At 41.3% G+C, this 485,000-nt stretch overlaps 4 protein-coding genes and 1 long non-coding RNA gene across 8 annotated transcripts in view; 1 reads left to right on the top strand and 4 right to left on the bottom strand.

Annotated features, from left to right (window-relative positions):
* The window catches only part of ex (FERM domain containing expanded), a 282,704-nt gene extending 219,097 nt beyond the window's left edge, over window positions 1-63,607 (bottom strand). For all 3 annotated transcript variants that reach the window (XM_053782871.2, XM_070089395.1, XM_070089396.1), the window contains exon 1: window positions 63,240-63,607. The gene's annotated coding sequence lies outside the window, so the exon portion shown is untranslated. The remainder of the gene's footprint in view (window positions 1-63,239) is intronic.
* Window positions 63,608-96,695: 33,088 nt separating this feature from the next.
* Window positions 96,696-111,541, top strand: LOC128693157 (uncharacterized). Its single transcript, XM_053782629.2, has 5 exons — window positions 96,696-96,849; window positions 98,136-98,797; window positions 101,386-101,506; window positions 110,048-110,160; window positions 110,806-111,541. Exons 1-5 carry the CDS (start codon window positions 96,771-96,773, stop codon window positions 111,106-111,108), a joined length of 1,278 nt encoding a protein of 425 aa, XP_053638604.2. The 5' UTR covers window positions 96,696-96,770; the 3' UTR covers window positions 111,109-111,541.
* A 22,832-nt stretch (window positions 111,542-134,373) lies between these two features.
* On the bottom strand, window positions 134,374-150,661 carry LOC128693279 (zinc finger protein 568). Of its 2 annotated transcripts, none has more exons than XM_053782863.2 (2): window positions 150,561-150,661; window positions 134,374-143,254 (listed from the first exon to the last, which is right to left on the bottom strand). In XM_053782863.2, the coding sequence occupies exon 2, from the start codon at window positions 142,621-142,623 to the stop codon at window positions 141,397-141,399; it is 1,227 nt and encodes a 408-aa protein (XP_053638838.1). In that variant the 5' UTR covers window positions 142,624-143,254; window positions 150,561-150,661; the 3' UTR covers window positions 134,374-141,396. The 2 variants fall into 2 exon arrangements, with proteins under 2 accessions (XP_053638838.1, XP_053638839.1); XM_053782864.2 differs by lacking the exon at window positions 150,561-150,661 and adding an exon at window positions 150,039-150,351.
* A 39,837-nt stretch (window positions 150,662-190,498) lies between these two features.
* LOC128693156 (extracellular matrix organizing protein FRAS1-like) lies at window positions 190,499-443,175 on the bottom strand. The gene is made up of 46 exons (XM_070089393.1): window positions 442,783-443,175; window positions 379,370-379,401; window positions 349,346-349,537; window positions 347,568-347,727; window positions 342,468-342,685; window positions 342,183-342,342; window positions 338,957-339,063; window positions 338,356-338,475; window positions 337,752-338,104; window positions 336,970-337,179; window positions 336,457-336,608; window positions 336,100-336,286; window positions 335,723-335,835; window positions 323,224-323,370; window positions 320,335-320,490; window positions 319,040-319,287; window positions 315,893-316,214; window positions 309,784-309,954; window positions 308,453-309,421; window positions 301,908-302,010; window positions 299,974-300,190; window positions 298,737-298,989; window positions 295,638-295,762; window positions 279,186-279,333; window positions 276,323-276,529; window positions 270,955-271,241; window positions 270,136-270,337; window positions 267,475-267,662; window positions 263,129-263,282; window positions 262,804-262,958; window positions 262,290-262,594; window positions 261,927-262,167; window positions 261,646-261,809; window positions 255,727-255,964; window positions 255,174-255,419; window positions 248,360-248,507; window positions 243,987-245,781; window positions 234,010-234,901; window positions 233,643-233,765; window positions 223,351-223,539; window positions 220,270-220,467; window positions 218,449-218,721; window positions 206,460-206,593; window positions 202,324-202,426; window positions 198,356-198,532; window positions 190,499-192,446 (listed from the first exon to the last, which is right to left on the bottom strand). Exons 1-46 carry the CDS (start codon window positions 442,865-442,867, stop codon window positions 191,814-191,816), a joined length of 12,000 nt encoding a protein of 3,999 aa, XP_069945494.1. The 5' UTR covers window positions 442,868-443,175; the 3' UTR covers window positions 190,499-191,813.
* Window positions 443,176-444,877: 1,702 nt separating this feature from the next.
* On the bottom strand, window positions 444,878-448,311 carry LOC128693275 (uncharacterized). The gene is made up of 2 exons (XR_008407697.1): window positions 448,205-448,311; window positions 444,878-445,423 (listed from the first exon to the last, which is right to left on the bottom strand). It is a non-coding gene; the product is annotated as an uncharacterized lncRNA (long non-coding RNA).
* Between the last annotated feature and the right edge of the window lie 36,689 nt (window positions 448,312-485,000).

Here is a 485,000-nt window from a genome sequence, read left to right as displayed (position 1 = left end):
CGAAGGTGTAGGGAGGCAAAAGCTAAGTGCATTAGAGAATGGAAGAGGTACAGAAGGCAAAGGACCCAGGAAAATAAGGAGATCAGTCGAAGAGCCAGAAACGAGTATGCACAGATAAGGAGGGAGGCCCAGCGACAGTATGAAAACGACATAGCATCGAAAGTTAAGTCTGACCCGAAACTGCTGTATAGCCACATTAGGAGAAAGACAACAGTCAAAGACCGGGTGATCAGGCTAAGGAAAGAAGGTGGGGAACTCACAAGAAACGATCAAGAGGTATGCGAGGAGCTCAACAAGGGATTTAAGGAAGTATTCACAGTGGAGACAGGAAGGACTCTGGGAAGACAGGACAGAGGGGAACACCAACAGGGAATGCACCAACAAGTGCTGAATGACATACACACAACTGAGGAGGAGGTGAAGAAGCTAAGTGACCTTGATACCTCAAAGGCAATGGGACCGGACATCTCCCCGTGGGCCCTTAGACAGGGAGCAGAAATGATGTGTGTCCCATTAACCACAATCTTTAACACATCCCCTGAAACTGGGCAACTACCTGAGGTATGGAAGACGGCAAATGTAGTTCCCATTTTTAAAAAAGGAGACAGAAATGAGGTGCTAAACTACAGACCAGTGTCACTGACGTGTATAGAATGCAAAATCATGGAGAAGATTATCAGGAGGAGAGTGGTGGAGCACCTGGAACGAAACAAAAGTATAAACGACAACCAGCACAGTTTCATGGAAGGCAAATCCTGTGTCACAAACCTTCTGGAGTTTTATGATCAAGTAACAGAAGTAAGAGACGAGAGAGAGGGGTGGGTTGATTGCATCTTCTTGGACTGCAAGAAGGCCATCGACACAGTTCCTCACAAGAGATTAGTGCAGAAACTAGAGGATCAGGCGCATATAACGGGAAAGGCACTTCAGTGGATCAGAGAATACCTGACAGGGAGGCAACGAATCATGGTACGTGATGAGGTATCACAGTGGGCACCTGTGACGAGCGGGGTCCCACAGGGGTCGGTCCTAGGACCAGTGCTATTTTTGGTATATATGAATGACATGATGGAAGGGATAGACTCAGCGGTGTCCCTGTTTGCAGATGATGTGAAATTAATAAGGAGAATTAAATCAGATGAGGATCAGGCAGGCCTTCAAAGAGACCTGGACAGGCTGAACACGTGGTCCAGCAATTGGCTTCTCGAATTCAACCCTGCCAAATGCAAAGTCATGAAGATCGGAGAAGGGCAAAGAAGACCGCAAACAGAATAGAGGCTAGGTGGCCAACGACTGCAAACCTCGCTCAAGGAGAAAGATCTTGGCGTGAGTATAACACCGAGCACGTCTCCGGAAGCACACATCAACCAGATAACTGCTGCAGCATGTGGGCGCCTGGCAAACCTGAGATTAGCATTCCGATACTTAAGTAAGGAATCTTTCAAGACACAGTACACCGTGTACGTCAGGCCCATACTGGAGTATGCAGCACCAGTTTGGAACCCGCACCGGGTCAAGTACGTTAAGAAATTAGAAAAAATGCAAAGGTTTGCGACAAGGTTAGTTCCAGAGCTAAGAGAAATGTCCTACGAAGAAAGGTTAAGGGAAATCTGCCTGACGACACTGGAGGACAAGAGGGATAGGGAAGACATAACAAAATACTGCGTGGAATAGACAAGGTGGACAGAAACAAAATGACTCAGACAAAATGACTCAGATGAGTCACAGGGATGTTAGGAAGCATTTCTTCAGTCATAGAGCGGTCAGGAAGTGGAACAGTCTGGCGAGCGATGTAGTGGAGGCAGGAACCATACATAGCTTTAAGACGAGGTATGATAAAGCTCATGGAGCAGAGAGAGGACCTAGTAGCGTTCAGTGAAGAGGCTGGGCCAGGAGCTGAGTCTCGACCCCTGCAACTACAATTAGGTGAGTACACACACACAAATACACACACACACACACACACGCACACACGCACACACACACACACACACGCACACACGCACACACACACACACACATATACAACAGGCCTAGTGTCTAATCGACATGTGCCTAGGACAAAATGGTAACTAACACACACACAGGAAGTGGAATAGTCTGGCAAGTGACGTAGTGGAGGCAGGAACCACACATAGTTTTAAGACGAGGTATGATAAAGCTTGTGGAGCAGGGAGAGGACCCAGTAGCGATCAGTGAAGAGGCAAGGCCAGGAGCTATGAATCGACCCCTGTAGCCACAAACAGGTGAGTACACAAAACACACACACACACACACAAAGATGCAAGGAGGCAAAAACCAAGTGTGCTAGGGAATGGAAGAAATATAGAAGGCAAAGGACCCAGGAGAATAAGGAGAGCAGTCGTAGAGCCAGAAACGAATATGCACAGATAAGAAGGGAGGCCCAACGTCAATATGAAAACGACATAGCAGCAAAACCCAAATCTGACCCGAAGCTGTTATACAGCCACATCAGGAAGAAAACAACCGTCAAAGACCAGGTAATCAGGTTAAGGAAGGAAGGAGGAGAGACAACAAGAAATGACAGTGAAGTATGTGAGGAACTCAACAAGAGATTCAAAGAAGTGTTCACAGAGGAGACAGAAGGGGCTCCAGAAAGACGGAGAGGTGGGGTACACCACCATGTGCTGGACACAGTACACACAACCGAGGAAGAAGTGAAGAGGCTTCTGAGTGAGCTAGATACCTCAAAGGCAATGGGGCCAGATAACATCTCTCCATGGGTCCTGAGAGAGGGAGCAGAGGCACTATGTGTACCCCTAACAACAATATTCAATACATCTATCGAAACAGGGAGATTGCCTGAGGCATGGAAGACAGCAAATGTAGTCCCAATCTTTAAAAAAGGAGACAGACATGAAGCACTAAACTACAGACCAGTGTCACTGACATGTATAGCATGCAAAATCATGGAAAAGATTGTCAGGAGAAGAATGGTGGAACATCTAGAAAGGAATGATCTCATAACCAGCAGACAACATGGTTTCAGAGAAGGGAAATCCTGTGTCACAAACCTACTGGAGTTCTATGACATGGTGACAGCAGTAAGAGAAGAGAGAGAGGGGTGGGTGGATTGCATTTTCTTAGACTGCAAGAAGGCGTTTGACACAGTACCACACAAGAGATTAGTGCAAAAACTGGAGGACCAAGCAGGAATAACAGGGAAGGCACTGCAATGGATCAGGGAATACTTGTCAGGAAGACAGCAGCGAGTAATGGTACGAGGCGAGGTGTCAGAGTGGGCACCTGTGACCAGTGGGGTCCCACAGGGGTCAGTCCTAGGACCAGTGCTGTTTCTGGTATTTGTGAACGACATGACGGAAGGAATAAACTCCGAGGTGTCACTGTTTGCAGATGACGTGAAGTTGATGAGAAGAGTTCATTCGATCGAAGACCAGGCAGAAATACAAAGGGATCTGGACAGGCTGCAGACCTGGTCCAGCAACTGGCTCCTGGAGTTCAATCCCACCAAGTGCAAAGTCATGAGGATTGGGGAAGGGCAAAGAAGACCGCAGATGGAGTACAGTCTAGGGGGTCAGAGACTACAAACATCACTCAAGGAAAAAGATCTTGGGGTGAGTATAACACCAGGCACATCTCCTGAAGCGCACATCAACCAAATAACTGCTGCAGCATATGGGCGCCTGGCAAACCTCAGAACAGCATTCCGACATCTTAATAAGGAATCGTTCAGGACCCTATACACCGTGTACGTTAGGCCCATATTGGAGTATGCGGCACCAGTTTGGAACCCACACCTAGCCAAGCATGTAAAAAAACTAGAGAAAGTGCAAAGGTTTGCAACAAGACTAGTCCCAGAGCTAAGAGGTATGTCCTATGAGGAGAGGTTAAGGGAAATCAACCTGACGACACTGGAGGACAGGAGAGATAGGGGGGACATGATAACGACTTACAAAATACTGAGAGGAATTGACAAGGTGGATAAAGACAGGATGTTCCAGAGACTGGACACAGTAACAAGGGGACACAGTTGGAAGTTGAAGACACAGATGAATCAAAGGGATGTTAGGAAGTATTTCTTCAGCCACAGAGTAGTCAGGAAGTGGAATATTTTGGGAAGCGATGTAGTGGAGTCAGGATCCATACATAGCTTTAAGCAGAGGTACGATAAAGCTCATGGTTCAGGGAGAGTGACCTAGTAGCGACCAGTGAAGAGGCGGGGCCAGGAGCTTGGACTCGACCCCTGCAACCTCAACTAGGTGAGTACAACTAGGTGAGTACACACACACACACACACACACAAAATGGCAAGTTGAAAGGCAGGGCTAGAAGCTAAGGCTAGATCTCTTCAACCACATGTAAAGACATATAAACGAGTATACACACACGCACACACAATATCTATGGAAGGAGAAAATCTTATAAAAACAGTTAAGTAAAATCTTTGGAGCAACTATTGCTGTAAAAATGTCCCCTGAAGCATACACCTAACAATGACATCAATGACTTACAGGAACCTACAAAAAATACTTGTTCAAAACGTTCTTTACCTAATATATACGACCCGTTCTTGAGTATGTAGCACTGGTGTGGAGCCCTCACCCTCACTTAGTGGAACTTCGAGGAGCACGGAGTGCATGGAGATTAGCGCCTGAGTTGAGAGGAATGACTGATGAGAAAGAATGTGAACTAGGCCTCATGTCAGTGGAGGAGTGAAGATCAAGAGAGGATATGATTACTATATACAAAATACTGCAGCGCACAGACATGGTAGACAAATATCATGCTCTTTATCAGAGATGCACAAGAACAAGGTGATATAGTTGAAAATTACACGGCAAATGAGTCGGTGACATCACGAAACATTTCTTCAGCATAAGTTAGGTAAAGAAGTGGAATAAGTTTAACAATGAAACAGTAGAAGTGAACACCACACAGGAGTTCAAAAAATAATAGATATGAAGGACTATTTCACATCAGTCGATTGAAATTTAAGAGACAGAGCCAAGTGCTAAAGTATACCCCCTATACTCCCAAGAAACTAAAACTGGCAATTCCTCAGTTCCTCGCAGCACTCCCTGACTTGTTAGGTAAGACACATATGCAACAGTTAGACAACTTTATTCCGAAACGTTTCGCCTACACAGTAGGCTTCTTCAGTCGAATACAGAAAGTAGGCAGGAACAGTAGAGATGTGAAGACAATGACATTTTGATGTTCATCTTGTCAGACACTGCAACACGTGGCATCTTGGTACAGAAAACACCTTGGACAAGCTTTTCAAGTGAGAAGTGTTGGATCTGAGAGGGACATGACCTCTCAATGGCCTCTCACTACTACTACTACTACTACTACTACTACTACTACTACTACCCTGCACCTCTCCTTCCGACAGTATTTAAGTCTCCGCACTGTCGCTTGATCTTCAGATAGTTCCTGACTATGGAACTGAACTTCTCCAGGCCGAGGGACTGACAACCTCAAATTCTACGACTTTAAGGGTGATGGACTGATTACATTGTCTTCACATCTCTACTGTTCCTGCCTACTTTCTGTATTCGACTGAAGAAGCCTACTGTGTAGGCGAAACGTTTCGGAATAAAGTTGTCTAACTGTTGCATGTGTCTTACCTAACAACCTGTCGGTATTGTATACCATTTTGATGTTCACTCCCTGACTTCCACCCTACCTCCCCCCCCCCCTTCACAAGAAGCATAACATAAGAAACAGCTCTTCTCCCCCTTCCACAACATCCACACAACTCGTAATGTCTACCCATCACTCCCCACCCCCTCAACGCATTCTACCCAACTAACATAACCCCTACCACAAGCATCCGATCACTAGAAACACTATAGCCCTACACACAAACCACCGCGGAACTGCACCCTATCTCTACCTATTATCCAAACTCCTACTCCCTACCATCCTACATCAACAGGAGCCCCCTTTCCCTGAATACCTTCCAGAACAATAACCACAACCCCTTCCCCAAACACCCATACCCAAACTCCAACTACTAGCACTGAATCTCAACTAGCACGCAGGAACTCTTCACATCCCACAATTGAAGATGCCTCATTTGTTCTCTCAAAACACCTCAAGATGAACATAGAGAAGGAAAGATCAAACTATGGTGCACAAATACAGATAAAATATCAAACAAAAGTGGTTAATTAAAAGAACTAATAGCAGATATGTCAGTAAAACATATTATCCATCTTGCACATGAAAATAACAGGAACAATATTTCCAGCAGGGTAACAAATAACATGGTAGACACGAGCAAACAGACGAGATGGAGGAGTGGCACTGTTGGTCAAGAATATGCGGAGCGTCGAGCTGAGAACACAACTGCAAGAATAGCAACTACATACCGGGTACAATCACAACTACAGGACCCAAGGTAGTAGTAGCAGAATTTCACACACACACACACACACACACACACACACCATAAAACAGTAGGAAACCAAGACAGGAGAATAAAGATCACAACAGACATGATAAACACTATTAAGGAAGTAGCTAGGAGAGTTGGCAGAGCCAAGGTGAAACTATTTATTATGGGAGAATTTAACCACAAGGAAATAGACTGGAGAGAACTGGAATATGCATGGAGGACACAACATCTGGAAGGCTAAACTGATGAGGATGGTGATGGAGAGCTTCCTGTGCCAGCATGTCAAGGACGCGACGAAAGAGAGAGAAGACGAACCAACAAGACTAGACCTGGCTTTTAAGCAAATCATACACAGAGAAAATAGAGTACGGGGAGTCTCTGGCTGCCAGCAACCACCCAATTTTGATCTTTGACTACCTGGTAGAAGTGAATCCGGAAAGTACAGGAGGCGGGGAAACACTTAAACCAAACAGCAAAAAGAGAAAACTACAGAAAGGTGACAACTTTCCTGAACACAGGACAGTGGGAGAGGAAAATAGAAAAAATAATGAGTTGATATCTTTGGAATCAAGAATAAAACCAGACAGACGAAGAGACAGGGAAAGACCAATATAGACTGGACAATATCCACACAACATAGGAAGAAGAAACGTGAAAAAATGGACGTATCAAAACAATGGGACCTGGCAATATATCACCATGTGTTTTGAAAGAAGGAGAAAAAGCACTAAGTGAACCACTAGTAAAAATCTACAAGTCACTGGAAATGCAGCAACTGCCAAAACATTTGAAAACAGTTATTGTAATCCCAGTATTTAAGCGAAGGGGCAGACAGGCAGCTCTATACTGCAGGCACCCCTCAAGGAAGGTTCCTTGATGTTGGTGAGGGGCTCTTGATTCAGGGAATTGGATCTGTGCTCCAGTTCCCCGAATTAAGCCTGAATGCCTTCCACATCCCCCCCCAGGCGCTGTATAATCCTCCGGGTTTAGCGCTTCCCCCTTGATTATAATAATAATAATATACTGCAGGCATATATTCTTGACACGTTTATGTAAACTAATGGAGAAGATAATCCGAAGGAGAATGGAAGAGCATCTAGAGAACAGAGTATCCATACGAAAATAACCCTCTTCCTTCCCCCGCCCCCTCTCGTATGTATTCTGGCCCCCTTCTCCTCTTGCTTCTCCGTGTGACTTGTTAATTTTCTTAAGTGCGGGTTATTTATGTACTGTTCCATGCATGGTATCGTAATTTTTTATTCTTTAACAGAGGATCCTTAAACGACAACCAGCACTGGTTTAAAGAAGGAAACTCTTGAAAGTTCTAATTGATTTCTAAGAGAGAGAGTATCAGAGATAAACGGATGGTAGAATTTAAGGTAGACAAGTTCCACATAAATGATATGAAAAATCGGTAACGTTGGTTGGTTAATGGGGTTTAAAGCCTATCGATTACACGAAAATCATTAAGACTGCACGATAACCTTTTCAAGAGAAGAATACTTAAATCACACAAAAAAATAGAGATTAAAAGAAACTCGGCATATACACACTGAGAGAAATACACCCTTCAGTACGATGGCCAAGTTTACACGGCTGATCCTTAAATATTTGAAAGCCTCAGGAAGGAGAGGAATCCAGGAGTAATTATATTAGTATTATAATAATAATTATATTGTATTATATTAAAATATAGTATACTATATTAATTATATAGTATAAATTATATATTAATAACATTATCAGTTATCACTGGCATACGGCTGAAGGAGTGGGTGTAACTGTGGGGAGAGGAAGAAAGGTTGGAAGGTAGAAGTGAAGGAGGGGTACAGACTGAGGGAAGGGGGATATGGGAAGAGTGGGGAGGGAAATGATAAAAGAGGGGGTGTAGACTGTAGGGAGTGGGGGTAAGACGCAATGAAGGAAGGGGTGTAGACTGTTGGAAGGGGATAAGGGAGAGTGGGGGGATGGGTTGGGAGTGGTGAAGAAGTTGGGGATATTTACAATGTTGGATGGTGGTATGCGAGTCTATCCTAGTGAAGATGGCTGTGAGGTAGTGGTAGTGGTGACTGTGGTACCTGTGGCACTGACGGTGGTGTGATGGTGTTGGTAGTCAGGTGAAGGTAGCTGTGGCAGTGTGATGATGTTAGTAGTGATTCGGTGGTAGTTGTGCGGTAGTGATGTAATGGTGGTGGTAGTAGTAGTGAGGTTGTGGTAATGTCGCAATGATGGTGGTACAGTTGTTGTGGGGGGTGGCAGGATGCAAAGGTAGAAAAAGGAAATCCACAAACAACTCACCGGACACAAACCTAGCAGGTTATGCAGAGTTTTGTGGTGAAGAACTAGATACAAACCTAGCAGAATATTGAGTTTAGTGGTGGAGACCTAGACAAACCTAGCAGCATATAGAGTTTAGTGGTGGAGCGGACACAAAACTAACAGGTTATACAGTTTAGCGGTGGAGAACTGGAAACAGGCCTAGCAGCTTATGGAGTTTGTGGTGGTGAACTAGCCACAAACCTAGCAGCTTATGGAGTTTGTGGTGGTGAACTAGCTACAAACCTAGCAGCTTATGGAGTTTGTGGTTGTGAACTAGCCACAAACCTAGCAGCTTATGGAGTTTGTGGTGGTGAACTAGCAACAAACCTAGCAGCTTATGGAGTTTGTGGTGGTGAACTAGCCACAAACCTAGCAGCTTATGGAGTTTGTGGTGGTGAACTAGCCACAAACCTAGCAGCTTATGGAGTTTGTGGTGGTGAACTAGCCACAAACCTAGCAGCTTATGGAGTTTGTGGTGGTGAACTAGCCACAAACCTAGCAGCTTATGGAGTTTGTGGTGGTGAACTAGCTACAAACCTAGCAGCTTATGGAGTTTGTGGTGGTGAACTAGCCACAAACCTAGCAGCTTATGGAGTTTGTGGTGGTGAAGTAGCCATAAACCTAGCAGCTTATGGAGTTTGTGGTGGTGAACTAGCTACAAACCTAGCAGCTTATGGAGTTTGTGGTGAACTAGCTACAAACCTAGCAGCTTACGGAGTTTGTGGTGGTGAACTAGCTACAAACCTAGCAGCTTATGGAGTTTGTGGTGGTGAACTAGCTACAAACCTAGCAGCTTATGGAGTTTGTGGTGGTGAACTAGCCACAAACCTAGCAGCTTATGGAGTTTGTGGTGGTGAACTAGCCACAAACCTAGCAGCTTATGGAGTTTGTGGTGAATTAGCCACAAACCTAGCAGCTTATGGAGTTTGTGGTGGTGAACTAGCCACAAACCTAGCAGCTTATGGAGTTTGTGGTGGTAAACTAGCCACAAACCTAGAAGCTTATGGAGTTTGTGGTGGTGAACTAGCCACAAACCTAGCAGCTTATGGAGTTTGTGGTGGTGAACTAGCCACAAACCTAGCAGCTTATGGAGTTTGTGGTGGTGAACTAGCCACAAACCTAGCAGCTTATGGAGTTTGTGGTGGTGAACTAGCCACAAACCTAGCAGCTTATGGAGTTTGTGGTGGTGAACTAGCTACAAACCTAGCAGCTTATGGAGTTTGTGGTGGTGAACTAGCCACAAACCTAGCAGCTTATGGAGTTTGTGGTGGTGAACTAGCCACAAACCTAGCAGCTTATGGAGTTTGTGGTGGTGAACTAGCCACAAACCTAGCAGCTTATGGAGTTTGTGGTGGTGAACTAGCCACAAACCTAGCAGCTTATGGAGTTTGTAGTGGTGAACTAGCTACAAACCTAGCAGCTTATGGAGTTTGTGGTGGTGAACTAGCCACAAACCTAGCAGCTTATGGAGTTTGTGGTGGTGAATTAGCCACAAACCTAGCAGCTTATGGAGTTTGTGGTGGTGAACTAGCCACAAACCTAGCAGCTTATGGAGTTTGTGGTGCTGAACTAGCTACAAACCTAGCAGCTTATGGAGTTTGTGGTGGTGAACTAGCTACAAACCTAGCAGCTTATGGAGTTTGTGGTGGTGAACTAGCCACAAACCTAGCAGCTTATGGAGTTTGTGGTGGTGAACTAGCCACAAACCTAGCAGCTTATGGAGTTTGTAGTGGTGAACTAGCTACAAACCTAGCAGCTTATGGAGTTTGTGGTGGTGAACTAGCCACAAACCTAGCAGCTTATGGAGTTTGTGGTGGTGAACTAGCCACAAACCTAGCAGCTTATGGAGTTTGTGGTGGTGAACTAGCCACAAACCTAGCAGCTTATGGAGTTTGTGGTGGTGAACTAGCCACAAACCTAGCAGCTTATGGAGTTTGTGGTGGTGAACTAGCCACAAACCTAGCAGCTTATGGAGTTTGTGGTGGTGAACTAGCTACAAACCTAGCAGCTTATGGAGTTTGTGGTGGTGAACTAGCTACAAACCTAGCAGCTTATGGAGTTTGTGGTGGTGAACTAGCCACAAACCTAGCAGCTTATGGAGTTTGTGGTGGTGAACTAGCCACAAACCTAGCAGCTTATGGAGTTTGTGGTGAATTAGCCACAAACCTAGCAGCTTATGGAGTTTGTGGTGGTGAACTAGCCACAAACCTAGCAGCTTATGGAGTTTGTGGTGGTGAACTAGCCACAAACCTAGCAGCTTATGGAGTTTGTCGTGGTGAACTAGCTACAAACCTAGCAGCTTATGGAGTTTGTGGTGGTGAAATAGCCACAAATCTAGCAGCTTATGGAGTTTGTGGTGGTGAACTAGCCATAAACCTAGCAGCTTATGGAGTTTGTGGTGGTGAACTAGCTACAAACCTAGCAGCTTATAGAGTTTGTGGTGGTGAACTAGCCACAAACCTAGCAGCTTATGGAGTTTGTGGTGGTGAACTAGCCACAAACCTAGCAGCTTATGGAGTTTGTGGTGGTGAACTAGCCACAAACCTAGCACCTTATGGAGTTTGTGGTGGTGAACTAGCCACAAACCTAGCAGCTTATGGAGTTTGTGGTGGTGAACTAGCCACAAACCTAGCAGCTTATGGAGTTTGTAGTGGTGAACTAGCTACAAACCTAGCAGCTTATGGAGTTTGTGGTGGTGAACTAGCCACAAACCTAGCAGCTTATGGAGTTTGTGGTGAACTAGCCACAAACCTAGCAGCTTATGGAGTTTGTGGTGGTGAACTAGCCACAAACCTAGCAGCTTATGGAGTTTGTGGTGGTGAACTAGCTACAAACCTAGCAGCTTATGGAGTTTGTGGTGGTGAACTAGCCACAAACCTAGCAGCTTATGGAGTTTGTGGTGGTGAACTAGCCATAAACCTAGCAGCTTATGGAGTTTGTGGTGGTGAACTAGCTACAAACCTAGCAGCTTATGGAGTTTGTGGTGAACTAGCTACAAACCTAGCAGCTTATGGAGTTTGTGGTGGTGAACTAGCTACAAACCTAGCAGCTTATGGAGTTTGTGGTGGTGAACTAGCTACAAACCTAGCAGCTTATGGAGTTTGTGGTGGTGAACTAGCCACAAACCTAGCAGCTTATGGAGTTTGTGGTGGTGAACTAGCCACAAACCTAGCAGCTTATGGAGTTTGTGGTGAATTAGCCACAAACCTAGCAGCTTATGGAGTTTGTGGTGGTGAACTAGCCACAAACCTAGCAGCTTATGGAGTTTGTGGTGGTGAACTAGCCACAAACCTAGCAGCTTATGGAGTTTGTGGTGGTAAACTAGCCACAAACCTAGCAGCTTATGGAGTTTGTGGTGGTAAACTAGCCACAAACCTAGCAGCTTATGGAGTTTGTGGTGGTGAACTAGCCACAAACCTAGCAGCTTATGGAGTTTGTGGTGGTGAACTAGCCACAAACCTAGCAGCTTATGGAGTTTGTGGTGGTGAACTAGCCACAAACCTAGCAGCTTATGGAGTTTGTGGTGGTGAACTAGCTACAAACCTAGCAGCTTATGGAGTTTGTGGTGGTGAACTAGCCACAAACCTAGCAGCTTATGGAGTTTGTGGTGGTGAACTAGCCACAAACCTAGCAGCTTATGGAGTTTGTGGTGGTGAACTAGCCACAAACCTAGCAGCTTATGGAGTTTGTGGTGGTGAACTAGCCACAAACCTAGCAGCTTATGGAGTTTGTAGTGGTGAACTAGCTACAAACCTAGCAGCTTATGGAGTTTGTGGTGGTGAACTAGCCACAAACCTAGCAGCTTATGGAGTTTGTGGTGGTGAACTAGCCACAAACCTAGCAGCTTATGGAGTTTGTGGTGGTGAACTAGCCACAAACCTAGCAGCTTATGGAGTTTGTGGTGGTGAACTAGCTACAAACCTAGCAGCTTATGGAGTTTGTGGTGGTGAACTAGCTACAAACCTAGCAGCTTATGGAGTTTGTGGTGGTGAACTAGCCACAAACCTAGCAGCTTAAGGAGTTTGTGGTGGTGAACTAGCCACAAACCTAGCAGCTTATGGAGTTTGTAGTGGTGAACTAGCTACAAACCTAGCAGCTTATGGAGTTTGTGGTGGTGAACTAGCCACAAACCTAGCAGCTTATGGAGTTTGTGGTGGTGAACTAGCCACAAACCTAGCAGCTTATGGAGTTTGTGGTGGTGAACTAGCCACAAACCTAGCAGCTTATGGAGTTTGTAGTGGTGAACTAGCTACAAACCTAGCAGCTTATGGAGTTTGTGGTGGTGAACTAGCTACAAACCTAGCAGCTTATGGAGTTTGAGGTGGTGAACTAGCCACAAACCTAGCAGCTTATGGAGTTTGTGGTGGTGAACTAGCCACAAACCTAGCAGCTTATGGAGTTTGTGGTGAATTAGCCACAAACCTAGCAGCTTATGGAGTTTGTGGTGGTGAACTAGCCACAAACCTAGCAGCTTATGGAGTTTGTGGTGGTGAACTAGCCACAAACCTAGCAGCTTATGGAGTTTGTGGTGGTAAACTAGCCACAAACCTAGCAGCTTATGGAGTTTGTGGTGGTGAACTAGCCACAAACCTAGCAGCTTATGGAGTTTGTGGTGGTGAACTAGCCACAAACCTAGCAGCTTATGGAGTTTGTGGTGGTGAACTAGCTACAAACCTAGCAGCTTATGGAGTTTGTGGTGGTGAACTAGCCACAAACCTAGCAGCTTATGGAGTTTGTGGTGGTGAACTAGCCACAAACCTAGCAGCTTATGGAGTTTGTGGTGGTGAACTAGCCACAAACCTAGCAGCTTATGGAGTTTTTGGTGGTGAACTAGCTACAAACCTAGCAGCTTATGGAGTTTGTGGTGGTGAACTAGCCACAAACCTAGCAGCTTATGGAGTTTGTGGTGGTGAACTAGCCACAAACCTAGCAGCTTATGGAGTTTGTGGTGGTGAACTAGCCACAAACCTAGCAGCTTATGGAGTTTGTGGTGGTGAACTAGCCACAAACCTAGCAGCTTATGGAGTTTGTAGTGGTGAACTAGCTACAAACCTAGCAGCTTATGGAGTTTGTGGTGGTGAACTAGCCACAAACCTAGCAGCTTATGGAGTTTGTGGTGGTGAACTAGCCACAAACCTAGCAGCTTATGGAGCTTGTGGTGGTGAACTAGCCACAAACCTAGCAGCTTATGGAGTTTGTGGTGGTGAACTAGCTACAAACCTAGCAGCTTATGGAGTTTGTGGTGGTGAACTAGCTACAAACCTAGCAGCTTATGGAGTTTGTGGTGGTGAACTAGCCACAAACCTAGCAGCTTATGGAGTTTGTGGTGGTGAACTAGCCACAAACCTAGCAGCTTATGGAGTTTGTAGTGGTGAACTAGCTACAAACCTAGCAGCTTATGGAGTTTGTGGTGGTGAACTAGCCACAAACCTAGCAGCTTATGGAGTTTGTGGTGGTGAACTAGCCACAAACCTAGCAGCTTATGGAGTTTGTGGTAGTGAACTAGCCACAAACCTAGCAGCTTATGGAGTTTGTGGTGGTGAACTAGCTACAAACCTAGCAGCTTATGGAGTTTGTGGTGGTGAACTAGCTACAAACCTAGCAGCTTATGGAGTTTGTGGTGGTGAACTAGCCACAAACCTAGCAGCTTATGGAGTTTGTGGTGGTGAACTAGCCACAAACCTAGCAGCTTATGGAGTTTGTGGTGGTGAACTAGCCACAAACCTAGCAGCTTATGGAGTTTGTGGTGGTGAACTAGCTACAAACCTAGCAGCTTATGGAGTTTGTGGTGGTGAACTAGCTACAAACCTAGCAGCTTATGGAGTTTGTGGTGGTGAACTAGCTACAAACCTAGCAGCTTATGGAGTTTGTGGTGGTGAACTAGCCACAAACCTAGCAGCTTATGGAGTTTGTGGTGGTGAACTAGCCACAAACCTAGCAGCTTATGGAGTTTGTGGTGGTGAACTAGCTACAAACCTAGCAGCTTATGGAGTTTGTGGTGGTGAACTAGCCACAAACCTAGCAGCTTATGGAGTTTGTGGTGGTGAACTAGCCACAAACCTAGCAGCTTATGGAGAGCTTCATTAATAGAAGTATGTTGTGTCACTGGACTAAAATGTCCGCTGAGTTTAATAAAACATTAAAATACTGGTATATTTAAAATATATTTATATTTTTTTTCTCAATCAAGATTGTAATATCCTTTTAATACTTATACTGTCACCTCATAATTTTTGAACTACAAGATTGAATGAATTCAGTTCTTCTACAAGGGGTTTAACTTTGAATTCTTCCTCAATCTTAAAGAGTTCGAATAAGTAAAACTTGTTATTTTGGCTTAAATAACGCACTTCTTGCCGAATAGGACAAGCGAAAGTTTGTGTATGCAATAATTTCGCAAAAATCATTCTGAATCTAACGAAAAAACATATTTCATTGTGTTAGTCTATAATTAAATTATTGTAAACTTATATAAAATATATTTAGTGGTATTAGGCTAAATTAAACTGCGCTTGTTATAATAAGGTTAGGTAAGTTTCCTAAAGTTCTTTCGGTACAAAATCATTAATTTTTATATTAACATAAATGAAAAAAAAATATATATTTAACTGTATAAGAGAAAATTTTAGAAAGGGCCTAATTTTAAGTGAGTTCTTGCTAAATGACCAGTTTTACTTATTCGGCACAACATATATATATATATATATATATATATATATATATATATATATATATATATATATATATATATATATATATATATATATATACTGCAATACGTACACTTTCTGGGCTACAGGTATACGAGTATTTTTACGACTCTGAATTTAAAGACTAAGATCTGATATTCTACCTCAGGATGCAGCCCACAACAGGCAGTAAACACCCAGGTACAGTACCTATTTACTGCCAAAGATCATAGCCAACAACTGTAAGGGAAGTTTCTACTACGCCTCTGCTCACCTAACACTGAATGTGGATAATTTGGTTGCGAGCCGAAAGCGCTACTACTCGGCTATGAGTCACCTTAGGTACCACCGTTACTTTAGTCACTTTCTTGACTCACTTTCACTACCTCCAAGTTCTTCATACGTTACCTTGTCTTCTAATTTCCGTTTCCGATATTAATTACTTCTAGATAAAGAAATTTATTAGATGTTTAATTATCCTCATTGTTATCTAAGGAGACTCTCAATCTTTGAGTTACAATTTGTGGTGTAATTTTCTTAACTAAGTTTAGTCAGCGGTGAATTTTGATATGGTAGAGCACTGGCCATTATGGATGTGATCAATGTATACTGCGAGTAGAACCGGTCCGCAGACGGACCCTTGTGGCACGCCACTTGTTACGTCTGCCTGCGTGATGCACTTCCGTTCGGGACTTCTACCTCTAGTTTACCTCCACTTACCTGTGCCTACATGCTAATGAAGGGCTCTTCATCCAAAGAATTAAAACCACCTTGAAGAACAAAAAGGCACAATACTGTGACTGGAACAATACACATATAACCCGCACATATGAGAGAGAACCTTATGATGACGTTTCGGTCCGACATGAACCATTGACAAGTCAGTGTGATTTGTAAATGGTCCAAGACGGACCGAAACGTCGTCATAAGCGTCTCTCTCTCTCTCAGTGCGGGTTATTTGTTTAATGAAAAGCACCTTCCCTCTACATCAAACACATGTATGATCCCTACGGGTTTATAACTTACGTACGACTTGACAAATAACCTACACTTAGATAAAATAGACGTTTCAGTGGGACATGGACCATAATCAAACTGATTGATAATGGTCTGGGACGGACCGAAACGTCGCCAGTTTACCTGCGATTTTGGCTTAAATAGCAACCGCTCTTCTTGTGTTCTTTACCATATCAGGGATGACATGATAAAGACGTACAAAATACTGAGAGGATTGACAGGGTGAACAGGGATAAAATGTTTCTTAACTGGGAAATAGAAACAAGATGATACAACTCTAAGGCTGATGTATTTCTTCAGCCTTAGAGTTGTCAGGACGTGGAACAATCTGGAAAGCGAAGTGGTAGAGGCGGGATCCATACATAGTTTAAAGAAGAGGTACGACAAGGGTCTTGAAGTCGGGAGTGTGACCCTGGTAGCAACCACCGAAGAGGCGGGGCCAGGAGCTATGAATCGACTCCTGCAACCACATATAGGTGAGTACACACACACGCGCGCACACACCTTTGACTCGACCCCTGCAACCACAATTAGATGAGTACACACACACACACACACACACACACACACACACACACACACACACACACACACACACACACACACACACACTACACACACACACACACACACACACACACACACACACACACACACACACACACACACACACACACACACACACACAATTTTTAAGAAAGGTGACAGAAACGAGACATTAAACTGCAGACCTGTGTCACTGACGTGTATAGTATGTAAAGTCATGGAAATAATCATCAGGAAAGAGTGGTAGAGCACCTAGAAAGACACAAGCTTATAAATGACAACCAGCACAGTTTCAGGGAAGGAAAATCCTAATGTCACAAACCTAATGAAATTTTATGACAAGGTAACAGAAGACACGAAAAAGAAAGGGGTGAATCGACTGCATTTTCTTAGACTGCAAGAAGGCCTTCGACACAGTTCCTCACAAGAGGTTAATTCGAAAGCTAGAGGATCAGGCACGCATAACAGGAAAGGCACTGCAATGGATCAAAGAATATCTGACAGGGAGGCAACAAAGAGTCATGGTACGTGACGAGGTGTCAGAGTAGGCAACTGTGACGAGCGGGGTTCCACAGGGGTCAGTCCTAGGACCAGTACAGTTTTTGGTATGTGAATGTCAGAACACTCAGATGTGTCCCTGTTTGAAGATGAAGAGAATTAAATCGGTCGAGGATCAGGCAGGACTACAAAGAGACCTGGACAGGCTACAAGCTGGGTCCAGCAACTGGCTCCTTGAATTTAACCCCGCCAAATGCAAAGTCATGAAGATCGGGAAAAGGATCTTGGGGTGAATATAATACCGAGTACATCTGAGGCGCACATCAATCAGATAACTGTTGCAGCATACAGGCGTCTAGCAAACCTAAGAATAGAGTTCCGATACCCCAATAAGGAATCGTTCAAGACTCTGTCCACCATATACATCAGACTCATATTGGAGTATGCAGCACCAGTTTGGAATCCACACCTGGTCAAGCACGTCAAGAAATTAGAGAAGATTAATCCCAGAGCTAAGGGGACTGTCCAACGAAGAAAGGTTAAGGGAAATCGGCCTGACGACACTGGAAGACAGGAGGGTCAGGGGAGACTTGATAACGACATATAAAATACTGCGAGGAATTGACAAGGTGGACCAAGACAAGATGCTCCAGAGACGGGATACAGAAACAAGGGGTCACAACTGGAAGATGAAGACTCAGATGAGTCACAGGGATGTTAGGAAGCATTTCTTCAGTCATAGAGTTGTCAAGAAGTGAAATAGCCTAGGAAGTGGCGTAGTGGAGGCAGGATTCATACATAGTTTTAATTCGAGGTTTGATAAAGCTCATGGAGTATGGAGAGGGAGGACCTAGTAGCAATCAGTGACGAGGCGGGGCCAGGAGCTATGACTCGACCCCTGCAACCAAAAATAGATGAGTACACCACACACAGAGTGGGCGCCTGTGACGAGCGGGGTTCTAGAGGGGTCAGTCCTAGGACCGGTGCTGTTTCTGGTATTTGCGAACATGACGGAAGGAATAGACTCAGAAGTGCCCCTGTTTGCAGATGATGTGAAGTTGATGAGAAGAATTCAGTCGGACGAGGACTAGGCAGAACTACAAAGGGATCTGGACAGGCTGCAGGCCTGGTTCAGCAACTGGCTCCTGAAATTCAACCCCACCAAGTGCAGTCATGAAGATTGGGGAAGGGCAAAGAAGACCGCAGACGGAGTACAGTCTAGATGGCCAGAGACTACAAACCTCACTCAAGGAAAAGGATCTTGGGGTGAGTATAACACCGGACACATCTCATGAGGCGCACATCAATCAAATAACTGCTGCAGCATACGGGCGCCTAGCAAACCTAAGAACAGCATTCCAACATATCAATAAGGAATCGCTTAGGACCCTGTACACCGTGTACGTTAGGCCTATATTTAAATATGCTGCACCAGTTTGGAACTTACACCTAGCCAAGCACGTACGGAAATCAGAGAAAGTGCAAAGGTTTGCAACAAAACAAGTCCCGGAGCTAAGCCGCATGTCCTACGAGGAGAGATTAAGGGAGATCAACCTGACGACACTGGAGGACAGGAGAGATAGGGGGGATATGATAACGACATATAAAATACTGAGAGGAATCGACAGGATGGACAGATACAGGATGTTCCAAAGATGGGACACAGGAACAACGGGTCAAAGTTGGAAGCTGAAGACTCAGATGAATCACAGGGATGTTAGGAAACATTTCTTCAGTCACAGAGTTGTCAGGAAGTGGAATAGTCTGGGAAGTGATGTAGTGGAGGTAGGGTCCATACATAGCTTTAAGAAGAGGTATGATGAAGCTCATGGAGTAGGAAGTGACCTAGTAGCGACCAGCGAAAAGGCGGGGCCAGGAGCTGTGACTCGACCCTGCAAAAACTAGGTGAGTACACCCCTTTACTGCCACAGTCGATTTAATCTCCAGGAATATAAACAAAGACTTACCAATAATTCACAGTACACATCCAGCACATTTACCAGAAAGTCACACAGATGCATGGTACACCTAGCAGGTACAGCAATATCACACAGGTATATGGTGGCAGATACAACAATGTCACACAGGTGTACGGTACACTTGGCAGGTACAACAATGTCACACAGGTGTATGGTACACTTGGAAGGTACAACATCACACAAGTGTATAATACAGTTGACATGCAATATCACACAGGTATATGGTACACTTGGCAGGTACATCACACAAGTGTATAATACAGTTGGCAGATGCAATATCACACAGGTGTATGGTACCTGGTAGATACATTATACAGGTGTATGGTACAATATCACACGGGTGTACGGTACACTTAGCAGGTATAACAATTTCACACAGGTATATAGTACACCTAGCAGGTACCACAATGTCTCACAGGTATATGGTACACTTCGCAGGTACAACAATGTCCTGGAGTTTACCTGGAGAGAGTTTCGGGGGTCAATGCCCCCGCGGCCCGGTCTGTGACCAGGCCTCCTGGTGGATCAGCGCCTGATCAACCAGGCTGTTGCTGCTGGCTGCACGCAAACCAACGTACGAGCCACAGCCCGGCTGATCAGGAACTGACTTTAGGTGCTTGTCCAGTGCCAGCTTGAAGACTGCCAGGTATATGATATACCTAGCAGGTACGACAATGTCACACCAGGTGAATGGTACACCTAGCAGGTGTAGTAAATAATCAACACGATTACATAACTGAAACACGCCTGTAACAGGTTTCTATGGTTCTAACCCTCGCAGCCCAGTCTGAAGCCAGGTTTCCGGTTCTTAGGCCAGGTTTTCGGCGTGAAGCTAAGCCTCCCGGCCTGAAGCCACACTGCATTATTCCCACTCATGCACTAGTCAGTCTTATTCTTAAAGCTATCTAAAAGCTTTGTGCTAGTTACACTACTTGACAGTTCCACTCATCTACAACACTTGACTGACTTACACTGCTTGACAGTTCCACTTATCTACAACACTGGACTGACTTACACTACTTGACAGTTAGTTCCACTCATCTACAACAGTGGACTGAATTACACTATTTGACAGTTCCACTCATTTACAACACTGGAATGACTTTCACTACTTGACAATTCCACTCATCTACAATACTGGACTTAATCAATTCCTGTCCTAGACTTTACTGCAGTGTCTTTTTCACTACTGCTGAAGCGGTGAATGCCAGTACTAGTGGCGCCATATACACCTTCCGCCACGACATAAACACAAACCTTGCAAAGACAAACAAAAACAAACCTCATATATGTATGCAGAGAGGATAAATTTAGTAAAATAAATAAATAGTGGCTCAAGTACTCATGACGTCACAGTTTACCTGACAACACAATCACAGGTCATGTGATACAAACGAGCAACTTGCAACGGTAAAAGGACACTTGTGTACAGTTCAGAACATTTATTAAAAAAAACGTTTCGCCATGAGTGGCTCTATCAGTCCTAGGACTAATACAGCCACTCACGGCGAAACGTTTCCTTTAATAAATATTCTGAAGTGTACACAAGTGTCCTTTTCCACTGTTTGTTGGTATCACCAGACCATTTACAACATTAGAACACTAAGGTGTATCTCACACTTGAGTGACAGCAGTTGCTACAACACTACATGAGTCACCAATCCGCTCTCACCTCAAGTGTCGTCTTCTTTACTATCCTGGACATAAACGCCTAGATAATAATGCATGACAGTCCTTAATCTAAGTAGATGTAGACAGCTCTTCTCAGTAGGTAACCTCGATGTGAACTTCCTAGTCCTCTACTAACTGACTTTCTCATGTACTTCTGTACAAGGTAAACAACCATAAAAGGTAATTCATCTCAAGGATCGATTCATCATGGCTGACTCTGGCACGCTGCAAAATTCAATACCCGAGAGATGTTTATTTAAGAGGCACGTAAGTACCCATGTCTTCTAATAACATGTTCATTTTTCCACTATAATCAACCTTGTCTAAAATTACTATCGCATTTGCTTTGTATATTTCGTAAGGTGAAGTCTAGGATCTTTCCTTAATTCATGGTATAACTTGAATCTTTGATAACAATTGTGTTGCAGAGGTCTTAGCAAAGCTCAAACCTCTGCAACACACTTGTCCTCAAAGATCTGTTAAGTTATACCACGAATTAAGGAAAAATCCTAGACTTTACCTTACGAAATATACAAAGCAAAAGCGATAGTAATTTTAGACAAGGTTGATTATAGTGGAAAAATGAACATGTTATTAGAAGACGAGGGAACTTACGTGCCCCTTAAGGAAGGCGCCTTGATGCGGGTGAAGTGTGTATGTACCCTCCAGATAGATGGGTGGTCATGATGCTGTTGAATTGCTGTTCATCTAGAGTTACCCCTCTCACCTTCGGATCAAACCTGATTCCTCTTCATTCCCCAGGCACTGTATGATCCCAACGGGTTTGGCGGTGTGCCTGTGAGGCCCGCTCTGGACCAGGCTTTTCCGTTGATTTCCTGATCAACCAGGCTGTTGCTGTCGGCGGCCCGCTGGCCCATATAGGCATCAGCCTAGATTATCTGGTACTTCGCAGAGGTAGTTATCCAGTTTTCTCTTGAAAAGTTCTACACTCTCTCCACTGCTAGTGGCAGGCTCAGTATTCCTGTACCACGGATATTAATACAGTTTTCTTGTGTCCAAGGTGCCCCTCATTTTCACCGGGATTTTATTTTACGCTTCCTCCCATATCTCTGGTTTAAGTACGTAGTTATGGTAGCGTGTAGGTTTAGGACCACGCCGTCACGTATCTCCCATCACGTCGTATGTTTCTCTCGTCCTCTCCAAAGAGTAAATACATATTCTATAACGTAATAAGGACCAGAAATCTAGATTACAAACATTATTTTTTTTTTTATTATCACACTGGCCGATTCCCACCAAGGCAGGGTGGCCCGAAAAAGAAAAACTTTCACCATCATTCACTCCATCACTGTCTTGCCAGAAGGGTGCTTTACACTACAGTTTTTAAACTGCAACATTAACACCCCTCCTTCAGAGTGCAGGCACTGTACTTCCCATCTCCAGGACTCAAGTCCGGCCTGCCGGTTTCCCTGAACCCCTTCATAAATGATACTTTGCTCACACTCCAACAGCACGTCAAGTATTAAAAACCATTTGTCTCCATTCACTCCTATCAAACACGCTCACGCATGCCTGCTGGAAGTCCAAGCCCCTCGCACACAAAACCTCCTTTACCCCCTCCCTCCAACCCTTCCTAGGCCGACCCCTACCCCGCCTTCCTTCCACTACAGACTGATACACTCTTGAAGTCATTCTGTTTCGCTCCATTCTCTCTACATGTCCGAACCACCTCAACAACCCTTCCTCAGCCCTCTGGACAACAGTTTTGGTAATCCCGCACCTCCTCCTAACTTCCAAACTACGAATTCTCTGCATTATATTCACACCACACATTGCCCTCAGACATGACATCTCCACTGCCTCCAGCCTTCTCCTCGCTGCAACATTCATCACCCACGCTTCACACCCATATAAGAGTGTTGGTAAAACTATACTCTCATACATTCCCCTCTTTGCCTCCAAGGACAAAGTTCTTTGTCTCCACAGACTCCTAAGTGCACCACTCACTCTTTTTCCCTCATCAATTCTATGATTCACCTCATCTTTCATCGACCCATCCGCTGACACGTCCACTCCCAAATATCTGAATACGTTCACCTCCTCCATACTCTCTCCCTCCAATCTGATATTCAATCTTTCATCACCTAATCTTTTTGTTATCCTCATAACCTTACTCTTTCCTGTATTCACCTTTAATTTTCTTCTTTTGCACACCCTACCAAATTCATCCACCAATCTCTGCAACTTCTCTTCAGAATCTCCCAAGAGCACAGTGTCATCAGCAAAGAGCAGCTGTGACAACTCCCACTTTGTGTGTGATTCTTTATCTTTTAACTCCACGCCTCTTGCCAAGACCCTCGCATTTACTTCTCTTACAACCCCATCTATAAATATATTAAACAACCACGGTGACATCACACATCCTTGTCTAAGGCCTACTTTTACTGGGAAAAAATTTCCCTCTTTCCTACATACTCTAACTTGAGCCTCACTATCCTCGTAAAAACTCTTCACTGCTTTCAGTAACCTACCTCCTACACCATACACTTGCAACATCTGCCACATTGCCCCCCTATCCACCCTGTCATACGCCTTTTCCAAATCCATAAATGCCACAAAGACCTCTTTAGCCTTATCTCAATACTGTTCACTTATATGTTTCACTGTAAACACCTGGTCCACACACCCCCTACCTTTCCTAAAGCCTCCTTGTTCATCTGCTATCCTATTCTCCGTCTTACTCTTAATTCTTTCAATTATAACTCTACCAGGTACACTCAACAGACTTATCCCCCTATAATTTTTGCACTCTCTTTTATCCCCTTTGCCTTTATACAAAGGAACTATGCATGCTCTCTGCCAATCCCTAGGTACCTTACCCTCTTCCATACATTTATTAAATAATTGCACCAACCACTCCAAAACTATATCCCCACCTGCTTTTAACATTTCTATCTTTATCCCATCAATCCCGGCTGCCTTACCCCCTTTCATTTTACCTACTGCCTCACGAACTTCCCCCACACTCACAACTGGCTCTTCCTCACTCCTACAAGATGTTATTCCTCCTTGCCCTATACACGAAATCACAGCTTCCCTATCTTCATCAACATTTAACAATTCCTCAAAATATTCCCTCCATCTTCCCAATACCTCTAACTCTCCATTTAATAACTCTCCTCTCCTATTTTTAACTGACAAATCCATTTGTTCTCTAGGCTTTCTTAACTTGTTAATCTCACTCCAAAACTTTTTCTTATTTTCAACAAAATTTGTTGATAACATCTCACCCACTCTCTCATTTGCTCTCTTTTTACATTGCTTCACCACTCTCTTAACTTCTCCCTTTTTCTCCATATACTCTTCCCTCCTTGCATCACTTCTACTTTGTAAAAACTTCTCATATGCTAACTTTTTCTCCCTTACTACTCTCTTTACATCATTCCACCAATCGCTCCTCTTCCCTCCTGCACCCACTTTCCTGTAACCACAAACTTCTGCTGAACACTCTAACACTACATTTTTAAACCTACCCCATACCTCTTCGACCCCATTGCCTATGCTCTCATTAGCCCATCTATCCTCCAATAGCTGTTTATATCTTACCCTAACTGCCTCCTCTTTTAGTTTATAAACCTTCACCTCTCTCTTCCCTGATGCTTCTATTCTCCTTGTATCCCATCTACCTTTTACTCTCAGTGTAGCTACAACTAGAAAGTGATCTGATATATCTGTGGCCCCTCTATAAACATGTACATCCTGAAGTCTACTCAACAGTCTTTTATCTACCAATACATAATCCAACAAACTACTGTCATTTCGCCCTACATCATATCGTGTATACTTATTTATCCTCTTTTTCTTAAAATATGTATTACCTATAACTAAACCCCTTTCTATACAAAGTTCAATCAAAGGGCTCCCATTATCATTTACACCTGGCACCCCAAACTTACCTACCACACCCTCTCTAAAAGTTTCTCCTACTTTAGCATTCAAGTCCCCTACCACAATTACTCTCTCACTTGGTTCAAAGGCTCCTATACATTCACTTAACATCTCCCAAAATCTCTCTCTCTCCTCTGCATTCCTCTCTTCTCCAGGTGCATACACGCTTATTATGACCCACTTCTCGCATCCAACCTTTACTTTAATCCACATAATTCTTGAATTTACACATTCATATTCTCTTTTCTCCTTCCATAGCTGATCATTTAACATTACTGCTACCCCTTCCTTTGCTCTAACTCTCTCAGATACTCCAGATTTAATCCCATTTATTTCCCCCCACTGAAACTCTCCTACCCCCTTCAGCTTTGTTTCGCTTAGGGCCAGGACATCCAACTTCTTTTCATTCATAACATCAGCAATCATCTGTTTCTTGTCATCCGCACTACATCCACGCACATTTAAGCAACCCAGTTTTATAAAGTTTTTCTTCTTCTCTTTTTTAGTAATTGTATACAGGAGAAGGGGTTACTAGCCCATTGCTCCCGGCATTTTAGTCGCCTCATACGACACGCATGGCTTACGGAGGAAAGATTCTTTTCCACTTCCCCATGGACAATAGAAGAAATAAAAAAGAACAAGAGCTATTTAGAAAAAAGAGAAAAACCTAGATGTATGTATATATATATATATGCATGTGCGTGTCTGTGAAGTGTGACCAAAGTGTAAGTAGGAGTAGCAAGATATCCCTGTTATCTTAGCGTGTTTATGAGACAGAAAAAGAAACCAGCAATCCTACCATCATGCAAAACAGTTACAGGTTTTTGTTTCACAGTCATCTGGAAGGACGGTAGTACTTCCCTGGGTGGTTGCTGTCTACCAACCTACTACCTATTACAAACATGACGTTTATAAAAGTTACCATATGGCGAAATTTCGTAGATATAATTGCTATTTTATTGTAAGACGGGCAGCCATCAGTACTCTCACTCTGTGATGGTGCCGTAAGTCCTGGTGTTAGCAGTACGAGCCCTGGCGACAGTGATATGAACCCTAGTCATGGTGACATTTCAACCCTAGTGATTACCTGGAGGTTATTCCGGGGATCAACGCCCCCGCGGCCCGGTCCATGACCAGGCCTCCCGATGGATCAGGGCCTGATCAACTAGGCTGTTACTGCTGGCCGCACGCAGTCCAACGTACGAGCCACAACCCGGCTGGTCCGGCACTGACTTTAGGTATCTGTCCAGCTCTCTCTTGAAGGCAGCCAGGGGTTTATTGGCAATTCCCCTAATGCTTGATGGGAGGCTGTTGAACAGTCTTGGGCCCCGAACACTTACGGTGTTTTCCCTTAGTGTACCAATGGCGCCCCTACTTTTTATTGGGGGCATTTTGCATCGCCTGCCCAGTCTTTTACTTTCGTAAGGAGTGATTTCTGTGTGCAGATTTGGGACCATTCCTTCCAAGATTTTCCAAGTGTAGATTATGATATATCTCTCCCTCCTGCGTTCCAACGAGTACAAGTCAAGTGCTTCCAAGCGTTCCCAGTAGTTAAGGTGCTTGACAGAACTTATACGTGCAGTAAAGGATCTCTGTACACTCTCTAGATCTGCGATTTCACCTGCTTTGAATGGAGATGTTAATGTACAGCAGTATTCCAGCCTAGAGAGAACAAGTGATTTGAAAAGGATCATCATGGGCTTGGCATCTCTCGTTTTGAAAGTTCTCATTATCCATCCTATCATTTTCTTTGCACGTGCGACCGTGGCAATGTTGTGATCCTTGAAAGTGAGATCCTCAGACATTACTACTCCCAGGTCCCTTACATTATTTTTTCGCTCTATTGTATGGCCGGAGTCAGTAGTATACTCTGTTCTAGTTATTATCTCCTCCAGTTTTCCATAACGGAGTAGTTGGAATTTGTCCTCATTGAACATCATATTGTTTACCGTTGCCCACTGGAAAACTTTGTTTATATCTTCTTGGAGGTTAACCGCGTCCTCAGCAGATGACAGCCTCATGCAGATCCTAGTATCATCCGCAAAGGATGATACGGTGCTGTGGTGTATATCTCTGTTTATGTCTGATATGAGGATAAGGAATAAGATGGGGGCGAGTACTGTGCCTTGTGGAACAGAGCTCTTCACTATGGCAGCCTCCGATTTAACTCTGTTGACCACTACTCTTTGTGTTCGATTTGTTAGGAAGTTGAAGATCCATCTCCCCACTTTCCCAGTTATTCCTTTAGCACGTATTTTATGGGCTATTACGCCATGATGGCATTTGTCAAATGCTTTTGCAAAGTCTGTGTATATTACATCTGCATTCTGATTTTCTTCCAGTGCATCCAAGGCCATGTCATAGTGATCCAGTAGTTGTGAGAGGCAGGAGCGACCTGCCCTGAACCCATGTTGCCCTGGATTGTGCAGATTTTGGGAATCCAGGTGATTTGCAATCCTGCTTCTTAGCACTCTTTCAAAGATTTTTATGATGTGGGACGTCAGAGCTATTGGTCTACAGTTCTTAGCTAATGCTTTGCTGCCACCTTTATGGAGTGGGGCTATATCCGTTGTTTTAAGTGACTGTGGAATTTCACTCATGTCCAAGCTCCTCCTCCATAGTGTACTTAGGGCACACGAGAGGGGTTTCTTGCAGTTCTTAATGAAAACAGAGTTCCACGAGTCTGGGCCCGGGGCTGAGTGCATAGGCATGTTGTCAATGGCTTTTTCGAAATCTATCGGAGTTAGGATAATGTCGGAAATCTGGCATACATTTATGGAGCTTTGAGGCTCATTCATGAAGAAGTCATTTGGGTCGTCGATCCTCAGACCGATTAGTGGTTCACTAAACACAGAGTCGTACTGGGATTTCAATATTTCACTCATTTCCTTGTTGTCATCTGTGTAAGTCCCATCCTGTCTGAGTAAGGGCCCGATACTAGATATGGTATTTGCCTTGTTTTTGGCATATGAAAAGAAATATTTTGAATTTCTTTCAATTTCACTAATAGCTTTAAGCTCCTCCTGCCTCTCCTGGTTCCTGTAAGAGTCATTTAGCTTAAGTTCGATAGTTTCCACTTCCCTCGTCAGCGCCTCCTTTCGTGTATCAGATATTCTAGCACTCCTGAGGAGCTCAGTGACTCTTCGTCGTCTTCTGTAGAGGGAGCGTCTTTTTCTCTCCAGTTTACTCCTGCTCTTCTTCTTTCTTAGGGGAATATGCCTAGAACATGCTTCGGCTACCAGGAAGTTGATCCTTTCAAGGAACTGGTTTGGATCCATGTCATTTAAGACATCTTCCCAACATGTTTCGTTTAGGACATGGTTTACCTGGTCCCAGTTGATGTTCTTGTTGTTGAAGTATTTTGTGAAGACACCTTCACAGGTACATGCATTCTGCTGATCAGGACCCCTATGCATGTACGTCTGGACTTCGATTAGATTGTGATCGGAATTAGTTGTTTTTGATATTCTTATGTCTCTTATCAGGTCCTCATTATTTGTGAAGATAAGGTCAAGTGTGTTTTCTAGTCTTGTTGGCTCCACTATCTGCTGGCTTAAGGTGTGTTTTTCGCAGAGACTTAGTAGCTCATGTGTGTGTGACCTTTCATCTGCGCTACCTCCGGGGATTGTTTCAGCTATAACATTATTTGCTACATTCTTCCATTTTGTATGCCTTAGGTTGAAATCACCAAGCAGTAAGATGTTTGGGGATGGAGCTGGAAGGTTTTCCAAACAGTAATCAATTTTCAGTAGCTGTTCCTTGAACTGTTGTGAGGTTGCATCTGGTGGCTTGTATACAACCACAATGACTAGGTTTTGGTTCTCGATCTTTATTGATAGAACTTCAACTACCTCATTTGTGGTGTTCAGCAACTCCGTGCAGATAAGGGACTCTTTGACATACAGGCCAACCCCTCCCCCTTGTTGCCTGTTTCTTCTGTCGCATCTAAAAAGGTTGTAACCACTTATCCATATTTCACTGTCAAAGTGATCTTTTGTGTGAGTCTCTGTGAAGGCTGCAAACATTGCATTAGACTCCTCTAGAAGTCCACTGATAAAAGGTATTTTGTTGTTGGTGGATGGCTTAAGGCCCTGTATATTAGCAAATATGAACGAGGTTGTATTCTGTGTTTGTTGGGGGGATTTTGTTACTGGCATCAGTAGTTGTAATTCTGGAGGGCCATGGGTGGCCACTGGCTGCGCCTCCAGTCCAACAAGGCTCCAAGGTGGTGGACTATTTTTGTTATTTCCTTCCATTTTCTTTTCTCGTTTCCTGCCACTAAAAAATCACCTGGAGTTGGGTTGTCGTAGCTACTATTGTTTGTCTTGTGGGGTCTGTGCCTCCTGGTCCCTTTTAGATGGTATGCAGGGCACTCGATGTTGTAACACTGCTTCTGGAGGACCGAGGAGTGGCACATTTTTGGGTGAAAGAAAGTACAGGAAGAAGAACGACACACTCCTTTAGACAGGAGGTCGCTACATTTTTTGGGATGGTCAAAATTGCATGTCCCATTTTTTCCCCTGTTATTCCATGCTTACAGATGCCCCAAGCATAATATTTGCACATTTTAACTCTAGTGATGGTGATATTAGCTCTAGTGATAATGATAAGCCCTAGTGATGGTGATATTAACCCTAGTGATAATGATGAGTCCTAGTGATGGTGATATTAACCCTAGTGATGGTGATATTAACCCTAGTGATGGTGGTATGAGCCCTAGTGATGGTGTTATGAACACTAGTAATGATGATGAGTATTAGTAATGGCTTTAAGAACAATAGTGGTGGTATAAGCAGTAGTGGTCGTGGTATGAGAAACAATGATGGTGATATAACACCAGTGATAGTGGTATAAGCACCAGTGATGGTATAACCACCAGCGATAGTGGTATGAACACCAGTGATAGTGGTATGAGCACCAGTGATGGTGGTATGAGCACCAGTAATGGTGGTATGAGCACCAGTGATGGTGGTATGAACACCAGTGATGGTGATATGAGAACCAGTGATGGTAAGAATGGTGAGTGTGAGGGAGGGAGGGAGGTGAAAGGGATAGTGAGACAAGGAGATGGAGGGAGAAGGTGAAGAGAGATAATGAGAGGATGGGGTGAGGGGTAGGGGGGATGGCTAAGGGGAGAGGGGAAGGGGGGAGGGTAGCAGGCACAAGCAGGGCAGTCAACACCCGTGTTTGGCAGACTGTGGAATGTTGCCTGGTCACTTGCTCGTCTCTTACCCCCTTCCTCCTCTCCCTTCTCCCTCCTCTCGTCCCCTCCTTCCCCCTTCCTCTCCCCCCTCCTCCCCACTCGCACCCTTTACATGTCTCCCTTACCTCTTCCCTTCACGCTAACTACCCTCCCTCAACCCTACCCTCCTTCACCTCTTCCCTCCCTCACCGTACTCCTTGCCCTCACCCCATCTCCCCTCAACCACCCTTAAAATCCCCCACTCAACCTCCAATCAGGTTCCCCACTCATTCAGTCACCACCAGTCACTCAGTCACCCAGACAATGTCAGTCACCAGTCAGTTACCCAGTCAGTCATCAGTCAGTGAATCCTCCAGACACTATAAGTCACTATTAGTCAGACATTGATGACAAACTGCCAGTACAGTAGTCAAGAAACAGGTGTTGAGGCTTGCTAGTAAGGTAGTCAATAAACAGATGTTGAAGCTCGCCAGTTAGGTGGGATAAGATATAAGATTTTGTTTATTATTAACCCGGAGGGTTAGCCATCCAGCGTAATCCACGAGTGCGTTATCGGAGTCTTATTTCCACTGTGGTCCTTTAAATTAATCTTCTCTCCCAGGATGCGACCCACAGCAGTTGACCAACACGCAGGTACCTGATAAATTAGACACATGTGCAACTCTTGGGTATCTTTATTGAGGAAACGTTTCGCCACACAGTGGCTTCATCAGTCCATACAGGTTGAGGGACTGATTACCTCATTCTCCTCCTGTTCTTCAAGATTCTCCTCTGTATGGACTGATGAAGCCACTGTGTGGCGAAAAGTTTCCTCAATAAAGATACCCAAGAGTTGCACATGTCTAATGTATCAACATGTCGGTTCTATGCACCATTCATCTACAATCCTGTCAGACACTGCAACTTCTTGGGATCTTAATACTTGGGAATTCTTCACTTGCCTAACCTTTGGGCCCGGCCTACTTCCACATTGAACAAATGTGACACCACCTACGACTGCTGCACCTCTCCTGCCTACGGTTTATAAGCTCCTTCTCCACACTTATGCCGTATTCTATTCAAGAATGATAGACTGACCCCATCGGCTCAAGGTTGAGGGACTGATTACCTTATTCTCCTCCTGTTCTTCAAGATTCTCCTCTGTATGGACTGATGGAAGCCACTGTGTGGCGAAACGTTTCCTCAATAAAGATACCCAAGAGTTGCACATGTGTCTAATTTATCAATATGTCGGTTCTCTGAACCATTCATCTACATGCAGGTACTTATTTAGTGTCAGGTGAACAGGAGCGTCAGGTGTAAGGAAAAATGCGAAACGTTTCACCCGTGCAGGAGACTGGTCCCAGGTCAGTCAGTGTGTGACCCGAGGACGCTACCAACCGAACCTCGAGCACCTAAGAAACATCAAGGAAAATTTAATTCTTGACACCAGTGACTGCAGAACCTAACGTAAAGTACAAGTTTAGTCTCACCTGAAGTATGAAGGAGAATGAAGCTTATGACGACGTTTCGGTTCGACTTCGACCGAAGTCGGACCGAAACGTCGTCATAAGCTTCATTCTCTTTTGTGCGGGTTATTTATGTATTGTTCTGCTCACGTACTGTACAGTCATAATTTTCTTTTACACACACACACATGCATATATATATATATATATATATATATATATATATATATATATATATATATATATATATATATATATATATATATATATATATATATATATATATATGCATAACAACCACTGTGAAAAAATAGTGAACTTGCAAGGGCTTTCGTGATTTCTCATATTATCAAGGAACTACATCTGAGAGAAGCTGGTTGGTGTCACCACGCTACCTTACTTTGAGAAGTCTTTCTCTCATTTCTCCTGTTGCCACTCTTGAAACAGTGTATAGCTCCTGATGACGCACGGAGATGTGTGAAAGTCCTGGAGCTAAAGATTTCTATCCCCCAAGGTTTGTCCTGCATTAAGAACCCTGTCTGCGATTCAGGTCCCGCTAACCGGTTTCCCCTGAATCCCTTCATAAATGTTACCTTGCTCACATTCCAAAAACATGTCAAGTCGTCAAAATCAATTGTCTCCACTCACTCATATCTATTAGGCTTGTTTTATGTCCAAGCTCCTCGCTTACAAAACCTTCGCCCCCTCCCTCCAACCTTTCCTATGACGACCCCTACCTCTCCTTTTGCCCAACAAGCAGAGTGAAAATTTGTTCAAGCCACAACTCTGCTAAAATGAATTTGAACATAAGGAAAAAAATTATTTAGTAATATTTAATAAATCTAAACCGATCCATGATATATTTAGTAGAATTTGGCTAAAAAAAAGATAATTTAGGTTAGATTAGGTGATGTTTCTAAGTTACGTTTGGTCAAAAAAATCAATGTCGCTCAAAAAAAAGTCTTATCAATCTGTAAAAATATTTTGTGGAAAAGTACAATGTTTAAGGGAATTCTGCCTCGGCTTATTAGGCACGATATATATATATATATATATATATATATATATATATATATATATATATATATATATATATATATATATATATATATATATATATACACACACACACACACACACACCCACTTCCCAGCAAACCGCCCCGATGGGATCACCATCTACCCTTGGAGGAATGGTAAGCTCTTAGCATGGAACTATACCTGTGTGTCCACACTGGCTGACACCTATATCCATCACAGTGTCGGGTGACAGGGAGGAGCTGCTGACCACAGGGAGGAGTACAAGATCGGCAAGTACAGGGACATAAGTCAACAGTATCAATTTGTCCTAGTGAGATCAGAGACCCTAGGATCATGGATCTGGGTTCCAGACTCATCGACACCACCAGGAACCCAAGAGCAGCCACTTTCATGTTCCAGCGCTTGAGCGTGGCCATCCAGAGGGGAAATGCATGCTGCATACTGGGCTCGTGTCCAACTTCGGAAGAGCTGGAGGAGATTCATAACCTTTGATATATTGTGTTTTCTATCAATGTATTCTGTCTATTAATAAAGTTAGCATATAGCATAAAAATATGGGGGGTTGGTAGAAGAAAATGTTCAAACAGTTCCGGGGAGATCCTTGAGTTTTCCCTGAGGTACGTTTATTGTCTTCTCTGAGGATGAGGGTCCCCAGTAAAGTTCTAGAGGTGGTACCTCCTCATACATTATATATATATATATATATATATATATATATATATATATATATATATATATATATATATATATATATATATATATATATATATATATATATATATTTACTTAATTTGGAGGCGAACATTTTCATTAGAAAATCGTATACACGACTCTGCTATTGGTACACTTCACCTTGATATGCGTACACGACCTTGGTAATGGTATACATGTCCATGCCACTGATACATATCTGGATAATGATAATGACACACAACCTTGATAATGGTACACGTGATTTTGATTTGGTGCACATGTTCTTGATGTTTCTATATATGACCTTGACATTAGTACACATTACCTTACTATTGATGCACATAAGTTGTAAACTGGTGCATATGAACTTTGATATATATTGGTACATCTGACTGAAATTAGTGCACTGAGGAGGTAGATTATGGTAATGAATATGATATTGTGTATATGGACTTCAGTAAGGTTTTTGATAGAGTGCCACATCGGAGGGTATTGAGGATAATTAAGGCTCACGGAATAGAAGATTTTTTTTTTTTTTGGTAGAGGCGTGGTTGACAGATAGGCAGCAGAGTTTGCATCAATGGGAAGAAATCAGAGTGGAGGTGCGTCACGAGTGGTGTTCCACAGGGGTCAGTGTTGGGCCCTTTGTTGTTCACAATTTATATAAATGACATTGAAGGGAATAAATAGCGACATAAGCAAGTTTGCTGATGACACCAAAACAGGTCGCTTAATTCATTCAAATGAGGACATTAGAGCACTCCAAGATGATTTGAATAGATTGATGCAGCGATCGGAGAAATGGCAGATGCAGTTTAAAATACACAAGAAAATAACCATGCCACATATAAACTAAATAATGTAGATCTTAATATTACTGATTGCGAAAAGGATTTGGGAGTTCTGGTTAGCAGTAATCTAAATCCAAGACAACAGTGCATAAGTGTTTGCAATAAAGTGAACAGAATCCTTGGCTTTGTATCAAGGAGCATAAATAATAGAAGTCCTCAGGTTGTTCAACTCTATATATCTTTGGAAATAAATGGTATAAAATACCGACACAATGGAAATATAAACACATATGCAGTATAATGTGATCCTTTATTGACTACGTTTCGCCCACACAGTGGGCTTTTTCAAGTCACAAACAGATCTACCTGGGGTGGAAGGGACGCGAGTATTTATAGTCAGGTTCAGAATGCTGAGGTCAGGTGGAGAATGCTGCATCTGATGATGTACCGAGTGGGGTTATAGATTCTAAAATCTTGGGTAGCTTGGAAAGGAGATTGGATAAGTTTGTGAGCAGACCTTCTACAGTGTTCTTCCATTCCGTTCCAGCCAGCGATTTCATCGACCTTGTTGAACTATGTGTTGGCTTTACGTGTTTCTCTTTCAGCAGACTTTTGGACTACCCATGGGTTCGCCACTCAGTGCGGTCCTGGCGAACCTATACATGGAACATCTAGAAGCCGAACGTTTCTCCACCATTATTCCTTCGTCTGTCACCTGGCTCCGTTATGTTGACGACATTCTTCTCATAACTCCTAAACGCTTCAACGTTCAAGCTCTCCAAGACAAGCTCAACCAGGTCGAACCTTCAATCCAGTTCACACTTGAAGAAGAAGTCGACAACACTCTTCCTTTCCTTGATGTTCTGCTCTGCAAAGCTGACCACGAACTTCGTTTTAAAGTCTATCGAAAACCCACCAACCAAAACGATCTTCCCCACTTCTACTCTCACCACGACACCAAAACTAAACGTGGTGTAATTATAGGCTTCTTCCTGCGTGCACTCAGAATCTGCAGCAATGAGTTTCTTGAAGAAGAATGTACGATAATTGAACAAGTATTTTCTAAACTCCACTATCCTTGTCACTTCATCAGAGACTGCAGACGACGGGCATTAAACATCTTCAACACACCCAGAGAAGACACTGCCGAGAAGAGATACATAGTCCTCCCCACCAACTCCATTGCCAAACACGTTTCCAACATCTTTTCCAATACCTCATTCCACGTATCTACCTCCACAACCACGACCATCAAGGACAAGCTTCCACCCTCTGCAGGGGTATACATAATCCCTTGTAATGACTGCAACAAATTATACGTGGGCGAAACATCAAGGGACCTCCAAACACGTATTTCAGAACACCAGTACGCAAGCAGGTCTGACGACACAAGGAATGCCTGTGTACAACACCGTAATTCACACAACCACTTGATAAACTACAGAAACTCGAGACTTATCGCCACAGAAGACAACACTCAGTACCGAAGAATCCTGGAATCATCACTTATTTCTATATCCGACAACTTCAACCAGAATAGTGGCTTCTATAACATAGCTGAACCACTTGCCAAGAAACTTCTTCATCGCTATCCCACATAAGAACACAGGAATGGAAGAACACTGTAGAAGGTCTGCTCACAAATCTCCTTTCCAAGCTACCCAAGATTTTAGACTCTATAATCCCACTCGGTACATCATCAGATGCAGCATTCTCCACCTGACCTCAGCATTCTGAACCTGACTATAAATACTCGCGTCCCTTCCACCCCAGGTAGATCTGTTTGTGACTTGAAAAAGCCCACTGTGTGGGCGAAACGTAGTCAATAAAGGATCACATTATACTGCATATGTGTTTATATTTCTACATATCTTTAGTTAGGCCTCACTTAGATTATGCTGCACAGTTCTGGTCACCGTATTACAGAATGGATATGAATGCACTGTAGCACGTACAAAGGAGGATGACAAAGTTGATCCCTGGTATCATAAATCTTCCCTATGAGGATAGACTGAGGGCACTGAATCTGCACTCTCTAGAAAGGTGTAGAATCAGGGGTGATATGATTGAGGTGTATAAATGGAAAACATGAATAAATAGAATATAAATAGCGTGCTAATTTTTTATCACGCCAAGACAGGACTCGCAGCAGTGGTTTAAAGTTGGAAAAATTCAGATTCAGGAAGGATATAGGAAAGCACTGGTTTGGTAATAAGAGTTGTGGATGAGTGGAACAAACTCCCGAGTACCGTAATAAAAGCCGAGACGTTGTGTAGTTTTAAAAATAGGTTAGATAAATACATGAGTGAGTGTGGGTGGGTGTGAGTTGGACCTGACTAGCCTGTCCTAATAGGTCTGATGCCGTGCCCCTTCCATAAGTAGATGTGATCTAACCTGACTAGGTGGGTCATTGGTTTAAGTCGGGAGGTGACTTGGACCTGCCTCGCATTGGCCAGTAAGCCTGTTGCAGTGTTCCTTCTTTCTTATGTTATGACCTTGATATTGGTGCACATAAAGTTGATAGTGGTGCACCTGACCTTGACGTCAAGGTCATGGTCTTGATACTGGTGCACATAACTTCCGTAATGGTACACATTATCTTATCTTGATACTGGTGCAGATGACCTTGATATTTGGGCAACATGACATTGACCAACATATTTTGGTTCACATGACCTTGATATTGATGCATAACCTTCATATCAGTACATATGACCTTAATGAGGTTTTACATGACCTAGACATCGATGCATAACCATAGTGGTGCAACTGATATAATCCATGGCGCACATGGGTAACATAAATAGAGAACAGTCATCAGTCATCAATCCTGAAACGTGAAAAGCAATGAGAACAGGAGAGGGGGATAAAAAGACCAGTCACGGAGAAATGCCTGGAAGAAGTAATGCTTCAGACAAGTTACCTGTAGGTTACATGTGGTCGCTTCCGGGAGTCTCTGCTCCCGTGGCCCGATCCTAGACCAGGCCTCCTGTCTGCTCGTGATAAAAACATAAGAAAAAAGGAACACTGCAGCAGGCCTACTGGCCCATGGGAGGCAGATCCAATTTTCCTACCGGCTTAAGCCAACGCAATAACTTAGTCAGATCAGGTCACATTCATTTAATGAAGGAGCACGGCATCTGACCTAGTAGCACAAACTAGTCATGTCCAACTCACACCCACCCAAACCCACTCATGTATTTATCTAACCTATTTTTAAAACTACACAACGTCTTAGTTTCTATGATGGTACTCGGGAGTTTGTTCCACTCATCCGCAACTCTATTACCAAACCAGTGCTTTCCTATATCCTTCCTGAATCTGAATTTTTCCAACTTAAAACCAATGCTGTGAATCCTGTCTTGGCTAGATAAAAAATTAGAACGCTATTTACATCTCCTTTATTTATTCCTGTTTTGCATTTATACACCTCAATCATATCACATATAATTCTAAGCCTTTCTAGAGAGTGCAGATTCAGGGTTCTCAGTCTCTCCTCATAGAGAAGATTTCTGATACATGGGATCAACTTTATCATCCTCCTTTGTACGTGTTCCACGGCATTTATATGCATTCTGTAATACGGTGACTAGAACTGTGCAGCATAATCTAAATGAGGCCTAACCAAAGATATACAGAGCTGAGGATATATAGAGTTGATCGATAAGGCTGTTGGTGCTAGCAGCAAGCAGTCGAAAATAGGCACGAGATCCAGGTTGATCAGAAACAAACTTGAGGAACTTATCAAGTTCTCTCTTGAAGACAGCAAAGGGTCTGTATATAGAGGAGGGTGCTGAGTCTTGGGTACTCCAAACTAAACATCACACTAAACCTATCAATAAAGTGCACATCAACTGTACAACTTCAAAGGCATAAGAAAATATAGTTAACCAAACCAGTGTTTTAGAACATTTACAAATAAATATTTAGAATATTATAAACAGTTTAGGTTAGGCCTATCCTTCAGTATTCATCACCAGCACGAGCCTAGCTCGCAGTTCTCAGTTTGTCTCTATCCACTCTTTCAATCCCCTGAGTATTTTGAATGTCATGATAATATCCACCATGAGTTCCTCTCTTGTAGTGATGTTAGGCTGACTTCCTTAAGTCTTTCTTTGTAGTCTATTTAGCACCTGATAAGACCAAAACGAATTGGCTGGAATTACTACAAGGGGATACTTGATGAACTAAAAATACTATCGTAGTTGAAAAGAGGACCATGGGACACATGATCATGACATAAAATATTCAAAGGATTTGAGAGAGTGGCTCAGGGCAGACTGACTGAGATGACCGAGGAGGGAGCCAGGGGTCATAGATGGCAGCTAGAGGTAGATAAGCTACAGGGACGTTAGGAATTACTTTTTCAGTGTGAGGATGACGAGTGTAACTAGACGAAATGTAGGCAGGTGTGGAAGAGCAGGTGTGGAGGGGCAGGTGTGGGCCAAGATACAGAAGCACTGAGGCAGTCGGCCAAAAGGTACACTACCAAGGGTTCCTGCCCACCCGTTCCAACAGATGCCCTCACCCGTCCTACACACACACACACACACATACACACACACACACACACACACACACACACACACACACACACACACACACACACACACACACACACCTGCACACCCACTACGCTGAGAAATGCTGACACAGAAAGTAATAGGGGCTGCATAACGGGTAAAAATAGAGGCTGTGGCATGCATACAAAACATTACATGAAGGTGAACATCTGAGTACAAAGGTGTAGGTAGCGACAGCCATGACTGCCAGGAGTAGGCAGCGAGAGTCACTTCTGCTAGGAGTAGGAAAGGAGAGCCACCTTTGCTAGGATTATGCAGCGTGAGCCACCTCTGCTAGGAGTAGGAAGGGAGAGCCACCTTTGCTAGGAGTAGGAAGCGAGAGCCATGTCTGCTAGGAGCAGGAAGGGAGAGCCACCTATGCTAGGAGTAGGCAGCGAGAGCCACCTCTGCTAGGAATTGGAAGCGAGAGCCACGTCTGCTAAGAGTAGGCAGCGAGAGCCACGTCTGCTAGGAGTAGGAAGCGAGAGCCACGTTTGCTAGTACGAAGCGAGAGCTACGTCTGCTAGAAGTAGGAAGCGAGAGCCACCTCTACTAAGAATAGGAAGCGAGAGCCACCTCTGCTAGGAGTAGGAAGCGAGAGCCACCTCTGCTAAGAGTAGGAAGCGAGAGCCACCTCTGCTAGGAGTAGGAAGCGAGAGCCACCTCTGCTAGAAGTAGGAAGCGAGAGCCACCTCTGCTAGGAGTAGGAAGCGAGAGCCACTTCTGCTAGGAGTAGGAAGCGAAAGCCACCTCTGCTAGGAGTAGGAAGCGAGAGCCACCTCTGCTAGAAGTAGGAAGCGAGAACCACCTCTGCTAGGAGTAGGAAGCGAGAGCCACCTCTGCTAGGAGTAGGAAGCGAGAGCCACCTCTGCTAGGAGTAGGAAGCGAGAGCCACCTCTGCTAGGAGTAGGAAGCGAGAGCCACCTCTGCTAGGAGTAGGAAGCGAGAGCCACCTCTGCTAGGAGTAGGAAGCGAGAGCCACCTCTGCTAGGAGTAGGAAGCGAGAGCCACGTCTGCTAGGAGTAGGAAGCGAGAGCCATCTCTGATAGGAGTAGGAAGCGAGAGCCACCTCTGCTAGGAGTAGGAAGTGAAAGCCACATCTGCTAGGAGTAGGAAGCGAGGGCCACCTCTGCTAGGAGTAGGAAGCGAGAGCCACCTCTGCTAGGAGTAGGAAGTGAAAGCCACATCTGCTAAGAGTAGGGAGCGAGAGCCACGTCTGCTAGGAGCAGGAAGCGAGAGCCACGTCTGCTAAGAGTAGGAAGCGAGAGCCACGTCTGCTAGGAGCAGGAAGCGAGAGCCACTTCCGCTAGGAGTAGGAAGAGAGAGCCACTTCCGCTAGGAGTAGGAAGCGAGAGCCACTTCCGCTAGGAGTAGGAAGCGAGAGCCACCTCTGCTAGGAGTAGGAAGTGAAAGCCACATCTGCTAAGAGTAGGAAGCGAGAGCCACGTCTGCTAGGAGCAGGAAGCGAGAGCCACGTCTGCTAAGAGTAGGAAGCGAGAGCCACCTCTGATAGGGGTAGGAAGCGAGAGCCACGTCTGCCAAGAGTAGGAAGCGAGAGCCACCTCTGCGAGGAGTAGGAAGCGAGAGCCACTTCCGCTAGGAGTAGGAAGCGAGAGCCACTTCCGCTAGGAGTAGGAAGCGAGAGCCACCTCTGCTAGGAGCAGGAAACGAGAGCCACATCTGCTAAGAGTAGGCAGCGAGAGCCACGTCTGCTGGGAGTAGGAAGCGAGAGCCACCTCTGCTAGGAGTAGGAAGTGAAAGCCACATCTGCTAAGAGTAGGAAGCGAGAGCCACGTCTGCTAGGAGCAGGAAGCGAGAGCCACGTCTGCTAAGAGTAGGAAGCGAGAGCCACCTCTGATAGGGGTAGGAAGCGAGAGCCACGTCTGCCAAGAGTAGGAAGCGAGAGCCACCTCTGCGAGGAGTAGGAAGCGAGAGCCACTTCCGCTAGGAGTAGGAAGCAAGAGCCACGTCTGCTAAGAGTAGGAAGCGAGAGCCACCTCTGATAGGAGTAGGAAGCGAGAGCCACTTCCGCTAGGAGTAGGAAGAGAGAGCCACTTCCGCTAGGAGTAGGAAGCGAGAGCCACTTCCGCTAGGAGTAGGAAGCGAGAGCCACCTCTGCTAGGAGTAGGAATCGAGAGCCACCTCTGCTAGGAGTAGGAAGTGAAAGCCACATCTGCTAAGAGTAGGAAGCGAGAGCCACGTCTGCTAGGAGCAGGAAGCGAGAGCCACGTCTGCTAAGAGTAGGAAGCGAGAGCCACCTTTGATAGGGGTAGGAAGCGAGAGCCACGTCTGCCAAGAGTAGGAAGCGAGAGCCACCTCTGCGAGGAGTAGGAAGCGAGAGCCACTTCCGCTAGGAGTAGGAAGCGAGAGCCACATCTGCTAAGAGTAGGCAGCGAGAGCCACGTCTGCTGGGAGTAGGAAGCGAGAACCACCTCTGCTAGGAGTAGGAAGCGAGAGCCACCTCTGCTAAGAGTAGGAAGCGAGAGATACCTCTGTTAGAAGTAGGCAGCGAGAGCCACGTCTGCTAGTAATAGGCAGCAAGAGCCACATCTGCTAGGAGTAGGCAGCGCAAGCCACCTCTGCTAGGAGGAGTAGGCAGCGCGAGCCACCTCTGCTAGGAGACCTTCAGGAGGGAGGAGGGTACAGGCGCACACCCCAGACGTTCCTCCAGTCTCTGGAATTTACCTCACGGGGAAACTTCGCTTGCCTCTCCCTATTCTCTTGTATAGGGAAGATTCAGTCTCTTACCTCCTCAGTTGCACAACACTACCTTCCCCCAAGTTGCACAACCCCACTCCACTGACAATCACAACAATTCCTTACCACTTTAAATAAACCTATTAAACATAAATAATATATGTAGATTAAGAATTTTTAAAAATTTTGTCATCACGACCATAGGTCAAAAGTCTGGAGTAGAAAGATAAAAGGTAAGTGCATAGTGAATAACAGTAGGAGTGTCTCACAAGACGGTAGTATATAGTGAATGATAAAAGGATTGTCTCACAAATTGGTAGTGCAAAGCGAATGATAGTAGGGCTGTCTCACAAGATGGTAGTATATAGTGAATGATGGTAGGGCTGTCTCACAAGATGGTAGTATATAGTGAATGATAGTAGGGCTGTGTAGGGCTGCTGGCGATTAGCAGACGAAGGATGAAGGCCGCACAAGGGAACGCTATGGGGCACAGCGGTAAAGTTCACACGGTGAACACTGCCAGTAAAGTTCAGATGTGGCAGCGAAAATCTACCTGGAGGGCATTCCGGGGAACAACTCCCCCGCGGCGGGGTCCATGACCAGGCCTCCTGATGGATCAGGGCCTGATCAGCCAGGCTGTTACTGCTGACCACACGTAATCCAACGTACGAACCACAGCCCAGCTGATCTGGCACTGACGTTAGGTATCTGTCCAGCTCCCTCTTGAGGACAACCAGGGGTCTATTGGTAATTCCCCTTATGGTTGGTGGGAGGCTATTGAACACTCTTGGGCCCCGGACACTTATTGTGTTTTCTCTTATGTATCAGTAGCACTTTACTATTCCCTGGGGGTATGCTACATCGCCTGCCAAGTCTTTTGCTTTCGTAGGTAGTGATTTCTGTGTGCAGGTTAGGAACCAGTCCCTCCAGAATCTTCCAGGTGTAGATTATGATATATATCTCTCGCCTGCGCTCCAGGGAGTACAAGTCAAGTGCTTCCAGGCGTTCCCAGTAGCTAAGGTGTTTGATGGAACTTATACGTGCAGTAAACGTTCTCTAAACATTCTCTAGATCTGCAATTTCACCTGCCTTGAATGGGGATGTTAATGAACAGCAGTATTCTAGCCTAGAGAGAACAAGTGATTTAAAAAGGATCATCACTGGCTTGGCATCTCTTGTCTTGAATGTTCTCATTATCCGTCCTATCAGTTTCCTCGCATATGTGATAGTGGCATTGTTGTGGTCCTTGAAAGCGAGATCTTCGGACATTACCACTCCCGGGTCCTTCACATTGCTTTTCCGCTCAACTGTGCGAATTGAGTTTGTAGTATACTCAGTCCTAGCTATTATTTCCTCCAGTTTTCCATAACGTAGTAGTTGGAATTTGTCTTCATTGAACATCATATTGTTCTCCGTTGCCCATTGGAAAACTTGGTTTATATCCTCTTGGAGATTTGCCGTGTCCTCAATGGATGACACTCATGCAGATCCTAGTATCGTCTGCAAAGGATGATACGGTGCTAGGGTTTACATCTCTGTCTACGTCTGATATGAGAATGAGGAACAGGATAGGGGTGAATACTGTGCCTTGTGGAACAGAGCTCTTCACTATGGCAGCTTCCGATTTAACTCTTTACCACTACTCTTTGTATTCTATTGGTTAGAAAGTTGAAGATCCATCTGCCTACGTTCCCAGTTATCCCTTTAGCATTGCAAAATATGTGTATACTGCATCTGCAGTCTGTTTTCCAGTGCATCTAAGACCATATCATAGTGGTCCAGTAGTTGCAAGAGGCAGTAGCGACCTGCTCTGAAACCATGTTGCCTTGGATTGTGCAATTTTTGGGAGTCCAAGTGGTTTGCAATCCTGCTTCTTATAACTCTTTCAAAGATTTTTATGAAATGGGACGTTAAGCTATTGGTCTATAGTTCTTAGCTATTGCTTTGCTACCACCTTAATGGAGTGGGGCTATATCCGTTGTTTTCAGTGACTGAGGAATCTCACCTGCGTCTATGCTCCTTCTTCATATCATACTTAGTGTAGGAAGGTGTAGGAAGCCTCAGAGCCACGGTAGCGCTCACATCAACAACACACCTCGTCCAGTCTCCCTGCCCTGCTACCCTGGTCATCACAACTTTCCGCCAACCACTAAGAAGAATTAACCCGGAGGGTTAGTACATAAGCAATGGAGTTGTAGATGAGCGGAATAAATTTCCAGGTAGCGTCACTGAGGCGAGAACTTTGGGTAGCTTTAAATATAGGTTGAATTAGTTGAGGTTAGGTGTAAACTGCCTGGCATGGGCCAACAGACTTACCAGGTTGTTCCTTCCTTCTTATGCCCTGTATGTTAGTAACTCAGGAAAACTCAAGAAAACATGACTCAAGAAAGACAAACAGTTCGTTCTATTTCCATTAAAGCCTACTGATCCTCTTCCCCAGGATATGATCCACAAATCAGATGAAACCCAGATACTTAGTTGCTGCTATATCAACTGAGGCAGCAGGTTTAAGGAAACATGTTCAACGTTTGTATTCGTCCCAGTTTCAAACCCGAGTCCTACAAGTGTGAGCCGAAGGCGCTATCACTTCAGCCACTAGCCAACTACCATGATGCTTTCAAGGGAGCGGAGACAAGAAAGAAGCCATTTCACAGCTCACCCAGCAACACGTGCAGTGCACACTCAAGCAGTTAGGAATAGTAGTATTATAGTAGGACCTGTGTTCCTGGTCCTGAGCAATCAGGCCACATTTCAAGCAGTAGAGGCACGGAGTAATACCGGAATGGAAGTTAGTTTAACATCTTTATTAAGCACCCCATACTCATCCTGTGGGCCGTATTCAAAATACCGCGGAGGAACATAATGGGTCCAGGGTCTGGGCCGCAAAGTTTTGACAGTTAAACTAATTACCGTGGCAATGAAATATCTACATGTTTATATCTTGTTACAATTTTAATAAGTTATTTATGCAGACATGAATTAAGTCACAAAAATATTGCAGTGTAGCTAACCTAAAAGGTGAGTAAGGTATACTCGAATTCAAGCAATTCTAAGTCGTCAATGCGTTATTTACAATAGGAAAAGTCATGGTATTTTTCCAGAATGGCTGATAACATACCACTGTGGATTCTCACAAATGTTCAAGAAATATCAACGTATTTTATGCACAGGAATGTAAGTCTGCGGGATTTACACACACACCCTCATCCTCTCGCAGTAACCTATCTTGATTTACAATTTTAATTTTCTTATGAGCGGTAATTTCTTAACATTTCCCGTTACTCCATAAATACTATGGTCTTTATTTTAAATAAGATTAAGCAAGGTTAGGTTACAGAACCCTATAATAACGTATATCTAGCCACAAATAAACAAACAAAAAACTGGCGCGACACACCTGGCAGCATCGCGTTGGTCGAGCATAACGAGGAAATGTTCAAATCTGTGATAGCATCACTCACTGGTGATTAAGACATATTTTATATCATTTTCAACAGCATCACTCGTGGTGCAAGAATGTGTTGAAGGTTCCTCCCCCTATACACAGCTGATTATACAGTGATGAAGAGGGATGACATGGGAACACGGAGGCACAGCTGCAACTTAAAGACGTTTGTAACTATGCCAAAGGAATCAGGAAATATTCATTAAGCCTCAAGGTGGTCAGGAAGTAGAATACTCTGGATGAAGAGGTAGTGCAGGCACAATCCATACACACTTAAGAATTGGCATAATAGGGACCGTGCAACTTATCTTCTAGTTAAACCGTTTAATTTCCTATGAATTTCATTTAGATGATTTTTGCTCAGGATATCCGGAGGTGCACATCAACAGACTTACGTCGGCAGTGAACGCAAGCCAAGCAAACCTTAGAACGGCACTCAAGTAAATTAAATCATTATTTATGAATCTATATACAATATGTCTTTCTGAACTATTGATGAGTATGCAGCACCTGTCTGGAGCCCATACCTGATCAAGCATACAGCTAAAGAAACCAGAGAAATTCCAGATTTGCTATACGGATGGTCCTGGATCTAACAGGGCTGACCTACGAAGAGTGGCTAAAAGAACAGAATATGACGATTTTAGAGCAAAGGCAAGAGGGAAAACATGATAACGTATATATAACATACTCAAAGGACTTTATAAAGCACAAAGGGAAACACTAGAAGCCGAGGAACGGAAACAAGGGGAGCGTATATATGAAAGCTTGAGTAGTAAATGAGGAAATATTTCGTTTGCCTTGGGGAAGTCAGGAAATGGAATTACCTAGACGACATAATTGATCTGTAGTTGATCTGAGGTCAACACCCCCGCAGCCCGGTCCTAGATCGGTCCACCTGATTGCTATACTGATCAATCAGGTTACTGGTGCTAGCTGGTACCACAGCTCAGCTAATTTGGTATTACTGCATTAATAATTCCCATTATGTATAAAGGGAGGTTGTTGAAAAGTTTTGGCCCTTTTACATTTATCGAGTTATCTCTTATAACCTCTGCTATTCAATGGGGGTATTTTATATCGTTTTCCGTGATTTTTGCTCTTTTAGGGAGTAATTTCGGTGTACAGACTTGGAGCCAATTACTCAAGTATTTTCCAGGTGTAAATAATGATAAATCTTTCTCCCCTACATTCCAGGATGTGTAGTTCAAGGGAACTTCAAGTGTTTCCAATAATTTAGGTCCTTGACTGTATTTACACAGCAGTGAGGGCTCTCTCCATATTCTCCGGATCTGCAATTACGCCTGCCTCATAAGGGATTACTGGTGTGTTACAATATCCCAGTTTAGAAAGTGCAAGTGACTTAACAAACATTATACACAATTTTAAGGATAGGTACGATAAGACTCACGAGGCAGAAAATGATGAAACAGATAGTACGCAGTAAGAGGCAGGGCCAGGAACTGATAATCAAACCCCGGAATCTCAAGTTGTGCAACTACGTGAATACAACGGTGTGAGTACAACATGGTGAGTACACGCACACACCGACCAGTGAAGAGGCGAGGCCAGGAGTTATGACTCGACCCTTACAACCACAAATAGGTGAGTATGCACACACACACACACACACACACACACACACACACACACACACACACACACACACACACACACACACACACACACACACACACACACACACGTGAAGCAGTATCGTTAATTAGTGATCCCAGGATTTAGCGTTCTAGTGGCTGTCCTAAGATATTAGTGGTCATCGTACGTGATTGAATCAGTGAACATACCTACAAGAGTGTAACAGTTTTCTAGTGTGAATAATGTAATAAGATCAATAATTTTACAATTTAAATTTGAATACGGGTGCTTTACCTGGAAGGTGTGTGAGAGAGAGGGCAGCAAGCAGCTGGTCAGGCTGCTGGCACCAGTGCTGACACAAATAATAAAAAAGCATATTTAATGGGTCAAGGTTGTGACCTTAATTAAAAAAATAAATGCAAATATCTGGTCGGTAATGGCAACAGTGCAGTGATAAGGTCACAAATGAGTAATAAAGTAAATAATGAATGAAAAAAAATTTAGTCAAAATTCCCAGCAGTTGGTGTTGTGACTACAGTTAATATCAAGTTATGACTCTGATCATATTACTAAAGAAAAAAAGAGTGAATAACACGTTATTAAAAAAAAAAACTTGAATGCATGATAAAAGCTACGGAGGGAGTTACAAACTGACGGAGTTCATAGAAGACACCACCAGGAGGAGCCTCCAGTGCTGAGCAATCACTTGCCTATGTGTGGGAGCAATTTTGGTTGGTGTCTTAAGTCACACAGTCTCACGCCCTGCTGGCTGTATGCTATAGGATCACTCTCTCCCTAACTTTTAGTGCCAGGAGACAGATAAGGGTAGCCCTGACAATATTTAGTAAGTTATTTAAAAATCCTCAGAAGAGTTGTTTAGCCTAGCGACTCCCCCCCCCCCCCCCCGTTCTTAAAAGGTACATTACTAGGGGTTCCTGCCGAACCGTTCCAACAGATGCCCTCACCCGCCCTACACACAGACACACACACATCTATATGTATATATATATATGTATATATATATATATATATATATATATATATATATATATATATATATATATATATATATATATATATATATATATATATATATTTTTTTTTTTTTTTTTTTTTTTTTTTTTTTTTTTTTTTTTTTTTTTTCAACAAGTCGGCCGTCTCCCACAGAGGCAGGGTGACCCAAAAAAGAAAGAAAATCCCCAAAAAGAAAATACTTTCATCATCATTCAACACTTTCACCACACTCACACATTATCACTGTTTTTGCAGAGGTGCTCAGAATACAACAGTCTAGAAGCATACACATATAAAGATACACAACATATCCCTCCAAACTGCCAATATCCCAAAACCCTCCTTTAAAGTGCAGGCATTGTACTTCCCATTTCCAGGACTCAAGTCCGACTATATGAAAATAACCGGTTTCCCTGAATCCCTTCATTAAATATTACCCTGCTCACACTCCAACAGATCGTCAGGTCCCAAGTACCATTCGTCTCCATTCACTCCTATCTAACACGCTCACGCACGCTTGCTGGAAGTCCAAGCCCCTCGCCCACAAAACCTCCTTTACCCCCTATATATATATATATATATATATATATATATATATATATATATATATATATATATATATATATATATATATATATATATATATATATATATATATGCAAACACACATACACATACACACAATGTGTACACATACTCAGACAAAACTAACCTCACCTAACACATTAGTACATAAACCCACACATACACACAATTTTACACAAAGCTGAAGGATCTAGAGTAACCTAATAGGATAAAAAAAAAGAGATCTAAAAGGGAGGACGTGAAGGCAAGGAAACCGAGGATGACTGGTCTGAAAAGGAATGGGTAGAAAGGCTCAAGAACAAAATGAATAAAGAATGGGAAAAAAAAGTTAAATGAGCTTTGCAATAACATGTTAGAGAAGCTATCTGCAGAGAGCAAGAAGTGGGAATCATGAGTTGTAGCTGCTGAGGCAAACATACAAAGACAAGGAAGAAATGGATGTGCTGAAGCAGGATTTAATGAGGTCTGAAAGGAGTAAAGTGACTAAATGGGAACATCAGCAGGCAGTGATGGGATTGAAGGAGGGGATGGAGCTAAGTAGTCCCTTGCAGAAGTAATATCAATATGGCCATCAGGGTGTCCAGGAGATGGTAAGGGAAACAACAAAGGAGATGCTTAATTAAATCAGATCCAGAGATGTGGAGGGAAAAGAAAGGGGAAGAAGAGAGGGAGAGGTCAATAATTATTCATGAGCATCAGGAGGCTGAAGGGACGACCTATGATGAAAGAAAGCACTGGGAGGAAAAAAGAGATTAAGAGCATCACTGCAATAACAGGAGAGAAGGACATGTCTCAGGTAGAAAATTTTCACAGACTTGGGGGGTATTCGAGGAATAAAAAACCTACCAATCAAATTGACATTCAAGACAGAAGTGGTACAAACAGGATACTACAACAGAAGCCACTGTTAAAGGACTCTCAAGGATATCAACACGTGTACCTCAATCGAGACAGAACACAAAAAGAAAGGGAACAACTGAGAGTGAGAGTAAGACGAAACCAGCATAAGAGAGACAGGACAGGCAGTGACAGACATGAAAGCTTAGCCTCCGGGAACATTAAACACAAATGATTATAGAAACCCCTCAAACCCTGTCACCCCATATCAACCAAACACAATAACCAGAAACAAACCACACTTCATAGCCCCCACTCCTCCAAGCACTAATTTCACAATCACAGCAGCGTCCCATAATATTCCGCCCTGCCTCCTACACCCTCAGCTTGCACCATCCTCTTCCACCTCCCAAAATACAGTACTGGAAAGGAAGCTGAAGGTATGATACACCAATGCAGATGGAATAACAAATAAGAGTGAACGAATCATTGATGCATCCCCTGACATCATAGCAATAACAGACAAAACTTACAGGGATGATAATAGATGCAATCTTTCCAACTGGATATCAGATCCTGAGGAAAGACAGAGAGAATAGAGGAGGGGGAGGAGTGGCACTGCTCATCAAAAGCCAGTGGGGTTTTGAGGAAATGGGAGGAATGGACAGAAGGAAAACAGACGACTTCATTGTAGGAACACTTTAGAGTGAGGGTCCAGAGGTGATGATAGCAGTGATGCATAACCCACCACTAAACAGCAGGAAGCCAAGACAAGAGTATGATGAGTGTAACAGAGCAATGGTGGATACACTACCTGAAGTGGCCAGGAGGGCTCATATGGGTAGGACAAAATTACTCATAATGGGGGATTTCAATCATAAAGAGATTGACCGGGAAAACCTAGAGCCACATGGGGGACCAGAAACGTGGAGGGCGCAGATGTTGGAGACAGTATTGGAGAACTTCGTGCACCAACATATTAGGGATACAACCAGAGAGAGAGAGAGAGAGAGGATGTTGCAGCAAGGATGGATCTCATATTCACCTTGAATAATTCAGACATAGGGGATATCACACACGAAAAACCCCTTGGTGTTAGTGATCACGATGTCCTGAGTTTTGAGTACCTTGTAGAGTTAATAGTGGAGAATGCAGTAACACGAAAAGGACGAGAGAAGCCAAACTTCAAGAATGGGGACTACATAGGCATGAGGAGATTCCTGCATGAAGGGCAGTGGGAAAGAGAACTAGAGGAAAAGATAGTAAATGAAATGATGGAACTCGTAACCACTAAGTGCAGGAAGGCAGAGGATAAGTTCATACCAAAGGGTAACAGAAAAATGGTAAGACCAGAGTGAGCCCTTGGTTCAACTGGAGATCTACAGCGGCCAAAGCCAAGTGTCTTACAGCATGGAAAAGTATAGAAGGCAAAGAACTGAAGAAAACAAGGAGTTGAGCAGAAGAACCAGCCACGAATATGCAGGGATAAGAAGAGAGGCCAAGAGGCAATACGAGAACGACATAGCATCAAAAGCCAAATCTGAACCAAAGTTGTTATACAGTCACATTAGGAGAAAAACAACAGTCAAGGACCAGGTAATCAGGCTAAGGAAAGGAGGGGAGCTCACAAAGAGTGACCAGGAAGTATGTGATAAACTTAACACAAGATTTAAAAAATTATTCATTATAGAGACAGAAATACTTCCAGCAAACCAAGGAGGAAGGGTGCACCAGCAGGTGCTGGACACATTGCACATAACCAAGGAGGTAAATAAATGCTAGGTGAACCAGATACCTCAAAAGGGGTTGGCCCAGATAACATATCTCTATGGATCCTGAGAGAAGCAGAGGAACTATGTGTGCCGCTAGCAGCAATCTTCAATAAATCTATCGAAACTGGGCAATTACCTGAGGCGTGGAAGACAGCAAATGTAGTTCCAATTTTTAAGAAAGGAGACAGACAGGCAGCATTAAACTACAGACCAGTATCACTGACTTGTATAGTATGTAAAGTCATGGAACAGATGATCAGAAGAGTGGTGGAGCACATTGAAAGGACTGGGCTCATACATGACAGTCAGCACAGCTTCAGAGATGGGAGATACTGTGTCACAAATCTACTTAAGTTCTACGATAAGGTAACAGAAGTAAGACAGGAGAGAGAGAGGGATGGGTAGATTGCATCTTTTTGGACTGGAAGAATGCTTTTGACACAATACCACACAAGAGACTAGTACAAAAATTAGAGAAGCAGGCAGGAATAGAAGGGAAAGTACTGCAATGGATCAGGGAATACCTGACAGGAAGGAAACAACGAGTGTTGGTACGTGATGAAGTGTCAGAGTGGGCGCATGTGTCGTCTGGGGTTCCACAAGGGTCAGTCCTAGGTCTGGTGCTGTTTCTTGTATACGTGAATGCTGTTTCTTGTATATGTGAATGACATGATGGAAGGAATAACTTCTGAAGTGTCGCTGTTCGCTGATGATATGAAACTCATGAGGAGAATACAAGCGGGCGAGGATCAGCTAAGATTACAAGGGGGTCTGGACAGACTACAAGTCTGGTCCGATAAATGGCTCCTGGAGTTTAAACCCCAGTAAGTGCAAAGTCGTTAAGACTGGGGAAGGACAAAAAAGACCGCAGACGGAGTACAGATTACGGGATCAAAGGCTGCAAACATCACTTAAAGAAAAGGATCTTAGGGTAAGCACTGCAACTAACATGCCCCCTGAGACACACATCAATCAAATAACTGCTGCAGCATATGGACGCTTGGCAAACATGAGTAAGGAATCATTCACGACATTGTATACCGCGTACGTCAGGCCATACTGGAGTATGCAGCACCAGTATGGAACCCACACGTAATCAAACACATCAAGAAATTGGAGAAAGTGCAAAAGTTTTCAACAAGATTAGTCCCGGAACTGAAGGGTATGTCTTACGAGGAGAGATTAAGGGAACTCAACCTGATGACACTAGAGGATAGGAGGAAATGATAACAACGTAAAAAGTACTGATAGGAATTGACAAGGTGGACAGGGCTCGAATGTTTCAGAGATAGGATACAGGAACAAGGGGTCACAACTGGAAGTTGAAAACTCAGATGAGTCATGGGGATGTTAGAAAGTATTTCTTTAGCCTTAGAGTTGTCAGGAAGTGGAATAATTTGGAGAATGAAGTAGCGGAGGCAAATTCCATACATTGCTTTAAGAATAGGTATAACAAAACTCATGGAGCAGGGAGAGAGTTACTTAGTATCGACCAATGAAGAGGCAGTGCCAGGAGCTATGAATCGACCCCTGCACCCACATATAGGTGAGTACACATCCACACGCACACACATAACCACGTGAGTAAAATCAAGTACGTGTAATCATGTGAAACGCTGGAGGCTGGATCGTCCTTCCAGGGCTTGACCCTCTGACCTTCCAGATGGGTGACGGGTGTCACCACCCACGCAGCGGGCTTTATCAATTCGCAAATAAATCTGTCTGCGAATTGATAAAGCGCACTGCGTGAGTGAAGCGTTGTCGATAGAGGATCGCTTTATACTGCATTAATGTCTCTTGTTTTCCAACGTGTTATTTTGTACCACTTCACTTATACCACCTCAACTGAAGTCGTAATAAATGACTGTCGATGAATAAACAGAAAAGTGGACGGGAGGCTCGAACCGTCGTCCCGAGAATAACAGAGCCAGTGCTTTACCGAAAGCTACCGGACTTTTAATAGGAAAGTTTCACAGAAGGCACTGCTGTGTCCTGTCTGTCAGTGGCTACCGAAATTTTCCTATTAGAAGGTCGGTAGCTCAGCGGTAAAGCGCTGGACCTGTTAATTTCGGGACACGGTTCAAACCTTCCGTCCACCATTGTTTATTCATATATGTATGTATGTGTAATATATATATATATATATATATATATATATATATATATATATATATATATATATATATATATATATATATATATATATAACATTGTGACTAGCCAAGGACTCGAACCCATGTCATTCTGGCCCGCCTCATGGTGAGCGAAAATCACATGACGCTCTAACCAACACGACCACCAAATCCTACAAGAATCAAGCACCCAGCAGAGCTAAGTACGTGATTCCAGGACATACGACGGTGTGGGTGCCTCTGAGCTAACTTCATTCTACTCCCCGCTTGGTGTACTAGCCTCCACAAGCAGTATATACATTACTGTAACCACGAACGAATGGTATTTAATCAATAACAACACTCGAGTCTTTGGCTAGTGGCAGTGTTGTTATTGATTAAATATCACTCGTTCGAGGTTACAATATATATATATATATATATATATATATATATATATATATATATATATATATATATATATATATATATATATATATATATATATATATATGTCGTGCCGAATATGTAAAACTGGTCAATTAGCAAGAACTCATTTAAAATTAAGTCCTTTCTAAAATTTTCTCTTATACGTTTAAAGCTATATTTTTTCATTAATGTTGATGTAAAAATTTATAATTTTGCACCAAAAGGAATTTAGAAAACTTACCTAACCTTATTATAACAAGCGCAATTTATTTTAGCCTAACCCAACTAAATATATTTTAGATTTGTTTACAGTAATTTAATACTAAACAAACACAGTGAAATATACTTTTTTCGTTAGGTTCAGAATGATTTTGGCGAAATCATTGCATACACAAATTTTCACTTGTCCTATATGGCAAGATGAGCGTTGCTATTTAAGCCAAGATCGCAAGTTTTGCCTATTCGGCACGACATATATATATATATATATATATATATATATATATATATATATATATATATATATATATATATATATATATATATATATATATATATATATATATAGTGTACAGAAAGGTCGTTAGCTATTTTGAAAGGAGAGGTCATTAGTTAGGAAGAAACGAGAAGTCGTTAGTTAAGAGAAAAGGAGAGGTCGTTATTTAGGAGGAAAGAAGAGGGCGTTAGTTAGAAGAGGTCGTTAGTTAGGAGGAAAGGAAAAGTCGTTAGTGAAGGAAAGAATGTAGTGGGATGGGTAAGGACGAATGGCAAAAGTAAGAATGTGTACACCTCTTCAGGTTCTAGACTCGTCTTAATTACCAGTAACTTGACTCGTCCTTGAATTGAGTACTGTTCTTACATCTCACACGCCAGAAGCTTCCGTGTTGGTTCTTGTTTAGAGTACTGTTCTTACATCTCACACGCTAGAAGCTTCCGTGTTGGTTCTTGTCTAGAGTACTTACATCTCACACGCCAGAAGCTTCCGTGTTGGTTCTTGTCTAGAGTACCGTTCTTACATCTCACACACCAGAAGCTTCCGTGTTGGTTCATGTCTAGAGTACTGTTTTTGCATCTCACACGCCAAAAGCTTCCGTGTTGGTCCTTGTCAAGAGTGCTTATCTCATGTCCGTGGATGCCCATCTTTTAAAGCAATTACTAATGCAATTCAGAGGAATGTCTCTGGTCTCATCAGTGTACTTGACGTCATATCTAATTTCGACTCCATCGTTTCGCTGCAAAGGTTGTCTCGTCTCGTCTCTTCTCTCTCTATCTCCTACCTTTTCTTCCTTAGACATCGCTTTCTCAGGAACAACAGGGTATTAAATACCTCTTCAACAGTCATGTAATATTAGTATCACAATCTCTCTTCAAGGATGTTGTTGCTACTGCTAAACTCAAACTAGAATGCTATGTTGCCTTAATATGCATTCCACGGTTGCTCTGAGAAACACTACCACTTTGTCTCTTTAGACAACTAGGAGTAACAGTTGCTCAAAAGGCTGTGACCAGTTATATTATGCACAATCGAAGATAATCCTCGATTTTCTCACTACTATCTAGGTTATTATATAGTAAAACATTTGTCTTTGTTATGATCTATTATATAAAAAACAAAGTTATGCTAATAAAGAAATAGTATTGTTAAGACATTTCGAACGCACGGTAATACTCTAGACAAGACTGAACCCCCAAAATACTAGGCACAACTGGCAGAAATTAACAGAATCTTAATCAGGTTGAACAGCTCGGCTTCCACCACCAGGGTACACACTCGTCCAGGCTTCAGCACCGCCCCTAGTCCACATCTTCCACTTCTCAAGGACCCCCTGTTTCACTTCCTTCGCCACTCAATCTCACACTTCCTCCTCCTGTCTTTATGAAACCTTTCACCTACGCGTGTAGCTATGGTTAGTATGTTCCAACTTCAATCAGCCTATCGGATACCCAGGTCATACTAAGCCAACCTCACTCACACTCGGTCTAGACTAACACAGTATATCCATTAGCGTCAAGATCTACTGAGTAAACAGCTGCTTTCTTATCATGCTTTCCCAAATATAATATAACACTACCTTAACTATTTCTATACAAGTAGTGATAGCCACACTGTAATTAGTCCTCAGCAAAAAGCCTCGATGTAGACTGTAAGGACAATTGCCTCTTCCAAGTACTCTTGGAGATTATTATTATTAAATTTATGGGCTAAACCAATAGGGGTTATACAGCGCCAAAGCAATGAGAGGTAATAGGGTTTGATCTAAGAGAATGGAATGTAGTTCCAACTCCTTGATAACAACAGCTATTCACTATCATCTACGCACTGCCCTCCTTTAAGAGTACTCCCAGAGAGAGAGAGCGAGAGCAAGCGAGAGAGAGAGAGAGAGAGAGAGAGAGAGAGAGAGAGAGAGAGAGAGAGAGAGAGAGAGAGAGAGAGAGAGAGAGAGAGATAATGTGTCCAGAGTGATGTTCACTGTGAGAGCTGGAACCAAGAGGGAAGCTTGGTGACCAGACCTCACCAAGGTCACCCCACTTGTACCTTGATTTTACACTTGTATATTGATCCAGTATTTACATGGGTAACACCTCACACTCCAGTATTTACAAGGGCAACACATCACACTCCAGTGTGTACAAGGACAACACCTAACCCTAGAGTATTTACATGTGCAACACATCACTGTCCAGTATGTACAAAAGCAACACCTTACACTCCAGTATGTACAAGGGTAACACCTCACACTCCAGTTTGTACAAGGGCAACACCTAACCCTTCAGTATTTACAAGGGCAACACCTCACACTCCAGGATGTACAAGGGCAACACCTAACCCTTCAGTATTTACAAGGGCAACACCTCACACTCCAGTACGTACAAGGGCAACACCTAACCCTTCAGTATTTACATGGGCAACACCTCACACTCCAGGATGTACAAGGGCAACACCTAACCCTTCAGTATTTATAAGGGCAACACCTCACACTCCAGGATGTACAAGGGCAACACCTAACCCTTCAGTATTTACATGGGCAACACATCACACTCCAGTACGTACAAGGGCAAAACCTAACCCTTCAGTATTTACATAAGTACCACCTCACACTCCAGTATTTTCATGAGTAATACCTCAAACTCCAGTATATTCATGGATATTACCTCACACTCCAGTATTTTCATGGATATTACTTCACACTCCAGTATTTACATGAGTAACACTTCACACTCCAATATTTACATGGGTAACGCCTCACACTCCAGTATTTAAATGGGCAACACCTCACACTCCAGTAATTACATATATAACACCTCACACTCCAGTATTTACATGGATAACGCCTCACACTCCAGTATTTAAATGGGTAACACCTCGCACTCTCGTTATTTACGTGGGAAACTTAACATCCGGTATTTACATGGGTAGCACCTCACACCCCAGTATTTACATGAACAACACCTAACACTCTCGGTATTTACCTGGCTAACACCTCACACTCCAGTATTTACATGGGTAGCGCCTGTCGTTTAACGGGACCCACAGCCTCAAAGAGAAGAGAAGAGACTGCTGAAAGTCTTACAAATTTTCCTACAAAGTACATGAACACTTAGTCCTTATCACACAGATTATATGTCATTCAATGTTTTAGTAAGTTAAGTAAATTTACCATCTTTAAGGTACTTTTCTTGAGAACGGAAACTTTTGGAACTTTTGTATAAAAAGTGATACTAACGGTTCAATGCTGTATACTAGGCGAATTTTTATGTTTCTTGATGATTTTATTGGACAGAAGAGCTGAAAGGGACATGATAATGACACACAATTTTAAGAGGAACTGATAAGGCAGAGAACGATACACCAACTGAATTAAGAGGACCAGTGGCAAGATGAAGCAGATGAAAACTGGAGACAAAAGTGTTATCATGATGTGAGAGATTCAAATTCATTGCAGTTTCAAGGGTATGCATAAAAAAAAAAGGTCCAAGATTCCGGACACCAGTAATACCGGGGTAAAGAGGTAAGACCAAATACCAATGTATGATGCAAGGGATTTATCAGCCTGGGTAGATACACGTGCAGTCGTATACAGTAAGTCGTCTGCCAGCTATCATGCCACATACACAGATATAGTCGCACACAAGCTGTCTGCCATTCTTGCACAATTCAGACCGTGGAGGCCAGCTACTGGTCAGGTACCACTCTACAGAAAAAAAAATAAAAATTAACGCAGTGTGAAAAGTGGCAGCGAGGTGAAGACCATAGCATTATAAAAAGCTTATAGGTCGAGATGCTTGTCAGTGGTTTTTGAATGACCCACACCAGTATAGTGCCTCATTATAATAATAATAATAATAATAATAATAAGAAGAAGAAGAAGAAGAAGAAGAAGATAAAGAAGACGAAGAAGAAATCCTTGTATGTCGTAAAGATAATAATCATTAAAAGTAAGGTGCGTGTGGAACACTTGCGACTTCGGCTTTAACTACGGTTATGGTGTTGTAAGCTAGGATAACACTATTCCAAATATGTTGCAAATGTTAGAATTGCAAAAATGATGTACTGGGCTTATATAAGATCGTTGGTAGATTACCATGCACCAGGTTTAGTCCTGCGACAAAGTAGAACCATTGAAAGTCTCGAAAAAAAATGAAGCCCTGAGAATTATTCTGGGCTGTCCTATTCCCCTCAAGGAAGGTTCCTTGATGTTGGTGAGGGGCTCTTGATTTAGGGAATTGGATCTGTGCTCCAGTTCCCCGAATTAAGCATCCCCCCCCCCAGGCGCTGTATAATCCTCCGGGTTTAGCGCTTCCCCCTTGATTATAATAATAATAATGGGCTGTCCTATTACTACCAAAATGATAAATATTAGGAAAGAATTAGGTACATCTAATGTTACTGTTAGAATACGTGAAATCAATGTCATGATAGTAGTGTAGCTGCTGACCGGTGATCAAAACAATGTTGTTTCTAAAGAATTAGTAGAATATATAATTCATGGGACAAGTGAATTAAGATGGATTCAAAATACAGTCACACATACACAAAAATGTTTGAAGTACATGAACTGTATTAGGTTAGGAAGCAACAGAATTTCCCACCACCCTGGAAGACAATAGCTTTTGCTATCACTATACCCACCTATAGTCCCAAGAAACTAATGTACAATTCTCAACTTTGATTACTTTCTAGAATCAGTGCTCTGGAACACATACAGGACCTTAGCTCAAAGAATACTATCACACAGACTACGCTGATGGCCCCCCTTACCCTGACAGTGGGAGGGTGGGAAGCACTGTTATTGTAAACCAGACAAATGGCACTATAATATAGAGGTATATTAGAATTAATAACTGGGTTTACACCTTAAAAATTTAGTTGTTTGCCATACTCAATATTACGATCGCACACAATATAATTGTAACTGACTCTTTTTTCTCCCTACTTTCTCTAAATAGCCTGAGACTTGAATGTAGCATGCTTGTGAGTGAAGTCAGGCATATATATATATATATATATATATATATATATATATATATATATATATATATATATATATATATATATATATATATATATATATATATATATATATTGTAACCATGAACGAATGGTATTTAATCAATAAAAATACTGCGACTAGCCGGGGATTCGAACCCATGTCGTTTTGGCCCGCCTCATGGTGAGCGAAAATCACATGATGCTCTAACCCACTGGACACTCAATCCTGCACCCAACAGAGCTTGGTGTTTTACCGTGATCCTCGGCTAGTCGCAGTGTTGATATATATATATATATATATATATATATATATATATATATATATATATATATATATATATATATATATATATATATATATATTGTAGGTAGTAGGTTGGTAAACAGCAACCGCCCAGGGAGGTACTACCGTCCTGCCAAGTGAGTGTAAAATGGAAACCTGTAATTGTTTTACATGATGGTAGGATTGCTGGTGTCCTTTTGTCTGTCTCATAAACATGCAAGATTTCAGGTACGTCTTGCTACTTCTACTTACACTTAGGTCACACTACACATACATGTACAAGCATATATATACATATCCCTCTGGGTTTTCTTCTATTTTCTTACTAGTTCTTGTTCTTGTTTATTTCCTCTTACCTCCATGGGGAAGTGGAACAGAATTCTTCCTCCGTAAGCCATACGTGTTGTAAGAGGCAACTAAAATGCCAGGAGCAAGGGGCTAATAACCCCTTCTCCTGTATATATTACTAAATGTAAAAGGAGAAACTTTCGTTTTTCCTTTTGGGCCACCCCGTCTCGGTGGGATACGGCCGGTGTGTTGAAAGAAAGAAGATATATATATATATATATATATATATATATATATATATATATATATATATATATATATATATATATATATATATTCCTTGCTGTACTGTGTACAATAACTATATGAAGTAATTGTAAAATACAAGATGATTAATATTCCTTCCTAGCGATGTAACAATACTCATGGGGTCTGACAAAGACCCATTGTGACCTCTGCAATCCTAGTTTTCTTTTTTTGCGCTACCGCTCACAGGATGAGAATGGAGGTGTACAATAAACTAGCCGCTCAGGCAGCACTACTGCTGTTTGTTTCTTGGTTGACACTCATTATGTGCCTGAACCACGGGAGTATTTCGCCGGTACTCTGAGGGATAAGTGCAATCGTGAGCCCTGTAGAGCTACCGGAGAGTCAAAGTTGAATCTCCCCCGCCAGTTCAATACACACTATGAAAATTGTCGGAAGTGCAGCTTATTTCCACTGGGAATGGTTCAGGTACTCTGAGAACTCACAGCATCATGGACTTTAGCAATGCATCATTGTCATTTAGTATTGTCGAAGAAGACATTCTTCATGTTAGTAACCCAGGAAAAACCCAAGATAACCAACAATTTGGCTTATTTCCGTTGGGTCCTTCGGTCCCTCCACCTCTGACCTACAATAGCCGACAAACATCCAAGCATTTGTTTACTGTTAGGTGGACAGGGGTAGCTAGTGTAAGGAAATTTGCTCATACGTCTCATGTCCGAAAATTGATCCATAATCTTCTCAGTTGTGAGTCTAGAACTCTTAAACAAAATCACATGAAGTGATCTTTAAAATTTTAATCGGTGAACAGGTAAGCCAGAGGAAGGCCTCTGTCATATGACCAAAAGCTCCAGTTAGCGGGTTATCATATGACTAAGACCTGTGTCAGAAAACACGCATTGATGAAAATAATACCTCCACCACCTAGCGCTCTACCAGTGAGCTCTTTTCAACGCTGAGACACCTCTTGACAATCAGGTTACCGGATATAGGAGTAAGCATTAGTGAGGATATAGAAGGTATTGTTTAACATAGCTGACGTCAACTGTGTTTCCCATCCTCCTCAAGTAATGGAGTTCTTTCCTGGAAACTCTTGGAGAGCGATATGCTTAAGCTTAAGGGAAGCACTGACTAGAGAAGTGTCCGCAAGGTCAACGGCTTGTACACCAGACAAAAAGACTATCCTGGTCAACACTAGGCCACTGTACGAAGTCCTTTCCCATATGTTTCCAAAGCTTCCTGTTCTGAACCTTCCCTCCTGACATGATGGCCCGTATGCCCTGGTGTATCTACTCGAACATTATGTCTCCCTCCCACTTTCCTTTTAGCATAGATGAATGAATTAAGAAGACAAATTTGTGAAAAGCATTCATGATTGATAATTCACAGATAAAACTGCATCTATCGACAGCAAAGCTTTAACAGTAAATAAAATATGCATACAAACTGTAGCTGTGGTACCAGTGGTGGCACGCCCCCACACAGACTGAGACCTACGATGAAGGTCCCAATCTCAAAACTACAAGATCCCGAAGTCATCATACGTACTTATATAATCACTATTGTCCCTTTCTCGTGCTCTTCGTCCCCTCTCTCTCCCTTTGGACAAGTTTTCTACAGGAAATGCCGGAGCAGCTAGGTTATGGCTATACAGTCAGCAACCGTCTGATTGATCAGGCGGGCTGCATGGAAGCATGAAGACCGGTCTGCGAGAGTATGTCACAGGTACAATATATGTTTAGAAGGGCATCAACTCTTAAAACAACACGAATACCAAATAATTCAAATCCCTATATAAGCTGCACTGTAATATATTTGTGACTGAATTCATGTCTGCAAAATAACTCATTACGATTATAATCAGGTATAAATATGTAAACAGTTCTTTATCACAGTAACTTGCCTAGCTATCAAAACTTTGGGGCCTTTTCCTTGCACCCATTGCCTGTCCATGTATTCTTTTGATTGCCGTCCACCGAATGGGGATAAGGTGCACAATAAAGATCTTATACTAAATACACAACAGAAACACACAACACATATACACAGCAGACACACACCACACAAACACAGCAAAAACAAACGCCACAGAACACAACAAACACACAACAGAGGCACGAAACAAAAATAAAAAGCGAACAGCACACAACCCAAACAAACAAAACACAACAGACGCATAAGACAACACAGACACGCAACACCACATACAAAACATAATACACAACACAAATAACACACAATAATACATACAGAACGCAATATAGACAATCACCACAACAGAAACAATACAAACCACATAATACAAGCAGGAAACACAAAACAAATATACAGGACAACAGAAACAATCACACACAGAAAAGACAAACACAACACAGATAAATAACACAACAGGCATAAACGCAACACACAAAACAATACAGCATGTACAAACACAACATAAACTGACACAATAAAACAGACACAAACACAGCAAAAACAACACAAACAAAAAGCAAAAGCAACACAAACGCAACCCAAGTGAACCCAACACAAACAAAACACGACACAAACAACATAACATTAAAATCCTATTACAAAAAACACAAGACAGCTACACAAGACAGCTACACAGAACACAACACATGACACATAATACAGACACCTAATACAACACACCAGTCACTATAACAGGCACACAACACAAACAGAGCAACAAAGATAGATAAAAACAATCCGTAACACATTAGGCATCACAGTCAACGCAGTATAACCACGTAACATCTCACGTAATTCAGAAACAAATCAAACCTGTTCACACACTTAGTATTATGCTCAAGACACCAATAATATCCTTACACACACACACACACACACACACACACACACACACACACACACACACAAATCACATACACAAATCACACACACACAAATCACATACACACAAATCACATACACACAAATCACATACACACAAATCACATACACACACAAATCACATACACACACAAATCACATACACACACATCACACATACACAAAAAGCACACACACATATTTTGAGAATACACACACACACACACACACACACACACACACACACACACACACAGTCTATATGAGATGTCAGGAAGTATTCAATCTCAATGTGGTCGGTAAGTGGAACGGTCTCGACGAAGTAATAAGGCAGGCTCCATACATTGTTTTAAGAGCAGGTACGATAGGGCCCACGAGCTAAAAGGGAGTGAATCTGAAGAGTGGGAAGTTAAGCAGGGCCAGGATCTAAGAATCAACCTTAGCAGCCACAAATGGGTGAGTACAAAACAGTCAGGTGTATATTGACAATAACCTTTAAGAGAGGATAACTAACGCACACTTAGTGCCACAGCAATAGCAACATAGTCAAATAGGGCTCTGGAATTTATATTTTCCTCGAATGTTTCCCTTATATCAGTAACAATGAGGAATGGGAATGAGGAATTTACTATTAACCATGAAAGAGATATATTAGATATATGTAAACCTTGAGAACTGATAAGCAATAGCACAGGAATATTGATAAACACTCGAGTGAAAAATAAGCAGGAAAACTAGTCAACCGTCAACCCTGCCACTTGTCACGTGGTCTGCCTGACATGCCGGGTTTGATATGTCTCCCACACTCACAAATTTCACTAATTACAAATTCTACTCACCTTTTCACCATTCCTGATTGGGTGTGCTAACAAGCCTCACCCTAATCCAGCACTAACCATCTCCAATCATAGTGTATCCAGTCAATATTTCCTTAATTTCCAACAATTTTTCCACTGAGATAGGATCACTTCCGAGGGGTGTATACCACCAAAACAGTAGATATATTTTTGGACTTATTTACACATTATATTACTAATGCACACTTGTTATCACATTGAACAGCCTCTAAACAGCGATACACTATGCAGAATTTAAAGGTCCATCAACCCAGAGCGCGAGAATTGAGCGGAGCGCAGGACGGAGTTGCGGGTAGTGTGGGGCATCACTGGAGCCGCGTCGCACACCCTCCCACCACCACTCATCCAGACAAACTAAATCTTCACTACCTTCAAGTCCAACCAGGGGCGAGTGGAGCGAGTCGAGAGTACACTCAGTTGCCATACACTTCCAGCAGATGGTCATCATTTTGCTCGTTTTCACACTATCTACTACTCGTTATGAGGTAATTGCTAACATACACATACTACAAACCCCTATCATGAAACCGAGACCAAACATTAATCATTCAGTTGCGTCATAGAGGAGATAAATGCCAAAATCAACACGCATGCATAAAACCTTTATATCTCGCAATGTAAACATAAAATAAAAGAGAGAATGACCAAAAACACTTTTACGAATCCCCCAAGCATAGAAATACACACCGAAGCAACAAACACAAGCAGAGAACATTAATTACGGCATAATCGTCCAAGTCTTAAGGTCAGAATTCCATAGGTGGCAACCGGTTCGCACCTGGCATCTCTGGAAGTTGCTGGGAGGGGGAGGGAGCCAGGGCAGCATCCCCCTCCCTCCCCTCGTATGGAATGTGGCTCCCTCCCGGCTACCCGTGGCCTTCTTATTCCATTCCGGTCTCTCTCTCTCTCTTTCTCTCCCCATTTCCCTCTCTCTCTCTAAGATTTTCCTTTCCCCCCGATTTTTTTTTTATATTTCTACCTCACGTTTCTGTATTTTTCTTTAAATTCCTTTTATTAAAACCTTTTCTCCTCACATATTAAATAATATTTTATATTATGTTTTCCTTTCAGCATTCTTTCTCTCCTCTCCCGTATGCCAATAATTGTTTCCACAGTATTAAAGACTTTTTCAAGATGCCTTTCCAACAGCTTCGACTTTTTCCAAGGTTAGTGCTGGCAAACTCATCATATGAAAGGGATCATAAAAATGTGCATTTTATTTAAAATGAAGCAACAGTAATTTTGGGTAGAGGGTGACGTTTTGAGAACCAGAATTTATAGGTGCAACCCGTTTGCTAGTATTAAAGATTTATCGGCTACACGTGTATGTGTGCGTGTACTCACCTATATGTGGTTGCAGGGGTCGAATCACAGGTCCTGGCCTCCACTTTTCGCTGATCGCTAAGTCCACTCTCTCTCCCGGCTCCAAGAACCTTATTGTGTCTCTTCTTAAAGCTATGTATGGATTCTGCTTCTACTGCTTCACTCTCCAGATTGTTCTACTTCATGATAACTCTAAGGCTGAAGAAATACTTCCTAACATCCCTAGGACCCATCTGAGCTTTCAATTTCCAGTTGTGTCCCTTTGTTCCAGCGTCCCATCTCTGAAACACGCTGTCGCTGTTCACCTTGTCAATTCCGCTCAGTATTTTATACGTCGTTATGAAGCCCCTATCCCCCAGTATCATCAGGCTGAGTACCCTTAAACCTCTCTTGTTGCAAATTTTGGCCTTTCTCTAATTTCTTGAGTATGTGAGTGTATGAGTTTGAATGTGTGTGTGTATTATACATACATACATATATATATATATATATATATATATATATATATATATATATATATATATATATATATATATATATATATATATATATATATAGAGATATATATAGATAGATATATAGATATATATATATATATATATAGATATATATATAGATATATATATAGATATATATATATATATATACATATATATATACATATATATATACATATATATATATATATATATATATATATATATATATATATATATATATATATATAAATAAACATATACCACACCGATATATGTACCTTACTTGTATATACCAGAATACGTACCTCTCGATGGATACATCCTGTATAATGATATAAAAGCAGAACATGCTTCAGATTAAGTTGCTTTATATGGTCCTCTTCCTTGTCCAGAAGTTGGATATAGACAGAGTGCAGGCCATCCAAGAGAGTGGTGCATACTCAAGGTGCAAGATCATTCGCTCTTTGTAAAAAAAAAGATTTGCAGTCTGTATTGTTAATCAAGTATGACATGCGCCTTTAACACTGTGCAGTCTAATTACAAGAGCCAGTACGTGGGTGTGAAGGGTGTATAGAGCAAGAGATGTTTATCTCTAAGGGGATGTCACAGAGTTTACTTTAATACCTGTTTAGGGGATTAAAGTATCCCTGACTGGTGGTGTATGTGATACATGCAGCCTCGTGTAGTCGATAGCTTAAACAAAAATAAAGCACTACCAAGAGCACGGTTTTTCATATGATTATTATTATTATTATTATATTCACGGGGAAGCGCTAAACTCATAGAAGTCTGTATATACAGCATCTGGGGGATGGGAGGTACAGACTCCCCAAATGTTGGGCCACTGCCAAATTGCAAAGAAATTTCTAGTACCATAGGATGAAGAGTAAGAAAACCCCAATTCCTCTTACTGTTTCATGTTTCTCTGTGTTTTGATTACCAATTTCAGGCGGCTGGGCACATAATAAAAAAAATATTTAAAATAAGTCAAGTATATTTTTTGAATCCAGATCATTTTTTTTATCTCGTTTGTCAAGCGTAGCATTGATGATGTGTTTGAGGAGTGGAGAATTTCTTTTATTTCATTCCAACAATTTTCGATGGCATTCAGGACAGGGTTGCTCCCTGGACACTAGATAACACTGATATTGCTCTCTTACAACCATTTCTTGACCAGTTTTGACATGTGGCACGGGACACTATTTTGGATAAAGTGTATGGTGTCATGAATTTTGTGGAATGTGAGGAAATGTTCCTGACGAACTTCTAGTGTATGTACAGTAAATACACCTCAAATATTGGTGCATGCGACCCCACCTCATTGGCGGAGTCTATAATCAAGTTCAATCCCCCTCCCCTAGATTTTTGAGAATATATTTTAAGTGTCCTCCCCTCTCAATCGCCTTTTCCCAAGATAATCTACTTCATTAGCTAACTCTTGTGGGTCGCATCCAAGGGAATAATGTTAGAAAACCCCAGTCCTACCGGAATATCTTATCCTGTGTACGAAAACAGTTTAGTTTACACAACAAATGAATATTTTCTGCTGGAAATATTCAATTGTTGCGTAATTTTTTTGGATCCGTATACCTAATGATGTTAATTAAAAAAAAAAAACACAGAACACCAAATCTCTTCCATTCATCCTCACGCCCATCCTAGAAATGGCTTCATCATGTCCAGTGGCAACCACCATCTGTTTTCTCGGCAGCAAATGTCACCGAACGGGTCACTGAGTGGTTAGACTAGGGTTAGATGATGCACTTCAGGTGACTTCCCTGACAAATAGCTAAAAACAATAAAGACTGTCACCTGTCATCGCTAGCCCTAGGCAAGTATGATTGAATGTTGGTGAATGGTAAACCTCAATGGAAAGAACATCTCTTTTACGGATAAGAATTTGGAGTCATAGGTATCGTATTCATAGGTAAGATTTAGCCCACTGATGTCAACATCCCGTATCCATGATTCATAGATTTTTTCCGTGGTAGGCTGCCGACGACTGAATATCTATCAGATGTGCCTTGAGAGTGTTGAGTAATCACAAAAGAGGTGTCCGTTCAAAGGACAAGTAGCAGTGAATTGACGACAGCACGCACGCACGCACGCACGCACGCACGCACACTCACTCACGCACGCACGCACGCACGCACGCACGCACACACAAAATCATGGAGAAGCTTATCAGAAGAGTGGTGGAACACCTAGAAAGGAATGATCTCATCAACAGCAGCCAACATGGTTTCAGGGACGGGAAATCCTGTGTCACAAACCTACTGGAGTTCTATGACATGGTGACAGCAGTAAGACAAGAGAGAGAGGGGTGGGTGGATTGCATATTCTTGGACTGCAAGAAGGCGTTTGACACAGTTCCAAACAAGAGATTGGTGCAAAAACTGGAGGACCAAGCAGGGATAACAGGGAAGGCACTACAATGGATCAGGGAATACTTGTCAAGACGACAGCAGCGAGTCATGGTACGTGACGAGGTGTCAGAGTGGGCACCTGTGACCAGCGGGGTCCCACAGGGGTCAGTCCTAGGACCAGTGCTGTTTCTGGTATTTGTGAACGACATGACGGAAGGAATAGACTCTGAGGTGTCCCTGTTTGCAGATGACGTGAAGCTGATGAGAAGAATTCACTCGATCGAAGACCAGGCAGAACTACAAAGGGATCTGGACAGGCTGCAGATCTGGTCCGGCAATTGGCTCCTGGAGTTCAATCCCACCAAGTGCAAAGTCATGAAGATTGGGGAAGGGCAAAGAAGACCGCAGACGGAGTACAGTCTAGGGGGCCAGACTACAAACCTCACTCAAGGAAAAAGATCTTGGGGTGACTATAACACCAGGCACATCTCCTGAAGCGCACATCAACCAAATAACTGCTGCAGCATATGGGCGCCTAGCAAACCTCAGAACAGCATTCCGACATCTTAATAAGGAATCGTTCAGGACCCTGTACACCGTGTACGTTAGGCCCATATTGGAGTATGCGGCACCAGTTTGGAACCCACACCTAGCCAAGCACGTAAAGAAACTAGAGAAAGTGCAAAGGTTTGCAACAAGACTAGTCCCAGAGCTAAGAGGTATGTCCTACGAGGAGAGGTTAAGGGAAATCAACCTGACGACACTGGAGGACAGGAGAGATAGGGGGGCATGATAACGACATACAAAATACTGAGAGGAATTGACAAGGTGGACAAAGACAGGATGTTCCAGAGATTAGACACAATAACAAGGGGACACAGTTGGAAGTTGAAGACACAGATGAATCACAGGGATGTTAGGAAGTATTTCTTCAGCCACAGAGTAGTCAGTAAGTGGAATAGTTTGGGAAGCGATGTAGTGGAGGCAGGATCCATACATAGCTTTAAGCAGAGGTATGATAAAGCTCACGGTTCAGGGAGAGTGACCTAGTAGCGATCAGTGAAGAGGCGGGGCCAGGAGCTCGGACTTGACCCCTGCAACCTCAACTAGGTGAGTACACACACACACACACACACACTAGCAATCAGTGAAGAGGCGGGGCCAGGAGCTATGACTTGACCCCTGAAACCACAACCAGGTGAGTACAAATAAGTGAGTACGCACACACACGTCAGGAAATTAGAAAAAGTGCAAAGGTTTGCAACGAGACTAGTCCCGGAGCTAAGGGGCATGTCCTACGAGGAGAGGTTAAGGGAAATTGACCTTACGGCACTAGAGGACAGGGGGACATGATAACATAAAATACTGAGAGGAATTGACAAGGTGGACAGAGATAAGATGTTCCAGAGATGGGTCACAGCAACAAGGGGTCACAATTGGAAGTTGAAGACTCAGATGAAAGTGAGGTGGTGGAGGTAGGATCTATACATAGCTTTAAGAAGAGGTATGATAAAGCTCATGGAGCAGGGAGTGACCTAATAGCGACCAGTGATGAGTCGGGGCCAGGAGCTATGAATCGACCCCTTCAACCACAATTAGGTGAGTACACACACACGGTTATGAAAACGGGAAAGAGCAAGAAGACCGGAAACTAAATATAGACTCGGGAGGGGAAGCAAGTAAAAACTTCCATCAAGAAAAGACCTAGGAATGAACCTAGTGCCGAGTATATTGCCATAGGCACACAACCGAATATTCTCAGTAGTGAACGCTCGTTTGGCAAATCTAAGAGTAGCTTAGGTTAGGTTGTCCTCTATCCATAAAAAAAATAACCAATTTTAACATACCAAAAGGGAAATAAATGAAATATCAAGATAATGACGATAAAAAGGTCTGCGGGGAAAAGAAAATGGGACATCGACACCATGCCTAACCCTTCTAGGGCAGGGTAGGTGCCTGAGCCCGAGCTTACAGCTCACAAGACTGTCATTCTCATTAGCCCCCTTGTGGCGGGGATGGCAGACCAGAGAGGCCTCGTTTGTGGCTAGGCCTGGGGACAGTTGGTCCCAAAGATGAGGAGGTACTTGTGCCTCCTCCCATGGGAGACTTAGGTCTCAGACACTCCCTAAAGAGGGAGCCAAGGCCGGGCCACCACTTGGAAAAGGCCCGGGCCGGGAGAATACCGGCTAATCTTTAATAATAATAATAATAAGAAGAAGAAAATGGGAACTTACCAAATGAGATTTTCACTTTTTAAGGCACCTTCATAGTTACTCATACGACTCTGCAATCCTAAATGAATTATGTCAGGTCTATCCTGGAGTATGCAGCACCAACACGGAACTCTCAATTGATAAACTATATTAAGAAATTGGTAAAAGTGGTATCCAACGAGACTGGTCCAAGAGCTAAGGACAATGAGCTATGATAGGTTAAAGAAATTGAATCTGATAACATTAGATAGAAAATCCAGGGAAGGCATGATTACGGTATACAAAATACTCAGTGGTCTTGACAGGGTGGAGAGAGATAAACTGTTCAAGAGAAACAAGAGGAAATGGGGTTCCCATTAATGAGCGCCTGAAAGAGAGAAGACAATGACGTACAGGAGTAAGTAATATTACTGCAAAAGTAATATTACTGAAGTGTCATATTGTTCGAGGGTAGAGTAACAACTGGGGTTTCCCAATGATTAGTACTGTGGCCACTATTCCCGATAAACTCAACCATAATGAACTGAGAAAAAAAATCGAATCCTACGTATATTTTCTTTGAAGATAAGGTTAATATTTTAACAAGAATAAAAATGGGAAAGGGTAGACTATTTCCAGGGACATTTAGATAAGTTTAAGTACAAACAGGAGATAAACTACGAATATCGACGAAAGTTGTCGGTAGATAACATCCTAAGAAGTATATCGCCAGAGGAACACATTAACAGTATAAATTCAGCCTTCTATGCGAGTCTAGCCAATCACAGCCTAGCTTATAATATTATTATAATCATGGGGCAGTGTTACACCCTTAGGGTCATACGGCGCCTGGGGAATGAATGTCAATGAAGTTTGATCCAAAGAAGAAGGTAGCTCAAATTCCTTTGATAAATCTTGAAAGGACAGTACAGGAACATTGATAAAGAATTCTTCAAGACGCTACATTACGTTCATCTTGCAATAAACATCACCGTCATAGATCACCTCAACAGACACGTTCACTCTCCTGGAAAGGTACAGGTGTCTGCAACAAGAATAGCCCCAGAGCCTGGGGATGTGGGCTATGAGAGTCGAAAGGAACTGAATCAGACAACCCTGGAAGTGTCTGACTAGGGAGGAGATATGATTACGATATACAAAATACTAATAAAAAATATTGATCGATTTAGAGAAGGGGAGGGGAGAAATATGAAGGAAGGAAAAATGGAAGCATCAGCAGTGCAAAACTATACGAGATACAGGCTGCTCTCGACTTGAATATACACCATTCTTTTGGGTGGTCTACTCCCTATCTGTGCCTTCTGGACAAGGTACAAGGCCACTCATCCCTCGCTTCGATCCAATACTGTAGGACCTGCATTTTAATTAAGTCTTCAACACCGCAAAAATGATGATGCCTTTACTGTTTCGTACAAGGCAAATATTTCCTAAGGCCCGCAACCGTGAGTATAGGAGTATGCCTGGGTGTTCTGGGGGGTCAACACCCCCACGGCCCAATCTATGACTAGGCCTCGCGGTGGATCAGGGCCTGATCAACCAGACTGTTACTGCCGGCCGCACGCACACGGACGTACGAACCATAGCCCGGCTGGTCAGGTGCTGACTTTAGGTGCCTGACCAGCTCTTGAAGACAGCTAGGTGTCTATCGGTAACCCTCCCACCCCCTTACGTATGCTGGGAGGCAGCTGAAATCTTGGGCCCCTGAATCTTACTGTGTTCTTTTAGTGTATTCATGGCACCCCTGCTTTTCATTGCGGATTTGTTGCACTACCTGCCGGGTCTTCTGCTTTTGTATGTCAAGGGACTTGAACCGTTTCCAGTAACTGAGATGCTTTATTGTACTTATACGTACAGTGAAAGTTCTCTTGTGTATTCTCCAGATCTGCAATTTCTTTTGCTTTGAAAGGGGCCGTTAGTGTTCAGCAGTAGACCAGCATTTAGAGCATTCAGGAACAGGAAATCAAATTAACTGACCAAACGAAAACTCTCTCTCTAAAATGAATCTAACATCAACTTATATGTTGCTTAATAGTAAATACATATAGTGTGCAGCTACACATTCACTCTTTAAATAACGACAACGCCAGGGTCAGGCTTTGCAGTTAGTTTATGTCGGATAACAGTTCTACGTTAGCGAAATACTTGCAGGAATTCTGCCTTATTCCACTAGAAGCCATAAATGCGAAATGAGAAATCAGAGACAGATGCAGAGTGGAAATCATCCAAAGATAATAACAAATAATATATTAAAGGAAATTATAATACTTTGCCAGAATAAAAGATACAACCTCGTTACTACGATTTTCTGTCTCCCACTTCCCCACAATATACAAAAAAATCTTCAAATTTGTAAATACAGTAACAATTTCACCGTCTGACAATCATTTAGAGTCTAGATGATTGTCTAGATTCTAGACGATGGAAAAATGAAGTCACATTATAGAAAAACATACAAGAATAAAAAGGAAAAAATTCTTGCTCAAACGCATAGGAACAATTATGTGCCGCAGTACGAAAGAATGGCATCTAGTTCACACATTCCTGTCGAGTTATCGCTTATTTATCTTTTCTTATCTATTATATCTCCAGCCTAATATGAAGTGAGGTGGATTAAGTGCATTGTAGCCTCGTCTACACTATTCAAAATTTAATATGAAAGAATAAGTAATATATATATATATATATATATATATATATATATATATATATATATATATATATATATATATATATATATATAAATATATATATATATATATATATCTATATATATATATATATATATATATATATATATATATATAAATATATATATATATATCTATATCTATATATATATATATATGTGTATATATATATATAATGTATATATATATGTATATATATATATATATATATATATATATATATCTATATATATATATATATATATATATATATATATATATAAATATATAATATACACACACACATATATATATATATATATATATATATATATATATATATATATATATATATATATATATGTCATGCCGAATAGGCAGAACTTGCGATCTTGGCTTACATAGCAACGCTCATTTTGCCATATAGGACAAGTGAAAATTTGTGTATGCAATAATTTCGCCAAAATCATTCTTAACCTAACGAAAAAAAATACATTTCACTGTGTTTGTTTAGTATTAAATTATTGTAAACAGATCTAAAATATATTTAGTTGGGTTAGGCTAAATTAAATTCCTCTTGTTATAATAAGGTTAGGTAAGTTTTCTAAGATTCTTTTAGTGCAAAATTATAAATTTTTACATTAACATTAATGAAAAAATATATCTTTAAACGTACAAGAGAAAATTTTATATAGGACTTAATTTTAAACGAGATCTTGCTAATTGACCAGTTTTACATATTCGGCACGACATATATATATATATATATATATATATATATATATATATATATATATATATATATATATATATATATATATATATATATATATATATATATATATATATATATATATATATATATATATATATATATATATATATATATATATATATATATATATATATATATATATATATATATATATATATATATATATAAGAAAGATTAATATATGAAACAAAATTTTTGTGTTGCCTTTGTGAAGGTACCAGAACCATCTGCATTTTGGCGCCTAAAGTCGTGGGTGCTGCCGCTGTTTAATGTAAAAATTAATGATTTTGTACCAAAAGAACCTTAGAAAATTTACCTAGCCTTATTATAACAAACGCAATTTAACTTAGCCTAATCCAACGAAATATATTTTATATAAGTTTATAACAATTTAATATTAAACAAACACAATGAAATATATTTTTTCCCTTGGGTTCAGAATGATTTTTGCGAAATTATTGCATACACAATTTTTCGCTTGCCCTATTCGGCAAGAATTGCGTTACTATTTAATGACTAGTCATTCATCAGCTTCCTTACTCTGCTGCTAAACTCAACTGACAATATTTTTATAAGTAATAATTTAGTTATTGCACAATGTTATAATTATAGCCCCAATACAGGTTTATACACACACGGTGCATATTTCCATGTATATACCCTGAATTTACTGTAATCCCTATTTTAAGCCTTGAAATATCCCTGATTGGTGGTATACAAGTGACATGAATGACCCTCGCGGAGTCAGTAGGCTTTAAAGTTAGTAAACCAACCGACCCAGTATTCATATACAATCATGAAATGTGACTGACGATCAATACCACGCTTAGATGTGTCAAGGGAGAACGTGCACTGTAATTTTTTACAGCTTTGTGTATTCCTCTTATTAATTATATTTATGGGAAAGTGCTAAAACCATAGATGTCAAAGGGTCTAGGAAATGGGAGACAAAGAGGTTCAATCCAAAGAAAGTGAGGATAGGTCTTCAATTCCTTGTATCGTGAGCCCTTCACCAGCTACAAAGGTTACGATCACACAAGGAATCATTCAGATTTATTTTGAACAGACTCAAAATAGGCTATGACTATGTTTTTAGATACCAAAACGTATAAATTTAACTTACAGTGAAGATTTCAGTTTACAACTGGAAGCACATCATGACTGGCTTCAAATTTTCAAAGCCGATGTCACGGTGGTGCTATAACTAGGGAAAAGGATCATGAAACTATTGCATCATACAGCGCCTGGGATGTGGCAAGCAGATATGATCTGAGGAAGAGGAGGGCAGCTCCAATTCCTTGCATCATTAAAATAACAATGTTACTTACGAAGATGAGCCCAGGATGGTAACGTAAGTATCGTCTTTCGTTGACATTAATGATAAGTTATGTCGGTTTTTGTTGGTTTGAGTACAAATAAAGTCTTCGAAAAAAAAATAAAACATACTGACTTAAAATGATAGTTTTTTTCCTAGGCTTAAACCTCAACAAGTCTGCTTAGCCTATGCAATACCGTGAACGACATAATATCTGCGTAAAAAGAGGAAATTTGTGTTACTTACCTTACCGAGGTAAGCAGCCATCACTCAGAAGTGTAATATAAAAACACATTTATTGCCTCCATCATCTGCTGCTGATGATCGCTGCCCGAAATCTATCTACCATGCGGAGAAATAAAATGTTGTTTCCAGGGTGAGATGCCGACACAGTAGAGGAAGCGTGGCAGTCTGGGCAGAAAGACACTACACAAGATAAGTCACCACGTACCTGCTGCCATAGCGTCATCACAACACTGACATCCAGGGCGGGTCAGGGCTTTTTTTCACCAATATGACGATAAATCCTCCCAGTAATATAAAAAAACTGGGCGGAACAAGCTCCAACATTAGATATCACATGAGTATAACAGTAGAAGCAGACGAAGATGAGAGGTGCTGCCAGTTTTCCAGGTGAAGACGGGAAGCGGCGGCACCCACGACTTTAGGCGCCAAAATGCAGATGGTTCTGTTACCTTCACAAAGACAACACAAAAATTTTGTTTTATGTATTAATCTTTCTTTTTCATCTTATTATTATTATTATGATTATTTTTATTATTAGTTATGATTTATTATTATTATTATTATTATTATTATTATTATTATTATTATTATTATTATTATTATTATTGTTGTTGTTGTTATTATTATTGTTGTTTTATTTTTATTGTTTTATTATTCCCACCAAGGCAGAGTGACCTGAAAAAGAACCTTCATCATCATTCACTCCATCACTGTCTTGCCACAGGGATGCTCTACACTACAGTTTATAAAACTGCAACATTAACACCCCTCTTTCAGAGTGTAGACACTGGACTTCCCATCTCCAGGACTCAAATCCGGCCTGCCGGTTTCCCTGAATCCCTTCATAAATGTTACATTGCTCACACTCCAACAGCACGTAAAGTATTAAAAAACATTTATCTCCATTCACTCCTACCAAATGCGCTCATGCACGTTTGCTGGAAGTCCAAGCCCCTCGCACACAAAACCTCCTTTACCCCCTCCCTCCAACCCTTCCTAGGCCGACCCCTACCCCACCTTCCCTCCACTACAGATTTATACACTCTCAAAGTCATTCTGTTTTGCTACATTCTCTCTACATGTCCGAACCACCTCAACAACCCTTCCTCAGCCCTCTGGACAACAGTTTTGGTAATCCCACACCTTCTCCTAATTTCCGAACTACAAATTCTCTGCATTATATTCACACCACACATTGCCCTCAGACACGACATCTCCACTGTCTCCAGCCTTCTCCTCGTTGCAACATTCATCACCCATGCTTCACACCCATACAAGAGTGTTGGTGCAACAATACTCTCATACATTCCCCTTTTTGCTTCCACGGACAAAGTTCTTTGTCTCCACAGACTCTTAAGTGCACCACTCACCCTTTTCCTCATCATCAATTGTGATTCACCTCATCCTTCATAGACCCATCTGCTGACACTTCCACTCCTAAATATCTGAATGCATTCACCTCCTCCATACTCTCTCCCTCCAATCTGATATCCAGTCTTTCGTCACCTAATCTTTTTGTTATCCTCATAACCTGACTCTTTCTATATTCACTTTTAATTTTCTTCTTTTACATACCCTACCAAATTTATCCACCAACCTCTGCAACTTCTCTTCAGAATCTCCCAAAAGCACAGTATCATCAGCAAAGAGCAACTGTGACAACTCCCACTTTGTGTTTGATTCTTTATCTTTTAACTCCACGCCTCTTGCCAAGACCCTAGCATTCACTTCTCTTACAACCCCATCTATAAATATATTGAACAACCACGGTGACATCACACATCCTTGTCTAAAGCCTACTTTTACTGGGAAATAATCTCCCTCTCTCCTACATACTCTAACCTGAGCCTCACTATCCTCGTAAAAACTCTTCACTACTTTCAGTAACCTACATCCTATACCATACACCTGCAACATCTGCCACATTACCCCTCTATCCACACTGTCATACGCCTTTTCTAAATCCATAAATGCCACAAAAACCTCTTTACTCTTATCTAAATACTGTTCACCTATATGTTTCACTGTAAACACTTGGTCTACACACCCCCTACCTTTCCTAACGCCTCCTTGTTCATCTGCTATCCTACTCTCTGTCTTACTCTTTATTATTTTATTAATAGCTCTACCATATACTTTACCAGGTATACTTAACAGACTTATTCCCTTATAATTTTTGCACTCTCTTTTATACCCTTTGCCTTTATACAAAGGAACTATGCATGCTCTCTGCCAATCCCTAGGTACCTTACCTTCTTCCATACATTTATTAAATAATAGCACCAACCACTCCAAAACTATATCCCCTCCTGCTTTTGACATTTCTATCTTTATCCCATCAATCCCAGCTACTTTACCCCCTTTCATTCTACCCACTGCCTCACGAACTTCCCCCACACTCACAACTGGCTCTTCCTCACTCCTACAAGATGTTATTCTTCCTTGCTCTATACACGAAATCACAGCTTCCCTATCTTCACCAACATTTAACAATTCCTCAAAATATTCCCTCCATCTTCCCGATACCTCTAATTCTTCATTTAATAACTCGCCTCTCCTATTTTCACTGTCAAATCCATTTGTTCCCTAGCCTTCCTCAACTTATTAATCTCACTCTAAAACTTTTTCATATTTTCAAAAAGTTTGTTGATAACATCCCACCCACTCTCATTTGCTCTCTTTTTACATTGCCTCACCACTCTCTCTCCATATACTCTTCCCCTTGTATCACTTCTACTTTGTAAAAACCTCTCCATATGCTAACTTTTTCTCCCTTACTACTCTCTTTACATTATCATTCTACCAATCGCTCTTCTTCCCTCCCGCACCCACTTTCCTGTAAACACAAACTTCTGCTGAACACACTAACACTACATTCTTAAACCTACCCCATACATCTTCGACCCTATTGCCTATACTCTCACTAGCCCATCTATCCTCCAATAGTTGTTTATATCTTACCCTAACTGCCTCCTCTTTTAGTTATACACCTTTACCTCTCTCTTACTTGCTGTTTCTATTTTTCCCTGTATCCCATCTATCTTTTACTCTCACTGTAGCTACAACTAGAAAGTGATCTGATATATCTGTGGCCCCTCTATAAGCATGTACATCCCGAAGTCTACTCAACAGTCTTTTATCTACCAATACGTAGTCCAACAAACTACTGTCATTATGCCCTATATCATATCTTGTATACTTATTTATCCCCTTTTTCTTAAAATGCGTATTACTTATAACTAAACCAAGTTCAATCAAAGGGCTCCCATTATCATTTACACCTGGCACCCCAAACGTACCTACCTGGAGTACCTGGAGTTTAACTTGAGAGAGTTCCGGGGGTCAACGTCCCCGCGGCCCGGTCTATGACCAGGCCTCCTGGTGGATCAGAGCCTGATCAACCAGGCTTTTACTGCTGGCTGCACGCAAACCAACGTACGAGCCACAGCCCGGCTGATCAGGAGCCGACTTTAGGTGCTTGTCCAGTGCCAGCTTGAAGACTGCCAAGGGTCTGTTGGTAATTCCCCTTATGTATGCTGGCAGGCAGTTGAACAGTCTCGGGCCCCTGACACTTATTGTATGGTCTCTTAACGTGCTAGTAACACCCCTGCTTTTCATTGGGGGGATGTTGCATCGTTTGCCAAGTCTTATGCTTTCGTAGTGAGTGATTTTCGTGTGCAAGTTCGGTAATAGTCCCTCTAGGATTTTCCAGGTGTATATAATCATGTATCTCTCCCGCCTGCGTTCCAGGGAATACAGGTTCAGGAACCTCAAGCGCTCCCAGTAATTGAGGTGTTTTATCTCCGTTATGCGCGCCGTGAAGGTTCTCTGTACATTTTCTAGGTCAGCAATTTCACCTGCCTTGAAATGTGCTGTTAGTGTGCAGCAATATTCTAGCCTAGATAGAACAAGTGACCTGAAGAGTGTCATCATGGGCTTGGCATCCCTCGTTTTGAAGGTTCTCATGATCCATCCTGTCATTTTTCTAGCAGATGCGATTCATACAATGTTATGGTCCTTGAAGGTGAGATCCTCCGACATGATCACTCCCAGGTCTTTGACGTTGGTGTTTCGCTCTATTTTGTGGCCAGAATTTGTTTTGTACTCTGATGAAGATTTAATTTCCTCGTGTTTACCATATCTGAGTAATTGAAATTTCTCATCGTTGAACTTCATGTTGTTTTCTGCAGCCCACTGAAAGATTTGGTTGATGTCCGCCTGGAGCCTTGCAGTGTCTGCAATGGAAGACACTGTCACGCAGATTCGGGTGTCATCTGCAAAGGAAGACACGGTGCTGTGGCTGACATCCTTGTCTATGTCAGATATGAGGATGAGGAACAAGATGTGAGCGAGTACTGTGCCTTGTGGAACAGAGCTTTTCACCGTGGCTGCCTCAGACTTTACTCTGTTGACTACTACTCTCTGTGTTCTGTTAGTGAGGAAATTATAGATCCATCGACCGACTTTTCCTGTTATTCCTTTAGCACGCATTTTGTGTGCTATTACGCCATGGTCACACTTGTCGAAGGCTTTTGCAAAGTCTGTATATATTACATCTGCATTCTTTTTGTCTTCTAGTGCATCTAGGACCTTGTCGTAGTGATCCAATAGTTGAGACAGACAGGAGCGACCTGTTCTAAATCCATGTTGCCCTGGGTTGTGTAACTGATGGGTTTCTAGATGGGTGGTTATCTTGCTTCTTAGGACCCTTTCAAAGACTTTTATGATATGGGATGTTAGTGCTATCGGTCTATAGTTCTTTGCTGTTGCTTTACTGCCCCCTTTGTGGAGTGGGGCTATGTCTGTTGTTTTTAGTAAATGTGGGACGACCCCCGTGTCCATGCTCCCTCTCCATAGGATGGTAAAGGCTCGTGATAGGGGCTTCTTGCAGTTCTTGATGAACACGGAGTTCCATGAGTCTGGCCCTGGAGCAGAGTGCATGGGCATGTCATTTGTCGCCTGTTCGAAGTCATTTGGCGTCAGGATAACATCAGATAGACTTGTGTTAACCAAGTTCTGTGGCTCTCTCATAAAAAATTCATTTTGATCTTCGACTCTCAGTCTGGTTAGTGGCTTGCTAAAAATTGAGTCATATTGGGACTTGAGTAGCTCACTCATTTCCTTGCTGTCATCTGTGTAGGACCCATCTTGTTTAAGTAAGGGCCCAATACTGGACGTTGTTCTCGACTTTGATTTGGCATAGGAGAAGAAATACTTTGGGTTTCTTTCGATTTCATTTATGGCTTTTAGTTCTTCCCGCGATTCCTGACTCCTATAAGATTCCTTTAGCTTAAGTTCGATTTTTGCTATTTCTCTGACCAGTGTCTCCCTACGCATTTCAGATAGATTGACCTCTTTTAGCCGCTCTGTTATTCTTTTCCGTCTCCTGTAAAGGGAGCGCCTGTCTCTTTCTATTTTACATCAACTCCTCCTTTTTCTTAGAGGAATAAGTCTTGTGCATACATCGAGTGTCACCAAGTTAATCTGTTCTAGGCATAAGCTGGGGTCTGTGTTGCTTAGTATATCTTCCCAGCTTATATCGGTTAGGACTTGGTTTACTTGGTCCCACTTTATGTTTTTGTTATTGAAGTTGAATTTGGTGAATGCTCCCTCGTGACTAATCTCATTTTGTCGGTCTGGGGCTCCGCGCATACATGTCTGAACCTCAATCATGTTGTGATCTGAGTATATTGTTTTTGATATGGTGACATTTCTTATCAGATCATCATTGTTAGTGAAGATGAGGTCTAGTGTATTCTCCATTCTAGTAGGCTCTATTATTTGCTGGTTTAAATTGAATTTTGTGCAGAGATTTAAAAGCTCGTGTGAGTGTGAGTTTTCATCAGAGCTGCCTCCTGGTGTTATTACTGCAACAATATTATTTGCTATATTCCTCCATTTTAGGTGCCTTAAGTTGAAATCCCCCAGGAGCAAGATGTTGGGTGCAGGAGCTGGAAGATTGTCCAGACAGTGGTCAATTTTTAACAGCTGTTCCTGGAATTGCTGGGATGTTGCATCCGGAGGCTTGTAGACTACCACAATGACTAGGTTTTGGTTCTCGATCTTTACTGCTAAAACTTCCACTACATCATTTGAGGCATTAAGCAGTTCTGTGCAAACAAGTGACTCTGCAATGTACAGGCCAACCCCCCCCCCCTTTTGCCTGTTCACTCTGTCACATCTGTATAGGTTGTAACCTGGGATCCATATTTCGTTGTCCAAGTGATCCTTTATGTGGGTCTCAGTGAAAGCCACGAACATTGCCTTTGCCTCTGCAAGCAGTCCACGGATGAAAGGTATTTTGTTGTTTGTTGCTGGCTTTAGACCCTGTATATTTGCAAAGAAGAATGTCATCGGACTGGTGGCATTGTTGATACTGGGGGGGGGGGATTTTTTTTCCGGCATTAGTATCTGTATCTGTTGGTTTGGAGTGGAGGCCATCGACTGTGGTTCCACTCCAGGAATGACTGGATTTGGTGTACAGTTTCTGCCATTTCCTGCCAGTTTTTTTTCCTTCCTGGCACTAAAAAAACCTCTTCCTCTTGAGTGGCTGTGGCTACCCAGGTTTTCCCATGGCCTGGATGTTTTGTATCTTTTTGTCCCCTTTAGATGGTGTGCCTGGCAATTTAAGTTATAGCACAGTCTTTCCTGTACTGAAGAGGTACACATTTCAGGGTGAAAAAACTTACAGGAAGGGAGTTTGCATTTTCCTGTTATCATATGGGCACGGCATTTTCTAGGGTGGTCATAGTTGCACGTCCCATCTGTTTTTCCAGATTTCCCATGTCTGCAGATACCAAGTGCATAGTATGTGCACAGGCTTGGTTTCCGTTTGCCTTGGGTTTCTGTGACTGTATTCCCTGTTGGTGCATGTTTACCTGTCTTACTTCTATCCTCCGTAGCACCAACAATGGAGCTCCCACCAGTTGTTTTTGGTAATATATCCTCACTATTGCTAGTGGAGTCCTCTTGTTTGCTATTTCCTGTTGAATTTCTAGTTTGCAATATTGGTTTTATCTTATCTCTGACTACACTTGTTTCCCCACTACGGCTCCTGTCCCCTATGAGGTCATTTATATGCATTCCATCCTGCCTATAATTCCCGATTACCTGGACAAAATCTCCAGCTTCACCATTACTGTCTCCCAGGACAGCACCTCCAGCTTCACCATTACTGTCTCCCAGGACAGCACCTCCAGCTTCACCATTACTGTCTTCCAGGACAGCATCTCCAGCTTCACCATTACTGTCTCCCAGAACAGCACTATCAGCCCCACATTTACTGACTACCAGGACATCACCTCCAGCCTTACAGTTTCTGACTCAAGAAATCGTAATGACACGATTGCAAACAAACCATACCCCCGGCAGGGATTGAACCCGCGGTCATAGAGTCTCAAAACTCCAGCCCGTCGCGTTAGCCACTAGACCAGCTAGCCACAATAAGATTCATCCAACTAGGTATATTTCTACACCATAGGAAGGTTAGCACAGGCACCTCTGTGACCACAAATGCAAGTTTTTACAGACGAATCTCCAGCTAGCGTGACCGTGACGAACTCTAGCTGAAGTCCCTTCACTGCCGTCAACATGACTCAAGAAATCGTAATGACACGATTTCAAACAAACCATACCCCCGGCCGGGATTGAACCCGCGGTCATAGTCTCAAAAATATACCTAGTTGGATGAATCTTATTGTGGCTAGCTGGTCTAGTGGCTAACGCAACGGGCTGGAGTTTTGAGACTCTATGACCGCGGGTTCAATCCCGGCCGGGGGTATGGTTTGTTTGCAATCGTGTCATTACGATTTCTTGAGTCATGTTGACGGCAGTGAAGGGACTTGAGCTAGAGTTTGTCACGGCCACGCTAGCTGGAGATTCGTCTGTAAAAACTTGCATTTGTGGTCACAGAGGTGCCTGTGCTAACCTTCCTATGGTGTAGAAATATACCTAGTTGGGTGAATCTTATTGTGGCTAGCTGGTCTAGTGGCTAACGCGACGGGCTGGAGTTTTGAGACTCTATGACCGCGGGTTCAATCCCGGCCGGGGGTATGGTTTGGTTTACAGTTTCTGACTACATGGCCAGTATCAAGGGCAGTACCAGTCAGCCCAGACTTTTTATGTTCCCATCTGTTGTAGAAAGCTTCCAGGTTGTCAATGAAAGCAGCTTTGATGTTATCCTCTTTTAATACCCTTGTGATTTTAGTCCACAGATTTATCTCCTTTGGGCATACCCAAAAACACTTCCCTGTTTTAATACTGCTTGTAGCTAGTTCTTGGATATCTGCACAAGGGGCGTGACACCAATTTCCACAAAAATGACAATTTATCCATGTGGAAGCCCGTTTGTTTGATTTATTGCAGACTACACACAGCTTCATAATGAATTGAATGGTTGATTTACTGTAATTCTACTAGCAACCTCTTGAATACTCTATTAATAACCTCCTTAAATAAAGCTCTAGCTATCTGTATTTCTATTTCTAACTGTACTTGTATATCAGGACAGCTTACTGGAGTACGCTCCTGGAGTTTACCTGTTTTATATTTATTGTTTGTGTTTATAAGGGCGCCTACAACCCCATCCGTTTACAGTCTGCTTTATTGTCCAACGAATCTGTTTGAAACCGGTCAAGGGTTCAGACCAGTCGAGAGTTCGGTCCAGTCGAGGGTTCGGAGCCAGTCTGATCTGATCAGTGGGTCACTTATTTAAAGCATGCTGGTCGGTGATTTGGGCTAACACATGAAGGATCTACTGGAAATTATCTACCCGAGTAATATGTGATTTGATTGATACAAAAGTATAACTTGCGTGTTGAAGAACCGGTGACTGCTGGCAACTCCTATAGTGACGAACGGTCGAGCCTCAACCCTTGTTTATCAATCGCTGTATCTAGCTTTTCTAGTTTTTCTTTTTGGCCCCCACCACAATAAATGCTATATTATCACTATAGTTGACTGGTGGAAATTTTGGAGAAAGGACGCTTTTTCTGTAGTAATAATTGCTTACCACACCCTCTCTAAATGTTTCTACTACTTTAGCATTTAGATCCCCTACCACAATACTCTCTCACTTGGTTCAAAGGTTCCTATACATTCCTGGAGTTTACCTGGAGAGAGTTCCGGGGGTCAACGCCCCCGCGGCCCGGTCTGTGACCAGGCCTCCTGGTGGATCAGAGCCTGATCAACCAGGCTGTTGCTGCTGGCTGCACGCAAACCAACGTACGAGCCACAGCCCGGCTGATCCGGAACTGACTTTAGGTGCTTGTCCAGTGCCAGCTTGAAGACTGCCAGGGGTCTGTTGGTAATCCCCCTTATGTGTGCTGGGAGGCAGTTGAACAGTCTCGGGCCCCTGACACTTATTGTATGGTCTCTTAACGTGCTAGTGACACCCCTGCTTTTCATTGGGGGGATGGTGCATCGTCTGCCAAGTCTTTTGCTTTCGTAGTGAGTGATTTTCGTGTGCAAGTTCGGTACTAGTCCCTCTAGGATTTTCCAGGTGTATATAATCATGTATCTCTCCCTCCTGCGTTCCAGGGAATACAGGTTTAGGAACCTCAAGCGCTCCCAATAATTGAGGTGTTTTATCTCCGTTATGCGCGCCGTGAAAGTTCTCTGTACATTTTCTAGGTCGGCAATTTCACCTGCCTTGAAAGGTGCTGTTAGTGTGCAGCAATATTCCAGCCTAGATAGAATAAGTGACCTGAAGAGTGTCATCATGGGCTTGGCCTCCCTAGTTTTGAAGGTTCTCATTATCCATCCTGTCATTTTTCTAGCAGATGCGATTGATACAATGTTATGGTCCTTGAAGGTGAGATCCTCCGACATGATCACTCCCAGGTCTTTGACGTTGGTGTTTCGCTCTATTTTGTGGCCAGAATTTGTTTTGTACTCTGATGAAGATTTAATTTCCTCATGTTTACCATATCTGAGTAATTGAAATTTCTCATCGTTGAACTTCATATTGTTTTCTGCAGCCCACTGAAAGATTTGGTTGATGTTCGCTTAACATCTCCCAAAATCTCTCTCTCTCCTCTACACTCCTCTCTTCTCCAGGTGCATACATGCTTATTATGACCCACTTTTCACATCCGACCCTTATTTTAATCCACATAATCCTTGAATTTACACATTTATATTCCCTCTTCTCCTTCCATAAATGGTCTTCAACATTATTGCTACCCCTTCCTTAGCTCTAACTCTCTCAGCTACTCCTGACTTTATCCCATTTATTTCTCCCCACTGAAACTCACCTACCCCCTTCAGCTTTGTTTCGCTTAGGGCCAGGACATCCAACTTCTTTTCATTCATAACATCAGCAATCATCTCTTTCTTATCATCCGCACTATATCCACGCACATTCAAGCATCCCAGTTTTATAAAGTTTTTCTTTTGATTTTTAGTAAATGTGTACAGGAGAAGGGATTACTAGCCCATTGCTCTCGGCATTTTAGTCGCCTCATACGACACGCATGGGTTACAGAGGAAAGATTCTTTTCCACTTCCCCATGGACAATAGAGAGAGAGAAAAAAACAAGAACAAGAGCTATTAAGAAAAAGAAGAAAAACCTTAGATGTGTGTATGTATATATAAATATGCATGTGCTTGCCTGTGTAGTGTGACCTAAGTGTAAGTAGAAGTAGTAAGATATACCTATTATCCAGCGTGTTTGTGAGACAGAAAAGAGACACCAGCAATCCTACCATCATGTAAAACAGTTACAGGTTTCTGTTTCACAGTCACCTGGAAGGATGGTAGTACCTCCCTGGGTGGTTGCTGTCTACCTACCTACTTACCTATTATTATTATTATTATTATTATTATTATTATTATTATTATTATTATTATTATTATTATTATTATTATTATTATTATTATTATTATTATTATTATTGTTGTTGTTGTTGTTGTTGTTGTTGTTGTTGTTGTTAATATCACAGTATATTAAATTTCAACAGTGAAGCTTCATTCCTTTTACATATTTAACATATTTTGTTGAAGACGGGTGGAATTATAATTTTTAAATAAGACATTATTAAGTTGTATAAATAGTTTGCACAGGATATATACAACAGATTGCTTTACTTCCAAGTTCCTACTCACTACTAGGTGAACAGGGTAGAGCAGCTCCAGATCTTTCTAGAATTAGAACACTGAAGTGTATCACTGAACATGCGGCTCACAAGATCTACCGCAAGGCCTGGTCACAGACTGGGCCGCGGGGGCGTTGACCCCCGAAATCCTCTCCATGTGTACAAGGGACTGGGTCTGCAACCGCTGCATCATTCCACTTCTTCACTGTCTTCACTCTAAAAGTCTCCATTCTACAACTCTTCTGCTAAATCTCTGGTCCACTTTCTGGTCCTGACTTATTTCCATTAGTGGTCTCCTCCCACATGTGATTACATTTACAATTGCTGCATCGCTTTGCCTCTTCCACTGGATCAACTGTGCGAGGTTCCTACTCTTATGTCTTTTATTCAGGATACCAGGTGTTACACATGCGTCTTATTCATCATAAAATAGGTGCTTGTCACTATAACGCTTATGGCAAAAATTTTGTTTGAGGAACATAATACAAAATTATCAGGAGTTACCAGACCTCATATGACAAATATTTAAGTTTCCCTAAATATAAATTTTCGTTTTCTGTGTTGAAATTATTTAAGAGAATGAATATTATGGGTAAACGATGGGAAAATTTCACATATATATTTTTTTTATGGTAAACAAAACTACAACGAGGTCATTACTGCAGTCATATCATCACACCATAGTATTCCTACGCCAAAAGTCAGTATGTAAATGGTCAGTTCACCAGAAGCCAACCCACCAGAGGTCAATACACCAGAGGTCAGTACACAAGGGATCAGCATCAGAGGCTTGTGCACTAAAGATCAGATGGAAACGTTATTTCTATAAAGATTAGTAAGTTTTTGTTTAGGTAATACGAAAAATATTTTTACATAGATTTTGAGAGCACACAGGTATGACGAGCTCACGTAAATAAATATAACGAGATTATTTGGTGAACTGAAAGCGGGGTGTGAATTATAAACGTCTTCGGGGGCTTCTTTGTTTATTGAAAAGTCGTGGTGGGTACACAGGCTTGTGTGTTGTGCCCATGGCCCGGGCAGGGCCATCCCACGAGAGGAGAGAGCTACTAGGCCTTCTGTCTTGCTGCCAGGCCGCTGAGAGAGTGTGTGTGGGCCCAGCTTCCCACAGACCTGGAGCAGGCCCAGAGGGCAGCACCTTAGTGTTGCGAAATATGAACTAAGCTGGCAGACAGCATAGGCTGTCTGTGCAGACAGTACAGGCTGTCTACATAAAGTAAATTATGCAGATTCAAGCTAGTGTAACCTAATGGCAAATATGTTGTGACTCACTTCTATTGGGGCTCTTGTGCCGGTCAACACATATATCAGTGCCAGAGGTCGGCACTGGAGGTCAGTACAGGAGAGGTTGGCACCGGTGATCAGTACACGAGAGGTCGGTACCAAAGATCAGAACGCCAGACGTCAGTATACTAGAGGTGGGTGATACGTTGGTACACCAGTGGTCAGTACATCAAAGGTAAGTACATCAGAGGTAAGTACAACAGAGGTCAGAACACCAAAGGTTAGTACACCATAGGTCAGTACACTATAGATCTGTACAATAGAAGTCATACACTAAAGATCGGGACACCATAAAGTGGGACCAAGTAAACCAAGTCCTAACCGATATAAGCTGGGAAGATATACTAAGCAACACAGACCCCAACTTATGCCTAGAACAGATTAACTTGGTGGCACTCGATGTATGCACAAGGCTTATTCCTCTAAGAAAAAGGAGGAGTAGATGTAAAATAGAAAGAGACAGGCGCTCCCTTTACAGGCGACGGAAAAGAATAACAGAGCGGCTAAAAGAGGTCAATATATCTGAAATGCGTAGGGAGACACTGGTCAGAGAAATAGCAAGCATCGAACTAAAGGAATCTTATAGGAGTCAGGAATCGCGGGAAGAACTAAAAGCCATAAATGAAATCGAAAGAAACCCAAAGTATTTCTTCTCCTATGCCAAATCAAAGTCGAGAACAACGTCCAGTATTGGGCCCCTACTTAAACAAGATGGGTCCTACACAGATGACAGCAAGGAAATGAGTGAGCTACTCAAGTCTCAATATGACTCAGTTTCTAACAAGCCGCTAACCAGACTGAGAGTCGAAGATCAAAATTATTTTTTTATGAGAGATTCACAGAATTTAGTTAACACAAGCCTATCCGATGTTATCCTGACGCCAAATGACTTCGAACATGCGATAAATGACATGCCCATGCACTCTGCTCCAGGGCCAGACTCATGGAACTCCGTGTTCATCAAAAACTGCAAGAAGCCCCTATCACGAGCCTTTACCATCCTATGGAGAGGGAGCATAGACACGGGGGTCGTCCCACAGTTACTAAAAACAACAGACATAGCCCCACTCCACAAAGGGGGCAGTAAAGCAACAGCAAAGAACTACAGACCGATAGCACTAACATCCCATATCATAAAAGTCTTTGAAAGGGTCCTAAGAAGCAAGATCACCACCCATCTAGAAACCCATCAGTTACACAACCCAGGGCAACATGGATTTATAACAGGTCGCTCCTGTCTGTCTCAACTATTGGATCACTACGACAAGGTCCTACATGCACTAGAAGACAAAAAGAATGCAGATGTAATATATACAGACTTTGCAAAAGCCTTTGACAAGTGTGACCATGGCGTAATAGCACACAAAATGCGTGCTAAAGGAATAACAGGAAAAGTCGGTCGATGGATCTATAATTTCCTCACTAACAGAACACAGAGAGTAGTAGTCAACAGAGTAAAGTCCGAGGCAGCTACGGTGAAAAGCTCTGTTCCACAAGGCACAGTACTCGCTCCCATCTTGTTCCTCATCCTCATATCTGACATAGACAAGGATGACATCAACCGAATCTTTCAGTGGGATGCAGAAAACAACATGAAGTTCAACGATGAGAAATTTCAATTACTCAGATATGGTAAACACGAGGAAATTAAATCTTCATCAGAGTACAAAACAAATTCTGGCCACAAAATAGAGCGAAACACCAACGTCAAAGACCTGGGAGTGATCATGTCGGAGGATCTCACCTTCAAGGACCATAACATTGTATGAATCGCATCTGCTAGAAAAATGACAGGATGGATAATGAGAACCTTCAAAACTAGGGAGGCCAAGCCCATGATGACACTCTTCAGGTCACTAGGTCACTTGTTCTATCTAGGCTGGGATATTGCTGCACACTAACAGCACCTTTCAAGGCAGGTGAAATTGCTGACCTAGAAAATGTACAGAGAACCTTCACGGCGCGCATAACGGAGATAAAGCACCTCAATTACTGGGAGCACTTGAGGTTCCTAAACCTGTATTCCCTGGAACGCAGGCGGGAGAGATACATGATTATATACACCTGGAAAATCCTAGAGGGACTAGTACCGAACTTGCACAAGAAAATCACTCACTACGAAAGCAAAAGACTTGGCAGACGATGCAACATCCCCCCAATGAAAAGCAGGGGTGTCACTAGCACGTTAAGAGACCATACAATAAGTGTCAGGAGCCCGAGACTGTTCAACTGCCTCCCAGCATACATAAGGGGAATTACCAACAGACCCCTGGCAGTCTTCAAGCTGGCACTGGACAAGCACCTAAAGTCGGTTCCTGACCAGCCGGGCTGTGGCTCGTACGTTGGTTTGCGTGCAGCCAGCAGTAACAGCCTGGTTGATCAGGCTCTGATCCACCAGGAGGCCTGGTCATAGACCGGGCCGCGGGGGCGTTGACCCCCGGAACTCTCTCCAGGTAAACTCCAGGTAAACACCAAAGGTCGGTGCACCAGAGGTCAGGGGCCATACACTAGTGGTCAGCACACTTGAGGTCAGTACACCAGAGGTCAGTACACCAGAGGTCAGTACACCAGAGGTCAGTACACCAGAAGTCAGTACACCAGAAGTCAGTACACTAGAGGTCAGTACACCAGAGGTCAGTACACTAGAGGTCAATACACCAGAGGTCAGAGGCTGTACACTAGTGGTCAGTACACTAGAAGTCGTTAGGTAAGACACATATGCAACAGTTAGGTATGATTAGACACATGTGCAACTCTTGGGTATCTTTATTGAGGAAACGTTTCGCCACACAGTGGCGAAACGTTTCCTCAATAAAGATACCCAAGAGTTGCACATGTGTCTAATTTATCAACATGTCGGTTCTCTGAACCATTCATCTACAAACAGTTAGGTATCTTTATTATGAAACGTTTCGCCTACACAGTAGGCTTCTTCAGTCGAGTACAGAAAAGTTGATAGAAGCAGAAGATACTTGAAGACGATGTAATCAGTCCATCACCCTTAAAGTTTTGAGGTGGTCAGTCCCTCAGTCTGGAGAAGAGCATTGTTCCATAGTATGAAACAATATGGAGATGAAGTGACAGGATGGAGCCTTATATATTGCCAAGAGGTGAGACGTAGGTCACTAGAAGAGGTAAGAACTCAGATGTTGAGAGGTCAGGTCCCTCTCAAATCCAGCCGCTCTCACTAGTGGAAGTTGTCGAAGTTGATTGCAGGTCTGTACCAAGATACCCTTGTGTTGCAGTGTCTGACAGATTGAACATTAAAATGGTATAAAATACCGACAGGTTGTTAGGTAAGACACATATGCAACAGTTAGGTATCTTTATTATGAAACGTTTCGCCTACACAGTAGGCTTCTTCAGTCGAGTACAGAAAAGTTGATAGAAGCAGAAGATACTTGAAGACGATGTAATCAGTCCATCACCCTTAAAGTTTTGAGGTGGTCAGTCCCTCAGTCTGGTATTTTATACCATTTTAATGTTCAATCTGTCAGACACTGCAACACAAGGGTAACTTGGTACAGACCTGCAATCAACTTCGACAACTTCCACTAGTGAGAGCGGCTGGATTTGAGAGGGACCTGACCTCTCAACATCTGAGTTCTTACCTCTTCTAGTGACCTACGTCTCACCTCTTGGCAATATATAAGGCTCCATCCTGTCACTTCATCTCCATATTGTTTCATACTATGGAACAATGCTCTTCTCCAGACTGAGGGACTGACCACCTCAAAACTTTAAGGGTGATGGACTGATTACATCGTCTTCAAGTATCTTCTGCTTCTATCAACTTTTCTGTACTCGACTGAAGAAGCCTACTGTGTAGGCGAAACGTTTCATAATAAAGATACCTAACTGTTGCATATGTGTCTTACCTAACAACCTGTCGGTATTTTATACCATTTTAATGTTCACACTAGAAGTCAGTACACTAGAGGTCAGTACACCAGAGGTCAGAGGCTGTACACTAGTGGTCAGTTCACCAGAGGTCAGTACACCAAAGGTCAGTACACCAGAAGTCAGTACACTAGAAACGGTTTCGTTGGACAATAAAGCAGACTGTAAACGGATGGGGTTGTAGGCGCCCTTATAAACACAAACATTAAATATAAATCAGGAATGTGCACGGTAAGCTGTCCAATATACAAAAACAGTTAGAAACAGAAATACAAATAGCTAGAGCTTCATTTAACGAGGTTATTAATAGAATATTCAAGAGGTTGCTAGTAGAATTGCAGTAAATCAACCATTCAAATCATTATGAAGCTGTGTGTAGTCTGTGGTCAGTCAAACAAACGGGCTTCCACATGGGTAAATTGTCATTTTTGTGGAAATTGGTGTCACGCCCCTTGTGCAGATATCCAAGAACTAGCTACAAGCAGTGTTAAAACAGGGAAGTGTTTTTGGGTATGCCCAAATGAGATAAATCTGTGGACTAAAATCACAAGGGTATTAAAAGAGGACAACATCAAAGCTGCTTTCATAGAAAACCTGGAAGCTTTCTACAACAGATGGGAACATAAAAAGTCTGGGCTGAATGGTACTGCCCTTGATACTGGCCATGTAGTCAGAAACTGTAAGGCTGGAGGTGATGTCCTGGTAGTCAGTAAATGTGGGGCTGATAGTGCTGTCCTGGGAGACAGTAATGGTGAAGCTGGAGGTGCTGTCCTGGGAGACAGTAATGGTGAAGCTGGAGGTGCTGTCCTGGGAGACAGTAATGGTGAAGCTGGAGATGCTGTCCTGGGAGACAGTAATGGTGAAGCTGGAGATTTTGTCCAGGTAGTCGGGAATTATACGCAGGAAGGAATACATATAAATTACCTCATAGGGGACAGGAGCCATAGTAGGGAAACAAGTGTAATCAAAGATAAGATAAAACCAATATTGCAAACTAGAAATACCGCAGGAAATAGCAAACAAGAGGACTCCACTAGCAATAGTGAGGATATATTACCAAAAACAACTGGTGGGAGCTCCATTGTTGGTGCTAGGGAGGATAGAAGTAAGACAGGGAAACATGCACCAACAGGGAATACAGTCACAGAAATCCAAGGCAAACGGAAACCAAGCCTGTGCACATACTATGCACTTGATATCTGCTGGCATGGGAAATCTGGAAAAACAGATGGGACGTGCAACTATGACCACCCTAGAAAATGCCATGCCCATATGACAACAGGAAAATTCAAACTCCCTTCCTGTAAGCTTTTTCACCCTGAACTGTGTACCTCTTCAGTACAGGAAAGACTGTGCTATAACTTAAATTGCCAGGCATACCATCTAAAGGGGACAAAAAGATACAAAACATCCAGGCCATGGGAAAACCTGGGTAGCCACAGCCACTCAAGAGGGAGAGGTTTTTTAGTGCCAGAAAGGACAAAAAACTGGCAGGAAATGGCAGAAATCGTACACCAAATCCAGTCATTCCTGGAGTGGAACCACAGTCGATGGCCTCCACTCCAAACCAACAGATACAGATACTAATGCCGGAAAAAAAATCCCCCCCCCCAGTACCAACAATATCACCATCCGATAACATTCTTCTTTGCAAATATACAGGGTCTAAAGCCAGCAACAAACAACAAAATACCTTTCATCCGTGGACTGCTTGCAGAGGCAAAGGCAATATTCGCGGCTTTCACTGAGACCCACATAAAGGATCACTTGGACAACGAAATATGGATCCCAGGTTACAACCTATACAGATGTGACAGAGTGAACAGGCAAAAGGGGGGGGGGTTGGCCTGTACATTGCAGAGTCACTTGTTTGCACAGAACTGCTTAATGCCTCAAATGATGTAGTGGAAGTTTTAGCAGTAAAGGTCGAGAACCAAAACCTAGTCATTGTGGTAGTCTACAAGCCTCCGGATGCAACATCCCAGCAATTCCAGGAACAGCTGTTAAAAATTGACCACTGTCTGGAAAATCTTCCAGCTCCTGCACCCAACATCTTGCTCCTGGGAGATTTCAACTTAAGGCACCTAAAATGGAGGAATATAGCAAATAATATTGTTGCAGTAATAACACCAGGAGGCAGCTCTGATGAAAACTCACACTCACACGAGCTTTTAAATCTCTGCACAAAATTCAATTTAAACCAGAAAATAATAGAGCCTACTAGACTGGAGAATACACTAGACCTCATCTTCACTAACAATGATGATCTGATAAGAAATGTCACCATATCAAAAACAATATACTCAGATCCCAACATAATTGAGGTTCAGACATGTATGCTTGGAGCCCCAGACCGACATAATGAGACTAGTCACGAGGGAGCATTCACCAAATTCAACTTCAATAACAAAAACATAAAGTGGAACCAAGTAAACCAAGTCCTAACCGATATAAGCTGGGAAGATATACTAAGCAACACAGACCCCAACTTATGCCTAGAACAGATTAACTTGGTGGCACTCGATGTATGCACAAGACTTATTCCTCTAAGAAAAAGGAGGAGTTGATGTAAAATAGAAAGAGACAGGCGCTCCCTTTACAGGAGACGGAAAAGAATAACAGAGCGGCTAAAAGAGGTCAATCTATCTGAAATGCGTAGGGAGACACTGGTCAGAGATATAGCAAGCATCGAACTTAAGCTAAAAGAATCCTTTAGGAGTCAGGAATCGCGGGAAGAACTAAAAGCCATAAATGAAATCGAAAGAAACCCAAAGTATTTCTTCTCCTATGCCAAATCAAAATCGAGAACAACGTCCAGTATTGGGCCCCTACTTAAACAAGATGGGTCCTACACAGATGACAGCAAGGAAATGAGTGAGCTACTCAAGTCCCAATATGACTCAGTTTTTAGCAAGCCGCTAACCAGACTGAGAGTCGAAGATCAAAATTAATTTTTTATGAGAGAGCCACAAAATTTGATTAACACAAGCCTATCCAATGTTATCCTGACGCCAAATGACTTCGAACAGGCGATAAATAACATGCCCATGCACTCTGCCCCAGGGCCAGACTCATGGAACTCTGTGTTCATCAAGAACTGCAAGAAGCCCCTATCACGAGCCTTTTCCATCCTATGGAGAGGGAGCATGGACACGGGGGTCGTCCCACAGTTACTAAAAACAACAGACATAGCCCCACTCCACAAAGGGGGCAGTAAAGCAACAGCAAAGAACTACAGACCAATAGCACTAACATCCCATATCATAAAAATCTTTGAAAGGGTCCTAAGAAGCAAGATCACCACCCATCTAGAAACCCATCAGTTACACAACCCAGGGCAACATGGGTTTAGAACAGGTCGCTCCTGTCTGTCTGAACTATTGGATCACTACGACAAGGTCCTAAATGCACTAGAAGACAAAAAGAATGCAGATGTAATATATACAGACTTTGCAAAAGCCTTCGATAAGTGTGACCATGGCGTAACAGCGCACAAAATGCGTGCTAAAGGAATAACAGGAAAAGTCGGTCGATGGATCTATAATTTCCTCACTAACAGAATACAGAGAGTAGTCGTCAACAGAGTAAAGTCCGAGGCAGCTACGGTGAAAAGCTCTGTTCCACAAGGCACAGTACTCGCTCCCATCTTGTTCCTCATCCTCATATCCGACATAGACAAGGATGTCAGCCACAGCACCGTGTCTTCCTTTGCAGATGACACCCGAATCTGCATGACAGTGTCTTCCATTGCAGACACTGCAAGGCTCCAGGCGGACATCAACCAAATCTTTCAGTGGGCTGCAGAAAACAATATGAAGTTCAACGATGAGAAATTTCAATTACTCAGATATGGTAAACATGAGGAAATTAAATCTTCATCAGAGTACAAAACAAATTCTGGCCACAAAATAGAGCGAAACACCAACGTCAAAGACCTGGGAGTGATTATGTCGGAGGATCTCACCTTCAAGGACCATAACATTGTATCAATCGCATCTGCTAGAAAAATGACAGGATGGATAATGAGAACCTTCAAAACTAGGGAGGCCAAGCCCATGATGACACTCTTCAGGTCACTTGTTCTATCTAGGCTGGAATATTGCTGCACACTAACAGCACCTTTCAAGGCAGGTGAAATTGCCGACTTAGAAAATGTACAGAGAACCTTCACGGCGCGCATAACGGAGATAAAACACCTCAATTACTGGGAGCGCTTGAGGTTCCTAAACCTGTATTCCCTGGAACGCAGGAGGGAGAGATACATGATTATATACACCTGGAAAATCCTAGAGGGACTAGTACCGAACTTGCACACGAAAATCACTCACTACGAAAGCAAAAGACTTGGCAGACGATGCACCATCCCCCCAATGAAAAGCAGGGGTGTCACTAGCACGTTAAGAGACCATACAATAAGTGTCAGGGGCCCGAGACTGTTCAACTGCCTCCCAGCACACATAAGGGGGATTACCAACAGACCCCTGGCAGTCTTCAAGCTGGCACTGGACAAGCACCTAAAGTCAGTTCCTGATCAGCCGGGCTGTGGCTCGTACGTTGGTTTGCGTGCAGCCAGCAGCAACAGCCTGGTTGATCAGGCTCTGATCCACCAGGAGGCCTGGTCACAGACCGGGCCGCGGGGGCGTTGACCCCCGGAACTCTCTCCAGGTAACTCCAGGTAAACACCAAAGGTCGATATTCCAGAAGGCAGTATACCAGAGGTCAGTACACCAAAGATCGGTACACCAGAGGTCAGTAGATAAAAAAAAAATCCTGATTTTTAACCCGGAGGGTTAGCTACCCAGGATAACCCAAAAAAGACAGTTCGTCATCCAGGACTGTCTGCCTTATTACCATTGTGGTCCACCAGTATTGTTCCACCAGGATGCGACCCACACCAGCCGACTAAGGGAGGACATGATAAACGACATATAAAATACTGAGAGGAATCGGCAAGGTGGGCAGAGACAGGATGTTACGGAGATGGGATACAGCAACAAGGGGTTACAGTTGGAAGTTAAAGACTCAGATGAATCAAAAGGATGTTAGGAAGTACTTCTTCAGTCATAGAGTTGTCAGGAAGTGGAATAGTCTGGAAAGTGATGTAGTAGAGGCAGGATCCATACATAGCTTTAAGAAGAGGTATGATAAACCTCATGGAGCAGGGGGAGTGACCTAGTAGCGGCCAGCAAAAAGGCGGGGTCAGGAGCTATGAATCGACCCCTGCAACCACAATTAGGTGAGTACTCAGGTACCTACTTACCGCTTAGTGAACAGAGACAACGGGTGTAAGGAAACATGCCCAACGTTTCCACTCAAGCCGGGGATTGAACCACGGAGACTGTGTGCTGCCAACCAAGCCACGGGACACCTGTACATCAAAGTCAATACACAGCTATCAAAACTTTGGGGTCCAGTCCCTGGACCAATTATGTACCTCTGTAATCTTTTGACTACCGCCCACAGGATGGGTATGGGGTGCATAATAAACATATTAAACTAACGAGAAAATCTAGATTATTTTTTTTTATTTTCAGAATTAAAAAATATTACGAAGTTGGTTGTAACTTGGAATTGCTATTATATTTAAGAAAGTTTGTAGAAGCATGTATGATATTCAGCCAGAACAGAGATCAGTGGGTGCGAGCAACAGTGCCTGCAAACCAGATCTAATCTTGAGTTTCCCGGATGAGCTTCAAATAGCATTCGGAATTTCAGAGATTAGAAGTATTTCTTCCTGTTTCTGTTTGTGATAACAGAGGAGCATCGTGGCAGACAGCCAGGAAGGTGCTAGGTGACGTAGGTTCTTTTCAACATACACAGAGAAGCCCAGGATGGCGACCAGGTGCTCGAGGATTCTTCTTTCGTTTCTCACCTCAGTGTGTCTAGTGGCAGCATTCGAGATACAAGAAGGTAAAACATAATATACGTAATCTTCCATAAACGTTATAACTTCGCCTTATTTTGTAATATTATATAAGTCTGTACAGTGCAAATTAATACATGACAAGGAAAGGGTAAGCAGCCATATTCTTTGCAAACAACTTATACAAGTCACACTTACAAATTGGCTGAATCAGCTGTTTGCTGAAGGGGATCGAGAGTAACATCCCAGCCACTTTCACACTTACACAGTGTTTAAGACATTACTACATTTTAATTTTTTTTTTACCTAATACTCGATTTCCCACTGAAGTAGGGCAACTCAGAGAAAGAAAAACATTTACCATGACTCATTCAATACCTGTGTGGACTAAAGTGCAAGGACATTACAGTTCAAATGACTCTTCGACCCAGAACATCTCCACTTATTCTTCAGAGTGCGGGCACTGCAGTTACTACCTACAGAACTCCTTGAATTCCTTCATAGATATTACCTTGCTCAAACTCCTACAGCCCGTCAAATCCCAAAAACTACTTGCCTATCACTTAGATTTAACACACTCACACATATTTGCTGAATATACTCAAACTCCTACCGCATAAAACACCCTTCACACCTTCCTCCCATCCCTTTATCCGACGTTCCCTGCAACTTCCATCTACCGCATATTTATAAATTTTTTTGTCAACCTATTTTGCTCTATCATTTCTAAGATAAGAGATAAGATTTCGTTCGGATTTTTAACCCCGGAGGGTTAGCCACCCAGGATAACCCAAGAAAGTCAGTGCGTCATCGAGGACTGTCTAACTTATTTCCATTGGGGTCCTTAATCTTGTCCCCCAGGATGCGACCCACACCAGTCGACTAACACCCAGGTACCTATTTGCTGCTAGGTGAACAGGACAATAGGTGTAAGGAAACGTGTCGGAATTTCCACCCGCCGGGAATCGAACCCGGGCCCTCCGTGTGTGAAGCGGGAGCTTTAGCCACCAGACCACCGGGCCACACCAATTTCAACAACCTGTCCTCCTCCTTTCTAAATTATATCTTTCGATCAGGCCTCAATAACTGAGGGTTTGTACTTCAAATGAGCAAGTAATTGCATATTCTTGTTAATGTTATTCCAAAGAATGGCTTCTTTTTTTTTTACCTTTTTAATCTTTTAAAAATAAGCCATTCTTTGGAAGCCATTCCAAAAGAATGGCTTTTTTTTTTTTTACCTTTTTAACCTCTTCATTTTGTTTATAATATTTAACAATTTTAACCACTGTTCTCTCGAGAGTTATTTACTCATAAGCAGTGTTGTGTTCTGCAGACTGTCTGGTGCGAAATACAATAGAGGTGACACAGATAATATTCGACACACTGGAGTTCTTGAGCCTGGCTCGTCCAGAAGAACATAGCTTGACAGCAACCATCTTCTGTGAAGATATAAGCCAATTTGACTACCTCAACGTAACCTCCAGCAGTGTGTCACTGCGTAGACTACCGCATGATGAGAACCTCAACTCACCTACGTATTCTACCCCTAACACAATCATCGGTTGGACCAGGTTCCGTTTAGGATTTATGAACAACCTCTCTCTATATGACAGCAACAATGTGAGCTGGTTACCGGGCCCCACGCCTCTAGACTGTATCATATCAAAATTAAAAATCCAGAATGGTAACTTCACCCGACAGTGTGCATCCAATACTCCAGCTTGGCTAATGAACGGCAGTCAAGCTGTTGATGTTCTCGTGGACGCTGACATAGTTTCTCTGACTTCAGGTGCAAAGGAGAAGCGTATAGACTTGACTTTGTTTTCCACGAAGAAGTACAAGCCATTCTTCAACGTGTGTGGGGTAGAGTTCCAGCTGGGAGTGCGTGAGGGGTCGCTGGTGATGGTGTCCGGGCTCACGGCTGACCCACTACCACCTGGTCACCACCGTCTTGCACTCATCTTTCTCTCCCTCGACCAGCAGACAACGTTCAAGGTAAGCACATCCTTCAAGGATGACACACCTTGAAGTTGATCAGAGGAGTTACCCTTTCCTTCCTCGGATCAAATTGATTATTACATTTAAGTGAGGAGTAAGTGGCGACGCCAAAGGGAACATGGCAAGGGGAGCTGAAGCTCCTCAAAAATTCCACCAGCTCGACAAATAATAATAATAATAATAATAATAATAATAATAATAATAATAATAATAATAATAATAATAATAATAATAATAATAATAATGCTTCAAGACAAGTGCCCTTGCCCCACCTTCGAACCAGGCTGCCACCCCTAAGTCCCTCCAATATACAACTTTGGAGTCACCCCTGTGGGGAGCGCTAAACCCGTAGGAGTCATACAGCGCCTGAGGAAAGAAGGAGGCAATTAGGTGTGATCCGAAGGGAATTGTGCCTCATATTCCCTGGATGAAGTGCCCTTCGGCAGCACCAAGGCACTCTTGAAGGAAGTAAGGGATCATATTTGTGCAAAGAACGAACAAAACAATTATTGTTGCAGACAGGGAGGTTGTTGACTGCTGTAGAGAGGGAGGTTGTTGACTGCTGTAGAGAGGGAGGTTGTTGACTGCTGTAGAGAGGGAGGTTGTTGACTGCTGTAGAGAGGGAGGTTGTTGACTGCTGTAGAGAGGGAGGTTGTTGACTGCTGTAGAGAGGGAGGTTGTTGACTGCTGTAGAGAGGGAGGTTGTTGACTGCTGTAGAGAGGGGGGGTTGTTGACTGCTGTAGAGAGGGAGGTTGTTGACTGCTGTAGAGAGGGGGGGGTTGTTGACTGCTGCAGAGAGGGAGGTTGTTGACTGCTGCAGAGAGGGAGGTTGTTGACTGCTGTAGAGAGGGAGGTTGTTGACTGCTGTAGAGAGGGAGGTTGTTGACTGCTGTAGAGAGGGAGGTTGTTGACTGCTGTAGAGAGGGAGGTTGTTGACTGCTGTAGAGAGGGAGGTTGTTGACTGCTGTAGAGAGGGAGGTTGTTGACTGCTGTAGAGAGGGAGGTTGTTGACTGCTGTAGAGAGGGAGGTTGTTGACTGCTGTAGAGAGGGAGGTTGTTGACTGCTGTAGAGAGGGGGGGTTGTTGACTGCTGTAGAGAGGGAGGTTGTTGACTGCTGTAGAGAGGGGGGGTTGTTGACTGCTGCAGAGAGGGAGGTTGTTGACTGCTGCAGAGAGGGAGGTTGTTGACTGCTGTAGAGAGGGAGGTTGTTGACTGCTGTAGAGAGGGAGGTTGTTGGCTGCTGCAGAGAGGGAGGTTGTTGACTGCTGCAGAGAGGGAGGTTGTTGACTGCTGCAGAGAGGGAGGTTGTTGACTGCTGTAGAGAGGGAGGTTGTTGACTGCTGTAGAGAGGGAGGTTGTTGACTGCTGTAGAGAGGGAGGTTGTTGACTGCTGTAGAGAGGGAGGTTGTTGACTGCTGTAGAGAGGGAGATTGTTGGCTGCTGTAGAGAGGGAGGTTGTTGACTGCTGCAGAGAGGGAGGTTGTTGACTGCTGTAGAGAGGGAGGTTGTTGACTGCTGTAGAGAGGGAGGTCGTTGGCTGCTGTAGAGAGGGAGGTTGTTGACTGCTGTAGAGAGGGAGGTTGTTGGCTGCTGTAGAGAGGGAGGTTGTTGACTGCTGTAGAGAGGGAGGTTGTTGACTGTTGTAGAGAGGGAGTTTGTTGGCTGCTGCAGAGAGGGGGGGTTGTTGACTGCTGCAGAGAGGGAGGTTGTTGACTGCTGTAGAGAGGGAGGTTGTTGACTGCTGTAGAGAGGGAGGTTGTTGACTGCTGCAGAGAGGGAGGTTGTTGACTGCTGTAGAGAGGGAGGTTGTTGACTGCTGTAGAGAGGGAGGTTGTTGGCTGCTGTAGAGAGGGAGGTTGTTGACTGCTGTAGAGAGGGAGGTTGTTGGCTGCTGTAGAGAGGGAGGTTGTTGACTGCTGCAGAGAGGGAGGTTGTTGACTGCTGTAGAGAGGGAGGTTGTTGACTGCTGTAGAGAGGGAGGTTGTTGACTGCTGTAGAGAGGGAGGTTGTTGACTGCTGTAGAGAGGGAGTTTGTTGGCTGCTGCAGAGAGGGGGGGTTGTTGACTGCTGCAGAGAGGGAGGTTGTTGACTGCTGCAGAGAGGGAGGTTGTTGACTGCTGTAGAGAGGGAGGTTGTTGGCTGCTGTAGAGAGGGAGTTTGTTGGCTGCTGCAGAGAGGGGGGGTTGTTGACTGCTGCAGAGAGGGAGGTTGTTGACTGCTGTAGAGAGGGAGGTTGTTGACTGCTGTAGAGAGGGAGGTTGTTGGCTGCTGTAGAGAGGGAGTTTGTTGGCTGCTGCAGAGAGGGGGGGTTGTTGACTGCTGCAGAGAGGGAGGTTGTTGACTGCTGCAGAGAGGAGGGGTTGTTGATTGTGCTGCAGTGGTATTATTGTGTAACAGAGGAATATTGGTAGTTGTGCTGTAGAGGAATATTGCATTTTAGAGAGGGATATTGGTGATTGATGTGCACAGAGGGGATATTGACGACTGTTACAGATAAATATTGGCGAGCGATGCAGAGAGGGATATTGGTGACTACTGCAGAGGGATACCAGAGTTGCAGTGAGACTGTTGTTGGTGTTGCAGATCGAGAGTGAAGGGGAGCAGCTGTTGGAGACTAAGCTGGCCTCTTACCCCAGCAAAGTGAGGATATGGGGGCGAAAGAATGACATCTTCCTGCTGGTGCAACACCTTCACACCATCCCAGGCAAGTATATCTAGAAATTGTGGAATTTTCTTTTAATCCGGGTGAAACACTTGTGTCCCTGAAGGGATCACATTGCGCCTGAGGGAATGGGAAGCAGTCAGGTTCGATCCGAGATTAGATTAGATTTTGCCACCGAAGTGGCTAGTTTATTGTGCACCCCATATCCATCCTGTGGACGGTAGCGCGAGAGCATATGGATACACAAAAGGCCTAGGAACTAGGCCCCAAAGGGTTAACAGGAATACATATGGATTTATATCTACATATCTATAGTTCACTTATCTGTTACAAGCATATTTAGGAAATTTGCTTAGTATATCTGGTATCTTATTTTCATTAATAAGATATCTTGACATGTCACATAGGTTATTATACTGTCTGTCTCTGTATTCTTCAATAAGTGGACAATTAAGCACATAGTGTTCAAGAGAGTAGAGGAGGACAGATGTAATTCTTTATATCAAGAGCCCCTCACCTGCATCAAGGACCTTCCTCCGAGGGATCAGATGTGTAGTTAACATGATGTGCATTAGGTTCTCGTACATCAGTACACTAACGACTCCTTTCAAGGCATGCGAAAATTGCAGACCTGGAGAATATACAGAAAAATTTCATTACACATATACGTACAATAAAGCACCTCAGTTACTAGGAACGGTTGAAGTCCCTTATCCTGTACTTCTTGGAATGCAGGCGAGAAAGATACATCATAATATACACTTGGAGAATCTAGAGGGACTAGTCCCAAATCTACATACGGAAATCGCTCCCTACGAAAGCAAAAGACTCGGCAAGCAGTTCAACATCCCCCCAGTGAAGAGTAGGGGCGCCTTGAGTACGCTAAGAAACAACACAGGTGTCAGGGGCCCAAGATTGCTTAACTGCTTCCCAGCATACATAGGGGGGATTACCAATACACCCCTGGCAGTCTTCAAGAAGGAGCTGGACAGGCAACTAAAGTCTGCACCTGACCGCCGGGTTGTGGCTCACAAGTCGGTTTGTGTGCGGCCAGCAGTAACAGCAAATAATCACAAACCAAGCGATACAGGATGCAAAACAACCAGGATGCAAAACTTTCATTTAGGCTACTATTACAATGTGTCAGTATTCGTGGGATTTTTCTTTTCATATAATATTCTGGCTATGGGTACTGTTATGCCTGTGAGCATTTCCTGTTCCCTTCGCTTTTTCTCTCTCCCTCCCTCACTCCAGTGAATACATCCTCTAGGATTGTGTTGGCTCGGACATCCTCCTTTTTTCTGTAACTTTGCAAGCTTCTGATGATTTGTTGATTGCAACAAGTAAGGCCTAGAGCTATCATTCTACTCACCCCGTGGTTGTTTTGCATATGGCTCACCATGAGGCGGGCCAAAACAACACGGGTTCGAATCCTCGGCTAGTCGCAGTGTTGTTATTCTTAAATACCACTCGTTCGTGGTTACAATACTATATATATATATATATATATATATATATATATATATATATATATATATATATATATATATATATATATATATATATATATATATATATATATATATATATATATATATATATATATATATATCATAGAAATCCAGTTTTCTCTTATTGTTTCTTAAAAAAAATGAACATCAGATAAACTATGTTACTCTTCAACATATGTGACTGCTGCACAAGTGAATTTGTATTGCGAAGAGCTGAGCCCATAGGGGTCATGCAGCGCCTGGAGAATAAGAGTAAGATTTGAGCCGAGTAAGAGGATGGTAATTCGAGTTCCTATGAACAAGAACTCTTCACTAGCATTCAGGTCCCTTCCCTTGAAGGTAAGTGAGATTGTAACAATTACCAGAAATGTTCGTACGAACATTTACCACTTTGACTTTTTTGGTAATTTACATTATATATGATAATTGTACTTACCTTCGTCAAGAGTAAACTGGTGAGATGGTCAAGAGCTGGTTTTTTTTTTTTTTTTTTTTTTTACACAGGGTTTGACAAGGTTAGGTTAAGGATCCCTAGCTTTATTGACAAGCTATTTACAGGTTAAGGATTCCTAACTTTATTGGCAAGCTAAGAGCTGTTACCTACATCAGCTCATTTGAAACTTTTATATAGTCAAGAGTTGTATTCATACAATCATACATTAGCTTTTACATGAACAAAAGCTGTGTTCAACCAGTCAGATGCCAGCCTCTCTGACAAAATTATGGTCGATCATAATAAGGATTGTGACAAAAAATAATGACCATGCAAACTAGATCGGCAAAGTTTTGTTTTAGTTACTTGAAATTAAATCATATGGAGGGCAGTGTGACTATCGTAATCAGCGGACGAAGGATCGAGCCTACACCACTCGTTCCATTGAATTTCTCACGCGGGTTTGGAGCTTCACGTGAAGGTTTATGTATAATATCTACGTATACAATAAACACATACACCTTAAAAATGACGATTAGAAGTGAGGGAAGGAATACATGATGGTCAGAGAATACTGGACATGGTCATCCATAGGTGGGTAAGACATGGTCAGAGAATACTAGACATGGTCATCCATAGGTGGGTAAGAAATGGTCAGAGAATACTAGACATGGTCATCCATAGGTGGGTAAGAAATGGTCAGAGAATACTAGACATGGTCATCCATAGGTGGGTAAGACATGGTCAGAGAATACTGGACATGGTCATCCATAGGTGGGTAAGAAATGGTCAGAGAATACTAGACATGGTCATCCATAGGTGGGTAAGAAATGGTCAGAGAATACTAGACATGGTCATCCATAGGTGGGTAAGACATGGTCAGAGAATACTGGACATGGTCATCCATAGGTGGGTAAGACATGGTCAGAGAATACTGGACATGGTCATCCATAGGTGGGTAAGACATGGTCAGAGAATACTGGACATGGTCATCCATAGGTGGGTAAGACATGGTCAGAGAATACTGGACATGGTCATCCATAGGTGGGTAAGACATGGTCAGAGAATACTAGACATGGTCATCCATAGGTGGGTAAGACATGGTCAGAGAATACTGGACATGGTCATCCATAGGTGGGTAAGACATGGTCAGAGAATACTGGACATGGTCATCCATAGGTGGGTAAGACATGGTCAGAGAATACTAGACATGGTCATCCATAGGTGGGTAAGACATGGTCAGAGAATACTAGACATGGTCATCCATAGGTGGGTAAGACATGGTCAGAGAATACTGGACATGGTCATCCATAGGTGGGTAAGACATGGTCAGAGAATACTGGACATGGTCATCCATAGGTGGGTAAGACATGGTCAGAGAATACTAGACATGGTCATCCATAGGTGGGTAAGACATGGTCAGAGAATACTAGACATGGTCATCCATAGGTGGGTAAGACATGGTCAGAGAATACTAGACATGGTCATCCATAGGTGGGTAAGACATGGTCAGAGAATACTAGACATGGTCATCCATAGGTGGGTAAGAAATGGTCAGAGAATACTAGACATGGTCATCCATAGGTGGGTAAGACATGGTCAGAGAATACTAGACATGGTCATCCATAGGTGGGTAAGACATGGTCAGAGAATACTAGACATGGTCATCCATAGGTGGGTAAGACATGGTCAGAGAATACTAGACATGGTCATCCATAGGTGGGTAAGAAATGGTCAGAGAATACTAGACATGGTCATCCATAGGTGGGTAAGACATGGTCAGAGAATACTAGACATGGTCATCCATAGGTGGGTAAGACATGGTCAGAGAATACTAGACATGGTCATCCATAGGTGGGTAAGAAATGGTCAGAGAATACTAGACATGGTCATCCATAGGTGGGTAAGACATGGTCAAACAATACTAGACATGGTCATCCATAGGGGGTAAGACATGGTCAAACAATACTAGACATGGTCATCCATAGGGGGTAAGACATGGTCAAACAATACTAGACATGGTCATCCATAGGGGGTAAGACATGGTCAAACAATACTAGACATAGTCATCCATAGGGGGTAAGACATGGTCAAACAATACTAGACATGGTCATCCATAGGGGGTAAGACATGGTCAAACAATACTAGACATAGTCATCCATAGGGGGTAAGACATGGTCAAACAATACTAGACATGGTCATCCATAGGGGGTAAGATATGGTCAAACAATACTAGACATGGTCATCCATAGGGGGTAAGACATGGTCAAACAATACTAGACATGGTCATCCATAGGGGGTAAGACATGGTCATCCATAGGGGGTAAGACATGGTCATCCATAGGGGGTAAGACATGGTCATCCATAGGGGGTAAGACATGGTCAAACAAAACAATACAAGACATGGTCATCCATAGGTGGGTAAGACATGGTCAAACAATACTAGACATGGTCATCCATAGGGGGTAAGACATGGTCAAACAATACTAGACATGGTCATCCATAGGGGGTAAGACATGGTCATCCATAGGGGGTAAGACATGGTCAAACAATACTAGACATGGTCATCCATAGGGGGTAAGACATGGTCAAACAATACTAGACATGGTCATCCATAGGGGGTAAGACATGGTCAAACAATACTAGACATGGTCATCCATAGGGGGTAAGACATGGTCAAACAATACTAGACATGGTCATCCATAGGGGGTAAGACATGGTCAAACAATACTAGACATGGTCATCCATAGGGGGTAAGACATGGTCATCCATAGGGGGTAAGACATGGTCATCCATAGGGGGTAAGACATGGTCATCCATAGGGGGTAAGACATGGTCATCCATAGGGGGTAAGACATGGTCATCCATAGGGGTAAGACATGGTCAAACAATACAAGACATGGTCATCCATAGGTGGGTAAGACATGGTCAAACAATACTAGACATGGTCATCCATAGGGGGTAAGACATGGTCAAACAATACTAGACATGGTCATCCATAGGGGGTAAGACATGGTCATCCATAGGGGGTAAGACATGGTCATCCATAGGGGGTAAGACATGGTCATCCATAGGGGGTAAGACATGGTCATCCATAGGGGGTAAGACATGGTCAAACAATACTAGACATGGTCATCCATAGGGGGTAAGACATGGTCAAACAATACTAGACATGGTCATCCATAGGGGGTAAGACATGGTCAAACAATACTAGACATGGTCATCCATAGGGGGTAAGACATGGTCAAACAATACTAGACATGGTCATCCATAGGGGGTAAGACATGGTCAAACAATACTAGACATGGTCATCCATAGGGGGTAAGACATGGTCATCCATAGGGGGTAAGACATGGTCATCCATAGGGGGTAAGACATGGTCATCCATAGGGGGTAAGACATGGTCATCCATAGGGGGTAAGACATGGTCATCCATAGGGGGTAAGACATGGTCAAACAATACAAGACATGGTCATCCATAGGTGGGTAAGACATGGTCAAACAATACTAGACATGGTCATCCATAGGGGGTAAGACATGGTCAAACAATACTAGACATGGTCATCCATAGGGGGTAAGACATGGTCATCCATAGGGGGTAAGACATGGTCATCCATAGGGGGTAAGACATGGTCATCCATAGGGGGTAAGACATGGTCATCCATAGGGGGTAAGACATGGTCAAACAATACAAGACATGGTCATCCATAGGTGGGTAAGACATGGTCAAACAATACTAGACATGGTCATCCATAGGGGGTAAGACATGGTCAAACAATACTAGACATGGTCATCCATAGGGGGTAAGACATGGTCAAACAATACTAGACATGGTCATCCATAGGGGGTAAGACATGGTCAAACAATACTAGACATAGTCATCCATAGGGGGTAAGACATGGTCAAACAATACTAGACATGGTCATCCATAGGGGGTAAGATATGGTCAAACAATACTAGACATGGTCATCCATAGGGGGTAAGACATGGTCAAACAATACTAGACATGGTCATCCATAGGGGGTAAGACATGGTCATCCATAGGGGGTAAGACATGGTCATCCATAGGGGGTAAGACATGGTCATCCATAGGGGGTAAGACATGGTCATCCATAGGGGGTAAGACATGGTCAAACAATACAAGACATGGTCATCCATAGGTGGGTAAGACATGGTCAAACAATACTAGACATGGTCATCCATAGGGGGTAAGACATGGTCAAACAATACTAGACATGGTCATCCATAGGGGGTAAGACATGGTCATCCATAGGGGGTAAGACATGGTCAAACAATACTAGACATGGTCATCCATAGGGGGTAAGACATGGTCAAACAATACTAGACATGGTCATCCATAGGGGGTAAGACATGGTCAAACAATACTAGACATGGTCATCCATAGGGGGTAAGACATGGTCAAACAATACTAGACATGGTCATCCATAGGGGGTAAGACATGGTCAAACAATACTAGACATGGTCATCCATAGGGGGTAAGACATGGTCAAACAATACTAGACATGGTCTTCCATAGGGGGTAAGACATGGTCATCCATAGGGGGTAAGACATGGTCATCCATAGGGGGTAAGACATGGTCATCCATAGGGGGTAAGACATGGTCATCCATAGGGGGTAAGACATGGTCATCCATAGGGGGTAAGACATGGTCAAACAATACAAGACATGGTCATCCATAGGTGGGTAAGACATGGTCAAACAATACTAGACATGGTCATCCATAGGGGGTAAGACATGGTCAAACAATACTAGACATGGTCATCCATAGGGGGTAAGACATGGTCATCCATAGGGGGTAAGACATGGTCAAACAATACTAGACATGGTCATCCATAGGGGGTAAGACATGGTCAAACAATACTAGACATGGTCATCCATAGGGGGTAAGACATGGTCAAACAATACTAGACATGGTCATCCATAGGGGGTAAGACATGGTCAAACAATACTAGACATGGTCATCCATAGGGGGTAAGACATGGTCAAACAATACTAGACATGGTCATCCATAGGGGGTAAGACATGGTCAAACAATACTAGACATGGTCATCCATAGGGGGTAAGGCATGGGCAAACAATACTAGACATGGTCATCCATAGGGGGTAAGACATGGTCAAACAATACTAGACATGGTCATCCATAGGGGGTAAGACATGGTCAAACAATACTAGACATGGTCATCCATAGGGGGTAAGACATGGTCAAACAATACTAGACATGGTCATCCATAGGGGGTAAGACATGGTCATCCATAGGGGGTAAGACATGGTCATCCATAGGGGGTAAGACATGGTCATCCATAGGGGTAAGACATGGTCATACAGTACTAGACATGGTCATCCATAGGTGGGTAAGACATGGTCAAACAATACTAGACATGGTCATCCATAGGGGGTTAGACATGGTCAAACAATACTAGACATGGTCATCCATAGGGGGTAAGACATGGTCAAACAATACTAGACATGGTCATCCATAGGGGGTAAGACATGATCAAACAATACTAGACATGGTCATCCATAGGGGGTAAGACATGGTCATCCATTGGGGGTAAGACATGGCCATCCATAGGGGGTAAGACATGGTCATCCATAGGGGGTAAGACATGGTCAAACAATACTAGACATGGTCATCCATAGGGGGTAAGACATGGTCAAACAATACTAGACATGGTCATCCATAGGGGGTAAGACATGATCAAACAATACTAGACATGGTCATCCATAGGGGGTAAGACATGGTCAAACAATACTAGACATGGTCATCCATAGGGGGTAAGACATTGTCAAACAATACTAGACATGGTCATCCATAGGGGATAAGACATGGTCAAACAATACTAGACATGGTCATCCATAGGGGGTAAGACATGGTCATCCTTAGGGGGTAAGACATGGTCATCCATAAGGCTTAAGACATGGTCAAACAATACTAGACATGGTCATCCATAGGGGGTAAGACATGGTCAAACAATACTAGACATGGTCATCCATAGGTGGTAAGACATGGTCAAACAATACTAGACATGGTCATCCATAGGGGGTAAGACATGGTCAAACAATACTAGACATGGTCATCCATAGGGGGTAAGACATGGTCATCCTTAGGGGGTAAGACATGGTCATCCATAAGGGGTAAGACATGGTCAAACAATACTAGACATGGTCATCCATAGGTGGTAAGACATGGTCAAACAATACTAGACATGGTCATCCATAGGGGGTAAGACATGGTCAAACAATACTAGACATGGTCATCCATAGGGGGTAAGACATGGTCAAACAATACTAGACATGGTCATCCATAGGGGTAAGAGATGGTATAAAATACCGACAACTGTAAAATAAAACAATATCTAATGATTATACTGATGACCATAATTTTTAAAGGGGTGGAACGGCAAGCCAGCAGAAGGCCTCTGTCAGATGACCAAAAGCTCCAGCTGAGGGTCATCATATGACTAACACCCGCGGCAGGAAACGCTCGTCCTCTTTCCTGACAAACCTTACCTTACATAACCTAAATAAGACAGTTGCGAAGAAGCCATTTGTGGTGAAACATTTCCTCAGTAAAATACCTTAACACTACACTGTATCTTATTTCACATGATCCATAGGTGTTGAAGATGATCAGTGGTGTATGTCGTGGAGAGCAGCAGTGAGCACACTAACAGCAGCTGTCGTCTCCTGCCTCATCTTGCTGCTGCTTATTACTTATGTCACTTGCAAAGTTAGTACTGCACACTTTACACACCTGTTATTGCTAGTAGTACATTATTATTATTATGGGGAACGCTAAGCCCATATTATAATTATAATCACGGGGAGCGCTAAACCCGTAGGGATTATACAGCGCCTGGGGGAATGGAAGGCATTCAGGGAATTGGAGCACAGACCCAATTCCCCAGATCAAGAGCCCTTCACCAGCATTAAGGAACCTCCCTTGACGGGTGCTAGTAGTGCAGGTAGAGGGAAGCTCTAAATTAGTAAGGGCTTATAGATTGTCTGGTGAAAGGAAAGTAATTAGGTTTAATGCAAGGAAGGAAAGAGGTACTCCAATTCCTTGGATCGAGAGCCCTTCACGACATCAAGGAACTCCCCTTACAAGGAATCTTACATGTTTAATTATACTTAACAACCACTAGAAATAAATAATATATATGGCAGATTAAACATTGAAAACGAGACACCAGGAGCATGCAACTCTGCCCCTTGGTGTTAGTAAAGGATGAGTCTAAACTCCTGGCCACGTTTCTCAACTAATTACTTTCACATATTGTCTTAGTGTGCAAGGAAGAGTAAACAAGAAAACTAAATTTAATCCGTTTATTACAGTTTACACACACTCAATAACATTGTTTCACCTTCCACGTAGCATGGATGCCAGCAGGCCAACAGGCAGTACCATTCACCTAGACCAGCAGTGCCTGTGACTTCCACACCTTCCTACATGGAGCCCATAGTTCCCCATCCAGCCAGCAAGCTCCACGCTCGCCCCAACAGCCTTGATATACGTCTGGAGACCCCAAGCCCGGAGCACCTGTACGAGGAGATCGATCTGAAGAGTATTAAGAGTGTAGGAGAGAAGAGTTATGCCAATGCAGAGCTCGTCAACGGGTCCAGTGACACCTCCAGTTCACTTAAGTCAGCTACTTCCTCAGAAGACAAAATTACATAGATTTATGTGAAGATTAAGTATTTCCAAGCTCTGTTCCCCTCTGTGGATGTTATTAATGGGTTTCTCTTATTTTTATGATTTCATATTGAAGCTCCAAACAGGTATGGTCAGAGGCAAGGAAAGGTAACTAGTTTCTTAGAGTAGTAACTCTTCATCAGCATCAAAGCTTTCTCTTCTCTCAGTTGTCTCCTTCACATACACAGCTGAGTTATCCATACAAGTCTTCTGCTGTTGTAGTGTCCTAGGAGTTATAATTTATGGAATCTGCTTCTTCCAGCCAAAGTATGCTCTAAACCTACTGGGTATGCAGGCGATACTGCCATCCTCAGCATAGCTTAATGCTGCTTGTCGCAGTCGCAGTCGCAGTCGCAGTCGGTAATGTAAAACACACCATGAAATTTAACTTAATAAAAAAAATCATGTGAATCCTGAATTTAAATTATTATTTCATTCGAATACAAGTGTTACATCCATATGGGTCGTACATTATTATTATTATTATTATGATTATAATCAAAATAAGCACTAAACCCACAAGGGTCACATGGCACTGCTATGGTCATAAAGGTGTGGCATCCTTAATTTTTTTTCAGATTAACTCTATATTGTACTATGTTCATTAGTTATAGGAAGAAATTGTAATATACGAAATTAGAGTTTGCCACCGAAGTGGCTAGTTTATTGTGCACCCCATATCCATCCTGTGGACGGTAGAGCAAGAACATATGGATACACAAAAGGCCTAGGAACTAGGCCCCAAATGGTTAGCAGAAATACATATGAATTTATATCTACATATCTATAGTTCAATTATCTGTTACAAGCAAATTTAGGAAATTTGCTTAGTGTATCTGGTATCTTATTTTCATTAATAAGATATATTGACATGTCACGTAGGTTATTATATTGTTCATCGCTGTATTCCTCAGTAAGTGGACAATTAAGCACATAGTGTTCAAGACAGTGACCATATGCCTGATCACATAATTTACATTTAGTATGATCATCATCTGTGTGTCTCCCAAACTGCCAGAAGTACTTGTAACCAAGCCTAAGCCTGGCCACTACAACATCAGTCAGTTTGTTCACATTGCAAGTTGCTCCATAAACATACTTATCTATGTTCATGTTATCAGAGTGGGTTATAGATCTACTCAGGCTTCTAACTGCATTCCTATAACAATCATTTTCATTATTTACTTCTCTCCTAATATTATTCCTAATGCTAGACACAGATATACCAAAGTTATATTCTACATTCTCCTGGGTACTCTTCTTGGCTAACATAACTTTATCATGAAGGAGTAATCCAATGTGTGATGGGATCCATAGCAATTGTACATTAATTCCTTTGTCCCTGATTTGAGAATCTATACCTGGTTTCTCCAATGAGCATGTTGTTGGAGTCATTACATGAGTTAAGAGCATTCAGTGATGACATATAATCAGTAATGATGATAGAGTCAAGCTCAGTGTCATAAGTTAGCTTTAGCGCCATTAGGATTGCAAACAGTTCAGTTTGCAGTGTAGACGCCCAGTTGTTAATTCTTATGCCTAGTTCAACAAGTTTATTATCGTTCATGGCTAGGGAGGTGGCAACAAGAGCAGATGCAGCCTTGCTAGAAGACTCCTGTTTAGATCCATCCGTGTATATTACTTATGATAACTTATTACTACCAGCTAGGAGAGAAATTTCTTCTTGAGCAGTTGCTTTAGCAAATGATTTAAGGAAGGGATTACTAGCAATGAGCTTCTTGGGAGGGACTTGCAGATATGTGATATTAAATGAACACACCTTCCATGGAGGGGTGAAATGCTCTTGTTGCCTGCAGTGATACAGTTCATGCAGGTTACAAAACTTAATGCAATTGCACGTTTTCACAATCCATTTAGATCTGTGTGTATTTACTTCTAGACACTTAGTAAGGTTCATTGTGACAGTGTCTGGTTCATTTCTTAACATTCTAATACCGAGTACAGTCTTAATCTCAACAATCCTATCACTGATACTAGAAATACCAAGCTCCTTCCTCATATTAAGAACCTTTTTAGATTTGGGACAACCAAGAATAATTCTAAGAGCTTCATTTTGCATTAACTCCAAGGGTCAGAGAGAACTTTCTCTAGCTAATATCAACATGGGAGCAGCATAATCAATTAAGGACCTAACATAGGCTATGTACATCATTCTCACGATTCTCACATTAGCACCATAGTTGGGGTTGTAGCCAGCAACAGCTTTGAGAGCATTTAGCTTAGGCAACAGGAATGGGAACAGTTTGTTAGTGGATTAAATAGGTCCACCTCTTTAAGTTTGGCTTGGAAAGGTATAAATAAAATAACCAGGAAAAAGACTGGCAATGTTGCTCATCCCTTTCCTCTTGAAAAAGCAAATGACCTCATAAATGACTGGTCCAAAACATCCAGGCATGAAAACCTTCCATCTCATATTAGAAAAAAATTAGAGAGTACTTCTGAAGAAATGTTGAAACTGATTAATTTTATGAGCCAAAATATTGATGAGAGTGATTGCCTCTTTACCGAGTATGAATTAGATAATGCATTAACTAAAGGTCGATCAACTGCTCCTGGAGAGGATGGTATAACCTATGATATTCTCAGAACTCTAAGGCACGTGCCTGATAACCCTTTGTTGGCACTGTATAATCTCAGTTACATTGAGGGCGTTCTTCCTACTTTCTGGACCAATAGTCTCATTGTGCCTATCCCTAAGCCCCAACAGCCTGATACATTTAGGCCGATCTCCTTAACTAGTTGTCTTTGTAAAACTTTTGAAAGAATGATACTTAACAGACTGTACTACAGAATCAGACACCAACTTTCCCCCTACCTCTATGGGTTCATGAAAGGTAAAAGTGTGCAGAACTGTATTTCCACCTTTCTCACTGCACACACCTCTACTAGTTTTACCACTTTTCTTGATCTAAAATCTGCATTTGATATTGCGAACAGAACCGTTATACTACATGAACTAGCCAAAATGAATAATGTATTGGAGTATCACAGGATTCATTATTTTAAGACTGAGATTAATATTTCTGTTTATGGTCAAATGAGTGAGTGAGTGTAAGTGTATATAAACAGAAATATTAATCTCAATCTTAAAATAATGAATCATGTGATACTCCAATACTGAAACTATGTACTGTGCCAAAACAAAAGCATTTACATTGCTAAACTCACAAACTAGTATTTAGTCACTTAGCCATAATACCAACTTACCTCATAATTTGTAATATTTTACAATTAAGAATAAAACTAAGTCTGCCCGAAATGCCTAGCCATGCTAAGCGTTCTAGTGGTACACTCTGTAATCACTATTTTACTACATGTAAACCACACAATAACCAAATTTCTGTAAACTCAGCATTGTAATACTTATAGAGAATAAACTTTGATTTGATTCTTCTCATTAACTTCACATCGTCCGCAAACAAGGACACTTCTGAGTCTATCCCTTCCGTTATGTCATTCACATATACCAAGAACAGCACAGGTCCTAGGACTGACCCCTGTGGAACCCCGCTTGTCACAGGCGCCCACTTTGACACCTCGTCACGTACCATGACTCGTTGTTGCCTCCCTGTAAGGTATTCTCTTATCCATTGCAGTGCCTTTCCTGTTATGTGTGCCTGATCCTCTAGCTTTTGCATTAACCTCTTGTGAGGAACTGTGTCGAAGGCCTTCTTGCAGTCCAAAAAAATGCAGTCGATCCACCCCTCTCTCTCTTGTCTTACTTCTGTAACCTTGTCATAAAACTCTAATAGGTTTGTGACACAGGATTTTTCCTCCCTGAAACCATGCTGGTTGTCAATTATACACTTGTTTCTTTCCAGGTGCTCCACCACTCTCCTCCTGATGATCTTCTCCATGACCTTGCATACTATACACGTTAGTGATACAGGTCTGTAGTTCAGTGCCTCATGTCTGTCTCCCTTTTTAAAAATTGGGACTACATTTGCCATCTTCCATACCTCAGGGAGTTGCCCAGTTTCAAATGATGTGTTGAAGATCTTTGTTAATGGTACACATGTCTCTGCTCCCTCTTTAAGGACCCACGGAGAGATGTCTGGTCCCACCGCCTTTGAGGTGTCAAGTTCGCATAGCAGCTTCTTCACCTTCTCCTGTGTGTGTGTGTGAGTGTGAGTGTGTGTGTGTGTGTGTGTGTGTGTGTGTGTGTGTGTGTGTGTGTGTGTGTGTGTGTGTGTGTGTGTGTGTGTGTGTGTGTGTGTGTGTATGTATGTGACTCAACAATCAATATTTGCACCAATAACTCACTACAGTTGTGACCGGGTGTGGAAGTGTGAATTGCTCATTACACTATAATTTGTTCATGATTGTAGCCATGTATAAACGTAAGTAACCATTCTTACAGAATTCATTACCTTTGTAACTTGTGAGCTCATTACCTTTGTGCCTAGTTCAGCTATCAAAACTTTGGGGGCCCAGTCCCTGGACCCATTACGTACCTCTGTAATCTGTAAATACCTTTGTAACTTGTCATGATTGTGACCAGACCTACCTGGAGTTCATTACCTTTGTAAATTGTGAGTTCATTACCTTTGTAAATTGTGAGTTCATTACCTCTGTAACTTGCTCAGCTATCAAAACCTTGGAGTCCAGTCCCTGGACCAATTATGTACCTCTGTAATCTTTTGACTACCGCCCACAGGATGGGTATGGGGTGCATAATAAACATATTAAACTAAAACTTTACCAAGGCTTCAGAAGTGATTCTAAAGAAATGTCTTTAGGTACACCACAGGGAGGAGTTCTTAGTCCCATGCTATTTAATATTCTGATTAATGCTCTCCTAAATGCTCTACCTGCCTCACCTAAACATATAGCTATAAGCTATGCTGATGATATCATGATCCATACAACAGGGCATAAGAAGATGAATACCATTCTTAAAGAAGTTCAAGCAATTTGTAATCGACTAGGCCTCATAATATCTTCCTCTAAAACAAAGATATTAACAAGCAAACGACATCCCCCACCCATCTATTTGCAGGGTGAAATCATTAGCTACGTTAAAACTTACAGATATCTTGGTGTAGATGTACCCTTTAACAAATCCACTATACCACAACTAAACAAGAAATGCAAAGCTAGGCTAAATGCTCTCAAAGCTGTTGCTGGCTACAACCCCAACTATGGTGCTAATGTGAGAATCGTGAGAATGATGTATATAGCCTGTTAGGTCCTTAATTGATTATGCTGCTCCCATGTTGATATTAGCTAGAGAAAGTTCTCTCTGACCCTTGGAGTTAATGCAAAATGAAGCTCTCAGGATTATTCTTGGCTGTCCCAGATCTACAAAAGTTCTTAACATGTGGAAGGAGCTTGGTATTTCTAGTATCAGTGATAAGATTATTGAGATTAACACTGTACTCGGTATTAGAATGTTGAGAAACGAACCAGACACTGTCACAATGAATCTTACCAAGTGTCTAGAGGTAAATACACACAGATCTAAATGGATTGTGAAAACGTGCAATTACATTAAGTTTTATAACCTGCATGAACTGTATCACTGTAGGCAACAAGAGTATTTCACCCCTCCGTGGAAGATATGTTCATTTAATATCACATACCTGCAAGTCCCTCCCAAGAAGCTCATTGCTAGTAATCCCTTCCTTAAATCTCTTGTTAGAGCAACTGTTCAAGAAGAAATTTCTCACCTAGCTGGTAGTAATAAGTTATCACAAGTTATATACACTGATGGATCTAAACAGGAGTCTTCTGGCAGGGCTGCATCTGCTCTTGTTGCCACCTCCCTTGTTAAAAACGATAATAAATTTGTTGAGTTAAGCATAAGAATTAACAACTGGGCGTCTACACTGCAAACTGAATTGTTTGCAATCCTAATGGCGCTAAAGCTCAACTATGACACTGAGCTTGACTCTATCATCATTACTGATTCTATGTCATCATTGAAGGCTCTTGACTCATATAATGACTCCAACAACATGCTCATTGGAGAAGCCAGGTATAGATACTCAAAAATTAGGGACAAAGGAATTAATGTACAATTGCTATGGATCCCATCACACATTGGATTACTCCTTCATGACAAAGTTGATATGTTAGCCAAGAAGAGTACCCAGAAGGAGAATGTAGAATATAACTTTGGTATAACTGTGTCTAGCATTAGGAATAATATTAGGAGAGAAGTAAATAATGAAAATTATTGTTATAGGAATGCAGTTAGAAGCTTGAGTAGATCTATAACCCACTATGATAACATGAACGTAGATAAGTATGTTTATGGAGCAACGTGCAATGTGAACAGACTGACTGATGTTGTAGTGGCCAGGCTTAGGCTTGGTTACAAGTACTTCTGGCAGTTTGGGAGACACACAGATGATGATCAAACTAAATGTAAATTATGTGATCAGGCATATGGTCACTCTCTTGAACACTATGTGCTTAATTGTCCGCTTATTGAGGAATACAGAGACAGACAGTATAATAACCTATGTGACATGTCAAGATATCTTATTAATGAAAATAAGATACCAGATATACTAAGCAAATTTCCTAAATTTGCTTGTAACAGATAAGTGAACTATAGATTTTTTTTTTATTATCACACCGGCCGATTCCCACCAAGGCAGGGTGGCCCGAAAAAGAAAAACTTTCACCATCATTCACTCCATCACTGTCTTGCCAGAAGGGTGCTTTACACTACAGTTTTTAAACTGCAACATTAACACCCCTCCTTCAGAGTGCAGGCACTGTACTTCCCATCTCCAGGACTCAAGTCCGGCCTGCCGGTTTCCCTGAATCCCTTCATAAATGTTACTTTGCTCACACTCCAACAGCACGTCAAGTATTAAAAACCATTTGTCTCCATTCACTCCTATCAAACACGCTCACGCATGCCTGCTGGAAGTCCAAGCCCCTCGCACACAAAACCTCCTTTACCCCCTCCCTCCAACCCTTCCTAGGCCGACCCCTACCCCGCCTTCCTTCCACTACAGACTGATACACTCTTGAAGTCATTCTGTTTCGCTCCATTCTCTCTACATGTCCGAACCACCTCAACAACCCTTCCTCAGCCCTCTGGACAACAGTTTTGGTAATCCCGCACCTCCTCCTAACTTCCAAACTACGAATTCTCTGCATTATATTCACACCACACATTGCCCTCAGACATGACATCTCCACTGCCTCCAGCCTTCTCCTCGCTGCAACATTCATCACCCACGCTTCACACCCATATAAGAGCGTTGGTAAAACTATACTCTCATACATTCCCCTCTTTGCCTCCAAGGACAAAGTTCTTTGTTTCCACAGACTCCTAAGTGCACCACTCACTCTTTTTCCCTCATCAATTCTATGATTCACCTCATCTTTCATAGACCCATCCGCTGACACGTCCACTCCCAAATATCTGAATACGTTCACCTCCTCCATACTCTCTCCCTCCAATCTGATATTCAATCTTTCATCACCTAATCTTTTTGTTATCCTCATAACCTTACTCTTTCCTGTATTCACCTTTAATTTTCTTCTTTTGCACACCCTACCAAATTCATCCACCAATCTCTGCAACTTCTCTTCAGAATCTCCCAAGAGCACAGTGTCATCAGCAAAGAGCAGCTGTGACAACTCCCACTTTGTGTGTGATTCTTTATCTTTTAACTCCACGCCTCTTGCCAAAACCCTCGCATTTACTTCTCTTACAACCCCATCTATAAATATATTAAACAACCACGGTGACATCACACATCCTTGTCTAAGGCCTACTTTTACTGGGAAAAAATTTCCCTCTTTCCTACATACTCTAACTTGAGCCTCACTATCCTCGTAAAAACTCTTCACTGCTTTCAGTAACCTACCTCCTACACCATACACTTGCAACATCTGCCACATTGCCCCCCTATCCACCCTGTCATACGCCTTTTCCAAATCCATAAATGCCACAAAGACCTCTTTAGCCTTATCTAAATACTGTTCACTTATATGTTTCACTGTAAACACCTGGTCCACACACCCCCTACCTTTCCTAAAGCCTCCTTGTTCATCTGCTATCCTATTCTCCGTCTTACTCTTAATTCTTTCAATTATAACTCTACCATACACTTTACCAGGTACACTCAACAGACTTATCCCCCTATAATTTTTGCACTCTCTTTTATCCCCTTTGCCTTTATACAAAGGAACTATGCATGCTCTCTGCCAATCCCTAGGTACCTTACCCTCTTCCATACATTTATTAAATAATTGCACCAACCACTCCAAAACTATATCCCCACCTGCTTTTAACATTTCTATCTTTATCCCATCAATCCCGGCTGCCTTACCCCCTTTCATTTTACCTACTGCCTCACGAACTATAGATATGTAGATATAAATCCATATGTATTCCTGTTAACCCTTTGGGGCCTAGTTCCTAGGCCTTTTGTGTATCCATATGCTCTCGCGCTACCGTCCACAGGATGGATATGGGGTGCACAATAAACTAGCCACTTCGGTGGCAAAATCTAATCTAATCTTTGCATTTCTTATTTAGTAGTGGTATAGTGGATTTGTTAAAGGGTACATCTACACCAAAATATCTGTAAGTTTAAACGTAGCTAATGCTTTCACCTTGCAAATAGATGGGTGGGGGATGTCGTTTGCATGTTAATATCTTTGTTTTAGAGGAAGATATTATGAGGCTTAGTAGATTACAAATTGCTTGAACTTCATTAAGAATGGTATTCATCTTCTTATGCCCTGTTAAGTGGATCATGATGTCATCAGCATAGCTTATAGCTATATGTTTAGGTGAGGCAGGTAGAGCATTTAGGAGAGCATTAATTAGAATATTAAATAGCATGGGACTAAGAACTCCTCCCTGCGGTGTACCTAGGGACATTTCTTTAGATTCACTTCTAAAGCCTTGGAAGAGGACAGAGGATACTCTCTTTGACAGGTATCCTATTATCCAGCAGAGTAAGCTACCACCAATATTCATCTTGGCTAGTTCATGTAGTATAACGGTTTTGTTTGCGATATCAAATGCAGATTGTAGAACAAGAAATGTGATAAAACTAGTAGAGGTGTGTGCAGTAAGAAAGGTGGAAATACAGTTCTGCACACTTTTACCTTTCATGAACCCATAGAGGTAGGGGGAAAGTTGGTGTCTGATTCTGTAGTACAGTCTGTTAAGTATCATTCTTTCAAAAGTTTTACAAAGACATCTAGTTAAGGAGATCGGTCTAAATGTATCAGGCTCTTGGGGCTTAGGGATAGGCACAATGATACTATTGGTCCAGGATATATGGTGGAATACTAAATCTGTGCCTTGGATTTAATACATCATATACGATGCATGACTCGGTCATAGTTGATGATCTTCTATCTGATCACTTCCCTAGACTCACAACTGTCAATCTTGATTACATCTCCAGTAATCAAGGAGCTAAATACAGAAGGAGGAAACTTATTTTCAACCCAGAGCACAGAGATAACTTTATTAACCACTTGGATCAATGGTATAAGAATTACGAGCCCAGTGACACACAACAATTCAACGATGATTTAGTTGCTCTGATGAAAACTCACACGAGCTTTTAAATCTCTGCACAAAATTCAATTTAAACCAGCAAATAATAGAGCCTACTAGACTGGAGAATACACTAGACCTCATCTTCACTAACAATGATGATCTGATAAGAAATGTCACCATATCAAAAACAATATACTCAGATCACAACATAATTGAGGTTCAGACAAGTATGCGTGGAGCCCCAGACCGACATAATGAGACTAGTCACGAGGGAGCATTCACCAAATTCAACTTCAATAACAAAAACATAAAGTGGGACCAAGTAAACCAAGTCCTAACCGATATAAGCTGGGAAGATATACTAAGCAACACAGACCCCAACGTATGCCTAGAACAGATTAACTTGGTGGCACTCGATGTATGCACAAGGCTTATTCCTCTAAGAAAAAGGAGGAGTAGATGTAAAATAGAAAGAGACAGGCGCTCCCTTTACAGGCGACGGAAAAGAATAACAGAGCGGCTAAAAGAGGTCAATATATCTGAAATGCGTAGGGAGACACTGGTCAGAGAAATAGCAAGCATCGAACTCAAGCTGGTGGCCTGGTGGCTAAAGCTCCCGCTTCACACACGGAGGGCCCGGGTTCGATTCCCGGCGGGTGGAAACATTTCGACACGTTTCCTTACACCTGTTGTCCTGTTCACCTAGCAGCAAATAGGTACCTGGGTGTTAGTCGACTGGTGTGGGTCGCATCCTGGGGGACAAGATTAAGGACCCCAATGGAAATAAGTTAGACAGTCCTCGATGACGCACTGACTTTCTTGGGTTATCCTGGGTGGCTAACCCCCCGGGGTTAAAAATCCGAACGAAATCTTATCTTATCTTATCTTATAGGAGTCAGGAATCGCGGGAAGAACTAAAAGCCATAAATTAAATCGAAAGAAACCCAAAGTATTTCTTCTCCTATGCCAAAACAAAGTCGAGAACAACATCCAGTATTGGGCCCCTACTTAAACAAGATGGGTCCTACACAGATGACAGCAAGGAAATGAGTGAGCTACTCAAGTCCCAATATGACTCAGTTTTTAGCAAGCCGCTAACCAGACTGAGAGTCGAAGATCAAAATGAATTTTTTATGAGAGAGCCACAAAATTTGGTTAACACAAGCCTATCCGATGTTATCCTGACGCCAAATGACTTCGAACAGGCGATAAATGACATGCCCATGCACTCTGCCCCAGGGCCAGACTCATGGAACTCCGTGTTCATCAAGAACTGCAAGAAGCCCCTATCACGAGCCTTTTCCATCCTATGGAGAGGGAGCATGGACACGGGGGTCGTCCCACAGTTACTAAAAACAACAGACATAGCCCCACTCCACAAAGGGGGCAGTAAAGCAACAGCAAAGAACTACAGACCGATAGCACTAACATCCCATATCATAAAAATCTTTGAAAGGGTCCTAAGAAGCAAGATCACCACCCATCTAGAAACCCATCAGTTACACAACCCAGGGCAACATGGGTTTAGAACAGGTCGCTCTTGTCTGTCTCAACTATTGGATCACTACGGCTAGGTCCTAAATGCACTAGAAGATAAAAAGAATGCAGATGTAATATATACAGACTTTGCAAAAGCCTTCGACAAGTGTGACCATGGCGTAATAGCGCACAAAATGCGTGCTAAAGGAATGACAGGAAAAGTCGGTCGATGGATCTATAATTTCCTCACTAACAGAACACAGAGAGTAGTTGTCAACAGAGTAAAGTCCGAGGCAGCTACGGTGAAAAGTTCTGTTCCACAAGGCACAGTACTCGCTCCCATCTTGTTCCTCATCCTCATATCTGACATAGACAAGGATGTCAGCCACAGCACCGTGTCTTCCTTTGCAGATGACACCCGAATCTGCATGACAGTGTCTTCCATTGCAGACACTGCAAGGCTCCAGGCGGACATCAACCGAATCTTTCAGTGGGCTACAGAAAACAATATGAAGTTCAACGATGAGAAATTTCAATTACTCAGATATGGTAAACACGAGGAAATTAAATCTTCATCAGAGTACAAAACAAATTCTGGCCACAAAATAGAGCGAAACACCAACGTCAAAGACCTGGGAGTGATCATGTCGGAGGATCTCACCTTCAATGACCATAACATTGTATCAATCGCATCTGCTAGAAAAATGACAGGATGGATAATGAGAACCTTCAAAACTAGGGAGGCCAAGCCCATGATGACACTCTTCAGGTCACTTGTTCTATCTAGGCTGGAATATTGCTGCACACTAACAGCACCTTTCAAGGCAGGTGAAATTGCTGACCTAGAAAATGTACAGAGAACCTTCACGGTGCGCATAACGGAGATAAAACACCTCAATTACTGGGAGCGCTTGAGGTTCCTAAACCTGTATTCCCTGGAATGCAGGCGGGAGAGATACATGATTATATACACCTGGAAAATCCTAGAGGGACTAGTACCGAACTTGCACACGAAAATCACTCACTACGAAAGCAAAAGACTTGGCAGACGATGCAACATCCCCCCAATGAAAAGCAGGGGTGTCACTAGCACGTTAAGAGACCATACAATAAGTGTCAGGGGCCTGAGACTGTTCAACTGCCTCCCAGCACACATAAGGGGGGATTACCAACAGACCCCTGGCAGTCTTCAAGCTGGCACTGGACAAGCACCTAAAGTCGGTTCCTGACCAGCCGGGCTGTGGCTCGTACGTTGGTTTGCGTGCAGCCAGCAGCAACAGCCTGGTTGATCAGGCTCTGATCCACCAGGAGGCCTGGTCACAGACCGGGCCGCGGGGGCGTTGACCCCCAGAACTCTCTCCAGGTAAACTTCAGGTATTGAGACTGTCCTCACAGATCAAGTGGGCAGGAAAAGAAAACATAAACCTTCCACTATAACTGACAATAAAAACCTCATCTGATTTAATTCTCCTCATTAACTACACATCATCTGCAAACAGGGACACCTCTGAGTCTATCCCTTCCATCATGTCATTCACATATACCAAAAATAGCACTTTTCCTAGGACCGACCCCTGTGGGACCCCGCTCGTCACAGGTGTCCACTGTGATACCTCATCACGTACCATGACTCGTTGTTGCCTCCCTGTCAGGTATTCTCTGATCCATTGCAGTGCCCTTCCTGTTATACGCACGCGCGCATGCACGCGTGTGTGTGTGTGTGTGTGTGTGGTGCTGAATAGGTAAAACTGGTCAGTTAGCAAGAACTCACTTAAAATTAAGTCCTTTCTAAAAATTTCTCTTATACGTTTAAAGATAGTTATTTTTTCATTTATATTGATGTAAAATTAATAGTTTTGTACCAGAAGAACCTTAGAAAACTTACCTTATAACAAGCGCAATTTAATTTAGCCTAAATACATTTTAGATAAATTTACAATAATTTAATAATAAACAAACACAATGAAATATTTTTTTCCTTAGGTTCAGAATGATTTTTGCGAAATTACTGCATACACAAATTTTCGTTTGCCTTATTCGGCAACAAGAGCATTGCTATTTAAGCCAAAATCGTAAATTTTACCTATTCACCATGACATATATAAGTGAATTCCTCTCCTTCCTTCTTCAGCATGATTATCTGGTCCTTTACTGTTATCTTCCTACTGATGTGGCTATATGACAACTCTTTGTCAAATTTGGTTGTCGATATGTTGTTCGCAAATCATCGTTAAGCTTCTCTTGCTTGCCCATACATGATCGTTTCTGGTACTTTGGCTCAGTTCCTCGTTTCCCAAGTTCTTGGACTTCTATATTTTTTCCATATTCTTACACATTTAGCTTTAAGCTCTCTACACCTCTGGGTAAACCATGGGATTTCATTGTTCTTCCCATTGTTTCTTTTGCTCTCTGAACTTTCCAGCCACATACTCCATCTCATTCACCGTCTTTCCCTATATTATTATTATATAATCATTATTATTATAATCAAAAAGAAGCGCTAAGCCACAAGGACTATACAGCATTATATAATCAAAAAGAAGCGCTAAGCCACAAGGGCTATACAGCACTGCAGGGTAGGGAAGGAAGCGAGGGTATCGGGCGGCAGAAGGGGAAAACGATGATTAGTAGGTTACAGAAAACAGCGGGGCAGGGAATAGTGCGTCTTTCCCTATAGTTCCATTTCCCACTGTACCTCATTCAGGAATTGCATCATGCCTGTGTAATCCCCTCTTTTGAAGCTTGGCTTCTTTCATCATTCCTGTGCTGCTTTTCTCTCCACTATACTTCCACAAGGTATTTAAAACTCAGGATCGTGTGGTCACTAGCAAGGCTCCTCATGTCTTACATTATAAAACAAGGTTAATCTCTATGTCCTTGAGCATATTAAAGTAAATCTAATGGGCTTCTTGAAAGTTTTGGTCTCCAGCTCTTGGACCTCTTTAAGAGGATGTTATAGTACCTAGGTCTCGAGGGTGAGTTATTATTAGGTCTAGTATGGATTGATGTACGTACTTGGGTCTGGGGTTGTGATATCAAATTTAAATTTTTCTTTGATAAATAGTGCTAACAATTTAGGCTGAGTTGAGAGACTTTCAATAAGATTAATTATTATTATAATCAAATAAAGTGGTAAACCTCAATTATTATTGTAATCATTGAGGAGCGCTAAATCTGTAGGATTATACAGCGCATTTGGGGGGGAGGCATTCAGGCTCAATTCAGGGAACTGGAGCACAGATCCAATTCCCTAGATCAAGAGCCCCTCACCAACATCAAGGAACCTCCCTTGAGGGGGGTAAACCTCAATAGGATTAAGCTAAATTATATTACATAAATTTTAGCAAGGCTACATGAGGGTTGTTATGCTGGATAGATAGTTTTGTTGCAGAAGTAAATTATTATATTCATGGAAAGTGATAAACCAACAAGGATCGTTCGGCTGCAAAAGTAAAACTATAACATGTTCACAAAAATATTATTACTATTATCAAAGCCAAGCATTAAGCCCACAACACAAAAATATAACAATGCATATAATAAAATTTTCCAAAATACTGTATTTTGGGGCAGTTCAGTCTGATGAACTCTAAATTATATTCATGGAGAAACATTAATTAAACCTATGATGATCATAAAGCACCAGGGAAATGGGTGTAATTTAATTTGACCTGAATAGAGAAATTATAAACACGAGAAAGCACCACAGTTATAAAACAAGTGGAGAATAAAAGATACTCGGGTTTGATCCAGGAAAGGTAGGGTAGTTCAGTTTCTTGAATCAGGAGTGCTAAACCCATAGGGGTCATACAGCACCTGGGGGGAATGGGAGGCATTCAGATCTGATCCAAAGAAGGGGAGCACAGGTTCAGTTCCTTGGATCAAAACCCTTTCACTGGCTTCAAGGAGCCTCCCTTGAGGATGTCTTGAATCAGGAGCCTTCAACAGTGCCAAGACACCACTGTTGGAGAGACTTCCCTGGCAGCAGTGGTGGAGGTTCACATAGCTCCACTCATATCCCCCAAATATACCAAGTCTTCCTCTGGTCTCCTTTAATGATGGGGAAGAGTTAAACCCATAAGGATTATTATAAATATAAGAAAGCACTAAAACCAAATGGATCATATACAAACATGTAGGTAATAAGAGGTAATCTGGTTTGAGCCAAGAAAGGGGAGGGCAGCTCCATTTCTTTGGTTCAAAGAGCTCTTCACCTGCATCAAGGAATTACAGTGGACCCCCCGCCTTACGAACGCACGCGTTACATTAAATCCACCACACGAAGCATTTGAACGCAAAATTTTGCCTCGCCTCACGATAAAAACCTCTCCTTACTCGATTTTGTCCGGGAAGTGTCCCACGTGTGGCGTCAGCGCCAGTGTTTACAAGCCAGTCAGTGCGGTCGCATCTACACATACATTCGGTACATTTCACATTATCCCAGTGTTTTTAGTGCTTATAACTGCAAAATAAGTCACCATGGACCCCAAGAAAACTTTTAGTGCCATCCCTATGGTAAAAAGGGTGAGAATTAGTATGGAATTGAAAAAAGAGATTAAGGAAATGCGTGCAAAGTGGGTTGAACTGCAAACCTTTACAGATTAAAATCACCCTGACACAGCTACTGCAAGCCGTGTTGGCAACCTGTACAATGACAATGTTATGGCCCATTTTAGGAAAGTCTTAAAGGAACGGGAGGTACAGAGCTCTATGGACAGATTTGTTGTGCGACAGTGGTCCAGTGACTCTCAAGCTGGCCCTAGTGGCATTAAAAGAAGAAGGGAAGTAACCCCGGAAAAGGACTTACTACCTCAAGTCCTAATGGAAGGGGATTCCCCTTCTAAACAATAACTTCCACACTCTCCCCTCCTCCCATCCCATCAATCATCACCGGATCTTCAATAAAGGTAAGTGTCATGTATTCTATTCTTAGTAGAGTAGTAATTGTGCATGTATTCTTCAGTTTGTGTGTATTAAAACTAATATTTCATGTTATAATTTTTTTTTTCCATACTTTGGGGTGTCAGGAACAGATTAATTTGATTTCCATTATTTCTTATGGGGAAAATTAATTTGGCTAACGATAATTTCGACTTACGATGACCTCTCAGGAACGGATTAATATCGTAAGGCGGGGGTCCACCATCTTTGAGGGGTGTCCTAATTAAAAATATACCAAATGCAATACAGAAAAAAATGATACCATAACACAATTGTATTACCTGGAGTTTACCTGGAGAGAGTTTCGGGGGTCAACGCCCCCGCGGCCCGGTCTGTGACCAGGCCTCCTGGTGGATCAGCGCCTGATCAACCAGGCTGTTGCTGCTGGCTGCACGCAAACCAACGTACGAGCCACAGCCCGGCTGATCAGGAACTGACTTTAGGTGCTTGTCCAGTGCCAGCTTGAAGACTGCCAGGGGTCTGTTGGTAATCCCCCTTATGTGTGCTGGGAGGCAGTTGAACAGTCTCGGGCCCCTGACACTTATTGTATGGTCTCTTAACGTGCTAGTGACACCCCTGCTTTTCATTGGGGGGATGGTGCATCGTCTGCCAAGTCTTTTGCTTTCGTAGTGAGTGATTTTCGTGTGCAAGTTCGGTACTAGTCCCTCTAGGATTTTCCAGGTGTATATAATCATGTATCTCTCCCTCCTGCGTTCCAGGGAATACAGGTTTAGAAACCTCAAGCACTCCCAGTAATTGAGGTGTTTTATCTCCGTTATGCGCGCCGTGAAAGTTCTCTGTACATTTTCTAGGTCGGCAATTTCACCTGCCTTGAAAGGTGCTGTTAGAGTGCAGCAATATTCCAGCCTAGATAGAACAAGTGACCTGAAGAGTGTCATCATGGGCTTGGCCTCCCTAGTTTTGAAGGTTCTCATTATCCATCCTGTCATTTTTCTAGCAGATGTGATTGATACAATGTTATGGTCCTTGAAGGTGAGATCCTCCGACATAATCACTCCCAGGTCTTTGACGTTGGTGTTTCGCTCTATTTTGTGGCCAGAATTTGTTTTGTACTCTGATGAAGATTTAATTTCCTCATGTTTACCATATCTGAGTAATTGAAATTTCTCATCGTTGAACTTCATATTGTTTTCTGCAGCCCACTGAAAGATTTGGTTGATACCATTCTTGTACAATTTTTATAATGCAAGTGAAAATGGTAGTGTACTTGTATTAACTTATTCACTTAAGTGGCAACCAGGTGCTCATCAATAATACTGTACATACCAGATGTATGCTACTGAGTATTTGACAAGTGGAAGAATGAGCTATTATCACATTCTATACTTCCACCTCAAATTTTACATTTACTTCACTTTACAATGATTTAATGACAAATATGGTTTACTAATTATAAAACATTATTGTTTTCATATTTGGCATATCAAATCAAATCAAATCAAAGTTTATTCTCTATGAGGATTACAATGCTGAGTTTACAGAATTTGGATATTGTGTGGTTTACATGTTTTAAAATACTAATTACAGAGGGGGCCACTAGAACACCTAGCATGGCTAGGCATTTCGGGCAGACTTAGATTAATTCTTAACTTTAAAATACAGTGGACCCCCGGTTAACGATATTTTTTCACTCCATAAGTATGTTCAGGTGCCAGTACTGACCGAATTTATTCCCATAAGGAATATTGTGAAGTAGATTAGTCCATTTCAGACCCCCAAACATACACGTACAAACGCACTTACATAAATACACTTACATAATTGGTCGCATTCGGAGGTAATCGTTATGCGGGGGTCCACTGTATTACAAATTATGAGGTAAGTTGGTATTATGGCTAAGTGACTAAATACAGTGGAACCCCGGTTCGCGATGCTATTGGTATCCGATAAATCCGGTAACCGATGCATTATATCGCAGAAAATTTGCCTCGCTTCCCGATACAAAACCCGGTATGTGATGTGGTTCGTACGAGACGTGTCCATGTGTGGCCTGAACTGCCCCGTGTGTGCCAGTGTTTACAAGCCAGCCAGTGTGCGCGCATCTAAGGATACATTCGGTACATTCCATATTATCCATATTATCACTGTTTTTGGTGCCTGTTTTTGCAAAATAAGTCACCATGGGCCCCAAGAAAGCTCCCAGTGCCACCCTTCAAGACCAAGGGTGCTAATGACTGTTGAAATGAAGAAAGAGATAATTGCAAAGTATGAAAGTGGAGTGCGTGTGTCGGAGCTGGTCAGGTTGTATAGTAAACCCCAATCAACCATCTCTACTATAGTGAGCAAGAAAACGGCAATCAAGGAAGCTGTTCTTGCAAAAGGTGCAACTGTGATTACGAAACAGCGACCACAAGTGTTAGAAAATGTTGAGAGACTGTTATTGGTGTGGATAAATGAAAAACAGATAGCATCTCTCAAGCAATCATTTGTGAAAAGGCTAGGCAGTTGCATGACGATTTGGTAAAAAAATTGCCTGCAACTAGTGGTGATGTGAGTGAATTTAAGGCCAGCAAAGGTTGGTTTGAAAGATTTAAGAATCGTAGTGGCATACATAGTGTGATTAGGCATGGTGAGGCTGCCAGTTATGTTGTGCGACAGAAGCCCAGTGACTCAAGCTGGTCCTAGTGGCATTAAAAGAAGAAGGGAAGTAACCCCGGAAAAGGACTTGCTACCTCAAGTCCTAATGGAGGGGGATTCCCCTTCTAAATGCTAACACCATCCACACTCTCCCCTCCTCCCATCCCATCAATCATCACCATATCTTCATTAAAGGTGTCAATTATTCTTTCGTTATTTATTGTTATTGTTGTTATTGTAATTACTATTCTATTGCATTAAACTTAATATTTCATGTGGTAAAAGTTTTTTTCATACTTTTGGGTGTCTTGCATGGATTAATTTGATTTCCATTATTTCTTATGGGGAAAATTGATTCGCTTTCCGATATTTTTGGTTTACGATGAGCTCTCAGGAACGGATTAGTATTGCGAACCGGGGGTCCACTGTACTAGTTTGTGAGTTTAGCAATGTGAATGCTTTTGTTTTCGCACAATACATAGTTTCAGTATTGGAGTATCACAGGCCAACTTACGACTAGTTAGGATTCATTATTTTAAGATTAAGATTGATATTTCTGTGTTTATGTTCAAATGGGTGAGTGAGTGTAAGTGTGAACCACCAGGTGGTATTCATGTAATTAGTTGATGGTGTGTATCAGGGAGATAAGATGTTTTCTAATGGTAGTTTTGAAGGTGATGAATGTGTCTGCAGTTCTAGAGTTTTCAGGTAGGGTGTTCCAGATTTTAGGGCCTTTGACATACATTGAATTTTTGTAAAGGTTTAGTCGGACACAGAGAATGTCATAGAGATGTTTGTGTCTGGTGTTATGCCTGTGGATTCTGTCACAACTATCAAGAAATCATTTTAGGTCAAGGTTAATATTGGAATTTAAGATTGCACAGTAGTAAGTGTGGATGTACTGAACAGGGAGTAAGTTTAGATCTATGAAGAGGGGGGGGGGGTGTTGCCAGGGATGGGATTTAGTGATTATTCTTATGCGGCTTTTTGTTGGGTTATTGGCTTTAGCTGTGTTGCTGCAGTTGATCCCCAAGCACAAATAGCATAGGTGAGATATGGATAAATAAGTGAGTGGTATAGTGTGAGAAGGGCATTTTGCTGCACATAGTATCGTATCTTGGAGAGGATCCCAACTGTTTTGGATATTTTTTTGGTTATGTGTTTTATATGGGTGCTGAAATTCAGATTGTTGTCGAGGTACAGGCCTAGGAATTTGCCCTCATTATATCTGGCAATTAGTGTTGTCGTTCTTAGTGTTAATTTGCGCAACTCCTGCTCTGCTACCAAACATAATATAGTAGGCTTTGTCAGTGTTAAGCGTAAGTTTATTGGCTGCCATCCAAGTCGATATTTTGAGCAGCTCCTCATTAACAATGGTGTTGAGGGTGGCAAGATTTGGGTGAGAGATGACATAAGTCGTGTCGTCAGCAAAGAGAATGGGGTTCAGGTGTTGGGACACGTTTGGAAGATCATTGATGTATATGAGGAAGAGCAGGGGACCAAGGACACTTCCCTGCGGAACTCCAGTATCAAGTGGCCGTGTTGATGATGCTGTGTCTTTAATGGTGACATACTGATACCTATTAGTAAGGTAGGATTTGAAATATGCAAGCGCATGGCCTCTTATACCATAATGGTCAAGTTTGTGGAGTAGGATGCCATGGTCTACTGTGTCAAAAGCTTTTCTTAGGTCAATAAAAATGAAATATTAATGTTTATAAATCCAGGTTATATTCACGAGGAAACTTTGGTCTAGCATTAAAATTATTATTGTTACAATCAAAACCAAGTGCTAAACCCACAAGGGTCATTCAAAATACAGCTAAAAATTAATAGGGGTGGATTCAGTGAGAAAATTGGGAGATGGGTCTCTTATATCTGGTAAAAGGGGGTCAGAGATTGCTACTTGAATAATATAGGGTTACATTATCCTTGTACCAAGGTATTGCAATAGACTCAGCAGAATGACTATGAACTTATCACCCCTCAAGGAAGGTTCCTTGATGCCAGTGAGGGGGTTCTTGATCCAAGGAATTGAATCTGACCTAGTTCTAGTGGTACACTCTGTAATCATTATTTTACTACATGTAAACCACACAATAACCAAATTCTGTAAACTCAGCATTGTAATCCTTATAGAGAATAAACTTTGAATTGAGCCTCAGGTACTGTAAGCCCTGTTGGTTCAGTGCTCCCCATGAATGTAACATGAGCTTAATATCCACTGTTTTGCTTATTCTTGCTACAATAGTACCTTGGTACTCAAACAGCTCCCAACTTAAACAATTCAGTATTCCAACGCTTTGTTCAGTAAAAAAAATTGTTCGGTAGTTGACCATTTGCTCGGCACTCGACCAAACAATGTGCATGTCTTCCCACAGCTGTCACTCAGTGCAAAACTCCGCTGAACTTTGCTGTAAACTATTTCATGTTTCTTCGCATTCTTTTTTTTTATACTATTTGTATATTATAATCAGAAAGAAGCTCTAAACCACAAGGGCTATACAGCACTACTATTTGTATAAATAAGCCACCATGGGGCCTAAGATTAATGATAACAGCCAACCAAAAAGAAAACTGGTTAGTCACAATAGAGATGAAAAATTATTAATTATTCCTTAATGGGAAAAATTCGTTTGGTACTCAAACAGAGCGGCACTCAAATAGCCTTCTGAAACTAATTAAGTTCGAGTACCAAGATTCCACTGTATTTATATAATTTTAAGAGGTATAATTCCCTTAGTAGTGGTAAAGGTGTTATAGGAAATGTAAGACTGCTGACATCCTTTTGTTGCAAGTTTAATTTAATAAGCATAAAATGAAACTGTACTATTATATACATAAACCTGAATTTCTTTAAGTCAAATTTAAATACATGTGCTTTTAGTAGTTATCTGCAAAATATATAACAAAAGTGAGAAGGGAGAGGAGGGGAGGGAGAGTAATGTAGCTTATGTTGCAGATGTATAGAAAAGGTAGCAAGCTGTTAAAAGCTGTAAAGATTTATGAGGAAAAGCTTAGGTTAGAGTACATAGGAATAAAGGGGAAATACTTTTCTAGAAAAAGTAGGCCTTCGATAGAGGAATGTGAAAACAGAAAAAGAGTGATGAGCATGAGAAACCTAGGGAATGAAAAACTATGCTAAATTGAAAGGAAACAGTATGGAGCATGTGAATGTATTTAGGTATTTGCAAGTTGAGGTGTTGGCAAAAGAGTCTAAAAAAAATGAGGCTTATCATAAAATAAGCAAAAGAAAGGAACTGGGAGTTTCAAGGAGTATGTATTATTATTATAATCAAAAGGAAGCACTAAACCCACTAGGGTCAAACAGCGCTGCAGGGCAGGGGGTGTTGCTCGATCATAAAATAGGAAGGATGGAAAGGATAACAGAGGTAGAGTTAGAAAGGGCAGTGAGGAGTGCTAAAGGAAGAATCTTCAAAGTTTGTGTAGAAATATTAGCAGTTAATAAGTCAAAGAGGGAGTCTGTGTCAAAGGTGGGGCTGTCAGCAAGGAGGGAAGATAAAGTAAGGGTGTATGAGTGGTGATGACATTGGAGGAAAATTCTGCATGCTCATTGATAGACAGGACAGTCCAACAGAATATGGCAAACTGAAATTGGCACCTGGCAATTCTCAAAGTGGAACAGGGCACCTCTCCATGAGATACCCACAAATAAGACAGGTATGCCCAATGTCTCCCAACCTCAGTAATGATGACAAGGCCAGAAACCCAAACTTGGTTTGATAGAATGTAATTTTTTATGAGCCATATTGGACCAACATTGGAAGAGTATGTAGATTATGATATTTATATTCCTGTCTAAGGGCAATATGTGGTGTAAATATTATGCAGAAAATTCGGAGTGTGGAAATTAGGAGAAGGTGTGGAGTTAATAAAAGTATTAGTCAGAGGGCTGAAGAGGGGTTGTTGAGGTGGTTTGGTCATTTAGAGAATGGATAAAAGTAGAAAGACATGGAGAGCGTTTAAATCTGTAGGGAAAGGAAGGCGGGGTAGGGGTCGTCCTCGAAAAGGTTGGAAGGAAGGGGTAATGGAGGTTTTGTGGGCGAGGGGCTTGGACTTCCAGCAGGCGTGCGTGAGCGTGTTCAATAGGAGTGAATGGAGACAAATGGTATTTGGGACCTGACGGGTAATATTTAGTGAAGGGATTCATGGAAACCGGTTATTTTTATATAGCTGGACTCGAGTCCTGGAAATGGGAAGTACAATACCTGCCCTCTAAAGGAGGGGTTTGGGATATTGGCAGTTTGGAGGGATATGTTGTGTATCTTTATACGTATATGCTTCTAAACTGTTGTGTTCTGAGCACCTCTGCAAAAACAGTGATTATGTGCGAGTGAGGTGAAAGTGTTGAATGATGATGAAAGTATTTTCTTTTTGGGGATTTTCTTCCTTATTGGGTCACCCTGCCTTGGTGGAAGACGGCCGATTTGTTAAAAAAAATTTTTTTTTTTTAGAAAAGTGCCAAACTGGACTGGATGGTTGATTGCCGAGTTAAAAATCTATACAAAGATCATTAGGGCACATGTAACCTTTACACTGCCAATTGAGGTTACTTTGATCACTAATATAGAGCTTAAATTATGCTCTCAGCATTCCTTTCAGTGTACATACCCTTTGTGCTCAACATGACTCGATGGGGGGAAAAAAAAAAATTACTAACAGATAATTAAACGTGGTACCAACAAACTGGAAAAAGACACATGTACAGTTTAGAACTTTTATTAAAGGAAACGTTTTGTCACAAGTGGCTTCATCAGTCCGAATACAGAGTAAATAAAGCAGTATAACATAGAGAAATGCAGGGGACCAATAGCAAGGGTGAGATGAGGCAAGAGATACATCAGGTTGTAGAAAATAAATTGGGCAGATATAAATGAGACAAGCTGGATTTGCTGTACAGCTTCTCCATGTTCAGTGTTTATATGACAGTGGATTCTAACATGAATAGTAAGCTTTTAACTAAAAGTTAGTAAACAGTGAAGCTTCCAGACCTTTGTGGGACTACATCAGCTGTGGCAATTAAAGTAACTTCCAGCAACTTTGGCCTCTGTCCAACAGAAGTCAAAGTTGCACTTCCAAACTTTTAGCTAAAATATTATCATAAAAGTTAGGATCCACTGTCATGTGAATGAACAATAAATACAAGGAAGATATATAGCAGGCATGCTGGCCCACACTAGGCAGTTCTGCTCAAATCCAACTAATCTCATTTATATTAGTCCAAACTATTTTCTGAAACTTTACTTACCTCCTGTCTCGACTTTGCTACTGGTTATCTGCACTCTTAAAGTTGTGGTGTATTGTCTTTCACTGTTGCAGCTGAATTAAGTGGAAACATTAGGCCTGAGATCAAAGTGAACCATAAATTTTAAGCAGTAAATAAATCAAAATACATTATATGGCATAAAAGGTGATGGTTTGTTCATACAGAAAGTGGGGAGCAAGCCAGGTTGATAAAGATTACACTCAAGAGGAAGTGCTAAACATGTAGGGGTTCTAAACACCTGGGAAATGGAGGCATTCAGGTTTGATGCAAGGAAGGGGAGGACAAGTCCAATTCCTTGGATCACAAGCCCCTCATCTCCCTTGAGATGGAAGAATGCTAAACCCATAGGGAGTCATACAGTGCCTTGGGAAATGGAAGGCATTCAGACTATTCAAGGAATTGGAGCACAAGGCCAATTTCTTAGATCAAGAGTCCTTCACCAGAATCTAGGAACCTCTCTTTAGGGAAAGGTAGATGAAAGATGTAGGGAATTCCTGAGGAAGTGCTGGAAAGAGTGTGTAAAGATTTTGAGGTTAAGCATCCAGCATACATGTATTTTGATCAGTGTGGAGGCCAATAGATTTTGAGATCTGACTTGCTGTTGGAGAATAAGTATTATAATTTATGAAGGGATACAGAGAAACCAGTTAGCCAGATTTAGTTTGTAGATGGAAGTAAGGTGCCTGTAATTTGAAATAGGTAGCATGTTGTGATTAGGGGAGTCAATGGATCGTAATGAAACAAGTGATGATTTTATGAAGTTACCCAGTAATGGTGGCAAATTGTTAAAAGTACATATCCTGCATACACTACTAAAAATAAAGCAAAATAAGAGATACAATACAAAGAAAATTATATCATGCTACAGGTGTATTATAATGAAAAATCATTATTGTAAACATTTCAAGCTACTACATTAATATACTGTAGTGTGTGCAAAAAGTTAGGTATTTAATCTACAAGATGTTTAAGAACCTACAATTTTCTTATAATACAAAGTATATAAAGTGTAATATGCTATGATCAACACATACCAGCAGTTTGTAGTTTAAACTATTTGTCCTCTTGGCTTCACAATGTGTGTAAACTAACTCACTGTCTACATTCTCTGGGAAATAGATTATGAAAACTGTTTTAATAAACTGAGACTTTGAAAGGAAAAGTATGTAATACCTTTCTTACATTCAGCTTTCATTGACTCATACCATCAAACTCTCAAGAATCATTCCAGAGTGATCTTTATACCAAACCCACAGTGCACCTAGTCACTAATATAATCCCAGACCAGCATAGCTCGGAATTGCAATTTAAACCTTGGTACTCTCGAGACTGTGACTCTTGTAAGCCTGGATCACAGTACTACTGGATCTTGATCAAACATATACCTTGCCTGAAATCAACATGCAGTAATTTTAATTTAGTCTTCATAGACTGTAGTAGTAAAGGACTCAGCTTTTGGGTATACCCAAACCAAAACAGTCATTTTTACAATATATAACTGTGGGCCCCAAAACTCCAGTAGTCCAGCTACTTCTTTTTATCACACATCAGCAATTTGATACCTTGTTGGCACTGAAACTCAGCAAGCTTGTATATTAAATACAGTATTGTGTATAAAATAATGAAGCAATGTTAACAAATAATAACAAACAAATTAAAAATGGTAAAAATTATAATGCAGTCCAGGAAATGGGAAGTACATTGCCTGCACTCTGAAGGAGGGGTTTGGGATATTAGCAGTTTGGAGGGATATGTTGTGTATCTTTATACAGTACGTATATGCTTCTAAGCTGTTGTGTTCTGAGCACCTCTGCAAAAACAGTGATTATGTGTGAGTGAGGTGAAAGTGTTGAATGATGATGAAAGTATTTTCTTTTTGGGGATTTCCATTCTTTTTGGGTCACCCTGCCTCGGTGGGAGACAGCCAACTTGTAAAAAAAAAAAAAAAAAAAAAAAAAAGTACATCACATAAGCTGCCTTAAAAATTACATTGTATTAAAGATAAAATACAATGAGGAAAACTATTCAGTATGAAAGAACAAGTTCTTGGTTGCACCCTATGTTTGGTATGAACATCTAGCAAATTCCCTGAAGGTACAAGTTAGTTAGATGCAAATATTTCAATGTAATATATATTCAATGCAATCCAATGGTAAAATGAAGTACACAGTTATTCAGTATTTATAAAATGTGAAAAAAAACAATGGTGGGCATTCAGTGCTGCATAGTACAAAGAGAAACTCACAGCAAGAGGAAAAAGCTGTAGATTACTCAGGGCAAGTAGATATGCAAAATTAGGAATAAAAGATTGGTGCAATATATCAGTTGTGGATATTTTATCATTTTTTACCCCATTATTATATTCACAGAAAGAGCTAACTAAATCACTGTGGGTTATTCAGTGTAGCATGGCAAATGATTGCCAACATTAAAAGGAACAAAATGGTGGTAAAGAAAATTAGGTGTCATTTAAAAAAGAAATTCTCAGAGCATTAAAGACTTTCAAAGTTCTCAGATAAATAAGAGCATTCAAATCTGTAAGCTCTGATAAACAGAGTAATCTATCAACATCTGAAGAGTAAAGATCATAATACAATGGCTGGAATAATTCACAAATAACCCTACACTTAGAGAAAAAAAACTTTAAACAGTACGTATTGAAGGCAATTCTGGGATCTTATTAAATTACAACCCAGAAACCCTTGCAGAATGGCACAGGTGGCCATCCTATGAGATGACCAAAGATGTAATCATCTTTGGTTTTAATTATAAGTTTATGGGTTACATGCCTTCCTGAAAAACATATCATATGCAGTACAGTTAAGTGACCAATTGCAGTGGATAAAGACACCAACTACAGTGGATAAAGACAGTCATGTACAGTTCAAGACATTATACCCTAATTCACAGCTTGTCAGAATCACCATGCCATTTACAACCACTTGACCAATTGTAATTTAAAAAAACTGTGAATACAAACAATTTAGTTTCACTAGCATTCTATGATTGCAAGTAAAATGAAAAATTTAAAATTTGCCGTTCTGTTGTAGATTCGCCGGCATAATCGCCTGGCCCGAGCCTTTTCCAAGAGGGGGTCTGGCCTTGGCTCTCTGTCAAGGGAGTGCCTCAGACCAATATCTGCCATGGGAGGAGGTACAAGTACCTCCTTGTCTTCTGGGACAGCTATCCCTAAGCCTAGCCCCAGTCCCCTGCCCCACAGGGCTTGGAGGAAGAAGCTAGGCATCTTGGGCTGCCACAAATCCCGCCCACACTGGGCTCGAAGGGTGTGGCAACTGCATAACAGCAGACAATGTCAGGAGGTGCAAAGGCAGCAAGTACTACAGGATCCTTTTGGAGTCACATCCCAACTTTTGGAATTAAGCCTTAGCACTGGGGAAGCTCAAGAATGCCTCTTGCTGTGTGCTGCTGCTGCTGCTACTACTACTACTACTACACATGTCTGTTGCATCCTCCTCCTGAAAATTTGCTATCACAAGAACAGAATGCTTTTTAAGTACTGCATAACTAGTTGTAATTACTGGTAATAAGGCTAAAGGCAAAGAGCTTACATCTAGTAGAAATATGTTTTACTGCAAGTGACTAACATTTTACACTGAACTATATCTCCATTTCTAGAATAAAAATTACCTTATTTTAAAGGTCATGTACTGCACTACATGCATTCATGGGCATTTATTCTGGGTCAGTTAAAACAAAATTTTACACAAAGATATTCAGAAAACCAATGATTGCTATGGAAGCAGCCAACAAATTATAAATTTCAAAACATTTCATTAGATACATCCAGGCTAAAATAATAAAAATTGACCAGTTCTATTGCTATTTGCTAAGAAACAAACTAACTGGATGCCATGTATGAAACAATACTGTAGTGTTTGTACATGATGTCACACGGGAAGCATTGCTGTATGCCTCTCACGAGTTGCAACATTGTTTATTTGAACTAATACTAATATCTATAGATTTAATGTTTATACTGTACAAGAATTCTGAAGCACTGATTCATTAAATTTTATTTGAAATGTGTGAACAATTAACCTGTCCAAAATCCTAAGTTGATTTCTTACCTACTGTTTTTAGCAAATTTCTGTAGCTATGCTTTTTAGGTTACATCCGATTGTCATCCATCAATAACACTTAACTAATTATAACATACCATAATGCCAATAAATTTTGGAGCGTGAAAATAGGGAACCACCAAGCTGACAGTACAACACACAATCACTGCTTTATTCTGCAGTTACAGTCCCACATCTGACTAAGCCACAGTAATTACTTTGTTGAGGATAATGGGCCATCACATTATATAACATGTAACAAAACACTTATTTTGTGCCACCAGAGCTGCTACTTACTGTGCATCTGATTCATTTTAAGTTTATCGACCACACGATGGTCATTATGGCTGCATATAACCTGTTCACATTCAAGCATACCTTACTCCCTAAAATATGGATTAAAGTAAACTATCAGTGTATACAGTATATCCTTGATGAGAAAGAGTGTCAAGACACAAATGAACTGACTGTAGCTTCATATATGTAGGATTAGTTACTGCTATACTAAATAATAATGACATATTACATTTGTATAAACGCTAATGACACGTGTATGGCATAACACCTTTTAAGTTTTTTATTATAGCTCCATCACACCCAATGGTTGAATGAAAACCATGTGCAGTAAGTCCTCGACTTACAAACACAGTGGGGACCTCTTGAATTGTGTATATTCATAATGCAGAAAGTCGTCAACTTACAAACATGTTGGGGGACTTTCTGTATTGTGTATAATAATGATATACATAATACAGAAGATTCTCAGCGTGTTTGTAAGTCGAAGACTTACTGTATTTGACAGGCAAAACGGTGGACACAACTGCCCGAGTCTCATGACTGCAAACTTGCTATAAAGAATAACTGAGCAAGTTCACCTTGGCCTTTAACAAGACAGGTCTAATAATAATTATACTTTATCATCTTTAAAGTTTCCTCTAGATGTGCTTGTAATCTGAGATAAATTAGTATTCTAATCGTTATATTGTTTATTCTTTCTATATATGTATAAATATTTGCCACTCCACAATTATTGCACTTTTTAGTAGAAATGTTCCCCCCCCCCCCAAAAAAAAAAAAAAAAAATTGTATTCCTTAACCCTTTGACTGCCGCGGCTGTATATATACGTCTTACGAGGTACCTTGTTTGACGTATGTATACTCATAAATTCTAGTGGCTTCAAATCAAGCAGGAGAAAGCTGGTAGGCCCACATGTGAGAGAATGGGTCTGTGTGGTCAGTGTGCACCATATAAAAAAAAATTCTGGAGCATGCAGTGCATAATGAGAAAAAAAAAACTGACCGTTTTTTTTAATTAAAATGCCGACTTTGTGGTCTATTTTCATATAGTATTTATGGTGGTATTCTCGTTTTCTTGGTCTCATTTGATAGAATGGAAAACATATTACAGAAATAGAGGTGATTTTGATTGATTTTACTATAAAAAGAACCTAGAAATGGAGCTCAAAGTAGGGGAAATGTTTGATTTTTGTCAATGTTCAAAAGTAAACAAATGATGCCATTGTCCAATAAATGTCCAACTAGCCATTCTAATATGCAGTCATGAATGGGTTGATGTTATTTATACAATTATTACAGTATTGCAGTAGTCTGCATAATAGTAAGTCTTCTATTTTTTGTTTGAATAAAAATTCAAAATAGAAAGCAAGAGTAATATCAGAGGGGCCTGGAGACATGACTGATGAGCAAAGAAAATGTTATTTTAGAGCCAGGAATGTCTGCATTGTTCATTCTGGACCTTATTTTGAAATTGTCATATTTTTTAATTTTCGTGAAATTGGCCAAATTGCAAATTTCTGACCACATTATTAGGTAGTTGAAATCGGTAAATGGGCAGTTTCTTGTACTCAATCGATAGAAAAAATGGAGTTCTAAAGAAAGAGCTATGAGTTTGGGTGACTGGAACAATGGAATTAGCCGAAAATAGGGCTCAAAGTGGGCAAAATCGCCGATTTGTAAACAGCGCCGAGGTCGCTAACTTCGCGAGAGCATAATTCCGTCAGTTTTCCATCAAATTTCGTTTCTTTTGGTGTCATTACAATCGGGAAAAGATTCTCTATCATTTCATAAGAAAAAAATAATTTTTTTTTTTAAATTTTGCGACACCAGGAGACACCTCAGGATTGGGGGTTGCGACAGTCAAAGGGTTAAATGCTATCAACTCCCACTTGGCTTAACTTTTTTCATAAAAATTTACTTGTTAACATATGAATCAATTTAAAAAAACTTAAATATCATTTAACATATCTTTGAAAATACTATTTTTTTTCAATGCTGCACATTATTGTAGTACAGATATTTTACAGTTTTAGTAAAATCTCATTATGCCAGAAAATTTGCATTAATGAAACTGATATAAAGCATTACTTTTCATCTGTATGGGACTGCATATGCTTCCTGAGGGAATTTTTCTGGACAAACCTTTTATCACATTTTGAACACTCGAATGGTTTTTCACCCGTGTGAGTTCGTATATGTTTACTAACATTACTTTTGTGAGAGTAGCATTTCCCACATATTGGGCACTCGTATGGTTTTTCTCCACTGTGTATTACTTTGTGAGCTTTCAGATCACTGTTCCGAGCAAATGGTTTTCCACACTCAGAACATTCAAACTGCTTTTCTCCAGTGTGAGTTAACATATGTGTAGTCAAGTGGCCCTTCTGAGTAAAAACTTTCCCACACTCTTTACACTCAAATGGTTTCTGGCCAGTATGAATAAAAATGTGTTTTTCAAGAGAACCTTTCTGTGCAAAACTCTTCCCACATAATAAGCAGTCATATAATTTTTCTTTTGTGTGACTAAGCATATGTAGCTTAATCTGACCTTGATGCACAAATGCCTTGCCACAGATAGGACATTCAACTGATCTCTCTGTGATGTGTGTGTAGTTATGCTTCTTAAGAGTACTTTTCTGTGCAAAACTTTTTCCGCATATCGAGCACACAAATGATTTTTCTCCCTTGTGATTAAGCAAATGCACTTTTAAGTTGCTATTACGGGCAAAAAACTTTCCACATAAATCACATTTAAAAGGCTTCTCTCCAGAATGAGACTGCATATGCCTAGTAAGTGAACCTTTCTGCCCAAATGCCATTCCACACAAAGCACATTCATGTGCTTTCTCTCCTGTATGAGTCACCATGTGGATTTTCTGTTCACCAATACGTGCAAATGTCTTCCCACATTCTGAACATTCATATGGTTTACCTCCAGTGTGAGTATAGAGATGCTTTACAAGAGTACCTTTCTGGGTAAATCCTTTGCAACATAGTGTGCACTGAAATGGTTTCTCTCCAGTATGAATAAGAATGTGTTCCTTACAGTTACTCTCTCTTGAAAACACCTTTCCACACACAGGGCAACCAAATGGTTTTTCACCTGAATGAGTCTGTGTATGCCTTTTTAAGGATCCTTTTTGGGAAAACCCTTTCCCACATAAAGTGCAGTGAAATGATTTGTCTGTAGTGTCATTCAATAGAAGAGCATTAGGGTCACAATGCTGTTCAAATACATTTTCACCCTCGGAATACTCCCTGTCTTCCAGTCCTGGTGTAATAGCACATGAATCTTCAGGTAAAGCTTCCATTGTAATATTTCTTTAAAACTTGTATCTAATAATTATTTATATATAAATAGTTCTACCCAATAAAATCCTATGATTCAATATATTTAAACATTTTTGTCATTCAATTCTGAATTTTTTTTTTCACTGGTAAATTCCAGTCAAAATATTTGTTTTATCACTCAAACTCTGGTTGGTACTTTATGACTACTTATACATATAGGATGACAGTAATTTTTCACTAAATTTAATGCTAAAATCAAAATTATACCTTAACTTTTAAATCTAAAATATTATCACTTTGTTAGTACCTTAGTGGTCAATTCATACCCATTTAACATTTATGTACACTGTATATCAATTAGTTTCAACTGACTAATTTTCCATTTATGTTTTATTAACATAGTGAATGTTTGCAGAAGTACCTTGTATATAAAAAAGTGCTCTAAAAGATTAAGCTGATGTTATGTACTGTATTCAAGGAACTTCATACAACATGTTCCAGCAAATTTCTATTGAAATAACATTGCTCCACTTCACAAGTTTAAGTAATCTTTCCATTTAGTTTCTAGATTCTGCAATTCTTGCCACAGATTATTTCAAATTTTTAAATTGTCTTCTGTCAGCTTCCATCCATACGTTTTCACCTTGGTCCCTGTGGACATAAAATTACGTTAGTAATGTTCAGTCTTATTTTGTGTCATTCAGTAATGTGACTTTTAACAAATTAGAATATTGTAATCGTTTAAATCTAAGAGCTAATGTGTTCAATGCAGAACAGTAATAGCAAACTGAATGTGCAAAACAAGATACAGTACAGTAAAACCCCTAAATTTACAGACTTCCAAATTTGTGTGCTTAAATTATGCAATAATAATAATAATAATAAAAATACAGGTCAGCCATCACTAATCTGGCATCATTGGGACCTGTAGTGTGCTGGATTAGCAAGTTTGCTGGATTACAAAGTGGTTAGGTTAGAATACACTTAACCCTTTGACTGTCGCGGCCGTATATATACGTCTTACGAGGTACCGTGTTTGACGTATATATACTCATAAATTCTAGCGGCTTCGAATCAAGCAGGAGAAAGCTGGTAGGCCCACATGTGAGAGAATGGGTCTGTGTGGTCAGTGTGCACCATATAAAAAAAATCCTGGAGCACGCAGTGCATAATGAGAAAAAAAAACTGACCGTTTTTTTAATTAAAATGCCGACTTTGTGGTCTATTTTCGTATAGTATTTATGGTTGTATTCTCGTTTTCTTGGTCTCATATGATAGAATGGAAAACATATTATAGAAATAGAGGTGATTTTGATTGATTTTACTACAAAAAGAACCTAGAAATGGAGCTCAAATTAGGGGAAATGTTTGATTTTTGCCAATGTTCAAAAGTAAACAAATGATGCCATTGTCCAATAAATGTCCAACTAGCCATTCTAATATGCAGTCATGAATGGGTTGATGTTATTTATAAAAATTATTACAGTATTGCAGTAGTCTGCATAATAGTAAGTCTTCTATTTTTTATTTGAATAAAAATTAAAAACAGAAAGCAAGAGTAATATCAGAGGGGCCTGGAGACATGACTGATAAGCAAAGAAAATGTTATTTTAGAGCCAGGAATGTCTGCATTGTTCATTCTGGACCTTATTTTGAAATTGTCATATTTTTTAGTTTTTGTGAAATTGGCCAAATTGCAAATTTCTGACCACATTATTAGGTAGTTGAAATCGGTAAATGGGCAGTTTCTTGTACTCAATCGATAGAAAAAATGGAGTTCTAAAGAATTAGCTATGAGTTTGGGCGACTGGAGCAATGGAATTAGCCGAAAATAGGGCTCAAATTGGGCGAAATCGCCGATTTGTAAACAGCGCCGAGGTCGCTAACTTCACGAGAGCATAATTCCGTCAGTTTTCCATCAAATTTCGTTTTTTTGGTGTCATTACAATCGGAAAATTTTCACTATCATTTCATAAGAAAAAATATTTTTTTTTTTTAAATTTTGCGACACCAGGAGACACCTCAGGATTGGGGGTTGCGACAGTCAAAGGGTTAATCAACCTATCAATAGAGACTCTTTCTGCTACATCTTCCTCTTTTTCATCACTGCTTTCTCCTCCACTGGCTTGCTGCTGTGGATTTACAACTATCTGCACAATTTCTGAGTCGGTATAATGATGAAATTTGAAATTATGCTAGACAAAATTAGTGCTGGATTACTGATGGAACCAGATAACTGATTGCCGGATTAGTGAGCCCCGACCTATAGTATACATGTATTTTGACATGATACATGGTTGTACAATGTTTTTACCTAAGGTTGTCCTATGAATAGTTTTGATTAATTATGATTTTGGTGCTGCCATTTTGTTCTGGCTTAATATATGATCTCTAAACTAAAAGTCACTCATATGATTTTGCTCAATATGCTAATGTTTTCAATGCTCAAAGTTCTATTCTTTCTGGAATTTTTCTTATGCAATACATTAAAATATATGGCATGAGCCCAAATCTGAAATAATACTGATTACATGTACTATATGAACATAATTTAGTGACATTCACTGATTCTGGATTTGCAGGGACCTCCAGAAGCACAAATCCTGCACTATAATCTGATTGCAAGTTTTTGACCCTAGATTAACCCGTAAACGGTCCAAGCAGATCTACGTTCACATGTGTAGTGCTCCAAAAGTAGACCTATGTTTTTTTTTCATATTTTCAAATACAAAAAAAAAAAAAAAAAAAAAAGTAGATCAAAGTTTTTTTTAAAAATTTTAAAATTTAAAAAAAAAAAAAAAAAAAAAAAAAAAAAAAAAAAAATACTTTTTTTACATACTTTCAAATGTTGAAAAAACGTATACGTATATACGTTTAGACCGTTTACGGGTTAAACAACTATTGTGTCAAGAGGCCTACACAGCAAATTTCTGTTCTATTTTTCAGCAGTTGCAGCCTATCTCTTGAAACCATTATCAAGGGGGATGCAATTAAAGGAAACAAGTACCACTTTCACATAAGAAAAGGCTGACTTCATTCCTGTGGTCAATCTGCAATGTTCATAGGAAAACAGCATGATCTGCAATAAATTTACTAGAGATTTTAGTTGGCAGGCTTCCTCTGTGCAGATGCTATGCAATGAATTACCCATCTTCTAGTTCCAGTTGCTTCCTTCAATTTAAGGTACTGCTGGTAAGATTAGGTACAGAATAATACTCATACCAAACCCCCAATTTGGGAAGGAAACTTCAAGCCATAGTTCAGTCTGTCCTAGCCCATTATCAAGTCACAAGTGAGGGAGAATAAGAGAGAAAGCCAAGAGACAGGTCAGTTGAAGAGGTGAAGAGAAAGCCAAATACAATACTCTAACTACACCAGTTGACTTGTAACTTTACTGCTACTACTGTAACTTGTTTAACCAAAACAACACCTAGGGGTTCAGTCCCCGAAGCCATTGATTGACCAGGTTAAAGCCTGTGTATGAATAAGCAATAGGTAGCAGCAGCAACAGTTATAAAAAAGAAAAAGGATAGCAGTAGTAGTAGAAGATAAGAAATAGTAATAGTAGTTAGCAGTAGTGGAAAAAGAAATGAAGTGGTAGTACATATTATAGTAGTAGAAGTATTATAACTGTAGTAAGTGTTATTAGTAACTAGTAGTAGTAACAGTTAGTAGTACAGTACAGTATTTAGTAGTAGTATCCTCAAAAGCTGTGTGAGGAAGAGTAGCTTTACCAATAAATCACAGAATCTAATGAAGCAATGAGAAAAAAAATTGTTTAATATAGAAAAAGAACAATGTTCACTTCGGTTCTTTATTTAAGCCATATACAGTGGCAGAGCTTAACAGAACATGTATGCATAGAGACTCCTTGAATTAATGGACTAATAGGGGAGGGACTGGGTGTACATTATTGCCAACTGTCCATAGATTCTGAATGATGAATTTTTTTTTTAACAAAGCTCAGAATCAGCAGAGTTTTTCCATTGATTCAGAAGACTAGTTAATGCTAAGAATATTGCAACTTGTAAAATGGTACAGGACTACTGTATACTGCCAATAAAAATGAAGTTGAAAGCACAATAGTACAGTACTGTTCACATACAGTATGGTAATTTTACTTACTTTTTGTGGTAGAGACATGAACTGTAAACTGCCATGATCGTTAGTAGTGACTCGGAATAACTTTTATTCTTAGTCAGAGGAGCTGTAAAGCTCCACTAGCATCTATACTAAACTTAAGAGGAAAGTGCAAGTTTATCTTTGCTTCTATGAACATTGGACAGCTTCTTAACATTACACCCATCACATGCCTGTGCCACTAAGACTCCAGACTCAACCTTCCTTATTAATTCAAGTTTCTCCTTAACACTGACATTCACACTTTTCATCTTGGCACTACCACTTGCACTTTACTTAACACATTAATAGTCATGCAAAACACTGTGAATCCAGGGGGAAAACAGGAGACTAAATAATGAGTGTCTGCATGAGAGCAGACAAACTGACACAGGCATCTTATGGTTCATGAAACAATGAAACAGACAGATCATGCATGTGGACACTCTGGCTCATACAAGACAAATTTTGGAATAATTGGACTTGGTCCATAAATTCAGAAGGCTACTGGACACCATCACTATGGACAAAATCTGGAATCTATGAACCTCTTCAATTCAATTCAATTCAAGTTTATTCTCTATAAGGGTTACAATGTGGGGTTTACAGGTTTTGGGTATTGTGTGGTTTACATGTTATAAAATACTAATTAGAGGGGGCCACTAGGACACCTAGCATGGCTAGGCATTCCTTACAGATTATGGTATTAAGGCTACGTGACATCATAATTTGTGAGTTTAGCAATGTGAATGCTTTTGTTTTGGCACAATACAAGGTGTCTATATTGAAAAGAACTTGGTACCTGAGGTGTTGATGGAAGGGGATTCCCCTTCCAAACAGTAATTAATCCAATCTCTCTCCTCCTCCAGTCTTCCATACACTAAGAAGAATCGCCAATAAAGGCAAGTGTTATGCTGTTAATGTTTCATTCATCATGTCTCATTGTATTGTTTATGTACTAGATCTATATTTCATGTAAAAAATTTTTTTGTTTTAATACTTCTGGGCGTCAGGAATGGATTAATTGTATTTACATTATTTCTTATGGGGAAAATCGATTCGAAAACCGTCTATTTCGATAATCGTCGCACTTCCAGGAACGGATTAACGACGATAAACGAGGGGCCACTGTATATCTTTTTACAATGGTCTTGAGGGTGCACAAGTTATGGGCACTTAATGTAGATTCAATCTAGAATAATCCAATAAGGTCAAACAATATGACACTCAGCTCACATACCAAGTGTCTGTGGTTCGATCTCGAGCATGGGTGTTCTACTTCTTCTTCTTCTGTTGGGGTTTCAGGGCCACTGACAGCATACGCCGTATCGAGCCCGGCCGTCCAGTGCTAGGAGAGGGAATATCGACCAAAGTGGAAGAATGTCTTGACTAATATTATATGTCTCTGATACGTCCTGAAGCCAGCAGGAAGGAGCAGGTACAAGCTAATATTTCCTGACGGTCCGGAGGGCGAAACCCCTCCCCGTTGAGGAGGACAGGTAGAGTGAAAGTGTGCACCCCAAGTACGCGCAAGGCTGCACGGAGAGTAGTCCGTGCAGAGTGATAACGTGGGCACCACAGTAGGAAGTGTTCCACCGTCTCAGGCTGTGAGGGACACCACTGGCAGTACGGAGAGTCCGTCATCCGAAGGCGATATAGATGAGCCACCAGTCGCGAGTGCCCGACTCGAAGGCGAGTCAGTACAGAGCATGGGTGGAAACTTTGGGCATGTTTCCTTACACCTGCTGCCCCTGTTCACCTAGAAGTAGGTACCTGTTGTGGACTGCATCCTGGAGTGGTGGTAGTATACCTTTAGATAAGACTGGGCTTTGAAATGAGCCAAGGTAAGATAACAGCTCTTAGCCTGTAAAATTGATGTGTAAAAAAAAAAAAAAAAAAAAAAAAAATATAAGCTATTTCCACAGTGCAGTACCTTGTTAAGTTAAAGAAAAGCTACAGGTACACATGTGCTTTACCAACTGCTAGCTTAAATTTCTACAACGGTTCCATTAAACACAATTCTTGTGTAAACATTACAACACAATACGAAACAATTTATATTTCTTTATGTAAGCACAGAGTAAGTCACTAGTATGCAGTGCATTTTGGGTAAACTAATCCTAATGCTTAAAAGTTACTTCAGATTTAGAGAGATTATCAAGTAGAAATTCTTATGCAGTTAACTACAATCATATATATAGTACAAAATAAGAAAGGTAGATAATAAACAACTGGTAAAATTTCAAAAGTATGATTTATTTCAAAATGATTCAATTATCTTAGTTTAGTGGAGTGATGAGTAGAGAATACAATGGGATAAGATGTGTTACTAATTTCCTATAGGAGATGAAGGAAGGCTGGAAGAACAGGGACAAAATTGGATAAGGGAAATATAGGTGCTTTTTAACAATAGACCTGAGATGATTGGCACACAGGAGGTCGTTTGATAATTCATGTAATGAATTCCAATCTTAGGGCCTTTCATGCACATTGATATTTTGCATAGGCCCATGGCCTGATGGCAAAAGCTCTTGCTTCACATGGTGATGTCCTAGTTCGATTCCCAGTAAAGGTTGAAACACTGGGCGTGTTTCCTCACACCAGTTGTCTATGTTCACCCATCAGTAAAAAATGGGTACCTGTGTGTTAGGTGACTGGTGTGGATCGCATCCCGGGACAAAACTGACCTAATTTGCCTGAAATGCTCTGCACAACCAGGGGATTTCTATATAGTAGTATGTCATTGATGTCACCTAGGCCTAACATATATAAAGTAGGCACAGTAGTACAAGTACATACTGTGTATATTAAGTAAGTTCAAGCTTTTGAAGAGTGGGGAAGTGGGGTGTTGTCTGGAACTGGAATGAGTGATAGTCAACGCATAGGCATTTTGTTGGGTTGTTAGTGGTTTTAGGTGATTTGATTTGGTGTAGTAGATCTCCAAGCACAAATACCATAGGTGAGATAAGGATAGATTAGTAATACAATGTAAATAATGTTTGAGGTACACAGTACCATATCATGGAGAGGATGTCTACTGTTTTAGAGATCCTGGCTATGTGTTGGTTGTGGGCATTATATTTCAAGTGGCAGTTAAAGTGTAGACCTAAATATTTACCCTCGGTGTGTCTTGCAATGGGAGAAATATTTATCATTATGAGAATTTAACCTAGGATAACCAACAAAGACAGTATGAATGGTTTCCATTGCTGTCCCATGTCATAACTTGGTGTCTGACCGAATAAACCTTGCTTAATTCCACCTAAGGTAAGTTTTCTTAATCTAGGGATCGTATATTTATACATATATATCTAACCTGAGCCCAGTGATGTCTGAAGTCTTTGTTTACACCTCATACACATTTTCAATGAAGCTGCTGTTAAATTATTATTATTATAATCAAAAAGAAGCGCTAAGCCACAAGGACTATACAGCAGCTGCTGTTAAAAATGTCCATAAGAAATGCTTTTTCTAAAAAGATATAAATGAAGCACTATTAAGAATGTGTCTAGTTTCACTTAAATATTGTAATATATTAACGCTAGAAAACTTGAATTCTTGCCAAATACTGTAAGGCATAACAAGTACCAAATGTACAAACTCTCAATTTTGGAACTTGACAATGCTGCGATATCCTTTTTATGTATGGCGAAATCTATTAAAAAAGATTAAGATTAAACTTGTTAATTACGTACTAATAAAAAAAAATACCTATGCTAACCCAGAGGTAGAAAGTTACAACACATATTTTAAGTTTGAGTAACAAGTAGCAGTGCAAAATTATAACAGTGGAACATGCATGAACCATTGTTGACTGTCAGTCAGTACTACATCTCACCTGCGAGCCTATTAAAGTATCAATCAACCAAATAAATTGAGGAAAATAGTGAGCGTAGTGATGGCCGCGTCTGGCAGAGGCCGCCACTGGCCACTAACTAGGCTTAACGGTCAAGTTTTTTTTTTTTTTTTTTTTTTTTTTTGTCTTGTCCCTGTCATTTTCATCTAACTGGGGCATTTTTAAATGATCACAGCATGCAAATGGACAATACCATGCATGGACTTTCAAGGACTGTCGGTGAAATAGTTCAAGCAACAAGGTAATAAGGTATCGTTAAATATTAGCACATTTTACTGTTTTTAGTTTAATATGTTTATTATGCACCCCATAGCCATCCTGTGGGCGGTAGTCAAAAGATTACAGAGGTACATAATTGGTCCAGGGACTGGACTCCAAAGTTTTGATAGCTGAGCAAGTTACAAAGGTAATGAACTAGATCTGGTCATAATCATGACCAAGTTACAAAGGTAATGAGCTCCAGGTAGAGCTGGTCACACTCATGAATAATTGCAAAGGTAATGAATCATAAACACATTAATCATGAGAATTTACAAAGGTAATGAGCTCCAGGTAGAGCTGGTCAAAATCATGACAAGTTTCAAAGGTAATGAATGATAAACACGTTATCACATGATTACAATCATAGACAAATTACAGAGTAATGAGCAGTTAACAAACATAGCAGGGAATTCATCCATTGCCCCAACAACAGATGTTGCTAGGTGCCTGTCTCTCCTCGGCAGACAGCCATTGCAAACAGAAGCAAGTTGCCCTGGGATCTGCTGCTTGCACGAGCACCATCGACCCTCTAAGTGTGTCAGGGTAGTGAACAATCCTAGAAGTGATTTTTAATCTGCCTGAGCCACATAAGTGTGGGGAGAACCACAATTTTGTAAGTGATCTAGAAAATAAAAACGTTGTGGCGCAGAGTGGGCAGGCTAGTGTGTAGGGCGACGTTGTCAAGTGTCACCCAAGAAAGATGATAAAGTGAAACAATCGTGTGACCAGTGAGAGAAATACAGTGAATAGGGTAATTATTAACGAGAAGAAATTGAGGTGGATCTACGTCAGGACGTACATCGAGCTGGATCTACGCCAGGACGTCACATCGACCTGGACAATCTACAGTGCTACAGCTGCACTACAAGTACTGTATCACCTATGAGTGGTTGTTTGGGTGTGGGGTTCCAGGTTCCAATTAACCGCCAAGCTGAATGTGAATGGTCTAACTCTCATAGCACGATAAAGAATAGGCACTCAAGTATTCAATAAGGTTTAGCAAATGGTAATCCATTGAACAAGGTGATTAACTCACTATAAGCAGGTCGAGCATAGGCAACACTGTAAGGGTGGGAGTCAGGTCACAAGAGGTTGTGGACACAAGCGACAACTGAGAATCTACATTACACTCCAAGCAGAAGCCACCTACTTTTCAGACACATAATAAACCCACACATAATTCGACACATAATTTTACACACACACACACACACATATATACACACATACACAAACACACACACACACACACAAACACACACACACACACAAACACACACACACACACACACACACACACACGTACACACATGAGTAGTTCGGACATCGAGGGTATCATGTATGAAAGGCCCCTGGGAGCTAGTGATCATGTGGTTCTGTGCTTCGACTACATAGTTGAGCTCCAAGTGGAGAGAGTAGCAGGAATAGGCTGGGAAAAACCAAACTACAAAAGGGGGAACTACTCAGGCATGAGGAACTTCCTTCAAGACATTCAGTGGGAGAGGGAACTCACAGGAAAACCAGTACACGAAATGATGGACTATGTAGCAACAAAATGCAAGGAGGCAGAGGAGAGGTTTGTTCCCAAGGGAAACAGAAATAATGGGAAGAACAGAACGAGTCCTTGGTTCACCCAAAGGTGTAGGGAGGCAAAAACTAGGTGTACTAGAGAATGGAAAAGGTACAGAAGACAGAGAACTCAGGAAAATAAAGAAATCAGCCGAAGAGCCAGAAACGAATATGCACAGATAAGAAGGGAGGCTCAGAGACAATATGAAAATGACCTTGCATCAAAAGTAAAGACTGACCCGAAGCTGTTGTACAGCCACATCAGGAGGAAAACAACAGTCAAGGACCAGGTAATCAGACTGAGGAAGGGTGATGGGGAATTCACAAGAAACGACCGAGAGGTATGTCAGGAGCTCAACGCAAGATTTAAAGGTATTTACAGTGGAAACCAGTAGGACTCCAAGAAATCAGAACAGGGGGGCACACCAGCAAGTGCTGGATGAGGTACATATAACCAAGGAGGAGGTGAAGCTGCTATGCGAACTTGACACCTCAAAGGCGATGGGACCAGACAACATCTCTCCATGGGTCCTTAAAGAGGGAGCAGAAATATTGTGTGAGCCATTAACAAAGATCTTCAACACATCATTTGAAACTGGGCAACTCCCTGAGGTATGGAAAATGGCAAATGTAGTCCCAATTTTTAAAAAGGGAGACAGACATGAGGCACTAAACTACAGACCTGTATCACTAACGTGTATAGTATGCAAGGTCATGGAGAAGATCATCAGGAGTGGTGGGGCACCTGGAAAGAAACAAGTGTATAATTGACAACCAGCACGGTTTCAGGGAAGGAAAATCCTGTGTCACAAACCTACTAGAGTTTTATGACAAGGTGACAGAAGTAAGACAAGAGAGAGAGGGGTGGATCGACTGCGTATTTTTGGACTGCAAGAAGGCCTTCGACACAGTTCCTCACAAGAGGTTACTGCAAAAGCTAGAGGACCAGGCACACATAACAGGAAAGGCACTGCAATGGATCAGAGAATATCTGACAGGGAGGCAACAAAGAGTCATGGTACGCGACGAGGTGTCAGAGTGGGCGCCTGTGACAAGCGGGGTTCCACAGGGGTCAGTCCTAGGACCTGTGCTGTTCTTGGTATACGTGAACGACATAATGGAAGGGATAGACTCAGAAGTGTCCTTGTTTGCAGATGATGTGAAGTTAATGAGAAGAATCGAATCGGACGAGGATCAGGCAGGACTACAAAGAGACCTGGACAGGCTACAAGCCTGGTCCAGCAACTGGCTCCTTGAATTTAACCCTGCCAAATGCAAAGTCATAAAGATTGGGGAAGGGCAAAGAAGACCGCAGACACAATATAGTTTAGATGGCCAAAGACTGCAAACCTCACTCAAGGAAAAAGATCTGGGGGTGAGTATAACACCGAGCATATCTCCTGAGGCGCACATCAATCAGATAACTGCTGCAGCATATAGGCGCCTGGCAAACCTACGGATAGCGTTCCGATACCTCCGATACCCGTGCTGCATACTGGAGTATGCAGCACCAGTTTGGAATCCACACCTAGTCAAGCACGTCAAGAAATTAGAGAAAGTGCAAAGGTTTGCAACAAGACTAGTCCCAGAGCTACGGGGATTGTCCTATGAAGAAAGGTTGAGGGAAATCGGCCTGACGACACTGGAGGACAGGAGGGTCAGGGGAGACATGATAACGACATATAAAATACTGCACAGAATAGACGAGGTGGACAAAGACGGGATGTTCCAGAGATGGGACACAGACACAAGAGGTCACAATTGGAAGTTGAAGACTCAGATGAATCAAAGGGATGTTAGGAAGTATTTCTTCAGTCATAGAGTAGTCAGGCCATGGAATAGCCTAGAAAGTGATGTAGTGGAGGCAGGAACCATACATAGTTTTAAGGCGAGGTATGATAGAGCTCATGGGGCAGGGAGAGAGAGGACCTAGTAGCAATCAGCGAAGAGGTGGGGCCAGGAGCTGTGAATCGACCCCTGCAACCACAAATAGGTGAGTACAAATAGGTGAGTACCTGACAGCTGCCTCGCGGTCGAACTCCATGATGCTGTCCCTGTAGTGGAAGTTCCTGTGAGCCCGGCACTCCCTGCAGTGCCATCGCTGACATCGTGGGTTAGGGGAGAAGTACCCTCTACAGATGGGGTGGCGCTGGGAGTTGGGTGGGTGAGGCGGGGGAGACACGCAGGTGTGAGGCGTTATGAGAGGGTCACTGTTTACTACACACGCCCTCCCCCTCCCCCCCAGTGGAGAGGGGGGGAGGCGCTGACTGGTCCTGAGTCGACAACACCAAATCCTCTGAAACTGCACAACACTTCAACTATTTACGCTGAAACGATGCACTGGGATGTCCGTTCGCTGCTCTGGTATTTTCTCAAAGCATTCACACTTTTTACTGCAAGTGGCAATTACCCAGATCACCGGGCGCCTCAAGGCTACAATATAGTCTTAGGGTTTGCCAAAAATTACGACTTATGTACTACTGAGGACTACAATTAACTCCCAAGACTAGGAAATAATTGTACCATCGACTTAAAACATCATTGAATACAAACGCAGAAACGTCAATTATAACCAGTTTTACCGAAAACAGCTCTAGAGCCGGCGCGGACGCCATTAATCATCAATGTTATAATACTGACAAAAAAAGACGCGAACAAACATTTTTAAGATATATTTATTAGAAAACGTTTCGGTCCTGGGACCCCAAAGCCACAGGATGAGAATGGGGTGCATAAGTAACTCCTGAGACTGAAACTCATAATATGAGGAAACAAAGTTCCAGGACCGAAACGTTTCCTAATATATATTTGTTTACTCACTCCTCATTTTCCAATTGTAAACTATTTGAAAGGACGGTCCTAAATTATTTCATACAAAGAATCCAACAATTTGTGACCCCTGATTATATGGTTTGAGGTATGAAAAGTGTGCATCATTGCATAACAATTTTTTCAAACAAAATACTTTTCATTAGTGGACTGCTCACAGAGTCATTTGCAATGTTTGAAGCTTCCACAGAGACCTATACGAGTAAATAAGTACTTACTTACGAAGGATCACTTTGACAACGAAATGTGGATCCCAGGGTACAACCTGTTCAGATGCGACAAAACAGGCAACAAGGGTGGGGGGGTTGACCTGTATGTCACAGTCACTCATTTGCACGGAATTACTGACCACCACAAATGATGTAGTTGAAGTTTTGGCAGTGAAGATTGAAAACCAAAACCTTGTCATTGTGGTTGTATACAAGCCATCTATTAAAGGAACAGCTTTGGAAAATTGACTACTGTCTGGAAAAACCCATCCCCAGCCCCAAATATCTTGTTGGAGTTTACCTGGAGAGAGTTCCGGGGGTCAACGCCCCCGCGGCCCGGTCTGAGACCAGGCCTCCTGGTGGATCAGAGCCTGATCAACCAGGCTGTTGCTGCTGGCTGCACGCAAACCAACGTACGAGCCACAGCCCGGCTGATCCGGAACTGACTTTAGGTGCTTGTCCAGTGCCAGCTTGAAGACTGCCAGGGGTCTGTTGGTAATCCCCCTTATGTGTGCTGGGAGGCAGTTGAACAGTCTCGGGCCCCTGACACTTATTGTATGGTCTCTTAACGTGCTAGTGACACCCCTGCTTTTCATTGGGGGGATGGTGCATCGTCTGCCAAGTCTTTTGCTTTCGTAGTGAGTGATTTTCGTGTGCAAGTTCGGTACTAGTCCCTCTAGGATTTTCCAGGTGTATATAATCATGTATCTTTCCCTCCTGCGTTCCAGGGAATACAGGTTTAGGAACCTCAAGCGCTCCCAATAATTGAGGTGTTTTATCTCCGTTATGCGCGCCGTGAAAGTTCTCTGTACATTTTCTAGGTCGGCAATTTCACCTGCCTTGAAAGGTGCTGTTAGTGTGCAGCAATATTCCAGCCTAGATAGAACAAGTGACCTGAAGAGTGTCATCATGGGCTTGGCCTCCCTAGTTTTGAAGGTTCTCATTATCCATCCTGTCATTTTTCTAGCAGATGCGATTGATACAATGTTATGGTCCTTGAAGGTGAGATCCTCCGACATGATCACTCCCAGGTCTTTGACGTTGGTGTTTCGCTCTATTTTGTGGCCAGAATTTGTTTTGTACTCTGATGAAGATTTAATTTCCTCATGTTTACCATATCTGAGTAATTGAAATTTCTCATCGTTGAACTTCATATTGTTTTCTGCAGCCCACTGAAAGATTTGGTTGATGTCTGCCTGGAGCTTTGCAGTGTCTGCAATGGAAGACACTGTCATGCAGATTCGGGTGTCATCTGCAAAGGAAGACACGGTGCTGTGGCTGACATCCTTGTCTATGTCGGATATAAGGATGAGGAACAAGATGGGAGCGAGTACTGTGCCTTGTGGAACAGAGCTTTTCACCGTAGCTGCCTCGGACTTTACTCTGTTGACGACTACTCTCTGTGTTCTGTTAGTGAGGAAATTATAGATCCATCGACCGACTTTTCCTGTTATTCCTTTAGCACGCATTTTGTGCGCTATTACGCCATGGTCACACTTGTCGAAGGCTTTTGCAAAGTCTGTATATATTACATCTGCATTCTTTTTGTCTTCTAGTGCATTTAGGACCTTGTCATAGTGGTCCAATAGTTGAGACAGACAGGAGCGACCTGTTCTAAACCCATGTTGCCCTGGGTTGTGTAACTGATGGGTTTCTAGATGCGTGGTGATCTTGCTTCTTAGGACCCTTTCAAAGATTTTTATGATATGGGATGTTAGTGCTATTGGTCTGTAGTTCTTTGCTGTTGCTTTACTGCCCCCTTTGTGGAGTGGGGCTATGTCTGTTGATTTTAGTAACTGTGGGACGACCCCCGTGTCCATGCTCCCTCTCCATAGGATGGAAAAGGCTCGTGATAGGGGCTTCTTGCAGTTCTTGATGAACACAGAGTTCCATGAGTCTGGCCCTGGGGCAGAGTGCATGGGCATGTCATTTATCGCCTGTTCGAAGTCATTTGGCGTCAGGATAACATCGGATAGGCTTGTGTTAATCAAATTTTGTGGCTCTCTCATAAAAAATTCATTTTGATCTTCGACTCTCAGTCTGGTTAGCGGCTTGCTAAAAACTGAGTCATATTGGGACTTGAGTAGCTCACTCATTTCCTTGCTGTCATCTGTGTAGGACCCATCTTGTTTAAGTAGGGGCCCAATACTGGACGTTGTTCTCGATTTTGATTTGGCATAGGAGAAGAAATACTTTGGGTTTCTTTCGATTTCATTTATGGCTTTTAGTTCTTCCCGCGATTCCTGACTCCTAAAGGATTCTTTTAGCTTAAGTTCGATGCTTGCTATTTCTCTGACCAGTGTCTCCCTACGCATTTCAGATATATTGACCTCTTTTAGCTGCTCTGTTATTCTTTTCCGTCGCCTGTAAAGGGAGCGCCTGTCTCTTTCTGTTTTACATCTACTCCTCCTTTTTCTTAGAGGAATAAGCCTTGTGCATACATCGAGTGCCACCGAGTTAATCTGTTCTAGGCATAAGTTGGGGTCTGTGTTGCTTAGTATATCTTCCCAGCTTATATCGGTTAGGACTTGGTTTACTTGGTCCCACTTTATGTTTTTGTTATTGAAGTTGAATTTGGTGAATGCTCCCTCGTGACTAATCTCATTATGGCGGTCTGGGGCTCCGCGCATACATGACTGAACCTCAATTATGTTGTGATCTGAGTATATTGTTTTTGATATGGTGATATTTCTTATCAGATCATCATTGTTAGTGAAGATGAGGTCTAGTGTATTCTCCAGTCTAGTAGGCTCTATTATTTGCTGGTTTAAATTGAATTTTGTGCAGAGATTTAAAAGCTCGCATGAGTGTGAGTTTTCATCAGAGCTGCCTCCTGGTGTTATTACTGCAACAATATTATTTGCTATATTCCTCCATTTTAGGTGCCTTAAGTTGAAATCCCCCAGGAGCAAGATGTTGGGTGCAGGAGCTGGAAGGTTTTCCAGACAGTGGTCAATTTTTAACAGCTGTTCCTGGAATTGCTGGGATGTTGCATCCGGAGGCTTGTAGACTATCACAATGACTAGGTTTTGGTTCTCGACCTTTACTGCTAAAACTTCCACTACATCATTTGAGGCATTTAGCAGTTCTGTGCAAACAAGTGACTCTGCAATGTACAGGCCAACCCCCCCCTTTTGCCTGTTCACTCTGTCACATCTGTATAGGCTGTAACCTGGGATCCATATTTCGTTGTCCAAGTGATCCTTTATGTGGGTCTCAGTGAAAGCCGCGAACATTGCCTTTGCCTCTGCAAGCAGTCCACGGATGAAAGGTATTTTGTTGTTTGTTGCTGGCTTTAGACCCTGTATATTTGCAAAGAAGAATGTTATCGGACTGGTGGTATTGTTGGTACTGGGGGGGGATTTTTTTTCCGGCATTAGTATCTGTATCTGTTGGTTTGGAGTGGAGGCCATCGACTGTGGTTCCACTCCAGGAATGACTGGATTTGGTGTACGATTTCTGCCATTTCCTGCCAGTTTTTTTTCCTTCCTGGCACTAAAAAACCTCTCCCTCTTGAGTGGCTGTGGCTACCCAGGTTTTCCCATGGCCTGGATGTTTTGTATCTTTTTGTCCCCTTTAGATGGTATGCCTGGCAATTTAAGTTATAGCACAGTCTTTCCTGTACTGAAGAGGTACACAGTTCAGGGTGAAAAAGCTTACAGGAAGGGAGTTTGCATTTTCCTGTTGTCATATGGGCATGGCATTTCCTAGGGTGGTCATAGTTGCACGTCCCATCTGTTTTTCCAGATTTCCCATGCCAGCAGATACCGAGTGCATAGTATGTGCACAGGCTTGGTTTCCGTTTGCCTTGGGTTTCTGTGACTGTATTCCCTGTTGGTGCATGTTTCCCTGTCTTACTTCTATCCTCCCTAGCACCAACAATGGAGCTCCCACCAGTTGTTTTTGGTAATATATCCTCACTATTGCTAGTGGAGTCCTCTTGTTTGCTATTTCCTGCGGTATTTCTAGTTTGCAATATTGGTTTTATCTTATCTTTGACTACACTTGTTTCCCTACTATGGCTCCTGTCCCCTATGAGGTCATTTATATGTATTCCTTCCTGCGTATAATTCCCGACTACCTGGACAAAATCTCCAGCTTCACCATTACTGTCTCCCAGGACAGCATCTCCAGCTTCCCCATTACTGTCTCCCAGGACAGCATCTCCAGCTTCACCATTACTGTCTCCCAGGACAGCACCTCTAGCTTCACCATTACTGTCTCCCAGGACAGCACCTCCAGCTTCCCCATTACTGTCTCCCAGGACAGCACTATCAGCCCCCCATTTACTGACTACCAGGACATCATCTCCAGCCTTACAGTTTCTGACTACATGGCCAGTATCAAGGGCAGTACCATTCAGCCCGGACTTTTTATGTTCCCATCTGTTGTAGAAAGCTTCCAGGTTTTCTATGAAAGCAGCTTTGATGTTGACCTCTTTTAATACCCTTGTGATTTTAGTCCACAGATTTATCTCATTTGGGCATACCCAAAAACACTTCCCTGTTTTAATACTGCTTGTAGCTAGTTCTTGGATATCTGCACAAGGGGCGTGACACCAATTTCCACAGAAATGACAATTTATGCATGTGGAAGCCCGTTTGTTTGACTGGCCACAGACTACACACAGCTTCATAATGATTTGAATGGTTGATTTACTGCAATTCTACTAGCAACCTCTTGAATATTCTATTAATAACCTGCTAGGTGGTGCACAACGAAACCGTTTGAAACCAGTCCAGGGTTCGGACCAGTCAAGGGTTCGGACCAGTCAAGGGTTCAGACCAGTCTATCTGATCTGATCAGTGATTTCAACTTAAAATACCTAAAATGGAGGAATGTGGTAAATAACGTTTTTGTATAGATAACCCAGGAGGTAACTCAGATGAAAATTCACACATACATGAGCTGTTAATTAAATCTCTGCGACAAAATCACCTAAGCCAGCAAACAGTGGAGCCAACAAGACTGGAAAATACACTTGACTTCATCTTCACTAATAATGATCTGGTACGAAATATAACAGTATCAAAGACAATACACTCAGATCACAACATAATAAAAGTACAGACATCTCTGCGCAGAGTTCCTGACCAGCAAAATGAGGTCAGTTTTGAGTGTTTTCACCAAATTCAACTTCAATAAGAGAAACATAAAATGGGATAAAATTAACGATGTCATAAATGAAAAAAGCTAGGAAGATTAGGATATCCTAAACAACACGGATCCGAACCTTTGCCTAGAGAGAATTAACTTGTGGCACTTAAGGTATGCTCAAGGCACATTTCTCTAAGATAAAGAAGAGAATATGTAAATTAGAGTGACTCTCTCTACAGGCGAAGGCGAAAAATCAGAGCTGCTGAAAAGGGCAAGTATATCTAGAACACGGAAGGAGGCACTGGCCAGAGAAATAGAAAATATCGAACTTAGGCTTATGGAATCATACAGGATCCAAGAAACGCAGAAATAACTTAAATCCAAAAATTAAACTGATAAAAAACAAAATATTTATTTTTTTCTATGCCAAATTTAGGGCAAAAACCACATCCAGTATTGGGCTCCTCTTGAATGAGACGAGACTTACCCAGATGACAGCAAAGAAATGAGATAGTGAAGTCCCAGTATGGCTCAGCATTAGTGAGCCATTAATCAGGCTAAGGGTCGACAATCTAAATGATTTTTTGTGGCCGAGACTCAAAAATTGGTTAATTCAAGAATTTATGATGTAATCCTAACACCACAGGACTTTGAAAAAGCAATAAATGACATTCCCATGCACTCTACCCCAGACCCAGGCTCCTGGAGGGTATTTCGAGGGTCAATGCCTCCGTGGTCCTGTCCATGACTAGGCCTAGCGGTAGATCAGGGCCTGATCAACCAAGCTGTTACTGCTAGCCGCACGCAAACTGACGTACGAACCACAGCCTGGCTGGTCAGGTACTACTTTAGGTCTGTCCAGCGCCTTCTTGAAGACAGACAGGGATCTATTGGTAAGTCCCCTTATGTATGCTGGGAGGCAGTTGAACAGTTTTGGGCCCCTGACACTTTTTTTGTGTTGTCTCTTGGCATACTCGTGGAGCCCCTGCTTTTCATTGGGGAATGTTGCATTGTAGGAAGTGATTTTTGTGTGCAAATTTGGTACCAATCCCTCTAGGATTTTCCAAGTGTATATTATCATGTATCTTTCTCGCCTGTGTTCCGGGAATACAAGTCAAGGAAATTCAACCGTTTCCAGTAATTTAGGTGTTTTAACATACTTATGTGGGCGTTGAAGGTTCTCTCTACATTCTCCAGGTCAGAAATTTCACTTGCCTTGAAAGGTACCATTAGTGTACAGCAATATTCCATCCTAGAGAGAACAAGCGATTTGAAGAGAATCATCATGGGCTTGGCATTCCTAGTTTTGAAGGTTCTCATTATCCACAATATCATTTTTCTAGCAGATGTGGTAGATACTTTGTTGTGATATTTGAAAGTGAGAGATCCGTTGACACTATCACTCCCAGGTCCTTCACATTAGTCTTTTGTTCTATTACGTGGTTAGAATTTTTTTATACTCAAGTTTTCCATATTAGAGTAATTGTAATTTCTCTTCATTGAACTTCATATTGTTTTCTGCGGCCCATTTAAAGATTTAGTTTATGTTCGCTTGGAGTCTTGCAGTGTCTTCGATGGAGGACACAGTCCGCAAAGGAAGACACAGTGCTGCGGGTTACATCTCTGTCTATATCAGATATGGAGATAAGGAACAGGATGGGGGCGAGTACTGTGCCTTGTGGAACAGAACTTTTCACTGTAGCCGAATCATACATTACTGGGTGGCTGCTAACCCTCTGGGTTCAAAATCCGAACAAATATTAAAGACAGGGATAAAGCTCTCAGAACTGCTGAAGGGTACAATATCAACTATGGTGCGATTGTTAGAATTGTCAGAATGATGTATTTGACGTGCGTGGAAATCTATCGTTGGTGCATGCAAATCTATAGTTGATAGTCTTTGGCAGGGCGGCATCTGCTCTTGTTGCCACCTCCCTAGTTAAGAACGATAATAAATTTGCTGGACTAGGCATAAGAATTAACAACTGGGCGTCTACACTGCAAACTGAATTGTTTGTAATCCTAATAGCACTAAAGTTAATTTATGACACTGAGTTTGACTCTCATCATTACTGATTCTATGTCATCACTGAAGGCTCTTGATTCATATAACGACTCCAACAACATGCTCATTGGAGAAGCCAGGTACAGATACTCAAAAATCCGGGACAAAGGACTTAATGTACAATTGTTATGGATCCCATCACACATTGGATTTGTGGAAAATTAAATTTACCTAGATGTAACTCATAAAATACATACCAGTAAATGGTAACAAAGATAATTATTTTTTATCAAAGTTACAAAGACAAGTAGGAATTTTAGAACGCCTAGGTCGCAAAAAATGTCCCCCTTTGATACTTACTACTGTCATATCCACAAGTCACTCTTGACCTATATTAATTTCAAATGAAATATACATTACCAGGAATTATGGTAAACATTAATATAAATATGTGGACTGTATGTTAAAATTAATAAATGATTACATATACACATTTAAGTAACAGAAGGAGAATTTATAATCATAAGACTCACCAATTTGTCTGCAGATTATGGTGTGTCATACCCCCCTGCCTAAATATGAAAATACTGGCCAGAATCTCAACATAAATAGTCAACGACTTAGCTGGGGTTCCTAAGAGGTCCTGTCCATCTGCTTAATGTTCACATTATGCAGGACTGCAAATCCAACAATTTCGGCTCCTGTTTGGGAAGTTTCAACCACAATTTAACTTCCAGAGCGACGAAATTTATGCATATTTCATTAGCGTGCCTGTACCACATTAAAAAACAATGGCGTCTCCCCCATGCTCGTCAGCGCTGGCGCAGAGCTTCCCTGTCGGTTCTCTTCTTTAAAATACACTTTAGAGCAATAGTAATGTATTAATCAGGTATATTTACATTATAAAAAAGATAAAGCATAATTTTGGGAAATTAATTTCCACAGGATTACTCCTTCATGATAAAGTTGATATGTTAGCCAAGAAGAGCACCCTGAAGGAGAATGTAGAATATAACTCTGGTATATCTGTGTCAAGCATTAGGAATATTATTAGGAGAGAAGTAAATAATGAAAATGATTGTTATAGAAATGCAGTTAGAGGCCTGAGTAGATCTATAACCCACTATGATAACATGAATGTAGATAAATGTTTATGGAGAAACTTGCAATGTGAACAGACTGACTGATGTTGTAGTGCCCAGGCTTAGGCTTGGTTACAAGTACTTCTGGCAGTTTGGGAGACACAGATTATGATCAATCTAAATGCATGTTATATGATCAGGCATATGGTCACTGTCTTGAACACTATGTGCTTAATTGTCCATTTATTGAGGAATACAGAGATAGTATAATAACCTATGTGATATGTCAAGATGTCTTACTAATGAAAATAAGATACCAGATATAATAAGCAAATTTCCTAAATTTGTTTGTAACAGATAAGTGAACTGTAGATATGTAGATATAAATCCATATGTACACCTGTTAACCCTTTTGGGGCCTAGTTCCTAGGCCTTTTTGTGTATCCATATGCTCTTGCACTACCGTCCACAGGATGGACATGAGGTGCACAATAAACTAGCCACTTCGGTGGAAAAATCTATTGTTTTCTGCGGCCCATTTAAAGATTTGGATGATGCTCACCTGGAGCCTTGAGGTGTCTTCAATGGAGGACACTGTCATGTAAATTCAGGTGTCATCTGCAAAAGAAGACACGACGCTGTGGCTAATATCCCTGTCTATGTCTGATATGAGGATGAGGAACAAGATGGGAACGAGTATTGTGCCTTGTGGAACAGAACTTTTCACCGTAGCTGCCTCAGACTTCTCTCTTTGTGTTCTATTTGTTAGGATATTGTAGATCCATCTACCAACTTTTCCTGTTATTCCTTTATTACGTATTTTGTGTGCTATTACACCGTGGTCACACTTGTCAAAGGCTGTGTATATTACATCTGCATTTCGTGTCTTCTAGAGCATCCAGGACCTTGTCATAATGGTCCAGTAGCTGGGGCGGACAGTAGCATCGTGTTCTAAACCCATGCTGCCCTGGGTTGTGTAACTGAAGGGTATCTAGATTGGTGGCGGTCTTGCTTCTTAGAACCCTTTCAAAGACTTTTGTGAAATGGGATGTTAGCGCTATCGGTCTGTAGTTCTTTGCTATTGCTTTACTGCTAAAGGGATAACTGGCAAAGTGGGGAGATGGATCTTCAACTTTCTAACTATTCGAACATAAAGAGTAATGGCAAACAGACCATACCACCGGCGGTTTGTTTGCAACCGTGTCATTACGATTTCGTGAGTCATGGCAAACAGAGTTAAGTCGGAAGCTGCCATAGTGAAAAGCTCTGTTCCACAAGGCACACTATTCACCCCCATCCTGTTCCACAGCACCGTGTCATCCTTTGCAGACGAAACTAGGATCGGTATGAGATTGTCATATATTGAGGACACAGTTAACCTCCAAGAAGATATAAATAAGTTTTTCAGTGGACAACGGAAAGCAATATGTTCAACGAAAGACAAATTCCAACTACTTCGTTATGGAAAACTGGAGGAGATAATAATTAGAAATGAGTATACTACAAACTCTGATCATACAATAGAGCAAAAAAATAATGTAAGGGACCTGGGAGTGGTAATGTTTATTATAGGATTGCAGAGTACAAATAGGCCTGTATAGGAAAAATCATTGATTTTGATGATGCGATAGATGATTTTGCAGATAGATTCTTTGAGATGTTACCTGTACTCAGGGTTAAATCGGAACTAGTGTTTTTCTTTATTTTTCATTTTTTTTTCACTGTTGAAGAATAATAAATGTAGGATCTGTTGGCTGTACTCAAAGTGGCATTTGAGTTTATATTTCCTCAATATTACTACGATTATTTATTTTATCATTAATAAAGTTCGGTTTATGGCCAAATTAATGAATTTAGAAACAACTCATTCAGAAATGTTCAAGAAATGGCAAAGTATTTTATCCACAGTGGTATATTACAGACCATTCTGGAGAAATACCCTGACTTTGCTAGCTGTAAATAATGCATTACCACGTGTGTGTGTGTGTGTGTGTGTACTCACCTAGTTGTACTCACCTAGTTGAGGTTGCAGGGGTCGAGTCCAAGCTCCTGGCCCCGCCTCTTCACTGGTCGCTACTAGGTCACTCTCCCTGAACCATGAGCTTTATCGTACCTCTGCTTAAAGCTACGTATGGATCCTGACTCCACTACATCGCTTCCCAAACTATTCCACTTCCTGACTACTCTGTGGCTGAAGAAATACTTCCTAACATCCCTTTGATTCATCTGTGTCTTCAACTTCCAACTGTGTCCCCTTGTTACTGTGTCCAGTCTCTGGAACATCCTGTCTTTGTCCACCTTGTCAATTCCTCTCAGTATTTTGTAAGTCGTTATCATGTCCCCCCTATCTCTCCTGTCCTCCAGTGTCGTCAGGTTGATTTCCCTTAACCTCTCCTCATAGGACATACCTCTTAGCTCTGGGACTAGTCTTGTTGCAAACCTTTGCACTTTCTCTAGTTTCTTTACATGCTTGGCTAGGTGTGGGTTCCAAACTGGTGCCGCATACTCCAATATGGGCCTAACGTACACGGTGTACAGGGTCCTGAACGATTCCTTATTAAGATGTCGGAATGCTGTTCTGAGGTTTGCCAGGAGCCCATATGCTGCAGCAGTTATTTGGTTGATGTGCGCTTCAGGAGATGTGCCTGGTGTTATACTCACCACAAGATCCTTTTCCTTGAGTGATGTTTGTAGTCTCTGACCCCCTAGACTGTACTCCATCTGCAGTCTTCTTTGCCCTTCCCCAATCCTCATGACTTTGCATTTGGTGGGATTGAACTCCAGGAGCCAGTTGCTGGACCAGGTCTGCAGCCTGTCCAGATCCCTTTGTATTTCTGCCTGGTCTTCGATCGAATGAACTCTTCTCATCAACTTCACGTCATCTGCAAACAGTGACACCTCGGAGTTTATTCCTTCCGTCATGTCGTTCACAAATACCAGAAACAGCACTGGTCCTAGGACTGACCCCTGTGGGACCCCGCTGGTCACAGGTGCCCACTCTGACACCTCTCCTCGTACCATTACTCGCTGCTGTCTTCCTGACAAGTATTCCCTGATCCATTGCAGTGCCTTCCCTGTTATTCCTGCTTGGTCCTCCAGTTTTTGCACTAATCTCTTGTGTGGTACTGTGTCAAACGCCTTCTTGCAGTCTAAGAAAATGCAATCCACCCACCCTTCTCTCTCTTGTCTTACTGCTGTCACCATGTCACAGAACTCCAGTAGGTTTGTGACACAGGATTTCCCGTCTCTGAAACCATGTTGTCTGCTGGTGATGAGATCATTCCTTTCTAGATGTTCCACCATTCTTCTCCTGACAATTTTTTCCATGATTTTGCATGCTATACATGTCAGTGACACTGGTCTGTAGTTTAGTGCTTCATGTCTGTCTCCTTTTTTAAAGATTGGTACCACATTTGCTGTCTTCCATGCCTCAGGCAATCTCCCTGTTTCGATAGACGTATTGAATATTGTTGTTAGGGGTACACATAGCGCCTCTGCTCCCTCTCTCAGGACCCATGGAGAGATGTTATCTGGCCCCATTGCCTTTGAGGTATCTAGCTCACTCAGAAGCCTCTTCACTTCTTCCTCGGTTGTGTGTACTGTGTCCAGCACATGGTGGTGTACCCCACCTCTCCGTCTTTCTGGAGCCCCTTCTGTCTCCTCTGTGAACACTTCTTTGAATCTCTTGTTGAGTTCCTCACATACTTCACTGTCATTTCTTGTTGTCTCTCCTCCTTCCTTCCTTAGCCTGATTACCTGGTCCTTGACTGTTGTTTTCTTCCTGATGTGGCTGTATAACAGCTTCGGGTCAGATTTGGCTTTTGCTGCTATGTCGTTTTCATATTGACGTTGGGCCTCCCTTCTTATCTGTGCATATTCGTTTCTGGCTCTACGACTGCTCTCCTTATTCTTCTGGGTCCTTTGCCTTCTATATTTCTTCCATTCCCTAGCACACTTGGTTTTTGCCTCCTTGCATCTTTGAGTGAACCATGGGCTCATCCTGGCTTTTTCATTATTCCTGTTACCCTTGGGTACAAACCTCTCCTCAGCCTCCTTGCACATTGTGACTACATATTCCATCATCTCATTAACTGGTTTCCCTGCCAGTTCTCTGTCCCACTGAACCTCATTCAGGAAGTTCCTCATTCCTGTGTAGTCCCCTTTCCTGTAGTTTGGTTTCATTCGTCCTGGCCTTCCTGCTTCCCCCTCCACTTGTAGCTCTACTATGTATTCGAAGCTCAAAACCACATGATCGCTGGCCCCAAGGGGTCTTTCATATGTGATGTCCTCAATATCTGCACTACTCAAAGTGAATACTAAGTCCAGTCTTGCTGGTTCATCCTCTCCTCTCTCTCTTGTAGTGTCCCTTACGTGTTGGTACATGAAGTTTTCCAGTACCACCTCCATCATCTTAGCCCTCCATGTATCTTGGCCCCCATGTGGCTCCAAGTTCTCCCATTCGATCTCCTTGTGGTTAAAGTCGCCCATGATCAGGAGCTTTGCCCTGCATGTATGAGCTCTTCTGGCCACTGCAGCCAGTGTGTCAACCATCGCTCTATTGCTCTCGTCATACTCTTGCCTTGGCCTCCTGCTGTTCTGTGGTGAGTTATACATCACTGCAATTATCACCTTGGGACCTCCAGAGTGAAGCGTTCCTGCTATGCAATCACTTTCTTCTCCGCTGTCTCCTCTCTCCAGCTCATCAAAATTCCATCGGTGTTTGATCAGCAATGCCACTCCTCCCCCCCCCTGTTCCCTCTGTCTTTCCTCAGGATCTGGTATCCCGTTGGGAAGATGGCATCTGTTATCATACCTGTAAGCTTGGTTTCTGTGATTGCTATGATGTCTGGTGATGCCTCTTTGACTCTTTCGTGCCACTCCTCCCACTTGTTTGTTATTCCATCAGCGTTTGTGTACCATACCTTCAGTTTCCTTTCCAACACTGTGGTTTGGGGGGGCTGTGGGGGTGGGAGACCTGGTAGCATACTGTGGGATTCTATGGTTGGGGGTTGGGTGGAAGCTGTGGGTATGGATTGTATTGTGTGTTGGGATGGTGTGATAGGTTGTGGGGTTCTGAGGATAGTTGTGTGTGTGCTTGCTCTTGCTGCTCTGTTCTGCTCTGACTGACCTCTGCTGGTCCCATCCTTGTCTCCTTTCCTAGCTCCTTTCGCTTTTTTGTCCTCTCCCTCAGCTGCTGTCTCTCTTTTTGTGTTCTGTCTCTGTCTAGGAACACCTTCTTGTACTCTTCCGAGCTTCTCAACCATGGTTTTTCTTGGAGGATCCTGTTCCGCACTGTTTCTGTCCTGAGAATCAGCTTGATCGGTCGGTTTCTCCCCTTCAAGTACCCCCCTATTCTCTGAAAATTTACAATCTCGTCCATGTCTTCTCCCCCTATTTCCGTGATGATTTTCTCAATCTCCTTTCTTTCTTCCTGCCGTCTTTCAGTGTGTGTCCTTTCCTCTCTCTCCTGAAGCCCATGGATAAACACTGATTTTGCCCTTTCCTCCTCCCATTGCCTCTCCCTCTGTGACTCTGGTTCCTGTCTGTATGTGGTCATTTTCTCCCTTGATTTTTCCAGTGGCTCTTGGTAGCATGGTTGTGCCTCAGCATTCGACCTATCTCCCTCTCCATCTGCACCCATCTGCTCTTCCCTTCCACTCCCTGGCCCTTCTTTGCAGGCTGATAGGACCTTAGCATATTTCATATCTCCTTCCTTCCTGTTCAGCCTCTCAGCTTCGTATGGTGTGTCTTCTCTGGTCACTACCCCTGAGACTTGCTTCAGCCTGTTTACCTCAAATTCTAGGACCTTTACCCTGGCTACTGCAGTTTCGACTTGGGCCTCCCAATTCTTCGTCTCCTCCAACCTCTCTTCCCATTTCACAGAGAGCTCTTTCTCCATTTTTTCAGAAAGCTCTCCTAATTTTCTCTCCCATTCTTGCTCTATCCTTTTCCACTGCTCCTCCATCCATTCCTCCCTACCAGTACCATTGTCATCTGATCCCTGATTCCTGCGAGTCCCAACCATTTTTTTTTTTTAGTAAAAGAGAAAGTGAAAAAGAAAAAGGGGGAGAGAGTGAGAGAGAGGGAGAAAGAGAGAGAAGGGGAGGGTAGGAGGGGAAAAGGGGGAGAAAGTGAGAGAGAGAGGGAAAAGGTAAGAGAGAGGGGGGAGTGACAAGGGAAGAGAGGGAGAGAGAGAGAAGAGGAAGAGAGAGAAAGAGAGGAAGACAGAGAGGGGGAGAGAGGGAGAGGGAGGGAGAGGGAGAGAGAGGAAGAGAGAGGAAGAGAGAAAGAGTGAGAGGAAGAGAGAGAGGAAGAGAGAGAGGAAGAGGGAGAGGAAGAGAGGATGAGAGAAAGGGGAGAGAGAGAGAGAGAGAGAGAGAGAGAGAGAGAGAGAGAGGAGGAGAGAGAGGAGAGGAGAGGGAGAGAGGTGGGGGGCGGAGGGTTAGAGGGTCATTTCACAGGAAGGTGTGAAATCCTGTATATGGGTGTGTGTGTGTGTCTGTATGTGTGTGTGTGTGTGTGTGTGTGTGTGTGTGTGTGTGTGTGTGTGTTTATGTCAGCCCGAAATGCTATGCATAGTATAAGTGGCTTTGGCATGCTGCTCTTATCTGTATTTTTTTGTACCTCTGTATGTATGCTCAAATTGTAAATAAATAAATAAATAAATAAATAAATGTGTGTGTGTGTGTGTGTGTGTGTGTGTGCGTGCGCGTGTGTGTATGTGTGCCCCCACTTCTAAGTATTCATACTGCTAATAAATATCAGTAGTAATACCCGTATTTCTAAAACTACCAACAGTGATTCTAGCACTTATCACTTCTACTTATAAAACACAGAAAGTAATTAGGTTGTAAAATTTAGCTTGTCTCAGCTTCTAGGAGTGTCTGACGTCACCCTCACTAGGCTTCCCCTCGCTAGGCTGCTCCTTGCTAGTCAACCCTATCTTCACCTTATCTATGCTATTTCTGCTCTAATTCTGGTAATAACTTGCAGGAGTGAGTGACCAGTATCTAACAGTGACTAAGGCCAGGATTCAGAACCCCCAAAACAACCCCAACAGGTGAGTGATACTTAAGCTGGCAGTGATGCGATGACAAGTTGCCAGATGTTGATGACGTAGTCGTCGTACACACGCCTTCTATCACTATTTTGAAAATTCTTCACCCGTGATCTTTATAACCGTATTTACTCACGCATCCCGCGTCCCTCAATGTCACTTATGATAGAATACACTTCACTTATATTGGAATACACTTCACATTCGGTGTTACACTTTATATGTATAATGTCACACAACTGTTGTGACGTCACTGTTTCAGCAGGCCTACTGCCACCTTCCCTTGTTATATATTATATTTTTCCTTTCTACTTTTGCTTATTAACTTTTTCACTCTCACTGTATGGTGCCCCACATTTCACTTGTTATCCAATCTCTCGAAATTCTTGAACACCCGCTTCCTCACTCACTTGAATCTTTGTATATTTGAATCTGTGTAGCAACAGAAGCCTACTAGCCACTAACGGTTTGACACTTTGAAATATTAAATATTTCAGGCTTCCTCTCGACTTTTTTTAACTAATAACTCTGGTTATCACTCGTAGGATTGTTCACTGACGTTGTCACTACCACTTATTACTGCTAGCAGTTACTGCACGACTTAAAAACCACTAAAGTTCTCGGAGCCTTGTGACCCACGTCTGCTGACTGACTGTGTGTGTGTGTGTGTGTTTGTGTGTGTGTGTGTGTGTGTGTGTGTGTGTGTGTGTGTGTGGGTGTGTGTGTGGGTGTGTGTGTGGGTGTGTGAGGGTGTGTGTGAGGGTGTGTGTGAGTGTGTGGGTGTGTGGGTGTGTGAGTGTGGATGTGTGTGTGGGTGTGTGTGTGTGTGTGGGTGTGCATCCTTGTGTGTGTGCATATATTTGTATGCTCGTGTGCACATGTCGGTGCGTGTGCCCTCGTGTGTGTATATGTGTGTGCGCGCGCGCTAGTGTTTACCTGGAGTTTACCTGGAGAGAGTTCCGGAGGTCAACGCCCCCGCGGCCTGGTCTGTGACCAGGCCTCCTGGTGGATCAGAGCCTGATCAACCAGGCTGTTGCTGCTGGCTGCACGCAAACCAACGTACGAGCCACAGCCCGGCTGGTCAGGAACCGACTTTAGGTGCTTGTCCAGTGCCAGCTTGAAGACTACCAGGGGTCTGTTGGTAATCCCCCTTATGTATGCTGGGAGGCAGTTGAACAGTCTTGGGCCCCTGACACTTATTGTATGGTCTCAGTGTGGGTGTATGATCCACTTAATATTTGTATTTATAACTCATTACAATTGTGACCAGGTGTGGACGTATCAGTGGTTCATTACTTTGTAATTTGTTCATGACTGTAACTATGTATAGGAGTGAGGCTGATTCATTACCTCTGTAACTTGCCATGATTGTGACCAGATCTACCTGGAGTTCATTACCTTTGTAACTAGTTCAGCTATCATAACTTTGGGGTCCAGTCACTGGACCCATTATGTACCTTTGTAATCTTTTGACTACCGCCCACAGGATGGGTATGGGGTGCATAATAAAGATATTAAACTAAACTGTGTGTGTGTGTGTGTGTGTGTACTCACCTATTTGTGGTTGCGCGCGTGTGTGTGTGTGTGTGTGTGTGTGTGTGTGTGTGTGTGTGTGTGTGTGTGTGTGTGTGTGTGTGTGTGTGTGTGTGTGTGTGTGTGTGTGTGAGTGTCAGTGTCAGTGTCAGTGAGTGTGTGTGTATGTCTCAATCAATATTTACACCAATAACTCACTACAGTTGTGACCGGGTGTGGAAGTGTGAATTGCTCATTACACTATAATTTGTTCATGATTGTAGCCATGTATAAACGTTAAGTAACCATTCTTACAGAATTCATTACCTTTGTAACTTGTGAGTTCATTACCTTTGTACTTAGTTCAGCTATCAAAACTTTGTGGGCCCAGTCCCTGGACCCATTACGTACCTCTGTAATCTGTAAATACCTTTGTAACTTGTCATGATTGTGACCAGACCTACCTGGAGTTCATTACCTTTGTAAATTGTGAGTTCATTACCTTTGTAAATTGTGAGTTCATTACCTCTGTAACTTGCTCAGCTATCAAATCTTTGGAGTCCAGTCCCTGGACCAATTATGTACCTCTGTAATCTTTTGACTACCGCCCACAGGATGGGTATGGGGTGCATAATAAACATATTAAACTCACCCCTGAGCAATAGCATTATGTGGTTCATTACAGATCAGAAATACAGGTACAAACAAATAAATTATTATTCTGCTCTTAACTAGTATTAAGAACAAACTTCAAGAATGACACCTCACAATTCAGGGTCCAATTCCAAAATCTGAAGTGGTGCTCCAGTGTCCAAGAAATTTTGAAAAAAAAAAAAATCTTACAGAATTAAAGAGTATATTTTTGTGAAGGTAACAAGACAATTTTTTTTTTTCTGGTCAGTACTTACCGAGATACAGTGCCGAGAAGTTTACCCAAAATGACCGCGTGGCAGCAATGTCGACGATTTCCACATACGCGCATTACTTTATTTAACGTTTTTTTGTAGTTTTTCTTTTCTTTTCTAATTTTTTTTTTCTTTTCCTACTAACATTTGGGGCCTGAGAGACCAATACTGTGTATAATGTATATATATAAACTCACTGTATTGAACACAATAACCGCACTAAAGTTATTATCATATTATTGATTACCACTTATTACAATAAACATGCACAAATCTTGTATAATACTAATGTTCTATCATATATTTACATATTTACAATCACTGGACATGGTTTTAGAACTGCTGGAGCTTGTGGAACTCCTTGAAACAAGGCACCATGCACAGAGGCACCTTACATTCCTCGCACATAAACTGAGTGTCTTTGCGTCTTTGTTGCCGTCGTTTTGTTTGTGCACAGACAACACATCTCTTCTGAGCAAATTTCTTCTTAGTTGCAGGAAGCTGTATTATGAAATGATCACCTTCCCTCCTCAAACGCTTGGGTATGTGCAACATCCCCCCAATGAAAAGCAGGGGTGTCACTAGCACGTTAAGAGACCATATAATAAGTGTCAGGGGCCCGAGACTGTTCAACTGCCTCCCAGCATACATAAGGGGGATTACCAACAGACCCCTGGTAGTCTTCAAGCTGGCACTGGACAAGCCCCTAAAGTCGGTTCCTGACCAGCCGGGCTGTGGCTCGTACGTTGGTTTGCGTGCAGCCAGCAGTAACAGCCTGGTTGATCAGGCTCTGATCCACCAGTAAGCCTGGTCACAGACCGTGCCGCGGGGGCGTTGACCCCCGGAACTCTCTTCAGGTAAACTCCAGGGTGTGGATATCCTGTCCTGCTGAGGCTTTCCATTGGAGGTCCACTTGGCTTACTGAGGAACTTTTAGTTTTTGTTTCTATTTACAAATAGACTCATGTTCCCTTTTTTTTCATTAGGATGTCTTCATTAGGATGGCTTCATCATTACACCTAGGGAAAACTGAAGCCATTCTCTTTGGAACGAAACATAAACTGAGAAGGGTAAATAATTTTAATGTTCAGTGTAATGGGGAGTCCATCACTTTGGTTTCATCAGTTAAATATCTGGGAATCCCCTTTGACCCATGCATGTCAGGAGAATTGATAGGGAACAGTGTAGTAAAGAAAGCGAATGCCAGGCTGAAGTTCCTGTATAGACAAGCACAGTGTCTACCTACTGAGGCTCGCAGGACCCTATGTCTAGCCCTTATACAATGCCATATGGATTACGCTTGCTCTTCTTGGTACTCTGCCTTGACAAAAAAACTGAAAGATAGACTGCAAATCACCCAGAACAAAATCGTAAGATTCATCCTGGGGCTGGGACCAAGAGAACATGTAGGCCAGGATGAATTACAGCAGTTGGATATGCTGAATGTTGAAGACAGAGTAAAACAACTGAAGCTAAATCATGTTTATAAAATTGCTCACGAACAGTGTCCAGAATATCTTGCTGTCAATTTTGTCAAGGTTGGGAACCAAAGCAATCATAGTACTAGGGGGAGAGAGCACAACTTTGTAGTACCCACAGTCAGTGGCCAGGCTTCAAACACCTTTTATTGTACAGCAATAAAGGAATGGAACAGACTACCCACAAATGTCAAGGCCAGTCATAGCTTGAACCAGTTCAAGAAGACTGCCAAAAAGTGTCTGATGAATGAAGCAACAGAAAGGGAGGGGAATGATTTTCTATTTTTTAGCTAAAATACGTGTAAATTTTACCTTATCCCTAGTAATGACCCTCGTATTGTAGATAGTCGTAATGACCCTCGGGTAGTAGATAGTCTTAATGACCCTCGTATTGTAGATAGTCTTAATGACCCTCGTGTAGTAGATAGTCTTTTTAGTATGATAATAAGATGTTATCTTCATTATAGAATAATAAGAAAATATTATAACCTTTATATTATAATAATAAGGTAAAAGGACCCCAATGGAAATAAGTCACTCTGTCTGACTTTTTTGGGTTATCCTAGGTTCTCTACACATATGCTGCTATGTATGATAATTCTATGTAACTGTATTGTGTATACCTGAATAAATTTACTTACTTACTTACTAGTTCGATCGCTAGCGCACTCAGCTCACTCACTGAGGTCCGGAGTTCGAATCTCCGGTACTGCTGGATAACATTAGGACGTGTTTCCATAAGACACCTGCTGTCCATGTTCACCTATCAGTATAAAACGGGTACCTGGGTGTTACTCGACTGGTGTTGGTCGCATCCTGGGACAAAACTGAACTAATTTTCCCGAAATGCTCTGAATAACAACGGGGCTTTCTATATAATAATATCATTGATGTCAGCTAGGCCTGTATACCATGTACATGTACCTGTAGAAATAAAGATATTTTATTATTATTATTATTATTATTATTATTATTATTATTATTATTATATTATTATTATTATTATTATTATTATTATTATTATTATTATTATTATTATTATATTATTATTATTATTATTATTATTATTATTATTATTATTATTATTATTATTATTATTATTATTATTATTATTATTATTATTATTATTATTATTATTATTATCGTCCAGTTTTGGCAATATCTGGTCTCAGTACATCGGGAAACTGTCATCGGTTCTTACAAACACAACGAGGAGACGTCGAGGGAAAATTTCTTAAGAAGAAAAGAGGCAAATTGCACGTGAAGAAGAAAGTAAGTTTTTATTTAGGTGTTCGGTACAAAAAAAAAAAAGAAAACTATTTAGGCTTTGGCTTGTGTAGGTCTAGGGAGGAGTTTTAATGCCGGTGAACGGCGTTTAATCTAAGGAATTGGATCTTTCTCTCTCCACCCTCACTTTATATAGAACTTGATTGCTTCCTATTCTACCAAGAGCTGTGTGAACCCTACAGGTTTAGCACTTCCCCTTGATTGTACTAATAATATTTAGATTTTGCAGCTGTCCCTGTTCACCCAGCAGTAAGTAGGTATCTGGATATTAGTCGACTGTTATGGGTAGCATCCTGGGGGACAAGATGAACCTAGGTTGCCTGAAATGCTTTGCATAACCAGCAACGCTGTATAGCCCTTGTGGTTAAGCGCTTCTTTTTTATTATAATAATAACAATTTGCATAACCAGGGTCTTTCTATATATGACAGGGATGTCATCTAGATATGTAATAGTTGTATCATGTACAGGAGAGCCCTGGTGTACAGTACTTCATGTTGGTGAGGGGCTCTTGATTTAGGGAATTGGATCTGTGCTCCAGTTCCCCGAATTAAGCCTGAATGCCTTCCACATCCCCCCCCCAAGGCGCTGTATAATCCTACGGGTTTAGCGCTTCCCCTTGATTTATTTATTTATTTATTTATTTAGTAATTTTAGCATACATACAGAGGTACAAAAAATACAGGTAAGAGCAGCATGCCAAAGCCACTTATATACATAGCATTACGGACTGGCTTAAAATTAACTTAAGATTAACTAAGCAATGATGAAATCAGTGATAAAACATTATTGTAAACAGATAACTATAAAGCACAAATGAGTATTACAAAGACAGGTCATATGGTTGCATGCATTGCTGTACATTCAGTCGAATGGAGTATTCTGTTAGGTAGTGTATTTAAAAAAATAACAAAGTTAGATTGGGTCCTAGGTTTAACATTTGTGTGATATAATTGTGAGTAACATATAGGATATACAATTTATAAGGTTCAGTTATTCAGTATTTATTTGGTTTTGAGTGAGTAAGTGATCTTTGAGAAGAGACTTGAATTTATAAACAGGTAGTGTTTCTTTTATATTTACAGGTAATGAATTCCAGATTTTAGGGCCTTTTATGTGCATTGAGTTTTTGCATAGCGTGAGATGGACACGAGGAACATCAAAGAGTGATCTGTGCCTTGTGTTATGGTCATGTGTTCTGTTGAGGTTGGCAAGATGTTTGAGGGGAGGGTTAATATCAGAGTTAAGTGTTCTATGTATGTAATAGGTGCAGTAATAAGTATGGATGTTTTGTATGGTGAGTAGGTTGAGTGTTTTGAATATTGGTGGAGTGTGTTGCCTGTAGTGAGAATTTGTTATCATTATAACTGCAGCCTTTTGTTGGGTAATTAGTGGTCTGAGATGGCTAATTATTGTTGAGCCCCATGCACAAATTCCATAGGTGAGATAGGGGTAAATAAGAGAGTGATAAAGGGCCAGGAGGGCTGACTGTGGAACATAGTACCGTATCTTCGATAGTATGCCTACAGTCTTGGAAATTTTCTTAGAAATTTGTTGTATATGTGTATGAAATTTGAGTCTATTATCAAGGTGGATTCCTAAGAATTTTCCCTCTGTTAGCTTTGTGATAGGTGATCTGTTTATCGTTATATTAAGAGGTACATCTGTAGCTCTGTTACCAAACTGAATGAAGTAGGTTTTGTCAATGTTTAGTGTAAGTTTGTTAGTCCTCATCCAGGTAGATATTTTCTGTAATTCGGTGTTTACAGTATTGGCTAGCGTGACTGGGCTCGGGTGAGAGAAGACGTATGTAGTGTCATCTGCAAAAAGTGTGGGTTTGAGTAATTGCGAAGCATTTGGTAGGTCATTTATGTATAGGAGAAAGAGAAGAGGGCCAAGGACACTTCCCTGTGGGACACCAACTGTAATTGGTTGAGCGGAAGAGCTTGCCCCATTTGCGTACACATATTGGCTTCTGTTGCTGAGGTATGACTTGAGGTAGTTGAGGGAGTGCCCTCTAATACCATAGTGTGACAATTTTACGTGGAGCAAGTCATGGTCAACTGTATCAAAAGCTTTACATAAGTCAATGAAGATCCCCAGTGGGACTTCTTTTTTCTCTATTGCAGTGTATATATGTTTTAGCATGTGTATAATAGCATCATTAGTATTTTTATTAGGCCTGAATCCAAATTGGCAGGGGTTGAGAATGTTTTGGGAGATGAGGTAGGAGTAGATTCGTTTATGAATTAATTTTTTGAAGATTTTTGAGAGAGGGTGTAAATTGGATATTGGCCTATAGTTATTCAACTCTGTTTGGTCTCCTCCTTTATGGATCGGGGTGACCCTTGCTATTTTGAGAACTGTAGGGAAGGTGGAGGATTCAATGGATTTGTTAAAGAGTGTTGCAATGATTGGTGATAGCACTTGTAACACTTTTTGGTATATAAAGGGTGGTAAGGTATTTAAATCTCCTGCCTTGTTTTTTAGTGTGTTGATAATAAGGGTGACTTCGTATGGGTTAGTCGGAGCTAGGAACAGTGTGTTCGGGTAGTTGCCAGTGAGGTAGTCATTTGGTGGGGTATCTGAGCTTGGGATTTTATTGGCAAGGTTTTGTCCTATAGTGGAGAAGAAATCATTGAGTCTGTTTGCTGTTTCTGTTGGTGGGAGTTGGGGTTCATCTGATTTTGCTAATTTTATTTCGCTATTTCGTGATATCTTTTTTGTTCCCAGAATTTCTGATAGGGTCTTCCAGGTCTTTTTTATATCACCTCGTAAGTTGGATAATCTGTTCTCATAATACAGTTTTTTTGCCCTTCTTATCAGGCTGGTTAGGATTGACGAGTAACGTTTTGTTTGGTCTCTGGTTATGTGACCCATTCTGTACTGTTTTTCATATCGGTGTTTTGTATTTATGGATTTGAGAATGCTGGGTGTTAGCCAGGGACTGTTCAGTCTCTTAGCTGTCATCTGTTTAGTTTTTTTAGGGCAGTGCTTGTTATAGAGGTATTGGGTCTTTTTTAGAAAATTATTAAAACATTCGTCAATATCTGTATAGATTTCTAGCTCAGTGTGCCAGTCAATGTTTGTTACTGCTGTTGTGAAGTTATTAATGGCTGCCTCATTGTGAAGTCTGAAGGTGACTTTAGTAGTGTCTTGGGGTATTTTACCAAGAGTTGTTATGAGGAAAGTAGGGTAGTGGTCTGTGGTATTATCTGTAATTATGCCTGATTTTAAAGGGGATATGGTGTTGGTCCAGATGTGGTCAAGTAGGGAAACATTAGTCTCTGTAACTCTTATAGGTTTTGTTACTGTTGGTAGCAACATGCAGTTACTCATTGTGTTTGTGAATTCAGTAACGTGTGGGTCCTGGTCTTGCAGGAGATTTATATAGCAGTCACCTGAGAGTAGTAAGTGATCTTTGTTCATGCGTGTATCAGTTATCATACTTCCTAGGTTTTGACTAAATTGGCTAATGTTTGATTGTGGAACTCTGTAGATGTTTATCACTGTGAGAGGTTTTTGTAGGTATTTGGATTTGAATTTAGCTATTATATATTCCCCATGTTCATCCCTTGTGCAAGTATTAGTGATGATAAATTAGACACATGTGCAACTCTTGGGTATCTTTATTGAGGAAACGTTTCGCCACACAGTGGCTTCATCAGTCCATACAAAGGAGAATCTTGAAGAACAGGAGGAGAATGAGGTAATCAGTCCCTCAACCTTGAGTCAATGTGGTCAGTCCATCAATCTTGAATAGATTGATGGACTGACCACATCGACTCAAGGTTGAGGGACTGATTACCTCATTCTCCTACTGTTCTTCAAGATTCTCCTTTGTATGGACTGATGAAGCCACTGTGTGGCGAAACGTTTCCTCAATAAAGATACCCAAGAGTTGCACATGTGTCTAATTTATCAACATGTCGGTTCTCTGAACCATTCATCTACAAAGTATTAGTGATACATTCTAGTTGGTCTGGGTAGTATATAGCTGTGCCACCCCCTTGTTGGTCTGGCCTACAGTTGTGTATGGCTGTGTAACCAGGAATGGCATAGACATCTGTAGTATCAGGCTTTAGCCAGGTTTCAGTTAGTGTATTGATGGACATATTGGCATGCAAGGAATTTAGTAATGCTAGGAGGTCATCGTAATGCTTGCTTAAAGATCTGATATTGTAGTTAAAGATAGTTATGTTGTTGTTTGCTCTGAGAAGTGCCTTTGATTGTTCTGCTGTGTAGTAATTACAGTAACTGTTTGAATCATTTAAGTCATTAAATAAGAGGTTGGTATCAGGATCAATGCTTGTAATCATAAGATTTGTAGTGAATCTATAGTTAGAATTAAGTATAAAACAAAGTAAATATTCTAAAGCTAAAAAAATAGCACCTGAATTATTTAACAAATGTAAAAATAATGAGCTAAGGTAGTTTTTTAAAGCTAAAATAAAGGAGACAATATAAAAGGGACTAAAATAATTTGTGGTGAACAAATAAAGTGATAATCAAATAATGGAGCTTGGGAATATGATAGTAGGTAGTACTTTAAAGGTAATTCTTTAAAGTTAGAATTATAATATAAAATTATAATATAAAAGGGACTAATATAAGTTGTGGTGAACAATAAAGGGGTAATCAAATAATTGTACAGTACTTCACTTTATGGTGTTTCGCTAATGCAGCAGTTTGTAGTGAGTGATGAATATATTCATCACTCAGGGGAGACATGATTTATTTATTTATTTATTTATTTATTTGAACATGATATATTGAAGTACAAGGAAATACAGTGGTTAAGTGTAACATGCCAAAGCCCCTTGTATGCAGAGCATTATGGGCAGGCTTAAAATTAACTTAAGATTAACTAAGCAATGATATATTCAGTGGTAAACATTATTGTAAACAGTTAACAATTAAGCACAAATGAGTATTTCAAAGACAGGTTATATTGTCATTTACTGTGTTGCTGTGCATTCAGTAGAATGGAGTATTCTGTTAGATAATGTAATTAAAAATAACAAAGTTTGATTGGGTCACAGGTTAAACATTTATGAGATACAATTATTCAGTATTTATTTGGTTGTGGGTGAGTAAGTGATTTTTAAGATAATGATAATGACACACAAAATACTGCGAGGAATTGACAAGGTGGACAGAGACAGGGTGTTCCAGAGATGGGACACAGAAACAAGGGGTCATAATTGGAAGTGGAAGACTCAGATGAGTCAAAGAGAAGTTAGGAAGTATTTCTTTAGTCATAGAGTTGTCAGGAAATGGCATAGTCTGGCAAGCGATGTAACAGAGGCAGGAACCATACATAGTTTTAAGACGAGGTTTGATAAAGTTCGTGGAGCAGGGAGAGAGAGGACCTAGTAGCGGTCAGTGAAGAGATGGGGCCAGGAGCTGTGTCTCGACCCCTGCAACCACAAATAGGTGAGTACAAATAGCTGAATATAAACATGTTATTAGGCTTTTATACACATATGAAAATGAAAAAAAAAGTTATTTCACTTTACAGCAATTTTCAGTTTACAGCAGCAGCCCAGAACTTATAAGCAGGGCCTGCCTGTACTTGTAGAAATAAAGATTATTATCATTATTGTTATTATATTGGTTACCAACTACAGTGGACCCCCGGTTTACGATATTATTTCATTCCAGAAGTATGTTCAGGTGCCAGTACTGACCATATTTGTTCTCATAAGGAATATTGTGAATTAGATTAGTCCATTTCAGACCCCCAAACATACACATACAAATGCACTTACATAAATACACTTTCATAATTGGTCACATTGGGAGATGATCGTAAACCGGGGGTCCACTGTACTACTCGGGAGAACCCAGGTACGTACTGTATTACTTTACGTTTTAAAACAAACAAACAAACAAAACGAAAGTATTTCTTTATAAAGGTTACACTATGTGCTTACATTTCATAATTTGATTGGTACCAAGAAAGCCACTATCATGCCAAGGCATTTCGGGGAGTTTTAACATAATACACTTAAACACTACTTAAGTCTAGACAGACTTCAAATATTTAATATTTTACTCGGTTATTAATATGAGGTGTAGTACAATTTATGATACAAACTTCCTTTTTAGGTTTGTAATAATGATTTAATAGGTAAGGGATATGTAATAAAATATTTGGAAGAGTTGCTTCAAATTTGGTTAGAGATTAGCATAGTGTGGGTATGGTTATTATTGAGAGATGAGATGAATTTAAGTATAGTCCTAAATTGATTTGTGGGCAGGGGACCTTTTGCTGGTTCGAGTAAAGAGTTCCAGATCTTCGGGCTCTTTACGTGCATTGCGTTTTTGCATAGTGTGAGACGGACACAAGGGATGTCAAAAAGTGTTTTGTTCCTTGTGTTATGCCTGTGTGTTCTGTTGTAGCTGTCTAGAAGTTTGAGTGGAGGGTTTATATTGAAGTTTAATGTTCTGTATACATGTAGTACGTATATAGTAGGCACAATAATAAGTGTGTATATTTTGTAAATTAAGTAAGCTGTTTTTTGCTTTATAATACTACAATGCTTCATATAGTATACTACAATATATTATTACAGTATACAATATACTACAATACACTACACTACAATATGCTACAATATATTACAGTATACAGTATGATGTAGGGAAATATAATAATACTGTACTGTACTATAGTGTAGCATTCACGAATGTTTTGATGCGCAAATATATTGTAGGGAAATATAATAATAGCATATACTTAGCCTAACAATACTGCTTCCTATACCTATTGAACCACGAACAGCCATGAAACACATGAAAACATAACATAAAACACATGAAAACTGGGCAGCTGGGCATTCGCGAATGTTCGAAGCTCGTGAAAGTGGAACTCGCGGAAGTGGAGGGCTAGCTGTACTACAATACTACATACAGTATATGTACACCACATAATAAGTATTTCTTTTGCAAGTTGTTATTTTGGGAGATACAGTGGAACCTTGAGTTTTGGCCGCCCCAAGTTTTGGCCGTTTTGAGTTTCTGTTACTTTATTTGGCTAAATTTTGTCTTGAGTTTTGAACAGTAACTTGAGTTTCAGCCATCGTACCAGACCTGCCCGCCTACGTGCACCCACACAAAGCCTCCCATGCATGCATTGTGAGTCAGTCTGGATTTGCTTCTCCTCGAGTGAACATTACCCTGCGCGTTCATCCAAATATCTCACAATAATCCTTTTTTTTTTGTTTGTTGATTGAGTGCGACTGCTACATAATTAACCATGGGCCCAAAGAAACTTTCTAGTGTCTGCCCTGTGGTAAAGAAAGTGAGAAACATGATTAGAATTGGAGAAAGAGATAACCGAAAAATACGAAAGTGGTATGCATGTGCTGGAGCTTGCCAGGTTGTATGGCAAAAACAAATCAACCATCAGTTCCATCCTGGTGAAGAAAAAAATCAAAGAAGCTGATGTTGCGAAAGGGGTAGATATGCTAATGAAAAATAGATCAGACAATCGAAGATGTTGAGAAGTTGTTGTTGATGTGGATCAATGATAAACAATTAGAGGAAGATAGTGTTTCGGAGATGATCATTTTTGGAAAGGCAAGGCAGTTGCACTCAGATCTCGTGAAGAATATACCTAGAATGAATGCTGCTGTTAGTAAATTTAAGGCCAGCAGAGGCTGGTTTGACAACTTCAAGAAGCATAGTGGTATACACAGTGTTGCAAGGCATGGCGAGGCTGCAAGTTGTGTCAAATGTGCGGCTGAAAAATTCGTGCATGAATTCAAGGACTATGTAGAGGCTGAAGGTTTTGTCCCCCAATAAGTGTTCAATTGTGACAAAACAGGCCTCTTTTGGGAGAAAATGCCAAAGAGGACCTACATCACACAGGAGGAAAAGGCACTGCCAGGACACAAGCCTATGAAAGACAGGCTAACTCTCTTGCTGTATGGTAATGCTAGTGGGGATTTAAAAGTGAAGCCTTTACTGGTGTATCTGAAAATCCCAAAGTGTTCAAGAAAGACAATGTCGTCAAGAGTAGATTGTACTCGCCTATATGTGGTTGCAGGGGTCGAGTCATAGCTCCTAGTCCCGCCTCTTCGCTGATTGTGTGTGATGTGGAGGGCTAACAATAAGGCATGGGTTGCAAGGCAAATTTTCATTGACTGGGTCCATGAAGTGTTTGGCCCGAGTGTGAAAAAATACCTCCAGGAAAATAAATTACCACTCGAGTACCTCCTGGTACTGGACAATGCTCCTGCTCATCCTCCAAACTTGGTAGACCAGTTGTCTAGGGATTTCATTTTTATAACAGTGAAGTTCTTGCCTCCTAACACCACTCCTCTCGTGCAGCCCATGGACCAGCAGGTCATTTCAAACTTCAAAAAACTAACCATACCATGGATGGGATAGAACCCGCGATCAGAGTCTCAAAACTCCAGACTGTCGCGGGTTCTGTCCCCGTCCCTGGTATGGTTTGTTTGCAATTGTCATTATGATTTCATGAGTCATGTTGACAGCTTTGAGGGGACTTGAGCTTGTGGTCACAGTGGTGTCTATGCTAACCTTCCAATGGTGTAGAAATATACCTAGTTGGATGAATCTTATTGTGGCTAGCTGGCCCAGTCTGGAGTTTTGAGACTCTCTGATTGTGGGTTCTATCCCCGTCCATGGTATGGTTTGTTTGCAATCGTGTCATTACAATTTCGTGAGTTCAAAAACTCTACATGAAAGCACTGTTTCAAAGGTGCTTTGAAGTGACCTCGGACACTGAATTGACCATAAGAGAGATCTGGAGGAATCACTTCAGTATCTATAACTGCATAAGCCTTATAGGTAAGGCTTGGTAGGGAGTGGCTTCCAGGACTTTGAACTCTGCTTGGAGAAAATTGTGATCAGAATGTATCCAAAAGAAGGATTTTGAAGGGTTTGAGGCTGACCCTGTCGACCCTATGCCTGTTATGGAATGTATTGTGATGAGCTGCAAGAGCTTCATCTGGAACAGCAACAGACCACAGCTGAAGAACTTGCTTCAGAGGAGGACGAAGAGGGAGGGAAGGAGGTGCCTTCATCAGAGATTAAGAAGATCTGTGCAATGTAGAGTAGGGTGCAAGCTTTTACTGAGAAATATCATCTTGAGCAAGCTGAAACAAGCTATCTCTGCAACATGTTCAGTGACAAAACCATGTCCCATTTCAAACAAATGCTAAAGAGATGCCAGAAACAGACCTCTCTGGACAGCTTTTTTGAGCGACAAGGGTCTAGTGACTCTCAAGCTGGTCCTAGAGGCATTAAAAAAAAAGAAGGGAAGTAACCCCAGATAAGGGCTTGTTACCTAAAGTCTTTATGGAAGGGGATTCCCCTTCCAAACACTAATCATGTCCTTCCTCTCTCTTCCCTACTATGGAATTAAAAAAAAAAGAGAAGTGTGGAAACATATAAAACTTGAATAATAGGCATAACATTGGCCCGAGTAAGCCTAGGACACGCTAAGCCAGCAGCCTATAGCTACAGATACATAAAAGATTAAACAAAAATTTCACTCATTGCACTGTTCCTAAAGCAATACAGCATTTTCTATTCCACTATTTTTAGACATCACAGTTCAAGAATCATTTTCAAACATGGACTTGCCACCATTGAAAACATTTTGGAATTTTTGTCTTTCCACTATATATAAAGTAGAAAACAGCTAAAGCGCTAACCCAGTTGTTACAAGCAATCAAAAGCCCTGGCAGTATCAAAACTTAAATAATAAAACAGTATATCCACTCTGCTTCTGCAAGAGAAACACTCGAGACAATTCCCACAATCAGTTGAAGCTGATAACATGCATATAACAATGGTTATAAATGACCATAATTTTTAAAGGGGTGGACCGGTAAGCCAGCGGAAGGCCTCGGTCAGATGACCAAAAGCTCCAAAGACGGGTCATCATCTGACTAAGACCCGTGTCAGGAAACATTTGTCCTGTTTCCGGACGAACCTTACCTAACCTAACCTAGCTGATAACATGCATCACTGAACCAGCACAACTAGTCACTCCATATCACAATTGTTGCAATCATTGGAAGGATGAAAAAAAATCTCTAAGCAGACTGCATGTATCTTGAAGAAGAAAAGAGATTAAGTTAAGTGGGTTTCGTTAGGTCTGGTTGCATATTTTTACCATTTGCACTTAATATTTGCAACTTAATATTTTACAATTCAAACTAGGCTGGAATATTGCTGCACTCTAACAGCACCTTTCAAGGCAGGTGAAATTGCCGACCTAGAAAATGTACAGAGAACTTTCACGGCGCGCATAACGGAGATAAAACACCTCAATTACTGGGAGCGCTTGAGGTTTCTAAACCTGTATTCCCTGGAACGCAGGAGGGAGAGATACATGATTATATACACCTGGAAAATCCTAGAGGGACTAGTACCGAACTTGCACACGAAAATCATTCACTACGAAAGCAAAAGACTTGGCAGACGATGCACCATCCCCCCAATGAAAAGCAGGGGTGTCACTAGCACGTTAAGAGACCATACAATAAGTGTCAGGGGCCCGAGACTGTTCAACTGCCTCCCAGCACACATAAGGGGGATTACCAACAGACCCCTGGCAGTCTTCAAGCTGGCACTGGACAAGCACCTAAAGTCAGTTCCTGATCAGCCGGGCTGTGGCTCGTACGTTGGTTTGCGTGCAGCCAGCAGCAACAGCCTGGTTGATCAGGCGCTGATCCACCAGGAGGCCTGGTCACAGACCGGGCCGCGGGGGCGTTGACCCCCGAAACTCTCTCCAGGTAAACTCCAGGTAATTATTACTGGCTGAAATTGGCCGAGTAGCAGTCGTAAACTGTTATGAAGTGTTCTTCAGTTGCAGTATGACACATGATCAGGTAGTACATTCCAGTCTTTTACTGCTGTATAACAAATGTTTCAGGTCTTATCTACTGTGGACACTAAACTAATTGTGTTCACTTTCCTTAGTACAATGTTGGCTATGGTTATGGACCAGTAGGCCTGCTGCACTGTTCTTCCATTCGTGTTTGGTCAGTATTTTAGTTTCTCATTTGCAATAATTTACAGGATGATTTTGATTGGGTGATTATGTATGGTTTACGGTTCAGTATATTAAAGGGTGTTTTGCAATGGAAATGCTGCAATTTTTTTGGGGACAAATTGTTTATAAGTGTTTAATATCTAGGAAAATAATTTGCATAAATAATAAATATTTGTGCCTGGGTTAGAACACATCGCTTATATGTTAAAAAAAATAAGCAAATGGCCGAGATTCCCCAAGCAGTTAAAGTAAATATCGATCTTATATTCTTATGCTCTTTACAATATTTGAAGCATGAAATTCTGCACACTGGTCGTTAGTAATTTTATGTACTACATGGTTTAATTTCAGCTTCTTTACTCTATCTGAATTAATAACTTGGCTTTCACTTTGCAAGGTGAACTGTTTGCTGTATATGTTACCCTCAAGTGTGTAAAACTATTACTACAGACAATTTATAATAATAAATAATAATAAAATTTTATTTCTTTGTTAAGGTTACAATGAATGTGTGTTTACATCTCATAATTTGATTGGAACAAAGAAAGTCACTCTCATGCTGAGGCATTTTGGGCAGGCTTAACGTAATACTTATAGACTACTTTAGACAGGTGAAGAGTGGTAGAATACAAATATTCAGTATTTTACTCTATTATTAATATGAGGTAGTACAGTTTATGATACAAACATACATTTTTAAGTTTGTAATAATGGCTTAATAATTAAGGATAATAAAATATTAGGGAGAGTTGCTATAAATTTGGTTAGAGTTTAGCATAGTGTGGGTATGGTTATTATTGAGAGATGAGACAATTTAATTGGTTGTGACTTCCTCTTCTCATTACTTGCTGCAAATGGCCTGAAGTCTGAATCTAACTTTCTTGTGTATGAAGCTAGACACAGATACACAGTACACAAATTATTAGAAGTGAAATTTAAACTTTTATAAATTCCCTCTCACATAGGCCTCTGGGAGCATGGTAAAGGTGATGACATAGCTAAACTGTATTAACCTTTTCACTGTTTCGCGCATAGACCTGCGTCATTGACACTAGTGTCACTTACAGAGATATGCATACAGTTAAGCTGTAAGTGGTAAATTTTGGCTTAAATGTGAGAGAATGGATCTGTTCGATGAGTGTGTGCTTCATAAAGAAAATGCTACCAAATGGCTTTGTATTTCACTTAAAGTATCAGTTTTTGAGGTGTTTTCTAGAATGGTTTTTATAGTTTTATTGGCTGTTTTTTATTTTGGTTGGTTTCAGGAAAGGAAGTATGTACTGTAGTTTGAAATCAGGCTCAAAGTAGCAGAAATATTTGATTTTTGATGCTTTTCTTGAGGATGGATAAGGTCCCCCTTCACACCCTGGTCTGTTTTATGGTCTTTTACTAGGTCTGATTCAAATATGGGGATGATCTAGGTTATGGCCAATTATTCCTGGTTATATTTTATTAACCGAGAAATAGATTAAAGCTTATATACTACTTTTGTGTGATCATGAGTTCAAAATGGAAAGGTAAATGTAACATAGAAGAGGCTTGGGGATATGGTTGGTGAACAGAGGAAATGTTGTTTTAGTGCATGAATGTCTACATTCCTTTATTTTGGACTCAATCTTTAAATTGGCATTTTTTAATTTTGTGTAAAATTGGCCATTATTATCATCAAAAAGAAGCGCTAAAACTACTAGGGTCATACAGCGCTGCTGGGCAGGAATTGATGCAGGATCAATGGATAAGCAAGAGTGGAGAGGACAACAAAGGCAAAGTTAGGAAGGGCTGTGAGGAGTGCTAAAGGAAGGATTATCAAAATTTGTGTAATAAATCAGTTGCTGTCAAAAAGTCGAAGAGGGAGTCCGTGTCAAAGGTGGGGCCATCAGCAAGGAGGGAAGATAAAGTAAGGGTGTTAGAGCAGTGATAAGAACAGAACATAAGAAAGGAGGAACACTGCAGCAGGCCTGTTGGCCCATACTAGGCAGGTCTTTCACAATCCATCCCACTAACAAAACATTTAAGAACATAACATCAGAGGAAAATTCCTCATGCTTGTTGATAGACAGGACAGTCCAATAGAATATGGGAAATTGAAACTGGAGCTAGACAATTCATGGGGTACCTCCATGAGATACCCATGAGTTAGACGAGTGTGTCTGATGTGAAGACAAGAGAGTTGTCTCCCAACCTTGGTATCGATGACAAGAAGGCCAGAAACCCAAACTTGGCGTAATAGAATGTAATTTGTTTTGAGTTATATCAGACCAGTGTTGTTGCCAATGGTTGCAAAGGTGAGTAGAGATTACAGCAAAATAGTCAAGAGACTGGAATACCTCTATATGAAATTGGTAGGTCATGTACTGCATACCGCACAGCAGTCTGCCTGCTCATTGCCCTGAACATAATATGACTAGGAACCCAACAGAAAATGATTTCTTTGTGTTTGCTTGTAATGTAATGCAGCACAACCAAAGTTGTATATGAACTAGGGGATGAGGTGACTCAGATTTTTTAATAGCTTGCAAAGCACTAATTACTGATTTCTGTGCATTTTATAGTGTGGTTGTAATGGTTGAATGGGCAGTTTCTTGTACTCGCTTGATAGAATGGAAGGCAAACTAGCAACATAGCTCAGAATTTTGTTAAATGGAGCAATGGAATTGGCTTAAAATAGGACTCAAAGTGAGCAAAATAGCTGATAAGTAAATAGCACCAAGACTGCTAACTTTACACCTACGTAATTTTGTAAGTTTTCCATCAAATTTCATACTTTTGGTGTCATTACCTTCAGCAAAAAATCTCTACCTTTCAGAAGAATATTTTTTTTTTTTTTTAAACAAAGAAAGGTGGACATTGAGAGCAATATTGGTTTCAGTTCTGTACTCTAGTAGGTTCACTGGCCTTGCCCTGACCCGGGTCTTTTCCAGATGGTGACCCGGCGTTTAGTTTCAGGGGTCTGGACAGTAAAAGGGTTGATGTGGCAGTGATAAATTTATGGCTGCTTACACATCTGCATCATCTTTGCATGGTGGATTCTCTGCTACCCAGGGTGTTCCTTCTGGCCATATACTGTGAAGCACGTACTGCTGTGGTACCTTCAGTTCCACTTGAAAGGAGACCCTCTTTTGTAATACCTTCCATTCAAACTGTGATCAATCCTCCCACCTTAAGTGGTGCTGGATTTAAACTTCAGGATCACCAGGACACTCTGATTTATTCTTTTACTTTTTGAAGGCCACAAGATGCAGTCGTGAGGTGCAACATTCATTCCCGCTGAACCTGTTACTATGAATGATTTTGGTTGCAGGGTTCATACGATTAGGAATTTGTTGGATTTGTATGTAATTTGATGTGCAAGTGCTCATGAATTTCTTGAAAGAATTGGTGCTTGAAATTATAAAATCCCAAATTATTTTAAATTATTATTATGCGACTGATTTTGAGGGCTGTTCTACCTCGCCATCACTGCCTTTGGCCAAGCTTCTTAGTTACTTGCATATGGGCTGTCATAATAGTTTTCACACCAGCTCCAACCAGCATACTTATTGGCAATTTCTTAGCCTTAAAAAAAAAAAAAAGATTTTGTAAAAGAAAAATACATATTGTTTTTCTCTTTATTAAATAAATAAACATTCACTAACTAGTTCTTTGAAGTGGCAGTGTCTTCATACACCTGAGATGATTTCAAGTGAAGAAATGAGCTGAGGATGATGACAGAATATCAAATGCAAAATATTAGCAAAGTTATTACAAAACACACATTTTAAAATTGAAAGAAGGCATCAATCAGTCTTTTGTCTAATATATAATACAAATAGCACCCTTTGAGGTTCAAAGTATCATCATGATTAAGGCACTGAAAACGGAGGAACAAGGAACAGCCAAACACCACTGTAACTTGACGTTTTCAACATTGTATGTTGAGTGAAAAAAAAATACATCAATTATAATTGTAGTAGAATAGTAGTGGACAACCCAGAGGCATAATTAAATAAATTATAATGAAGAACAGGATATACTTTGCTGCATGCCTACATATTACATGTGAGGGTAAGGCACCTCTTCATGACAGCACAAACAAATAATTCAGGAGAAGGAATAAGTGTTACAGCTTTATTCTTCAAGTTCAAGCAAAGATAACATATCTATTGAGGAGCACAAAAATAGATCACTGAATAAATTCTTGAGTGAGGCACTGGCATAAGTTAACACAGGTAGGTGTTCATGAAACTACAGTACTAAAATCCTTTTCTATGAAACAGACTGATCAGCTGGACCAGTTCTTGTAGCACAGTTGAGAATTATTTTAAATCACAGAATGATGCATTTTGTAATTAATCACCATTTTCAACCAAGAAATGTTTGATAATCATCATATAAACACATTAATCCATTTTCTATTTTTAAATCCAAAATCACATCTTTAAATCAGTTTTTTAATAGTGTCCTATCACAGTTATTAAATATATTACATATAAACATTTAGGTCAAACTTTTGTGAAAAGAACAACACAAGCCCCATTGGGACAACAAAATTTTTGATGGACAGTGTTAATTAGATCACATGAAGTCTTTATAGGAGACTGAATATCAATCTCATAATTTTGTGAGTTTCCATCAAGCAATTTGAGCTGAATCTGTAATCTTTCTGTTAATTGTATTCATTTTGTGAGTTTCTACATTATCATTCAACTTCTAACCCCAGCAAATTATCCTTATACAGATCCTATATGGCACACTTCTCTTTTATAAGTAATGTTTTGATAGCATTATAAGTTCATACTCTTGTATATCACCATCAAAGGCTTACAATCACATCAGCTTTTATTTAGCATAAAAAGAAAGAAGTTCAAAAGCATAATTTTCTTTAACCTAGTTACTCTCCTTATGGAACAATAAATCTTTGTGAATTTATTTTTACACCTCGGTTCCTTCATCCTCTAAATTATTTCGAACAGTAATTGCTAATGTCTTTACTTTCACTGTTTGCAAATTACTTTCACTGTTGAGAGTCATATTTGGTGGTAGAGTTTTTGGCCTTTCTAATACTTTTCCTTCACCTTTTCTCCTGAACTCTTCTCGTTCATTTTTTAAACTGCGAACAACAATTACTTTGTCCTTCTCTGAATTTCTAAAGTATCTCTTCACAACCAGTAGGCCTGCAATAATGATGGCAAGTAAAACCATGAGAGCTACTATAACGTATAAAACATTGAGGAAGACTGAGTTTTCTGAACTGCTGGCAGTGGTGAACTTTAGTTGAAAGCTCCTCATGTTTGTTCCATTACGAGTATGAAGAGATGTTAAGAAGGCAGGCATTGGAAGGTCTTCTGCAAGCCCACTAAAGTCATTGATACCTTGAACAGATTCTTCTGGTGGTTGAGTAGATGCTAGTGAAATTGGATTTAATGTTAACATATTTTTATTAAAATTCTTGTTTTCAAAATTGCTAAAATCAGGGCTTCTTGTAGATGTAAAGTGAGAAAGAGTTGTAAGCAGTGTTGCATCTCTTTTACTTCTTCTGCTGTTTGGACCAATTGTATACAAGACCTGAAAATATTCATGTTACAACAGTAATACAATATAACAAAATATAATTTAAATGTAATTATACAAAATGATGAAACTCTTAAAATTCACATTTGCATCCAATTTTTATGTTATCTATGAAACATTTCAATGAAATAAGGTTGAAGTTGTTAAGTAACCTTTACAATCGCATACACAGTAAGGTCTCACTTACACGACAGGTTAGGTTCCAGGCTACCACCGGAAAGCAGAACGCCATTTTTTCCCACTTTTAAATGCACATAAATGCCAGATAACAAGTTTACACTAACATATATTAAGTAAGCAATAGAACCAGGCATTAAAAAGCAATAAAAAGTAAAAATACACACAGTACACTCATTACTTACCTCAAAATATTTGTAGTCTTAATGTAGGGTGAGAGGTGAGTAGTATTTATTGTAAGAAGTCAGATGAGGTAGGTATGGTAGCCCTCCTGGCCAACCCACCCACACATAATATGCTATGACATTTAAAGTGCCCTAGAGCAATAAAAATGCATATACAATACACTCATTACTTACCTTAAAATACATACGTATTTGTAGCATCGGCGATTTTGCCCAATTTGAGTCCTATTTTCGGCCAATTCCACTGTTCCAATCAATCACTCATAGCTATTTCGCTAGAACTCCTTTTGTTCTATTGAATGAGTACAAGAAACTGCCCATTTACCAATTTCAACTACCCAATAAAGTGATCAGAAATTGGTAATTTGGCCAATTTCATACATAATCCAAGGAAGGCCAATTTCAAAATAGGATCCAGAATTAACAATGCAAACATTCCAAGAACTAAATTAACATTTTCTCTGTTCATTAGTCATGTCTCCAGGCCCCTCTTATATTTCGTTTGCTTTCCATTATGAATTTTTATTCACACAAAAAATAGAAGATTTATTGTTATGCAGACTACTACATTATTATAAAAATGGTATAAATAATATCATCGCATTTGTGAAAAGCACATTAAACCCACCAACTGATTTGTATTGGACATGTGATGTGATTTGTTTACTCTTGAACATCGGCAAAAATCGAACATATCCACTACTTTCAGCTCAATTTCAAGGTACTTTTATTCCGTAAACCATTCAAAATCATCTCTTGTTCTGTAGTATATCTATTCTATCAAATGAGAATACAACCATAAATACCATGAGAAAATATACCACAACATTGCTGTTTTAAATGAAAAACGCAGTTTTTTTTTTCTCATGCACTGCAGGCTGCAGGATTTTTTTTATACTGCACACATTAACCACTCAGACCCATTCTCTCATATAGGCCTACCAGCTTTTTCTTGCAAGATTGGAACCTGCTAAAATTTTTGGCGTACTATTACAGGACCAACACTGGCTTGCAAGCCTTAATATTACAGGACTGATAGTGAAAGAGTTAAATACGTATTGGGTGAAAGGTGAACAGTATTTATTTGTAGAAAGTCAGGTGTGGGAGGTATGGTAGCCTGCCTGGCCACCCCACCTACTACGACATTTAAAGTGCCCTAGAGCGATAGAATGCATATACTATGTACAGTACACTCATTACTTACCTTAAAATATTTGTAGTCTTAATGTAGGGTGAGAGGTGAGTAAATGAGATAAAAACGAATAAACGAGAGAGAGAGAGAACAAGTAAATGAGAGAGGACAGTCGCAGAGTATGTAAACAAACAGACGAACACGTCTGGTTATGGTTCATACATGTTCATTCCCATCTCTGTGAATCTTATACCTTGCATTGTGTACAAGCTGTCTCCACACTGGTAAAGTAGAATAAAGAGCAAAACTCCCATTCTCATGTAACACGCCAGTTTTAGAAGGAATGACGCTCTGAGTGAAGGCATATGCAAGGAATAATTTCCTACAGTTCCCCCAGTAATACTACTGTGTACACATTTTCTTTGGTGTTGAACTATTCTTTCCAACACTCCGACAAGACTGGAAAAAATCTCATATTTATGTTAATTTATTCTACTGTGGGGTGTATTTATCATGTTTATACATATGTTACGTAGTGTGTTTATTATGTAATTTTGAAAAAAATATCATAGACGGATTAATGAAAATGTCTATATTAATGTAATATACGATATTTAATGCGCCTCAGAGTGATTATTATTACAGCCTCTCCTCACTTAACGATGGAGTTTCGTTCCTAAGACCTCGTTGGTAAATGAATTCGTTACTAAGTGAGGAGCATGCTATAATGGTAGTGGGTTTGTGTCAACCATCTTTGGCATTGTTTTAATGTCACCTTTGTACCATGTATAACATTTCTGGTATATATTTAAATGTTTATACAATAGTGTACTGTATATTGTAATAAACAGAATAGAGGGAATCAGTTCTAATATACATTATTTAGGTATGCATACTGGTCAGAGAGCCCATCGTAAGTCCGAGTCATCGGTAAACAAGTACGTTGCTAAGTGAGGAAAGGCTGTATTAACCCTTTCAGGGTCCGTCCTGTAGATCTACGGCTTCACGTTGAGTGTCCAAACCGTAGATCTATGCCAAAATTCTAGCGCCGTCAAATTTAGCGCGAAAGTGCTCATAGGCCTACATGTGAGAGAATGGATCTGCGTGGTGGGTGTGCGCCATAAACAAAAAATCTAGGCGCCCGCATAGCATTGTGGGAACGCTGGCTCAGTTACCCTTGTTCATCATGCCTCGTCGCAAGTCAGCTCTCACTCCCTGGAAAATTGGGACTCTCCTCTTCCTATCTGATAGTTCTGACACTGATGGAAGTGGAAATGAAGATGAATTCTATGGCTTTGATCAGTTAGTGACCGAAAGGAATGACCAGGATATCGATAATAGTGCAGAAAACCCTGACGATCCTCAACCTTCTACCTCTGGTGTGGGCACTCGTGACTCACGGTCGGTTGTGCCTCAACGCAAGAGAAAACTAATATTTTCACGTGGCCAGGCCTCTGACTTCAGTAATGATGATGATAGTGACGTGGATTGTGATTTTATTGCGCTTGACAATCATTCGAGTAGTGATAGTGAGGAATCATATTTACCAGTGAAGCGTCGGTATGTTCGCCGCCGCATGCACTCGGGTAGTGTACCCTATGCTGTGCCCAGGGGACGGAGTACATCCCGTGGCCCTACACCAGGTTTAGATAGTGATAGTGAGGATGATGTGGCTACACTTGGCATGGATAGACCACAGGCATCAGTAGATGGTGGTAGTGGTGATGGTAGTGGCATCGCCATGCGTGACTCACCAGCCCAGGCTGGGACCCACGCTGCTGACTCGTCAGTTCAAGGACAAAGCGGAGCATCAGCCACCAGCCCACCACAACCACAACCAGCCTATGATGTCCAGTATCCACCAGCAAACTGTATCTGGGATTGGCAGCAAAATCCCAATTTTGTTCCCAAGCCCCACCACTTCGATGACTCAAAGTGGAATTCTACCTACTTGTCCCCTTGGAACCACGGCCAATGAACTGGAATTCTTTGAATTATTCTTTGACCAGCCATTGATGGAAACTATTGTCAGGGAAAGTAATAAGTATTTTGAGTACACCATGGCAAATACAATCATATCGCCACAGTCAAGACTACACAGGTGGAAAGAGACGACTGTTGCAGAAATGTATTTGCTTTTTGCAACAATAATACTTATGCCTCATGTCTATAAGCATAATATAAAAGCATACTGGTCCACAGATCGGCTAATTTCTACCCCGGTCTTCAGTGAAATCATCCCAGTGAACAGGTTTATCTTACTATTACGTATGTTGCACTTCTCTGACAAAACCAGGCCTGACAGAAGTGACAGGTTATACAAGATTAAAAATGTTTTCATGTATCTCAAACAACAAAAGTTCAGCATATACTTTTATCCATTCAAGAATCTTGTAATTGACGAGTCTTTGATTTTGTTCAAAGGTAGACTGTCATTCAAGCAGTATATACCGAGCAAGAGGAAATGCTTTGGTATAAAACTGTTTGTACTCTGTGACTGTGACAGTGGCCTGGTGTTGGATATTGTTGTATACACGGGAAGTAAAACATTGAAAGATACCAAGATGTTATTGGGTATCTCAGGTGATGTAGTGAGAAACATGATGGCACCTTATCTTGGTAAGGGGCATACATTATATACCGATAACTGGTACACAAGCCCATTACTCGGTGATTTCATGCGAGTTATCAAGACAGATGTGTGTGGCACAGTGTGCTCTAATCGTAAACATATGCCCAGGCTCAATGCAGGTGCTCGTGGTGATGACGTTCAGGTGTTTACTGCCAATGGCATCATGGCATTACGGTGGCATGACAAACAAGATGTCACATTGTTGACAACCATTCACCGTAATGAAATGCAAGGCAGTGGCAAAGTTGATCGAGTGACTAATGAACGTATTCGAAAACCAGTGTCAGTGATTGATTATACACAAAACATGTGCTTGGTTAACAAATGTGACATGCAGATTGGTTTTGTTGATTGTGTTCGTAAGAGTTACAAGTGGTACATGAAACTTTTCTTCCATCTCTTGGACATTTCAATGCTCAATGCATATAATATGTACCAAATAAAGACTGGCAACAGACCACCGTATGGTGAATTTTGTTTGTCTGTTGTCAGAAAACTCATAATGAAGTACCAGGTAAGAACACCTGCTATACAACAAGGTCCTCGAATTACTCAGGATATACTCAAGCGTTTGAGGAGGGAAGGTGATCATTTCATAATACAGCTTCCTTCAACTCAGAAGAAATTTGCTCAGAAGAGATGCATCGTCTGTGCACAAACAAAACGATGGCAACAAAGACGCAAAGACACTCGGTTTATGTGTGAGGAATGTAAGGTACCTCTGTGCATGGTGCCTTGTTTCAAGGAGTTCCACAAGCTCCAGCAGTTCTAAAACCATGTCCAGTGATTGTAAATATGTAAATATATGATAGAACATTAGTATTATACAAGATTTGTGCATGTTTATTGTAATAAACAACAGTGGTAAACAATAATATGATAATAACTTTAGTGCGGTTATTGTGTTCAATACAGTGAGTTTATATATATACATTATATACAGTATTGGTCTCTCAGGCCCCAAATGTTAGTAGGAAAAGAAAAAAATTGGAAAAGAAAAGAAAAAACTATAAAAACCGCTAAATAAAGTAATGCGCGTATGTGGAATTCGTCGATGTTGCCGCCACCACATCATTTTGGACAAACTTCTTGGCACTGTGTCTCGGTAAGTACTGATCAGAAAATTTTTTTTTGTCTTATTACCTTCACAAAAATATGCTCTTTAATTCTGTAATAAAAACAATTTTTTTTTTTTTTTTTTTTTTTTTTTCAAAATTTCTTGGACACTGGAGCACCACTTCAGATTTTGGCCTTGGACCCTGAAGGGGTTAATATGGCATCTTCGAGACTAATAAGACACTCTTAGTGATTTTAACATGTACCTGCATGCCAGCATAGTGTGTAAGTTTATTTAGGTACAGGTACACAAGTATAATTATCACTTACGTATATATAAAATATGAAATAACTTAAAACACTTGAAATTTTGGAAAGTTTCCAGACATAATAGAGAATCGTGCTTACAGAGAATGTAAATGCATTAGAAAGTCAATTGGGGGGGAGCTGTACAGAGAGATTTGGTCATAATTTGAAATCTCTGCATTAGCAGAACGCCATCAGGCGAAATGCCGTAAAGCGGGGCCCTACTGTATATAAGTTTTGTATCAACTCTACTTGTCAGATTTATAATTTTGCTATTTTATTTTTTAATTAAGTTTAAATAAATTAATTGTAATACACTTGTTGCATATAGAATAAATAATTAGAAGCCAATTTATATATCATATGCATTTTCTTTGAAAATACAGGTAAACTCTTTTTGTATTTCATTTATTACCTGCAAATACCACTGATGGCCAGAATTAACCTGGTAGAGGCCATCAGTATTTAAGAGGAATCCATCAACACCTGAGAACTGTCGGAGGGCCTCAAACTCTGGCAGATCTTCAGCAAAGTGTGCCACTATTTGCGGCCTACTCAAGTTACTCTCACTCATGTAGGGCTGTTCACGATCCTGTAAGATTCATACATAAACTAATAGAGAATTATGCATCTAATCTCATCATAAATATCTTCCCATAAAGAATTATGCATCTAATCTCATCATAGATGATATATTCCCTGGATGTAATAAGAAAAATGACTATATCTTGGCTACAGATAAATTTTTCTTAAACGAATTTCCTTTAAAATAATTCTTAAAACAAAACTGAATACGGTAAAACCTCTCATTAACAGATTTCGGCAGTTTCAGACAAAAAAAGTGACCAAACGTGAGAAGCATCAGACAAAATGGAAAAATATCTGTAATTCTGGATTTTGTCCATTAGCACGTGATTTTAATGATGACTTGTAAATATTTCGATCTCGGTTAATATTTTACCTAATGCATTCATACTTTGGGTTTGTACCTTTTATGCATGTATAAAGAGCTTCCATTTATTTGGTAAAAATTGGTGAAAAACTAAAGATTTAATTATTTGCATTGTGTTAGCATGGGAGTGGTTTTCAGGCAATGAGGAGGAAAAGACGGTAGATGGATAACCACCAAGCCAGTGAGGGAGGCCCAGCCTCAGCAGAGGGAAAGGAAAGGGTGGGAGAGGAGAGAGGGTTGGCTGAGTCAAAGAGGAAGGCCAAACTGGTGGCCATGTGCTTTCACTGCTTCCCTGCCTCCTTCCCTGCATGTATAAAGAGCTCATTTTTTGTGTACAGATTGTTGAAGATCTGTACTGTATTTTTTTTTTTTTTTTTCTCCAACAAGTCGGCCATCTCCCACCGAGGCAGGGTGACCCAAAAAAGAAAGAAAATCCTCAAAAAGAAAATACTTTCATCATCATTCAACACTTTCACCACACTCACACATTATCACTGCTTTTGCAGAGGCGCTCAGAATACAACAGTTTAGAAGCATATACATATAAAGATACACAACATATCCCTCCAAACTGCCAACATCCCAAACCCCTCCTTTAAAGTGCAGGCATTGTACTTCCCATTTCCAGGACTCAAGTCTGACTATATGAAAATAACCGGTTTCCCTGAATCCCTTCACTAAATATTACCCTGCTCACACTCCAACAGATCGTCAGGTCCCAAGTATCATTCGTCTCCATTCACTCCTATCTAACACGCTCATGCACGCTTGCTGGAAATCCAAGCCCCTCGCCCACAAAACCTCCTTTACTCCCTCTTTCCAACCCTTTCGAGGACGACCTCTACCCCTCTTTCCTTCCCCTATAGATTTATATGCTTTCCATGTCATTCTACTTTGATCCATTCTCTCTAAATGACCAAACCACCTCAACAACCCCTCTTCTGCCCTCTGACTAATGCTTTTATTAACTTCACACCTTCTCCTAATTTCCACACTCCGAATTTTCTGCATAATATTTACACCACACATTGCTCTTAGACAGGACATCTCCACTGCCTCCAACCGTCTCCTCGCTGCTGCATTTACCACCCAAGCTTCACATCCATGTAAGAGTGTTGGTACTACTATACTTTCATACATTCCCTTCTTTGCCTCCATAGATAACGTTTTTTGACTCCACATATACCTCAACGCACCACTCACCTTTTTTCCCTCATCAATTTTATGATTAACCTCATCCTTCATAAATCCATCCGCTAACACGTCAACTCCCAAGTATCTGAAAACATTCACTTCTTCCATACTCCTCCTCCCCAATTTGATATCCAATTTTTCTTTATCTAAATCATTTGATACCCTCATCACCTTACTCTTTTCTATGTTCACTTTCAACTTTCTACCTTTACACACATTCTCAAACTCATCCACTAACCTTTGCAATTTTTCTTTAGAATCTCCCATAAGCACAGTATCATCAGCAAAAAGTAACTGTGTCAATTCCCATTTTGAATTTGATTCCCCATAATTTAATCCCATCCCTCTCCCGAACACCCTAGCATTTACTTCTTTTACAACCCCATCTATAAATATATTAAACAACCATGGTGACATTACACATCCCTGTCTAAGACCTACTTTTACCGGGAAGTATTCTCCCTCTCTTCTACACACCCTAACCTGAGCCTCACTATCCTCATAAAAGCTCTTTACAGCATTTAGTAACTTACCACCTATTCCATATACTTGCAACAACTGCCACATTGCTCCTCTATCCACTCTATCATATGCCTTTTCTAAATCCATAAATGCAATAAAAACTTCCTTACCTTTATCTAAATACTGTTCACATATATGCTTCAATGTAAACACTTGATCTACACATCCCCTACCCACTCTGAAGCCTCCTTGCTCATCCGCAATCCTACATTCTGTCTTACCTCTAATTCTTTCAGTTATAACCCTACCGTATACTTTTCCTGGTATACTCAGTAAACTTATTCCTCTATAATTTTTACAATCTCTTTTGTCCCCCTTCCCTTTATATAAAGGGACTATACATGCTCTCCGCCAATCCCTAGGTACCTTCCCCTCTTTCATACATTTATTAAACAAAAGTACCAACCACTCCAACACTATATCCCCCCCCCTGCTTTTAACATTTCTGTCATGATCCCATCAGTTCCAGCTGCTTTACCCCCTTTCATTCTACGTAATGCCTCACGTACCTCCACCACACTTACATTCTGCTCTTCTTCACTCCTAAAAGATGGTATACCTCCCTGGCCAGTGCATGAAATTACCGCCTCCCTTTCTTCCTCAACATTTAAAAGTTCCTCAAAATATTCTCGCCATCTACCTAATACCTCCCTCTCTCCATCTACTAACTCCCCTACTCTGTTTTTAACTGACAAATCCGTACTTTCCCTAGGCTTTCTTAACTTGTTTAACTCACTCCAAAATTTTTTCTTATTTTCATTAAAATTTCTTGACAGTGCCTCTCCCTCTCTTTCATCTGCTCTCCTTTTGCACTCTCTCACCACTCTCTTCACCTTTCTTTTACTCTCCATATACTCTGCTCTTCTTATAACACTTCTGCTTTGTAAAAACCTCTCGTAAGCTACCTTTTTCTCTTTTATCACACCCTTTACTTCATCATTCCACCAATCACTCCTCTTTCCTCCTGCCCCCACCCTCCTATAACCACAAACTTCTGCCCCACATTCTAATACTGCATTTTTAAAACTATTCCAACCCTCTTCAAGCCCCCCACTACTCATCTTTGCACTAGCCCACCTTTCTGCCAATAGTCGCTTATATCTCGCCCGAACTTCCTCCTCCCTTAGTTTATACACTTTCACCTCCCTCTTACTTGTTGTTGCCACCTTCCTCTTTTCCCATCTACCTCTTACTCTAACTGTAGCTACAACTAAATAATGATCCGATATATCAGATCATTAATCAGATCATTAATTAATGTTGTGTTAGTGATTGGGTAGCAGAGAGGTCAGATGGAAGGAGGTGGTTGGGTGTGAGAACCCAGGAGGGATGTTGCTGTTCACAACATGTTCTTTAATTGGCCAAGGTGCAATACTCTTCATCTGTCTTCACACACTACAGTACACTCACACACACACCTACCCACCCTCTCACATTTGCCCTCCCCTCAACGTGAGAAATAAAACTGTACTAAATTGTCCATTACAAGCATTAAATTAATGTAATAAAATTAGAAGCAAATATTTATAACTTGCTGCAGATATTTGTAACTTTGCCTGTAAGTGTAACAGGTGCCAGAATGGTGATTATCACAGTGAATGATAAGGAGTGGTACATTTCCAGGGGATGGTTCCCTAGTGACACCTGCTGTATCTAAATATCAAAGATGCAATGAAATCCTTGTACCATATGTAGAATATCAATCGGAATATTACCAGAATGAGAAATCTGTGACGTAGTTTGCTAGAAGGCTGTATGCATCCATATTGAGGCCCTTCATCATAGAGTTCTCCTGTTGGATCATACGTTGGCACGTACCTGAGAAATGATAAATGTAATTTATGACAGGAAGTCACAGTATGCCTACTTCTACTACATAAAGAACACAAGTTTTTCTCGGGATGTACATGCCAACACTTACTAAATTAACTTTGGTATTAAAAAATTATGAGACTTACATTATCTGTAGAAGAGCTGAAAATGCTTGTTGCACTGTTGCAGGTGACAGTTGTCAACTGCTTGCATTAAGAACCAAATTTTTTTGAGGGAAAACATGTATTACTGAATGTAATGGCATTTAAGAAAATGCATATACTCTAACAAAGTGGAGGTGTGGTGTGAGTATAGTCAAAGACGTGAACCACCAAGAAAATACCTAAATTACTTATTGTATACAAATACATACCAGAAATTCAGAATCTAACACTTGTGAGAACTAGAAACCTCATTTTGGTAGTCAGGACAATGATAGTGTCATTTAGTTAAAGGATTTATATTTTCTCTCGGATTCTGTAAGGAAAAATTTTTTTTATATTTTAATTAGCACTGTATAGCCCTTGTGGTTTAGCACTTCTTTTTGATAATAATAATAATAATTTATATTTTAATAATCTTGCCATACACACACACACAGACACAGGAAATTGTAACCACTGTCGGGTTTTGTTTTGCACCATGGCCACTAAGCCTAATGCTGCCATCTAGTGAGAGCTTAGGTCTATCTAGAACTCACTTCACCAGACGTACCTGCCTTACTCACATTCCAAACAACCTAGCAAATGAATATACTCGCAGAAAACTCTCATCTGGCCATTGGCCTGGCAGGACTAGCATCCAGCTCTGTGCTTTTATAAAAGTAAACCCTAAGGCTCACCTTCGAAGCAGTATCCTTACCCCACTGGATAAAGTCTATTAATTTATTTTATTTTATTTATTTTATGTCTTTGCAAACAGTACATTGAGATTTTGTATTTACAATAGTGGGTTGCAATGCAAAGAGAGCCTCTATTATGCCTAGGTATTATGGGCCAACTTAACATTATTGGCTTATAGTCTACTTAACACTAAGGAGTATATCATAGTTGTACAGTAGGATAGTAATTATTTCATAGTTGTACAGTAGAATATTAATTATAAATGAATCAAAATTTGTACAAGACGAAGATATATTTATATTCGAAAATGCTTTTTGTGAAAACAATGATTCAATTATATTCCTGTCAACAATGGATAAAAGGTTCAAAGTGATTGTTTCATGTTCAAAGTGGCTTTCGAGAAGAGTCTTAAACTGATTTTCTGACTAGATTATTTTAATAACTTCTGGTAATGAATTCCATATTTTGGGGCCCTTTATGTGCATAGTTTTTACACAGTGTGATATGGACACGAGGTATATCAAAAAGAGATCTGTGTCTTGTGTTGTGGTCGTGTGTCCTGTTTAGGTTGGTGAGGAGAAGTTTGAGTGGAGGGTTTAGATTTGCGTGTATTGTTCTGTGTATGTAGTAGGCACAAGAATAGGCACAATGTTGTTGATCCCCATGCACAAATTCCATATGTAAGATAAGGGTATATGAGTGAATGGTACAGTGCCAGGAGAGCTGATTGTGGAACATAATACCTTATCTTTGATAGTATGCCTACAGTCTTGGAGATTTTCTTGATGATTTGTTGTATGTGTGTGTCCAGAACTTAAGGCTACTGTCAAGGTGGATACCTAGGAATTTTCCCTCTGCAAGTCTTGTGACTGGTGATCCATTTAGCGTTATGTTAATTGGATCATTTGCAGCTTTGTTTCCAAACTGAATGAAATAGGTTTTATCAGTGTTCAGGGTAAGTTTGTTAGTCATCATCCAGGCAGATATTTTTTGTAATTCAACATTGACTGTGTTTGCTAGTATGACTGTGTTTGGGTGGGAAAAGACATAAGTTGTGTCATCTGCAAATAATATGGGTTTGAGTAAGCTGTGATGCATTCGGTAGATCATTGATGTAGATGAGAAAGAGGAGTGGTCCAAGGACGCTTCCTTGTGGGACTCCTACTGTGATTGGTTGGGTGGAAGAGTTTGCATCATTTGCATATACATATTGAGTTCTGTTACTAAGGTATGATTTTAGGTAGTTGAGGGAGTGGCCTCTGATACCATAGTGCATTAATTTGGAATACAGCAGTTCATGGTCGACTGTATCGAAAGTTTTACGTAAATCAATGAAAATGCCCAGCGGGACTTCTTTCTTTTCAAGTGCGGTATATATTAGTTCTAGCATGTGTATGATAGCATCATTTGTGCTTTTATTATTCCTGAATCCAAACTGACAAGGGTTTAATATGTTGTGTGAAACGAGGTAGGAATAGATCCGTCTATGAATTAATTTTTCAAAGATTTTAGAGAGCAGTGGTAAGTTAGATATTGGTCTACAGTTATTATTCAAGTCAGCTTGGTCACCTCCTTTATGGATCGGAGTGACCCTCGCTATTTTGAGGATTGTTGGGAAGGTAGATGATTCAATGGATTTGTTAAAGAGCGTTGCAATAATTGGTGACAATACTTGAGAAGCTTTTTTGTACATAAAAGCAGGCAAGTTGTTTATGTCTCCTGCCTTGTTTTTAAGGGTGTTTATGATGAGTGTAACTTCAATGGGGTTGGTTGGGGCTAGGAATAGTGTATTTGGTTAGGTACCTATGAGGTAGTCTGATGGACGGGTGTTTGTGCTTGGTATTTTGTTTGCTAGATTTTTTTCCTATGGTGGAGAAGAAAACATTGTCTGTTTGCTGTTTCAGTTCGAGTGAGTAGGGGTTCATCTGATTTTGTTAGTTTGATTGTTTTGTTTTTGGATAACTTTTTAGTTCCAAGAATTTCAGATAGAGTTTGCCAGGTTTTTTTCATATCACCTTTGATGTTATGTAGTCTATTTTCATAATACAATTTTTTTGACCTTCTTATCAGGCTGGTAAGTGCTGACGAGTAACTTTTCGACTGTTCTCTAGTTGTTTGACCCATTCTATACTGTTTTTCATACTTGTGCTTTGTGTTAATGGATTTGAGGATGCTTGGTGTTAGCCAGGGATTATTCAGTCTCTTTGCTGTGATCTGTTTAGTTTTTCTGGGGCAATGTCTGTTATAGAGGCATTGGGCTTTTTTTTAGAAAATTATTTATACATTCATTCATATCTGTGTATGTTTCGAGCTCATTTTGCCAATCGATGTTATTCATAGCTGCTATAAAGTTGTTAACTGCTGTCTTGTTATGTAGTCTGAAGGTTACTTTAGTAATGTCTTATGGGTATACCACAGTTAAAGGGTTAATGAAAAAATTACCCCTCAAGGGAGGTTTCTTGACAATGGTGAGGGGCTCTTGATCTAGGAAATTGGATCTACACTCCGGTTCCCTGAATTGAATCTGAATACCTTCCATCTTCCCCACAGGCGCTGTATAATCCTATGGGTTTAGCACTGCCCCATGATTATAATTATAATAACGAAAAAATTAGTATGTCCCAATAAAGTGTCTTAAATCCAGAACTGTCCATCATTGTTGCAGTCCACTAGGTAAATTGATTTCAAATTTAACTGACAAGTCTGTTCATTCCAGAATTGTTCATTACGATGATATGGAAAATGGCATTTCAGGACATCCTCTCTTTGTTAGCCCGTTAAATTGAGGTTACAGTAAATATATGTAGTAGTCTACCTGCTGAAGCAACAACAGCATTTTATTTAGAAAACTACTCAAGACAGAATGGGAAGATCCTACACAAGCTACAGGCATAGCAACATCACTGCATTTATTACAGTATTATATTTATTGGGAAGCACAAAACCCATGGGGGTCTACAGCACCTGCACTTTTATACTTTAAACATTGAAGAGAAAGTCTCAGTCATGGGCTGTGTAAGTGAAAGCAATAATGGTAGTGAAGAACCCTTGATTTAGCAACTTTCCCTATGAATAAAATAATAATGACCCCTTTAGTGCTTCCCCATGAATATATTAATAATAAAAATGTCTACTTATTTTTATTAAAAATAAACAAAAATTATCTTCCAGAGAAATACAAAGAAGAAAATAACAACCCTTCAGCACCGGTGCAGAGGAAAACACGCTGGATGTACAACTGGTAGGCAGAATGAAGGTCTTGACTTGGGTGCCACAATACTCTGCCATAGATTGTTTGACCTGGTCCATAGCTCCCCTTGTAGTCTATTTCCTGCATAAACAAAAAGAATTAATGCATTTAATGAGTTTAGTAAAATGGCTGGAGGCAGTGGAGATGGCATGTGTGGTGTGAATATTATTCAGAGAATTTGTAGCTTGAAGATTAGGAGGGCTGAAGAAGGGTTATTCAGGTGGTTTGGACAATAAGAGAAGATGGAATAAAATAACCTGGGTGACTTGGAGGGTGTATAAATCTGTAAGAGAGAGAAGGTGGGGTAGGGGTCATCCTAGGAAAGGGTTCAGGGAGGAAGTTTTGAGTGCAAGGGCCTCTTCAAGGGGGGCTCCTTGGCGTGGTGAATAGGCTCTTGGTCTGAGGAATTAGCCCTGTCGGTCTTCTTCCTCAGACCGAACCTAATTACCCCCCATTCTCCCCTTTTTCCATTCCTCCTCCTCCTCCTCACCCCTCCCTTTTGCCCTTCCTCTTTTTGGCCTTTGGGATTTCTCCCGCAGGCGCGCTAGTTCCTAGGTAGGGGAAAGGACACCGGGGTCCATCCCATTCCGTTGAGGTTCTTGGCGGTGGCATAGTTTGCCGTGGAATCTGGATTGCTTGGGGATGTCCCGATCCCTCTCCGGTATCCCGGAGTAGCTTTGGGTGTCTTTCGGGCGACGGGTGTATCTCTGGAAGCCACCTTTCGGATTCCAGGGGTGGTGGCCGAAGGAGGTATGCTTTGTGGCGGATATCCGGCCGCCCTCTCTTTTGTCCACCGAGGTAGCTCGGCAGATGTGAGGTTGCTATCCCGGATTGCTGGTTTACTGGCATGAAGGGTAGGGTATGGCACGGGTTCCATGCTACATCTGCGCTACTAGCGGTGTTGAGGTCCTCTTGGGCGCGGAGGGAGATTTCCGGCCCTTTCATTCCTCCTGGGAACTATTCCTCCCCGCTCCCCCCTTTTTTTATTCTTTTTTTTTCTTTTTCTTTTCTTTTCTTCTTTTTTTTTCTTAAAAACAAAAAGCAAAGGAGTAACCTAACCATGGCAGCCCTAGTCCATGAACCCACTACCCCCAGGCCCCTTCTTGATACCGCACCCCATTCTGACCCTGCCTTGTGTTTAGACCACTCTTCGGACACTCCTGATGCCCCTGTACCTCTTGCTGGTGCTGTTTCCTCACCCGCTTCAGGTACCGGGGCTTCGACTGACTCCTTCGATTTGTCTGAACTCCGCTCTCCTTTGACTATGCTTCCGGCTTCTCCCTCTACGGTACGGCAATTTTCGAATCGCCCGCCCATAAATGCCAACGTCAATCTCCTGATGATGCTCCTTCGTTACCTTCCCATTCTACTTGGAAAAGACCTACACGTCAAGCACTCCCTCTCCACGCTCAGTTTCGGACCACACAATGGACTAAATTCTTTACTTTAAGACCGACTTCTTCTTCTGCCTACCTTTCTGACCATAGTATTGGCAAAGTGCTCCTGCGTCATGTTGGCAGAGATATTTCATTTCATGCTCTCAAGAGCGGTACGCGCATCGTCACTGTCCAGAATGCTACCCAAGCTCATGATCTTTCTCTCCATTCGAATATCGATACTACTCCTATCACTATTGAAAAACATCTTTCTCTCAATTCTTGTAGTGGTACTGTCATTCTGCCCCATACCATAGTCCAACAGAATTTCCAGTCATGTGGCAATGACATTTTTGAACAGCTGGAACTCCAGGATCTCCCAATCCTCAAAGTAGACACTTATGTCCTTCCTGCCCGGGGGCGGAGACGTTACCCTTGCAATGTGGCTCGTTTAACTTTTGACAGCCGAGAACTCCCGTCCTCTGTATATGTCGCGGGACATCGGTTACAAGTTCGAAAGGTGATACCTACACCGCAACAATGTAGAAATTGCTGGCGTTTTGGTCACCCAGCGAAATATTGCAGATCTATGGCCGAATGCCCAGTCTGTGGTGCCGACGACCATTCTAATACATCTTGCAGTCAACCTCCATCTTGCCTTAATTGTAATGAAGCTCACCCTTCGTACTCCCGCCGTTCCCAGGTCTACTTAAATGAACGTGAAATCCGTTGCCTCAATGAGGCAGAAGGTCTCCCTTATGCTATGGCAGTTACTCATCTCCGCCTCCAAGGGAGACTACCCCGTGTTTCTTATTCTCGTGTTTCCAAACATCCCTCCACTTCTGGGGTCCCATCTTCTGCAGCCTCCTCTGTTGTTACCCCTCCCATAGCCACTACGGCATCTAATCCTTTTGCTGTCCTTGGCTCTGACATCCCGACTACAACTCAGTCTGTTCTCACATTTTCGCGTCCTTCCTCACAAGCCCCAGTATCGACAAGACCTCGTACGACACCTAATACCAATCGCCCCTCTACTCAGAAGTCCAAAAAATCCACATTGCTCAAATCTTCTTTGCCCCTTCCTTCCCTTCTTCCACCTCCACACTTTACCTTTCCAGTCTCTGTACCTAGTTCTTCCCCTCTCTCTGGCTCTATTACAAGTGTGGAGATTCACCCTCCTCCTCGTACTATGCCTTCCACCCCCGTCCCCTCCCAAGTTTCTCCCTCTTCTGCCATCTCCCAGGTTTCTGCCTCTTCTGTCCCCCCCCACACTTCATCTCCAGTCCCTTACACTCTTTCGTCCCCCTCTACTTTGGTACAGTCCATTACTGTCCCAATCTTTACTCACCCTCCTCCTCCTATCATCATATGGTCTCCCATTCATCTTTGAATTCAGAAACACTTGAAGCCATTTCAGAATATATTGCAGAGACTAAACCTTCAATGGACACTGATTCACTTCCTGTTCCTTCTCTTCCCTCTCCTCCATCTTCACAACCCCATTCTTCGCAACGCTCCGTTCCTTCGCTACTTGAACGTCTTCCAATGCCACCACACGTTGACTTTTCTAACCCCTCTAGTCCGTAGGTGCCTTTACCTACAGATTCCTGGTATTTTCTTCATCGCCAATCGTGGCCTATTTACAGTGGAATATCCGCGGCCTCAGGGGTAATCGGGGTGAGCTTCAGATGTTGCTTTCCAGGTTTTCCCCTGTTGGTGCTTGCTTACAAGAACCAAAATTACACTCGGCTGTTTTCCAACCTATCTTAGGCTATAATTTATTGTATTCTTCGGATCCTTTCTCAGATGGGACCTTTAATGAAAGTGCCCTTCTTCTACGCAATGATATTCCGTACTGTCAACTATTTGTCCATACCTCGCTGCATTACACTGCAGCCCGTATCCACTTGAATAAGTGGTTTACAATAAGTTCTTTATATCTCTCTCCTTCTCGGGCATTTTCTATCCCAGACTTTGCCTTTCTTGTTTCATCCTTACCGCCACCACTTCTGTTACTTGGTGATTTTAATGCCCACCATTTCCTCTGGGGGGGGTCTCATTGTGACTCACGTGGCATCCAGTTGGAGGCTTTTCTCGCCTCTCACCCCCTCCATGTTTTAAATACGGGTACTCCCACCCATTTTGATCCTCGTACTCATACTCTCTCTTGCATCGATCTATCAGTCTGCTCTTCCTCCACTGCACTAGACTTCACCTGGTCTGTTCTACCAGACTTACATGACAGCGATCATTTTCCGATCATTCTTACTTCTCCTTCCTATTCACCACCTTTCCGTAGCCCTCGCAGGCAATTTGATCGGGCAAATTGGCATCTTTACTCACACCTCACTGCCTTTAGTGAGGTTCCTTCTTCATCCTCCATTGATGAGCTCCTACACATCTTCTCGACGCCAGTTTATACCGCAGCTTCTCATTCTATACCCCAAACCTCAGGCAGGCATTCTCAGAAGTGCGTGCCTTGGTGGTCTCCTGCTTGTGCTCGTGCAGTACGTTTGAAACGTGCTGCATGGGGCTGGTACCGGTACAATAGAACCGCTGAGAGACTTCTTGATTTTAAGCAGAAGCGTGCAATTGCTCGCCGTGTCATCCGTGAAGCTAAACGCACTTGTTGGCGAGACTGTTTCCACCATCACCTCTGCTTCTTCTGTGAGTGCAGTCTGGAAAAAAGTGAGGAAATTGAGTGGTAAATACTCTCCTGACCCGGCTCCTGTTCTACGGGTCGCTGGTGTTGATGTAGCAAACCCTCTCGACGTTGACATTTAAACCCATGTGTGGTGGCCCAAGTGGAAACACGGTCGACCGCATGCTGGAGAGAAACTGCAATAAGGTGACAGTCAGCGCCTGCACAAGCAATAGCGAAGTCATCAACATAGAGTGATGACCAAATACTGGGTGGAAGAACAGAGGCCAAATCATTTATAGCAAGGAGAAAAAGTGTTGTGCTTAGAACACATCCCTGAGGGACACCTTCAGCTTGGACGAAGTCCGTGGAAAGAACATTATTGACACGAACACGGAAATGTCTGTCAGTTAAAAAGTTCTTAAGGAAGGATGGTAGATTGCCTCGGAGGCCTAAGGAATGGGCCTGGGCCAAAATATTATACCTCCAAGTTGTGTCATATGCCTTCTCAAGGTCAAAAAATATGGCAATAACTGAGTGATTATTCGCAAAGGCATTACGAACATACGTATCCAAGCGTAGTAAGGGGTCTATGGTAGAACGACCCTTACGAAAGCCATATTGACTAGCGGAGAGACTGTTGTGTGTCTCTAAATACCACATTAAACGTCGATTTATGAGACGTTCCATCACTTTGCAAACTGCACTAGTAAGAGCGATGGGGCGATAGTGGGAGGCATCATGTCCTGTAGTACCCGGTTTGCGGAAAGGGAGAACAATGGCAGATTTCCACAGCTGGGGAAGAACTCCTTGTGCCCAAATAAGATTGAAGAGGTGTAAGAGGACTACAAGGGCTGACTGATGTAAATGTTGTAGCATACGAATATGAATGTCGTCGGGCCCAGCTGCCGGTGATCGGCAAGCTGAGAGTGTTGCCTCCAGTTCTTGAAGTGTAAAAGACACATTATACTGTTCTTCTCTGAGAGAAGAAAAGTCCAAGGGTGCTAACTCTCTGGCAGACTTTGAGGAAAGAAATGAGGGGCATAGATGGAGTCCCTGAGAAATACAGACCAGATGATTGCCAATTTCATTGGCAACATCTAGTGGGTTTGCTATATCAACACCGGCAACCCGCAGAACAGGAGCCGGGTCAGGAGAATATTTAACACTCAATTTTCGTACATTTTTCCAGACTGCACTCATAGAGGAAGCAGAGGTGATGGTGGAGACATAATCTTGCCAGCAAATGCGTTTAGCGTCACGGATGACACGGCGAGTGATCGCACGCTTCTGCTTAAAATCAAGAAGTCTCTCTGTGGTTCTGTTGTACCGGTACCTGCCCCATGCAGCGTGTTTCAAACGTACTGCACAAGCACAAGCAGGAGACCACCAAGGCATGCATTTCTGAGAATGCCTGCCTGAAGTTTGGGGTATAGAATGAGAAGCTGCGGTTAAAACGGAGGACGAGAAGAGGTGTAAAAGCTCATCGATGGAGGACGAAGAAGGAACCTCTCTAAAAACAGTTAGGTGTGAGTAAAGGTTCCAATTTGCCTGATCAAATTGCCAGCGTGGGATGCGAAGAGGTGGTGAATATGAAGGGGAAGTAAGAATGATTGGGAAATGATCGCTGTCATGTAAGTCCGGAAGAACAGAATAAGTGAAGTCTAATGCGGCGGAGGAAGAGCAGATTGAGAGATCGATGCAAGAGAGAGTGTGAGTCCGAGGATCAAAATGGGTGTGAGTACCTGTATTTAAAACATGGAGGGGGTGGGTGGCAAGAAAAGCCTCTAACTGAATGCCACGGGAATCACAGTGAGACCCCCCAGAGGAAATGGTGGGCATTAAAATCACCAAGTAATAGAATCGGTGGTGGTAATGACGAAACAAGAAAGGCAATATCCAGAATAGATAATGCCCGAGAAGGAGAGAGATATAAAGAACAGAGCGTATACCACCTATGCAAGTGGATACGGGCTGCTGTGTAATGCAGCGAAGTACGGACAAATAGCTGATGGTATGGAATATCAGTGCGTAGAAGAAGGGCACTTTCATTAAAGGTCCCATCAGGAAAAGGATCTGAAGAATACAATAAATTATAGCCTGAGATGGGAGAGATAACAGCAGAGTGTAATTTTGGTTCCTGTAAGCAAACACCAACAGGGGAAAACTGGGAGAGTAACATCTGAAGCTCACTCCGATTACCCCTGAGGCCGCGTATATTCCACTGTAAATAGGCCATGATTGGCAATGATAAAGATACCTGAAATCCGCAGGTAAGGGTTCCTACGGACTAGAGGGGTTAGAAAAGTCCACATGCGGAGGCAGTGGAAAACGTTCAAGCAGCGAAGGAACGGTGCGCTGTGAAGAAAGGAGTTGCGCAGATGGAGTAGAGGAGAGAGGAGCGGAGGGTGGATCAGTGTCCATTGATGGTTTGGTCTCTGCAATATATTCAGAGATTGCTTCAAGTGTTTCAGAATTCAGAGACGTCGTATGGGAGACAATATTGGAAATGGTAGGGGGAGGATGAGTAAAGATTGGAACTGTAATGGACTGTACCAAGGTAGGGGAGGGCGAAAGGGTGGAGGGAACTGGAGAAGCGTGGAAGGGGACAGAAGAGGCAGAAACCTGGGAGGTGGCAGAAGAGGAAGAAACTTGGGAGGGAACAGGGGAGGAAGGTACAGTACGAGGAGGAGGGTGAACCTCTACACTTGTAACAGAGCCAGTGAGAGGGAGAGAACCAGGTACAGAGACAGGGAAGGGAAAATGAGGAGGTGGAAGATGGGTAGGAGGTGTTAACGGACCTGTTTTTGACTTTTGAGAAGTAGAGGGACGATTGGGAGGTGTCATACGAGATCTCGTCGCTACTGAGGCTTGTGAGAGAGAACACGAAGAAGCAAGATCAGACTGAGACGCTGAAGTAGGGACGTCTGAGCCGAGGACAGCAAAAGAATTAGCTACAGGAGTGACTATGGGAGAGGTAACCACAGAGGTGGGTGCAGAAGATGGGATACCAGAAGTGGGGGGACGTTTTGAAACACGGGAATAAGAAACACGAGGTAGTCTCCCTTGGAGGCGGAGATGAGAAACTGCCATGGCATAAGGGAGACCTTCTGCCTCTTTGAGGTAATGGATTTCCCGCTCGTTTAAGTAGACTTGACAACGGCGAGAGTACGAAGGGTGAGCCTCATGACAATTAAGCCTTTGAGGGTCGACAGGCCCGGTCGGCCAAATTTAAAAAAAAAAAAAATATTTTCTCTTATGAAAAGATAGAGAATCTTTTCCCGATCATAAAGACACCAAAAGTTTGAAATTTGATGGAAAACTTACGGAATTATGCTCTCGCAAAGTTAGCGGTCTCGGCGATGTTTACGCATCGGCGATTTTGCCCACTTTGAGCCCCATTTTCGGCCAATTCCACTGTACTAGTCGACAAAAAACATGAATATTTCGCTAGAACTCCATTTTGTCTATCGAATGGGTGCAAGAAACCACCCATTTATGAAATTCAACTATCCGGTACAGTGGTCAGAATTTAGCAATTTTGCCAATTTCACACAAATTTCAAAAGATGCCAATTTCAGAATAGGGTCCAGAATAAACAAGAAAGACATTCCTGGCACTAAAATGACATATCCTCTGGTCATTAGTCACGTCTCAAGGCCCCTCTTATATTCTTTTGCTTTCCGCTTTGAATTTTTATTCTCAGAAAAAATATAAGATTTACTGTTATGCAGACTACTGCATTAGTGTAAAAAATGGTATAAATATTATTGGCGCACTTGTGAAAGAATATTAGACTCACCAGTTGACGTGTATTGCACGCTTGGCACGATTTGTTTACTTTTGAAATTTGGTAAAAATCGAACATTTCTGCTACTTTGAGCTCAATTTCAAGGTACCTTTCATTGTAAAACCAGTCAAAATCATCTCAATTTCTGTAATATGTCTTCCATTCTATAAAATGAGACCAAGAAAACTAGAATACAACAATAAATACCATACGAAAATACAGTGCAAAGTCGCTGTTTTATTCCAAAAAAATGGTCAAAGTTTTTTTTTTCTCATTATGCACTGTGTGCTGCAGGATTTTTTTTAGACTGTGCACACTGACCACATAGACCCATTCTTTCATATGAAGGCCTACCAGCTTTCTCCCACTAAATTTGAGGGCGCTAGAATTTAGGCGTACTAGTATGTCAAAAACCCTGGGTCGTAAGCCGTACTAGTATGTCCGAAACCCTCAAAGGGTTAAGGCAAGAGGGAGGTCGATTGCAAGACGTATTAGAATGGTCATTGGCACCACAGACTGGGCATTCGGCGATAGATCTGCAATATTTCGCTGGATGGCCAAATCGCCAGCAATTTCTACATTGTTGCGGTGTAGGGATCACCTTTCGAACTTGTAACCGATGTCCTGCTACATAAACTGAGGATGGGAGTTCACGGCTGTCAAAAGTTAAACGAGCCACATTGCTAGGGTATCGTCTCCGCCCGCGGGCAGGAAGAACATAAGTGTCTACCTTGAGGATTGGGAGATCTTGGAGTTCCAGCTGTTCAAGAATGTCATTGCCACATGTCTGGAAATTTTGTTGAACTATTGTATGGGGCAGAATGACGGTACCACTACAAGAATTGAGGGAATGATGTTTTTCAATAGTGACAGGAACAGTATCTATATGGGAAAGAAGAGAAAGATCATGAGCTTGGGTAGCATTCTGTACAGTGATGATGCGAGTACCGCTCTTAAGAGCATGAAAAGAAATATCTTTACCAACATGGCGTAGGAGTGCCTTGCCAATACTGTGGTCGGAAAGATATGCGGTAGAGGAAGTCGGTCGTAAAGTGAAGAATTTAGTCCATTGTGCAGTCTGAAACTGAGCGTGGAAAGGGAGTGCAGGACGTGTCGATCTTTTCTGAGAAGAACGAGAAGGTGGAGAAGTATCATCAGCAGGTAATTGTCGTTGGCATTTAGGCGTGGGACAGGCCGGCGATTTGAAAATTGCCGCACCGTAGAGGGAGAGGCCGGAAGCATAGTCAAAGGAGAGCAGAGGTCAGATAAATCAAAGGAGTCAGTCGAGACCTCAGTACCTGAAGCGGGCGAAGAAACAGCACCGGCAAGAGGTACAGAGGCATGAGGAGTGTCCGAAGAGTGGTTCAAAGACGAGGTGGGGTCAGAACGGGGTGCGGTATCAAGAAGGGGCCCGGGGGTACCAGGTTCATGGATTGAGTTCTCCATGGTTAGGTTACTTCTTTCTTTTGTTTTTAAGAAAAAAAAAAAAAGAAGAAAATAAAATAAAAATAAAAAAAGAATAAAAAAAAAGGGGGGGGGGGACCGGGGAAGGATAGTTCCTAGGAGGAATGAAAGGGTCAGAAATCTCCCTCCGTGCCCAAGAGGACCTCAGCACCGTAAGTAGCGTAGATGCAGCATGGAACCCATGCCATACCCTACCCATCATGCCAGTAAACCAGCAATCTGGGATAGCAACCTCACATCTGCCGAGCTACCTCGGTGGACAAAAGAGAGGGCAGCCGGATATCCGCCACAAAGCATACCTCCTTCGGCCACCACCCCCGGAATCCGAAAGGTGGCTTCCAGAGATACACCCGTCGCCCGAAAGACACCCAAAGCCACGCTCCGGAATACCAGAGAGGGATTGTGACATCCCCAGGCGATCCAGATTCCATGGCAAACTACGCCACCGCCAAGAACCTCAACGGAATGGGATGGACCCCGGTACCCTTTCCCCTACCTAGGAACTAGCGCGCCTGTGGGAAAAATCCCAAAGGCCAAAAAGAGGAAGGGCAAAAGGGAGGGGTGGGGAGGGGGAGGAGGAAAGGGAAAAGGGGAGGATGGGATAGGGAAGGGGGGATTGGGGGGTAATTAGGTTCGGTCTGAGGAAGGAGACCGACAGGTCTAATTCCTCAGACCAAGAGCCTCTTCACCATGCCAAGGAGCCCCCCTTGAAGAGGACAAAAGTATGTAGAGATTGTATATGCCTATCTATTAATATGAGAGTTGAAGGAAAGATGGAATAAAAATAGGGACATTGGATGACAGACAGGGTTTCAGTATCACATTATGGTAAGGAGGTGCTTTTTAACAGTAGTTCTGAAGTGGTTGGCAAATAAGGAACCTCTGAAATTTTCAGGTAAAGAGCTCCAGATTCTAGGGCCCTTTATGTACACTGAGTTTTCTCACAGGTTCAGTCAGACATGAGGAATATCATAGAGATTTTTGTGTCTTGTGTTATGCCTATGAGTTCTGTTACAGCTATCAAAGATTATTATTATTATAATCAGAGCTAGTGCTAAACCTGCAACTGTTATAAAGGAAGAGTTTCAGGGCAGGATTAATATTTAACCCGTAAACAGTCCAGGCAGATCTATGTTCACATGTGTAGTGCTCCAAAAGTAGATCTATGTTTTTTTTTACATATTTTCAAATGTAAAAAAAAAGAAAAAAAGATCTACTTGTTTTACATACTTTCAAATGTTGAAAAAACGTATACAGTGAACCCCCGGTTAATGATATTTTTTCATTCCAGAAGTATGTTCAGGTGCCAGTACTGACCGAATTTGTTCCCATAAGGAATATTGTGAAGTAGATTAGTCCATTTCAGACCCCCAAACATACATGTACAAACGCACTTACATAAATACACTTACATAATTGGTCACATTGGGAGGTGATTGTTAAGCGGGGGTCCACTGTATATACGTTTGGACCGTTTATGGGTTAAATTGATTGTCCTGTATATGTAGTATGCAGAGTAGCATAAGTGAATTTTATGTATATTTAGTAAATTTAAATTTCTGAATAGTGAGGAGTGTGTAGTCTGGCAGTAGAGTGGGTGAACATTCATACTGCCGCATTTTGTTGAGTTATTATTTGCTTTAGGTGATTTCCTGTAGTGGATCCCCAGGCATAAATAGCATAGGTGAGGTAGGGTTAGATTAGAGTACACAGTAATGCATCTTGGAGAGGACGTCAACTGACTTGGATACCTTACTTATGTGCTGAATGTGTGTGTATGATGAATATTGAGTTCCTAAGAATTTTCCTCCATTTTGTCTTGCAATGGGAGAACAGTTACTCATAACATTGACTTGGAAATTTGATGCTCTTTTGCCAGACATCATGTACAAGGTCTTATAAATTGTTAAAAAGTGAGTTTGCCAGTAGTCATCCAGGTAGATATCTTTATGAGCTCCTCATTAACAGTGTTATTGAGAGAAATTGGATTTGGGTGGGAAATGACAAAATTTGTGTCATCTGCAAACAGGATAGGTACAGTCAACAGGCTTATTTCCCTATAATTTTTACATTTTTCTCTTGCCCCTCCTTTTCCCATATTTCAAGGAATTATGGCTGTATAGCCCTTGTGGCTTAGCACTTCTTTTTGATTATAATAACAATCAAGGAATTATGCATGTTCTCTGCCAATCCTTCCATTTTTATATTTCCATCTGTTTGTAGCATCTCTGTCTGACCCTCTTGATTTGGAATACAAAAAATTCTTATGGGAGTATGCTTCAACCAGTACTAAGTACTCCAAGGTACACATTTACAACTAAGCGTTTTACATTACTGTTTCAAAATGGAAACTCTTAAGACCCGAGTTTGAATCATGCAAGTATTCTAAAATTTCAGATAATCTAAAAGTTTGTTTTAGAAGAATTTTTACAAAAACTTATTTGCATGTGTGACATTTAACTATGAACATGAAATACCTTTGAAGATATGAAATTTCCTTTAAATGCATGCTTATATATACAAAAAATTAAACTTGTCAAAGTATACACAATGTTCATAGGACTAAGTAAAAACTGCATGTATCACCTACCTGAACATATAAAAATTAGTCTGCAAAGAAAGAAAGCATTTAGAAGTACATTATTAATGTATAAACGGTTCCTACCTGCAAGTTATCAACCATTCTTGGATCCATGAGGAACATAGTTGGACTGTTTAGGAGCTGGAAGTCTGTGTTGAGGGTGTAGACAAGAGGAACAGGACGATGTGTTTGTTGAATAGCAATAGGCAATGGAAAAGTTGTTGGGGGATGAGGTGTGCATGGAAGTGGATCAGCCACAGTGTAAGCTTGGGTTGGAGCCACAGTGCAAGGGATCAGCTCAAAGATGTACTCTCCAGTATAGTCCTTGAGGTTATAATTGCTAGTGGCTCTCCATACCTAATAAAATATTAAAGATTTTAAAAATATTGTTATTTCTTGCATAAATTCCTTAATTTTTTAATACAAATATATAATGTCCTTAGGATGATTACGTATTTTTCATATACAGTAAATTAAAAAAAATATAGATGCAATATTGTAGACCTGCACTTTAAATACATTACGTATCACTGGAAAAAGTTAAATGCTGGGTAATGATAATCATCGTAGTATTAAAACATCGCAAATATAATGAGAGATCGAGGGTTACAGAGCTGGCAATTCTTCAAACAAGTAACAATGAAGATAATTTGTAAACACTTAAGATATTGAACATTCAATGACACTACTATATGAATTGCTATTAGATACATAATTTCAAGTACAAATATTAATTACCTGTTTTCATCAGTGTGTAATTGATACTGTGTCATTTAAGGATCACTGGCGATAGTCTGGAACTGGAGCTACACTACCTTTTCCTTGGATCAAACCTGATTACTTCTCCTTTCCATTCTCTGTGATTAAGTGATAGGATGATACCAAAATTTTTGCCAATACTAATCTTCAATGTTAGGCTGGTACCAATTCCTTCATAACTGCTACCCACTGACAGCAATACTTTGGTACATCCTTTGTAATAATAATGTACAAATTTACTTCCCAAAGCTGTTGATGCCAACACTGTACAGTACTTCAGTTCACAGTGTGCTTGGAAATTTTTTTTTTTTTTTTTTTTGTTTTTTGTTTTTTTAATCAACGGCTATCTCTTGCCAAGGCAAGGTGACCCCTTAAAAGAAAATACTTACATTCACTCAATCACCATCTTTCTACAAGTGTGCTGCTATCATGATTAGATTACCCTCTGACTGCAACATCCCCACCCCTCCTTCAGAGTGTGGGCACTACTGCCCTTCCCACCATGAGGACTCAAGGCTGAGGGACTGATTACCTCATTTTCCTCCTGTTCTTCAAGTTTCTCCTTTGTATGGTCTGATGAAGCTACTGTGTGGCGAAACGTTTCCTCAATAAAGATACCAAAGAGTTGCACATGTGTCTAATTTATCAACATGTCGGTTCTCTGAACCATTGATCTACAAGGACTCAGATCTGTCAAACTCGTTGCCTTGAATCCCTTCATAAAATTTATCCTGTTCACACTACAGTAGTACATTCATTAAAGACCACTTGGTCTCTATTTACTCCCATCTAACATGCTTGCACAAGCCTGCTGGATGCTCAAGACCCTAACACATAAACCTCTTGTACCCACCTCTCCAACCATTCCTGGGAAGAGCCCTTCTACCTGATTTATACACCTTCATCAACCTATCCCTGTCCATCCTCTCTACATGCCCAAATCATCTCATCTCTGAATCATACCCTTGGTCACCCCTCACAATGCCTTTTGATTTCTACACTATAAATTCTCCACATGACATTCACACCACACACTGCTTTCAAACATGATATCTCCACTGTCTCTAGCCTCTTTTTCACTGTAGCAAACAAAGCCACAGGCTTCCTTTCCTCGAAAATTAACATTTATATTAACACAATAATTACCTGTTCTGGGCCATCCCAAGTAGCAGCTGTCCATAAAAGCTCAAGAGAGAATTGAATATCTAATTCTTCTGGAGCCTTGAGATGGGATGAATAGTCCTCCAGATGTGGATGATGTAATACAAACTGACCACGGAACTTTGCCATGGTCTTCAAGTCAATTACCAACCTACCAGATTCATCAATGGATATTCTTGTTATCTGAAGGTAGAAACAGGTTAAGTTTTTATATGCAGCTACTTTATGTCCAGAGTGCAGGGAGAAAACATGTGCATCACATGTTCAGTAGGCTGAGTATACAGTGTTAGGAGATGTGCACCAATCATAAGCAAAGTATGAAATCAAAATACATGCAACTGTAAAAGTTTACAAGATTATTTAAATACATGGAGCAATTATTATTATTGTAATCAAAAAGAAGCGCTAAACTACATGGAGCAAATGTAATGGAATTTAATGTAGATAAATGCTGTTCTGAGTGACATCTGAATTGTTGTACCTTGGCGCCTCTGCTAAGACAGTGATTATACGTGAATGATGTTGCTGGCTGTCTCCCACCCTGCCTTGATGGGAGACGGCCGATTAAAAAAAAATGCAAAGTAATTAAAATGGGCTAAATGAAAAGCAGGTCCAATAATTGATATAAAATAATAAAAGCCTAAAAAAAAAATTATTGTTACCCTTTGATCTTTTGCCATATAAACAAAATGTTAATGCCAGAAAATCACATAAATGCAGTTGTGTGAGACTTATTCCTATCACATTATTGTGGATGATTTACGAAGCACTAGAACAATTTGATTGTGTAGGGATTTTAACATTAAAACTTGCTAACCTCATTATTAATTTCTTACAATCAATAAAAATTTCTATCATAACTAATTTACTGTTATTCAGCATCGTATACAGTATACCATAATCACAATATAATCAGAAAACATACAAAGTCCACTAGTTGCAGTCAAAACCATATCCATAATTTGTTTGAAGTTGCAGCAAATTTTAATAAAAGGGAAATTCTCTCCACTATTTACTTTGAAAGATGAGTTTGTGTATTCTTACTCAGCCACTTGAGCCTCTCAACAAACACTTTTTTTTTTTGCCACCCTGACACACTTATCACCAAAAATCCACATTTAAGCTGCTCTCCCAAGTATGGGTTTTTGGTGATGCATTCCAGCCACAGCATTGTGACTTTTTCTCTGACATGCTTCCATTGCCCACCCTTCTTTCTAAGAGTCCCACCTTTGATGCAAACTCACTATGATTTTATTTAATAACCCCAGCTTGCTATACCAACTGTGACCATCTTCTCAGCCAATATCCTTTCTTTAATACCATGACTTCCCTCCCAATGTCTTTCACTTTTCCTGTTATGCAACACTAAGTGACCCTTACAGGTTTGGCACTTTCAATGATTATAAGAATAACTATGGCACTTTAACCCAGCCATCATAGTAAGGTGACCCAGCATCAGGGCAATAATTAATATGAATATCATTTATGTATACTGAGGCTTCACTCCACTGTATTCCTCTGCCAACACATGATGCAAAAAAGGCAATATTTTGTTGCTTATTGCACTTGCTGTGTTGCACAGTATATGTGGTGGAACAGCAACTTGCCATTAATCAGGTGAGGCTGACATGAGATTAATTTAATCCTCAAATGCATTTTTTATTTTAACACATCGGCCGTTTCCCACTGTGGCAGGGTAACCCAAAATGAAAGAAAAAATTTAATCATCATTCAACACTTTCACCATCACTCATACATAATCACTGACTTTGCAGAGGCACCCAGATACGACAGTTTAGACGTCCCTCCAAACTGCCAATATCCCAAACCCCTCTAAAGTGCAGGCATTGTACTTCCCATTTCCAGGACTCAAGTCTGGCTAACCAGTTTCCCTGAATCCCTTCACAAAATATTACCCTGCTCACACTCCAACAGCTCATCAGGTCCCAAAAACCATTCGTCTCCATTCACTCCCATTAACACGCTCATGCATGCTTGCTGGAAGTCCAAGATCCTCACTCACAAAATCTCCTTTACCCCCTCCCTCCAACCTTTTTAAGGATGACCCCTACCTCGCCTTCCTTCCCCTATAGTAGATTTATTCACTCTCCAAGTCATTTTACTTTGTTTCATTCTCTCTCAATGACCAAACCACCTTAACAACCCTTCTTCAGCCCTCTGACGAATACTCTTAGTAACTCCACACCTCCCAATTTCCACACTATGAATTCTCTGCATAATATATACACCACACATTGCCCTTAGACACGACATCTCCACTGCCTGCAGCATTTACAAACCATTCTTCACACCCACATAAGAGTGTTGGTACCACTATACTTTAGCACATACCCTTCTTTGCCTCCATAGATAACGTTCTTTGTGTCCACAGATACCTCAATATACCACTCACCTTTTTTTCTTCATCAATTCTATGGTTTACCTCATCCTTCATAAACCCATCTGCTGACAAGTCAACTCCCAAGTATCTGAACATATTCACTTTTCCATACTCCCTCCCTCCAATGTGATATCCAATTTTTCTATATCTAAATTGTTTGATACCCTCATCAACTTACTCTTATCTATGTTCACTTTCAATTTTCTACCTTTACACACCCTTAATTCAAATTAATGAACTAATATTGCTAAATAAATACACTACTTCAACCCAGTTACATTTTGCAGTTTTATTCATGTGCCCTCTCTCAACCTAAGAATTCAGAGCAAATGATACTGAAAAGTCCTCCTATAAAATATTTATTTTTTTACATAAAAATTATATCTAAAGTAGAAAGATGTCTTTAACTCTTGGTTTCTAACTTTTTTATTTTTCACTACAATAACATCTTGCCATGCATGGGATTCTCATGGAATGTAACCCATGCAAATGGCAAGGATTTAATGAAACTTTTTAAACAAAATATATCGGTTGTAGATTCTGGTCATTGAGTAATTGTTGATGCTGTACTGGCCCTGCAAGCTTTAAAATGACTATTCAAGATTTCAGGTCTGAAATTAAGGTAGAGTAACTTAAAACAATCAAGTATGTTAAGTATTCTTCACCTGTATCTTAGCTGTAAGTGTAGGCTGTGTATGTAGACCGTGATGCCATAGGAGTGTGTTATAGTAGAGAGACACAGAAAGTTCTGTTCTGTGATCAACTGATGTCCAGCCTGGAGGTGATGTTGCATAAACATAAGAAATGTACAGAGGCACTCGCACTGTTAGAAAACTTTGTCCACCTGAACCAACCTGAAGGAAATGGTACAGTGTTAAAAATGTGTCAAGTCAGACAAAAGTATAATAATTAGATATAAAAATATTAACCCCTTGACTGTCGCAACCCCCAATCCTGAGGTGTCTCCTGGTGTCGCAAAATTTAAAAAAAAAAAAAAAATATTTTTTCTTATGAAATGATAAGAGAATCTTTTCCCGATTGTAATGACACACAAAAAAACAAAATTTGATGGAAAACTGATGGAATTATGCTCTCGTGAAGTTAGCGACCTCGGCGATATTTACAAATCGGCGATTTTGCCCACTTTGAGCCCTATTTTAGGCTAATTCCGCTGTTCCAGTCGACCAAACTCATAGCTATTTCTTTAGAACTCCATTTTTTCTATCGATTGAGTACAAGAAACTGCCCATTTACTGATCTCAACTACCCAATAATGTGGTCAGAAATTTGCAATTTGGCCAATTTCACGAAAATTAAAAAATATGACAATTTCAAAATAAGGTCCAGAATGAACAATGCAGACATTCCTGGCTCTAAAATAACATTTTCTTTGTTCATCAGTGCAGCGCTGTATAGCCCTTGTGGCTTAGCGCTTCTTTTTGATTATAATAATAATTTGTTCATCAGTCATGTCTCCAGGCCCCTCTGATATTACTCTTGCTTTCTATTTTGAATTTTTATTCAAACAAAAAATAGAAGACTTACTATTATGCAGACTACTGCAATACTGTAATAATTGTATAAATAACATCAACCCATTCATGACTGCATATTAGAATGGCTAGTTGGACATTTATTGGACAATGACATCATTTGTTTACTTTTGAACATTGGCAAAAATCAAACATTTCCCCTACTTTGAGCTCCATTTCCAGGTTCTTTTTATAGTAAAATCAATCAAAATCACCTCTATTTCTATAATATGTTTTCCATTCTATCAAATGAGACCAAGAAAACGAGAATACAACCATAAATACTATATGAAAATAGACCACAAAGTCGGCATTTTAATTAAAAAAAAAAACGGTCGGAGTTTTTTTTTCTCATTATGCACTGCGTGCTCCAGGATTTTTTTTATATGGTGCACACTGACCACACAGACCCATTCTCTCACATGTGGGCCTACCAGCTTTCTCCTGCTTGATTTGAAGCCGCTAGAATTTATGAGTATATATATGTCAGTTAAAAATAGGAGAGGAGAGTTATTAAATGGAGAGTTAGAGGTATTGGGAAGATGGAGGGAATATTTTGAGGAATTGTTAAATGTTGATGAAGATAGGGAAGCTGTGATTTCGTGTATAGGGCAAGGAGGAATAACATCTTGTAGGAGTGAGGAAGAGCCAGTTGTGAGTGTGGGGGAAGTTCGTGAGGCAGTAGGTAAAATGAAAGGGGGTAAGGCAGCCGGGATTGATGGGATAAAGATAGAAATGTTAAAAGCAGATGGGGATATAGTTTTGGAGTGGTTGGTGCAATTATTTAATAAATGTATGGAAGAGGGTAAGGTACCTAGGGATTGGCAGAGAGCATGCATAGTTCCTTTGTATAAAGGCAAAGGGGATAAAAGAGAGTGCAAAAATTATAGGTGGATACGTCTGTTGAGTATACCTGGTAAAGTGTATGGTAGAGTTATAATTGAAAGAATTAAGAGTAAGACGGAGAATAGGATAGCAGATGAACAAGGAGGCTTTAGGAAAGGTAGGGGGTGTGTGGACCAGGTGTTTACAGTGAAACATATAAGTGAACAGTATTTAGATAAGGCTAAAGAGGTCTTTGTGGCATTTATGGATTTGGAAAAGGCGTATGACAGGGTGGATAGGGGGGCAATGTGGCAGATGTTGCAAGTGTATGGTGTGTTAGGTAAGACACATATGCAACAGTTAGGTATCTTTATTATGAAACGTTTCGCCTACACAGTAGGCTTCTTCAGTCAAGTACAGAAAAGTTGATAGAAGCAGAAGATACTTGAAGACGATGTAATCAGTCCATCACCCTTAAAGTTTTGAGGTGGTCAGTCCCTCAGTCTGGAGAAGAGCATTGTTCCATAGTATGAAACAATATGGAGATGAAGTGACAGAATGGAGCTTTTTATAGCGCCAAGAGGTGAGACGTAGGCCACTAGGAGAGGTAAGAACTCAGATGTTGAAAGGTCAGGTCCCTCTCAAATCCAGCCGCTCTCACTAGTGGAAGTTGTCGAAGTTGATTGCAGGTCTGTACCAAGATACCCTTGTGTTGCAGTGTCTGACAGATTGAACATTAAAATGGTATAAAATACCGACAGGTTGTTAGGTAAGACACATATGCAACAGTTAGGTATCTTTATTATGAAACGTTTCGCCTACACAGTAGGCTTCTTCAGTCAAGTACAGAAAAGTTGATAGAAGCAGAAGATACTTGAAGACGATGTAATCAGTCCATCACCCTTAAAGTTTTGAGGTGGTCAGTCCCTCAGTCTGGAGAAGAGCATTGTTCCATAGTATGAAACAATATGGAGATGAAGTGACAGAATGGAGCTTTTTATAGCGCCAAGAGGTGAGACGTAGGCCACTAGGAGAGGTAAGAACTCAGATGTTGAAAGGTCAGGTCCCTCTCAAATCCAGCCGCTCTCACTAGTGGAAGTTGTCGAAGTTGATTGCAGGTCTGTACCAAGATACCCTTGTGTTGCAGTGTCTGACAGATTGAACATTAAAATGGTATAAAATACCGACAGGTTGTTAGGTAAGACACATATGCAACAGTTAGGTATCTTTATTATGAAACGTTTCGCCTACACAGTAGGCTTCTTCAGTCAAGTACAGAAAAGTTGATAGAAGCAGAAGATACTTGAAGACGATGTAATCAGTCCATCACCCTTAAAGTTTTGAGGTGGTCAGTCCCTCAGTCTGGAGAAGAGCATTGTTCCATAGTATGAAACAATATGGAGATGAAGTGACAGAATGGAGCTTTCAACTTCGACAACTTCCACTAGTGAGAGCGGCTGGATTTGAGAGGGACCTGACCTTTCAACATCTGAGTTCTTACCTCTCCTAGTGGCCTACGTCTCACCTCTTGGCGCTATAAAAAGCTCCATTCTGTCACTTCATCTCCATATTGTTTCATACTATGGAACAATGCTCTTCTCCAGACTGAGGGACTGACCACCTCAAAACTTTAAGGGTGATGGACTGATTACATCGTCTTCAAGTATCTTCTGCTTCTATCAACTTTTCTGTACTTGACTGAAGAAGCCTACTGTGTAGGCGAAACGTTTCATAATAAAGATACCTAACTGTTGCATATGTGTCTTACCTAACAACCTGTCGGTATTTTATACCATTTTAATGTTCAATCTGTCAGACACTGCAACACAAGGGTATCTTGGTACAGACCTGCAATCAACTTCGACAACTTCCACTAGTGAGAGCGGCTGGATTTGAGAGGGACCTGACCTTTCAACATCTGAGTTCTTACCTCTCCTAGTGGCCTTCGTCTCACCTCTTGGCGCTATAAAAAGCTCCATTCTGTCACTTCATCTCCATATTGTTTCATACTATGGAACAATGCTCTTCTCCAGACTGAGGGACTGACCACCTCAAAACTTTAAGGGTGATGGACTGATTACATCGTCTTCAAGTATCTTCTGCTTCTATCAACTTTTCTGTACTTGACTGAAGAAGCCTACTGTGTAGGCGAAACGTTTCATAATAAAGATACCTAACTGTTGCATATGTGTCTTACCTAACAACCTGTCGGTATTTTATACCATTTTAATGTTCAATCTGTCAGACACTGCAACACAAGGGTATCTTGGTACAGACCTGCAATCAACTTCGACAACTTCCACTAGTGAGAGCGGCTGGATTTGAGAGGGACCTGACCTTTCAACATCTGAGTTCTTACCTCTCCTAGTGGCCTACGTCTCACCTCTTGGCGCTATAAAAAGCTCCATTCTGTCACTTCATCTCCATATTGTTTCATACTATGGAACAATGCTCTTCTCCAGACTGAGGGACTGACCACCTCAAAACTTTAAGGGTGATGGACTGATTACATCGTCTTCAAGTATCTTCTGCTTCTATCAACTTTTCTGTACTTGATTGAAGAAGCCTACTGTGTAGGCGAAACGTTTCATAATAAAGATACCTAACTGTTGCATATGTGTCTTACCTAACAACCTGTCGGTATTTTATACCATTTTAATGTTCAAGTGTATGGTGTAGGAGGTAGGTTACTGAAAGCAGTGAAGAGTTTTTACGAGGATAGTGAGGCTCAAGTTAGAGTATGTAGGAAAGAGGGAAATTTTTTCCCAGTAAAAGTAGGCCTTAGACAAGGATGTGTGATGTCACCGTGGTTGTTTAATATATTTATAGATGGGGTTGTAAGAGTAGTAAATGCGAGGGTCTTGGCAAGAGGCGTGGAGTTAAAAGATAAAGAATCACACACAAAGTGGGAGTTGTCACAGCTGCTCTTTGCTGATGACACTGTGCTCTTGGGAGATTCTGAAGAGAAGTTGCAGAGATTGGTGGATGAATTTGGTAGGGTGTGCAAAAGAAGAAAATTAAAGGTGAATACAGGAAAGAGTAAGGTTATGAGGATAACAAAAAGATTAGGTGATGAAAGATTGAATATCAGATTGGAGGGAGAGAGTATGGAGGAGGTGAACGTATTCAGATATTTGGGAGTGGACGTGTCAGCGGATGGGTCTATGAAAGATGAGGTGAATCATAGAATTGATGAGGGAAAAAGAGTGAGTGGTGCACTTAGGAGTCTGTGGAGACAAAGAACTTTGTCCTTGGAGGCAAAGAGGGGAATGTATGAGAGTATAGTTTTACCAACGCTCTTATATGGGTGTGAAGCGTGGGTGATGAATGTTGCAGCGAGGAGAAGGCTGGAGGCAGTGGAGATGTCATGTCTGAGGGCAATGTGTGGTGTGAATATAATGCAGAGAATTCGTAGTTTGGAAGTTAGGAGGAGGTGCGGGATTACCAAAACTGTTGTCCAGAGGGCTGAGGAAGGGTTGTTGAGGTGGTTCGGACATGTAGAGAGAATGGAGCGAAACAGAATGACTTCAAGAGTGTATCAGTCTGTAGTGGAAGGAAGGCGGGGTAGGGGTCGGCCTAGGAAAGGTTGGAGGGAGGGGGTAAAGGAGGTTTTGTGTGCGAGGGGCTTGGACTTCCAGCAGGCATGCGTGAGCGTGTTTGATAGGAGTGAATGGAGACAAATGGTTTTTAATACTTGACGTGCTGTTGGAGTGTGAGCAAAGTAACATTTATGAAGGGATTCAGGGAAACCGGCAGGCCGGACTTGAGTCCTGGAGATGGGACGTACAGTGCCTGCACTCTGAAGGAGGGGTGTTAATGTTGCAGTTTAAAAACTGTAGTGTAAAGCACCCTTCTGGCAAGACAGTGATGGAGTGAATGATGGTGAAAGTTTTTCTTTTTCGGGCCACCCTGCCTTGGTGGGAATCGGCCAGTGTGATAATAAAAAAAAAAAATATATGTCAAACACGGTACCTCGTAAGACGTATATATATGGCCACGACAGTCAAAGGGTTAAATACTAATTGGAGAACATGACTAAGAAATTACTGCTTCTTTTGTTTTACATATTTGATATTCTATAGAATATTTTTTTTCTAAATTAAAGGGCATAGTTCTCATAAGATCTCTGTTTAACCCTTTCACTGTCGAGACCCCCTACTCACAAATTTGCTCTCAGTGTTGAAGAATTAAAAAAAAAAAAAAAAAAACTTATGAAATGATAGAGAATCTTTTCCTGATGGTAATGACACCAAAAGTGTGAAATTTGATGGAAAACTTAAGGAATTACGCTCTTGTGAAGATAGTGGTCTCGGCGACATTTACACTTTGCCCACTTTGAGCCCTATTTTCGGCCAATTCCATTGTTCCAATCAACCAAACTCATAGCTATTTCGTTAGAACTCCTTTCTATTGAGTGAATACAGGAAACTGCCCATTTACCAATTTCAACTACCCAATAAAGTGATCAGAATTTGGTAATTTGGCCAATTTCATACACAATTCAAGGAAGGCCAATTTCAAAACAGGGTCCAGAATTAACAATGCAAACATTCCTAGCACTAAAATAACATTTTCTATGTTCATTAGCCATGTCTCCAGGCCCCTCTTATATTACGCTTGCTTTCCATTTTGAATTTTATTCACAAAAAAAAAAAAAAAAAAAAAAAAAAAATAGAATTTACTGTTATGCATACTACTGCATTATTGTAAAAATGGTATAAATTTATATCAGCGCATTTGAAAGCATATTAGACCCAGCAGTTGACGTGTATTGGACATATGATATGATTTGTTTACTCTTGAACACTGGCAAAAATCGAACATTGCTGCCAATTTGAGCTCAATTTCAAGGTACTTTTAGCCCGTAAACCATTCAAAATCATCTCTAGTTCTATAATATACAATATTTTACAATGTTTTCATGTGTTTTACGATTGTTCATGGTTCAATAGGTTAAGGAAGCAGTATTATTAGGCTAAGTAAATGCTATTATATTTCCCTACAATATATTTGCACATCAAAACATTTGCAAACACTTCTGTACAGTATAATTACGTTTCCCTACATCACATTCGCGTGCCAAACATTCACAAATTTTCAAGATTTGCGAGGTTCTTGATCCCTTAACCCTTGTGAATGTGGAGGGCCTCTTATACAGTATTTCTATCACACCACAAGAAGAAACATTGAAAATTTATTTTACAGAAAGTCCAACTGTTTTTAACCACTCTAGCTAATGTAAACATACACTGATATGTTATATGTATCACATTCCAGATGGGATTGATTCAGATGTATCCCTGTTTGCTGAAGAAGAGAATAAAAAATTAAGGATAAGGAAAGGTTCCAAAGGAATCTGGACAAACTCCAAGATTGGTCAGATGTGGTTGATTGAATTCAAACCCAGTAAATGCAAGGTAATGAATGGGGAAGGAACAAGAAGACTTGAGGGGAAGGGGAAGGAAATAGAGGCTGTAGACCTCACTCACACAAAAAGACTTTGGGGTGATTATAATGCCTGGTTTATTACAGGAGGCTAGCATCAATGCAGCCAATGCTCATCAAGAATATCAACAGAGACATTCCAGGCTCTTTATACATGTCAGGCCCATCTTTGAGTATGCAGCACTAGTATGGAACCCACACCTGAAAAGGCAAGTTAAGAAACTGGAGAAAGTGCAGAAGTAGTGAGACATGTTCCTGAGCTAAGGGGCATGAGCTACAAGAAGAGACTAATGGAGTTGAATCTAATGACACATGAGGACAGAAGAATCAGAAAGACATGGCAATAAAATATGTACTCAAGGGAAGTGATAGGGTACACAAGGACAGGCTGCTTGAGAGGCATCTAAACAGGTATTCAAGGATGCAGCTGAATGTTTAAAGCTACAGGTGTGCCACAGGGATGTCAGGAAGCATTTCTTCAGTTTCAGGGTGATCCGGAAGTAGAATAATATCAATGAAGTGGTGGAGGCAGGCTCCATACATAGTTTAAAGAGTAGGTACACTATGGCTCACAAGGCTAAGAGGGAGTGTATCTGGAAAGTGGCAAGTTGAAAGTTGGGGCCAGGAGATGATAGGTGAGTAGACACATTTTTACCTCTTCATTTTGTGTATGAAAATTCCATGAAAGTGGAAACAGTCATAGATCCTGCTGTACCTAAGACCAGCAATGGACAAACTATGGCCCACGGGCCACATGCGACCTGCCAAAGGTTTACATATGGCCCGCCAAGATCTAGTCATATATGTACTTACGTTATTTGAGGACAAAAATGTTAGTAAATCTGAAAAAAGTTACCATAATGCCAAATAATATTATGGAACATTAACACATTACCTGTGAATTTCTGAATGTGGCCCCTGCACTGGAAAATCTGCCCACCCCTGACCTAGACCCTGGTATTAGTCAGAGCTGTCTCCAGATGCAGCAGAATGCTAGCAAACATAGCCTCTATGCATGAAACCACCAAACATGAGCAGATAAGACACCACTGATCCACAATTTCTCAAGCAACACACATAACTGCTGGGCAATCAGATTCCTCTGTGCCCACTCAACTGCTCAGTTTTCTTGATGCTGGCAAAGGGCTCTTGATCCAAGGAATTGAGCCTTACCTCCTCTTCCTTGGGCCAGACCTGGTTGCCTCCTAGGACTAGCACCCCCACCACTCCATTAATACAATAACGTGCCCACGTAGGAGACAATCCTGCATCAAGAACAGAGTACTATCAGAGGCACTCCACAGTTAGTCAATCTGGAAACCAGACTGACATTTCAGGAAATCAGAGTACTATATCTCAGAGTCCTCATGCACCTGATGTAGAAGGACCTCTCTCTCTGTTTATATGGTCAAACAATGCACATTTTCATATGTACAGTTCATTTTCTTTAAGGAATAGTTTCACTAAATGTGGTGACTTTGTATTGCTGGCTGGTATTTTTAGCATATTGTATATTCTGTACTGTGTGGTAAACTCAGCACTTTAAGTGGTTGTTGGCCTGTTGTACTATGTGGTAATTCTAGAATGCATGGTGTTTAACCCTTTCAGGGTCCAGAGGTCAAATTTCAAAGGGTGCACCAGTGTCCAAGAATTTTCAAAAAATAATTTTGTTATTTTTTTCTTATGAAATGGTAGAGAATCTTTTTCTGAAGGTAATAAAACAAAAAGTACGAAACTTGATGGAAAATTGACGAAATTATGCTCTCGCGAATTTTGATGTGTCGGTGATATTTACGCATCTGCGATTTTGCGGACTTTGACTCCCATTTTAGGCCAATTACATTATTCCAGTCAACCAAATTCTTAGCTATTTCACTAGTATTACTTCTATTCTATCGACTGAGCATAAGAATTCGCCAAGTCAAATGTTTCAACTACAAAATAAAGTGATCGGAAATTGGTAATTTGGCCAGTTTAATGCAAAGTTCAAAATACTCCAATTTCAAAATAGGGTCCAGAATAAACAATGCAGGCATTCCTGGCACTAAACTAACATTTCCTCTGTTCATTAGTTATGTTTTCAGGCTTTACTAATGAATTCCATTTTGATTTTTTATTCACATAATTAATTTTTATTCAAACCAAAAAATAGAAGATTTACTGTTATGCAATATTGTAATAATTGTATAAATAGTATCAGCACATTTGGGAAAGTATATCAGACCCACCAGCAGGCGTGTATTAGATGTGTGAGGTCATTTGTTTACTCTTGAACATCGGCAAAAATTTAACATTTCCGCTACCTTGAGCTCAGTTTCAAGCCATTTCCAGTACTAAAACCAATCAAAATCATCTCTATTTCTGTAATATGTCTTCCATTCTATCAAATGAGACCAAGAAATCGCAAATACAACTATAAAAAACATACGAAAAACCAATGCAAAGTCGATGTTTTAATCGAAAATTAGTCTCAGTTTTTTCTCTCATTATGCACTATGTGCTGCAAGATTTGTTTTATGTGGTGTACACATACCACATAGATGTATTCTCTCATATCAAGGCCAAAATTTAACGCTCACAGCTTATCAGAGCGAGCTGAGCTCATAACGTAGATCTACAGTTTGGACTCTCAACGTAAAGCCGTATATCTACGGCACGGACCCTCAAGGGGTTAACAGTATCTTTACAATAATTTTCCACACATTATTTCACCACCCATTATTAACCAGAATTCTGATTGATTACATCATCATTTAACCAGAGAACACATTTCTCAAACTTAATATGATGTAATATGCAGTGGTCTTCTTTCATATTATTTGTGGTATGAGCAAGATCTTTTTGTTTTTAGTGGTAATATACTGTCTACATGTAAAACATACATAAACAAAATATGAAAATATGAGTTCTGAAGGAGGATTGAAAACAATAGATATATCATCTTTGGCTGATAGGAGGAAAAGAGGTGACATGATACCACATTAAGTTGAGATTATGAAAGGATATGAAAAAATTGAAGTTCCCAACCCCATCAAATACTATGACCACTAGTAACTTTAATTTTTTTTACAACTGACTAAATGTTGAAGCTGCAACACCACAATTAACTCTGCTATTATCACAAATAGGAACTTACTCCAATACTGAGAACACACCTGAAAATCTGAAACAACTTGACCACCACAACGGTCCACCAACTGTGACATGGAGAACCAAGCTGAGAAGGTCCACATACAGCTCTTCAGATTCAGGTGATGATACAGGAGCAATGATTTGTTCTGGAATAAGAACAATATTACAGCAGTACTATAATATTTATCAAGGATGATTATTATATTAACTTAAAGGGACGAAGAATTTTTGAGAGGTATGTTTCTACTACAAAAAATGCAAGTATAAATGAGCATTTAACTATCTATTATATTTCATGCTATAAATTTATATCGATATACTTTTATTCTTTTTCTCATAACATCAAAAACTTCATTTTTTAATGATTTTGTAAAATAAGCTCAGGCTTACTTCTCTCAAGTTTTCATTCCATTGGTGAGGTCTTGGGTTAGGTGGATATTGTGTAGGAGTCTCATCTAGAAAGCCAACCCCAGGAACAAGGTTGGAGCACATATGATGCACTCTGTAGAGTTCCTCAGTCAAAAGATATCGCAAGTTGTGGATTGGAAGAGTTGACAGCACAGGAACCATACCATCTTGATGGGGAATCTCCACGTAAATCTTAACTGTATTAGGGTGAGTATCATCCGTAGAATTGATGTATGAAAGAGCTGCTATGAAGGACTGGCTTTGAAATCCACCAGGTTGACCTGGCACGAGTGGCTTCTGACATATCCCATTTTGAATGCCAACAGAAATTGCTTTACTCCGCAAAGGTATTCCCAGGACACCATCACTCTTAACAGGTTGAGCAATACATCGTACCCAGAAGTGTCGAGCAAAGAACATTGAATCTAACACCTTACTGTGTGCACTGGCAAACAAAGTGTTATCTGTAAGTGAATGGAAGGGAGTAAGGCTACCATCACCATCAGCAGGAACAGCAACCTCCCATGAGTACTGTAGGGAAGTGGAGTTTAACCCTGCCTCAGCACACATCTCAGCAGTAACAGCACTCTCTGGGTATTTCATGTTACAAGGGGTGACACACACTAGTGGGTACCCAGGACTTGCAGGTTCCCCAAGATGTTCTTCAATGTTATCATAATGCAACAGAGAAATAACAACAGGTGGTGCAGGGAGAACTGAGCTCCCAGATGATTCATGGTCTAATATTGTGATGGTTGCAGAAATTATACTGCCAAGTTCAGCATTAATGGGATCATCAGGACCAAGCACCACCAAGAATGTCTTGTGCCACTGGCGCTCAGGGTTATGTACAATCGTGATCTTCACCTCGACCCTGATGGTTAAAAACGAGCATCAGTACTGCATTAAAATAAATTTTAAGTAGTTTTTAATATCTGTAAATGCAAAGCCATATCCCCAATGCAGTTATTTGCTTGTTTGCCATATAATCATAGACCTTATTATTAACCCTTTCGGTGTCAAAACTCCTGCTTTCAAACTTGCTCTCAGGGTCGAAGAATTAAGAAAAAATAATGATAGAGAATCTTTTTTTGGAGGTAATGAAACCAAAAGTATGAAATTTGATGAAAAACGTATGAAATTATGTTCTCACAAAGTTAGCAGTCTCAGCAATATTTACGCATCAGCAATTTTGCTGACTTTGCACTCTATTTTTGGCCAATTCCATTGTTCCAGTCCACCAAATGCCTAGCTATTTTGCTAGTATTCCTTCTATTCTATTGACTGAGTACAAGAAACCACCCATTTACCTATTCAACAAAGTGATCAGGAATCGGTAATTTGGCCAATTTCATACAAAATTCAACAATTGCCAATTTGAACATCAAAATGGTATACAATACTGACAGGTTGGTAGGTAAGACACATAGGCAACAGTTAGGCAACTTTATTCCGAAACGTTTCGCCTACACAGTAGGCTTCTTCAGTCGAATACAGAAAGTAGGCAGGAACAGTAGAGATGTGAAGACGATGTGATCAGTCCATCACCCTTGAAGTCGTAGAATTTGAGGTTGTCAGTCCCTCGGCCTGGAGAAGTTCAGTTCCATAGTCAGGAACTATCTGACTATGGAACTGAACTTCTCCAGGCCGAGGGACTGACAACCTCAAATTCTACGACTTCAAGGGTGATGGACTGATCACATCGTCTTCACATCTCTACTGTTCCTGCCTACTTTCTGTATTCGACTGAAGAAGCCTACTGTGTAGGCGAAACGTTTCGGAATAAAGTTGCCTAACTGTTGCCTATGTGTCTTACCTACCAATTGCCAATTTGAAAATAGGGTCCAGAATAAACAGAATATTTCTTGCACTAAATAAACATTTCCTCTGTTCCTTAGTCACATCTTCAGGCCCCTCTTATATTACACTTGCTTTTCATTTTGAATTTTTATTCACACAAAAAATAGAAGATTTACTGTTCTGCAGACTACTGCATTATTGTAATAATTGTATAACTAATCTCAGTGCATTCCTAAATGCATATTAGACTGGCCAGTTGGGCGCGTATTGGACAAGTGTGTACTCCGGAATATTGGCAAAAATTGAACATTTCCACTACTTTGAGCTCAATTTCAAGCTATTTTCAGTCCTGAAACTAATCAAAATCATCTCTGTTTCTGTAATATATCTTCATTCTATAAAATGAGATTAAAAAACCAAGAATACAACCATAAAAACCATGTGAAAATACACCGTAAATTCGCTGTTTTAAACCAAAAGCGCAGTTGTATTTTTTACTCATTATGCATTGCCAGCTGCAGGATTTTTTTTTATATGGTGCATACTTACCACATAGACCCATTCTTTTATATCTAGGCCCAAATTTACCATTCACAGCTTTTCTGAGTGAGCAGAGCTCATGGCGTCATACTACGGGACTGACACTGGCTTCAAAGCCATGATATAATGGGATTGACACCACAAGGGTTAATACTTGCTATTAATCAGAGATATGTAATCCAATTTCCTTCTTTCAATTATAAAACTTGCAAATATCTTCAGCTTCTGTACCTCTCCAACTTAACCAATGCATATTCACTAACAGTTTTTATGCACTTCAGGAAAAAAAATTTGTAATATACAAGAAGATACAGAATTGAAAAATGTTATGTACAGTACAGTACAAATGATAATCAAGCTAAAATTTAAAAAAGTTTCCAAACACCATTTTATGTTTGACATCTAAAAGTATGGAGGATGTGTAACACTGAAAAAATGCATAAACTATTTGTATATTTTGCTTTGAATAAATGAAATGGTGTATAGAGAATGGAGACTGATCAACATTAACTGCTCTACATAATATATATACTATTAAGGGTTACTCATATTACAACACCATGTCTATTAAAAACCAATTATCTCCATTCACCCCTATCTAACTCACACAAGCTTGCCGGATGCTCAAACCCCTAAAATTCAAAGCTTCCTTTTTCCCCCATCCCTCCAACTGTTCCTGGGTTAACCCCCTATCCTTACTATCTTCCAACCCAAATACTGCATACATGCAGATGACTCAATTAACCAGGTAGTTACCCCTCAAAGGAGGTTCCTTGACACTGGTGACGGGCTCTTGATTTAGGGAATTGGATCTGTGCTTCAGCTCCCTGAATTAAGCCTGAATACCTTCCATCCCATCCCCCACATGTGCTGTATAATCCTAAAGGTTTAGTGCTCCCTCGTGATTATAATAATAACAGAGTAGTTATCTAATGAAAATGGCATGTCAATAAAATATCATGTAAAATCAACTGAAGAACTTATGGGAATAATAGGGTTACATCCTTACACCTCCAAAAAAAGCCAAAGGAATTTTTTTAGGTAAAAAAAAAAAAAAAAAAAAAAAAAAAGGATGATAATGTAACTGTAGATGGATGCAGCAATGCATCCATCTATTTGTTTGTTCATTATTTGCTATTAAACTACAGTATAAATAATATCAACCCATTCATGACTGCATATTGGAATGGCCATTTGGACAGGTATTGGACGGTGACATCATCTCTTTACTCTTGAACACGGCAAAGAATTGAACATTTCTGCTACTGCTACTGCTACTGCTAATAATAATAATAATAATAATAATAATAATATGATAGAATTGAAGAAGGAAATTGTACAAAAATACGAGGGTTGAAGCAGTGGTGGAGGCAGTGGTTGAGGCAATGTGAGTCAGTGTGGTTTTCTTTATGTTGGAGTGAGCATTAGCCTCTGTGTTCTTCCAAACATTTCACAATAATTCATTGTGTTTGGTGTTTGTAGATTGAGTGCGACTGCTACATAATTAACCATGAGCCCAAAGAAACTTGCTAGTGCCAGCCCTTTGGTAAAGAAATTGAAAAACATCATAGAATTGAAGAAAGAAATTGTACAAAAATACGAGGCAGTGCACCACAGTGGTTGAGGCAGTGGTATTTAATAACACATGTTCGCTAGGCCTGGGGACAGTTGGTCCCAAAGATGAGGGGGTACTTGTACCTCCTCCCATGGGAGACATAAGTCTCGAGACACTCCCCAGATAGGGAGCCAAGGCCGGGTCACCACTACTTGGAAAAGACCCAGGCCGGGAGAATACCGGCGAAAAAAAAAAAACAGTTATTAAACTATAACATTCATGTATATAGTACAATATTTTGTGTTTCCATGTATTTTATGAATGTTCATGGTTCAAAGGTTAAGGAAGCAGTATTGTATTATATTTCCCTACAATATATTGTTGCACCAAACATTCACGATTTTTCAACATTTACAAGGTTCTTGATCCCCTAACCCTTGTGAATGTTGAGGGAGACCTGCACGTCATTATGTGACGAGTGGTGGCGGCCACTCCCACTCTGACCATATCTTTCCCTTCTGAAAATGGAGTGTTTGTGAGGCTAACTGCACTAGATCACTACTTTCATAAGGAAAACACTGAAACAATGTACAGTGGACCCCCGGTTAACGATATTTTTTCATTCCAGAAGTATGTTCAGGTGCCAGTACTGACCGAATTTGTTCCCATAAGGAATATTGTGAAGTAGGTTAGTCCATTTCAGACCCCCAAACATACACTTACAATCGCACTTACATAATTGGTCGCAATGGGAGGTGATCGTTAAGCGGGGGTCCACTGTATTTATAAATAAGAAATAATGTATAAAAACATAATAGAAAATGTAAAGAAATAAACTGGTTTTATAAAGTGTATGTACAGAATTTACCTTGGAGAACAGATGCTGGTGGAGGTGGAGGGTAGAGGTGGAGGGTGGAAAAGATAGGCTACTTGCTACACCATACACAAGGGTATTAAAAGAGGATAACATCAAAGCTGCTTTCATAGACAACCTGGAAGCTTTCTACAACAGATGGGAACATAAAAAGTCTGGGCTGAATGGTACTGCCCTTGATACTGGCCATGTAGTCAGAAACTGTAAGGCTGGAGGTGATGTCCTGGTAGTCAGTAAATGTGGGGCTGATAGTGCTGTCCTGGGAGACAGTAATGGTGAAGCTGGAGGTGCTGTCCTGGGAGACAGTAATGGTGAAGCTGGAGATTTTATCCAGGTAGTCGGGAATTATACGCAGGAAGGAATACATATAAATGACCTCATAGGGGACAGGAGCCGTAGTGGGGAAACAAGTGTAGTCAAAGATAAGATAAAACCAATATTGCAAACTAGAAATACCACAGGAAATAGAAAACAAGAGGACTCCACTAGCAATAGTGAGGATATATTACCAAAAACAACTGGTGGGAGCTCCATTGTTGGTGCTAGGGAGGATAGAAATAAGACAGGGAAACATGCACCAACAGGGAATACAGTCACAGAAACCCAAGGCAAACGGAAACCAAGCCTGTGCACATACTATGCACTTGGTATCTGCAGACATGGGAAATCTGGAAAAACAGACGGGACGAGCAACTATGACCACCCTAGAAAATGCCGTGCCCATATGACAACAGGAAAATGCAAACTCCCTTCCTGTAAGCTTTTTCACCCTGAAATGTGTACCTCTTCAGTACAGGAAAGACTGTGCTATAACTTAAATTGCCAGGCATACCATCTAAAGGGGACAAAAAGATACAAAACATCCAGGCCATGGGAAAACCTGGGTAGTCACAGCCACTCAAGAGGGAGAGGTTTTTTAGTGCCAGGAAGAAAAAAAACTGGCAGGAAATGGCAGAAATCGTACACCAAATCCAGTGATTCCTGGAGTGGAACCACAGTCGATGGCGTCCACTCCAAACCAACAGATACAGATACTAATGCCCCCAGTACCAACAATACCATCAGTCCGATGACATTCTTCTTTGCAAATATACAGGGTCTAAAGCCAGCAACAAACAACAAAATACCTTTCATCCGTGGACTGCTTGCAGAGACAAAGGCAATGTTCGCGGCTTTCACTGAGACCCACATAAAGGATCACTTGGACAACGAAATATGAATCCCAGGTTACAACCTATACAGATGTGACAGAGTGAACAGGCAAAAGGGGAGGTTGGCCTGTACTTTGCAGTCACTTGTTTGCACAGAACTGTTTAATGCCTCAAATGATGTAGTGGAAGTTTTAGCAGTAAAGGTCGAGAACCAAAACCTAGTCATTGTGGTAGTCTACAAGCCTCCGGATGCAACATCCCAGCAATTCCAGGAACAGCTGTTAAAAATTGACCACTGTCTGGAAAATCTTCCAGCTCCTGCACCCAACATCTTGCTCCTGGGGGATTTCAATTTAAGGCACCTAAAATGGAGGAATATAGCAAATAATATTGTTGCAGTAATAACACCAGGAGGCAGCTCTGATGAAAACTCACACTCACACGAGCTTTTAAATCTCTGCACAAAATTCAATTTAAACCAGCAAATAATAGAGCCTACTAGACTGGAGAATACACTACCTCATCTTCACTAACAATGATGATCTGATAAGAAATGTCACCATATCAAAAACAATATAGTACTCAGATCACAACATAATTGAGTTCAGACATGTATGCGTGGAGCCCCAGACCAACATAATGAGACTAGTCACGAGGGAGCATTCACCAAATTCAATTTCAATAACAAAAACATAAAGTGGGACCAAGTAAACCAAGTCCTAACCGATATAAGCTGGGAAGATATACTAAGCAACACAGACCCCAACGTATGCCTAGAACAGATTAACTTGGTGGCACTCGATGTATGCACAAGGCTTATTCCTCTAAGAAAAAGGAGGAGTAGATGTAAAATAGAAAGAGACAGGCGCTCCCTTTACAGGCGACGGAAAAGAATAACAGAGCGGCTAAAAGAGGTCAATATATCTGAAATGCGTAGGGAGACACTGGTCAGAGAAATAGCAAGCATCGAACTTAAGCTAAAGGAATCTTATAGGAGTAAGGAATCGCAGGAAGAACTAAAAGCCATAAATGAAATCGAAAGAAACCCAAAGTATTTCTTCTCCTATGCCAAATCAAAGTCGAGAACAACGTCCAGTATTGGGCCCCTACTTAAACAAGATGGGTCCTACACAGATGACAGCAAGGAAATGAGTGAGCTACTCAAGTCCCAATATGACTCAGTTCACTACGACAAGGTCCTAAATGCACTAGAAGACAAAAAGAATGCAGATGTAATATATACAGACTTTGCAAAAGCCTTCGACAAGTGTGACCATGGCGTAATAGTGCACAAAATGCGTGCTAAATAAATAACAGGAAAAGTTGGTCGATGGATCTATAATTTCCTCACTAACAGAACACAGAGAGTAGTCGTCAACAGAGTAAAGTCCGAGGCAGCTACGGTGAAAAGCTCTGTTCCACAAGGCACAGTACTCGCTCCCATCTTGTTCCTCATCGACATAGACAAGGATGTCAGCCACAGCACCGTGTCTTCCTTTGCAGATGACACCTGAATCTGCATGACAGTGTCTTCCATTGCAGATACTGCAAGGCTCCAGGTGGACATCAACCAAATCTTTCAGTGGGCTGCAGAAAACAATATGAAGTTCAACGATGAGAAATTTCAATTACTCAGATATGGTAAACACGAGGAAATTAAATCTTCATCAGAGTACAAAACAAATTCTGGCCACAAAATAGAGCGAAACACCAACGTCAAAGACCTGGGAGTGATCATGTCGGAGGATCTCACCTTCAATGACCATAACATTGTATCAATTGCATCTGCTAGAAAAATGACAGGATGGATAATGAGAACCTTCAAAACTAGGGAGGCCAAGCCCATGATGACACTCTTCAGGACACTTGTTCTATCTAGGCTGGAATATTGCTGCACACTAACAGCACCTTTCAAGGCAGGTGAAATTGCTGACCTAGAAAATGTACAGAGAACCTTCACGGCGCGCATAACGGAGATAAAACATCTCAATTACTGAAAGCGCTTGAGGTTCTTAAAACTGTATTCTCTGGAACGCAGGTGGGAGAGATACATGATTATATACACCTGGAAAATCCTAGAGGGATTAGTACCGAACTTGCACACGAAAATCACTCACTACGAAAGCAAAAGACTTGGCAGACGATGCAACATCCCCCCAATGAAAAGCAGGGGTGTCACTAGCACGTTAAGAGACCATACAATAAGTGTCAGGGGCCCGAGACTGTTCAACTGCCTCCCAGCATACATAAGGGGGATTACCAACAGACCCCTGGCAGTCTTCAAGCTGGCACTGGACAAGCACCTAAAGTCGGTTCCTGACCAGCCGGGCTGTGGCTCGTACGTTGGTTTGCATGCAGCCAGCAGCAACAGCCTGGTTGATCAGGCTCTGATCCACCAGGAGGCCTGGTCACAGACCGTTCCGCAGGGGCGTTGACCCCCGGAACTCTCTCCAGGTAAACACTCTTAATGCTATAATTTATCGCTGAACTTAACTGCTACACTCTTATCGCTACACTTTATTGCTTGGCTGGTGCTATAGCCTTTATTGACTCCTCCTGCTTTGGTATCGTACACATCATAGAAGTATTACGCTGGTACTGCCTGGCCAAGTCCACATCCCGCACACCTTGCTCGTGTTTATCTATGATTTCATTCTTTAATTCAATGGACATCATCCTCTTTTTCTTCTCAGCACTGTCCTTGCACTTACTTTCTTAGGACCCATGGTTACAAAAAACAAATTTGGCAAAATAACTGCACAAAACGCAAGCATAACACAAGAGAAATGCTTCCACAGCAAGGTAAATACATGCACTACTGAGCGGATGTTGTGGCATTTGCTGCGCCAATTAGTGGTGGCGTTCTGAAGCTCACTCGTCACTCGAATTTTGGCTCATAACTCAGAGCAAAAAACTGACTGAGCGACGACTCATAACTCGAAAAACTTGTATGTTGGGGCACTCATAAGTTGAGGTTCCATTGTACTTCCTGAGTATATGAAATGATGCCTCATTCATGCCATAAACGTGTGCAGCCCGCATCACATATGCACTACTTTTAAGCTTATTTACTATCTCAATTTTCTTCAAAACACCAAGACTTTTATGCCTATGCTTTTTCTTTGCTTGCACTTTCAGGATCACTCACATTTTTCTTGGGTGCCATGGGTACTATCCAGAGACAAGAAGGGATGACAAGATCAAAACTGATTCACTAACACAAGCTGAGTGGTACTGAATGAGTATACACAGAGAAATGAGGCAAGGGAGATTGTATACATTAAGTAGACCTACCTTGTAAGATAATGGTCTCACCGTAGACTCACCACAAGACGGAGGGAAATGAACCTGCAGTGTGCCGTATTTTCCCCTACATTTACTTCATGTTAAATGATAAATACAGCATATTCAAAGAAAACATTCTGCAATTTTTCAGTCATGTTAATGCAAAATAAGTGTTAACAGACTGCATGTTAATCAATGGTCTACTGTACCCCCTTTGTTATCCTATCACTCTCCATCTTCAGTACATGCCCAAACCAACTCAACAACTCCCTCCTTAGCCCTTTGCATTACACAACTGGTGACTCCACACTGCCTTATATTTTCTATGCTCTGAATTCTCTGCAGGATATTCACACCACACATTGCTCTCCACCTCACTGCAATGTTCAAAACCCACCTCTCACAACCATATGAAAGTGTTTGTACCACTATACTTAGGTATATTAACTCCATAGATAACCATCATTCTTTCCACAGATGCATCAATACACCACCCACTCTTTTCACCTTTATCTATTCTATGATTCACCTCATGTTTCAGGCCCATTTGCTGACATATCCACTCCAAGCTATCTAAATAGTACATCAATTTCCTCCATACTCCCTCTCCAATCTGATATTCAATTTCTCAAATTATATACAGTATATTCTATGCCTATTTATTAAAAGCTACTGTATTATATTTTAATTTTGCTTTTTTATAACTTTCACTAATTTATTATGAATGAAGAAATTAAAATACATAATCACTTACACTGTATCCCCTGGTACAAACTCCACTTGAGTATGAAGTGGATGGTAGTCTGAGCCTGAAGCAGCTGAATTGTCTCTAGTAGAAACCATCACTCGGGAAACCTGTGATGTATCGCCAAGTCTGATTATAGGCACACTGAGGCTAGATGTTAGATCTCTTGCTTGGGGTTCAGCAACTGTGTATGCACCATGTTGTAGAGACACTCTTGGTCTGTCCTCCCAATCTAAAATAGTTACTCGAACTATTTTATTTTCTCCAATGTATGGACGAAGGTCTGAGAGGGAACTTGGGTGAGACAATTTGACTATAAACCTTTCTTCTTTCTCATATACCAAGTCATCTAGAAGACCAACTTCACATTCAACTTTAGAGACCCCTTTAGGGAAAATAATTACTGAATCTTTGGTATTGGGTCGTTCCATGAAATCAATACCTGCCTTTGCTGAACGTTGACGTGTAAAGCAATAAACGGTTGACACTCTACTCAAATCCCCGGAGCGCTGGATTGGGATTTTTACAATAGTCTGATTTTCTCTGACCCTTACTTCAGGCATGGTAAACTGTATAGAAGGGGCATCTTCCTCATCAAATATTGTTACCACAGTTTCTGAGGCAGCACTGTTAATAGATGCATTCTGAGCAGTGCTGATGAAAACTCTAAATCTTTCTGGACCCTCTAGCTTTGGATTTACTTTATCATCAATAAGATTAATAGTACATGTTGCTCTTTCTTGCCCCTCCTTGAAATTCACTTGTTCTGAATGGGGAACATAGTCAAGAGATGGCTGGGCTTCCTCAGGTGTATAGGATTTGGTTGCACACCAAACAGTTGATGGGTAACTTAAATCCACACCAGTACGTTCTAGATACACTGACACCTCACTTTCACTTTCTGATATATTGTATTGTAATTGAATGAAACCAATTGTACTCTGGTCATTGGGCCCTCTAATGGTGACAAAGGCTTCTTGGATCTCGCCAAGTGTCACACCATCAGATGGATCTGTCAGTATTAATCGGAAATCTTCATTAACTTCAAATATTGAGTCATCAATAATTCTTACATTACAAGAGGAAACCTGAATACCAGGAGGAAAAACAACTCTAGAAGATTCGTCATGAGGGCGGTGGACAAAATCGGTTTCATTTGTTATTTGAGTTGGCTCAGAGCCTTTAGCAGAACCATCCTCACTAATACATATCACTGACACAGGAAGGCTGATATCTCCTTTACGCTTTAAGCGAGCGAAAATGGGACCTTCGGTTTCATTGATTATGAAATGACTGGTTTCAAAAACAACTGAAGGCTTATCTTCATTGTCAATAATTGTTACCACTGACTTCCTTGGCTTTCCAAGCAATGCATAATTTGGGTCAACTAATTTAACACTAAAAGCCTCAGGGCCTTCAAATCTGTCATCATCATGAATGGGTATTGTGCAGTATTTTTCTGTCTCTCCCTCACTAAACTGTACTGGTTCAGAAACAAATCTGAAGTCTACATCCTGTGGTTCTTTTGACTTTCCCTTTGCAGATCCTCCATGAGTGATGCAAGTAACTGTAGAATGTTGCTTCAGATTTCCAGTTCTTTTCACAAAAACTTTAACTACACCACCAGTTTCTGTAACATTATATTCTCGGTGTGCCATTATAAGCCATGCCCATTGAATATGAAAGACATTGCCTGATACTGTGTTGGGTTTACTGTCAGTTACTTCAAAGATAAATTCATCACTGGTTATGTTATGTGCATAGGTGATGAGTTCATAGTATATGCGACCTGCAATAATGTCAGCTGAAAAAAAAAAAAAAGAAAAAATCTTCATTAAAAGAATGAGTCTAATATGGCATTACACTCTTGCAACTACAAAGAGATTATTTCTCATATACCACATGTTTATGAAATATAAACAATCAATCATTATTAATATAATTTATATTTTTTTTTATTAACACACTGGCTGTTTCTCACTGAGGCAGGGTGACCTGAAAAAGAAGAAACACTAGAAGCAATGGGCTAGCAACCCTTTCTCCTGTATAAATTACAAAAGAATAAGAAGAATTAATGTAATTAATATAAATAATATTTTGAACTCTGATAGGATTTTCACTTTGCCTCATGAATGAAACAATATCAGGCTAATCTTAACTCCTATTTATTATACTTTTATCTATACTTTCCTGTGTGTTTCTTGAAACAATATCTTAAACCCACTCACAGCTTTTCATTTAAATCATATTGGGAAGAATCCTTTCCTTGTAGCCTTAACCAACAGGTCACAACAACAGTATCCTCAGATTCATTAACACAAAGAATAACTATGAGAAATAATTCAAGTTGGGACTAATACATTACAATACAAGCTAATCAAGAAATAAAATAAACCAAAACAAATCAAATGAATCAAAAGAGGAATATATATAAAAAAAAAAAATACCTGGAAAACAGGTAGCAGGTTGGTGGACAGCAACCGCCCAGGGAGGTACTACTGTCCTGCCAAGTGAGTGTAAAACAAAAGCCTGTAATTGTTTTACATGATGGTAGGATTGCTGGTGTCCTTTTTTCTGTCTCATGAACATGCAAGATTTCAGGTATGTCTTGCTACTTCTACTTACACTTAGGTCACACTACACATACATGTACAAGCACATATATACACACCCCTCTGGGTTTTCTTCTATTTTCTTTCTAGTTCATATTCTTGTTTATTTCCTCTTATCTCCATGGGGAAGTGGAACAGAATTCTTCCTCCGTAAGCCATGAGTGTTGTAAGAGGCGACTAAAATGCCGGGAACAAGGGGCTAGTAACCTCTTCTCCTGTATATACGTATTACTAAATGTAAAAGGAGAAACTTTCTTTTTTCCTTTTGGGCCACCCCGCCTTGGTGGGATACGGCTGGTGTGTTGAAAGAAAGACCTGGAAAACATTTTAACAAATACTGGGTTCCAGTAAATTTGTCAAGACTGAGGAAATTGATCTAGGTAAACAACAAACCTCCCATCCAAAGTGATGAAACAGCTAGTAAAGTATATGATACCTGAAACTCTTCTCAGTGAGCTGCAATAGAATGAAAAGGCATAATACATTAAACAAATACCTCTCCAATGTCTGACATGTTCAGTTCAACCAGAGTAGAAACTCATAACACAAAACACATAAAAGGCTCCATAATCTGGAACATTCTACCAGAAAACCCATCAAGGGAGTTCCTTGATTCTGGTGAGGGGCTCTTCATGTAGGGAACTGGATCTGTGCTTCAGTTCTAAAATTCCTCATCTGCCAATGGCTTCAAAAATATTGTTTAAAGCACCTCCTAGACCTGATATGATTTATGAAAATCAATATACAGTAACTATCTAAATTCTAAGGTAACTGGAACCTATACCTGGAAGGGGTTTCAGGGGTCAATGCCCCCTTGGCCTGGTTCATGACCAGGCCTCACAGTGGATCAGGGCCTGATCAACCATGCTGTTAGTGCTGGCTGCACATAACAGCCTATAAAAAATTTTGTCCAGTTTTCATATTCAAACACTCCTATCTTCACTATTATTTTTGTACACCCTATTTTTTCTATTCTCTTTTTTATGTTACTGTCCCTTCATTTTGATACTGCTATTGAAATAATTAGTTTCTGTTAATAGTGTGATCATTGCACTTAATTATTTCACCTTCATGCAACTTATATTACATTCTGGATTTTTTTTTTTTTCAACAAGTCGGCTGTCTCCCACCGAGTCAGGGTCACCCAAAAAGAAAGAAAATCCCCAAAAAGAAAATACTTTCATCATTCAACACTTTCACCTCACTTACACATAATCACTGTCTTTGCAGAGGTGCCCAGATACAACAGTTTAGAAGCATATATAAAGATATATACCATACCCCTCCACACTGCCAATCTCCCAAACCCCTCTGGATTTATATGATTATAATCTAACAGTACTGTTGTAATAATCAGAGTTTTGTTAGTTAATGATCTTGAGTTTAATTATTATATATTCATGCATCTTAATTATATTACATCATTTTGCAGTTATATAATCTAACCTTAAATATTCTATAAATGTTTGGGGGAAGGGTTTGCTTAATCTTAAGACCCGTAATGCTTTACAATATATGTGAGCTTAAATCATACCATCTAATATGGATGTACATCATCTTTGTAAATAAAATTGTTACTGTTTATTACTTATTCCCTTAAGAAACACACAGGACAGTAAAGTGTAAATTGAATGTTTAACATGCTCCTGTTTGGCATGGAAGCACCCCCATCAAGTAATGGGGTACTTCCATGCCACCCTCCCCATCAAGTGATGGGGAGGGTGGCAAATTCCACGAGGAAAAATAGATATTCATTGAATTTTTGTTTACCTTGTGTAAATGAAGACACTGGTCTTTCATGAGTAGAAAGCCTAAGAACACCATGAGCAGGGGAACGTGTAACAGTAAACTGTAGACTCTCAGGCAGTGTGTCTTCATCCTCAACGTGGAGTTCATGTACTGTGATCAGGTTTTGGGCCTATAAAAAGTTATGTATATTAGTAAGTCATCCATAAATACTACACTGAGTTACTGTACCACTATCTTTAAGCCACCTAAAGTTCATCACATAATCTTTGCCATACATTCAAGCATCATTTTATAAAAAATCTGTAGCATTATATTAAATTTACAGCAGTAAACTTATGTGGGTCATTGAGCATAAGTGGTAGTGGAGTCCTGATTAAATAACCAGCTACAGTGAGACAGTGGTAAAATCAATGTAAAGAAATGAATGATTGTAGATGGTATGAATGAAAGAAAACTGGATGTCTTAGTAGTGAGGACAGCAATTAAAGGATCAGCAAAGTTTAAATTTAAAAAAAAAGTAAAAGGTAGTATTAATTACAAAATCTCCTTTGTGTAATAATACAGTAATATCCCTCACCATTACAGGCTTAGTTACTTAATACAGAAGCAGCCTAATCTCCATCAATTTTTTTGAATTAAAGAAATTTCCTTGAAATGAAACAAATACTGTAGTAAAGGAGAAATTGTTGAAATCTGGAGGTTATACAATGTAAATGTGATATAAAGAAGAAAAATCATAGGTTTAAAAATGGTAAAGAGGTGCAACAAAGTATAGTAGGGCACCACTTATTCGCCAGGTTAGGTTCCAGGCTACTGCCGGAAAGCAGACTTCACTGGAAAGCAGAACTCCATTTTTCCCATTTATAAATGCATATAAATACCAGATAACAAGTTTACACTAACATATTAAGTTAGGAATAGAACTAGGCATTACAAAGTAAAATACACACACAGTACACTCATTATTTACCTCCAAATATTTGTAGTCTTAATGTAGGGCAAAAGGTGAGTAGTATTTACACTAAGAAGTCAGGTGTGGTAGCCCTCCTGGCCATCCCACCCACACATACTATACTAAAATGCTTAAAGCTCCCTAGAGCGATAAAATGCATAGACAGTACATGCATTACTTACCTTAAAATATTTGTAGCCTTAATGGTCTTAATGTAGGGTTAGAGGTGAAAAGTATTTGTAGAAAGTCGTGTGGGAGGCATGGCATCCTGCCTGGCCACTCCCACCTACTACGACATTAAGCTCCATAGAGTGATAAAATGTATATATATAGTATGCTCATTAATTACCTTAAAATATTTGTAGTCTTAATGTAGGGTGAGATGCGAGTTTAGTTGTATGAAGTAAAGTTGGGAAGTATGGACACAGGAAGGGCAGCCCTCACCACCCCACCCCACCCACACATAATGTAAACAAACTAGGTGGACGTGTCTGGTTTTGGTCACTTTACAATGTGTACAAGTTGTCTCCACGTTGATACAGTAGAATAAATAGAGAGAATCATTCCCATTCTCATGTAACACCATTTTTAGAAGAAATGACACCCTGAGTGAAGGCATACGAAAGGAATAATTTTCTAGCTACCCCCAGTAATATTATAGTGACACATTTTCTCTGATGTTGGACTACAAGTTGCCTGGCTACCACAACTCCTACAAGTTGCCTGGCTACCACAACTCCTACAAGTTGCCTGGCTACCACAAGTCCTACAAGTTGCCTGGCTATCACAAGTCCTACAAGTTGCCTGGCTACCACAAGTCCTACAAGTTGCCTGGCTACCACAAGTCCTACAAGTTGCCTGGCTACCACAAGTCCTACAAGTTGCCTGGCTACCACAACTCCTACAAGTTGCCTGGCTACCACAACTCCTACAAGTTGCCTGGCTACCACAAGTCCTACAAGTTGCCTGGCTACCACAACTCCTACAAGTTGCCTGGCTACCACAAGTCCTACAAGTTGCCTGGCTATCACAAGTCCTACAAGTTGCCTGGCTACCACAACTCCTACAAGTTGCCTGGCTACCACAAGTCCTACAAGTTGCCTGGCTATCACAAGTCCTACAAGTTGCCTGGCTACCACAACTCCTACAAGTTGCCTGGCTACCACAACTCCTACAAGTTGCCTGGCTACCACAAGTCCTACAAGTTGCCTGGCTACCACAACTCCTACAAGTTGCCTGGCTACCACAACTCCTACAAGTTGCCTGGCTACCACAAGTCCTACAAGTTGCCTGGCTATCACAAGTCCTACAAGTTGCCTGGCTACCACAAGTCCTACAAGTTGCTTGGCTACCACAAGTTGCCTGGCTACCCCAAGTTGCCTGGCTACCACAACTCCTGCAAGTTGCCTGGCTACCACAACTCCTACAAGTTGCCTGGCTACCACAAGTCCTACAAGTTGCCTGGCTACCACAAGTCCTACAAGTTGCCTGGCTACTACAAGTCCTACAAGTTGCCTGGCTACCACAAGTCCTACAAGTTGCCTGGCTATCACAAGTCCTACAAGTTGCCTGGCTACCACAAGTCCTACAAGTTGCTTGGCTACCACAAGTTGCCTGGCTACCCCAAGTTGCCTGGCTACCACAAGTCCTACAAGTTGCCTGGCTACCACAAGTCCTACAAGTTGCCTGGCTACCACAAGTCCTACAAGTTGCCTGGCTATCACAAGTCCTACAAGTTGCCTGGTTACCACAAGTCCTACAAGTTGCTTGGCTACCACAAGTTGCCTGGCTACCCCAAGTTGCCTGGCTACCACAAGTCCTACAAGTTGCCTGGCTACCCCAAGTTGCCTGGCTACCACAAGTCCTACAAGTTGCCTGGCTACCACAAGTCCTACAAGTTGCCTGGCTATCACAAGTCCTACAAGTTGCCTGGCTACCACAAGTTGCCTGGCTACCACAAGTCCTACAAGTCACCTGGCTACCACAAGTCCTACAAGTCACCTGGCTACCACATCTCATATTTATGTTAATTTATTCTACTGTGGGGTGTATTTAGATGGATTAAGCAAAATGTCTATATTAACGTTTTATACAATATTTAATGCTCCTTAGAGTGATTATTATTGTGTTATTATTATCATTATTAATATGGCATCTTCAAGACAAATAAGACACTTTTAGTGATTTTAATGTGTTCCTGCATGCCAGCACAGCGTGTAAGTTTACTTAGGTACAGGTACACATACCTGGAGTTTACCTGGAGAGAGTTCCGGGGGTCAATGCCCCCGCGGAATGGTCTGTGACCAGGCCTCATGGTGGATCAGGGCCTGATCAACCAGGCTGTTACTGCTGGCTGCACGCAATCCACCGTACGAACCACAGCCCGGCTGGTCATGTACCAACTTTAGGTGCTGGTCCAGTGCCTGCTTGAAGACAGCCAGGGGTCTATTGGCAATGCCCCTTATGTATGCTGGGAGGCAGTTGAAAACTCTTGGGCCCCTGACATTTATTGTGTTGTCTCTTAACGTGCTATTGGCACCCCTGCTTTTCATTGGGGGGATGTTGCATCGTCTGCCGAGTCTTTTGCTTTTGTAAGGAGTGATTTTCGTGTGCAAATTTGGTACTAGTCCCTCTAGGATTTTCCAGGTGTATATAATCATGTATCTTTCTCGCCTGCAGTCCAGGGAGTACAGATTCAGGTACTTCAAGCATTCCCAGTAATACGTATAATTATCAATTATAATAATAATGTAGGTATATAGTCCACCTGGGCTACATACCTACACCTACCTACATAGCTACACGATATTTAATGTGGCCCAGAGCCATATTATTACTATCGACATACCATGTTCACTGAGTTTAATCGTTTCTAACAACTACCTTTAGATGCCATCATAAACAAAGGGAGAAGTAATGAATAATTCATGCCAAGAATTGTCAACAAAAGCGTTATGTTATGTATTAAGGGGAGTGACGTAATGTTTTCCCTCCGCCTGGCTACCACACCTCCATAGTATATAAACAAAATGTTTATATGTTATGTAACGTGTTTCTTACATAATTTTGGTGGAAATATAATAGATGGATTAATAAAAATGTCTATATTAACTCTTTCAGGGTTTCGGACGTACTAGTACAGCGTACACACCAGGGTTTTTGACGTACTAGTACGCCTAAATTCTAGTGCCCTCAAATCTAGTGAGAGAAAGCTGGTAGGCCTACATATGAAAGAATGGGTTTATGTGGTCAGTGCGCACAGTATAAAAAAAATCCTGCAGCACACAGTGCGTAATGAGAAAAAAAAACTTTGAGCGTGTTTTAGGATTAAAACAGCGACTTTGCACTGTATTTTCGCATGGTATTTATTGTTGTATTCTAGTTTTCCTGGTCTCATTTTATAGAATGGAAGACATATTACAGAAATTAAGATGATTTTGACTGGTTTTACAATGAAAAGTACATGTACCTTGAAATTGAGCTCAAAATAGCAGAAATGTTCGATTTTTACCAAAGTTCAAAAGTGAACAAATCATGCTAAGCATCCAATACACGTCAACTGGTGAGTCTAATATTCTTTCACAAGTGCGCCGATATTATTTATACTATTTCTACACTAATTCAGTAGTCTGCATAACAGTAAATCTTCTATTTTTTCGTGAGAATAAAAAATTCAAAGTGGAAAGCAAAAGAATATAAGAGGGGCGTGGGGGCATAACTAATGAACAGAAGAAATGTTATTTTAGTGCCAGGAATGTCTTTCTTGTTTATTCTGGACCCTATTTGGAAATTGGCATCTTTTGAAATTTGTGTGAAATTGGCAAAATTGCTAAATTCTGACCACTGTATTGGATAGTTGAAATCGGTAAATGGTGGTTTCTTGTACTCATTCGATAGAAAAAATGAAGTTCTAGCGAAATAGTTATGATTTTTGTCAACTAGTACACTGGAATTGGCCGAAAATAGGGCTCAAAATTTGCAAAATCGCCGATGAGTAAACATCGTCGAGACCGCTAGCTTCACGAGAGCACAATTCTGTAAGTTTTCCATCAAATTTCATACTTTTGGTGTTATTATGATTGGGAAAAGATTATCTATTCTTAAGAATTTTTTTTTTTTTTCTTTTTTTTTTTGAAATTTGGGCGACCCTGAGAACAAGTCTGGGAGAGGGCCTGGGGACCCTGAAAGGGTTAATAAGACATTCAATGTGCCCAAGAGTGATTATTATCAGTGTTACATAATGTTTTCCCTCCACTCGGCAACCACACCTCCATACAATATAAACAGCATGTTTATATGCTATGTAACGTGTTTCTTATATAATTTTGAAGAAAATATCATAGATGGATTAATAAAAATGTCTATATTGATGTAATATTAGACATTTAATGTGCCCAAGAGTGATTATTATTACATAATAGAGAGATGTGCTCATGAAGAATGTACACAAACTGGGTGGCCCGCACCGTATTTGAAAGACCACTTGCCGTACAGAAAGTTTTGGGTCATAATTTGAGATCGCCGTATTAGCGGAATGCCGAAAAGCAGGGCTCTGTTGTATATAAAAAAATGGGCATGGCATTATCACAATAACATCAATGCTATGTTCCCACAACATTGTCTTCACTCCAAGACTCAAGGACCTGAAGATTTTTTTGGATGGATATAAATTTGGCATATTAAGAGCCAAGTTGCTTACCCCAGTAGCTTTGATATACTTTTCCTGTATACTCACCTATTTGTGGTTGCAGGGGTCAAGTCTCAGTTTCTGGCCCTGTCTTTCAACTTGCCACTTGCCAGATTCACTCTCTCCTAGCCTTACGAGTCTTATTGTACCTGAATGTTTTGTATAGTACTTTTGAAATAAAAATCTGTATTTGTAATTATACTCTTGAAACTATGTATGGAGCTTGTCTCCATCACTTCCTCATAGAGATCATTTCACTTTTTGATTACTCTGAAATTGAAGAAATAATACTGCTTGACATCCCTATGGCTCATGTGTGTTTTTAACTTCCAGCTGTATCCCCGAGTACTTGTTTCTTACCTCTCAAACAGCCTATCCCTGTCTACCTCATAAAGTCTTCCAAGTACAGTGGACCCCCGCTTAACGATCACCTCCAAATGCGACCAATTATATAAGTGTATTTATGTAAGTGCGTTTGTACGTGTATGTTTGGGGGTCTGAAATGGACTAATCTACTTCACAATATTCCTTATGGGAAAAAATTCGGTCAGTACTGGCACCTGAACATACTACTGGAATGAAAAAAGTTCGTTAACCGGGGGTCCACTGTATTTTGTATGTTGTTATTACGTGTCCCCTAGTTGTTCTGTCTTCCAATGTCATTATTCAAGTATGTCAGCCTCTCCTTATAGCTCATACCCCTAAGATCTGGAACAAGCCTCACTGTATACTTCAGGTGTGAGTTCCATACTAGTACTGCATACTCCAAGATAGGCTTGACATATGCTGTATAAAGGGCATGGAATTACTCTTTACTGAGTTTCTTGAAGGCTACTTGTAGATCTGCTAGACAAGCATTGACTGCAGAGGTTATCTGGCTGATGTGAGCCTCTCATGATACACCAGGCACTATACTCAACCCTAGGTCTTTCTCTGAGTGAGGTCTTCAGCCTCTGTCCATCAAGTTTATACTCTGTGTGTGGTTTCCTTGTCCCTTCCCTTATCCTCACAATCCTGCATTTGTGGAGGCTGAATTAGACCAACCACTTATCTAATTAATCTTGCATGCTGTCTAGATTCATGTTTCTATTTTTCTCATAAATCTTACATGCATATATGCATTGCATTGCTACATTCAGAATCAACCTAGAGATTTTTCAACGTGCTTCATCACACATATCTATAATGTAACGCACCTTTCCTTCCTCTTGTTGCAAATACTGAAGCCCTCTATTTGCTGTTAATATTGGTGTCCCATCATCTACTGAGGAAATCTCCACATAGACAGTGGAAGGCTCAGTGGTAGCTTCCTTACCCCTCCCATGCCGGTACATTTTGTTAGTAGAGTCTGACACTGTGATGTCAAAGGAGTCCCGGGATGTGTTAGAGCCATCATGAAGATATGATACTCCTCCATCATAAACATCTAGCATTGTGAAAATCTTCGGAAGAGACAGTACATGTAAGATAATTACAAATATTATTAACTTACTTGAAAACTGCAATTTTTTTTTTAACTAGCAAATATTTTAAAAGGGAAATTACTTTCTCAACCAACTTAACAACTTCAGAATTAAAGTATAAAAGACTTGTTCAAGAATGGATCTTGTCTGTAAGAGAAACCTGTAAATATTTTAATAACTTTTTCACTTCTTTAATATTAACTATTGTAAAGATCATAGCAAATTACTATAATTTGTATTCTCCTATTCTAATTATTTCTTTAATCATGAAATCTATATTACTAACCTTAGAATCCAAAGAGCCTTCACTTCCTATAATCTGCAGTTGTCCATGTTGAGGAGGTCGTACAATACTGAAGGTGATGAACTCATCTTTGGTGTCAGCATCTAATGCCTCCAGTTCAAACTGTGAGATGATTTTCTTGGTACCTTCTTGAACTTTGATGGTGTTTGTGATGAGAAGGGGTATTTCATCATCAACAGGAGTGATGTTGATATTGAAAGACTGGCTTACGTTGTTGTAACTGGAAAAAAAAAGTTAATCTTAAAACTGAAATTTTACAATACTGTAGCTGGATTTTGTAAGAATTCTCAATGGGCTGTGACTAATATAAACTATTACTTGTAAACCTCTAGGCTTATTATTATTTATGTCTTTGATTAACAAGCAATTTGTTATACTATTCTTTCTTCTTTCAATGCACTGGCCATATCCCACCAAGGCAGAGTGGCCCAAAAAGAAAAAGAAAAATTTCTCTTTTTAAATTTAGTAATGTACATAGGAGAAGGAGGGGTGTTAATGTTGCAGTTTAAAAACTGTAGTGTAAAGCACCCTTCTGGCAAGACAGTGATGGAGTGAATGATGGTGAAAGTTTTTCTTTTTCGGGCCACCCTGCCTTGGTGGGAATCGGCCAGTGTGATAATAAAAAAAAAAAAAAAATAACATAGGAGAAGGGGTTACTAGCCCCTTGCTCCTGGCATTTTAGTCACTTCTTACGACACACATGGCTTATGGAGGAAGAATTCTGTTCCACTTCCCCACGAAGATAAGAGGAAATAAACAAGAACAATATCTAGTAAGAAAATAGAAGAAAACCCAGAGGGGTGTGTATATATATGCTTGTACATGCATGTGTAACGTGACCTAAGTGTAAGTACAGTGGACCCCTGCCGTACAAACGCATCGAGTTACCTTAAATCCGCCATACAAAGCATTTGAATGTAAAAATTTTGCCTCGCCTCATGATAAAAAACTCGCCTTACGTGATTCGTCCGGGACGCGTCCCACATGTGGCCTCAGCTGCCCCGTGGGTGCCAGTGTTAACAAGCCAGCCAGTGCAGTCGCATCCACGAATACATTCGGTACATTTCACCTTATCCCAGTGTTTTTTGTGCTTGTAACTAAAATAAGTCACCATGGGCCCCAAGAAAGTTTCTAGTGCCAACCCTGTGGTAAAAAGGGTGAGAATTAGTATGGAAATTAAGAAAGATTTTGAAGGGTTTGGGGTTAACCCTGAGAAGCCTATGCCAGTTGTGGAATCCATTGTGCCTACTTCAAAGATTAAGGAAATGTGTGCAAAGTGGGTTGAACTGCAAACCTTTATGGATGAAAATCACCCTAAAACAGGTATTGCAAGCCGTGCTGATGACTATTACAATGCCAATGTTGTGGCCCATTTTAGGCAAATCTTAAAGGAACGGGAGGTACAGACCTCTATGGACAAATTTGTTGTGCGACAGAGGTCCAGTGACTCTCAAGCTGGTCCTAGTGGCATTAAAAGAAGAAGGGAAGTAACCCTGGAAAAGGACTGGCTACCTCAAGTCCTAATGGAAGGGGATTCCCCTTCTAAACAATAACTTCCACATTCTCCCCTCCTCCCATCCCATCAATCATCACCAGATCTTCAATAAAGGTAAGTGTCATGTATTCTATTCTTAGTAGAGTAGTAATTGTGCATGTCTTCCTCAGTTTGTGTGTATTAAAACTAATATTTCATGTGGTAAAAAATTTTTTCTTTCATACTTTGGGGTGTCTTGCACGGATTTATTTGATTTCCATTATTTCTTATGGGAAAAATTAATTCGGCTAACGATAATTTCGCCTTACGATGAGCTCTCAGGAACGGATCAATATCGTAAGGCAGGGGTCCACTGTAGAAGTAGCGAGACTTACCTGAAATCTTGCATGTTTACGAGACAGAGAAAAGACACCAGCAATCCTACCATCCTGTAAAACAAGTACAGGCTTCCGCTTTAAACTCACTTGGCAAGACGGTAGTGCCTCCCTGGGTGGTTGCTGTCAACCAACCTACTACCACAGGATGGTAGTACCTCCCTGGATAGTTGCTGTCTACCAACCTACTACCACAGGACAGTAGTACCTCCCTGGGTGGTTGCTGTCTACCAACCCACCACAGGACAGTAGTACCTCCCTGGGTGGTTGCTGTCTACCAACCTACTACCACAGGACAGCAGTACCTCCCTGGGTGGTTGCTGTCTACCAACCCACCACAGGACAGTAGTACCTCCCTGGGTGGTTGCTGTCTACCGACCTACTACCACAGGACAGTAGTACCTCCCTGGGTAGTTGCTGTCTACCAACCTACTACCACAGGATGGTAGTACCTCCCTGGGTGGTTGCTGTCTACCAACCTACTACCACAGGATGGTAGTACCTCCCTGGGTGGTTGTTGTTTACCAACCTACTACCACAGGACAGTAGTACCTCCCTGGGTGGTTGCTGTCTACCAACCTACTACCACAGGATGGTAGTACCTCCCTGGGTGGTTGCTGTCTACCAAGCTACTACCACAGGATGGTAGTACCTCCCTGGGTGGTTATTGTCTACCAACCTACTACCACAGGACAGTAATACCTCCCTGGGTGGTTGCTGTCTACCAACCTACTACCACAGGACAGTAGTACCTCCCTGGGTGGTTGCTGTACCAACCTACTACCACAGGACAGTAGTATCTCCCTGGGTGGTTGCTGTCTACCAATCTACTACCACAGGATGGTAGTGCCTCCCTGGGTGGTTACTGTACCAACCTACTACCACAAGACAGTAGTACCTCCCTGGGTGGTTGCTGTCTACCAACCTACCACAGGACAGTAGTACCTCCCTGGGTGGTTGCTGTCTACCGACCTACTACCACAGGACAGTAGTACCTCCCTGGGTAGTTGCTGTCTACCAACCTACTACCACAGGATGGTAGTACCTCCCTGGGTGGTTGCTGTCTACCAACCTACTACCACAGGATGGTAGTACCTCCCTGGGTGGTTGCTGTCTACCAACCTACTACCACAGGATGGTAGTACCTCCCTGGGTGGTTGTTGTCTACCAACCTACTACCACAGGACAGTAGTACCTCCCTGGGTGGTTGCTGTCTACCAACCTACTACCACAGGATGGTAGTACCTCCCTGGGTGGTTGCTGTCTACCAAGCTACTACCACAGGATGGTAGTACCTCCCTGGGTGGTTGTTGTCTACCAACCTACTACCACAGGACAGTAATACCTCCCTGGGTGGTTGCTGTCTACCAACCTACTACCACAGGACAGTAGTACCTCCCTGGGTGGTTGCTGTACCAACCTACTACCACAGGACAGTAGTATCTCCCTGGGTGGTTGCTGTACCAACCTACTACCACAGGACAGTAGTATCTCCCTGGGTGGTTGCTGTCTACCAATCTACTACCACAGGATGGTAGTGCCTCCCTGGGTGGTTACTGTACCAACCTACTACCACAAGACAGTAGTATCTCCCTGGGTGGTTACTGTACCAACCTACTACCACAAGACAGTAGTACCTCCCTGGGTGGTTGTTGTACCAACCTACTACCACAGGACAGTAGTATCTCCCTGGGTGGTTGCTGTCTACCAATCTACTACCACAGGATGGTAGTGCCTCCCTGGGTGGTTACTGTACCAACCTACTACCACAAGACAGTAGTACCTCCCTGGGTGGTTGCTGTCTACCAACCTACTACCACAGGACAGTAGTACCTCCCTGGGTGGTTGTTGTCTACCAACCTACTACCACAGGATGGTAGTACCTCCCTGGGTGGTTGCTGTACCAACCTACTACCACAGGACAGTAGTATCTCCCTGGGTGGTTGCTGTCTACCAATCTACTACCACAGGATGGTAGTGCCTCCCTGGGTGGTTACTGTACCAACCTACTACCACAAGACAGTAGTACCTCCCTGGGTGGTTGCTGTCTACCAACCTACTACCACAGGACAGTAGTACCTCCCTGGGTGGTTGTTGTCTACCCACCTACTACCACAGGATGGTAGTACCTCCCTGGGTGGTTGCTGTCTACCAACCTACTACCACAAGACAGTAGTACCTCCCTGGGTGGTTGCTGTCTACCAGCCTACTACCACAGGATGGTAGTACCTCCCTGGGTGGTTGCTGTCTACCAACCTACTACCACAGGATGATAGTACCCCCCTGGGTGGTTGCTGTCTACCAACCTACTACCACAGGATGGTAGTACCTCCCTGGGTGGTTGCTGTCTACCAACCTACTACCACAGGATGATAGTACCCCCCTGGGTGGTTGCTGTCTACCAACCTACTACCACAGGATGGTAGTACCTCCCTGGGTGGTTGCTGTCTACCAACCTACTACCACAGGATGATAGTACCTCCCTGGGTGGTTGCTGTCTACCAACCTACTACCTAGAATTATACTATTACAGTAATAAAATTATAAACTCTCGGAGAGTAGGAGGCTGGGCTACATGAATGTTGTGCTGCCATTATAATTTTTAACATTTTTGTGTCAAAATTTTTGGAATTTAAGTCCATGTCTTTTATTTGTTTAAAACATTGGTCATCTCTGCAGTTAGGGTGACTAGAAAAAAACTACCACTAATTCAGTCTCTGTCTTGCCAGAAATGTGCTGACATCTCATTTCTGCAAGACATGAATTATTTGAAATAGGTGGTTTTCAGGAATTTAAATGCCTCAGTGAGAGATGGCCAATGTGTTAAAAAAAAATAATTTTTATTTCTAATTTTTTTTTATTTTTTAACACATCGGCCATCTCCCACCAAGGCAGGGTGGCCCAAAAAAGAAAAATTTTCATCATCATTCACTCTATCACTGTCTTGCCAGATGTGCACTTACACTATATTCATAAAACTGCAACATTAACACCCCTCCTTCAGAGTGTAGACACTGTACTTCCCATCTCCAGGACTCAAGTCCGGCCTGCCGGTTTCCCTGAACCCCTTCATAAATGTTACCTTACTCACACTTTAACAGCACGTCAAGTCCTAAAAACCATTTGTCTCCATTCGCTATCTAACACGCTCATGCATGCTTGCTGGAAGTCCAAGCCCCTTGCGCAGGATTGGTTGACATTATTGGCATACTTTATTGAAAGCCCCCGCTTAAGAAGAGCAGTAATGGCAGCCTTAAAATTAACTTATAACTACTGGATGATTAAGCTGGTTTACAAGTTTTTAGTATTTGACTTTAACTCAAGACACTTTCTTTTATATTTATGACTTTTGGATTTTTCTGTAAAACAATTTGTTATAACATTTGTAGTGGTTATTACATATGTTGTTCAAATACAAAAATTAAAAATGCTAATCTATACAGTGGAACCTTGGCACTCGAACTTAATTGGTTCCAGAAGGCTGTTCGAGTGCTGATGTGTTCGAGTACAGAAAGAATTTTTCCCGAACAATTTTTTTTTTGGTTGGCTGTTATCATTAACCCTCTTTGGCCCCATGGTGACTTATTTATACAAATAATATAAAAAAATACGAAGAAACACAAAATAATTTACAGCGAAGTTCTGGCAGGTAGTGTTTGTTTGGTCAAGTGCTGAGCAAACGGCTGACTACCAAGCAATATGTTTACCGAACAAAGCATTCGAATACCGAATTGTTCGAGTACTGAGGTTCCACTGTATTTCAGTACTGCTACACAGGCCATACAATAATCTGAAGACCAACAGAATGCATAGCATCTCTGGCAACACTTAAACCATGTTGCACAAAGGTTTACTCTATCATAGTATCTATAGTTAAATTATTTTTTTAAATACAGTATACAGTGTAGCTGGTAATTTCTCAGTTAAAAATATCACAAGGAAAATTTTATAAAAATGAAATTAGTGTAAAACCGTTTAATACAAAAAAGTTAAATCTTAAAAAGATTAGACTAAATATTAATGTCTACTAACCCATCTGAAACAATAAAATTAAACTGATCTTTGGTGCTTTCATCCATGGTTTGATGATGGTAACGCAGCATCCCCAACTCCAGTGCTCTTTGGGTCCATGTTGACACAGCCTTATTGGGAGCCGTTGTTAGCTCAAGTCGGCCGTGATCTGGTCCACTCACCAGCTTAGCAAGATAAATAACAAATTTGAAATAAGAATTCTTGTGATAGAATTCATGACATCGCATTCTTATAATACAAACAGCACAACAATAGTAGATAACTTAGTATACTGTGCTTACAATATATCTTAGTTCCATAGGATCCATCTCAGAATCAGTCGCTGAAAGAAGCTCTGCTGTTATAGCAGCTGAAGCATCTTCCATAAGGTTGAGAGCCACATTTAAAGTGATGTGTGGGGGAATTCTGTCTTCCAACACAGTGATGGAGAGTGCCTGATCCATCATAACATTCCCTTCTGTATCTTGTAGATTAAAACGTAAGGTGTCTGTTCCACTTGGTGTATCCTTTTTATGCACAAATCTGCCAATCATATTACTTGGGATGACATATAAAAAATATGATATGTTTAGTTATGATTTGTATTAACAGATATTAAATCAATACACATACAAGGATGTGCAGAACAAATGCAATCTTCTTACCGGACATTGCCATTTAAGATGTCTTTTTGCATGAACACTGAACCAACACTTAATGTTTTCCATTTATCATAATGAGGTTGGTATATCTCAAGTTTCCCAGATACTGGCAGACTGGTTACAACATATTTGATCATCTCTGTCTCAGAATCAACATCCTCAGCTATGAGAAGTGAGGGAGAGATAACTGACATCTCACCAGCCTTGAGTGTGAGGCCGTGGTTAAGGCGCAGTCTTGGAGCCTCATCTGTCTTCTGAAGAATTATGAATTCAACAATTCCACCAGTCTCATGGTTACTATCACTAACCTGAAATTGATTAATGTTCATAATTACAGCGAAAAACAATGCCTCAAAGTGCGCTCAAACACAATAAATAAAAACTCATTAATTATAGTACTGTATATGTACACTGTGTGCAAGATCAGCTGTAGAGCCCAGAGAAGGCAAAACATGTTGAGCATATTATATGTACTTCTATCATCATATTTTAGTTACAGTTATTTAAGACTGATTACCATAATTTCCATGATGTCTTCTGGGTCTCTGGAGCCATCATGGCTATAGAGAATAAGTTCATCCAGAAGATCTTGAAAAGTGAAGCTCTGTCCTCTAGTAAGAAGTTCACTGTTTTTAATGGAAGAGTCTGGAGACAACTTTCTGTGGAGAGATCCTTAAGGACACAGGAAAGAAATGAGGAATATGATAAAACTTATTACACAAAACTGAAACAGCATAACACTTCTGGATATGCAATTTCAATTTATGGCATTTGCCTTGGGTACAAATTAGAAAAAAATGATTTCCCATTGACTAAAGAGAACGAAAATTTTGAACTCTCACCATGACTAGGAGGCTGCACAATTTTAACAACGAGGTCCTCGGGTTCAGTGTCTGTATCAGATATGAAGAGTGACTGGTTGCGGATAACTATGGTCTGGCTCTTGTCGATGACCACTTGCTCACCAAGGATCACTGGTGATTCATCATTTATAAGCTGTGAAGAAAGAAATGATAATAAAATTAAGACCTCATAAATCTATATTAATCTACATACTATAAATATTATTTTACTGTAAGTCATTTTTTTAAAGCCAAATCTGACAACCTGGCTTATTCAGCCACCATAGTTTTGCTAAACTAGTAGAGCATAAATTCAATGTAAAAAACTGCAAATATCAATAATACATATAATAATATCAATAATAATAATAATAATATTATTATTATATTTCATTGTTAAACAATATTAGGTAGATACTAGGCTGCTTCCCAAAAAAGTTAGGTAGACCCATTATTCATTCAATAGTTTGTCTTGTCACAATTCAAATAATCTTCCAAACTGCAACATCCCTGACCATCCTTCAGGGTGCAAGCATGGAACTACCCAAATCTGGCTAATACAATATTAAACAATCATCCTTAAGAATTTGCAGGCTTCCGTATATACAGATTCTGAACTGGATCTGGGGAGTGAAAGGACATTGACAAGTGACTCTCAGTGTGTGGACGTGTCTTCAGAGATTCTGATTGTCTGGCCTCTTTACTGAAGGGCAAACAGCAAATAGATTAAAATTATCTAATGCTTTTCTTGGTCTTTGGCTTTCTCATACTCAAATCTCTTTTAATTGAAGTCACTGTTTATTAAGAATATCCCTATTAACCAGATTAGAGTGATATATTTCAAAGACATGGTCTCTGAAACAAAACAAAAAAAATTTATATTATTCAAGGTTTCTAGTTTCACAGGACCTCCACGAAAGTAATCCTCCAGAATCTGACCGGATAACTGTATTATGTTAATTTTAGAAAGGTTAGACTAAGTTATTTTTTGGTGCCAAAATATGAATAGTGTAACCAAAACCAAGTATCAGTTATATTCCAGGGTGTTGTAATTGATGCTGTTATGCCTTAGAGCCACAGATCTTATACAGACAGCATTATGGTTACTCTGTCTACCTTCCTCTCTGATGGTACCACCATTAATGCACTCATAATGATTTTTTAATAGACACCAATTTGCTAAATCATCTGTGACCTCATCATTTCTACCAATGCTCTTTCCTCAACACACTACTCTTACAAGTGCTTTCATCTCTACCAAGCAGTGCTGAATGCCCATATGGAATGAATGGAGACAAGTGGGTTTTGGGACTTTAAATGCTGTCAGAATGTAAGGTAAACTGGTTAACTGAACTTGAGTTCTAGACAAAAGATGTACTGTACAGTGTCCACACACTGAAGGATGGGTAGGAATGTTGAGGTTTGAGAGGCGGTGAGTATATTTCCTTCTCTGGGTCTCCCTACCTTGGTGGCAAATTATTAACAAGTCAGGCAAGTGATGACCAACAACTTTCACATTATTCATCTTCATACTGTCACACACAGTATGTTTTAACCTCCAATGCTGGTGAGGTAAAGCTATAAGGTAGTAAACTGCAGTAAGCAAAACACAAAAAACTTAAGTATTAACATGTGAATTTGTTGATATTTAGTCAAAAAATTAAAGCTTAATTCAAAACACTTAACAACTTAACACTCCTTTTGGGTTTACTTTGAATTATTTTTTAACAAATTTTCATGTACTAACCTCAGTGGTTTATAGATCAGTTACTTCTGTATAGAGCTCCGCACAAAAGTTACACTATACACAAATAACTCGCACATAGAAGAGAGGAGCTTAGGACAGGAGGAACAAGAAATAGAGTAGACACCAGGAGCATCTGTAGAGGGAGGAGAGGTATGAACGAGATTAGTGCGAAGAGTGTTAGTCTGGCGGAAAGTTAGTTTGATGTCTAAGGAATGGAGAGAGTTGTTGAGATTAGAAAGACCAGAAATGTAGGGAAGGCAGAGGACAGAAGAGTTCCCGGGAGTAGAGAGTTTGGGAGAGAAGAAATTATGTTTAGCACGTGAGAAGGCAGAGTCTATGAAATGGGAAGGGTAGCCAAGACGGGAAAATGAATTATGAAGAGTGGAAATTTCTGATTGAAGGAATTAAGGATCACATATGCGGAGAGCATGGAGAAAGAGGGAGATAAACACTTTTCTTGACAGAGGAAGCATGATAAGAAAAGTGTTCTTATCTCCCTCTTTCTCCGTGCTCTCCGTATATGTGATCCTCAATTCCTTCAATCAGAAATTTCCTCTCTCCTTTTCGCTAGTGTGACTTTGTAAATGGTCCAAGTCGGACCGAAACATCATCATAAGCTCCTCTCTTCTATGTGCAGGTTATTTGTGTATCATTCCAGTCATGGTATTGTGCCTTTTTTTTGTTATTTAAAAGTTACACTAATTATGAATGATAAATTATTCAATTATGAGAAGCAACAGCATACCTACTTACACTTTATAGTGATGTGCTGTATATAAAAAACCTCCAGTATTATTACAATACCCATATAGAAAATAACTCTTGAGATATAAATGGTAAAGTGTATGGTAGAGTTATTATTGAAAGAATTAAGAGTAAGACAGAGAGTAGGATAACAGATGAACAAGAAAGCTTTAGGAAAGGTAGGGGGTGTGTAGACCAAGTGTTTGCAGTGAAACACAGGTGAACAGTATTTAGATAAGGGTAAAGAGGCTTTTGTGGCATTTATGAATTTGGAAAAGGCATATGACAGGGTGGATACAGGGGCAATGTGGCAGATGTTGCAAATGTATGGAATAGAAGGTAGGTTACTGAAAGCAGTGAAGAGTTTTTATGAGGATAGTGAGGTTCAGGTTAGACTATGTAGGAGAGAGAAAGATTATTTCCAGTAAAAGTAGGACTTAGAAAGGATGTGTGATGTCACCATGGTTGTTCAATACATTTATAGATGGGGTTGTAAGAGATGTGAATGCTCGGGTGTTGGCAAGAGGTGTGGGGTTAAAATATAAAGAATCTAACACAAAGTGGGAGTTGTCACAGTTGCTCTTTGCTGATGACACTGTGCTTTTGGGAGATTCTGAAGAGAAGTTGCAGAGGTTGGGGGATGAGTTTGGTAGGGTATGAAAAAGAAGAAAATTAAAAGTGAATATAGGAAAGAGTAAGGTGATGAGGATAACAAAAAAATTACGTAATGAAATATTGGATATCAGACTGGAGGGAGAGAGTATGGAGGGGTGAATGTATTCAGATATTTAGGAGTGGACATGTCAGCAGATAGGTGTATTAAAAATGAGGTGAATCACAGAACTGATGAGGAAAAAAAGGTGAGTGGTGCACTTAAGAGTCTGTGGAGACAGAACTTTGTCAACGGAAGCAAAGAGGGAAATGTATGAGAGTATAGTTATACCAACACTCTTATATGGATGTGAAGCATGGGTGGTGAATGTTGCAACAAGGAGAAGGCTGGAGGCAGTGGAGATGTCATGTCTGAGGGCAATGTGTGGTGTGAATATAATGCAGAGAATTTGTAGTTTGGAAATTAGGAGGTGCGGGATTACCAAAACTATTACCCAGGGGGCTGAGGAGGGGTTGTTGAGGTGGTTTGGACAAGTAGAGAGGATGGAACAAAACAGAATGACCTCGAGAGTGTATAAATCTGTAGTGGAGGGAAGGTGGGGTAGGGGTCAGCCTAGGAAAGGTTGGAGGGAGGGGGTAAAGACGGTTTTGTGTGAGAGGGGCTTGGACGTCCAGCAAGCATGCGTGAGTATGTTAGATAGGAGCAAATAGAGACAAGTGGTTTTTAGGACTTGATGTGCTGTTGGAGTGTGAGCAAAGTAACATTCATGAAGGGATTCAGGACTCAAGTCCAGTAGGCCAGATTGAGTCCTGGAGATAGGAAATACAGTGCCTGCGCTCTGAAGGAGGGGTGTTAATGTTGCAGTTTTATAACTGTAGCGTAAGCGTGCCTCTGGCAAAACAGTAATGGAGTGAATGATAATAAAAGTTTTTGTTTTTGAGGCCATTCTGCCTTGGTAGAAGATGGCCGATGTGTTAATAAAAAATAAAATGTATAATTGGGACTGAGGTGCATGTGATAGTTTCATGCAGAAATTAACATAAAAAATAATTTTTTGAGAAAAAATTATAATTACAAAACTACCTTTAAACAAAATAAGGGAGATTTTATTAACTTTGACACAAATTTCAGATCTTTAGATGTTAATCATGCAAAATGCTATATGACCCTTGTGGGTTTAGCACTTAATCATGATTGTAATAATAATAATAATTATAAGTCATTCAAAATGATGAAAATTACCTGGATAGTGATATTAAATCTCATGACAGGAGACTCATTAGTGCCGTCTGTTACATGAAAAATAAAAGTATCTTGGACAGGCTCTTGATAGCAATGCTGTGACTGAATATATGTCACTTTGCTTTCTTGCAAATCTACCACAGCAAACTTCATCATTGGTGATGTCCCTTCAGAGGTGATCTTTGACTCTGAAATTATATTGTGATATACATTTAATACCTGACTTAACAGATTCATTAGCCTTTTCAGTCATGTGTCACTCAGTTCCCAACAAATGTCCTATATGTGAGCTAGAAGTAAAGGTCACATGGCTTCATATTGATGTAATGGGTACTGCTGCTCAAATCTCAGAAAAAGACATCCTTAACACCTCAGTAGCACTAGCACAAAGAACCCACTAAGCAGGTCTTCACTTCAACATCAACTCGTTATCCTTCAATATGGCCAGGTCACTATACTCTCCAATCTCATCTGGGAGCTTATAGTGTCAAGAACTCTGTGAAGATTCAAATCCTCTAGCATTTCACACACTGCTGGGTTGCAAATAAAGTGCTGAACATGTCTATTCAATACAGAACTTGAAACAATGGATTCAAATTGGATAAATTCAGATTTAAAAAGGATATAGAAGAGGAATGATTTGATAACAGAATTGTAGATGAGTGGAACACTGCAAAAGTTTGTATATAAGAATAAGAATGACTGAATGCAAGTTGGATCTGCCTAACATGGAATGTATGATTGTAGGCAGGACCTCCTTTACATGGTTGATACTTTATTTTTGTGTTCTTCAGTAGAAAGATTAGTTTGTAAATTCAACCCTTCGTAACTATTAGCTATGAATAAGTTGACCTCTCCTAGGTAGTAGGTTGGCAGACAGCAACCACTCAGGGAGGTACTGCCATCCTGCTATGCGAGTATGAAACGGAAACCTGTCATTGTTTTACTTGATGGTAGGACTGCCGGTGTCTTTTTTCTGTCTCATAAATGTGCAAGATTTCAGGACGTTTTGCTACTTCTACTTACACTTAGGTCACACTACAAATTCATGTACAAGCATATATATATACACACCCCTCTGGGTTTTTTCAATTTTTTTGATAGTTCTTGTTCTTGTTTATTTCCTCTTATCTCCATGGGGAAGTGGAACAGAATTCTTCCTCCGTAAGCCATGCATGTCGTAGAAGGCGGCTAAAATGCCAGGAGCAAGGGACTAATAACCTCTTCTTCTGTATACATTACTAAATTTAAAAAGGGAAACTTTAGTTTTTCTTTTTAGGTCACCCTGCCTCGGTGGGATACGGCCAGTTCATTTAAAAAAAAAAGTTGACCCCTACTCTGTCAAAAAATTGGCCTTAAACTCTTGATTATGCTTGAATTTATATGTAACTTTTAAATACTTTCAAATTCTCTACATTAACAACAAAATTCTAGATTTTTTTAATAATTATCTAAGAATGTTTTAAAAGGAGGGGGGGGGGGAATAATAAATCAGAAGGGCATGATGATCATATCCTAGAGGATCCATGAAGACTGACAAAAAAAAATTGTTATGTAGATGCTTATGACATGTTTATGCAAAATTATGAATACCAAAAAGTGTTTAAAGTGACTGCAGGATGAAATGAAGCCCAACTGATTTTACTGTAAAGGAAAAAGTAGAACATTATATTATCCTCCAAAAAAAATTCTAGATTTTTTTTCTGTAAGAAATAGATACACCTACCATCCGACTTACGACTGAGTTCAATTCCGAGAAACCTTTCGTAAGTCGAAATGGTCGTAAGTCGAACTTTACTACTGAATATCAACAAAACATTTTTGTAATGACTTTATTTTATTGTTTTATTTTGGTATTTCATGTTTTACTTTACTTTTTATGCTGTTAGTAATGTATTTTATATTGTAAGGTTTAGGATAAACACTGTGTACAACACAAATAGTTGTTCATTTCCCAGAAATTTGGCATAAAAAACACGGTCGTAAGTCGAGTGGTCGTAAGTCGAGCAGGTCGTAAGTCGGATGGTAGGTGTACATAGTAGTATCCTACTTGTGCCTATGCAGTAAAAGCAATTGAGCTTTCCTTGATCCTGTACCATCACCTTCAACATCTGATATGCCCAATTTTGCATAATGTGTCATAATTGTGAAAATAACAAATTTTGTTTGTTTGTTTTGTTTTAAGGCAATCTTCATGGAAAGACTAGGATATGATCCTCATACCCTTTTGAATTTTCAATAAAAATATTCAACGATTCTGACTATTATTACCCAAGTTGTTAATTTCAGCCCCTTTCCTTAAAGAAAATAGGTGTTAGATAAAGAAAACTTAGATTCCTAATATTAGAAAAGGCATAAGTTCATATAAGCTATTTCGTTTTTCATTTCGTTGGGAATCCACCAAGTGAAGCATGATGCACTGAAAGGCTTAATTAATAAGCTATATTACACAACATTTTCTTGAAACTAAATTGCATACCAGACTAATGTCGTCCTATAATTCCTAAAATATTTCATCACTGGAAATTTTTTTTATCACAGTGAAGTTTTTAAATTTAGCAAACAAAATTTGCTTATAAAAACCATTTAAAGTAATACTTATATAAAATCACCTCCACAAAGTAATGAATAAATTTTATAATTCTCATTTTTAATACTCACCTGTATTAGTGTTTGTTAAGTATCCAAATATCGGAGGTGCATCAATGACAACCACGAGACTGGATAATGGAGTGTCTATATCCAAGACAGTAATGGAGGTTGGAGGTAACACAATCCTGCTGCCCTCGGCCACAACAACAGGGTCTCCTACTACCACTTCAGGCTCTTTGTTATCCACACCTTGGATCATCACCTTCAAAATCTACAGCAAAATATATAATACTTAATGAAGATATGAAAAAGATTATAAAGTAGGAATAAAGAAGGAGTTCTATTGAAATATCATAAATTCCTGTCTAACATTGCTTCCTGTTTCACCTATTTTATATAGAAAAAATATTTTATATTTGCTTGTCAGAACCATAAATTTTGATAGCTCTCAGTACCATATATTAACCAAGGAACACTGCAGGTGCCATCCTATAGCATCATCACTTGACATGTGGCCAGAATTTTTATGTTCTCATTCCATTACAATATTTTTATCTTATCCCACTCTTCTCAAACTCAACTCAAACATTTTTTATGTAACAGACTGTAAATGTACAACATATTTCATTAACATCTTTAACTTAATGTAAAACATTTCATTAACCTCTCTGACCTACATCCTGGAAATCACTCTCGCTCTTTTAATACATGGATTTATATATCATTCACAGTCTGAATGTATTTCAAAGCCAATTTTGAAATACAGTACAGCACTGTATAATGAAGTAAGCTCTAAATTACTTGAGTCCAATGATTTCTAAAATATAAATTAATAATTACTAGTTTGTAAACTGCTTTAATAACTTATGAACTAAAGTTGTATATTACCTGATTACTGAGGACATTGTTTTGAGGATCTGTAACATTAAAAGCCAGACTATCTGTTACAGTTTTCATCCCAATTTCTCTGTCTGATGTGTAGTTAACCAAGCCATAGATAATATCTGCCTGGGTGAACTTATGGGTTTCATTAAGCCTTCGTGTAATTCCTGTAGGTTCGGTGCTAACGAGAGTCCCATACTGGGGTTGATGGATGAGAGTGTATACCAGGTCCTCGTCATTGGAATGGACATCAGTAAAGTGAAGATGCCAACTACTGATAACTTTTGTTTCATCTAAGAAAAAGAGAAATTACAATTATGATCTGTAACCAATTTTTTTTTTTCCAACAAGTCTTCCATCTCCCAACAAGGCAGGGTGACCCAAAAAGAAAGAAAATCCCCAATAAATTTATAAAGAGATCCTTGTCACACAAGTGTACTGAGAATCAACTGAACTGAGATGTGCCTCTCATAAGTGATGATGCTTGTAACTTGGTCAACTTGTCATGTAACTTGTCTGTAACCAATATGTACATATTTACTGATGAAAATTATGGTAAAAAAAAAAAAAAAGAATTTTTTATGATTATATAAATACTGAATTTCCAAAATTTTTTTTTAAACTATGGCCATTTCCCACTAAGGCAGGGTGACTCCAGTAAGAAGGGAGGGGAGGGGGCATGAATGAGCAGAGTTATAAATGCCAATTCACATGAGACTGGCTCTGAATAAGAATGTAGTGCTTGTACTGTATTCTGTGTGCTTCAAGTATGTCATTTAAAGATACTTGGTTATCCTGAGTCCTTAAATGTTGTGCATAAATTGGAAATTGGTAGACTATTTAAATGAGTGGGTGTTGACACACAATTTCTCAAGTTTGCCCAAACCACAGCATCCACCTCCATTCCCCCATGTGCATATGACTGAATTTACTCACACAGCAAATTTCTTGTAGAAATGAAGTAACTGTACATACAAAAATTTTACATTATGCAAATGCATAAAGCAATGGATGCCTGTAATATAAATAGTATGTCTTGCAACTCATTATCATATCATAAATGGTACACACACAGGTAGTAGGTTGGTAGACAGCAACCGCCCAGGGAGGTACTACCGTCCTGCCAAGTGAGTGTAAAACGAAAGCCTGTAATTGTTTTATGTGATGGTAGGATTGCTGGTGTCCTCTTTTCTGTCTCATAAACATGCAAGATTTCAGGTACGTCTTGCTACTTCTACTTACACTTAGGTCACACTACACATACATGTATAAGCATATATATATGTACACAACCCTCTGCATTTTCTTCTATTGTCTTACTAGTTCTTGTTCTTGTTTATTTCCAGTTCTCTCCATAGGGAAGTGGAACAGAATTCTTCCTCCGTAAGCCATGCGTGTTGTAAGAAGCGACTAAAATGCTGGGAGCAAGGGGCTAGTAACCCCTTCTCCTGTATATATTACTAAATGTAAAAGGAGAAACTTTCGTTTTTTCCTTTTGGGCCACCCTGCCTCGGTGGGATACGGCCGGTGTGTTGAAAGAAGAAAGAAGAAATGGTACACAATGCAGATAAGTTGATGAGTAAGACATATTCAATACTAAGTATCTTTATTGCTAAAACATTTCACCTGCACAGCAGGTTTCATCAGTCAAATACAGAGGTGATAACAATACTGGAGACAGTCGAAGTGAAGGGGTAGTTTTGAGGTAAGGTTATTAGTCTCTCATCCTTGATAGAAGATGGTCAGTTTCTTATCCTAAGTAGAAGTACATGACCAGAAATTTACATAGTGGAGCTAGAAGTGAAGTGCAGTTGGAAATGATGTTACAGGTGAGTAAGGCCCACTAGTGGAAGTAATTCATGCTAAACAGTTTTAAATAAAATAGCTGAATAAGATATCCCTTGTGACAAGATACCATGGTGTTAAATATTCAATACCATGGTGTACTATGGTGTTGCTCTGTTAGATAAGTGTCATATTATAAATGGACTACAATAACAAGTTCATAAGACTCCTTATTTAACCTCTTAACTGTCCAAACGTAGATCTATGTTTTCTCGCCCAGTACTCCGAATATTTTGAAAAATAAAGAAATATTTTTTTTTAAATGAAGAGGACAATTTTTTACATAAAGTAATGTAAAAAAAAATTCTAGAGTCAGTACTTACAGAGATATAAGGCCACAAAGTCGGTACTTGTCACTCATCTGACGGCAACATGAAGCGCTGCCACTTACAGATGTGTTGCTGATATACCTTTTTATCTCATTCCGTTTTTAATTTGTATATCAAATTGGGGAGGAGGAGTATGGAAGAAGTGAATGTTTTCAGATATTTGGGAGTTGAAAGTGTCAGCGAATGGATTTATGAAGGATGAGGTTAATCATAGAACTGATGAAGGAAAAAAGGCTAGTGGTGTGTTGAGGTATATATGTGGAGACAAAAAACGTTATCTGTGGAGGCAAAGAAGGGAATGTATGAAAGTATAGTAGTACTAACACTCTTATATGGGTGTGAAGCTTGGGTTGTAAATGCTGCAGTGAGGAGGCAGTTGGAGTCAGTGGAGATGTCCTGTCTAAGGGCAATGTGTGATGTGAATATTATGCAGAAAATTCAGAGTATGGAAATTAGGAGAAGGTGTGGAGTTAATAAAAGTATTAGTCAGAGGGCTGAAGAGGGTTTGTTGAGGTGGTTTGGTCATTTAGAGAGAATGAATCAAAGTAGAATGACATGGAGAGCGTATAAATCTGTAGGGGAAGGAAGGCGGGGTAGGGGTCGTCCTTGAAAAGGTCGGAGGGAGGGGGTAAAGGAGGATTTGTGGGCGAGGGGCTTAGACTTCCAGCAAGCGTGTGTGAGCATGTTACATAGGAGTGAATGGAGACGAATGGTGTTTGGGACCTGACGATCTGTTGGAGTGTGAGCAGGGTAATATTTAGTGAAGGGATTCAGGGAAACTGGTTATTTTATATAGCCGGACTTGAGTCCTGGAAATGGGAAGTACAATGCCTGCACTTTAAAGGAGGGGTTTGGGATATTGGCAGTTTGGAGGGATATGTTGTGTATCTTTATACGTATATGCTTCTAAACTGTTATATTCTAAGCACCTCTGCAAAAACAGTGATTGTGTGTGAGTGAGGTGAAAGTGTTGAATGATGATGAAAGTATTTTCTTTTTGGGGATTTTCTTTCTTTTTGGGGTCACCCTGCCTCGGTGGGAGACGGCTGACTTGTTGAAGAAAAAAAAAATTATGTTCTGATAATGACAATTTGTAGTCCTTGTGATTTCATAGTTAATCTCTGTTCTGACACTAATATTAACCCTTAAATGGTCCAAATGTATATATACATTTTTTCAGCATCTGAAAGTATGTAAAAAAATGTAGATCTTCTTTTTTGTTTTACATTTGAAAACATGTAAAAAAACTTTTATCTACATTTTTTTTTTATATTTGAAAATATGTAAAAAAAAGTAGATCTACTTTTGTAGCATTACAAATTTGAACATCGATCTGTTTGGACCGTTTAAGGGTTAAGTACTGAAATAGTGCTCAAATAGTCACAAACACAGTGACAGGTGAACATTTTTACCTACCTTAGTCACATACCATTGTTTAGAAATATATACATAGTATTTATAAGTCCCAGCAGTGTTTTGGATACACTGGAGTATATAAGAAGAAGAAGAAGAAGTAGTAGTAGTAGAAGTAGAAGTAGAAGTAGAAGTAGTAGTAGAAGTAGAAGTAGTAGTAGAAGTAGAAGTAGTAGAAGTAGTAGTAGAAGTAGAAGTAGAAGTAGAAGTAGAAGTAGAAGTAGCAGTAGAAGTAGCAGTAGAAGTAGAAGTAGCAGTAGAAGTAGCAGTAGAAGTAGAAGTAGCAGTAGAAGTAGCAGTAGAAGTAGCAGTAGAAGTAGAAGTAGCAGTAGAAGTAGCAGTAGAAGTAGCAGTAGAAGTAGCAGTAGAAGTAGAAGTAGCAGTAGAAGTAGCAGTAGAAGTAGAAGTAGCAGTAGAAGTAGCAGTAGAAGTAGCAGTAGAAGTAGAAGTAGAAGTAGAAGTAGAAGTAGTAGTAGTAGTAGTAGAAGTAATAGTAGTAGTAGAAGTAATAGTAGAAGTAATAGTAGTAGTAGTAGTAGTAGTAGTAGTGTAGTAGTAGTAGTAGTAGTAGTAGTACTAGTAGTAGTAGTAGTAGTAGTAGTAGTAGTAGTAGTAGTAGTAGTAGTAGTAGTAGTAGTAGTACTACTACTACTACTACTACCCCCCTTGAAGCTTGATGTAAGAGTGTATCACTTGTCATATCTCTTCACTCCACTGCTGACAATGATGAGCGTGGTCTTATCTAATCTTATCTCTTCGCTAATGACAGTGGTGACATTTGACAAGCCTTCAATTTATTTGTTCTCACTCTTACACATAAACATGTCTGTCTGTCTATCTGTCTGCCTATCTATCTATCTATCTGTCTGTCTATCTGTCTCAAAGAGTTGCTCATGAACCATCTGGTATTACACACGATCACTATCTACAAGCACAGCATAGTACTTCGTCTGGATTTTTTTGGGTTATCCTAGGTAATTTACACTATGCAGAATTGTATTTACGTATGTGTTCCTGTGAGATAGAGACAGATATAGAGACAGAGATAGACAGAAATAGACACAGCCAATCAGCCAACCAGCCAGTCACTGGCTAGCCAGCTGGCCAGGCCAGCCTGCTGAAATTACAGTTCCAGAATAACACTGTCTGGATTTTTTTGGTTATCCTAGGTAATTTACACTGTGTATAATTGTATTTACATATGTGTTCCTGTGAGATAGAGACAGATATAGAGACAGATATAGAGACAGAGATAGAGACAGAGATAGATACAGAGAGACAGACAGAGATAGAGACAGCCAGCCAATCAGCCAGCCAGTCACCGGCCAGCCAGCCACTAGCCAGTCAGCCGCCGGTCAGCCAGCCTGCTGAAATTACAGTTCCAGACTTTTCTTTTTACTTAGGGCATAGGTTATAGGACATTCTGGCAAGATGACACTTTTCTCTTAAAAGGGGAGTGTTAATACAACATGACATCAGTGAATCCTTGGTGTTTGCTGTGCTGTTTGCTCTAGTTGGTGCTCAATTAAACTGGTGCTCCCACAAGGTACTAAATGGTCCCAGATTTTTTTAATAGAGTGCACACTGAGGGTTAAGACCCATTCTATGCTTACCAGGTATCTTAGACCAATCATGCCAAATTTGGAGGCAGTAAAAATAAAACATAGATCTACATTTGGAGCGCTAGCGGTAAGAACATAGATCTACGTTTGGACAGTTATGGGGTTAAAGAGCTTTTAATTATGCTATTAATTAAAATTAACAATATAATTAAATACTGTACTTACATTCATTCAATGTCATGGAAAATGAGGCATTATCACTTTTCATGGGCTGCTGCTGATCCTCGTGCCGAATTGTAATAGCAATGCGAGAATTTGCTTCTGATGATTGACTCAGTGCAAGGAAAACTAGGGAATCAAAAGTGGAGTCTGATCCATCATGACTATACATTATCCTTGAGTTTTTTATTTCTTGTTTGTCAAGACTTTCCTCTGAAAATAAAAGGAAACAATTTAATAAAAATTTTCTAGCTACCCATCTAGATCCATTTTTCCATCATGTATATATCCTTCCTAAATTAATAACATGTGCACTTTGTTGCAAGCATAGAGGAGGACAGGGTATGCCCTGATGCTGGTGAACTGTTTTTGATCCAAGTAATTGGAGCTACTCTCCCCCATCCTTATATCAAACCTGATTAGCATACCTTCCATTTTCCAGGTGGTGTGTGTCCCTTATGGGTTTAACACTTCCCCATTAATATAATAATTAAAATAATAACAATCTTCACAGATCCTTTCACTTTACTTACATTTCTAATATTCCATACTTTCTTCCTGCTTATACAGTGATACCTCTCATATCCGAACTATATGGGCTGAGACCGGTTCGGAAACACAGTTTCTGGATACGTGAGGGGGGGGGGGGAAATGTGCATCCATACCATCACATCGCCATCCGTACCTTGTCACATTGTCATCAGCGACAGCGTTGTAGGTTAAAAAAACGAGTCCAGTGTCGTCTGGCGGTGGGGCCAGACACTCTGGGCTCGAATAACAGCCTCCCGGATTTCACGGACCATGGGACCATAACTTTTCAAATGGGCTGTGGACGGTGGATACTCCAAAACGTGTTTCGACACCTGCCCTTGCTGCTGAAGTTTTTGGTCTTGGAGGCATTGGGTCGTCGTCATCACTTTCAGAATGTTCTGGGTGCAACACTGTTTCTGCAATCTCTGCATAAGTCAGAGATTGCACATACACTTTTTTTCTGCTCAGTCTGTGGTGCAACTTAAAATGGAAGAGCCAACCCTCAGATGCCTTGAAGTCTGATAGGCCAATCTGCTTGCTGAATTTTTCTGCAGCCATTTGAAGTTCGGCATCATGAACCATCATACCACTACTATGTCGTTGTAGGTACCACTTCATCATGCAATGATTGAGTTCAAAGCTCTGTGGCTTCACCATCACTTTTCTTTCTGCACTTTTTCCAGTTTTTGAGGCGGCAGAAAACTCACTCGTGTAGGCCATAACCTTATCACAAGCCTTCTTGATATCACAGAGGGTCGACTTTGCCAAATTATACTCAGCCATAAGTCACGTGTTGGACCAATCTGCATCCACATGTGACAATATTTCCTTCTTGTGGTAGCCAGGCAACTTGTAGGACTTGTGGTAGCCAGGCAACTTGTAGGACTTGTGGTAGCCAGGCAACTTGTAGGACTTGTGGTAGCCAGGCAACTTGTAGGACTTGTGGTAGCCAGGCAACTTGGGGTAGCCAGGCAACTTGTAGGACTTGTGGTAGCCAGGCAACTTGTAGGACTTGTGGTAGCCAGGCAACTTGTAGGACTTGTGGTAGCCAGGCAACTTGTAGGACTTGTGGTAGCCAGGCAACTTGTAGGACTTGTGGTAGCCAGGCAACTTGGGGTAGCCAGGCAACTTGTAGGACTTGTGGTAGCCAGGCAACTTGTAGGACTTGTGGTAGCCAGGCAACTTGTAGGACTTGTGACGAAAACCAGATGCATTCATCTGGTTTGTTTACATTATGTGTGGGTGGGGTGGTGAGGGCTGCCCTTCCTGGCTACCCATATTTCCCAACCTGACTTCATACAAATAAAACTCACCTCTCACCCTACATTAAGACTACAAATATTTTAAGGTAATTAATGAATGTACTATGTATGCATTTTATCGATCTAGGAAGCTTAATGTCGTAGTAGGTATAAGTGGCCAGGCAGGATGCCATACCTCCCACACGACTTTCTACAAATAAATACTTTTCACCTCTCACCCTACATTAAGACCATTAAGACTACAAACATTTTAAGGTAAGTAATACGTCTACTGTATATGCATTTTATCGCTCTAGGAAGCTTTAAGCATCGTAGTATAGTATGTGTGGGTGGGGTGGCCAGGAGGGCTACCACACCTGACCTCTTACCTGGAGACCTGGAGTTTACCTGGAGAGAGTTCTGGGGGTCAACACCCCTACGGCCCAGTCTGTGACCAGGCCTCATGGTGGATCTTAGAGTAAATACTACTCACCTTTTGCCCTACATTAAGACTACAAATATTTTGAGGTAAATAATAAGTGTACTGTGTATTTAGTTTATTTTTTAATGCCTAGTTCTATTGCTAATTTAATATATGTTAGCGTAAACTTGTTATCTGGCATTTATATGCATTTATAAATGGAAAAAATGGAGTTCTGCTTTCCGACGAAGTTTGCTTTCCGGCAGTAGCCTGGAACCTAACCTGCCGAATAAGTGGGGCCCTACTGTACATTATTTCTTATGGGAAATATTAACAAAAAATACATTTTATAGAGAATAACTATAGTTTTACATACAAACTAGGCCATACAAAAACTGAAGTTCCACTGTACATGAACATGTTTTTATACATATTTTTTTAAACATGCTAACCGTCTCCCACCGAGACAGAGACCCAAAAAATAAACACTTTCAAACTATCACTATCTTGCCAGAAGCTGCAAAATGTCCATACTAACAAAAAATTCTGTTCATGGTAATACTGCATCTATGAATAAAATATAAGAGATATCAGATACCCAGTAACTAGGCAAGAACACTACATTATTATAGAAATATGTTTAAAACAAATATATAATTGTACTATTATTTCTTACCCTCAGTAAATATAAGAGACTCTCCATTAATTTCTTTGGTTATTGTGCCATGAAGAGGGGCCTCCAAAAGGATGAATACAATCTCATCATCCTCTGATTCTAAGTTACTCAGCTCAAAGAATTTTGGCTCCAAGAGTACAGAGGCATGCTGGAATAGTAAACACACACCGGTAATTCAAAGTAGGAAATTTACGGTACTTCTAAAATAAAATACAACAATGAATATTTATGATTATAATGCAAATGAAGTTATCAGTACAGGTACGCTATTACAAGTCAAGTACGTATATAACCAAGCTCTGCATTCAAAATTCTAAGACCAAACAAAAGTCAACTTGCCAGGTTAGTCACATGCTGACTTGTTGCTGGCATTTGACTCTTTGGATAGCTGCTATGCACCTGCTCTATGGATCTAGAAAGTGTCTTACCTATACTCTCTCAGCATGTGCGCATGAAAAATGAGAGAGTTTTTAAGCCACTGAAGATGAAAGTTAACCACACCTCACTGAAATGTTGTCATAAGTTTCAGTCTCCTATGTGTGGGTTATTTGTGTATTGTTCCACTCATGGTATTCTGCCTTTTTATTCTTATATTACACTAAGATATGTGCATCTCTCAACATCATCAATATACTGATATCAAACATAAGAGGTCAAACTAGACCAAAAAACTAAACAATGATACTAACTAGTACAGTGGCATTATTATTAAAATACCCCCAATTAAAAGTAGGGGCACCATTGGTACACTAAGAGAAAACACCATAAGTGTCCGGGACCCAAGACTGTTCAACAGTCTCCCACCAAGCATAAGGGGAATCACCAATAGATCCCTGGCTGCCTTCAAGAAAGAGTTGGACAGGTACTTAAAGTCAGTCCCTGATCAGCCGGGCTGTGGTTCGTACATTGGACTGGGGGCGGCCAGCAGTAACAGCCTGGTTGATCAGGCCCTGATCCACCGGGAGGCCTGGTCGTGGACCAGGCCGTGGGGGCATTGATCCCCAGAATAACCTCCAGCTATACTCCAGGTACTTCGGCTTACAAATTTAATCCGTTCATTGGACTTCGTATCCTGATTTATTTGTTGCTGGATCAATTTTTCTCATTTAAATTAATTGAAATGCAATTAATCCATTCCAGCTGAATTCCCACTCTCAGGAGGCATGACAAAATAACCTAACATCAACTCTATTGCTTATTTATCTGTCACAATACATCTAATATGACATAATAAACAATATAAATAACACAGAAACCTGATATACACTCTAGAATGAATAAAATATGTCATTACATGGACAGTGGAGGGAGGAAGACTGTGGTTGCGAGTGTGAAGGCTTGCTCAGCCCTGTAACAACTTCAGTCAGTATTACTCAGGCTGGCTCCTCCTCAGGAAAATTAATGAATAGAAAAAGAACAAAAACTGACAAATATAAACACTTTATTATTTAGGAAATATGAAATATAAAACACTTAAATATGAAATACTGATCCTACATGAAAGAAAATGAAAAATTAAAAATATAAATGTTATCTGAATTCAACGCTAAAAACTTGGGTGTCTGGTGTTGGTGACACTGCGTATTGTTGTAATAGAAGCCGTTGCTGATGATGGGGGGGGGGGGGGTCGCAGTTGTTGGTGACAACCCACTGGCTCGTTCTAGTGGCTGTAAGTAATCTTTCCCGATGACAGGAGATCAGGTTCTTGACCGCTGTAATGATGAGGGGTTATGTCCTGATTCTTCATACAAGTGCACAGGCAAGTAAATCCAATATGGGACGTCTCCAGGACGTTAGTCCGTCTCCTTCAGTTTTTCTCGTTGATTGACAGGTGACCCTCTCTGTCATCCAAGCTGAAAAGATAGACAGGTTACCCACTGCTTAAATAATCACTCTCCATGATAAGTACAATACCTAAAAGACGTGGTGATTATTACAACAGTCAACTTAGAGCAAGGCTGAAAAGACTAAGTTTATTATTGGTCAAAAGTGAAGCTTTCAACCAATAAATCCACTAGAATACAAGGCAGGCATGTACTTACAGTAGTGTTGGGAGCTGTGAGTCGAGTGATTTACTGTTTGACCAGAGCCCCACACGTCACCTTTCGGGGGGGGGGGGGAAGAAGGAGGGAAAGGGATAGCAGGAGCTAGACTGACCCTACCTTAACAAGCAGCCGGCAGTCAAACTATCACTTTCGGGATGGGGGAAAAAAGGCGGGAATAGCGGGAGCTTGACTTACCCTACCTTAACAAGTAGCCGGCAATGAAACTATCACTTTCGGGGAGGGGAAAAAGGCGGGAATAGCGGGAGCTCGACTTACCCTACCTTAACAAGTAGCCGGCAATGAAACTATTGTTACTATATACTCCCTCTCTACTCCTATCTATTGAACTTTTCCCTCACACTGAGAGTGGTCGCCATGTACAATTTTTATGTTTATCTCAGTGTACACTACATACATAGTCTGTCCTTATCAATGATTTCTTGCTTTAATTCCATGCAAATCATCCTCTTTTTCTTCTCAGCACTGTCCTTTCCACTTGCTTTCTTAGGACAAATGGTTAGAAAAAAGAAATCTGGCGAATTATCTGCACAAAACGTAAGAAAACCACGAGAATTCCTTATACAGCGAGGGTAGCTCCATAAGCACACGTTCACTGGTGAGCATTGTTTTGATTGACACAGCTATCTGGTGGTGGTGTTGTCAAACTAAATTATACGCGGTACTGTGGACCCTCGCCTAACGATATTAATCCGTTCCTGGGAGCTCAACGTTAGGCGAAATTATCGTTAGCCGAATTAATTTTCCCCATAAGAAATAATGGAAATCAAATTAATCCGTTCCTGACACCCCAAAGTATGAAAAAAAAAATTTTTTACCAAGTGAAATATTAATTTTAATACACACAAACTGAAGAAGACATGTACAATTACATGACACTTACCTTTATTGAAGATTTGGTGATGATTGATGGGATGGGAGGAGGGGAGAGTGTGGATGGTGTTAATGTTTAGAAGGGGAATCCCCTTCCATTAGGACTTGAGGTGTCAAGTCCTTTTCCGGGGTTACTTCCCTTCTTCTTTTAATGCCACTAGGACCAACTTGAGAGTCACTGGACCTCTGTCGCACAACATATCTTTCCATAGAGCTCTGTACCTCCCATTCCTTTAAGATTTGTCTAAAATGGGCCATAACACTGTCATTGTAATAGTCACCAGCACGGCTTGCAATAGCTGTGTTAGGGTGATTTTCATCCATAAAGGTTTGCAGTTCAACCCACTTTGCACACATTTCCTTAATCTTTGACGTAGGCACAATGGATTCCACAACTGGCATAGGCGTCTCAGGGTTAGCCCCAAACTCTTCAAAATCTTTCTTAATTTCCATACTAATTCTCACCCTTTTTACCACAAGGCTGGCACTAGAAGCTTTCTTGGGGCCCATGGTGACTCATTTTGCAGGTGCAATCACTAAAAACACTGTGATAATATGAAATGTTTCGATTGTATGTTTGGATGCGACCGCGGTGGCTGGCTTGTAAACACTGGCACCCACGGGACAAGTGTGGCGCACTCAGGCCACACGTGGACACGTCTCAAATGGAACGAATCGCGTTGGGAGAGTTTTTTAGCACTAGCCGAGGCAAAATTTTTGCGTTAAAATGTATCGCTAGGCGGATTTAACGTTATGCGATGCGTTCGTTAGGCGAGGGTCCACTGTACGTACATAGTATTACTGTTATTACATATTATACATAGGAGGAGAGAGAGAGATTTTGGGAGATGTTAAGTGAATGTATAGGAGCCTTTGAACCAAATGAGAGAGTAATTGTGGTAGGGGACCTGAATACTAAAGTAGGAGAAACTTTTAGAGAGGGTGTGGTAGGTAAGTTTGGGGTGCCAGGTGTAAATGATAATGGGAGCCCTTTGATTGAACTTTGTATAGAAAGGGGTTTAGTTATAGGTAATACATATTTTAAGAAAAAGAGGATAAATAAGTATACAAGATATGATGTAGGGCGAAATGACAGTAGTTTGTTGTATTATGTATTGGTAGATAAAAGACTGTTGAGTAGACTTCAGGATGTACATGTTTATAGAGGGGCCACAGATATATCAGATCACTTTCTAGTTGTAGCTACACAGAGTAAAAGGTAGATGGGATACAAGGAGAATAGAAGCATCAGGGAAGAGAGAGGTGAAGGTTTATAAACTAAAAGAGGAGGCAGTTAGGGTAAGATATAAACAGCTATTGGAGGATAGATGGGCTAATGAGAGCATAGGCAATGGGATCGAAGAGGTATGGGGTAGGTTTAAAAAGTAGTGTTAGAGTGTTCAGCAGAAGTTTGTGGTTACAGGAAAGTGGGTGCGGGAGGGAAGAGGAGCGATTGGTGGAATGATGATGTGAAGAGAGTAGTAAGGGAGAAAAAGTTAGCATATGAGATGTTTTTACAAAGTAGAAGTGATGAAAGGAGGGAAGAGTATATGGAGAAAAAGAGAGAGGTTAAGAGAGTGGTGAAGCAATGTAAAAAGAGAGCAAATGAGAGAGTGGGTGAGATGTTATCAACAAATTTTGTTGAAAATAAGAAAAAGTTTTGGAGTGAGATTAACAAGTTAAGAAAGCCTAGAGAACAAATGGATTTGTCAGTTAAAAATAGGAGAGGAGAGTTATTAAATGGAGAGTTAGAGGTATTGGGAAGATGGAGGGAATATTTTGAGGAATTGTTAAATGTTGATGAAGATAGAGAAGCTGTGATTTCGTGTATAGGGCAAAGAGGAACAACATCTTGTAGGAGTGAGGAAGAGCCAGTTGTGAGTGTGGGGGAAGTTCGTGAGGCAGTAGGTAAAATGAAAGGGGGTAAGGCAGCCGGGATTGATGGGATAAAGATAGAAATGTTAAAAGCAGGTGGGGATATAGTTTTGGAGTGGTTGGTGCAATTATTTAATAAATGTATGGAAGAGGGTAAGGTACCTAGGGATTGGCAGAGAGCATGCATAGTTCCTTTGTATAAAGGCAAAGGGGATAAAAGAGAGTGCAAAAATTATAGGGGGATAAGTCTGTTGAGTATACCTGGCAAAGTGTATGGTAGAGTTATTATTGAAAGAATTAAGAGTAAGATGGAGAATAGGATAGCAGATGAACAAGGAGGCTTTAGGAAAGGTAGGGGTGTGTGGACCAGGTGTTTGCAGTGAAACATATAAGTGAACAGTATTTAGATAAGGCTAAAGAGGTCTTTGTGGCATTTATGGATTTGGAAAAGGCGTATGACAGGGTGGATAGGGGGGCAATGTGGCAGATGTTGCAGGTGTATGGTGTAGGAGGTAGGTTACTGAAAGCAGTGAAGAGTTTTTACGAGGATAGTGAGGCTCAAGTTAGAGTATGTAGGAAAGAGGGAAATTATTTCCCAGTAAAAGTAGGCCTTAGACAAGGATGTGTGATGTCACCGTGGTTGTTTAATATATTTATAGATGGGGTTGTAAGAGAAGTAAATGCGAGGGTCTTGACAAGAGGCGTGGAGTTAAAAGATAAAGAATCACACATAAAGTGGGAGTTGTCACAGTTGCTCTTTGCTGATGACACTGTGCTCTTGGGAGATTCTGAAGAGAAGTTGCAGAGATTGGTGGATGAATTTGGTAGGGTGTGCAAAAGAAGAAAATTGAAAGTGAATACAGGAAAGAGTAAGGTTATGAGGATAACAAAAAGATTAGGTGATGAAAGTTTGGATATCAGATTGGAGGGAGAGAGTATGGAGGAGGTGAATGTATTCAGATATTTGGGAGTGGACGTGTCAGCGGATGGGTCTATGAAAGATGAGGTGAATCATAGAATTGATGAGGGGAAAAGGGTGAGTGGTGCACTTAGGAGTCTGTGGAGACAAAGAACTTTGTCCTTGGAGGCAAAGAGGGGAATGTATGAGAGTATAGTTTTACCAACGCTCTTATATGGGTGTGAAGCATGGGTGATGAATGTTGCAGCGAGGAGAAGGCTGGAGGCAGTGGAGATGTCATGTCTGAGAGCAATGTGTGGTGTGAATATAATGCAGAGAATTCGTAGTTTGGAAGTTAGGAGGAGGTGCGGGATTACCAAAACTGTTGTCCAGAGGGCTGAGGAAGGGTTGTTGAGGTGGTTCGGACATGTGGAGAGAATGGAGCGAAACAGAATAACTTCAAGAGTGTATCAGTCTGTAGTGGAAGGAAGGCGGGGTAGGGGTCGGCCTAGGAAAGGTTGGAGGGAGGGGGTAAAGGAGGTTTTGTGTGCGAGGGGCTTGGACTTCCAGCAGGCATGCGTGAGCGTGTTTGATAGGAGTGAATGGAGACAAATGGTTTTTAATACTTGACATGCTGTTGGAGTGTGAGCAAAGTAACATTTATGAAGGGGTTCAGGGAAACCGGTAGGCCGGACTTGAGTCCTGGAGATGGGAAGTACAGTGCCTGCACTCTGAAGGAGGGGTGTTAATGTTGCAGTTTAAAAACTGTAGTGTAAAGCACCCTTCTGGCAAGACAGTGATGGAGTGAATGATGGTGAAAGTTTTTCTTTTTCGGGCCACCCTGCCTTGGTGGGAATCGGCCAGTGTGATAATAATAATAATAAAAACGTAATTATTATTATGTATTATCATTCTTAGTAGTACATACGTATTATAATAATACAGTGGACCCCCGCTTAACGATCACCTCCCAATGCGACCACTTATGTTAAGTGTATTTATGTAAGTGTGTTTGTATGTGTATGTTTGGGGGTCTGAAATGGGCTAATCTACTTCACAAAATTCCTTATGGGAACAAATTCGGTCAGTACTGGCACCTGAACATACTTCTGGAATGAAAAAATATCGTTAACCGGGGGTCCACTGTAATTATCATTATTATTAATTTAGCGACCTGGAGCAAAGATCCAATTCCCTAGATCAAGAACCCCTCATCATGTACGTTCTACTACTACTAATAATAATCATTATTATTATAACAATAATAATAATAAATATAATAGTGATAATAATAATAACAGCAAGGAAAAACTTCAAAAGGCTGCCAGTAGTTGGCGCCACCATCAGCAAAACATTGGTAACCAGCGGCAACAGGAACCTTGTCCTCTATTTTTACTTCTACCTGAGGTTCCCAGCAACCCAGTGATGACCTAATCAAGACCCACATAACACTAACATGTGCGGATACCCAGAATGATATAAATCAACTGCAGAAACCACCCAAAAGTTCACAAATTACCAACTAATAGGACTAGTACTACCACCTCCTACCCCGCTGCCACTGAAGTGATACTCCACAACATTCACCCATCGCCTATTATTCACCCGAAGCCACAGCCAATGGACAAGGGTCAGAACAATAAAAGAAGATCCAGTAACCAGCTAAGGACTCCTAACATCAAAGGTGAGAGCAGTAAAAACATGAGGAAAACTTGTGGTACTGCCAGCCAGGACACAACCGTCATCACCCACCGGCATCACCACAACACACGACAGACAACAACAAACATGGCTGCTGCCACAGTCCAAGATAACTGCTTCCCAGTATTTGATGTCAAGAAGATCACCGACCCAGAAATAGCTAAACTCCTTACGATTCAGAACCAAACGATCACCAAACTAACTCAAGAAATGCAGGAACTAAAAGCTAGCAATGCAGATTACCTCAACAAGATCACTGCTCTAGAACATAAACTAGACACTCTGGAACAACAAAGCAACACCCACACCCAGTCCCTAGACACTATCAACACTCTAAAAGATCAAGTCACCCTACTTACTACCAACATTACAGAGGAAAGATCAAGAGTGGACCAACAACTTGCCAATGTCATAACCAACTTCCAAGACCATAATGACCAACAACAGCTATCTGATGCTGTTGTAGTTAACAGCAAACATCTCCCAGCCACAGTCACCCAAGAGACCTGCATGGAGACCACCCTACAGCTCATCAAGGACCACCTTCGCCTTAACATACGTAGTGATGACCTAAAGGATTGCAAACTAATGGGCTACCAAGCAGGTAAAAAAACAGTGCTGTTAAAATTCCAAACTAGCCTACAAAGAAACAACCTACTAAAAACATCTATTTCTATGAAAACTGATGTTTACGTCAATGAGTGCCTTACCAAAACAAGACAAAACCTTCTTTATCGGCTAAGAAAATTACGCTATGCCCAAAAAATCCACCAGTGCTTTGTGAGGGATGGAAAAATCGCAGTTAGGAAACAGCCCACTGGGAAGAGATACTTCATCTCTACAGAACATGACCTTAAAACATTCCTAAGTGAGGCTGGACTAACAGAATCAGAGTAAAGTGCAGATAATACCCACAGTCCACAGTTAGTGTTATATTGTCATAAATTTGTGCCCCCCTAAAATTCTAATACCCCAACTACTTTTGATTGTCATTGTTGTATTCAACGACCATTCTACCTCATAGTCTTAATTTGTTTAATATCTACAGAATCTATCTCCTTTTTTTACAACTTACCGCATCACTGTTCCATCTTATTTTATTATAAACTAGCCATAACTTGTCCTCAATAATTCTACGTCACTTTAAGAAATACTCAATTGCCCAATTTTATTCTAAAATCCCTATTATTGCCCAATTTTGCTTTAAACTATATTGATCAAACTTATTGTAAACTTCTTTTATTGACCATCTTATTCTATACTTTTTTAAACTAGTATTTTCAACTACAACTTTTATATTATCCTGTCTACCATCTTACTAGCATATTATAACCAAGTCATTGCCATTTTTATTTTTATCATTTTTTTTTTATTATTATTCTTTTACTACCTTAACTTGTGTATTTTATCCTGTCAATTTAAATCTAGTTATACTCTAATTCTTGTAAACAACTTATATAAGACCTTAGTGCAATTACAATTGAGAGTCTTGTGCCTTTTTTATATTATTAGATTAAACACAGTTGTACTATAGTCAATACCAAATTCTTTATATTAGACCATAGTGCAATTACTAGTGAGAGACTGGTGCTATTTTTAATTTGTATCTTTATATTCTAGCTCAAAACATAGACTCCACAAAAGTCATTATATTAGACCTTAGTGCAATTACAAGTGAGAGTCTTGTTCTATTTTAAATTTGTATTTTTATATTACTAGTTTATACCTAGTTGTACTTTAGTTCATTCCAGCACAACACATAGACAACATCAACTTCATTATGTGTAGTAGTGACTATACTCTTTATGACCAAAATACTCTAGCTATATACTTATCCAAACTTCCCACCACTTCAGATATCAGTACTAGAACTCAACACACAACTCAGGATATAAATAACCATAATTTAAACCTAGAAGATGATTGATTACGTTAACCTTGATCTAAACCTCCATAATCTGACACCCAATCAAAACCTATTGGAAAGTAACTGCCTTTATTACACAGCAACACAAGCCAGCACTATCCTAAACAATGCTAAAAGTCTATCAGTACTTAACTACAACATCAGGTCCTTAAGCAAACACTATGATGACCTCCTGGCACTCCTTGAATCACTAAAGACACCCTTCTCCTGCATTATTCTTACTGAGACCTGGCTTAAGCAGGACACAATAAATATCTACCCTCTACCAGGATACACAGCAATTCACAACTGCAGACCAAACCAAGTTGGGGGTGATATTGCAATCTATTACTCTAACCAATTATCTTGTATTAGCACCACTTGCTTTAGTGATGAATATGGGGAATACATTTTTGCTAATTTTACTGTAAAAAACCCTAAGACACCTATAACAATCGGTGCCATTTACCGGATACCTCACACAAACATCCCAAATTTCAGTGAGAAATTAAAGTCACTAATAACAAACAGACAAATGAATAAGCACCACCTTCTCTTAGCTGGAGACTTCAACATCAACCTTGGCTTACTAGATGATCAGCCTGTAACTGATTTCATCAACAATATGAACAACACACTTCTCATACCAACAATAACTAAACCAACCAGGCTCACTGAGACAAGTGCAACCATAATAGACCACATATGGACCAATATACTAGCCCCCCTTAAATCAGGGATAATCACAGATAGCACTACAGACCACTACCCTACCTTCCTCCTGACAAACATTAGTAAACCACCACTTGAATTCAACAAAGTCTCATTTAGACTCCATGACGAGGCCTCAATAAGGAAGTTCACAGCTGACCTAGAGATTGTTGACTGGCCTACATAATTCTCCAAGGCCAATGGTATTGATGACTGGACAGACATTTTTCTTAACAAATTACTTAGACTATACAACAAACATTGTCCTATAAAAACGAAACAGATCACAAACAAACGGCTTGGTTGCCCATGGATAACCAGTACCATTCTGAAATCCATTGACAAGGAACACCAATATGAAAAGCAATATAGACAGGGCTTAATACACAAAGATATTCTTAAACACTATTCATCAGTTCTCACCAAAGTAATAAAGAAAGCCAAACAACTATACTACTCCAGTAGATTCACAGACACTAGAGGAGATATAAAAAAGACCTGGAAAACACTCTCTCAGATTCTAGGGACCCACAAACTGAAAAAAACCAAGAATATTGTCCTAACTAAACCTAATGAAACACCGCTACATCCCACTGACACAGCTAACAAGATAAACGACTTCTTCTCAACCATAGGATCTAATCTCGCCAATAAAATCCCACATACCAATGCCCATGCCGGGGACTACCTAGATGGGAATTTCCCAAATTCCTTCTATCTTGCACCAACTGAGCCCTCGGAAGTCACCCAGATTATAAAGTCACTTAAAAACAACTCAGGGAATCTGTCTAATGTCCCACCATTACTGTACAAGCGAGCGGCCCATATCCTTTCGCATGCTATTTCATTACTTTTTAACAAGTCACTAGAAACTAGCACCTTCCCGAAACTACTCACGATGGCAAGGATTACACCAATACATAAAGGTGGTGACCCTACAGACTTAAACAACTATAGGCCAATATCAAACTTACCATTGCTATCCAAAATCTTTGAGAAACTCGTGCACAGGAGACTATATTCATTTATAACAACACAAAACATACTCAACCCCTGCCAATTTGGATTCAGGAAAAATAAAAGCACTAATGATGCAATCATAAAAATGCTAGATCTGCTTTACACAGCATTGGAAAATAAGGAATATCCACTAGGAATTTTTATTGACCTAAGAAAAGCTTTTGACACAGTAGACCACGACATCCTACTCCACAAACTTGACCATTACGGTGTAAGAGGCCATGCGCTTGCTTATTTCAAATCTTACCTTACTAATAGGCATCAGTATGTCACCATTAAAGACACAGCATCAACAACACGGCCACTTGATACTGGAGTTCCTCAGGGAAGTGTCCTTGGTCCCCTGCTCTTCCTCATATACATCAATGATCTTCCAAACGTATCCCAACACCTGAAACCCATTCTCTTTGCTGACGACACGACTTATGTCATCTCTCACCCTAATCTTGCCACACTCAACACCATTGTTAACGAGGAGCTGATCAAAATATCGACTTGGTTGACAGCCAATAAACTTACGCTTAACACTGAAAAAACCTACTATATTATGTTTGGTAGCAGAGCAGGAGATGCACAAATTAACATTAAGATCGACAACACCCTAATTACCAGACATAATGAGGGCAAATTCCTAGGCCTATACCTTGACAACAACCTGAATTTCAGCACCCATATCCAACACATAACCAAAAAAGTATCCAAAACGGTTGGGATCCTATCCAAGATACGATACTATGTGCCGCAAACTGCCCTTATCACACTATACCATTCACTTATATATCCATACCTCACCTATGCTATTTGTGCTTGGGGATCAACTGCAGCAACACACCTAAAGCCAATAATAACCCAACAAAAAGCTGCAGTAAGAATAATCACTAAATCCCATCCCTGGCAACACACCCCCCCACTCTTCATAGATCTAAACTTACTCCCTGTTCAGTACATCCACACTTACTACTGTGCAATCTACATCTACAGGACCTTAAACTCCAATATCAACCTTGACCTAAAACGCTTTCTTGATAGTTGTGACAGAACCCACAGGCATAACACCAGACACAAACATCTCTACGACATTCCCCGTGTCCGACTAAACCTTTACAAAAATTCAATGTATGTCAAAGGCCCTAAAATCTGGAACACCCTACCTGAGAACTCTAGAACTGCAGACACATTCATCACCTTCAAAACTACCATTAGAAAACATCTTATCTCCCTGATACACCCCATCAACTAACTACACGAATACCACCTGGTGGTTCACACTTACACTCACTCACCCATTTGACCATAAACAGAAATATTAATCTCAATCTTAAAATAATGAATCCTATGATACTCCAATACTGAAACTATGTACTGTGCCAAAACAAAAGCATTCACATTGCTAAACTCACAAACTAGTATTTAGTCACTTAGCCATAATACCAACTTACCTCATAATTTGTAATATTTTAAAATAAAAAATTAAACTAAGTCTGCCTGAAATGCCTAGCCATGCTAGGCGTTCTAGTGGTACACTCTGTAATCATTATTTAACTACATGTAAACCACACAACAACCAAATTCTGTAAATTCAACATTGTAATCTTTATAGAGAACAAACTTTGAATTGAATTGAATTTGAATTTGAAAGTCTGCCCGAAATGCCTCAGCATGATAGGCTTTCTTTGCTCCAATCATATTATGATACGTAAACACACACTGTAACCTTTGCAAAGAAATAAATATTTTATTTTTTTATTTATTTAAGGAGCCTCCTTGAGGGAGAAGTTCGGATCCTGAAACTTAGTTCACATCCAGAAGCAAAAAATCAACTGAACGACGGTTTGTATCCCGAAAAATTCACATGGTGGAGCATTCATAAGCTGAGGTTGCACTGTATATCTTTATGGTCTCAATTAAAATATATATATATATATATATATATATATATATATATATATATATATATATATATATATATATATATATATATATATATATATATATATATATATATATATATATATATATATATATATATATATATTTCAACAAGTCGGCTGTCTCCCACCGAGGCAGGGTGACCCAAAAAAGAAAGAAAATCCCCAAAAAAGAAAATACTTTCATCATCATTCAACACTTTCACCACACTCGCACATTATCACTGTTTTTGCAGAGGTGCTAAGAATACAACAGTCTAGAAGCATATACGTATAAAGATACACAACATATCCCTCCAAACTGTCAATATCCCAAACCCCTCCTTTAAAGTGCAGGCATTGTACTTCCCATTTCCAGGACTCAAGTCCGACTATATAAAAATAACCGGTTTCCCTGAATCCCTTCACTAAATATTACCCTGCTCACACTCCAACAGATCGTCAGGTCCCAAGTACCATTCGTCTCCATTCACTCCTATCTAACACGCTCACGCACGCTTGCTGGAAGTCCAAGCCCCTTGCCCACAAAACCTCCTTTACCCCCTCTCTCCAACTCTTTCGAGGACGACCCCTACCCCGCCTTCCTTCACCTATAGATTTATATGCTTTCCATGTCATTCTACTTTGATCCATTCTCTCTAAATGACCAAACCACCTCAACAACCCCTCATCTGCCCTCTGACTAATACTTTTATTAACTCCACACCTTTTCCTAATTTCCACTCTCCGAATTTTCTGCATAATATTTACACCACACATTGCCCTTAGACAGGACATCTCCACTGCCTCCAACCATCTCCTCGCTGCTGCATTTACCACCCAAGCTTCACACCCATATAAGAGTGTTGATATTACTATACTTTCATACATTCCCTTCTTTGCCTCCATAGATAATGTTTTTTGACTCCACATATACCTCAATGCACCACTCGCCTTTTTTTTCCCTCATCAATTCTATGATTAGCCTCATCCTTCATAAATCCATCCACCGACACGTCAACTCCCAAGTATCTGAAAACATTCACTTCTTCCATACTCCTCCTCCCCAATTTGATATCCAATTTTTCTTTATCTAAATCATTTGATACCCTCATCACCTTACTCTTTTCTATGTTCACTTTCAACTTTCTACCTTTACACACATTCCCAAACTCATCCACTAACCTTTGCAATTTTTCTTTAGAATCTCCCATAAGCACAGTATCATCAGCAAAAAGTAACTGTGTCAATTCCCATTTTGAATTTGATTCCCCATAATTTAATCCCACCCCTCTCCCGAACACCCTAGCATTTACTTCTTTTACAACCCCATCTATAAATATATTAAACAACCATGGTGACATTATTACTATATATATATTATAGGTAGTAGGTTGGTAGACAGCAACCACACAGGGAGGTACTACCATCCTGCCAAGTGAGTGTAAAATGAAAGCCTGTAGTTGTTTTACATGATGGTAGGATTGGTGGTGTCCTTTTTTCTGTTTCATAAACATGCAAGATTTCAGGTACGTCTTGCTACTTCTACTTACACTTAGGTCACACTACACATACATGTACAAGGATATATATACGTACCCCTCTGGGTTTCCTTCTATTTTCTTTCTAGTTCTTGTTCTTGTCTATTTCCTGTTATCTCCATGGGGAAGTGGAACAGAATTCTTCCTCCGTAAGCCATGCGTGTCGTAAGAGGCGACTAAAATGCCGAGAGCAAGGGGCTAGTAACCCCTTCTCCTGTATATATTACTAAATTTAAAAGGCAAAACATTAGTTTTTCCTCTTGGGCCACCCTGCCTTGGAGGGATACAGCTGGTTTGTTAAAAAAAAAAAAAAAAAAAAATCTTTTAACACACCGGCCATATCCCACCGAGGCAGGGTGGCCCAAAAGAAAAAACTTAAGTTTCTCCTTTTACATTTAGTAGCATATACAGGAGAAGAGGTTACTAGCCCCTTGCTTCTGGCATTTTAGTCGCCTCTTACAACACGCATGCCTTACAGAGGAAGAATTCTGTTCCACTTCCCCATGGAGGTAAGAAGAAATAAACAAGAACAAGAACTAGTAAGAAAATAGAAGAAAACCCAGAAGGGTGTGTATATATATGCTTGTACATGAATGTGTAGTGTGACCTAAGTGTAAGTATAAGTAGCAAGACGTACCTGAAACCATGCATGTTTATGAGACAGAAAAATGAACACCAGCAATCCTACCATCATGTAAAACGATTACAGGCTTTCGTTTTACACTCACTTGGCAGGATGGTAGTACCTCCCTGGGCGGTTGCTGTCTACCAACCTACTACATATATACAGTGGACCCCCGGTTAACGATATTTTTTCATTCCAGAAGTATGTTCAGGTGCCAGTACTGACCGAATTTGTTCCCATAAGGAATATTGTGAAGTAGATTAGTCCATTCCAGACCCCCAAATATACATGTACAAATGCACTTAAATAAATACACTTACATAATTGGTCGCATTGGGAGGTGATCGTTAAGCGGGGGTCCACTGTATATTCTAGGTAGTAGGTTGGTAGATAGCAACTGCCCAGGGAGGTACTACCATCCTGCCAAACTGCCCAGGGAGGTACTACCGTCCTGCCAGGTGAGTGTAAAACGGAAGCCTGTAATTGTTTTACACGATGGTAGGATTGCTGGTGTCTTTTTATTCTGTCTCATACACATGCAAGATTTCAGGTACGTCTTGCTACTTCTACTTACACTTTGGTCACACTTCACATACATGTACAAGCATATATACACACACCCCTCTGGGTTTTCTATTTTCTTTCTAGTTCTTGCTCTTGTTTATTTCCTCTTACCTCCATGGGGAAATGGAACAGAATTTTTCCTCCGTAAGCCATGTGTGTTGTATGAGGCAACTAAAATGCCAGGAGCAAGGAGCTAGTAACCCCTTCTCCTGTATATATTACTAAATTTGAAAGGAGAAACTTTGGTTTTTTCTTTTGGGCCACCCCGCCTTGGTGGGATACGGCCGGTGCGTTGAAAGAAAGAAGAAAAGGAGAAACTTTCGTTTTTCCTTTTGGGCCACCCCGCCTCGGTGGGATACGGCCGGTGTGTTGAAAGGAAAGGAAAAGGATACTTCTAAACTGTTGTATTCTGGGCACCTCTGCAAAAACAGTGATTATGTGTGAGTGAGGTGAAAGTGTTGAATGATGATGAAAGTATTTTCTTTTTGGGGATTTTCTTTCTTTTTTGGGTCACCCTGCCTCGGTGGGAGATGGCCGACTTGTTGAAAAAAGAAAAAAAAAAAAATTACACACACACACAAACAAAACGTCAATTACTCAGAGGTATCTAAATTACTTACAGCTGTATAAACCTTTACAATTATTTGCTAATTTTCATAAAAATCTATAGATATTGCACATTCCACAAAAATAATAAGAACTCCAAAAATTAATGATCATAATTTGTATGAAAGGTAATACTATATTCTGTAAACTAAGGAAACTTACACTATTGATGACCAGCTCAGGGTTCTCATGAGTGAAGGAGAGTTGAGTTCCTTTCAGAGGCACAACATGAATGGTAAACTTCTGCTCTGGCAACCTGCTAGGCTCTCCACTCATCTCATTTGATACTAAAGTGGAGGATAAATTTATTGAACCATAAGTTATTTAGATAGTGTGTAGCAGTACATAATCATGAATACAGTGAACCCTCTAATTAGCACATTAATAAGGGAGGGAGGAGGTGTACAACATTGCCAATGGTCTGAAACTTCTGAATTATGAAATTAATTTTCACGATCATGATTGCTACATAAACAACGCTCTGAATCAGTCGACTTAGTCTGCTGATGCAAAAGATAACTGGATAATAAAAACATGGGTATTGTAATTTGTAGTACTATAGTACGGTACTGTACTGTATAGTAATTTTATAGTACAGTACTATATGTAAGTTTGTCTTTTTTTACTTACATTTTAATGGTAGAGAGATGAGGTGTAAACTGCCATGATTGATAGTGGTGACTCAGAATAACTTTCATTCAAGTCAGAGGAGCTGTAGAGCTCTACTAGCAAAAGCTGTATGACCCTTGTGGGTTTAGCACCTAGTTGTGATTATACATAATAATAATCTACTAGTGAAAATAATGTAGATGACTGAGAAAACATAGAGGGCTAAGAAGACTGAGATGCCAGACTCAACCTTCTTTAGTTCAAGTTTCTGCTTAATACTGAGAGCCACATGTTTCCTCTTGGCACCATCACCTGCTTTAGAAGCCACCATTCAATGCACTTTACTTAACATGTTAATAAATTCACACAAAACACTGTAAATTCAGGGAAAAATTGGAGACTGAATATTATTATTATAATAAAAAAAGAAGCGCTAAGCCACAAGGACTATACAGTGGAGACTGAATAATATATGCACAAGTGAGCCCAAACAACGAACTGGCAAAGGTGACCTATGGCTCATTGAACAATGAAAACAAACAGGGCCTGGACATGGCCATGCTGGCCCATATTGAATAAATGTCAGAGTAATCGAGTTCGGCCCAATGCTTCAGAAAACAACTGGACACTTTCACTCTGGACAAAATCTGAAATTATGGACTTTTTTCATTTTGTCTGATGCTTCTAAAGTTTATTCAGCCAATTTTTTTGTCCAAAATTGCTAAAATCCATTAAATGGAGGTCTGTTAATAAGAGGTTTTACTGTGACAAATAATGTGCTCTTTAAACTCATGACAGCATATTACCTATGGTAATGTGATAGTATATTACCTATAACAATATACAGTGGACCCCCGCATAACGATCACCTCCGAATGCGACCAATTATGTAAGTGTATTTATGTAATTGCGTTTGTACAGTGGACCCCCGCATACCGGACGCATCGCATACTGTACAATCCGCATACCGGACGCTTTGATCGCAAAAATTTTGCCTCGCATACCGCCCAAAAACCCGCTCACCGCCCTTCGTCCGAGACGCGTCCAATGTGCGGCCTGAGCCACGCTCACATCTTCCGCCGGTGGCATTGTTTACCAGCCAGCCTCCGCGGTAACATCCAAGCATACAATCGGAACATTTCGTATTATTACAGTGTTTTTGGTGATTTTTTCTGGAAAATAAGTGACCATGGGCCCCAAGAAAGCTTCTAGTGCCAACCCTACAGCAATAAGGGTGAGAATTACTATGGAGATGAAGAAAAAGATCATTGATAAGTATGAAAGTGGAGTGCGTGTCTCCGAGCTGGCCAGGTTGTATAATAAACCTCAATCAACCATCGCTACTATTGGTGGTACAGCTGCTGCTTCTGCTGTACCACCGTCAGCTGCTGCTGCACTGTCAGCTGCTGCTGCTGTACCACCATCAGCTGCTGCTGCTGCTGTAGTACCATCTGCTGCTGCTGTAGCATCGTCTGCTGCTGCTGTAGCATCGTCTGCTGCTGCTGCTGCTGTAGCATCGTCTGTTGCTGCTGTAGCATCGTCTGTTGCTGCTGTACCACCGTCAGCTGCTGCTGCTGCTGTAGCATCGTCTGCTGCTGCTGCTGCTGTAGCATCGTCTGCTGCTGCTGTAACATCGTCAGTTGCTGCTGTAGCATCGTCTGCTGCTGCTGTAGCATCGTCTGTTGCTGCTGTAGCATCGTCTGTTGCTGCTGTACCACCGTCAGCTGCTGCTGCTGCTGTACCACCGTTGTTGGTGTGGCTTATTGAGAATACCAAGAAACAATTAACCCCAGAGGATTTCCCACCCAGGATAACCCAAAAAAGTCAGTGTCATCGAAGACTGTAACTTATTTCCATTGGGGTCCTTAATCTTGTCTCCCAGGATGCAACCCACACCAGTCGACTAACACCCAGGTGAACAGGGAAAATGCCTGGAACTAGTGCTCATATTGGTGAATTTAGAGCCAGCAAAGGTTGGTTTGAGAGATTTAAGAATCGTAGTGGCATACACAGTGTGATAAGGCCTGTTCTGGAAGAAAATGCCAAACAGGACCTACAGTACTCAGGAGGAAAAGGCACTCCCAGGACACAGTGTCTCATCAGTCATTGCTGCATCTTCAATAAAGGTAAGTGTCATTTATTCTTCATTTAGTATAGTACATGCACAATATATATTGTGCATGTACTACTCTACTATTGTGCATGTATCCTTCTCTTTGTGTGTAGGAAAATGTATATTTCATGTGGTAAAAATTTTTTTTTCATACTTTTGGGTGTCTTGCACGGATTAATTTGATTTCCATTATTTCTTATGGGGAAAATTCATTCGCATACCGAACATTTCGCATAACAACCAGCCCTCTTGCACGGATTAAGGTCGCTATGCGAGGGTCCACTGTACGTGTATGTTTGGGGGTCTGAAATGGAATAATCTACTTCACAATATTCCTTATGGGAACAAATTCGGTCAGTACTGGCACCTGAACATACTTCTGGAGTGAAAAAATATCGTTAACCGGGGGTCCACTGTACTCCTATAAAAAAAATATTTTTGTGTTTAAGCTCTCACGTATAATTAAATATATTCTATCTGCACCACTGAGGAGTAAATGTAAGAAGCTTATACTACGGTTACAGAAATTAAATAATTACCAGTAAATTTGAAACTAAAATATTTATCTTCTTGACCCATGTCTCCTAAGGGAGGCATATAAATAATTTTCATATCATTGATATCTGCTTGCATAAACTGATGAAGTTCCAGTCCTGGTGAATCAATGTTGAAGAGAGAGCCATCTAAAGGCCCCAATGGATGGGTAATGATATAGACAAGATGCTCTGGTGACTGTGCTCCTGCAAATGACAAGTGATTGGGAGTAATCGCCACTGCTTGGCCTTCCTGTACCTGAAAAAATGCACTTTATCAATACAGCAATTATCAAGAGCGAGAAAATAAAGTTCTAGATGACAGACATAGAAGAATACACATTAAAGCACAAAACTGATGTGTTCTCAGATAAAATGGGCAGCAGATGTTGGACCATCAGTACAACCTGGCAATTCACTGAGTGATACCAGGCACCTTCATAAGACAACCAGTCTAATGTGTCCAATGTACGGGAATTGGTACTATTTTCTACAACCAGCAGCTATGGAGGAAGGATAAGCTGAAGCCCAATTGTGATTTATTACTCAATTGATTTTTTTTTTTTTTTTGCCATTAAAAGGGGTCCAATGATGCTGTCAGTGATCTTGCAAAAAGTCGTCTTACAAATGGAAAGCAATCAACGAATAGCAAATGAGTGTGAGAGATTGAAAGATCTTGAACTGTGGAATATTCCAATACCCCAAAAGTACTTAAGTTCACATCCCCAAATTCCCGTGAGGCCAGGAACCCAAGAATAGGCAACAATGCTGTATCTACTAAAAGTGTGATTCGGTCAATGCTGAATGCAAACAAAAGTGTGATTTTTATTTTTTAACACGTCAGCCATTTCCCACCAATGCAGGGTGATCCAAAAAGAAAAAAAAAAAAGAAAGAATAAAACTTTCATCATTCAACACTTTCACCATCATTCACACATGATCACTATCTTTGCAGACGTGTCCAGATATGACAGTTTAGATGTCACTTCCAACAGCCAATATCCCAAACCCCTCCTATACAGTGCAGGCATTGTACTTCCCACCTCCAGGACCTAAGTCTGGCTAACCAGTTTCTCTGAATCCCTTCACAAAATATTACCCTGCTCACACTCTAACAGCTTGTGAAGTCCCAAAACCCATTCATCTCCACTCACTCCTATCTAACATGCTCACACATGCCTGCTGTATGTCCAAGCCCCTTGTTTTTAATAATAAATTTTGGTTTGTTAAAAATATAACTCACTGTAATACCAAGCTGGATCCCTGGTGCTGGGGACACCTCTGTCTTCTGTGGTGATGGTTGCACCTGGATGATGAAGGACTGGTCAGCAAGCATGTTTGGTGGATGTGAACTATCAGCAATGGAGAACAACAACTGGTCTGATGTCATGTCCCCCACACTTTCCTCTCCTGAATGGACGTACCACACACGGCCTTCATTCACATCTCGTTGGGTGAAGCTGTTACAATTAGAAATTTGGTATTCTTATATGGTGCTCTCACTTGAAGCTTGTGGCTTGCACCATTATTCATCCACCTTGCCTTAAGCCATCAACCCAAGAAAGTGTTCTGTTAATTTTACTGTATACAATAATACAGTATTTTGCCCTCTTTGTAGAGTATCTAACCACATTTATTACATATTTACCAACATTTATTGCCTGATATATTAAAAATTTTATTGTAAAAGTATTCAAGAAATATTTTGTCTAGAATTCATCTCTGATCATACTATAAGTGTCTGGAAAAATGGGGCTTACTTATCATAAAAACATTTGGCAAACAAAATCTCTAGAATTCCTCTAATATAAATGTATTTATAAATGTTACAAATAGGATTATGTAAAGGTAGAAAGTTGAAAGTGAACATAGAAAAGAGTAAGGTGATGAGGGTATCAAATGATTTAGATAAAGAAAAATTGGATATCAAATTGAGGAGGAGTATGGAAGAAGTGAATGTTTTCAGATTTTTGGGAGTTGATGTCTCAGCAAATGGATTTATGATGGATGAGGTTAATCATAGAATTGATGAAGGAAAAAAGGCGAGTGGTGCGTTGGGGTAAACGTGGAGACAAAAAACATTATCTATGGAGGCAAAGAAGGGAATGCATGAAAGTATAGTAGTACCAACACTCTTATATGTGTGTGTGAAGCTTGGGTTGTAAATGCTGCAACGAGGAGGCGGTTGGAGGCAGTGGAGATGTCCTGTCTAAGGGCAATGTGTGGTGTAAGTATTATGCAGAAAATTCGGAGTATGGAAATTAGGAGAAGGTGTGGAATTAATAAAAGTATTAGTCAGAGGGCAGAAGAGGGGTTGTTGAGGTGGTTTGGTCATTTAGAGAGAATGGATCTAAGTAAAATGACATGGAGAGCATATAAACCTGTAGGGGAAGGAAGGCGGGGTACGGGTCATCCTTGAAAAGGTTGGAGGGAGGGGGTAAAGGAGGTTTTGTGGGCGAGGGGCTTGGGGTTTGGGATACTGGCAGTTTGGAGGGATATGTTGTGTATCTTTATACGTATAGCACCTATGCAAAAACAGTGATTGTGTGAGTGAGGTGAAAGTGTTGAATGATGATGAAAGTATTTTCTTTTTGGGGATTTTCTTTCTTTTTGGGTCACCCTGCCTCGGTGGGAGACAGCCGACCTGTTAACCCTTAAACAGTCCAATCGTATATACTATACGTTTTTTCAACATTTGAAAGTATGTAAAAAAATGTTCATCATCTTTTTTATTTTACATTTGAAAATGTGTAAAAAACTTTTATCTACATTTTTTTGTTATATTTGAAAATATGTAAAAAAAAAACATAGATCTACTTTTGGAGCACTACGGATTTGAATGTCAATCTATTTGGACCGTTTAAGGGTTAAAAAAAAAAAAACTGACACTAACTTTGCATTTGCTTTATTTATTCAAGTTAATATTGTATTTTATCTCCATGGAACAATGGAGAAGAATCCTTCCTCCGTAAGTCATGCGTGTCATAAGAGGTGACTAAAATGCTGGGAGCAAGGGGCTAGTAACCCCTTCTGTATAAATTACTAAACGTAAAAGGAAGAAAAATTTTATTGGCGTTTCTTCTTTTTTGGGTTACCCTGTCTCAGTGGGAGAAAGCCAGTGTGTAAAAAGAAAAAACTGTACTTTATTTAACAAGTTCAAGAAATAAAGAAACTCACCTTGTAGTAGGTCTCACAAGATGGGTTTCATCCATCTGAGTCCAGCCATCATTATAAAACCCATCAGGGGCTGGAGGCAATGGGATGATCAAAGTTAACTTTCCTGTTAAATGATACAAAAAAAATATACTAAATATAACTGTTGTACATTAGCTTTACACATATTTTTCTGCAGTACAAGGATAGAATTATACAGTATATTATGTAAATATTATGCAGAGAATTCGAGAGTGTGGAAATTAGGAGAAGGTGTAGAGTTACTGAAAGTATTAGTCAAAGGGCTGAAGAGGGGTTGTTGAGGTGGTTTGGTCATTTAGAGAGAATGGATCAAAGCAGAATGACTTGGAGTGTGTATAAATCTGTAGGGAAAGGAAGGAGGGGTAGGGGTCATCCTCGAAAAGGTTGGAGGGAGGGGGTAAAGGAGGTTTTGTGGGCGAGGGGCTTGGACTTCCAGCAAGCATGTGTGAGCGTGTTAGATAGGAGTAAATGGACACGAATGTTTTTTGGGATTTGACGAGCTGTTGGAGTGTGGGCAGGGTAATATTTAGTGAAGGGATTCAGGGAACCGGTTATTATAGATTTAGCCAGGCTTAAGTCCTGGAAATGGGAAGTACAATGCAGCACTTTAAAGGAGGGGTCTGGGATACTGACAGATTGGAGGGACTTCTAAACTGCTGTATCTGAGTGCCTCTGCAAAGATGGTGATTATGTGTGAGTGAGGTAAAAGTGTTGAATGGTGATGAAAGTATTTTCTTTTTGGGGATTTTCTTTGTTTCTGGGTCCCCCTGCCTCGGTGGGAGGTGACTTGACTTGTTGAAAAAAAAAAATGAATATAGATCGGTAAATGCTAAAAGAAAAAAGACCTAAACAAGCTCACTATACAAAACATTCACTCGTACTAATGTGCAACCTACATTGACAGAACAATCAATTCTAATACGTATAAATCCTGACCTGAAATGCTTTCTTGACAGTTGCAATAGGACCCATGGACACAACACTAGGCACAAAAACCTCTATGACATTCCCCATGTCAGACTAAATCTTTTCAAAAACTCATTGTACATAAAAGGGTCCAAAATCTCGAACTCTCTGCCATAAATCTCCAGAACCACTGGCTCAGCTAGCATTTTTAAAACTACAGTTAAAAAACACCTTATCTCCTTAACCTATCCCAGCCCATCATAAATATGCATGTAAAAACTATACATGCATTTGCTCAATATCAAAGGTAAAACTCTCTCACCAATATAATCAATATATACTTACTCAAAATATCTGTATTCATCTCAAATGTTAATCACTCCATTGTGTCCATCTAAGGTTAATAATCAAAACTGTATACCTTCTCTACAAGACTTATTAAAGCCATATAGCACGAACTAATAGAATACAGTGGACCCACGCATAACGATATTAATCCGTTCCTGAGAGCTCATTGTTATGCGAAATTATCGTTATGCGAATGATTTTCCCCATAAGAAATAATGAAAATCAAATTAATCCGTGCAAGACACCCAAAAGTATGAAAAAAAAATTTTACCACATGAAATATACATTTTCCTACACACAAAGCGAAGGATACATGCACAATAGTAGAGTAGTACATGCACAATATATATTGTGCATGTACTACTCTACTAAATGAAGAATAAATGACACTTACCTTTATTGAAGATGCAGCAATGACTGATGAGACACTGTGTCCAGGGAGTGCCTTTTCCTCCTGAGTACTGTAGGTCCTGTTTGGCATTTTCTTCCAGAACAGGCCTTATCACACTGTGTATGCCACTACGATTCTTAAATGCCTCACACCAACCTTTGCTGGCTTTAAATTCACCAATATGAGCACTAGTTCCAGGCATTTTTCCCTGTTCACCTGGGTGTTAGTCGACTGGTGTGGGTTGCATCCTGGGAGACAAGATTAAGGACCCCAATGGAAATAAGTTAGACAGTCTTCGATGACACTGACTTTTTTGGGTTATCCTGGGTGGCTAACCCTCTGGGGTTAATTGTTTCTTGGTATTCTCAATAAGCCACACCAACAACGGTGCTACAGCAGCAGCAGCAGCAGCTGACAGTGCTACAGCAGCAGCAGCAGCAGCTGACAGTGCTACAGCAGCAGCTGACAGTGCTACAGCAGCAGCAGACGGTGCTACAGCAGCAGCAGACGGTACTACAGCAGCAGCAGCAGCTGACGGTGGTACAGCAGCAACAGCAGCTGACAAGTGCTACAGCAGCAGCAGCTGACAGTGCTACAGCAGCAGCAGACAGTACTACAGCAGCAGCAGCAGTTGACGGTGTTACAGCAGCAGCAGCAGCTGACGGTGCTACAGCAGCAGCAGCAGCAGCTGACAAGTGCTACAGCAGCAGCAGACAGTGCTACAGCAGCAGCAGATGGTACTACAGCAGCAGCAGCAGCAGCTGACGGTGCTACAGCAGCAGCTGACAGTGCTACAGCAGCAGCAGCTGACAGTACAGCAGCAACAGCAGCTGACAGTGCTACAGCAGCAACAGCAGCTGACAGTGCTACAGCAGCAGCAGCAGCTGACAGTGCTACAGCAACAGCAGACGGTGCTACAGCAGCAGCAGACGGTACTACAGCAGCAGCAGCAGCAGCAGCTGATGGTGCTACAGCAGCAGCTGACAGTGCTACAGCAGCAGCAGCATCAGCAGTTGACCATGGTACCACAGTATTTCGATAATATTTCTCACCCTTTTTACCACAGGGTTGGCACTAGAAGCTTTATTGGGGCCCATGGTCACTTATTTTACAGATAAAATCACCAAAAACGCTGGCATAGACGCGTCTCGGACGAATAGCGTTGAGCGAGTTTTTTAGAGCTATGCGAGGCAAAATTTTAGTGATAAAATGTATCGCTATGCGGATTTAACGTTATGTGATGCCAACGGTATGCGGGGGTCCACTGTACTCAATTTTCTTGTATTCATTGTAACTCATCTAATGACCATATGTACTATTACTGCCTTGTTAATCTTAAGTTAATTTTAAGTTTGCTCGAAATGCTCTGCATATAAAGGGGCTTTTGGCATGTAAACACAATTATTATATTTCTTTGTATAAACATCATATCATGTCAAAATAAAATATTATTATTATTATTATTATTATAATGTGGCAGTTGTATGGTAACTTCAGTAATAAACATAAACAAAACAAAAATACACAGATTCCAGAGTAAACATGAATTACACAAGAGGACTGAAAGGTGCTGTATATGCTCTAGTTGCAGTGGCAAATAGTAATCTAAAAATATGTATAGGACATAAGAAAATAAATTGCTGATGACACTGTGCTCTTGGGAGATTCTGAAGAGAAGTTGCAGAGATTGGTGGATGAATTTGGTAGGGTGTGCAAAAGAAGAAAATTAAAGGTGAATACAGGAAAGAGTAAGGTTATGAGGATAACAAAAAGATTAGGTGATGAAAGATTGAATATCAGATTGGAGGGAGAGAGTATGGAGGAGGTGAACGTATTCAGATATTTGGGAGTGGACGTGTCAGCGGATGGGTCTATGAAAGATGAGGTGAATCATAGAATTGATGAGGGAAAAAGAGTGAGTGGTGCACTTAGGAGTCTGTGGAGACAAAGAACTTTGTCCTTGGAGGCAAAGAGGGGAATGTATGAGAGTATAGTTTTACCAACGCTCTTATATGGGTGTGAAGCGTGGGTGATGAATGTTGCAGCGAGGAGAAGGCTGGAGGCAGTGGAGATGTCATGTCTGAGGGCAATGTGTGGTGTGAATATAATGCAGAGAATTCGTAGTTTGGAAGTTAGGAGGAGGTGCGGGATTACCAAAACTGTTGTCCAGAGGGCTGAGGAAGGGTTGTTGAGGTGGTTCGGACATGTAGAGAGAATGGAGCGAAACAGAATGACTTCAAGAGTGTATCAGTCTGTAGTGGAAGGAAGGCGGGGTAGGGGTCGGCCTAGGAAGGGTTGGAGGGAGGGGGTAAAGGAGGTTTTGTGTGCGAGGGGCTTGGACTTCCAGCAGGCATGCTTGAGCGTGTTTGATAGGAGTGAATGGAGACAAATGGTTTTTAATACTTGACGTGCTGTTGGAGTGTGAGCAAAGTAACATTTATGAAGGGATTCAGGGAAACCGGCAGGCCGGACTTGAGTCCTGGAGATGGGAAGTACAGTGCCTGCACTCTGAAGGAGGGGTGTTAATGTTGCAGTTTAAAAACTGTAGTGTAAAGCACCCTTCTGGCAAGACAGTGATGGAGTGAATGATGGTGAAAGTTTTTCTTTTTCGGGCCACCCTGCCTTGGTGGGAATCGGCCGGTGTGATAATAAATAAAAAATAATAACTAGCTGCAGCTACATATGACAATTATGGGTTTAACGCTTAGTTATGATAATAATAATAATACAACCAGCTAAGAGAACCTCTTTCCTTCTATTTGACATATTTCTGGATAACTTCAATGGTTAAATTTTTAGTTTTTAGATTCCTTTAGTCAAATACTAAAATTTTAATTTCTGTATTAAAAAGGTTGAATTCCTGTTGTGCATCATTCTAGAGGCTTCAACAAGAGAAGACATTTTCAGAAAGGTGAACTAGCATATAATTAACATTTTTCATTATTAAAATTCAAAATCACAGAATAATGAACACAATAGTTCAAGAAGCCCTTGAAACTGCACCATCCCTATTGTTGTTCACTGTACAGTATTATAACTACTTTATTATGATAGGGTGTGTAAGAGAGAAGGAGATTACTTCCCAGTAAAAGTGGGTCTTAGACAGGGATGTGTAATGTCAACATGGTTGTTTAACATATTTATAGATGGGGTTGTAAAAGATGGGGAGCGGGGTGGGATTAAATTATGGGGAATCAAATACAAAATGGGAGTTGATACAGTTACTCTTTGCTGACGATACTGTACTTTTGGGGGATTCAAAAGAAAAGTTGCAAAGGTTAGTGGACAAGCTTGGGAGGGTGTGTAGGGTAGAAAGTTGAAAGTGAACATAGATAAGAGTAAGGTGATGAGGGTATCAAATGATTGAGATAAAGAAAAATTGGATATCACACTGGAGGAAGGGAGTATGGAAGAAGTGAATGTTTTCAGATATTTTGGAGTTGACTTGTCAGCAGAGGGGTTTATGAAGGATGAGGTTAACCATAGAACTGATGAAGGAAAAAAGGTGTGTGGTGTGTTGAGGTATCTTTTTTTTTTTTTTTTCAACAAGTCGGCCGTCTCCCACCGAGGCAGGGTGACCCAAAAAGAAAGAAAATCCCCAAAAGAAAATACTTTCATCATCATTCAACACTTTCACCTCACTCACACATAATCACTATTTTTGCAGAGGTGCCCAGAATACAACAGTTTAGAAGTATATACGTATAAAAATACACAATATATCCCTCCAAACTGCCAGTATCTCAAACCCCTCCTTTAGAGTGCAGGCATTGTACTTCCCATTTCCAGGACTCAAGTCCGGTTATATAAAATAACCAGTTTCCCTGAATCCCTTCACTAAATATTACCCTGCTCACACTCCAACTGCTCGTCAGGTCCCAAGTACCATTCGTCTCCATTCACTCCTATCTAACACGCTCACGCACGCTTGCTGGAAGTCCAAACCCCTCGCCCACAACACCTCCTTTACCCCCTCCCTCCAACCTTTTCGAGGACGACCCCTGCCCCGCCTTCCTTCCCCTACAGATTTATACGCTCTCCATGTCATTCTACTTTGATCCATTCTCTCTAAATGACCAAACAACTGTGGAGACAAAAAAAGTTATCCATTGAGGCAAAGAAGGGAATGTATGAGAGTAGAGTGGTACCAGCACTCTTTAAATAAGTGTGAAGCATGTGTTGTAAATGCTGCAATGAGGAGGTGGCTGGAGGCAGTGGAGATGTCCTGTCTAAAGGCAACGTGTGTTGTAAATGTTATGCAAAGAATTCGTAGTGTGGAAATTAGGAGGAGGTGTGGAGTTGCTAAAAGTATTAGTTAGAGGGCTAAAGAGGGGCTGTTGATGTGGTTTGGTCATTTAGAGGGGATGGAACAAAGTAGAATGACTTGGAGAGCATATAAATCTGTAGGGGAAGGAAGGTGGGGTAGGGGTCATCTCCAAAAAGGTTGGAGGGAGAGGGTAAAGGAGGTTTTGTGGGCGAGGGGCTTACACTTCCAGCAAGTGTGCGTGAGCGTGTTTGATGGGAATGAATGGAGACAAATGGTTTTTGGGACTTGACGAGCTGTTGGAGTGTGAGCAAGGTAATATTTTGTGAAGGGATTCAGGGAAACCAGTTAGCCGGACTTGAGTCTTGGAAACAGGAAGTACGATGCCTGCATTTTAAAGGAGGGATTTAGGATATTGGCAGTTTGGAGGGCCATCTAAGCTGTCGTATCTGAGTGCCTCTGCAAAGACAGTAATTATGTATGGCTGATGGTGAAAGTAGGAAACACCTGACATGTTAAAAATAAAAATTATGATACAGTACATATTACATGAGTAGCCATTTTTTTTTATAAACAGACTGTACACTTTAGTTGGGAATTTAAAACAGCAACACCCACCTTGGCCAGGATTCTGAAGCATGGGAAGAAGAGTATAAACCAGGTTATCATCATCTGAATCTATGTCTCTGGCTTGTAGGAGCTGAGGAGAGATTTGGACTCGGGATCCTGACTGAACACGAGCGCCTTGGTTTTGTATTAGAACAGGGGCACTTAATTCTTCTTCAACAATATATACTCGAAAAATGAAATTAACCACATTATGTTCATCACTTGCTTGCAAAAGTATTCTATCTGTTTTGGAGGATGAGTTGTCATGGGTATACATTACCTGCTCCTGCAACAACTCATCCAAAGAAAACAGAACAAGCTCTTCCTCTTCTACACACAGCTGACCATAACTAGGACCATCCACTACTCTAATGGTAACACTTTCTGGGTTATCGTAATCATGGATATTAAGTATTTTTGCACTTATAGGTTCCTTATGTCCTCGAAAAATTACAAGGGGCTCATTCATCACAATTTCTGGTGGATATTTAGATATAACATTAATAGATATAACTTCTGCTAGAGACTGATACTGGCCATCAGACACACTTAGCCACATCTCTCCATACAATGGTCTATTTGTCTCATGCTTATAGAATATCCGATTTTCTTGCATTTCTTCCACTTTGAACTTACTGCCATTTATTAATTGCTCATCTTTGCCATTGAAATATCTGAATATACCTCCATTTGAAGGTGTTTCTTCCACATTCACAACAAGCTGATCATTTGGAGTATCAACATCCTTGATATACAATACAGAACTATTAACTGATAATGGTTTTCCATACTCCACAACTAATGGTGCTAAGATATGGATAATAGGTTTCTCAGTATTGTAGTGACAAACTCCAGTTTTAGTGTTGGGGAAGTAATTCTTGCCACAATGATCAACACACTGACCATCTTGAAGTAGGTATGGAGGCTTACATGTGTGGCATTCATACAAGGAGCACTCAGCACATCTGTCACCACACTCTGTAAATCAAAATTTATTTTAGATTTAAAACTGTACTTTCTATGCAACAAAACTTCAATTTTTTTAAATAAATTTATAACTACTTTAAGTTTCTTTTACAAAAGTAACAATACATGTTTGGTGTTGGTTAATAAAAAAATATGCAATTATTCACGATTTTTTCCATTAATATAATGCTTAACAGATTTTTTTTTTTTTTTGTAAACAGCACAATAATGATCTAGGTATCTATAAAGGTATATCAAGAGTCTTTTGTGGGTTATCATCACCAATTCTCACATGCAGTAAAGTATACTAATAAAATACAAATTTTAAACATTCTAAACTATGAAAAATAATCTGTCAGTTAACATATACACACCATAACAGATGTTATCAAACACATTAGCAAAAGTTCCTGTTCTGCATGAGGTGACACAATGGCCGTCCTGTAGTAGGTACGGTGCACGGCAGGCTTGACAAACTGTACTTGTGTTGCACTTGCTGGCTCCTCCTGGGCATGCTCTACATTCCTTACCAGTGGGATAGTGACCTGAACAATATTAAAGAATTTTTAATTTATTATACCTCTTCACTTATTTCCTTCATCCCAGTTGCCATATTTAAAGTAAGACTTACTGATCATGTAAACCAAAACAAAGTGAAAGAATAACAAAATTGTATTTTTGTGTGTATGCACATTCGATTAACCTTAGAGACTGAGCTCCAGCTTCTGGACCTTTTAATCATTAATCAGCCAGTGTAACACATTCTAACCCCATGAATATTGTCATAATTACAATTAAATTTGTGTACATGTAGTTTGCATTTATTACCTCCTTCCCTAGTATATTGCATTTGCTCAATAACCTCACACTGAAGCAATTACTACTTTTATTTCTTTGGCTTATTTCAGTGTTTAATTTCTTTTTATGCCCAAATTATAAAGCTATTACATGTTGAATGATGTGCCATGTTCACTTGGAACTATCACTTCTCCAGAACCATGAGTAAATTTTAACCCAAATCTGCTCTCACTGCTAAAGTCCTTCAGTTAGTTTAATATGTTCATTATGCACCTGATACCCATCCTGTGGGCAGTAGTCAAAAGATTACAGAGGTACATATTGGGTCCAGGGACTGGGCCCCAAAGTTTTGATAGCTGAACAAGGTACAAAGGTAATGAACTCACAAGTTACAAAGGTAATGAATCATGTAAGTAAATTTACTTACTTACATTTATACATGGCTATAATCATGATCAAATTATAGAGTAATAAGCAATTCACACGTCCACACCTGGTCACAACTATAATGAGTTATTGGTGCAAATATTAATTGTTGGGTGTCTCTCTTTCTCTCTCTCACACACACACACACACGTGGGGCCAGGAGCTGTGACTCAACCCCCATTGAACTTATTTGAAATCAGAGAAATCAGTACAGTATGTACGTATGTGCATTTTAGATACACAGTATGTGTATCTAAATATGCTTTGAGCACTTCTATAACGGCATACAAAATACTGCGTGAAATAGACAAGGTAGACAGAGACAGGATGTTCCAGAGATGGGACACAGAAACAAGGGATCACAATTGGAAGTTGAAGACCCAGATGAGTCAAAGGGATGTTAGGAAGTATTTCTTCAGTCATAGAGTAGTCAGGAAGTGGAATAGCCTAGCAAGTGAGGTAGTGGAGGTAGGAACCATACATAGCTTCAAGATGAGGTATGATAAAGCTCATGGAGCAGGGAGAGAGAGGACCTAGTAGCATTCAGTGAAGAGGCGGGGCCAGGAGCCGACTCTCGATCCCTGCAACCACAATTAGGTGAGTACAATTAGGTGAGTGTACACACACACACACACACTCTCTCTCTCTCTCTCTCTCTCTCTCTCTCTCTCTCTCTCTCTCTCTCTCTCACTCACTCACTCTCACTCACTCACTCACTCTCACTCACTCAATCACTCTCACTCACTCAATCACTCTCACTCACTCTCACTCACTCACTCTCACTCACTCTCACTCACTCACTCGCTCGCTCTCACTCACTCGCTCTCACTCACTCGCTCTCACTCACTCGCTCTCACTCACTCGCTCTCACTCGCTCGCTCTCACTCGCTCGCTCTCACTCGCTCGCTCTCACTCGCTCGCTCTCACTCACTCGCTCTCACTCACTCGCTCTCACTCACTCGCTCTCACTCACTCGCTCTCACTCACTCGCTCTCACTCACTCGCTCTCACTCACTCGCTCTCACTCACTCGCTCTCACTCACTCGCTCTCACTCACTCGCTCTCACTCACTCGCTCTCACTCACTCGCTCTCACTCACTCGCTCTCACTCACTCGCTCTCACTCACTCGCTCTCACTCACTCGCTCTCACTCACTCGCTCTCACTCACTCGCTCTCACTCACTCGCTCTCACTCACTCGCTCTCACTCACTCGCTCTCACTCACTCGCTCTCACTCACTCGCTCTCACTCACTCGCTCTCACTCACTCGCTCTCACTCACTCGCTCATTCTCACTCGCTCACTCTCTCTCTCTGACGACACTGGAGGACAGGAGAGATAGGGGGGACATGATAACGCCATACAAAATACTGAGAGGAATTGACAAGGTGGACAAAGACAGGATGTTCCAGAGATGGGACACAGCAACAAGGGGACACAGTTGGAAGCTGAAGACACAGATGAATCACAGGGATGTTAGGAAGTATTTCTTCAGCCACAGAGTAGTCAGGAAGTGGGATAGTTTGGGAAGCGATGTAGTGGAGGCAGAATCCATACATAGCTTTAAGCAGAGGTATGATAAAGCTCACGGTTCAGGGAGAGTGACCTAGTAGCGATCAGCGAAGAGGCAGGGCCAGGAGCTTGGACTCGACCCCTGCAACCTCAACTAGGTGAGTACACACACACACATACACACACACACATGTGGGGCCAGGAGCTGTGACTCAACCCCCACTGAACTTATCTGAAATTATTATTCACAGAGAAATCAGTACAGTATGTACGTATGTGCATTTTAGATACACAGTATGCATATCTAAATATGCTTTGGGCACTTCTATAACTCAGCAAAGTATTCTAGAACCAAAGCAGCCTCTCCCTTCTATCTGTAGCAGACTTTGAAGCTGGAGCTTCACCTTCCCAAACACAGAGTCTGGCACTCATCTCTCTTCCACCTCAAAGAACTTAGAATTAGATCCAGAAGCTGGAGTTCAACCTCTTCAAATACAACCAGGCTAGTAACAGGCTCAAAAACAGACACTCAATGCCCTCGAAGAGCTAAGCATCAGACCCAGAAGCTGAAGCCTAGCTCAAGGAAGATTACTATTGATGAAGATCTAAGAGACCAGAATATTTTTGCAACTTATTCAAACTTCTACCTTTTTCACCAACATATCAGGATACTGCTTGTAAAGAAGATATACACATTGGTCTTGGATGATCCTGAGTTCAGTTTTAACTATCTGTTGATAGTGTTACTATAATTGTATGCTATACTTATGTTCAATCTTTAACAACTGTTTTGCAGTTAATTTTCTCTCTATTTTATTCTTATTTCAAATTACTACAACTTATTTAACCCTTTGACTGTCGCAAGCCCCTTTCTGAAACTGTCATTCTATGTCGCAAAATTTTTTGGAAAAAAAAAAATGATTTTTTCTTAGGAAATGATAGACAATCTTTTCCCGATGGTAATGACACCAAAAGTACAAAATTTGGTCGAAAACTTGTGGAATTATGCTCCCATGAAGTTAGCGGTCTCAGTGACATATACGCATCGGTGATTTCGCCGACTTTGAGCCCTGCTTTTGGCTAATTCTGTTGTTCCAGTTGACCAAACTCATAGCTATTTCTTTAGAACTCCATTTTTTCTATCAGTTGAGTACAAGAAACCGCCCATTTACTGATTTGAACTACCCAATAAAGTGGTCAGAAATTGGCAATTTGGCCAATTTCATGCAAATTAAAAAAGTTGCCAATTTCAAAATAAGGTCCAGAATAAACAATGTAGACATTCTTGGCACTACAATAACATATCCTCTGTTCATTAGTCACGTCTCTAGGCCCCTCTTATATTTATTACTATTGCTTTCTATTTTTATTTTTTGTTCATACAAAAAATACAAAATTTACTTTGTAGATGAATGGTTCAGAGAACCGACATGTTGATAAATTAGACACATGTGCAACTCTTGGGTATCTTTATTGAGGAAATGTTTCGCCACACAGTGGCTTCATCAGTCCATACATAGGAGAAACTTGAAGAACAGGAGGAGAATGAGGTAATCAGTCCCTCAACCTTGAGTCGATGTGTTCAGTCCATCAATCTTGAGTAGAGTGCAACTCTTGGGTATCTTTATTGAGGAAACGTTTCGCCACACAGTGGCTTCATCAGTCCATACATAGTTTCTCCTATGTATGGACTGATGAAGCCACTGTGTGGCGAAACGTTTCCTCAATAAAGATACCCAAGAGTTGCACATGTGTCTAATTTATCAACAAAATTTACTGTTATACAGACTACTGCATTATTATAAAAATGGTATAAATAATATCAGTGCACTAGTGAAAGAATATTAGACTCCCCAGTTGACGTGTATTGGACGTGTGGTGTGATTTGCTTACTCTTGAAAATTGGTAAAAATCAAACATTTCCGCTAAATTTGAGCTCAATTTCAAGGTCGTTTTCATCGTGAAACTAATCAAAATCATCTCTATTTCTGTAATATGTTTTCCATTCTATCAAATGAGACCAAGAAAACGAGAATACAACCATAAATACTATACGAAAATTCACCTCAAAGTCGGCGTTTTAATCCAAAAAAAAAAAAGGTCAGTTTTTTTTTCTCATTATGCACTGGGTGCTGCAGGATTTTTTTTATGTGGTGCACACTGACCACACAGACCCATTCTCTACCAGTTTTCTCCTACTTGATTTGAAGCCGCTAGAATTTACACGTATAAATACGTCTGAAACAGTGGCGAGTAAGACATATATATATGACCAAAATAGTCAAAGGGTTAAGTTAGTCCTAGGTAGTAGGTTGGTAGACAGCCACTGCCCAGGGAGGTACTACTGTCCTGCCAAGTGAGTGTAAAACAAAAGCCTGTAACCGTTTTACATGATGATAGGATTGCTGGTGTCTTTTTTCTGTCTCATAAACATGCAAGATTTCAGGTACGTCTTGCTACTTCTACTTACAGTTAAGTCACACTACACATGCATGTACAAGCATATACAGAGGTACCTCGGGATATGAACTTCATTCCAGAAGGCTGTTTGAGTGCCGATATCGAATAAATTTGTTCCCTTTAGGAATAATGTAAATTAGATTAATCCATTTCAGACCCCCAAAAATACACTTACAAAAGCATTTACATAATTGTTTGAGTTTTGAGCTGTTCATATCCTGAGGTACCACTGTATATACACACCCCTCTGGGTTTTCTTCTATTTTCTTACTAGTTCTTGTTTATTTCCTCTTATCTCTATGGGGAAGTGGAACAGAATTCTTCCTCTGTAAGCCATGCTTGTTGTAAGAGGCGACTAAAATACCAGGAGTAAGGGGCTAGTAACCCCTTCTCCTGTATACATTACTAAAGTTAAAAAAAGAGAAGCTTTTGTTTTTGTTTTTGGGCCACCCTGCCTCAGTGGGATACGGCCAGTTTGTTGAAAGAAGATTAATATGATTAATATTTATGCAGTTACCAAATAATTTGATAACAGACTGATAATTTATGAACAAATTTCTTCAGTTTTTAAAGATCAGCATCAGTGTAAACACTGTTGTGGAAATCTTAAGGCTTGAGGCTGGTAAGGTTTACTAGCTTACTGTTTATTTTTGTATTTTCAGCTACTTCATTATGTTATTTCTATATTCTCTGATTCATGAATCTCTTACATTCAGGTTTACTTTAGTTTCAACCATGAAGAAGGAGCAATCATCAAGACTCAAACTTCTGGCCTAATGAACTTTGAAAAAGCATGTTATCACTGCACCATGGGAATTAACTAAGTTAACCAAGGACTCTTAATGAATTCACCAGGCTGTGCAGGCTCTAAACTGGGGTGCAAATTTACATCTCTACATAACTTACAACACTAATCTGGATGCTAAAAATGTTTGTTCATGTATCCTTTCATTCCTCTTAAAGAAAATTAAAAATTTATAATGTTATGAACGTAACAATTTTTTTTTTTTTTTTTTTTTTTAAATGAACGTAACAATATGAAGCAGAATTAACTTGGCTTGAATTCTGCATTGGGGCCCAAATTCATGTTTTAACGTAAGTACCAATGCTAATATGGGTGCTAGGTAATGTTTGTTTCTACATCCCTACAAATTGAAATTTCACCCTACAGTCCTATGAATGCAATGATGTAGCATTGAAATTTTTATAAAAAACTGGAAAGCTAAATACTTTTTTCTTGAAAAACTTGATTAGTTTTCTTTTTCAGCAATACTGTCATTTTACTTGCCTGGAGAGCACTGTGCAAGACATTTGTTACCCTCTTGAAACATGCCAGATCCACACGTTAAGCAGTCTGCTTCAGAGGGTCCTAGACACCTTTCACAAGTCCAATGGCATTCCCGACATTCGCCATTAGCAGAATTATCAGCATAAAACATGTGAGGGCACTTATTGACACATTTTCCATATAGCAGGTGTTTGGTGGGTGGACATGTTAAGCACAAGGAGCCATCAGAGGAACATGTATCACAGTCACCTTCACAGCTTTGGCAAGTCTTTTCTAGGCTTAGGTAGGTTCCTTTGGGGCAAACACTATCCTCACAAATTCCCTTTGGAGAAATAATAATAATAATAATAAAATCTTGGTTACTAATATATTTTAGTATGCCTATAAAAATAATAATAATAATAACTGTAATAATATTTTTATTTTAGCATGATACATGTTTGTACTAAGGGGTGTAATAATTGGGTGAACATGCCAGAAGCCCCTTTATATGCAGAGCATTTCAGGCAAACTTAAGACTAACTTAAGATTAATAGGGCAATACATTACTGTAATTTGTACATATAGTCATTAGTTAAGTTACAATGAATACACCTACCATCCGACTTACGACCGAGTTCGGTTCCGAGAAACCGGTCGTAAGTCAAAATGGACATAAGTCGAACTTTACTACTGAATGTCAACATAACATTTTTTTAATGACTTTATTTTATTGTTTTATTTTGGTATTTCATGTTTTACTTTACTTTTTATGCTGTTAGTACTGTATTTTATACTGTAAGGTTTAGGATAAACACTGTGTACAACACAACACTTGTTTATTTCCCAGAAATTTGGCATAAAAAACACGGTCGTAAGTCGAGTCGTCATATGTCGAGCAGGTCGTAAGTCGGATGGTAGGTGTACAAGTAAATTGAATCTTCTATTAGTTCGAGCTATGTGGCTTTAATAAGTTAGGTAGAAAAGAATTACAGTTTTGATATACTGTAGTATAATAATACAGTATTACAATTGAGCACAATTTAAAACAATGAAGGTGAAACAATTTTAAGTTTGAGGAAGTGATTATATAGTTGATCAATCATCAAGTACAATTTACAATAATGAAATATTACAATTTAGCACAATTTAATACAATGAAATTGAAACACTAGGTAGTAGGTTGGTAGCCAGCAACCACCCAGGGAGGTACTACCATCCTGCCAAGTGAGTGTAAAACGAAAGCCTGTAATTCTTTTACATGATGGTAGGATTGCTGGTGTCCTTTTTTCTGTCTCGTGAACATGCAAGATTTCAGGTATGTCTTGCTACTTCTACTTACACTTAGGTCGCACTACACATACATGTACAAGCATATATGTACACACACCCCTCTGGGTTTTCTGCTATTTTCTTACTAGTTCTTGTTCTTGTTTATTTCCTCTTATCTCCATGGGGAAGTGGAACAGAATTCTTCCTCCGTAAGCCATGTGTGTTGTAAGAGGTGACTAAAATGCCGGGAGCAAGGGGCTAGTAACCTCTTCTCCTGTATATACATGTATTACTAAATGTAAATGGAGAAACTTTCGTTTTTCCTTTTGGGCCACCTCGCCTCGGTGGGATGCGGCCAGTGTGTTGAAAGAAAGAAAGAAATTGAAACAATTTTAAGTTTGGAGTAATGATTAAATAGTTGAGCAATCATCAAGCACAATTTACAATAATGAAACTGAAACAATTTTAAGTTTGAAGTAAATGATCAAATAGTTGAGCAGTCATAAATTATTGAGGAGTTTTTGAGTAACTTTTGAGTAATTGGTAGGTGTTAAGTATAGTGTTTGTCTGGTTAATTTTAGGTGATGAGATGATTCTAAGCAGGTCCTTAAATTGATATGAAGGCAGGGGCCCTCTAGTGTGTTCTGGCAATGAATTCCATGTCTTCGAGCCCTTTATGTGCATAGCATTTTTGCATAGGGAGAGATGGACATGAGGGATATCAAAGAGGGATTTGTGTCTTGTGTTATGCATGTGTATTCTGTTGTAGTTATCAAATAGGAGTTAGAGAGGAGGGTTAATGCTGGAGTATAATGTTCTGTGTGTAGTAGGCACAATAATAAGTGTGGATGTTTTGCATACTGAACAAGTTAAGGCTCTTAAAAAGCAGTGGAGTGTGCTGTCTAGTGCAGGAGTTAGTAATCAATCGCACAGCAGCTGTTTGTTGGGTTATTAAAGGTTTAAGGTGATTTGCTGTGGCTGAGCCTCATGCACAAATACCATAGGTGAGGTAAGGGTAAATGAGAGAGTGGTAAAGAGCAAGAAGAGGTGTTTGAGGTATATACTACCATATCTTTGAAAGGATGCCTACTGTTTTGGAGACTTTCTTGGATATTTGCTGTATGTGGGTCTGGAATTTGAGACTGCAATCAAGGTGGAGACCCAGAAATTTGCCCTCTGTGTGTCTTGAAATGGGTGAACCATTTATCAATATGTTTGGCTGTACATTTGAAGCTCTGTTTCCAAATGGCATGAAGTAGATTTTGTCTATATTGAGAGTAAGTTTGCTGGTAGTCATCCAAATAGATATTTTTAGTAGTTAGTTATTTACAGTGTCTGTTAGAATAGTTGGGTTTGGGTGAGAGAAGACATAAGTAGTGTCATCTGCAAATAAAACTGGTTTAAGGAGTTTAGATGCATTTGGGAGGTCACTGATGTAAATGAGAAAGTCTGTCTGACTTTTTTGGGTTATCCTAGGTTCTTGACATATATGCTGGTATGTATGATAATCTATGTAACTGTATTTGTGTATACCTGAATAAACTTACTTACTTACTAAAGACACTACCCTGTGGGACTCCAACAAGAACAGGTTGTGTACTGAAGTTGATGCCATTTGTGTATACATACTGGTATACATACTGGTTAGGTGCAATAGGTCATGATCAACTGTATCAAATGCTTTTTGTAGGTCTATATTGTGTATTGTATCTAACATAAATAAGTGTGTTGTATCTAACATAAATAAGTGTGTTGTATCTAACATAAATGTGTTGTATCTAACATAAATAAGTGCCTAATATACATAACCAAAATAAAATCTCTCATTGTCCTAACCAGTATTAACAGAATTTTTTTTGGAGGAGAAAATGAAATCAAATACATATGAATTCTTACCGTATCAATCAACTTGGCCCCATTCAGACAGGTTTTGCAGTTGTTCATAAAAGGTCCTGTGCATGTGACACATCTTGGGTGGCACCTCTGACAACTCTCTGACTCTGTGTCATGAAAGTATCCATGACTGCACTCATGAACACAACGTTCACCTTCATGAAACTTATGGCTCGACTTGCAGTGCAAACAAATGGAAGTTGATGTGCTGGCCATGTTTAAGGTACATACACTACATGATGAGTGACAAGCTTGATGTTGAAAGAGAAAGAGTTGACAATTAATAACAGAAAAAGCTCTGCCTCACTGAGTAATGCTATCACAAGTATACTGACATAGAAAAAGTGAGAAACTTAAATAGAAATATAAAAAACAGGTAAGAGAGATACCCTCTTCAGAAGAGCTCACATATTTGTACTCGCACAAGATAGTGTCCTGGGTCCTTTGATACTCCTTATCTACATTAATGACCTTCTTAATGCTTTGCAGGGACTTAAACCAGTTCTGTTTGAGAATGACATAATTTTTGTCACTTCAAATGCTGATTCAACTGCACCCAACAACACCGTAAATAAGCATTTACTTGGATCACAACTGACAAACTTTAAATATTGACAAGACCTTCTAAATAATGCTTAGGAACAAAGCTAAAAGTCATTCAAACAAAGAATATACCTGGACAGCAAACCAAATTCAACACACAAACATCCAGAAAGTTTCTAAAAAAATTAAAAAGCAGTGGGCATTCTCTCAAAAATATATTACTGTCTCTCAAACATCCCTGTTCAATTTGTACTACTCTCTACTCTATCCATACCTCACTTTTGGTTTGTGTGCATGGGTATCAACATCAGCTAATCACCTTAACCCTTAAACTGTCCAAACGTAGAGCTACGTTTACATGTGTAATGCTCCGAACGTAGACCTACATTTCTTTTTACATGCTTTCCAATGGAGAAAATAAAGGTCAGAGTGCTACGCACGTGAACGTAGATCTACATTTGAACAGTTTGAGGGTTAAACCTGTTCTTACTTGTTAAATATCAACTCTCAAAATAAACACAAATTCAGACTCCAGGCAACACTACATGTAAACTACATTATCTGTGTAGTGCATAAAAGAAATAAAAATTTGAATAACTTCGTCCAGTTTCTTTGTGCATACAAGTATTGAGAAAAATGGTAACACACTTGGACAACCAGTTTTACCACATGTAAGTTAATATAAAACTTATTTCACTCTCTGGCGATTAAGGAATCAAATACACATGATAGACAAAGATACATGCATTCCTTACTCTGACACGTGTTATCCAGTGCAAGGTAGTGTCGGTGATAACACTTGGTGAGGCACTCAGCACCTGTTTCTCGTCTGTGTAGTGTGGCACCCTTATAGCAGCTTAAGCAGTTCCTGTGGCCTGAACCCGAACATGTACGACATCGAGGGTCACATGCTGGAAAAAACAAAGAAACCAATTATGTTGTTTAAATTTTATGATAAAAATGCAGTGTCATATTAAATAAAAAAAAAGAATATTTGAGTCTTGTAAGTAGTAGGTTGGTAGACAGCAACCACCCAGAGAGATACTATCATCCTGCCAAGTGAGTGTGCAACAGAAACCTGTAACTGTTTTACATGTTGGTAGGATTGATGGTATCAATTTTCTGTCTCATAAACACATTGGATAACAGGTATATCTTGCTACTTCTACCTACACTACCTACTTCTCCAGATGAAAAGCAGGGGCGCCACGAGTACACTGAGAGACAACACAATAAGTGTCCGGGGCCCAAGACTGTTCAATTGCCTTCCAGCATACACAAGGGGGATTACCAATAGACCCCTGGCTGTCTTCAAGAAGGGACTGGACAGGCACCTGAAGTCAGTATCTGACCAACCGGGCTGTGGTTCGTACGTCAGCTTGCATGCGGCCAGCAGTAACAGCCTGGTTGATCAGACCCTGATCCACCATGCGGCCTGGTCTCAGACCGGGCCACGGGGGCATTGACCCCCAAAACCCTCTTCAGGTAAATGCCAGGTACACTTAGGTCACACTACACATTCATGTACATACATATATATTTACACACCCATAAAAAATAAAGATTTTATTTCTTTGTAAAGATTACAATGTGTAATTACAATTTTGGTTTCCTAAGTACAAAGAAAGTCATTATCATGGTTGGGCATTTCTGGCAGACTAATCTTAGTACAAGATAAGAGTGGTTAACTTTTATTAAATCTGAGTTTTCTTCTACTTTCTTAATAGTTCTTATTCTTATTTTATTTCCTCTTATCTCCATGGGAAAGAGGAAAACAATTCCAGTATCCCCTTCTCCTATATAAATTACAGGAGAAGGGGTTACTGTATATATTACAGGTTCACTGAAAAAAACTTTACTGTGAGGATAAGGTTCATAATAATCATATGGAATACAGTGGACCCCTGACTTATGACCAGCTCCCAACTCGAACAATTATGTAAGTGTATTTTTTGTAAGTGCTTTTGTAAGTGTATTTTTGGGGGTCTGAAACGAACTAATCTAATTTACAATATTCCTTATGGGAGCAAATTCATTCGGTAACGGCACCTGAACAGCCTTCTGGAACAAATTAATATCGTAAGTCGGGGATCCACCGTATATTGTTATGCAGGTAACAGACACATCGTCATCTTCAGTAACAGGCAGTTTACAAATATACATAAGTATGCACTAGTGGTAAGAGAATTCTCTTGAAGATGATATAAAGGGCACCAGCTGCCATAAATGTCAAACAGAATAATTCATTCAAGACGAAGATGGTGTGACAGCAATGTGCATTGGTCTAGCTGCTGTTAGCAAGTGATGGTGCCCTAGGAAGTGATACAGTAGACAATGAAATAAAGTAATGCAGCAAAATCAAGTGAGTGATGTTTAGTGAAGAACAGTGATCAGTAATTAGTGTGAAATGAAGGGTAGTTAGGTAGGTGAAATGTAGTGAAACAGTGTTGTGATGACATGCAAGAGTTATGTAGCACAGTACAGTGTACAGGGAAGTTAACAACAGTGATCTTGTGCCCAAGAAGATAGCAGGCTGTTGGATGTGGACTGATATCTAGTGTTACAATGTAGCACTGTTACATAAGGACAGATGGTGCTGTGTAAAGTACACAAGACCTTTACAGATTATGATCATGATGATTAATGAACCATGAAATGATACTTGTAAAGAGAAATGAAACTTGCACTATAACCTGTGCTGTAAATATTACTATCATGTTTTCACTAAGTTGTAAAAGTATAGTGGTTGTAAAAGTGGTAATGGTTACTGTGGTGGGCAGAGATGAGATTGTTTTGCTGTAATCTAATAATATAGACAATTTTGTAAACAACAGACAGCATATGTTGACTCAGTACATTTTGTCTCCTATTTCCAAAGTCTATTAAATCAGGGTTCTATTAAATCAAGATGTGTTAAATAGAGGGCTTACTGTATTTGCTTGAGCCTTTCACCCATTGTACACATGTACATGCATACCCAGTGTGAATAAAAATATTCTTTATAGCTCTTGTTATGATGTACAGTAAACTACTGTTATACATTAGGAAAGAATACTTCCGTTATTCTTATATACATTTAAATTATAAGTATTACATATTGCTGGGATGTATAAATAGTTATATACTACTGTAGCTGTCACTGAAGTTATCGATATTGTGCTATATTGCAGGGATATACAGACAGATATACATTATTGCTTCTGTGATTTATTTTCAAAATAAAACTACTGTACTAATTTTTGCAGGATGTATCTCTCACAGATACTGAAGCATGTGTAGAATACTCAAACTGTTGGTAGGTGTCGGCCATCACTGATCCAGCAATCACTAATCTGGCACTAATTTTGGCTACTGTAATTTCAATTTAACTGTTGGATTAAGTATATTCTAACCTAACCACTCTGTGATCCGGCAAAATCACTAATCCGGTACCTTACACGTCCCAATGATGCTGGATTAGTGATGTTGACCTGCACTGAAAAATACATACCCACCAACCAATCTTCCTAGTGACAATTATAAAGTTTCTAATCAATCTGGGCTACTTTCACATGTCTGCATTTAGCAAAAGTTAGGTGGTACTGAAACTGGTTTTTATATTATCGCAATATATCACAGCACAGCTTCTTTTCTATGTTACTTACCTAAGCAGACATTTCTTTCACTGTATTCATAGAAGCCTGCACCACACTCCTCTACACACTGAAAGTATTGTAGCAACCAACCCTCTTTACACTTGTAGCAGGAGGTAGGTTCTGAAGCATGCCATAACTCACACCCTGCTGGTGGTGCTGAGGATGAAGAACTAGAATTATATTAAAGGAACAATAATCAGGTGTTCATTAGATTTAATTTCTTTGCCATTTGCATGAGTTCACTCATATACACTAAGATTGTTATAGGTGATTAATTACAGAAAAGCTTATGACAATAATGATAAAAATGAATGTGGTTTCTTCTTTGGATCACCCTGCCTATGCAGGAGATGACCAATTTAAAAAAATACTACCTTGACAGAAGATGGCACTAGATGTAAATAAAAAATATTAATTATTTTATTATTAACACACTGGCCGATTCCCACCAAGGCAGGGTGGCTCGAAAAAGAAAAACTTTCACCATCTTTCACTCCATCACTGTCTTGCTAGAAGGGTGCTTTAAACAACAGTTTTTAAACTGCAACATTAACACCCCTCCTTCAGAGTGCAGGCACTGTACTTCCCATCTCCAGGACTCAAGTCCAGCCTGCCGGTTTCCCTGAATCCCTTCATAAATGTTACTTTGCTCACACTCCAACAGCACGTCAAGTATTAAAAACCATTTGTCTCCATTCACTCCTATCAAACACGCTCACACATGCCTGCTGGAAGTCCAAGCCCCTCGCACACAAAACCTCCTTTACCCCCTCCCTCCAACCTTTCCTAGGCCGACCCCTACCCTGCCTTCCTTCCACTACAGACTGATACACTCTTGAAGTCATTCTATTTCGCTCCATTCTCTCTACATGTCCGAACCACCTCAACACCCCTTCCTCAGCCCTCTGGACAACAGTTTTGGTAATCCCGCACCTCCTCCTAACTTCCAAACTACGAATTCTCTGCATTATATTCACACCACACATTGCCCTCAGACATGACATCTCCACTGCCTCCAGCCTTCTCCTCACTGCTACATTCATCACCCATGCTTCACACTCATATAAGAGCATTGGTAAAACTATCCTCTCATACATTCCCCTCTTTGCCTCCAAGGACAAAGTTCTTTGTCTCCACAAACTCCTAAGTGCACCACTCACCCTTTTCCCCTCATCAATTCTATGATTCACCTCATCTTTCATAGATCCATCCGCTGACACGTCCACTCCCAAATATCTGAATGCATTCACCTCCTCCATACTCTCTCCCTCCAATCTGATATCCAATCTTTCATCACCTAATCTTTTTGTTATCCTCGTAACCTTACTCTTTCCTGTATTCACTTTTAATTTTCTTCTTTTGCATACCTTACCAAATTCATCCACCAACCTCTGCAACTTTTCTTCAGAATCTCCCAAGAGCACGGTGTCATCAGCAAAGAGCAACTGTGACAACTCCCACTTTATGTGTGATTCTTTATCTTTTAACTCCACGCCTCTTGCCAAGACCCTCGCATTTACTTCTCTTACAACCCCATCTATAAATATATTACACAACCACGGTGACATCACACAGCCTTGTCTAAGGCCTACTTTTACTGGGAAATAATCTCCCTCTTTCCTACATACTCTAACTTGAGCCTCACTATCCTCGTAAAAACTCTTCACTGCTTTCAGTAACCTTTAAATATTATAATAATAATTATAATACATGCTGTATGTTCTGAACAAATACATTACATTTATTATGAGCCTAGGCAATATATTTTTTTTAACACACTGTGATGGAAACACACTGGTTTTAAGGAGTCACATACCCACATCTTTCATGATGTGCATGGGAAACAAATAAATGTTGTGTTTATGGTAAGCAGGAGAGTGTGAACAACAGTGCACAATCTATGTGTAGTGAAGTGCCCCTCACCCCACTCCTTGGGCTTGCCTGTGTGTAGTGTACAGTGACCCTCCCCCTGCTTCTCATAACCCCTCACCTCGGGCATCCCCACACCAAACTACCGGTGCCTCTATCATTCAACTCCCCTACCTCACGCACCCAACTCCCAGCGACACCGCAACTGTAGAGGGTACTTTTTCCCTGCCAGCCTCAAGCCCCACCAGGCCACCATGCTGGCACCCCCCTCCTCCCATCCCCACAATGTCAGCGATGTCACAAGACGAGCTGGGTTCCCAGGAACTTCCACTACAGAGCCAGCTCCGTGGAATTCGACCGAGAGGCAACTGTCAGGTGTGCCACAGGAAGTGTGCATTCAATCCCTCAAATCTCAACATCCGTGTGCACACAGTGGATGTCTGGGCTCCCTGAGAGCCCCAAGTGGGAACAACCAACTGCCCCTCCCAGCAGACAGAGCTGACAGCTACTGTGACTTCACCTATACAGAGGACCTGGGATGTGAAATCAAATTAACATCCACCAGGATGCTGATACATCCCCAAAGCAGCTCTCCCTAGGGCTGCTAGCAAATTCGCTGACCTCTTCGGGAGGGCTAATGGTGCCCCTCCAAGCAGCAGATTCTGGCACAACCTACTGTTCTTTGCAATGGCTGTCTGGCTGTCCCACCAAGGAGGGCCAAGCACTTAGCAACATCTGTTATTGGGGCAATAAATGCATTTCCTAGAATGTTTATTAATTTTTGATAGATATTCACTGTCTTCTATTTTTCATTGTATTCCAACTGATTGCTAAATAATTTTCATAGTGAAATCTATTATAATTCAATATTCTTCATATTTTTTTGTCATAATTCTTGTGGCCTACTCATTCTATCTTTATCACTTTTTATTCAATATTTTATACAATTTGTTTTATGTAATATCTGCCACATTTGATTTTGTATATTAATCTAATATTATTGATAAGGTAACAAGAGGACCCCAATGGAAATAAGTTACCCTGTCTGACTTTTTGGGTCATCCTAGGTTCTCTACACATATGCTGCTATGTATCATAATCTATGTAACTGTATTTGTGTATACCTGAATAAACTTATTTACTGTCTGAAACCAAGGTTGGTACCCCCCCCCCCCAAAAAAAAAAAAAAAAAAAAATTTCACTATGCCAAGGCAAATTACAAGTGAATAAATGCCTCTTTAGTAAAGTTTGGATTATGCACATCATTTCAAACACAACTCACATTCATACCATAGCTCAGTTGCTAGTGCACACATTGAGGTCCATGGTTTGATCCCCAGTATGGGTGGAAACATTGGAGCATGTTTCCTTAAGACACCTGCTGTCCTTGTTCACCTAGCAGTAAATAGGTACCTGGGTGTTAGCTGATTGGTCACATCCTGATTTGCCTGATTTGCCTGAAATGCTCTGCATAATCAGGGGGCTTTCTATACAGTATGTCAGCTATGTTTGTATATGTTGTACATGTACTTATAGAAATCAAGATTATTATTATTATTATTACTAGGAGAGTATATAAATCTGGGATGGGGGGAAGGAGGGGTAGGGGTCATCCCAAGAAGGATTGGTAAGAAGGGGTAGGGAAGGCTTTGTGCTAGGGGCTGGACCTCAATTTCTAGCCCCGAGAAATCCTACTGATACCTCACTCATCATCAAAACACTAAAGAACAAGACAGGAGACCTAAATAACTTACTGCCACTCATGTATAAAAAAGCTTCTCATGTGTTGTCACCAATTATTGCAACTCTTAACAAATCTACTGAATCTTCTACCTTCCCATCCATAATCAAGACAGCAAGGGTCACCCTGATCCTCAAAGGAGGTGATTCAACTCAATTGAACTGAACAACTACAGGCCTATATCAAACTTGCCTATATCAAACTTGTACTCTCTAAAATCTTCGAAAAATGAATTCACAAACAAGTCTACTCCTACTTAGTATCCCACAACATACTTAACCCCTGTCAGTTTGGATTTAGACCAAAAAAAAGTACTAATGATGCAATTATACATATGCTTGAACTATATAACAATCGGTGCCATTTACCGGATACCCCACACAAACATCCCAAATTTCAGTGAGAAACTAAAGGCACTAATAATAAACAGACAAATGAATAAGCACCACCTTCTCTTAGCTGGAGACTTCAACATCAACCTTGGCCTACTAGATGATCAGCCTGTAACTGATTTCATCAACAATATGAACAACACACTTCTCATACCAACAATAACTAAACCAACCAGGCTCACTGAAACGAGTGCAACCATAATAGACCACATATGGACCAATATACTAGCCCCCCTTAAATCAGGGATAATCACAGATAGCACTACAGACCACTACCCTACCTTCCTCTTGACAAACATTAGTAAACCATCACTTGAATACAACAAAGTTTTATTTACACTCCATGATGAGGCCTCAATAAGGAAGTTCACAGCTGACCTAGAGACTGTTGACTGGCGTACAGAATTCTCCAAGGCCAATGGCATTGATGACTTGACAGACATTTTTCTTAACAAATTACTTAGACTATACAACAAACATTGTCCTATAAAAATGAAACAGATCACAAACAAACGGCTTGGTTGCCCATGGCTAACCAGCACCATTCTGAAATCCATTGATAAGAAACACCAATATGAAAAGCAATATAGACAGGGCTTAATACACAAAGATATTCTTAAACACTATTCATCAGTCCTCACCAAAGTAATAAAGAAAGCCAAACAACTATACTACTCCAGTAGATTCACTGACACAAGAGGAGATGTAAAAAAGACCTGGAAAACACTCTCTCAGATTCTAGGGACCCACAAACTGAAAAAAAACAAGAATATTGCCCTAACTAAACCTAATGAAACACCACTGCATCCCACTGACACAGCTAACAAGATAAACGACTTCTTCTCAACCATAGGTTCTAATCTCGCCAATAAAATCCCACGCACCAATGCCCATGCCGGGAACTACCTAGATGGGAATTTCCCAAATTCCTTCTATCTTGCACCAACTGAGCCCATGGAAGTCACCGAGATTATAAAGTCACTTAAAAATAACTCAGGGAATCTGTCTCATGTCCCACCATTATTGTACAAGAGAGCGGCCCATGTCCTCTCGCATGCTATCTCATTACTTTTTAACAAGTCACTAGAAACTAGCACCTTCCCAAAACTACTCAAGACGGCAAGGGTTACACCAATACATAAAGGTGGTGACCCTACAGATTTAAACAACTATAGGCCAATATCAAACTTACCATTGCTATCCAAAATCTTTGAGAAATTCGTGCACAGGAGACTATATTCATTTATAACGGCACAAAATATACTCAACCCCTGCCAATTTGGATTCAGGAAAAATAAAAGCACTAATGATGCAATCATAAAAATGCTAGATCTGCTTTACACAGCATTGGAAAATAAGGAATATCCACTAGGAATTTTTATTGACCTAAGAAAAGCTTTTGACACAGGAGACCACGGCATCCTACTCCACAAACTTGACCATTATGGTATAAGAGGCCATGCGCTTGCATATTTCAAACCTTACCTTACTAATAGGTATCAGTATGTCACCATTAAAGACACAGCATCAACAACACAGCCACTTGATACTGGAGTTCCGCAGGGAAGTGTCCTTGGTCCCCTGCTCTTCCTCATATACATCAATGATCTTCCAAACGTATCTCAACACCTGAACCCCATTCTCTTTGCTGACGACATGACTTATGTCATCTCTCACCCTAATCTTGCCACCCTCAACACCACTGTTAATGAGGAGCTGATCAAAATATCGACTTGGATGACAGCCAATAAACTTACGCTTAACACTGACAAAACCTACTACATTATGTTTGGTAGCAGAGCAGGAGATGCGCAAATTAACATTAAGATCGACAACACTCTAATTGCCAGGCATAATGAGGGCAAATTCCTAGGCCTATACCTCGACAACAACCTGAACTTCAGCACCCATATCCAACACATAACCAAAAAAGTATCCAAAACGGTTGGGATCCTCTCCAAGATACGATACTACGTGCCGCAAACTGCCCTTCTCACACTATACCATTCACTTATATATCCATACCTCACCTATGCTAAATGTGCTTGGGGTTCAACTGCAGCAACACACCTAAAGCCAATAATAACCCAACAAAAAGCCGCCGTAAGAATAATCACTAAATCCCATCCCTGGCAACACACCCCCCCACTCTTCATAGATCTAAACTTACTCCCTGTTCAGTACATCCACACTTACTACTGTGCAATCTACATCTACAGGACCTTAAATTCCAATATTAACCTTGACCTAAAACGCTTTCTTGATAGTTGCGACAGAACCCACAGGCACAATACCAGACACAAACATCTCTATGACATTCCCCGTGTCCGACTAAACCTTTACAAAAATTCAATGTATGTCAAAGGCCCTAAAATCTGGAACACCCTACCTGAAAATTCTAAAACTGCAGACACATTCATCACCTTCAAAATTACCATCAGAAAACATCTTATCTCCCTGATACACCTTGTCAACTAATTACACGAATACCACCTGGTGGTTAACACTTACACTCACTCGCCCATTTGACCATAAACAGAAATATCAATCTCAATCTCAAAATAATGAATCTTAACTAGTCATAAGTTGGCCTGTGATACTCCAATACTGAAACTATGTATAGTGCCAAAACAAAAGCATTCACATTGCTAAACTCACAAACTAGTATTTAGTCACTTAGCCATAATACCAACTTACCTCATAATTTTGTAATGTTTTAAACTTAAGATTTAATTTAAGTCTGCCCGAAAAGCCTAGCCATGCTAGGTGTTCTAGTGGTACACTCTGTAATTATTATTTTACTACATGTAAACCACACAATAACCAAATTCTGTAAACTCAGCATTGTAATCCTTATAGAGAATAAACTATGAATTTGAATTTGAATTGAATATATTCGGCACTCGAAAAAAATAAAATTTCCCTGGGACTTTCAGACCAATGAAAAGCTTTTGATACAGTTGACCACAACCCATTGCACCTAAAACCTGAACATTACGGGATCAGAGGACACTCTCTGGATTACTTAAAATTTTATCTTAGCAATAGAAAACAGTACTATGTTTACACAAATGGTGCTAATTCCACTACACAACCCGTTTTTGTTGAAATCCCACAGGGTAGTGTCCTTGGCCTACTTCTCTTTCTCATTTACATCATGACCTCCCAAATGCATCTTAACTCCTTAAACCCATTTTATTTTCAGATGACAATACTTATGTTTTCTCTCATTGAAACCCAACTACACTAACAGACACAGTAAATTACAAACTACTAAAAGTATCTACTTGGATGACTACCAACAAACTTACTCTCAATATAGACAAAACCTACTTCATGTTATTTGGAAAAAGAGCTTCAAATGTACAGCTAAACATATTGATAAATGGTTCTGGAGTTTACCTGGAGAGAGTTCCGGGGGTCAACGCCCCCACGGCCCGGTCTGTGACCAGGCCTCCTGGTGGATCAGAGCCTGATCAACCAGGCTGTTACTGCTGGCTGCACGCAAACCAACGTACGAGCCACAACCCGGCTGGTCAGGAACCGACTTTAGGTGCTTGTCCAGTGCCAGTTTGAAGACTGCCAGGGGTCTGTTGGTAATCCCCCTTATGTATGCTGACAGGCAGTTGAACAGTCTCGGGCCCCTGACACTTATTGTATGGTCTCTTAACGTGCTAGTGACACCCCTGCTTTTCATTGGGGGGATGTTGCATCGTCTGCCAAGTCTTTTGCTTTCGTAGTGAGTGATTTTCGTGTGCAAGTTCGGTACTAGTCCCTCTAGGATTTTCCAGGTGTATATAATCATGTATCTCTCCCGCCTGCGTTCCAGGGAATACAGGTTCAGGAACTTCAAGCGCTCCCAGTAATTGAGGTGTTTTATCTCCTTTATGCGCGCCGTGAAGGTTCTCTGTACATTTTCTAGGTCAGAAATTTCACCTGCCTTGAAAGGTGCTGTTAGTGTGCAGCAATATTCCAGCCTAGATAGAACAAGTGACCTGAAGAGTGTCATCATGGGCTTGGCATCCCTAGTTTTGAAGGTTCTCATTATCCATCCTGTCATTTTTCTAGCAGATGCGATTGATACAATGTTATGGTCCTTGAAGGCGAGATCCTCCGACATGATCACTCCTAGGTCTTTGACGTTGGTGTTTCGCTCTATTTTGTGGCTAGAATTTGTTTTGTATTCTGATGAAGATTTAATTTCCTCGTGTTTACCATATCTGAGTAATTGAAATTTCTCATCTGCAGCCCACTGAAAGATTTGGTTGATGTCCGCCTGGAGCCTTGCAGTGTCTGCAATGGAAGACACTGTCATGCAGATTCGGGTGTCATCTGCAAAGGAAGACACGGTGCTGTGGCTGACATCCTTGTCTATGTCAGATATGAGGATGAGGAACAAGATGGGAGCGAGTACTGTGCCTTGTGGAACAGAGCTTTTCACCGTAGCTGCCTCAGACTTTACTGTTGACTACTACTCTCTGTGTTCTGTTAGTGAGAAAATTATAGATCCATCGACCGACTTTTCCTGTTATTCCTTTAGCATGCATTTTGTGCGCTATTACGCCATGGTCACACTTGTCGAAGGCTTTTGCAAAGTCTGTATATACTACATCTGCATTCTTTTTGTCTTCTAGTGCATGTAGGACCTTGTCGTAGTGATCCAATAGTTGAGACAGACAGGAGCGACCTGTTCTAAACCCATGTTGCCCTGGGTTGTGTAACTGATGGGTTTCTAGATGGGTGGTGATCTTGCTTCTTAGAACACTTTCAAAGATTTTTATGATATGGGATGTTAGTGCTATCGGTCCGTAGTTCTTTGCTGTTGCTTTACTGCCCCCTTTGTGGAGTGGGGCTATGTCTGTTGCTTTTAGTAACTGTGGGACGACCCCCGTGTCGATGCTCCCTCTCCATAGGATGGTAAAGGCTCGTGATAGGGGCTTCTTGCAGTTCTTGATGAACACAGAGTTCCATGAGTCTGGCCCTGGGGCAGAGTGCATGGGCATGTCATTTATCGCCTGTTCGAAGTCATTTGGCATCAGGATAACATCAGATAGGCTTGTGATAACCAAATTTTGTGGCTCTCTCATAAAAAATTCATTTTGATCTTCGACTCTCAGTCTGGTTAGCGGCTTGCTAAAAACCGAGTCATATTGGGACTTGAGTAGCTCACTCATATCCTTGCTGTCATCTGTGTAGGACCCATCTTGTTTAAGTAGGGGCCCAATACTGGACGTTGTTCTCGACTTTGATTTGCCATAGGAGAAGAAATACTTTGGGTTTCTTTCGATTTCATTTATGGCTTTTAGTTCTTCCCGCGATTCCTGACTCCTATAAGATTCCTTTAGCTTAAGTTCAATCCTTGCTATTTCTCTGACCAGTGTCTCCCTATGCATTTCAGATATATTGACCTCTTTTAGCCGCTCTGTTATTCTTTTCCGTCGCCTGTAAAGGGAGCGCCTGTCTCTTTCTATTTTACATCTACTCCTCCTTTTTCTTAGAGGAATAAGCTTTGTGCATACATCGAGTGCCACCAAGTTAATCTTTTCTAGGCATAAGTTGGGGTCTGTGTTGCTTAGTATATCTTCCCAGCTTATATCGGTTAGGACTTGGTTTACTTGGTCCCACTTTATGTTTTTGTTATTGAAGTTGAATTTGGTGAATGCTCCCTCGTGACTAATCTCATTATGTCGGTCTGGGGCTCCGCGCATACATGTCTGAACCTCAATTATGTTGTGATCTGAGTATATTGTTTTTGATATGGTGACATTTCGTATCAGATCATCATTGTTAGTGAAGATGAGGTCTAGTGTATTCTCCAGTCTAGTAGGCTCTATTATTTGCTGGTTTAAACTGAATTTTGTGCAAAGATTTAAAAGCTCGTGCGAGTGTGAGTTTTCATCAGAGCTGCCTCCTGGTGTTATTACTGCAACAATATTATTTGCTATATTCCTCCATTTTAGGTGCCTTAAGTTGAAATCCCCCAGGAGCAAGATGTTGGGTGCAGGAGCTGGAAGATTTTCCAGACAGTGGTCAATTTTTAACAGCTGTTCCTGGAATTGCTGGGATGTTGCATCCGGAGGCTTGTAGACTACCACAATGACTAGGTTTTGGTTCTCGATCTTTAATGCTAAAACTTCCACTACATCGTTTGAGGCATTAAGCAGTTCTGTGCAAACAAGTGACTCTGCAATGTACAGGGCAACCCCCCCCCTTTTTGCCTGTTCACTCTGTCACATCTGTATAGGAGGGCAAATTTCTAGGTCTCCACCTTGATTGCAGTCTCAAATTCCAGACCCACATACAGCAAATATCCAAGAAAATCTCCGAAACAGTAGGCATCCTTTCAAAGATATGGTAATATGTACCCCAAACAGCTCTTCTTGCTCATTACCACTCTCTCATTTACCCTCACTTCACCTATGATATTTGTGCATGAGGCTCAACCACAGCAAATCACCTTAAACTGTTAATAACCCAACAAAAAAGCTGCAGTGCAATTAATTACCAACTCCTGCACAAGACAGCACACTCCATGACTCTTTAAGAGCCTTAACTTACTTAATATGCAAAACATCCACACTTGGAAAATCCTAGAGGGATTAGTATCAAACTTGCACATGAAAATCACTCCCTATGAAAGCAAAGACTCGGCAGACGATGCAACATCCCCCAACAAAATGCAGGGGATGCCACTAGCATAATAAGAGACAACACAATAACTGTGAGGGGCCCTAGACTGCTCAATTGCCTCCCAGCATACATAAGGGGGATTACCAATAGATCCCTGGCACTGGACAGGCACCTAAAGTCAGTACCTAACCAGCCAGGCTGTAGTTCATATGTCAGGTTGCGTGAGGACAACAGTAACAGCTTGGCTGATCAGGCCCTGATCCACTATGAGGCCTGGTCACAGACCAGGCTGCGGGGGCATTGACCCCCAAAATCCTATCCAGGAATCCAGATATTATTATTGTACCTACTACACACACAGAATATTATAGTGTAGTACTCAAATATTAACCCTCCTCTCAAACTCCTCCTTGATAATTACAACAGAACACACAGGCATAATAGAAAGCACAAATCACTCTTTGATATCCCTCGTGTCCATCTCTCCCTATGCAAAGGGACCGAAGATCTGGAATTCACTGCAGAAGCACACTAAAGGGCCCCTGCCTGCAAATCAATTTAAGGCCCTATTTAGAAATCACCTCATCACCCAAAATTAACCAGACAAGCACTATACTTAACACCTACCAATTACTCAAAAGTTACTCAAAAAACTCCTAAATAATTTATGACTGCTCAACTATTTGATCATTTATTTCAAACTTATAATTGTTTCAATTTCATTACTGTATAGTGTGCTTGATGACTGCTAAACTATTTACTCACTACTTCAAACTTAAAATTCTTTAAACTTCATTGTTTTAAATTGTGCTAAATTGTAATACAGTACTGTCTTTTCTGTACACTACATCAAAACTGTAATGATTCTCTACTGAACTTACTAAAGCCATATAGCGTGAACTAGTTGAATATTCAGTTTTCTTCTATTCATTGTAACTCTCCCAATGCCCATAAGTAAAATTACAGCACTGTTATTGCCTTATTAATCTCAAGTTAGTATTAAGCTTGCCTGAAATGCTCTGCATACAAAAGGGCTTTTGGCATGTTCACCAAATTGTTACACTCTTTTGTACAAACATGTATCATGATAAAATAAACTTGCTATTGTTTTTGTTACTATTGTGCGCTTATGTGATGTTGGATTAGAGTGAGTGAAGGCAAGTGGTTTCTATGACCTGACATGCTATTGGAGTGTGATTAAGGTAACAATCATCAAGAGATTCAAGGAAATTGGTTAGCATGATTCGAGCCTTGGAGGTGGAAAGTACAGCGCCTTCACTCAGGAAAAGTGATGAGTATGCTGCAGTTCAGAGGGTCATCTGAATAGTGACATCAACATGCTTCAAGCAAAACAGTGACTGAATGATAAACAGTGAATGTGTTTCCTCCTTTTTTTGGGTCACCCTGACCTCAGTGGAAGACTGCCAATGTATAAAAAAAAAAATTATACACATACATAAGAGTTAAACTATAATAAGATAGCAACATATATGTACTATGCACTTATTTACAAATTTGTCTTCCTGATTTTCAAACTGTGTAGTGCTACATGATGTGAACTAGGTATGGGACCCTGACTGCCATGCAATATATGTATTACTGTACATTCCTCTGCATAAGTATTTACCAACAAGGAAGACTGAGAATTTTTATAGTATCTATGCAGTTTTATATCTTATTTATTTATTATTACTGGATACATGAAACTTAAAAATATGGCTGTAAAACAAGTTCTTAAAATATAGCAACATTTTGCCATAGTGGTCTCAAAGCACACTCTCTTATTTGTAAAAAATTAATACTAAGATAATGTAACATGTGTAAAATTAATCTGCATGCTTCAAAATATGGTCATATTCAAATGTTTTAAACTTACGAACACAAACACGGTCCAAAAGCTGATGGTCTTCGGGGCAACTCTTTTGACACCTGCCAGATGTTGTGTTAATGAGGACTACCACCTGTTCACCCAATGAACATTCAGTGCATCTGCAGAGATAAAAAAAAGTAATTAAACCTAACTACAAAATATATTAGTTTAAAAACCATTAACATATATATGACCAACCATTTTGTCCATTTCAGTGAATTTGTACAGCTAAGCAATTATAAAACCACTAACAGTCTTAATAGCAGACTCTCTGCTTACTGCAAATTTCAGTACATAGCTTCAATCCCCTGCTTTCAGCCACTCAAAAGTGTGCAATAAAAATCAAAAGCAACTCTACACTTTGGAATGTCCATAATGTTTACCTATCTGGTCCAGGTCCAAGACATTCAATGCAGGATTCATGACAAGCAATGCACTCCTTCTCCTTGACATAAGTTCCCCTTGGGCACATACTCACACATGTTGAACCACTATGGAACAAGTAGTGAGGGCAGGATGTACATGAATCAATTCCAGCACTGTGACATGTCCCACAAGAGGTATGGCAACCTAAACATGAGGGAAAACAAGTTTGGTTTACAAGGAGACGTTATTTATAAAATCTTAACACATGTGTAACATAAAACACTATATGCAAGGACAACTCTACAAATATAATAAATATTATATTAATACAGTAATTTTGTGATATTCACTGTAACAATGTAAAGAGTACTTACTAACACAAGCATTGTCAGGACCTTGGTAGTATCCAGGCAAACAGTTTTTTTGGCATCGTCCTTCTTGCAGCCAGAAACCTTCAAGACAGTGAAGGCACTCACCAACACCACAGTGCTCACAGCTCTCTTCACATGGTTCACATGACTGATCTCTTAAGAAAGATGCCAGTCATTTATCTTCTATATAAATATCTTAATAGGGTGGTCTGCATGCACAGTAAGCCAAAAATGAATAGCAAATAATTTATGGAATAAACATGCAATATCTTCTTTCTTTCAACACACCGGACATATCCCACCAAGGCAGGGTGGCCCAAAAAGAAAAACGAAAGTTTCTCTTTTAAATTTAGCAATTTATATGGCAGAAGGGGTTACTAGCCCCTTGCTCCCAACATGCAATATAACTATATAAAAAAAGTATTATTGTAGGCATAAAAATATTAATAGTGGCTATACTTCAAAAAGAAAGAAAAAACCAAGTAGTATGCCTAGAAATTCAAGAAAAGTGCTTACCTAGCATAATGGCCAAGAGGGCAAATGTCAACACAAGTGCCAGCATGAAGGAAGGCCTCGGTGGGGCAGACCTGGCATTGGTCAGCTTCTGGACCCGAACATTCACTGCATGAAGCATGGCAAGGATGGCATGCTCCACCTTCAGAGTAAAACCCTCGTCCACAGTCTCTCACACACTCGCCCTCATGCAACAACTCCTTGGGTGAACACCTATTGGAATTCCACGCCACCATTGAATAACTACACACAACATTTGCCCATTAATGATGTGAATTAATTTAACTTCTTTTCACTGACAAATATGATCAAATTAAAAATAGGTACACCCCTCACAGTGTGTGTGTGGATAAATATGTAATCTAAAGTGTTAAATGTGAGACTGCAATAGTTAAATATCAGAACCTAAGGTATGCAAAGCACCATTCATACAAAGAATCTTAACTTAGATGAAATAATGAAGATTAATCTATTGTAGTTCAAATTTAAATCAAAACTGATATAATTAGCAAGATGAGAAAGACTAATAATTTACTGTATTATGCACTGAACTGTATATGTAATTTTAATATATGAAACTAAGTCTTCTAGCTAATAAAAGATATGTTTGCTAGTTGGCACTGTATTATACAAAAGTTTAAGAAGAAAAGCACTGGCTACATATTTGCTTTAGTAAATATGGAAAAAAAATTATTTTGCAATTTTGTACAAACACTTATTGGCAAATTTTTCATCAAACCATAATCAAATTCAGCATCAACAAGAGAGTAACTGAGCTTAATTACTTTGTGCAGTGAAACCTGGTAGCCTGTGTGCATGCCATGCATGATGGGTGGCAGGGTGAACACTGCCCACCTTGATGAAATTTTCCCTCACTACACATCTTAACACACTTGCCATCCTCGAGGTAATGCTCATCTTCGCATACTTTACACGTTATCTGAGCAATTCCAGGAACACAGATGAGACAGTTTGGGGGACAGGTGATGATCTGGCACTCAGGACAGCACTGGTCTGAATTCTGACTGAGAGGCACTAGGCCAAATGGGCAAGGAGGGCAAGAAGGCTGGTAACATGTAACAGTCCCAGAAGCACATGAACATATGTGGCAAGTCCCAGAACTCCATATTTCTCCATTCTGTATGAATGAAGAGGCATATTAGACAAATATAAAAAAAAAAATCATCTAAGCAATTTTGAGTAACTAAATCATTTTTTGTACATGTATATGTATATAAAAGTTTATCAGATGGAGAAATTTATCTTCAAAATTCTACAAAAAGTTTACTAAATGATAAAGCAGCACATATCATAAAGTTTTATAGAGTTTAAATAGCAACATATTCAAAGAAATGTTGTTAGGAAGTTACATAGGCAGTTAATTCTGACCTCTCGCAGAGCACCATCATGGAAACACACTTTGTGGTTTATGGAACACTCAGGACAACAGGCCCCAGGATGAGTCACCAACTGCTCTCCAGGGGCACACTCATCACGCCCACACTGTACCTACAGAAAACAAATATGCTTTAATATATTGTTAAGTTCAGAGACTGAAATACTATACTGGAATGCATTTAAGCTAGATAATTACACTAAACTGCATATATCCTATACACAAGTGCCAACATGTTCAAGCAGAATTTATACTTCAAGTCAATGGATTGTATAGGCCCCAGCTGATGTCCAAATGACATGCACAAATATGGTGAAAAAGGTTATCAGTTGTATATCAGTAGCAATTAATACAGACAAGATGATAAATTAAGACACACATGCATGTAATGTATTGACAGTCCCTTGATGGCGAACATCTACAAGTAAAGATACTCAAATGTTGCATATTGTGTCTAATTCATCATATCAAAAGTTGTTACTTACTGGAATGCCAGAAAAAAATATGCTTTAGTGTATACAAGCAAACTTTCCTATTTATCATCTTGCAAGATAATTAGCCAATCAGTGTGATACTGACACTCTTTTTACCCACCTGGTTACAAATAACCTCAGCCTCCCTGCATACACACACTTCACATTCAGTAGTGTTCCAGAGATGACCAGGTGCCATGCGTGCACCACTTTCCAAGAGACACCATCCTATAACAACAAGAGAACTTCATACATTTCCCCTATCAGTAAAGAATTAATAAAAACATATCAGTACAATACAGTGGACCCCCGCTTTATATCAGCTCCCAATGCGACCAATTATGTAAGTGTATTTATGTAAGTGCGTTTGTACATGTATGTTTGGGGGTCTGAAATGGACTAATCTAATTCACAATATTCCTTATGGGAACAAATTCGTTCAGTAATGGCACCTGAACATACTTCTGGAATGAAATAATATCGTAAACCGGGGATCCACTGTATTATATTTTGAGATACTAATAAACACAGTACAACTACTGAGCCTCATAGAAAATACAATACAGTACAGTACTGTATATTTAATTATAAGTACAGTAATAAAATTAGGATACTCTACCTGTAGGGTACAATTTAGTAAATGACAATTCTTACACAAATGTTTATGGGCAGGCCTTGAATAAACATTGTAAATGAGATAATTCAACATTCCATAAAATAAAATTTGGTTTTCCTTAATAAGTTAATATGTCTAAGATACATGGGGACAAAAGTGAATGACACGGAAATTTATAAAAAAAAATCACAATACATGTATTAACCCTTTCACTCTCATACATAGATCTGCATTACTGATGCCACTGTCACTCATGTATGTCTATGTTTTAAGTACAGCACCCTCAAATATGCTGTGAGCAGTAAATCATGGCCTAGACATGAGAGAATGGGTTTGTGAGGTGAGTGTGCACAGTACAAAGCAAAATGCTGCCCTATGTGGTGCATGATGGGAAAAGCAAATGTTTGACCTTGTGTTTAGGTTTAAAATAACGAATTTAAAGTGTTTTCTAGGGTTGTTTGTATGGTGTTATGAGCTGTTTTTTGTATCAATTGATAGAATGGAATTTATACTATTAAAATAGAGATGATTTTGGTTGGTTTCAGGACTGGAAGTAGCTTGAAATAAGGTTCAAAGTAGCAGAAATATTCGATTTTTGATGAAGTGATGAATTGCAAATAAATTATACTAAAATTAAATTGTTTCAATGACCTGCATATGATTAAGTGATGAACTGGGGTGATGAAATTAAACCATGAGAATTAACAGTGTCAATGGTTATAACATTTGTGAGATTTAATAGGTGGTGCTTTTTAACAATATTAGTAAAGAACAAAAAGGCACAATACCATGACTGGAACAATACACAAATAACTCACATATATGAAAGAGGAGTTTACGACGACATTTCGGTCCAACATGGACCATTAACAAAGTCACACTAACAGAAAAGAGAGATGGAGCCAGTATATATATAGGCCAGTGGGACAGGACAAGAGAAGTAGGAAGAGTAGTAGTAGTGTAGGAATTTTCATGGCACACATAAGTACGATAATTACTAGGAACGGGTGAAGTTCCTTGATTTGTATTCCCTTGAATGCAGGCGAGAAAGATACATTATAATATATACTGTACTTGGAAAATCCTAGAAGGATTAGTACCAAACTTGCACACGAAAATCACTCCCTGTGAAAGCAAGACTCGGTAGGAGATGTAACATTTCCCCAATGAAAAGCAGGGGTGCTACGATTACACTGAGAGACAACAGAATAAGTGTCAGGGGCCCAAAACCGTTCAACTGCCTCCCAGCATACATAAGGGGGATTACCAATAGACCAGGTGGCCCGGTGGCCTGGTGGCTAAAGCTCCCGCTTCACACACGGAGGGCCCGGGTTCGATTCTCGGCGGGTGGAAACATTTCTACACGTTTCCTTACACCTGTTGTCCTGTTCACCTAGCAGCAAATAGGTACCTGGGTGTTAGTCGACTGGTGTAGGTCGCATCCTGGGGGACAAGATTAAGGACCCCAATGGAAATAAGTTAGACAGTCCTCGATGACGCACTGACTTTCTTGGGTTATCCTGGGTGGCTAACCTTCCGGGGTTAAAAATCCGAACGAAATCTTATCTTATCTTATCTTACCCCTGGCTCTCTTCAAGGAGGCACTGGACAGGCACCTAAAGTCAGTACCTGACCAGCCAGGCTGTGGTTACTTCAGTGTGAGTGTGGCCAGCAATAACAGCCTAGTTGATCAGACCCTGATCCACCATGAGGCCTGGTCTCAGACCGGACCATGGGGGCATTGACCCCCAAAACCTTATCCAGGTATCCAGGCAGTGGTAAGGTGGAAGAAGTAGTAGTAGTAGTAGTAGTAGTAGTAGTAGTAGTAGTAGTAGTAGTGGTAGTAGTAGTAGTGGTAGTAGTAGTAGTAGTAGTGGTAGTAGTAGTAGTAGTAGTAGTAGTAGTAGTAGTAGTAGTAGTAGTAGTAGTAGTAGTAGTAGTAGTAGTAGTAGTAGTAGTAGTAGTAGTAGTAGTAGTAGTAGTAGTAGTAGTAGTAGTAGTAGTAGAGCTGGTAGTGGAAGTAATAGTAGTAGTGGTGGTATAAATTAGGGACAAGACAAGAAAGGGGGAGTGTGAAGGGAGGCAAAAGTGAAGGTAGGGGCCAAAGGTAGCAGAAAAGGAAGTAGTAGTAGTGGTAGTATTAGTAGTAGTGGTTGGGTCAGTCAAAGGCCAAGAAACAGAAGCACTGCAGGAGAGCTAAGGGCCCACAAGGTATAAGACCAAAATCACAGGGAAAGAGGGTAAGGAAGTGAAGGACAGAACACCCAAGGCAGAAGGAAACCCAAAATGAAAAAAAGGAAAAATAGGAAAGGAGACGAGGCAGAGAAGGAGAAAAAAGAATCAGGTTAAGTCATGTGTGTTCTAAAGTTTGGAGCATTTGACAATGTAATGGGAAAGGAAGGTGTCTACAGAAACAAAGCCAGGACTAAGATTCATTCAAAGGAAAGGTGTGTATAAGGGATGATTCAACAAGACGGCAACTCTGAAAGTTAGAAGTAGGGTAGACAGTTTTAGCAGATGACCAGTCAACAGGATGACTATGATCTCTAACATGACAGAAAAGAGCATTACTGGTGTCAGCAAGCCTTATACGTACTACTTTTGTGCTTCTTGAGGCTGTCAGAAAGAGAACGGCCAGTTTCTCCAAAGTATTGAAGAGGACAAGAGGAGCGTGAAATAGAGTAGACACTAGCAAAGATGTTCAGGCAATGAGTTCCATATTGTTACTCACCTTGTTTACTGACACATGTAGGACAACAAGCCCCTTCTTGAGTGTATGGCTCCTGGTGAGGCTGGCACTCTAAGTCAGGGCACTCTATCTCATGACAATGTATCCTTCCAGCTACACAAACACATTTTCTACAAGCACCTTCCCACCACTGTTCTGATGACTAAACGAATATACTGAATTAGCTTCCAACATTAAATTATCAGAAAATTAAACAGTACATATACCGTATATTAAATAACAATTAAGCATAGTACTTCATCATAATTGCACAGCTAGACTACTCACTCCATACACCATTCCATTGGCAACACATGGTGATCCCTCACAGGAGGGACAGCATGACCCCTCACCAATCTCCAGGGTGTGGTTGGCAGGACATGTGAGGCGAGGACAGCTTGCAATATAACACTGTGTCCGGCCATCACGACATTGGCACTGTGAACATGCCACTGGTGACCAGAATTCTCCATCACGATGTACTGTCTCATCAAACTTACACGATCCTATTAAAGTTCAGTATATAGAGTGGTTGGTGCAGTTTATACCAATGTTACAACAAAATTCTTGGTTAGTGGTAAGATAATGGCAAAGACTTCCAGCAGAACAGCATAAATAAAACTGCATATACTACATGCTGTAGGTGTAGGCTGGATATACAATAGCAGAGCTTAATTTTATATATGATGACGAATGAAATGTGAGCATTAAGTACTGGTCATGGTAGAAAGTTTAGATAATAAATGGTGTTTCTTGAGAGTATTTAAAGTACAGGAAATTTTTTTCTCCCCTACCATCATTTTTAGTTCTTCCTACCACCAATCATGTATCTTGCCTCCTGAACCCTCCCTTCTGTAACCACAAACTTCTGCTAACTCTTAAGAACATGCAGTATACTGTTGATAAATTTACATAACACCTAAGGCACTTAATGCAAACTGGATAAAATAGGACATACAAAATAGGACATACTCAGATTAAAATAATATAACCTAGGAATCAAGTAAATTTATGTAATTTCAAATGAATTACAAAATATAACCAATATAATATGGATATAATGCAATTCTGACAGGGTCAATATTGAGTTTAGCTACTCGATTTTGACTATCTAAATACTACGTGTTGTGCAATGGAGCTAGTTACATTTTACATAGATGGGATATAAACTGTTATTTAATAACCAAACTTAGCTTAACATAATCCAACCTAACATAGCCTAGCAAATTTTTCCTCCAACAACTGTTCATACCTTTCACTAACACTGTTTTCTTAAAACTATTCACCTTTACATCTTTTTTTACTACAGTGACACATCATTCTTGCACTCCACCCCTTACTCTGTGCATGTAAGTTGTATCATGTACTTGTAGAAATAAAGGTTACTCCAGCTACTGCTAAATAAGAAGTATACGTACCTGGAGGGAGTTTTGGGGGTCAACGCTCCCATGGCCTGATCCGTGACCAGGCCTCGTAGTGGATCAGGGCCTGATCAACCTGGATGTTCCTGCTAACCACACATAAACCAATGTACAAGCCACAGCCCGACTGGTCAGGTACTGACTTTAAGTGCCTGTCCAGCGCCTTCTTGAAGACAACCAGGGGTCTACTGGTTATCTCCTTTATGTATGCTGAGAGGCAGTTCACCTGGAGAGAGTTCCAGGGGTCAACACCCCCGCAGCCCAGTCTGTGGCCAGGCCTCATGGTGGATCAGGGCCTCATCAATGTACGAACCACAGACTGGCTGGTCAGGTACTGACTTTAGGTGCTTGTCAAGTGCCTGCTTGAAGACAGCCAGGGGTCTATTGGTAATCCCCCTTATGTATGCTGAGAGGCATTTGAACAGTCTTGGGCCCCTGACACTTACTGTGTTGTCTCTTAACGTGCTAGTGACACCCCTGCTTCTCATTGGGGGGATGTTGCATCGTCTGCCGAGTCTTTTGCTGAAGTAGAGAGTGATTTTCGTGTGCAAGTTTGGTACTAGTCCCTCTAGGATTTTCCAGGTGTATATAATCATGTATCTCTCCCACCTGTGTTCCAGAGAGTACAGGTTCAGGAACTTCAAGCGCTCTCAGTAATTGAGGTGTTTTATCACCGTTACGCGTGCCGTGAAGGTTCTCTGTACATTTTCTAGGTGAGCAATTTCACCTGCCTTGAAAGGTGCTGTTAGTGTGCTGCAATATTCCAGCCTAGATAGAACAAGCGACCTGAAGAGTGTCATCATGGGCTTGGCATCCCTAGTTTTGAAGGTTCTCATTATCCATCCTGTCATTTTTCTAGCAGATGCGATTGATACAGTGTTATGGTCCTTGAAGGTGAGATCCTCCGACATGATCACTTCCAGGTCTTAGACGTTAGTTTTTCGCTCTATTGTGTGGCTGGAATTTGTTTTATACTCTGATGAAGTTTTAATTTCCTCATGTTTACCATATCGGAGTAATTGAAATTTCTCATCGTTGAACTTCATATTGTTTTCTGCAGCCCAATGAAAGATTTGGTTGAGCAGTCTTGGACCCCTAATGCTTATTTTGTTGTTTCTCATCATACTTGTGCCTCTGCTTTTCATATGGGGGATGTTGGATCTCCTGCCAAGTCTTTTGTTTTTTGTAGGGAGTGATTTTCATGTGCAGATTCAGGACTAGCCCCTTTAGAATTTTTCAAGTGTATATTATTATGTATCTTTCTTGCTTGTGTTCCATGGGACTTTAACTAATCCCAGTAATTTAGGTGCTTTATTGTACATACTTACGTGTGCCGTGAAAGTTATCTGTATATTCTCCAGGTCTGTAATTTCGCCTGTCTTGAAAGGTGCCGTTAGAATATAGTAATATTCAAGCCTAGAGAGAACAAACAAATTTGAAGAGAATCATCATGGGATTGGCATCCCTAGTTTTGAAGGTTCTCATTATCCATCCCATCATTTTCCTAGCAGATGTGACAGATACATTGCTGTGATCTTTGAAAGTGAGATTCTCTGACATTATCACTCCCACGTCCTTCACATTAGTTTTTCTTTCTGTTGTGTGGTTGGAATTTGTTATATACTCTGGTACAGTTTTAATTTCCAAGAGTTTTCCATAGCAGAGTAATTGAAATTTGTCTTTATTGAACTTCATATTGTTTTCAGCAGCCCATTTAAAGATTTGGTTGAAGTCTGCTTGGAGACTTGCATGTTTTCGATGGATGACACTGTCATGCAAATTCGGGTGTCATCCACAAAGGAAGACAGACTTACATCTCTGTCTATGTCAGATATGAGGATGAGGAACAGGATGGGAGTGAGAACTGTACCTTGTGGAACAGAATTTTTCACTGTAGCTGCCTCTGACTTTACCCTGTTTACTGTTACCCTTTGTGTTCTGTTTGTTAGGAAGTTAAAGATACATCTACCAACTTTTCCTGTAATCATCCAGGGAGCGAATAATTCCAAAATCTTTACTGATACTGATACCAATACGTACTCAGTTTAAAATTAGTTGATACCCCACTGATACCAATATCTATATCTGTACTAAATTTTTGGAAGATACTGATATCGAAATTTGCTGATGTTGTTGTTGTTTTGGGTTTATAGGGCCACAATCTGCTGACACCACAGATACCGATCCTGTGGCACATCCCTACTAAATAATAATTAGACATATTTGTCATTAATCAAGAAACTTAGACATCTTATCAAAAGACAAAGCCCTCAACTTTTTATCCATTCGGAAAAAAAAACAGAAAAATGCAATACAGTATTAGGGAACTAATGTACTATATTTGTCTCCAGTAACAACATATGGTATTGCCAAGCAATATGCAGATCAATCTTTTACTGGGATTATGTTTCAATCAGGGTTGAGCTTTATCAGGGGACTTCAACTGTTCCCAATGCAATGGGTATAATTATAACTATGATTTTTAGAGAGGTGGACCGGTAAGCCAGTGGAAGTCCTTGGTCAGATGACCAAAAGCTTCAGCTGTGGGTCATCATGTGACTAAGACCCGCATCAGGACACACTGGTCCTGTTTCCTGATAAACATTATACCTACCATTTCCAGTAATTTAGGCACTTTATCATACTTATACATGTCGTGAAAGTTCCCTGTATATTCTCCTTTAGTGTGTGTACTCACCTAATTGTAGGTGCAGGGGTCGATTCATAACTCCTGGCCCAACCTTTTCACTGGTCGCTACTAGGTTCACTCCTTCCCTTCTCCATGAGCTTTATCATACCTCTTCTTAAAGTTATGTATGGATCCTGCCTCCAATACATCACTTTCCAGACTATTCCACTTCCTGAAAATTCTATGACTGAAGAAATACTTCCTACATCCCTGTGGCTCAACTGAGTCTTCAGTTTCCAGTTGTGACCCCTCGTTGCTGTGTCCCATCTCTGAAACATCCTTTCCCTATCCACCTTGTCAATTCCTCAGTATTTTTTATGTCACTATCACGTCCCCCCTATCCCTCCTGTCCTCTGGCGTCGTCAGGTTGATTTCCATGAACCTCTCCTCATAAGACTAGTCTTGTTGCAAATCTTTGCAATTTCTCTAATTTCTTGACCAGGTGTGAGGGTTCCATACTGGTGATGCATACTCTAGTATGAGCCTGACGTACACATGCTACGTAATGATAGTCTAAACATCTTTTATCTTATAAACTTACTTTATATTCATAACTGCTGGCAGTCAACAAAGAATTTAGCTGTTCAGATTTCACCTTAAATATGAGTTATTATGTAAATTATCCAGCATAAAATGGACTGTTCAATGGAGACATTCATATTTTGGGATTATGCGAAAATACTTTTTTTCTTTTTTAACAAACTTGAAGTAATGCAACCTAGTAATTCTAGGTTAGGTTAGACTGGGTTACATTAGGCTTGGCTTAGTTTAGTTTAGTTCAGAAAGTTTTTATCCTACTTGTGCAAAATATAGCTAGCTGCATCGCACAACCCTAAGAATTTATTAAAAAAAAAAAGCTAAACTCAATACTATTAAACTTGGCATTACACTGACATCCAAATTACATAATTATTTTTTTGTAAGTCAATTGGAATTATAGCAATTTGCCTAATTTTATTCCCAGATTATACAATTTTAATCGTCATAAGTTTTATTTTATGTGCGAGTTATTTGTGTATTAATTAATCTAAGTATGCCCTAACTCATCCAATTTATATTAAGTACTTTAATAAGTAAGTTTATTTAGGCACAGGTACTCATAAGTACAATTATCATACATAGTGTAAATACCTATGGTAACTCAAAAAATCGGCCAGAGTGTCTTATATCCACTGGGTTCCTTGACAGACTAATTTTTATAACAAAAAAACATCACGAGAGATTATTAATAATTAGTAAATTAATGAAGAGGGGTCGTGGAGCGTAGTGAGTACTCACGTCCAAGTGGCACACACTCAGGACAACACTGGTGTGGAAGCTGCAGTGCCACCTGACCCTCTCTGCAAGAAGTGACACTACAGGGTATATGTCCACACGACAGAGTGCCATTAACACAGCGACACTGCTCACACCCCCCGGGGGACCATACTTCTCCATCCTGAGACAAGGAACATACTTCTTGTACATTAGGAAGATATATGGTCACATATTCAACATTGATAATGACAAAATAGTACATTATTGTTACAATTTCATGTAAATGTTTTTGTTGAGGCCTATCATTACGCAAAGCATTCAAATTAAATTTAATAATAACACTAATCAAATACTTATACAAATGTGTGTGTTAATATAAATAGGTTGTAATGGCGTTCAAAGTTGGTTGTCGTCTTTACTGAGGAAAGAAATTAGAGGGACATTAGGTGGATGAATATGTATACTAGTAAAAGTTCAAATAAACTGGGTACATTGGGCAATCTGTTTCACGATGCATTAATCTCAATTATCAGTCATGTAACAAATTGTTAGTGTTTAAATGTCAAGCATGGCAAACAACAGCATTCTAATAACTATATAGTTAGTTGTCTTATTGCCTAGTAATAAAACATTATTTTTTTAAGACTGCCCGTAATGCTCTGCATAACATGGGACAAACTCATTTATATACTGTACTTATAGAAATAGAGGTATTTGTTTATTTTATTTATTCGATAAACTGGACTTCGGAATGAAGGAACATAAATAGATTCCAGATACTGTACAATACCAAAATTTGCTTAGTATGAATGGGGACACCATACTGTTACACCTGGCATATCTAAGGCCCGTTTAGGTTAGTTTGCTATTGGTAATTAAATATATGTAACATTCATTTTACGTTAACCTAATCTAATCTTTGTAGTTGCTTAGAATGCACAAAAAATCAAAGAACTGTCATGCGTGCTAATTTTTTTTTATTTCACGAAACTGGATACATCGACAGTGCTGCTGCTACCCAGTGGGAACAAAAGTTAACTATATTTCCCTGTCATATTCTCTTCATTACCCTACTGAAGTGTTCCAGCTTGAGCTGGAACACTTCAGTAGGACAATGAAGATATCGTTGTAGAGTCTGGCCCTTGTATGGTAAGTGTTAAACTGCGCCCAAGGCTCAGCCCATATATTTTAACAGGCTTATTTTAACATACCCCCTTCCCTCGTGTCTCACAAATCCCTCTACGTTATTAATGGCAGTGAGCATTCAATGCCTGGCCTTTCGAGTATTTCCCATATGTACATCTCTCGTCTCCGTTCATATATAGATTATAATCTATACATGAACGGAGATGAAAAATATATCTGATAATTATCAAATAAATCTACAGTGGTCATTTTAGAAAATATATTCATAATGTCTTGAGGTGATCCACTAAACTAAATGTACAAATGAGTCAATGTGTCCAGTAGACGTTCTCTATATTTTGTAGGTGGAATGTCTTACCTGAAATGGATGGAACAGTACACGAGGGCAAAAGTTCTTCAAACACCACTATCAATGCCTTAACATTTTTCATATATTAGTTCGCATTATTCACCTCTCATGTTCCTAGCCTTTCTACACTATAATTGTTTTGGTTTCTTTCTTACTGTACCAATTTAGTTGGAATGTCACCGATGATATCGTATAATTTTCCGTTACCCAGTGGAAGATATTGTTAATCAAAATAATTTGCAAGGAACTACAGTAGAATGGCTTTGAGCCTCGTTAGGTATTGCACTGCATGTAACTGACTTACCTGGTACATTGTGTCTCCAGCATGGCAGGTCCGTACGGGTGGGAAGCAGCGTGGGCAGCAGTGTTGTGGGTGGTGGTAGAGAATGTGATGTGGTGGGCACTGTGGGTCATGGCACTGTTCCCGCTGACACACCTCAACCCATCCCTGGCACTCACACTCTAAGCACACCTCTGGTCGCCACCGACTACCATTCTGCGGAGAAACACACATGAGTACCATACAAATTTTACAGGCAGTGATGTGCATTGTGAATTGTAAGGTCATTATCGCTGTGATTTAAATTACAGCTGTCAGTTACATTATAGCTGCCAGAACCACATTATAGTCATCAGTTACAATACAGCCGTCAGAGCTACATTAGTTAAAAATGTTTATTATGCACCCCATACCCATCCTGTGGGTGGTGGTCAAAAGATTACAGAGGTACATAATGGGTCCAGGGACTGGGCCCCAAAGTTTGATAGCTGAACAAGTTACAAAGGTAATGAACTCCAGGTAGAAATGGCCACAATCATGACAAGTTACAAAGGTATTTACAGAGTACAGAGGTACATAATGGGTCCAGGGACTGGGCCCTGAAGTTTTAATAGCTGAACAAGGTACAAGGTACAAAGAGCTACATTACAACCGTCAGCGCTACTTTACAGCCCTCAGCGCTACATTACAACTGTCACCACTTCATTACAGCAATCACTGCCACGTTACAGCAGTCACAGTCTCACTACAGCTGTCACAACTATATTACAGCCGTCACTGTCTCCATCAGTGGCAAACACCGGTGTCATCGAGCACACAAACACGCAAGGGATACAATGGCTTGACGATAAAATCCGAAGTTTATTATCACTGTCATATCCTTCAAGAGAGGGAAAACGGAAATACAAATGCGGTATGATGCGAGTCCCCCACTGACAACGTTTCGCCCTTGCAGTGGCTTTTGTTCAAGTAACATGAAAAATACCGGTGCATTTATGTCTTTCCATCGTGTCGGTATTTTATACCATTTCTCTCCACCCTTCAGGGTAGGTGTTTTATGATGCTGGTAAAGGACTCTTGCTCCAAGGAACTGGAGCTACCTCTCATTCCCCAGGTGTTGTATAATCCTTAATCTGGAGATGAGGTAGTGGGAAGGGCATGTTTTCATTAATCATAGGATACACCCGCAGTGTGCTGCCATCCCATACTACGATACCTGTGACATACCTGTGGCCGGTTTTAAGTACTGGTTCTACCCTCGCAGCCCTGCCTGAGGCCAGGCTTCCCTGTTAACCGCCTAGTTAACTAAACTATTGGTGCTGGCTGCAGTGCGTGTGAGGGGAAGGGAGAAGCATAACAAGCCAGCTACCACCAGATACTATTAAGATTCATTAGTAAACAGGACAAGTGTTTCCTAACGCGGGTCTTAGTCATATGATGACCCGCCACTGACGCTTTTGGTCATCTGACCGAGGCCTTCCGCTGGCTTACCCGTCCATCCCTCTGAAAATTTATTATCATACCTCCTCAAGGTGACAGATCAATCAGGTTGTGATGGTTATGGAGGGTTGGGGCCGCTGGAAGGAAAAGCTGGTTAATCAGGTGGTCAACTGGAAAGCTTGGACTCAGGCTGGGCTGTGGGGAAAAGGGGGGGAGACGAGCACTTTAAACCAGTCACAGGTAAAGGGTGAAGAGAGAAAAGGGGAACAGATAGGAAGAGCGTGCAGCGGGAGGTGAGGGTTGGGGAGAGAAGAGTGAGGGGTGAAGAGGGCTGAAGAAAAGGGATAAGAGAGACGAGAGGAAAAGTGAGTTAGAGGCAAGGAGAGATGAGCAGAGAAGGTGAGAGGTGTGAGGGGCGGTGAGAGGAGGGGGACGGAGAGGAGGGGTGAGGGGCGGGGAGAGAGGAAGGGTGGGGAACCTAACTCATTAATTTCCTGACGCCATTATCTGCCTGCTTAAGTTAATGAACGAGCGGTCGACAGCTGGGGAAGTAGGGAGGGAGGGAGGGTGGGATGTAACAGGAAGGAGGGGGACGTAGCACAAGATAAAACAAATGACAAATAACCACAAGAGAAAGTGAGGAATGGGAGATTGAAATAATTTCTTTGTGTGTGGGTTACCAAATAACAAATTTATAAATAATACATCAGCAAATATACCCTTGTTAACCCCTTTGAAGTCCCAATCAAGACCTAAGTCAGTGTATCTATACGAGGAGTACATGAAGCAGCTCTAGCGACAAGCATTATTCTCGTGGTGTCTCTCTTAACATGAGAACAACAATACCTACTGTCAGGCCCTTCTCAAATTCAACTCTTGTCCTCATATTTGTTTAAGCTACTTTAGGCGAAGACACTGAAAAGTATGTAAATAGGACACAAGTACAATAATAATAATAAAAACGTTTTGCTCGTTGTTATTAACAAAGCTCTAAATGAGCAAAAAGTTTACGTAATTGTACCTTTTTATTTGTTTGCATAGTACCCCTCAAGGAAGGTTCCTTGATGTTGGTGAGGGGCTCTTGATTTAGGGAATTGGATCTGTGTTCCAGTTCCCCGAATTAAGCCTGAATGCCTTCCACATCCCCCCCCCCCAGGCGCTGTATAATCCTCCGGGTTTAGCGCTTCCCCCTTGATTATAATAATAATAATAATGTTTGCATAGTATCCAGGTGCTGCACCTGTGTCTTATTTACAAATTTATTTTATATCTTCAGCGTTTAGTCTGTCATGCATATTTTTTAACGTTTCCAGTAGTATTAGACTTAGGGCTGTTGTGAAGTATCGATATTTGACCTAAAAGTGAATATCGGTATCGGTGAGAAGCGGCTAATTTTGATGGTAGCGGTACTGAGTATCGGCATAAATTTTTAGTATCGTCCCATCACTAATTAGGACACCCTACTTTCTCGTGGATCACCTTCCAGAAGTCTCTCTCCGTGTGTAACAATATTTTATAGCACAGTCTTGGCACCAAGTTTTTCTGCTCACAATTAGAGTATCATCTCGTCCTTCATGTTGACACTCTTGACAAAATCGTTCCCATAAATTTTCACATATAATTTTATGTTCTACCGATAAACATTTTCTTCAGTATGCTCAATCTCTCTTCGTCCCTCATATTTCTTTGCTCTGGCAGCCAGTGTTTAACATATCTGGAGTCTATCTAGATGTTCCGGGGGTCAACGCCCCCGCGGCCCGGTTCTCGACCAGGTCTTTCTGTGTATCATGGCCTGATCAACCAGGCTGTTACTGCTGACCGTATGCAATCCAACGTACGAACCAGCACGGCAGGTCGGGTACTGACTATATCTGTCCGGTTCCCTAAAAGACAGTCAGATGTGTATTGGTAATTCCCCTTATATATGATGGGAGGCTAGTGAACAATCTTGGACCCTGGACACTTATTGTGTTTTCTTAGTGTGCTCACGACACCCCTGCTTTTCACTGGTGGTATGTTGCACCGTCTGCAGAGTCTTTTTACTTTTGTAGGGAGTGATTTCTATGTGCAGATATGAGACAAGTCCCTCTAGGATTTTCCAGGTATAAATTATGACTTATCTTTCTCGCCTGCATTCCAGGGAGTACAGGTCAAGGGCCTTCAAACGTTTCCAGTAATTAAGGTGCTTGACTGAACTAATACGTGCAGTGCAGGTTCTTTGTACATTCTCTAGATCTGTAATTTCGCCTGTCTTGAATTAGGCTGTTAGTATACAGCAGTATTCCAGTCTAGAGAGAACAAGCGACTTAGAGACGATCATCGTTAACATGGCATCTCATGTTCTAAAATTTCTTATTACCTATCCTATCATTTTCCTTGCATGTGATGATGACATTGTTGTAATCACTGAAAGTGACTTCCTTTGACATTAAAATTCCCAAGTCCTTCACGGTAGTTCCTCACTGTATTGTGTGGTTAGAATTTATTTTATACTCCGTTCCAGCTATTAGTTCCTCAAGTTTTCCATGACGGAGTAAATGAAATCTGTCCTCATTGAAAGTCACATTGTTTTCTGCGGCCCATTAGAGAACTTGGCTTATATCCTCTTGGAGACTTCCAACGTCCTCAAATAGATGGCACTCTCATGCTGATTCTAGCATTGTCTGCAAAAGAAACGGTGCTAGGGTTTACATCTGTGTATGTCATATATGAGGATGAGGGAAAGGATGGGGCGAGTACTGTATCTTGTGGAACAGAGCTTTTCACTGTGGCAGCCTCTGATTTTACTCTGCTTACCATTAATCTGTGTGTTTTTACAGTCTGTGTAGACTACAGCTGCATTCTGTTTGTCCTCCTGTGCATCCAAGACAATGTGATAATGGTCAAGTAGTTGTGAGAGGCAGGAACGACCTACCATAAACTCATGCTGCCCTGGGTTGTGTAATTGTTGGGAATCTAAGTGGTTGGCGATTTTGCTTCTTAGAACCCTATCAAAGATTTTTATAATGTGGGTAGGTAGAACTATCGGTCTACAATTATTTGCTATTGCTTTGCTGCCACCCTTATAGAGTGGGGTTCTAATTCTTGTTTTTAGCGACTTGGCGATTTTTTTTCTATTTTATTTACAGTGTTATAGTTAATTTTGGTGCTGACACCACACAACTGCTTTGTATTCCAGCGTTGTTCTAACATATTTTTTTTTAAATTTCTCTGAGTATTGCACAATCGCGTCATTAAAGTGAAGGATATTTTGAAGTGTGGCAGCTTAGCACATCATTGTATTATTATTACACTTACGTGATCATCGCGTGACAGGAGTTCATTAAACTAGGTTCATTCTCTCATTGTTTCAGGTCTTATCACACAATATTCCTCACGTGGCAACGTTGTCATTTTCATCTCCATTATGTGGCATTTGTCTACCTGAAATTCCATAAATCAATTGCCACTTGCTCAGTTTATCTAAATGATCCTATAAGGATTTGCAGTAAATCTGATTTCTTGTTTTAAATCTATATGTGGGGGGAGGGGGGAGGAAGAGGGGATACGTGCAGGCGTATAAGTATTTTATTGGTATCTTGGTATCTTGCACATGTTGTGGTGTTGTACTTCCAGCAAGATACCTAGATAACAGAAATACACGCACACACACATATATCTAAGAGGTGATATGATCAAGACACGCAAACTACTCTATAGTCTTCATGAAGTAGACGAGAGTAAACTTCTTGCCAGGGAAGAAAGTTAGGAGCCAAAACCAGAGGCTACAAATGGAAACTATACACGTCTCACCAAGTAAGACGTCAGAAAATATCTCTTTAACATACACACACTCAGTACAGAGGCGGGGCCAGGAGCTGAGTCTTGACCTTTGCAACCACAATTAGGTGAGTATACACACACACACACACACACACACACACACACACACACACACACACATATACATACACATACACACACATACACATACAGATACACACACACACACACACACACACACACACACACACACACACACACACACACACACACACACACACACACACACACACACAAACCTAACCTAACAAAACACATTAGCTTATAAATCCCCCCACCACACACACACTTTTTTTACGATAAACTGAAGCAGTAGAACATCCCAACATGATAAAAACAAAATGGGCTCTCAAAAGAGAGGACGTAAAGGCAAGGGAACCGATGATGGCTGGTTGGAAAAGGAAGAATAGATAGAACGGCTCAAGAACAAAATGGAACAACAATGGGAGAAAAGGTTAAACGAGCGTTGCAATAACATGTTAGAGCAAATATCTGCAGAGAACAAGAAGTGGGAATCACGAGCTGTAGTAGCTGAGGCAAAGATACAGAGATTGGAGGAAGAAATGGATGTGCTGATGTAGGATCTAAAGATGAGGTCTGAAAGGAGCAAGATGACTGAAATGGGAACATCAGCAGGCAGCAAGGGGACTGAAGGAGGGGATGGATCTAAGCAGTCTTTTGTAGCAGTATTATCAGGTCATCATGGTGTCTGGGAGATGATTAGGGAAACAGCAAAGGAGATGCTTAAATCAGATCCAGAGATACAGAGGGAAAAGAAATGGGAAGAGGAGAGGGAGAGGTCAATAATTATTCATGGGCTTCAGGAGGCTGAAGGGCAGACCTATAATGAAAGAAAGCAGTGGGAGAAAACAGAGATTAAGAACATCATTACAATAACAGGAGAGAGGGACATGTCTCAGGTAGAAAATTTTCACAGACTTGAGGGGTATTCGAGGAAAAAAAATCGACCAATCAGATTGACATTCAAGACAGATGTGGTACGGAACAGGATACTACAACAGAAACCACTGTTAAAGGACTCTCCAGATTATCAAAAAGTGTTCCTCAATCGAGACAGAACACGAAAGGAAAGGGAACAACTGAAAGTGAGAGCAAGACAGAACCAGTGGAAGGAAAGAGAGACAGGACAGGCAACGACAGACAGGAAAACTCAGCCTTTGGGGGAACATCAAACACAAATGCTTACAGAAACCTCTCAACCACATATCAACCACAGTAAACAGAAACGAACCTCACTCCATAGCCACCACCCCCCTAAGCACTAATTCCACAATCACAGCAGCCTCCCATAATACTGTGCCCTGCCTCCCACCCTCCCAGCCTGCACCTTCCTCTTCCATCTCCCAAAATTCAGTAATGGAAAGGAAGCTAAAGGTATGGTACACCAATGCAGATGGAATAACAAATAAGAGTGAAGAGTGGCAAGAACGAATCACTGATGCATCACCTGACATCATAGCACTAACAGAGACAAAACTTACAGGGATAACAGATGCATTTTTTCCACCTGGATATCAGATTATGAGGAAAGACAGAGAGAACAGAGGAGGGGGAGGAGCAGCATTGCTCATAAAAAAACAGTGGAGTTTTGAGGAGATGGGAGGAATGGAAAGAAAGGAAACAGACGACTTCATTGTAGGAACACTTCAGACTGGTGGTCCAAAGGCGATGATAGCAGTGATGTATAACCCACCACTTAACAGCAGGAGAACAAGAGAAGAGTATGATGTGCACATTAGGGCAATGGTGGATACACTAGCTGAAGTGGCCAGGAGGGCTCATATGGGTAGGACAAAATTGCTTATAATGGGGGATTTCAATCATAAAGAGATTGACTGGGAAAACCTAGAGCCACATGGGGGACCAGAAACATGGAGGGCTAAGATGTTGGAGACTGTATTGGAGAACTTTATGCATCAACATGTTAGGGATACAACCAGAGAGAGAGAGAGAGAGAGAATGTTGCAGAAAGGCTGGATCTCATATTCACCTTGAATAGTTCAGACATAAGGGATATCACCCACGAAAGACCCTTTGGCGCTAGTGATCATGATGTCCTGAGTTTTGAATATCTTGTTGAGTTAACAGTGGAAAATGCAGCAGCACGAGAACAAAGAAAGAAACCAAACTTCAAAAAAGGGGACTACATAGGAATGAGAAGTTTCATGCATGAAGTGCAGTGGGAAAGAGAACTAGATGGAAAGACAGTAAATGAAATGATGGAAATAGTAACCACTAAGTGCAGAGAGGCAGAGGAAAGGTTCATACCAAAGGGAAACAGAAAAAATGGTAAGACCAGAGTGAGCCCATGGTTTAATTGGAGGTGTAAAGAGGCCAAAGTCAAGTGTGCGAGAGCATGGAAAAGGTATAGAAGGCAAAGGACTCAAGAAAACAAGGAGCTGAGCAGAAGAACCAGAAACGAATGTGCAAGGATAAGGAGAGAGGCCCAGAGGCAATACGAGAACGACATAGCATCAAAAGCCAAATCTGAACCCAAGTTGTTATACAGTCACATTGGGAGAAAAACAACAGTCAAGGACCAGGTAATCAGGCTGAGGAAAGAAGGAGGGGAGCTGACGAAGAGTGACCAAGAAGTATGTGATGAACTAAACAAAATATTTAGAGAAGTATTCACAATAGAGTCAGGAATGCTTCCAGCAAACTGTGGAGGTAGGGTGCACGAGCAGGCGCTGGACACAATACACAACCAAGGTAGAGGTGAAGAAACTGCTAGACGAACTCGATACCTCAAAGGCGGTGGGCCCAGATAACATATCTCCATGGATACTGAGAGAGGGAGCAGAGGAACTGTGTGTGCCATTAGCAGCAATCTTCAGTAAATCTATCGAAACAGGGCAGTTACCTGATGCGTGGAAGACAGCACATGAAGTTCCAATTTTTAAGAAAGGGGACAAACAGGCAGCATTAAACTACAGACCAGTGTCACTGACTTGTATAGTATGTAAAGTCACGGAAAAGATTATCAGGAGAAAAGTAATGGAACACATTGAAAAGATTGGGCTCATACATGACAGTCAGCATGGCTTCAGAGATGGGAAATCCTGTGTCACAAATTTACTTGAGTTCTACGATAAGGTAACAGAAGTAAGACAGGAGAGAGAGGGGTGGGTAGATTGCATCTTTTTAGATTGCAAGAAGGCTTTTGACACAGTACCACACAAGAGACTGGTGTAAAAATTAGAGGAGCAGGCAGGAATAAAGGGGAAAGTACTGCAATGGATCAGGGAATACCTGACAGGAAGGAAACAACGTGTGTTGGTATGTGCTGAAGTGTCGGAGTGGGCGAATGTGTCGAGTGGGGTTCCACAAGGTTCAGTCCTAAGCCCGGTGCTATTTCTTGTATACGTGAATGACATGGTAGAAGGAATAGATTCAGAAGTGTCACTGTTCGCTGATGATGTGAAACTGACGAGGAGAATACAAGTGGGAGAGGATCAGTTAAGATACAAGGGGATCTGGACAAACTGCAAGTATGGTCCGACAAATGGCTCCTGGAGTTTAACCCCAGTAAGTGTAAGGTCATGAAGATTGGGGAAGGACACAGAAGACCGCAGACGGAGTACAGGTTAGGAAACCAACAGCTGCAAACGTCAGTTAAAGAAAAGGATCTTGGGGTAAGCATTATAACGAACAAGTCCCCTGTGGCACACATCAGTCAAATAACTGCTGCAGCATATGGGAGATTGGCAAACCTGAGATTGGCGTTTAGACATCTGAGTATGGAGTCATTCACGACATTGTACACAGTGTACGTAAGGCCTATACTGGAATATGCAGTGCCAGTATGGAACCCTCACTTAGTCAAACACGTCAAGAAATTGGAGAAAGTGCAAAAATTTGCAACACGATTAGTCCCGGAACTGAGGGATATGTCTTATGAGGAGAGGTTAAGGGAACCCAACCTGATGACACTAGAGGATAGGAGGGATAGAGAGGACATGATAAGAACGTATAAAATACTAAGAGGCATTGACAACGTGGACAAGGATGGAATGTTTCAGAGATGGGATACAGAAACACGGGGACACAATTGGAAACTGAAAACCCAGATGAGTCATAGGGATGTTAGGAAGTATTTCTTTAGTCTTAGAGCTGTCAGGAACTGGAATAATCTGGAGAGTGAAGTAGTGGAAGCAAGTTCCATAAATAGCTTTAAGAAGAGGTATGACAAATATCATGGAGCAGGGAGAGAGTGAATTAGTATCGACCAGTGAAGAGGCGGGGCTAGGAGCTATGACTCGACCCATGCAACCACATATAGGTGAGTACATATAGGTGAGCACACACACACTGGGAAAAATATAGAATGCATACTGCATAAGACAAAAACAGCGATACCTGCATTGTTGCTTGAGAGCAAAGAGGGTGGGAGGAAGTGTAGTGTGGAGGGAGGGCCGTCCTGTAGCTCCAAGAACATGATAATTATGAAGGTAGGCGGGTGCAAGTCAGAGGGCGTAGCAACCATATATGTTAATCACCTCTACTACTGACTCTTGCAGATGGCTCAGCTAAGATAGTGTTTGCCTGCCTCTCTTCTCCTTGTTCACCGCAGCTCTTCCTCTCCCTCCCTCCCTCCCACTCTGTCTTCTTCTCTTCTAGTCTCAACTACAAATTACTGTTTTCCAAGAGTAATAACAAATATAACAATGTTTTCCTGACGCAGATATCTACGACGAATTATTATTAATTTTATTAGCATTAGTATGATTATTGCACAGACAAGCGCTAAACCTACAGGAGTCATACAGGGCATAGGGGGAGGGAGCTCCAATTCCTCGGTTCAAGAGCTCTTCAGCATCAAGGTACCCCCTGGAACCTTTTATTATTATTATTATTATTAATTAATCTCGTATTTACTTTTCAGAGGTTCCAGTGAGAAGCGTTCACACGGGGAGGCATTAACTAGCTACCAGCCAGCATGCTGTGTAGGTCACAGTCAGCATGCTGTGTGGCTCACAGTCAGCATGCTGTGTGGGTCACAGTCAGCATGCTGTGTGGGTCACAGTCAGCATGCTGTGTGGCTCACAGTCAGCATGCTGTGTGGCTCACAGTCAGCATGTTGTGTGGGTCACAGTCAGCATGCTGTGTGGGTCACAGTCAGCATGCTGTGTGGCTCACAGTCAGCATGCTGTGTGGCTCACAGTCAGCATGCTGTGTGGGTCACAGTCAGCATGCTGTGTGGGTCACAGTCAGCATGCTGTGTGGGTCACAGTCAGCATGCTGTGTGGCTCACAGTCAGCATGCTGTGTGGCTCACAGTCAGCATGCTGTGTGGGTCACAGTCAGCATGTTGTGTGGGTCACAGTCAGCATGCTGTGTGGCTCACAGTCAGCATGTTGTGTGGGTCACAGTCAGCATGTTGTGTGGGTCACAGTCAGCATGTTGTGTGGGTCACAGTCAGCATGTGTGGGTCACAGTCAGCATGTTGTGTGGGTCACAGTCAGCATGTTGTGTGGGTCACAGCATGTTGTGTGGGTCACAGTCAGCATGTTGTGTGGGTCACAGTCAGCATGTTGTGTGGGTCACAGTCAGCATGTTGTGTGGGTCACAGTCAGCATGTTGTGTGGGTCACAGTCAGCATGTTGTGTGGGTCACAGTCAGCATGTTGTGTGGGTCACAGCATGTTGTGTGGGTCACAGCATGTTGTGTGGGTCACAGCATGTTGTGTGGGTCACAGCATGTTGTGTGGGTCACAGCATGTTGTGTGGGTCACAGTCAGCAAACAAGTCCATAGAAGAACAAGAAACTTCATCAGGTAGAAATGACAAGTAGAAAACTAGTGATTCTTATACAAGATAAAGACATCATTACTACCAACACTGTAACTGTCATTACCACCACCAGTCATCACCAACACTACTACCAACACTGTAACTGTCATTACCACCACCAGTCATCACCAACACTACTACCAACACTGTCATTACCACCACCAGTCATCACCAACACTACTACCAACACTGTAACTGTCATTACCACCACCAGTCATCACCAACACTACTACCAACACTGTAACTGTTATTACCACAACCAGTCATCACCAACACTACTACCAACACTAACTGTCATTACCACCACCAGTCATCACCAACACTACTACCAACACTGTAACTGTCATTACCACCACCAGTCATCACCAACACTACTACCAACACTGTCATTACCACCACCAGTCATCACCAACACTACTACCAACACTGTAACTGTCATTACCACCACCAGTCATCACCAACACTACTACCAACACTGTAACTGTTATTACCACAACCAGTCATCACCAACACTACTACCAACACTAACTGTCATTACCACCACCAGTCATCACCAACACTACTACCAACACTGTAACTGGCATTACCACCACCAGTCATCACCAACACTACTACCAACACTGTCATTACCACCACCAGTCATCACCAACACTACTACCAACACTGTAACTGTCATTACCACCACCAGTCATCACCAACACTACTACCAACACTGTAACTGTCATTACCACCACCAGTCATCACCAACACTACTACCAACACTGTAACTGTCATTACCACCACCAGTCATCACCAACACTACTACCAACACTAACTGTCATTACCACCACCAGTCATCACCAACACTACTACCAACACTGTCATTACCACAACCAGTCATCACCAACACTACTACCAACACTGTAACTGTCATTACCACAACCAGTCATCACCAACACTACTACCAACACTGTAACTGTCATTACCACAACCAGTCATCACCAACACTACTACCAACACTGTAACTGTCATTACCACAACCAGTCATCACCAACACTACTACCAACACTGTAACTGTCATTACCACAACCAGTCATCACCAACACTACTACCAACACTGTAACTGTCATTACCACCACCAGTCATCACCAACACTACTACCAACACTGTAACTGTCATTACCACCACCAGTCATCACCAACACTACTACCAACACTGTCATTACCACCACCAGTCATCACCAACACTACTACCAACACTGTAACTGTCATTACCACCACCAGTCATCACCAACACTATTACCAACACTGAATGTGTCACCAATACTGTATGTCATCACTACCGCTACTACTACTTCTACTACCACCACTATATCTGTCACCACACTACTATTACCACTGCATCTGTCACTACCACTATTACTACCACCGTATCTGTCACCACCACCACTACTACCACTACCACCGTATCTGTCACCACCACCACTACTACCAATACTATACATATATGTCACCACCACGACTACTACCACTGAATCGGCACTCTACCACTATTATTACTATCCCTGTGTCCACTACCTGTCATCACCACCACTACTACCAACACTCATTACCACCACTACCACTACTACGAGCACAGATTCACTACCACCGTTAACACTACTACTACTTGCCCCACCACCAGTCCAACCACCCTTTCCACCACAACTACAACCACCAATTACACTGCCACTACTACCGCCATCACTAACGACACCACCATGACAAGCACCATCACAGCTACCACCACCACCACCACCATTACCATTATTACTCTAATAGCCGTCACAACGAAACCCTATACATTAAGTACCAAATCTGTCTCAAAATACTTCTTCAAGCAGCAGGAAATTCACAGTCCACCACTACAACCACGTCCATTACCACCCATACATTACCACCACATCCATACCATATTCCTTGAAGAAGAAGAAGACGAAGAATGAGAAAATAAAAAGAAGAAAAGGAAATACCTAGAGAGAATTATAATTTCCCTAAGTAAGGCGAGAGGTGGAAACATGACACTACCATCACTAATTGTTGTACAGGAAAAAAACAAATTGTGTTTTGAATAACGAAAAAACAGCTGAGACGAGAGAGAGAGAGAGAGAGAGAGAGAGAGAGAGAGAGAGAGAGAGAGAGAGAGAGAGAGAGAGAGAGAGAGAGAGAGAGAGAGAGAGAGAGAGAAAGACATAGCTGGCGCTTTCGACCGGGTGTGGCACCAGGGCCTCTTAGCAAAACTTCAAGCACTGGGAATTGCAGGCTCTACGCTATGTCTCCTCAGTGATTACCTTCATGGTAGATCTCTAAGTGTAGTTCTCAATGGAACGGAATCAGCAAGACATCCTATCGGGGCAAGTGTTCCACAAGGAAGCGTGCTGGGACCATTGTTATGGAATGTCTACTTCAATGACCTTCTTCATCTCATCCTAGAATCACATGCATATGCAGACGACTGTACAATGACATTCACTTATCCAAGAGAAGAAATGCCAGCTGCTCTAAGCTACATCAATCACCAGCTGAGAGCTATATCAGCTTGGGGAAATAGATGGCAAGTAACATTTGCACCTGAGAAAACGCAAATGATGATCGTCTCTAGGCACCAAGATGGTAATGCTGGTGCAGTAGTAAGGATGAATAGGAGGGTGTTGGCACCTGGAGAAGAAGTTGATATCCTTGGGGTGAAATTTGACTCCAAACTAACCATGAAGAACCATGTTGTAAATCTTGCAAACAAGGCAGCCAGGAAGCTTACAACACTTCGCCGTATCTCGCATCTGCTCCACTTTCTTGGTTTGCCTGCCCCCCCCCTCCCTCTCTCATCTGCGACTGCTTGACAGAGTAGAGAACAGAGCAAGACGTCTCATCTCTCGCCTGGACCCATCCTGGATAGATCTATCATTTCAGCAGAGCCTTCAACATAGGAGGGATGTGGGTGGGCTTACTGTTATATACAAGGCCAATATTGTCAAAGTACCATACTTGGATCCACTTCGAGGACAGCGTGAAACAAGCTTTTATGCCACAAGACGCGCAGAAAGCTGTACCCTTCTCCAGAACATCTCTCCATCTGAGATCATACATACCCAGGATGACTCGAGTATGGAACACATTCGTACAGCATAATGATGTCAACGAGATAAAGTCAGTTGATCAAATGAAAATGCTGGCCCACAGATGGCTCCAACTTCATCCTCTTCCCTACTTGTATGTCTCATAACAATAAAAATGCTTTCAAATGAGCTGATGTAGGTAACAGCTCCTAGCTTGCCAATAAAGTTAGGAATCCTTAAACTGTAAATAACTTGTCAATAAAGCTAGGGATCCTTAACCTTGTAAAACCCTGTTTAAAAAAAAAAAAAAAAAAAAAAAAAAAAAAAGAGACAGACAGACAGAAATTTAAAATGATCCTAATTCAACATCATACACAATTCAGTCACAGACTAAATAAATAAATAAATAATACTAATAATAATAATCATAATAAGGAAGTAACGAGGTTGTTTATTCTGGCTGCACATATACTAACATATATGGAGAGAGAATAAGGAGACTAATGCTACTGACATCAATTTTCTTCATAACAATATAGAGAACATTAAAGTTATGAAGATAAACATATAGAAGTATTAGAAAATGTATGGTGGCCTGGGTGTTAACACTCACCCTTACACTCAACATTCTAAATCATGTACTCAACATTCACAATCATGTACTCAACATTCACAATCATGTACTCAACATTCACAATCAACATATTCAACATTCACAATCATCATGTACTCAACATTCACAATCATCATATATTCAACATTCACAATCATGTACTCAACATTCACAATCATCATATACTCAACATTCACAATCATGTACTCAACATTCACAATCATGTACTCAACATTCACAATCAACATATTCAACATTCACAATCATCATGTACTCAACATTCACAATCATCATATATTCAACATTCACAATCATATACTCAACATTCACAATCATGTACTCAACATTCACAATCATGTACTCAACATTCACAATCATCATATACTCAACATTCACAATCATCATATACTCAACATTCACAATCATGTACTCAACATTCACAATCATCATATACTCAACATTCACAATCATGTACTCAACATTCACAATCATGTACTCAACATTCACAATCATCATATACTCAACATTCACAATCATGTACTCAACATTCACAATCATCATGTACTCAACATTCACAATCATCATGTACTCAACATTCACAATCATCATGTACTCAACATTCACAATCAACATACTCAACATTCACAATCATCATGTACTCAACATTCACAATCATGTACTCAACATTCACAATCATCATGTACTCAACAAGTATAACGAAAAAAAATCGTCACTCTTCAAGAAATAATAACTTAGCCGTTTTCTATAAAAGTGACTGGCGCCGTTTTCTAAAAAAAATTGACTGATAAAAAGCGTGTGACGCGCTGTTTTCTATAAAAGCGACTGATGGGACCGTTTTCTATTTTGAAATACTTCACATATTTAAAAAAAAATCACATGGAACGTCCATAAAAATCTATACTATTACTGAATATTTCGACGTTACATAGTTGGAGACATTTTTTGACATCAGTTTTTAGCTAAAATATTGGGCTGTTATCTATAAAAAGACTGATGGGCCTTTTTCTATAAAAACGACTGGTGGAACCGTTTTCTATAAAAGTGACAGACGATGCCATTTTCTATACCTGAGACAGATGGACAGACACAAGAAAAGAAGTAATTAAAATTACTTTCCTAAGTTGTCACAGTGAACGGGAAGAGACTCGGAAATAAATTATTATTATTATTATTATTATTATTTAACGAAATTAGGAACATTCGCAGCGAATACCCTGTTCTGTATGAACCATAATTGTCTGAACCAAGGCTAACTGCAGGCAGGGACAGTTAGGGGTAGACAAATACAGGGAGAAGGGATGAGGAGGGAGAGGCAGGGAGATGTGAGGGCATGAAGCACCTGGATGCCATTACGTCAGGCGAGGGGCGGGATGACACTCACCCGCCTACCAGTGACGGATGACCTACACACTGTCACCTCCACCACCACTAGCTTGATGGGGGGTATGTTGTCACCACCACCACCGCCATCAATACGGCCAGACTACTTGATGCGGAACAAGCTGCTGATGAAAGTGAGTCGGTGGGAGAGCAGGCTGGGTTAACAGACAGGATTGGTAAATGGCGCAGAACGAATCACTGGAGGCCTAGAGTGGCGGAAGGAATATAATATATAGGTAGGAGCGTAAAATGAATTGGTAGGGGTCGTAGGATGCACTGGTGGGAAATGTAGAACATACTGAAACAAAAATCAGGATAGAGACTGCAGAAAAAAAAAAATCGTCACCCCTGAAGGCCACACGGATCATGTATCTGACATAAGTACAAATCCGGAAGAATTCGAAAGAGATATAGAAAACATGACCATGCAGCACCTCGACTGGATTCGTGTAATTCCGTATTCATAAAGAACTGCAAAGTCCACTAGCATGAGCACTCAGTATTCTTTGGTGGAAGAGTTTAGATATACTATGCGAAATCCCACAGGGTTTAAAGTGTGCGGACATAGCCTTTTGCATACAAGAGGCAGGAGAATACTAGCCAAAAATTACAGACATGTAGCACTAACGTCACACATAAAAGTCTTTGAAAGGGTGATGCGACATCAAATTATAAACTTTATGGAATAGCATAAGTTCCACAACGCAGATCAACAGCGATTTAGAGCAAGAAGATCATGCGTATCACAACTATTAAACTATTAAGACAGAATTAGGGAGGCGTTGAAAGAAAACCAAAATGCAGATGTGGTTTACACGGATTTCGCAAAGGCGTTTGACAATGTGATCTTGGAGTGAATGCACATAAACTGAGGACGTTAAGTATAATGGGGAAAGTACGCAAATGGATTTTCAATTATCTGACAAACAAAACAATAACAATAAAAATGCTTTCAAATGAGCTGATGTAGGTAACAGCTCTTAGCTTGCCAATAAAGTTGGGAATCCTTAACCTGTAAATAGCTTGTCAATAAAGCTAGGGATCCTTAACCTTGTCAAACCCTGTGAAAAAAAAAAAAAAATAATAGTAGCAAACAGAGCAAAATCCAGCACTAGCAGAGTAAAAAGCTCAATACCCAAAGGCACGGTCCTGGCGCCTTTACCGTTTCTTATCATCAGAACAGACAGGAGAAAAAAAACACTCGCCACTGTTATATATCAACTGCAGTTGATGTCAAATAAGCATAAAAATCACTTCGATTGGGGACACGAAAAAACTGCAAGATATATGCGTGGACAATAACATGACGTTCAATAGTGAAAAGTTCCAACTACTTATATATGGAAAGAATAAAGAACTCAAGAGAAGTCTGTATACAAAATGCAGAATCGCCAAACAGAACGAAAGGAACACAATAATATCAGTTGACCTTTCTTTCAAAGAACTAAAGCTTTGTAAATATCACTCAAGCCAGGAAAATAACTGGGGTGAATAATAAGAACTTTCAAAACAAGATAAATATTGCCGATTTACCTGGAGTTTACCTGGAGAGAGTTCCGGGGGTCAACGCCCCCGCGGCCCGGTCTGTGACCAGGCCTCCTGGTGGATCAGAGCCTGATCAAGTAGGCTGTTACTGCTGGCTGCACGCAAACCAACGTACGAGCCACAGCCCGGCTGATCAGGAACCGACTTTAGGTGCTTGTCCAGTGCCAGCTTGAAGACTGCCAGGGGTCTGTTGGTAATCCCCCTTATGTATGCTGGGAGGCAGTTGAACAGTCTCGGGCCCCTGACACTTATTGTATGGTCTCTTAACGTGCTAGTGACACCCCTGCTTTTCATTGGGGGGATGTTGCATCGTCTGCCAAGTCTTTTGCTTTCGTAGTGAGTGATTTTCGTGTGCAAGTTCGGTACTAGTCCCTCTAGGATTTCCCAGGTGTATATAATCATGTATCTCTCCCGCCTGCGTTCCAGGGAATACAGGTTCAGGAACCTCAAGCGCTCCCAGTAATTGAGGTGTTTTATCTCCGTTATGCGCGCCGTGAAGGTTCTCTGTACATTTTCTAGGTCAGCAATTTCACCTGCCTTGAAAGGTGCTGTTAGTGTGCAGCAATATTCCAGCCTAGATAGAACAAGTGACCTGAAGAGTGTCATCATGGGCTTGGCATCCCTCGTTTTGAAGGTTCTCATTATCCATCCTGTCATTTTTCTAGCAGATGCGATTGATACAATGTTATGGTCCTTGAAGGTGAGATCCTCCGACATGATCACTCCCAGGTCTTTGACGTTGGTGTTTCGCTCTATTTTGTGGCCAGAATTTGTTTTGTACTCTGATGAAGATTTAATTTCCTCGTGTTTACCATATCTGAGTAATTGAAATTTCTCATCGTTGAACTTCATATTGTTTTCTGCAGCCCACTGAAAGATTTGGTTGATGTCCGCCTGGAGCCTTGCAGTGTCTGCAATGGAAGACACTGTCATGCAGATTCGGTGTCATCTGCAAAGGAAGACACGGTGCTGTGGCTGACCTCCTTGTCTATGTCAGATATGAGGATGAGGAACAAGATGGGAGCGAGTACTGTGCCTTGTGGAACAGAGCTTTTCACCGTGCCTGCCTCGGACTTTACTCTGTTGACTACTACTCTCTGTGTTCTGTTAGTGAGGAAATTATAGATCCATCGACCGACTTTTCCTGTTATTCCTTTAGCACGCATTTTGTACGCTATTACGCCATGGTCACACTTGTCGAAGGCTTTTGCAAAGTCTGTATATATTACATCTGCATTCTTTTTGTCTTCTAGTGCATCTAGGACCTTGTCGTAGTGATCCAATAGTTGAGACAGACAGGAGGGACCTGTTCTAAACCCATGTTGCCCTGGGTTGTGTAACTGATGGGTTTCTAGATGGGTGGTGATCTTGCTTCTTAGGACTCTTTCAAAGATTTTTATGATATGGGATGTTAGTGCTATCGGTCTGTAGTTCTTTGCTGTTGCTTTACTGCCCCCTTTGTGGAGTGGGGTTATTTCTGTTGTTTTTAGTAACTGTGGGACGACCCCCGTGTCCATGCTCCCTCTCCATAGGATGGTAAAGGCTCGTGATAGGGGCTTCTTGCAGTTCTTGATGAACACGGAGTTCCATGAGTCTGGCCCTGGGGCAGAGTATATGGGCATGTCATTTATCGCCTGTTCGAAGTCATTTGGCGTCAGGATAACATCAGATAGGCTTGTGTTAACCAAATTCTGTCGCTCTCTCATAAAAAATTCATTTTGATCTTCGACTCTCAGTCTGGTTAGTGGCTTGAGTAGCTCACTCATTTCCTTGCTGTCATCTGTGTAGGACCCATCTTGTTTAAGTAAGGCCCCAATACTGGACGTTGTTCTCGACTCTGATTTGGCATAGGAGAAGAAATACTTTGGGTTTCTTTCGATTTCATTTATGGCTTTTAGTTCTTCCCGCGATTCCTGACTCCTATAAGATTCCTTTAGCTTAAGTTCGATGTTTGCTATTTCTCTGACGAGTGTCTCCCTACGCATTTCAGATAGATTGACCTCTTTCAGCCGCTCTGTTATTCTTTTCCGTCGCCTGTAAAGAGAGCGCCTGTCTCTTTCTATTTTACATCTACTCCTCCTTTTTCTTAGAGGAATAAGTCTTGTGCATACATCGAGTGCCACCAAGTTAATCTGTTCTAGGCATAAGTTGGGGTCTGTGTTGCTTAGTATATCTTCCCAGCTTATGTGTATGAATGGTATACAATACCGACAAAATGAGATTAAGACACATGGGCAACATCTGGGTATCTTTATTGTAGACGTTTCGCCATCCAGTGGCTTTATCAATACAAATTCTAGGACATAACTTGAAGACAGTAGAACTATGTACAGAAGATGAGGTAATCAGTCCCTCAACCTAGGAGTAGGTGCGAAGAGCACCATAGTCGTGGAGATTCTGAAGCAGAAGAAAGGATCCTGGCGCTTATATAGTAACGTCAGGTGTAGCAGACGAGGGCATATTCACTGGTAGGCGGGATTCCCCAGTGGAAGTAGGTCCTTCCCAAAGAGATGGGTTAGTTGTAGTAGTAGTTGTCGTAGTCGTGAAGGTTATGTACATGTCCTCAGAATTAAGAATCCATGATGTTGCAGTGTCTGACAAGTTGTGTATGAATGGTATACAATACCGACAAAATGAGATTAAGACACATGGGCAACATCTGGGTATCTTTATTGTAGACGTTTCGCCATCCAGTGGCTTTATCAATACAAATGTACATAACCTTCACGACTACGACAACTACTACTACAACTAACCCATCTCTTTGGGAAGGACCTACTTCCACTGGGGAATCCCGCCTACCAGTGAATATGCCCTCGTCTGCTACACCTGACGTTACTATATAAGCCCCAGGATCCTTTCTTCTGCTTCAGAATCTCCACGACTATGGTGCTCTTCGCACCTACTCCTAGGTTGAGGGACTGATTACCTCATCTTCTGTACATAGTTCTACTGTCTTCAAGTTATGTCCTAGAATTTGTATTGATAAAGCCACTGGATGGCGAAACGTCTACAATAAAGATACCCAGATGTTGCCCATGTGTCTTAATCTCATTCCCAGCTTATATCGGTTAGGACTTGGTTTACTTGGTCCCACTTTATGTTTTTGTTATTGAAGTTGAATTTGGTGAATGCTCCCTCGTGACTAATCTCATTTTGTCGGTCTGGGGCTCCACGCATACATGTCTGAACCTCAATTATGTTGTGATCTGAGTATATTGTTTTTGATATGGTGACACTTTTCAAATTACTTGTACTCTCTCAGAGAATTATTTTGTGTTGACAGCTCCTTTCAGGGCAGGAGAGATATCTGAGCTGGAACAAATACAAAGATCATTTATGGCACGCAGAGAACCAATAAAACATTTTAATTACTAGGAACGCATCGCGGGGAGGGAGGGAGGGAGGGAGGGGGAGAGAGAGGGAGAGGGAGAGGGAGAGGGAGAGAGCGAGAGCGAGAGCGAGAGCGAGAGCGAGAGCGAGAGCGAGAGCGAGAGCGAGAGAGAGAGAGAGAGAGAGAGAGAGAGAGAGAGAGAGAGAGAGAGAGAGAGAGCTTGGCAGAGTATTATTATTATTAAAGATTCACCGGTATTCTCCCGGCTCGGGCCTTTTCCAAGTGGTGGCCCGGCCTTGGCTCCCTCTTTAGGGAGTGTCTGAGACCTAAGTCTCCCATGGGAGGAGGCACAAGTACCTCCTCATCTTTGGGACCAACTGTCAACAGGCCTAGCCACAAGCTAGGCCTCTCTGGTCTGCCATCCCCGCCCCAAGGGGCCTAATGGGAATGACAGGCTTGTGAGCTGCAAGCTCTGGCTCAGGCCTTGGCAGAGTAGAGAACAGAGCAAGACGTCTCATCTCTCGCCTGGACCCATCCTGGATAAATCTGTCATTTCAGCAGAGTCTTCAACACAGGAGGGATGTGGGTGGCCTTACTGTTATGTACAAGGCCAATATTGTCAAAGTACCACACTTACCTGGTTACCTGGAGGTTACTTGGAGGTTATTCCGGGGATCAACGCCCCCGCGGCCCGGTCCATGACCAGGCCTCCCGATGGATCAGGGCCTGATCAACTAGGCTGTTACTGCTGGCCGCACGCAGTCCAACGTACGAGCCACAGCCCGGCTGATCCGGCACTGACTTTAGGTATCTGTCCAGCTCTCTCTTGAAGGTAGCCAGGGGTTTATTGGCAATTCCCCTAATGCTTGATGGGAGGCACTTGGATCCACTTCGAGGACAGCGTGAAACAAGCTTTTATGCCACAAGACGGGCAGAAAGCAGCAACTTCACTCTGGCTGTACTCTTCTCCAGAACATCACTCCATCTAAGATCATATATACCCAGGATGACTCGAGTATGGAACACATTCGTACAGCATAATGATGTCAACGAGATAAAGACAGTTGATCAAATGAAAATGCTGGCCCACAGATGGCTCTAACTTCATCCCGTTCCCTTCTTGTATGCCTCATAACAATAAAAATGCTTTCAAATGAGCTGATGTAGGTAACAGCTCTTAGCTTGCCAATAAAGTTAGGAATCCTTAACCTGTAAATAGCTTGTCAATAAAGCTAGGGATCCTTAACCTTGTCAAACCCTGTGTAAAAAAAAAAGTGAGAGAGAGAGTTGCAAGATAATATACATGGGGAAGGTGACGAGGTGTGAAACGAGACTGGACCCAGAACTAAGGTATGAACTCTGAGGGGTGATATAATGTACTATACAAAATACTGAAAGGAACTGATAAGGGAGACAGGGATAGACTGTGATAACAGGGAAATAGGAACACGGGGGGGATGGGCACAGTTGGAAGATGAAAACACAGATGAATCACGGACATATACGAAGTATTTCTTTAGCTTCAGAGTAGTCAGGTAGAATGATTAAGATAATGAAGTGTTAGAGGTAAGATCGTGCTTTAGAAAGAGAGATAATAGTTCTCGAAGCCAAGTCAGTAGTGGTCGTCGGCGAGGTGGGGGCTAGGAACCGAGATTCCTAAATCCAAAAGGGTTATTCATAGTGAGTTAAGGTATAGGGAACTAAGGTTATGTGATGCGAGGATATACTTGAGTAGCATAGTGAAACAAATATGTTTAGCTGTCATAATTATTAACATATAATTTTTATTATTGTTAATGCTTACAAAAATACGCATTAATCGACCCTCAGAGGCAAGTATCAACCGACATGGAATTATGTGGCTTACAAGGCGTGGGACAATGTATGAAATTCACTTCAACATATTCTTAAAGCCAACCTCCATCTGGTTGTCATCTACCTTGTAACCACAGGTAAAATATTCTCATACATATTACATCAAATATTTAAAAATATAAATCCTTAAAAAATGAAAAAACACATTTGTTGTCTACTATTATGCTTGCTAAGGTGCTTGCTAAGGCTAGTAGTGTTTTAGGTGGCGCTTAAAGCACTGTTGCTCTATCTCCGCCACCTGAACTCCGTGCTGACCGACTGCTACCACAATCTGGTGCAGGAGCTGAAGAAGCACCTGCTAGGGAAGACGTCGTGGTTCTACCACTCAGCTCTGGGAGTCTGGCTTATGGGTCCTCCCGAGCATGGTCTCCCTCTGGACCTCCGGGAACCATCCTTTGGTGACTTAACTCTCGTTGGCAGTGTGGTGTCTCTTTACACCCAGGTCCTCGACCTGCTGCACTACGCAGATGACATGAGAGTCGACGTGAAGGATGTCTATGTTCTTCCAGTCCAACCCTTCTTCGTAGTGGTTGTTGGAGGAGCAGCAGTGTTTGGCATCTTACATCTCCTCTCTACTAAGGAAGACGACATCATGGGTGTGGAAGAGCAGGGCGTCGTCGAGGTGGCTGGGGAGGAACCGGTCAACACGAGTGAGGAGGAACCGGTCAACACGAGTGAGGAGGAACCGGTCAACACAGGTAAGGTGTCTGCCATGCGTCTGGCACTGAGGAATAATACGACGTATTACCTCTTATTTCCCAACAATAAAGCCTGTGAGGAACAGGAGTCTATGCACATCAGGGATTTGCGACGCTTAAAAAGCGGGGCGCATGTGTTCACATTAATGTGAGGTTGACTGGTCTCGCACAACAGGCTTTTTAAGCCCAAGTTCTCTGAGATGTTTACGATCTGCTTGTTAACAATATTTTTTTTATGCCCCTCTTACCAATTAAATAGTTCATGTTTTATTAATTAATGTTTAACATTTGAACTTCACAACAGCAAATACTGTGCAAAGTTAGTACAAATAGGAAGCGCGTCTGTCTGGCGCTCAGCAGACGGAGGATCAAGCCTCCACCACGGTCTGGCGCTGAACGACCCACATGGGTTTAGCGCTTAACATGAATTATTTTTATTATTGTGCAGTCTCTCCAATTATTATTATTATTGTTATTATTATTATTAGTAGTAGTATATTATTGCGAACCACAGTACTCGGCTTCATATGTGGGGGGGGGGGGGGGTTGCCGGGGACAAGTCATAGCTCCTGGCCCCTCCTCTTCGCTGGTCGCTACCAAACTGCGGCAGGCCAGGGCTCGACCCCACGACACATTGTCCCGTGTCAAGAGACAACACAACGTCCTTGTCACCTTACCACTGAGCCAGCGATCCTACAAAGATTACGCATCCAGCAGAGCTAGATGTTTGTCTCGTGATCCGAGGACACTAAGTAAATTCTCTCCCTGCTCCATGAGCTCTATCGTATCTCTTCTTAAAGCTATGTATGGATCCTGCCTCCATTACGTCACTCTCCTGATTGTTCCACTTCCTGACAACTCTATGAATGAAGAAATACTTCTTAACATCCCTGTGACTCATCTGAGTCTTCAACTTCCAACTGTGACCCCTTGTTGCTGTGTCCCATCTCTGAAACATTCTGTCCCTATCCACCTTGTCAATTCCTCTCAGTATTTAATATGTCGTTATCATGTCCCCCCTATCTCTCCTGTCCTCCAGTGTCGTCATTTCAATTTCCCTTAACCTAACCTAACCTCTCCTTGTATGACATAGCCTTTAGCTGCAGGACTAGTCTTGTTGCAAACCTTTGCCTTTTCTCTAATTTCTTGATGTGTGTGACCAGGCGTGGGTTTCATACTGGTGCTGTATACTGTAATATGGTCCTGACGTACACAGTGTAGTCTTGAACGATTCCTTGCTAAAGTGTCGAAACGCTATTTTTAGGTTTGCCAGGCGCCCATATTCTGCAGCAGTTATTTGGTTGATTGTGTGTGTGTGTGTGTGTTTGTGTGTGTGTGTGTGTGTGTGTGTGTGTGTGTGTGTGTGTGTGTGTGTGTGTGTGTGTGTGTGTGTGTGTGTATGTGTGTATATGCTCACCTATTTGTACTCACCTATTTGTGGTTGCAGGGATCGAGTCATAGCTCCTGGCCCCGCCTCTTCACTGATTGCTACTAGGTCCTCTCTCTCCCTGTTCCATGAGCTTTATCATACCTCGCCTTAAAACTATGTATGGTTCCCGCCTCCACTACGTCACTTTCTAGGCTATTCCACGGCCTGACTACTCTATGACTGAAGAAATACTTCCTAACATCCCTTTGATTCATCTGAGTCTTCAACTTCCAATTGTGACCTCTTGTGTCTGTGTCCCATCTCTGGAACATCCCGTCTTTGTCCACCTCGTCTATTCCGCGCAATATTTTATATGTCGTTATCATGTCTCCCCTGACCCTCCTGGCCTCCAGTGTCGTCAAGCCGACTTCCCTCAACCTTTCTTCGTAGGACAATCCCCGTACCTCTGGGACTAGTCTTGTTGCAAACCTTTGCACTTTCTCTAATTTCTTGACGTGCTTGACTAGGTGTGGATTCCAAACTCGTGCTGCATACTCCAGTATGGGCCTGACGTAAATGGTATACAGAGTCTTGAACGAATCCTTACTGAGGTATCGGAACGCTATCCGTAGGTCTGCCAGGCGCCCGTATGCTGCAGCAGTTATCTGATTGATGTGCGCCTCGGGAGACATGCTCGGTGTTATACTCACCCCCAGATCTTTTTCCTTGAGTGAGGTTTGCAGACTTTGGCCATCTAAACTATATTGTGTCTGTGGTCTTCTTTGCCCTTCCCCAATCTTCATGACTTTGCATTTGGCAGGGTTAAACTCAAGGAGCCAGTTGCTGGACCAGGCTTGTAGCCTGTCCAGGTCTCTTTGTAGTCCTGCCTGATCCTCATCCGATTTGATTCTTCTCATTAACTTCACATCGTCCCTTCCGTTATGTCATTCACATATACCAAGAACAGCACAAGTCCTAGGACTGACCCCTGTGGAACCCCGCTTGTCACAGGCGCCCACTCTGACACCTCGTCACGTACCATGACTCGTTGTTGCCTCCCTGTCAGGTATTCTCTGATCCATTGCAGTGCCTTTCCTGTTATATGTGCCTGATCCTCTAGCTTTTGCAGTAACCTCTTGTGAGGAACTGTGTCGAAGGCCTTCTTGCAGTCCAAAAAATGCAGTCGATCCACCCCTCTCTCTCTTGTCTTACTTCTGTCACCTTGTCATAAAACTCTAGTAGGTTTGTGACACAGGATTTTCCCTCCCTGAAACTATGCTGGTTGTCAATTATACACATGTTTCTTTCCAGGTGCTCCACCACTCTCCTCCTGATGATCTTCTCCATGACCTTGCATATTATACACGTTAGTGATACAGGTCTGTAGTTTAGTGCCTCATGTCTGTCTCCCTTTTTAAAAATTGGGACTACATTTGCCATCTTCCATACCTCGGGGAGTTGCCCAGTTTCAAATGAAGTGTTGAAGATCTTTGTTAACGGTACACACAATATCTCTGCTCCCTCTTTAAGGACCCACGGAGAGATGTTGTCTGGTCCCACCGCCTTTGAGGTGTCAAGTTCGCATAGCAGCTTCTTCACCTCCTCCTTGGTTATATGTACCTCATCCAGCACTTGCTGGTGCACCCCCCTGCTCTGATTTCCTGGAGTCCTACTGGTTTCCACTGTAAATACTTCTTTAAATCTTGTGTTGAGCTCCTGACATACCTCCCGGTCGTTTCTTGTGAATTCCCCATCACCCTTCCTCAGTCTGATTACCTGGTCCTTGACTGTTGTTTTCCTCCTGATGTGGCTGTACAACAGCTTCGGGTCAGTCTTGACTTTCGATGCTATGTCATTTTCGTATTGCCGCTGAGCCTCCCTTCTTATCTGTGCATATTCGTTTCTGGCTCTTCGGCTAATCTCTTTATTTTCCTGAGTTCTCTGTCTTCTGTACCTTTTCCTTTCTCTAGTACACCTAGTTTTTGCCTCCCTACACCTTTGGGTGAACCAAGGACTCGTTCTGTTCTTCCCATTATTTCTGTTTCCCTTGGGAACAAACCTCTCCTCTGCCTCCTTGCATTTTGTTGCCACATAGTCCATCATTTCTTGTACTGGTTTTCCTGTCAGTTCCCTCTCCCACTGAATATCTTGAAAGAAGTTCCTCAAGCCTGAGTAGTTCCCCCTTTTGTAGTTTGGTTTTTCCCACCCGGTGGCCTGGTGGCTAAAGCTCCCGCTTCACACACGGAGGGCCCGGGTTCGATTCCCGGCGGGTGGAAACATTTCGACACGTTTCCTTACACCTGTTGTCCTGTTCACCTAGCAGCAAATAGGTACCTGGGTGTTAGTCGACTGGTGTGGGTCGCATCCTGGGGGACAAGATTAAGGACCCCAATGGAAATAAGTTAGACAGTCCTCGATGACGCACTGACTTTCTTGGGTTATCCTGGGTGGCTATCCCTCCGGGGTTAAAAATCCGAACGAAATCTTATCTTATCTTATCCTGCTGCTCTCTCCACTTGGAGCTCAACTATGTAGTCGAAGCACAGAACCACATGATCACTAGCTCCCAGGGGCTTTTCATACATGATATCCTCGATGTCAGAACTACTCAAGGTGAATACAAGGTCCAGTCTTGCTGGTTCATCCTCTCCTCTCTCTCTGATAGTGTCTCTAACATGTTGATGCATGAGGTTCTCCAGTACCACATCCATCATCTTGGCTCTCCATGTTTCGGGACCCCCATGGGGCTCCAGATTTTCCCAGTCAATCTCCTTGTGATTGAAATCACCCATAACTAGTAACTTTGCTCCCCCATGTGTGCTCTCCTGGCCACCTCGGCTAGTGTGTCGACCATTGCTCTGTTGCTCTCATCGTATTCTTCTCTTGGCCTCCTGCAGTTCTGTGGTGGGTTGTACATTACTGCAATTATCACCTTATGTCCCTCAGACTGGATTGTTCCTACTAAGTAGTCCCTTTCGCCCGTGCCATCCATTCCTTCCATTTTCTCAAACCCCCACTGGTTTTTAATGAGCAGTGCAACTCCTCCTCCCCCTCTCCTCCCTCTGTCTTTCCTGAGGATTTGATATCCGGATGGAAAGATTGAATCTGTTATTATTCTGGTGAGTTTTGTTTCTGTAAGTGATATTATGTCTGGGGATGTCTCCTTGATTCTTTCGTGCCACTCCTCATACTTATTTGTTATTTCATCTGCATTTGTATACCACAAAAACTTCTTTTCTAAGATTGTGGTCTGGGAGGTGTATTGGGGTTGGGGAAGTGGGAGACCTGATAAGGAACAATGGGTGGTTGCTGTGGGGGTGGAGTTTGTAATGCAGTGGGTGGGGGCATTGGATGTGGCATGGGTGTTTTGGTTTAGAGTGTTTGGTTGCACTGGGGTTGACCTGGTTGGGATGCTTCTATAGGAAGTTGTGAGAGAGGCTGTATTTGATCTTCCTGTGTCTGAGATCTCCTGTCTGTCTTCTCCATCCCCTCTCTTTCCTCCTTTCGCCTTTGTACCATCTCTCTCTGTTTCTGCCTTTCTGCTTGTGTTCTGTCGCAGTCGAGATACACCTTCCTGTATGCCGGCATGTCCCTTAATCGTGCTTGTGTGTATGTGTGTATGTGTGTGTGTGTGTGTGTGTGTGTGTGTGTGTGTGCACGCGCGTGTATGTGTGTGTGGGGGGGCGAAAAGGGATAGCTGGTTCTGCAAACAGTTTTCAAAATGCCCAGTAACACCTGTACTGGGTACACACTACTCTGTAGATATGATTCACACAAAATTTGGACAATAGCATTATAATTTTTTCCAGCGGTTCTGCGCATACAAGAGGCCAACTGTTACTAATGTTGCAGTCCTATGCAACACATCACTATCGCAATAACACTTATTTTCACTGTCTCACCACTGCTACAGCCTGACGTAACGCACTGCCATTATTTACAATGTTGCCAATCCCACAGAATTATGAACCACCTTAGCGACTCGACGAGCTGACTGAAGAACACATTTTGCAGAATGCTAACCCAAGGTTAAATTAATCAAGGATAGCCAAACAGCGACACTTATTTCGCTTGTGGTCCGTCGCCTCTCTTCCCCAGGATGTGACTTACAGGAGCTGACTGACTCCTCGGAACCTGTTTACCGCTAACTGGAAAGAGCCAACAGATATAATTTGATTTCATATTCGTCTCGACTCGCCCGGGGATCACACCGAGGGTTGGTAATTACAAGCTAAGTTACGGGTTCTGGATATTCTTATCCTGATGCGATCTCCAAATCATATCCCCCATTCACGTCAGCACCTCATCCACATGACAAACATATAAACATTCAATATAATTATAAAAGTGATAAATACAATGATGAAATGCACGTAAAATGTACGTTAGGTAAATGTGAAATGTAAGAGGTGTAAGTGAAGTGTGTGCAAAATATAGGAAATGTGTGTGAAATCCAAGAAAAACCAGACAGGGTTCAATCAACTTAGGTATACCTAGGGAGGTATCCCCGGTTTAATATACCAATACTGTTTATGTAAATAATAAAAAGGCACAATACCGTGACTGGAACGATACACAAATAACCCGCACATAGAAGAGAGGAGGTTACGACAACGTTGCGGTTCGACTTGGACCATTTACAAAATCACACTAACGAAAGGGAGAGCAGGAAGGGTATACATAGGCAGGTGGTAGTATCAGTACTACTACTACTACCACCTGCCTTTATACACACTTCCTGCTCTCCTTTTCGTTAGTTTGACTTTGTGAATGGTCCAAGTCGAACCGCAACGTTGTCGTAACCTCCTCGCTTCTATGTGCGGGTTATTTGTGTACTGTTTAGGTAATAAAAAAAATTATCTTCCTCTTAATTACTCTCTTTCCCGTCACACACACACACACACACACACACACACACATACACACACACACACACATACATACATACACACACACACATACATACATACACACACACACACACACACACACACACACACACACACCATGCTCGCCCTTCTCTTGTAAGTGAGATACGTAATTAACAGAGAAGCAGAGTGACTTACCGAAAAGTAGTAGCCGTCGTGGTAGCAGACACCTGGAAGAAAATAATAAATATTAAAATAAAAATACATGAACAGTTTTAAAAACAGACAGGCACACACACACAGGCGCACACACACAGGCACACACACACATCGTTCAGGACCCTGTACACCGTATACGTTAGGCCCATATTGGAGTATGCGGCACCAGTTTGGAACCCACACCTAGCCAAGCACGTAAAGAAACTAGAGAAAGTGCAAAGGTTTGCAACAAGACTAGTCCCAGAGCTAAGAGGTATGTCCTACGAGGAGAGGTTAAGGGAAATCAACCTGACGACACTGGAGGACAGGAGAGATAGGGGGGACATGATAACGACATACAAAATACTGAGGGGAATTGACAAGGTGGACAAAGACAGGATGTTCCAGAGTTTGGACACAGCAACAAGGGGACACAGTTGGAAGCTAAAGACACAGATGACTCACAGGGATGTTAGGAAGTATTTCTTCAGCCACAGAGTAGTCAGTAAGTGGAATAGTTTGGGAAGCGATGTAGTGGAGGCAGGATCCATACATAGCTTTAAGCAGAGGTATGATAAAGCTCACGGCTCGGGGAGAGTGACCTAGTAGCGATCAGTGAAGAGGCGGGGCCAGGAGCTCGGACTCGACCCCCGCAACCTCAACTAGGTGAGTACAACTAGGTGAGTACACAGGCGCACACACACAGGCACACACACACAGGCACACACACACAGGCGCACACACACAGGCGCACACACACAGGCACACACACACAGGCACACACACACAGGCACACACACACAGGCGCATACACACAGGCACACACACACAGGCACACACACACAGGCACACACACACAGGCACACACACACAGGCGCATACACACAGGCACACACACACAGGCACACACACATAGGCACACACACACAGGCACACACACACAGGCACACACACACAGGCACACACACACAGGCGCATACACACAGGCACACACACAGGCACACACACACAGGCACACACACACAGGCACACACACAGGCGCACACACACAGGCATACGTGAACGACATAACGGAAGGGATAGACTCAGAAGTGTCCTTGTTTGCAGACGATGTGAAGTTAATGAGAAGAATCGAATTGGACGAGGATCAGGCAGGACTACAAAGAGATCTGGACAGGCTACAAGCCTGGTCCAGCAACTGGCTCCTTGAGTTTAACCCTGCCAAATGCAAAGTCATGAAGATTGGGGAAGGGCAAAGAAGACCGCAGACACAATATAGTTTAGATGGCCAAAGACTGCAAACCTCACTAAAGGAAAAAGATCTGAGGGTGAGTATAACACCGAGCATTCGTTTAAGACTCTGTACACCATCTACGTCAGGCCCATACTGGAGTATGCAGCACCAGTTTGGAATCCACACCTAGTCAAGCACGTCAAGAAATTAGAGAAAGTGCAAAGGTTTGCAACAAGACTAGTCCCAGAGCTAAGGGGATTGTCCTATGAAGAAAGGTTGAGGGAAATCGGCCTGACGACACTGGAGGCCAGGAGGGTCAGGGGAGACATGATAACGACATATAAAATACTGCGCGGAATAGACGAGGTGGACAAAGACGGGATGTTCCAGAGATGGGACACAGACACAAGAGGTCACAATTGGAAGTTGAAGACTCAGATGAATCAAAGGGATGTTAGGAAGTATTTCTTCAGTCATAGAGTAGTCAGGCCATGGAATAGCCTAGAAAGTGATGTGGTGGAGGCAGGAACCATACATAGTTTTAAGGCGAGGTATGATAGAGCTCATGGGGCAGGGAGAGAGAGGACCTAGTAGCAATCAGCGAAGAGGCGGGGCCAGGAGCTGTGACTCGACCCCTGCAACCACAAATAGGTGAGTACAGGCACACACACACACACAGGGACACACACACAGGCACACACACACAGGTGCACACACACAGGCACACACACACGGGCACACACACACAGGTGCACACACACAGGTGCACACACAAAGGCACACACACACAGGCACACACACAGGCACACACACACAGGCACACAAAATCTTCACGGAAATAGGTGAAGAGATGGACGAGATTGTAAATTTTCAGAGAATAGGGGGGTACTCGAAGGGGAGAAACCGACCAATCAAGCTGATTCTCAGGACGGAAACAGTGCGGAACAGGATCCTCCAAGAGAAACCACGATTGAAATACTTGGAAGAGTACAAGAGGGTGTTCCTAGACAGAGACAGAACAAAATCAGAACGACAGCAGCTGAGGGAGAGGACAAAAAAGCGAAAGGAGCCAGGAAAAGAGACAAGGATGGAACCAGCAGAGGTCAGTCAGAGCAGAACAGAACAGCAAGGGCAAGCACACACACAACTATTCTCAGAACCATACAACCTATCACACCATCCCAATACACACTACAATCCATACCCACAGCCTCCACCCAACACCGAGCTATAGAATCCCACAGTATGCCACCAGGTCTCCCACCCTCACAGGCCCCCCAAACCACAGTGTTGGAAAGGAAACTGAAGGTATGGTACACAAACGCTGATGGAATAACAAATAAGTGGGAGGAGTGGCATGAAAGAGTCAAAGAAGCATCACCGGACATCATAGCTCTCACAGAAACAAAGCTTACAGGTATGATAACAGATGCCATCTTTCCAACGGGATACCAAATCCTGAGGAAAGACAGAGGGAACAGGGGGGGGTGGAGGAGTGGCATTGCTGATCAAAAATCGCTGGAATTTTGATGAGCTGGAGAGAGGAGACAGCGGAGAAGAAAGTGATTACATAGCGGGAACGCTTCACTCTGGAGGTCCCAAGGTGGTAATAGCAGTGATGTATAACCCACCACAGAACAGGAGGAGGCCAAGGCAAGAGTACGACGAGAGCAATAGAGCGATGGTTGACACACTGGCTAGAGTGGCCAAAAGAGCTCATGCATGCAGGGCAAAGCTCTTGATCATGGGTGACTTTAACCACAAGGAGATCGATTGGGAGAACTTGGACCCACATGGGGGCCAAGATACATGGAGGGCTAAGATGATGGAGGTGGTACTGGAAAACTTCATGTGCCAACATGAAGTTTTCCCTGCAACCACAAATAGGTGAGTACAAATAGGTGAGTACAGGTACACACACAGGCACACACACACACGTACACACGCAGGTACACACACACACGCAGGTACACACACACAGGTACACACACACACAGGTACACACACACAGGTACACACACACACACAGGTACACACACACAGGTACACACACACACAGGTACACACACACACACAGGTACACACACACAGGTATACACACACACACAGGTACACACACACACAGGTACACACACACAGGTACACACACAGGCCTTGCTATACACTAATGTATGGAATTAAAATGGGGTAAATAAATGGAATATATATAAAATTGAGAGCAATATTTCAAAACACTGGAACAACATCATGCAGCAGGTTAGGTTACGTTAGGTTACGTTAGGTTACGTTAGGTTAGATTACGTTAGGTTAGGTTAGGTTACGTTAGGTTACGTTAGGTTAGGTTACGTTAGGTTACGTTAGGTAACGTTAGGTAACGTTAGGCAAGATTCGTCAGGAAACAATACAATTGTTTCCTGACGCGGGTTTTAGTCATATAATAACCCCGCCACCGGAGTTGTGTTCATATGAGCGAGACCTTCCACTGGCTTACCCTTCCACCCCTTTAAAACATATTTTAATACTGCATAACAGAATATGACATTAAATCTATGGTTGGAAAATATTCAAATATGGAAGGGTGGAGAGTGGAGAAAAGGGGATAGAAGGGGAGACGAGGGGGTAGGAGGAGTGGGGGATTACCACCTCTCCGTTTACTGAGAGGTCCTGTTTAAGACATCACGTCCCAGGAATTTCATACCTTGTCTATCCTTCAGAGGAGGCTGCCTTCAATGTTTACCCTTCAGAGTGTGTTGGATGGAAGCACTCTGTGAGTGTGTTGGATGGAGGCACTCTGTGAGTGTGTTGGATGGAGGCACTCTGTGAGTGTGTTGGATGGAGGCACTCTGTGAGTGTGTTGGATGGAGGCACTCTGTGAGTGTGTTGGATGGAGGCACTCTGTGAGTGTGTTGGATGGAGGCACTCTGTGAGTGTGTTGGATGGAGGCACTCTGTGAGTGTGTTGGATGGAGGCACTCTGTGAGTGTGTTGGATGGAGGCACTCTGTGAGTGTGTTGGATGGAAGCACTCTGTGAGTGTGTTGGATGGAAGCACTCTGTGAGTGTGTTGGATGGAAGCACTCTGTGAGTGTGTTGGATGGAAGCACTCTGTGAGTGTGTTGGATGGAGGCACTCTGTGAGTGTGTTGGATGGAGGCACTCTGTGAGTGTGTTGGATGGAGGCACTCTGTGAGTGTGTTGGATGGAGGCACTCTGTGAGTGTGTTGGATGGAGGCACTCTGTGAGTGTGTTGGATGGAGGCACTCTGTGAGTGTGTTGGATGGAAGCACTCTGTGAGTGTGTTGGATGGAAGCACTCTGTGAGTGTGTTGGATGGAAGCACTCTGTGAGTGTGTTGGATGGAAGCACTCTGTGAGTGTGTTGGATGGAAGCACTCTGTGAGTGTGTTGGATGGAGGCACTCTGTGAGTGTGTTGGATGGAGGCACTCTGTGAGTGTGTTGGATGGAGGCACTCTGTGAGTGTGTTGGATGGAGGCACTCTGTGAGTGTGTTGGATGGAGGCACTCTGTGAGTGTGTTGGATGGAGGCACTCTGTGAGTGTGTTGGATGGAGGCACTCTGTGAGTGTGTTGGATGGAGGCACTCTGTGAGTGTGTTGGATGGAGGCACTCTGTGAGTGTGTTGGATGGAGGCACTCTGTGAGTGTGTTGGATGGAGGCACTCTGTGAGTGTGTTGGATGGAGGCACTCTGTGAGTGTGTTGGATGGAGGCACTCTGTGAGTGTGTTGGATGGAGGCACTCTGTGAGTGTGTTGGATGGAGGCACTCTGTGAGTGTGTTGGATGGAGGCACTCTGTGAGTGTGTTGGATGGAGGCACTCTGTGAGTGTGTTGGATGGAGGCACTCTGTGAGTGTGTTGGATGGAGGCACTCTGTGAGTGTGTTGGATGGAGGCACTCTGTGAGTGTGTTGGATGGAGGCACTCTGTGAGTGTGTTGGATGGAGGCACTCTGTGAGTGTGTTGGATGGAGGCACTCTGTGAGTGTGTTGGATGGAGGCACTCTGTGAGTGTGTTGGATGGAGGCACTCTGTGAGTGTGTTGGATGGAGGCACTCTGTGAGTGTGTTGGATGGAGGCACTCTGTGAGTGTGTTGGATGGAGGCACTCTGTGAGTGTGTTGGATGGAGGCACTCTGTGAGTGTGTTGGATGGAGGCACTCTGTGAGTGTGTTGGATGGAGGCACTCTGTGAGTGTGTTGGATGGAGGCACTCTGTGAGTGTGTTGGATGGAGGCACTCTGAGTGTGTTGGATGGAGGCACTCTGTGAGTGTGTTGGATGGAGGCACTCTGTGAGTGTGTTGGATGGAGGCACTCTGTGAGTGTGTTGGATGGAGGCACTCTGTGAGTGTGTTGGATGGAGGCACTCTGTGAGTGTGTTGGATGGAGGCACTCTGTGAGTGTGTTGGATGGAGGCACTCTGTGAGTGTGTTGGATGGAGGCACTCAGTGAGTGTGTTGGATGGAGGCACTCAGTGAGTGTGTTGGATGGAGGCACTCTGTGAGTGTGTTGGATGGAGGCACTCTGTGAGTGTGTTGGATGGAGGCACTCTGTGAGTGTGTTGGATGGAGGCACTCTGTGAGTGTGTTGGATGGAGGCACTCTGTGTGTTGGATGGAGGCACTCTGTGAGTGTGTTGGATGGAGGCACTCTGTGAGTGTGTTGGATGGAGGCACTCTGTGAGTGTGTTGGATGGAGGCACTCTGTCTATATAAGCTGTATCATATATTTGCAGAAATAAATTAATATTATTAATTATCTAAGGTGTTATATCTGCCGTTCTTATATACTTCACACCGTCTCCCTATCATATAACACTCCCCCTTTTCCCCCTACTCTTTCCTTTCACACTTCTCCTTCCTTCCTCTCTCACCCCCTGCCATCTACCACACAGTATCTCCATGATAGGCGCCTTCTCACCCCTCTATCCCCTCTTCCCACTCACCCCTGCCCCACTCAGTGCTGCCATCTGGTACACAGTATCTCCGTGACAGGTGCTCTCTCACCACACTGCCATAACAGGTCGCTCAACACCTAAACCAGCCAGGTGAAAATATCACTTGTCGCGCTGCTCTTGTACGGTCGTGATGTATCTTATGTGTGGTGGTGGGAGTGGTGGGGACGGGGGGTTGTGGTGGTGGAGACTGGTGTTGGTGGTAGTGGCAGAGGCTATGGTGGTGGTAGTCTGGAGTAAGATCATTACTAATTACTGAGTTATTATAGGGTGGTTTATATTCAACCTGTACAACGTTGGTTTCCGACTTTATGAATCTTTGTACATTTCCTTGTGCAGATTAATTTAGGTAAAACTACGTAACGTAAATAAGTCAGAATTAACCATTTCTAACTCAAGCTTCTAAATGTATCTCTATGAGAGTCAGATTCATTACTTCTCTCCTTATTGCTGTATAGTCCTTGTGGCTTAGCGCTTCTTTTTGATTATAATAATAATAAATTCTCTCCTTATTTCTGATGCTAGACACAGATATGCCTAACTTATATTCTATATTTTCCTTAAGGATACTTTGGCTAACTTATCAACTTTATCATGCAGTAACTGAATGTGCGATGGAATCCGTAATAATTGTACATTAATTCTATTTTCTATTATTTTTGAGTACAATATTTATTTTTTTTATCACCGAACCGGCTGTTTCCCACCGAGGCAGGGTAACTAAAAAGAAAGAACGAAAGTTTTTTCATTTTAAATTTAGTAATTTATACAAAAGGGGTAACTAGCCCCTTCCTCCCGGCATTTTAGTCGCCTCTTACGACACGCATGGCTTACAGAGGAAGAATTCTTTGAGTATCTATGTACTTCTCAAATGACCATGCTGACAATCACTGTGTGAATCAAGAGCCTTCAGTGATAACTTAGAATAAGTAATGCTTAGAGAATCAAGTTCAGCATTACTTTAGTGCCATTAGACTGGAAAGAATTCAAGTTTGCAGTGTACATGCTCAGTTAACTCTTCTTCCTAACATAGATCCTATCGTTCTTTTCTAGACAAGTGGCAACAAGAACAGACGCAGCCCCGCTGCATCTGCAACAAAAACAGACGCAGCTCCGCTAGTAGACTCCTGTTAAGATCCATCACCCCTCATGGAAGGTTCCTTGATGTTGGTGAGGGGCTCTTGATTTAGGGAATTGGAACTGTGCTCAGTTCCCCGAATTAAGCCTGAATGCCTTCCACATCCCCCCCCCCGGGCGCTGTATAATCCTACGGGTTTAGCGCTTCCCCTTTGATTATAATAATAAGATCCATCAGTGTATATAATTTGTAATATATTATTACTGAGAGTTAAGCGAGAAATTTCTTTACAAGCCTTGCTTTCACAAGTCCCAGGAGGTAACAGCGACCAGATAAACACGAAGACCATGATCCACCCGTCGAAAAACTGATTCCTTGGATCAAGAGCCCTTCACAAGCACCAAAGTACCTCCTCCGTGAAGGGAAGGATAGCCTAAGATAACATTCCACACAAAAAAGATATACAATATACTCAAAGGGAACATGGTCACGATATACAAAGTACTCATAGCGTTGGCAATGTGGACAAGGACAAACTATTTTAAAGGTGTGCGCCCAAGACTAGAGGGGCAAAAAATATAAAACGACTAAATGAGCCAGAGAAATGTGTTTAAAGTGAGAGTAGCGAGGGAACAATGACAGTTTATAGTGAGAGTAGCGAGTGGAACAATGACAGTTTATAGTGAGAGCAGCGAGTGGAACAATGACAGTTTATAGTGAGAGTAGCGAGTGGAACAATGACAGTTTATAGTGAGAGCAGCGAGTGGAACAATGACAGTTTATAGTGAGAGTAACGAGTTGAACAAATGACAGTTTATAGTGAGAGTAGCGAGGGAACAATGACAGTTTATATTGAGAGTAACGAGTTGAACAATGACAGTTTATAGTGAGAGTAGCGAGGGAACAATGACAGTTTATAGTGAGAGCAGCGAGGGAACAATGACAGTTTACAGTGAGAGTAGCGAGGGAACAATGACAGTTTACAGTGAGAGTAGCGAGGGAACAATGACAGTTTACAGTGAGAGCAGCGAGTGGAACAATGACAGTTTATAGTGAGAGTAGCGAGGGAACAATGACAGTTTACAGTGAGAGTAGCGAGGGAACAATGACAGTTTACAGTGAGAGCAGCGAGTGGAACAATGACAGTTTATAGTGAGAGTAGCGAGGGAACAATGACGGTTTATAGTGAGAGTAGCGAGGGAACAATGACAGTTTACAGTGAGAGTAGCGAGGGAACAATGACAGTTTACAGTGAGAGTAGCGAGTGGAACAATGACAGTTTATAGTGAGAGTAGCGAGGGAACAATGACAGTTTACAGTGAGAGTAGCGAGGGAACAATGACAGTTTATAGTGAGAGTAGCGAGGGAACAATGACAGTTTATAGTGAGAGTAGCGAGAGAACAATGACAGTTTACAGTGAGAGTAGCGAGTGGAACAATGACAGTTTATAGTGAGAGTAGCGAGGGAACAATGACAGTTTATAGTGAGAGTAGCGAGGGAACAATGACAGTTTATAGTGAGAGTAGCGAGGGAACAATGACAGTTTACAGTGAGAGTAGCGAGGGAACAATGACAGTTTATAGTGAGAGTAGCGAGGGAACAATGACAGTTTACAGTGAGAGTAGCGAGTGGAACAATGACAGTTTATAGTGAGAGTAGCGAGGGAACAATGACAGTTTACAGTGAGAGTAGCGAGGGAACAATGACAGTTTACAGTGAGAGTAGCGAGTGGAACAATGACAGTTTATAGTGAGAGTAGCGAGGGAACAATAACAGTTTACAGTGAGAGTAGCGAGGGAACAATGACAGTTTACAGTGAGAGTAGCGAGTGGAACAATGACAGTTTATAGTGAGAGTAGCGAGGGAACAATGACAGTTTATAGTGAGAGTAGCGAGGGAACAATGACAGTTTACAGTGAGAGTAGCGAGGGAACAATGACAGTTTATAGTGAGAGTAGCGAGTGGAACAATGACAGTTTACAGTGAGAGTAGCAAGTGGAACAATGACAGTTTATAGTGAGAGTAGCGAGGGAACAATGACAGTTTATAGTGAGAGTAGCGAGGGAACAATGACAGTTTATAGTGAGAGTAGCGAGGGAACAATGACAGTTTACAGTGAGAGTAGCGAGTGGAACAATGACAGTTTATAGTGAGTAGCGAGGGAACAATGACAGTTTATAGTGAGAGTAGCGAGGGAACAATGACAGTTTATAGTGAGAGTAGCGAGTGGAACAATGACAGTTTACAGTGAGAGTAGCGAGTGGAACAATGACAGTTTATAGTGAGAGTAGCGAGGGAACAATGACAGTTTATAGTGAGAGTAGCGAGTGGAACAATGACAGTTTACAGTGAGAGTAGCGAGTGGAACAATGACAGTTTACAGTGAGAGTAGCGAGTGGAACAATGACAGTTTATAGTGAGAGTAGCGAGGGAACAATGACAGTTTATAGTGAGAGTAGCGAGTGGAACAATGACAGTTTATAGTGAGAGTAGCGAGTGGAACAATGACAGTTTATAGTGAGAATAGCGAGGCAACAATGACAGTTTATAGTGAGAGTAGCGAGTGGAACACTGACAGTTTACAGTGAGAGTAGCGAGGGAACAATGACAGTTTACAGCGAGAGTAGCGAGTGGAACAATGACAGTTTACAGTGAGAGTAGCGAGGGAACAATGACAGTTTACAGCGAGAGTAGCGAGTGGAACAATGACAGTTTACAGTGAGAGTAGCGAGGGAACAATGACAGTTTATAGTGAGAGTAGCGAGTGGAACAATGGCAGTTTACAGTGAGAGTAGCGAGGGAACAATGACAGTTTATAGTGAGAGTAGCGAGTGGAACAATGGCAGTTTACAGTGAGAGTAGCGAGGGAACAATGACAGTTTATAGTGAGAGTAGCGAGTGGAACAATGACAGTTTATAGTAAGAGTAGCGAGTGGAACAGTGACAGTTTATAGTAAGAGTAGCGAGTGGAACAGTGACAGTTTACAGTGAGAGCAGCGAGGGAACAATGACAGTTTATAGTGAGAGTAGCGAGTGGAACAATGGCAGTTTACAGTGAGAGTAGCGAGGGAACAATGACAGTTTATAGTGAGAGTAGCGAGTGGAACAATGACAGTTTATAGTAAGAGTAGCGAGTGGAACAGTGACAGTTTACAGTGAGAGCAGCGAGGGAGCAATGACAGTTTATAGTGAGAGTAGCGAGTGGAACGATGACAGTTTATAGTAAGAGCAGCGAGGGAACAATGACAGTTTATAGTGAGAGTATCGAGTGGAACTATGACAGTTTATAGTGAGAGCAGCGAGTGGAACAATGACAGTTTACAGTGAGAGTAGCGAGGGAACAATGACAGTTTACAGTGAGAGTAGCGAGTGGAACAATGACAGTTTATAGTGAGAGCAGCGAGTGGAACAATGACAGTTTATAGTGAGAGTAGCGAGGGAACAATGACAGTTTATAGTGAGAGTAGCGAGGGAACAATGACAGTTTATAGTGAGAGCAGCGAGTGGAACAATGACAGTTTATAGTAAGAGCAGCGAGGGAACAATGAGTTTATAGTGAGAGCAGCGAGTGGAACAATGACAGTTTATAGTGAGAGTAGCGAGGGAACAATGAGTTTATAGTGAGAGCAGCGAGTGGAACAATGACAGTTTATAGTAAGAGCAGCGAGGGAACAATGAGTTTATAGTGAGAGCAGCGAGTGGAACAATGACAGTTTATAGTGAGAGTAGCGAGGGAACAATGACAGTTTATAGTGAGAGCAGCGAGTGGAACAATGACAGTTTATAGTGAGAGCAGCGAGGGAACAATGACAGTTTATAGTGAGAGCAGCGAGTGGAACGATGACAGTTTACAGTGAGAGCAGCGACTGGAACAATGACAGTTTACAGTGAGAGCAGCGACTGGAACAATGACAGTTTATAGTGGAAGCAGCGAGTTGAATAATGACAGAGAAAATATTGTAGCTCGCCTTTATCCATGGTTATATCTCGTAATATAAAGAAACCCAGGAACGTGTGTAGTACGTAAGACGAGTAATGATTAATATGCGGAGCCCAGGAGCTACAGCCCTTCCCTCGTTCACACACAACTTGCATACATTGTTTTAAGGATAGGTACGACAGGGAACATGAGGAAAGGAAATGGTGAAACGAGCTGTAATGAAGTTAAGAAGTGGGGCCAGGCGCTGTGACTCTTCCCTGACAGCTGCAAATTAATGAGGAGAGTGGTAGAGCACTTGGTTTCATAAATGATAACCAGCAAGGGTTTAGAAATGATAAATTTTGTCTTACAAACCTACTGAAATTTTACATCAAAATGGCAGATGTAAGACAGGAGAGAGAGAGGGATGGGTGGACTGCAGTATATTAGTCTGCAAAAAGGAATTAGATACTGTACCCCACAAGAGGCTGGGCCGAAAACTTGAGGTGAAGGCGAGAATAACAAGGCACGTACTCCGGTGAATCAAAGAGTATCTTAGGGAAAGGAAGCAAAAAGTGACTCAGAGAAAAGACATCAGAATAGGTAAGAGTAACTAGCGGGGTTCTGCAAGGATCGGTGTTAGTACCTGTACTATTTCTGGTTTATGTCAATGACATTTCGATGGGATTAATTCAGATATATCCCTATTTGTTAATGATTGAAAACTGATGAGAATAAAAACAGATGAGGACAAGGAAAGGCTTTAAATGTATATGAACAAACTGCAAGAGTGGTCAAATAAGTGGCTGCTAGAATTCAACCCCCAGTAAATGCAAGGTCGTGAAGATTGTCTAGACTAGGGGTAAGGGGCAAAAGTTGCAGATTTCACTCATAGAGAAAGACCTGGTAGTGAGCATAGTGTCTGATATATCGCCAGTCTCACATAAGACGAAGAACCTATGCAACCAATGCTCGTTTGGCAAATCTAAGAGCAGCCTTCTGGAACCTCAACAGAATGTCATTCCAGGCTATTTATACAACATACGTCAGGTTCATCTTCGAGTACGCAGCACCTGCATGAAACACGCACCTGACAAAGCATGTTAAGAAACTGGAGAAAGTCAGAAGTATGCATCAAGGCTTGATCCTGATCTAAGGTCCATGACCTATGATGAGAGGATAATGAAACTGAATCTAACGACACTGGAGGACAGAAGAACCAGGGTAGAAATGATAATAACAAATACTTTTGGGAATTAATAAGGAAGACAAGGGCAAGCGAGAAACGGGAACTTGGGGACACTGCTTGAAGTTACACACAGATGAGCCACAGGGATGTTAGGAAGTATTTCTTTGGTCTCAGATGGTCAGGAAGTGGAATGATCTTAATGAGAAAGTGGTAGAGGCAGGCTCCATAAATAGTTTTAAGAGCAGGTACGATAGGGCCCACGATGCTACAAGGGAATGAATCTGGCAAGAAGCGAGGCCTGGAGCTGAGAATTGACCCCTACAACTACAAGTAGATGAGCGCGCGCGCGCACACACACACACACACACACACACACACACACACACACACAGGCCAAGAGGCCAGGAGCTGTGACTCGATCTCTGCAACCACAATTAGGTGAGTACACACACACACACACACACACACACACACACACACACCAATAAAACACTAAAAAATGCCTTTAAATTAAAAAACACACAAAAACCACTAAAAAGAATTATAACCAACAATAACGGCCAACTCAAAGACATAAACTAAGGGTGAATTAGGCTTAGAGCGGCAATACATCACGAAGCGGCAGGTGTGTGAGAGAGAGAGAGAGCGCGAGAGAGAGATAGAGACAGAGGCAGACAGACATATATATAGAAAGAAAGAGAGACAATCAAGAGGCAGACAGACAGACATATATATAGAAAGAAAGAGAGACAATCAATGTGTGAGTGAGTATTTGTACCCACCTATTTGTGTACGGTGTTTCCAGTTCCTTACCACCCAGAAGCTGAAAGAGTACATTCAAACATCCCCATAATTCATTTGCGTGTCTTTAACTTAATGCTGTGCGGCCCCCTTTGTTCCTGATTCCCGCCAGCAAATAATCTGCACCTGACTGCCCTATCAAGTCCTCCAAGTGTCTTGTACACAAAGTTGTCAGCATGTCTCCCTGGATCTTCTTTTCTGAAAGGGTCTCGGGTTCAATTGTTTTAGCTTATCTCTAAAAATCAATCCTCACAGCTCTGGGACCAATTTTGTTGCAGATCTCTGAATTGTTCTAGTGTCCTTATGTGTTTGACCAGGACTGGGCTCTAGGCAGGCGCTGCATACTTTATAAGTCCGATATATGTTGTGTATTGTCTTGAATAACATTTTGTTGAGATGTGCCGGAAATGTGCTGAAATTATTATTATTATTATTATTATTATTATTATTATTATTATATAAAGTCTTTCTCAAGTTTGCTGGATGCGCGTATGTCCATGACATTATTCTGTTTATATTCTCCTCTTGCCATATGCTTGTTACTAACTATGCCTGCTACAAATTCCTCATTCGAGGCTTGCAGCCTCTGTCTTCCAAGTATACACACTGGTGTTCTTTCACCTTCCCCAATATGCGGAACCTTACACTGGCTCTGATCGAATTTCAGACGTCATTAGTTTATATTACAAACGGTATTGTTTAAACCATCCTTGTAATCTTGCCAAGTCCTCTTGCAGTCTTTGTGTACTCACCTACATATGGTTACGACGGTCGTGTCTTAACTTTTGACCCCAACTCTTCATTACCCGCTAGTGGGGTCACTCCTGTCTTCAAGTGCTTCTACCACTCTACTATCGAGATCGTTCCATTTCTTGGCCACTCTAAGGCTGAAGAAATACTTCCTAACATCCCTGTCACTCATCTGTTTTATCAGCATCCATTTGTGCCCTCGTGTTCTCTTTTCCGTCTCTCGAACAATCAAGTTCTCCAGTGCGTTAACATGTTTGATGTCAAGAAACGAGAAAATGCAGAGGGTTTCAACGAGATCAGTATGTGTGTACTCACCTAACTGTGGTTGCAGGGGTTGATTCGTAGCTCCTAGCCCCGCCTCTTCACTGGTCGTTACTAGGTCCACTCTCTCTCCCTGCTCCATAACCTTTATCATGTCTCTTCATAAAGCTATGCATGGATCCTGCCTCCACTACATCACTCTCTACGCTGTTCCATTTCCTGACGACTCTATGACCGAATAAGTACTTCCTAACATCCCTGTGACTCATCTGAGTTTTCAAGTTCCAGTTGTGACCCTTTACTGCTGTGTCACATCTCTGAAACATTCTGTCCCTATTCACATTGTCAATTCCTCTTAGTATTTTATATGTCGTAATCATGTCCCCTCTATCCCTCCTGTCCTCCAGTGTTGTCAGGTTGAGTTCCCCAAACCTCTCCTCGTAGGACATAACCCCTCAGCTCCGGAACTAGTCTTGTTGCAAACCTTTGCATTTTCTCTAATTTCTTGACGTGTCTGACCAGGTGTGGGTTCCATAATGGTGCTGCATACTCCAATATGGGCCTGACGTACACGATGTACAGTGTCGTAAATGACTCCTTACTTAAATATCGAAATGCTATTCTCAGGTTTGCCAGGCGCCCGTATGCTGCAGCAGTTGTGCGTCTCAGATGTGCTCGGTATGATGCTCACCCCAAGATCCTTTTCCTCGAGTGAGTTTTGCAGCCTGTGTGTGTGTGTGTATGTGTGTGTGTGTGTGTGTGTGTGTGTGTGTGTGTGTGTGTGTGTGTGTGTGTGTGTGTGTGTGTGTGTGTGTGTGTGTGTGTGTGTGTGTCCGTGGTTGTGTGCGTGCGTGCGTACCCAGCTGCAGAAAATGTTTATGCTTGTGGTGTCCCGTCTACAGTCATAAATTTCATAAACACATTTTTTAACATGGTCAACGCTTTTGGAAGAGATATTTCATAATATTCCCTCTACATTGGTACTGGGTGTTTATGGGCGTGGTTGTGGGTGTGGGCGTGGTTGTGGGTGTGGGCATGCTGGTGGGTGTGGCGTGCTGGTGAGTGTGGGCATGCTGGTGGGTGTGGGCGTGCTGGTGGGTGTGGGCGTGGTTGTGGGTGTGGGCGTGCTGGTGGGTGTGGGCGTGCTGGTGGGTGTGGGCGTGCTGGTGGGTGTGGCGTGGTGAGTGTGGGCGTGCTGGTGGGTGTGGGCGTGCTGGTGGGTGTGGGCGTGCTGGTGGGTGTGGGCGGGCTGGTGGTTGTGGGCGTGCTGGTGGGTGTGGGCGTGCTGGTGGGTGTGGGCGTGCTGGTGGGTGTGGGCGTGCTGGTGGGTGTGGGCGTGCTGGTGGGTGTGGGCGTGCTGGTGGGTGTGGGCATGCTGGTGGGTGTGGGCATGCTGGTGAGTGTGGGCGTGCTGGTTGGTGTGGGCGTGCTGGTGGGTGTGGGCGTGCTGGTGGGTGTGGGCGTGCTGGTGGGTGTGGGCGTGCTGGTGGGAGAGGGCGTGCTGGTGGGTGTGGGCGTGCTGGTGGGTGTGGGCGTGCTGGTGGGTGTGGGCGTGCTGGTGGGCGTGGGCGTGCTGGTGGGCGTGGGCGTGCTGGTGGGTGTGGGCGTGCTGGTGGGTGTGGGCGTGCTGGTTGGTGTGGGCGTGCTGGTGGGTGTGGGCGTGCTGGTGGGTGTGGGCGTGCTGGTGGGTGTGGGCGTGCTGGTGGGTGTGGGCGTGCTGGTGGGTGTGGGCGTGCTGGTTGGTGTGGGCGTGCTGGTGGGTGTGGGCGTGCTGGTGGGTGTGGGCGTGCTGGTGGGTGTGGGCGTGCTGGTTGGTGTGGGCGTGCTGGTGGGTGTGGGCGTGCTGGTGGTTGTGGGCGTGCTGGTGGGTGTGGGCGTGCTGGTGGGTGTGGGCGTGCTGGTTGGTGTGGGCGTGCTGGTGGGTGTGGGCGTGCTGGTGGGTGTGGGCGTGCTGGTGGGTGTGGGCGTGCTGGTTGGTGTGGGCGTGCTGGTGGGTGTGGGCGTGCTGGTGGGTGTGGGCGTGCTGGTGGGTGTGGGCGTGCTGGTGGGTGTGGGCGTGATGGTGGTTGTGGGCGTGCAGGTGGGTGTGGGCGTGCTGGTGGGTGTGGGCGTGCTGGTGGGTGTGGGCGTGCTGGTGGGTGTGGGCGTGCTGGTGGGTGTGGGCGTGCTGGTGGGTGTGGGCGTGCTGGTGGGTGTGGGCGTGCTGGTGGTTGTGGGCGTGCTGGTGGGTGTGGGCGTGCTGGTGGGTGTGGGCGTGCTGGTTGGTGTGGGCGTGCTGGTGGGTGTGGGCGTGCTGGTTGGTGTGGGCGTGCTGGTGGGTGTGGGCGTGCTGGTGGGTGTGGGCGTGCTGGTGGTTGTGGGCGTGCTGGTGGGTGTGGGCGTGCTGGTGGACTAGTAACCTGTGACTGACCAACCGGTTGCTTGAGGACAAGTGACCACCTCACTGACTAAATATAAACACCCGCACGACACAAAAGAAATATTTATACAATTTTTTGGTTAGTATAATGTTGAAACTTGTGACAACAATACAAATGATGTATAAGACGTGTAGTCAGTGCTATATTAAAAAGGTCTGACAACACTACAGCTGATATATTAGACGTGTGGTCAGTGCTCTGTTGGAACGTGTGACAACATTACAACTGATATATGAGAAACTGTCTAACTAGTCTAAACAGCGAGTCCATTATATATGTCTAGCTAGCAGCACCATGAGCGTCGTGTGTGTGTGTGTGTGTGTGTGTGTGTGTGTGTGTGAAGCAAGCAACATACACAACACACTATAGGGAGAGTAATATGTGTAAGCAGTAACGAACCATTCATGCCTCGAGAGCCGCCGCTCTCTTGTGTGTTAAACACTGCATCTCGTTGCTTCTTTTTCTCACCAGTAGCCTCGTCTCCATCAAGGTGACTCAATGCGGCCACAAGCTGCATTTACTGTCAAACTTATCAGCCATAAACACACACACACTTGTCTACAAGTATATATCAAGCTGAATGACTCAAACGGGTTTGCTTCTTTTTAGTGATTTATTATTTTTCTTATTTTTATTTATTATTTTACTGTTGCTTAATAATCACGATTAGTGCCAGGGGAATGGGAGGAAATATAAATAATTCTTAAATTTTTTTTATTATATATATAAAACATTGTTTCTAGACAAGCCACGGGGGGGGGGATCTTCAGCTCAAGTACTTTCACACTTCTCAGTGCATCATCAGGAGCTATGCCATGCTGCAAGGTTGCAACTGAAGGAGGGGAAGTTTTTTCTCAGAATAGCGCAGAGTGGACCTGTCGCCTCCTCCTGGCTCTCTTAGGATGTAAGAATCTTGCAACATTGCATAGCTCCTGATGACGCACTGAGAAGTGTGAAAGTACTTGAGCTGAAGATTTCCACCCTCCTGTGGCTTGTCTTGCATATATTTATGTTGTGCCGAATAGGTAAAACTTGCTATTTTGGCTTAAATAGCAACGCTCTTCTTGCCGAATAAGGCAAGCGAAAATTTGTGTATGCAGTAATTTCGCAAAATCATTCTGAACCTAACGAGAAAAAAATATTTTGTGATTATTAAATTATTGTAAACTTATCTAAAATATATTTAGTTGAAATAGGCTAAATTAAATTGCGCTGTTATAATAAGGTTAGGTAAGTTTTCTAAGGTTCTTTTGGTACAAAATTATTAATTTTTAGATTAGCATAAATGAAAAAATATATCTTTAAACCTATAAGAATTTTTTTTAGTAAGGACTTAATTTTAAATGAGTTCTTATTAATTGATCAGTTTTACCTATTCGGCACGATTATATATATATATATATATATATATATATATATATATATATATATATATATATATATATATATATATATATATATATATATATATATATGATTAAACCACTCTGGTGTAACTGGAGCACTGACGCACAACCTCAGCAGCAGTGACATAACAAATAATTTTGGCTAAGTGGTTTAGGTCACTGTGTGTACGTCTCACACAATTGTTTCCTCAATATTTTTGTTTTATTCTCTCTCTCTAGGTTTGCCTGCTCGTATACGGGGCTGCAGATACCACCACTATCCTCCTCACCTAAATATGGCTCTAAATTAATATCGCACCAAACATGCAGGGGAAGTATTATCCGCCAGCTTGGCTCATGAAAGGGTCGGCGATATTACCTTCTTGCTTAAGCAACATTTTGCACCACTTCTACAGAGGAAGTTCAAGATTTGTTTATGCATGTTTTTTTTGTTTACTTTTTATTACCAGAAGCGCTGAGCGAGCTACAAGGTAACAGGCTGTTCAGATTTAACAGGTCCTTTAAATCCAATACATGGCTGTTCAGACATGACAACATCCTGCTCAAATTGACAATAGACTTCAATTCTGATGATAGGGTATTCAAATTTGACAGACTTCAAATCTGCCAAGAGACTTAAAATCTGTCAATAGACTCTTCAGATCTGCCAACTGATTTCAAATCTGCCTGCAGACTCTTCAAATCTGCCAACAGACCTTCAAATCTACCAACAGACTTCAAATCTGACAAAAGACTTCAAATCTGCCAACAGACTCTTCAAATCATACAATTTCCTTCAAAAAGCAAATTCCAGACATTAGACTTCAAATCTGACAATTTCCTTCGAGAAAGGATCTGATAATTCTGATTTGTCTGACCCATAAACGGCCAGATTATGCGGATTACACTGCTTACATGGCCCGTAGTTAAATGCTTATTCCGGCCTGACCCTTTAAGGAGAAGAAGGAGGGTAGGGGAGGGGTGCGAACTGATGCCGGTTAAAGGTTCTTGATCCAAGTTACCTACCCTCTTCCCTGCATTAAACCTGTAAACACCTCAAATTCTCCAGGTAGAAGGATGACCCCTAAGGGTCTAGCGCCATCAATATTAATTAACAGTGAATGATGATCAGCAGTTAATGAATGATATTTAATGAATAATAATTAGAAGTTAGGAAATGATAACTAGAAATTGAATGATAACTAGCATTTAATGAATGATAAATAGCAACAAATGATAACTAGCAGTGAATGGTAACTGGTAGTTAATGAGTGAAAACTAGCAGTGAATAGCAACTAGTTAATAACTAGTAGTGAATAACTATCAGTGACTGATAAATAGAAGTTAATGAATGACTATCTGTTAGTGAATGATAACTAGCTACTAATGAATGATAACTATTCGTTAGTGAATGATAACTAGCAACTGAGTGATAACTAGCAGTCAATGAAAAAAATCAGTGAATAACTAGCAATCAATGAATGATAACTAGCAGTCAATAAATTATAACTAGCAGTTAATACTAAGAGTTAATAAATTATAACTAGCAGTTAATACCAAGAGTTAATAAATTATAACTAGCAGTTAATACCAAGAGTTAATAAATTATAACTAGCAGTTAATACTAAGAGTTAATAAATTATAACTAGCAGTTAATACCAAGAGTTAATAAATTATAACTAGCAGTTAATACCAAGAGTTAATAAATTATAACTAGCAGTTAATACCAAGAGTTAATAAATTATAACTAGCAGTTAATACCAAGAGTTAATAAATTATAACTAGCAGTTAATACTAAGAGTTAATAAATTATAACTAGCAGTTAATACCAAGAGTTAACAAATTATAACTAGCAGTTAATACCAAGAGTTAATAAATTATAACTAGCAGTTAATACCAAGAGTTAATAAATTATAACTAGCAGTTAATACCAAGAGTTAATAAATTATAACTAGCAGTTAATACTAAGAGTTAATAAATTATAACCAGCAGATGATGATAAAATGTAATCAATATATGATAACTATCAGTCAATGAATAACTATCAGTTAATATATGATAACTATCAATACATGATAACTAGTAATCAATAAATAGCAACTATCAGTCAATATATAACTATCAGTCAATAAGATAACTATCAATAAACGATAACTATCAGTCAATATATAATAACTATCAATCAATAAATGATAACTAACAATGAATGATAACTTCAGAAATAATGGACTCGCACGTGTCATGTTGCTATGCAATATGAATTATTTTTCCCTCTCATCACTTCACAAATAATAAAAAGCCACAATACTGTGACTGGAACGACACACAAAGAACCCGCGCATAGAACAGTGGAGCTTACGACAACGTTGTGGTTCCACTTGAACCATTTACAAAGTCACACAGTGTGACTTTGTAAATGGTCCAAGTAGGACCGAAACGTCGTCGTAAGTTCGTCTCTTCTATGTGCGGGTTATTTGTGTGTCACTTCACATTTTCCTCAGATAACTTTCTTACTCATTACAGCTATTTCTTTCATTTCTCCTCTGTTATGCGATGAGGAACTTTATGGTACAGGTGTGTGTGTGGGGGAAGGGGCATGGAACTTTATATAGATGTGCGAGAAATCTATTGAGATATACATGAGGGTCCCCGCTTATACAACAGGTTAAGTTCAGGGCCCTGCTTATACAGCAGGTTAGGTTCAAGGCCCCGCTTATACAGCAGGTTAGGTTCAGGGCCCCGCTTATACAGCAGGTTAAGTTCAGGGCCCTGCTTATACAGCAGGTTAGGTTCAGGGCCCCGCTTATACAGCAGGTTAGGTTCAGGGCCCCACTTATACAGCAGGTTAGGTTCAGGGCCCCGCTTATACAGCAGGTTAGGTTCAAGGCCCCGCTTATACAGCAGGTTAGGTTCAGGGCCCCGCTTATACAGCAGGTTAGGTTCAGGGCCCCGCTTATACAGCAGGTTAGGTTCAGGGCCCCGCTTATACAGCAGGTTAGGTTCAGGGCCCTGCTTATACAGCAGGTTAGGTTCAGGGCCCCGCTTATACAGCAGGTTAGGTTCAAGGCCCCGCTTATACAGCAGGTTAGGTTCAAGGCCCCGCTTATACAACAGGTTAAGTTCAGGGCCCTGCTTATACAGCAGGTTAGGTTCAGGGCCCCGCTTATACAGCAGGTTAGGTTCAGGGCCCCGCTTATACAGCAGGTTAGGTTCAGGGCCCCGCTTATACAGCAGGTTAGGTTCAGGGCCCCGCTTATACAGCAGGTTAGGTTCAGGGCCCCGCTTATACAGCAGGTTAGGTTCAGAGCCCCGCTTATACAGGTTAGGTTCAAGGCCCCGCTTATACAGCAGGTTAGGTTCAGGGCCCCGCTTATACAGCAGGTTAGGTTCAAGGCCCCGCTTATACATCAGGTTAGGTTCAGGGCCCCGCTTATACAGCAGGTTAGGTTCAAGGCCCCGCTTATACAGCAGGTTAGGTTCAAGGCCCCGCTTATACAGCAGGTTAGGTTCAGGGCCCCGCTTATACAGCAGGTTAGGTTCAAGGCCCCGCTTATACAGCAGGTTAGGTTCAGGGCCCCGCTTATACAGCAGGTTAGGTTCAAGGCCCCGCTTATACAGCAGGTTAGGTTCAGGGCCCCGCTTATACAGCAGGTTAGGTTCAAGGCTGCTGCTGAAAATTGTAAAACACTGAAAAGTGAGCCTTTTTTTCATTTTTAAATGCATATAAAAGCCTGATATGTTTACACTATCATATATTAAATGAGCTATGGAGTAAGGCCTAAAAAATGCATATACAGTACACATTACTTAAAATATTTTCGTCTTTAGCTTATAGTGAGTGGTTACCTGGAGGTTATTCCGGGGGGGGGGGAGTGGTGAATATATTTATTATAGGAAGTCTGAATAAATGAAAAATATGTATAACTGAACAGCTGAATTAGCGACATGCCGTAAAGCGAAGCGCTATAAAGCGGGGCCCTCCTGTATGAGCAAAAACTCTGAAAGCTATCCTCTTAATCAGAGTCAGCAGGCAGCCCATTCTCTTAATGAAAGTCATTAGCTGCACTGCGGCTAAGACAGTCAAACGGGTGACTGTTTACGAGACTTCAACAGTTGGTGTTTGGACTGCGCTCAGTGGGTCTCCGTTCTATGTTATGGCTTTATAAATTTTGATCGCCTCTGTAATGTTTCATTTATTTTTGTTGTGGTATGTTACAAATGGTTATTTTTATTAATAAGCGACAATCTAACGGGCTTTCTAACCTAACCTAATTTAACTTAGTCTAATCTAGCTTAATCTAACCTAATCTAATCAAACTTAACCCAACATAAAGAACGTAAATCGAAAAATTTGCTGAAAAAATATGCAAGAAACTGACTAAGGATTTAAGACTGCAAAAGTGGTGATGAGATTTCTTGTGTTTGTGGTGGTAATGATGAATGGTTCAGAGAACCGACAAGTTGATAAATTAGACACATGTGCAACACTTGTGTATCTTTATTGAGGAAACGTTTCGCCACACAGTGGCTTCATCAGTCCATACAAAGGAGAGCGTTGAAGAACAGGAGTAGTTTGAGGTAATCAGTCCCTCAGCCCGACTCAAGGCTGTTCTTCAACGCTCTCCTTTGTATGGACTGATGAAGCCACTGTGTGGCGAAACGTTTCCTCATGATAGTAGTGGTGGTGGTAGTGGCATCAGTTGTAGTAATATTATGGTGATACAAGACATGGTGAACCTGCTTCTTTTCTCCTCTCCTCTTATTCTGCTCCTCCTTCACTCTTCTCATCCTTCTTTCCTCTTCTCTTGCTCCTCCATGCCCTCTCCGCCTGTCCCCTTCTCATTTTATCCTCCCCTCTTTTCTTCTTTCCTTCTGTCTACCTTTTCTCCTGCCTGCCTGTTCTCCCCCGGTGGTGCAGCAGAGATACTGCACAACCAATGTTTACAATTGTTACCCATCACTGATGTATCTGATCCTAAGATGAACCAGAAGGATGACTGAAGTCAGGTTCTCCAGGGCTCTCTCTCTCTCTCTCTCTCTCTCTCTCTCTCTCTCTCTCTCTCTCTCTCTCTTATAGCCTTACTCCGTCCCACACCCTCACTCATCCCCTCACTAAACACATGGATAGCACCATAAATATTACTGACATCAACATCACAATCATCAGAAACCTACTACAACCACTACTACAACAGGTACTACAACTTCTACGAGAACAACAACAACTACTACTACTACTAGTATTATTAATACTACTACTGTTACTACGGCTATTACTACTACCACAACTGTCCTTATCATCACCTTCCCCACCACGAACACCACCATCCACCACCACAACCATGATTACCATCATCATCGCTCCCTCGTGGGTTCAAGACATGTACTTTAATAAGGAGATACTTGAGAGTATTGCCTCAAGTGCTTCTCAAACTAAAAACAATAAACAAAGCAAGTTCCTGAACCATAAGATGGAAAAAACTTAACATTCAACACAATGAGAAAAAACTTAACTTTCAACACAATGAAGACGAATAAAAATGGCGCAAGCACGTGTACACACACACACACACACACACACACACACACACACACACACACACACACACACACACACACTTATCTACTACAATAGTTACATGAGACAACTGTTTTGTAGTTTTGGATCACACCAGAGAGAAGGCGAGTGTCTCAAGATATACCAGGTATTATTCGTCTTCTTTCCTGAACTACAAGCAACACTGACACTGCGCGGAACACTAACATTACAAGCAACACTGATAACACTGCACACTATCCGTAAGGGCTATGCCTACCTTTGATATACCTTTAATGAGTTTCGAGAGTCTCTCTATCCCTGGAGCCCGGCCATGGGCTCGTCTGGTGCAAGCCTGGTCAATAGCACTTTACCCAGATTTTTGGATACTGATCTCTCCCAGAAACTTTTGTTAAATTTCCATCTGCATTCATCTTGTCTTCGTTCTCCACAGATACGGTACCTCCTTCACAAACGTGGCTGCCCCGCCACAGACTTAGCTGCTCCACCACAGACGTAGCTGCCCCACCACAGCCGCGGCTTCACCCATGAGGTGTGGGTTGAGCGTGAAGGCGTTAATTAGGAGAGCACAGTGGGCAGCATAGTCCTGTGGTCACACACGCCACAAGAATGAGCGAAGAACTTACCCCACCCAGTGTATCTGTAGCTAGATACCTTGGTCACACTCATGAGAGAGAGAGAGAGAGAGAGAGAGAGAGAGAGAGAGAGAGAGAGAGAGAGAGAGAGAGAGAGAGAGAGAGAGAGAGAGAGAGAGAGAGAGAGAGAGAGAGAGAGAGAGAGAGACAGAGAGAGAGAGAGAGAGAGAGAGAGAGAGAGAGAGAGAGTAGGACAGAAGTGAAGATGCTTTCAATGAAGCAAATACAGCTTGTGGCATAGCACAGGAGCACACACAGGAACATCAACAAGGAGGCATTCACCACCTTATACACGGCATATGTTAGGCTCTTGCAGAGCAGCGCCAGTGTGGAACTGGTATCTGGTTACGCATGGAAAGAAACTGGAAAAATGCAAAGGTTTGCAATGAAACTAGCCCAAGAGTTAAGGGAGAACTTCAAGAAACATTATTCAACGTAAGGACAGTGATGGTGTGGCAGTTAGGCACAGTCTTGTTGACAAATACATCTACCATGGTGTGGTAGCCAGACAATCTCGGCGACAAATATATCATCTACCATGATATGGTAGCCAGTGTTGGTGACAAGTACATCTACCATGGTGTGATAGCCAGTGTTGGTGACAAGTACATCTACCATGGTGTGGTAGCGAGACAATCTTGGTGACAAGTACATTATCTACCATGGTGTGGTAGCCAGCCTTTGTGACAAGTACACGTGGTTTTTCACCATATAAACACATTATATATAAACGTAAATTACAACGTCCGTCTTACAGTCACTTTTATACCCACTCCTTGACTGTTCACTGGAATCAGAGACTGATAATATAAACATTAGGATATTTTGGTAAAATATCCTAAATCATAGTACAATACTGTACAAACAAACAACACTGTATGACCCATTCGGGTTTATATTTATGGATACAGCAATTGTACAAATAACTAAATTGTGAATTATTATTTTTATTAACACACTGGCCGATTCCCACCAAGGCAGGGTGGCCCGAAAAAGAAAAACTTTCACCATCATTCACTTCATCACTGTCTTGCCAGAAGGGTGCTTTACACTACAGTTTTTAAACTGCAACATTAACACCCCTCCTTCAGAGTGCAGACACTGTACTTCCCATCTCCAGGACTCAAGTCCGGCCTGCCGGTTTCCCTGAACCCCTTCATAAATGTTACTTTGCTCACACTCCAACAGCACGTCAAGTATTAAAAACCATTTGTCTCCATTCACTCCTATCAAACACGCTCACGCATGCCTGCTAGAAGTCCAAGCCCCTCGCACACAAAACCTCCTTTACCCCCTCCCTCCAACCTTTCCTAGGCCGACTCCTACCCCGCCTTCCTTCCACTACAGACTGATACACTCTTGAAGTCATTCTGTTTCGCTCCATTCTGTACACATAATTGTGAATTCTGTACACATAATTGTGACGTAGTCACCCCGTACATACCATTTTGGTACTAGCTGCCTCTATTTAGTGGAATACATATATTTATATGAAGTGTTAAATCCGTGTGGATTCTTCAGCTTTGAGTGGTGGAACTTGAACCTTCGTCTGCTGACCCCCATATAATATACTGTACAGGACTGGGCGAGAGAGTAAGGGTCTACACAGAGCTGTAAGCAACACTCAGGGCTGTAAGCGACACTCAGGGCTGTAAGCAACACTCAGGGCTGTAAGCGACACACAGGGATGTAAGCAACACCCAGAGCTGTAACACTCAGGGCTGTAAGCGACACACAGAGCTGTAACACTCAGAGCTGTAAGCGACACACAGGGCTGTAACACTCAGGGCTGTAAGCGACACTCAGGGCTGTAACACTCAGAGCTGTAAGCAACAGTGGAGAGGTTACGGGGGAAGCGTAGTCTTTAAAACACGAACTAACGAAAAGGCAAACAAAGCCATTTTTTGAAAATACATACAGAATTACAAAGGTGTAAAATGCTCTTTAATATATCTTAAATTTTTCTGCACTTGCAATTCTGCATGTGTGTGTTTGTGTATGTATATATATATATATGCATGCAAGGAATTCGCAAGAGCAGGCGAAATATACACAAACACTGATCTCTGGCCGTAGGTTCTAGTCTCCTTCGGCCAGAGATCAGTGTTTGTGTATATTTCGCCTGCTCTTGCAAATTCCTTGCATTGTTAAAATCTATAGTTGGTCGATGCATGCAGGGGATGAGATGAAAAGCTGTAAGCCTCCTTCCTGAAAACTGGCTGCTTTGGATCAAAACGTCTAGCGTGAGGTGGGGGCCAAGGTATTGGTCCAGTGTGGTGAGGATGGTAAAGCACTGCGTACCTTGTTCCAAGGTTCGAGTCTCCTTCGGCCAGAGATCAGTATTCGTGTATAATGTCGTGCCGAATAGGCAGAACTTGCGATCTTGGCTTAAATAGCAACGGTCATCTTGCCATATAGGACAAGCGAAAATTTGTGTATGCAATAATTTCGCCAAAATCATTCTGAACCTAACGAAAAAATATATTTGATTGTGTTTGTTTAGTAATAAATTACTGTAAACGTTTTTAATATATATTTAGTAGCATTAGGCTAAAATAAATTGCGCTTGTTAGAATAAGGTTAGGTAAGTTTTCTAAGATTCTTTTAGTGCAAAATTAATTTTTTTTACATTAACGTTAATGAAAAAAATATATCTTTAAACGTATAAGAGAAATTTTTTAGAAAACTTAATTTTAAATGAGTTCTTGCTAATTGACCAGTTTTACATATTCAGCACGATATATATATATATATATATATATATATATATATATATATATATATATATATATATATATATATATAATATATATATATATATATAATCGTGCCGAATAGGTAAAACTTGCAATTTTGGCTTAAATAGCAACGCTCTTCTTGCCGAATAAGGCAAGCTAAAATTTGTGTATATAATAATTCCGCAAAAATCATTCTGAACCTAACGAAAAAAAATATATATTTCATTGTGTTTGTTTATTATTAAATTATTGTAAACCCATCTAAAATATATTTAGTTGGATTAGGCTAAATTAAATTGCGCTTGTTACAATAAGGTTAGGTAAGTTTTCTAAGGTTCTTTTGGTACAAAATTATTAATTTTTACATTACCATAAATTAAAAAAAAATATCTTTAAACATATAAGAGAAAATTTTAGAAAGGACTTAATTTTAAATGAGTTCTTGCTAACTGACCCATTTTACCTATTCGGCACGGCACACACACACACACACACACACACATGTATATATATATATATATATATATATATATATATATATATATATATATATGGGGAAGCGATAAACCCGTAGAGGTCATACACTGTCTGGGGAATGGGAATCAATCAGGTATGATCCATGGAACGAAAGGAAAGCTCCAAGTCCTTGGCTCAAGAGAGTTCTTCACCAACTTGACCTGGAAAGGAGACTAAAACGATGCCGGACTTCATACACGAGATAATATGGTAAATATGAAGAGAGGGGAGCCCAAGAGCTAGAGCTCAGGTCGGACAACGTCAACTAGATAATTATACTCAAGAAGCAGCAGTGGCTCCTCCTACAAGATGTACAAGAGACAGTGCCACCCATGAATACATCATCTAAAATAGAGCAGCTCTCCCTCACATGTGCTACAACAGGAGGACGAGGACTAGGAGGAGAGAGGGAGGAGGAGGAAGAGTAGGAGAAGGTGGTGGAGAGGGAGGAGGTGGAGGTGCAAGAGGAGGGGGAGGGGAGGCTTAAGTGGACAGTATACTTAATATACACTATACTTAATATACACATGTTGTGTTGACCCAAACTACACAGCTGATACGTGTAAACAAGAACACGTGCGTACAAGTGCCTACACAATGTTACTATTGCTAGTAAGAGGCAGCAACCCTCCAGAGAGGGGACCACCCTCCTCTTATACCAGAGTGAACAGAAGCCGCTTAAAAGTTCTGCACTCTAACAAGATTGCTCGTCTTCTCTTTCTGTCTGGTGAACGTGTAGGATGACACATAAATCTCACACACTTCCACTTTCATTCAGTATACACTTTTCTTGACTTTCCTCACTAATTTTTTCTCTAATTAAAGAAGTCTAATCTATGACCGGGGTGCGGGGGCGTTGATCCCCTACTACTGCTATTACACACACACACACACACACCACAACAGGCCAAAAGTCTATTGACATATACCTTTGACAACTGGCAATTAACACTACAACAGACTAAGTGTCTATCGACAACTGCTTCTGATAACTGGTAACTAACACAAACATAGATATTAACATACCTCTCCTGTGAAGGATACCCTGAGGTATTTCTCACAATACGTACTGTGTGTACATAAGTACGTAGATACAAGCACACACATACATATGAACAAACAAATAAAATGGATACTGATGAAATAATTAGGAGATCAGTAAATTAACAATATAGATAAGATTCAATAAAGCAGCGACGTCAGGGGACATCACCTTGGGTTTTAATTAATGTGTGGAGGAACTTATTGGATAAACTTGACAATACTGCAGCAGGAGCGACTTCCAGCTTATACACAATCTGTAAACTTCAGATGACGCTTAGGTCTGTTTTGATGACTTCATAATAGTTGAAGACCGGGCGAAACGTCGTCTAAACTTGTTTCTGTTAAAGGTGGATGAAGTTAGTAACCTCCTCTGGATTATCTTTCAAAGAGCTTAACCTAAATCAGAAACACTGCCAAAACAAGTGTAGAAGTCTTCAGAAGGAAACTGAACAAGTACCTCCACCAAGTGCCAGATCAACCAGGCTGTGACAGATATGTGGGTCAGCGGGCCACCAGCAACAACAACCTGTTTGACCAGGCTAGCACCAGGGCCGGGCTACGGAGTAGAAAAACTCCCGAAATCTTACAGATAATAAATAATCGCAAATGTTGTAGCAATAAACAAAAAAAGAAGCAAAATCTATGATTATTTAGATTACAAGTGAGAAAAATCAACTGGAAGATAAAAACCAGAAAAAATCTACTTAAAAAAAGTGATATGGAACTGTTGTCAGGTTGTTTGTCATCCTGGCTACCACACCATGGTAGATGATGTACTTGTTAACAACACTGTGTCTACCTACCACACTATTACTGTCCTTACGTTGAACAGTGTTTCTTGAGGTTTCCCCCTTAACTCTTGGACTAATTTCGTTGCAAACTTTGAACTTTTTCAGACTACTTTTCACGATAAGCAACCTGCACTTGTAACTCCAGCCTTTTTTTTTTTTTAGTTATTTAAACGCGTAGGCCATTTTCTCTACATTGTTTATCTGCAATCGATTCCGAGGATCATACCAGGCCTCCTAGGTCAAGTTAAGCTAGTTTAATGCCAGTTAATCAAATTTAACCCATTATACCCTGCACTGACATTAATAAGAGCAACAATGCACTAATGCATATTTTGAAACAAACAGAAAACGGGATCCAACGAGACAAGGAAGAATGCATTTAGAAAGTAACATTTGAGCGTAAACGTAAATTAATTGACGCTCCTCCTCAGGAGCTGCGTCAGGATGCTGCATCACCAAGTGACACATGCTGGGCTGAGCCATGACGGGTAGCAATGTTGATAAAGTGATGAGAGGCATTTATCAGCAGAAACAGAGCTACACCCACGGAAAGCTGACGGCTGGAGGGATTGGCTGGTACCTGACAGTGGAGTTATAACCGACACCAAGAATGGTGGCTGTCAAGTTGGGAGATGGGTGACAATGACGCCGCAAAGGTGAAAAGCTGAGCTGACATCAGGAATGGTGGCTGACAGTGACGGTACATCGGTAAAGTTAGGGATGTCACCAAGAATAGTGGCTGACAGTGACGGTACATAAAGTTAGGGCTGACACCAGGAATGGTGGGTGGCAAGACGGGTGGTGACTAACCTGAAGAATGGTGTCAGGCAAGTGGGATAGTGACTGATATTGGTCCAGAGTAGCTGACAGAAAAGGTGGTAGCAGAGCAGGGTGGTATCTGACACACAGAAAAGAAAGGAAGAGGGAGGGAGGGGAAAGAGTGAGGGATGGAGGAACAGTGTATGTGTGTGTGTGGTAGTTACCATTTTCTCAAAGGTACTTGTCGATAAGACACTTTGTGTGTGTGTGTGTGTGTGTGTGTGAGAGAGAGAGAGAGAGAGAGAGAGAGAGAGAGAGAGAGAGAGAGAGAGAGAGAGAGAGAGAGAGAGAGAGAGAGAGAGAGAGAGAGAGAGAGAGAGAGAGAGAGACACAAGATCACCACACAATACACCCTCCCTGCGCTAAAAATATTGACTTGACTCCCTCTACAACAAACAGGACACACACAAAAGAAGGCATTATTGCCCATCCATCTTGGCAGACGGCGTCATATCTTGGTGGATCAAGCAAGCGCTCCTGAGCTGGTGTCGGATAGGGTGGGGGAGGAGGATATAAAGCCACCTCCTTAAAGGTACTCCAAGATCTACCTGCCTGATGGGTCTCATCAGTCAAGGCATCCATCAGGTAGGCAACCTTCCAGCAAGGTAATGTTGTCTTTGTAATCCTTCTGATAGTAGGTGGTCAGCACACACATACTGGTACACAAATACACAACCTAAATTTATACACACGAGCATAAATGAACCTACAACATCAAGTAACTGAAGCAATGAACACACACAAGAAAAGAACTGCGGATTCAGACTTAGGCGATAATAATGTACAAAAAAAAAAAATGTTACAGAGACAAGAGCTATGAGGACTAACACACACACACATATACACACACAGAGGAGGCGCTGAACTACAAGACGGTATCACTGACATACGTCCTTTGCAAAGTAATGGAGAAGGTTGTCAGGAGGAGGATACTGGAGCACTTGGAGAAGAGCGTCATCAGTGAAAACTAACTTGGATTTAAAGATGCGAGATACTGTCTGACGAACCTACTGGAGTTCTATGACAGAGTTACTGAGACAAGTAAGAAAGATAGGAATGGGTGGCCGGCATTCTTCCTGGACTGAAAAAATAATGAAATGGTTCCCTACCAGATACTATTGTCAAAAACAAGTACGGGTATAAGGGAGTGTGATCCAGGTGATCAAGGAGTACCTGAAGATAGAGTGACTGCAGAAGGAAGTGTCAAGTTGGGCTAGAGTAACATGTGGAATCTCTCAAGGATCAGTACTTGTCGCTACTTTTCCTGATGGGACTGAATTCATGTATTTCTGTACAGCATAGTTATAAGTAGCCACTACCGTCTACAGCATAGTTATGAAATACACAATAAACTGACCTCTACCGTTCATAGGATAGTTATGTGGTGCACAATATATCAACCGCTTCAAAAAATAAAAATTAAAAATCACTGTAAGTCCTGCTAACCTACCCATCCCTTCAACATGAAGCAGCTGGTGACAGGTCAGTAGGGTTGTCCACTATACTCGTCCCACCCCCGTCCTTCCATACTACGCTCGACTCTCCTACTAACTACAGTCTGCAGGAACAACCAGTAATCGCTGATATAGTATCAACGTAGTACATATTTCCCCCCCGAATTGACCGTACGAGTGGCCGGAGTCCTGAGTGGTGGTACTCAAGGGATCAGGAGCTATGAATCGACCCCTGCAACCATATAGAGGTGAGTACACACACACAGACACACACAATGCGGTCACTGTATATTAAAAAGGAAACAGACAGGAGGCACTGAACTATAGGTCAGTATCTTTGACATGTATGTTATCTAAACTTTAAAGCTTTGAAGGATTATAAGGAAAGGCGTTCTGGAGTGTCTGTAGAAGAGAGGATTTATCGAAGATTATTATAATCATGGGGGAGCGCTAAACCCGTAGAATTATACAGCGCCTGTGGGGGGAGGGTGGAAGGTATTGAGGCTCAGTTCAGGGAACTGGAGCACAGATCCAATTCCCTAGATCAAGAGCCGCTCACTAGCGTCAAGGAACCTCTCTTGAGGGGACTTATCAGAGAAAGACAGTATGGATTTATAGACGGAAAGTTCTGTCTTAGAAACACCCCGAGTCACAGAGATAATGAGATGGGTAGACTACATCTTGCTGGGATGCAAGATTACAATACCACACGAGAGACTCATTCAGAAACTAGGAAAACAGGCAGAAATATAACATTTGGTTCTCCAGTGAATCAGGGAGTATTGTAAGACAGATGACAGGTAACAGTGAGGAACGAAGCATCGGGATAGGAGAGTAGGTATGGTAAAGTGCAAGAGAGCACGAACCAGGAGCTGAGACTTGGTGCTCACAAACAGGGTGAGTACACACACACACACAACACGTGATGGTTGAGTGGGCACGAAGTGTGTAAACTAACTCTCAGCACTCTGATCATTCCCTGTTCGGTCATACAGCTGCAAAAAGTTATCAGAAAATAAGCCTGACTGACTGGCGTGGCTCGCTGCGCACGAACATTCGTACAACCACCTTAAATTTCCGGATCGATTCCCGCCGCGACATAAATGAATGCATACTGTTGCGTATATTAGCAGTTCAGAGTGTGATGTCGAGGTTCACTGGTCAAAGCGTTGTCTTAAAAAGTCTGCACAGCCCAAGACTGTTTTCCACTCGTCCATGTTATCAGTATAACAATCTCTATCGCCACTGAAACATTACACAAATTACCATCGGCAAAAATAAATCTAAGATAGAATTTGTAGTGTGAAGCACTACACATGCATTTAGAAATGGGGGAGTGGAGGTGGGACTGAGGCGAGTAAGGGAGAACATATGGTGTGTAGTGGGAGGACGGGGGAATATAGGTAGGGCAGGTGGCGGGTAGTAGTAATGAGCACCATGGTTGTTAGTGACCACCACTAGATAATATCTTATTGACTCTCCCTCGTCACAGGTCAAGCTTGTTATCTTATAAACCTGACGCTTCTTGTGGGTGAGCTTACCTAGGTGTACCTGTGAGCGCACAAACTTGCCTCCCGGGCTAGAAACTTAAAGTTAACTTGGTCGATGTAATACCTTCCTGTTCCTCCGTGTTCTATCTATTCTGAAAACTATGTACGGAGTCACTAATCTTATAACGAAAAGTTCTTTTTAATTTCACTTTGTCTTATTCAGATGTTCAATTTCCATCACTATTTACTCGTTTTGCTCCCTCCTAAGTAATTCATGGAGCTATATTTAAAAAAAAAAAAAAGTATTTGTCCGAAATTTATAATTAACTTTTTTAATATCATTAACTGTTCGACTATAACAGCGAGACATAACAACATATAAGACTGTAATTAAAAGATGTTATTAATTATACCTACCTACTCAATAAACTTTAGGACACTAAATCGTAATTTTTTACGTCATGCAAAAGCTGCTGTGACTGTGCAGCTGCTATAAGACAGCAGCTGCTATAAGACAGCAGCTGCTATAAGACAGCAGCTGCTATAAGACAGCAGCTGCTATAAGACAGCAGCTGCTATAAGACAGCAGCTGCTATAAGACAGCAGCTGCTATAAGACAGCAGCTGCTATAAGACAGCAGCTGCTATAAGACAGCAGCTGCTATAAGACAGCAGCTGCTATAAGGCAGCAGCATAAGACAGCAGCTGCTATAAGACAGCAGCTGCTATAAGACAGCAGCTGCTATAAGACAGCAGCTGCTATAAGACAGCAGCTGCTATAAGACAGCAGCTGCTATAAGACAGCAGCTGCTATAAGACAGCTGCTATAAGACAGCAGCTGCTATAAGACAGCAGCTGCTATAAGACAGCAGCTGCTATAAGACAGCAGCTGCTATAAGACAGCAGCTGCTATAAGACAGCAGCTGCTATAAGACAGCAGCTGCTATAAGACAGCAGCTGCTATAAGACAGCAGCTGCTATAAGACAGCAGCTGCTATAAGACAGCAGCTGCTATAAGACAGCAGCTGCTATAAGACAACAGCTGCTATAAGACAGCAGCTGCTATAAGACAACAGCTGCTATAAGACAACAGCTGCTATAAGACAGCAGCTGCTATAAGACAGCAGCTGCTATAAGACAGCAGCTGCTATAAGACAGCAGCTGCTATAAGACAGCAGCTGCTATAAGACAGCAGCTGCTATAAGACAGCAGCTGCTATAAGACAGCAGCTGCTATAAGACAGCAGCTGCTATAAGACAGCAGCTGCTATAAGACAGCAGCTGCTATAAGACAACAGCTGCTATAAGACAGCAGCTGCTATAAGACAGCAGCTGCTATAAGACAACAGCTGCTATAAGACAGCAGCTGCTATAAGACAACAGCTGCTATAAGACAACAGCTGCTATAAGACAACAGCTGCTATAAGACAGCAGCTGCTATAAGACAGCAGCTGCTATAAGACAGCAGCTGCTATAAGACAGCAGCTGCTATAAGACAGCAGCTGCTATAAGACAACAGCTGCTATAAGACAACAGCTGCTATAAGACAGCAGCTGCTATAAGACAGCAGCTGCTATAAGACAGCAGCTGCTATAAGACAGCAGCTGCTATAAGACAGCAGCTGCTATAAGACAGCAGCTGCTATAAGACAGCAGCTGCTATAAGACAACAGCTGCTATAAGACAGCAGCTGCTATAAGACAGCAGCTGCTATAAGACAGCAGCTGCTATAAGACAACAGCTGCTATAAGACAACAGCTGCTATAAGACAACAGCTGCTATAAGACAGCAGCTGCTATAAGACAGCAGCTGCTATAAGACAACAGCTGCTATAAGACAACAGCTGCTATAAGACAACAGCTGCTATAAGACAGCAGCTGCTATAAGACAACAGCTGCTATAAGACAGCAGCTGCTATAAGACAACAGCTGCTATAAGACAGCAGCTGCTATAAGACAACAGCTGCTATAAGACAGCAGCTGGACAATCAGTGAGTGGTCATCATCTGCCAAAAACCTGTGTTAGGAGACACTTGACTCTTTCCTGATGAACAAAACACCACTTAACACACGATAAATTAATTCAAGGATTAATAGCAAAAATAATTTATTAATTAAATCTGCTTGACTAGAAAAATTTTACCAGCATCCAGAGGAGCGCCATTAGATTTTTTTTTTAAAGAAAAACTGCCACTTGCTGTTAATACAACTAAAATTAATGATATTTGTGTTTACAATTAATTTTCATATAATATTTATGGTAGTTTTATCTTCACATTAACATATTTAAAATTTTAGCCTAACTGGACAGAATTTGCATGACACTGTCTATGGAACATTCTTGGTATATGAGTGAAAAAAACTCTGATTTTTCAGCATTGGATCTTATACTGTATTTACAAACATCAACATTCTCAAAGATGTTCTCAATGGCATCTAGAATTTTAAATAAAGTTTGATGTAATTGGCTAAGTAAAGGAAGCAGTTCAAGAAATTTTATATAATATGGTACTACCAACATTTTCGTCACAATGTTTGTTACACATATTCTGAATTGGACAGAATGTTCTCAGAAGTTATAAAAGAGTTGCCTAGAAAATAAACTGTGTACCTTAAGTTAGAAACATAAGCTCTTTATTTCATCATATATAAACTCGGCATAACAAATATGCAAAGCTCACATGAACACGACAGATATGTTACTTCTTGCTGCTGCTGCTGATGATGATGATGCTGATGATGATGCTGAGGATAATGATGATGATGATGACATAAAACACATGAGGAAACACAAAGCCCGTAGCAATTATTCTGCACCTGGGGTATGAGAGGTAATAAAGTTTGGTTGAAGGAAAGCGACCGCAACTGAAATACTGGAATCAAAGAGTCCTTCACCTGCGTCGACTCAGTTTTGAAAAGCTGTTAATGGTAATATCGCTCCCCGTGTTCAGTGAGCACCTGAGACACCACAGCAGCACTGCAACTTTTCTTCTGTTTCACTGTAGTTAGGTTGATGTACAATTTGTTTTTTATACAGACAGATGAAGCCACAAGAGTTGCTCAAGAGGACGAGGTATTTAGCAAGTACCTCACAGCTTCACGAGGTGAAACAAAAACATGAAATGAAAAACAAATAATATATAAATTGAAGGGCTCTCAGAGAAAAATCTAAATATCCTTTCTCCATTTTTGCCAAGTCTAACAGTTATTTTAACTGAAAGTAAATGCTATGTAGTAAAGATTATGCTCAGTCTGTGTGTCAAGCCTGGAACTCTCACTGACCTCAGTGGACTGTGAAAGTTTCCGAATTAGAGCTTCAGTTCACCTTGTACACAACCCTCAGTACCAACACTGTGACCTAAGCTTGACCCTTTCTAACCTTCGTCTTCATGGTAACCTTAGCGTGACCCTACCTGACCTGCCCCACACTTGAGAGTGACCTGCCGTCACGAGGAGTCACAAAGAACACCTCGTCACAGTAAGGTGGTTACCGCCCTCTCCTGGTTTCCCCACATCTCCGGGCATTTGCTCGGTGCTAAAAAAATCTGTGATGGCGTGTACAACGCCTCGACCAGGCTGTAAAACTACCAACATACCTGGAAATCATCTTTCTGAAAATTTCCCATTTTTGGTTTTCATGTGAAGAAAGTCTAGCCAACTAAAAAGGGAATGTTGTGATTAAAAACCTTAATATTTCGTTATTATTTATTTTTGCAGAGGTCTGTTTAGCTTCATCCACGAGTGTCTTATGATTGTTGTAAGAGCTATTGCTAGCTTGCCTTTGTCTCATCGTGTCTGTTACCTAACTCTACCCAGCCTATGTTAGACACCGTCTCATCAGCGCCGAACACAAGACTTTGACATAACATTTGTGCTTCACCTCATTACTTGTCTGGGTGTCTTCCACTGTCATCTGTGTATGTTGAAGCCTCTCTCAACCGGTGAGGCCGTCTCCTCTGCAAACTCTTGTTCAGACTCATGATGTTCGCTCACCTGCTGCTTCACTCCAAGCGTCATCACCTTCATGTAACGTCTTCGTGGACTGCTGGATATACCCAGTGATGCTGGGTATCACGAGAACCAACACACAAGTCTGGGAATCAACAGTTTACCAAATTTTCCTTTGCAAAGTTTTCTTTACGCATTCATCTTTCATTACTCGCTTCAAACAGGAATTTATTTAATGTTTTTAATATTTATTCACTTGCAATTAAAGTTTATGGTATTATATTCTCAACAATTCTACTCTACCCCTCTTGACTATTTTTAGGTTTAACCATTTTTTTTCTATTTTTAATTCTGTGTAGTTTAATTAAGCCTGATTTTTTCCCGAAGAGTCTACGTTCTTATTCCACACAAGCCAAGGTAACACACAAGCACTAAGTACTATTGCATTTTCCAAACTCACTGAACGATTCCTTCAAAGGGGGGGAGGGGGGAGGACCTTGATGCTACTGAACAGCATTTGGTCCAAAGCAAACAGGTTTGACCCTAAGATCAAACCGGATGGCCTCTTATTCCCTAGGTCTTGTATAACCCTTAAGGGTTTAGTGCCTTCCTGAATATAATATATTACTGGTTTTTAGAGTATTTCCCCTGGAATACATTAATGATGGCTGCCGCATACCGAAGATACTTCACAGCTGATGTAGAAATAGCCAGTCGAATTGTGATTCTACATTTTACGTCAATATTTTTTTCACAAAACTTAATTAAAAAAAAAATTTAACACTTAAGTTTTTGAGAAAAATGTGAGTAAGTGTAAAGGTCATCCCCTCACTCAGCCCTCTTGACCCTCGTCGCGTGGGAACCTAAAATTGACACCCTGCTGAATGCTTCACTTCAGGTGCTGGAGACCAGGGGTGGTTGTTACCTCCTCTCAGAGGTGAGTGTGTGTGTGTGTATACTCGGAGTGCTCTCCGTGTTGTGTTTGCGGGGCTCGAGTCTAAATGTTAGGTCCTGTCTCTTAAGCTACAGTCACGTGTTTTTGCGTGCATGTTTGTGCAATCGTGCGAGTGAAAGACAAACAAAGAGATGAGAGAAAAGCACACAGAATTAGGAATCGAAAATTCGAAGTGGTTAACACGTTTCAAACTTCATACAGGTTTTATAAAAATCACAGGAAAGAAATAGGAGGGGGGGGTAGGTAAAGAGTTAAGAAGACAGCTATTATACCACAAGACGAGCAGCAATCAGCAGTGTCTGCCGAGAATATTTTTTGTTCATGGCATTGTTTCAACAGTAATGAGTTATTCCTCGACTGACCCAAGTTCAGAAAATATGCCAGAGAAACAGAAAACAAGGAATAGATGGCAGGGAGAGAATAGCGGGGGCTGGGAACAACCGCGTTAACATATACGAGTGTTTATGTCTTGTGTTCTGACCTCAGAGTACAATGTGTGAGTGTAGCATATTGTGTAGTGGACTCACACTATGTGAGTGCAGCATATTGTGTAGTGTCCTCACACTATGTGAGTGTAGGATAGTGTGTAGTGGCCTCACATTATGTGAGTGTAGGATAGTGTGTAGTGTCCTCACACTATGTGAGTGTAGGATAGTGTGTAGTGTCCTCACACTATGTGAGTGTAGGATAGTGTGTAGTGTCCTCACACTATCTGAGTGTAGGATAGTGTGTAGTGTCCTCACACTATGTGAGTGTAGGATAGTGTGTAGTGTCCTCACACTATGTGAGTGCAGCATATTGTGTAGTGTGCTCACACTATGTGAGTGTAGGATAGTGTGTAGTGTCCTCACACTATGTGAGTGTAGGATAGTGTGTGGTGGCCTCACACTATGTGAGTGTAGGATAGTGTGGTGGCCTCACACTATGTGAGTGTAGGATAGTGTGTAGTGTCCTCACACTATGTGAGTGTAGGATAGTGTGTAGTGTCCTCACACTATGTGAGTGTAGGATAGTGTGTAGTGTCCTCACACTATGTGAGTGTAGGATAGTGTGTAGTGTCCTCACACTATGTGAGTGTAGGATAGTGTGTAGTGTCCTCACACTATGTGAGTGTAGGATAGTGTGTAGTGTCCTCACACTATGTGAGTGTAGGATAGTGTGTGGTGTCCTCACACTATGTGAGTGTAGGATAGTGTGGTGACCTCACACTATGTGAGTGTAGGATAGTGTGGTGGCCTCACACTATGTGTAGGATAGTGTGGTGGCCTCACACTATGTGAGTGTAGGATAGTGTGGTGGCCTCACACTATGTGAGTGTAGGATAGTGTGTGGTGTCCTCACACTATGTGAGTGTAGGATAGTGTGGTGACCTCACACTATGTGAGTGTAGGATAGTGTGTGGTGTCCTCACACTATGTGAGTGTAGGATAGTGTGGTGTCCTCACACTATGTGAGTGCAGCATATTGTGTAGTGTCCTCACACTATGTGAGTGTAGGATAGTGTGTAGTGTCCTCACACTATGTGAGTGTAGGATAGTGTGTAGTGTCCTCACACTATGTGAGTGTAGGATAGTGTGTAGTGTCCTCACACTATGTGAGTGTAGGATAGTGTGTAGTGTCCTCACACTATGTGAGTGTAGGATAGTGTGTGGTGTCCTCACACTATGTGAGTGTAGGATAGTGTGTAGTGTCCTCACACTATGTGAGTGTAGGATAGTGTGTAGTGTCCTCACACTATGTGAGTGTAGGATAGTGTGTAGTGTCCTCACACTATGTGAGTGTAGGATAGTGTGTAGTGTCCTCACACTATGTGAGTGTAGGATAGTGTGTAGTGTCCTCACACTATGTGAGTGTAGGATAGTGTGTGGTGGCCTCACACTATGTGAGTGTAGGATAGTGTGGTGGCCTCACACTATGTGAGTGTAGGATAGTGTGTAGTGTCCTCACACTATGTGAGTGTAGGACAGTGTGTGGTGTCCTCACACTATGTGAGTGTAGGATAGTGTGTAGTGTCCTCACACTATGTGAGTGTAGGATAGTGTGTAGTGTCCTCACACTATGTGAGTGTAGGATAGTGTGTAGTGTCCTCACACTATGTGAGTGTAGGATAGTGTGTAGTGTCCTCACACTATGTGAGTGTAGGATAGTGTGTGGTGTCCTCACACTATGTGAGTGTAGGATAGTGTGGTGACCTCACACTATGTGAGTGTAGGATAGTGTGGTGGCCTCACACTATGTGAGTGTAGGATAGTGTGGTGGCCTCACACTATGTGAGTGTAGGATAGTGTGGTGGCCTCACACTATGTGAGTGTAGGATAGTGTGTGGTGTCCTCACACTATGTGAGTGTAGGATAGTGTGGTGACCTCACACTATGTGAGTGTAGGATAGTGTGTGGTGTCCTCACACTATGTGAGTGTAGGATAGTGTGGTGTCCTCACACTATGTGAGTGTAGGATAGTGTGGTGACCTCACACTATGTGAGTGTAGGATAGTGTGTGGTGACCTCACACTATGTGAGTGTAGGATAGTGTGTGGTGGCCTCACACTATGTGAGTGTAGGATAGTGTGGTGACCTCACACTATGTGAGTGTAGGATAGTGTGTGGTGTCCTCACACTATGTGAGTGTAGGATAGTGTGGTGACCTCACACTATGTGAGTGTAGGATAGTGTGTGGTGTCCTCACACTATGTGAGTGTAGGATAGTGTGGTGACCTCACACTCTGTGAGGGTAGGCGAGTGTGTGGTGTCCTCACACTATGTGAGTGTAGGATAGTGTGTAGTGTCCTCACACTATGTGAGTGTAGGATAGTGTGTGGTGTCCTCACACTATGTGAGTGTAGGATAGTGTGGTGACCTCACACTATGTGAGTGTAGGATAGTGTGTGGTGTCCTCACACTATGTGAGTGTAGGATAGTGTGGTGACCTCACACTATGTGAGTGTAGGATAGTGTGGTGACCTCACACTATGTGAGTGTAGGATAGTGTGTGGTGTCCTCACACTATGTGAGTGTAGGATAGTGTGTAGTGTCCTCACACTATGTGAGTGTAGGATAGTGTGGTGGCCTCACACTATGTGAGTGTAGGATAGTGTGTAGTGTCCTCACACTATGTGAGTGTAGGATAGTGTGTAGTGTCCTCACACTATGTGAGTGTAGGATAGTGTGTGGTGGCCTCACACTATGTGAGTGTAGGATAGTGTGGTGACCTCACACTATGTGAGTGTAGGATAGTGTGTAGTGTCCTCACACTATGTGAGTGTAGGATAGTGTGGTGTCCTCACACTATGTGAGTGTAGGATAGTGTGGTGGCCTCACACTATGTGAGTGTAGGATAGTGTGGTGGCCTCACACTATGTGAGTGTAGGATAGTGTGGTGGCCTCACACTATGTGAGTGTAGGATAGTGTGGTGACCTCACACTATGTGAGTGTAGGATAGTGTGTAGTGTCCTCACACTATGTGAGTGTAGGATAGTGTGTAGTGTCCTCACACTATGTGAGTGTAGGATAGTGTGTAGTGTCCTCACACTATGTGAGTGTAGGATAGTGTGTGGTGGCCTCACACTATGTGAGTGTAGGATAGTGTGGTGTCCTCACACTATGTGAGTGTAAGATAGTGTGTAGTGTCCTCACACTATGTGAGTGTAGGATAGTGTGTGGTGTCCTCACACTATGTGAGTGTAGGATAGTGTGTAGTGTCCTCACACTATGTGAGTGTAGGATAGTGTGTAGTGTCCTCACACTATGTAAGTGTAGGATAGTGTGTAGTGTCCTCACACTATGTAAGTGTAGGATAGTGTGTAGTGTCCTCACACTATGTGAGTGTAGGATAGTGTGTAGTGTCCTCACACTATGTGAGTGTAGGATAGTGTGTAGTGTCCTCACACTGAGTGTAGGATAGTGTGTAGTGTCCTCACACTATGTGAGTGTAGGATAGTGTGTAGTGTCCTCACACTATGTGAGTGTAGGATAGTGTGTAGTGTCCTCACACTATGTGAGTGTAGGATAGTGTGTAGTGTCCTCACACTATGTGAGTGTAGGATAGTGTGTAGTGTCCTCACACTATGTGAGTGTAGGATAGTGTGTAGTGTCCTCACACTATGTGAGTGCAGCATATTGTGTAGTGTCCTCACACTATGTGAGTATAGGATAATGTGTAGTGTCCTCACACTATGTGAGTGTAGGATAGTGTGTAGTGTCCTCACACTATGTGAGTGCAGCATATTGTGTAGTGTCCTCACACTATGTGAGTATAAGATAGTGTGTGTTATCATCGCACTACAATAGGCATCATAGCACAAGACAAAGCAGCCGCTATTCTTCCCTCCTTCCCCATCCTGGTCTCCGCCAGACCACTCTTCAAGCCAGACACAATAGAGGCAGGCAGTTCTGTGGAAAGCTGCGAGTTGACTCAAGTGCAGTTGTGTTGAAATGGGAGGAGGAGAGGTGGGGAAGGGCACGCACACAGGACACGGATAATAGGTTGGGGAAGGGTAGAGGTCGAGGGGACTCTCAAAGCTTAGTCAGGTACCTCGTTGTTCAAGTTAGGTACCTCATAGTTCAAGTTAGGCACCTCGTATCTCAGCGGAAGATCGTTCGACTCACTACCGAAAGATCCCGGATTCAGTTTCGGACGAGGCGAGATATATGGACGTCTCCTAACACCTGCTGGCTCTGTTCATCAAGCAGTAAACATATACGTAAAAGTTGGTAGACTCTTGTGGGTTAATAATCAGAATAACCGCTCCACCACTAATTTTTCTCCCACAGATACACTGGATTATGCAGAAACCTTTAACCCAACACTTGAATCCATCCAGCAGGTCTGGAGTTTTCTTACACATTTGCATTTTTGCAGGTTTTATCTAGGATACGACGTACCTCATTGTCCGGAGTTTCTTAAAATTCTGTATAATTTTTCCCCAAAAGAAGACACAGGACAGTAGACTTACCCTCGAGTACCTATTTACTGCTGAATGAGCAGGAGCAGCGCATGTACGGAGAGTCGTCCACAGACCTGACACTGACAGGAGACCTTTAGGTTATGCGTTGAAAGCTCAGACCATTGAGCTACATATCACACCGGAATTTTTATTCTATTTTTTTATATATAGCAATTTGCTGCTGATTTACAATGTGCTGGTACTTGAATACTGGGAACAAAGTCTAGCTGTTGTCCTCTCATATTATATTACAAATGGTGAACTTTATAGTGTTAAAATGTGTCAAGCTGAGCTGGGAGACTTCAGAAGGGAAATACTAGAAAGAAATGTAAGACGGGAATGATGATATTCCAAGACTTGAGCGGCAAGTCATATCCACTCGTCTGGAAGACTCCAGCAGTGCGTACAATACGTGTGGAAGACTGCAGCTGTGTGTGGGAGGGGGGGAGAAGACATGTGGAAGACTCACTGTGTGTGAGAAGATTTGTGGAAGACTCTGTGTATGGGAGAAGACTGGTGGAAGACTCTGTGTATGGGAGAAGACTGGTGGAAGACTCTGTGTATGGGAGAAGACTGGTGGAAGACTCTGTGTATGGGAGAAGACTTGTGGAAGACTCTGTGTATGGGAGAAGACTGGTGGAAGACGCTGTGTATGGGAGAAGACTGGTGGAAGACTCTGTGTATGGGAGAAGACTGGTGGAAGACTCTGTGTATGGGAGAAGACTGGTGGAAGACTCTGTGTGAGAGAAGACTTGTGGAAGACTCTGTGTATGGGAGAAGACTTGTGGAAGACTCTGTGTATGGGAGAAGACTTGTGGAAGACTCTGTGTATGGGAGAAGACTTGTGGAAGACTCTGTGTATGGGAGAAGACTTGTGGAAGACTCTGTGTATGGGAGAAGACTTGTGGAAGACTCTGTGTATGGGAGAAGACTTGTGGAAGACTCTGTGTATGGGAGAAGACTTGTGGAAGACTCTGTGTATGGGAGAAGACTTGTGGAAGACTCTGTGTATGGGAGAAGACTTGTGGAAGACTCTGTGTATGGGAGAAGACTTGTGGAAGACTCTGTGTATGGGAGAAGACTTGTGGAAGACTCTGTGTATGGGAGAAGACTTGTGGAAGACTCTGTGTATGGGAGAAGACTTGTGGAAGACTCTGTGTATGGGAGAAGACTTGTGGAAGACTCTGTGTATGGGAGAAGACTTGTGGAAGACTCTGTGTATGGGAGAAGACTTGTGGAAGACTCTGCGTATGGGAGAAGACTTGTGGAAGACTCTGCGTATGGGAGAAGACTTGTGGAAGACTCTGCGTATGGGAGAAGACTTGTGGAAGACTCTGCGTATGGGAGAAGACTTGTGGAAGACTCTGCGTATGGGAGAAGACTTGTGGAAGACTCTGTGTATGGGAGAAGACTTGTGGAAGACTCTGTGTATGGGAGAAGACTTGTGGAAGACTCTGTGTATGGGAGAAGACTTGTGGAAGACTCTGTGTATGGGAGAAGACTTGTGGAAGACTCTGTGTATGGGAGAAGACTTGTGGAAGACTCTGTGTATGGGAGAAGACTTGTGGAAGACTCTGTGTATGGGAGAAGACTTGTGGAAGACTCTGTGTATGGGAGAAGACTTGTGGAAGACTCTGTGTATGGGAGAAGACTTGTGGAAGACTCTGTGTATGGGAGAAGACTTGTGGAAGACTCTGTGTATGGGAGAAGACTTGTGGAAGACTCTGTGTATGGGAGAAGACTTGTGGAAGACTCTGTGTATGGGAGAAGACTTGTGGAAGACTCTGTGTATGGGAGAAGACTTGTGGAAGACTCTGTGTATGGGAGAGAAGACTTGTGTATGAAGACTTGTGGAAGACTCTGTGTATGGGAGAAGACTTGTGGAAGACTCTGTGTATGGGAGAAGACTTGTGGAAGACTGTGTATGGGAGAAGACTTGTGGAAGACTCTGTGTATGGGAGAAGACTTGTGGAAGACTGTGTATGGGAGAAGACTTGTGGAAGACTCTGTGTATGGGAGAAGACTTGTGGAAGACTCTGTGTATGGGAGAAGACTTGTGGAAGACTGGTGGAAGACTCTGTGTATGGGAGAAGACTTGTGGAAGACTGTGTATGGGAGAAGACTTGTGGAAGACTGTGTATGGGAGACTTGTGGAAGACTCTGTGTATGGGAGAAGACTTGTGGAAGACTCTGTGTATGGGAGAAGACTTGTGGAAGACTCTGTGTATGGGAGAAGACTTGTGGAAGACTCTGTGTATGGGAGAAGACTTGTGGAAGACTGTGTATGGGAGAAGACTTGTGGAAGACTGTGTATGGGAGAAGACTTGTGGAAGACTCTGTGTATGGGAGAAGACTTGTGGAAGACTCTGTGTATGGGAGAAGACTTGTGGAAGACTCTGTGTATGGGAGAAGACTTGTGGAAGACTGTGTATGGGAGAAGACTTGTGGAAGACTGTGTATGGGAGAAGACTTGTGGAAGACTCTGTGTATGGGAGAAGACTTGTGGAAGACTCTGTGTATGGGAGAAGACTTGTGGAAGACTCTGTGTATGGGAGAAGACTTGTGGAAGACTCTGTGTATGGGAGAAGACTTGTGGAAGACTCTGTGTATGGGAGAAGACTTGTGGAAGACTCTGTGTATGGGAGAAGACTTGTGGAAGACTCTGTGTATGGGAGAAGACTTGTGAAAGACTCTGTGTATGGGACTTGTGGAAGACTCTGTGTATGGGAGAAGACTTGTGGAAGACTCTGTGTATGGGAGAAGACTTGTGGAAGACTCTGTGTATGGGAGAAGACTTGTGGAAGACTCTGTGTATGGGAGAAGACTTGTGGAAGACTCTGTGTATGGGAGAAGACTTGTGGAAGACTCTGTGTATGGGAGAAGACTTGTGGAAGACTCTGTGTATGGGAGAAGACTTGTGGAAGACTCTGTGTATGGGAGAAGACTTGTGGAAGACTCTGTGTATGGGAGAAGACTTGTGGAAGACTCTGTGTATGGGAGAAAGACTCTGTGTATGGGAGAGTGGAAGACTCTGTGTATGGGAGAAGACTTGTGGAAGACTCTGTGTATGGAAGAAGACTTGTGGAAGACTCTGTGTATGGGAGAAGACTTGTGGAAGACTCTGTGTATGGGAGAAGACTTGTGGAAGACTCTGTGTATGGGAGAAGACTTGTGGAAGACTCTGTGTATGGGAGAAGACTTGTGGAAGACTCTGTGTATGGGAGAAGACTTGTGGAAGACTCTGTGTATGGGAGAAGACTTGTGGAAGACTCTGTGTATGGGAGAAGACTTGTGGAAGACTCTGTGTATGGGAGAAGACTTGTGGAAGACTCTGTGTATGGGAGAAGACTTGTGGAAGACTGTGTATGGGAGAAGACTTGTGGAAGACTCTGTGTATGGGAGAAGACTTGTGGAAGACTCTGTGTATGGGAGAAGACTTGTGGAAGACTCTGTGTATGGGAGAAGACTTGTGGAAGACTCTGTGTATGGGAGAAGACTTGTGGAAGACTCTGTGTATGGGAGAAGACTTGTGGAAGACTCTGTGTATGGGAGAAGACTTGTGGAAGACTCTGTGTATGGGAGAAGACTTGTGGAAGACTCTGTGTATGGGAGAAGACTTGTGGAAGACTCTGTGTATGGGAGAAGACTTGTGGAAGACTCTGTGTATGGGAGAAGACTTGTGGAAGACTCTGTGTATGGGAGAAGACTTGTGGAAGACTCTGTGTATGGGAGAAGACTTGTGGAAGACTCTGTGTATGGGAGAAGACTTGTGGAAGACTCTGTGTATGGGAGAAGACTTGTGGAAGACTCTGTGTATGGGAGAAGACTTGTGGAAGACTGTGTATGGGAGAAGACTTGTGGAAGACTCTGTGTATGGGAGAAGACTTGTGGAAGACTCTGTGTATGGGAGAAGACTTGTGGAAGACTCTGTGTATGGGAGAAGACTTGTGGAAGACTCTGTGTATGGGAGAAGACTTGTGGAAGACTCTGTGTATGGGAGAAGACTTGTGGAAGACTCTGTGTATGGGAGAAGACTTGTGGAAGACTCTGTGTATGGGAGAAGACTTGTGGAAGACTCTGTGTATGGGAGAAGACTTGTGGAAGACTCTGTGTATGGGAGAAGACTTGTGGAAGACTCTGTGTATGGGAGAAGACTTGTGGAAGACTCTGTGTATGGGGGAAGACTTGTGGAAGACTCTGTGTATGGGGGAAGACTTGTGGAAGACTCTGTGTATGGGAGAAGACTTGTGGAAGACTCTGTGTATGGGAGAAGACTTGTGGAAGACTCTGTGTATTGGGAGAAGACTTGTGGAAGACTCTGTGTATGGGAGAAGACTTGTGGAAGACTCTGTGTATGGGAGAAGACTTGTGGAAGACTCTGTGTATGGGGGAAGACTTGTGGAAGACTCTGTGTATGGGAGAAGACTTGTGGAAGACTCTGTGTATGGGAGAAGACTTGTGGAAGACTCTGTGTATGGGAGAAGACTTGTGGAAGACTCTGTGTATGGGAGAAGACTTGTGGAAGACTCTGTGTATGGGAGAAGACTTGTGGAAGACTCTGTGTATGGGAGAAGACTTGTGGAAGACTCTGTGTATGGGAGAAGACTTGTGGAAGACTCTGTGTATGGGGGAAGACTTGTGGAAGACTCTGTGTATGGGAGAAGACTTGTGGAAGACTCTGTGTATGGGAGAAGACTTGTGGAAGACTCTGTGTATGGGGGAAGACTTGTGGAGAAGACTCTGTGTATTGGGAGAAGACTTGTGGAAGACTCTGTGTATGGGAGAAGACTTGTGGAAGACTCTGTGTATGGGAGAAGACTTGTGGAAGACTCTGTGTATGGGAGAAGACTTGTGGAAGACTCTGTGTGAGAGAAGACTTGTGGAAGACTCTGTGTATGGGAGAAGACTTGTGGAAGACTCTGTGTATGGGAGAAGACTTGTGGAAGACTCTGTGTATGGGACTTGTGGAAGACTGTGTATGGGAAGACTTGTGTATGAGAAGACTTGTGGAAGACTCTGTGTATGGGAGGTGGAAGACTCTGTGTATGAGACTTGTGTATGAAGACTTGTGGAAGACTCTGTGTATGGGAGAAGACTTGTGGAAGACTTGTGGAAGACTCTGTGTATGGGAGGAAGACTTGTGGAAGACTCTGTGTATGGGAGACTTGTGGAAGACTTGTATGGGAGACTTGTGTATGAAGACTCTGTGTATGGGAGAAGAGACTTGTGGAAGACTCTGTGTATGGGAGAAGACTTGTGGAAGACTGTGTATGGGAGAAGACTTGTGGAAGACTCTGTGTATGGGAGAAGACTTGTGGAAGACTCTGTGTATGGGGGAAGACTTGTGGAAGACTCTGTGTATGGGAGAAGACTTGTGGAAGACTCTGTGTATGGGAGAAGACTTGTGGAAGACTCTGTGTATGGGAGAAGACTTGTGGAAGACTCTGTGTATGGGAGAAGACTTGTGGAAGACTCTGTGTATGGGAGAAGACTTGTGGAAGACTCTGTGTATGGGAGAAGACTTGTGGAAGACTCTGTGTATGGGAGAAGACTTGTGGAAGACTCTGTGTATGGGAGAAGACTTGTGGAAGACTCTGTGTATGGGAGAAGACTTGTGGAAGACTCTGTGTATGGGAGAAGACTTGTGGAAGACTCTGTGTATGGGAGAAGACTTGTGGAAGACTCTGTGTATGGGAGAAGACTTGTGGAAGACTCTGTGTATGGGAGAAGACTTGTGGAAGACTCTGTGTATGGGAAGAAAGACTCTGTGTATGGGAAAGACTTGTGGAAGACTCTGTGTATGGGAGAAGACTTGTGGAAGACTCTGTGTATGGGAGAAGACTTGTGGAAGACTCTGTGTATGGGAGAAGACTTGTGGAAGACTCTGTGTATGGGAGAAGACTTGTGGAAGACTCTGTGTATGGGAGAAGACTTGTGGAAGACTCTGTGTATGGGAGAAGACTTGTGGAAGACTCTGTGTATGGGAGAAGACTTGTGGAAGACTCCACCAGTGTGTAAGAAACATTTTTTTTGCTTTATATTGTTCAATTTACAGACTAAGACTGTTAAATTACTCAGCCCTATCTAAGGCGTCCCATCATCCACCGTCGACTAATATCCAGGTACCTATTTACTGTTAGAAAATCACGGTCAGTAGGTATAAGAAGAATTATTCATAATTCTTGCCCAGGCCGGGCAAGAATTATGAGGAATTCTTGCCCATCCGCTGTGAAGCTAAAGCTCTACCACTGAGTTACAGGTCACCTTGGCAGGTGTTAAGTGGCGTCTGACTCTTCAGATCACTTTAAAATCCCCTTCGTGTGAAAGAAAAGAACTAACAGTTGCACCACACGAAACTTAATTGAGTGCATCTGGGTTGAGTGCCTCTAGGTACATATTCTTAAGGGTCTCTTGCTTCAACTGCTCGTATAGACACACCAAGCAGGGTACACAAGGCCTTTTATCTCTCTCTCTCTCTCTCTCTCTGTCCCTCAAGCTGCAGCCTAATTTACATATTTAAGCAGAGACGGGGACACTGCACGCTCCTTGTCACTGAGTGTCCACCTCCATCACTCCAACACACTTCCCTCACACATCTAACATACTCACGTCTCCTAACTCACTATTACCCTCACCATTAGTTCTCGTTCTCTCTCTTTCTCACTCACTCTCTCTCTTTCGAACACACACAGTGCTGCTCAAATTTATTTCCACATCCATTTTATGAAACAATCTACAACCCCCACCATGTCATACCACCGCCATCACCCTAACCATGTCTCACCCTCTCTTACCCCAACACCCACACCATGCCAACACTCTCCCAACACTCACAACGCGACAAGCCTGGATATTAAAACAAACTTTATTTCATCAAATGCAACACGTACTTAATGCAGGCTGATTCAAGATGCGTCTAACATGGCAAAGCTGCACTACATTATATTAATTTATTACAGAGGCCAGGTCGCTAGGCTAGTTTGGAAAAAAATATGCACGCCTGTTAATCCATCTATGTGAACTAACAAGGCATGCAGTATTGTTCCATGATGTCCAACCTGGTTGTTGCAAATCTAATGCAACAAGCAACTTGCACAGTATCTATACGTATGTGTTTTTAGCCATATACTGCAGTTTTAAAACATCGAGAAGCTTGTGGCAATTTGATCATTTTCCTATGATTTATGTGTAAAAAACTGATAGAGATAATATAGGTGTTTAATGTGACTTTTAAAAGATTATAAGTCACAGGGAACCAACATATTCAGTGTAATTTCCTTACCTAGAGTTTACCTGGAGAGGGTTTCGGGGGTCAACGCCCCCGCGGCCCGGTCTGTGACCAAGCCTCATGGTGGATCAGGGCCTGATCAGCAAGGCTGTTACTATTGGCCGCACGCAACCCGACGTACGAACTACAGCCCAGCAGGCAGGTACTGACTTTAGGTGCCTGTCCAGCGCTTTCTTGAAGACAGCCAGAGGTCTATTGGTAATCCCCCTTATGTATGTTGGGAGGCAGATGAACAGTCTTGGGCCCCTGACACTTATTGTGTTGTCTCTTACCGTGCTAGTGGCGCCCCTGCTTTTCATTGCGAGGATGTTGCATCGGCTGCCGAGTCTTCTGCTTTCATAAGGAGTGGTTTGGTACTAATCCTTCCAGGATTTCCCAAGTGTATATAATCATTATCTCTCCCGCCTGCGTTCTAGCGAGTACAGGTTCAGGAACTTCAAGCGTTCCCAGTAACCGAGGTGTTTTATCGCAGTTATGCGCGCCGTGAAGGTTCTCTACATTTTCTAGGTCAACAATTTCACCTGCCTTGAAAGGTGCTGTTAGCGTGTAGCAATATTCCAGCCTAGATAGAACAAACGACCCGAAGAGTGTCATCATGGGCTTGGCAACCTGGTTTTGAAGGTTCTCACTATCTGTCTTGTCATTTTTATAGCAGAAGCGTTTGATACAATGTCGTGGTCCTTGAAAGTGAGATCCTCTAACATTATCACTCCCAGGTCTTTTACATTAGTCTTTCGCTCTATTGTGTGGGTGGAATTTGTTTTACACTCCCATGCAGTTTTAATTTCCTCATGTTTTCCATATCGGAGTAACTGAAATTTCTCATCATTGAACTTCATATTGTTTTCTGCGGCCCACTTAAAGATTTGGCTGATGTCCGCCTGGAGTCTTGAGGTGTCCTCAATGGATTACACTGTCATGCAAATTCGGGTGTCATCTGCAAAGGAAGACACGGTGCTGTGGCTTACATCCCTGTGTATGTCAGATATGAGGATGAGGAACAAGATCGGAGCGAGTACTGTGCCTTGTGGAAGTTTTTTTCGCCGTAACCGCCTCAGACTTTACTCTGTTTACTACTGCTCTTTGTGTTCTATTTATTAGGATATTGTAGATCCAGCTACCAACTTTTCCTGTTATTCCTTTATCACGCATTTTGTGCGCTATTACACCATGATCACACTTGTCCAAGGCTTATGCAAAGTCTGTGTATACGACATATGCATTTTGTTCGTCTTCTAGAGCATCCAGGACCTTGTCATAGTGGTCCAGTAGTTGGGACAGACAGGAGCGACCTGCTCTACACCCATGTTGCCCTCGGTTGTGTAACTGATGGGTATCTAGACGAGTGTATTACAAACCACACAACAGGTAAGGTTACTTAATATTGGCCAATTTTCATTGTGACTTTCCTGTGAGAGGCGTTGGGAAATACCACAAATGTAATAAATTGCTAAGTGTAATTATGTATCTAATGAAATAATGTTATTAATAATTATATACTAGTAGACAAAACAAAATACGTCAACAAGTCAACTTCACTTAGATTTTAATTATACAGTCCATTACATAGTTTAAGTCAGTATGTTTACTATGAAAATTTACGTCAGTGTATTTTCATAATAATCCAGGGTCTCGGAGCTAGTTGGGGAGCTGAGACGGTGGACATTGAAGGAGGGACATTGTTTGCGACTCCAGTGTTCCTAAAGTCACACAAGTCTCCAAGATACATCAACATCAACAAGTTACAATTTGTTTTTGTGTCAAGAGTTGCCCCCAGTGTGTGGGTGGAAGGTTAATTCCAGACTGTGTTCTCGTGAAATCCCCACATAATTCCTAACAAGGCTATTGCAACAATTAATTTACACTGTGTCTACATGTATTTATATATATATATATATATATGATGTAGCCCAGATTCCCCCCTCCTTTTCCTTTTTCTTACATATTTTTTTTTTTTTGCCTAGCTCCGTGATGATGGATACATCGTGTATGTTTATAAGCCAGCCTGAGAAATAGTAACTCCAGCTCGGCTGCAACGAAACCTCTGAAATCTTCGTAGCCGATGGACCTTCAAAAGAATACCTGACAATATCAATGCCCTACTGAAGTTTCCAAGCTCAGGCTGACTTCAACAAAGTATGATACCCGTCCTGAGTGTTGCAATACGACTGGGAAACGCAGCTAGCTTTTGTTTCCACTAAGTAATTATCATATAATATGAAAATTAGCTATATGATAGTAACTGTAATTAGAATAGGGTAGGACACAACAGCGGACTGCTGATGACTCCCATTTTTCTATATAAAAAAAAATTCATCAGGTCGTGCTGGGGACAGGAGAGTGTGGAGATATTATAGAAGCGGGAGGATCAGTAATTAGAGGTGCCAAAAAAGCATCACCACCCGAGAGTAATCAGTAAAGGTGTTAGTCGATGCATTACTCACTACCCAGGCAACCATTAGTACCTCTCTTGAGTGCTCCATCACCCTCCCCAGACACCCGAGACGTGTGTACTACAGTGTGCACCTTACTGTCTACTGCACTGTGTACACCAGACTGTGTACTCTAGATGTGTGCAATGGGTTGTGCACTGTTTATTGGACTTTGCAATACACTGTGTGTAATGACTGTGTGGACTGGTCTGCGGCACTGGACTGTGTAATGGACTATGTGGACTGGTCTGCGGCACTGGACTGTGTGTAATGGACTATGTGGACTGGTCTGCGGCATTGGCCTGTGTGTAATGGATTATATAGACCGAGAGGTGTGTTTAACAGACCTCTTTGTGGTCAGTTAATGGGTCCGCTTCACGTTTTACCGCTAATGAATGCCTTTATGTCGGTGACGAGCATTTAGACTGTCTGCGAGCAGTTGATGTATTGTAAAGGAATGCCGACTGTAGTTATGAGCGCAGCTGATGTATCGTAACGCAATGTCTATTATTGTTATCACTTAAAGGAATTTAAACTTGCGAAACGATCCGCAGAGAAAAAAAGCGCTAATGCGACAGTATATACAGGCAGATCATACATATTTTTCAAGGCTTTAGCTGTAATTGCGAATTGACTATTTTTTTTTTTGTCAGGCGAAATGGAAAGATTTCTCCGAGGTTAATCTTAATTACATAATGACCTGGTCAGTGGAAATTTGGTCAGGGTATGTACACCAAAAGGTACACAAATAACCCGCACATAAAAGAGAAGCTTACGACGACGTTTCGGTCCGACTTGGACCATTGACAAAGTCACACTAACAGAGGTGGAGCAGGACGGTATATTTCAGGTATATTTCTTTAGGCGTATATGTATGCTGGGAGTTTACTTTTATCCCTGTTTTAAAGATTAAACATTCTAGTCTGGTGGTGAATAGGTTACCTGCAGCCCCAACGACCTTAGTTAAGTCGGTACGCTTTAAACCCCATTAACCCACAAACCAGATTTGGTCATTTGCCAGACCTTTCACTGGCTTACCAGCCCACAACGAACTCCCTAAAGGCAGTCTTGCAACAGTGTTGACACATTCCAAATCATATAAAAAAAAGATTTGTTATGAGAACAGCAATCACAGACACAGGCATATTCAAGAACTCCTAGTTTGGAGATAAATGGTATAAAATACATTTATTGATAACGTTTCAATAAAGGATCGCAGTATACTGCATTGGATGTTAGTTGTAACATCCCTGAGGGACAGCAATAAAAACAAATGCTTATTATATATATTTATGTGAGGCTGATGCATGCAGGGGATGAGATGAAAAGCTGTAAGCCTTCTCCCTGAAAGCTGGCTGCCTTGGATCAAACGTCTAGCGCAAGCTGGACGCCAAGGTATTGTCCAGTGTGGTGAGAATGGTAAGGCACTGCGTACCTTGTTCCAAGGTTCGTAGGTTCGAGTCTCCTTCAGCCAGAGATCAGTGTTTGTGTATATTTCGCCTGCTCTTGCGAATTCCTTGCATGCATATATATATATATATATATATATATATATATATATATATATATATATATATATATATATATATATATATATATATATGCAGAATAACCACTGTGAAAAATAGTGAAACTCCAAGCGCTTTCGTGATTTCTCACATTATCAAAGAATGATGGAGACTCGATCCTCCACATCACCTGATCTCAAGGAAGTAAATTGCTCATCGGAAGATGGAGAGAAGAGTTGAGAAGAGTTTGGCCAGGACAGTTACTGAACAGCAGGATGGGTAGCTGACCTGTTTCTTCTTTAGCAAAATTGGATATGTAATTGTATACAACTGGAGCTAAGTAATTTTGTTTTGCAAAACTGACTACATCAGCAATGTGCTGCTACCCTATTCTAAATACTATGATAGAGAGAGAGAGAGAGAGAGAGAGAGAGAGAGAGAGAGAGAGAGAGAGAGAGAGAGAGAGAGAGAATCATACAAAACAAACAGGAACATACAAATTAAAGTCAACATAACGATGCGATATTTGCAAACAAAAAACTTACCAGGATATACACTTAGCAATTTTCCTGACGCAAGAAAATTAAGTGATCACCTACCGACTCTAATTGTGTGTGTGTGTGTGTGTGTGTGTGTGTGTGTGTGTGTGTGTGTGTGTGTGTGTGTGTGTGTGTGTGTGTGTGTGTGTGTGTATACTCACCTAGTTGAGGTTGCAGTGGTCGAGTCCTAGCTCCTGGCCCCGCCTCTTCACTGGTCGCTACTAGGTCACTCTCCCTGAACCGTGAGCTTTATCATACCTCTGCTTAAAGCTATGTATGGATCCTGCCTCCACTACATCGCTTCCCAAACTATTCCACTTACTGACTACTCTGTGGCTGAAGAAATACTTCCTAACATCCCTGTGATTCATCTGTATCTTCAACTTCCAACTGTGTCCCCTTGTTACTGTGTCCAATCTCTGGAACATCCTGTCTTTGTCCACCTTGTCAATTCCTCTCAGTATTTTGTATGTCGTTATCATGTCCCCCCTATCTCTCCTGTCCTCCAGTGTCGTCAGGTTGATTTCCCTTAACCTCTCCTCGTAGGACATACCTCTTAGCTCTGGGACTAGTCTTGTTGCAAACCTTTGCACTTTCTCAAGTTTCTTTACGTGCTTGGCTAGGTGTGGGTTCCAAACTGGTGCCGCATACTCCAATATGGGCCTAACGTACACGGTGTACAGGGTCCTGAACGATTCCTTATTAAGGTGTCGGAATGCTGTTCTGAGGTTTGCTAGGCGCCCATATGCTGCAGCCGTTATTTGGTTGATGTGCGCTTCAGGAGACGTGCCTGGTGTTATACTCACCCCAAGATCTTTTTCCTTGAGGTTTGTAGTCTCTGGCCCCCTAGACTGTACTCCGTCTGCGGTCTTCTTTGCCCTTCCCCAATCTTCATGACTTTGCACTTGGTGGGATTGAACTCCAGGAGCCAATTGCTGGACCAAGTCTGCAGCCTGTCCAGATCCCTTTGTAGTTCTGCCTGGTCTTCGATCGAATGAATTCTTCTCATCAACTTCACGTCATCTGCAAACAGGGACACCTCAGATTCTATTCCTTCCGTCATGTCGTTCACAAATACCAGAAACAGCACTGGTCCTAGGACTGACCCCTGTGGGACCCCGCTGGTCACAGGTGGCCACTCTGACACCTCGTCACGTACCATGACTCGCTGCTGTCTTCCTGACAAGTATTCCCCGATCCATTGTAGTGACTTCCCTGTTATCCCTGCTTGGTCCTCCAGTTTTTGCACTAATCTCTTGTGTGGAACTGTGTCAAACGCCTTCTTGCAGTCCAAGAATATGCAATCCACCCACCCCTCTCTCTCTTGTCTTACTGCTGTCACCATGTCATAGAACTCCAGTAGGTTTGTGACACAGGATTTCCCGTCCCTGAAACCATGTTGGCTGCTATTGATGAGATCATTCCTTTCTAGGTGTTCCACCACTCTTCTGATAATCTTCTCCATGATTTTGCATACTATACATGTCAATGACACTGGTCTGTAGTTTAGTGTTTCATGTCTGTCTCCTTTTTTAAAGATTGGGACTACATTTGCTGTCTTCCATGCCTCAGGCAATCTCCCTGTTTCGATAGATATATTGAATATTGTTGTTAGGGGTACACATAGCACCTCTGCTCCCTCTCTCAATACCCATAGGGAGATGTTATCTGGCCCCATTGCCTTTGAGGTATCTAGCTCGCTCAGAAGCCTCTTCACTTCTTCCTCGGTTGTGTGCACTGTGTCCAGCACTTGGTGGTGTACCCCACCTCTCCATCTTTCTGGAGCCCCTTCTGTCTCCTATGTGAACACTTCTTTGAATCTCTTGTTGAGTTCCTCACATACTTCACGGTCATTTCTTGTTGTCTCTCTTCCTTCCTTCCTTAGCCTGATTACCTGGTCCTTGACTGTCGTTTTCTTCCTGATGTGCTGTATAACAGTTTCGGGTCAGATTTGGCTTTCGCTGCTATGTCGTTGGGCCTCCCTTATCTGTGCATATTCATTTCTGGCTCTACGTGTGTGTGTACTTACCTAGTTGTGATTGCAGGGGACGAGTCATAGCTCCTGGCCCCGCCTCTTCACTGGTCGCTACTGGGTCACTCTCCCTGAACCATGAGCTTTATCATACCTCTGCTTAAAGCTATGTATGGATCCTGCCTCCACTACATCGCTTCCCAAACTGTTCCACTTCCTGACTACTCTGACTGAAGAAATACTTCCTAACATCCCTGTGATTCATCTGTGTTTTCTTCAACTTCCGACTGTGTCCCCTTGTTGCTGTGTGTGTGTGTGTGTGTGTGTGTGTGTGTGTGTGTGTGTGTGTGTGTGTGTGTGTGTGTGTGTGTGTGTGTGTGTGTGTGTGTGTGTGTGTGTGTGTGTGTACATTAGTGTATATACCCTATTTGTGGTTATTATATCTCCTCTCTTCCTCCTAACGTATTACGAGGAAATTTCAAGCTCCTGAGAGGGAAAAGATGCACCGTAAGATATATATCTCTGGGTATACATACCATGAGTTTATTTAGATATATATTTTAGGGATTAAAGTATTCTTGACTAGTAGAGTGCTTGTGAAATGCAGACTTAATGACCACTGCGTAATGACAGATATTTAAACCTAAAGGAAAGAAAAAGGTGCAGAACGTTTCGTGGTGTCTCGCTAAATCATGCCTCTCCCTGATATAGTTTTACACAGAGAGACGTTGTCACAATAAAAACTTGTCCTCTACCGTAGGCAGTAAGGATTTATATACAGGCATTAACTAATTAAACCTAACAAATCAACTAATCCGGTATTTTTTTGTTCAGCCTTCACTAGTAACTCATTACTTTAACTTAAAACCATTTTGCTGCATTTCCTCGATTTTTTTTTATTTTATATTTACGTATCTGATATTAACATAGGTGAGTGGAGGAGAGGTAGCGTGGAGGCTGAGTAATAGTGCATCAAAAGGCAGGGTTATGCTTGCTCTATTTTAACTCGGCGCTCCCATGTTGTAAACACTCCGTCAGAGTCACAGCCAAGCTTCACACTCGCCATCACACACCCACTAATCAATATTTCACACATACCTCACATTCACCCTTCCATTACCAATGCACACTAGGAATCCAATGCTAATCCACTAGGAATCCAGTACAAATTCACTAGGAATCCAGTACAAATTCACTAGGAATCCACTATAAATGTACTAAGAATCAATTATGTCCTCTCCTTTGATTTTTTTTAATATAACTACAAATGAAGACATTTTGCTTAAAAGGAAACCATGACTTCATTTTTTTTAACAAAACTGAGGACATCATCTCATCATCATCGTGCTGCTGCTGCTGCTGCTGCTGCTGCTGCTGCTGCTGCTGCTGCTGCTGCAGGTAGGATGGAAGGATGGGCGAAATAAATTAAGAATAGTTCATTCTCACACTACGAGCAGCGTTCACATTTAAGCGTTGCATGTTTAATTTTTCTTAGCCATCAGCGTTGCTTGTTACATTTTTTTAGCCATCAGCGTTGCCTGTTTCATTTTTCTCAGCCATCAGGCGCTGCCTGTTTCATTTTTCTCAGCCATCAGGCGCTGCCTGTTTCATTTTTCTCAGCCATCAGGCGTTGCCCGTTTCATTTTTCTCAGCCATCTCGTCAACTGTATCGCGTTTTTTTTTTCAATCTGCTTATCCGTGATTAAATGTAGTAACCTTTTGGAGCTTAGTTCCTAGGCCTTTTGTGTACCCATATGCTCTTGCGCTACCGTCCACAGGATGGATATGGGGTGCACAATAAACTAGCCACTTCGGTGGCAAACTCGATTAAATGCTCATTTTTATGGGTTTATGTGACCTAATGTGAAATAACGAGAACAGGACTAGGAAAAATTGACAGAGAAATAATGTGTTGCAGGAAGATAGATTTTTAAACAAACTTTAATACAAACTTAGATTAATGCAACTTACACCCGCAGTGCGCTGCTGTCCTACTTTCTATGATAATTACACTTTGGGAACAAAAGCTATGTTTCCGCCAGGAACTGGGGAAAAGGAACTGGGCCAGGGAGGGGGAGCAAGGGGATTAGAATAACCTAAAATGTGAGATAAAAACTCTTCTCTCTTGTAATTAAGTAATTTAATCAGAGAATTCGTCTTGACGCTAAAAATTCTTTCGTAATTGTCTTCATAACAGTAAGAGACAGAGGAGGAAAACACGACACAGGATATAGAAAACAAGAGACAATGAGACACTATGGGAATGGTCCCAAATCTGCACACAGAAATCACTCCCTACGAAAGCAAAAGACTAGGCAGACGGGGTGGCTTGAGTACACTACAAGAAAACATAAGTGTACGGGGCCCAAGACTGTTCAACAGCTTTGAGCAGATCCCTAAATCAGTGCCCTATCAGCAGGGCTGCAGTTCGTATGTTGAACTGCGTGTGGCCAGTAGTGCAGATTTCTAATGGGAATGATAATAACACTCACTTTTACCTATTTAATTTAAAGTTTGTCCACACAGAATGTGAAAGACTAGAGCCTCGTTATAAGCAGAAATCTGAGGCAGCGACTAAGGGTACGTGATACAGCTAATATATAATCTGGATTTATATCAAGAAATATAAGTAATATGAGTCCAAAGGTTATCCTATAGCTTATAAACATTATTAGTAAGTAAATTTTATGTCTCACTTATTGTACCTATGCTACTGAATGAATGCACTGGAGCATATACAGAGAAGGATGTTTAAAACAATCCACTGTATAATCTTACATACGAAGATAGACTGAGAACCGTGAACCTTCGCTCTCTTTAAAGACGTGGAATGATGAGGCTGAGGTATACAAGTTAAAGACAGCTATAAATAAAGACGATATAATATACCAAGAGTACCTTATAAAAGAAATAGGAAGGATATAGTTCAGCCGATGACGGAAAAATTCTCAATCTCACGGCCTCGTTTCAGAATCTGAGGATTATGCGTCTCATCCGTTGTTCCTTTAAACAAGAAAGACTCGGAACAATTAATCAAAATGAATAAATTTAAATTTAGAGAGAATATAGGAAAATACTGGTTTAACAGTAAAGTTATAAAGTAATAGTACAATCTTACAAGTAGAATCATTCAAGCTAACACTTTGGGTGGCTCTAAATATAGGTTGTCCTTATGTATACTGCGAGTGAAAAGGATTCAATTTGAAGACTTTCCTAACATGGGCTAGCAGACCTACTGCTGTGCTCCTCAATTATATTCCTATGCAGAAGGATGATGGAAACAACGAGAGGGTGATGGAGACAGTAAAAAAACAAATGGTGAGGGGGCCAAGAGACAGGGTGAGGAGGACAGGAGACAGGATAAGAGAGAAAAAGAGACAGGGTGAGGGGGGACAAGAGATAGGGTGAGGGGTGACAAGACACAGGTTAAGTACTGAGACAAGAGACGGAGGGTAAGGGATAAAGGAAACAGGGCGAAGAAGAGAGACAACTAGAGACACAGAGTAAGGGAGACAGCAGAGTGGAGCCAGCAGTAAAGCCATCAGTGACAGCAACAACTGGTGGTGATGGCACCCGCCTCTCTTCACTTCTCGGCACTTATCTTCCTTTTTCCTTCCCGCTTCCTCGGCGCCTCCTAGATCTACCCATTAGGTATATCTAAATGAAAAATCTGGCGGCTAGTTTGGTTAGGGTGCGGATTCATGAGCTACCAGTTGTTTTTGTTCCAACTTGAAGAACGGGGCGGTTGTTTATTTTAGCCTTGTCAGGTATCTCGACGTTGTTTTCCCAAGAGCTAATTTTCCTGAGCAGCGGCGGAAACTGCTTGTGGTGGCGATGGAGAACTTGGTGCTGGCGTCAGCCACCTTCTGATGGCTAACAAATGTAGGCTTGAGGGGTCAGAGGCAACAACAGCCTCATTGATCACTCACTATTATCCACTATTATTATTAGTTATTATTACTATTATATACCAGCAGTTCCCAACCTGTGGTCCCCAAAGGTAGTACTGGGGGTCCGTGAGTCAAATTCAAAATTTCAAGGCAGTAAGAACTATTTCGTTGAACAGGAAAGTTTCTTAATACTGGCATTTATTTAAATACAAACTCAGTTACGGAAGTCTTTCAACTGAGAGGTGAAACTGGGAAAACGAGTTAGTTGTTAGTTAATAAAAATCGGCTTGTTGAGTAGACAGACCTTTTCAAAAACCTGGGGTCCATGGGAAAATTAAATTAAATAAAAGGGGCCCTTGATGGTGAAAAGGTCGGGAACCACTGTTATATACTAATGACACACATACCAGTGGACGAAGGACAAAAGACACAGCAATCTACAAACGGAGACAGAAGGAATCCAGACGAGGACTACGGAATATCCCGAGGCCACCGGAGAACTGTCTTGTATCTTACAGATAAAACGATATACGAACACGTCGTCTTGCGCCCACAGTGAGAACACGACCACCACTACCACACCACAGCCGTGGCCACCCACATCCAGCGGAATTCCCCCAAACACCTAAATGTCCGCAAGACTCCCACATAAAAGGGAGACAGATGACACGCCAACATCATGGAATCCGCTGGGAGACGGAACACCAGACGCTTGTACAACTCAACTATTTAGTCAAATCCTGTATGCCTATTACACTTTAGGCCTATGGCCTCATTAATTTAAGAATATTATTGCTATTATTATATACATGGAAAGCGCTCATCCATAAGTGGTCATTATTATTACTATTATACCTGTTATTTTTACTATTATTACTATTATTGGTCCTATTGTGCGTAGGAAATGGGTGGTAATCAGGTATAAACCAAGGGGAAGGTAGCTACAATTCCTTGGATCAAGAGCCCATGACGAGCATCATGGCACCTTCCTCGAAGGGAATGTATGTATAGCCATCATGTGATACGAGACGTGAGTCATAACTTGTGATTTAGGAGGTAAAAAAAGGGAAGTGTAGCTCCCGTGTAGAGGGAGGCAATGGCAGAGAGCAGGGTAGAGGAAGTGGCAGTGCCGGGGAGGGGGAGTGGCAGACAGCCCGTTAGGGTTGTAGCAGACAGCCGGAGTGGCAGGCAGTCGGGGAGGGGTAGTGGCAGACAGTCGGGGAGGGGTAGTGGCAGACAGTCGGGGAAGGGTGGCGTCAGACAGCCAGGGAAGAGTTGTGGCAGACACAGCCAGGAAGGGGCGGAGGCAAACACAGCCAGAGAAGGGTGGTGACAGGCAGCCAGGCAGACACCGGGAGGAGCAGAGTCAGACAGTGAAAGGGGCAGAAGCAGACAGGGAGAGTGGAAGGGACAGTAAGAGGGGCAGTGGCAGACAGTGAGAGTGCAGCGGCAAAGTGGTAGGGGCAGACAGTGAGAGAGGCAGCGGCAGACAGGGAGAGTGGTAGGGCAGACAGAGCCTGGAGTCACGTTACTTCATACACGGGGAAATTAGCCGCTCTCAAATGTTTTTGTTCTCAGTGATGAGACGGAGCGACGGCAGCCAGCAGGGAAGGGAAAATACAAATAAAGGAGAGAAAGAGAGAGAGAGAGAGAGAGAGAGAGAGAGAGAGAGAGAGACAGGCACAACTAAAGTATGAAACACACTAACAAACGACTGGAGAGGTACGGTACTTATCTATTTGTGCTTGTAGGGGTCAAGTCACAGCTCCTGGCCCCGCCTCTCCGGTGATAACGACAGTGTGTAGATAAAGGCATATGCACAGTTCAAGACATTTATTTAGGGCACGTTTCGCCACAAATGGCTTCTTCACGAACGAAGAAGCCACTTGTGGCGAAACGTTTCCCCAATAAATGTGTTGAACTGTGCATATGTGTCTTCATCTACACTCTCCCCCCCCCCTCCCCAGCACTTTCTTTGAATTCTGAAGCCAGTGAGTCATGTGTCCTTGCCCGGCCTGGTCCCACTTGTTGCTGCAGAAGTCTTCAACACGGGAACCTTGACGGTAGCCTTACTGACTTCCTAACCAACCTGATGACACCTGTTACATCACAAGACGAGCAGCCATCACCAATTCCAAACATCACTATTATCACTTACTCATTAATGAACGGACTGGTAATTAAAAAAAAAAAAACTCAGCATAAACAGTTATAATAGAGAGCGCTAAACCCGTTGGAGCCACAGCGTCTGGGGAATGCAAAGTAATAAATTTTAATCCAAGGGGAAGGTACTCCAGTATCTTTTATCAAGAGCCCTTCAGTGTGATTATATAAAAGTTGTGACCCACACTGTTGTACAAGTGTCTCATTCTTCAACTTGTCGGTTTTCTGAACCATTTTCATCACACAAACGAAGTCCCTTGATTCCGGTGAAGAATTTCCAAATCCAAGTTACCCGTCCGTTCCTTGGATTGACTCTTGATTTCTTCCTATTTTTCTGGCCTTTTCTCCAAGTCTGACTGGCGTTGTATAACACATGCAGGTTCAGCGTCTCCTCCTCCATGAATGAAACAATTTCCTGGATCCCACACGTAAGCTTTTTCTCATCCTTCAAATCACACTGTCGCTCCCATGCAGATGCTCTTATTGCGATAAAATACTGTGCCATGTAAGTAAAATGTGGAACAAAACTAAAAATAACGAGAATGATATAGGGTAGATGGTAGAGAAGAACAGAGAAGTTGAATAAAGACGGAACCACCACCACCTATGAACATACACGAAGGTCGTGTCCCTTGGAAGGGAAGCCCCTCACCTTACAAACACTCACCGTGTAGCTGACACTCAAGGGAAAACCTAGAGCTGTAATGTTATAAAAAACTAGAATAAAAGCAACATACCTTCCGCAGCTGCTGGAGTGACGACGGCGAGGCAGACAACCACATAGCAGACGACGCCTCCTATAACCCTCCAGCTGCTGGCCATCTTCTTTACTGGCTATAACTTTGTTGTTATATTTCCAGCACGTTTCAAACCGCACTTATCTTAACCTTTAAAGCAAATCGAACTTTTCGTTTATCTTCTAAAGCAATAAGGACGCTTTGCCACTGTGCATATTTGTAAGTTTACTAATGTCTGAAAGATTTATTTTTGTTCACAAATCTAATCGTAGTTCGTACTTAGATGACACAGTGCGTAGATGACGCAGTACGTATGTGACACAATGCGCACGTGACGTAGTACTTAGTTCACTTACGCGTAGGTACCGCACGTTTCGTTTTTTTTTTTTTCACCTGCGAAGTAAAATAAGTCAAATGGTATCTTTACCTTTGATGGATTTCGAGCTCTTCTATCCCCGGAGCCCGGCGTTGGAACTCATATATATATATATATATATATATATATATATATATATATATATATATATATATATATATATATATATATATATATATATATATATATATATATATATATATTATATATAATATATATATATATATATATATATATTATATATAATATATATATATATATATATATATATTATATATAATATATATATATATATTATATATATATATATTATATATAATATATATATATATATATATATATATTATATATATTATATATAATATATATATATATATATATATATATATATATATATATATATATATATATATATATATATCGATATATATAATCAATGCACCACGCAGAAACAGGCGGGTATATACAGAAAAAGATCGTAGTCAGCAGGATTCGTACAGAATAAAATAGCTTGAAACCATGCTTGAGGCCCAGTGTGCCCGGGCTGGGAAAACAAACATGGCTTGTAAACCAGGCTGCCCAGATTTTCAAGCATTTGTGGCCGAGTGGTGAAGAGCGTCACTTGGGAATTTTGCCAGTCTTCCTGTAGAGAGTTCGAATCCTGCTGGCTGCGATGTATGTATGTATATGTGTGTGTAAATATATATATATATATATATATATATATATATATATATATATATATATATATATATATATATATATATATATATATATATATATATATATATATATATATATGTCCGCTGCAGAGCAGAAAGGATAGTCTTCAGTATAATGGTCAAAGCAGTACCTGAAGGGTTTATCTATGGGTTTTCATCTGTCCTCTTGTGTGTACTCTGGCGAGGCTTATGGCTGCTGCAGCAACACCGCCACCTTATCAAGCTCTGCATCAAATTAATGTGTCGGACAGGTATATGTATATCAACCAGGTTACTATGCTCCAGACTCATGTAGATATGGCAAGGTTAACATGTGTAATTGTCTATACAACACCCTCTGTATGAATGTACACCGTGTTTACAACACTTCTTACCACTCTCACAATTTTATTACCTCAAGCTTTACGGTCGAGCCGTTTTTACTACGAGATATTACAATGATATTTAAGATAAGTATATAATTAATGTGAGGAGGACTTATTTTCTTTATATTACGCTGTGTAAAAGCTGCTTCACAGAATTCGTCTCTTCTTATCTCTAAAGTTTTCGTTTACAACTTGGAAAAGCCAAATCTGGTCGGTTTCAATTTTTCGGCGCTGATTTAGTGCCATCTGGTTAATTTTATACAGACTTATTCCTTTTTTTGAGTCAGTGCAATAACTTAAAGCCTATTCTCATCAGCTTCAAACTTACAACACTGGCGTATCCCACTTAGAAGGTTGGGATTATTTTAGATTGTAGGGGTCAATTTATCGATTTATTATTAGAATTATATATTTTTTCCGTCAAATAACTTTGTTTGCCTCTTCTGAACGGCTTCAGTCGTTAATGACTGTACCTTGGTATCTTTTAAGCTTAGGCTATAAGTACAATTTTTCCAGTTTACAAATATTCGGTAGTTAATAAACTTATAATTGTTGGATTCCGATCAATAACTAGATAATGCATTTTTATACCGACTTCAAGCCTAAATCCTGATATATTTTATTTAGACAAGTTTGGATTTTGGGGTAAGTGCCATCCCAATTTTATTAAGATTTGAAAAAAAAATGGTTATACCCAAAATTTTATCATGTACATAAACTATATTATACTGTTTACCAAAATATTTAAAAGCACGACTGGAATGTTAATCATAAAATACGCCACGACATAATGTTGCCAAGAAACAATAATACAGGCTTGTAATATGGGTACGGCAAAAAAAATAAAAGAGAATTTCACCACAATATGCAAAAAATAATCCACAGATAAGACGCTACGAGGTGGAGTTAAGGTACGGGTATATAAATAGTGTAAATGTCCAGTTCACAACCCACTAAGATACAGAGTAAGTAGCCTAATAAGCGAGACTAGAGGGCGTCGGCCTGTTTCTCCATGTCGCATGTCTCAGTGCCCCGAGTGATAACTATCTAACAATGATATATTTTCTCAAGGCTATCCGGCACTGAAATAGTATAATTTCGCCTCTGACATGCTAAACGAAAAACTCTGAGGTGCTGTATCGCAAGACATCTTCGGCGTACTCGCGTTCCAGCTCAGCCTGAAAATAAAGAGAAAATGGCGTTAACATTGATGTGTCAATATTAATATTAACAATAAATGACATTATGTGAGAATATGTGGGGAAGGCAGATGACAGAAAACTCGTTAAGTACATACTATTATTTTCTTGCATTGTACAGGCGGAAAGAGAGAGTACTTATAATAGTAATTGCGGTGCGTTTGCGGTTGCGTCTTCTACCTTCCCTATAATTACAGACAAGACCAGGTATATCTCCTTGCGTAAGGGTGAAAAATTATCACTGTAGGTTCAGTTAATTAAATGTTATCACAGGTAAATCTTTCTCAAGCGCTCACAGAGGCGCACACAAACATCGCCACTATTGTCCGTCACACAAGGCACTGATTGGCTTGTGCTGACCTGGACGTGAGGGCTGCTAGTCTGCACATTGCTAACAAGGTCATTCACGTGAAGATATAACCGTGCTGTGCCGTATATTCAGCGACAAGAGAGGGTAACGTCACTTTTTTTTTGCGGTGCAAGAAGGCTGCTTAGAGCCCCAAGTTTTTGTTGATGTTATGAGTATGACGCCTTAAGCCGCTACGCTGTATACTGTATGCAGCCAAGTGGAGGCTTGTTTTTGTTCACTCTCCATCCAGTCACCCTTCTTCCCTACATACTGTACATCCATCATTCCTTCCACTCCCTTTCCTGCCTCTCTCTCTCTCTCTCTCTCTCTCTCTCTCTCTCTCTCTAAGACATGAGAAGATAAGGGGAAATAATCAGATTTGATCCAGTTCCTTGGATCTAGAACCATCTGGTATTAAACCCCCCAGCCCTGAAGGGTTATATGTTTTAGTAACAAGACAAATGGAGGGCTGGATTAAGGGTGAGGTCAGCTACCCGTGGTGTTGGCTCACATATTCAAGACGCCAAAAATATGAAAGCCAGGAAAGAGAACTTAAATACAAGAAATTTCATGTTCAATAAGTTAAAATGTTATGTTACATTCATTACATTATAATAAAGAGGTATACAATTTATCTTTATTGGGCCAAATAGAAAACCAGTTTTATTATGCCTCCACTAGAGTTGAACAAATATTTTCAAGAAGATCGGTACCTGTCTGCCAGGGAAACCCAAATTTCTTTCGACTTTACACTGCCTTCTGAAAACTAAATGTAAATTATGTGATCAGGCATATGGTCACTCTCTTGAACACTATGTGCTTAATTGTCCACTTATTGAGGAATACAGAGACAGACAGTATAATAACCTATGTGACATGTCAAGATATCTTATTAATGAAAATAAGATACCAGATATACTAAGCAAATTTCCTAAATTTGCTTGTAACAGATAAGTGAACTATAGATATGTAGATATAAATCCATATGTATTCCTGTTAACCCGTTGGGGCCTAGTTCCTGGGCCTTTTGTGTATCCACATGCTCTCGCGCTACCGTCCACAGGATGGATATGGGGTGCACAATAAACTAGCCACTTCGGTGGCAAAATCTAAAATCTAATCTTCTGAAAACTCACTTGGATTGGTATGTTAGGCTTAATGCTTAGACAAACTCTCGTAACTCGTCAAAGGTATGGACTACATGAGTCCTTAAACCTGCAACACATATATATAACAATTACATTACTTTAAACAATAAAAATACAGCCCTTTTTAAGTGTTGTTTAGCCACCCAACACAAGGGAGGTAATTCTCTTGAAAGCATAGAGAAGAATAACCTAATACAATGTATACAAAACTTACTTAAGAAGATACTAAAAGGCTTCAATATCCATTGTATTGTAAGGCGTTGGTTTAGAAAGACACGTAAGCAAACACTATGACATATTTATTAGAAAACGTTTCGGTCCTGGGACCTTGATCATTTCTAACCGTTAGAAGTGATCAAGGTCCCAGGACCGAAACGTTTTCTAATAAATATGTCATAGTGTTTGCTTACGTGTCTTTCTAAACCAACTTGTCGGTATTTATTACCAAGGTTTATACCATTGTAAGGCGTAGAGTGCGGCGCGGCATGACAAAAACCGTAGAAATGGCAGATGATCAAAGGTTTTATTAATAGGGATCTGAATACATAAATTCAAGAAAGAACTGGAAAGAAGGGATTCCAATTATAAAAGTTAACATTTAACAATAAGGCAGATGCCAACAATTCACATACAGTATAAGAGACAAGTGGAACACGTTAGCACCCAAGAATAACTGGCACATATATGAGTGATAATGAATGTATATAAATGGAAGGCTGCCTCCCAAGGGTAAACCGATCTTCTGCGCTTTCTTTTATAATTATGCCATTAAGATGGCCTTGTTTTTGTTGTAATTAGAAGTATTTGCATTAATAGAAACACTAACTCCTCAATTTTCTCCCTCTCCATTCCCATTATCCTTCTCTTTGTCTTGATTGTATTTTGCTTTCACCGATGACAGCAGAGAATCTGATTTCTCACATCATTGTTCAAGTTAAATGATTCTTCACACCCGTCGTCCAGTGCTCCTGCCGACCTCCCACACCTGACACTCGTCCACAAGTCTTCCCGCACCATTTACACATGCCACGACGCGCATACCTTCAACATATGCCCATTTGACACGTTCACGCCACTACAAGACCCAGAGTGCCACAGTGCCATCCCTACACCCACAGCAATACATCCATCCACCACTACATCCAGAGTAACACACTCGCCACCACCCATTAATATACTGGGATACATTACATAACATGTACTGCAACCGCACTCACCACTATCACACAATGATCAATCACAATTATATCTTTTGTACAATACCTATGTGCGAAACAGTCTAGTACTGGCATCCATGTCACTTTCATGATGACTCCCAAGACGGTAGCGCGATGACAGGTTACTGTCATGACGACACCCTGGTCTCTGCCATAATGATACTCAGGTTTATTGTATGATGACACTTAAGTTACGTCATGACGACACTCAAGGTTTCAAAACAACGAGGAGCAAAAAGAATGAGTTAAATCACCCTCCCAAACTGCTAGTTCCCCAAGTGAAGGTGACTGCAACGAGTGGTAACGAAAACCTTCACAACTAGTGAAGTAAGCAGAGGCTGGTGGTACAACAGGCTTGAGGTAGAAACTGGTACTGAGTGGTACCTCATAGCTGGAACTACAGATATTCAGGCAGACTTATGAACTGTATAATACCTAGCCAATGAGGGAAGCACTACTACTGCTATTACTAATAATAAAAATTATATAATAAAAATAAGCCCTAAACCCGAAAGGGCCATGTAGGTACTAAGTAAAAATCTTGTGATCATACACATCACGCACAATTTGTTCTCTTGGCTTATTAAGGTACAATGTGAACTCGTCATGGAGCAAAAGAGGTGAGATATAAATTACCTGAGAGGTTTAAAGTTTCTTTGAAGGTAATGTGAAAGACAATTCATCAACAATGACCACTATAGCAGGGTTTAGTGGAGAATACTTGATTAGTTTTAGGGAATCCTGGGTTCAACAACCTGCATATATTATACATTGGTCACTGTTGAGTCTCTCTCCCAGTCACTGGTAAATGTCTCCAGAGTGTGTTTGTGGTGGTGGGAAGGAAGCTTGGAGTGAGGGATGGAGAGAGACATGAGATCACCTCCATTCTCCCTTGCTTGTGATGTTATCTGGTGGTGGTAGCCTTCTCCCTCCCACTGCCCCTCTCACACACATTAGCCCGTGATTGAGTGTCGTGGCGTAGACCAAGACGACATCTGCTCCCTCCTTGTTCTCCTTCACGCCTCTCACGCGTCACCAGTCTCCCCTCACCCATCACTAGTCTTCCCTCACCCATCACTAGTCTCCCCTCACCCGTCAACAGGAAGCCGTCACTCTCCTTCCGTGTCCCCTTCTTCACTCGGAGCCCCACCCTCTGCCCCTCCATCAGTCTCTCTCTCCCTCCTGGTTAGCCTGACTCACCCACACCAAACAACAACAGTAAGCTCCCTCACGACCTTCAGCCCAGAACTCGCCACCTTTGATCTATCAGACTGTTTATGTTAGTATGGTATTCCTGTCTCTTATGTTTTGGTGCAACATCTTCCCTGTCTGCTTCTTCATCTGAAAGAATTGACTTGGCTGCTCGCTTGCTCACCTGCCTACCACAGGTCAGTTATGCTTGCCAGTAGTGCAATTTGGGTCAGGTTGTCTAAGCCAGGTTGACGAAGTGTAAATTCAAACAGCCAGCCCATCGGTTTGCCTGCATATCCACCGGTCTGCCTGTCGCCTACCCACTACCAGAATGCCCAGTGACCTGCCTGCCTGCCACCCTCTCAATTGTGCTTGCCAATACCGTTATGTCTGATCCTCTCAAGCTACTGTCGGTCCGCTGCTCCTTGTTCTCCTTAATTTATAATTGCATGATACTTACATTATTATTATTATTATTATTGTAATTATCTAGTGGTGAGGTCATGGCTGGTGCTGGTAGGGTGGCTGTGATGATGATAGTAATATACTGTGTGTGTGTGTGTACTCACCTATTTGTACTCACCTATTTGTGGTTGCAGGGGTCGATTCACAGCTCCTGGCCCCGCCTCTTCGCTGATTGCTACTAGGTCCTCTCTCTTCCTGCCCCATGAGCTCTATCATACCTCGCCTTAAAACTATGTATGGTTCCCGCCTCCACTACGTCACTTTCTAGGCTATTCCACGGCCTGACTACTCTATGACTGAAGAAATACTTCCTAACATCCCTTGGATTCATCTGAGTCTTCAACTTCCAATTGTGACCTCTTGTGTCTGTGTCCCTTCTCTGGAACATCCCGTCTTTGTCCACCTTGTCTATTCCACGCAGTATTTTATATGTCGTTATCATGTCTCCCCTGACCCTCCTGTCCTCTAGTGTCGTCAGGCCGCTTTCCCTCAACCTTCCTTCGTAGGACAATCCCCGTAGCTCTGGGACTAGTCTTGTTGCAAACCTTTGCACTTTCTCTAATTTCTTGACGTGCTTGACTAGGTGTGGATTCCAAACTGGTGCTGCATACTCCAGTATGGGCCTGACGTAAATGGTATACAGAGTCTTGAGCGAATCCTTACTGAGGTATCGGAACGCTATCCGTAGGTTTGCCAGGCGCCCGTATGCTGCAGCAGTTATCTGATTGATGTGCGCCTCAGGAGATATGCTCGGTGTTATACTCACCCCCAGATCTTTTTCCTTGAGTGAGGTTTGCAGTCTTTGGCCATCTAAACTATATTGTGTCTGCGGTCTTCTTTGCCCTTCCCCAATCTTCATGACTTTGGATTTGGGAGGGTTAAATTCAAGGAGCCAGTTGCTGGACCAGGCTTGTAGCCTGTCCAGGTCTCTTTGTAGTCCTGCCTGATCCTCATCCGATTTGATTCTTCTCATTAACTTCGCATCATCTGCAAACAAGGACACTTCAGCGTCTATCCCTTCCGTTGTCGTTCACATATATCAAGAACAGTGTACTCACCTATTTGTGGTTGCAGGGGTCGAGTCACAGCTCCTGGCCCCGCCTCTTCGCTGATTGCTACTAGGTCCTTTCTCTCCCTGCCCCATGAGCTCTATCATACCTCGCCTTAAAACTATGTATGGTTCCTGCCTCCACTACATCCCTTTCTAGGCTATTCCATGGCCTGACTACTCTATGACTGAAGAAATACTTCCTAACATCCCTTTGATTCATCTGAGTCTTCAACTTCCAATTGTGACCTCTTGTGTCTGTGTCCCATCTCTGGAACATCCCGTGTGTGTGTGTGTGTTTGTGTGTGTGTGTGTGTGTGTGTGTGTGTGTGTGTGTGCTCACCTAGTTGAGGTTGCAGGGGTCGAGTCCAAGCTCCTGGCCCCGCCTCTTCACTGGTCGCTACTAGGTCACTCTCCCTGAACCGTGAGCTTTATCATACCTCTGCTTAAAGCTATGTATGGATTCTGCCTCCACTACATCGCATGTGTGTGTGTGTCTAATGAATACTTATGAAATTAATGATTTTGACAGGAGGTCAATAATCATAACAAACAGCGGAGATTGTGATCCAAAACATTTTAATTCTCTCGAGGGGTTTCACTGCGGAAATCCATATTTTAGTGACAGCTACTGAACGGTCTTTAATGAGACAAGCAAACACAAAATTACCTCTGTTTCACAACACAGTTTCTTCTTCAACTGTGTCCAGTTTATTAATCATCTCTGTATTCGTAATAATGGTAGAATTACCGTCAAAAAGTTAGGTAAATGGAAACAGATGCAACTAATGTGACATTTTATTGAGGCAACGTTTCGTAACGGCTTGACGAGGCTCCTGGTGAGCGAAACGTTACCACAATAAAATGTCACATTAGCAGCATCTGTGCCCATTTACCTAACATCTCTGTATTCGACTGAAGAAGCCTGCTGCGCAGGCGAAATGTTTCGGAAATAGAGGTAGCAATGTTGTGCAAGTGTCTTATTCACCTCCTTGACGGGACTTGAACTGCAGGAAGCAGAGTTAGAGCTGCACGTATGTAGTCTACTTTCAAGAGGGTGTTTTAATGCCGGCGAAGGGCTCTTCATCCAAGGAATTGGAGCTACACTCCCCCCTCCTCAACTGAAAATTTGATTACCTCCCACCACCAACGTACTGTATAACCCCTATGGGTTTAACGCTTCCCTATGACTATAATAATTATAATATAGCCAGACTATAAATCTATGGAGCTACAATAACATATAGATGTGTTTTAGCAATACTGAATTATTCCCTAACATACTGAAGACAAATACCATAAACCACGGTCCGGGCGGTGATTGAACTCGCGGCGAGTAAGTCGTAAAACTAAAATATCCATGAAATACAAGAAAGAAATGAAAAAGAATTATGCATTTTTCCCCCTACACGATAAACAATTTCTCGTGGCCTTCCCTGCCTCGTCTGGGTCAAGTGTACTTAGAGTGGGGCCATACAATTACATATTCGTTCAGGATGGTCGACGGTGACGGATGCGCTGGGATAGTTTGTGTCCTGCCTACAACACTCCCTCCTCAACCTGACACTTATCACTACCCTTCTAATATTCGGGGAAAAAAAAACGTATAATAAAAAACAAACATTACATATCAAATAAAGTAAAAAAAAAAAAAGAAGAGGAATGCGAAGAAGAAATGTATTGGATAAAAAGACAAAACTGAATTTAAGAGTGAATAAATAATGAGGGTGGGATCCTGGGAAAGGTGGGGAGGGGGGAGGGGGGAGGGGGCGGTGTTGGCGGCTTAATGGGAAGACTTCTTGTTGCTTGATGAGTCATTATCAATATAATAGTCTAGTGTCACAACAATTATGTTGTTGTGTGCACTCTCTACCTTGTGCATGTACACTGAGAGCCTTAAATATTTACACTGAGAGCCCCGTCCTCACAAGCGCGCGCACACAATCACACACACAGAGAAGCTGTGACTCGACCCATGCAACCACATACAGGTGAGTACACACACACATATATATATATATATATATATATATATATATATATATATATATATATATATATATATATATATATATATATTATATATATATATATATATAATATATATATATATATATATATATATATATATATATATATATATATATATATATATATATATATATATATATATATATATATATATATATATATATATATCTGTGCCCAGGCTTTAATGTATCTGTTAGTACAATGTAACTTAGTAAGATAACATATATTGCATATACTGATAGATGTGAGCAAGAGTCCAGTGGCGGTGGTGCTTCTGTTCTTGTTGCAACTTCTCTAGGTAAGAATTAGAACAACCACGCTGAATTAGGCAAAAACATTTAAGAGCTGAGCTTTCACATTACAAAGGAGATTGTTTGCCCTCCCACTGGCACTAAAGTTACCTCATAACACGCAGCCTGACTCTTTGATCATTACTGATTCTATGTCATCAGGGAAATGTCATCACATAATGACTATGATCACTGGAGAAACCAATTATAGATATTTAAAATTCAAATATAAAGAACTTTATATACAAGTCATGAATTCCATTACACATACTGAATTACTCCTACATAATCAACCTTAGCCCAGAGAGAGAGATACATGATAATACAAACTTGGAAGGTCCTGGAGGGGTTGGCACCAAGTCTGCACACGAAAATCACTCCCTATGAAAGTAAAAGACTCGACAGGAGATGCAACATTCCCCCGATGAAAAGCAGGGGCGCCACGAGTACACTGAGAGACAACACAACAAGTGTCCGGGGCCCAAGACTGTTCAATTGCTTCCCAGCATACATAAGGGGGATTACCAAGAGACCCCTGGCTGTCTTCAAGAAGGCACTGGACAGGCACCTAAAGTCAGTGCCTGACCATCCGGGCTGTGGTTCGTACGTCAGCTTGCGTGCGACCAGCAGTAACAGCCTGGTTGATCAGACCCTAATCCATGAGGCCTGGTCTCAGACCGTGCCACGGGGGCGCTGACCCCCGAAACCCTCTCAAGGTAAACTCCAGGGCTTCACAACCTGGGGTGCACGCACTCCCAGGAGGTGCACGCACTCCCAGGAGGTGCACGCACTCCCAGGAGGTGCACGCACTCCCAGGAGGTGCACGTACCCCCAGGGGGTGCACGCACCCTCAGGGGTACGAGTCCTAATGAAAAACACAAGTCCGTTTATTTTACTAAAACTTTTCTAACTGCTCAATTTACATTTTCATTTTATGCAACACTGATGTTACTTTTGTAGGCGATGCAACATTAATGAAACATTTCTTATGGGTGCGAGACGTAAAAAAGATTGGGAACCCTTGCAAGCTTAGCCAAAGAAATTACTTTGAATGTATTCAGATTCCAGAGGCCTAGTTCATAGGCCTTAAGTGTCTCCATATATTCTTGCGATCCCGCCCACAGGATAGTATTTTAGAATTTTGCCTAGACGGCAAAAATCTAAAATACCTATTGATCTTACGCCCCAATCCACTGAGTGAGAATATATTTCCTTGATGTGTCACAGAAGAATAATTGGTATTGTTGGTCGTTGATCCTTAACTTGTGTAGGTCTGAGCAAGTCTTGCCAACGTAAACTGAATCACAATCTTTACAAGGAATCTTGTAAACCCCAGCTGTAGCATCGTACTTCTTGAAATCTTGCCAATGTAAAGTGAATCTAATCTGCAGACGAAATCTTGTAAACTCTGGCAGTTAACTCTTTGTTGTTCTGGATGAACAGTGTGGCTTCACAAAGTAAAGAACAGAAAGTCTGCAGATTTCTCTGATGTTTTGGGTGGTGTGGCATCTCTGTAAAATGATACGTCTGCCGTCTCGTTTTTGTTTCCACTGATCCTCATTGCTCTTTTTTTCCTTTAAACTCGATCATGGGACATTTTAAAGTGGTGAAAAAAAAGTCGATTATAATTTTATACTCATCTTCAAGACACTGAGGGGCTGTGTATCCCCGGTGCTCATAAGAAAAACACTGTTGCACTCGTCTTTATTATAAAGGATCCTAGAAGGGGTTCGAAATATACAGATCAATCAACCTCCTGTGTTTCTGTCTCCATATGAGTTATTACTCAGCACAGCAACATTATTATAAAAGTAATGTATGTGGTCTGTTTTATATGTAGGTTTCATTTACATGTTTGTAGTCTTCTTATAAAAGAAATAGTGTGTCTTTCTTTATCAGTGTCTAGAATGGAAGTAGGTCATCTTTCTTGATGCGTAGTGTCTTAAGAGGACCCTGAATTTCCCTGTCTCCTAATGTCAAGTTTATTTTTCCCCTATAATTTACCTTGTCCATAATTACTATCGCATTTGCTTTATCTACTTTCGTAAGGTGAAGTCTAGGATCTTTCCTTAATTCATGGTATAACTTAAACAAATCTGTGAGTGTAAATGCAGTGCCTTCAGTCTATCTTCGTATCAATTTCGTCACGCTTCTGTGTTTTCTTGTGCATTTACATTCATTCTATAACATGGAGAGCTGAGCAGCATAATGCAAATGAGGCCCAACTGAAGATATATAAAGATGAAGTATTACTTTAGGACTTCCATTATTTATACATCTTGATATGAAGACAAGAATTGTATTAGCTTTATTGCGAATACTTATGCAATATTGTCTTGCCTCTGTCACTGGGAATGTTAATAAAGAGAGATATGACACTGAAACTACCTAGCTTCTTTCTAATCTTAACCTTCTTCATTCTATTAGTTATTACAATCATTGACAAACGCCAAACCCACAGCGGCTCTACAGAGGTTAGAATATGAAAAAATAATCAGGTACGATCTAAGGAAAAGTCAAGTCAACCCCCTTGAAAGGAATTTACTAATTAAATCCTTTGATTGTTTACGACAACAACTGTTTATCTTGTTTAAGTTGAGTAATCAACTCGTCCTTCTAAAGTAAACGTCCATTGCTTATGTACGATTTTAAGCAAAATTAAGCAAATTATTTAACTAAGGTTAAGTAAAGTTTGGTACGGTCTGATTAGATTAGTTTGAAGTCTATAAGTAAATTACAACCAAAAAGAACGTACCATAGCTCTAACAGATGCACTCATGCAAAAAGGTCATATAAATATTTGAAACTGGAACATTAGAGGGAGACCCTGCCAGCATACAGTAAAATGTAAGCAAATTATCATGTTTTCACTGCGGCGTCATGATCACACACTTGACCTTCTTAACCAGTGATATACTGGCAATGATCAGGAGGATGAGCTGTAGTGAGAGCGGAAACTGGTCTATAAGTCCACTACATCCAGAGGCTTTAAGAGAGAGAGAGAGAGAGAGAGAGAGAGAGAGAGAGAGAGAGATAGGAGGAAATGCAAAATAAATCTAGTAAAAAACAGGGATGCAGTGAGTACAATAAGGGAATACTGTATTAACATTCGTGGTCCCAGATTACTCAGCGTCTTATCAGAAGATATCAGAAACACTGTTGGGACAAATGTAGAAGTCTTCAAGAGGAAATTGGACAAGTATCTTCACCAGATGCCAGATCAACCAGGCTGTGATGGATATGTGGGGCTGCAAGCCACCAGCAGCAACAGCCTGGTTGACCAGGCAAGCACCAGTTGAGCCTGGCCCATAGCCGGGCTCTAGGAGTAGAAAAACTCTCGGAACTCATCAAAGGTAAAGGTACTATACTGTATTTAGAGTGTTTATTCTCATCCTCTGGGACACACACAGCAATAGGAGCCGAGGAATAATGGCGTCATAGACCTAAGCATATATGGGGAGGGGAGCTATAATCACGTACAAGGAGCTATAAACACGTACAAGGAGCTATAATCACGTACAAGCGATACAAGATGAAAAACAACTACAGGGGGAGTTGAATATTAGCTCTAGGCCTTTCGTGTTGCAATTAACATCAGGAGCTTGCAATGTTGCAGAAATAGAGTAGGAAATCCAGACAGTTGTGAACGACTCTGAGAACCATTCACATGAACGGACCTTCATGGATTCCCACTCTATTCCTGCAACACTGTAAACTCTTGATGTGTTGATTGCAACACGAAAGGCCTAAACAACAACTCCCCCTGTGGTTGTTTTGCATGGGGAAGGGTGTATAGGCTGACATCCCTGGGAAGAGTGTTAGTGGCACATTTCTCCATTAACCAGCCTCCCCCGTGCCCCCCCCCACCGCCCCTGACAAGCCTACTCATGTATCATCAGTCACACCAGGAGATGACGAGTGAACAACCCAATTACTCCTGGTCCTTGTTAACGAGCACACGCTCGCCTCTCTCACTGGTATGGACGAGGCAGGTATTAGGATGAAGAATTATTTGTTCTTGTATTATACAGACGCCATGTTGGCGCCGCATACTTCAAGATGGGCCTAACGTAGGTTCTATATAAGTCAGTACCTGACCAGCCGGGCTGTGTTTCGTACGTTGGACTGCGTGCGGCCAGCGGTAACAACCTGGTTGATCAGGTCCTGATCCATCGGGAGGCTTAGTCATGGTCCGGGCCGTGGGGGCGCTGACCCCCCGGAACACCCTCCAAGTATATATATGAGTACACAGAGGAATAGTGACGATACCTAGGTGATGCTGACACTGACGATATCTAGGTGATGCTGACACTGACGATACCTAGGTGATGCTGACACTGACGATACCTAGGTGATGCTGACACTGACGATACCTAGGTGATGCTGACACTGACGATATCTAGGTGATGCTGACACTGACGATACCTAGGTGATGCTGACACTGACGATACCTAGGTGATGCTGACACTGATACCTAGGTGAAGCTGACACTGACGATACCTAGGTGAAGTTATAACTGACACCAGGAATGGTGGCTGACAGTGACGACACATATGTAGCTGCAGGGGTCTAGTCTCAGCTCTTGGCCCCGCCTCTACGCTAGCCGCTACTGGGTTCAATCCTGGCTTCGAGAGCCTTATCGTACCTCTTCTTAAAGATATGCATGGATCCTGCCTCTACCACTTCACTGTTTTGGTCATTCCGCTTCCTGATTAAGGCTGATGAAATACTTTCTAACATCCCTGTGATTTAAGCATTTTCAACTTCTAGTCGTGCCCTGGTGTTCCTGTTTCTCGTCTCTTGAATAATCTTTCCCTGCCCACCCAATCAATTCCTCTCAGTATTTTGTACGTTGTTATTATATCACCCCTAGTCCTTCTTTCTTCTAATGTCGTCAGGTTTAACTCCCTTAACCTCTCCTTAGCTCCGGGACTAGTCTCGTTACAAACCTCTGCACTTTCTTGAATTTCTTGGCATGCTTGACAAGGTGTGGGTTCCATACTGGTGCTGCATACTCCACTTACCTTATCATTCTCCCTTAGTCTTAATATTAATCTCCCTGAGTTGTATCCCTGAATATATGTGAAAGATAACTGTCAGAGTGTAAGTCAGTGTTTTCATTGTTAATATCAGCTTCTAAGAGTTTGTTTATCTTAATCCATAAGTGATTTCTTAATTATTAAATCACTGAATTCATAAAGCATTTAGTGAGTTACCATATGATGATGAGAAGACTCTCGGTCCCTTTAGGTAAGACTAAGTGTTCTTAAGTGATCCAATGCTCTTAGGTTATGTTCTGTGGTTGGTTGAGAGTAGAAGGCAGCAAGCAACCTGTCTATCCTTAATACCCACAGAATATATTTAATTCTCACACGAATACTTCCCGATATCTTTTCTAGATCTAAACTTGTCCAACTTTAAACCCAATGTTGCAAATCCTATCTTGGTTAGATACTATGAGCATGTTATGTATATCCCCTACATTTATTCACGTTTTTCATTTGTACACTTTCAGTCACATCCCCTAATTCTATTTCTCTCATTCAGTCTACTTTCGTAGAAAAGGTTCCTGATACGTAGAATCTTTATCATACTCCTCTGTATATTTTTCAAGTGCATTTATATTCATTCTGTAATACGGAGACCAAAACTAAGCAACATAATCTAAATGGGGCCATATCAAGAATATATAAAATTGAAACGTTACCTTAGAATTTCCATTATACGCCCTGATATGAAGCCACGAATTCTATTAGCTTTATCGCAAACACCTTTGAAGAGATTCAGGAGAAACCGGTTAGCCTGACATGAGTACAGTACTGTACTTGTAGTCTCTAGGAGGGGTGGGTCATCTGGACTGTTATGTCGGTATCCTGCTGGCAAGAGAGTGATTGCAAGAGTGACGGTGAAGATGTTTTCTTCGTCGGGCCACCCTACCTCGGAGGGAGACGGCCCAACTATTAAAAAAAATTATGCAATGTTATCATGGCTTTAAATTTCTGCAAACCAGAACTCATAAATCTTTCTCGCATTCGCTTTAAGATCTGCGTTATTTAACTGACAGGTATCATGTTTTTCTTTCGTACGATAAGAACCCAACACTTGCCTGCAGTGAGCTGCATCTGCCACTTCTCTGACCACAACATCAACCTACCCAGGTCATCCTGTTGCTTTCCAGTGTGATCATCACAAATCATTTGACGACCTATTTAAATGTCATCAGCAAACTTGTTTATGTTACTTTATATTATTTCCGTATCTACTTTATGTCGATTATATAGATTATGATTATCATTATAATTGACATTCTATTTATTTTAATCCATGAAACCCCATAAATATACCAAGACATTCGAAAAAAACCTAATGCAGATGGAGAGGCCAAAGTATCAACGCAAAAAAAAAAACATGATAATCACAACACTGGTGGCAGGAACAAGCATGAAGGGAGAGGTTTATATATCTCCCCAACACTGGCGGTGACTAACACGACTGCATTAAAAGTATATAAACATATAACAACCAAATCTTACATAAACACGAATATACAAACAGATGAGATTAACGCCAAGCAAGCGGGCAACCACAAAAACAAAACAACAAACAAATAAGATAGGAGCATAGATTCCAGTGATATAACGCAGACCTGGTGGTTATATCAGCGATATAACAGACCTGGTGGTTATATCAGCGATATAACAGACCTGGTGGTTATATCAGTGATATAACACAGGCCTGGTGGTTATATCAATGATATAACACAGACCTGGTGGTTATATCAGTGATATAACACAGGCCTGGTGGTTATATCAGTGATATAACACAGGCCTGGTGGTTATATCAGTGATATAACACAGACCTGGTGGTTATATCAGTGATATAACACAGACCTGGTGGTTATATCAGTGATATAACAGACCTGGTGGTTATCAGTGATATAACAGACCTGGTGGTTATCAGTGATATAACACAGACCTGGTGGTTATATCAACGATATAACATAGACTTGGTGGTTATATCAGCGATAAAACACAGACCTGGTGGTTATATCAGCGATATAACACAGACCTGGTGGTTATATCAGCGATATAACACAGACCTGGTGGTTATATCAGCGATATAACACAGACCTTGTGGTTATATCAGCGATATAACACAGACCTGGTGGTTATATCAGCGATATAACACAGACTTGGTGGTTATATCAGCGATATAACACAGACTTGGTGGTTATATCAGCGATATAACAGACTTGGTGGTTATATCAGCGATATAACACAGACTTGGTGGTTATATCAGTGATATAACACAGACTTGGTGGTTATATCAGTGATATAACATAGACTTGGTGATTATGTCAGCGATATAACACAGACCTGGTGGTTATATCAGCGATATAACACAGACCTGGTGGTTATATCAGTGATATAACAGACCTGGTGGTTATATCAGTGATATAACACAGACTTGGTGGTTATATCAGTGATATAACACAGACCTGGTGGTTATATCAGCGATATAACACAGACCTGGTGGTTGTATCAATGATAAACACAGACCACTAGGTCTGTGTTATATAACTGATACAATTAGATAAGCTTAATTTAGAAAAATCAGAGAAACACATCTCCCTATCACTTTTTTGTGTCTTGTGTTGAGAAGATATAGTCATATGTAAGTGAAAAAGACATATATGCTAGTATCGAGATATGTATAAGCCTTGAAAACATGTGCTAGCACTGAGACATGCGTAAACCTTGAAGACATGTATTATCATTGAGATATACGTTAGACTTAAGACGTATGTATAAGCCTTGAAGACATGTGTTAAAAGAGACATATGTCTCTAGGCCTTGAAGACATATGACGCTTTTTCTTGCTGGGTGCTGAAGACAAGGTTATGAGCTGCCCAGACTGCGAGCTTACTTGTAAACTTAAAAATAGGTTACTAGAACACAAGTCCCCTCGAGGCTGGTTCACCAGCTTACCGGGGTGGTGAGGTTTGAGCGACCTGAGCGCTTACTTAAGAGCCCCACAACGCGTTCCTCGGCGCAAATAGTGGGGAGACTTCCATTTTCGTTAGGAATTTCTGATTTACTGCCTATGGAAGCGAATTGTGGATATGGTTTAGCTTTTAGGCAACAGCTTCAGACTTGTTCTGACTGCGTTGTGATCATGTTATCTGTGACATGACAGTAAATTAGTTACGGTAGCGACAAGTTGGAAGTGATGGTATCAAAGCTAAGATATATGATGACAGAATTATTAATGATAACTTGGTATGTTTAAAGCGCTCAATAACTCAACGGTGCTAAGGCTGTGTGCATCAAACAGCTCAGCAACCACACCTGTCAGTGTGTTTACATTGCAAGTTGCTGGGTAAGTGTACGCGCGTACGTCCATGTTATCTTTGTGGGTTACAGATCTACTCGTGTTTGTAATGGTATTAAAACAAGGAAAGATCACCGAGGAGCCTGCTGCTGCAATGTTTTTGTTCACAGTGGTAAGTCAAGACAAACAAAAAGCTGTGTTGTATGCTTGTGTGTTTGTTTTTCTTTAGCTGCAAGTTACTGTCAGTGGGAGAGGGAGGGAGGGAGGGAGGGAGGGAGAGAGAGAGAGAGAGAGAGAGAGAGAGAGAGAGAGAGAGAGAGAGAGAGAGAGAGAGAGAGAGAGAGAGAGAGAGAGACAGAGAGAGAGTTATTACTTCAAGGTGGTAACACAATACATGTCCCCGTGAGCTACACTAAAGCAATCTACACCTGACACACACCATGTCCCCACAGATACACACGCTCCTGCACTCAACCACCCTGGCTATACATACACACATTCATCCACTCACCCCACACAAAACCCTCCACATACATCCACAACCTCCCCACACATATCCACTGCAACATCACACACATAAAGGCCCCACACATAAATCCTCCATACAAACATCCTAAACGCATATGCTGTACACTCTCCATCCACACACACACACACCTCCTTCCATCTGCTACCCATCACTCGCAGGGAGCTGCAGACTGGTACTGAGTGACCTCTCTACCTTCACAAGCAACTACCCTCCTAAGTGCAAAGCCCCAACACCACAAAAAACTGACTGCATGTGAGTGGCAGTGAGCTTCCCACCATCACAGCCAGGTGTCAAAACGCATCTTACATCACTCGTAAGACCGAACCTTTGATTTGTCAACCTTCATTTTATCAAGGCTTGATAAAGTTTATTTTTTTACAATGGTCTCTTGGGTACACAGATGTTATGGGCATAAAGAGTACACTGTGCAGATTTACCCGAGGATAAGCAAATAAAATCAAAGACTGTGACGTATTTTCACTGAGGCTCTGGGTAAGGAATTTTAACTTAACTTGCAAAGTACAGCTTATATTATTTATCATTAAATTAAATATGATTCTGAATGAATTCTCAATGTATCTACTTTACGAGATATACACCTCTCAAAGCACTTAAACTGGAGACACAATCTCCTCGGTGTAAATACACTGATATACACACCTCTAGGGGTCAATACACTAGATATATGTCTCTCAGTGTTTATACAGAGATACACACCTCTTAGCATATGCACTGAGAAATACACGTAACTGTAGATGTACACCTCCTATTGTATACTCAGTGAGATATACAACTCTTAGAGTAAATACAATGAGAGATACACACCACACGGTTTATATATTGTACTCAATGCTTAGACTCAAGAACGAACAAGACGTTCGTCTTACCTTCGTGAGGAGGCTTCAACAATGTTAAGTGAGAGGAACACAACAATATCAGTTCAATCACTTCACTTGTTTTGTAAGTTGATTTAGAGAACCTTCACGTGAGAAAGAGAGAGATGAAGATAGAAAAGAGAGATGCATGTTAAATCACGCAAGATATGGCAGGATAGTAGGGAGTATCCAGCAAGTGTTAGAAGACTATGGCAGTAGCAGGCCATATCACGGGCGCAAGTGCGAGCAGTGGCAGAGCGAGGAGCTTACAGTGAGGCAGGGAGCTGAGGAAGATGTTCGTCCCACGACGGCCGTGTGGGCACTGTGCTAACCTACTCACCACCACCCACCACAACACCCTGGGTGTCACCACCACCACCAACCACCACAACACCCTGGGTGTTACCACCAGCCACCACAACACCCTGAGTGTCACCACCACAACACCCTGGGCGTCATCATCACCACCCACCACAACACCCTGGGCGTCACCATCACCACCCATCACAACACCCTGGGTGACACCACCACCAACCACCATAACACCCTGGGTGCTGCTGGGTGTCACCACTGTTACACCCACCATCCAAAAAACATTAGCTCTCACGGACCTCTTTTCACTCCCACTGAATAAATCCTGATCCAATGAACTAGAGCTACCCTCCTTCTCGAATCAAACCTGATTGCCTCCCATTCCCCATCCTAAAATCTGCTTACTGGTCAGGGCCGTCTTTCCCTGTAACCCTAACACCTGGACCCCTTAACAAAAGTGGGATATATAGCCGTAGAGAGAGAGAAGTGAGTAGATTCGAAGTGACTCGGGTAAATAATAATGGAAGACCTTTAACTGAACTATGTATAGAAAGAGGTTTGGTAATACGAGTTAATAGAATAAGATACAGGGAGTAAACCAAGGTACGGGCGGGGTTAGAATCCATGGCAAGTGAGTCGTGAAACTCCAGGCCAGGGCGTAAACCACTGCTCCAGCTGGCTACAATAAAATTCACCCAACTAGGTATATTTATACACCATAGGGAGGTTAGCATGGGCCACCGTGACCACAAAAGTAAGTTTTTACAGATGAATCTCCCGCCAGCGTAACCGTGACGAACTCAAGCTCAAGTCCCCTCCAAGCCGTCATCAGTGTTATGCTGACGATGGTATGCAAGTTTTACAGGGTGGTTGGAGATACGCTGCCTTCACTACGTCTGCCTGAAGACAGACACGAGTCTAACAACTCAACCACACTAGTGGACCTTCCCAGGATAGCGACACTCATTACGTGCATACACGCAACTTGATCATGGCTCCATGTACCCACTGTACCGACCTATTTTTATACTTACCAATTATAGCGACCTATTTGTGGTTACAAGATTACGGCAACAGTGTTGTTGTCCTGTGATCTCTGTGGTATACTATGACCAGGAAACCTAGTAAGCTGTCGTTCCCAAAATTGTAGGAAAGTAGTTGTGTATGGCAGGGAAGTAGTTGGTGCATAGTCGAGAAGTGGTGTATGACACGGGAGTAGTGGTGTATGACAGGGGAGTAGTGGTGTATGACACGGGAGTAGTGGTGTATGACACGGGAGTAGTGGTGTATGACAGGGGAGTAGTTGGTGCATAGTCGAGAAGTGGTGTATGACACGGGAGTAGTGGTGTATGACACGGTAGTGGTGTATGACAGGGGAGTAGTGGTGTATGGCAGGGAAGTAGTTGGTGCATAGTCGAGAAGTGGTGTATGACACGGGAGTAGTGGTGTATGACAGGGGAGTAGTGGTGTATGACACGGGAGTAGTGGTGTATGACACGGGAGTAGTGGTGTATGACACGGGAGTAGTGGTGTATGACACGGGAGTAGTGGTGTATGACAGGGGAGTAGTGGTGTATGGCATGATAGTAGTGGTGTATGGCATGGTAGTAGTGGTGTATGACAGGGTAGTGGTGTATGGCATGGTAGTAGTGGTGTATGACAGGGGAGTAGTGGTGTATGGCATGACAGTAGTGGTGTATGACAGGGGAGTAGTGGTGTATGGCATGACAGTAGTGGTGTATGACACGGGAGTAGTGGTGTATGACAGGGGAGTAGTGGTGTATGACAGGGGAGTAGTGGTGTATGGCATGACAGTAGTGGTGTATGACAGGGGAGTAGTGGTGTATGACACGGGAGTAGTGGTGTATGACACGGGAGTAGTGGTGTATGACAGGGGAGTAGTGGTGTATGACACGGGAGTAGTGGTGTATGACAGGGGAGTAGTGGTGTATGACAGGGGAGTAGTGGTGTATGGCATGACAGTAGTGGTGTATGACAGGGGAGTAGTGGTGTATGGCATGACAGTAGTGGTGTATGACAGGGGAGTAGTGGTGTATGGCATGGTAGTAGTGGTGTATAACATGGTAGTAGTGGTGTATAACATGGTAGTAGTGGTGTATGACATGGTAGTAGTGGTGTATGACATGGTAGTAGTGGTGTATGACATGGTAGTAGTGGTGTATGACATGGTAGTAGTGGTGCATGGCATGGTAGTAGTGGTGTATGGCATGGTAGTAGTGGCGTATGACATGATAGTAGTGGTGTATGGTATGGTAGTAGTGGCGTATGGCATGGTAGTAGTGGTGTATGGCATGGTAGTAGTGGTGTATGACATGGTAGTAGTGGTGTATGACATGGTAGTAGTGGTGTATGACATGGTAGTACTGGTGTATGACAGGGGAGTAGTGGTGTATGACATGGTAGTAGTGGTGTATGACATGGTAGTAGTGGTGTATGGCATGGTAGTAGTGGTGTATGGCATGGTAGTAGTGATGTATGACAGGGGAGTAGTGGTGTATGACATGGTAGTAGTGGTGTATGGCATGGTAGTAGTGGTGTATGGCATGGTAGTAGTGGTGTATGGCATGGTAGTAGTGGTGTATGGCATGGTAGTAGTGGTGTATGACATGGTAGTAGTGGTGTATGGCATGGTAGTAGTGGTGTATGGCATGGTAGTAGTGGTGTATGGCATGGTAGTAGTGGTGTATGACATGGTAGTAGTGGTGTATGGCATGGTAGTAGTGGTGTATGGCATGGTAGTAGTGGTGTATGACATGGTAGTAGTGGTGTATGACATGGTAGTAGTGGTGTATGACATGGTAGTAGTGGTGTATGACATGGTAGTAGTGGTGTATGACATGGTAGTAGTGGTGTATGACATGGTAGTAGTGGTGTATGACATGGTAGTAGTGGTGTATGACATGGTAATAGTGGTGTATGGCATGGTAGTAGTGGTGTATGACATGGTAGTAGTGGTGTATGGCATGGTAGTAGTGGTGTATGGCATGGTAGTAGTGGTGTATGGCATGGTAGTAGTGGTGTATGACATGGTAGTAGTGGTGTATGGCATGGTAGTAGTGGTGTATGGCATGGTAGTAGTGGTGTATGACATGGTAGTAGTGGTGTATGACATGGTAGTAGTGGTGTATGGCATGGTAGTAGTGGTGTATGACATGGTAGTAGTGGTGTATGACATGGTAGTAGTGGTGTATGGCATGGTAGTAGTGGTGTATGGCATGGTAGTAGTGGTGTATGACATGGTAGTAGTGGTGTATGGCATGGTAGTAGTGGTGTATGGCATGGTAGTAGTGGTGTATGACATGGTAGTAGTGGTGTATGACATGGTAGTAGTGGTGTATGGCATGGTAGTAGTGGTGTATGACATGGTAGTAGTGGTGTATGACATGGTAGTAGTGGTGTATGGCATGGTAGTAGTGGTGTATGACATGGTAGTAGTGGTGTATGGCATGGTAGTAGTGATGTATGACAGGGGAGTAGTGGTGTATGGCATGGTAGTAGTGGTGTATGGCATGATAGTAGTGGTGTATGACATGGTAGTAGTGGTGTATGGCATGGTAGTAGTGGTGTATGGCATGGTAGTAGTGATGTATGACAGGGGAGTAGTGGTGTATGGCATGGTAGTAGTGGTGTATGGCATGGTAGTAGTGGTGTATGGCATGATAGTAGTGGTGTATGACATGGTAGTAGTGGTGTATGGCAAAATAAATGGCAGGCTGAGGGAGGTCCAGACGCCTGGGCCTCAACAAATATTGATTCAGGGAGCAACCCACACCCACGTCTTCCCTACCCTCCCACCTCCCTCAATTCCACCCACTTTCAAACCCCTTCTTCTTTCCGCTCACCCCAACTATCATTACCTTTATTCCAAGGACATAACTTCAAGGAATTCAACAGTGGTCGTTTTCACAATATATTCATTCTTACACTTCTTCGAAAATGGCCCCATAGCAATACACTCTTACCCGCCTTCACCAATTCTACGTCATAATCCACCACTTTCCTCACACCTTCCACCGTAAACCCACCTGTTCCACCCTCACTCCACCTCCGTTCCGTCCATCCCACGTACAGTGTATGTAGTTTATGGTCACCTGACTCGAGAAACTAGGACCTAACATTTCAGAGGTCTGACACGCTGTTTTAATTCAACAGACAACGGGTGTAATAGAGCTACAACAGATATAATAAAGCTACAACAGTGTAAAGCTACAACAGGTGTAATAAAGCTACAAGTGTAATAAAGCTACAAGTATAATAAAGCTACAACAGGTGTAATAAAGCTACAAGTGTAAAGCTACAACAGGTGTAATAAAGCTACAAGTGTAAAGCTACAAGTGTAAAGCTACAACAGGTGTAATAAAGCTACAACAGGTGTAATAAAGCTACAAGTATAATAAAGCTACAACAGGTGTAATAAAGCTACAAGTGTAAAGCTACAACAGGTGTAATAAAGCTACAAGTGTAAAGCTACAACAGGTGTAATAAAGCTACAACAGGTGTAATAAAGCTACAAGTATAATAAAGCTACAACAGGTGTAATAAAACTACAACAGGTGTAATAAAGCTACAAGTATAATAAAGGTACAACAGGTGTAATAAAACTACAACAGTGTAAAGCTACAACAGGTGTAATAAAGCTACAACAGGTGTAATAAAGCTACAAGTGTAAAGCTACAACAGGTGTAATAAAACTACAACAAATGTAATAAAGCTACAACAGGTGTAATAAAGCTACAAGTGTAAAGCTACAACAGATGTAATAAAGCTACAACAGGTGTAATATAGCTACAAGTGTAAAGCTACAACAGATGTAATAAAGCTACAACAGATGTAATAAAACTACAACAAATGTAATAAAGCTACAACAGATGTAATAAAGCTACAACAGATGTAATAAAACTACAACAAATGTAATAAAGCTACAACAGATGTAATAAAGCTACAACAGATGTAATAAAACTACAACAGATGTAATAAAACTACAACAAATGTAATAAAGCTACAACAGATGTAATAAAACTACAACAAATGTAATAAAGCTACAACAAATGTAATAAAACTACAACAAATGTAATAAAGCTACAACAAATGTAATAAAGCTACAACAAATGTAATAAAGCTACAACAGATGTAATAAAGCTACAAGTGTAAAGCTACAACAGGTGTAATAAAGCTACAAGTGTAAAGGTACAACAGGTGTAATAAAACTACAACAGATGTAATAAAGCTACAACAGATGTAATAAAGCTACAACAGATGTAATAAAGCTACAACAAATGTAATAAAGCTACAACAAATGTAATAAAGCTACAACAGATGTAATAAAGCTACAACAAATGTAATAAAGCTACAACAGATGTAATAAAGCTACAACAAATGTAATAAAACTACAACAGATGTAGCTTACGACGACGTTTCGGTCCGACTTGGACCATGTACAAAGTCATGGTCCAAGTCGGACCGAAACGTCGTCGTAAGCTTCTGTCTTTTATGTGCGGGTTATTTGTGTATCGTTCCAGTCACGGTATTGTGCCTTTTTGTTATTTGTTATTTATGTGAGTCTAATATTGTTATATATCAGAGGCCAGACACACATGTACATAAATTTTTGACAAAAGAGTTTAAGTTAAATTTTTAAGGGAATCCTTAAAAATTTAACTTAAACTTAGACCTTTGGAAGCACCATGATATAGTCGACCTCTTGGATATATATATATATATATATATATATATATATATATATATATATATATATATATATATATATATATATATATATATATATATATATGTCGTGCCGAATATGCAAAACTGGTCAATTAGCAAGAACTCATTTAAAATTAAGACCTTTCTAAAATTTACTCTTATACGTTTAAAGATATATTTTTTTCATTAATGTTGATGTAAAAATTTTTAATTTTGCACCAAAAGGAACTAAGAAAACTTACCTAACCTTATTATAACAAGCGCAATTTATTTTAGCCTAACCCAACTAAATATATTTTAGATTTGTTTACAATAATTTAATACTAAACAAACACAGTGAAATATACTTTTTTCGTTAGGTTCAGAATGATTTTGGCGAAATTATTGCATACACAAATTTTCACTTGTCCTATATGGCAAGATGAGCGTTGCTATTTAAGCCAAGATCGCAAGTTCTGCCTATTCGGCACGACATATATATATATAAGATCACTAGAATACAAGACGTATACCTCGCCTGACTAAGGCTAGTTATCTATGGCAGCTCAATCTAGGGGATTAAAGGTAATGAGGTTTAATTCATGGTAGGCAATAGCAGCTCCAGTTCCTTGGATGACGAGCAGCAGAATTTTCAAAAGGAGAAATGTTTGCAGTAATCTTGGGAGTGCAGTGTGCCGTACAAGGCGCCTCACTGACCACTAAGTTATTGCAACTCAAGGATATTGTAAACACGATCACCGTCTACGCGGGTACACGTTAAACAAAACAGAACAAAACAAAAAATAATAAAAAAAAGGGGCGACATGTGAAACGTGAATTTGTGGAGCGCTTTCCGGAGATCCGGCGTCTACGTTAGCGAGTTATGGGCCAGGTGTGCCATGTTCCAATAATTTATGCTGCACCTGTGTTTTGTAGGGGAGGGGGGGAGAGGGGCAGTCAACACCATACTCACTACTGCAAGTACAGTGTCTTCACTACTCTAATTATACATAACAATTCATGTTCTTCGCACATAACAATTACGTGAGAATATATTACAGGATTAATGAATATTTGTAGTTGGATCCAAAAGACGCACTGACGAGGCTAGTGAAAAGAAACATAGTGCGGAACAAGCTCTAATTGAGGCAACGTTTCGCTCTTTATCAAATCATAACCTTGTTCTGCAACGCGTGTCTTTTCAATAAATGTAATTAATACTATATGGAACAAAAATGTCGGTTATTTAAAAGCAGGGGAACGAATCTGATGGAAGAGAAGCCTGCTTAATTAGTACACCTTAAAACACCATCGATATACTGACGATGGTCAGTCACGCTACAGATACTCAAGACGTCATATTTATGCTCATGAAGAAGTTGAATTCCATGTGGAAAAAGGGTCAGGATCCCTTACAGTGTGCACAAAGTACACTCATGTTCATGTGTACAAATATCAGACAAATGAATGTTTATTAACGAGTATGGTAAGAAAGAAACTAGAAAAACACTGTTTAAGCATGAATCCGACTATCTTCAATGTTAATAGCATGCATAACACTAACAAATCTAAGAACAACCTTATGTAATATGAACACATTATATAAAGCCAGACCTAGAGTACGCAGTGCCAACTGTGAACCCACTCCTAAATAACCATAAGAAGCTGGAGAATTTTGTTTTCCCACGAGACTAGTCCAGTACACGAGAGGCACGAGATACAAGGAGGGACTTGAGTAGATCTCACGACAACAGAAGAGCTTAGATAGGAGGAGACTTGACCACGAATAGAACGAGGCGCCACAGAGGGAAGCTGAACACCCATCGTACCACAAAGACGTCAGAAAAAACGTAATATATATATATATATATATATATATATATATATATATATATATATATATATATATATATATATATATATATATATATATATATATATATATATATTATGTAGGAACAAACTGAGAGAGGAGTTAGTGTAGGCTGATACCAAACATGGGTTTAAATTATTACTGTATTCACAAAACATGACTTTAAAAGAAAGTATGATAGTTCCATAAGAACTAGGAGATTACGACCCTGGTTAAATTTAAAATGAAGGCGAGCCCAGGAGCTGAATCTCAACCACACCCATATTTACGTTGAGCAGCACTTTTTTTTACACCTGGCAGTTACTGTCGTCACAGGTGAGGAACCTTAAAGTACTAAAAATCTTTAAAGTCAAACTGATTCAAGTTTTGGTATACAGCAAGGTAAACAGTAGCTCTGGTCTGAGTATGATACCAACACACGGGTGAAACATTGATACCAACACACGGGTGAAACATTGCCAACCTCTCTAGAATAGAGATGCCTGATAAAAACAACGAAATATTACTTAGATTTACGGATTTTAAAAACAGCAGTCATTCCGTTTTTTTCTTTGACATATTTTCACCCGTTTTTGCGAACATAAATATACTAGCCAAAATAAAAAAAAATAATCTTTTAAACAAGTGTGCCTTCCTCAGATCGCCGTAGACTTTTAAAACGCCACTTACAGACGTTAAATAGCGTTAGTTTAAGGTATATGAGCACACCAGCTGTTTTTCCGAATATTAATGCAACCCTTAATGTGGAGATTCATTAGTTCAATTGAAATATACGAGCTGGATCCCCTAATAAGATGATGGTAAAGGTTGGAATGCTGGTCTCATTAATGCGAGTGCTGGTAACACTGGCAGAGCCACTGATAATCTGTAATTTGCTCGGCCAGAATCAATCTTGTTCAGTGATCTATCAACGAAAGAGGGAACGAGAGAGAGAGAGAGAGAGAGAGAGAGAGAGAGAGAGAGAGAGAGAGAGAGAGAGAGAGGACACAAGATCACCACACAATACACCCTCCCTGAGATTTACAGTTCCATTCGACACATATTTGCTTCATTTACATATTATAATGGGATGATTAGCTACCTCCACAGCAGCGACAATATTTCACTAAATCACTAAAGAATTTTACAAACATCATCCATTCCCCAGCACTGATGTAGTGAACTACAAGAAATTGTCAAAAGCGAAAACCAAGGAATCTATTAACGGCGTAAATGCAACAACGTATAGCATTATTTACACAATTTATTTTATTTATCGTTTATTAACACATCGGCCGTTACCCACCATGGCAGGGCGGCCCGAAAAAGAAAAACTTTCATCATTCACTCCATCATTGTCTTGTCAGAGGGGTGCTTTACACTACAGTTATAAAACTGCAACATTAACACCCCTCCTTCAGAGTGCAGACACTGTACTTCCCATCCCCAGGAATCAAGTCCCACTTTCCGGTTTCCCTGAATCCCTTCATAAATATTCCCTTGCGCACGTTAAGTCCTAAAAACAACTTGTCTCCATTTGCTCCTAACACGCTCACGCATGCTTGCTGGAAGTCCAAGCCCTTCGCACACAAACCTCCTTTATCCCCTACCTCCAACCCTTCCTAGGCCGACCCCTAACCCCGCCCTTCCCTCCACTTCAGATTTATACACTCTCGAAGTCATTCTATTCTGATCCATCCTCTCTACATGTCCAAACCATCTCAATCAACCCCTCCTCAGCCCTCTGGATAATAGTTTTGGTAATCCCGCACCTCCTCCTAATCTCTAAACTATGGATTCTTTGCATTATATTCACACCACACATTGCCCTCAGACATGACATTTTCATAATTACACACACACACACACACACACATATATATATATATATATATATATATATATATATATATATATATATATATATATATATATATATATATATATACATTATATATATATATATATATATACATTTTATATATATATATATATATATATATTATATGCAATAAGATCATAGTAAACAGGTGATTTCAGAATATGCAAAACAACCACTGTGAAAGAATAGAGAAATTCCAAGCGCTTTCGTGACTACTCACATTATCAAGGAACAATGAAAGTAAAGCATCAAAGGAAGGTATATAAAGGGGTAGCCCACACCTCACTATCAAATCCCACAACACCTGACGCGAGACAGCAGGCCCGCCGGCCGAACTGGACAGGTCCTTCACACAACCCACCAACAAACTATTCTACCCAAGAAATAAGAAATTTAAAAATTATTATTTGTTCAATGTATTATTAAATTCTTCCCAAATTCTATTAATTATAAATGGATCTAATTTATATAAACCAAAGGAAATATTCATATTATTGTCAAAACTGCTTTTTGTGAAACAAGATTCAATTATATTCCTGTCGACCATGGACTTGCTTGATACTACTTTCTCAACTTTTTGAAAATCAATTGGATGGTTAAAATCTCTTACATGAATAAATAGAGAATTGGAATCTTGTCCAGTTCTGCTATATTTATGTTGTTTTAATCTTAGTTCGAGATTTTTACCAGTTTGACCCTAATAAACTTTATCGCAAATTTTACAAGGAATCTTATAGACACATCCATCAGCATTTTGGGGGGAATTCTTTATCAAGAGTTTTTTTACTGTATCAAGATTTTTGAATACAACTTTAATATTAAAAGTCTTAAGAAGAGAAGGCATATCAACCAAGTTTTCATGGTAAGAGAGAACCAACATATTTTTAGTTGAATAAGGCTGGTTATCCCTTTTTGGATTGTAAAAAGTATTTCTAGCAACTTTAAAAGATTTATCAATTACATTTCTTGGGTATTTCAAATCCACAGAAAACCTACAAATAACTGTTCCTATGCCCACTATTATTCTTCCCATCAAGATAGAGTTAAACTGTCTGTTTTCTCATCAATGTTTTTGAGAGCTTTACGAATTTGTAGTCCAGAGTTCATAGATGAGGAAATATCCAAAATTTATGAAATAGGTAATGATTTGAAATACCCAAGAAATGTAATTGATAAATCTTTTAAAGTTGCTAGAAATACTTTTTACAATCCAAAAAGGGATAACCAGCCTTATTCAACTAAAAATATGTTGGTTCTCCCTTACCATGAAAACTTGGTTGATATGCCTTCTCTTCTTAAGACTTTTAATATTAAAGTTGTATTCAAAAATCTTGATACAGTAAAAAAACTTTTGATAAAGAATCCCCCCCAAAATGCTGATGGATGTGTCTATAAGATTCCTTGTTGAATTAGACACATGTGCAACTCTTGGGTATCTTTATTGAGGAAACGTTTCGCCACACAGTGGCTTCATCAGTCCATGTATGGACTCATGAAGCCACTGTGTGGCGAAACGTTTCCTCAATAAAGATACCCAAGAGTTGCACATGTGTCTAATTCAACATGTCGGTTCTCTGAACCATTCATCTACCATCCTATAAGATTCCTTGTAAAATCTGCGATAAAGTTTATTACGGTCAAACTGGTAAAAATCTCGAACTAAGATTAAAACAACATAAATATAGCATTAGAACTGGACAAAATTCCAATGCTCTATTTATTCATGTAAGAGATTTTAACCATCCAATTGATTTTCAAAAAGTTGAGAAAGTAGTATCAAGCAAGTCCATAGTCGACAGGAATATAATTGAATCTTGTTTCACAAAAAGCAGTTTTGACAATAATATGAATATTTCCTTTGGTTTATATAAATTAGATCCATTTATAATTAATAGAATTTGGGAAGAATTTAATAGTACACTGGACAAATAATAATTTTTTAAATTTCTTATTTCTTGGGTAGAATAGTTTGTTGGTGGGTTGTGTGAAGGACCTGTCCAGTTTGGCCGGCGGGCCTGCTGTCTCGCGTCAGGTGTTGAGGCTCAAGTTAGAGTATGTAGGAAAGAGGGAAATTTTTTCCCAGTAAAAGTAGGCCTTAGACAAGGATGTGTGATGTCACCGTGGTTGTTTAATATATTTATAGATGGGGTTGTAAGAGAAGTAAATGCGAGGGTCTTGGCAAGAGGCGTGGAGTTAAAAGATAAAGAATCACACACAAAGTGGGAGTTGTCACAGCTGCTCTTTGCTGATGACACTGTGCTCTTGGGAGATTCTGAAGAGAAGTTGCAGAGATTGGTGGATGAATTTGGTAGGGTGTGCAGGAGAAGAAAATTAAAGGTGAATACAGGAAAGAGTAAGGTTATGAGGATAACAAAAAGATTAGGTGATGAAAGATTGAATATCAGATTGGAGGGAGAGAGTATGGAGGAGGTGAACGTATTCAGATATTTGGGAGTGGACGTGTCAGCGGATGGGTCTATGAAAGATGAGGTGAATCATAGAATTGATGAGGGAAAAAGAGTGAGTGGTGCACTTAGGAGTCTGTGGAGACAAAGAACTTTGTCCTTGGAGGCAAAGAGGGGAATGTATGAGAGTATAGTTTTACCAACGCTCTTATATGGGTGTGAAGCGTGGGTGATGAATGTTGCAGCGAGGAGAAGGCTGGAGGCAGTGGAGATGTCATGTCTGAGAGCAATGTGTGGTGTGAATATAATGCAGAGAATTCGTAGTTTGGAAGTTAGGAGGAGGTGCGGGATTACCAAAACTGTTGTCCAGAGGGCTGAGGAAGGGTTGTTGAGGTGGTTCGGACATGTAGAGAGAATGGAGCGAAACAGGATGACTTCAAGAGTGTATCAGTCTGTAGTGGAAGGAAGGCGGGGTAGGGGTCGGCCTAGGAAAGGTTGGAGGGAGGGGGTAAAGGAGGTTTTGTGTGCGAGGGGCTTGGACTTCCAGCAGGCATGCATGAGCGTGTTTGATAGGAGTGAATGGAGACAAATGGTTTTTAATACTTGACGTGCTGTTGGAGTGTGAGCAAAGTAACATTTATGAAGGGATCCAGGGAAACCGGCAGGCCGGACTTGAGTCCTGGAGATGGGAAGTACAGTGCCTGCACTCTGAAGGAGGGGTGTTAATGTTGCAGTTTAAAAACTGTAGTGTAAAGCACCCTTCTGGCAAGACAGTGATGGAGTGAATGATGGTGAAAGTTTTTCTTTTTCGGGCCACCCTGCCTTGGTGGGAATCGGCCAGTGTGATAATAAATAATAAAAAAATAATATATATATATATATATCTATATATATATATATATATATATATATATATATATATATATATATATATATATATATATATATGGGTGTGAAGCATGGGTTATGAATGTTGCAGCGAGGAGAAGGCTGGAGGCAGTGGAGATGTCATGGCTGAGGGCAATGTGTGGTGTGAATATAATGCAGAGAATTCGTAGTTTGGAAGTTAGGAGGAGGTGCGGGATTACCAAAACTGTTGTCCAGAGGGCTGAGGAAGGGTTGTTGAGGTGGTTCGGACATGTAGAGAGAATGGAGCGAAACAGAGTGACTTCAAGAGTGTATCAGTCTGTAGTGGAAGGAAGGCGGGGTAGGGGTCGGCCTAGGAAAGGTTGGAGGGAGGGGGTAAAGGAGGTTTTGTGTGCGAGGGGCTTGGACTTCCAGCAGGCATGCGTGAGCGTGTTTGATAGGAGTGAATGGAGACAAATGGTTTTTAATACTTGACGTGCTGTTGGAGTGTGAGCAAAGTAGCATTTATGAAGGGGTTCAGGGAAACCGGCAGGCCGGACTTGAGTCCTGGAGATGGGAAGTACAGTGCCTGCACTCTGAAGGAGGGGTGTTAATGTTGCAGTTTAAAAACTGTAGTGTAAAGCACCCTTCTGGCAAGACAGTGATGGAGTGAATGATGGCGAAAGTTTTTCTTTTTCGGGCCACCCTGCCCTGGTGAGAATCGGCCAGTGTGATAATAATAAAAAAATATATATATATGCATGTATATATATGTATATATATATATATATATATATATATATATATATATATATATATATATATATATATGTAGATGAATGGTTCAGAGAACCGACATGTTGATAAATTAGACACATGTACAACTCTTGGGTATCTGTATTGAGGAAACGTTTCACCACACAGTGGCTTCATCAGTCCATACGAAGGAGAAACTTGAAGAACAGGAGGAGAATGAGGTAATCAGTCCCTCAACCTTGAGTCGATGTGTTCAGTCCATCAAGATTGATGGACTGAACACATCGACTCAAGGTTGAGGGACTGATTACCTCATTCTCCTCCTGTTCTTCAAGTTTCTCCTTCGTATGGACTGATGAAGCCACTGTGTGGCGAAACGTTTCCTTAATACAGATACCCAAGAGTTGTACATGTGTCTAATTTATCAACATATATATATATATATATATATATATATATATATATATATATATATATATATCACTATAATCACATCTACCATCTGTAAACACATTTTTATTTTTAACATTGTGATATCGTCGTCAATTCCCCTAAACATGACACGGTGTTCTGTGACTCGGTAGAGAACGCTCTTACCTCACTCACTGAGTGTCCGTAGTTCAATCCCTGGCCGGGCGGAAACATTGGGCATGTTTCCTTGCACCTGTTGTCCCTGTTCACCTAGCAGGTAAGTGGGTACCTGGGTGTTAGTCGATTGGTGTGGGTCGTATCCTGGGTCAAGATTGAAGGACCCCAATGGAAATAAGACAAGCCTCGATGACGCACTGACTACCGGGAGGCTAAAAATCCGAAGAAAATTTTATCTTACATTATCTCTAACAGCATCATGATGCACCTATATTCCTATGGGCAGTATCCAAAAGATTACGGAAACATAATAGTCCAGGAGCTGGACCCCAGCCTGTGTGAAATGCTTTATAAAAAAAAGTCAAGTCGATCCCCATGTGAAAGCAACTCCAGCCTTACTGCAAGGATACCTTAAGAAATGCCATAGCTGCTGAACCCATAGTGTACTGCTTGACGATATCGTCATCACTGAAGTCTCCCAGCTCAGGCTGACAGTTTACCTCATCCTCTGTGATGGACTATGACTGGTAACCCATCCTGCAAAATGGGTGCGTTAGGTAAACATAGTTAGGTCTTAGCTCTATACTATAAAAATGTCATGTAGATCAGGGTAGCCGCATTATGAGGGGTATCCAATTATGGTAAAAATATTCATAAAAATGCAAGCTGTGGACAATATACGCGTCACTTGCTGTGTCAAGTTAAACACGCTTAGGTCTGTACAGTAACTTAGAGACTAGGAACTTGGAGACCTAGACGAGGGAATCAATGGCTTCTCATCCCTGGCAGGGAATATCCAAACACAAAAAGGCTGCTACAAGCCAATTACAGCAACCAGTGTGGTGACTATGTAGCCCTGCCAGCCTAATCACCCTAGCAGCCCGGTCTTAGGCCGGGCTGCTAGGGTGAGGTCTCTCGAAACAGGCGACAGACAAGTCATTCAATCAATACTTCAACATTTATCACAACATCATTCCTGAGAAACGCCGAATGCTAAGTCATTAAAGTAGTATTTAGCCTTTAACAAGGCTGCAGACATATATTATCAACCCTCACTTCACCTCCACCTTCTTCCCTTGATCGGCCTCCTTTACTTTAAAATTCTACCCTAAAACTATCCCTAAAAGCTTTCAAAGAATCAGATATGCCGCAATATAAATCACTTTGGTATCGATTTCAGTGTCATGAAAAAATTACCTTTCACATATATGTTCAAGAGATGTAAGATTCACGAAGAGAATATGCCCAAGCAAAACAGGTTCCACTACCTCATTTGAAGTCGGCCATATGGAGTGTGGAAAATGAAAGGGCTGGAATCCACCACTGAACAACAGGAGTGTCGTCTCTATGGCAGGTAAATGAATGAGCTTGGCATGTAGTAGGCTCCGTGGGTGACCGCCCGTGTCCCAACATAACCATTGTTGACACCTGTACATGTGCTTCGTGTGTTCCTACGATGTGATCACCATCAGTCAGCAATACAACTTGCTTCACAACACATAAAACATGAATGTTATACCTGATCAAAGCAACAAGGTAGGCATACATAAATTCTGAGAGTGAACACAGCGAAGAAGGGTATCGGACGCAGTTGTGTTACGAGACTGCTTTTACTCGAGATGACTACGATACCTCACCCACCACACAATGGAGTAAGTGTTATTTCATCTAAAATTAGTAATTTGGGCCCCGCTGATACAATCTGCGAACACAAACTGTCCTCTTTTCCAGCACGACTAACACAAAAGAATAAAAAATCTCTATTGATACAAGTAAGGTTCAGTCTGATGTGTTCAATTGACATATGTTCTTATATATGTGTATGAAAGACGTAATATGTATGCTTTCTATATGACGGCAGGCAGACGTGTAATAAAGATTGGGCTCCATCTTGGGCATTGCAATACACTACCACAACAGCTCCTCCCCTGGTGTCACTGCTACCAAAGAACCTCACGACATCCCGTCCTTGCTGGGACTACATGCGACAGCTTCCTAAAACATTGCAACTCTCTCAAAGTCTGCAGAAATTGCCTAAGATCCTGCATCTACACGTGTACACTGAAGACCCATCAAGGAAAGATATCGACATATTAACCCAAAAATTCTACATTATGGTTTGGCTATAATAAATGAAAAACACTCTCGCCTGCTGGCACTGTGAGGCAAGGATGTAAGGAAAAAAATAGTAAAGACAAAGGACGGAGTAGAAAGGAAGAAACAAAGGAGAGAGTAAAAGGGAAGAATTAAGGGAGAGTTACAAAAACCGGTATGAACTTTCTCCGCCCTCTCATAAATGGGAGAATATATATATATATATATATATATATATATATATATATATATATATATATATATATATATATATATATATATATATATATGTCGTGCCGAATGGGCAGAACTTGGATCTTGGCTTAAATAGCAACGCTCATCTTGCCATATAGGACAAGTGAAAATTTGTGTATGCAATAATTTCGCCAAAATCATTCTGAACCTAACGAAAAAAATATATTTCACAGCGTTTGTTTAGTGCTAAATTATTGTAAACAAATCTAAAATATATTTAGTTGAGTTAGGCTAAAATAAATTGCGCTTGTTATAATAAGGTTAGGTAAGTTTTCTAAGCTCCTTTTGGTGCAAAATTATAAATTTTTACATCAACATTAATGAAAAAAATATATCTTTAAACGTACAAGAGAAAATTTTAGAAAGGAGCTAATTTTAAATGAGTTCTTGCTAATTGACCAGTTTTACATATTCGGCACGACATATACATATATATATATATATATACATATATATATATATATACATATATATATACATATATATATTATATATATATATATATATAGGTGTGTGTGTGTAAATCGTAAGAATACTATTTCAAACAAATCCTGACTCAAAACATATTTCTACTACCACATTTGTGGGCTGATAGCTTTTATTCCAAATACTAGGAAATAAGGAAGAATTGTTATGAACATTTTTAATCGTGAGGAGGCAGTACACTGATTAAAGCTGGGGGAAGGTGTAATGTCACATTAGTTATCATTATTATATTTATGGAGTAGCGCTAAATCTAAGTTCCTGCAGCACCTGGGGATTGAGAGGGTGGGCGGTATTCAGGCTTGATTCGAGGCAGGGTAAAGTACCTCCAGTTTCTATATCAAGAGCCCTTCATTATCTTCAAGGCTCACAGGATATATACACTGAGAAGTGTCTCAGTGTGTTTACACTGAGAGTTTACTTTAATCCCTATTTCAGGGGTTAAAAGTATTCTTAGCTGGTGATGAACAAGTTATATGCCATCTTAATGGCCCTCGTGTAGTCGATAGGCTTTAAACCCCATTAACCAACCAATCTTCAAGGCTCTCCCTTAAATGGAGTATCATATAGGTAAAGCAAGTCTATGGCATCACAGGTGTGCTCAGCGTGACGCCACTCCGACTATATTAACTTACGCTATATTCCCTCCAGTGGACACTCCACATAATAAATTGATGACGTTAAGGAGTCTTATTATTACTTACACACCCTAGGTATTATCTCAGTGATGATTATTCATGTTGTAGAGTGGATCCTGCTGACACAAAAATACATTCACTCTGGTCCTCAAATGTTTCATGAGATTCAATGTTATAAACAATGGTACCCAAACATGGAAAACAGACGCATTTATACAACGTTAAGTAACTTTATTATGGAAACGCTTCGCCCACTAGGAGTTTTATCACTCAACTGATAAAGCCCCTGGTGAGCAAAACGTTTCTAAAATAAATTTATAAAAAGTTGCATACATATCTCTCATAAAGATTCATTCTATACCAGCATCCTGATTCCTTAATGAAGTCTGTGTCCCGAACTCTATATCCAAGCTTTACTTAGTATAATAGTGAGTTCTTAAACCAGAATAGTCAATGAACCATTATAATCTAAATATTAAATCCCGTACTTATTGTTTATACTTTTCTTTTAATACTGGGCACTCAAGGTACTTGCACGAGTTCCGTGTGTGGAACTGCTCAGCCTAGTGGCACTCTTTGTTTATGCTGCTCCATCTGCACAGCTCAACTCTTTAATTATTCTATATTTGATATCATCCATATCATATCATTCAGTCTTAATTTTATAATGATGCCTAATTGTGTCTTTTACACTATTGTGTATTTTAAGGTTGGCTGGTTAATTGGGTTTAAAACCATCGACTAAGACAACGGTCACTTATTCTTCACGTGACCTGTTCATCACTAGTCAGGAATATTGTCTATAATAATAATAATAATAATAATAATAATAATAATAATAATAATAATAATAATAATAATAATAACAACAATGTTTAATGTAACCGTCGTAAAAAGTTACGACAGCTTGTAAAAACACCTAGATATTTAATCTAAATAAAGCTTATATTGTTATATTTGTTGTAAGCTTCTTAACTTGGTCGGTAAGTGACGCTTCAAGTTAAAGAGAGCGTCCATCATTTTTTCCTGGTGTTCACGAGGGTAGACTGAAAGAGATTACCTTAGTGTCGCTCGCAGCCAGGAAAGGGAGATCTACCGACGTCACAAAGAGTAGGAAGCAAGAAAGAAGTCAGTGAAACCATACCCCCGGCCGGGATTAAACCCGCAATCGTGTCATTACGATTTTTTGAGTCAAGAAGTCAGTGATTACAAGGGGAGAAATTTCTTTATTCGCAAAAATTGGTTAGAACAAATTAATTTATATGACATTTTACGTGGTTAAAACTATTTACCAAACACATCAACACGCAGGAGGGATATTCATCACTGGCTGTTTGTCGCCACTACATGACGTCGGTTTTATTGGAAACAAGTGAGAGAGTAAAAAGGGAAGACATAAGTGTGGAGAAAAAAAAATTGAAATATTTATTGTTGAGGTGGAGAAAAACAGAAAAAAGTCTAAAGGCGTACTACTAAATATAATACTGATGAAGGCAACAAGTGCAAAAATATAACAAGAAAAGAAATAAAGTTAATTTAAAGCTCTTGTCGTTGAGTAGCGGGGTGAAGCAAGGGGATGTTCTGAGTATATTCACACCAACTATGTGAGGGGATTGAGACGTGTGGGGGGTTGTGTGTTAGGTTGGTAACAGCTGCGTTAAAGTGTTCAGGTAGGCACATGATTTACTGTTGCTGTCATACAAAACAAAAAACAAAAACAAAAATGGTACTAGTGCTTGAAATTTGTTAAATATTATAACAGTTAATTAATTCTAACTTAATCCAAGCAAGTTTGGACCGTATTACATCCATTTAGGTCGTAGTCACTGTACTCAAGTAGATTTTGAATTCGAAGGCAAACCTGTGAACAATTTCGAAGATTTTTCTACCCTGGCAGCCTGGCTTTTAAGTCAGACTACCTTGTTGACTGCCTGATCAGACAGGCTGTTGCTCATTTAATTTGCTACCATTGGACTGCAGGCCTATAAGTCAATAACAACCTGGCTGAACTGTCCCTTGTAACAGGAATTAGTCCAGTTTCCTAGTTATGGTGCGACATTTCTTACTTCTGGAAGAAGATTGGAAAGTATTAAGAAGAGTTAACCTCCAAGAAGATATAAACAAAGTTTTCCAGTGGGCAACGGTAAACAATATGATGTTCAATGAGGACAAATTCCAACTACTCCCCCCTCAAGGAAGGTTCCTTGATGTTGGTGAGGGGCTCTTGTTTTAGGGAATTGGATCTGTGCTCCAGTTCCCTGAATTAAGCCTGAATGCCTTCCACATCCCCCCCACCAGGCGCTGTATAATCCTCCGGGTTTAGCGCTTCCCCCTTGATTATAATAATAATAATAATCCAACTACTCCGTTATGGAAAACTGGAGGAGATAATAACTAGAACAGAGTATACTACTGACTCCGGACATACAATAGAGCGAAAAAATAATGTAAGGGACCTGGGAGTAGTAATGTCTGAGGATCTCACTTTCAAGGATCACAACAGTGCCACGATCGCACGTGCAAAGAAAATGATGGGATGGATAATGAGAACTTTCAAAACGAGAGATGCCAAGCCCATGATGATCCTTTTCAAATCACTTGTTCTCTCTAGGCTGGAATACTGCTGTACATTAACATCTCCATACAAAGCAGGTGAAATCGCAGATCTAGAGAGTGTACAGAGATCCTTTACTGCACGTATAAGTTCTGTCAAGCACCTTAACTACTGGGAACGCTTGGGAGCACTTGACTTGTACTCATTGGAACGCAGGAGGGAGAGATATATCATAATCTACACTTGGAAAATCTTGGAAGGAATGGTCCCAAATCTGCACACAGAAATCACTCCCTACGAAAGTAAAAGACTGGGCAGGCGATGCAAAATGCCGCCAATAAAAAGTAGGGGCGCCATTGGTACACTAAGAGAAAACACCATAAGTGTCCGGGGCCCAAAACTGTTCAACAGCCTCCCATCAAGCATTAGGGGAATTGCCAATAAACCCCTGGCTGCCTTCAAGAGAGAGCTGGACAGATACCTAAAGTCAGTGCCGGATCAGCCGGGCTGTGGCTCGTACGTCGGACTGCGTGCTGCCAGCAGTAACAGCCTAGTTGATCAGGCCCTGATCCATCGGGAGGCCTGGTCATGGACCGGGCCGCGGGGGCGTTGATCCCCGGAATAACCTCCAGGAGTCTACCCGATAATTAGGCTCATGCCCTCATGAACAAAATACAAAATTTTAGAAGCTATTTATAGATCTTTTATCAATATTCTAAGATTCAAACACAACTTCCACTGTGCTCACACGACACCCTCTACACTACACTGTGCTCAACGACACCCGGTGGCCTGGTGGCTAAAGCTCCCGCTTCACACACGGGGGGGCCCGGGTTCGATTCCCGGCGGGTGGAAACATTTCAACACGTTTCCTTACACCTGTTGTCCTGTTCACCTAGCAGCAAATAGGTACCTGGGTGTTAGTCGACTGGTGTGGGTCGCATCCTGGGGGACAAGATTAAGGACCCCAATGGAAATAAGTTAGACAGTCCTCGATGACGCACTGACTTTCTTGGGTTATCCTGGGTGGCTAACCCTCCGGGGTTAAAAATCCGAACGACATCTTATCTTATCCACACTACACTGTGTTCACACGACACCCTCCACACTACACTGTGCTGGGACGACACTCTACACTGTGTTCACACGACACCCTCCACACCTCACTCCTCACACTACACTGTGCTCACACGACACCCTCCACCTTACACTGTGCTGGCACGACACCCTCCACACTACACTGTGTTCACACGACACCCTCCACACTACATTGTGCTCACACGACACACTACACTGTGCTCACACGACACCCTCCACACACACCTGTAATTCACTGACGACACATTAACATCCTCTGATCACAGTACTTACATGCACGTCATGCCAAAGATCCGCATGTCATGACAGATGCCTCGTAATGGCCGACGAGACCTATTTTTCCAACCAGATTTACAGTCACCTCGGTGGTATGGGGTGTTAATATATTCATGGCTGTTAATGAAGCTGAAATATATATGGCATCACTTCACTTCTTCCGTTCACAGTGTCGCAGTTCACGACAGCCGCCACCCATAAACTACTATGCTCTTACTTTATGACCCAGTGCGTAACATTTTCAGTGCCAGTCTTTGAACGGAACATTCTGTTCATCATCTGAGCTATGCGCCGACAAGACGGCACCCTTGGCATTTCCCTTGGGTGTTCCGCTGCA

This window comes from Cherax quadricarinatus, chromosome 28 (genome assembly GCF_038502225.1).
Source record: "Cherax quadricarinatus isolate ZL_2023a chromosome 28, ASM3850222v1, whole genome shotgun sequence".
Classification (NCBI taxonomy): Eukaryota; Metazoa; Arthropoda; class Malacostraca; order Decapoda; family Parastacidae; genus Cherax; species Cherax quadricarinatus.
The sequence above is the reverse complement of the archived record's forward strand: the minus strand, read 5'-3'. Positions and strand labels throughout refer to the sequence as shown.

Bases quoted from the DNA above. Each gene is read 5' to 3' on its own strand.
- LOC128693157 (XM_053782629.2), top strand. From the start codon at position 96,771: ATGGCGACCAGGTGCTCGAGGATTCTTCTTTCGTTTCTCACCTCAGTG. The intron at 101,507-110,047 runs GCAAGTATATCT...CATGATCCATAG, and splicing joins ACACCTTCACACCATCCCAG to GTGTTGAAGATGATCAGTGG. The intron at 110,161-110,805 runs GTTAGTACTGCA...CCTTCCACGTAG, and splicing joins TTACTTATGTCACTTGCAAA to CATGGATGCCAGCAGGCCAA.
- LOC128693279 (XM_053782863.2), bottom strand. From the start codon at position 142,623: ATGGAAGCTTTACCTGAAGATTCATGTGCTATTACACCAGGACTGGAA.
- LOC128693156 (XM_070089393.1), bottom strand. From the start codon at position 442,867: ATGGCCAGCAGCTGGAGGGTTATAGGAGGCGTCGTCTGCTATGTGGTT. The intron at 336,609-336,969 runs GTAAGCACTTTT...ATCTTTCTTAAG, and splicing joins CCTCTTGGCCATTATGCTAG to AGATCAGTCATGTGAACCAT. The intron at 262,595-262,803 runs GTAATCAGTCTT...AATCAATTTCAG, and splicing joins AAGACATCATGGAAATTATG to GTTAGTGATAGTAACCATGA.